We start from the raw sequence: 539,379 nt of genomic DNA, 5'->3' as shown, positions 1-539,379 counted from the left end.
ATAAACATAAACAGGGCTGCCTTCAGATGTCTTCTAAAAGTCTGGTAGTTGTTTTTCTCTTTGACATCTGATGGGAGGGCGTTCCACAGGGTGGGTGCCACCACCGAGAAGGCCCTCTGCCTGGTTTCCTGTAACTTGGCTTCTCACAGGGAGGGAACCACCAGAAGGCCCTCGGAGCTGGACCTCAGTGTCCGGGCAGAACGATGGGGGTGGAGATGCTCCTTCAGGTATACTGGGACGAGGCCGTTTAGGGCTTTAATGAAAAACAGATTTGAAATTCATGGCATGTTGCAGGCTGAAAGAGAATCATATGAAAATGATGGTATTTTACTCCTAGTAAGTTATCAAAAATGTAGAGAACAAGTACAAATACCTGCTGGAAATGTAAAGAAAACGATGGTACCTTTTGTCATATGTGGTGGTCGTGTAAGGTAATAAAAGCTTTCTGGGAGATGATATATAATGAAACGAAGTAAATCTTTAAAATGTTCTTGTTGTTGTTTAGTCGTTTAGTCCTGTCCGCCTCTTCGTGACCCCCTGGACCAGAGCACGCCAGGCACTCCTATCTTCCACTGCCCCCCCGCAGTTTGGTCAAACTCATGTTCGTAGCTTTGACAAACACTGTCCCACCATCTCGTCCTCTGTCGTCCCCTTCTCCTTGCGCCCTCCATCTTTCCCAACATCAGGGTCTTTTCCAGGGAGTCTTCTCTTCTCATGAGGTGGCCAAAGTCTTGGAGCCTCAGCTTCAGGATCTGTCCTTCCAGTGAGCACTCAGGGCTGATTTCCTTCAGAATGGATCGGTTTGATCTATGTAACGAGAACTATGGATACAACAGAGTTATAAAAAACTCAGATTATTTTTTTAAAAGATGCAGTAGAAAAGTTTTAATAACAGATCCCATGGAGGGGAAGGTGGAAAATCCAGAGATTTGGGAGAATCGTGTGACTTTGGATGTGTTGTGCTTTGATTGTAAACTTAAATACAGTATGTCAAACCAAATATATATATATAAGTATAATAAAAAAAAACAACAACAGAAAACTAAGCAAGGAATTGCTTTGTTATTTCACAGCCTAAGGGGAAAATAATTCTAAAGACTTGGAGAGGAATATATTTATATATAATAAATTTATTTAATACATAAAAAAGAAGAAAGAAAGAAAGAAAGAAAGAAAGAAAGAAAGAAAGAAGGAAGATTGGACAAATTCATGGGAGATAAGGCTTCTGGCCACAATGGCTCTGCTCTGTCTCCATGATCAACAGCAGCAGTGAATATCAGTTGCTAGGAATCTTAGGAGGACATACCCTCCAACATTCCTCAGATGAAAATGGGACATTGCTCACTGTCCTCCAAACGACCCTCCTTGAATCCCCATTTCTTGTTGTCCTCCCTCTGAGCATTTTCTATCAGAAGAAGGATGTTTGCCATCACCACGACACTAATGGGACACAACACACATGCCCTCCATCGTCCTCCTGCACTGTCCTTGGAAAACAGGACCTCTGGAGAGTATGGGAGGGGAGAGGAACTATTGAGCTCAGGTCAATTTTGCAGGTTTCCAAGAAGCATCTGAATGGCCACAGTGAGAAAAAGATGCTGGATTAGACGCGCCATTGACTTGATCCAGGTCAATGTTTATGTTCTTAGCCTGAGCAGGTATTATGGGAGTTGCAATCCAAACATCTGGAGGGACCGGCTTGGGGGAGCCTGATGTGGAAAGAGAACGAGTGCATTAGAGAGAAAAGAAAAGAGGTAATAGGAAATGCCTGGAGACCTTAGATGGAGATAAACCGGAGTATCTGTAATCAGGTCTAAAAGGATGGGGCTGGGTATGGTTATTAAGCCATTATAGCTTTGCTGTCAAACAGCCCTGATATAATTTGAAAGGGTGGAAACAGCCTCTCTCTGAAGGTTTCACCTGCCTAGCTGTGCCTAGGTCACCCTTCAGGTGTCCCTTTATTGCCAAAACATCTCTGAGGACCCATGACAACATCCTTCTAGTGGCTCAGTTTCCGGATATGGCAGAGTAGAGGAACACTGTTCCATGTTCTTTGTCACAAGCTGAGGACGGGGAATCAGTGGCTCCCCAGGCATTGCTAAACTCCAGTTCCCATTAGCTCCACCCAGAAGAATGCTTCTGTAGACCAGTGGCTAGAAACCACTGGAGGGGAGAGTTGGTCTTGTGTTTGAATGCTGCTTGCAGGTTTCCCACAGGCCATTGTGAGAACTGGATGCTGGACTAGGCAGGCCATTAGCCCATAGCTGTCAACGTTTCCCTTTTTTAAAGGGAAATTCCCTTATTCCTAATAGGATTCCTCGCAAGAAAAGGGAAAAGTTGACAGCTATGCATTAGCCTGATCTAGCAGCCCCTTCTTATGTTCTCAGCACCAAAACTCCAGGCAGAAATTCAGCACAGAGTTTCATATATATTTTTCCACATCACTGTTTTTTTTTAAAAATCCTTATGGAAATTCATGAACGTTTTAGTGCGTATTTCCCTAATATGCACATTTTGGTTTGCCTAATATAGCCGCCGCCTCTTCTTCTTCTTCTTCTTCTTCTTCTTCTTCTTCTTCTTCTTCTTCTTCTTCTTCTTCTTCTTCTTCTTCTTGTATTTTACCCAATATTTATATTATCACACACACATTTATATTCTATGTTTACTAATAGGCACTCTCCGCCCTAGTTGTATATGCACTTTTATACACATTATTTGGCTAGAGGACGACATTGCGAAACCCAGAGACATGCACTTTTCAAAAATTTGGCTGTGTTTCGACTCCCACCTTGTCACACACAGTGGGAAGTAGGTAGTTAAATGAAAACTGAGTCGGTCAGATGGTTTTCCCACCCTGACTAGACACCCTTGTTCAAAGCAGGGCGTGTAACTTCTACATTTTCACATTTCTAAACCTCCCTGAAGTTGGACCAAATGCATTTCATCCTTGATGAGCTGTCACAGCAAATAAATGTTGCCTTTCTCAAGAGACAATGGAGTGCAACTCAAGGGGTGAAGTCAAATGGCTGCATTAGCAGCACTCAAGTGACCTCCCTGGGGCACAAGGCTGGACAAGGTGTCTGGAGGTCCTGGGCTGCCCAGATGACAAGACCCCTCCCCTTCCAGCCTCACTGATGTGATGCAAAGGAAAGCAGAACAGTATGTTTGGCACTAGCAGGAGCTGCCAGAAGGAGAAAATATAAAGCGCTGTCCAAATGACTTAGGGACGCTACTCTGGATTTGTGTAGGGTTTAACTCAGGGCCGAATTTAGGTTTGATGAGGCCCTAAGCTACTGAAGGTAATGGGGCCATTTATATGTCCAGCTGTACTTTGTCAACAACAAACTGTCGCTGTTTTTGTGTTGAATATATGCCATATGGTCATTTATGGACCTAATGACAACTAAAGCCATTTGCACATAACAAAACACACATTTTATCAAAGTAATTGTTGAAAAGTACATGCAGAATGCAAAGTCCATGCAGAATGTAGGCACCCTTAATAATAATAATAATAATAATAATAATAATAATAATAATAATAATAATATATTATTTATACCCCGCCCATCTGGCTGGGCTTCCCCAGCCACTCTGGGCAGCTTCCCCAAAAAATATTAAAATACTGTACTATATCAAACATTAAAAGCCTCCCTAAACAGGGAAAGGAGCAAACCAGTGATATTTTAGGGAGCAGGCAGGGCCCATGACGTACATCATAGGAGCCTACACAACACAAAACACAGTTGCTGTATGTAGGTTTTATTTTATTTGTTTTTTATCTTATATTTTGAAAATGTACATCCAGTATTTGTTTTCCTTTAATTTTTTTTGGCCCCCCGCAAGAGAGTAGGGCCCTAAGCTATAGCTTGTTTAGCTTATACATAAATCTGGCACTGGGTTTACTACACATACACACACACACTTTTTAATTAATTTTTCTTTTTTACATTTTAAAATACTCATTTTACATCCTTAAGATATCAACGACTTCCCTTCTTCTCTTTCCATGGTTCATTTTGCATATCATAAATCCCTGCCTATTTTACAAAAAACCTATAACATTCTGTATTTCATTATTGCATCCACCAAAACTTATTTACACTGTTGAATTTATCTGAATGCTGCCCACGTTTTCAGCTGTACACAGTTATTTCCCATATGTTCAATAAACATTTTCCGATCTTCTCTAAACATATGTTCTCCTTATTCTCTTATTCTATATGTCAAATCTGCAAGGCTGCGCATAATCTGTCAACTTAAGTTGCCATTCTTCTTTGGCTGGGAATCTCGCTCGTTTTACATTTTGGGGCTAACAAAACATAGGCCACAGTAGCAACATACATAAACAACCTTTTTGGGCACCTGGAAATTTCATTCTGAATTATCCTCAACAGAAAGGACTCTGGCTTTTTGGGGAAAGTACTTTTAAACACACCCCCCCCCCAATTCATTATGGATCATTTCCCAATACAGTCATACCTCGGATTGTGAACGTGATCCGTGCGGGAGGCATGTTCACAACCCACAGCGTTCACAACCTGCAGTGCTGCATCTGCACATGCGCATGACACAATTTGGTGCTTCTGCGCATGCGTGAGTGCCAAAACCCAGAGGTAACCCATTCCAGTACTTTCGGGTTCGGCGTAGTCTTCAGCCTGAAAACACGCAACCTACGGCGTTCACAAACCGAGGTAAGACTGTACATTTTTTACCCTTTTACAAGTCTACCACATATGTATAGGGTTTCCTCCTTAGGCTTTTCTTCTCCTGAAGATATCCTGCAAGGCAGCGGAAGTTGAGGCTCAAACAGAGATAGAAAACAGAAGTTTGGGAAGGGTTCGGGTTAGGTTGGGACACAGGCAGAAAAGCCTTGAGGCAGATGTCGCCCTAGGCAGTTCAGAAACTCATTATCTGTTGAGATAGAAATGCTTTGCCTTTGAATGTTTATACAGGTTCTAAATAACACAGAGGGTGAGTGAGCCACACCACGGGGCTGTCAAATTAAACAGGAGTCAAGGATGCCGATCCCCAAATATCAATAAAACAAACTGACGGAGAGGACTGGTATCTTGGTTTTCCTATTAATATTTATACGGGATGCATTTGTGGCTTCCTCAAGCCCTGTGCGTCAGTAGGTGCATTCCAGGGAGGTTTCCTCTGCTGGTCATGTTGTTGTTGCTACCAAACACAACCATTGCCATCATTGATGCTTTTGAATTCTGGTGCTGGAGGAGACTCTTGAGAGTCCCATGGACTGCAAGAAGATCCAACCTCTCCATTCTGAAGGAAATCAGCCCTGAGTGCTCACTGGAAGGACAGATCCTGAAGCTCCAAGGACAGATCCTGAAGCTCCAAGACTTTGGCCACCTCATGAGAAGAGAAGACTCCCTGGAAAAGACCCTGATGTTGGGAAAGATGGAGGGCACAAGGAGAAGGGGACGACGGAGGACGAGATGGTGGGACAGTGTTCTCAAAGAGACCAGCATGAGTTTGACCAAACTGCGGGAGGCAGTGGAAGACAGGAGTGCCTGGCGTGCTCTGGTCCAGGGGGTCACGAAGAGTCGGACACAACTAATCAACTAAACAACAAATCTAGCTGGTGGCATTTGGTTAGGATTCAAGAACACCAGAAGTTCCGTTATACCAATTCACATCAGCTCAGTATTGTCCACATTGTAAGGCAGAAGCTTTTGAGGGTCCCAGGAAGGAGTCTTTCCCCAATTTTACCTGAGTTGAACTTGGGACATTCTTTATGCTCTCAGCTATGGTACTTCCCAGAAGAAGGCCACCTATGAGGTCAGCAGAAGCCCCAGGAGCAGCACCCTGGCTGGTGCCTCATCCATCCCACTTCCGACACTTCTGATGGCACCGGCAGCAGTGCCAGCTTCTGGCAAGATCTCACCAAATCTTGCAAGATCTTGTGGGGCGCACACAATCTCATGGGATTTTGGCAAGATCTCATAAGATCTCACCAGAACTTGCCCTTTGTCACTGCCACTTCATGAGTACTGCCACATGGCCCAGGTAACGGATGTAGTGGCCCTGTGGTCACACAGTGGTCTAGCAGCACATTCTCGTTTCACCTCAGCTGGTACTTTCCTTGAAAATAAAGCAAGATTCTAGTCCTCATGGTTCTACACAAAGGGCTGATTAAATAGGGACATAGGAAGTGGCCTTGAGTCAGACCATCGGTATCTCTCATAGGTATCTCTCAGCCTTAGTTGAAGATGCTGGAGATTATATCTGGGACATTTCAGTTGCACAAAACAATATTTGTGTTAATATCCCGTATGGGGGAGAAGGAAAGTAGAGCCCATCTGCACTATACATTTAAAGCAGTATCAATCCACTTTGAACAGTCATGGCCTCCTCCCAGAGAATCTTGGGAACTCTGCTATGTTAAAGGTGCTGAGATTTGTTAGGAGACCCCACTATTCCACAGTGGTTTAACAGTCAGTCCCTCTTTCCAGGGAATTCTGGGAACTGTAGCTCTGTCAGGGGAATAAGGAGTGGTCTCCAAACAACTCTCAGTACCCTTAACAAGCTACAGTTCCCAGGATTCTCTGGGGGAAGCCATGACTGTTGCGTGATACTGCTTTGAACATGTTCTTCTTCTTTGGCAATCCCTCATAAATGAGTAAGATTGCCTTCCATGAACACGTATTTAGAAGTGGGTCCGTAAGTGACTGTGGAGGCCAGTTCTGGATCCACACGTCCTTCCACAGTGGGGACATATGGTAGAGTTGAGGCCTACATAACCAAGTCAGTAGTACAATCCCTACATTTTCCTTGCCGGGAGAAAAAATCCATCACTCTGCAGGTGATACCAGGAAGCAGATGATTGATGTTTGTGTGCTCCTAATTAAAGTGAGATGGAGCTGTGGATAATTGACATTACAACATGATAAAATGTTTCCTAATATAAAATGAGCAGTAAGCACCTTCAGGGCACCGTCAGCGTCTCTGGGGAGCAAAGCTCATTCCAGTCCCAATAAGTGACATCACTGTGGTTTAAGGACATAATTAAATAGAATGGTAGATATGCCAGGTCAAGCCTCTTGTTGCAGTATATTTTAGGAATGAAACACTCCCGAAGTATTCCTATAAAAATACTTCTTAATACTGTACTTCCTTAAGTGCACTTGAACACTCCTGAGGTACTCCTTAAAAATCTCACATAGTCCTGAGGTATTCTTTGAAAGTCACTCTGAAATACTCCTCAGATACTCCTTTAAAGTACTCCTTAATGCTACCAAAGGAATTCTTTAAAAATACTCCTTAATACTCCCAAGGGATTCCTTAAAATAGTCCTTAATACTCTCAAGGAACTCTTTTTAAAATACTCCTTAAAACTCCTTAGATGCTATTTAAAATACCGTACTCCCAAATACTCCTTTTAAAAAATAAAAATAAATGTTAGCTTTGGTATCATGCTCCAGAAATACTCAGAGCACAGGCAGCTCCCCATTTTCACAGGGATTGCATTCTGACACACCATGCACATTGTGGTAGGGGCAAGTGTAAGCCCATTCTGCCCCACTCTACCCCCATTCCACCCCCTTCCAGGGCCAAAAACGGTGTGCACATTGGCTATCGTGCGCATGCCGAACACTGTATTTGATTTCAGATTTATATTACACCAATATTCCTTATATTTGTTACTTACTTTATGCAAAAGGTAAAGAGACTTAATGAGACAAAATACAGACAGATAACATCAATTAACAGCCACACACACACACACACACACACACCCAATGTGCTATGCAAAATTCTTCAATGTGCTGTTTCAGTAACACAATCGGGAGAAATCCTACAAACAAATGAGCATTATAATAAAGGCTGACTTAAATTTTACCATGTGCTGAAATGACAGGGCTGGGAGAGTTGTTCTTGTGCTTGAAGGTTTCCTACAGGCACCTGGTGGACCACTGGGAGAACAAGATGCTGGACTAGATGGGCCATTGGGTTGACCCAGAAGGGCTCTTCTCAGGGCCGTCTTACCCATAGGTGCTAGGGGTGTGGGGCACCTGGGCGCTGGGCTCTCAGGGGTGCCAAGGCAAGAGTCCGGGGCCTGAGAGTTCAGTCCAGGGAAGAGCCTGCCCACCGGTTGGAGCACTGCGGAGTGCTCTTCTGCTGCAGGCGGCTCTGTGCCATGAGTTTGGGGGCGACCGAGCCAGCAAGATGCTGAGGTGGCTGGCCGGCTCCACCCTCCTGCGCGCCTGGGACTGGGCAACCTGGGGTGGTGGCGGCGCCGGGTGGATCTTTGCACCCCAGCGCTTCATATGCTTAAGACAGCCCTGCCTCTTCTTATGTTCTTACCAAAGATTTCGGTCAATGAAAATGTCTTAACCTGGTGCCTAAGAGCCAACAATGACGGCACCATGCATGCTTCCCTGAGAAGAGTAGGGCACAAAAGGGGGCCACCACTGATAAGTCCAGTTCCATGCCTCCCTTGGAGGGGACATGTGGAGAAGGGCCTCAGGTGATGAGCACCATATTCAGATCGGTTGATGTGGCGAGAGGCTGTCCTTGAGGTGTCAGGGTCACATAAGGCCTTCTGGGTCAAACCCAGCACTTTGAATTGAGTCTGGAAACTAATTGAGCTCCACATCACACCCTCCCACTGTATTTATTTTATTTTATTTTATTAATTAGTACATCTAATTGAAAACAATAAAAAGAGAGACAGAGAAACCAGTACATTAGATATGGTACAGGGTCATGTCCTTGCGATGATTGCTTATCTTCCATTGACATTGCCTTAGCTAGCATTGTTCTACATGAATATATGCAGCATTTTAAAGATTCTGATTACTACTTGTACATTAATACATGCAGTTGCAACATAGGGGGAAGAGATGCATGGTGGGATGTTTCCCAGGTCTTTCTCGCTCCAAAAATTAATGAGCAGTGAGAATCCCTCTATAGCAGGGGTCACCATTGTTTTAGGCCCATGGGTATATTGGGATTTTTGAGGTGGTCACTTCTCTTCCCAGCCCTCAGATCAGCCCAGCTCTGAGCATCAGAGAGCAAGGGAAATGTTGATCATTTTAGACTCACAGCTCTCCATGGAAGTGCAGGTCAATTCTGTGTCCAGGGCAGCTGTCTACCAGCTCCATCTGGTACGCAGGCTGAGACCCTCCCTGCCCGTGGACTGTCTCACCAGAGTGGTGCATGCTCTGGTTATCTCCTGCTTGGACTACTGCAATGTGCTCTATGTGCCATTTACCTTCCCGCTGGAGCGGTACCTATTTATCTACTTGCACTTTGATGTGCTTTCGAACTGCTAGGTTGGCAGGAGCAGGGACTGGGAAACGGGAGCTCACCCCGTCGTGGGGATTCGAACCGCTGACCTTCTGATCGGCAAGCCCTAGGCTCTGTGGTTTAACCCACAGTGCCACCCGCATCCCACTTAGAACAGTAGCCATCTAAAAATAGTGCACAGATTAAACAGGGCAGCTAAAGTGATAAATCAGCAGATTGGAACAGATGAGGCTTTCTAAGGAGTAATCATGCAAAGTAAATTAAGGCAAGATGAATACAAATTATATTCTGCCGTGAATACAGAATGACTGAACCAAGCACTTTAAAACCTCAATGAATTAACCAGGTTTATGGAACACACACACACAAATTTCATTTTTTAAAAAGAGAGTCTTAATTATATCCTGACTAACTGCGAAACTCTTTTTAATTAGCACTTTAAATGCCTAGTTGGATATATCTGATTTGAGCAAATTTGTACTGCGTAGACTTGGCACATGTGAGTGTTGAGTGAAAGTTCAAAAACAAAAAGCTTGCCAGAAATACATAATGTTATTGCTGTTCTTCCATTTCTCCTTTGTCTTTTCTCCCAAGGAACTCAAAGTGGTGCACATGGTTATCCCCATTTTAACCTTACAGCAACCCTGCAAGGTAGATTAGACTGAGAGTCAGTGCCTGAGTGAAGGCCATGCCAGCGAGGTTCATAGCTGGGTGGGGTTTGGAGCCCTGGCTTCCCAGTCTCTGGTCCAACGCACTAACTACTACATTGTTGATCTGTTTATTTGAGTTATATACCAGCCTTCATCAAAAGATCTCCTGTAGACCTGAAGGAGCGTCTCCACCCCCATCGTTCAGCTCGGACACTGAGGTCCAACTCCAAGGGCCTTCTGGTGGTTCCCTCCCTGAGAGAAGCGAGGTTACAGGAAACCAGACAGAGGGCCTTCTCAGTGGTGGCGCACGCCCTGTGGAATGCCCTCCCACCAGATGTCAAAGAGAAGAACAACTACCAGACTTTTAGAAGACATCTGAAGGCAGCCCTGTTTAGGGAAGCTTTCCAAGGTTTAATGTTTTATTATGCTTTTATATGTGCTAGAAGCCACCCAGAGTGGCTGGGGCAACCCAGTCAGATGGGTGGGGTACAAAATGATATACAGTGTTACTTCGGGTTACAGACGCTTCAGGTTACAGACGCTTCAGGTTACAGACTCTGCTAATCCAGAAATAGTACCTTGGGTTAAGAACTTTGCTTCAGGATGAGGACAGAAATTGCGTGGCATCAGCGGGAGGCCCTATTAGCTAAAGGGGTGCTTCAGGTTAAGAACAGTTTCAGGTTAAGAACAGACCTGCAGAACGAATTAAGTTATTAACTTGAGGTAAAGGTAAAGGTAAAGGTAAAGGTACCCCTGCCCGTAGGGGCCAGTCGTGTCCGACTCTAGGATTGCGTGCTCATCTCGCTTTAGAGGCCGGGGGCCAGCGCTGTCCGGAGACACTTCCGGGTCACGTGGCCAGCGTGACGAAGCTGCTCTGGCAAGCCAGCACCAGCGCAGCACACAGAAACGCCGTTTACCTTCCCGCTATAAGGCGGTCCCTATTTATCTACTTGCACTTAGGGGTGCTTTCGAACTGCTAGGTTGGCAGGAGCTGGGACCGAACGACGGGAGCTCACCCGCCACGGGGATTCGAACTGCCGACCATGCAATCGGCAAGTCCTAGGCACTGAGGTTTTACCCACAGTGCCACCTGCGTCCCTGGTACCCGAGGTACCACTCTACTATTACTATTACTATTACTATTACTATTACTATTACTATTACTACTGCTACTACTATTACTATTACTATTACCATTACCATTACTATTATTACTATTCTGTTCTGGGAGGAACAGATCAGTTTATCCCCAGCCCTTGTCACACTTGCAAGTGTTCATTCATAAATCCAAATGGCTCATTTGATCTTTAAGCGCCTTTCTTCCTTTCAATCTTTGCTGTATGCAGAACTGGTTAACCTCCAAATGTTGTTGGACTTCAACTCTCACCAGCCCTGGCGTGGGCAATGGGCAAGGGGAATGGGAGCTGGAGTCTAGCACCATCCACAGAGCCACTGGGTTCCCCATCCCTGGTGGTGTAGTGGTTGAGAGCGGTGGACTCGTAATCTGGTGAACTGGGTTCGCTTCCCCGCTCCTCCACCTGCAGCTGCTGGGTGACCTTGGGCCAGTCACACTTCTCTGAAGTCTCTCAGCCTCACTCACCTCATGGAGTGTTTGTTGTGGGGGAAGAAGGGAAAAGGAGATTGTTAGCTGCTTTGAGACTCCTGAAGGGGAATGATAAAGTGGGATATCTCTTCCTCCTCCTCCTCCTCCTCCTCCTCCTCCTCCTCCTCCTCCTCCTCCTTCTTCCTGGACACATGTTCCAACCAATCAGGGATCACATATTAAATGGACTTCCAGAGGTGTAAATCAGAAATGGGAAGCCCATGGTGTTTCATCCCATCATGCTATCAGTGGCATCTTGGAGGAGGCCCACTCAGGTGCTGGGTGGGGAGAGTCTGAGGGCATCTTAATCCATGACTTTTGGGCCAGATGGACAAAGGAGTGGACCTGATATAAAGCAGCTTCTCGTGCTCCTATGCGTGTGAGCTTTTGGCTGTCCACTGTGGGAAACAGGATACTGGGCTAGATGGAGCTGCTTCAGCCCTGGAGGTATCCTGTCATTGTCTTCAGATGCAGAGGTTGCTCATCAAATTCCAGTTTCTTAATGAATGACTGAAATGTCTCATCTTCTTTGAGGGCTTTTCGCTTGTTATCACCACCGAGGATGGGATGTGCACCCCATTATCAGCTAACTACCGAGGAATTTCGTATCCTCCCAACTCCCCATCACTGCGCATTAGATAAAATCACATAATTGGCTCAATTTGGGAAGCACACCAAAAATGTTGCATTTCCAAGATGTTTTCTGGGTGAACTCAGAAGTTAATTGCGTTTTGCGCTTGTAGTGACAGCATCACAAGAGTGATGGGGTGATAGCTGGAAAGCTCTTGGCCATGCATTAGTCAGGCCTGCCATCATAATTTTTGTGAGCATCCTTCTCTTCCTCCTCTGTGTTTCAGAGTTTCAGTGAAAAGCACTTATACTTTAAAATGGGCAGGAGGAATGTAGTTATTAGAGTGTTGGACTTGTACCAGGGAGACCAGAGTTTACAGCCCCATGGTTGCAAAGCTCACTGGGTGTGGAGATTAAATGAGAATAATAATAATAATAATAATAATAATAATAATAATAATAATAATAATAATTTATTTATACCCGGCCCATCTGGCTGGGCCTCCCCAGCCACTCTGGGCGGCTTCCATAGAAACCAAAAGTACACTAAAATATCACACATTAAAAACTTCCCTGAACAGGGATGCCTTAAGATGTCTTCTGAATGTCAGGTAGTTATTTATCGCTTTGACATCTGATGGGAGGGCATTCCACAGGGCGGGCGCCACTACCGAGAAGGCCCTCTGCCTGGTTCCCTGTAGCTTTGCTTCTCGCAATGAGGGAACCGCCAGAAGGCCCTCGGCACTGGACCTCAGCGTCCGGGTACAATGATGGGGGTGGAGACGCTCCTTCAGGTATACTGGACCGAGGCTGTTTAGGGCTTTAAAGGTCAGCACCAACACTTTGAATTGTGCTCGGAAATGTCCTGGGAGCCAATGTAGGTCTTTCAAGACCGGTGTTATATGGTCTCGGCGGCCGCCCCCAGTCACCAGTCTAGCTGCCGCATTCTGGAATAGTTGTAGTTTCCGAGTCATGTATTCCACATTGAGCTCCTTGGAAGAAAAGTCAGGAAAATATGCAACCCATCCATTCACCTATTCACCCATCAATTAATCAAATAAAACCAGGTGTAGGCAGAGATGGAGGAGAACATTAGCAGAGCCATCATGGATCATATTCAAGGCCCACCCCGTCCAGAATTCGTCTTCCCAAAGTGCCCCACGAGGTGCCTTCAAGAATCTTTCAAGGAGAGCATGGAAGGAATAGCTCTTTCCACTCTGCCCTCCACATTTTTTGAACACAGAGGCTGCATATGGCCGTTGTGACTTGTCTTTTCTTTTTAAATGAAAGAAGTGGGCACACACTGGGAGGAACAAATCACTTCATCCCCAGCCCTAGAGACTTTTGCAAGTGTTCATTCATCAATCCATCCCATCCCATTTATGGAATAATCTCTGAGATAGATGCACCAGCCCTGAGAGCTAGCTTCTACTTCCACTGTCAGAGGCCACATGCATCTGAATACCAGCTGCTGAAAACCTCTGTAGGGGAGTGTTGCGGTTGTGCTCAGGCCTTCCTCTTGGGCTTCCCATTGGGACTTCTGATTGGCCACTGGGAGAAGAGGATGCTGGACCAGATGGTTCTTGGGCCAGACCCAGCTACAGTGACAGAGGGCTCTTGCAGTGATGCCTGCCAACTTGGATGACTTTAATAGAGGATAAGGCTATCAAAGTTCATGGAGGATATGGCTATTGGATCTCCTGCCATGGATAGAGGCAGGATACTGTTGAATGCTAGTTACTGGGCATCACAAATGGGGAGAGTTGTTGTGCTCAAGTCTTGCTTCTGGGGTTCCGATTGGGGCTTAGTTTGGTTGGCCACTGTGAGTAGATGATGCTAGACCCAATGGACCTTTGGTCTGATCTATCAGGGTGCTTCTTATGTCCAGATGGGTATCAAGGAGAGAGGGGTTCTTGCCTCCATGCCGTGCCTGTGGGCTTTCTGAAGAATCTGATGGTCCATTGTGAGAACAGTATGCTGGATTAGATCTGACCCAGCAGAGTTCTTCTTATGTTCTGTCCCTTCAAAACGCTACAGTTCCAGAGTGGTTAAACAACCAATCCCCCTTCGCAGGGAGCTCTGGGAGTTGTAGTTTTCTGTGGGAAATAAGGGTCTCCTAACAACTCTCAACACCCTTAACTACTTCTTCTTTGGTGATCACTCGTAAGATTGTCTTCCATAAACACGGTTTTAAAAGTGAGTCCATAAGTGACTGTGGGGGCCAATTCTGGATCCACACGTCCTTCCACAGTGGGGGCATAGATTTCCAGGCGGGAGTTGATCATGGTGAGGGTTTGCCAAGCATGCCTTCCTCTTAGCACGTTTCTCCCTTTCGTCCTGAGTTTGAGTGTCCTCAAAGTCCATGATGCTTTTGGTAAAGGCTGTTCTCCAACTGGAGCACTCGCAGGCCAGTGTTTCCCAATTGTCAGTGCTTATACTACATTTTTAAAGATTTGACTCTTTAAACAGCTTTTGTTGTCCACCGGCATTTTGCTTTCCATTTTAAAGTTCAGAATAGAGTAGTTGCTTTGGAAGATGATCATCAGGCATCCGCACAACATGACCAGTCCAACGAAGTTGATGTTGAAGTATCATTGCTTCAACACTGGTGATCTTTGCTTCTTCCAGTACACTGGCATTAGTTCACCTGTCTTCCCAAGTGATGTGTAATTTTTTTGGAAACACCATTGATGGAATCTTTTGAGGAGTTGGAGATGGAATTTATAAGTGGTCCACATTTCACAAGCATCCCAGAATTATTTGGGAGGAAGCCATTGCTGTTTCAAGTGCCACCCTAGTGGTTTCAAAGTATGGTGTGACTGAAGACTGTTTTTAGATTGGATTCTTCTTATACAACTTGTTGCTGTTTAGTCATTTAGTCGTGTCCGACTCTTCATGACCCCATGGACCAGAGCACGCCAGGCACTCCTGTCTTCCACTTAGGTCTATACGACTTAGGTCCCTGCTATTTGATAGACCACGTCTCCTCATACAAACTTTCCTGGGCTTTGAGATCTTCAGGGGAAGCCCTTCTCTGAGTTCCACCACGCTCACAGACACACTTGGTGGGGGCGCAGAAGAGGGCCTTCTCAATGGCTGCTCCCAGGCTTTGTAACTCCCTCCCTAGAGAAACCAGATTGGTTCCTTCCTTGTTGTCCTTCCACTGGCAGGGGAAGAATGTTTTATTCCAGCAAACTTTTGGGAACAAGTTTCTTTTTATTAAAGGGCTTTTAATAGTACCATGCCGCTTTTGTTATCTGTGTTTTAATGAATGTGGGGTTTTTTTAAAAAGGTTCTATTAGAGTTTAATTACTTTTTATCAACCATCTGTTGTACGTCTTTGTTATCTTATCTGTGCTGTTTCAATTTGTGTAAGCCATTTTGAGTCCCAATTTGGGGAAAAGGCAGGATCATCATCATCTTCTTCCTCCTCCCAGCATGTTTCCCGCAACTCGGCCCGACTGTATTTCCATTGCCCCATAACATTCCATGGAATTCCACCCCCTTCCCACAAAAAAGGAAGCTTGTCGTCATGTGGCAGCCCTTAAGATTGGGAGGTTTCCCTGAGTAAATAGCAACCCAAACAAGCAATTTGGAGTTGTGTGGGAGGAACGTATGCTTCACCCCCTCGGGGTGCTTCGTTTCCGGAACCCAGTTGAACGAAACCATATAAAACCAGCTTGCTCGCTGTTACTCCTGAAGTGACTCTCTTTGGCTTTTGGTTGGCGATCCATTTAGGTGAGTCTCTCGGCGCACGGTGTTGATTTGTGTCTCCTGCTCCCATGGTTTATGGACTGCGTGAGGTGGCTTGGAGGAAGCGTTTGTGCTGTTGTAGTTGTGTTCTGATAGCTTGTAGGCTTGCAGGCAAACCGCTGTGAGAATGGGGTGCTGGGCTAGATCCTTGGGCCTGATTCAGCGGCAGGAGTAGTCTGATGTTTGTATGGAACCTCCAGGTCCACAGGCAGTCTACCTAGATTTCTAGGTTCTCAGGGGCATTTGGCTGCTGCGAGAAGAGGATGCTGAGCTAGATCCTTCAGCCTGATCCAGCAGGGCTTCTCTGATGGTCTTATGTACACTGAGGAAGGGCTCTTGCCTTCATGCCCTGCCTGTGGCCTTCCTGGAGGAATCTGATTGGCTGCTGGATGGAGAACAGGATTCTGAACTAGATGATCCTTTGGTCAGGTGCAGCAGGGAATCTTCTTGTGTCCTTTGGAGGAGCCATAGCTGAATAGCCGGGCATAATCCTTTGCATTGCTCTCAGGTTGAACCCCTGACTTCTCCAGGCAGGCTCCTCTCTGAAACTCTGGAGAGCCAATCAGGATGGACAAGAGTGAACTAGATGGACCAATGGGGAAACTCGGTATATAATATGGTTACCAGACATCCCTGTTTCCCAGGGAGAGTCCCTGGATTTACAAATTTGTCCCTGGACAAAATCCGTCCCCAGAATGCCCCCGGATTTCATTTAATGTCCCCGGATTTATATTTTAAGTGTTGTAGATTTATTAGTAGGGAATGAATGTTGTGTGATTGGTTCAACGGCACAAGACACATCATGTGGGGACTTCCGGTGAGGCAAAATGGTGGGGGCCACAGCAGCGAGCAGCTCCTGAAGCCAGCCAGAGCCAACTGTGCTACCAGGCTGGCTCCGGGCTGCTGAGACTGGTGCTGGCACTGCCAAGAGGGAACCGGGGACACCTGGCATGTCAACTGGGGGAGCCGCTGCCCCCCCAGCAACCCAAATCGAGCCGGGAGCGAGAGCGCCCAGCCACCCGGCCAACTGCCCACAGAAGAGAAGATATTACTTCTTTTTTTAAAAAAAACATTTTTAATAACTTTTTTCCCTCTTTTTTTTTTTTTTTTTAAAGTGTCCCCGGATTCTTTGAAAAAAATCTGGTAACCCTAGTATATAAGGAATCTTTTAATGTTCCCATTTAAATTAGTCCTTTATTCAGAACCATGAGGACTGGGATCTTATTTTAGGGGTAGAGCAACTGGTTTTGGGTCCCATGTTCAATCTGAAGCATCTCCAGGTAGGGCTGTGAAAACTCCAGGGAGAAATGTGAAGACTACAGGGAGAAATGTAAAGTATTGCAATTGGTCAAAAAAAATGAGAGGCACAAATACAAGATGGGTGACCCCTGGCTTGAGAGCAGTACATGTGAAAAAGATCTAGGAGTCTTGGTTGACCACAAACTTGACATGAGCCAACAGTATGACATGGCAGCTAAAAAAGCCAATGCAATTCTGGGCTGCATCAATAGGAGTATAGCATCTAGATCAAGGGAAGTAATAGTGCCACTGTATTCTGCTCTGGTCAGACCTCACCTGGAGTACTGTGTCCAGTTCTGGGCACCACAGTTCAAGAAGGACACTGACAAACTGGAACGTGTCCAGAGGAGGGCAACCCAAATGGTCAAAGGCCTGGAAACGATGCCTGATGAGGAACGGCTAAGGGAGCTGGGCATGTTTAGCCTGGAGAAGAGGAGGTTAAGGGGTGATATGATAGCCATGTTCCAATATATAAAAGGATGTCACATAGAGGAGGGAGAAAGGTTGTTTTCTGCTGCTCCAGAGAAGCGGACACGGAGCAATGGTTCCAAACTACAAGAAAGAAGATTCCACCTAAACATTAGGAAGAACTTCCTGACAGTAAGAGCTGTTTGACAGTGGAATTTGCTGCCAAGGAGTGTGGTGGAGTCTCCTTCTTTGGAGGTCTTTAAGCAGAGGCTTGACAACCATATGTCAGGAGTGCTCTGATGGTGTTTCCTGCTTGGCAGGGGGTTGGACTCGATGGCCCTTGTGGTCTCTTCCAACTCTATGATTCTATGATTCTATGATTCCTTGTCTGAAACCCCAAGAAGCTGCTGTCAGTCAGTGTAGGGAAGACTGATGTTGGTGGGCTGGTGCAAGCAGTTTCTTATGGGTGGGTTCCGACTGACCTTTCTCCAAAATTGCTCAACTAGAAGTCTCACTTTATCTAATCATTTAATTTTTCTTGTCATTTATCACAAGAATGAATAACAACAAGACACATATGAATTATTAACTCAAAGCAGTGGAAATAGTAATTCTGTTAAGTTTGCAATGAGATAGGTAGACAGTCAGCCAGAGACAGACAGATAGACTGATCATCCCTTTGGGTGGAGATTGGATACACCTCTAATCATGGGTGTGGTTTGGATTAGCGAACCACACTGAGTATTTTTCTAAAAAATTAGGTGGGATGCAAGTTTCTAAAGTAAAATACATTGGTACCTCGAGTTAAGAACTTAATTCGTTCCAGAGGTCCGTTCTTAACCGGAAACTGTTCTTAACCTGAAGCATCACTTTACCTAATGGGGCCTCCTGCTGCTGCCATGCCACCGGAGCACGATTTCTGTTCTTATCCTGAAGCAAAGTTCTTAACCTGAAGCACTATTTCTGGGTTAGCGGAGTCTGTAACCTGAAGCGTATGTAACCTGAAGTGTATGTAACCTGAGGTACCACTGTAATGTGATATATAAACTCCTGGGAAGAAAGGGAGCTTTGGATCCTTTAAATATGTCCATATTTGAGTCTTGCTGGACCTTGGGAGATGGAAATAGTTTTTTTGAAGTAAGCAAAGGAGAAAAGGACCTGAAATGTATCTTAGATCTTCACTGATGAGTGTCCTCTGTCATAGCTGAGCTAACAGGAACATGTAAAGACCAGGGGCACCAGCTCTTGGGGGCTAAGTCCTTTAGGGGCTCCAAAAAATTTGGGGGTTGGGGGCCAGGTCCCCCCAATGTCCAAAAAGCAGAGAGGCGAAGCACAGAGCAGAGCATGGCACAGCTCCTCCTGACATGCTGACATCACACGCATGATGTCAGGACGTCACACGTGATTTCATGTGTATGACATTGTCCTACCCCATTGCCCTCGCAAGCTGGCACCTCTGGTAAGGACATAAGAAATGGCCCAGCAGACTGTCTCTTGACCTGGAGGTTCCATAAGAGCATAAGAAGAGTTTTGTAGCTGGATCCTGCTAAGTTGGGGGTTCATCTAGTCTAGCATCCTGTTTCCACAGTCTCAAGCGTCCCTAAGACAGTAGATAGACTGCATTTGGACCTTGACATTGCATCAGAAGATCAGAAGAGCTCTGCTTCTGGATCAGGCCAAGACACCACCGTTAAGTCCAGCAACCTAGTTTCACAGTGGCCAAATGCCCCAAGGAATCTAGGTAGGAATCTGTCTTTGGATATAAAGGTTCCATAAGAGCCCTGAAGCTGGATCAGGTGAAAGGCCCATTTGGTCCATCGACCATCTATATGTCTTAATGAGAAGCCCACACAGCATCAACTCTCCCCACTTGCCATTTCCATTGACTGGCAAGGGCTCTGTCTCCCAGCACATTCCCATCTCTGCTTGCCCCATAGTATCTGCAGCCCAAGATAGCTACCTCAACATGAATCTGTTCTCTTTTGCTTTTCTCCCCACAGACTTTCCTGAGGACCCATCGAAGATGGCTTGCCCATTCCAGCAGTGCAAGCAGCCCTGCCTCCCGCCCCCGATCTGTGGACAGAAGGGCTCTGTGAAATGTGGAGACGTCTGCCCGTGTTCAGTGCCCTGTGGCCCAAGCATCGTCCAGCAGTCCCCTGGCCAGTCCGTGACCGTCTGCTCCCCACCATGCTCAGGTCCATGCGCTAAGATTGGTGGAGACCCCTGTGCTCCTGTCTGCGCTCCTCCATGCGCTCCCAAGTGTGGCGACGTATGTGCCCCCAAATGTGTGGATCCGTGTGGACCCTCCGTCTGTGCCCCACCGTGTGCACAGGTGGTGGCTCCGTGCGCCACAAAGTGCCCCGATCCATGTCAATCAGTCTGCGCACCACCACAGTGCATCCCAGTCGGCGTCGGCTCATGCTCTTCAAAGTGTGTCCCGGTGGATCCATGCGCTAAGCAAGGCCCTTGTTGATGCTGCTGAGGCTGCCATTGGAAGACCCCCAGAACCCGGGAACAGAATTCCAGAGTTGTGTGTGGCATCAATCAGGCTTTGCCGCCTGGCTTTTCAAATTGCACTTCATATCTTTTCTCTTGGAAGAGGGAACCCAAAAGCTTGGTCCTTTGCCATATTTAATATTTGCACCTTTTTCTTGGGATGTCTAAGTCACCGGCTGTTCCTCCCCCTTGGGCTATTGCATGCACTCAAGGGGGATGTTTATGTACAGTGCAACTATACACAATGTCCCCTTCCTAGAATTTCAAAACCTGGAGCGTTGCCTCACAATAAATAAAAAGCTATACTCTGTGGCAAAACCTAGATCTCCAAATTAATATTTGTTGTCTCCTTTCTGGTAGAACTGGTAGCAGTTTAATTGATTTATGAGATTCTCTGCTATGAGATGTCATGATGACTCTCAAAATTTCCAGGACTTAAAAAATGAAAGAAAAAAGTTAAGAGCATTTGCTGTGATGACTACCCCACAATGTTGTTGTTTAGTCGTTTAGTTGTGTCCGCCTCTTCGTGTCCCCATTGACCAGAGCATGCCAGGCACTCCTGTCTTCCATTGCCTCCCGCAGTTTGGTCAAACTCATGCTGGTAGCCTCGAGAACACCATCCAACCATCTTGTCCTTTGCTGTCCCTTTCTCCTTGTGCCCTCCATCTTTCCCAACATCAGGGTCTTTTCCAGGGAGTCTTCTCTTCTCATGAGGTGGCTAAAGTCTTGGAGCCTCAGCTTCAGGATCTTTCCTTCCAGGGCAGATTTCCTTCAGAATGGAGAGGTTTAATCTTCTTGCAGTCCATGGGACTCTCAAGAGTCTCCTCCAGCACCATAATAATAACCCACAATAATCAGATCTAAATATCCTGAAAAATAATCACATATGAACCAGAAAGGGGGAGAGAGAGAGACACTCAGTTGTGCTTCATGTTTGGACATGTCAAAATCTACAGACGAGAGGGGTGGAACACAAATATTTGTTCAACAACCAACTCCTTAACGGAAGTGTCATGAAACCAAGACACCATTCTATATTCCTGAAGCCTTCCAGATTGGCTGGGGCAACCCAGTCAGATGGGTGGGGTATAATAATAATAATAATAATAATAATAATAATAATAATAATAATAATAATAATAATAATTTCTTCTGAATGCCTCCAGGATATTCTGCACTGTAGGAATATGGACTGTGGAATGCAAAGGACAGATACTTGTTAGATGCAAGCAAGGAGACTTACACAGACACTTTAGCCACCTCAAAAGTTAACGCAACACCCCCTCAAGAATTCCTCATGCCCTAAGGTAAAGGTAAAGGTACCCCTGACCATTAGGTTCAGTCACAGATGACTCTGGGGTTGTGGCACTCATCTTGCTTTATTGGCCGAGGGAGCCGGCGTACAGCTTCCAGGTCATGTGGCCAGCAGGACTAAGCCGCTTCTGGCGAACCAGAGCAGTACACAGAAACACCATTTACCTTCCTGCCAGAGTGGTACCTATTTATCTACTTGCACTTTGCGCTTTCGAACTGCTTACTTGGTAGGAGCAGGCACCAAGCAACGGGAGCTCACCCCGTCACAGGGATTCAGACCACCGACCTTCTGATCAGCAAGCCCTAGGCTCTGTGGTTTAGACGACAGCGCCACCCGTGTCCCTCATGCCCTACTTGTGAGCATTCCCACTTTTGAGTAGCACAAGTATAAACTGTGAATGGAGCGAAAGGAAGCCACTAGAGGGTTCTCACTTCCAAATTTAAGGGACTCTCCTTCTTCCTAATCACTGTGCTGCCTCAGGGCCAAGAATGATTTTGCTCCTTGTCACTTGAGGAAATGAACGAGGAAACGGAAGAGCTCTGGCTTAAGGTGTGGCATGCCTACTAGGCATGCAGAAAACCCTCTGGTTTGATCCCTGACATCATCATCAAGCAGCACTTTGTTCAGAACCACGAGGACTGAAATAATGGGGGCTGAGCTGTTTTGGACCCCCTTAATATTATTGGGTGGAGAGGCCCAATGTGCTTGGTGCTCTGGCGCATGAGTGTGGAGTGGTGTCTCCACCTCCATCGTTCTGCCCGGACACTGAGGTCCAGCGCCGAGGGCCTTCTGGCGGTTCCCTCCCTGTGAGAAGCGAAGTTACAGGGAACCAAGCAGAGGGCCTTCTCGGCAGTGGTGCCCGCCCTGTGGAACGCCCTCCCACCAGATGTCAAAGAGAAGAACAACTACTAGACTTTTAGAAGACATCTGAAGGCAGCCCTGTTTAGGGAAGCTTTTAATGTTAAGATGGACAACTATATTTTAATATTCTGTTGGAAGCCACCCAGAGTGGCTGGGGAAGCCCAGCCAGATGGGCAGGGTAGAAATAAATAAATTATTATTATTATTATTATTATTATTATTATTATTATTATTATTATTATCCCGGCTGTGGGGTGCTCCAGCAATTGGGGCAGAGCACCTAGCATGGGGCTCAGGACAGTGCCTAGTTCTTCCCAACCGCAGGACATGGGTGCTGTGTCTTGTGCACCGCCTGGACTTCTGTCAAGCACATGTCGCATGTTGCATATATGATGTCACAAGCATACATCATGTGTGTGTGATGCCGGGCCCCCTCAATCTTAAGTTCAAGGTGGCGCTGCTGATGAGGGTCATATCGTCCAACCCCCTGAGATGCGGCAATCTTTTTGCCCAAAGATTGAGGGGCTTGAACCCATAACCTTGAGATTAGAGTCCCATGCTCTACTGACTAAGCTACCCCACAGGCTTTCGTTTACTATCGGCTGCTTTGCATGCAGAATGTCCCATGTTTAAACCCTGGCATTGCCAGGTAAGGCGGGACAAGACTCCCTCCCTGAAACCTTGCAGAGCCACTGCCAGTCAGCGTGGGCAGCACTGCAGGAGACGGACCAGTGGTCTAACTCTGTATAGAAAGAACTTCCTATGCCTCTATTCAAATCAGAACCATGAGGACTGGGGACTTGCATTCTTTTGAGGGGAAGGAGCATGAGCTCAGCAGACAATGACTTGACTTGGTACAGAGCAGTTTTGCATGAGTGAAGAACCTGGAATGAGTTGTTTTTTTAACTGCCTTACTTCGTCTCCTAATTCATTGTGTCTCGCTGCAGTCTGATCTATCTTAAGTGTTTTGTCTTGTTTTTAATTCCCAGGGTAGAGTAGCAATTAGCCAGAAAAGGACTGGGTGTGTTTTTGTCATCTTTGCCAAATAACTCTTCTGGGGATTCATGGACTGATGGGGACGAGGAGAGCACAAAGCAACCGGGACTCACCTTCGCAGCCCATCTTGTTCCAACATGCCAGAGCAGTTGCAACTATTAGCCCAGGGGGAGGATCAAAAGTTTGCAGCTTCTCCAAACAGATAATTGGAAGGAGCTATGTTTTTTAATTCAGGGGCATAACCTCCCAGGTTACCTAAAGGTGCTTTATTGCTGGAGGGGTGGGGAAAAGGTGACTCTCATGGAGCCTCTCTCTCCAATGGCAGTATATCTGTGAATAGCAGATCCTAAGAGAGGGTATCTCTTTCCTTAGGAGCTATGGGACTGGCCCTACCATGAGAAAGGTTGAGGCTGCAGGTTCAGTTGGCCAGTGCTGTGTGGTGTGTACAATAAGCTTGAGGTGTTGGAGGATGGGGGAAAGAAAGAAAACGGTCTTATACTGAGCCACACCACTGGTCTATCTAGCTCAGCATCGTTGACACTGGTTGGCAGCAGCTCTCCAGGGTTCCAGACAGGACTCTTCCCCACTTCTACTTAGAGTTGTTGGGGATAGAGCTGGCAGCCTTCAAGGTTCTGAATAAAGGGTTGGTGCAAAGAGAAAGATCAGAAGTTTCCTTATGGAATCAGAACATCAGCCCATCTCACTCAATATTGTCTGCACCGATTGGCAGCATCTCTCCAGTGTTCCAGACAGGGGTTTCTCTCAGACTTACCTGGTGTCATAAGCTGGCTGGATGCCCAGGAGTGGTGGGAGGCAGAAGCTGGGAAACCCTCAGGAGAAGAAGGCTCAGAGCCAGGGGTTTGGTGGTGGGACAATGATGAGCGGTCAGAGGGAGAAGAAGGAGCAGACTGGGAGGAGGAGATGTCAGAAGCCGAAGAGGTGACAGGGTCTGGTGAGCAGGAAGAGGCTGTGGCAGAACACAGTTCAGACTTCGAGGCAGAAGCGGGGGGCTGGAGAGGGGTGGAGCCAGGTGACTGAGGGACAGGAGGCTGAAGAAGCCAGGGAGTCTCCTCCTGCTGCTGAGACCAGCTCCCCTTCACCCTGGTCTCCTAGAACATGCTGAGATATGAAACAGGCAGAGCAGAGGGTGGTTGTGTGCAGACACTGTGTGGGAAAGACCCTGGAGATGAGGAATTCTAGTGGACACTGGGAAAATGGGGACCTTCAGGCATCACAGCTGCTTCAGCAGAGCAAGAGCTCCTGGAAAGAGTTGCTGAGACCACCAGGCGTGAACGGTGGATTGTTTCCATGAATAAAGAGTTATCTTCACTGGCCTTGGGTGGTTTATTGTTTCATTGCTGACCCACGCCTGATTCCAGCCCTGACACCTGGAGATGCCAGCGATTGAAGCTGGAACCTTTGGTACACAAGGCAGATGGTCTGCCATTGAGATATGTCATAGTTTATACCAGCCTCATCCAGTTTAAAAGAGAGCTCTACCTCTCTTTCAAATCAGAACCAGTGAAGGCGGTGAAGGTCCTGTGTGAGTGCCTGGAGGCGGTTGGAGGATGGATGGCGGCTAACAGATTGAGGTTGAATCCTGACAAGACAGAAGTACTGTTTTTGGGGGTCAGGAGGCGGGCAGGTGTGGAGGATTCCCTGGTCCTGAATGGGGTAACTGTGTCCCTGAAGTTCCAGTTACAGATAGGTAGCCGTGTTGGTCTGCCATAGTCAAAACAAAAAATTCCTTCTAGTAGCACCTTAAAGACCAACTAAGTTAGTTCTAGGTATGAGCTTTCGTGTGCATGCACACTTGGTATCTGAAGAAGTGTGCATGCACACGAAAGCTCATACCTAGAACTAATTTAGTTGGTCTTTAAGGTGCTACTGGAAGGAATTTTTTGTTGTGTCCCTGAAGGACCAGGTGCGCAGCCTGGGAGTCATTTTGGACTCACAGCTGTCCATGGAGCCTCAGGTCAAATCTGTGTTCAGGGCAGCTGTCTACCAGCTCCATCTGGTACATAGGCTGAGACCCTATCTGCCTGCGGACTGTCTCACCAGAGTGGTGCATGCTCTGGTTATCTCCCGCTTGGACTACTGCAATGCACTCTACGTGGGGCTACCTTTGAAGGTGACTCAGAAACTACAACTAATCCAGAATGCGGCAGCTAGACTGGTGACTGGGGGCGGCCGCCGAGACCATATAACACCGGTCTTGAAAGACCTACATTGGCTCCAAGTACGTTTCCGAGCACAATTCAAAGTGTTGGTGCTGACCGTGAAAGCCCTAAACGGCCTCGGTCCAGTATATCTGAAGGAGCGTCTCCACCCCCATTATTCTGCCCGGACACTGAGGTCCAGCGCAGAGGGCCTTCTGGCAGTTCCCTCATTGCGAGAAGCAAAGCTACAGGGAACCAGGCAGAGGGCCTTCTCGGTAGTGGCGCCCGCCCTGTGGAATGCCCTTCCAACAGATGTCAAAGAGATAAACAACTACCTGACATTCAGAAGACATCTTAAGGCAGCCCTGTTCAGGGAAGTTTTTAACGTGTGATATTTTACTGTATTTTTGGTTTCTATGGAAGCCGCCCAGAGTGGCTGGGGAGGCCCAGCCTGATGGGCGGGGTATAAATAATAAATAATAAATTATTATTATTATTATTATTACCCAGTTTGGTGCTCCCTAGATGCAGCTCTCAACATCCTTGACTCTTAGCCATGCTAGTTGGGAGTGATGGACCCCAGAGTTGGTCTGGGTATTTTTCTGTAGATGGAAGAGGGGAGGTAGTGCCATCACCTGCCCCACATATTGAAGGGTAGTCCATTAAAGGACTCTGGGGGCGTGGCCCTGTCCGAAGCCCGGGGAGGTGAGGGCCTAAGGCATGCCTCCAGTCGGTGACCCCGGGGGAGTTCCTAGTTGATGTGCATCAACAGGGCTCCCCCTGCTGGTGTTAACCCTTCCCGGTCTTCAAGCAACCAAGCTGAAGCCGGATAGTTGGTTAGGACCAATGCCTAAGCCAATACTGTTCATCACCTGTAACCAATAAAGTTGTGGCCAATTTTAGCCCATTCACCTAAAATACGGTGTCATGTGTCTTTATTCCTACTGGGGGGAGGCGGGAACTTGCCACGCAAGTCAGATGCTCTGCCATTGAGATATGTCATAGTTTATACCAGCCTCCTCCAGTTTGGTGCTCTCCAGATAAGGCTGAACTGCAGCTGTCAACATCCTTGACTCTTAGCCATGCTAGCTGGGAGTGATGGACCCCAGAGTCCAACCACATCTGGATTCTAATTCCAAAATTTATCACCGGACAGAGCAAGGTGAGCAACCTGAGTGGCCCCACTTAGATGACAAAACAAAACAAATTCCTTCCAGTAGCACCTTAAAGACCAACTAAGTCAGTTCTAGGTATGAGCTTTCGTGTGCATGCACACTTCTTCAGATACACTGAAACAGAAGTCTCCAGACCCTTCTATATAGTGAGAAGGTGGGGAGGGGTATTACTCAGGAGGGTGGTGGGAATGGGTGATGGGCAGATAGCTGTGATGAGCCTGTTGACGACTCTTAACGACTGCAATAGGTCTTACAGGAAAAAGCAAGGGGTGAAAAATGGCTTTGTCATGTATAATGAGATAAGAATCCAAGGTCTTTGTTCAGACCAGGTTTCTCCATGGTTTTGAGTTTGGTGATAAGTTGTAATTCAGCAGCTTCTCTTTCCAGTCTATTTCTGAAATTCCTTTGTAGTAAAACAGCTACTTTGAGATGTTGTTCAACTCCCACCATCATGTTGTTAGATGTTGTTCAACTCCCACCATCATCCTTGCCCATTGGCCATGCTGGCTGGGAGCTGATGGGAGCTGGAGTCCAACAGACACCTAAAGGTCAAGGATTTTCCATCCCTGTTTTACACCTGTGTAAGTGCACTTAGAATATGGTCCCTGATTGGTTGGGACATGTGTCCAGGACAGGTTTGAGGACTCTGAGGTTCTCCAGATGATACAGTGGTACCTCGGGTTAAGTACTTAATTCGTTCCGGAGGTCTGTACTTAACCTGAAACTGTTCTTAACCTGAAGCTTACTTACTTTATCAAACCTTTATTAGGCATTATGGAAATAAAACCTTAAAAGAGAAAATAACATATAAAAGCCTTGAAATATATATAAAAAGGCAGCAGTTTGCTAAATGCATATATATATATACATATAGAGTCAGTGGTTTTCCTTGTTAACCTGCTCCTTGGAGGACTGCTACCAAAAACTCGGCTACCCCCGCCGTTACCCTTTGGTCAACGTCGGATAGGTAGAATCCCACACATTCACCTTGCTGCGGTTCCAGACCACCCAAAAGAGGGGACAGCACGCGTTGACGGAGCGTACTGTACAATGGGCAATGAAGGAGAATATGCTCTACAGTGTCCGGGACATTCATAGAGCATCTGCAGAGTCTCTTGTTTCTAGGAATGTTTTGATATCTTCCCCTGACAAATGCTGAGGGAAAAACATTCAAACGGGCCAGCATAAAAGCCCTACGTTGGGCTGGGATTATTAGTTTAGTGACGTAATTGGCTCTGCTATCTAAGATATTTAATTCATAGAATATGGGGGAGCAAATTTTGTTTACAGCTGCCATAATATTTTGTCTCTCGACATCCTTTAGTCTAGTTAGGATATTATGGGAAATATATTGCTCATTAGAATTGTACAGGGGCTCCAGCTCGATGCCTAAAGATTCAATCTTTTTTTCGAGGTGCTGATACCATCTTGATTTATAGGAGTCTTTGAGCAAATCAGCGAGCAGACTTGATGGAGGGCAGCGAAAGTGGCAGCGTAACCAATACTTTATTGAGGTGGACCATGCCCAATATTCCATTGTGTGTATGCCTATTTCTGCACACATTGTTTCATATTTGATCGTAGCTGGGAGTCCAAGAATACGTCTCAGAAAGCTAGAGTGAATCTTTTTTAAATCATTGTTATATGCTTGGACCCATAGCGGGATTCCATAAAATATCTGGGATTGCACTTTTGTTTGAAATATCTGATTTGCCGCAGGAATAAATTGATTACCTTTCTGATAATGAAAACGGGCAACTGCTGATGAGATGCACTTTGCCTGTTTTATGGCATTTGTGCGATGGGTTGCCCACCCTAAATTGCTCTGGAATAAGATTCCCAGATACCTATAGATTTTCACTTGTTGGATTTCTTGCCCTCTTATTTTCCATTTCCAGGTGACTTCAAGATGGCGCCGAGGTAAGACGCTCTTATCGGAGCTCAAAGAGATCTTTTAACTAAATGTTGCTGGCTCTCCTTCCCCTTTTGGATTTTATTTCCTTTCACCATTTCGCTGTGCTTTTGAACATCTTATCTTATCCTCCTCGGTGCCGGGACTTAAAGAAGCTAATGAAGCCTTAACCTGAAGCACCACTTTAGCTAATGGAGGCCTCCTGCTGCCCCCGAGCCGCCGGAGCATGATTTCTGTTCTCATCCTGAAGCAAAGTTCTTAACCTGAAGCACTATTTCTGGGTTAGCGGAGTCTGTAACCTGAAGCGTATGTAACCTGAAGCATATGTAACCCGAGGTACCACTGTATTGGGCTTTTGGAAAGCCACCACAGTTGAGGTAGGGGTAAAGTTTGCATGCAAAATTCTGCACCAAAGTTGTCATGCATGGACTACAAACAATGAGATTAAGCTGAACACATGGGGCCAACAGAGTCAATGAGAAAACATGGAGTCAAATTGATTGCTTATAGTTGTACTTTATTCTCTTGCTGGCTGAGGTACATAAGGAAGCCAAGCATCATTGCAGATGCAACATGGAAGGTGTAGAAAGAAAGGAAAGACCAGATTCAGAAAACCCTGCTTTGGTAGTTACAGACCTTTGATAGGCTTATTATTATTTTATCCAGATGTTCAGTAACCCCCTCCCTTAAATGGCTTACAAATATCAGTGTTGAGACATTCCCTGCCCTCAGGTTCCCAGTCTAAGAGACATGTCACAAAAGGGAAAGGGATTGGGAGGGAGAAGGAAAAAACAAGCTCAGGAAGTCAGTTACAGGGACTTTGTAATAAGCAGCAATAACTGGAGGTGGGGAGAATGGAGAAGAGCCAAAAGTTGCTGGTCATTTGGCAGAGCCAATGGAGATGGCCTGGCAGTCTCATCTCCCTCCAGCTCTCATAGCTGTGTGGTCCGCAGTAGCCTTTGTGACTTTCCAGGATAAATACATTCATGAAATAATAGAGTTCTGTGGCTAATGAAAGCAGAACAGGAGGTCATGATGTTGACTTCAGGAGTTGTGGTGGCTTCCACCTCTTGATGGGTGACTCTGTGAAGGTAACTTAGCATGACTGGGTGCCATGAGGGTGACAGGCTGGAACTTGGTCGTCACAATCTTTCCCAGATGGCCATTGCCCTGGCTCTTGGCTCAGAGATCCACCTGGCCCCTGCCAATGAGATCCAGTTGAGCTGTGACAGTCATATTCTCCTGATCCTTGGCCGTAAGATCCAGTTGAGCTGTGACAGTCATATTCTCCTGATCCTTGGCCGTAAGATCCAGTTGAGCTGTGACAGTGAGAGCCAATTGACCCATGCCACTGTGGCTCATTGGACTTTGCAGGATTCCCACAGGGCCCTGGTGGGCACACAGGGGGCTGTTTGCACTGTTGCTTGCGTTGATGAGACATGGTCTTTGACTGTAGGCTGACCTGGAAGAAGAGGAAGAAGAAACTGCATTGGAACTCCCTCGCTCCATCACAATGATGTACTGCTTTGCAGAATTAATCTTGGAATCTTTGGAAGCAACCTAACCTTCATGGCATGCCCTAAGTTTAGCCACTCCCACCTAATGGTACATCCATAAATTGGGGCATGCCCATTATCTCTGAAGCCCAGGGACCTGAATTCCTGCCTAAGCTCATCCAAACAACGACAAAAAGGAGCTAGGGAGGGCCTAGCAGCTTGCTGTGGGAGAGCACATGTTGTGGCACGCAAGGTCTCAGGTTCATCTGAAGTTGAGAGAGGAAAGACCTGTGCCTAAGGCCTTGGTTTGAGTACCTAGTGCTGAGTGGGTAGAGCACCTGTCCCATGTTCAATCCCCAACATCTCCAGGTGAGCTGGGAATGGCCCTGTCTGAAACCCTGCCAGTCAGTGTAGACAATGCCAAGCTAGCTGCACCAATGGTTTAACCTGGTGCAAGGCAGCTTCCTACATCTGTATTTAAAATGGCCCTTTATACCTGAAGGAGCATCTCCACCCCCATCATTCCGCCCGGACACTGAGATCCAGCACCAAGGGCCTCCTGGCGGTTCCCTCATTGCGAGAAGTGAGGTTACAGGGAACCAGGCAGAGGGCCTTCTCGGTGGTGGCGCCCATCCTGTGGAACACCCTCCCCCTTCAGATGTGAAGGAAATAAGTAGCTATCTTATCTTTAAGAGACATCTGAAGGCAGCCCTGTTTAGGGAAGTTTTTACTATTTAATGCTGTATTGTTTTTAACACTTGATTGGAAGCCACCGAGAAGCAAAGTTCTTAACCTGAAGCACTATTTCTGGGTTAGCGGAGGCTGTAACCTGAAGTGGATGTAACCCGAGGTACCACTGTAGAGAGAAAAACATATACCTATCCACTTTCTCCATACCCAATCAGCTGGTGACGCAACCTCCAGTCCTGAGGAAGGGATATCTGTACCCAACACTCCCACTCTTGGAGGGAATGAGCTCAGCTTCCTGAACCCCGACAGGCATGAAGTTGGCAGTCCTCTCCACAAGGGATACACCCTGATTCTGGAACTGAGTGGTATACATGACATGGAGTTGATCTTTAAGCATCATGGTTAAGAGATGAGAGACATCTCCTCTTCCTTCTCCTCCGTGAACCTGTTGACTCCTCTGTTAGCATTGTCTAAACTGGTAGGTATTCCCAGCAAGATATGTCAGCCCTCTACTGATGGCAGCCATCAAGAATCTCTTAACAATAGAAACAGTAGTCCACTTACCCAACACGGTCCACTGAGAAGGATGGAAGAAGGCAGAAGCAGAAGACTGGTTGGTGAGAGCTGGGAAGGATAGATCTTTTATAGGTCTCTTGACCACTGAAGGAAAGAGATGTGAGTCTCCAGTGATTTAAGTCTGACGTGATGTGACTCTCCAGTGATTTAAAGCTCATACCCACCCCGTTGTCACTGGTAGAGTTTTATGAGAAGGATATGTTTCCTTTCCTGAAGGAAACACCCTTTTCTTTGAGAATGTTCCCAATGTTATGAGAGAGCAGAACCTGCTTGCGAGAGGAGAATGGATGAGAACGGGGTCTGGTCATCTCAGGTGATAATGCTGCAGCAAACTGCCATGGCTGACTTTTGCTGGTATCTGAACTATTTGAAGTCTTTTTTTAAAATAATAATAATAATAATATTTATTCAAGTTTGAAAGATTACAAAAAGAGAAAAAAGAAAAAAGAAAAATAAAAAAGACAGAAAAAATACAAACAATTAAAAAAGAACAGATCAAACCTTTACATAGCTTTCTTTCCTTCACTTATTTCCTTGACCTCCTCACACCTCCCATTTTTGTATTCTAATTCAATTTGTTATTCCAGCAAATCCTTCCAACCTTGTTTTTATCTTAATAATTTGTCTTAATATACTATAATTTTACATTCTCTCTTTCACCAATTCATCTTTACTTAATCCTTTATGTCATTTCTACTAAAACCACATAATTTTCTTTTCCCAACATCTTTCTAACAATCCTTAATTTTACAATATTTTAAAAGATAAAGTTTAAATTTTTTCCAATCTTCTTCCACTGACTCTTCTCCTTGGTCCCGGTCCAGTCATCTCGGCCAGTTCCAAATATTCCATCACTTTCATCTGCCATTCTTCCCGGGTGGGTAGATCTTGTGTTTTCCAGTACTTGAATTATTTGGAGTCTTGTCCCCACAAGGTTATCTGCTAAAGAATGCCCATCTGGCAGAGGTCTTCTCCAGTGCTGGCTAGCTGAGATCCTTTTAAAATTTGATATGCCACTGAATGGACGTAGTACCATCTCCCTGGGCCCTCAGAAATGATATTGTAGACTTGGGAAAAGAAATTACCAATGACTCCCTGATGAGGAAAGGTCACATCATTTGGGACTTTTTAGTTTAGAATAAAGGCAAGTAGGATGCAGGTGGCGCTGTGGGTTAAACCACAGAGCCTAGGACTTGCTGATCAGAAGGTCGGTGGTTCGAATCCCCGCAACAGGGTGAGCTCCCGTTGCTCGGACCCAGCTCCTGCCAACCTAGCAGTTCGAAAGCATGTCAAAGTACAAGTAGATAAATAGGTACCACTCAGGCGGGAAGGTAAACAGCGTTTCCGTGCGCTGCTCTGGTTCGCCAGAAGTGGCTTAGTCATGCTGGCCACATGACCCGGAAGCTGTACGCTGGCTCCTTCGGCCAATAAAGCAAGATGAGCACTGCAACCTAGTGTCGTCCACGACTGGACCTAACGGTCAGGGGTCCCTTTACCTTTACCTTTATCCACTTTGTAGAAAGGACTCAGGTGCAGCTGTGGTCTAAATCACAGAGCCTAGGGCTTGCCGATCAGAAGGTTGGCGATTTGAATCCCCATGAAGGGGTGAGCTCCTGCCAACCTAGCAGTTCGAAAGCACATCAAAGTGCAAGTAGATAAATAGGTACCGCTCTGGCGGGAAGGTAAACGGTGTTTCCGTGCGCTGCTCTGGTTCGCCAGAAGCGGCTTAGTCCTGCTGGCCACATGACCCGGAAGCTGTACACTGGCTCCCTCGGCCAGTAAAGCGAGATGAGCGCCGCAACGCCAGAGTCGGCCACGGCTGGGCCTAATGGTCAGGGGTCCCTTGACCTTTACCTTTGAAAGGCAAGTAGATGTAACATGATAGGAACTAATGAATCCATGTGTGCCATGAAGGGAGAACTCATGGACATTCAATGAAGCTGAACCTTGGAAGATTCAGAACAGATAAAAGTAAGTCATTTTTTAATACAACACATGAGGACCAACAACTTGGATGGCTTTGAAAGAGGATTAGACAAATTCATGGAAGGCAAGGCCATCAAAGGCTGCTAGCCATGATGACTATACTCTGCCTCCACAGTTAGAGGCAGTGATGCTTCTGAATGCCAGTTGTTGTGACTGGACAGAGTCCAGGCGGGCAGAGCGCTGTTGCATCTCAGATTGTGCTTGCAGGCTTCCCAGGGGTATCTGGAGGGCCACTGTGAGAACAGCATGCTGGACTAGCTGAACCTCTGGCCCATCCAGCAGGGCTCTCCTTATATGCTCTTGAGCCAGACCATCTAGCTCAGTATTGTCACTGGCAGTCATTCTGCAGGGTTGGGGGTGGAGGTGGAGTGAGAAGGGGTTGCAGGAAGAGAAAAAGGAAATGGGTGACACATAGAGAGAAAGGGGTGGCGGAGGGAGAAATGGTGAGAGAGAGAGAAGAGAGAGAAGGAAGGAAGGAAGGAAGGAAGGAAGGAAGGAAGGAAGGAAGGAAGGAAGGAGAGAGAGAGAGAGAGGGAGAGAGAGAAGAGAGGAGAGAAAACAGAGAGGGAGGGAGGGAGGGAGGAGAGAGAGAGAGAGAGAGAGAGAGATGGAAGGAAGGAAGGAAGGAAGGAAGGAAGGAAGGAAGGAAGGAGAGAGAGAGAGAGAAAGGAGGAGAGAAAACAGAGAGGAAGGAAGGAAGGAAGGAAGGAAGGAAGGAAGGAAGGAAGGAGAGAGAGAGAGAAGAGAGGAGAGAAAACAGAGAGGGAGGGAGGGAGGAAGGAGAGAGAGAGAGAGAGATGGAAGGAAGGAAGGAAGGAAGGAAGGAAGGAAGGAAGGAAGGAAGGAAGGAAGGAAGGAAGGGCTTTTATCCTGCTTATTATTACGGCCAGGGCAATTCACCCCTCAGTAAGAACACGAAAGGTTCTCAAATCCTCTTCTGAACTAAAAATGCCTGAATACTGCAAGACTTGGTATTCTTAAGTTCTTAAACAATTCATTTGCTCCCTGGAGCACTTCTACCACTTCTAACAGACTCCGTCCTAGATTTATGTATAAATGCATGAGAAGGCAGGCAGTTTTATTCTGAACTCTGCTTCCCAAGCTTAGGCAAACTCAAGACGTCTTCCCTAACTCAAGCACTCTGAAATGGGACAATTTTTGCCCCAGAGAGCACCCAGCAGCTATACTCTCTCAGGGTAGTCTCCAACTAGGTTCTGCTTAGACTAGGCCCATTGAAGTTCATGAACCTCGGATTCATCAGGTCTACTCTGAGCAGGACTAGTGCTGATTTCATCCCACCACAAGCCACACACTTTGGGAGTGGTCCAGTTGAATGTATCAAGTTCCTTCTTCTGACAGCACTGGGATGGTTCTTCTGCCCATGAGTCCTGTGCCAGACAGGATGGCGGGGTTGTAAATCCTACATGTGCCCTTTCTTCAGGGATCTTTCAAGACATGAATTAAATTGGACATGTTGTTCTTGCAAAGGGTGGTGCCCCTCGTAAGTCCTTTCTTCTTGGAAAAAATAGAGAATCGGGTGGAAAAGGCCCTGACTATGTCAGAAGGGTGGATTCTCCATGTGTCAATCTCAATTGACTTGTAGGACCAGCGTCATCCTCATTTCCTGCTTACAGGGCCTATATAAAGCCCTTCTTTTCCTCACTCGGAAAAGCACCCAGCTCTTCTTCTCAACTCACCTGTGTTGGCATATTTTCGGGTAAGTTGGTTCTTGGGTTTCATTTCCCCATGCTGATAAGGAAAGCTTTGTGTCAGCTTCTTTCTGCCATTTCATGGAAGAAAAGAGAGCACGACCAGTATGCCTATGCTATGTCTGGAGGAAGCGTACCAGTTTCTGAAACTTATGACTTTCTGAATCTTAATCTCAGGAGAGAGAACAATACCGCTTTACTTTGCTGTGGTTACTCCTAAAACAGAGCATTTACTTTTGAGTAAGAATGCGCCTGTAATTCTCCTCCTCCCAAATTTCTCTCTGGGTTTATTTATTTATTTTTAAAAAATATACTGCTATTTCATAGAAGTAGAAGAAGCAGAAATGAGCTCCAATGTCTTCTTACTTGTCTGCATGGGCCGGGTGGAATAGAAAAGTTCTCAAAAGGCATTGCATAGTTGAAACACAATGCCTTAGGGATAGATGAATATTTCATTTTCGTTTCTCTGTTTCTCACCTTTTCTGCACCAGTTTGAAATTCTGTTTCATTTAAATCCACATGAAAATCCCTACACTTTCCTGTGTGCATTTTTCTTAATATGTCAATTTTTGTATGCAGGGATTTGCAAGCATTTTCTGCCAATGTAATGTTTTTTCATATCCTATTTTTACCAAAATATTTCCCTTTGTGTACATTTATTTATGTTTTTGTACACATTTTGCTGTTGGAGATCTTGGCATTGCAAAATTCAGAAATGCATGAATTGTAGAGGTTGGCTTCCTTCCGGTTTAATAAGCAATTCCATTTCTTCCCCCATCCCCAGAATTGGTTTCTGAAGCTATGCTGCTACATTGCAAACTGTCCTTTTCGCTTGTTTGATTTGGAAGTTCTGAATTTTGCACAGAACAGAGTAATCCAACCCATCGTACAGCATCTACTTTGCATGCAAAAGGTCCCGGTTCAACTTGTGGAGTCCCCAGAAATGCCTGGGAAAGACTCTCGGCTTGAAATCTTGGAGAGTTTCTGCCAATCAGTGTGGATGATGCTGAGCTAGACAGTGCAGTGCTCTAGCTTGCTATAAGGCAGCTTCCTACAGGGCCGTCTTACCCATAGGTGCTAGAGGTGCGGGGCACCCGGTCACCGGGATCTCAGGGACACCAGGCCAAGAATCTGGGGCCCAAGAGTTGAGTCCGGGGAAGAATCTGCCCATCAGTCAGAGCGCTGTGGCGGGTTCTTCTGCTGCGCTGTGAGTTTGGGGGCGACCAAGCCAGCGAGATGCTGAGGCAGCTGGCCAGCTCTGCCCTCCTGCACGCCTGGGACTGGGCAAGCTGAGGGGGGGGCACCTGGCAGATCTTAGCACCCCGGCGCCACATATCCTTAAGACAGCCCTGGCTTCCTATTTAAATCAGCTCCTTTTTTCAGAACCTTGAGGGTTAGAACTTAACTTAGGGCTCCAAGAGCTTTTCTATGTGCCCTGTCACTCTGCTTGGAAAACCTCACTCTTTGCTGTTGAACTGGAGCAAACATCATTCTGCAGAAAGCTCGACTGTTGTTTGCTCCGATTCAGTGGTAAAGAGTGTGTTTTCACAAGGAAAGTGGTGGGGCAAGTGGAAGTGTGGGTGAGCTTTATTTTTCAGGGAAAGACCATAGCTTGCTGATGGAGCACCATCTTTCCATGGAAAAGGTCCCTGGTTCCACCCTTGGGCCTCTGCAGCTTTGGCAGATGATTTTCTGCTGAGCTATGGCCCGTTACAAGTGCATGGCTGGGACGTCACTGTAAACAAAGATAATTTAATTTATTTCCCCAAGGGGGAGTAATCAGGAGATCTGGGGCCCGTTGCAAAATAACCCGGGCTCACTCATTTCCTTAAGGAGAGCCTTAGTTCCAAGGTGACTTATGTCAAGACATAGATCACTGCCTGTGACTGAGCGCTGCTGGAACTTACAGCCTGGTTTCATTTCAGGTCTCCCGAAATCAGCAGAAGAAGATGTCACAGCAGTGTAAGCAGCCTCCTTCCTGCCCACCGACCTTCTGCGGGCCTCCCTCTTCAGGATGCGGGAAGATGGGCCAAGTGCCAGCGTGCCAGGGGCAGGTTGAACCTCAGTGCCCTGGGAACCCGTGCCAGGGGCAGGTTGAACCTCAGTGCCCTGGGAACCCATGCCAGGGGCAGGTTGAACCTCAGTGCCCTGGGAATCCATGCCATGGGTCCGGTGGTGGAAGCCAAGGCCACTGCCAGTTAGCCAAGGATGGCGGCTCTCATCACCAGCACCACCAGCACCATCAAGACAGCCAACAGGGGAAACAGTGCTGAAGCTGTGGTTCCTGCATTGCGGGTGGTTGGACTTTGGGTCCGTCTCAGCTCTACGATTCTATGATTCTATCCCTCATAGCCAATACAGTCTTCCAGAAATGAAAGCATATCAATAAAATGCTTCCTGCAGTCAGCTGCCGGCATCTGTGTCTCTTCGCTCTCTGTGTGTCATTCTTTGCATTCAGCACAGACCTATTTTCCTTCTGCTAGGTTGATTTCATGCGCATGTTATATGGTACGGTATGGTTTCATGTGTATGAAACCCAAAGGGCTTCTGAATTTCAGGGGCTCATCCTACACTCGAGTAGGACACTGGCAGAGACATATGCCCGACTGGCATGTTCCCTCCCTCCTGGTCGATCGTTCGGGAGCTTCAAAAGCTTTCTTCAGCCCAAACATCACAGCGACCGATGCCAACAGACACCGGCACACTTAGGGATCCACAGAGTCTTCACAACTTGCGTGACAGACCTCAGCAACTCAGAATTTTGGCTAATCTACTTTATTTACATATAAACACACACAGAGCACTGCAACATGGCTCCCTCTCTCTCTAGCATCAGACAGCAAAGAGAAAAAGAACAAAGGACAATAGTCCCACTTCACAGAACACAGTAATACAAACATCCCATCTCCGTCACTTCCCACTCTGTGGAGTCAAAACATACAACGTCATGTGATAGACAATAATCCCATCACTGCAGTCATGGAACAGGAATTCTAACACTGCAGTCACACCAAAGGACTCTTTTAAGCACACCAAAGGGTTGTTCTAGATACAACAAAGGGGCTGTTCTAAGCACCGAATGTTCTAGAAACATTATAGGGCTGTTCTAAACATACCAGGGGGCTTCTCTAGCCATACCAAACAGCTATTCTAGGCACACCAAAGGGATACTGTAGCCACACCAAAGGACTGTCCTAGATGCACCCAATGGCGGCTTTCACCACACCAAAAGGAAGCTTTAGCCACACCAAAAGAGCTACTCTAAATACTCTAAAGGACTTCAGGGCACCCCGACCCAGAAGGATGTTTACATCTTATTTGTCAACACTCACACCCGATCCCACAGTTCCTCTGATTCTTATCCACTCCGTCAGCATTCGTAACAAAGCTAGGTCACTGACTGAACTGATGTTAAGTGTCTGTGATTTAAAGGTATTTCAGACCTTTTGAACCATTAGAGGTTTCAGCTGGAAGCAATGTGTGGAGACTTTCTAATAAGTTTTACTGGTTTTATTAATTATTATTATTATTATTTTAAGAAAAAGCAACATTAGAGCCTTGTTGGATCAGATCAACAGCCTGCCTAGTCCAATGTTAGGAAAGGGCTGAGGTTCATCTGTAGAACATCTCCCTTGCATGCAGAAAGTCTCAGGTTACAATCCCTGGCATCTCTCGGTCTGAAACCCTGGGCAGCCCCTGCCAGTCAGTGAAGGCAGCACTGAACTAGATGAACCAATGGTCTGACTTGGTATAAGGCAAATTCCTATACTGCCATTGCAGCCTTGCAGTGTCAGCCCAATGCCCAGAGTGGCTTAACACCCATTCCCTCTTCAGAGGAATCTTTGGGAATTGTAGCACTGGAAGAGGAGTTTCCTAGTACCTCTCAGCAATTAGCGACACGAAGCCTCAGAAATAGATTGCCACATTCTTAGGCTGGTGCATATTTACAAGTTTATTCAGCGTTGGTCAAAGAAAAACATGACCGCCTGCTACCGTGTTCAGGTGCCTGAACACGCTAGCAGGCGGTCATGTTTTTCTTTGTTCTGACCAACGTAGAATAAACTTGTAAATATGCTCTCCTGCTGTGCAACTTTCGCTGTGTGAATTCTGCTGATAGAGTGTGCACCAGCCTAAGAATGTGGCAATCTATTTCTGAGGCTTCGTGTCGCTAATTGCTGATACTGCACGTCTACGGGGGATCGATGGACGTCCGGAGTCCGGCTGGAGGCAATGACGGTCGATGTCTCCCTGGCAGTATCCCAACAACATCGTGCTTTAAATGCATGGTGTGAATGTGGCCTTAGCTAGACTTCAACTCTATACCATTCTCCCACTCTCCCCTATTATGTGAAGGATCAGGTACTACACATGCTCTGGACACGGGCAGCGCTGTGGTCTAAACCACTGAACCTCTTGGGCTTGCCGATTGGAAGTTAACAGTTCAAATCCCCGCAACAGAGTGAGCTCCCGTTGCTCTGTCCCAGGTCCTGCCAACCCAGCAGTTCAAAAGTGCAAGTAGATAAATAGGTACCACTGCGGCGGGAAGGTAAATGGCATTTCTGTGCGCTCTGACTTCTGTCACAGTGTTCCATTGCACCAGAAGTGGTTTAGTCCTGCTGGCCACATAACCCAGAAAGCTGTCTGTGGACAAATGCCGGCTCCCTTGGCCTGAAAGCGAGATGAGCACCACAACCCCAGAGTCACCTTTGACTCGACTCAACCGTCCAGGGATCCTTTACCTTTACCTTTTACACATGTTCCATCCATTTCACACATTCCTCATATCCCAGCACCCAATGATGTGCAGTCAGTGATCCTAGAATCATAGATGCCTCAGCGGTCATCTGGTCTAAAGGTAAAGCTAAAGGGACCCCTGACCATTAGGTCCAGTCGTGGCCACCTCTGGGGTTGCTGCGCTCATCTCACTTTATTGGCCGAGGGAGCTGGTGTACAGCTTCCGGGTTATGTGGCCAGGAGGACTAAGCCGCTTCTGGCGAACCAGAGCAGCACGGAAACGCCGTTTACCTTCCCACCGGAGAGGTACCTATTTATCTACTTGCATTTAGTTCTTTCGAACTGCTAGGTTGGCAGGAGCAGGGACCGAGCAACGGGAGCTTACCCTGTCGTGGGGATTCGAACCGCCAACCTTCTGATCGGCAAGTCCTGGGCTCTGTTGTTTAACCCACAGCGCTTGCAAATGCAGGAAATTTACAGCTATGTGCCAAATTTGGTGCCCAAGCAGATGGTAAATTATAGACACCCTGGAGGAAAGAAGGTACAATTATGGGGCAGGGTGGTGTCCGTGGAGAAACATCCAGGGTACCTGAACACTTCCTCACTGTTCCAAAAAGCAAAAATTGCCTATGAAAATTCTGTAAGCTCCATAGAGCACAGACATCATTTCAGTCAGTCAGTCAGTCAGTTAGTTTATTGTGTTTTAGCAGATAACAACAACAACAACAATAACAATAATAGAGATTTACATTTCTGCTCCTTAATCTTTAAAGGTTAAATCCAGTGCTTTTTCCCCTAAAAAAACCACACGTTTAGGGGTACTCTCATTTTGAATCAAGAAAACCACCATTTTATAGCTCAAATTGGGAAAAATAAATACAGTATATGTACAAATATTCACAAAAGTACCAGGATCCCCTGCGTCCCCCCAGAAAAAAAAACACTGGATATATCATTTCCCAAACCCACTTGAAGTTTCATAGCACAGATTTATAGAGGCTTAGCAATAAATCTAGATACAGTGGTACCTCAGGTTACATACGCTTCAGGTTACAGACTCTGCTAACCCAGAAATAGTGCTTCAGGTTATGAACTTTGCTTCAGGATGAGAACAGAAATCGTGCTCCAGCGGCACGGCAGCAGCTGGAGGCCCCATTAGCTAAAGTGGTGCTTCAGGTTAAGAACAGTTTCAGGTTAAGAACGGACCTCCGGAATGAATTAAGTACTTAACCCGAGGTACCACTGTATTCTGAAGGATATATACTTCTTTACACCAGAGCAAAAACCAAATCTTTGCTAGGGATAACCTTCCCTTCTGTGATCTTAACAATTCAATCTGCTAGTGGGAGGACATTTGATCCCGAGAGGACATTTTTTTGCTGGTATTACTCTGCCAAGGGCCTCTGGCCATTGCCCAACTCATCTCTGGGGCATCTTCCCCTACCCAGAATAGCAGCTTGCATGACCCACTAAAGAATATAATAACACAAATTCCTAACAGTAGCAACTAATTGCACATTGATTCAAAATCCAGTGAAAACTACTCAGTTTAATTAATTAAAAAATAATAAAATATGAACTTGATCCAGCAGCTTTTCAAAGTCTGGTAGTCAATTACATCTCCGAGCACAATTCAAAGTGTTGGTGCTGACCTTTAAAGTCCTAAATGGCCTTGGTCCAGTATACCTGAAGGAGCGTCTCCACCCCCATCGTTCTGCCCAGACACTGAGGTCCAGATCTGAGGGCCTTCTGGTGGTTCCCTCCCTGCGAGAAGCCAAGTTACAGGGAACCAGGCAGAGGGCCTTCTTGGTGGTGGCGCCCGCCCTGTGGAACGCCCTCCCACCAGATGAGAACAACAACTACCAGACTTTTAGAAGACATCTGAAGGAAGCCCTGTTTAGGGACGCTTTTAATGTTTGATGCATTACGGTATTTTAATATTTTGTTGAAAGCCGTCCAGAGTGGCTGCAGAAGCCCGGCCAGATGGGTGGGATATAAATTATTATTATTATTATTATTATTATTATTATTATTATTATTATTTATTCCGGCATCCCCTGCTGCCCTCTTAGTACCTCCCTCAGGTAACCCCACAGCCACCCTGGGGCTCTATTGCCCAGTTTGAGAACTCCTGGCCTATATCCATTAACGATGCTGTGCAAAGCAATTAATACTGCTATGCTTAATGCTTAAGTGGCTAGGCGTCTCTCAAGCCAAAATGTAAGAATCGTTGTCCATACTTGCCCGTTCTTAGAAAGACAGGGAGATGCAATTAAGAATTTGGAAGACCTAGTGGTTGAGCAGGTTTAGGTAGTTCAGTGGAGTCTTCCTGGAACCCAGCACAAACGAAGAAGCCAGTTGTCAGCTTTCTTCCTTTGCTCTTGACAAAGCAACTTTTGCCGCCACATGTTTCATCAGGCGAATATGAGATGATAGGAGTTGATAGGAATCCAGGACTGGAGTAATAAATTGGGTCCACTTCCCGGTGGGGCTGGGTTGCGGTCGGGCCACCTAGCCTCCTCCCGCCTCAGCGTGGGGGTGGGACAATATCCCGTGTCCCGCTGGGAGAGACCCCGGCCAGGTCATGTCACCAGGTGGCCAATCAGGTCGCTTGGGGGCGTGGCCAGGGCCAATTTAAGCCATGGTGCGACTCTGAGGCTTCCCTTTCAGCCTCGCGGGGCATATCTCCCACCCTCCCACCCTTTTTCCAGTAGCGTCTTTGGCCTTGCTATGGACTTCAGTCAGTCGGCGTTGAGGGGCCTGGTAGTACTTTTTCCACTTGGCAAATTGGCACCATGAAATAACCCCCAAGAAGTGAAGTCCCATGCCATTCATTGTCCATGCTTCTCCACACTTCCCCATGCAGTTGACCATGCTTATCCCCACATGGTGATGTGCAGGCTTTGGTGCAAGCAAAGCTGCATCATGAAGTGACCAAGGAAACGTGTGGGCGAAATTTCCATTTTGCAGATTCTCCCCTTTCACAAGGACTCCCACCATCCCTGACCATAGGCTATACTGGCTGGGGTTGATTGGGACATGGGAAGCTGCCTGGTACTAAAGCAGGACCTTTGCTCCATCTAACCCAATATTGTTTACTCTGACTAGCAGGGCCTCTCCAGGGTTTCAGGCGGGGTGCCCTTCTCAGCACTTACTGGGGGATGCCTAGGGTTGAACCTGGAGCCGTTTGCATGCAAAGCAGGCTGTACCTCAGTTACAGCCCTTCCCTCTAATGTTTGCTGGCATCAATGTGGTGCTAAACCAACTGTTATCCAGTGGTGCCTCGCAAGACGAAAATAATCCATTCCGCGAGTCTCTTCGTCTAGCGGTTTTTTCCTCTTGCGAAGCATCCCTATTAGCGGCTTAGCAGATTAGCGCTATTAGCGGCTTAGCGGCTTAGAAAAAGGGGAAAAAAACTCGCAAGACTCGCAAGACATTTTCGTCTTGCAAAGCAAGCCCATAGGGAAATTCGTCTTGCGAAGCGCCTCGAAAAACGGAAAACCCTTTCGTCTAGTTTTTCGTCTTGCGAGGCATTCGTCTTGTGGGGCACCACTGTACCAATAATTGTGACCTTGTCCAAATAGTGGGGTTGTCATATTTCAAGAAGTGAAAAGTTGAGCTTTTCTTAAAAAAGAAGTTTTGCCCAAGTTGGAATCTTCTGGAGGGACTGAAGAAGCCTTTCTTTGCACATTCTTAATTTATTTTATATAGGTAATTTCATACTGCCCTTCATACAGTCATATTCCCACCAAAAACAAATCTCCAGATTCAAATTCATGTTGAGGCTTTTTATTTGTATTTCGGAAGTTCAGAGATTTAGGAACAATCCATTTAATCCCAGAAGAATATACAGACGGATGAACAATAAAGAGTAAGATTTGGGACATGTCATCAGCTTCCTGGTGATGCCATGATCACCCCTTTGCAATCATGGCACAAAAGCCATCCAATAAAATCCGCTTCCTTTTGTGTCAATTACCTTAATTAAATTCACAGTAAAATAATACTCGGGCATCACTGGGAACAATTTCTTTTTGAAGTTTAATGTGTCGCCTCAGATGAGAAGCTCTGATTATTACGTTCTCTGCCAACATCTCAATAAGGATGTATTTAATGAAGACAGAAACAGTCCTCGCTACTTGCCTACTAAACATTTGGGGTGGGTGGATAAGGAAAAGTACATGCAGGAAATGGGATTTGCTCACGAATGTCAGGAAAACCCTACTGGATCAAACCTAGTTCAGCCCCCTGCTTCCCACACTAGTTAATCAAATTCCTTAGGGAAGACAACAATTGGGGAATGAGTTCAACATCCCTCTTCCACACCTATTCTCCAGCAACTGGTATCCATTTCACCATTCTAGGTGGGATGAGACTCATGCGGCAGGGGTCTTCCCTATTTTAAGAACTGGATGATCAACAAAATGATCATTAAGCAATAATAAATATTGAAGAAACAGGGATACCCGGGAAAGGATGAGATGGCTTCTCCTAACCTTTGTACAGAATCCAACCAAACTAGCAGTTGAATTTTACTTCAGTACTGACAACAGGACAGTGTCCTCCATCACAGAAGAGAGTACCATGCTACATTGGGTAAATCAGGGGAAATGGGAGGAACTTTTGTCATCTGAGGCATCCACCAGGGCCAGCCCCAAGAAGGAAGAAACTAAGAGCTCATTGCATCGCCACCAAAAGCCAAATTTGACAGCCTAATTCCAAAACACTTCCTCTTGAAGCAATGACTTGCTGGTGGCAATTATGCTGTTTACTACTATTATCATATGGAGAACAACATGGGAAATATAATAACAGAAGGGTTTTTAAAGGAATTTAAATAAACAAAAAGGATGAGGTATATTGAAAGTTGCAGGTTGTGAGCTGGACGTGTTGATCATGCTGACTTCCTGTGCCGTTGTTGTTTCTCATGCTTGCTTACTTCTGCTGGTGAGGCCACTGGCAAGGTTGCTTCTTCTGCTGTTGATCGCAAGGGGGTGGGCATTTTGCCTCAGGTGGGCAACACGGGACAGTGGTTGGCTCCTTGCAGGGAGGCTGCTTCTCTGGGCATGGAGTTGGGACGACTACTACTGGTGTCTCCTTGCAGGGAGGCTTCTCTTGACATGGTGTTGGCTGCGGGCATGGAGTTGGGACGACGACTACTGGTGGCTCCATGCAGGGAGGCTTCTCTTGACATGGTGTTGGCTGAGGGCATGGAGTTGGGACGACTACTACTGGTGTCTCCTTGCAGGCAGGCTTCTCTTCACATGGCTGAGGACATGGAGTTGGACAAATCACTGCTGGTGGCTCCTTACATGGCTGCTTTTGCTGAGGACACGGTGTTGGCTGAGGGCAAGGAGTTGGAACAACTACTACTGGTGGCTCCTTGCATGGAGGCTTCTCTTGACATGGTGTTGGCTGAGGGCATGGAGTTGGGACGACCACTACTGGTGTCTCCTTGCAGGGAGGCTTCTCCTGAGGACATGGTGTTGGCTGAGGACAAATCACTACTGGTGGCTCTTGGCATGGCTGCTTTTGTTGAGGACACGGTGTTGGCTGAGGGCAAGGAGTTGGAACAACCACTACTGGTGGCTCCTTGCATGGAGGTTTCTCTTGACATGGTGTTGGCTGAGGGCATGGAGTTGGGACGACCACTACTGGTGGCTCCTTGCATGGAGGCTTCTCTTCACATGGTGTTGGCTGAGGGCATGGAGTTGGACAAATCACTACTGGTGGCTCCTTACATGGCTGTTTTTGTTGAGGACATGGTGTTGGCTGAGGGCAAGGAGTTGGGACGACCACTACTGGTGTCTCCTTGCATGGAGGCTTCTCCTGAGGACATGGTGTTGGCTGAGGACATGGCAACGGTTCTGGTGCTGTTTTGCACAGTGCAGGTGGCAAAGTGGTTGCCTGTTTGCACTGCTGCTGGTTGTTGAATGATGCCATTTCTACTGATGTTCCAGAAAGCCTGCAGGTAAGAAAGAATGGATTTCACCTGTCATTCAGAAATACCATCACACAAACACATCTAAACCATTTGCCTTGCTTGTTGTATGTCTACAATTATTGACAGAGTCTCTCCAAGAATTTAAGACAAGGGTCCATCCATTGATTTCAAAGTCTATGCTGAGTACAACTAACATTGGATACAACCCATTGAATTTAATGGGTCTAAGTTAGTCATGCAAATAATAACAACGAAACAATAAAACTCAGGTTGAATAAGATCACTCTATCAACTAATAAAAGCATAATCTAAAACGGCTGAGTGAATTTTAAAAAGTTTTAACCCGGTGCTGAAAAGAGCATAGTATTGGCAACAGGTATCCTTCCCCCAGGAGGATATTTCAGAAACTGGGAGCCAGCACAAAGAAGGTCCTCTCTTTTGTACATCAATGATGTATTTCAAGGGAATAATGAGTTTCATCCAACTACATGATAGACCCATTGAAATCAATTGACTTAAGCTAGTCGCGTCCACCATCTTAAATGGCTCTACTCTCAGTAGAACTAACACTGAATAAAACTAATTGAAATCAATGGACCTCAATAATCATAGAATCATAGAATCATAGAATCATAGAGTTGGAAGAGACCACAAGGGCCATCGAGTCCAACCCCCTGCCAAGCAGGAAACACCATCAGAGCACTCCTGACATATGGTTGTCAAGCCTCTGCTTAAAGACCTCCAAAGAAGGAGACTCCACCACACTCCTTGGCAGCAAATTCCACTGTCCATTAATTTCAAGGGGTCCACAAGTAGTGTTCTTAATGTTAGATACAACCCTGTGTCCCCCCCACCCCGCCCCCTGGAATTTAACTCCTAAAGATCTGGAGGGGTGGGGAAAAAGACCTGGGAAATGGCCGCTTTAGCCACCGGAACTAGCAAACATGTTAAGATCGTCCTGCTATTTTCCCCAATCATTCTTCCCCTGGAAGGAAAAGGAAGAACATGTTCCACCCAATACATTGAATATGTAAATTGGCAGTGTTCCTGATAACTAGCGACTGTGGGAGGATGAGCAATTAGCAAGACTTACACAAGGGACAAGGGGCATTGACAAATTCGGAACACTGACGTAATGGCAAGCTACTTTGAGGATCCAACGCCCCAGGTATTTTGAAATCTCCAGTGCAGTCCAAAGGCAACACCTACTCAAACCCTCCACATTGTTAAAATCAATAGAGAGGTCCTTCTCATAGTTCTACCCCTCTCAGAAATTCAGGGTGGTGGGGACCCGGGAGAGGGAATTCTCTGTGGCAGCTCCTAGGTTGGGGAATTCCCTCCCCAAAGAAGGGCATCTTCACTTCAGCTTTTGGTGAATGCTCAAGACACACCTCTTTGCCCTGACCTTTGACCACTGGGTTGTGTGTTTTCAGGGCCCACCCCCTATCCTTCCTTCCCTCCCCCTCCCCTTTTTGTTAAGACTACCTGCTCTGGGATCCCACTGCTAATTTTCCCCTGGTCTCCTCGCTGGCCCAAATAGGACGAATTTAGCCAGCTAGCCCTGGTGATCATCTAATGTTTATTGATGGATTTCCCCCCTAAATTGATTTTTGATTTTTGAATTCTGAATTTATTGTTATTCACATTTTATACTGTATTTCATCCTTTTTTTATTGCATCAATTAAGTGTTTTAAATTTGTTGTTAGCTGCCCTGAGCCCAGTTTTTGAACCGGGAAGAGCGGGGTATAAATAAATTATTATTATTATTATTATTATTATTATTATTATTATTATTATTCCTGTGACTGGGGTCTGCTTTAGCTGCTTTTAATTTCTCATTTTTAAATGGTTGTAATACATAGAATCATAGAATTGCAGAATTGGACGGGACCATGAGGGTCATCTCGTTCAACCCCCTGCAATGCAGGAATCTTGAATGAAGCATCTGTGACAGATGGCCATCCAATCTCTGCCTAAAAACCTCCAAAGAAGGAGAGTCCACAACCTCCTGAGGGCTTCTGTTCCAGTATCTAACACCACTTACTGTCAGAACGTTCTTCCTGGTATTTAGTCAGAATCTAGGCAGCATTATACAGGTGCCTCCAAAATTACGTGTGGCCAACTCACACATGACCGCATACATGTGAGGTGCTGAGAAATAATTTAATTCAAACCCAGAAACCACAGGAGGAAGCTAGAGAGTCCCCGTGGCTCACGAGGAGACCCTCCCTAGAGCCCAAAGAGGACGTCAGTGAGGGCGGAGGAAGCCCTGAAGACGCCTGAGGTGCAGTGGGGTTTTGTTTAGGCTGCTCAGCCTCCCCGCCTAACAGCTGATGTACAGGGTAGCACAGCAGCAGCAGCGGCACATATTCCCTGTGTCCTCCAACCTTCAGACAATCCCAGAGCTTCAACTCCAGGTATTTTGGTCTGGTTTGGGGAGAGAGCAGGAGAGGAGAAGAAAGTGGGCATTTGGAGACGTTTTAGAGGATGCTCTCCACTTTATGCAATTTCAGTTATGAGCCCTTCCCCATCTTGTGCACCTCATCCAAGTTCCTATTCACCACCATTCTATTCCTAGGATAATCTGAATGGCACCAGCCAGGTGTATTCAGATAATCTGCAGGGGGCCAGGGAAGAACTTTCAGAGCTTGCAGGGAGGATCTCAAGAAACACAATATTTCTAATTAATTGAGAAGCAATAAAACTGATTGTCTCCTACTACTATAGGAAGGGCTGAAATGTTGGCTTGCATCTCTAATGCCAAAGTAGACCCAGTGAAACCAATAGACCAAAGTCCATTGCTTTCAGTGAGTCTACACATAGAATATGCATTGGATACAGCCCAGTAATACTAACATTACTAGTAGTAGCAGAACAACTAGGAATAGTAGAGTACTATGAGGCTGAGGAGAAAACCACCCCTGCATTTTACGGTTAACAGAAAAAAGGCTTTTGGAAATAGCCTTGCTGGTATTACGCTACTATTACAGTCTTATCTAAAAACAGATTTGCCCAAAGCATGAAAGAGACATCTACTACTGCTTTGACTAGTCACAACCACCACCATGCAGTTCCTTAGTGTCAGCTGTAAGAGACTTACCCAATTGGTCACTGAGATGCTGCTGGAAGGAATTAAGTGGCTCCAGGAACAGCAAGTGCTTTTTATCCTCTACTGAAGCCCAGCCTCCGGATACAGTGTGTAAATCTAGATGACTCCATCCTTACACAATGGAGTAGGCTCGTCATGCATTTCTACATTTCCCCCATGCCACTCCTTTCTTCGACTCTGCTTCTGCGATGGCTGCGGGCAATTTCATGCCAATCTCCTCCTTGACTAAGATACGTGGCCAATGTTCTAAAAATAGACACCCCAATCCCCAAGAGGTCACAATCTTCACGGATGTGTCAGCTGAGTCTGGGTGGTGTCCAACTAAGTCCTAATCAGACCCATTGAAATCAATGGACCTAAATTAGACCCCCCTCTGTGTGATACATTTAGAACAATGTCATAGCACTTTAAACAGTCGTGGCTTCTCCCAAAGAATCCTAGGAGCTGTGGTTTGTTAAGGGGGCTGAGAGTTCCCATTAGAGAGCTACAGTTCCCAGAGTTCCCCAGTGTCAAGGAATGGTCTGAAGACAAGGACTGGGGGATACATTCTATGGCAGACCAGCTTCTCTCTGTTGGAGAATTGGAGGGGGAAGAGTCACACCCCTTGTTCACAATGTGTTCAGAAGCAGAGAGAGAGACACAATAATTGGGAGAGAATAATTGGGTGCACTCTTCCCACCTTGGATCAAATCTATCCGTCATTTAATTTAATATAGTTGGCCTTTATGTAACTTCATGTATTTGGCTTTTGTTTTGCTTGTCCTTAATGGAACAGTGCTGGGCTCCATCGCAGAGTTGGGGGCAATGCTCAATTTTATTTGGGAGGAATTGGATGGTGGGGGCTGTTAAATAAACCCATTTATTAATTTTGGTCAAATCACATCCCAATCACCATCTAAAAAGAGCAGATAATGGGACAATCACAAAAGAGGAAGTGGCTGGTCTCTCTCCATCCCACATAGACTTTGAGCATTGGGTTGGGAATGAATAGATCTTCCTGATGTTCAGTTGGAGTCTACTTTCTTGTAACTTGAAGCCATTGGTTCAAGCCCCAACCTCCAGAGTAGGAGAAAAGCTTGCTCCTTCTTCCATGTGACAGACCTGGGGCGGAGCTACCTGCCCTGGCAACCAGAGCGACGCGGAGGTGGGGCTAGCCGCCTGCACAGTGAGCGGGGTGTGGGGGGCGTGGAGAGGTCACCCGCCCTCACGGCTGACACCCTCCCTGCCCGCAGACTGCCTTACCAGAGTGGTGCAAGCTCTGGTTATCTCGCTTGGACTACTGCCATGTGCTCTATGTGGGGCTACCTTTGAAGGTGACCCTGAAACTGCAATTAATCCAGAATGTGGCAGCTAGACTGGTGACTGGGAGCAGCCACCAAGACCACATAACACCGGTCTTGAAAGACCTACATTGGCTCCCAATACATTTCCAAGCACAATTCAAAGTGTTGGTGCTGACTTTGAAAGCGCTAAATCGCCTTGGCCCAGTATACCTGAAGGTGCATCTCCACCCCCATCGTTCAGCCCGGACACTGAGGTCCAGTGCCGAGGGCCTTCTGGCGGTTTCCTCCCTGCGATAAGCGAGGTTGCAGGGGACCAGGCAAAGGGCCTTCTCAGTAGTGGCACCAGCCCTGTGGAATGCCCTCCCACCAGATGTCAAAGAGAAGAACAACTACCAGACTTTTAGAAGACATCTGAAGGCAGCCCTGTTTAGGGAAGCTTTTAATGTTTAATAGATTATTGTATTTTAATATTCTGTTGGAAGCCGCCCAGAGTGGCTGAGGAAACAAACAAACAAACAAACAAACAAACAAACAAACAAACAAACAAACAAACAATGTTAGTTTGGGCCCAGTCCTCCAATCTGTTTAAGTCATTTTGAATCCTGATTCTGTCTTCTGCAGCATTGGCTACCCCTCCCAGTTTGGTGTCTTCTGCAAATTGATGAACATTCCCTCCATTCCTTCATTCCAGACATTTATAAAGACACTGAACAACAACAGGCCCAGGACAGAACCCTGCGGCACCTCACTTGTCATTTTCCCCAGGCTTATGAGGAACCATTAATGAGTCCACTTTGGGTTGGATTATCAAATGCCATCAGAAGTCAGTTGCCTTGCCCAGTTAACCTGAACCACCTGTTCATTATTTTTGTAGGCAAACCCTGTGATAGGTCTCAAAGCCTATCAATGTAATTTTCCAGTTACAGTGGTACCTCTAGTTACGAACACAGATCGTTCCGGAGGTCCGTTCTTAACCTGAAACTGTTCTTAACTAGAGGCGTGCTTCCACTAATGGGGCCTCTTGCTGCTGCTGCACTGCCGGCACATGATTTCCTGGGGCAAAGTTCTCAACTCAAGGTAACTCTTCCAGGTTAGCGGAGTTTATAACCTGGAGCATTTGTAACCTGAGGCGTTTGTAACTCGAGGTACCACTGTATGGGGCATCCACCAATAAACCATGGAGCTCCGGGGAAGATGTTTTGTGGAGCTCCAAGCACAATGGTTTGTGAAGTTCCAGGCAAGGTGGTTTGTGCATCTTCAGGTAGGACAATTTTGTGGAGTTGTAGGCAAAATGGTTTGTGGCGCTACTTCCATTTGGGTCCTAATTATTCTGGGATGTGCATTTTATTTTATTCAGTTGGAGGCAGTGATGCTTCTGAATAGCAGCTGCTGGAAGCCATGGAAAGTGAGAGGGCTCTTATGCTGTGGTCTTTTTGGGGGGTTTCTCACAGGTATCTGCTTGGCCACCATGGGAATAGGATGCTGGACTAGATGGGCCATTGGCCTGGTCTAGGAGGGCTCTTATGTTCTCATGAACTTAAGGGTTTCATTGCTACAAGGTATGGTGACAGCCATGAGCTCAGATGGCTTTAAGGAGGATTTTATCAATCCATGAAAGGGTAGGGCAGGTCTTAGTCACAGAAGCTAAATGCAACATTTGCTACTTCATGTCAAACAAAAAAAAAGGGCTGAACCTTTCTCCCATGTCCTTTTTCTGACCTGTCACAGGGATTGGGGCCAGCTGCTCTTTGAGGGAGAACAGTTGGCTCTGATCCTGATGTGATGTGGGCATTCTGTGACTTCTGTGTCAATGTCTTCCGTGCAGCAATATACCAAAACGCTACCATCCTGGTTTAACTGGATGAATTGTCAATCCTTAATGGCTTGGGACCCAACTACCTGAAAGAGCATCTCTCTCTATATGAGCCTGCTCATGTCTTGAGACTGTGACGGATCCAAGGCATGTAATCTCCCCAAGGAGAGGCAGAGGAACATTGTTTCGATGTCTCTTTGCATCTAGTGAACAGAGTGATATTCATGAGTATGTTTGGAGAATGACAACGTACCCTCCAACATTTTTCTGATGAAAATAGAGACGTCCTATTTAATAATAATGATGATGTTGATGATGATGGTGATAATTCTTAATCATTTTTCATTCATTTCATGTTTATACCACTTTATATTTTTATGAAAAGAATCTCAAAGCGGTTAACAACACATTAAACATCAAAGTATACATTCAAGGTAACGTAATTAGCAGGAAACTAAAATATCATCTCAAAGATTTCAAAACAAAACACTGCAAAAGAGGTCAACTACAGAATGCACATTTAACACAGAAAGGCTAACAAAAGAAATCAAAAGAAAACATTACTAAAGGAAGTCAAGTATAAAATGCACATTTAAAACAGCATAGTTAGCAAGAGACTAAAATATGATCCTAAGCATAGAACACATCTTCTGGGCAGTGGCTGTGGAAGCTCAGGCTCAGTGACCTAGATCTGCACTCAGAGACAGCCAGGACACCATCAAAATGACTGCAAGTCATACTCAATCTCCTTATCTCTTTTAAAAGCTTTTAGCTGCGTAAATCTGTCACATTTCTGATTAATACAAGCAGATTTCTGAAAATCAGCTGGAAAGAAAAATTGGCCAAAATCCACCAGAAAAACATGATTATCCTCAAATTCAAGTTACGGCTGGAGTCAGAATGGATGGGCGAGTGCCAGAGTTAAGGAACATCATAAGCAGCATTAAAGGACATCACGAGCTCTGAGTCTCTGTAATTCACAGCAAACCTTGGGCAGGCTCCTTCTGGTCTCATCCTACACACCAGGCTGGTATGAAGCCCTGGCAGAGCCGGCGAACCCCTGGTCGCTTATTGAGACGGCTTAGTAGGCTGCTTTCTTTCCGGCAGATGAAAAAGATGATCCCAGATGCCAGCAGGATAGCAGCCACAACACCCAAAATGGCTCCCACAATGAGCCCCTGGTTGACCAGTTCCTCCCAGGCCATGTCCAGATGCTCCTTTGGGCTGTCATACGCCACGTGGCACTGGTAGTGGTCCCTCTCGTTGGAGTCGATCTTGACACTAAGCAAGACATGGTAGGTCCCATCAATCTCCTTGGCGTAGAAGCTGAGGACTCCATGCTGTCATAGTCTGCCTCCCTGGTCACCTTTGCCACCGGAGTCACTGTGCTTTGCAGAGTTGCCTTCCTGTAGTCCAGATATCTCTGCAGCCACTCAGTGCAAGTCTCCTCCAGACAGGCTTTCCGGTGATGGTTCTGGGCCAGTTCAGGATCCCACTTCCTCTTGCTCACTTGGGCTCCATATCAGCTGCCATTCAGGTGAGGGTCTCCTTGTCAAAGCTGATGAAGTCCCTCCCGTCGTAGCCATATTGCCAATGTCCTTCATTGCTCCTGCCTGGGCTTCACTCACAGCTGCACATACACTGAAGGGTTGTAGCAATTCCACAAAATCTGCATATTTGCCCTGAACATCAGCCCAGTGCCCTGAAGCTCATGAGTCTGCCTGTGCCAGTACTGAGGATTTGACTTTTCCACCTCATTTTCATACTGAACAAATTGCTGGTCATCCACGTATCCGACAACAATGAACTGAGGCAGCCCCTGACCAGGCGCTGATACAGCTATGAAGATAAAGGTAAAGGTAAAGGACCCCTGGATGGTTATGTCCAGTCAAAGGTGACTATGGGGTTGGGGCGCCCATCTCACTTTCAGGCCAAGGGAGCTGGTGTTTGTCCACAGACAGCTTTCCGGGTCATGTGGCCAGCAGGACTAAACTGCTTCTGGCACAACGGGGCACCGTAACAGAAACCAGAGCTCACTCTGTCATCTGGATTTGAACTGCTAACCTTCTGATCAGCAAGCCCAAGAGACTCAGTGGTTTAGACCACAGCGGCACCCACATCTACAGCTATGAAGAAGTAGCACGGGGAGAGCAAGGTGGCGCCAGCACATTCCTGGAGCAGCAGGTGGGCAGCTGCCCACAGGATGGGGGGGCACCGGAGGACCCCCATCTTGACAAAAACAACATCTGTCTGAGTCCCCAGTGAGGTCCTTCTCCCTCCACTCACTCTGACTAATAATAATAATAATTTATTTCTACCTCACCCATCTGACTGGGAAGCTTCCAACATCTGTAAAAATGTAATAAAAGATTAAACATTTTTTTAAAAAAACCTTCTCTGTACAGGGCTACCTTCAGATGTCTTCTAAAGGTTGTCTAGTTCCTTAACTCTTTGGCTCGGGAGTCGCAAAACTCCCTACCCTCCAACATTTCTTCTTTGAAAACAGGGACATCCTAAAGAAAAGAGGGAGATTCCAGGATCAAATTGGAAACTGCGATGGCTTCTGTAAATCAGTCCCTGGAAAATAGGGACATGGAAGATTTGTGACAGGTCTGAGTGTTTTGTTCATTAATTAATTAATTATACTTACACCCCCATTTCCCCCAAGGAGTTTAAGGGGCACATATAGTTCTCCTCACTCAACATTTCCTCCCCACAACAACCGTGTGAGAAAGGTAAGGGCAAGAGAGACAGGGTCACCTAATGAGGATTTGAATTATGGCCTCCCAGTTTTAGTGGCAACTGCTGAACCACTGTACTACGATGACCTATTTTGCCTACCTGTAGAAAACCACCATCTGTGCCTGTCAAACTTTAGTTTCATAACCTACTAACCACAAGATCACAATGCACTAATATTTCAGATTTGCCCCAGTCCAATCTGGGGTGATCCCAGGGTTTGACCCAACCTGGATCTGGACACATAACCAGTGAAATGCCCTCTCCTTATTCCAGCCTGCCTCCACCTGGTATTTCCTTCCAGATGTTGTTGCTGGACTCCAAGTCCCATCAGCCCCCAGCCAGCCTGGTGAACAGTCAAGGATGATGGGGGTTGGTGTTTAGAGGTTGGACAAGTGAGGTTAGAGGAGGGTATTTTACATGTGCAATTGGCTCAAATGGAGTTGTTTTGATTATTATCTGAGAGCCTCACTCCATGGGAGGTCTGGAGAGTGGCAGCTGATGACTCCCTGCTTGTGAAATGCTCTTCCCAGGCAAGCTTGCACGGCACCATCATTACATTTATTTATTTATACAAATATTTAAATAGCACTATGTCACATGTCCTGCCAACCTAGCAGTTCGAAAGCACACCAGTGCAAGTAGATAAATAGGTACCGCTCCGGCGGGAAGTAAACGACGTTTCCGTGCACTGCTCTGGTTATCCAGAAGTGACTTAGCCCTGCTGGCCACATGACCCAGAAGCTGTACGCTGGCTCCCTTGGCCAATAAAGAGAGATGAGCGCTGCAGCCCCAGAGTCGGCCACGACTGGACCTCACGGTCAGGGGTCCTTTATGTCACATGTAGTTTACAGCAGTAAATCATAAAACCACACAATAAAAACCTTACAAGAAGATTAAAAACAGAGATCAATTCAGGCACCAGTAAAAAAAACCCAACAACATTTCTTTCTCACCAGGCTATTGGCTTTTAATTACCTGCACCCTCATTGAGCATTCAGGGTGTTTAAACCCTGCCTTTTAAAAATAGGATGGCTTTTAGATTTTTCCAAAGGCTAGTTTTGTGTGTTTATTTATTGTTGTGGGTTACTCTGAGCTGCTTTTGTAAGAAAGTGACAAATAAGTTTAATAAGTATTACTACTACTAATTTCAGTGTAGGGTGAAGGTGTGTTTATTTTCCCAGGCGTTTTGAGTTTTGTAATTTGATTATTGTTTCATGATCTCTGTTGGTTCTTTAGCTTCTTTGTTTGATGGTTTATTTTAGTATGAGCTGTTTATTCTATGATTGGAATGGTTGTTTTAATTATGTGGTCTGTATCCTGCTCTGCTTGTTTCTGTATTGGTGAAGGACAGGGTGTGTATGTGTTTATTAGTGTCCAACCCCCTCCCCCATTTTAAATTCTTATAGCAAAAGGCTTTGGCTTCTGCTGCCATCATTTGCTCTCATGTAAGAGCTCAAATGCACCTTCGTTAACTGAAGCCAAGCAATTCAGCAGCAGCGGCGGCAAAAAAGCTAATGCAATTCAAGGCTGCTTTAGTTGAGAGGGTCCCTTCCAGCTCTACAATTCTATGATTCTGTCCTCTAGTTTGAGACCATGCGGTATTGATATGTCCAGGGTGTACATGCCAAAGGCAGTGTGGTGCAGTGGTTAGAGGGCTGGACTAGGACTTGGGAGACCAGGGTCCGAATCCTTACTGAGCCAGTCACAGTCTCTCATCCTTAAGCTACCTTGCAGGGTTGTTGTAAGGACAGCATGAGGAGCAAGAGAATGGTGTGGGCCACCTTGAACTCCTTGGATGGAAGATAGATTAAATCAACAGTCGTACCTCAGAAGTCGAACAGAATCCGTTCTGGAAGTCTGTTCAACTTTCAAAGTATGGCTTCTGATTGGCTGCAGGAAGCTCCGTTGGACGTTCGGGTTCCAAAAAAACGTTTGCAAACCGGAACAATCACTTCTGGGTTTTGATCATTCAGGAGCTGGAACATTCAACTCCCAAGGTGTTCAGGAGCCGAAGTACGACTGTATTTAACAAATAAATAATAAATAACAAATAATAATAAACTAACATCGGTGCTTTCTGGTGCTTTCATTAATTTCATCTCTCTTCTCTCTTCTCTCTCCTTCTCTCTCTCTCTCTCTCTCTCTCTCTCTCTCTCTCTCTCTCTCTCTCTAGTGGCACAATTGGTCAGTGAATCTGGCCCTTAACCAGAAGGTTGGTGGTTTGAGCCCACCAAGGGACAACTGTGGGTAAGATTCCTGCATCGCAGGGGGTTGGACTAGATGACCCTCAGGGTCCCTTCCAACTCCACAATTCTGTGATTCTATTATTCTGTGAAATAACTGAGGTGTGTGCGATCCATCTATCCACCCAGTCTGAATTCTGCTTCCCTCTTCCATCAAACTCTTTCACTTTGAGGAGGAATCTTCAAGTTCAAACTAATTTCCAAGGACTGGTCATTGGCTGCAATAAAGAGATTGATTGATTTCTATTGCTACTGTTTGGTTGTCATTCCAAAATTTCCCCCTTCGCTTTCTCCTTGTTGTATCTCAAGGAATGGGGAGTATGTCAGGAAGTTCTTCCTAATGTTTAGGTGGAATCTTCTTTCTTGTAGTTTGGATCCATTGCTCCGTGTCCGCTTCTCTGGAGCAGCAGAAAACAACCTTTCTCCCTCCTCTATGTGACATCCTTTTATATATTTGAACATGGCTATCATATCACCCCTTAACCTCCTCTTCTCCAGGCTAAACATGCTCAGCTCCCTTAGCCGTTCCTCATAAGGCATCGTTTCCAGGCCTTTGACCATTTTGGTTGCCCTCGTCTGGACACGTTCCAGTTTGTCAGTGTCCTTCTTGAACTGTGGTGCCCAGAACTGGACACAGTACTCCAGGTGAGGTCTGACCAGAGCAGAATACAGTGGCACTATTACTTCCCTTGATCCAGATGCTATACTCCTATTGATGCAGCCCAGAATTGCATTGGCTTTTTTAGCTGCCGCGTCACCCTGTTGGCTCATGTCAAGTTTGTGGTCAACCAAGACTCCTAGATCCTTTTCACATGTACTGCTCTCAAGCCAGGTGTCACCCATCTTGTATTTGTGCCTCTCATTTTTTTTGCCCAAGTGCAATACTTTACATTTCTCCCTGTTAAAATTCATCTTGTTTGTTTTGGCCCAGTTCTCTAATCTGTCAAGGTCGTTTTGAAGTGTGATCCTGTCCTCTGGGGTGTTAGCCACCCCTCCCATGTAACCCCTCCAAGAGACTGTTGCGCTCCCAGAAGTCCCAGCCACCATGGTCACATGGTCTGGGATGATGGGAATTGTAGCGCTGTGAGATATTCATATGGACGGCAACAGGCACGCGACCCAGATGCATCCTCATTAATGTCATTTGCAAAGAGTGTTTTGCATTTTTCCATAGTAGGAGATAAACAATGACCTCACCTGGCGATAGGGCCAGAAATGCGTTTTGCTCCGTATCTGCTTGTAGATGCATTCCTTCAGCTTTTGCAACCAGCTTCCCACGTAGCCCACTAGCACAGCACAGATTCGTGCTGAGTCAACAACATCAACCCATCCCCTTTAGGCAAGTCAGTGTAGACGACACATTTCTTAAGCCTCTGAGTTTGCACAATGATTAATTAAGCCCAGCTGAACAGTGCTCCCAATCAGCCGACAATATCCGCTGTGGCATTTTTGGGTGAGGATATTTACCTTGCCTGAATCAACTCCCAGACAGGATGTACCAGACTCTGAATTAGGAAAACAAGAGGAAGAGGCAGGAAGCAGATTTTTATTGAATGCTGACTGGTGTGGATCCTTTGCCTGAACTTCTTTCCAGAATGGAAACAATGATGGATTGAATTGATTAAAAATCCTAGCACTGGAACAGATCGTCTACAATTGTTCTGTTCCTCGGCACTGGGGAAAAAATGAAGGTCCAGCTAGCACACGAATCCCACCACTTGTGATCCTGCGGGGACATAATGTTTGAATTGGACCTCTCTGTGTTCTACCAATGCACTTACACTCGTGTCATGCAGCTGATTTCCGTCTGGAAACCCAAGCTTGACCTGCATTGCATTGGCCATAAAATATTTTGCCTTTGCAGAGCCGGCACCACCATTAGGCTTCAGGCGTCAAACATTGATGGGTAACAGCATTTGATTATTTTTTAATCAAAAATTTGCATTGCTTTTCCGCATTTATAACAAATTTAACATATAAAAAACATAAAACAAAACATCTTACAATACTAGAAAAAAAAGTAAAAACAGTCATTACTTTCCGAAATCCAAATTTACTTTCATTGTAGTCTGACTTCCTCGATTGCCCCCTAACTGAATTTCATTTTTATCTCCTTTGTAGCAGTTCTCCAAAATCCTCTTTCTAATACAATTAACTCCTTCAACTAACTATCTTCATCTTCTTTCTTTTTTGACTTAAATCCATATTACTATACAACATTCTTATTCCAGTCCTAGGCCTATCAGATACTTTCAAGTATCTTCTAACTATCTTATATTACTATATTTAGCTAGATAATCTATTTTTTTTCCCAGTCTTCTTGGTATTCCTCTTCTTTCTAATCGCGGATACTTCCAGGCAGGTCTGCCAGCTCCAAAAACTCCAACATCTTCATCTGCCATTCTTCTACCGTTGGTATTTCTTGAGATTTCCAATTTTTTGCTAATAGCAGTCTTGCCACTATAGTGGCATACAAAAATAATCTAACATCTTTTTTGGGCAATTCCAATCCTATTATTCCAAGTAAAAAGGTTTCTGGTTTCTTAACAAATGTATTTTTCAACATGTTTTTTAAACACATTATATATCTTTTCCCAGAAGTCTTTCACTTTAGGACACGTCCACCACATATGATAGAAAGTACCTTCTTTTTCTTTGCATTTCCAACCTAAATTATCATTTCTTTGATACATCTTTTCTAATTTCACTGGGGTTAAGTACCATCTATACATCATTTTCATAATATTTTCTTTTAATACAGTACATGCAGTAAACTTAACCCCTTTCTTGATGGGTAACAGCACCAAAATGTTTGTCTGCTGTTAGCAGTGGAGGACTTTGGGTTCTCAAATGTTAGCGGTGCCCCATCTGACGATAAAATTGTGTGCCCCTACACCTCTTGCACTCTGTTCTATGGCATTGTTGTGGCACCCCCTGCAGCATGATGCCCAGTGTGGACAAACCAGTTGTGCTACTCTGAAACCACTTCTGATTTTAGCCTTCATGCGTATGATATAGAACAAACATCTACAAGTATTTGAAACCTGACAAGGTTTTTATCACTGAGGGTTGTCCTCAACTGAGTCCTAGGCAGAGCAGACCCATTGAAAATAATGAACCTAAGCTAGGCAAGCTCATTAATTCCAAAGATTCGGCTCAGTGTAGGCCTTACAATGTCTACAAACCAGGGTTGTTGTTTTCTTTTTCAGATGGTGGCTTTTCTCTGTTTCATTTAAAGCTGTGGTTGACACCCAAGAGTAGGTACATTAGCTTTCTAAATATTTAAAGGAATTCCCAGTCAATTCATAGGGTTTCTGAAATCACCAGAGAGTTAACCAAGAGCTTTCAGTTAGTCTTGAGATTTACTGGTATATTTTGAGATTTCCCACGGGCTCCCCTAAAAAATAATGAAAAGGCATGAATCTGTTTGGCTTCAGTGAGAACAGAATGTTTGCTAGACTAGATTGGCCATTGGCCTGATCCAGCCTAGCTCTCCTAATGTTCTTAAGCATGAAATACTATGACATGGTGCCTAGAGCATTGGAGAAGGGAGAGCAAGGCTCAGGGAATTACTAAAAAAACAAAGCTTACTCAGAGACATTGGAAAATTCTTGTAGACCATCCTAGCTCATAATATTGATGTGAGGCTAAAAGACGGAAGGGCCATTTAAACGCTTCTGATCTCATTAGAGGAAGAGGAGTGTAAATATCAATGTAAGAAGCGGAAGAGGAGTATAAATATTCAAATAACCATGTCAACATTCCTTATGGGAAATGAATTGGTCAGAGCAATATTCAGTTGCTAAATGCCCATATGATCTAGGCTTAACATCAAACAGCATGCTAATTGACAGGGCACTTAAGCCGTGTAAACCAGCAAACAATCTTAATTTGCTCTCAGTTCAGATACATTGCAATCTTTACTCTGGCACATTTAAATGTTCTTCCAACAATGGCAGTGAAGGAAAACTCCATATTATCAACATAAATGCCTCTGTGAATCTGGAGAGGGTGAATCAATATCTTGTTCTTCTGCATTGCTCTCTTCATCATGATATACATGAGATTTTTAATGAACTCATTTTTAATTGAAATTCCCAAAATGACTGGATGCATTTTGTGCTTTAAAAAAAACTCCTTTCAGATCAAAACACACACATATCTCCTCCACGATGGCTAAAGGTTCTACTGCTACCTTTAAAGCTCACCACGGACTAATTTTGGTAAACTTAGAATTTTGCTTTCCATGTCTGATGTTCTATCACATGAAACACCTCTTGGTCATTTTATTGTAAAGGTCAAGGGACCCCTGACCATTAGGTCCAGTCGTGGATGACTCTGGGGTTGCGGCGCTCATCTCGCTTTACTGGCCAAGGGAGCCAGCGTACAGATTCCGGATCATGTGGCTAGCATGACTAAGCCGCTTCTGGCAAACCAGAGCAGCACACGGAAACGCCGTTCACCTTCCTGCCAGAGTGGTACCTATTTATCTACTTGCACTTGATGTGCTTTCAAACTGCTGGGTTGGCAGGAGCTGGGACTGAACAACGGGAGCTCACCCCTCATGGGGATTTGAACCGCCAACCTTCTGATCGGCAAGTCCTAGGCTCAGTGGTTTATACCACAGCACCACCTGTTATTGTAGTGGTTCCCTGTTTTGCTTTGTTTGGTGTTACAGTGGTGCCTCACAAGACGAAATTAATCCGTTCCGCGAGTCTCTTCGTCTAGCGGTTTTTTCGTCTTGCGAATCAAGCCCATTGATGGGTTAGCGGATCAGCGCTATTAGCTCTATTAGCGGCTTTTAGCGGCTTAGCGGCTTAGCGGATAAGCAGATAAGCGGCTTAGCGGCTTAGAAAAAGGGGAGGAAAAGGAAAAAAACCCCGCAGGAACTCGCAAGACATTTTCGTCTTGCGAAGCAAGCCCATAGGAAATTCGTTTTGCGAAGCACCTCCAAAACGGAAAACCCTTGCGTCTAGCGGGTTTTCCGTCTTGCGGTGCATTCGTCTTGCGGGGCACCACTGTATTGTTGTGGGTTCAGTCTGTTGTTTTTTTTTTTTAAATAATTTTTATTAATTTTACAACATAAACAAAAAACAAACAAACATAACACGACTTCCCCATACCTCCCCTTCACTGCATCCTTGTTTTAAAATTTTTTAGCAATCCTTCATCCATTTTTATATTTAATTCTCTTTAAAATTTTCTTAAGCTTAAATTTTTTCAGCTGTAATTCTTTATATCAAATCCCTTGACATCTTAACATTCCGAAATTTTACAACAATTTTTAAGATAGATTTTAAATTTTTTCCAGTCCTCTTCCACTGTCTCTCTCCTCTGGTCACGAATTCTGCCGGTCATCTCTGCCAGTCTCATAAATTCAGTCACCTTGGTCTGCCATTCTTCCAGAGTAGGTAGTTTTTTAGTCTTCCAATACTTTGCCAAAAGAATTCTTGCTGCTGTTGTTGCGTACATAAAAAATGTTCTATCTTTCTTTGGAACCATTTGGCCTACCATGCCCAAGAGAAAAGCCTCCGGTTTCTTTACAAATGTCCACTTAAGGATTTTCTTAATTTCATTATAGATCATTTCCCAGTAGGCCTTAATCTTCGGGCAGGTCCACCAAAGATGATAAAAAGTTCCTTCGCATTCATTACACTTCCAGCAGTTGTTATTGGGCAAATGATATATCTTTGCAAGCTTGACTGGGGTCATGTACCACCTATAGATCATTTTCATTATATTCTCTTTTAAGGCAATACATGCCGTAAATTTAATACCTGTGGTCCATAACTGCTCCCAGTCCGCAAACGTAATATCATGACCAATATCTTGTGCCCACTTAATCATGGCTGTTTTAACCGTTTCATCCTGTGTGTTCCATTTTAGCAGCAAATTATACATTCTAGACAAATTCTTAGTATTGGGTTCTAACAATTCTGTTTCTAACTTTGATCTCTCCTTCTGGAATCCTAGTTTCCTGTCCTGCTTAAAGGTCTCATTAATCTGGTAATAATGTAACCAATCTCGGACTTTAGGTTTTAATTTCTCAGTTGTGGGTTCAGTCTGGATGATGATGCCCTCTTTCAGTTCTTGGGGTCCTCCACTCAAGGAGGTTTAGAATCTAATAGGGGAAGTTGACAAATGGGTCAGGCAAGTTTCTCTGTAAGACAATGATCTCAACTGGCCACTTCAGTGTCCTCAACAGCATCCCAAAATAATGAGCCAGGTTGCTGAAAGTACAACTAAGTGATGGTTACCTCTAGCCCAGGCACGTCCAGCTCCCAAGAGACGATGATCTATTCCCAGTATAAAAAAAACCTCTGGCAGTCTCTATCCATAGTTACTGAGGTTTTTTTGGGGGGGGGGCAGAGTTGTTCAGCTTTTGCAGGAGGGAGGTGCTGAAGTCTACTATAGTAGTGCCCCGCAAGACGAATGCCTCACAAGACGAAAAACTTGCTAGACGAAAGAGCTTTCCGTCTTTTGAGTCGTTCTGCAAGACGAATTTCCCTATGGGGTTGCTTCACAAGACGAAACGTCTTGCGAGTTCTTGCGAGTTTTTTCCTTTTTCTTAAAGCCGCTAAGCCGCTAATAGCTGCTAAGCCACTCATAGCCGTGCTTCGCAAGATGAAAAAACCGCTAGACGAAGAGACTCGTGGAACGGATTAATTTCGTCTTGCGAGGCACCGCTGTAACGTTTCCACAATCGTCGGGAGCATATGACAACATAGCTCACAATTTATGTGATGGAAGGATAGAGAGATGGGGGCGGGGGCGGAGACAGGAATTCAACAATTCCCCTCCCCCCAGAAGATCAATATGTAGACTGTGATTGGCAGTGATCGACCGCAATCTTCAGGGGATCTACCTGTCGATCGCAGTCGACCGGCTGGACATCGCTGCTCTAGCCTAATAGCTCAGCCTTTCCTCCACTCTGCTCACCTAGCTGATAGGTAGTAGAATAATAGCCAAGTCATGTGGCAGAGCTGAGCTGGAATCAGGCTGGAAGCCGGAGGCACAGAAATGGGCTTGTTCTGTGTTGCACCCAAAGCTGTGACCTAAAAAGAAGCACGGAAATGCGGTTTACCTTCCGGCCGGAGTGATACCTATTTATCTACTTGCACTTGACGTACCTTCGAACTGCTCGGTTGGCAGGAGCAGGGACCGAGCAACGGGAGCTCACCCCATCGCGGGGCTTCGAACCGCTGACATTCTGTTCGGCAAGTCTAAACCACAGAGCCACCCACGTCCCATCCAGGTTGTATATATATATGTGTGTGTAAATATATATTCTAAAGACACCACAGTCTCCAACAACCTTCATTCCAAGGAACCCAAACCTGGGTAAGCGCCTGGAACAAAATCTCACACTCAGAGATTTGGTGACATGTCACATTGTTTTATAAATTTGTTCAAAGGTTCTGTTTGGGTATGGGTCATTGACTGCAATAAAGAGATAGATTGATTGATTGAATGAATGAATGTCAGCATTCGTTGGTTTATTGGGAATTACTGCTAATGCAGACAAAATGTACACCGTTTTGTAATAACCATGAAAGGGAATGTCCAAATTGGGTTGAACTGTTCAGTCTAATTCATGTGCTCATCAATCAAAGTGTGTGTGCATGCCAGTTTATTCATAAGCGTCTTCTGTCTCGTTTTTTATGCTTTGATATGTGAATTTAGAGGCAGTGCAGTAGAGTGGCTACAGTGCCAGACTAGGACCAAGGAGACGATGGTTCATATACCCACGAATGAATGATTTTCTCCTGTGTCCCCATATCCATGGTATGATAACACAGACAATGCATAGGTTAGGTGTGCTACCATAGCCCTAAATGTAAATGTTCTGCCTTATGAGAAACCTGATGGAGTAATTTATTTGATGGGTTACTCATTCCTGCCCTGAACTAATGCATTGTTTCACAACCGCTCGGCCTGAAGCCAGCGCATACAGAAAACTCTCAGGTGACTTGCAAATGTACCTACTGGTGAAACAAGACTGGCAAGATGAATTGGGTGGCGCAGCCATGGCCACCCCTGTGAAGGGCGCCTGGTCAAGCTTGCAACTGAGTGACATCAGCTTCCTAGGGAAATAGGAATGCCAGAATGGGGAAAAACACTTTTTGCTCAGCAGTGGGCGAAGGCGATTAATTTCTGGCAGCCCCAAGCAGCTGGCGTGTTCGCTGAATCTCGGCTGCTCCAGAGACAATATTCAGGCTCTGAAGAGTAGTGGAAAATTCAGAAGTGAAGGGTCCATTCAGAAAAGCAACCGGTGAGAACCAGTGTGGTGTAGTAGTCAGAGTGTTGGACTAGGACCTGGGAAGAGTTGTTGTTGTTTAGTCGTTTAGTCGTGTCCGCCTCTTCGTGACCCCCTGGACCGGAGCACACCAGGCCCTCCTGTCTTCCACTGCCTCCCGCAGTTTGGTCAAACTCATGCTGGTAGCTTCGAGAACACTGTCCAGCCATCTCGTCCTCTGTCGTCCCCTTCTCCTTGTGCCCTCCATCTTTCCCAACATCAGGGTCTTTTCCAGGGAGTCTTCTCTTCTCTTCTCATGAGGTGGCCAAAGTCTTGGAGCCTCAGCTTCAGGATCTGTCCTTCCAGTGAGCACTCAGGGCTGATTTCCTTCAGAATGGAGAGGTTTGATCTTCTTGCAGTCCATGGGAGTCTCAAGAGTCTCCTCCAGCACCAGAATTCAAAAGCATCCATTCTTCGGCGATCAGCCTTCTTGATGGTCCAGCTCTCACTTCCATACATCACTACTGGGAAAAGCATAGCTTTAACTATACAGACCTTTGTTGGCAAGGTGATGTCTCTGCTTTTTCAAATCCCCTCTCAGCCATGAAACTGTGTGAGACCTCAAGGGACAGCTGCTGCTGCCTCTTAGCCTAACCTACCCTGCAAGCTTGTTGTGGGAGTTTAAATGAGAAGAGGGAGAACCACATACGCCATCTTGAGCTCCTTGGAAGAAGAGATGTTATATAAATACAACAAACAAACAAACAAACACATTTATTTATTTATCAGACACACCCCCTTCTAAAATTATTTAACCTTCCAAGATCATGCGATTATATCTTATAATTATGCTATTATACAATCATAATAAATGGGGATGCATTGCAACACTCAATATAGAACTCCTTGTGTTCCCTTTCTGCTAAATCTGCCATTTTCTGTGCACGTTCATGGGCAAACGATTTGGAGTTCTTCAACATTGAATTCTGGAGTGACTTCTTGAGTTGTGTGGACGTTTCAGAACTTGCATGCCTTTCTCTTGAAACTGAAGGACCTTGTGTTTCCGCTGTTCCCAAAGGCTTAGCTTTGGAGAAACAGAAAATCTGCTCCTCAGCAGCTTTATTCTTCCCCTCCACCTGCTCCAGGGTGGCCCTCGGAGCCGATCCTTCATGACTAATTCCACTATTTGCAGTTGAATGGGCTCTATTTGGCACAAAGGGCGAGAAGAGTTCCTAGTGACTAAAAAGGTCCCTTTTCATGCTGATCTGGTGGCTGTAAGAGAGGGGAGACAGGAACCTTGCAACATATACCTCTGGGTATAGGACGGTGTATAAATTGAATTAATAATAATAATAATAATAATAATAATAATAATAATAATAATATCTTAATGTGTCTTCTGGGACGCGGGTGGCGCTATGGGTAAAACCTCAGCGCCTAGGGCTTGCCGATCGTATGGTCAGCGGTTCGAATCCCCGCAGCGGGGTGAGCTCCCATCTTTCGGTCCCTGCTCCTGCCCACCTAGCAGTTCGAAAGCACCCCCGGGTGCAAGTAGATAAATAGGTACTGCTTTATAGCGGGAAGGTAAACAGCATTTCCGTGTGCTGCACTGCTGCCGGCTTGCCAGAGCAGCTTCGTCACGCTGGCCACGTGACCCGGAAGTGTCTTCGGACAGCGCTGGCTCCCGGCCTCTTAAGTGAGATGGGCACACAACCCCAGAGGCGGACACGACTGGCCCGTACGGGCAGGGGTACCTTTACCTTTACCTTTAATGTGTCTTCAACCCCCTGTTCCCCTTGAACACTGCACCACTGTTCCTGCTTATTTTGTCCGTCAATGAAGAACGACATCTTATTATCTTCTGTCCATTGAACTTAGCTGAAATGAGTCCTGTCTATTAATTTCAGTGGGTCGGCTCTGAGTAAGACTGTGGGCTACAACCCAATGTTCCTAAGCGCACAACCTTAACTGAACGATGACCAGTTCTTTCACCCCTTTCATAACCAGTGTGGTGTAGTGGTTAGAGTATCGGACTAGCACTTGGGAGACCAGAATGTGATTAATAATAATAATAATAATAATAATAATAATAATTTTATTATTTATACCCTGCCCAACTGGCTGGGTTTCTCTCTCTTAGCCATGAAGCTCTCACTGGGTCACCATGGGCCAGCCACTGCCTCTCAGCCTAACCTACCTCACAGGGTTGTTGTGAGAATAAATGAAGATGGGGGGGGGAGAATCATGTATGCCACCTGGAGCTCCTTGGAGAAAAAGGTGAGATGATGATGATAATAATAATAATAATAATAATAATAATAATAATAATAATAATAATAATAATAATTTATACCCCACCCTTCCCAGACCGGGCTCAGGGCAGCTAACACCAGGTATAAAAACAATTGATTAAAATACAACTTCAAAACAAGATTAAAATGCAACATTAAAATGCAGCCTCATTTTTTCAGTAGAAACGCAAATCAAAAACTTTTTGGGGGATGAAAACATCAAATCTTCACCAAGGCCAACTATCTAGACTGGTCCTACGTGGGCCAGAAAAAAGCCAAGGAAGTCCCCAAATAGGAGTTCCATCACAGAAGGAGAAAGGAAAAAAGAAAGAGGGGAAGGGGATCAAGTTGATTCCAAGTCAAAGACCAGGCAGAACAGCTCTGTCTTGCAGGCCTTGCGGAAAGAAATCAGATCCCTCAGGGCCCTGGTCTCATGAGACAGAGCATTCCACCAGGCCGGGGCCAGTGCTGAGAAGGCCCTGGCTCTGGTTGAAGCTAACTAACCAACCAACCAACCAACCAACCATGACTTTCTGACTTTCTGATAGCATGCCATGAGATTCTATGGTGACTCAATAAATACTACTTCAAAATGAGTAACATTTCGGATTTCACTTCTTCTTCCTCTTCCTGCCCCTCCCACACGGCAACAGCGAAACCAGCTCCCCAGAAAAACTTAAAGCCCAGCCCTGCTAGTGCTTACTCAGAAGTCAACATCCACTGATTTCTATGGGGGTTACTCTTGAGGAGGTGTGGACAGGATTGCATCTGTCTCTCACACTGAACTCTTTCACCTTTGCCTTGGACAAATCTGGTACCCAGGAGCAGACACATAACATTCATGATCTTGCATCAGGCAACAGCAGCCATCTATTTAGGTCATTAGATGATTCATGAACCGTGAAACAATTGCCTTTCTTGATAATGTTATAGGTTTCTAGGTGTTAGCATTTCATTAAGGCTTGAGCTTTAAGACCATGTATCAGACCCCCCAGGGACGCAGGTGGCGCTGTGGGTAAAACCTCATTGCCTAGGACTTGCCGATCATATGGTCGGCGGTTCGAATCCCCGCGGCGGGGTGAGCTCCCGTCATTCGGTCCCAGCTCCTGCCCACCTAGCAGTTCGAAAGCACCCTTAAGTGCAAGTAGATAAATAGGTACCGCTTTATAGTGGGAAGGTAAATGGCGTTTCTGTGTGCTGCGCTGGTGCCGGCTCATCAGAGCAGCTTCGTCACGCTGGCCATGTGACCCGGAAGTGTCTTTGGATGGCGCCGGCTCACGGCCTCTAGAGCGAGATGAGCATGCAACCCTAGAGTCGGACACGACTGGCCCGTATGGGCAGGGGTACCTTTACCTTTACCTATCAGACCCCCCAAGTGTTAGAATGTAATTAAGACCCGCGTGTATTAAGATGTGTGTTAGTCTCTTTTAATCCTCTGGAATTAGCATGTGCGAAAGGCAAACTTCTTAAACTGTGTATTAGACAACCCACTAATCCCTTGAATTCAACATGTGTTAGAAACTAATTAAGTCAGGCAATTTCCTTTTGAGGGGCGAGGCTGGGGAAGAGCCATTTAGGCACCACAAAGGCTCAAAGTGAATCTCGTTTGCAAATGAGTGGGTTTTCTCCCTTTCTCACCTGAGAGTTAAGTTTAAAAGACAATGCCCGTGTTTGGGGTGAGTGTTTAGGGATGGCAGTGGGGAGTTATGCGAAGGAATAAACGCACAAGGGGCTGGAGGGAGAGTAATAGTTTTTTTCTCTTTCTAATTTCCCTCAAGATCTCTTCTGGTCTTTTCCGCACAGAGGAGACAGTCCCTACTCTCCATGCCAGTGAGTTGCTGTTGCAGGCTTTGATCCAGCCAAAAGGCCATGTCATGGTCAATGTGGGTGGGTGGGAGAGTGGGGAAGCTCTGGGTGGGTTGCAGCACGGAGGTCCACAGGTGGTCCCAGTACACCAGAATGGGATCATTGGAATTCCTTCTATCTCTGAAAGATGCTTTGACACGGCATTTAGCTTAAGCAATCATGGAAAGTTGTGAGAGTCAGACTGGTTCTTCCTTGGAGGAACATCTCAGAGGCATCCGTAATTATACCCTCTCAGCCAACAGGGCTTGTTCTGTCATGCATTCTACAGACAAGCACTCCCTCTGGTTTTTGGAAGCCAGTACTGTATTTATAAAACCCACACAGGCCATGTTTTGATCTGGCTGAGATTCCTGCATTGCAGAGAGTTGGACTAAAGGACCCTTGTTGGCCCTTCCAACTCTATTCTATGATTCTGTGTTTGAGCTAAGTTTGGTTTCTTTGCAATTACAACGTAATATTTTTCCAGGTGCTTGAATTCTAGGTGTGGAGCACATTACCAATGTGGGAAAAGTATAGGGAAGTAGAAAGTGGCCTTATCGTGAGTCAGAAGGTTGGTGGCTCAGTATTGTCTACCTTGACTAGCCGTGGCTTTCTAGGGCAGCCTTTCTCAACCTGTGAGTCCCCAGATGTCGTTGAACTACAACTCCCATCACTCTTAGCTAGCAAGGCTAGAGATCAGGGATGATGGGAGTTGTAGTCCAACAACATCTTAAGAACTGCTGCTCTAGGTTTTCAGGCAGGGGACATTCCCAACCCTGCCTGGAGATGCAAAATACCGGGACTTTCTGCCACTGAGCGACAGCTCTTCCCAGGAACAAAGGAAGCTACCTTCTCCTGAGTCAGACCCACCCCACTTTTTATTTTTAAAAAGCAAGATTCCAGATCTCATGATTCTGAAAAAAAGTATGATTTAAATAGGAATCTGCCGCCGATAAAGTCAGACCATTTCTCAGTCTGGCTTAGCATTGTCTACACTAACTAGCTGTGACTCTCCAGAATTTCAGGCAGGGTTTCGGTAATGCAATTATTTTCAGAAAGTTGATATCTCATATATATCTATATATCTATATATCTATATATCTATATATCTATATCTATCTATCTATCTATCTATCTATCTATCTATCTATCTATCTATCTATATATAAAAATAATAAAATATAATATTTATTAAATTTTCCATTTTAACAATCCAATAAAACCACATTAAAGCATTCCAAATTATAATACAATAAAAAAGCCAAATACTCCATGCCAAATTATATATCTTTTGGGTGACTTCCCATGCTCTGAAGTTCTGAATGTTAATTTCACTAATAGTAAAGGTATTGCTTTATTGGCTAAGGGACCCGGTGTACAGCTTCTGGGTCATGTGGCCAGCATGACTAAGCCGCTTCTGGCGAACCAGAGCAGCGCACGGAAGTGCCGTTTACCTTTCCGCCAGAGTGGTATCTCTTTATCTACTTGCAATTTGACGTGCTTTCGAACTGCTAGGTTGGCAGGAGCTGGGACCGAGCAATGGGAGCTCAACCCGTTGCGGGGATTCGAACCGCCAACCTTCTGATTGCCAAGTCCTAGGCTCTGTGGTTTAACCCGTGTCCCAATTTCACTAATATATTCATTTTAATGAAAACTTCCCACTAATATGTGCATCTTTGTAAGCATTTTTTGCTTAAATTTGAGAACTGCTACCTTCTACCTCCACTATCAGAATGTTTCTGAGTACCAATGACTAGGAATCACAGGTAGAGAGAGTTGCTGTTTTGCCTGCTTGCAGTCTTCCCATCTGGGCATCTGGTTGGCCACTGTGAGAACAAGTTGCTGGACCAGATGGGCCACTGGTCTGATCCAGCAGCTTCTTCCTTTGTTCTTATATATACACACCAGTGCTTCAAAAGTTCATTTTAGAAAGCAATTAGTTCCAGTTCCTTCTGCTCTTAATGTGTGTGTTGTCATGTGTGGGCAAGGACACAGAAGTAGACGGCTGCCAAATCTCCAAGAAAGGTCTCTGCCACAGAAGCTTAATTAAAATGCACGTGGCTTCCTCATGGCCAGGTCCGTCTGGTTTTGCTAGGTGCACACAGTGCCAGAGAGAAATGGAATCTGGTCCAAAGGATGAGCCACAACAGGTGGAATGCAGGTGTGTGCACCTTGAAGTCATGTTGAACAAATGAGGACAAGAAAGGGTGGGGAGAAGTCAAGGATAATAACAAAAAGGAGAAGAGGGCAACCCATAATCAAGTAATCTAGGGTGAGGCGCGCCCTGGAAAATCTCGTTCCACAACTCCAGATGGTTACAAGGAAGCTCATTCCAGGGCTGGGAGCACCTCCTTCCCTGCCCAGTCCATGGCTTCCCTAAGGGAACGCGGATCTGGAGAGGTCTGCCGAGAAAGAGTGAGAAGGCCGAAAGGAAGTGGAGGCCGGAAGACAACTTGAGTTATGTCACAGGAGAAGCTCGGTGCTGTTTCACAAGGTGTCGAGAATGTGTTGCGTAGAAAGAACCAGACACACAGAATTGAGGGGAGATTGCCCAAGTCCCGGCATCAACACTAAAGCAGCCTTCCAGGATCAGATCTGGCCCAATATCCTAGAATGATAGATCACATTCACACTGTACATTTAAAGTGCTGTGGTCCCACTTTAAAAGGCTCCCCTCACCCCAGTTCCTAAGTTTATTGTTCTAGCCAAAGGTCAAGACAAGCACTATTAAGCAATGGTATTAATAAAATACAGTGGTACCTTGGGTTAAGTACTTAATTTGTTCCGGAGGGCTGTACTTAACCTGAAACTGTTCTTAACCTGAAGCACCACTTTAGCTAATGGGGCCTCCCACTGCCGCTGTGCCGCTGGAGCATGAAGCAAAGTTCTTAACCTGAAGCTCTATTTCTGGGTTAGCAGAGTCTGTAACCTGAAGTGTATGTAACCTGAAGCGTATGTAACCCGAGGTACCACTGTAATACAATACCTGCATCCATAATATAAAAACCTGCAAAGACTTTGAGTATTAAAACACAACATTCCTTTGCACATCTCTGACAGCTGCAATTCTAATACTACTTTGCATTTTGAAAATCCAATTGCCAACATCCATGCTGTAAGAAAGAGAAGTTTCCAGAGATGCAAACAAACTCAAATCCAGCTTCATTTCAGATTAAACCTCTGAATGGCCACAACCATTGACAGCAACGTTATCTAACTCCCTTTTCCATATTTTTTTTCCCAGCCAGTACAGTGGTACCTCTGGTTACAAACTTAATTCATTCCGGAGGTCCGTTCTTAACCTGAAGCCATTCTTAACCTGAGGTACCACTTTAGGTAATGGGGCCTCCTGCTGCCGCCACGCTGCCACTGTGTAATTTCTGTTCTCATCCTGAAGCAAAGTTCTTAACCCAAGGTACTACTTTCAGGTTAGCGGAGTCTGTAACTCAAGGTGTTTGTAACCCGTGGTACCACTGTACATAGAGGGTAACTCTCTGTGTTACAAAGTTATCATTGTCACTCAAAAGAAACCAATCTACATTGGTACCTTGGTTTATGAACTTAATCTGTTCTCAAAGTCTGTTCTTAAACCAAAGCGTTCTTAAACCAAGGCGTGCTTTCCCATAGCAGCAGGGGACTCCATTTACAAATGGAACAAACTCAACATGTTCTGCTTCCAAGGCAAAGTTCACAAACCAAAACACCTACTTCCGGGTTTGCAGCATCCTTAATCCAAGTTGTTCATAAACTAAGCTGTTCTTAAACCAAGGTAGCACTGTATTTCTGCGTGGGTGTGCTTGCTTTCTTTGTGTGGACAAAGTCCTCAGAAAGTGATCTCTTGGGTCTCTATATAAGGGGAAGGCTAACAGAAGATCATGCCTTCCACCTGAGGTTGAGCACAAATACAAAGTATCTCTGTGCTTCCTGCAGACTCTGGGAAGTGTAGTTTGTTGAGAGTTCTTATGAGACGCTTATTCCCCCCCCCCCCAGAAAACTACAATTCCCAGAGCTCCCTGTGAAGAGGGATTGATTGCTAAACCACACAGGGAATTGCAGCTCTGTGAGCAGATAGGTTTTTGTAGCAATTTAAGAACCTAAGAGCCTGCTGGGTCTATCTAGTCCAGCCTCCTGTTCTCACAGTGGCCAACCAGATGCCCCAATGCAACTCTCAGCAGCCTCAATGAACTATGATTCCCATAATTCTTTGAAGGAAGCCATGACTCTTCAACATGGTATTATAGGGCCTCAGGTGGATGGTGTGAATGTGGCCATGGACTCAATGAGTTGCAAGGGGCCTTTTAGGCTATCTAAACCATGGGTAGGCAAACTAAGGCCTGGGGGCCGGATCCAGCCCAATCGCCTTCTAAATCTGGCCTGTGGATGGTCTGGGAACCTGTGTGTTTTAACATGAGTGGAATGTGTCCTTTTATTTAAAATGCATCTCTGGGTTATTTGTGGGGCATAGGGATTCGTTCATTATTATTTTTTCAAAATATAGTCTGGCCCCCCACAAGGTCTGAGGGACAGTGGACTGGCCCCCTGCTGAAAAAGTTTGCTGACCCCTGGGAGAAGAGATGATTGGGGTCGGGGTGGAACGTAAGAACAGTCAGCTGACTCCTAATGACTTGGTCCACAGAACCACCCAACTCCGCTCTGTCTACCCCAGGGGTGGCCAATGTGGTACCATCCAGATGTTGTTCTTAGACTCCAACTTCCATCAACACCAGCCAGCATGTTGAAAGTTGTAGGTTAACAACATCTGAAGGCTGTTACATGGACTGCCACTGAGGTCCCTCCCCATTTTTTCTACAATGGTGTTGTTGTTGTTTAGTTGTTTAGTCGTGTCCGCCTCTTCGTGACCCCCTGGACCAGAGCATGCCAGGCACTCCTGTCTTCCACTGCCTCCCACAGTTTGGTCAAACTCATGCTGGCCACTTTGAGAACACTGTCCAACCTTCTTGTCCTCTGTCGTCCCCTTCTCCTTATGCCCTCCATCTTTCCCAACATCAGGGTCTTTTCCAGGGAGTCTTCTCTTCTCATGAGGTGGCCAAAGTCTTGGAGCCTCAGCTTCAGGATCTGTCCTTCCAGTGAGCACTCAGGGCTGATTTCCTTCAGAATGGAGAGGTTAGATCTTCTTGCAGTCCATGGGACTCTCAAGAGTCTCCTCCAGCACCAGAATTCAAAAGCATCAATTCTTCAGCGATCAGCCTTCTTTATGGTCCAGCTCTCGCTTCCATACATCACTACTGGGAAAACAATGGTGTATTAACTTTATGAAACAAACAAGCCATGATAGTTAAATGGAACCTCCATGGCTAGAGATAGTCTACCTCTCAATACCTTTGAGTGGAAGGTGTTCCTCTGATATTCTCATTGCAAGATTCTCAACCTATTTTTATGCTGGTGTTTTCTTTCCAGCCTCTTTGAATAATTCAAAATATGTGTGTTTTTTCAAAGAAGACCTAGGACTGTTGGGTGGTGGTTTTTGTTTTAGTGGTGGTGGGGGAACTACTGGGTGGGGCGAGGCAGGTTTTTCAAAGGTACAACTCAGAGACATCTGTTTTCTAAACATGCCACACTTGGGAGTTTTCTGTCCTTGGAATGGCCCAAACTGATAATTTGAATGAGCTGATGGGGTTGCAATGCATTCCGAAGCAAAAGGGTATGTTTGACTCACTGGAACGGCACCCCAAACCCCAAACTGTATAAAAAGGACCACTCTCTTATCTTCCCCTCCAGAAACAGCTTTGCAGCGACAAAGGACAAAGGACTCCAGTTTGACTTCAGGGTTTGGGTAAGTATGATGTTATATACCGTTTTGCCGTTTCTTCTAAGGTCAACATTGGACAACCAAATGGGGAGGAGAAGGGAGCAACCCAACAGAGTGTCATTGCAACCTGATGCCCTCCATATGTTCTTGGACTTTGACTTCCAACAGCCCCTGCCAGCGGAGCCAATGCTCAGAGATTCTGGGAGTTGTAGTCCAGTGACATTCAGAGGGTACCAGGTTGTGGAAAGGTGGACTAGACTAGCGCTCTTCAACTTTGCATCTCCCAAATGATGATGGACTACAGCTCCCACCATCTCTGACCACTGTCTAGAATAGCTGGGGATGATGGGAGTTGTTGTAGTCCAGTGAGGAGCACACCAGGTTCTGGATGGGTGGGCTAGAGCAGAGGTCGGCAACCTAAGGCCCATGGGCTGGTTCTGGCCTGCAGATGGTCCAGAAATTGCCGCATGGCTCTGATTCATATCATTTGGGCTGCACCATTTTTTCTCCAGAAATTGCATCTGCGCAGGCATGAGAGAAAAAGGGGGGGGGGAGTAATTTTTTTATAATATATATTTTTTTTAAAAAATTAAGAAGTAATATCTTCTCTTCTGGGTCTTCTCTGTCATGTGGCCTTCCTCTGGGCCCTGGCCTGATCTCTTGGAGCGCTATCTGCCGTGGAGTAGGCTCGGGTCGGGCCTGGGCTTGGCCACGTGTCCTTGCCCTCCCAGTGCTCTCCTACCTCTCCTCCTCAGCGGCGGCGGTGGCAGCAGTGTGGCAAGGTCGGGGCTCCCCTCTTTTTTCTCCTTCCTCTTTCTCTCTTCCTTCTCCTTTCCTCCTCCTCCCTGCATCGGTTCTGAGGTTTTGACTGGCCCTGGAGTGCCGCTGGGCAGTCGGCCAGGTGGCCGGGCGTCCTCACTCCCGGCTCAATTTGGGTCATGGGGTATGTGTGTGTGTCAGCGGTTCCCCCAGTTGACGTGCTGGGCGTCCACGGTTCTACCTCGGCAGCGGCAGTCTCAGCAGCCCAGAGCCAGTCTGGTAGCACAGTTGGTTCTGGCTGGCTTCAGGAGCTGCCCGCTGCTGTGGCGCCCACCATTTTGCCTCGCCAGAAGTCCCCATATGCTGTGTCTTGTGCCGTTGAACCAATCACACAACATTCATTCCCTACTAATAAATCTACAACACTTAAAATATAAATCCGGGGACATTAAATGAAATCTGGGGACAGATTTGTAAATCCGGGGACTTTTCCTGGGAAATGGGGACATCTGGTAACCATAATCCAGGTAGCTCTGTTTCTCAGCAACTTAAGTTTCTAAACCACCTTCCAAAGCAACCCTGTGTGAAAGGCATTACAGCAGCGCACTTTCAAGATAACTAGAGCATGGATTGGCGCTATAACCCTGGAGAAGGTCTGTAGCTCAGCGGTCGGACATCTGCCTTGCACACAAAACGTCACAAGTTCAATCCCTGGTGTCTCCAGGTGTGGCTGGGAAGTGCTCCTTGTCTGAAAGGCTGGGGAGGCACTGCCAGTCAGAGTAGCCAACACTAAGCTGCAGGGACCAAGAGTCTGACTCAGCATAAATCAGCTTCTACGAGGAACTGAGATCAGATTGGGCTGATCCAGATTGAACACCTCTAGATATGTCATCGCTCTGCCAAACCAGGTTGGTTGCATGACACTGTGACATCACCCCTTTCGGTCTAGGATCCCTGAATGGTTGGTATCGCTTAAGTGACTAATTTAGGAAAGAGGAAGATGTAGTGTTTCAACAACCTGGCCAATGAGGTGGTTCAGGGGTGGGTGGGAAGGTGGATATTCGGATATCTTAAGGTAATGGTCTGAAGGCAGATGGGGTTATCCTCTTGCTGAAACTAAACTGGGCTGGGTCTGGTCAGTGTCTGGATGGGAGACCACCTGGGAAGCACATGCATGGAAGAAGGCCATATATATAAATATAAGGAAACAAAAATAAAAGAAATGTGTGTGTGTGTGTTATTTTGTTAGGAGATAAAGTCTCTGTTAGTAGCACATGTTCACACACACACACACACTCACTCACTCATGAGATTATTGTCATTTTGACTCTGGGCAAAAAGATTTTTGCTTTCTAGGATTTGTGGGCAGCACCAACGACATGTTGTTGTACTGTGACATTTATTATTATTAACTATTCATTATTAACAATTGATTACTAATTGCTAATTCTTCTTTCATATCCCGCTCAGAGTATGTGCATAGAAACTAATTGACCTATTATTCATGTCTGTTAATTTCAGTCAATCAGCTCCAACTGGCACTAGCATTGTATTAGATCTATTATTATTATTACTTTAATTTTATTTAGTTGCTTTTTCACGGGGCATGACCCCAAGTGACTTATAAAATCATATAAAACATTGAAACCGAGTATAAAAGAAACCCTGAACAAAATGAAAACCAACACTATAGTGTGTGTGCTTATGTGTACTAGAACACAACTGATTTACGGGTATAGGGTGATATACAAATTTAGTAAGTAAAAATAAAAATAAATAAAAATTAAATGACAAGCAAGAAATAGGCTCAAATACTTTTTTAAGAACAATCCTGATGTCATTTTATTATTGTATTTCCACTTGGTTGCAAATCACTTAGAGATGTTTTTTATCGGAATGTTGCCGATGGTGGGAGTGATGTCCACATTTAATAAACTAAACTAACTAAACCAACATGTTGATATTACAAGTTTTTATCCCCTCAAAAAACAGATTTGGAAAATATTTGGTGCAGCTATCCATGATTTGCACTGCCCTGCTTGCTCCTTGTGGCAAGATTTATTTATTTTTTACTACCATTATTTACGAAATGTTGTTGCTGCCTTTTCCAGGTTGAAATAAGAGTTGGAAGATGTCGGCAGAGCAAAGTCATCAGCAGCGGAAGCAGAGCCCTGCCCTGCCCCGTGCCCTGAGCAAGATGAATCCAGAACCCACCCTAGAACCAGAACTGTTCCACAAACCTGAAGAAGACCAGGAACATGACCCCCCAGAAACCAAAGAACCAGAAGATCTTCTCCAGGGAGAGAAGGAGCCCCAAGCAAGGAAGGAACCATCTGACAAGCTTCCAACGTCTGACGTGGACAAGGAAGATAATCCAGAGCCCAAGCAGGGACCTCCATCAGGAAAGGAGAAGGAGGGCCCACCCCAGACTCAACAGGAGCACAAGGATACTCCAGCTTTGCCCCGTGCTCTGAGCCAAGAGTCCCTGAAGCCAACACATCCTCCTCTCCCTTCTCCTAAAGAAGCTGAAGGCCACCTCTGCACTCAGCCTCCTCCTCCTGTGGAACAGCACCAGCACCAGCAGAAGAAGCAGCCATCCCAGTGGCCCCCAAAGTAGTTCTCCTACAAGGGAAGGTCAATGGAGATCCAATGTACACATTATGATTTCTGATATGGTTTATCGCCCCTCCTTAGGTGTTCTTTCAACTGTTTTTCTGTTATTGCCACCTTCTTAAGGCAGTGCTGTGGGGTGGGATTTCTGGAAGCTGGTCCTGGGGAAAGAGATTCCATGGACAGACCATTCATGGAGCTGTCCAGTGCATGAGACTCATAGGAAAACCCATACAAGCCAGTGGGTTGTGTGAATCTGATACTAAATGCAAGATTCCATCTTTGGCATACCAAAGTGGAGAACGTTCTCCCCCTCTATTTGATGACCCTCTTCTTCTTCTTCTTCTTCTTCTTCTTCTTCTTCTTCTTCCCACCACCTTTTTTCCCAAGGTGCCCAAGGTGGTATACATGGTTTCCCCCTTCCTCATTAAAATTCCCACAACAACCTCTGAGGTAGGTTAGAGTGAGAGGCAAGGCCTGGTCCAAGCTTACTCAGTTGGCTTCTTGTAGCCAAATGGGGATTTGAACCCTGAACTCCCAGGTCCTTGTCTCAACACTCTAACCACTGCACCACACTGGCTCTCCTACACTACAAAAGCTCTCATAATGCGTTCTTTCACAGGATCTTCTCCAAAACGCTCCTCAAGTGGGAAAACTTTGCACCAGAACTAGTCTGATATTGCTTTGCTACCTGGATACCCAACAACCAAAGTAAGTCTCTTTTGAAGAGACCTATGAACGAGGTGGGATTTGACCTCACGGATGTTCAGTTCACAGCGTGATGCATTATCTCCCTCTAGTGTCCATGGTGGATAAATTTGTATTAGCAGAATCTACTTGTTGAAACTTTTCCCGTTCAAGCAAATGTATCGCGGCACCTGAAAGACTGACAGATCAGTGGTGGCCTGGAAATAACTTCTTGCATTCATTTTGAGCTCAGTCAAGACCAGATTCCCCCCCTTAATTGTGGCCTAAATAAGTTTGCTTGTATTCATTTTTAGGACTCAGTCAAGATCAGGAATGTCTTCTACTATGGGGTGTTACACTACAAATGTGGCAGCAGTAGTGGTGAGAACATTAAAATAATAATAATAGTGAAAACGTCTGTTATCACCAATTACAGCTGTTGAAATTGGCTGCTGTGCTTCTCTGTTATGTACTTGAACTTTATATATAAATTAAATAGACATTAGCCCTTGTCAGGCATTAAATAAATGTGTGAGGGATATACAAGCAAGCTAGCTCTGCCTCACTCCTATTGCAATAGCTCTCCATGATTTGGAGGGTACAGCAGAGACTGATCTGTTAGGACAAATGGGGCACTGCCCCACCAATCTCAGTCTGCCCTCATCCAGACCCCACTTGCCTGCCTCCTGCCTTGCATCCAGTCCAGGAGGTGGCGCTGCTGTTCACCTTTCTCATCGTCAGTTTCAGTGTTGCCCTTGGCAGAACTCAGCACTGAGGAGGAGCAGGATGGGGAGAAGGCTACAGTTAGTTGGTCTTGCCTGCCATTGGCTCTGGTGCCATCAACTGTCATGCTCCTTTCTCAAAACACAATGACTCTTGAAAGTAAGGAAGAGATCTTCAGGTTAATAGGAGTATGGGATCAGCAGCAAGTGCAAGATACAGAAGTCAAGATTGCAAAGAACATGAGCAAGGCAAGAGGTCCATCACCGCAAAGAAGCTACGAAGACGTCCCAACAAGTTGACACAGCCCTTCAGCCAAGTTTTTACAGATGAGGGTGAGCTCACTCTCTCGCCTTATGGTCTTGCTGCGCGCGCGCGCGCGCGCACACACACACACACACACACGTGCTCTCCATCTGGATGGATGCATCTGATCTCAGCTACAAAGGTTGCACCGGACTGTGTCCTGTCCCTATTCCCCCAGCTCTGTAGCCACCTTCTCCTCCCTGTCACGAGATTCTGCACAGTGCAGGAGGGGAGACAGAGCACCAGAACATGAGATGAAACTGCTGCATCAAACCAATGGCCCATTTAGTCTGGCATCCTTTTCTCAGGGTGGCTAACTGGATTCCTTTGGAAAACTTGCACAGGGGCCTCCAGAGGCTTCTGCTCTATGTCTCCCATCTTCCATGGGAATGATGGATGATGCCAATGATAAGAGAGTGCTTTAAATTGTTAAACTGGAGCAAGCAGATTCTTAGAATTTCATAAAACACCCTCTACCATCTTCCTCCAGCTCCCCACCCCCCATAATACAGAGACCGCACACCAGTTCCTCTCCATTAATCCATCGATCCAGAGTGAGGCCTAGCAAATGCTTCATGATCCTAAATGTGACCTACAATGGGGACAGGAAATTCTGTGGCTCTGCAGTTATTGTCGGACTCAAACAGCCCCAGACAGATTGGCCAACTCTTGGAGATTTGTTTTTTTTAATTACATGTACATCCCAAAGGAGCCCAGAGCAGCAGCTGTACTTTGCTCCTCTGATCAGCAGGTGGAGCTGAAGATGGGAGCTGGAGTCTAGCAACATCTGGAAGACCACAGGTCTAGAAGAATCCCTGCTTCACAGATAAGAATGCCCTGAGATGAAGCAGTGGATATATAACCCAGATTTGCAATTACTCCCCGAAGTTACTGGTCCCACAAATCATTTAGTGGCTCATCCACTCGCACCTTCCATTGGTGGCCTTGTGATTGGTGGTTGCTTGGAGGTGATCTTTGATCTGCACGGGTGACCATATTAGCATCCATTCACATGCTTAGTAGAACCCCCATTTTCAACCTCCCTCATTGGCTAGATCGAAAGACCGCCATTGTGACATGGGAGATACTTCCATGGGGTATGTTCTCTGTCTCCCACAACACACTGGGAATAAGTGTACTTGAAGGAGAACTTCCTCCTGGCTCTACCTGCTGGTCGGAGGAAGGAACTACAATCCATTCCATCCAGCAGCCCACAAGTCTTTCTGGTCCTGGGAATCAGGTGCAGTGGGAGAGCCAATTGGATGCAACTGAAGGATTTAAAGACTCACTTATGAAGTAGGCTGTTGTGAGCATACAAGGGGAGCACTGATGGGGCAAGGAATATGCAGCTGAAAGGTTTTGACTCCTACAGACCCCAAATCCCCATAATCAAAGAGGCAACACACTCCTGGCAGCGGCGGAGCTTCATGCTGGGGCACCGGGGGGCGGAGACCAGGCGGGGGCGGGGCTGGCCCAGTGCAGGTGGGGGGACAGCCACAATGGCACCCCACTGGGATCACGCTTCCTAGGGCGGTGCGCTGCCCCCACACTCCTCCAGGACCATCTGGTTCAGATGACGCCTAATTGAACAGTCCACCTCCCCCCAGATGAAAAGTCAGCCCACAAGGTGGATCCCATTTAGCTCCACTGAGATCTGTAGAGAACTTCAGCATCATTCTTGCCTCCATAAAATTTGGTACCGCAACTCTGACCCACCCCTGATGTTCTGTCTGCAGATGTATCTCGGCTCTACTAAGTTATCTCAGGATGAACACATGATCCTATCCAGTGTTATTTATTGTTTCCAATAAGCGTAATCATAAACTCTGTAATTTAATCTACCCTTCCTTCTGAAAGAATGATCAATAAATCACAGAGTATCACTTTGTTTCTGTCTCTCTTTTGATGCATGTCATTGCTTAGTAACCCACGGTCATGCCAAAAACTTGGGACTCAAGGTGCAGTTTTGCTCATGTTCCCCTCCCACAAATTGAGAGGATACCCAGGGCCGCTTCATTTGAGCATCAGAAGATAAGAGTCTGCTTGGTCACCTGATGCTCTGTCACAGGAGACGCTCTGTCCCAAGAGACTAGGGCCCTGCGGGACCTGACATCTTTCCGCAGGGCCTGCAAGACAAAGCTGTTCCACCAGGCCTTTGGTCAGGGCGCAGCCTGACTCCCTCCTCTGGCAATCTGCACAGAATTTTGCTTAAGGTTGCCATCAATTTGATTTTAATTAATTTTTATAATGAAATGTTTTTAGAATGTTGGATTATTTGATTGTTGTTAGCCGCCCTGAGTCCAGCTTCGGCTGGGGAGGGCAGGATATAAATAAAAATTATTATTATTATTATTATTATTATTATTATTATTATGCTAATCCAGCATCCTATTCTTACTGTGCCCACCCATTCTGTGTCCAGGACAGCAGTCTACCAGCTCCATCTGGTACGCAGGATGAGACCCTCTCTGCCCACGGACTGTCTCACCAGAGTGGTGCATGCTCTGGTTATCTCCTGCTTGGACTACTGCAATGTGCTCTATGTGGGGCTACCTTTGAAGGTGACCCGAAAACCACAACTAATCCAAAATACGGCAGCCAGACTGGTGACTGGGAGTGGCCACCAAGGCAATATAACACCAGTCTTGAGTGGCTCCCAGTACGTTTCCGAGCACAATTCAAAGTGTTGGTGCTGATTTTAAATCCCTAAATGGCCTCGGTCCAGTATACCTGAAGGAGTGTCTCCACTCCCATCGTTCTACCCAGACACTGAAGTCCAGCTTTGAGGGTCTTCTGGCATTTCCCTCACTGCGTGAAGCCAAGTTACAGGGAACCAGGCAGAGAGCCTTCTCGGTGGTGGCGCCTGCCCTGTGGAATGCCCTCCCATCAGATGTCAAGGAAATTAGCAACTATCTGACTTTTAGAAAACATCTGAAGGCAGCCCTGTACAGGGAAGTTTTTAATGTCTGATGCTTTATTGTATTTTTAATCTTTCGTTAGAAGCCGCCCAGTGTGACTGGGGAAACCCAATTATTATTATAATTATTATAATAAATTATTATATATGCCTGTGGGAAACCTACAAGCAAGACCTGATCATAAGTGCACTCTTCCCTCCTGGGGTTTCCAGCAACTAGTATTCAGAAGCATTACTGCCTCTTGGGCTTGCCGATCGGAAGGTTGGCGGTTCAAATCCCCGCGATGGGATGAGCTCCCGTTGCTCTGTCCCAGATCCTCCCAACCTAGCAGTTCAAAAGCACACCAGCGCAAGTAAATAAATAGGTACCGCTGCAGCGGAAAGGTAAACAGTATTTCTGTGCACTCTGGCTTCCATCATGGTGTCCCGTTGCACCAGAAGCGGTTTAGTCCTGCTGGCCACATGACCTGGAAAGCTGTCTGTGGACAAATGCCAGCTCCCTCAGCCTGAAAGTGAGATGAGCACCGCAACTCCATGGTCACCTTTGACTGGACTTAACCGTCCAGGGGTCCTTTACATTTTACCTTTACTGTCTCCAACCATGGAGGCAGATCATAGTCATCATGGCCAATAGCCACTGATAGCTTTCGCCATGAATTTGTCTAATTTTCTTGTTAATCCCAAGTTTGTGGCCACTACTACCTGCTGTGGCAGTGAGTTCCATAGTTTGTGCTGTGTGAAGAAGTCCTTTCTTTTATATGTCTCAAATCTTCCAACATTCAACTTCATTGGATGCCCAGAAGTTTTAGTCTTGTGGGAGAGGGAGAAAAAGCTTTTCTTTATGAACTTTCTCCAGGCCAGGGATCACTTTTATAAACTTCCACAATATCAACTCCTACTTTTTGTCTAAACCAAAAAGTCCCACTGGACCACAGAGCTGGGATCCTTATTAGTTTTTATCGTCTTCTTTTTTTAAAAAAAACAACCCCACTACATTTTAAAATTTGGTTTTTAAACAAATACGAAAACAAGAACTTTTTAAATATTGAAGTTCTTTGGCTCCACCTTCTGTCCAGACCTGGTAGCTGATGTCAGACTGGGATATCTGGATTCCCAAGGTTACATGGTTGCATCATAATTTTCAATTACTCCAAAGTTGCTGATCCCTTTTTCTCAATTAAAAGGGCGGTGGCAGCTGATGTTCTCAGATCTTGAAGGACATCTCATCACCTTCTGCCACTCCCCTCTCAGGGGCGTTTTCACAGTTCTGCTTCTCATGGTTTGCTCAGAAGCTCAGCCTGTGCTTACACTGGCTGATCTCCTTTTCTCTTGTTGTTGTTGTTTAGTCGTGTCCGACTCTTCGTGACCCCCTGGACCAGAGCACGCCAGGCACTCCTGTCTTCCACTGCGTCCCGCAGTTTGGTCAAACTCATGCTGGTAGCTTTGAGAACACTGTCCCACCATGTTGTCCCCTTCTCCTTGTGCCCTCCATCTTTCCCAACATCAGGGTCTTTTCCAGGGAGTCTTCTCTTCTCATGAGGTGGCCAAAGTATTTGAGCCTCAGCTTCAGGATCTGTCCTTCCAGTGAGCACTCAGGGCTGAATTCCTTCAGAATGGAAAGGTTTGATCTTCTTGCAGTCCGTGGGACTCTCAAGAGTCTCCTCCAGCACCAGAATTCAAAACCATCCATTCTTTGGCGATCAGCCTTTTTTATGGTCCAGCTTTCACTTCCATACATCACTACTGGGAAAACCATAGCTTTAACTATACGGACCTTTGTCGGCAATGTGATGTCTCTGCTTTTTAAGATGCTATCTAGGTTTGTCATTGCTTTTCTCCCAAGAAGCAGGCATCTTTTAATTTTCTGACTGCTGGCTAAATCCCAACATGCCAGTTTCCACACAGCCACAAAAAAGATGCCACAAAACTACAAAATTCACAGGGTTTGTTCCCTCTATGGGGAAGGGCCAAAGCTCAGTAGTAAAGCCTTCGCTTTCCATGGAGAATGTCCCAGGCTAAATCCTGGCATTCCTAAACAGGGCTGGGAGAAACTTTTGGCTGGAATCCTTGAGAGGCTGTGCCCCTGAGTGTAGAGAATACCTGGAGATGCTGCGGATTGAACCTTTGACCTTCTGTACGCAGTGCAGACACCGTACCACTGAACTCCAGCCTCAAGACTTGCAGGACTCCATCCTCCTCCCTGCCTCCACTGCTGTGGTCCCTAATGCTCAGCAGGGTTACTGCAGATGGTATCTTGAGCTGGAAACAAATCTTCTGCCAGTTACCCAGCTGGTAGAAACGTGCTTCTTAGTATTTGTACTGGTAATGTATTTGTTAGAAAATGTACTTTACAAAGAATAAAGTGTACTGGGTAAAAGAGAACCTATGTAATGTAACAGCTGCAAATCTTGTGACTCTAATTAAGGTCACAGAGAGGCTGAATCATTGCATTGTCAGTTTGCTAGCTCTCTTAAAAGTGAGCATGTGTGTGTCGTAGGTAGTGGTAAGAGGGGTGGGAGTTAGAGGTTGGCTGGTTGTTCTTTTGAAGAAGAAGAAGAAGAAGAAGAAGAAGAAGAAGAAGAAGAAGAAGAGGAGGAGGAGGAGGAGGAGTAATAGTAGTAGTTTGGATTTGTTATCCCGCTTTATCACTACCCGAAGGAGTCTCAAAGTGGCTAACATTCTCCTTTCCCTTCCTCCCCCACAACAAACACTCTGTGAGGTGAGTGGGGCTGAGAGACTTCAGAGAAGTGTCACTGGCCCAAGGTCACCCAGCAGCTGCATGTGGAGGAGCGGAGACGCGAACTCGGTTCCCCAGATTACGAGTCCACCGCTCTTAACCACTACACCACACTGGCTCTCTTTTGCCATTGTTTTGCTGAGTGTGGCGACTCCATTAACACGCTGCCCAGAGTAGTTGGTGAAGACAGACAAGCTATAATTTATGGACTGCTTTGAAGAAGTTTTGGAAGCAAGAAGCAGGAAAACCCTCTCTTGGGCTCAAGGGAGAGAAACGCATTGCATCGGACTTGATATGCACAAATAATACTGTTTGTAATAGTTGCCGTCCTGCAAGTAAAGAGCCATCGTCCACATCTTGTGTGTGGAGCCTACTTCATCTCTAGGGCTTTGAGGGTGAAACTGCTGCATCACTTTGCATGATTCAGAAAAATAGCCAACACTGCTGACCAAACATGAAGCAGACTTCTGGTTGGACGTGGAGAGTGGCTGTGTGGTAGAGCATTTGCTTTATATGCAGAAGGTCTCAGGTGCTATCCTTCCCATCTCCAGGTAGGGTTGGGAGAGGCTTTCTGTCTGAAATCCTGGAGAGCCACTCCCAACCAATGTAGGCAGCACTCAACTAGATGAACCATTGGTCTGACTTGGTGTAAGGTGGCTATGTTCAGAAAGGGTGGCATATCAAGCAGCTGGTGTGTTCGGTGAATCTCGGCTGCTCCAGAGACAATATTCAGGCTCTGAAGAGTAGTGGAAAATTCAGAAGTGAAGGGTCCATTCAGAAAAGCAACCGGTGAGAACCAGTGTGGTGTAGTAGTTAGAGTGTTGGACTAGGACTTGGGAAGAGTTGTTGTTGTTTAGTTGTTTAGTCGTGTCCAACTCTTTGTGACCCCCTGGACCAGAGCACGCCAGGCACTCCTGACTTCCACTGCCTCCTGCAGTTTGGTCAAACTCATGCTGGTAGCTTCGAGAACACTGTCCCACCATCTCGTTGTCTGTCATCCCCTTCTCCTTGTGCCCTCCATCTTTCCCAACATCAGGGTCTTTTCCAGGGAATCTTCTCATGAGGTGGCCAAAATATTGGAGCCTCAGCTTCAGGATCTGTTCTTCCAGTGAGCACTCAGGTCCTGAAGGACAGATCCTGAAGCTGAGGCTCCAAGACTTTGGCCACCTCATGAGAAGAGAAGACTCCCTGGAAAAGACCCTGATGTTGGGAAAGACTGAGGGACAACAGAGGACGAGATGGTTGAACAGTGGTGGCGAAGGGGCTTGAATAACTCAGAGAAGCTATGAGCTATGCCATGCAGGGCCACCCAAGATGGACAGGTCATAGTGGAGAGTTTTGACCAAACGTGATCCACCTGGAGCAGGAACCAGCAAGCCACTCCAGTATCCCTGCTAAGAAAACTCCATGGACAAAGACAACAGGCATATCAAGGATAGAGCAATTTATTTAGCAATGGGACAGTGTAAGCAAACATTTGCAGAGATGAGCTGTCACTCAGTGGCACAGCATCTTCCTTACATGCAGAAGATCCAAAATTCCCTGGCTTTTCCAGGTTGGGCTGGTTAGGACTGCTTCTGAAACCTTGGAAAGCAGCTGCAAGTCAGTCTCATAGAATCATAGACTTATAGAAACATAGAATCATAGAACTGTAGAATTGGAAGGGACCTGAGTCCAACCCCCTGAAATGCAGGGATCACAGCTAAATCATACATAAAAGATGGCCATCCAACCTCTGCTTAAACACCTCCAGGGAAGGATAGCCCACAATCTCCCTCTGTCAGACAGCTCTTACTGTCGGAAAGTTCTTCCTGATGTTTAGTCAGAATCTCCTTTCTTGAATCCATTGTTTCAGGTTCTAGCCTCCAGGGCAGGAGAAAACAAGTTGACTCCATCCTCTATGTGATAACCCTTTAGCTATTTGAAGATGTCTATCATATCTACTCTTGGTTGCCTCTTTTCCAGTCAAACATACCCAGCTCCCTCAACCGTTCCTCATAAGTCTTGATTTCCAGACCCTTCGTCATCTTGGTCCCCCTCCTCTGCAAAATGTTCCAGCTTGTCAATACCCTTCTTAAATTGTGGTGCCCAGTACTGGACACAGTGTTCCAGGTGTGTCAACAGCTCTGAGCTAGATGGACCAGTTGTTTGACTCACCAAAGCAGCCTCCGATGTTCCTATGAATTTTCAGTCGGAGAAAGAAAAAGCAATTGGGGAATATGAATAAATGGCCTGAACTTTTACGTGACTATGTTCCTAGTGTTCACAGCAGCTGCAGCTCTCACCATCTGCCTGGCAAGACACAAGTGAAACAGCTCCTGGCTCAAACTCCAGATGTCCCTCAGGTTCATCAGTAGGCTGGTTTAAGAGCTGCAGATCTTAACTGGCAATGTACTCCGTGTGCCAGTGTTGTAATCTCGGCTGATGCAACCTAATGATTTGGTTTGCGCCTCACGCCGTGACATGAGATAATGGCAGCTCCTGAGCCACGTGGCCCTCACATTCCAAACCAGAGCATCTTGGGATGAAGCCATACGGACATGGCAACCATACCACTCAGATAGCATCAATAAGAGGAGGGAGGAAGCTGCCAGTTGGTTGTGGGTCAACAACCAAGCACTTCCTTCCTGTTCTTCTTCAGATCTATCCTCCACCTGCACATGTAAAAGCAGTGGTGGTCTAAGTAGTGCCCTGCAGATGTTGTTGGATGTCTTCTGCTCCAGTCAGTATGGACAAAGGTCAGGGGTGTTCGTTGTTGGACCCAAAACGTTGGGGGCAGCAAAGGTCTCCCCACATGTGTTCTGGACTATAAATTCCTTTTTGAGACAAAAAATTCCTTCCAGTAGCACCTTAAAGACCAACTAAGTTAGTTCTAGGTATGAGCTTTCGTGTGCATGCACACTTCTTCAGATACACATCTGAAGAAGTGTGCATGCACACGAAAGCTCATACCTAGAACTAACTTAGTTGGTCTTTAAGGTGCTACTGGAAGGAATTTTTTGTTTTGACTATGGCAGACCAACACGGCTACCTATCTGTAACTGGAACTATGGACGGCACAACATTGAGCCGCATGAAATGGAAGTCTGGTATCTGAAGAAGTGTGCATGCACACGAAAGCTCATACCTAGAACTAACTTAGCTGGTCTTTAAGGTGCTACTGGAAGGAATTTTTTGTTTTGACTATGGCAGACCAACATGGCTACCTATCTGTAACTTCCTTTTTGAGATGAGTGGTAGAATTTCCTAAGAGATAGTAAAGATAAAGGTAAAGGGACCCCTGACCATTAGGTCCAGTGGTGACCGACTCTGGGCTTGCGGCGCTCATCTCACTTTACTAGCCGAGGGAGCCGGCATACAGCTTCCAGGTCATGTGGCCAGCAGCACTAAGCCGCTTCTGGCGAGCCAGAGCAGCACACGGAAACACCGTTTACCTTCCCGCCGGATTGGTACCTATTTATCTACTTGCACTTTTGGGTGTGCTTTCGAACTGCTAGGTTGGCAGGAGCAGGGACCGAGCAATGGGAGCTCACCCCGTCATGGGGATTCGAACCGCTGACCTTCTGATCGGGAAGCCCTAGGCTCAGTGGTTTAACCCACAGCGCCACCTGCGTCTCCTCTAAGAGATAGTAGTGTTGGCCTATTTCAGTCAGCCACTGACATTATTATTATTATTATTATTATTATTATTATTATTATTATTTCAATTTCTATACTTCCCCTTATCAAAAGATTTCAGGCCGGTGTACAACAACTGCCCCACGGCAGATGTTAATGCAGGAACGGGCAGCCTCTGGACTGCCAGATGTTGTTGAGCTAGAACTCCTACCAGCCACATCCAGCGTGGTCAAAGGTAAGGGATGTTGGGAGTTGCTGTCAAACGAAGAATGTACTCCTTCATGCAGCACAACGTTAAGCTATGGAACTCATTCGCAGTGATGGCCACCAACTTTAAAAGATAATAAGGCAAATTCATGGAGGATAAGGCTTTCAATGGCTAGCAGTCACAATGACTACGCTCTGCCTCCGTGGTTGGAGGCAGTAATGCTTAATAATAATAATAATAATAATAATAATAATAATAATACAGTCGTACCTTGGTTGACGAATGCCTTAGCAGTCGAGCACCTTGGTTTCTGAATGCCACAAACCCAGAAGTGAGTGTTCCCGTTTGCAAAGTTCTTTTGGAAGCCAAACATCCGGCAGGGCTTCTGCGGCTTCCAATTGGCTATAGGAAGCTCCCACAACCAATCGGAAGCCATGCCTTGGAAGTCAAATGTTTTGGAAGTCGAACAGATTTCTGGAACGGCTTCTGTTCAGCTTCCAAGGTGTGACTGTAATAATAATAAGCCACCCATTTGAATGGGTTGCTGCAGCCACTCTGGACGGCTCTTAATAAAATATTAAAAACACAATAAAACACCAACCATTAAAAACTTCCCTAAAGAGGGCTGCCTTCAGATGTCCTCTGAAAGTCAGATAGTTGTTTGTCTCCTTGATGTCTGATGGGAGGGCGTTCCACAGGGAGGGCGCCACTACTGAGAAGGCCCTCTGCCGGACCCCTGTAGCTTCATGTCTTGTAGTGAGGGAACCACCAGAAGGCCCTCGGAGCTGAACTTCAGTGTCTGGGCTGGAATACCAGGAGGGGACAGAGTGCTTTTGTGCTTGAGTCCTGCTTGAGAGTGTTGTAAACAAAAATCTGCCCTTTTTTCCCTTATGGGGTATCCAAAAGCCCATACAGAGTCCTTATGTAGGTTTCCTATAGGTAGGAGAAAATAACAGAGGCCAACCAGAGAATATTGAGAAGCAAAGCAGCTAGTAAGCCTGATCTTTATTGATCTGTTGCAACAGGGTGCTCCCCTCACCACATGCAGGAGGGAGGAGGAACCCAGAAACCAAGGTGTGCCTGCCCTTATATAGACATTTTAAATTACCTGCCTTGGAGCTCCAGACCACCCCTCCATACATCATACATACATCACAGAAGGAGTGTAACCCAAGACCACCACCCCACAAACATCATACCTACATCACAGAAAAGGTGGTCTACAACAGAAATTTGAATGTTTTTTCCCCCTGTCTGCCAGGTTATCTGATTGCCTTTCCTGATTGCCTTTCCTGTCACCCATTAAAATGCTGATTACTCAATTCCTGAGACAATGGGAAGGCTCCCTGACCCCCTCCCTCCTTGCAGAGAAAACATTTGGTCAGTTTGGGAATCAAAAATGGTTTCAGGTCGATCTTCCTGAGCTGATCTATGTACGTGCTTGGTTGCTACATTTATGAACATCTATTATACACCAAAGACCTTAAAATTCTTACCACAAGAGTTTCCCATTGGAGTATCTGCTTGGCCAGGATGCTAGACTAGATGCGTCATTGGACTGGATCCAGCAAGCTCTTTTCTTATGTTACGTTAACTTCTGGAGATCACCATGTTGGCTAACCATGCTATATAGATGTGGAGAAGCCCAGAGTGAACACATTCCTCAATGACTTATGTTAGGGAACTGCCGTCGGAGCCAGAGGCGGAGGGAAGGCTCCAGAGGGATGCCGGAGAGGGTCCCAGGAGGGAGAGAGGCAGCCCATCTGCTGGGGAAGGAAATCAGCGTAGCACCAGTGGAGAAGGGGGGCAGATGGGGGAATCGGCGAGGTGGCTCCATGACTCCTCGCCGGAGACCAGCGGGGAGAGCACAGGTCCTCCGCTGCCCACACCCTCCCTGTGCAGAAGACTTCCATGCAGGGAGAGAAGGAGGAGACTAGGCGTCAAAGAACTTCTTTGCTGGAAGAAGTTCAAGGAACGCCCACTGACGGATTCTGCCAGTGATTGAGACAGCCACGGATGTGTGGCTGTCCGGACAGAAAGGGTTCACTCAGGCAACCCAGCCAGGTGTGGCGACAACTTACGCACAAGCAACCCCTAGAACCATTACAACTTACTTCAATGCCGTTTAACTGTCGGATTATCCAGATGTCTTTGCCATCCCTCACTCAAGAAGGAATACAGTCCCTCTACCCTCAAATTGTGAATAAGCTCTAGGTTGTTATTATTATTATCATTATAGCGACTTACAACCAAAATAACAGTTCTGAAACTTCTTGCTCTTTGAGGCACACAGGGCAGCTACTGGATTGGTTTGGCATAGTCTGCCATTGATCAACCCGACAGACTTCACAAAACGATCTCAGTGGACTAGAATTTTCCAGGGAAGCAAAGGAATGATGGTGGCTAGCCAAGCATGGTTTCATTCCCCTTCTTGAAAAATTGCTTCACATCCTCATCTGAATGTGATATGTGCGAAAAATGGTTGGCACACAGCAGCACAACAAATTGATGTCCCCGCATAATTGCCAGGGCACGAAACTCAAGTTGTAACCCCAGTTTAGCATACGGAATAATGTCTCTTCAAGGTGGCACAAGATAGCAGCCTAACTACTGTTGCCTATGCTCTGGTAACCTCAAGGTTAGATTACTGCAATGTGTTATACGTAGGGAACTCCCCAGGGAAGTCTGCCTGGCGCCTTCATTATACACCTTTAGGTGCCAGGCAAAAATGTTCCTTTACTTGATTTGATTGATATTCTATGCCCTTTTAAAATGTGGGTTGTTTTGTTTGTTTTTTTGCACATGGGGGTTATTGTGTTTATTTTGATTGTGTATTTTGTGGTTTTATATTTTGATTTTATTCTATGAACCACCCTGAGACTTCTGGGTATAGGGCGGTATATAAATTCAAAGAAGAAGAAGAAGAAGAAGAAGAAGAAGAAAGAGGAGGAGGAGGAGGAGAAAAGGAAGAAGAAGAAGAAGAATGCCCTCTTTTTGCTTGCACATGTTTCTTGTAAATTTACCCTGATGTGAGAATACCAAATATCCTGCCTTTCAGGATACAAACCATTCAAAAGTATCTATCAAATAAAACTACATTTTTTATATATATAAAAAAAGCAACACAATAAACCAGGGGTCGACAATGTGTCAGCTATGGGAGTCAAGGTGCCCACTAGAATGTCCTGGGAAAGGTCACGGGAAATAGCACGAGAGACATTGCTCTTTCTTTTAAGTTCTGTTAATCCATCTGGGAAAGCTTGTCAGAACAGAAAATATCTTTAATCATTTCCAGAAAACACAGATAGTCAGTGCCTGCTATCTCTTGACAGGGACGCTGTTCCATAGAACAGGGGCAGTCACACTAAAAGCCCTGCTTTTGTTGTTGCTTAGTGGGCTTCTGAAATCTTTGGAAACTTCAGGATATACTCTCTGGCAGACAGCAGTGATCTACTGGGTGTATCAACATCAACTTCATCGGACTGGTCATGTTGTGCGGATGTCTGATGATCATCTTCCAAAGCAACTACTCTATTCCGAACTTAATAATGGAAAGTGTAATGCTAGTGGTCAACAAAAGAGGTTCAAAGACTCTCTCAAGGCAAATTTTTAAAAATGTAATATAAACACTGACAACTGGGAAACACTGTCCTGTGAGCGCTCCAGTAGGAGAACAGCCTTTACCAAAGGTGTCATGGGCTTCGAAGTCACTCGAACTCAGGACCCAAGGGAGAAATGTGCTAAGAGGAAGGCATGCTTGGCAAATCCACACAGTGATCAACTCCTGCCCGGAAACCAATGTCCCCACTGTGGAAGGACGTGGGGATCCAGAATAGGCCTCCACAGTCACTTACGGACTCATTGTTAAAACCGTGTTTATGGAAGACTTGGCTATGAGTGACCGCCAAAGAAGAAGAAGACTGGGTTTATAAAGGATAAGGCAGTCTTTCGGGCAACCACACTCCCATGGGAGCTATTTTGTCACTGGTGGTCGGGGCAGTTTCTCAATATTCAAAATATGCCCACCGCCCCCCAAATTTGCCCACTGACCCTTGCAACCACATCATAGTGGTTGTATCTACTCAAAGTAGACACACTGGAATTAATCAACATGGTAAGCAAAGGTCTATTGGTTTCAATAGGTCTACAATAACAACAGTCCTGCTGGATCAGGCCCATCGAGTCCAGCATCCTGTTTTCACAGTGGCCAACCAGGTGCAGATGGGAAGCCCACAAGAATGACTTGGGTGCAACAGAAGCTTTCAGCATCTGGGCTTCCCATCATTTAGAAGCTTACTGCCTCCGACAGCAGAGGCAAAACTTAGCTATCAGGTTTAGTAGCCATGAATCACCCCATCCTTCATGCATTTATCTTATCCTCTTTTTAAAGCCATCCAAGTTGGTGACCACCTCTAGGGTTATATTTTCCAGTTAAGTCCTACTCAGGTTTGACCCCAGTCAAACCCATTGGCATCCCTAATTTAAGGCCGGCGGTGTCAATAGGTCTGTTCTAAGTAGGACTTACAGAAAGCAATCAATTCTGATAGATAAATAAGTAAATTAACTGCCAATGTTTGTCTGGGCTGTTTATGGAGTCCCATTGACTGGAAGCCTTTGATCTCCTGCCTCTTCCTTCTGCTAAACAGCTGCAGGGTGTGACCTCCGCAGCACCTGCCAATTAGCCCTGACATGATAATTAACGATAACACAAGTTGGGCTCCACATTCTCTCTTGGCGAGTCACTGGGTCTACAGCAGCAGGTAAAAATGTCTGTGTAAGGCTGAGAGGAATCCCATTTGCACATGCAATCATCTCTGCCTCGTGGCCACAAGACCGTTGCAGGAAACTGCATAAATTCTCTGCCCCTTCACCTTGCTCCTCTGTTCTGGTCTGTGTGTCCTGCTCTCCTCTCCTCTCCTCCTCTCATCTCCACTGAGCAGGGTAAGCGTGATCTTTCCTCTACTCTTAAATGCTCTTCTGCGCCAGGCAGACTGTTGGATGTGGGTGTGGAGCCGTCCAAATGATATTTCTGCTCCATTTGACTTTGTAATGTCTGTCTGGAGTTGCAATGAGAGCGATGATCAGATGGGTCTGCTTCCTTATCCACACGGATGCCTTAGACAGAGGTTCCTTCCTCTGCGATAGCCCCAAGCTTCAGGCAAATGAGCTTGTATTGGTAGTGGCAAAAAGTTCTGTCACCGGGATGAGTTTTTGTAAATCGAGTTTTTATGACAATGGATTGGTATATAAACCCTGGAAAATATATAAGATAAATAAGTCAATAGGGTGAGTATGGTGTAAGTACTGGATGCTGCAAAATGATCTTGGGGATGAGTGGTGATGGAATGAGTTTTCTCCCTGACCTTGGTGTCTTCAGGCATTAAAAATTGCATCTCTTCTCTCATCTACATAGCCTGAGTTTTGCTTCTTGGTCACATAAGTGTGTGACAGAATGTCAATAGTTCTCTCTCTCTCTCTCTCTCTCTCTCTCTCTCTCTCTCTCTCTCTCGTTCATGCTTGCCCTCCATCATATAATACAGTGGTACCTCAGGTTAAGTACTTAATTTGTCCCGGAGGTCCGTACTTAACCTGAAACCATTCTTAACCTGAAGCACCACTTTAGCTAATGGGGCTTCCTGCTGCCACCGCGCCACCAGAGCACAATTTCTGTTCTCATCCTGAAGCAAAGTTCTTAACCTGAAGCACTATTTCTGGGTTAGCGGAGTCTGTAACCTGAAGCGTATGTAACCCAAGGTACCACTGTATATTTAACCCAACCAATGGAATTATATTAATATATTTCTTAATGATTTAGGGTGTTATCCACTCAAGTAATTCTCAGGGTAGATTTGAAATACAGTCGTACCTCGGTTCTCGAACATGTGTGGTTTCTGATTGGCTGCAGGAGCGTCCTGCAGCCAATCGGAAGCCGCGGAAGCCACGCCGGATGTTCAGCTTCTGAAAATCGTTCAAAAACTGGAACACTCCCTTCTGGGTTTCACTTGTTTGGGAGCCAATTTGTTTGGGAGCCAAGGCGTTCAAGGCTCTTGCTATTTGTTAGGAAGGCTGAAGAGCCTCTTTCTGTTCTTCCCTTGGGAAATATTAATACAGGGACAGATTTGCCCAGTTTTCTAAGCTATTGCTTGTTTACTGCTTAGACTTGATTTTTAAGCCCCTTTGTGGGAATAAATGCTGAGTTTACTGGAACAGCGTCCAGGTCTCGACTCACAAGTTGATGTTCCTTCTATGAAATACACGAGAGATTGTAAAGAAAAAGACTATGTCTATATTTGTCTGCTTATCTATACTGCTTATTGTGGTCCTTGGTGATATATTTTCCTGTGACTTTGCATTGTGCTATTATATCACCACCTCTGCATTGTCTGTCGCAGCGCTTTAGGGTTTCAGGCAGGTGGTCTTTTCTGGCCCTTCCAGGACATGAGAAGGGTTGACCCCGGGACCTTCTGCATGCAAGACAGATCCTTTACCACCGAGCTGTGGGCCTTCCCCACTTAATGGCAGATGGGTTTTGTGGGTTGGGAAAGAGTTGATGGAGGATATTAGGGGGGGAAACCCCATTAAGGTGCAGAGAGAGAACTTTAAATTAAAAGAACATAGGAATTTGCCACCATGTGGTGGATAGCTCCTAGCTTAGAAGGTCTTTAATCATTCTACAGTGGGACCTTGGTTCTCAAACTTAATCCGCTCTGGAGGTCCGTTCCAAAACCAAAGCGTTTCAAAACCAGGGTGCGCGTTCCCATAGAAAGAAATGCAAAATGGATCAATCCATTCCAGACTTTTTAAAAACAACCCCCAAAATAGCAATTTAACATGAATTTTACTATCTAATGAAACCATTGATCCATATAATGAAAGCAATAAACAATGTACTGCAGTCACACAATCAATCGATAGCTGAATTGGGTTCCACACAGTCACAAAAACAACAAAGAAGAGAGCCACAAAAATGCAAAATAAATAGCGAAAACAAACAGACCTCAGCATAGCACTCCAATCGGAAGTGTGGCACTCAAATTGGAAGCGTAACATTCAAAACAGAGCATGTTCGACTTCTGAAGAAGGTTCGCAAACTGGAACACTTACTTCTGGGTTTGCAGTGTTTGGGTTCCAAGTTGTTTGAGTACCAAGGTGTTTGAGAACCAAGGTACCACTGTACAGTGGTACCTCGGGTTACATACGCTTCAGGTTACATACGCTTCAGGTTACATCGCTAACCCAGAAATAGTACCTCGGGTTAAGAACTTTGCTTCAGGATGAGAACAGAAATTGCATGGCAGCAGCGGGAGGCCCCATTAGCTAAAGTGGTGCCTCAGGTTAAGAACTGTTTAAAATGCCATCAGTTCACTCAGCACGTTATATAGATACTCGAAAATGCACCATTTCTTCAATGGACACCAGCCATGTAAGGCTCATCTGGAGTTCCACAAATCTCCAGCTTCAGTGCTTGCCTGGGTCAGCAAAACAGGATATAGGACGAGTGGGCATTTTGCATTCCCGTGCAGGGTTTGACACCCATTCTCAGAACACTAGAACAATGGGTTTCAGCATTTGAGCTGTCCTGCCTGTGATGCACATGGGTTTGTTCAACTTCTTCCACTCTGCAAAGGCAGGGGGTGAACCCATGAACCCAGACACTTCATAGATGAGATCTGCTGGTGCCAGGAGGAAAGGTGGAAATCCACACAGGAAGAGAGGGAAAGGAAGAAGTGTGCTGCAATGGTTGGAGCATTGCCCAAAGCTGAGAGGAGGACAGAGTTGGAATCTTCATAAGAACATAAAACTGCAGCTAGGATTCTGCTAGGACAAAGATGGGAGAGCGCAGAAATACCAACTAAAGAAGAATGCAAAGAAAACTGATGGAATACAAAATTAACGGAATAGCAAAATTAACAGAAAGGCTTCGAGATAATAGAGATTTTAAGAAAGATTGGGAACCATTTATGTTATATCTACAGAATCAATGTAAAGAAATGGACTCACTTGCAGGGTTTGAGCAAACATTTGCAATTAACGAAACAAATATAGAAATAGAAATATGATGTTAGAATGATAAGAGAATAATAATTATTTTAAAAATCTTAAAGGATAAGAAATAACCAATAAGCAGGAGAGATAATTCATCAAAAAACCAGAAAAGGAAGTTGATGGAAGTCACTGGGGGGTTGGGGACCTATTGTTGTTGTTCTTTAGTCGTTTAGCCATGTCCGCCTCTTCGTGACCCCATGGACCAGAGCATGCCAGGCACTCCTGTCTTCCACTGCCTCCCGCAGTTTAGTCAAACTCATGCTGGTAGCTTCGAGAACACTGTCCAATCATCTCTTCCTCTGTCGTCCCCTTCTCCTTGTGCCCTCCATCTTTCCCAACATCAGGATCTTTCCTTCCAGTGAGCACTCAGGGCTGATTTCCTTCAGAATGGATCGGTTTGATCTTCTTGCAGTCCATGGGACTCTCAAGAGTCTCCTCCAGCACCAGAATTCAAAAGCATCCATTCTTCAGCGATCAGCCTTCTTTATGGTCCAGCTCTCACTTCCATACATCACTACTGGGAAAACCAGAGCTTTAACTATATGGACCTTTGTTGGCAAGGTGATGTCTCTGCTTTTTAAGATGCTGTCTAGGTTTGTCATTGCTTTTCTCCCAAGAAGCAGGCGTCTTTTAATTTCGTGGCTGCTGTCACCATCTGCAGTGATCATGGAGCCCAAGAAAGTAAAATCTCTCACTGCCTCCATTTCTTCCCCTTCTATTTGCCAGGAGGTGATGGGACCAGTGGCCATGATCTTGGTTTTGTTGATGTTGAGCTTCTTATCTTAATTTGTATTTCCCCCCTTGAAATAATGAATGTGATGATTATAAAAATGTAAAATCCAATAAAACTTTTTTTTTTTAAAAAAAATAAATCTTCATAAGTACATAAGAAGAGTGCGGTTGAGTCAGGCTAATGGCCCATCTAGGCCAGCAACCTGTTCTCACAATGGCCAGCCAGTTGCCTCAGTGGGAAAATTGAGTGAAAGAACACTCTCCTGTGGTTTCCAGAAACTGGTTGTTGTTTAGTCGTTTAGTCGTGTCCGACTCTTCGTGACCCCATGGACCAGAGCACGCCAGGCACTCCTGTCTTCCACTGCCTCCCACAGTTTGGTCAAACTCATGCTGGTAGCTTCAAGAACACTGTCCCACCATCTCGTCCTCTGTCGTCCCCTTCTCCTTGTGCCCTCCATCTTTCCCAGCATCAGGGTCTTTTCCAGGGAGTCTTCTCTTCTCATGAGGTGGCCAAAGTCTTGGAGCCTCAGCTTCAGGATCTGTCCTTCCAGTGAGCATTCAGGGCTGATTTCCTTAAGAATGGATACGTTTGATCTTCTTGCAGTCCATGGGACTCTCAAGAGTCTCTTCCAGCACCATACCATTCTCCTCCACTACCATTCTGGTAGTTTCTAACTACCAGAAACTGGTAGTTAGAATCATTATTGCCTCAAAGCATGTAGCTCAAGCGAACCACTTGAAGCATCCATTGCGTTGAGCTGTTTCAATTGCTTTTGTTTGATTTGCTCATTGCAAATAGCTAGAAGTCTGCCCATTTTAATAATAAGCCTTATTTGCAATGGGCTTTGCATAATTCCATTTGCAACTGTATGTTCTGACTGCCTCCTGTTTTCTCTCTCCCAGGTTGTCTGTCGTTGAACCACCAGCCCCCCAAGATGTACTGCTACGAGCAGCAGTGTAAGCAGCCATGCCTACCACCCCCTATTTGCCAACAGAATACTGGCATCAAAGGCACAAAAGGGTACAGACCTCAGAGCCAGCAGCCATACATCCCACCATGCTCTCCCCAGTGGCAAGATTCCTGCACACCTGGGTACCTCCAGTCCCCTTACTCTCCACAGAGCCCCCAGGGCTATGCACCAGAATACATACAACCATGCTCCCCTCAGTCCCAGTCATGCTATGAACCTCAAAGCACACAGTCTTGCTCTCCGCAGACCTATGGCGCACCATGCATCCCAGTCTGCTGCCCGCAGTCCCAGAAGTGTGTGCCACCTCAATGCATCCAGTCGTGTTACCTGCCACAGCAGAAATCGCTCAGCTCTTCGCAGTACACCCAGCAGACCTGCTGCCCCCCATGCAAATCGGCTGCTTTTAGCTGCCAGCAGTCATGCGTCAGCCAAACCACACAGCAGTGCACTCCGAAAGGCAGTAGGCAGTGGCTTTCCCAGCAAAGCACAATCCAGTGTTCGCCGGCATGTGCAACAAAAGGAGACTGGCTGTGCACGACCAAAGGAGGCCCACAGTGCGTGAGTCAACAGTGCATCACCAAAGGAGGCCCCTGTAGCCAACAATATTCAAGCAAGGGCCAACAACAGTGGTCAAGTGGTGTGACGAAGGGAGGGCCGGTCTACTCAACAAAGAGCGGCCAGAAGAATTCGAGAAAGGGAGGCCAATCCTTTGGGCCACAGCAATGCAAAACCCAAGTGAAAATATCAAGCAAGGGTCAGAAATATTGTTCCGCTGGTAAGTGGCCCTTTTAAAGCAAAGGCAAGCTGGGGACATTTGCAGCAAAGGTGGAACACATTACTACGCACATGGATAAGGGCTTCTTCTTCGCATGACGCATTATTTGCTTGTGGAACTCAACAACACAGGATGTGGCTTCAGGGTTGTTGTTGCTTTTAAATAGATGAGTATTTTGATAAATACTCATGATATTACAACAGGTTGAAAGCAGCATAAAGTTTATCATTAAATGCATCGTTCCGAAACTTTACAAAAATGTCACTGTTAGGCTGGTTTATATGTATTGTTTTCTAATAAGTTAGTTTAATCATAGTTACTATCGTCCAGATTTGAATACAGCAGGAGATATAGGCTTCCGCAGTTTTTAGCTATCTTAATCTTAGCAGCAGATTAAATACTGCTTCTGACTGGCTTTGGTGGTTTTGAAAGGGGATTTGACAAAGTCTTAGACAGCTTTAAAAGGGAATTAAGCAGATTAATGGCCACATCTTCATCTCTTGTTAGTGGTGGTAGTCAAACTGAGCTTCTATGTTAAAAGGCCTATTACCTTTCATTATCATATGCAGGAGATAACAGACGGGTGACTTGCTGCTTTCACAACTGGTTTGTGATGTTCCCAGTGACATCTCTCTCCTCTTATACTGTGACAAGTGGACCTGTGTTAGGAGGGGGAAATATGAATTATTCCATTGGGCCATGACAGGTTAGCTCATCATCTAAACCAATAATGGGGGATTTGTGGTCCTCCAGATATTGTTGAACTACAATGTTCATGTAGGGAACAGATTGACAGTTTTGGTTTCACCGTCCAGTGGATGTTTCACCATTGGGAATGTGGATTCCACCATAATAATAATCTATTTATTTATACACCAACTATCTGACACCCTCGAGAGCTGATGCCAGCCAGTGTAAGCCATACTGGTCTATATGGACCAATAGTCTGACGATATAACACGGCTTTCTGAAAGAAGGTTAGAAGATGGAAGGCTGTTCTAGGCCTCAGGAGTTGTTAAAAGTGGGGTACAGACAAGCAGAAATTGGTTATGGGGTAAAGAAGGAATGTGAAGAGTAAGAAATTGAGAGCTGGTAAAGTCTAGAAGTTTTGTATGATGAGATAAGGCATGAATTCAGAGCTTAAAGAAGAATTCTCATTTCCTTTTTTGACGTTCATGTTCTGGAAAATATAAGAACGTAAAGACATCCCTCTTGTATGAGAATAAATACCCATTTAGTCCAGCATCCTCCCTCCACACTGGCAAAGTAGATTATGGTTACCAGGTTTTTTCCAATGATTCTTGGGACCTGCATGCATATTGTATAAAGGTGCAAAGCCCTTCTTTCGCACCCTGTGAAACATAAATGTACAGAGTTATTTAAAAATTGGGCAACAGCGCGCCACCTGCCCGTGACTCCCAAGCCTTCCCTGATCTCCTTCCGCCTTCCCTCTTTGTTTTGACAGATCAGGGGAGGCTCGGGAGTCACGGGCGGGCAGTCAGGAGGGGCCAGCCTGGTAGTGCAGTTGGCTCTGGCTGGCTTCAGGAGCTCCTCGCTGCTGTGGCACAGGAAAAATGGTGGGTGCCAATGGTGGGTGCCATGGCAGTGGGCAGCTCCTGAAGCCAGCCAGAGCCAACTGTGCTAACAGACTGGCTCCAGGCTGCTAAGGCTGCTGCTGCCACATTTCCCGGGGACAGATTTGGAAATCTGGGGACATTCCGGGGATGGAATTTGTCCAGGGACAGATTTGCAAATCCGGGAACTGTCCCCGGGAACCAGGGACGTCTGGTAACCCTAAAGTAGATGCTCCACTGGGAAGCACCTGAGCACAAAAGCGCCCTCCTCACTTGTGATTCCCAGAAACAGAGACTGAGATTTACTGCCTCTGGAACTGGAGGTTCTACTGAGCCAGAAGTCTCTCCTCCTTGAGTTTGCCTATTTGTCTTTTAAAGCTCCCTGAGCACCACAAGGATTCAGCGAGACTCTGCTGCATCGAAAGGCCAGAGGCCTGTCTACACTCTCTCTTTTTAAAACTGGTATTTATTAAGTTTTACAATTTTATATTCATCACATTCATCATGATCACAAAGAAAGAGGGGGGAAATCCCAATCTCTCCCCCCCCCCCAGTGACTTCCCTCAACTTCCTTTTCTGGTTCTTTAAATGTTTTTTTCTCCTGCTTATTTTATTTTATCTTAACCTTGTAGTCGTTAAATTAAGGAATGGCAAATTTTTATACCATATTTTTTTTTTCCAAATTACATCTTACTCTTTGTTATTCTCCAGTTCTTACATCTTAGCTTCTGTTTTTGCTTTTGTTAATTGTAAGTGTTTACTCAAAGTCTGCTTCTTTACAGTGTTTTTGTAAATACAACATAAACGGTTTCCAGTCTTTTTAAAAGTCTCTACAGTGGGACCTCGGGTTGCGGGCGTAATCCGTGACGGAGGCACGTCTGCAACCCACAGCATTCGTAACCTGCAGTGCCACGTCTGCGCACGTGCGTGATGCGATTTGGTGCTTCTGCGCATGTGCGAGCAGAGTGTAGCAGGAACCCCCCACCCCAATCATTCAGTTTGTACAAACTTCACACACACACACACACACACACAGACTACATACGCTACGCTTCTGTTATAAATTCATAGAAAATCAACCATACATCGCATCTGCACTGTTCCACTTTTATTTTACTCCATGAAGGAAGGACTACAAAATGGGGAAGGTTTGATACAGGGCAGCCATAATCCCTTCACCATCCCAGCACATCCACAGGAGCCCTGCCCAGTTGCTATGCCAACCCTGACGGTCCTAGACAGAAGACCATCAAGATCACAAAGAACTTGCATATGGGAGTGGATTCAGCATGGACTGAAACAAAGGACAATGATCAGATCTTCCCTCTGGGGGCAGGAAACTGCCAACTCCCCTTTGTCTCCTGGAAGTGACTCATGGGGAAGGGGAAAGGGGGAACCAGCCAGGTGACAGGACACTCAGGTTACCACCGCAACTCCTCCCTCAACCCCTCCTTTCTGTAATGCATGCATGATGTTTCTGGGGGTGGGCTTGACCTAGAGGAGGGGAATTTCGAAAGTTTTTATAAGGTCTTGCACACCATTTTTCTGTGTCTTTCCTTTCACCTGCAAGTGAGGGGAGCACCCTGTTGCAACAGTCAATAAAGGCCAAGCCTACAGGCTGCTGATTTGCTCCAATTTACTCTGGTTGGTGTCTTTACTTTTTGTCCAAGGGAGCCCTCGGATTTTTCCGGTAACAAGAGAAACCCGGAAGTAACCCTTTCCGGTACTTCCGGATTTCCCGCGGTCCAGATTTCCCGTGGTCCGCAACCTGAAAACACGTAACCTGAAGCGCTTGTAACCTGAGGTACCACTGTATTGTCCTTGTCTCTGTGTCTACACTCTCATCCTGTGGCCAAACAGTCGCTTTTGGGAAACCATAAGAATGAGACAAACGACACAGCTTGGGTTCCCATCTTCAGGCTCTTGAAGGCAACCAAAGTCAAGAGAGCAGCACATGAACACATATTCTTGTGTGGGGGAAGGAGAGAGGAACTCTCCTTGCTGTAACTTGCTGCTACATCAATGGGTTTACTTTGGCTAGGATATCTGGGTGGGTGGTAGACAGCTGCCCATCAAACTGCAGAATGTTATTATGTAAATGCTGCTGGGCTGGGTTGGGTTGGGATGGAAGGTTGAAGGCAGCCAACCAGCTGATAAATAACTGATTAAAGGGGAAAGTGATACAACACTAAATAAAAAAAAATCCTTCCAGTAGCACCTTAAAGACCAAAACAAAACAAATTCCTTCCAGTAGCACCTTAAAGACCAACTAAGTTAGTTCTTGGTATGAGCTTTCGTGTGCATGCACACTTCTTCAGATTTCTTCAGATGCATGCACACTTCTTCAGATGGTATCTGAAGAAGTGTGCATGCACACGAAAGCTCATACCAAGAACTAACTTAGTTGGTCTTTAAGGTGCTACTGGAAGGAATTTTTTTATTTTGTTTTGACTATGGCAGACCAACACGGATACCTATCTGTAACTGATACAACACTATATTTTATCAGCTACTTTAAAATGATTTATCAGCTACTTTAAAATAAGGCTGCATTTTAAATTGCATTTTAACCTGTATTTTAAATTGCCCCCCCCCCTTTCTCCTATTATGTTTTTACTGTGATTTTATTGGTGTTAGCGGCCCTGAGCCCAGCTCTGGCCGGGAAGGGCAGGGTAAATAAAATGTATTATTATTATTATTATTATTATTATTATTATTATTATTATTATTATTTTATTCTGTCAAGAGACACACGAGGGGCTCATTTTGATAACATTTGCGTAAGGGAAAAGTGCATGTATTTGTGTCTGCATTCCTGTTTTGACTTTTACTTTTTCTATTTGTGTCTCACCTTTCCATACTACTTTGTGCACTAAGAATGTCCAAACCTGTGTTAAATTTAATTTTATTCAAAGCCCACTGTTGTTATTTTTAAGTCCCTTCAGAATGTAATGTTGGCAAAGAGTCTCAGCAGCAGTTTTGTGGTTGTTGTTGTTGTTGTTGTTACCACCACCATCACTCGGGTTGTAAAACACATTCCTTACACACAGATGGTTCCAGGTTTGATCCATATTGTCAGGGGCTCAGGAGCAGAGGCACAGGGAAGATGGGAAATGGAGAGCGAGGGCGAGGAATCAGAGGGCAGTGTAGGAGGAGACAGTGGTCCGAGGGATTCCATAAGCCTCTCCAGCGAATCGGAAGATTCACAGAAGGGAGCGCCAGTGGCCAGGGGTAGGGGGGTCCCAAGGGGAACGCCCCAGGAGCAAGGGGGGAGCAGGGACTCCCAGAGTAGTAGTTGGAGATCAGGACCAGCTTCCCCACCAGAGCAGAGTGGGGGGGAAGGGTCCCAGGCATCGGGACCAGTACTTCCCCCACCAGGGAGAGAAGATGAGGCAGAGCTGACCACGCCTTCCTCGGAGAGTCGTACAACGGAGGGGGGGTCAGATCCGGCCAGTGTCCCGGAAGAGGGAAGCAGTGACAGAAGTAGTGTAACGGTTAGGAGAAAGGTCACTGGGTTGGCGCGAGAAGCAAGTTCAAATGTACAGGAGCGCAGGACAGCAGAGAGTGAGGATTGGGAACCGGGTCCTAAAGCACGCCGGAGGCAAGGGGAGGAGCTAAGCGACTCAGCGTCGGAAGAGTCCAGGAAGGGCAATGCCCCAGAGGGCAGGAGGACCCAGAGGAGGAGAGAGCAGCGCAGAAGGTGGAGCAGGGCTAGGATCTTAAACTGGTGCGGAAGGGGAAGTGATTCAGATAGGACTTCGCCGATCTAGAGTCTAGACGTAGGGTTGCACGCTCTGGCTTTAAAATGGAAACTATACTTCAATAAAGACTTTTGTACATAATATCAGCCTGGCGTTGGTCCTCTGTGAGCTGGGACCTAGAGGCAGCCCTGACACATATGATCTTATTTTTGCCCTTGAACTTAATTGTTTTCTTTCTGAACATACCATTACCATCACTTCATGGTAATGAACTCAGTTACTCAATTAAACAAGTGGCACAAACTCTGTAGCAATGAGAAAGCATAACATTTGGCAAATCGCCCTTCTTGAAAACACCTAACCTAAGCTAAAGAGGAGCAGGGGTCAAAGTGCAATTTAGTCAAATATTATATTATTATTATTATTATTATTATTATTATTATTATTATTAGCAGATAAGGAGCATATGCCTATATTTAACCTAGTCCAAGGTTATTTTTTATCTTTTTTATTATAAAAAACTGTTGTTGTTGTTACAGATATTGATAAAAAACAAGAACACTAAAAGTAAAAAAATCCTATTTGTTTTAATTCAGACTACGGGACCCTTTCCAATTACAGACCACACATCTTTTCCCTATTGGTGTGTTTTATCATTATTAAAATTCAATAAAAAAAATCTGAAAAAAGAAAAAGTAGAACATCTTGGCTATTACTATCATTATTACTATTTTCTGTATGCATTTGGTTGGTTGTTCAGTCACTGCTCTGCTTCCATACTCATTTATTTACCTACGTGCAGATCAATGCTATTTATTTGACAGTTATTCTGACCAGTCAAGGTCAAGCCCATGATATTCTTTCAAGGACTCTGAGGTTAGCTGAATTCTGGAGCACATTTTAAGTGGGAAAATTGACTCCCTCAGAGAACAGCTTTAAGGTAATTGCAAGCAAGATACATTTGGCCACCTCCATCATTCTGCTTGGACACTGAGGTCCAGCTCCGAGGGCCTTCTGGCGGTTCCTGCGAGAAGCCAAATTACAGGGAACCAGGCAGAGGGCCTTCTCAGTGGTGGCACCCTCCCTGTGGAACTCCCTCCCACCAGATGTCAAAGAGAGAAATAAGTACCAAACTTTTAGAAGACATCTAAAGGCAGCCGTGTTTAGGGAAGCTTTTAATGTTTAATAGGTTATTGTATTTTAGTGTTTTTTTGGAAGCCGCCCAGAGTGGCTGGGGAAACCCAGGCAGATGGGCAGGGTATAAATAATAAATTATTATTATTATTATTATTATTATTATTATTATTAGCCAACCAAAACTCACTCTCTCTCTTTTTATCCACATTTACCAACTTCTGCATTTCTTGACACAGGTTCAGGTTTTCCAGGTCTGTGTCTGAATGCTTTTGTTTTATTTATTTATTTATTTATTTATTTATTTATTTGCTCCATTGTTTTCCGCACTGAACAGGAGCAAACGGCCACCTGCAGAAAACCTGAATTGTCATTCTGATTCAGTGTTAAATAGTAAGTTTTCCTGGGGAAAGTGGCAGAGCAAACAAACAAACAAACAAGACCCAGGCACTGACTGTGAAAGTGTGAACCCGTGCCTAGAAAGTATGGGATAGAAGATAAGTGTGGATATATTATATTCTTATAAAATCCACTGGATCACACCCATTTTGATTTGTTTTGTTTTGTTTTGTTATTAAGTTGATTGCATCTCTTTCCACTTATCTGTGTGTAAGAGCATTTGTAGTTGTGATTCGAGTCGTCTGTTTGGTAAGAGATGAATCAGAAGTTCATTGCTGTCTTTCTTAAATGATGGCTTTTAAATGATGGTTATCATTGCTGCTTTATTGTGGCAGGAACACTCTTTTATATTTTCATCTGATCTACTTTTTTAACACTGGTTATGTACTTGAATAAAAAGAGGGCTGTATATCTGCTATTAAATGTTGTCTCTCACACACAACACCTGCCTCCTAGGAGATATTTTGCCAGATATTATTTTATATAATAATACCTGGACTGATTTTTCTGGAACATCACAGTATCACATTACTTCCCTTCTGGCAATTCCTGTTTCTTGTTCAATCTTTATTTACAGCAAACACCCATCTGAAAGGAGGACAAAAGCCTTGCTTGCTGCTTAGGCTCATCGGGTCTACGAGAAAGGAAATTAGCTGGAAGGCGAAGGTTGATAATTTTGGCAAAATTGCTCTTTACTGGAATGCCAACTGGCTTAAGATGTCTGCTAATCTGGCCCAACTTTATTTTCTAATGGAAAACAGCCTTGGGGGAATATCTCTCCCAAACAGGAGTTTTTACAGGAGGGGTTGGGTAGGTCATGACGAGACGAATATTATCTTTTGCGCGTCAAGGTCCCCAAGACACCCCCCCAAAGAAAAACACAATTGACACTTAATTTTTGTTTAAGGTTTTTGGCATAATTTTGGCCACAATTTTATTTAAATTACAGCAATGTGAGTGGCTGCTTAGGCATTGGTAGCACTAACTGACCCCGCATGGGGACAGCTCTGACATTTGCACCCCCTGCGAAGTCAGGAAGGGTAAGTCACCTGGGGAGAGGGACGGGACTGGGAACCATGCCTCACCTCTTCCCAGCATGCTCCCAGGGCTTGTGTGGCCCTAGCCCCTTGCCAGGGGGTTTCGGACAAAAGCATGGGGAGCCCCTGGGTTACTTTAATGGAAAACCCTTGCAGCAGCATTTTGGAGTGGCAGGCACAGCCAAATCCATACCCCTTCACTAACCAATTCCCAGACCAATGCCTAACCGCAACCTTACAAGTTGTGACGATTTGCTATGCAGTAGGCAAAACCCAAATGGCACACAATAATCAGCCAAATGGACAAAATTCCTACCGGGCCCCTGCCCCAAAGCAGACGACCCCATGACAGGCATAGCAAGGTCAAGCAAACAGCCTAACAATAGGGAAGGGAGGACGGGTGATCCGAAGCATGCAGCGAAAAGAGAAAGTGTGCATTGTATTTAACAAATAGGGCTGTCAATCAACAAATGGCAACATCTAGATTTCCCCAGTAACAGCCCGCCCCTGCTTAAAGGATGGCCAAACCATTTGCCTAACAACAGTGAGGTGTCTCGTCAGCCCCAACCGCAACTCGTGCTCTCCATGAGGGAGAACACGCTTTGCTGGAGAAAACAGGAAGCTGTTATGGCAATGCCAGGATCATGAATCCAATGAACCAGAACATGGAACAGGGGCTGGAAATAAGATAGGCGTGTTAGTAAATCACTCCACCGAGGCTACATTTTGTGATTAGTGGAAATCACGCAGTCTGTCTGAGAGGAAGCGTGAGAACAAGATATAGTCCTTTCTGTATGTATTATGTGATGTACTTTCACTTTTGCCCGTTCTCTCTCGGAGCTGAACAAGAGAGAGCACCATGATTCTGTGTCTGTACAGTGTCAATAAATAGTAGTTAAAACTACAATGCCTCCTTCTTTTGCTTTGTCAAGAGAGAAGGTTAAAAGGTAAAGGGGTAAAAGGACCAGGTAATTAGGTCCAGTCGTGGCCGACTCTGGGGTTGCGGTGCTCATCTCGCTTCATTGGCCGAGGGAGCTGATGTACAGCTTCTGGGTCATGTGGCCAGCATGACTAAGCCGCTTCTGGTGAACCAGAGCAGCACACGGAAACACCGTTTACCTTCCCGCCAGAGCGGTACCTACTTATCTACTTGCACTTTGACGTGCTTTCGAACTGCTAGGTTGGCAGGAGCAGGGACCGAGCAACGGAGCTCACCGCGTCGCGGGGATTCGAACCACCAACCTTCTGATCGGCAAGTCCTAGGCTCTGTGGTTTAACCCTGGAGAAGGAAGGGTTGCCTTTTCCAGAGCTTTGCTCACCGGAGGACACTTGGAGATCTGGGGAGCTGCAGATAGCCTGGAGCGCTCTCCCAACAAGGTGCTCACAATCATGAATGAAGGAGCTCATATGGCATAAACCATGGGTAGGCAAATGAAGGCTCGGGGGCCCAATCCGGCCCAATCGCCTTCTAAATCTTGCCCATGGACGGTCCGGGAATCAGTGTGTTTTTACATGAGTAGAATGTGTCCTTTTATTTAAAATGCATCTCTCAGACTGGTGACTGGGAGCGACAGCCAAGGCCCCATAACACCGGTCCTGAAAGACCAACATTGGCTCCCAGGACATTTCTGAGCACAATTCAAAGTGTTGCTGCTGACCTTTAATGCCCTAAATGGCTTCGGCCCAGTATACCTGAAGGAGCATCTACACCCCCATCGTTCTGCCCGGACACTGAGGTCCAGCTCCGAGGGCCTTCTGGCGGTTCCCTCACTGCGAGAAGCCGTCCGGGAATCAGCATGTTTTTACATGAGTAAAGGGACCCCTGACCATTAGGTCCAGTCATGGCCGACTTTGGGGTTGCAATGCTCATCTCGCTTTATTGGCTGCGGGAGCCGGCGTACAGCTTCCGGGTCATGTGGACACATGACTAAGCCGCTTCTGGCGAACCAGAGCAGCGCACGGAAACGGCGTTTACCTTCCCGCCGGAGCGGTACCTATTTATCTACTTGCACTTTGACGTGCTTTCGAACTGCCAGGTTGGCAGGAGCAGGGACCGAGCAACGGGAGCTCACCCCATCGTGGGGATTCGATCGGCAGGCCCAAGAGGCTCTGTGGTTCAACCCACAGTGCCACCTGCAGCCCTTGCAACATTTGCCATACAGTTGACCAATTTGTCACATCTACGGGACACTTCTCCCGGTACCTGACAGTGTCGGCTACCACACCCTCCTACAAAGGCAGCATTGACATGTAAGGCATAGCAGAATGAACGGGAGAGTGGATCTGGGGCAAACAGCTTGGTGACACTGGCCATAACGAAAGCTCTAGTACACCCTTGTGTTTACTCTCTTCTTGAACGCAGCAAAGGGCTATTTTCATTCCTCCTCCACCTCCTCAAACGAAAGGGCTTGGCCTCCCATTTGGGGCTAGATTTTAATCAAGGGCAAATCAATAGTGCTTGTTTTGTTCTGCTTTTTCATTAAAAAGGGAGGAGGAGGAGGAGGCGGCAAAGGCATCAAGGGCATCAACCACCCTCCCATTGTCTCCCGGGGCTGGCAGGTACGCAGGTGTAATTTAGTAGTTGTGCCGCTTGAAATTAAATTAGCTCTATTGGAAGGAGGCTACTGGGAACCACTGTTCCTTGAAGAACAATGGAGGTGTCACGGCTCCACTGTTGGAAAAAATAAAATACAGATTAGTGGCAGGCACCCTGTTACTCCCAGCTGCACAGGGTATAAATAATACCATGGAATCCTAGCGTTTGAGGGGACTTCGAAAGCCATCAAATCCAAGGCTCTTCAACATCCAACGCTCACCTTGCATGCAGAAGGTCCAATATTCAGTCCCCAGCATCTTCCAGGTAGGGCTGAAGAAAACCCCTGCCCACCAACCTGAAGAGCTGCTGCCAGTCAGTGTTAGCACAACTGACCTAGATGAACCAATGATTGGACTTGGTATAAGGCAGCTTCCCACGCCCCTGTGTCACAGGTAGAGCATCTTGCTTTACATGCAGAAAACTTTCCTTATGGGAGCTGCCCTCTATGTTCCCCCGCTCATTGTCTTCGTTGCCCTCTTCTGGAGAAAGTTCAAGAGGAATTGTGGCTGGACTTTGTCAATGAGCTGCCTCGGATTATGTGTAAATTTAGTCAATGAGCTGCCTTGAATTATTTCTAAACTGTGTGTAAAGTGTTTTTTGTTTCATATCTTTGTTTCATTTCATTCATACCCTGCCTTTCTGATAAGTGAGTCTAATGCAAGAGGGTCCTAAATCACACCTTGAATAAAATTAAAGGTGCATCCTGGATCAACATGAATATGCATCCCAAGGATGAAGACCTGGATACAATTTCTGCCTTTGTTCTCGAGTAAAAATATTCAGATTCACTGATTCTGATTGTTTGCATGTTTATACTAATGAGTGAGAGGGGGTTAGTCATCACACTTAATAACACGTCCTGGTTACCCCATGGAGCCTAGGCGAGGTTCCTGGGATGAAAGGAACTCCTGAGGCTTTCCAAATGTTAATTAAAACCACTTAAATACAAAGCACGATATTATCATGGATGTTAATATCTCTGCATCTTCAGTTGGACCCACACACCAAGTAAGAACATTACTTAGGGAGGTGTCGGCAGGCAAGCGTTCATCTCAGCCTTGCTCTGGAATTAGCTGGGGCAAGATTTGTGCCACTATTAGTAAGTTATTTCCCCCACAGCTGTTTTTGAAAAGCAGAACGAAAACAAAAGGTTTTCCCTCTTGCTGTATCTCCTCTTCCTGGTTGGTCCCAAGTTACTCTGGATACTCGCTCTGTCCCTTCTCTCCAGGCCTGTCTCCAAGGAGTTGGGGTGCCAGACCTCCAGGACTGACCGGCAGCCTTCAAGCGGTCAGTGTAGGGCTTGAATCTTCAGGAGCTGAGAGCACCTTTGAAAAGATATATTTTAAGAAGACTTGCAAGCTTCAGCCCAGCAGAGCCAACTGGAAATCACTGCACAGATTGTCTCGGAAATCTGCCCTCTTCCACTCTCCCAATTAATCTGACATCAAGGTGGGCCACCCACATGACATTGCTTAGGTCTCATTCGTTGGCCCAGAAATTGCAGGGTCTGGCATGCTTCTGACCTGGCGAGCCTACCAAGAGGTGATGAGGAAATATGCTTCCTGGACCCCAGGGGGGGAACAACTCTCTCAGTTCTGCCAGGAATTATGTTTCCAAAATTCTGCCCATACAATGCACAGTCTGTCTAATTTGTATTTGCTGAAAGAATACATGAACTGAATCACAGCTGTCCTTTGAGATTCAAACTTCTGCAAATCCAATCAAGATATGTGGGAAGCGATGCAAATATTTCATAGCATCGTGGAACTATAGAGTTGGATGGGGTCTCGGGGTTAATCTAGTCCAATTCATAAACCACAGCTGAAGAATCACTGACATATAACCATCCAACCTCGGTTTAAAACCTGCATTGCAGTAGAGTCTACCATCTTCCGAGGTAGCCCATTCCACTGTCAAACAGCTCCTACCATCACTGAATTCCACCCTCAGCGGCACCCTTTTTAAATTCTGATTCTTAAAAAGTGTTTGCTAAACTGTTGGGAGTCATTTGTTCAGCTTGTTCTTGAATGAATGAATGAATCTTTATTTGTGTTAGCCATCGGCCATAGCAACAAAACAGCAATGCAATATACCAAAGAACAGAAATAAAAAAGTTGATTATATAAAACATACTTTAGGGTCCTGAATCAGTAGTCAAATAGTGGACCTTATTCTGATTGCCCCAGCTAAAAACCTTGCAACCTTTGCTGTCACCTGCTCCTCCTGATCTGCCAGGAGAAAGGACATTGTGGCAGTGGTTGGGCGACCCGGAATGGACAACAAGAAGGGGGTGATAATCTCATTTCTCAAGTCTTTATAAAGAGGGCAAGCCAGAAGGGCATGCGCCACCGATTCCGTACTGCCATCTCCACAGGGACATAAGCGTTTTTTGTGTGTGGAATCTGTAGCAATTGTCCCTCAAGTACAACCCAGGGCAATACATTCAATCTTGCGAGGGTAAAAGTGCATCTATATTTTGGGAACTTGTGCTTGTTTTCTGTCCTTTCTCAATCAACCCCAGTACCAGCCTTATTTTTTTAAAAAAAAACAAATAGATAGATGGCGGTTCATTTGTTTGTTTGTTTGTCTGTTTAGTATTACCAATTGGTAACCACAAACCATCAACCATAAGAAGGACTTGATTGGATAGAATGACAGCCCCTGAAGTTACTCATCTGTACTTTGGGAGAGTTAATCCCCTCTGTAGGGGCCACCAAGTTTGCCAACTTCGTATCTCTATGTGCAAAAGCAAAAACTTTATGTCCACCTTAATTTTAAAACACTGTATACTTCAGATGTGTCTAGTATGAAAAGCCATGGAACTATCCCTATAGTGCCCCCCCCCCAATTTTATGTCCCTATGTAACCCTCTCCCCAACGAAAACCTCCAACATGTTTTCATTTCACAATTTCACAATAGGATTTATAGAGATTCATAAGATCCTGATTCAGATCCAAATCAGGTCAGACAGGGTCTGGATCATTCTTGACCAGATTGGTCCTCATCTAGATTTACATATTTGAGCCACAAATCAGACCAAGGGGTTTATGCACAGACATACCCTAAATCCATTTTAGCCGGGGGCTATTGCCACAGCTATTGGTAAAAAGAATTCCATACACTAATGTATTGGAGAATTTGAAGAGCAGAAGGCAGAGCAGACTTGTTCTCTTTTGTGCTAGAGGGCAAGAAACTGTAGCAAAGCAGATTATGGCACCAACATTAGGATAACCTTCCAAGTGAGAAGACCGAGTGATAGAGGAGAAATCCAATTCAGTTAGCCTTTCAAGGTGAACCTACCTAATTTGGACTTTTCGAAACAACCTGCAAACTGAAAAAACAGGCATCCTTCAAAAATTCACACAACTCTGAATTTTCCAAAGCTGTTCTCCAGCCAAGCAACATGTACAAAAATGTGTCTGTTGGGGTGAAATTTACACAAGAATGCATATATTCTTGAAAATGGCACAAGCAAATTTGTGTTGTATTTGGGAAGATCGCATTGCAAAAGTGCCTATATTAGTCAAGATTGCGTTTTAGGACAGTGTTTCCCAACCATTCCCCCCACCCCATTCCTCTTGAAAATCACTGAGAGTCTTGGCAGAACACTTAATTATTTTTCTCCCCATTTCAGCAACAGTAATTTGCAGTGCTCAGTGCTGTATGGTTTTTACCTGTACAGTGGTACCTTGGTTCTCGAACAGCTTGGCTCCCGAACAAATTGGCTCCCAAGTGCCACAAACCCAGAAGTAAGTGTTGCAGTTTGCTTACATTTTTTGGAAGCTGAATGTCTGAAGTGCAGGAAGCTCCTGCAGCCAATCAGAAGCCGCACCTTGGTTTTAAAACAGTTCCGGGAGTCGAACAGACTCCTGGAATGGATTAAGTTTGACAACCAAGATACCACTATATTTTTACATAGATGCTGCTGACCCCCTGAATGAAGCTCGTAGACCAGTGTTTCCCAAACTTGGGCCTCCAGCTGTTTTTGGACTACAATTCCCATCATCCCTTGCCACTGGTCTTGCTAGTCAGGGATGATGGGAGTTGTAGTTCAAAAACAGCTGTAGGCACAAGGTTGGGAAACACTGTCGTAGACTACCGGTTGTCCACGGTCTTGGGACACCTGCATTGGGAGAATTTTGCACTGAGATGCTGGTGAATTTTCACAAGATCTTTAAAAAGCAAAAAACAAAACAAACTCTTGTGAAAATTTGGATATCTTAACTGGAAAAGTTAAGAAAAGGAAGGAAGTTGAAACATTTCTAATATTTAGCCACTAACTTGGTGAGCTCCTGATCATTCCCCAGTAATAGAAAATGTACGACCTCCAACTCTGGTTTCCATTTGGGGATACAGAGTTGATCTAGAAATTGCTGACGGAGACCAGCATATAGTTTACAATTGAGAACCGTATGTGTGAGGGTTTCCACCAGGTGGTCTTCACACAGGCAAGTTATTTCTCCTTCTACCCTGCCTGAGAACCTTCCCCAAAGGAGGTTTGATGGATGTGAATTAAACTTGGCCAGCGAAAATGCCCTTCTTTCTTGAGGGTTCACCACTGTGAGAACAGGAGGCTGAGCTAATAAGAGCTTCCAGATGGTGGAAAAGACTGGCTCAGTCTGGTGGGATCTCCCTTCCTGAAGACGTTTAAGCAGGAAGTTGCCTTCTACTCTATAGCCCCTCTAATGTTTGTAGGGCTGACTAGATGACATAAACTGAAGTACCTTCCAGCTCGATAATCCCATGAATTCGGATCAGCAAGTACAAGTAGCTGTTGCTGATCGGTGGCATGTATTTTGCATGAGGCACAGCCCTGCTTCCAAGCTGTAGGACTTCCAATGGACGTCTTTGCAATTTAATTTAATGTTTTAGGAGGAGGAAGAAACAGCCTTCATTTGGAAGCTTAGCATATTACCCCGGATCACGATTTGCAGGTTGCCAGTGACGTCGCCCCAGCAGAAGTGCCTCACGTCCCTCAGGGGGATTTTTAAAACCACATAAAAAGCTCTCCTCATCCCCAGCCTTTGCTGACACTTCTGTCCAGACTCGTTTGCGTCTGGAAGTCAGGTAAGTTAGGAACTGCTTTCCCCCTCTCTGTGCACTCTCTGCTACTGAATTTCTGGATATTGCTTCGAGACAAACTCTAAATGGGAACAGGATGCCTGAAGGTCTAATAGTCTGCATCATCGTGAGACTCTCATCCTGGTATATTTGTCCAAACTGGAGCATTTGATGGAATTTTGCTATTTGCGTGAAATGTCACATGTTGTGAATTTGGTTGTACCCTTGGCTCTGGGAGAAAAGATCCAAAGAACGATTCCAAAGAAGCATGTGAGGTGGTGTGTGCATTGTGGAAACTAGCAGAGTTTTCAAGGTGGAATACTAAAGAGGGTCTTTGCCTACTTTTCCTCCCAGCAGAAGATGCTGAGAATGAAATCGGAAGCTATTTTGGATATCTCTTAGGCAATATATCAGTGAGACAGAAGGTCTGGAGCCCAAACCCTTGGTATAAGCCTCTCAAAATCTCGCAAGGGTGTGTGCCTGCCTCTTGCACAATTTTATGTTGTTTGTCAACTGTGCCTAAGGTGGCATCCAAAATACTATTCCACCTCCTTCCTCGGAAGAAAACACCTGAGGGATTTCTAAGAAGCCTAAAAGAGATTTGACGAGACTAATAGTGATGGTTTTTCCCAAGGGATTTCGTCCCTGGTGTAAATCTTCGTGGATGGGTCTCAAATACCCTTCTCTGACCTCATTTTCTAGTATGTGGGGGAGGGACAGAAGGGTAGTCATTGGATTGTATTGAACTGAGTCCTACTCAGGGTAGACCTACTGAAATCAATTTACTTAAGGTTTGTCATGGCCATTGAATTCTTCACCAGCTGAAGTTTACGAACGATCTTCAGAGGCAGCCCCAATGTATAACACGTTGCCGTAATCTAACCCAGATATTACCAGAGCATAGATGACAGATTATGCTATTATTAGCTGGTGGGATGGTTTTATTCCTCTTGATTTTTATTGTTTGGTGGTACACATTTCCTATCAGAATCAGAAGGGTCAAGTGCTTTAGTAGAAGAAAAGATAAATTTGTAACGCAGCCTGAAAGCCCCACTGCTGTTACAGACTTTGGTTGGACACCGAAGCAGTGAGAGATTTGTCTGCAAGGTACCAATGTGTTAAGCCAGGAGTCAGCAAACTTTTTCAGCAGGGGGCCGCTGTCCCTCAGACCTTGTGGGGGGCCGGACTATTTTTTTTGGGGGGGGAATGAACGAATTCCTGTGCCCCACAAATAACCCAGAGATGCATTTTAAATAAAAGGACACATTCTACTCATGTAAAAACACGCTGATTCTTCATTTTCAATTTAAATTAAGATACTGACTTAAAAATCATTTGGGATGCCAGCAAAGCTGTTCTTAGAGGATTTTTTAATACAGCAAAACTCAATTCAAAGAAAACAGAAAGAAAAGAAAAAGTGGTAGAAGAGATTAGGAAGAATGAAACAGAATTATATAAGAAGCCAGATAACGCAGAAATAAAAAGAAATATTAAAATGCTACAATCACAATATTCTGTGATAATAAATGAAGAAATGGGGTGGAAATCAAAATTAATGAGACAGAGAAATTTTGAGTTCGCTAACGAGCCGGGCAAATTACTGGCTTGGCAGCTAAAGAAAAGAGAGTGATTTAGATTTAGAAGGCGATTGGGCCGGATTCAGCCCCCGGGACTTAGTTTGCCTACTATACACATAGGAAGCTACGTAAGCTGGCACCAGTAGCGCCATTAACTCAGCACTGGTTTAGAGGTCCCCTCCCCAATTCTCATCCATCTCTAAGATAAGGGAGGAGTTGACAAGCAGTCGGTGTAAGAAACCTCCCCTGTCCCAATTAGCTATGCGTCCCAAGCCCACAAGCAAAGAGAGCATCGAAGGAAGCCGATTAGCATAGATCAAAACAAGAAACATCTATGAGATCAGTCTTGCAGAAACTAGTCCCGGAGTTATCTTGACTACCTAGATGGCGCTTGCAGGCCATCCAGAACATTTTCACTTTTTGGTTTCGTTTCTCTTTCACCCAGCATTTTTACAGAATTAATTTGATTCATTCTCCATTTTAGGAAGCTATCATTTCATGTGTTAATGACTTTATTGCACATGTCCATAACATACATTTTTAATGAAATTACTATCTATTTTGCCTGGCGCCTTCATTATACACCTTTAGGCGCCAGGCAAAAATGTTCCTTTTTAACCAGGCATCTGGTTGAATCGGCTTACATACTATACCCTTTTTAAAACGTGGTGGGGGTTTTTTAGGGGGGGGAGGCTCTTGTGTTGTTTTTGTATTTATTAGATATTTTCTGGTTTTATATTTTGATTCTATTCTGTGAACCGCCCTGAGACCCCCAGGTATAGGGTGGTATATTAATAATAATAATAATAATAATAATAATAATAATAATAATAATAATTTGTGTGATGTGTGTAGATAGATATACTCAAATAAATGAAGCAGTCAATAAATGTGAGATTTAGTTATGAAAGGGGGAAAGCAAAGAAGAAATTGGATAATACTGAAAAACGATGTGAAATTATGAAATTCTGCTACCCACTCACCCCTTTATAATTTCAGGTTGCTACGTAACTTCTTCCCAGTAACTCCCGGTGACTTTGTCTCTGCTCCTGATTTGGTGCACATGGAGAATGCTGCTCCTGGTCTTCCGCTGAACTTCTCTCATCGGTAAGCAGGTGTGGCTTTGGGAGACAAATGGATGAGCTCGAGGGAAAGCCAAGCTCTCCAAATCCTGCTCAGATTTCTCTCCTCTCCTCTCCTCTCCTCTCCTCTCCTCTCCTCTCCTTTTTTGCCATTCAAGATTCGTGATGATTTTAATTTTTAGCACCACATACAGTATCTAACATTTCACTCAGGATTCGGGAGAGAAAACCCTTTTTCTCAACTTAAGGCCTTTTTCTCACAGTGGTCAACCCTCAATAAAGAAGGACATTTTTATTTGGTTTTCCAAAACATAAACATACAACAAAACCAATTAGGAATCTAATTATCGAGATTACTCTGAATCTCCTGACCTTCCCTCCACACTAACTGCAGCACGACGACAGCCTTGCTTTTTTATGTATATAGGAAGAAATTGCAGGTTGTTGAGTAAACAGGACAGTGCCGACTTATGGGTGAACGTGAGCAAACGTGACACCCATCTCTACATGCAACACTTCATTGCGAGGTAGTGATTGTCAAAACCAGTAAATGATGGGGACAGATACGTAGATGGCAACTTGAATGGCTTTAAAAGAGGATTAGACAAATCATGTTCTTCCTTCTCTGTCAGAGCCAGCATGTCTCTGAATTGCTGTTGGCAGGAAGTACAACTGAGAAGTGATGGGGATGTTTTGCTGTGAAAAACTATGTTGCATGGGACCGCCGGTCCTGAGTTGCTGGGAAAATAACAATCAAGAATGATGAAATAATAGCCATTCCTTTGCATGTTTTACCTCTGCTACTAGAGTGGTACCAGTGGTAGAGAATCACAAGTGGGCAGGGCCATTTTAAGCATATCCAGCGCCGTGGTTCAAAGATCCATCTGGCGACCCCCTTTCCCAGAATTGTTGACCTTTTCCCAAGCCTCTGCGTGGATTGCTCTCCTCTCGCAGAGGCTTGGGAAGGAAGCTGCACACCTGCCGGTCCCCTCACTGCGAGAAGCCAAGTTACAGGGAACCAGGCAGAGGGCCTTCTCGGTGGTGGCGCCCTCCCTGTGGAATGCCCTCCCACCAGATGTCAAAGAGAAGAACAACTACCAGACTTTTAGAATACATCTGAAAGTAGCTCTGTTTAGGGAAGCTTTTAATGTTTGATGTATTACAGTATTTTTTTGGGAAGCCGCCCAGAGTGGCTGGGGAAGCCCAGCCAGATGGGCGGGGTATAAATAATAAATTATTATTATTATTACTGCCAGCCATATGGTTGATGGGGCACAGCTGGCGGGCGTGCAGGGAAAGGGGAGGCTGCCAGCAAAGCCGCACAGCTCCCCCACTTGCTGGGGCACCCCTGAGAGGCCAGCGCCCTGGCACAACTTGCCAGTAAGCCCAATAGGAAAGACAGCTCTGCAAGTGGGAGAGACTTGCTGTTGCGTTCTCTTCTAGTGGGTTTTCGATTGGGGAATCTGGTTGATCACTGTTAAGATAGGATGTTGATCTAGGTGGCCCTTTGTCCTGATTCAGCTCCAGGCCTCTTCTGATGTTCTTAGAGGAGATGACCTTCACAATTCCTTCTTGCAGGTATCGCCGGGCCAGCCAAAAGGTGCCGTATTATGGATACACGTCTGGTCGGCCGTTGCCACCCTTTGTCTCGCAAAGGCTACCCAGGTCTAGCTCACAATACTACCCGTTCTATGGGTCAAGATACCCTGCATACAAAACCCTTCCACCACGTGGGAAAGTTCCTTGCGCTCAGCTCTACTCTCCGCCTGGTGTGACCGGTTATCAACCACGAGGTGCGACGGTCTACCCAGACCCACACACAGCCAGGTACTCCAAGCTAAACAAGAACCCGACACAGCCACACACAGCTATCTATCAGAAACCTTTACCAACCCAATGTCCATACAGTGGCATGACCAAAGGCCGACATGGCCCCATAAACAAGGGCTCGCTACCATGTGTCACTGGCGCCCCTCTACCCCGTGTGACCAAAGGTCCTGTCATGTATCCCACCAATGTCTCTCAGCCATGCTTAAACAAGGCCCCGCTACCGCGTATGACCAAAGGCCCTGTGCTGTACTCAAGCAAGGACCTATTGCCACATATTCATGACCCACCACCCCGCGTGGCGAAGGGACCGCTACCACGGATGACCAAAGGCCCTGTATTCTATGCAGCCGAAGTCCCACAGCCAGGCCTAGGCAATGCCTCACAAGCAAATGGGACAAAGGGCACCCAGCCACACCCGGCAAAGGGCACTCTCCCACGTGCTTCCAAGGGGCCTCGTCTCGTTGTGACCAAAGTCCCGCGGTTCAGCGCACTGAGGGCCTCGCGATACTTCCTGAAGAGGGCTTCGCGGCCCAACCTGACGAGAGGCTCTCAGCCAAGCTTGGTCAAGGGCTCGCGGCCGTCCCTGGCAAAAGGCTCCAGGGTCTCGTTGACTAAAGGCTCCCAGCCCAGCCTAGTCCGTAACACCACAAGCCTGGCGGCCTCAAAGAAGCTTCCCAAAAATGTCAAGATTGCAAGCACTGGGAAGAAGTACTGTTCGGCCACCAAGTGGCCTTTCTGAAGACGACAGGGATGTGGGAGAAACTCGTTTGACTTTCACACACCGAGGAGCCGGGCACACATCAGTGGCGGTGGACGGACGGCTTGCTTGCCTTCCCACCCAATCCATGGAGAACTAAGCCAGTGACTCAACATGACTCCTTATTCTGCAGACAGATTTCACTGTCCATAGCAAAAGTTTCATTTTTGACAGTGGCGTATGTGTTTTGATCCATTTTTATTTGATTTTAGGATCCACCCTGTTCTAGTGACTAATTTGTTTTGAGCTGCTTTTGAAGTTGGAGTTGCTTCCAAGGTTATACTTACTCAGAGCAGACCCATAAGGAGTTTCAACAAGCCATTTCTAAGTAGTTTCAATGCTAATGATAATAATAATATATTTGTACCCCGCCCATCAGACTGGGTTCACCCCAGCCACTCTGGGCAGCTTCTGACTTAGATTGTTGTGACCTGCCCTTGGCCCTTATGGTGATCTGCAGATATTTTATTAAATTAATAATGTTAATAGTTTTTCGAGACTGGGCTGGGTCAGTTGACACAATCAATTTTAATGCTACTCATGTAATTTATTATCCTCCCATCATCGGTCCTGCTCAGAGCAGACATGTTGAAATCCATGGACTGACTGAAAAGAGAACTAATAGCTTTGGGTTGTATCCAACCATGCAGAAGAGACCTATTGAAAATAATGGTCCTAAGTTTGTCGCTTTCATTAATTTCTGAGGATCTACACTGGGTAGGGCTAATATTGGACACCACCTGTTGAAATTAATGGACCCAAATTAATGCCCATCACTGAGCCTACTCTGAGTTGGTTTAAGTACCCTGTTTTTCCTATGCATTTTACTGTATTCACCCTTTGAACTAAAGGATTCTAGTCCCACTCAGAGTAGATCCTTTGAAATGAATAACATAGGTCTATTCATTTTAATAGGACTACTCTGAGAAAGAGTTAGTTGACTGCAACCCTACATCCCCCATTTTACCTCTTTCTGTTCTCAGTGTGATGTTAAGCTTCTGTTTGGAATTAAAAGATTGTTGTATACTTGGTCGTATCACCAGGCTTCTACCGTCCTTAAAAAAATAGTGTTGTTCTGCAAAATACAATCATTCTGTTAATTGTCTCCCAAATTATGTAGTTCCTTCCCCTTCTGTTTTGTTTATGTAAATTCTCTGTTCCCCTCTCAATAGACTGGGTGTATATGTGTGCATCATTTTTATAGCTTCAGCAGCAGAACTGTGTTCTATGCAGTGCTTTTTACCTAGGAAAATAGGGGTCGGTACTCACCACAAAGTTGTTACAGTGGGAGCCACACTTTTTCACAACAACAAGAACAGTGGTATCATTTTCATGAAGGAAAACTGGAAGTCAAAGGGAAGAAATCGGAGACCTGTAGCTTACACCCCCTCTGCTATTTTCTTCCAAGTTGTTCCAGATCTCTCAGTAGTTCTTCCTCCCAATTTACCCTCCTGAATGAGTACAGGTGACACTCCACTTAAGTGGGAGTTACATTCTGGGCTCCCATGAGCATAAGTGAAATCCTGTGAAGTGGCGAGCACTGAAGTGGAGAGCCAGCGTGGTGTAGTGGTTAAGAGCAGTAGACTCGTAATCTGGTGAAGCAGGTTCGCTTCCTCGCTCCTCCACCTGCAGCTGCTGGGTGACCTTGGGCCAGTCACACTTCTCTGAAGTCTCTCAGCCTCACTCACCTCACAGAGTGCTTGTTGTGGGGGAGGAAGGGAAAGGAGATGGTTAGCCACTTTGAGACTCCTTCGGGTAGTGATAAAGCGGGATAACAAATCCAAACTCCTCCTCTGCCGCCGCCGCTGCTGCTGCTGCTGCTGCTGCTGCTTCTTCTTCTTCTTCTTCTTCTTCTTCTTCTTCTTCTTCTTCTTCTTCTTCTTCTTCTTCTTCTTCTTCTCTCTAAACCAGGCATAGGCAAACTCAGCCCTCCAGATGTTTTGGGACTACAACTCCCATCATCCCTAGCTAACAGGACCAGTGGTCAGGGATGATGTGAGTTGTAGTCCCAAAACATCTGGAGGGCCGAGTTTGCCTATACCTGCTCTAAATATCCTTTAAATGTCTTCTGTACTGCACTCTTTTCAATCTATGCAAAAAGCCCCCCACTGTATCCAAAAATATCCCCAACTAGAATTAAGGCTCTGGGTCTGGCAGGAGGCTGCAGGACACATGGGAAAGCAGCTGCTGCTGCTGTGCTACTGTGCACATCAGCTGTTAGGCAGGGAGGCTGAGCAGCCTAAACAAAGCCCAAATGCAATTCCGGTCTCTTCAGGGCTTCCTTTTCCCTCACTGACATCCTCTTTGGGCTCCGGGGAGGGTCTCCTCGTGAGCCACGAGGACTTTCCAGCTTGCTCTCTTCATTTCTGGGTATGAATTTAATTATTTCCCGGCTCTGTGCGTCTACACGGTCACATGCAAGTCAACCGCCCATTTGCGAGTGTTGCGATTCCTGTAATGTAATTCCCATTCCTCATATCTCTTGTTTGCATCCCTCCAGACCACCTGCCATCTAAATCCAGGCCTCAGTATTACATTCTTTTTAATAACAAACATGAGTTAATTTGTGTGTGTGTGTTTAAAAAACAAATAAAACACTGTTAAGAAAACCACTGCAGCTTTTTCAAGAATAGATAAATTTCTTTCAGAATTTGCAGCATAGAGCTTTGCAAGCCCGCTTCATATTAAGTGCCAACAAAATCAATCATGCTTACACCCAGATACTTGTAGTTAGGATTCGAGTCTTACTACTACTACTACTATTATTATTATTATTATTATTATTATTATTATTATTATTATTTACTGAATTAAATACTGCTCTATACCTGGAGGTCTCAGGGCGGTTCACATAAAAGATCAACATAAAAACCACAATACATATAATCAAAATAAAAACAACCCAATAACACACACTCCCCCCCCCCCAAAGGGTATAGGATGTCAATCAGATCGCCAAAGACCTGGTTGAAAAGGAACATTTTTGCCTGGCGCCTAAGCTGTATAATGAAGGCGTATAATGAATATAGTAATAAAAGTGTATAACGAATGTTGACTGTTTCACAGTGGTATTTCCCGAGCCCCTTCAGTTTGTGGTCTCCACATGAACCCATAAAGGTGGGAACGCTTCGCCACTCAAGATTAGAAGCAGTACATCATCTGGATAATCCCAACCAATCAGGATCACATAACGAGCAGGATGAGGCCATGACACCCCGGTATTTGAAATGATTGGATGGTTCCATTACATCACAATACACTCTCCAACAAGAACAGACGCACAATGTCCATCTCCATTGCGTTGTGAAAGATTGCCACCTGGTGGCTCCTATGGTGGCATACAGTATTCTTAAAAAAAAAGCAAAACAAAACCTTAAATTAAGCTCATTGGCTGGTCTTTAATTGCTGGATAAAATTCTCCGAGAATGAGTTGCATTACAGTGGTACCTCTGGTTACGAAGGTAATTCGTTTTGGAGGTCCGTTCTTAACCTGAAACTGTTCTTAACCTGAAGACCACTTTAGCTAATGGGGCCTCCCGCTGCCGCTACACGATTTCTGTTCTCATCTTGAAGCAAAGTTCTTAACCTGAGGTACTATTTCTGGGTTAGCGGAGTCTGTAACCTGAAGCGTTTGTAACCTGAGGTACCACTCTATTATCATTCATTATTAGTGGTAATATTATTACTTACCCGCCCTTCACCCTAAGACCCCAGTTCTTGCAAGGTGGTTGGCCATCCGAGACAATGGAGGAGATGAAGGCGTTTTTTCTCTCTGCACTGCTCCCAGTGGTCATTCCTCCTCCGGTCACTGTTATGAATGTCCAACCTGTCTGTCTCCAGGCACTGCGGTCATCTGCCAGGGATGTCCACATGGCAGTGTCGATACTGCCAGCCTTTGTTACTTATAAAATATTACTTACAGCAGCAGATACAAGACCTCCAGTCCACCTCCTGACCATAGCTGTTAAGTGTCCCTTATTTGAAGGGACAGTCCCTTATTCCAGCGCCATGTCCCGCTGCTGTCCCTTATTGATGGATGTCCCTTAAATGTCCCTTAAATGATGTCCCTTAAATTTCAAAGGAAGAAACTCCTCTCCCTCCTTCCCACCCTGCCGGCCAGAGGGGAGGGAGGCTCCAACTGTGTTGCTTGGCTGTGTTGCTCACCCAATAAAAAGTCTAAGAACGACTGGGGGGTGGAGCTTGAATGCCTTGTGTGTGGCTAGTTAATGCAAGCTGAGGAGGTTTTTGATTTTAATTAATTTTTATAATGTTTTTATAATGTTGCACTGTTTTAGTGTTGTTAGCCGCCCTGAGCCCGGCTTCAGCTGGGGAGGGCGGGATATAAATAAAATTTATTATTATTATTATTATTATTATTATTATTATTATTATTATTATTATTATTGAATGGTGGACACCATTTTGGTGCACGTGCTGCTGCAAACTTTGCAGTGCAAAGCCAGGCCGGGGAGCCATCTTAAGTTTAGGCTGCATAGGCCTTGTGGTGCATGTGATTCAGATTCTCTTCAGTTGAACCTCTGGTTACAAAGTTGGTTGGACAGTGTTCTCGAAGCTACCAGAATGAGTTTGACCAAACTGCAGGAGGACAGGAAGACTGGAGTGCCTGGAACAGGTGAGGCTGCAGGTCCCTTATTTTGGCTGCTGGTCCCTTATTTTCAAGGCTGCTGGTCCCTTATTTTCAAATCTGTAAGTTGACAGCTATGCTCCTGACACAATCTCCTGGTGATGGACAGAGAGGTCCCACGGCCTACAGAGACCTCCCCACCCCTTGGTCTGCCATAGTGCTACATAATGGATCTGGGTCAGTAGAGTTGACCTTCCTCACCCGTTGGTTGTTGACATCAGTCTGTCTCAGGGGCTAATGGAGGAGTGTGCCTCCTATGGTGGCATTGTGGTTGTTTGGTCATCTTAGTCGTGTTCAACTCTCCGTGACCCCATGAACCAGAGCATGCCTTGGAAACTCTCGCTTTCTTCTCAAAGCTCAAAGCTTCTCTATTTTTTATGTCCATGGAGCTTTCTTGGCAAAATACTGGAGTGGTTTGCCAGTTCCTTCTCCAGGTGGATCACATTTCGTCTAAACTCTCAGCTATGACCTGTCTGTCTTGGGTGGCCCTGCGCGGCATAGCTCAAAGCTTCTCTGAGTTATTCAAGCCCCTTCACCACAACAAGGCAGTGATCCATGAAGGGGCCTATGGTGGCATACAGTATTCTATTAAAAAAAAAGCACAAAACAATACCTTAAATTAAGTTCATTGGCTGGTCTTTAATTGCTGGATAAAATCCTCCGAGAACGAGTTGCATTATTATCATTCATTATTAGTGGTAATATTATTACTTGCCCACCCTTCACCCTAAGACCCCAGGTCTTGCAAGATGGTTGTCCAGCCGAGGTGAAGTCAAACTGTTGGAAGGTTGCAGCGCCTGCTGTGGCTGTAGGGACCGATATGGGAGAGACATGTTTTGTTGCAGCTGGGGCAGATGAAGGCGATAGACAGAGAGGTCTCATGGCCTACAGAGACCTCCTGTGATGGCCTGGGAATCCGATTCAGAGGCTGAACCGGAGGAATCCCAGCCTGCACAGGAGTCCCCACCTCCAGGGCCGATTGAACTGGGGCAGGGCCTTGATTCTGAAGCGCCTGCACCTGTGCCGGATCCTCAGGAGCAGGCACCAGGTGATTCCACTCTGGCTCCAGAGGTGGTTGAGGACTCAGTGCCTGCAGGTGAGTCTCCCCCTGGGTCCAGTAACCCTCCAGCCTCTCCTGAACTTCAGAGGCTCAGGGCAGAGAGGCGAAGGGAACTGGTTTCTCCCAGGAGGAGTGCTCGCCTTAAGGCCAGGAGAGGCCGGGACTGCCCCTGGCCTCAGAGAAGATAAAGGCCAGTCAGCCCAGTCCCAGGTTGCGGGAGCAACGTCGTCGATGAGCTGTTTCGGCCAGCATCCAGTCCTGTTCCCCCAGAGTTCCTGTCCTTGCCAGGCTTCTCGCTGTGGACCCCGCTTCGCCCGTGGAGGACTGTCTGCCGACCCTCAACTCAGGTCCTGGACCTCGCCCCATGGTAACCTCCCCCCTGGACCAGCACACCTCCCCACCCCTTGGTTTGCCATAGTGCTACATAACAGATCTGGGTGGGTAGAGTTAATAATAATAATAATAATAATAATAATAATAATAATTTTTATTTATACCCCGCCCTCCCTTGCCAGAGCCGGGCTCAGGGCGGCTAGCACCAGTAAAATTACACTAAAAACCTAATGTGTGTGTGTGGGGGGGACCAATTTAAAATACAGGTTAAAATGCAATTTAAAATGCAGCTTCATTTTAAAAGTAGCCCATAGATCAAAACCATAAGGGGAGGGAAACAGAAGGGTCAGACTGAGTCCAAACCAAAGGCCTGGCGGAACAGCTCTGTCTTGCAGGCCCTGTGGAAAGATGTCAAGTCCCGCAGGGCCCTAGTCTCTTGGGACAGAGCGTTCCACCAAGTTGGAGCCAGTACTGAAAAGGCCCTGGCCCTAGTTGAGACCAGTCTAACCACCTTGGGACTTGGGACCTCCAAAGTGTTGTCATTTGTGGACCTTATGGTCCTCTGTGGGGGATACCAGGAGAGGCGGTCCCGTAGGTACGGGGTCCTAGGCTGCATAGTTGGGTGAGATGAGGCCCACCTTCCTCACCCATTGGTTGTTGGCACCCGTCTGTCTCAGGGGATAATGGAGGAGTGTGCCTTCAGGGGTGAGGTCACACTGTTGGAAGGTTGCAGTGCCTGCTGTGGCTGTAGGGACCGATATGGGAGAGACATGTTTTGTTGCGGCTGGGGCAGATGAAGGTACACGGTTGCGCTGCTGCAGATATTTAAAAGAGTTTAAAACAACCTACGCAACACATAGGTTAGCTAAGGCTGAGAAGCCATGAGCATTTCCAAAACACCAAAAGTGCTTTACAAACATGCAGATGTAATGCGTCCACATTGTTATAGAAAAATAGGAAAATAATGTAAAGATTGAGCACACATAGGATATGTATGCATCCTTCAGTTCTGGTTAGGAAGTAGAAATTCTAGCTGGGGAGGTTCAGTTCTTAAAAATATATATATTAAAGATTCTCATGAAATACATTCCGTCTCCCCCAAAATCACACCTAACAATATATCCACAAAATAAATTCCCACTGTCTCCCCTCATATGACTTCTTCCCTCAACTTCACTTTCTGGTTTTGAAAAAAAATGTAAAACCTAATAAAAATTGTATATAAAAAAAGAAGACTCTCGTGAAATACAAAAGAACGTGCAATGTCTTTGGTTGTTGTTGGGGGTTTTTTTTGTACAGATTATAAAGTCTTTATGTTACGTTCAGTGTGGCACAATATGGTACCTGGAGGTAGGGGGAGAGAGTAGAGGCGGAGAGGTGTGTGTGATAAACTTAAACACTTTTTTTTTTTTCTTTTTCATTTTTCCAACTTGGCATATGTGTTTCTGACAGGCTGACTGCAGGCTTTATTCATTTCCTGACATTTCATTTCCTGATCATTCAATCATTTATTTTTTAAAAAAACAAAGAACAGACGTCACAAGAAAACGTATACATGTGCTAACACGCATGTATAAAATGTTGGCCCGCCTTGCTCAGCGTTTTCTACAGTGACTGAAGGCAAACAGGCGAGGTGAATTGAAATCCTGCCCTGTATAGAATAAAAGAATCATAGAGTCGTGGAGTTGGAAGGTGGCTGGGGAAACTCAGCCAGATGGGCAGGGAATAAGTAATAAATTATTATTATTATTATTATTATTATTATTATTATTATTATTATTATTATTACTACTACTACTACTACTACTACTACTACTACTACACCAAGGGTCATCTAGTCCAGTGTTTCCCAACCTTGGGTCTCCAGCTGTTTTTGGACTACAACTCCCATCATCCCTAACTAGCAAGACCAGTGGTCAGGGATGATGGGAATTGTAGTCCAAAAGCAGCTGGAGACCCAATGTTGGGAAACACTGATCTAGTCCAACCCCCTGAAATGCAGGAACCACGATCAAAGAATTCCTGATAGATGGCCACCCAACCCATTTAAAACCTTGTTGCTCCAACCCCTTGATTTTTTCCTGAACAAGCCTTTTCTGTCTTGCACTGCACCAACTCTCCAGAAGATGGCAAGAAAGACTGCTTTATTTCCCCTTCTTTCTGCATAGGCAGGTGTATTAAGAAATGACTGCAGGGAGACATTAAGATGGCTTTTGAGGCCACCAGTGCAGCTGGTAGGAGAGGGTTGTTCTTCAGTGTCTGGTCTGGACATCAGTGAAGTCTCATATATGAATCCAACGGAGCACCATTTGGCTGTCTTAACTGGGGTTGGCCAAGATGTTGCCCTCCAAATGTCATTGGTCTCCAGCTGCCATTGTCTCTCACCATTGGCTTGCAGGTAAAAGGTATCTCCTGCTTGGACTACTGCAATGCGCTCTACGTGGGGCTACCTTTGAAGGTGACCCGGAAACTACAACTAATCCAGAATGCAGCAGCCAGACTGGTGACTGGGAGCGGCTGCCGAGACCATACAACACCGGTCTTGAAAGACCTACATTGGCTCCCAGTACGTTTCCGAGCACAATTCAAAGTGTTGGTGCTGACCTTTAAAGCCCTAAACGGCCTCAAAGGCCCAGTATACCTGAAGGAGCGTCTCCACCCCCATCGTTCTGCCCAGACACTGAGGTCAAACTCCGAGGGCCTTCTGGCGGTTCCCTCCCTGCAAGAAGCCAAGTTACAGGGCACCAGGCAGAGGGCCTTCTCGGTAGTGGCGCCCTCCCTGTGGAACGCCCTCCCACCAGATGTCAAAGAGAACAACAACTACCAGACTTTTAGAAGACATCTGAAGGCAGCCCTGTTTAGGGAAGCTTTTAATGTTTGATGTATCACAGTATTTTAATATTCTTTTGGAAGCCGCCCAGAGTGGCTGGGGTAGCCCAGCCAGATGGGCGGGGTATAAATAATAAATTATTATTATTATTATTATTATTATTATTATTATTATTATTATTATTATTATTATTATTGTAAAGGGACCCCTGACCATTAGGTCAAGTCGTGGCCGACTCTGGGGTTGTGGCGCTCATCTCGCTTTATTGGCTGAGGGAGCCGGTGCACAGCTTCCGGGTCATGTGGCCAGCATTACTAAGCCGCTTCTGGCGAACCAGAGCAGCGCACGGAAACGCCGTTTACCTTCCCGCCGGAGCGGTACCTATTTATCTACTTGCACTTTGATGTGCTTTCGAACTGCTAGGTTGGCAGGAGCAGGGACCACCGAGCAACGGGAGCTCACGCAGGGATTTGAACCGCCAACCTTCTGATCTGCAAGTCCTAGGCTCTGTGGTTTAATCCACAGTGCCACCTGCGTCCCATGTCCCATGACCAGGCTTACAGCTACTCCTGGAGTAAATTTATGCCAACTGCACTGGTGGAATTATCCATAGCATATGGAATTATGGAATTATCCATAAACATATATAAAATGACCGGCTAGCGCCCATGAATACAGGGCCATTCTGTCAAGCAGTCTGTTCTCCTAGGGGCCAGTCATATGCAAACAGGACCTGGGTACAACAGCTCAGTCTTACAGGTCCGATGGAAGGAGGTTAAATCCTGCAGGGCCCTAGTGTCATGGGACAGAGCATTCTACTAGGTCGGAGCCATCATAGAGAAGGCCCTGGCCCTGGTAGAGGATAGTCTGCCTTCCTTAGGGCCCGAGACCTCTAAACTATGATTATTCATGGACCTTAAGGTCCTCTGCTGGGCATACCAGAAGAAGCGGTGTCGTAGATACGAGGGCCCTAAGCCACAAAGGGCTTTAAAGTGTAGGTACCCATGAAATCCTTTTCAGCTCCATGATCCTATGAAAAAAAATGTGGGATTGTGCATTTCATAGAATCATAGAATCATAGAGTTGGAAGAGACCACAAGGGCCATCGAGTCCAACCCCCTGCCAAGCAGGAAACACCATCAGAGCACTCCTGACATATGGTTGTCAAGCCTCTGCTTAAAGACCTCCAAAGAAGGAGACTCCACCACACTCCTTGGCAGCAAATTCCACTGTCAAACAGCTCTTACTGTCAGGAAGTTCTTCCTAATGTTTAGGTGGAATCTTCTTTCTTGTAGTTTGGAACCATTGCTCCGTGTCCGCTTCTCTGGAGCAGCAGAAAACAACCTTTCTCCCTCCTCTCTGTGACATCCTTTTATATATTTGAACATGGCTATCATATCACCCCTTAACCTCCTCTTCTCCAGGCTAAACATGCCCAGCTCCTTTAGCCGTTCCTCATAAGGCATCGTTTCCAGGCCTTTGACCATTTTGGTTGCCCTCCTCTGGACACATTCCAGTTTGTCAGTGTCCTTCTTGAACTGTGGTGCCCAGAACTGGACACAGTACTCCAGTACTCCATTTCTTCCCACTAATGTGGAGGTTAAATTACTGTCTTAATGAGAGATCCCATACTAGTGAAAACAAAACCAGAACACAGGTCATATGAAGCACGTTTTGTTTAATGATCTAGAAGGCATATACAGATAGTGTCAGAGACATAAAGGAAAATCAAGAAGTAACCATGGTTTGCATTTGAAGAAGAACATAGCAGACACTCAAGAGTGGGGAAAAATGGAGCATAGACATGATAAGGAAGTGTGGAGACCTGGATTTCAGATGTATTCAGGGCGGCCACGGTGAACCTCATCCGGAGATCGTGCGCGCTCGTCGTTTCTGAGAACCAGGCTCAGAAGCTCAGCTGCAGAACTTTTGTCCAAAGTCCATTGCTGGGTCATTTCTTGGGTTTCTAGGGAGTCCGTCTGGCCTTGGTCTAAGCAGGATCTCACCACCCCCAGCAGCCAGAACGGCACCCACGGCCACCCCAGCTTCCAGAACCACCCCAGCTGCCATAGCCACGGCCACCATAGCCCCCATAGCTGCCACAACATCCACGGCCACCCCAGCCCCCAAGGCCTCCCCAGGCACCATAGCTGCCATAGCCGCCATAACCCCCAGAGCCGCCATAGCCACAGCAAGGTGCATCAGTAGACACGGCACATGAATCATCAGCACAGCTCAAGATGGCTCCCGGGACAGTGACGCAGAAGGGAGGAGGCTGGATCCACACATGGTGTGGGGGGCATTGCGATTCGCAAGTGAAGCCGCAGTGTCCGTAGCCGAAAGTCATCTTTCTGCAATGAGTCGGGGTCTGAAAGAGCAAATGAGGGAGTCCCGTTAACCAAAAGGCAAGCAGAGACTAGACGCATGAAACTCTCAAGTCATTACTTTTCAGAATACATGAAGGAAAGCTGTGAACCCTCAATGGGTAGCAGAGTCCTCCGTTTTGACGCAATGAAGTCGAAACTGGTCTAAACAATAGCTAGAATCCAAGAAAATTTATTTCTACACAGAGTAGGCCCACTGGGATCAATGGGAAGCAACGAGGGAAGAATTCATAGTGAGTTCTGGCACCTCTTTTTCTAGAAAAACAGTCCTGGGCTGCATTGAACTATATATCTAAATCCGAATCATACTACGTGGAACAATCAGCTTCAGGTCCTCTTAACATGAACTGCCTTCAGCTGATTAATGTGAGCAAAACAGGAGCTCCCCAATTCCACATTTTACTTTAGGGGGCAAAAATGTTGCCTTCAAGGAAGTAGAAGAATGCAGGCTAACATTCCAATTTTGGTAGAAAAAGCAGCACTTTATTAATCCCCCACACAGTGCAGGAATTCTGGGGGGACACACTCTGAGGTCAGGGTGTGAATAAGCAATAATGAGGAAAATGTGTGAAATCAGGAAGCGAGAAGTTTAGATAAGGGTGTTCTAAGCAGTCCCTTAGGAAGCATAGGGCATCCGAGCACAGTACGTTTCCGAGCACAATTCACAGTGTTGGTGCTGACAATTAAAGCCCTAAATGGCCTCGGTCTAGTATACCTGAAGGAGCGTCTCCACCCCCACTGAGGTCCAGCAACGAGGGCCTTCTGGCTGTTCCCTCATTGCAAGAAGTGAGGTTACAGGAAACCAAGCAGAGGGCCTTCTTGGTGGTGGCGCCCGCCCTGTGGAACAGCCTCCCACCAGATGCCAAGGCAATGAGCAACTATCTTACTTTTAAAGGACATCTGAAGGCAGCCCTGTTTAGGGAAGTTGTTAATGTTTGATGCTGTATTGTGTTTTTAATATTTGGTTGGGAGCCGCCCAGAGTGACTGGGGAACCCCAGCCAGATGGGTGGGGTATAAATAATAAATAATAAATTATTATTATTATTATTATTATTATTATTATTATTATTATTATCCATTTTTGTCTCCACTCAGCCATCCCTCACCATCCTGGCTACTTTCTTACAACAGCCAGGCCAGGGGGTGACCTTGGCTGTCAGCATCCTGCCTCTCAGGCTGAGTGTTGCCTTCGTAGAGGTTCATGGGAAGAGGTGGGGGAGAAAGCTAGGATGAGCTGGCTTTGCCTATCATTGGTTCTAGCACCACCTATTGTTGGACTCCCTGCCTTTTGTCTCACCAGTCCCAATGGGCACCAGCCAAGTCTGATCCTAGGTGATAGGGATCAGCACGAGCATGAGATCCCTTCCACCTGGCCTCTGGCTCCTCGTGCCTTCTTCTGAGCTCATATTTAGCTTGATGGTATTAATGGCACCATCTACCTTGGGGACGTGGTCATAGCTCAGTGATACAACACCTCTTTTGCATGCAGAGGGCACCAGATTCAATCCCTGACATCTCTAGGTTGGACTGAGAGATACTTCTTCCCGAGACCCTAGACAGCCACTGCCCTTCAAAGCAGACAATACTGAGACAATACTGGTCTAAGGCAGTTTCCTATCTATAAGGCAACTGGATTAGATCAGAACATACCTGGTCCTCCAAGAAGAAGATGCTCAAGATGCTCTCAAGATGCTCTTTCCTGAGTGAGGAGAAGCTGATGGTTAGGTCCTGGATGGAGAGCTCTTTTTATACTCTCCTCCTTGGGCACGCTCGTGGGTGTGACACACCCTGTGGGCAGATCCAAGTTCAAATTGATTGCTGACTTTCAGATTATGGTAGGGATCACACCCAAATCACTGCAATTGTTCTGACGCTGCAGCTTGGGAGATGCCAAGGATGCTTTCTGGTCTCCTCAAGCAAAGGGAGATGTGCCATAAATGAACTGAGTGTGCGATGCAATTGTGGCTTACACAAAGGTGTAATTTCAAGAAGCGCTGGGGTGCTTGTGGAATTCTCCTTACCTGAACTTTGGACTGGTGGTCAGAAGGACATAAGCCATTGACCCATCTAATCCAGGACACTGTTCTCACAGTGGCCAGCCAGATGCCCCCATGGGAAGCCCACAATCAGGATTTGAGCTCAAGAACAACTCTCCCCTCCTGTGGTTTCCAGCAGCTGGTATTCTGAAGCATTCATGCCTCCAACTGTGTAAGGTGAGCCGAGCCATCATGGTTGAATCCCCTGAATGCCCATACCTTGTTACCAAAGTACCACTGATCTGATCCTTCACCGGACACTTCTTCCAGTTTCGGAGTCTCAAGTAATGTTAGAAATACCCAGAGTAGATCCATTGGGTTGTATCCATCGGAGTTCTACTCATGGAAGACCTGTTGAAAATAATGGGCCAAAATTAGTCATGTCCTTCCTTTTTAACAGGTCTCCTCTGAGCAGGATTAACATTGGATACAACCCATTGAAATTTAGGTCCCATCTGGTAGCAGAAGGATGGAAGACTGAAGAAACCCCAACTAAAGAATCATGGCAAGAAAAATTGACGGACTATGCAGAACTGGCAAAATTAACACATAAGCTATGGGTCAAGGATAACTGTGACTTAAAGATGAATGGGAACCCTTTACAAAGTATCTGAAGATGCAACTAAGTGAACTGGACTCCTTGGCAGTTTTTGAATAAACATTCACAAATTTTTTATTGATAATAATCAGCTAAATAGTTTGAGGATCTATACAACTTCGTAACATGCAGAAAACAGCAGTCTCAGAGAAACCAAAGACTGGAACTGAGGGAAGTCAGGGGGTGGGGTGGGTGGGTTTTGTGGGGCGGGGGGGAGAGGAAAAATGGGGTGGGGGGAGAAGGATGATATGTTTTTGGATAATATGTCTTGTTTTAATTTTGAATAAAAAAACTTTTGTAAAAAAGAAATTAAGGTCTCATCTGCACTATATATTTGAAGTTGTACCATACTACTTTTCTTCCTCTACAATATCCTGTTTGAGGGGAGACAACAGAATAGAACAGAACATGCAAAATGCAGCTGCACCAACAATTTGTCTAATGACCTTTCCCAATTCTCACACCTCCAATCCGCAACTTGTGCCCCAAGATATATGCATGTGCTTACATCAGTGACTCCCAATTAGCTAAGTCAAGCCAAGCCACAGACCCCTTACTTTTGAAAATGTCGACATCTCTGTGGTAGATTCTGTTATGCGAACGGTGCCACCATACCCTCCATGTTCCAGCACAAAAGTGAGATGTGCATGTTCTGGGCTGTGTGCCTGTGTTTCCTCCTCGGGGGAAAGCCCCCAAGAGCCGCACACACACTCAATGTGCTCTTTAAAGGGAGCGTGGCTCTTGGGGGAGCCTTAGCCGTGTGCAGCCTCTCCTGGGCAAGGGGAGCCTTCATCCCCTGGGAATGGCTTTCCCATAAGCCAGGACAGCCAGCGGGATCACTGCACTGTGATCCCGCTGGCTGTCCTGACTTCTGGGATTTTGAATATAGAAAGAAAGAAAGAAAGAAAGAAAGAAAGAAAGAAAGAAAGAAAGAAAGAAAGAAAGAAAGAAAGAAAACAAGTAAGTAAGTAAGTAAGTAAGTAAGTAAGTAAGTAAGTAAGTAAAACAATCTGCAGAGTGGGCACTGAGCACATGCAGAAGCCAGCATGGAGTGGAACACATGCAAAAGTGACCCAGAATGGAAATGTGCTGATCTGCCCATCTGTAGCTTAGGGTCATGTCCTCAACCCAAGGCGAATCTGAGCCCAAAACCACCCTTCCACACCCTTCCTCGTGCACCTGCATGTTAAACAAGGACAATGATGCCCATGTGTGGAAGACATGAAGTGTTGCAAAGCCACCCCCGAATGGAGGCTTTCTTCACAAACAGCCATTAATGTTTAATATGCATCATTGTTGTGATGTATGCTGTTCTTCTTGGGGCATTTAGCATCGCTGATTAAGAGCGTTGTTTGTGGGGGTGTCCACCAAACTGGCTCAGGTCTGCAATTTGGGTCATTATACAAGCTTGGAAATGGATGCCAGCCTTTTAGTTGGGATCACAAGGATGTGGGTTTATTTTATTTTTCCTGTGCACATAATTGCATGCAGTTTTGACCCATGATTAATCACGGCCACATTCCTATCATGTTGACTGTCCTGAATCTATAACTTTCAAGTGCCTTGGGCGTATAGATTTGTTCTAGTAGGCAGAGCTTTGCTTCTAGGAAAAAAAAGAAAAAAAGGTTCCGGTACTGCATACGCTTGAGTACCCCTAGAAAAAACAACAACACGCTGCTAGTATTTTTTTTTTTTTAAAAAAGGTAAAGGACCCCTGACAGGTAAGTCCAGTTGCGAATGACTCTGGGATTGTGTCGCTCATCTCGCTTTACATTTGTCTGCAGACAGTTTTTCTGGGTCATGTGGCCAGCAGGCAAACCAGAGCAGCGCACGGAAATGCCGTTTACCTTCCCACCGGAGCGGGACCTATTTATCTACTTGTGCTTGATGTGCTTTTGAACTGCTAGGTTGGCAGGAGCAGGGACAGAGCAACGGGAGCTCACCCCGTCTCAGGGATTCGAACCGCCGACCTTCTGATCAGCAAGCCCTAGGCTCTGTGGTTTAGACTACAGCGCCACCTGCGTCCCCCTAAGAATGGTCAAATCTGTTCATTTCAGGTTCTCAAGTTGGTGTTGTGGATAGCGTGTCAGGCTGAGACCAGGGAGGGACCAGGGTTCAAATTCCCAATCGACCCCCTTGCTGGGTAGTTTTGGGGATTAAATGAGAAAGAGGGGAGCTATGTACCTCACCTTCAGCTCCTTGGAGAGGAAAGATGCAATAAGTAATGAAATTCTATGATTCAGCTGTTCTTGCTAGGCTGTTGCAGTACTCATGCTCCCATCTGCTTTGTAGACTATGTTGCAACCGCCAAACTTCATTTACAGCAGCCACCCAAGAATATCTGGATATGTACAATTTTATAACATGCAGAGAATAATATGTGCAGAGAAATGAGAGAGTGGAACTGAGGGAATTCCCTGGTGGTGGGGGGAAGTGAGGGATGGAAGGGGGGTGGGAAAAGGGGGGGGAAATAATGTATTTGATTATTGATTTGATAATTTGTTGTGTTGAAGACCTGGGAGAGGAGACGGTGGAAGAAGACTGAAAAAAAATTAAGATTTATTTGCAAAAATATTGTAAATAGTATGAACGTTAAGCAGGATGCTTGATCATAAACAATTTGGCACCATCGAAATAGACGAAGTGAATTATGAAGATAAGTTAAATTCACGAAAAAATCAAACTTTTAGATAACATTAGGCTAAGTTTAATGTTTTAAAGAGTGAAATGAATATATCTAAAATTTAAGATATAACATTGGAAAATTAGATTATAAGGTGGGGACAAGGTGATAAATTGCTGGAATAATTTTTATAGATTTGGAACGCAGGAGCGGGAGATGTGAGGAAGTCCAAAGAGGACAAGAAAATATGTTATAAAATGTGATATTTCTGTATGTTTTGTTTTGTGTGTTGTAACTAAAAAACCCTTAATAAATATTTTAATAAAAAAAAAGATAATTTGTTGTGTTGAAATTGCTGAATAATTTTATTTTTTTAAAGGACACAAGGAGGGGACCAGACCAGATTAAACTGTAATTAAAATATGCAATAAAACAATCCAATTAAACATTAAAAAGAAAGAATGTCAGATGTTTCAAGTTGCTAGTAGGCACCAGCCATCAAGGTCACTGAGCCATCATCAAATAAAACTGCAAGGCCATTCTGCGTGTCCAGAGAGGGTGATTGTGACATCACATGAAATTAAAGGGTCCTACAAGGAGAGAAGTGCCTCTAATTTGGAAATAATGGCAGACCCAGCGGCAAAGCAAGCTCGTTGTCACCTAGCAATTATAACCCGAAGGTCAGAGTTTACAGCCAACAAATCTTGGCTGGTAAATAATTGCATAAACCCTAGAGAGCATTCCTGCGCTGGCTTCCTCACAGTATAAAAAGGGCTCCCATCAAGCAGTCCTTCATCAGTTGCTCTCCCAGCATTCAACCACATCATCTCTCGTCTTCTGCTCTTCAGAGAACAGGTGAGCTGGAATTATTTCCTTTTAATTAAAAATAAAAACAAGTTCAAATGGGTTCAGAAAAGTGCAAGGGAGATCACCAAGGTTCTGGAGAACCATGAGGAGAGGTTGAAGTGACTGGGTTTGTTTCACTGGAAGAGGAGAACAGGAGGTTGGTAGGTGGAACATGGTAACGTCCGAAGGGTTGTCACATAGACAGCACTGAACATTTGTTCTCTGCTGGCCCACAAGATGGATCTGGATGTCAGGAGTTGTCCTACCCAGAGGTGACCCATTTAAACAATGGACACAGCTAACTACCTCGGAAGGTAGTAGATATTGTTTCACTGCAGGTCCATTGGTCCCAGTGGGCCTACTCAGAGAAGAAATTATTTTTATACAACCCTTGGATTCTAGCTATTGTTTAGACCAGTCTCAACTTCATTGCTTCTGCTCTGAAGTAAAAACCGAAGAGTCTTCCACCCAGGCTGAGTTCGTAGGTTCCCTTTTTTCAGAACAATTAATGATGTGAGAACATTGTGTGTCTAGTCTCTGCTGTGTTCCTTGCCTTTTGGTTAACGGGACTCCCTCATTTGCTCTTTCAGACCCCGACTCATTGCAGAAAGATGACTTTCGGCTACGGACACTGCGGCTTCACTTGCGAATCGCAATGCCCCCCACACCATGTGTGGATCCAGCCTCCTCCCTTCTGCATCACTGTCCCGGGAGCCATCTTGAGCTGTGCTGACGATTCGTGTGCCGTGTCTACTGATGCACCTTGCTGTGGCTATGGCGGCTCTGGGGGTTATGGGGGTTATGGCGGCTATGGCATCTATGGTGGCTGGGGAGGCCATGGGGGTTGGGGTGGCCGTGGATGTTGTGGCGGCTATGGCAGCTATGGCAGCTGGGGCGGCCGTGGGGGCTGGGGTGGATACGGAAGCTGGGGTAGCCGTGGGTGCTGTTGGTAAGATCCTGCCCAGACCGAGGCCAGACGGAGCCCATAGAAACCCAAGAAATGACCCGGCAATGAATTTTTGACAAAGTTCTGCAGCTGAGCTTCAGAGCCTGGTTCTCAGAGACAATGAGCATGCATGATCTCCAAATGAGGTTGATCGTGGCTTCTCTGAGTACCTCTGAAATCCAGGTCTCCACACTCCATTACCCTCCATTTTTATTTTGAAAATTCTCTTTACTATGCTGTTCTTCAGATACAAACCATGGTTGCATCTAGATCTTCCTTTATGTCTCAACTTGTTCTGACACTCTGTGCATATGCTTTCAATATCATTAAAAAAAAATGTGCTTCGTATCACCTGTGTTCTGGTTTTGATTTTGATGGTGTAGGGGGTAATCACTAAATAGTAGCAAGAAGTGCTGCAAAGCAAACAAACCCACAACCACATTTATCAATAGAATTGCAAGATTTCTAAGGGATTGCATAGGCCATGTCATTCAGTCTTGTTCCTGTGACTAGTTCTTGTTCCTTTCCTTAATGTGCCTTGTGTTGATTCCTTAGCATGCAAATAGGTCTGAGAGGTTGATGGGGATTGAAGGAATGGTTTATGATTTCAATATCATTTAAAACTGAGCTCTGTATTACCTTAGTTAAAAAAAAAACCCCAAAACTGGTATAGGAGCTGCTATTAAAGTAGTAGCAATTTGCACTCCAAGATCACATATATTCATATAATCACAGAACTGGAAATGATCTCAGAGTTCATCTCCACTGACTCCATAGACATGACTCTGTGCAACATGCTAGTCCTTTCTTGTTTCCTTTAGTGTGCAACATGTTGGTTGCTGGGCATGCATTCCAATGGGGACAAATGTAAGGTTCTGCACTTAGGCAGGAAGAACCACTCTATTCTGCCTTGGTCAGACCATACCTGGAATACTGTGTCCAGTTCTGGGTGTCACAATTTAAGAAGGACGTTGACAAGCTGAAAGGTGTGCAAAGGAGGGCAACCAAGATGATAAATGAAACCAAGCCTGATGAGGAATGGTTGAAGGAGCTGAGTATATTTAGCCTGGAAAAGAGGAGACTGAGAGGAAATATGAGAGCCATCTTCAAGTATCTCAAGGGCTGTCCCATGGAGGAAGGAGCAAGCTTGTTTTCTCCTGCTCTGGAGGGCAGAACGTGAGCCAGCCACTTCAAGTTACAAGGAAGGAGATTCCGGCTAAACATCAGAAAGAACTTTCTGATGGTGAGATCTGTCTGACAGTGGAACTCGGGAGATTGTGGACTCTCCTTGCTTGGAAGTTTTTAAGAAGAGGTTAAATGGCTATTTGTAATGAATGCTTTAGCTGAGATTTCTGCATTGCAGGAGGTTGGAGTGGACAATCCAGCTTTAAGATTCTACGATTCTATAATAAGTCTAAGAGGTCAGTGGGAATTTGTACAATGGCTGCTGATGTCTTGATGGCACCAATGGCTGCTTAAAAGTACTGTAGATTGGAAGTGATATTTCTTTGTAATGGAAGTGCCAGTTGTGTTTGTCCTAATCTCCTGACTGTGAGACAGGGAGTGTGGGACCAAAGGCTGGTGAAGAAACTCCTGAAGAAGTTATCAAAGTGGTTAAGATCTGGCAGGTGTATTAAGGTGTATGTAAGATCAGGCAGGTGTATTAAGAAATGACTGCAGGGAGACATTAAGATGGCTTTTGAGGCCACCAGTGCAGCTGGTAGGAGAGGGTTGTTCCTCAGTGTCTGGTCTGGACATCAGTGAAGTCTCATATATGAATCCAACAGAGCACCATTTGGCTGTCTGTCTTAACTGGGGTTGGCCAAGATGTTGCCCTCCAAATGTCATTGGTCTCCAGCTGCCATTGTCTCTGACCATTGGCTTGCAGGTAAAAGGTATCTGCCGCTTGGACTACTGCAATGCGCTCTACGTGGGGCTACCTTTGAAGGTGACCCGGAAACTACAACTAATCCAGAATGCAGCAGCCAGACTGGTGACTGGGAGCGGCTGCCGAGACCATACAACACCGGTCTTGAAAGACCTACATTGGCTCCCAGTACGTTTCTGAGCACAATTCAAAGTGTTGGTGCTGACCTTTAAAGCCCTAAACGGCCTCGGTCCAGTAGACCTGAAGGAGCGTCTCCACCCCCTTCGTTCTACCCGGACACTGAGGTCCAGCTCCAAGGGCCTTCTGGCGGTTCCCTCACTGCGTGAAGCCAAGTTACAGGGAACAAGGCAGAGGGCCTTCTTGGTGGTGGCACCCACCCTGTGGAACGCCCTCCCACCAGATGTCAAAGAGAACAACAACTACCAGACTTTTAGAAGACATCTGAAGGCAGCCCTGTTTAGGGAAGCTTTTAATGTTTGATGTATCACAGTATTTTAATATTCTTTTGGAAGCCGCCCAGAGTGGCTGGGGAAGCCCAGCCAGATGGGCGGGGTATAAATAATATATTATTATTATTATTATTATTATTATTATTATTATTATTATTATTATTATTATTAATAATAATAAAATATATTTTATTTGGGTTTTTAAACATAAATGCAAAAATAAAGAACAGTATAACAAATATCATAACATCTTTTCATAACATCCTTGGACTCCCTCACGCCTCCCGCTCCCATTTGCATCATTGCCAATTCTTGCCAGCAATTTATCATCTTGTTTACACTCTTATGTCAAATTCATTTAAATATAATCTATAAATTCTCCAAAAGGTTTATAATTTTTCCTCAAATTTACTTATCATCTTAATTCTCACTAATTTAGTGGTGCACAATTATTTATGATCTAGCATCCTTTCTTAACATTCAACCAAATTACAGTGCTTTTTAAAATAAATCTTGAATTTCTTCCAATCTTCTTCAACCCTCTCCTCTCCCAGGTCTCGGATTCTGCCAGTCATCTCTGCTAGTTCCATATAGTCCATCAGTTGCATCTGCCACTCTTCCAGTGTGGGTAGTTCTTGAGTTTTCCAATTCTTAGCGATTAGTATCCTTGCTGCCGTTGTTGCATACATGAAAAATGTTCGGTCCTTCTTTAACACCTTCTGGCCGACAATGCCCAGAAGGAAGGCCTCTGGTTTCTTGGTGAAGGTATACTTAAATACCTTTTTCAGCTCATTATATATCATTTCTATTCTTATTCTTATTCTTCTTCTTCTTATTATTATTATTATTATGGGACCCCTGACCATTAGGTCCAGTCGTGGCCGACTCTGGGGTTGCAGTGCTCATCTGGCTTTATTGGCCGAGGGAGCCGGCGTACAGCTTCCGGGTCATGTGGCCAGCAGGACTAAGCCGCTTCTAGTGAACCAGAGCAGCGCACGGAAACGCCGTTTAGCTTCCCGCTGGAGCGGTACCTATTTATTTACTTCAACTTGGATGTGCTTTCAAACTGCTAGGTTGGCAGGAGCAGGGACTGAGCAACCGGAGCTCACGCAGGGATTCGAACCGCCGACCTTCTGATCTGCAAGTCCTAGGCTCTGTGGTTTAACCCACAGCGCCACCTGTGTCCCATGTCCCATTTCCAGGCTTACAGCTACTCCTGGAGTAAATTTATGCCAACTGCACTGGTGGAATTATCCATAGCATATGGAATTATGGAATTATCCATAAACATATATAAAATGACAGGCTAGCACCCATGAATACAGGGCCATTCTGTCAAGCAGTCTGTTCTGCTAGGGGCCAGTCATATGCAAACAGGACCTGGGTACAACAGCTCAGTCTTACAGGTCCGATGGAAGGAGGTTAAATCCTGCAGGGCCCTAGTCTCATGGGACAGAGCATTCCACCAGGTCGGAGCCATCATAGAGAAGGCCCTGGCCCTGGTAGAGGATAGTCTGCCTTCCTTAGGGCCCGAGACCTCTAAACTATGATTATTCATGGACCTTAAGGTCCTCTGCTGGGCATACCAGGAGAAGCGGTCTTGTAGATACGAGGGCCCTAAGCCACAAAGGGCTTTAAAGTGTAGGTACCCATGAAATCCTTTTCACCTCCATAATCCTATGGAAAAAAATGTGGGACTATGCCCTAATGTGCAGGATAAATTACTGTCTTACAAGTATTAGCCAGGACAGAAGAGACAGAAAGGACTTCCGGGGTAGCGCCAACGGCAATGGCGGACTCCCTCTGAACTGGAGGGAATATCTCCGCGGGAAACGGGTCTTCTCCGCTACTGCGAAGCGGGGACCCTTTCAAAAATCACAGGCGGATGAAGCCTGTGACCATGGGACTCGGCGGGCACCTTTAGCGCCCCCCAACTCGCTAGGGAACCCACTAACGGGCTCCGAAGTGAAGAGGGGGAAGTGGTGCGGTGCTGAGAGTCATCGGCTATTTCCGTGGAGCGAAGCCGCATAGCCGTTGCCGGAGAGCGCTGCCTCTTTCCTGGGACAATTTGGACTTTAAAACAACAACCCGTGAGTAGTACGGAAATTGGATTTCTAAAAGACTTTTAAATTTGGCACTGATCGGGGAAGGTACAAACAGGAAGTCTGCCTCCCCTTTCTGTAAATAATCTAAAGCAAAGAACCTCCAACTAAGGTCGTGGAGAGCCTTATTTTTTGTAAAAGACTTTAATTCTACTGATTGAGATTATAAGAAAATTTATTTGGAAGCAGGGGAACCTGCAGGAGAAGAACTAAATTTAAGAATTGATGTGCCACCCCCACCCCACCCCGGACCCGGGAGTGGGCTGTGAGAGCCGGTTGATGAGCAATTGAACAATTTGACAGCTGTCAAGTTAGCTGTCAAGATACAATAAGAGGACTTTGTCTCTACTGCCTACATTTGTTACAAGTCTATGTTTTAGAAGAAGGAAGGACTGTTACAATTTAACATATGGAATTTTTAGTTTTGTGCTGAAAGGAGTAAAAAGAAACTTAAATCCTCCTAGAGGGAGCCTTGGGACATTGCATTAAGAACCAGCTGAGAAATTGTTTTTTGACCTTGATATGCTTAAGAATGGCAGTTGGTAAGGAAATTCAGTCTGAACTGAACATGACTTTCTTTCTCTTGGGAAAGCTGCAAGGTCAAATAGGTGTTTTGACTACAAATGTTACAACTTTGGGCACAAGAGTTAGTACCAGCAATGAACTTGATGAGAACTTGGTACATGAATTCTACTTAACTGAACAAACAGAGGAAGTTGAGAAGGAGAATAATGTTTCCTTTGAAGAGAAAAAAGGGGGAGCCGTAACCCTGCAGATGCAAAAGGCGAGCTACAACTTGAGGCCTGACATGATGGTAACAAGGAGAAACAAATCTCTGAAGATGGAAGCCTGGCCTGAATTGGAAAATTAAAGATGGAGAGACCTCCTTATGTGGAGATCACATGACCCTTGGATGATAAATTTGATCCAGCTGGAAGTTGGAGCTATGGGGATATTTGGAACTGAAAGGAGAATGAAACAAGATGTGGAATACCCTATAGGCCTTATCTCTAAGTACGTAGGCCTGGCTGGAAGAAACGTGGATGCTGTTGGGCGGGAGTCTCCCCGAGATTTGGTCTTTAATATTAAAGACTATCAAAAAGACTGGCAGAGGAACTATGAGAGAGATTTAAGAGCCTCGGATATAAGATCTCCGGGTAGATGGTCTTTTTTTGAGATTTGTTGGGGACTGAAACTGGGAAGGGGGTATGGGTGGAATGAAAGATGGGAATTTAAAGTGTATATAATATAAGTTGCTTTTTTGTTTTACCTTTTTGTTTTACTTTTAGGAGAATTGGGAAATTCGTGGAAGGGAATTTTCTTTCGACCTTAGGGAAATGTCTTAAGAACAAGTATTGCTATATAGGTTTGGATGAGAGTTAAGTTTGGATAAAGTAAAAGTAAAAGTGGTTTTTAAAAATATGGTAAAATCAAGGATTTTGTTGATAAGATGTTTGAGAAAGGAATTAATGTGGGTTTGGTAAAAAGACATTAAAGGACTAAGTAAAAATGAATTGATGAAAGAGAGAATGTAAAGATACAGTATGGTAAAATAAATTATTAAGATAAAAATTAGGTTAGAAGGATTTGCTGAAACAACAATTTAAACTAGAATACAAAAATGGGAGGTGCGAGGAGGTTCAAGGAAATAAGTAAAGGGAGAAAGTTATGTAAAGGTTTGATTTGTTTCTTTTTTCTTTTTTCTTCTTTTTTTAATGATTGTATGTTTTTTATTTTTTAAAAAATATTTTTTTATTAATTTTCCACACAAATAAAAACAAAACAGTCAACACACACAAACAAACACCAACATATAAACATGTATAATTTCAAATCTTTTTTTTTCATAACCTTACTTCTCGGACTTCCCCCTCCCTCCCCTTCTCTGCTTCCCTATTTTAAATGTTTCTTCAACAACCCTTCAGATCGGTTAATTAATCACTTATTGTCTTTTTAAATTTCTTCTGGTAATTAATCTATCAGTCAATTACAGCTGTAATTCCATATTTTCCTTTACCTTGACATTTTAACATTCATCAATATTACAATATTACTTTAAACTTCTTCCAATCTTCTTCCACCGTCTCTTTCTCTTGGTCACGAATTCTGCCAGTCATCTCTGCCAGTCCCATATAGTCAATCACCTTCGCCTGCCATTCTTCCAGTGTGGGTAGTTCTTGTGTCTTCCAATACTTTGCTAGGAGAATCCTTGCTGCTGTGGTGGCATACATAAAGAACGTCCTATCCTTCCTTGGCACCAATTGGCCGACCATGCCCAGGAGAAATGCCTCTGGTTTCTTATGGAAAGTACATTTAAGTACCTTTTTAATTTCATTATAAATCATTTCCCCGAAGGCCTTAATCCTCGGGCAAGTCCACCAAAGGTAATAGAAGGTACCTTCAGTCTCATTGCATTTCCAACATTTATTATTGGGCAAATGATAGATTTTTGCAAGCTTGACTGGGGTCATGTACCACCTATAAATCATTTTCATAATATTTTCTCTTAAGGCATTACATGCCGTAAATTTTATCCCGGTGGTCCATAACTGTTCTCAGTCAGCGAACATAATGTCATGACCCATGTATTGTGCCCACTTTATCATAGTTGATTTGACTGTCTCATCTAGTGTATTCCACTTCAACAGCAGGTTATACATTCTTGATAGGTTCTTAGTATTGGGTTCTAACAGTTCTGTTTCTAGTTTTGATCTCTCCACCTGGAAGCCAATTTTCCTGTCTTGTTTAAACACCTCCATTATTTGATAATAATGAAGCCAGTCTCGTACCTTAGACTTTATTTTCTCAAAACTCTGTAGTTTAATTTTTCCACTCTCTTGCTCTAGGATTTTGCAATATTTTGGCCATTTAGAATCCATATTAGGTTTTTTCACCTCCTTAGCCTCCATTGGTGATAACCACCTAGGAGTTTTATTTTCCAGCAAGTCTTTATATCGAATCCAAACATTGTATAGTGCTTTCCTGACAATATGGTTTTTAAAACCTTTATGAACTTTTACCTTGTCATACCATATATATGCATGCCAACCGAATCTGTTATCAAATCCTTCCAAATCCAGAATGTCTGTGTTCTCAAGAAGTAGCCAATCTTTCAACCAGCAGAAAGCTGCCGATTCATAATACAGTTTTAAGTCCGGCAGGGCAAACCCCCCTCTATCTTTAGCATCAGTTAATATCTTAAATTTTATTCTGGGCTTTTTGCCCTGCCAGACAAATTTAGATATGTCTTTCTGCCACTTCTTGAAACAGTCCAATCTGTCCACAATCTGTAATGTCTGAAACAAAAATAACATTCTAGGCAATACATTCATCTTAATTACAGCAATTCGGCCTAACAAGGAAAGCTTCAAGTTTGACCATACTTCTAGATCTTTCTTTACCTCTGTCCAACATTTGTCATAGTTATCTTTAAATAAGTTCACATTTTTAGATGTCATATTAATCCCCAAATATTTAACTTTCTCTGTCACCATTAATCCAGTTTCATTTTGAAACCTCTCTCTTTCAATATTTGTTAAGTTTTTCTCCAAGACTTTAGTTTTTTGCTTATTCAACTTAAATCCTGCTACCTGACCAAAATCTTGAATTATTTCTAAAACTCTTTTCGTACTAGTATCTGGCTGTTGTAGGGTCAATACTAAGTCATCTGCAAAAGCCCTCAGTTTATATTGTTTGGCTCCGACCTGAATTCCTTTAACCAGCTGGTCTCTCCTGATCATGTTTAACAAAACCTCCAAGACAGATATAAAAAGCAATGGGGATATTGGGCACCCCTGTCGTGTCCCTTTTTCTATAAGAAGTTCTTCAGTAACCACATTATTTACAATTTACTTTGCTTTTTGTTCAGAATATATTGCACCTATACCATTTTCAAACCTTTGGCCTACCCCCATCCCATGGAGATTCTTCTTCATAAAACTCCAAGAAATGTTGTCAAAAGCTTTCTCCGCATCCACAAATATTAGTACAGCCTTCGTATTGATGTTAACTTCTAACAGTTCTATAATGTCAGTTATGTTTCTTACATTATCTGACATATGTCTCCCAGGGAGAAAGCCAGCCTGGTCCTTGTGAATCTCCTCCACCAACACCTTCTTTAACCTTTTTGCTAAAATGTCAGCAAATATTTTATAATCCACATTAAGTAATGATATAGGGCGGTAGTTCTTGATCTGGTTCTTTTCAGTCTCAGTTTTTGGTATAAGTGTAATAAATGCTTCTTTCCACGATTCGGGTGCCTTTTTCCCCTCTAAAATTTCATTGCAGACCTCCTTCAACGGTTGTATTAACCATTCCTTCAGAGCTTTATAATATCTGGAGGTCAATCCATCCGGTCCTGGAGATTTCCCCAATTTCATATTCTGAATGGCACCCTCTATTTCTTGTTCTGTTATTTTCTCATTCAAAACCATCGTACTTTGTTGTGAAATTCTTTGTAGTCCATATTTTTTAAGAAAATCATCTATTTCTCCTTCATTCTCCGGCCCTCGTGCGTATAGTCTTCTGAAATAACTCTGAAAACAATTACTGATCTCATTTGGTTTAAAAATGTTCTTTCCTTCCACCGCCAAACTTGTAACAGTATTCAGTTTTTGTCTCTTCTTCAGTTGCCATGCAAGAAGTTTCCCACATTTATCTGCTGATTCAAATGTCCTTTGTCTCATTTGCTTAATTTTCTATTCTATCTCTTGATTCATCAGTTCCATATACTGCATCTGGTAGAACTTAATTTCTCTCAAAACCTCATGAGACTTTGGTTTGGATCTCAATTTCTTTTCACCTTCTTTTATCTTTTCCAAAATCTTATCTTTCTTCTCATTTTGTCTCTTCCTCTTTAAGGAGTTCTGTTGTATTAGGAAACCTCGCATCACGGCTTTACTTGCGTCCCAAATTACTCTTTTCTCCACCTCTGTCTTCAGGTTTATCTCAAAGTAGTCTTTCAAAGTTTTTTGGGCCTTTTTGTAAATCTCTTCATCTCTAAATAGGGTGTCATTCATTCTCCATCTGAAGGAACCAGCTGTTGTTAATTTCATCTCCATCTTTACAGCATTATGGTCGGAGCAAGTCTTTGGGCAGATTTCTACTTTTTTTATCTTTGGAGCCATCCCACTAGTAATCCATATTTGGTCAATTCTTGTCCATGTCATTTTTGCTTCGGAGAAAAAGGTTCCCTCTCTCTCAAGAGGGTTCCTTGTTCTCCAGATGTCAATCAGATCCATATTCTCAGTCATTTCGAAGAAAGTCTTTGGTAATCTCCCATCCTTAGAGACCACCTGTCTTTGTGCTTTATCCATGATTGTATGTTTTTTATGTTTTTTTTAAAAAAAATCTGTTTTGCCCTTTTTTATTGTAACCTTTAAAATTTTGAATAAATATTATTCTAAAAAATAATAATAAAATACTGTCTTAATGAGAGATCCCGTACTAGTGAAAACAAAACCAGAACACAGGTGATATGAAGCACATTTTTTTTAATGATATTGAAAGCATATGCACAGAACAAGTTGAGACATAAAGTGTCAGAACAAGATGAGACATAAAGGAAGATCTAGATGCAACCATGGTTTGTATCTGAAGAACAGCATAGTAAAGAGAATTTTCAAAATAAAAATGGAGGGTAATGGAGTGTGGAGACCTGGATTTCAGAGGTACTCAGAGAAGCCACGATCAACCTCATTTGGAGATCATGCATGCTCATTGTCTCTGAGAGCCAGGCTCAGAAGCTCAGCTGCAGAACTTTGTCCAAATTCCATTGCTGGGTCATTTCTTGGGTTTCTAGGGAGTCCATCTGGCCTTGGTCTAAGCAGAATCTCACCACCCCCAGCAGCCAGAACGGCATCCACGGCCACCCCAGCTTCCAGAACCACCCCAGCTGCCATAGCCACGGCCGCCCCAGCTGCCATAGCCCCCATAGCCACCACAACATCCACGGCCACCCCAGCCCCCATGGCCTCCCCAGCCACCATAGATGCCATAGCCGCCATAACCCCCAGAGCCGCCATAGCCACAGCAAGGTGCATCAGTAGACACGGCACACGAATCGTCAGCACAGCTCAAGATGGCTCCCGGGACAGTGATGCAGAAGGGAGGAGGCTGGATCCACACATGATGGGGGGGGCATTGCGATTCGCAAGTGAAGCCGCAGTGTCCGTAGCCGAAAGTCATCTTTCTGCAATGAGTCGGGGTCTGAAAGAGCAAGTGAGGGAATCCGGTTAACCAAAAGGCAAGGAACACAGCAGAGACTAGACACACAATGTTCTCACATCATTAATTGCTCTGAAAAAAGGGAACCTACGAACTCAGCCTGGGTGGAAGACTCTTCGGTTTTGACTTCAGAGCAGAAGCAATGAAGTTGAGACTGGTCTAAACAATAGCTAGAATCCAAGGATTGTATAAAAATAATTTCTTCTCTGAGTAGGCCCACTTGGACCAATGGACCTCCAGTGAAGCAAAATCTACTACCTTCCGAGGTAGTTAGCTGTGTCCATTGTTTAAATGGGTCACCTCTGGGTAGGACAACTCCTGACATCCAAATCCATCTTGTGGGCCAGCAGAGAACAAATGTTCAGTGCTGTCTATGTGACAACCCTTCGGACGTTACCATGTTCCACCTACCAACCTCCTGTTCTCCTCTTCCAGTGAAACAAACCCAGTCACTTCAACCTCTCCTCATGGTTCTCCAGAACCTTGGTGATCTCCCTTGCACTTTTCTGAACCCATTTGAACTTGTTTTTATTTTTAATTAAAAGGAAATAATTCCAGCTCACCTGTTCTCTGAAGAGCAGAAGACGAGAGATGATGTGGTTGAATGCTGGGAGAGCAACTGATGAAGGACTGCTTGATGGGAGCCCTTTTTATACTGTGAGGAAGCCAGCGCAGGAATGCTCTCTAGGGTTTATGAATTATTTACCAGCCAAGATTTGTTGGCTGTAAACTTGGATCTTCGGGTTATAATTGCTAGGTGACAATGAGCTTGCTTTGCCGCTGGGTCTGCCATTATTTCCAAATTAGAGGCACTCCTCTCCTTGTAGGACCCTTTAATTTCATGTGATGTCACAATCACCCTCTCTGGGCACGCAGAATGGCCTTGCAGTTTTATTTGATGATGGCTCAATGACCTTGATGGCTGGTGCCTACTAGCAACTTGAAACATCTGACATTCTTTCTTTTTAAGGTTTAATTGGATTGTTTTATTGCATATTTCTGTCCCAGAAACTCCAGGTGGTACAGAATGCTGCAGCCAGGCTCCTCACGGGGTCTCTGCCATGGGAGCATATTCACCCAGTGCTTTTCAAGCTGCACTGGCTCCCGGTGGAGTACAGGGTCAGATTTAAGGTGCTGCTTTTGACCTTTAAAGCCCTTCACGGCCTAGGACCCTCGTACCTACGGGACCGCCTCTCCTGGTATGCCCCACGGAGAGCCTCAAGGTCCATAAATAACAACACCCTAGTGGTCCCAGGCCCTAAAGAAGTTAGATTGGCTTCAACCAGAGCCAGGGCCTTTTCAACACTGGCTCCGCCTGGTGGAACGCTCTGTCTCCTGAGACCAGGGCCCTGCAGGATCTGATTTCTTTCCGCAGGGCCTATAAGACAGAGTTGTTCCACCTGGCATTTGGCTTGGAGCCAATATGATTCCCTCCCTCTCTTTCTTTTTTCTTTTCCTTCTCCTCCTGCGATGAAGCTACATTTTAATATTTTAATGTTCCATTATTTTAATGTTGTATTTTTTTTTTGTTTTTAAGTTGTAATCATTCATCTTGTTTTTATTATTGCTTGTAAGCCGCTCTGAGCCCGGCCTTGGCTGGGGAGGGCGGGGTATAAATAATAAAATTATTGTGTCCTCCTTGTGTCCTTTAAAAAAAAAATTATTCAGCAATTTCAACAAAACAAATTATCAAATATCACATATATTATTCCCCTTTTTTTCCACCCCCCCTTGCATCCCTCGTCCCCCCCCCACCAGGGAATTCCCTCAGTTCCTCTCTCTGATTTCTATGCACATATTATTCTCTGCATGTTATAAAATTGTACATATCCTGACATTCTTGGGTGGCTGCTGTAAATGAAGTTTGGCAGTTGCAACACAGTCTACAAAGCAGATGGGAGCATGAGTACTGCAACAGCCTAGCAAGAACAGCTGAATCATAGAATTTCATTATTTATTGCATCTTTCCTCTCCAGCGAGCTGAAGGTGAGGTACATAGCTCCCCTCTTTCTCATTTACCATATTTTTCGCTGTATAAGATGCACCAGACCATAAGATGCAGCTAGTTTTTGGAAGAGGAAAAGAAAGAAAAAAATATTCTGAATCCCAGAAGCCAGGACAGCCAGCGGGATCACAGCGCAGCGATCCCACTGGCTATCCTGGCTTATGAGATAGCCGCGCGCAGCCTCTCTTGGGCAAGGGGAGCCTTCATCTCCCTGCCCTGGAGAGGCTGTGCATGGCTAAGGCTCCCCCAAGAGCCGCACTCCCTTTAAAGAGCGCATGGAGTAGTGTGTGCGGATCTTGGGGGCTTTTCCCCAAGGAGGGAGAAGGGCAGCCCTTTTTCCTCCTTGGGGAAAAGCCCCCAAGAGCCACACACACGCTCCATGCGGCTCTTTAAAGGGAGTGCTGAGCAGAGCCTCCCGCCTGCATTCGCTCCATAAGACGCACACACATTTCCCCTTACTTTTTAGGAGGGGGAAAGTGTGTCTTATAGAGCGAAAAATACGGTAATCCATTTTCTTTCTCATTTAATCCCCACAACCACCCAGCAAGAAGGTCGATTGGGAATTTGAACCCTGGTCGCTCCCTGGTCTCAGCCTGACACTCTATCCACAACGCCAACTTGAGAACCTGAAATGAACAGATTTGACCATTCTTAGGGGGACGCGGGTGGCGCTGTGGTCTAAACCACTGAGCCTCTAGGGCTCACCAATTGGAAGGTCGGCGGTTCGAATCCCCGCGACGGGGTGAGCTCCTGTTGCTCTGTCCCTGCTCCTGCCAACCGAGCAGTTCAAAAGCATGTCAAAGTGCAAGTAGATAAATAGGTCCCGCTTCGAAGGTAAACGGCATTTCCGTGCGCTGCTCTGGTTTGCCTGCTGGCCACATGACCCAGATAAACTGTCTGCAGACAAATGTAAAGCGAGATGAGCGACGCAATCCCAGAGTCATTCGCAACTGGACTTACCTGTCAGGGGTCCTTTACCTTTTTAAAAAATACTAGCAGCGTACGCAGTACCGGCATCATGTTTTTTTTCCCCCCTAGAAGGAAAGCCCTGCCTACTAGAACAAATCTATACACCCAAGGTCACTTTAAAGTTATAGATTCAGGACAGTCAACATGATAGGAATGTGGCCGTGATTAATCATGGGTCGAAACTGCATGCCATTATGTGCACAGGAAAAATAAAATAAACCCACATCCTTGTGATCCCAACTAAAAGGCTGGCATCCATTTCTGAGCTCGTATAATGACGCAAATTGCAGACCTGAGCCAGTTTGGTGGACACCCCCACAAACAACGCTCTTAATCAGCGATGCTAAATGCCCCAAGAAGAACAGCATACATCACAACAATGATGCATATTAAACATTAATGGCTGTTTGTGAAGAAAGCCTCCATTCGGGGGTGGCTTTGCAACACTTCATGTCTTCCACACACGGGCATCATTGTCCTTGTTTAACATGCAGGTGCACGAGGAAGGGTGTGGAAGGGTGGTTTTGGGCTCCGATTCGCCTTGGGTTGAGGACATGACCCTAAGCTACAGATGGGCAGATCAGCACATTTCCATTCTGGGTCGCTTTTGCTTTTGTTTAGGCAAGCTTTTAATGTTTGATAGACTATTGTATTTTAATATTCTGTTGGAAGCCACCCAGAGTAGCTGGGGAAAACCAGCCAGATGGGCGGGGGATAAATAATAAGTTGTTGTTGTTGTTGTTGTTGTTGTTTATTTGCATGTCTTCCACTCCATGCTGGCTTCTGCACATGCTCAAAGCCCACTCTGCAGATTGTCTTTCTTTCTTTCTTTCTTTCTTTCTTTCTTTCTTTCTTTCTTTCTTTCTTTCTTTCTTTCTTCATTTTTTTATTTGATTTATTTCTTAATAAGTGATACAGAAAATTAGAATGAAATGAACAAACAAATACTGATACAGTGGTACCTCAGGTTACAGATGCTTCAGGTTACATACACTTCAGGTTACAGACTCCGCTAACCCAGAAATAGTACCTCGGGTTAAGAACTTTGCTTCAGGGTGAGAACAGAAATCGTTCTCTGGCAGCACAGTGGCATCAGGAGGCTGCATTAGCTAAAGTGGTGTGTCAGGTTAAGAACAGTTTCAGGTTAAGAATGGACCTTCAGAACAAATTAAGTTCTTAACCTGAGGTACCACTGCACAAAGTTAAAAAAGAAACCATACATATATGTACCAATCAACTGTCTGGGGCATCCTGTTTTGAGGGGTCTTGCTCTTTCATGGCACCCCAAAATGTGTGAGATTGTGGCAGACCCATGTCTTGAGAGAGAACATGGGGTCAAAAAACAAACGTTTTGGGGCACTATGCTCTTGTGCTGGTAACACAGCCCAGAACATGCACATCCCACTTTTGTGCAGGAACATGTTGGAGGGTATGGTGGCACCATTTGCATAACAGAATCCACCACAGAGATGTTGACATTTTCAAAACTAAGGGGTCTGTAGCTTGACTTAGCTAATTGGGAGCCACTGATGTAAGCATGTCTTGGGACACATGGCTAAGTTGCAGATTGGAGGAGTGGGAGTTGGGAAAGGTCATTAGACAAATCGCTGGTGCAACTGCATTTGGAATGTTCTGTTCTGTTCTGTTGTCTCCCCTTGAAAAGGATATTGTAGAGCAAGAAAAGTGGTATGGTATGACTTCAAATGTATAGTGCAGATGGGACCTTAAGTTCAATGGGTTGTATCCAATGTTAATCCTGCTCAGAGGAGACCTGTTAAAAAGGAAGGACATGACTAATTTTGGCCCGTTATTTTCAACAGGTCTTCCATGAGTAGAACTCCGATGGATACAACCCAATGGATCTACTCTGGGTATTTCTAACATTACTTGAGACTCCAAAACTGGAAGAAGTGTCTGGTGAAGGATCAGATCAGTGGTACTTTGGTAACAAGGTATGGGCATTCAGGGGATTCAACCATGATGGCTCGGCTCACCTTACACAGTTGGAGGCATGAATGCTTCTGAATACCAGCTGCTGGAAACCACAGGAGGGGAGAGTTGTTCTTGTGCTCGAATCCTGATTGTGGGCTTCCCATGGGGCCATCCGGCTGGCCACTGTGAGAACAGTGTCCTGGATTAGATGGGTCAATGGCTTATGTCCTTCTGACCACCAGTCCAAAGTTCAGGTAAGGAGAATTCCACAAGCACCCCAGCGCTTCTTGAAATTACACCTTTGTGTAAGCCACAATTGCATCGCACACTCAGTTCATTTATGGCACATCTCCCTTTGCTTGAGGAGACCAGAAAGCATCCTTGGCATCTCCCAAACTGCAGCGTCAGAACAATTGCAGTGATTTGGGTGTGATCCCTACCATAATCTGAAAGTCAGCAATCAATTTGAACTTGGATCTGCCCACAGGGTGTGTCACACCCACGAGCGTGCCCAAGGAGGAGAGTATAAAAAGAGCTCTCCATCCAGGACCTAACCATCAGCTTCTCCTCACTCAGGAAAGAGCATCTTGAGCATCTTCTTCTTGGAGGACCAGGTATGTTCTGATCTAATCCAGTTGCCTTATAAATAGGAAACTGCCTTAGACCAGTATTGTCTCAGTATTGTCTGCTTTGAAGGGCAGTGGCTGTCTAGGGTCTCGGGAAGAAGTATCTCTCAGTCCAACCTAGAGATGTCAGGGATTGAATCCGGAGCCCTCTGCATGCAAAAGAGATGTGGTATCACTGAGCTATGACCACGTCCCCAAGGTAGATGGTGCCATTAATACCATCAAGCTAAATATGAGCTCAGAAGAAGGCACGAGGAGCCAGAGGCCAGGTGGAAGGGATCTCATGCTCGTGCTGATCCCTATCACCTAGGATCAGACTTGGCTGGTGCCCATTGGGACTGGTGAGACAAAAGGCAGGGAGTCCAACAGTAGGTGGTGCTAGAAGCAATGATAGGCAAAGCCAGCTCATCCTAGCTTTCTCCCCCACCTCTTCCCATGAACCTCTACGAAGGCAACACTCAGCCTGAGAGGCAGGATGCTGACAGCCAAGGTCACCCCCTGGCCTGGCTGTTGTAAGAAAGTGGCCAGGATGGTGAGGGATGGCTGAGTGGAGACAGAAATTGATAATAATAATAATAATAATAATAATAATAATAATAATAATAATAATTTATAATTATAATTATAATTATAATTATAATTATAATTATAATTATAATTATTTATAATTCTAATTCTAATTCTAATTCTAATTCTAATTCTAATAATAATATTTGGTTGGCGGCTCCCAACCAAATATTAAAAACACAATACAGCATCAAACATTAACAACTTCCCTAAACAGGGCTGCCTTCAGATGTCCTTTAAAAGTAAGATAGTTGCTCATTGCCTTGGCATCTGGTGGGAGGGTGTTCCACAGGGCGGGCGCCACCACCAAGAAGGCCCTCTGCTTGGTTTCCTGTAACCTCACTTCTTGCAATGAGGGAACAGCCAGAAGGCCCTCGTTGCTGGACCTCAGTGGGGGTGGAGACGCTCCTTCAGGTATACTAGACCGAGGCCATTTAGGGCTTTAAATGTCAGCACCAACACTGTGAATTGTGCTCGGAAAGGTACTGTGCTCGGATGCCCTATGCTTCCTAAGGGACTGCTTAGAACACCATTATCTAAACTTCTCGCTTCCTGATTTCACACATTTTCCTCATTATTGCTTATTCACACCCTGACCTCAGAGTGTGTTCCCCCAGAATTCCTGCACTGTGTGGGGGATTAATAAAGTGCTGCTTTTTCTACCAAAATTGGAATGTTAGCCTGCATTCTTCTACTTCCTTGAAGGCAACATTTTTGCCCCCTAAAGTGAAATGTGGAATTGGGGAGCTCCTGTCTTGCTCACATTAATCAGCTGAAGGCAGTTCAAGTTAAGAGGACCTGAAGCTGATTGTTCCACGTAGTATGATTCGGATTTAGATATATAGTTCAATGCAGCCCAGGACTGTTTTTCTAGAAAAAGAGGTGGCAGAACTCACGATGAATTCTTCCCTCGTTGCTTCCCATTGATCCCAGTGGGCCTACTCTGAGTAGAAATAAATTTTCTTGGATTCTAGCTATTGTTTAGACCAGTTTCGACTTCATTGCGTCAAAACGGAGGACTCTGCTACCCATTGAGGGTTCACAGCTTTCCTTCATGTATTCTGAAAAGTAATGACTTGAGAGTTTCATGCGTCTAGTCTCTGCTTGCCTTTTGGTTAACGGGACTCCCTCATTTGCTCTTTCAGACCCCGACTCATTGCAGAAAGATGACTTTCGGCTACGGATACTGCGGCTTCACTTGCGAATCGCAATGCCCCCCCCACCATGTGTGGATCCAGCCTCCTCCCTTCTGCGTCACTGTCCCGGGAGCCATCTTGAGCTGTGCTGACGATTCATGTGCCGTGTCTACTGATGCACCTTGCTGTGGCTATGGCGGCTCTGGGGGTTATGGCGGCTATGGCAGCTATGGTGCCTGGGGAGGCCATGGGGGCTGGGGTGGCCGTGGATGTTGTGGCAGTTATGGGGGCTATGGGGGCCGTGGCTATGGCAGCTGGGGTGGTTTTGGAAGCTGGGGTGGCCGTGGGTGCCGTTCTGGCTGCTGGGGGTGGTGAGATTCTGCTTAGACCAAGGCCAGACGGACTCCCTAGAAACCCAAGAAATGACCCAGCAATGGACTTTGGACAAAAGTTCTGCAGCTGAGCTTCTGAGCCTGGTTCTCAGTAACGACGAGCGCGCACGATCTCCGGATGAGGTTGATCGTGGCCGCCCTGAATACATCTGAAATCCAGGTCTCCACACTTCCTTGTCATGTGTATGCTCCATTTTCCCCCACTCTTGAGTGTCTGCTATGTTCTTCTTCAAATGCAAACCATGGTTACTTCTTGATTTTCCTTTATGTCTCTTACAATATCTGTATATGCCTTCTAGATCATTAAACAAAATGTTCTTCATATGACCTGTGTTCTGGTTTTGTTTTCACTAGTATGGGATCTCTCACTAAGACAGTAATTTATCCGGATGAGGGTGATCGTGGCTTCTCTGAGTACCTCTGAAATCCAGGTCTCCACACTCCATTACCCTCCATTTTTATTTTGAAAATTCTCTTTACTATGCTGTTCTTCAGATACAAACCATGGTTGCATCTAGATCTTCCTTTATGTCCCAACTTGTTCTGACACTTTATGTCTCAACATGTCATTCAGTCTTGTTCCTGTGACTAGTTCTTGTTCCTTTCCTTAATGTGCCTTGTGTTGATTCCTTAGCATGCAAATAGGTCTGAGTGGTTGATGGGTTTTGTAATGATTCTAGGGGTTGCTCGTGCGTAAGTTGTCGCTAGGTTACCTGGGTGAACCCTTTCTGTCCGGACAGCCACCCACCCGTGGCTGTCTCAAACGCTGGCAGAATCCGTCAGTGGGCGTTTCTTGAACTTCTTCCAGCAAAGACGTTCTTTGACGCCAAGTCTCCTCCTACTCTCCCTGCGCGGAGGTCTTCTGCGCAGGGAGGGTGTGGGCAGCGGAGGACCCGTGCTCTCCCCGCTGGTCTCTGGCGAGGAGTCCTGCAGCCTTCTCGCCGATTCCCCCATCTGCCCCCCTTCTCCACTGGTGCTACGCTGATTTCCTTCCCCAGCAGATGGGCTGCCTCTCTCCCTACTGGGACCCTCTCCAGCATCCCTCTGGAGTCTTCCCTCCGCCTCTGGCTCCGATGGCAGTTCCCTGACAGGGATTGATAGAATGGTTTATGATTTCAATATCAAGTAATACTGAGCTTTGTATTGCCTTAGTTTAAAAAAACCCAAAACTGGTATAGGAGCTGCTATTAAAGTAGTAGCAATTTGCACTCCAAGATCACATATATTCATATAATCACAGAGTTGGAAATGATCTCAGAGTTCATCTCCACTGACTCCATAGACATGACTCTGTGCAACATGCTAGTCCTTTCTTGTTTCCTTTAGTGTGCAACATGTTGGTTGCTGGGCATGCATTCCAATGGGGACAAATGTAAGGTTCTGCACTTAGGCAGGAAGAACCACTCTATTCTGCCTTGGTCAGACCATACCTGGAATACTGTGTCCAGTTCTGGGTGTCACAATTTAAGAAGGACGTTGACAAGCTGGAAGGTGTGCAAAGGAGGGCAACCAAGATGATAAATGAAACCAAGCCTGATGAGGAATGGTTGAAGGAGCTGAGTATATTTAGCCTGGAAAAGAAGAGACTGAGAGGAAATATGAGAGCCATCTTCAAGTATCTCAAGGGCTGTCCCATGGAGGAAGGAGCAAGCTTGTTTTCTCCTGCTCTGGAGGGCAGAACGTGAGCCAGCCCCTTCAAGTTACAAGGAAGAAGATTCTGACTAAACATCAGAAAGAACTTTCTGATGGTGAGATCTGTCTGACAGTGGAACTCGGGAGATTGTGGACTCTCCTTGCTTGGAAGTTTTTAAGAAGAGGTTAAATGGCTATTTGTCATGAATGCTTTAGCTGAGATTCCTGCATTGCAGGAGGTTGGAGTGGACAATCCAGCTTTAAGATTCTACGATTCTATAATAAGTCTAAGAGGTCAGTGCTAATTTGTACAATGGCTGCTGGTGTCTTGATGGCACCGATGGCTGCTTAAAAGTAGAGGGGAAGTGATATTTCTTTGTAATGGAAGTGCCAGTTGTGTTTGTTCTAATCTCCTCACTGTGAGACAGGGAGTGTGGGGCCAAAGGCTGGTGAAGAAACTCCTGAAGAAGTGATCAAAGTGGTTAAGATCTGGGACCACAGAAGTTGATCAAAAGAGAGGTATGAAGGTTCCTCACATGAAAACGTCCATTAGACAGAGTGAGGTGTGGTGGATTTCCTCAATAAACATGTCACTGTGATGTCTGAGGAGACTTTACTTGGTCAGAACAACAGTGGTTTCAGACAAACTCACAAAAGTGGACTCTACAGGCCTATAAACTACACAGGTTTATATGAAACAAAAAAAATTCCTTCCAGTAGCACCTTAAAGACCAACTAAGTCAGTTCTTGGTATGAGCTTTCGTGTGCATGCACACTTCTTCAGATACACAGTGTATCTGAAGAAGTGTGCATGCACACGAAAGCTCATACCAAGAACTGACTTAGTTGGTCTTTAAGGTGCTACTGGAAGGAATTTTTTTTGTTTTGACTATGGCAGACCAACACGGCTACCTATCTGTAACTAGGTTTATATGAAGGCATTCTTCGGCTCAGCTTTGCACACGCATAGAAATTAAGTCGCGTTCTCGGAGGAAAAGCATGCCTGCATTATCAGAGCTGGATGTCTGATTCAGTGAGAGGGACAGGGTGTGAACTCTCTACCAGGCTAGCTCAAGGCTGATCTTTCCCTGTGCAAACTTTCTTAACACATTCTAATATCCATTCAGAGTAAGCAGATTCCCAAACAACATCCTTTCACACATTATTTTTTTACGTTGCTTCACGTGTAGGCAATCTATCCCAGCATATACTATAATTCCCACTCCACCTGCTCAAGGTTCCCCCACCTTAAGGTAACCAGTAGGGCTGCTGTCATCCAGCATTTTGCTTTAACATGCAGCTCATGTCAGTCCTGAGGTTGATGAAAAGCATGTCCTGAAGCAGGACAGGTTATAATTCATATGACTCATCAACGGAACAAAGATAGCATCAGCTTCTCTCTCTCTCTCTCTCTCTCTCTGCATCTGTCAGGAGTGTATGCAGGAGCCGGGCCCTGTGACTGGTAGAGCCTCACAGGACTGGGGCTTTCCTGAGTTTGGCCTGGAAGGGCAAGGCGCGGCCACACAGGTGAGGCTTGACAGAAGACTCATAGCACCTGGTGGCAAGGGCCGGGAGGGGTATATAAGGCCAGCATTTCCCTCTGGGTCTTTGCCACAGCAACACGCTAACCACCTAGCTGTGCTTTGGCTTCCTGACTCCTGGTTTTCTGACCCTTGGACTCTTGGCTTCCTGGCTTCTGGCTTCCTGACCCTCAGACTCTTGGCTTCCAGACTCCTGGTTTTCTGATTCTTGGACTCTTGGCTTGCTGACTTTGGACTGCTGATTCCTGCTTCCCGACCTCTACCCCAGTCCCGACGTACCAAGCTGGGACTCCAACTGCCTGTAACCTGGACCATGACAGCATCTCTTAAGAAGAATCAAGGGCAGCCCATCCCATTTCACCACCTGAGAGGAAAGAGGAAGGTGCCACTCTGTGCATGTGTCATGCACCAGCCACCAACCCACCTTGCCCCCACCCCACCAAAGCATCACTTACTGGGTCACACTGCTGAGGGTTCCTGCAAGATCTCGCAAGAGCCTCATGAGATCTTGTGAGAGCATGCAGAGGCCTCTGAAGGTTTCATGCAACCTTCCCGGTAAACATGACATCTCCCTCACTTCTGCCTAGCTTACCAGGGTCTCAGGAAGGTCACATGAGACCTCTGGAGGCCTCAGCACAATTTTGTGGGCCTCTCACAAGATCTCACCAGAAGCTGCTGCTTCTTTGTTTTTCCGGCAGTGGCAAGAGGCCTCTGTCTGTCTCATGGGTGAGTTGGCCCTGAGAAGACTACGATCCCGCCTCCCTTTATAAAATGCAGAAAACAGAAGCACAATGCGCTCACCATGCTGAAAGATACCCTGGAGGCAGTTATGGCAGAGAAGAGTCAACTTTGCAGCTGGCTTGGAAGAACATGAGCCTGGTGGTGTCCTGGCTGTTCTGACATTCTCATGATTGATTCATCCATCCATAACACTGACATGTCATGAATGGATGAATCATAAGAATGTTAGCTGCAGGGGAGAGTTGATGGGAAGCCATTGATTTTAGTTTCCCTAATTTCCCCCTTTTCCCTACATTAAATTCAGCTAGCATCATTTTCACATCTTTGCTAATATGGCCTACATAGATTATCCTCTTTTAATCCCTACAAAAAACACACAACCCTGTTAGGCTGAGAGGCATTGGGCTTCTCGTGGCCATGTGAGGATCAAAGTGGTCAAGAAAATTCAGCAGCAGCTTAGTGCAAATTTAACAAGCATTACTTTTTGGATTTAATTTTGCACAATATGCACAATTCTCACAAGGTACAGTCTTCAGATAGGGCTGGAAGAGACTTCCTGGCTGAAATCACTGCCACTCAGTGCAGACTATGCTGGGATAGATGGATCTAGGTTTTTGTTTGTTTGTTTGTCAGGCAAAGCCACTTGAATAGAGCACAAAGCAGAGTATTGATAGGCATAGCCTGGCAAGAGACACAAGGGCCAGCTGGAGGGTCTGGAAGACCAGATCCAGCATCTCAGTCTGTGTTTCCCCACTTCTGTTCAGTGTGGTTATTTGCCCCCTTCCCTGACTGTGGGGCTTTGATCCCAGGGTGCATCACTGGGAATAGGATATGGGGCTGAGGAAGATAGAGGGACAATAGACACACACACACACACACACACACACACACACACACACACACACACACATCTAATGGACAACACCACAGCATGGTTGTTAACTGGGTTTAATTGTATGGTCTATGCTTCACCCATCATGTTCAAACTGCTCTGACTGCCATTTTACTTCCAGGCTCAATTTGTGACTCAGATTCTTGTCTATAAACCAGAGGTGTAGAACTGGATCAGACTAGTGGACCAGATTGTTATCTCCCCCACCCACCGCAGGACTAATTTGACAGATGAGTGGCGTCATCCTCCTGTCCACCACCTGACATCACAGTGACACCAGGTGACTCTTTTTGGCCCATGTGGCTTGAGATCAAACCATGTGGACAAATGCACACATGACCCACAAAGCACCATTCAAAATGCTCAGTGTGACAGTCAGCTGATTTTCAGGAAGCCTTCGGAAAGACTCAGCAATAAGCTGGTTGCCAGGTCTTGTGTAGCCCATTTCAAAGCTCTCCACAAGACCTGGCAACCAGCTGATAAATTTCCAAGTACTCTGAGCCCTGCGAGTCCTGACTTGTCCTGCAAGATTTTCCATGGCATGAGGTCTCGCTCTAATTGCCTTGCCCACAGTTGTCTGACCCCTGGGCCAACTGAAGGCAATCCTGTATAGGGAAGGTTTTTTTTTTTTAATGTTTTATTGTGTTTTTATATATGTTGGAAGCTGCCCAGAGGAGCTGGGGCAACCCAGTAAGAAGTGTGGGGTACAAATTGTAAAATTATCATTATGGAATGGGATGTCCCTATTTTCATCGGAGAAATGTTGGAGGGGATGAGATAGGATCAGAACATCACAGAGTTTGACCTGAAGTTTCAGGGTTTTATCCTGTCATGTGGAAGGAGTAAAATATCAGAGTGAAGGAGACAAATAATAGGAGGCAGTTATGCACATAGCATTTGGGAGGGGTTTTTCTGAGGGTCAGAGGCCCTATCATTACTGACTCTTGTTCCGAACTGCTTTGCCCACCCTGTATTTGGGTCCTGGTACTACAAAATAGTAGTGCTGGATATCTAGTAAGCTGCCATTTAAAACTGCCTTCAGTCCCCTGGAGTGATGCCACCAGCAGTGGTGTGAAGCCCACTGGGGCACTGACATTGGCAGGTGCATGACAAGGTCACTTTGTCCTCACACCTGCACCTGGCCTGTGGTCACTTGGCTTCGTTCCCCTGTGGCAGTAAAACGAAGATCAAACGAAAGGAGTGTTTTACCAGTTAGAATTTTTAATAATTACAGAGAGAGAACAAAAAGTACATCTCCTAGAAATGGCTAGGCTCCCATTTAAGGCTCACATCCCCTCCTTCCCTCTTAGTCTACGTCACTCCTACTTCTTGTAATCTGAGCTCATACCTTCTGTGTTTTCTGTTCTGAGATTTTCTGAGCTCTTCGGGAGACCTTGGGGAGAGCAGAGGAATGCTGTCCAAGCATTCTGTGAATCTGTTAACCCTCTCTCTTCCAGTCAGGGCCCGATTTAGGTTTGATGAGGCCCTAAGCTACTGAAGGTAATGGGGCCCTTTATATGTCCAGCTGTCCTTTGTCAACAACAAATTGTCACTGTGTTTTGTGTTGAATATATGCTATATGGTAATTGATGGAGCTAATAGGTATCTAAGGCCATTTGCATATAACAAAATATGCATTTTATCAAAGTAATTGTTGAAAAGTCCATGCAGAATGCAAAGTCCATGCAAAATGTAGGCACCCTATATATAGAAATGAGCAAACCAGTGATATCTGAGGGAGGAGGCTAGCAGGAGGGGGCCCTTTACTTACATCATGGGACCCTACACAACACAAACCACTGTTGCTGCATGTAGGTTTTATTTTATTTGTTTTTCATCTTATATTTTGGAAATGTACATCCAGGTTTTTTTTCCTTTAAATTTTTTTGGAGCCCCCAAGAGAGTGGGGCCCTAAACTATAGCTTCTTTAGTTTATTCGCAAATCCAGCACTGCTTCCAGTGTTTCTTCTCCTAGCTGTTCCCCATCCGGTATTTCCCAGCTTCTGCATTCTGAACTATGCCCCTCTGCAAACCACTGTTCCAAAGTTATACTGTTCTCTTGCTCCTGGGAAGATTCAGGAGCAGCGGGAGGGGAGGGGAGGCTCCCCATTCCTCCTCAGTGCAGCCCTCCTCAGCATGGTTCCTGACAGTTCTCTCTTCTGACCAGCCTGGGGATCTCATCTCTCCAAGGTAAGCACTCTATCTCACCAGGCGCCAATCTGCTTCCTACAGATGCCCCACCCCATAGCTCATAGGATCCACTTCTGAACCTCACAGGAGGCATGGCATCTTCTATCCAGAGATGTTTTCTTTGGTGTCTACTCCAGAACAAGGCCTCTGAACCGCTATTTGTATTACAAACTTCAAAGTAATGCCAGTTTATTCAATATACAGTGGTAGCTCAGGTTGAGTACTTAATTCGTTCTAGAGGTCCATTCTTAACCTGAAACTGTTCTTAACCTGAAGCACCACTTTAGCTAATGGGGCCTCCTGCTGCCGCCGCGCCACCAGAACACGATCCTGAAGCAAAGTTCTTAACCCGAGGTACTATTTCTGGGTTAGCGGAGTCTGTAACCTGAAGCATATGTAACCTGAAGCGTATGTAACTCGAGGTACCACTGTACACCATGAGAACCAAAACAACAAAGAAATGGACAAAAGCAAGAGACAGCTGCTACATGAATGCCATGACAAGTTTTATTGCAGAAGGAGGGGGGGAGAGAAAATAAGTTCACAGACAGAACAAAAAGGTATACATTTGGAAAGGTATCACTCATTCAAGGGAGACTGAACTACCCTGTGTGTATGCAATTCATTCACGCTGATCAAACAAGGATAAGTCCCCTATACAGAAGCATTTGCAGGGAATAAAATATGGGCTGATGGGAAGATGAGCCACACAAGCACCATGGTACATAGGCACGACCACTCATGGAAACCTTTGGAAAGCTTCTACAGCACACCAAGGAAATTCTGGGTGACACAGACAATGCAACAGCCTTTGGCTGTGATATCTCACAAGTCTGAATTTGCACGCACGGAACAAGGAGCGTGGGGAATTCCCTAGGAAACGGCACAAAAATCGAGCCCATGGACTTGTTGGTATCTTACACACACAGCTGAGGGTGCATTACCACCAACTGGTAACACAATCCCTCACCCCCAGGGAATTCTGGGAAGCCCGGTTCAGTGAGGGAAGGGCCCTTGTCAAATGAGAGTTCCCAGAATCCTTTGCAAGAAACCATGCCATGCAATAATACTTGAGACGGTAGAAGAGGAGCTTAAAAATGTATAGAAAAAGCACTGTTTTTGTGAGCCTGGCCTTCAAAGAAGATCTGAAGGCCCACAACAACTTTCATATAGGTTGCTGGATCGAATCAGATGTAACTTGGCAGAGTTCTTTGTTGGTGAGGTCGTTTCTTTATCCATTGATGTTCCTTCTGTCGTGGTCAAAGCTCTCACCAGCAGCCACCATAGCCACCCCATCCACGGCCAAAGCCACCCCAACCACCGCCATAGCCACCACGGCCCGCACCGTAGCCATAGCCGTAGCCACATGGTGATGTGCAGGAAACCGCACACGAATCATTGGCACACGATATGATGGGTCCTGGGACTGTGATGCAGAAGGGAGGGGGCTGGATCGGCACGTGGTGTGGGGGGCATTGGGATTCGCAGGTGAAGCCACAGTTTCCAAAAGCCATCCTTCTAAAATATCTGAAACGATAACATTTGAAAGTGTGGTTAATGGGTTGCTATAGGTAAAAATGGGATGGACCAAAAATGGGAGCGACCAAGCTGATGTTGGTTGAACATTGATGAAACATAACACAGGAATGCATTGAGGTTCTATAGGTCTAAAAGGACATTGGGAGAGGGCCTGGCCAATATTTACTAGGCAGGGAGTTCCAGAGGATAGAGATGTTGCTGCAGTGAAAGCGTTGTTCCTTGCAGGTGTGGAGAGAAAATCAGGTTAGATGTAGGGGACAAGGCAATCCTTCAAATAAACTGGTTTCAACCTGTCAACGGCTTTATGAAGCTTGAACCTGGTTGCAAATGCTTAACCAATGTTTTTGAAATATCATGCAATTTGCTATTCTGTGCTCAACATTTTTGCCCTGCATTCCTTAAAAATGGGGCTTTCCTCCTCCCTAAGACAAGCTCAACAACTTTGACCTGAACCTCCCAAAAGGGGGTGGATCACTGCCAATCTACCCCCTGAGTAGATTGCAGTCTCTTGGGAGATGGCCACCCCTGGTATGTATTATAGAATGCACGAAGATTCTTTCTCTCCCCTCCCATCAATACGTGCATTGTGATGGGTTATCACAGGAACAAAGGAAGGTGCCCTATACTGAGTCAGACCATTGGCCTATCTAGTATTGTCTGCACTGACTGGCAGGGGCTGTCTGGGGTTTCAGGCCAGATTTTCTCCCAAAGCTACCTAGAGAAGCTGCGGTCTGAACCTAGGACTTTCTCTATGCAAAGTAGAAGATCTACCACTGAGCTATGGTCCTTAGGTCCATGTAGGTCAATACAGTCTATGTGGATTCTCAGGGGCTCTGCAGGCCTTCAGAAATGGAGTCTCTCCCAGCTCTCCCAGGAGACTCCAGGATTTGAACCTGGAACCTTCTGCGTGCAAAGTGCCCAGCCGCTTGGCTACCAAACCAACATTGGCACCAGAAAGATGCTCATGGAGGTGATAGCAGTCCCTAGTGCATAGATCAGATTTCACCAATGCATTGCCTTGCAGATGTTTTTGACTGGCTGAAGCTGAGGGAAGCTGGAGTCAAAACACATGGATAAGAGAAACCATCACACACGTACCTGGTGCTCCGGAGATGGAAATCTCAAGAAGTGATGTAGAAGTGAGGAAAGTTACCATTTGAAGACTTCTGAGCCTGCCACCCCTTTTATACCATCTCAGGGTGACATGCAGATGTGGTAGGGAGTCCCCTCCCCACAATTAGCAGCTGATCTCTGGTACCCCTCTTCAAAGAAAGCACCCCATAAATGCTGCATCTCTGTGATAATTAGGCGATTATCTGCCCACCTGAGATTCTCTCTCCAACCAAATAAATGCCTATGGTTTACAGTTCAAAAGTCTGATATTTAATGCAGGTTGGTGGAGACCAAAGCCAGAGCAGTGCTTGCCCACATCAGAGGACCCTAAACAAAAAGATACGAGTGAAGCAGAACTTGTAAAAGAAGAAGAAGAAGAAGAAGGGTTGGGAAAGGAATTCTGGGAGAGTAGCAATTAGTTGCACTTACGACATCGTCTTGGCTGAAAGACCACGCCAAATCTGGGTTGCCAAACTTAGCATAGGAGTCTCCTTTCCTTTTTTGTGAGGGGTGGAGCAAGTAAAATAAAGCATTTTTTTTAAAAAAAAAACATATTAAAATGCAAAATAAGATTGGAAGGGTTCTGATTAGGGGTGGTGGTGATTAATTGATTGATCGCCTTCTACATCACCATCTCAAGGTGATTTATATATAATATTTCTTTTATTTATCACATTTATAACACACCTTTTTCTCCAAGGAGTTCAAGGTGGTATGTACATTGTTCTCATTTAATCCACACAGCAACCCTGTAAGGTAAACTAAGCTGAGAGGCAGTGACTGGCCCAAGGTTAAACACTGAGCTTAATGGCTGGTTGGGGATTTGAACCCAGGTCCTGGTCTAATGCTTTAACCACTATGCCACACTGGCTTTCAGATGAGGCAAGACTAAAACACTAGAAAGGGGCACTCATGCTAAAGTCCCATTTGTCCACCTGGGAAAGCCTGTTGCAACCAAAATGTCTTCAACCAAGATTTTTTCCAGTCGGAATGTGCTGGAACTCAGTTCCCACATCTCTCAGGCAGGTGCCATTGCCATTATAAGAGAACAAGGGAGGTGTTCATGCTGAGTTCCGGCACCTCTTTTCCTTTTCTTCGACCATTTATGGAAAATGTACATCCAGTGGGCATCTGTTGTTATCTCGACAGGGTTGCTCTTCCACGGAACAGGGGCAGCCACAATCCAACCCGAGGTGACCCAAATGGTTGTGCTCCTCTAGATCTGCCTTTTTCATATGCTGGTGGTAGTTTGTTCTGGACCAGAGCTTTGACTATCCATTCAGCAATGAATGGGTCAGACTGCTGACCGATGGATCAGACTATTTAAAGGCTTCATGGATTCATTTGTAGCACTGTTCCACAGTTTTTCTCCACTGATCTGCAAGAAACCCACATGAAGATTCCTATTACTGAAGTTTGCTCCATGTGGGACCACCCTTGAGGTTGGTCTGGGGGCTGTTGCTGGTGTAGAACCTGGCAACTGACTTACTTGAGGTCACTGAGGTCCAGCTCCGAGGATCTTCTGGTGGTTTCCTCCCTGTGGGAAGTGAGATTACAGGGAATCAGGCAGAGGGCCTTCTCAGTAGTGGCGCCTGTCCTGTGGAACGCCCTCCCACCAGATGTCAAGGAAATAAACAACTATCTGACTTTTAGAAGACATCTGAAGGCAGCCCTGTTTAGGGAAGTTTTTAATGTTTGATGTTTTATTGTGTTTTTAATGTTTTGTTGGGAGCCACCCAGAGTAGCTGGGGAAACCCAGCCAGATGGGCGGGGTATAAATAATAAGTTGTTGTTGTTGCTTCTCCTCCTCCTCTTCTTCTTCTTCTTCTTCTTCTTCTTCTTCTTCTTCTTCTTCTTCTTCTTCTTCTTCTTCCTCACCACTACCACCACCACCAGCATATAACACCTTGCTTGTGGGATTTGCTCTACCTGCTAATCTTCTACTGGGTCAGTTTCAAGGATTTGGTGGTAGTGTTCTTGGAAGAAAAGTGATGATAAGCCTAGACAGCATCTCAAAAAGCAGAGATATCACCTTGCCAACAAAGGCCTGTATAGTTCAAGCTATGGTTTTCCCAGTAGTGATGTATGGAAGTGAGAGCTGGACCATAAAGAAGGCTGATCACCGAAGAATGGATGCTTTTGAATTCTGGTGCTGGAGGAGACTCTTGAGAGCCCCATGGACTGCAAGACGATCCAACCTCTCCATTCTGAAGGAAATGAGCCCTGAGTGCTCACTGGAAGGACAGATCCTGAAGCTGAGGCTCCAAGACTTTGGCCACCTCATGAGAAGAGAAGACTCCCTGGAAAAGACCCTGATATTGGAAAAGATGGAGGGCACAGGGAGAAGGGGACGACAGAGGACGAGATGGTGGGACAGTTCTCGAAGCTACCAGCATGAGTTTGACCAAACTGCGGGAGGCAGTGGAAGACAGGAGTGCCTGGCGTGCTCTGGTCCAGGAGGTCACGAAGAGTCGGACACGACTAAACGACTAAACAACAACAACATAAGACTCTAGTCCTCAAGGTGCTGAATATTGGGCTGATTTAAGTAAGAAGCTGCTATATGCTGAGTCAGACCATCGGTCCATCTATCTCAGTATTGTTGACACTGGCTGGCAGTGGTTCTGAGCGCTTTTCAGGACAGGAGTCTCTCCTGGTCCTAACCTGGAGATGCCAGGGATTGAACGTGTGGGCTTCTGAATGCCAAGCAGATGTTCTGCTCATGGGCAGACTTTGGTTTTTCAGATTTCAGCGGCGCCCTGGGAGAGCCCAAAATTTGGCACCCCCACCTCTCGCCTTCTGTTCTGCTCAATTTGCTACATTATCGTTTGGATGGCATGTGGCAACCCCTAGGCTTGGCACCCAGTACAGGGCAACCAGTTGTGCTGCCCTAAATCTGCTTCTGCTCTGCTGCTGAGCAGCGACACTCTTCAGAATTATTTGTTTGCTTACCAATGCTTTACAGAAGGACAATAACTCATTTTACCAAGTGGCACAATGGGAGTGGGGAGTGCAGAAAGAGGCTGAAGGGCTGCAAGGCTTCCTCTAAATGAAAGCTTTCAACCAGCTTCATAAACAGTCATCAAACATTTATATGAGCTCAAATGCTTGGATTGTTTCATGGTTTGTTTATGGGAGATTTCTATACTCTCTGGCAGCATCTTTAAGGCGGGGAAGGTAAATGCAACATTATTTTTTTTATGCATCCGCTAATTGGGTCACTGTTTATAGGCGCCTTATCTGGGTATATATTTATCCTGAAATATTCCTCTGTAATAATTGCATTGCTATTGTTGTTTCCGCTTGTTTACAGGACTCATCTTCCACTGGTCTGAGTTGATGCAACTGAGTTGAATGGGAGATAAACTGAATTCAGTTTGCACTGAAAGGTGAATGTAACCTAATTTGAATGAAACAATGAACAGACCGAAAGCGCAACGATTTTTGAAATTTGCATTTCTCTGAATTTTTCAATGCAGTTCTCCAACTGAGTTATCTGTCCTGAAACTAGGCCCATTCCAGCATAAAAATGGTATCTTAGTGAAAATAGCATACACAAATACATATTGTTAGGGGAAGCGGATTTGCAAAAATGTGTACACGAAGCAAAATTGCATGCAAAAATTTGTATATCTGGACAATTTTGCACTCAAATTCTGATGAATTTTCATGTGAATTTTTATTGTTATTGCAATTTTTCTCCATTGACGTTACGGTGACACACGCAATTTCCCCTCTCCTCATTTAATCCCTGCAACAACCCTGTGTGGTTAGGATAGGCTGAGATTCGTTGACCAGCCCCAGGTTACCCAGTGAGCTTCATAGCTGAGTGGGGATGTGAACCCTGGTCCCCCAGATGATAGTCTGACACTCTAACCACTACACCACACTAGCTCTCCAAAATTGTTTGTGGAAATGTAGAGAACTGAACTGAACTGATACTGGCAGAACTTTACTGCAAGATTCAGGAAAGCTAAAAGAAATGAATTCTTCATGCAGCACATAGCTAAACTATAGAACTCACTCCCATAAGAAGCAGTGAGGACCACCAACTTGGATAACTTTAAAAGAGGAGTGGATAAATTCATGGAGGTTGTCAGGGAACTGCTATCAGCTCAGAGGTGAGAGGTGGAAGGGCAGTTGTGTTACAGGGAGCCCCCGAAGATCTTGCGAAGCAGTTCTTCCTCTGGCGAGGAGGGAAGCCCCACTTCCAGTGGGGAAGGGGCACAGGGATCAGAAGGGGAGGGAAGACAAGTCCCCCTTTGCCGGCGCCCACGTTGTGCAGTAGATTTGCACACAGAGAGGGGAGGAGTAGGGTGGGGGTCACACGACTGTTATGTTGGGGAAGGTATAAGAACCCCCGACTCCCAGATTCTGCTAGCGACTGAGCAGACATGGACTTGCGATGCTCTGCAATGTGAAATAGTTTGTACAGATAATAAAGCCTGGAAAAGACAGGTTGGAGTCTTGCCTGTTTGCTCTCGAGCAACCACACCACCACCTGACAGAGGTGAAGGCTATTGGTGGCTACTAAGATGACTATGTTCTGCCTCTTCTGTCAGGGACAAGATGCTTCTGAATACTAGTTGCTGGGAATCTCGGGTGGACGGTGTGCTGTTAAACTCAGGTCCTGATAGCAGGTTTCCAACAGTCACCTGGCTGGCCACTGTGAGAACAAGATGCTGGACTAGAAGGGTGATCAATCTTATGTCCTGATCCTCTTAATGCTATAAAAATACTAAGATACTAAGAGAAACCCAAATGCATATGTTCACTCATCCCTAGCTGTATTGCACCCATTGTGTGAGACTAATCTGGCTCTTTCTTCCAAAGGTACTATCCAGAAATGATATAGATTAGAGGTAGAGTACATGAACCCGGGTTCAATCCCTAGCCTCTGCATTTTGGCCCAAGACATGCTTATTGCTTGAAATCCTGAAGAACAGCTGTAGATAATACCGGGCTTGATGGACCAATGATCTGACTCTGATAAGGCATCTTCCTGTTTAAATCAGCCCTTTATCCGCACCTTGAGAACCTTGGGAAATCATATTTAGAGAAAGCACCAAAGTGGTCAAGCAGCTTTTGTGTCATGCAGAAAGAACCAGGTTCTATCCCTGACATTTCTAGATAGGTTTGGGAGTGCCTGAAACCCAGGAGAGTTACTGCCAGAAAATGGTTCTAGATTCAGGCACGTAGCCGTGTTGGTCTGATGCTGTCGAAATGAATAAATAAAATTAAAAATTGTCCAGGAGACCAGTGGATCAGAAGAAGTGTGCATGCATGCAAAAGCTTATACCCAGAACAAACTTAGTTGGTCTCCAAGGTGCTACTGGACATTTAAAATTTTTTATTTATTTATTTCGACTGCCAGAAAATGAGTGGACAATACTGATCTGTAAGGATAACGTATATGATTTAGAACAAGTCAATTTCTGGTGTCTATGTTCAGGTTACAGCTGCCCAGCCAAACTTTGTAGAAAACACTTGGATGTCCTAGCCAATCAGGGGTTCCTTAAGTTCAGTTTCAGTAACAAGACTGATCCATAAAATGCAGCCCTGCTAAATGTTAAAATAAAGAAAACCTTGTCATGGCACAGAGAAAGAGGTGGTGTATTGGTTTCGATGTCAGAATAGGACCTGGGAGGTCCTGGGCTCAAACAATCCATTTATCCATGAAGCTCAATGGGATGGCATTTGGGCCAGCCTCTGTGTCTAGCCTACCTCACAAGGTTGTTATGAACATAAAAAGGGGAGGGGGGAAAGTGTGCGTGCAACCATGAGCTCCTTGGAGGAAAGATGGGATATAAATGTAAAGAAAAATGAATCAAATGACATCCTTCCAGGAATAGGAGACAGACCCACAAACCCAACAAGAGGCCCCCACTGAACTATTTGTGTCTCCAGCAACATCCATCCCGTGACCAATCTAGCTAAGCCTTTTGAGTCAATCCTAGAGCACAAGGAGTAAATCTAGGGAGTGGGGGTTGCAGATAGGGGGAGAGAAATAAAGGAAAAGCTCATAAAAGACTTGGAAATTAAAGGATGGTGCAGGGCGGAATCTGCTTGCATTGGTTAAGTCATGCCACCAAATAATTAGCACAAACAAACAGGGTAACAATTACATTTGTTTGGGGCGACAGGAGGGATACAGCCTCTGGATGGGTCAACCACGGTGACATTGCCTGCCCATTTGGCCGCCTCAAATTCAGTATAAAAAGCTCCGCCGATGCTCCGATTTTCCAACAGCTCCTTTGAGGAACAACCTCTCCAGAATCCTTCTCCTTTGAGGAAGTAAGTCTAACTGAGCCTCTGCAGTGAAGTTAAAGCCTTTGCTTTGTTTTGAAGCAGGTTTTGGTAAAATAGGAAGGAAAGTTTGAAGCAAGAGGTGTAGGGTGGGCGAAAGGACAGGACTTGATTGAATTGGCTTAATTTCTGCAGGGGGTGTTCTAGCACTGACTTTCCAGCCATGAAAAGGGAGTTGACTCAATGACCCTGATATTGACAGAATCACCCATTCCATTTCAGACCTTCCTATCTCCAGGAAAGATGACCTATGGAAACTGCTGCTTCACCTGCGAGTCTCAATGCCCCCCTCACCATGGGGAGATCCAGCCACCCCCCCATGTGCGTCACAATCCCAGGGCCCATCATGAGCTGCGCCCGTGACTCCTGTGCTGTGTCTTGTGATGCACCCTGTTGCGGTGGCTACGGAGGTGGCTGGGGTGGCTATGGAGGAGGATGGGGGGGCTACGGAGGAGGCTGGGGTGGCTACGGAGGTGGTTGCTGTGGAGGCAGAGGATGGGGCTGGTGAGGTCCTTGACCAAGAGCATCCCCACATGGTTATTTTTGGAAAGTAGAAGTATCCATGGAAACCCACCTTGAGAATTTGTGCCTGAGCCTCTGAGTCAAGGTGTCCAAAATCTCATTTGTTGAACTAAGGTTCTTCATTGAGTTCCCTTGGGAAACCTGGGTCCTGGGCCTTGTATTTTCTTTTCCCTGTTACTCTGTTGTCTTCTCTTCCCCTCCTCTGAGATCTTCCTCCCCCAACTCCTCTTCATGTGAAAGAAGCATCTTGAATTCCCTGCAAGACTTCTGGAAATTTCTAAGCAGAGTAAAAGCCGAGTATCTAAAACCAGAGCCGCGCTCAATGCACAATGAGATGTGATTTGTTTATTTTTGATTTCTCATTTGGTTCTGTTGACTCCATCTGCCCTGGTAGTCTTCCAAGCATGCAGCAAGGAGCAGGGCAGATGCGGACGGTGGAAATGTTGGTTTGAAAATCACACTCTGTAACTCAGCAGAACAACAACAACTGCTGTGTCCTTCTCCCATCAGATGCTTTCATGATCTCTCTCGGCTATTGTTGTGATTTTGCCTGTGAACCTTTGCATTTTCTCCTCTTCAAAACAGAATTCATTCATTGCAAAATCTTGTTTCTCAATAAACTGATGTTGCATCTTACTTTTGGCATCTCGGTTTTTGATTTGCAATCTGACCCTCACAGACATGACAACCACACATGCACACAGCAAAAGGTTGTTTCCAAATCTAGTCCTACTCTGAGTGGACCCCTTGAAGCTAATGGTCATGACTAACTTAGGTCCGTTGCTTTAAATGGGTTTGCCCTCAGTAGAAGCCTAAGAATGCACCTGTGAGTTGCTGGATTGGTGCATAAGTGCATCTTGCCTTCAGCACCATGTTGCACATCAGATGCCCCCAGGAATCCCACAAGGAGGTCCTGGAGGGCACAGCCCTCTCCTGCTGTTGTCTGCCCATAGTATTTGGGTCACAGTCATCCCCTCACTCTTTATTCTCCACATCATATCTTGGGAAGGACACATAGCTTGGAGGGACTACCTATTATTTCCGTTATAATGCCTCAATGATGCTTCCAGACCAGCATATCTGATGCTTCTGTACCAACCTCAAGGGCAGCCACACCAAACCCATTTTCTCTAAAAAAAATAATATATGTATATGGTTCTTATAGTCACCAATATATGCATTTCTTCTATAAAGGCTTTAATTCTTTGTATATACATTTGTGTATTCAGTAATTGACTGGAGAAGAGCATTGCAAGATTTGGAGCACTCTAAATTTCAAACAATGGATGTGTTTTAGTTCACATTTCCCCCCCGAAAATGATAATTGATAATAGGTTTGCCTTTGAATATGGACTGTATTGGATTTCTCCACCATTCCTAATCTGAGACCATCAAAGTGAGCATGTCATTCAAGAGATGGCACCACTGCTAGTTATAACAGACGACTGGAAAACAGTGAACACTGAAGTTGTCTCTTTCCCCTACCCTCCCAAAATGCAAATAAGATAGTTGATTGGGTGCTAAAGAACTGAAATATGCCCAAGGCACTAAACCCAGAACTGCAGAACAAACACCCAACCAGCCATAGGGAAGTAGAAGGACCTTGTAAGGTCATCGAGCCCAGGTATCTTCAACATTCTCAGACCCAGGATTCACTTTTAAACCCAACATGCATTTGGGAATACATTTCTTAATTTGTTAGTATATACAGTGGTACTTGGGTTACATATGCTTCAGGTTACAGACGCTTTATGTTACAGACTCCGCTAACCCAGAAATAGTACTTCAGGTTAAGAACTTTGCTTCAGAATGAGAACAGAAATCATGCTCCTGCGGCGCAGCGGCAATGGGAGGCCCCATTAGCTAAAGTGGTGCTTCAGGTTAAGAACAGTTTCAGGTTAAGAACAGACCTCTGGAACGAATTAAGTACTTAACCTGAGGTTAAGTACCACTGTATTTGTACAATGCTGATGGGGTGAGCTCGCGTTGCTCGGTCCCTGCTCCTGCCAACCTAGCAGTTCAAAAGCACGTCAAAGTGCAAATAGATAAATAGGTACCACTCTGGTGGGAAGGTAAATGGTGTTTCCGTGCACTGCTCTGGTTTTGCCAGAAGCGGCTTAGTCATGCTGGCCACATGACCTGGAAAAACTGTATGTGGACAAATGCTGGCTCCCTCGGCCAGTAAAGCAAGATGAGTGCCACAACCCCAGAGTCATTCACAACTGGACCTAACTGTCAGGGGTCCTTTACCTTTAGTGTTCCTGCTTACAACAGGTCAGAAGCCACTAGTGGGCCCTGACCCACCAGTTAATCACCAGTGATCTAGTCAATGCCTGATCTCTCTGCAAGGGATCCAGTGTTTGAACAGCCCCTGCAGACCTCTATCCCAACCTCCACTTAAATCCCCCCACTGTGGGACCGGCCATCCACACTCGAGGTATATCTGGTTCCACTGTCAAATCACTCGTTCCTTCAAGAGGGGTTCACCCACCAATGCTCGAGCCAAGTCTACCCTCATGTCACTTAAGCCCACACTACACCTCCTACTTCAAACATTGCTTCTTAAATGCCCAATTCTTACCAAAGCCCACTCCAAATCAAAGCAAAGGCTTTAGCTTCGCCGCAGAGGCTCAGTTAGACTTACTTCGTCAAAGGAGAAGGAACCTGGAGAGGTTGTTCCTCAAGGGAGCTGTTGGAAAATCTGAGCATTGGTGGAGCTTTTTATACTGAATTTGAGGCAGCCGAATGGGCAGACAAAGCCACTGCAGTTGACCCATTCAAGGGCTGTATACCTTTGTGTCATGCTTGACAAATGTAATTGTCACCCTATTTGTTTGTTTATGCTAATTATTTGGTGGCATGACATAACCAATGCAAGCGGATTCCGCCCTGCACCATCCTTTAATTTTCAAGTCCTTTATGAGCTCTTCTTTTCCCTCTTCCCTTTCTCCCCATTTATGATTATTTTCACAATGTCCTACTGTGTTCTGGGATTAACCCAAAAGATTTGGCTAGATTCCTAACACTATGGATAGCTCTGGAGACACAACTGCTTCACTGGGATCATCTTTTGGTGGGATTGTCTAACTGTCTAATGGTCAGGTTGTGTGATTTTGCAGCACCAACCAGGTATAGGCACCAACTTTTGAAGCTTTAAAAGAGAATTAGAGAAATTCGTAGAAATTCATATCAGTGGCTGCTAGCGATGATGGAACCTATGCTCTGTCTTCATGGACCATAGAGATGATGAACAGCCTTGGTCCAGTATATCTGAAGGAACGTCTCCAACGCCATCGTTTTACCCGGACACTGAGGTCCAGCTCCGAGGGGCTTCTGGCGGTTCCCTCGCTGTGAGAAGTGAGGTTACAGGGAACCAGTCAGAGGCCCTTCTCGGTGGTGGCACCCGCCCTGAGGAACACCCTCCCATCAGATGTCAAGGAAATAAACAACTATCTGACTTTTAAAAGAAATCTGAAGGCAGCCCTGTTCAGGGAAGTTTTTAATATTTGAGGTTTTATTGTGTTTTTAATATTCTGTTGGGAGCTGCTCAAAGGGGCTGAAAAAAAACCCAGCCAGATGGGTGGGGTATAAAGAATAAATTATTATTATTATTATTATTATTATTATTATTATTATTATTATTATTATTATTATTACTGCATTTGTGCATCTCTCCTCTGGTCAGGTTCAGAATCTGAGCTGGTGTGTTGCATCAGGTTGAATCCAGTCCGGGATAACACAGACCTGAGCAGAGCTGGGGGCTTTGCCGAACCTTAAGAATTTTAAATCCTCATTAAACATGGGTTTTGCATTAATAATAATAATAATAATAATAATAATAATAATAATAATAATAATTTATATCCTGCCCATCTGGCTGGGTTTCCGCAGACACTCAGGGCAGCTTACAGCACATATAAAAACACAGCAAACGTCAAACATTAACAACTTCCTGATACAGAGCTGCCTTCAGAAGTCTTCTAAAAGTTATGTAGTTCTATATCTGCTTGTCATCTGATGGGAAGGTGTTCTACAGGGTGGGAGCCATAGCTGAGAAGGTCCTCTCCCTGATTTCCTGTACCCTCACTCCGAGAAGGCCCTTGGAGCTGGACCTCTGTGTCTGGACTGAGTGATGGAGGTGGAGACGCTCCTTCTGGTACCCAGGGCCAAGGCCATTTAGGGCTTTAAAGGTCAGCACCAACACTTTGAATTGTGCTCAGAAATGTATGGAGGAGAAGAAGGAGACCCTGGCTGAGACTCCTCCCCCCCAAAAAAGTCCAAATGCAGGTTTAATCAAGGTTAAAAGCCCTAATTAAACACGTGATCAGCTCCAAGGGGTGGTGGGAGGTCAAATGGTGACAGTCCATGCCTACATTCAACACTATACGTCTAAAGCACTATGATACCACTTTGAACAGTCATGAATTTCCCTGAAGAATTCTGGTTTCCTAACACCTCTCAGCTGCTGTTTTTTGTGGGTGCTGAGAGGTGTTAGGAGGACACTGCCCCCCCCCCCGCCCAATTCCCCTCCCAGAACTGCAATTCCCAGATTTCCCTGGGAAGAGGGATTGGTTGTTAAACCTCTCTGCCATTCCCCTAAAACAGTGTTTCCCAACCTTGGGCCTCCAGCTGTTTTTGGACTACAACTCCCATCATCCCTAGCTAGCAAGACCAGTGGTCAGGGATGATGGGAATTGTAGTTCAAAAACAGCTGGAGGCCCAAGGTTGGGAAACACTGCCCTAAAAAACAAAATTCCGGTTTTCATGGTTCTGAATTAAAGCTCAATTTACGTAGAGACGGAGTTGTTACGGAGTTAGTCCATTTGTCTATCTAGGCCTGCAGTTCTCCATTCAAATCATATGCTCTGCAAAATCTTCCACCCAAAGGTGATCCCACTGTCTCCAGGGCCTTTCATCATGTTAACAAACCAAGCTAAGGCTTCCAGATTAATACCAGAATAGGAGATTCTGAAATAATAATAATAATAATAATAATAATAATAATAATAATAATAATAATAATTGGGGAGAGGGAGAGAGAAAGCAACAGCTCATAAAACAGCTGAAAATTAAAGGATGCTGCAGGGCAGAATCTGCTTGCATTGGTTATGTTATGCCACCAAATAATTAGCACAAACAAACAAGGTAACAATTACATTTGTTTGGAGCGACAGGAGGGATACAGCCTCTGGATGGATCAACCACGGTGGCTTTGCCTGCCCATTTGGCCGCCTCAAATTCAGTATAAAAAGCTCCACCAATGCTCAGATTCTCCAACAGTTCTTTTGAGGAACAACCTCTCCAGACTCCTTCTCCTTTGAGAAAGTAAGTCTAATTGAATCTTTGCAGTGAAGCTAAAGACTCTTTGTTGATTTGAAGTGGATCTTGGTAAGAACTGAATATTTGGGAAGCAATGTTTGCAGTAAAAGGTTGTGTCTGTCTGTCTGTGTCTATGTGCATTGGGAGGGCAGAACTCAATCCAATGGGTTTACGTGACAGGAGATAGATTGTGGTTGAACATGGAGCAGGAACATGCTTTTGATGCCAGTAGGAATTTAACAGTGGAACTAAGTATAAACCAAGTATACCTAGAATGGTGGTGGACTCTCTCTTCTCACTGGGGGTTCTCAAGCAGAGGCTGGACAGACTTTTGCAGGGGACATTCTGCTGCTGGATGACCTGCAGTGTGGAGAAGGATGGACTAGATTTACCTTACAAGGATGATACTTCATCTCTGAATTTACTATGCTAAGTATAGCTTGCATTTTCTGAGCACATTATCTTTAGCACATGTTAAACTTTCTAGTTAGTCCATTGATTTTTTTGAAGTTAGGAATAAGTCTAGGGACAGGTGAATCTGTCCATTTTGGTTTCTCTCATTGTCTTAGCTTATCAATCTTTCTTCAGTTCTCTACATCACAAACACACACACAGAGAGAGAGAGAGAGAGAGAGAGGAAGGAAGGAAGGAAGGAAGGGAGGGAGGGAGGGAGGAAGGAAGGAAATTAAAAAATTGTCCAGTAGCACCTTAGAGATCAACTAAGTTTTTTGTGGGTATAAGCTTTTGTGTGCATGCACACTTCTTCAGATATGAGAGAGAGAATGAGAGAGAGAAAGAGAGAGAGAGAGAGGCAGACAGACAGACAGAGAGATTCATCAGCATTTTAGTAGGGAACCTCCCAACATCTGCATGCAATTTTGCCTAATATGCACATTTTTGCAAAGCTCCTCCCCTTTACACAACACATTGTTGTATGTTATTTTAGGAAATATATACATTCATAAGCACACCTTACCTTGGTACATGTATTCTTGTACACAATACTTTGCTGCAGTGATGCCTTGCAAAATTCAGGGAAGTGAGAAGAACAGCTGCATTTTCACGCACCTATTGATTAAGAAACTGCAAATTAAGTAGGTCTTCCTTTAAATGTGAACTGAATTGAATTTCTCCCCCAACCCTATAAAATAATAATTACTCCAGGATTGCTGTTCACCAGTCATCCATACCAGTGCCAAATGGTGTCTCTAGACTTATTCACACACCCTTTCCATTTCAGACCTTCCTATCTCCAGGAAAGATGACCTACGGACACTGCGGCTTCACCTGCGAGTCTCAATGCCCCCCTCACCATGTGGGGATCCTGCCACCCCCTTTCTGCATCACCATCCCAGGACCCATGATGAGCTGAGCCCGTGACTCTTGTGCTGTGTCCTGTGATGCACCCTGTTGCGGTGGCTACGGAGGAGGCTGGGGTGGCTACGGAGGAGGCTGGGGTGGCTACGGAGGAGGCTGGGGTGGCTACGGAGGTGGCTGCTGTGGAGGCAGAGGATGGGGCTGGTGAGGTCCTTGGCCGAGGGCATTCCCACATGGTCATTTTCAGAAAGTAGAGCTATCCAGCAATGGAAACCCACCATGACAACTTGTGCCTGAGCCTCTGGGCCAAAGTTTCCAGGAACTCACATACTGAACCATTTTAAGTTCCTCACTGAGTTCCCTTAGGAAAGTTGGGTCTTTGGTCTTTCAAGATATTGCATTTTCTTCCTGTGTTCTCTTCCCTTCCTCTCCTATGAGATCTTCCTCCCTTACCTTCTCACTCATGGGCTGCTCTATGCTTGATCAATTTTGGTTTGGTTCTTTTGTCCCAATCTGTCTTGGTAGTCCTACCAACATGTAGGTAGGAACAGGGTCAGATGAAGGTAAAGGAACGATAGACTCCGGTATCAAGCTCTAAAGCTGAGCAGAAGAAGGAGAAGTGTGTCCCTCCCTCATTTGAAGTTTTTGTGATGTCTCTCTGCTATTATTGATGTGATCTTGGCTATTCATTTTCTCCCTGAAAGCAAGCGCTTTCATTGGAAACTCGTCTTTTATTTCTCAATAAAGTGTTATTGCATCTAAGCTTCAGCCTCTCGTGTTTTACTTTTCTTCCTCAATTGCATGAAATCCACACGTGCTCTCAAGGTTAGAATAACAAAGGAGATTGTTGGATCAGAGCAAAAGTTCAGTTGAGTTCAACGTCTTGCTCACCCTGATGGCCAACCAGATGGAGCCAGGATGTCCACGAACAGATCGTGGAGGCTAGAGCTCTCTGCCCATCTTGTTTGCCCTTAACATTTATTTACTTATTATTTATTTGTAGCATCTGCACCCTGCTCTTCAGCCAAAAAGGCTCCCAGAGCAGTTTACACATAATCTGAACAAGACAGTCCCTGCCCAAAGGCTTACGATCTAAAAACAAACAAAGTACCACAGAGAAGGGGGGAATGACAGGGAGGGGAGAGGAAAATCAAAATCAAAACCCAATTTCTAATTAATTGTTCCCTGTAATGAGAAACTGGCATATTTCAAGTGCTTGGTGGAGCTAGGCTTTTGGAACAACAGATGAGTTGAGAAGGGTATGGAATGGATGCTCCCAGATGATGGTTGAGGGCAGTGTTATTTTTCAAGAAAAACAGGTGCCAGAACTCACCATGAATGCCTCCCTTGTTTTCTTATAATGTCAATGGAGCCCACCTGAGAGGGGCCAGAACTGAGTTCCAACGAGTTCCAGCTGAAAAAAAACACCCTAGTTGAAGGGAGAGGAAGTCTGGTGGAGCCTGATTTGAACCAGAGACCTCCCCTCACTTGCCATTATCCCCATCCCAAATGAAAGGAGACCCATAGATGGATGGTATGGCCCATGATTTGTGTGGACAGGCAGAGTCCCCCCCAACCCCAGGCGACCCCCGGGTGGAATAATGACTCAAGACACTATGTTATGGGATTAAAATTGGCCACAACTTTATTAAATCTTCAGATGTAGGGAGACCTTGCTTTAGGCATTGGGCGTTTATCCCTCCCAGGCCGGGGATCTGGGGAACATCAGGGTTATCCAGAATGTGTGGGGACTGGGCTGGCTCTGGAGAACGTCTGTTCAAGCAGAGAGCCCGCCCCCAATTCACCGCCATCGCAGGGGAGAGCAATGACAACCTAATGGCATATGGCCAATGTCTCTCCTCAAAACAACCCCTTTAACGGGGAATCCTGGTATCACCGCCACAAGGGGGTGTGGGTCACTGCTTCACCCCCCCCCCCATTTAGGGAAGATAGACTAAAGGATTCCACCCAAGGCCTGAAACCGCCAAAGTTGTGATGTTTTGCTACGGGGAAGGCAAAACCTGCCAATGCAAGAAAATTCATTTCCGGCTATTTATCCAAAAGTCTTCAGACTTACACAACCCTTTAAAAAGTAGGCAAGGAACCAAATGTTATATAATACTGTTTTATAAATTATAATTTATGATAATTTAGAATTTAAATGTATTTTCATGTAATATTTGATACTTCCAGCTGATGAAGGTGCATACATCGAAACAGGGCCCTGTCCTGGTTTCTAATCCATAATTGACTTCTGACTTCTGCTCAGTGATTGAAACTAAGACCTTTACGACGAATCTGGACTAACATGAGCTTATCTCTACTCATAAACTCTTATCTCTAATTCTGTAATGAATTATTGTGTTATGAGTTTGAGTTTGTAATCTCTATTTGAGTTTGTAATCCTTGTCAGAATACATACTTTTGAATGGATTAGTTTTTGTTACTATTGACTATTGATTTGTGAGCAGGGACCACTCCTCCCACTATTGAAACTTGCATTGGCCTCAGTTCTGGGTGTGCTTTTTTCTTGGAACTCCAATATATTTAGGGATAGGATAACTGGCAGAGGTAGGCGGAGACCTCCAGGTGTCTGGCTTGGGTGTGTGTGAAGCCCAGCTGTACTGCCGGGAGCTGCATAGGTCCAGGGGGGCTGCATGTGACCATGCAAAAGGCGCCCCCCATTTGATGTGGGGAGCGGTCATTCCTTGATGAAGCCCCCAGGTGACACCCTCCATATAAAGTATGGACAAGTCTGTGGACCCCCAGATGCTGTTTGACTACAACTCCCATCATTTATTGATTTATTCCATTTATACCCTCCTCTTCTTCCCAAAGGAGCCCGGGGTGGCAAACACACAAGCTGAGAAACCACTGAAATATCCAAATATATTTACAAACAATTCCAATACAGGTGCAGGCTGGGGAAGATATTTACTTAAAAGGCTTGTTAAAGGGGGAAGGTCTTCCATAGGTGCTGGAAAGGCAACAGTCAGCCTCTGGCTATTACTTCACAGAAACAAATCCCAGTGTGTAGGTGGTGCAACACTAAAGGAAAGATTCCAGTCGTGTGCGAAACAGACCTTTTCCAAAGAAGTGGGAAGTTCTCTCTGCTCTATAGCACAGGGACCAATATGGTATATAAGGGATGAGGTGATATTCTTAGAAAAAGTTCAAGACACACACATATACATGCTGAAGTGGAATACAATAGATGAAACTGTTAAGCCAGCTATGATTAAATGGGCACAGGACATAGGTCATGACATTATGTTTGCTGACTGGGAACAGTTATGGACCACCGGTACTAAATTCACGGCATGTAATGCCTTAAAAGAAAATATTATGAAAATGATTTATAGGTGGTACATGACCCCAGTCAAGCTTGCGAAGATTTATCACTTGCCCAATAATAAATGTTGGAAATGTAATGAAGCCGAAGGTACCTTCTTTCACCTTTGGTGGACCTGCCCAAGGATTAAGGCCTTCTGGGAAATGATTTATAATGAAATTAAGAAGGTACTTAAATGTACTTTTCACAAGAAACCGGAGGCATTTCTCCTGGGCATGGTCGGCCAATTGGTTCCAAAGAGGGATAAGATTTTCTTTATGTACGCCACTACAGCAGCAAGGATTCTTCTGGCAAAGTATTGGAAGACACAAGAACTACCCACACTGGAAGAATGGCAGACGAAAGTGATCGACTTTATGGGATTGGCAGAAATGACCGGCAGAATCCGCGACCAAGAGAAAGAGACAGTGGAGGAAGATTGGAAGAAGTTTAAAGTATATCTTAAGAACTGTTGTAAAATAGAGGAGTGATAAAATGTCAAGGGGAAGGAAGATGCAGAATTGCAGCTAAAATTGTTTGATGATTTAAGGTAAAATTGAGAATGACAATGAGTTTAAATTTAATTGGCAAAAAGGGTTGTTGAAAAACTGTAAAACAAGGATGCAAAAAGGGTGAGGTATGGGGAAGTCCGAGAAAGGAGGTTTATGAAAATGAGGTTAAGAAATGATATCTTTGTATGTGTTTGTATTTGTTGATGTTTGAGTGTTGTTGTTGTTTTGTGTTAAAAATTGGAAAATTAATAAAAATTATTATTAAAAAAAAAAACAAGACACACACACACATACAGTGGCAGAAACACACTCCACAGAAAACCAATCCTTCACTGTTCAAAAATTAGGAAATATTCCCTGAAGGGAAAATAACCACTTTAGTTGAGTAAACAGAGCAATCTCAAAACAATCTTGGCTCTCTTAATGATACCAAATAGTCTCTCCACACCATGTTTAATTTTAGATACCTATATCATGTGCTATCATATTCACCTTTCCTCTGAACCAGGAGTGGCCAACTCTCAAGAGACTGCGATCTACTTACAGAATTAAAAAATTGCAGTGATCTACCTGTTGGTTTCTGCTTTCTTCACTGTGCAGCGAAATGCTAGTCACAAGGCATTGTTTACATTCCACAGTCAGAGTTGCTGTTGGGTTTCCCACGGGAATAGGAGACTGGATGTGACGTACACCGGTTTCCTGTTTTTCACAGTTCTCTCGGTGTTTTCCGAGGAGAGAGGAGTTGCCTCTCTGCTCTCACAGAGGCAAGATGCATGTTTGTATTCTCTCAGCATTGAGGTGTAAATAAAGTAAAGTAAAGTATGTGGCACGTACTGCTCATCCTTCTGCTGTGTCGAGGAGCCTGCAAACACAACACTACCCCCCATTTTTGGGATGGGGGTGGCGCTGTGGGTTAAACCACAGAGCCTAGGACTTGCCGATCAGAAGGTCGGCGGTTTAAATCCCCACAACGGGGTGAGCTCCCGTTGCTCGGTCCCTGCTCCTGCCAACCTAGCAGTTCGAAAGCACATCAGTGCAAGTAGATAAATAGGTACCGCTCTGGCAGGAAGGTAAACGGCGTTTCCGTGCGCTGCTCTGGTTCGCCAGAAGTGGTTTAGTCCTGCTGGCCACATAACCCGGAAGCTGTACGCAGGCTCCTTTAGCCAATAAAGCGAGATGAGCGCCGCAACCCCAGAGTCGGCCGCGACTGGACCTAATGGTCAGGGGTCCCTTTACCTTTACCTTTACCCGCCATTTTTTGGGGGTTCAGGTCAAAGTTGTTGAGCTTTTTCTACAGAGGAGGAGAGCCCCATTTTTATGGGTTTTGGGGGAGGAAGAGGAACAGCAGAAGAACTGAATCGTGACCTGTGCATGAGCAGATGCGGCACTGCAATGTGCAAATGCTGTGGGTTGCGAACATGCCTCCTGTATGGATCATGTTCGCAACCCGAGCATCCACTGTAATGGCATTTGGATTTGAGGAGACAATGTTTGTTTATAGAAAGGGGTTTTGCAGGGTGTTACATTGGAGTGGATGAAGTGAATATTGTTTCTATACAGCGGTCAGACGAAGAATCAAAAGTTCCTTAATTTCTGAACTTTATTTCTCTCTCTCTCTCTCTAAATCTCTTGTCTGCTTCTTCTTTATTTCTCTCTCTTTCAGTTTTTCCTGGTTTCTCTCTCTCTTTTCCTATGTTTTTATTGTATTTAGATCAATGTTTCAGTTTTGGACAAGAAAAAGAAAGAGAGATTTGATATTAAGCTTTGAATTTCTCTTTATGAATCCTAATAAAACTTTTTTTTAACAGCTTCAGTTAGGGCTGGGAGAGAAGCCCTGTCCGAAACCCCTGAGTGTTACTTCCGGTAAGTATATAGACAAATACGGAACTAGATGGAGCAATGGACAGATTCTTTATATGAGAGCTCCCCATGATATTTATATATTATGAAGTAGTTCATTTCGCTGTCAAGCAGCTCTTAGAGAGAACTTTCTGATGACGAGAGCTGTTTGACAGCGGAACAGACTATTGTTGGCAGTATTTAAACAGAGGTTGGAGGGCCATCTCTCAGGGATGCTTAACCTGTGATTCCTGCATTGCATTGGGCTGGAGATTATTCCCAGAGGTTTCTTCCAATTCTACAATTGGATTCTATGAGTTGTATGTGATTCTATGAATTCCATGCAATTCCGTGAGTTCTAGCATAGCCACTTCTGCCCTATGGAGGAGGTGGGGTTGTGGGCTTCATGGCCCCTCCATGTGCGCGGAGGCTGGAGCCCAGCCCCCACGCGATTGGGGGGATCCCCGGCCGTGTCACCCCCTGGTCGGCCAATCGGCTGGCTCAGGGGGTGTGGCCTGCCCTATTTAAGGCAGGATGTGGCTGAGATTCACCCTCTTTTCCGCCTGCCAGCTGTTCCTGCTTTTCCCACTGCCAGGGAACTGCCATTAGCTCAGAGACGAGGGACAGAAGGGCAGTTGTGTTACAGGGAGCCTCCGAAAATCTTCCGGCGAGGGGGAAAGTCCCACGTCTAGTGGGGAAGAGGTGCAAGGACCAGAGGATGCTGGTGGGAGCCTTAACACCGCTCTTGGGCAAGGCGGACAGGAGGGTAACACGCCCTTGCCATCGCCCATTCTGCGCAGTAGCCTAAGGTGCAAAGAGGGAAGGAGAAGGTTGGGGGTAATGAAACTCTTATGTTGGGGGAGGTCCAAGAAAAAACCACTCCTGGATTCTGCTAGCATTTTAGCCAGCTTTGGGGCTCTTCACTGTAAATAGTTTGTACCAAAATAAAAACTTGTAAAACACAGGTCGGAATCCTGCCTGGTTACTCTCGAGCAACCCCAACAGCCATCTGACACCCACCCTCCCACCCTATAAGGTTTTCGTTCCTTGACCTTGCTATGGACTTTGGTTGGTCGCCATTGAGGGGCCTGGTAGGAATTTTCCCACTTGGTAAATTGGCACCAGACACTTGGTTTTCGCCTACCTTATAGCAAATCATCACAACTTTCTTGGTATTGGCGATTAGGCATTGGTATTGTTCTGTAGATGGAAGAGGGGAGGAAGCGCCATCACCTGCCCCACATATTGAAGGGTAGTCCGATAAAGGATTCCGGGGGGCGTGGCCCTGTCCAAAGCCTGGGGAGGTGAGGGCCTAAGCCACGCCCCCCTATCGGTGACCCTGGGGGAGTTCCTAGTTGATGTGCATCAGCAGGGCTCCCCTACCGGTGGTTAACCCTTCCCGGACTTCAAGCGGACTGGCTGAAGTCGGATATAGTCAGTTAAAACCAGTGCCTAGGCCGATACCGCTCATCACCTGTAACCAATAAAGTTGGGGCCTTTTTTAGCCCATTAACATTAATAATTGTGTCACGTGTCATTATTTCCACTGGGGAGGCGGGAACTCGCCACGCAAGTGGCTATGCAGGAACATCCTTAGGGTTAGCCCCTCCTGTGCAAAGTTGTTGCTCAGAGCTACTCAGAGAAGGAATGAGAAACCATCATTTTCAAATGTAACCTTTTATTGTTTTGATAACTCAAGCACATTCATGTACAAAATTAAAAGACCACTGGCTTGTTTGCAGAGGTTTGCTTTTAAGAGGGGTTGGGGGCGTCTCCTGCATATTTAAACCTGACTGCTGCTTACAATTTGTCAGAAGGAATCTGGGAATGAGTGAATGGCTTAAATTCCGCCCATCGCTGATGAACCACATCTACTCTCAGGAGCCTTGGGAAGATTTCAGTTTCCCCAGCCAGACCCCCAGGGGGAAGAAGTGCAGGGCCTCGGGTTGCCCCATCCACTGTAGCTCCCTTGGCCGCCACATCCACCGAAACTCGCGAAACTGCCGAAACCGCTATGGCCACCCATCCGGCCAGAGCCACCATAGCCACCTCCACAGCTTCCACAACCTCCGAAGCCACCAGAGCTGGCATACGATCCATAGCTGCTTGGCTCATAGCATCTGGGCCGAGACGTCGTCGAACCAAACCAGTGGCCGGAGCCTTGGCTAGATGGTTCCCGGCCTGATTGGTTGCCGCTGCATGATGACAGTCCGCACGTCCCGTAGTTACTCATCTCTGGGAGAGCAAACAAAGGCCTGGAACAGACAAAGCAGAGACAAATCTAATGCAGGGAAAGTGATGTGAGGCAGACAGAGAGAGACAGAGAAACAGACATACACAGAGAGAAGCATAATAGGAGACAGCTGTGGAAAGAATTAGAGGAAAATGGGGCAAGAAGGTCGGAAAAACGTGTCCTTAATTCACTTGGACCAGGAGTGCTAGTGCCAACTTGAATAAAATTTAGACAGTACTGAGGACTCAGCTATACATCTGCAAATATAATATTTTAATTGTGTTGTAAAGTGCAATATACAAATTTGACACTAGATGGACATTATAGCATTGAACCATAAGGGAGACACAGAGATCTAAGCAGAGACTATGATTTGAGGCACAGCAGCCCTTTACTTGTATTTGTTTTTTTAATAATAATAATAATAATAATAATAATAATAATAATAATAATAATTTATACAGCACCCATCTGGCTGAGTTTCCCCAGCCACTCTGGGCAGCTTCCAATCAAATGTTAAAAACAATACAGCATTAAATATTAAAAACTTCCCTAAACAGGGCTGCCTTCAGATGTCTTGTAAAAAGAAGATAGCTGCTTATTTCCTTCACATCTGAAGGGAGGGCGTTCCACAGGGCAGGCACCACCTCCGAGAAGGCCCTCTGTTTGGTTTCCTGTAACCTCACTTCTCGCAATGAGGGAACCTCCAGAAGGCCCTCGGTGCTGGATCTCAGCATCCGGGCAGAATGATGGGGGTGGAGACGCTCCTTCAGGTATACAGGATTTATTCGGATTTGTCATGGCCAATGGCTAGCACAATAAAGTTATTTCGACTGGGTTTGCTAGGAGACCACTTCCCAACTCTCTGTTTAAATTGCCTCTTTAATAGGAAACATAAGGACTACAACCTTGCCATTATTATCTTTAAGGAAAAGGTCAGTGGCAAAGTGGCTGTCTTGTATGCAGAAGTCCCCAGCGTCAACCTCCAATAGCATCTGCAGGTTCAGCTGGAACCTATATTCCCTGAAAATCCCTGAAACGAGAAGTAATCGACTAGAAATATTATCTTGTGGAAATAAACTAAATAATAAAAATCAAAGTTCAAGGAAAGAATTAGAAAAACCTAAAATTGAACAAAGCCTTAATGGGATGCTGGCTACAAACCTCGTTTCACTGAACTATTCAGTTTCCTCAGAAGGAAATAGAAAAATCATAAACCTTAAATGACCAGAATTCAAAAAAAAGGGGGGGGGCAGAACTCCCAAAAAGTCTGAAGTATTATAATCCTAGCTCGACCTAGGTGAAGCAAAGCTCAGTAATAAAGGATTGAGGACTCAAAGGTACAGTTTCTAATACTGAATTTTAAAAAAATGGGTTTGGAAACCTAAATGGCAAGTTCTAGACAAAGCCCGACTTAAAGAAAGCAAAGCACAGTAATAAAGAGTTGAGGACTCAGCTGTGGAAATTCTAGTGTTGCCTTTACAAAAAGGTTTAAAAAACCTAAATGGCACAAATTCAAAGAAAGGAATACAAGATAAGCTGTTTTAGATTTTAAACAAACTCAAGAACAGGGCTGAAATGCTCCTATGGTCAAGATGTTACTGCTGATGTTAAAGACTGTTCAATTTTAGGTTTTTCTAATTTTTCCCTTAAACTTTTTGATTTTTTTGATTTAGTTTATTTCCACAAGATAATATTTCTAGTGGATTACTTCTCGTTTCAGGGATTTTCAGGTATTTCATTTGTTTTCTGCAATTTCTTGGTTCCGTGACTGTCTTTTTTCTACTGGGATATATTCCCTGGCTGAATCCCTGAAGAGCCACTGCCTGTCCGTGTAGACAAAACTCTGCCTCGCCCGAGTGGTGCATGGTCTGGTTATCTCCCGCTTGGACTACTGCAATGCTCTCTACGTGGGGCTACCTTTGAAGGTGACCCAGAAACTACAACTAATCCAGAATGCGGCAGCTAGACTGGTGACTGGGGGCGGCTGCCAAGACCACATAACACCGGTCTCGAAAAACGTACATTGGCTCCCAGTACGTTTCCGAGCACAATTCAAAGTGTTGGTACTGACCTTTAAAGCCCTAAATGGCCTTGGGTTCAGTATACCTGAAGGAGCATCTCCACTCCCATCATTCAGCCCGGACACTGAGGTCCAGCGCCGAGGGCCTTCTGGCGGATCCCTCACTGCGAGAAGCCAAGTTACAGGGAACCAGGTAGAGGGCCTTCTCGGCAGTGGCGCCCGCCCTGTGGAACGCCCTCCCACCAGATGTCAAAGAGAACAACAACTACCAGACTTTTAGAAGACATCTGAAGGCAGCCCTGTTTAGGGAAGCTTTTAATGTTTGATGTATTACAGTATTTTAGATTTTTTTTGGAAGCCGCCCAGAGTGGCTGGGGTAGCCCAGCCAGATGGGCGGGGTATAAATAATAAATTATTATTATTATTATTATTATTATTATTATTATTATTATTATTATCATCATTATTATTAGCTAGATAGATCGGTCTGACTCAGTACAAGACAGCTTCCTATGTATCTTTCTTTCCCCCTCTCTCTCTCTCTCCCCCCCCCTCTCTCTCTCTCTCTCTCCGTAATGCTCAGCTGAAAAATCAAATAGCTCAAGACAACACTCCTAGGGTTTTAAAGGCAGATTTAGTCAAGCTGGACTCACCCAAGTCTTCCTCAGAATGCAAAACGAGGGAAGCCAAGAAAATGCGTTTAGTAAATGCCTGGATTCTTGGACACTTTTATACTCTTGCCACGGACAGCTGCGTCCTTACAAAACACCTTCATTGTGCAACTTTCAGAGTAATTATAGGCCCAGGATTGTTGAAGGATTCACAGCCAGAAGTATCTCGTTGTCGCGCCCCCCCACCTTGTCGCATCAATGTTTGTATGTGCTTATTAGCTTTTGAAATTTCTTGCTTTGTAGACTTAGCAGACTGCATTCAACATGCAGTTTCTTTACACATTGGGGGGGGGGGAGAGGAGAGTCCCTTTGCGAGCACACCCTGGAATAATGAACTGATGCTCAAGTGAACTTGGGCTATGGTTTATTAGCTCCAACAAGATGTGCAATTCAAGACACACGGGCTGCAACGCCAACTCTCCGTTGCCCCTTTAAATGCAAAAACGAAAAGAGCAGTGAGATGTTCAGACCATGTTCAGGACATCTTATGTGGGAGGCTGCTGAGAGTCGTTAGGAAATCCCCATCCCTCTTCACAGAACGACAATTCCCAAAGCTGTTTATCAGTCAGTCCCAGAAACTCTGAGACTTGTAGCCCTGTGAGAGGAAGAGCAGGGTCTCCTCTTAACAAGTCCCAGCACCCTTAAGAAATTACAATTCCCATGATTCTTTGTGGGAAGCCATGACTGTTGAAGGCATGAAAGACACTCTTCACCGGGGGGTCAGCAAACTTTTTCAGCAGGGGGCCGGTCCACTGTTCCTCAGATCTTGTGGGGGGCCGGACTGTACAGTGGTACCTCCGGATTACATACGCTTCAGGTTACAGACTCCGCTAACCCAGAAACAGTACCTCGGATTAAGAACTTTGCTTCAGGAAGAGAACAGAAATCGTGCGGTGGCAGCAGGAGGCCCCATTAGCTAAAGTGGTACCTCAGGTTAAGAACAGTTTCAGGTTAAGAACGGACCTCCAGAACGAACTAAGTTCTTAACCTGAGGTACCACTGTATTTTGAAGAAGAAAAAAATGAACAAATTCCTATGCCCCACAAATAACCCAGAGATGCATTTTAAATAAAAGCGCACATTCTACTCATGTAAAGACACATGGATTCCCGGACTGTGCGAGGGCCGGATTTAGAAGGCGATTGGGCTGAATCCAGCCCCCGGGTCTTAGTTTGCCTACCCATGATTTAGATGTTGCAGCAGGTGAGCTTCATGCTATCTTCACCTGCAGATGACATGTTTCTCAGTAGCGATAGTATCCTGTCATGAGGACTAGATTGCACGGCTGAAAACGATCAGCCGCCGACCCGGAAGAGGGCAGCCATGCAGCGCTGGTAAGAGCGGGCAGCAGCAGCGGGCGGCAGGGGTCGCCGCCGGCTGGATAAATGAGTTCCTTGGGCCTTACCTGGTCCGTGGGCCTTAGTTTGGGGACCCCTGGTTTATGGCTTCATGCTCCACCGACTTGGAGGACTTTTATACAGAGGATTGGACAAAATCATGCAGGAGAAGACTATTGGTGGCTGCTAGTCAGCATCTTAAAAAGCAGAGATATCACCTTGCCAACAAAGGTCTGTATAGTTAAAGCTCTGGTTTTCCCAGTAGTGATGTATGGAAGTGAGAGCTGGACCATCAAGAAGGCTGATCGCCGAAGAATGGATGCTTTTGAATTCTGGTGCTGGAGGAGACTCTTGAGAGTCCCATGGACTGCAAGAAGATCCAACCTCTCCATTCTGAAGGAAATCAGCCCTGAGTGCTCACTGGAAGGACAGATCCTGAAGCTGAGGCTCCAGTAGAAGCCTGTGGAAGCAAGTCTTCAATTATTGGTTATCATTGTGGCATAGACTACCAAACCACTACCTTGTCCAATGCTTATGGCGAGATGAATTCTCTAGCCTTTGGACTAGTAGAATTCATGCCAAACTCCTGAGTTATGGAATCTCTCCTTCAGATTCCCTAAAACTAGACCAAATTACTGCTCAAAGACTGATCCGCCAAAGACTGGATGACATCGATCTACAGCGAAATTATATGCTGGGGGGAGGTGTTTGTTCGCCCCAGAACATTGGTATCACTTTAACTTACTGCGTTCCATCATACCTCTCCTCCCTTTCGACTGTTGCCCATAGACTGGCCTTCACCAAAGCGAGGTTCAACGTTTTTCCCTCCAACGTCTTGAGACATAGATTCTCAAAGGGCCAAGCCCCCGCCACGTGCGAATGTGATAAGGAGACGCCAGAGTCGCTCCAGCACATCATGTTCACTTGCCCCCTGTTCAATGTGCCACGGGCAAATTTGTTGGGATCAATCATACAGAAACTAGAGGGTTCCCCACCAAAATTCCACCTTGCCCAAATCTTGCAGGATAAGGATACTCATACGACCCTGAAAGTGGCAAGGTTCCTGGTCGCTGTCCTTACCCAAAAGCGACGCCAAGGAGCACTACAAGCTAACTAAGGCGTAGTATGCCATTCTATCTTATAGTATTTTATTGTTATAGTGGTGTTTTAGCGGCTGTTTTCCCTACGTGCACAAGTTGTTATTTATGTGTCGTTTTTACCTGTATGGGCCTATGGCCGTAAATAAAATTACTTACTACTCAGCCCTGAGTGCTCCCTGGAAGGACAGATCCTGAAGCTGAGGCTCCAAGACTTTGGCCCCCTCATGAGAAGAGAAGACTCCCTGGAAAAGACCCTGATGTTGGGAAAGATGGAGGGCCCAAGGAGAAGGGGACGACAGAGGACAAGATGGTGGGACAGTGTTCTTGAAGCTACCAGCATGAGTTTGACCAAACTGCGGGAGCCAGTGGAAGACAGGAGGGCCTGGCGTGCTCTGGTCCAGGGGGTCACGAAGAGGCGGACACGACTAAACGACTAAACAACAACAAAGTCACAATGGCTCGGCTCTGCTTCCTCTACTGGGGCAGTGATGCTTCTGAACGCTGCAGGAGGAGAGAGATGCTCATGTTCTTGGGTCTTGCTTGTGCGTTTCCCACAGACATCTGGTTTTACCTTGTGAGAGCATGACCCTGGACTAGGTGAGCCACTGCTCTGATACAGCAGCTGGGCTTTTCTTAGGCTCTTAGGCACGGCATTCAAACAAAACACACCACAGGCACAGCCAAGCTCTTAAGTGTGTTTCATGGTAGGTTTCGGGATTTCAGCTATGATGTACATATATTTATCCACCTATAAAACCGAAACATTAACAATGGGGAGAGAGAGGGAGATTTCCTCTGAAGAGAGTCTGTTGAAGAAAGCTTCCAGACTTACTGTAATTAGCTCTTCAGATGTGGGTAGGGTTGTGAAATGTGGGCTTTCCTACAAAATGAAAGTTATACGCTTGGGAAACAAAGAGTGAGGCTGGATCTCTAGACACATCAAAGAAGCATTTCGGTTTCAGCTTTGTAAATGTAAACAGGGAAAACAGGTAAAGAAAAACAAACTGAGTACAGTGGTACCTTGAGTTACAAACACCTCAGGTTACAAACGCTTCAGGTTACAAACTCGGCTAACCTGGAAGAGTTACCTCGAGTTGAGAACTTTGCCCCAGGATGAGAACGGAAATCATGTGCCGGCGGCGCAGCAGTAGCAAGAGGCCCCATTAGCGAAAGCACGCCTCTAGTTAAGAACAGTTTCAGGTTAAGAACGGACCTCCAAAACGAATTAAGTTCTTAACCCAAGGTACCACTGTAATGCAGAGTAGTGAAAGCGTCAGTGAGCATTATATTTGGGTTCTGCTGTTAACACTGGAAGGTAATAATTAAGTGATCTAGTGATCTTTCTCAAGCATATGAGAATAAAGTTCAGCAGTGAGCTCCACGTAGAGGAGGGAGAAAGGTTGTTTTCTGCTGCTCCAGAGAAGTGGACACGGAGCAATGGTTCCAAACTACAAGAAAGAAGATTCCACCTAAACATTAGGAGGAACTTCCTGACAGTAAGAGCTGTTCGACAGTGGAATTTGCTGCCAAGGAGTGTGGTGGAGTCTCCTTCTTTGGAGGTCTTTAAGCAGAGGCTTGACAACCATATGTCAGGAGTGCTCTGATGGTGTTTCCTGCTTGGCAGGGGGTTGGACTCGATGGCCCTTGTGGTCTCTTCCAACTCTTCTATGATTCTATGAAAACGCGAATCCGCGTTGCCATCTGGTGGCACAATGTTACATCGCACATACAACGCATGTTTGAATTTATAACGCTTTAAATTGAAATGCTTCTTTGACGGGTCCAGATCCAGCCTAGCTGAATCCTAGGGTTGTTTTTTTTTTTAAAAAAAAAGCAAAACAAAACAAAAACAAGTCACTTAGGGAGATCCCTTCCCCATCAACTAATCAAGCAGAGAATTTATCACCCTGATTATTCCACAAGAGGGAGGTGAAAGGTCTGTGAGTGCCCCCTGCTGGCACTTAAAGGAACATAAATGAGTCCAATAGATGCCCTCTCAGATTCTGGCATCTGTCCTCCACTGCCTCATATGTAGCCTCCCTCCATCTGTCATTTGCTCCTGCTTTTAGCTAGGATTTTTTTTAAAAAAAAAAAATATTGGAATTTTATTTACAACATAACATAAACCCCCACCCCCCAATACACAAATCCACCCTCATTAAACGTGAACATAACATACAGTGAGCATAACATACAACAACACAAACAACCAAATAAAAGATTCCTTCATCCTGTATCTGGCCTCCTTATTTACTTCTTATAAGCTGTTTCCTTTATGAATAATAATTAGATTTTTCTAATTATAACTTAAATATCCACAAAGTCTCCTGCAGACATTAATTGAAACAAGTCCAGGTGTGTATTTTAGGGCACTGTTTTGTGAAGTATTCTCTGCATTTTCCCCATGCTTTTTGAAACTCTTGTCTAGTGTGATCTCTAATTGCCTCTGTTAATCTAGCCAGTTCAATATACTCTAACAGTTTGTCTTGCCATTCCTTTTTGTTGGCACAGTTTCTTTCCCCCCAGTTTTTAGCAGTTAGGATCCTTGCTGCTCCTGTGGCATAGAGGAGTATTTTCTGATCTTCTCTTGCTATACCATTGTCCGTTATCCCTAGTAGAAAAGCTTCTGTATTTTTCATAAAGTTATACTATATATAGGATTGTTTAAAAAGAAAGAAAGAAAGAAAGAAAGAAAGAAAGAAAGAAAGAAAGAAAGAAAGAAAAGAAAAGAAATTCAGTCTGTTCCAGTGTTTTGTTCCTAACTATGGTCTTTCCCTTTAAAATAAAGTAGAGCTTCTAGTTCCACAAGGTTCTGCATAAAGGGCTGATTTAAACAGGAAGATGCCTTCTATTGAATCAGGCCACTGGTCCATTAAGCGCAGTACTGCTGACACTGACTGGCAGAAGCTCACTAAGGGAAAAAAATGCCCAGGAAAACCTGGATGTAAGGCAACCCATGTCGGGAGTGCTGATCTTATTTATCAAGTTTCCTTTAAAATACAGTGGTACCTTGGTTCTCAAACTTAATCCATTCCAGAAGTCCATTCCAAAACCAAAGCGTTCCAAAACCAAGGCACACTTTCCCATAGGAAGTAATGCAAAACATGATTCTAAAATTTTGTCTAAAATGTATAAACTGCTGCTTGAATGGCATTTGAAGGACGAGGAGGTTAAGTCGGTTATGATTCACTGAGCCAAAGATTTTGGGTATAATATACATCTGAGTGATTAGGTAAAATTATGGAAAGAAGGTTTAAAATTTACTGCATGCAGGAGATAAAACACGTAACTTTAGAAATTATCTGATACTTACTGTAATGGGGATTGGGGTTGCTTGTGCGTAAGGCGCAAACTGCTCCAAGCTGAGTAGTTTGGTTAAAACTTTCCCCTGGCTGGACAGCCTGTACTCTGTGGCTGTCTCAATCACTGGCAGAATCCGTCAGTGGGCGTTTCCTGAATTTCTTCCAACATAAAAGTTCTTTGACACCAAGTCTCTGCCTAGCCTCCCTGTGCGGAAGCTTTCTGCGCAGAGTGGGTGTCCCAAGCGGAGGTCCTGTGCTCTCCTCGCTGGTCCCGCTGGAAGAGTCCTGGAGCCTTCCCTCCGAAGCTCCCTCAGCCTCCTCTTTCTCTCTGGCGTCACGTCTATTTCCTTCCCCAACGGAAGCTCCCCCTCTCTCCTTGCTGGTTCCCTCTCCAGCGTCATTGGGGAGCCTTACCTTCACCCTTGGCTCCGATGGTAGTTCCCTGACACTTACCAATGAAGTGAAGGGAAGTCCGAGGCTCGGCGGAGCCCAAAATAACTGTGTACTATATATATGATTCTTGTAACAGCTATGTTATACGCAACTTATGTAATCTGGACTGTATATATGTATAATCGATGGAAAACCAATAAAAATTTATATGGAAAAAAAAATTACTGCATGCAATGCGCTAAAAGAAAATGTGATGAAAATGATGTATAGATGGTATATTACACCTGTCAAGTTAGCGAAAATGTATAAAGTCAGTAATAAATGTTGGAAATGTAAAGAAAAAGAGGGAACATTTTATCACATGTGGTGGGAATGTAAAAAGGTGAAATGCTTCTGGGAGATGATATATAATGAGATGAAAAAAATGTTGAAATATACATTTATAAAGAAACCAGAAGTATTTTTACTTGCCATTGTTGGGAGTGATATAAATATAAAGGAATGTAAGGTCTTTTTATATGCAATAAAAGCAGCAAGAATATTATTGGCCCAAAAATGGAAGCAAGAAGAATTACCGACGATTGAAGAAAGGAGGATGAAGTTAATGGACTATGCAGAACTAGATTAACTAACAGGAAGGATTTGAAACCAACAGGACCAGAAATTCACAAAAGACTGGAGTAAATTTACGGACTATTTGAAAAGTATTTGTGAAGATCAGATGACGCTTGTAGGTTTGCAAGAAGTTTTGTGAGGAGTATTATTGGAAGTATTGCAAAAATGGAGAAGGGGGAGGATGATTTGTTAAGAGATGTAAAGGCAATATAAAGTTAAGAAATGCATAAGAAGTGGTTAAAACGGTGGATCATCAGAGGTGCTGATGGAAGTCCAAAAAGATTGTTTAAGTGATAAGTTTTGTGGCACATTTTATAATTTATTTGTTAAAATCAATAATTTTTTTTTAAAAAAAAGTATTGCAAAACAGATTAATCCAATCCAGACTTTTAAAAACAACCCCCAAAACAGCAATTTAGCATGAATTTTACTATCTGGCGAGACCATTGATGCATAAAGCAATAAAGCAATAAACACTTCAGTCCCACAATCATTCAATCAATCAGTAGCTGAACTGCGTTCCACACAGTCACAAAAACAAAACAAGAAGAGCATGCACATCAGGGGGTGTGGTGCTCTGCCTGCAAGGGCGTGGCGCTCATTCTGGGGGCAAGGCGTGCAGCCTGTGGAGATGTGGCACCCAGCACACCCAGGGGTGCGCACAGAGCGTGTCCGGAGTGGCCGCTGCGATGGCACGCTACCGGAATAGTGGTGCCGGGAGCGGTCCACTCCCTCCGCACTCCCGTTCCTCCGCCAGTGCTTGTTGTTCCAACCGGTCCAGCAAAAGCAACTTTTCCGCCACAGTGTGCAGCACTGGTCGGCACTGAGATGTTCTCACTGAAGCCTTAAATATTATCCGGGAGTGCTGAGAACCCATCATCACCTGTGGTTGGGGTCACCTCCCCATGCCCTTGTCTATGCTTATGTCCTTGAAGGTCATAACATAGGTCATAGCAAATGTCAGGCTGCAAAGAAGGACACTGACAAACTGTTACAGATAGGTAGCCGTGTTGGTCTGCCATAGTCAAAACAAAAAATTCCTTCCAGTAGCACCTTAAAGACCAACTAAGTTAGTTCTAGGTATGAGCTTTCGTGTGCATGCACACTTCTTCAGATACACTGACAAACTGGAACGTGTCCAGAGGAGGGCAACCAAAATGCTCAAAGGCCTGGAAACGATGCTTTATGAGGAACGGCTAAGGGAGCTGGGCATGTTTAGCCTGGAGAAGAGGAGGTTAAGGGGTGATATGATAGCCATGTTCCAATATATAAAAGGATGTCACATAGAGGAGGGAGAAAGGTTGTTTTCTGCTGCTCCAGAGAAGCGGACACGGAGCAATGGTTCCAAACTACAAGAAAGAAGATTCCACCTAAACATTAGGAAGAACTTCCTGACAGTAAGAGCAGAGGCTTGACAACCATATGTCAGGAGTGCTCTGATGGTGTTTCCTGCTTGGCAGGGGGTTGGACTCGATGGCCCTTGTGGTCTCTTCCAACTCTAGGATTCTATTCTATGATTCTATGAAAGGGATGGGGCAGCCTTAATATTCCCATGCTGCTCTGCTGTCTTATGACTCACATGGATCTGAGGATACATGACCCCACGCCTTCACTCCTTTTGTCATGTGGCCTTTCTATAATAAGCGCTGATTCCAGCAAGCTGTGATTAACTCTTAGAGAGCGCTAATTGACAGAGCGGCATTATTTACGGCAAAATCTAGGTCTCTGCCTAGATGCAGCTTTGAGGGCATCAAAAGGGGAAATTTTCAGGGCATCGTGCCTAACTCCTCATAATACAATAGTATTCTGGATATTCCCTACCTTAATTTTTTGATGAATTAAAGTATCTCTGCATAGATCCAGTCGTATGCTTAAAACTGTGATAGATTTTGCCAGTGTTCCAGAAGCAGTGTGACCTCCATGGCTAGATAATATTTTTTTAAAAAAGAAAAGCTTATTTAAAAAATGCAAAACCTCTTCTACATAACAACGTATAATCTAGAAGTGTTATGCTTGCATAGATGGTATCGCTTATCCCCGAAATTCAAACCCAGTCCCTTGGAAAGGCAAGGGGGGGGGACCCCGATGGTTAAAGTGTTCATAAAAAGAATTAATTACTGTTTCATCTTCATTCAGATCGGGTGCAACCGTCGAATCGAGAGTCACAGATCATTCCCGTTTGGGGGGAAATGACCTGTGAAGCAATTACTGCATTTTGTTGTTGTTGCTGTTTTCCAAACGAGTCTGTTATTAAATCTGGGGTTATATAATTGCAAGAACAAATTAGGGGCATAACCCAAGATCGCTTGACATGTGCAACCACTAATGAATGCTTGCAAGGAGCGCTGAAATTCTTTGCAACAAAAGAACCTCATGAAATGCCCTCCACAACAATGGTATCATGATGATTTCTTTCTAACCGATGCACTCTCACAGGGGGCGGGAATCGCCAGAATAGTATCACTCAGGTGACCTAAAAGTAAATCCCATTATACTCAATGGGTTGTCTTCAGAGTTACTACTATTTAGAGCAAATCCACTGAAATTCATGGGCATGAGTAACGCAAGTCTGTTAATTATAGTGGGTCTACTCTGTGCAGGACTACTTTTGGATAGAACCCACCAACATTTCTGCATAGACCATTATTGAACTGTGCTGTTAGACACCCCCCTCTTGTTTCTTTTAAAAGACTAATATAGTGGTACCTCGGGTTAAGAACTTAATTCGTTCCGGAGGTCCGTTCTTAACCTGAAACTGTTCTTAACCTGAAGCACCACTTTAGCTAATGGGGCCTCCTGCTGCTGCCGCGCTGCCGGAGCACAATTTCGGTTCTCATCCTGAGGCAAAGTTCTTAACCTGAAGCACTATTTCAGGGTTAGCGGAGTGTGTAACCTGAAGCATATGTAGCATGAAGCATATGTAACAATGATTCTCAAAATAACTCGCTCTGGATATGCCCCGTCAAACTCCTTTCTTACATTTGTGTGCTTCTTGGGTAAAAGACACTGCAGGTTTGAAAGAGCTGCAATGCAATGTTGCAGCATAAACTGCTCTTGCTCAGGGGGCCAGCCAGCCAGCCAGCCAAGACTTTTCCAGTGGCATGGCAGCATCTTTGGAACTCCCTGCCTATTGATAGCAAGCAGCCACCTCCACTGTACTCTTTTGGGCAGCTGCTAAAAACATTTGTTCGCTTTGACAAAGTTACTCAGCTGTTTAAAAAGTTGGTGCAAGTTTCGTTCTGTTTTTAGTCTGTTGTTATGTCAACTTTTCAAAAGTCTTAAATTACTGTCGTTAATTTTTATGGGTGAGGATTTTATTGCTCTATCTTTTTGGTAAACAGCTTTGAGGTTTTTTTTTAAAAAAAATCAACTGGTGTATAAAATTTTCTGAATTTAAATAAATAAATAATCCACATGGATCCACATGGTCCAGTTTTTCAGCCTTCAGACTTTTTTCTCCCTTCCCTTTAACACTTTAAATACTGTTTTTATTTATTTTCATGGTACAGAAAATAAATTTTGAGAAAGCAGTTGTTGCAACAGTAAACACCAAATAACTTGTCTCGATAAAATTACAGAAATGTTATCATGCCATGCGTTAAAGCTTCATTTGATTAGTTGAAGAGATCATGTCACATTTCCCCATGAGTGCTGGGTGGTTTCCTGCCACTGTCTGAACAATTTGTGTATTCAATAATACCTTTGCCATGCATTATAAAAGGAATATAGATTGTGTTTGCTCTTTGCTGCTCTCACCTGGCATGTTCATTTCTCAGCCAATGCTGAAGAATCAATACAGTGGTGCCTCGCAAGATGAAATTAATTCGTTCCACGAGTCTCTTCGTCTTGCGGTTTTTTCGTCTTGCGAAGCACGGCTATTAGTGGCTTAGCGGCTTAGAAAAAGGGGGGGGGGAGGAAAAAACCTTGCAAGAACTCGCAAGACGTTTTCATCTTGCGAAGCAAGCCCATAGGGAAATTCGTCTTGCGAAGCACCTCAAAAACGGAAAACTCTTTCGTCTAGCGAGTTTTTCGTCTTGCGAGGCATTCGTCTTGCGGGGCACCACTGTACTTAGCCAAACAGTGTTTTTTCAACATCTGGCTAGCTCCATACAGACAGCACTCAATAGAAAGGTTAAGAGGTCATCTTTAGGGTAATCCTGAGCAGACAGGATCCTAAGCCCAAGTAGGGTCCAGAGTTCATCTCTCCATTCCACTATGACCCTCCTTGAGTCGCTCAGCACCAATTTACCAACTGCACTGGCTCCCGGTGGAGTACAGGGTCAGGTTTAAGGTGCTGATTTTGACCTTTAAAGCCCTACGTTGCCTAGGACCCATGTACTACGGACCGCCTCTCCAGGTATGCCCCACAGAGGACCTTAAGGTCCACAAATGACAACACTTTGGAGATCCCAGGTCACAAGATAGTTTGGTCTCAATTAAGGCCAGGGCTTTTTCAGTACTGGCCCCGACTTGATGGAATGCTCTGTCCCAAGAGACCAGGGCCCTGTGGGACTTGACATCTTTCTGCAGGGCCTGCAAGACAGAGCTGTTCCGCCTGGCCTTTGGTTTGGACTCAGTCTGACCCTTATGTTTCCCTCCCCTTATGGTTTTGATCTATGGGCTGCTTTTAAAATGAGGCTGCATTTTAAATTGCATTTTAACCTGTATTTTAAATTGGGTTTTCCCCTCTCTATTATGTTTTTACTGTAATTTTACTGGTGTTAGCCACCCTGAGCCCATAGCTGTCAACTTTTCCCTTTTTAAAGGGATATTCCCTTATTCCGAATAGGATTCCTCGCAAGAAAAGGGAAAAGTTGACAGCTATGCCTGAGCCCGGCACTGGCCGGGGAGGGTGGGGTATAAATAAAATTTATTATTACTATTATTATTATTATTATTCCCCCAGCTCCTCCCATTCCTCTTCAAGATTTGACCATCCCCTTTCTGACCACACAATGGGGCTCAGGATGACACTGTCAGCAAACTGATGACATCTATTTGCATCTTCATTCGGTGGTGGTGCTGGGAAGCTGGGAAGCAGACAATAGGCTTCCAGATCTCTCCACAAACAGTCATTAGTGTTTTATATGCTTGAAATATGTTGCTGTTGTTATTATTATTATTATTGCCTCTATGGCTTGACACCCAATCTTAATGGGCTCTGATGTTATTTTGGTATAATAGCCTCGCAAGAGGTCATCAACCACAGCGGAATGTGTCACAAGTCTCCCCAGTTTACGTCGTGATGGGTTGGAGGTTGTGGGAAGCTGGAAGGTGGACTTCTTCTGCTCTAGTTTTCCTGATTTATCAGTGACAGACCTAGATGGCTAGTAAAAATTGCTAATTTTTTGTGGCAGTTGGGAGGTCCATTTTTTTAAAAAAAACCCAAACCAAAAGGTATCAAAATGTCAACTCCATGTCCGTCCCAAGTCCATTCCTGTGTGTTGTCTGAACATTAATCCTTCATTTGTGGGGAGAGGGACACCTAGCCTCCAGCACGTATTCATGTCAATGAATGCCCATTGCCACCAAGAACAGGCTCCAGACAATTTCAGGGGTCAGCAAACTTTTTCAGCAGGGGGCCGGTCCACCGTCCCTCGGACCTTGTGGGGGGCCGGACTATATTTTGGAACAAAACAATGAACGAATTCCTACTCCCCACAAATAACCCAGAGATGCATTTTAAATCAAAGGACACATTCTACTCATGTAAAAACACGCTGATTCCTTGGCTGTCCGTGGGCCGGATTGAGAAGGCGATTGGGCTGAATCCAGCCCCCGGGACTTAGTTTGCCTACCCATGATTTAGACGTTGCTGCAGGTGAGCTTCATGCTATCTTCACCTGTAGATGACATGTTGCTCAGTATCGATAGTATCCAGTCATGAGAATTGGATTGCACAGCTGACAAGGATAATATATTTAAAACATGGATAGGCAACCTAAGGCCCGGGGGCCAGATCCAGCCCAATCACCTTCTGAATCCGGCCCACAGATGGTCGGGAATCAGTGTGTTTTTACATGAGTAGAATGTGTGCTTTTATTTAAAATGCATCTCTGGGTTATTTGTGGGGCATAGGAATTCGTTCATTTCTTTCCTTCCAAAATGTAGTCTGGCCCCCCGCAAGGTCGGAGGGACGGTGGACCAGCCCCCTGCTGAAAAAGTTTGCTGACCCCTGATTTAAAACGAAATGAGAATGGAGGTCTTGTATGTGTTTAGCTTCTACAGTGGTACCTCGGGATGCGAACAGAATCCGTTCCGGAGCCCCGTTCACATCCCGAATGGAATGCAAGTTGCGACGGTGGGTCTGCACGTGTGCAGGTCGTGTTTCGCCGCTTCCGTGCATGCGCTGACATCATTTTGAGCATCTGCGCATGCGCGAGCGGCGAAACACGGAAGTAACGCGCTCCATTACTTCAGGGTTGCCGCGGAGCGCAACTCAAACGTGCTCAACCTGATGCACATTCAACTTGAGGTATGACTGTATATGCTTTGGAGTTCATACCTTCCAACATTTCTCCAATGAAAACAGGGACGTCCTAAGGAAAAGCGGGGCATTCTGGGATCAAATCAGAAACCAGGATGGCTTCTGTAGATCTAGGACTGTCCCTGGAAAATAGGGACACTGGGAGATTCTTGGAGTCTCTGGTTTTGTTAACACTTCTCTCCCACCTCCACTCTCCTCCACTGGAACACAATTGTTTTCAATTCAAACCACTCTGAGGTGACGGTTTGGTTGTTAGTTAGGTTTTTTTACAGTTACGCAGTATATAATTTTAGCAACCAAGGGGGTGCAAAGGAAAAAGGCTTGGCAAGGGTTGGGGCTGAGATGTGAATACATTTCTAAGCTTCATACCCCATGAGGACTGGAACCTTGTCCTGAAATGAAACAAAAATGGGGAACCTCTTGCTAGCCCACCGCACATTCCTAGCTCTGTGCGCATATGCTTCTCAAATCTGCTAATTCGCAAGCCAGTTGGTTCTTTCTGCTGGGTTTATGGCTTGGTGATGTTTCTTTTAAATCATTACTGATGTTTTGGCCTTTGCAGTTTGAAACATCACAAAAGCAGCATTTGAACAACTTCAGCAGGAGTTTTAAATCTGATGGAAAACCTAGGATAGAATAAATAACATTAAAGCCAAAATATGGTATAATATGGCAGTGAATAATGGATGAGAAGTAGAAGTAAGGAGTAGATGTGAAGTCAGCTATATAGGAAAAAGTCATTTTTATGTTAAATGCATTGTGAGTAATATTTAATGTATTGGTGTTGTTGTTGTTTATTTTTCTTTTCTTCTTCTTTTTAGTTTTTAGGAGGTGACGGATATTTGTGTATCTTCATATTTTCTTTTTTTATGTGGTGTATTTTTGTTGTTGTTGTTGTTTAGTCGTTTAGTTGTGTCCGACTCTTCGTGACCCCCTGGACCAGAGCACGCCAGGCCCTCCTGTCTTCCACTGCCTCCCGCAGTTTGGTCAAACTCATGCTGGTAGCTTCAAGAACACTGTCCCACCATCTCGTCCTCTGTCGTCCCCTTCTCCTTGCACCCTCCATCTTTCCCAACATCAGGGTCTTTTCCAGGGAGTCTTCTCTTCTCATGAGGTGGCCAAAGTCTTGGAGCCTCAGCTTCAGGATCTGTCCTTCCAGTGAGCACTCAGGGCTGATTTCCTTCAGAATGGAGAGGTTTGATCTTCTTGCAGTCCATGGGACTCTCAAGAGTCTCCTTCAGCACCAGAATTCAAAAGCATCAATTCTTCGGTGATCAGCCTTCTTGATGGTCCAGTTCTCACTTCCATACATCACTAATGTGGTGTATTAAAATGAAATAAAAACTTTATAAAAGAAAGAAAAGAAACACCACAAAATCAGAACACACACACACACACAAACAAACACACACATGTGGCATCTGCCTAGACTTCAGCGTCTTGAGCATATTTTTTCTACATTTGGATGCTAAGCACATGCCTTTGCCATGTTTTCATTGTCCCTCAGTGGTGGACCATTTGGGCAGGCGCTTCGGAAGCAAACCAGTCCAACTGCCTGCACTCCCGGTTTGAGTCCGATGGAAACAGTTGATTAAATGGGAAGGAATGAGGCCCATAAATTTATGGAGCAACCGGAACCATTGGGAACGGACGAGGATGTCCTCATTTTTATTTTTATTTTTAACTCTGGTGTTCCTAAACAGGAGCGCTGTTCCCATACAGCAATTTGAGCCGTGATGCATGTGTGAGTTAAGTATGAGTTAGCTGCTAACAGGTGTCATGCCACGCACATTCCTACCCATGAGGTGGCTCGGGAAACGGGTATAAAAGCCCTCAACTCTCGGGGTTCCTCCAAACACTCTTCTGGACTTCAGCTCCTCAGAGATCAAGGTAACGTAGTTCTGCTTGGAAACATTCTGAATCTGGATCTGTGCTGTTAGAATTGCAGTTTTAAGAATGTGTTCGCTAGGAGAAAAATAGTTCTAGGAGAAGGGGCATAGCTCATAGAGCAGCTTGGGCAGCCCAACCAGATGAGTGGAGTATAAATAATACTGTTCTTATTCTTATTCTTAACAGAGTACCTTCACTGTTAGAGACAATATGCTTCTGAATACCAGTAGCAGGAAACTGTAGGGAGTCTTGCTTGCAGTTTTCTCACTGGTTGTCCACTGTGAGGACACAATGCTGAACTAAATGGGGCCCCTTTGGCCTAATCCAACTAGCTCTTCTCATGTTCTTATGCATAAGGCTCCAGGTTCAACTCCCAGTATGAGGACTAGAATCTTACTCTTAGGGGATGGGACGTGGTGTGCGCTTTTTCATGCAGAAGGCATCCCCAGTAGGGCTGGGAAACCCCCCTATCTGAAGCTCTGGAGAACCACCATCAGCTGGCATAGACAACGCTGAGCTGGATGGACCAAAGTTCTGACTCAGTCTAAGATCTTATGTCAAAGGCTGGGGATAAACAATTAGTGAGCACCATGTGTTCATTTCATTACTTCAGGAACTAATGATGGCCACCAACGTGGATGGCTTGAGAAGGGGATTCTGCATATCAGTGGGAAATAAGGCTATCAGGGGCTATTAGCCATGGTGGCTATGTTCTGCCTTCACCATCAGAAGTAGTGTTTCACGACTCACAAGAGGGAAGGGTGCTGTTGTGCTGAGACTCTGCTTGTGGGCTCCCCGCTGGAACCAGGTTGTCCCTTGTGAGAGCACGATGCTGAACTAGACAAGGCCCTTTTCATGTCCTGCTGGTGGAGGTTTTAGGCTTTGTGGGTGTTTACTTGGCTTCTCAAGCCATGCCTTGTTTAGCTTTTGCTCCCAGCCTGCCCTGCTTATAAAGCAGAACTAATGACAAGGCATCTCTGGGATTTATAGCCATGCACATCAAGATGAAAGCACAAAAACTGGTTCCTTAAATGTCAGCCTGAGTGTTTGTGGAGTGGGTAGGAGGTTGGGGTAAGAACTTCCTCTTTGGGATGAGAGGGAACTCAATTGGTTGATGATAATTTGAGGACAGAGATCCTCTCATCGGGTGTGATTGGCAGAATGGGGGCCTCTTGATAGTTCCTCCACCCCAGAGGTTCAGAGGGTGGCAGCCCAGGAGAGGGCTTTTTCTGAGGTGGCCCCTAAGCTGTGGAACTCCCACACCACAGAGAAATCTTCATGAAACAACTTTTGCAGAACGCTGAAGATGTGCCTCTTTACCCTGGCTCGTGACACTCGAGGTGCACATTTTTAGGACAGACCTTATTTTTGTTTTGCTGAAAATCATTTCTAATATTATGTTTTAATGTTGTAAACTGCTCTGGGATCTGAATGTGGAGGGCAGATAAATCATCATAATCACCATGGATTTTCTAGAAAGGGTCAGGAGCTTTCCATAGGTTCCTTTTAAGCAGATAGCCACTTCCATGAGGGCTAGAAGCATTATTTATCAGTTTGGTGGCCGAGATGCTTTAACGATCTCTGAACTTTTTATGTGCTCCTGTCAGAAGGCTCACAAAACCCAAACCCTGTGCCTTAGACACCCATAACCACTGGGACCTGGAAGGCCGCAATCTCATTCTCCCCTTCGGCCTGAGGTTCCCCACTGTGGTGTTTGCACGTTCGTTGGAAAATGTCTGTACAGGGGGAGAGAAAGGGTTAATGTGTAGACCAATAGGAAAGCCGGAGGCGGAGCCTACCTGTTTATAAAAAGGCTTAGCCTGAGGTTTGGGTAGTGGGTAGCTGGTTGGTTTTAGTGGGTTGGGAAAGGCAGTTGGGAAAGCAGTTGGCAGGCAGCTGGAATTAGAGAGACAGTTAGTTCAGTTACTTCTTGTTTGAGGGGAGGTAGAAGAGTTAGAGACAGGATAAAAATAAGGCTAAGAAGGTAAAGAGTAACAACGTTTGGAATGCAGTTAAAGTTCATTTGTGTCTGCAATAAACTACACTCTTCTTCATTAACTTAAGAACATGACTGAGACTAAATGGTTTATCTGGAGGACCTGGTTGGTGGCAGCGGATTAGTGGTGTACAGGTCAATAGTCCGTGAGACGACTGGGGGCTCAGTACGAACGCCACATCCACCCTTTATTGAGACCCTGCATTGACCCAGGAGGTTTGGGCTACTTGGCCTTTGAAATCCCTTGCGATGCCACAATTCTAATCAGGCTCCTTTTGCTTCCCAGTACTTAGCTTTCCAAATCCACCACCACTACCCGCACGATGACTTGTGGCTACGGAAACTGCTGCAGCCCCTGTGGCTCCGGAGGATGGGGCTATGGAGGCTACGGCGGCAACTGCGGTGGTAACAGATGTTGCGGCGGCTATGGAGGCTATGGAAGCTACGGAGGTTATGGCGGCAACTGCTGCGGCAACAGATGTGGCGGCTACGGAGGTTACGGAGGTTACGGCGGCTATGGCAGCAACTGCTGTGGTAACAGATGTGGCGGCTACGGAGGCTACGGAAGCTACGGAGGCTACGGAGGTTATGGTGGCAACTGCTGCAGCAGCAGATGTTGTGGCGGCTGGGGATGGTAATTCTCCCTCACCTACACAAGAAGCATCTGAGTAAAGAACTTGCCTCCAACACTAGCCCTACTCAGAGTAAGCCCAATGAAGTGAACGGACATGGCCAACTTCGGCTCATTCATGCCAGTGGGTCTACTATGAGCAGGACTTGGTTGGATACAACACAAGGTTTTCCTCCAAGCTGAGTTTCCTGGAAGGTCCCTGAATAGGGTCCTCAAGGGTCTCAGTCTCCAGCTCAGATGCCTGCCTTTCCCCTGCTGTTCCTCACTGTTGCTTCCTCATCACTCCACCCTGTATGGTTTGGTCTTCTCCACAAGAGGACATCCATCCCCTTCCTCATCCCCTTTGTACCTTCCTTCCTACCTGTTCCAAATTAAATACCATACTGCATCAGAACCAATGTCTACTGAGTTTTCATTTCCATTCTGTTTTCCTTTGAATCTAGCTGAAATTCCCAATTTTCAGCAGTTGGGTTTCATGGAATTCTATTTAGAATTGATCCAGAGCAGATTCCAGTGTGTAGTTAACAGAGTAATAACTTAAACATATTGCAGGATTCCGCCCAAAATAGACCAGAGGCAATTATTATTCCATCCAGCAGAGCTTTACTGCGACTGAAGGCAAATGAGCATATTGATCACAAATCCATATACATTCAGGATTGGCACTGTCCACAAGAAATCCAGCTGCAGCAGACTTCACTTATACTTACAATAAGTTATAATAAGTCTAAACCTTAACAATAAGCACACTATGTACAGAACACCACAATAGAAGGAAAAGAGATAGAAAGAGAAGGTGAAACCCAGGCTCCTTCTAACCCTACTTTTATAGTCAGCATGACCTTGACAGAAAGAGATAATGTAGCAAACCAGCATTGGCTGAAAGAAAGAACTCCACGCCGCTATGGAGAAACTCAGAAAGTTGATTGTCAAGTACGGTACTTGCTAGTAAGTTGACTCAGAGGAATCATTTCCAAAGTCTGAGCCCTGAACTCAGGGCTCAGCAAATATTTCTAGGACTTTTTACGTCACAACATGTAAGAGAACATTCAGCAAATTAGAATCTAACAGCACCCTTCTTTACCTGGATAAAAACGATAAGGCACATGTCGAATACCGTTATCTCCTTTTATGGCTCATCCTGTACCGTGGTGACTATGCTATGAAGGAACCATCATGGCCAGCGTTCAAGCTTGATGAGTGTTGCAGTGCAGAAACATCTGCAGGGCGCCAGATTCCCTTCTCTTCTGCTCTGACAGGCAGCGGTTGCATTGGGTTTTTAGGCAGGGATTGAACCTGGGAATCATAGAATTGTAGAGTTGGAAGGTTCCCCAAGGTTCATCTAGTCCAGCCTTTCTCAACCTGTGGGTCCCCAGATGTTGTTGAACTACAACTCCCATCACTCCTAGCTCGCAAGGCCAGAGCTCAGGGATGATGGGAGTTGTAGTCTAACAACATCTGGGGACCCACAGGTTGAGAACCACTGATCTATCCAACCCCCTGCAATGCAGGAATCTCAGCTAAAGCCTCCATGACAGATGGCCATCCAACCTCTGCTTAAAACCCTCCAAGGAGGGAGAGTCCACCACCTTCCGCTGTCAAAGTTCTTCCTGATGTTTACTCAGAATCTCCTTTCTTGCAACATGAAGCCATTGCCCCTTAAGTCCTACACTCCAGAGCTGTTCCCTCTTCCATGTGACAGCCTTTGAGATATTTCATAGAATCATAGAATGATAGAATCATAGAGTTGGAAGAGACCACAAGGGCCATCGAGTCCAACCCCCTGCCAAGCAGGAAACACCATCAGAGCACTCCTGACATATGGTTGTCAAGCCTCTGCTTAAATACCTCCAAAGAAGGAGACTCCACCACACTCATTGGCAGCAAATTCCACTGTCCAACAGCTCTTACTGTCAGGAAGTTCTTCCTAATGTTTAGGTGGAACCTTCTTTCTTGTAGTTTGGAACCATTGCTCTGTGTCCGCTGCTCTGGAGCAGCAGAAAACAACCTTTCTCCCTCCTCTCTGTGACATCCTTTTATATATTTGAACATGGCTATCATATCACCCCTTAACCTCCTCTTCTCCAGGCTAAACATGCCCAGCTCCCTTAGCCGTTCCTCATCAGGCATCGTTTCCAGGCCTTTGACCATTTTGGTTGCCCTAATCTGGACACGTTCCAGTTTGTCCGTGTCCTTCTTGAACTGTGGTGCCCAGAACTGGACACAGTACTCCAGGTGAGGTCTGACTAGAGCAGAATATAGTGGCACTATTACTTCCCTTGATCTAGATGCTATACTCCTATTGATGCAGCCCAGAATTGCATTGGCTTTTTTAGCTGCTGCGTCACACTGTTGGCTCATGTCACGTTTGTGGTCAACCAAGACTCCTAGATCCTTTTCACATGTACTGCTCTCAAGCCAGGTGTCACCCATCTTGTATTTGTGCCTCTCATTTTTTTTGCCCAAGTGCAATACTTTACATTTCTCCCTGTTAAAATTCATCTTGTTTGTTTTGGCCCAGTTCTCTAATCTGTCAAGGTCGTTTTGAAGTGTGATCCTGTCCTCTGGGGTGTTTTAAAAGTCATATTGTCAGGAAAGCATTGTACAATGTGTGGACTAGATATAAAGACCTACTGGAGAACAAAACTCCAAGGTGGCTTTCATCAATGGAGGCAAAAGCTGTGAAAAGACTTAATATGGAGTCCACATGGCCGAGGTATTGGGAAATTTTAGAACAGGAGGGTAGTAATTTTAAATTGAAGAGTTTTGAGAAACTAAAGGATAAAGTCAGAGATTGGCTTCACTATTATCAAATAATGGAGGTTTACAAGATGGACAAGAAAATTGGTTTCCAGGTGGAGAAATCTAAACTGGAAACAGAATTGTTAGAATCCAGTACTAAAAACTTATCAAAAATGTATAACTTGCTGCTGAAATGGAATACGGAGGATGAAACTGTTAAATCAGCTATGATCAAGTGGGCACAAGATATTGGTCATAATATTATGTTCGCTGACTGGGAAAGGTTGTGGACCACCGGCATGAAATTCACGGCATGTAATGCCTTGAGAGAAAATATTATGAAAATGATATATAGGTGGTACATGACCCCAGTCAAGCTTGCAAAAATTAACCACTTGTCAGATAACAAATGTTGGAAATGTAAAGAGAATGAAGGTACATTTTTTCACCTTTGGTGGACATGCCCAAGGATTAAGGCTTTCTGGGAAATGATATATAATGAAATGAAAAAGATGTTTAAATACACTTTCCTGAAGAAACCAGAGGCCTTTCTCCTGGGTATGGTAAGCCATGTGGTGTTAAAAAAGGACAGAACTTTGTTTTTGTATGCCACAACAGCAGCAAGGATCCTTATTGCAAAGTATTGGAAGACATCAGATCTACCCACTCTGGAAGAATGGCAGATGAAGATGACAGACTACATGGGACTCGCAGAGATGACGGGCAGAATCCGAGACCAGGAGAAAGAGACAGTGGAAGAAGATTGGAAGAAATTTAAGGACTATTTTAATAAATATTACAAGATTAAAGAATGTTAGATTGACATGGATTTAAAAATATTGGTTTTCAGAGATATTAGAGTAAGAAAAGAAATGGAATTAGTAAAAAACTTTTGGGAAATAAGGGAATGGACTTGCTGATGGAATAATGAAATTAGAATACAAAATGGTGAGATATGAGGAAGTCGGGGAAATAAGGTTGAGAAAATAAGTTTTGAAATTATACTTGTTATTTTTTGTTTGTGTTTGTTTTCATTGTAGTTGTTTTGTATTTGTATGTTCTTATTGGAAAATCTAATAAATATTATTTTAAAAAAAAGAAAGAAAGAAGGTACCTTCGGCTTCATTACATTTCCAACATTTATTATTGGGCAGATGGTAAATCTTTGCGAGCTTGACTGGGGTCATGTACCACCTATAAATCATTTTCATAATATTTTCTTTTAAGGCATTACATGCCGTAAATTTGATACCGGTGGTCCATAACTGTTCCCAGTCCGCAAACATAATGTCATGACCTATGTCCTGTGCCCATTTAATCATAGCTGGCTTAACAGTTTCGTCTATTGTATTCCACTTCAGCAATAGGTTATACATTCTTGATAAATTCTTAGTATTGGGTTCTAACAATTCTGTCTCTAGTTTCGATTTCTCCACCTGGAAACCAATTTTCCTGTCTTGTTTAAAAGTCTCCATTATTTGATAATAATGGAGCCAATCTCGTACTTTAGACTTTATTTTCTCATAGCTCTGTAATTTAAATTTACCACTTTCTTGTTCTAAAATTTCAAAATATTTTGGCCATTTAGATTCCATGTTAAGTTTCTTCACCTCCTTGGCTTCCATAGGTGATAGCCACCTAGGAGTTTTGTTTTCCAGCAAATCCTTATATCGAATCCAAACATTATATAATGCTTTTCTAACAATATGGTTTTTAAAACCCTTGTGAACTTTAACCTTGTCATACCATATATATGCATGCCAACCAAACCTATTGTCAAATCCTTCCAAATCCAACGTGTCTGCATTCTCAAGAAGTAGCCAATCTTTCAACCAGCAGAAAGCTGCTGATTCATAGTACAATCTTAAGTCCGGCAGGGCAAACCCCACTCTTTCTTTTACATCAGTAAGTATCTTAAATTTTATTCTGGGCTTTTTGCCCTGCCAGACAAATTTAGATATATCTTTCTGCCACTTCTTGAAGCAATCTAGTTTATCCACAATTTGTAGTGTCTGAAACAAAAATAACATTCTAGGCAATACATTCATTTTGATCACTGCAATTCGGCCTAACAAGGAAAGCTTCAAGTTTGACCATATTTCTAGATCTTTCTTTACCTCTGTCCAACATTTGTCATAGTTGTCTTTAAATAAATTCACATTTTTGGATGTCATATTAATCCCCAAATATTTTACTTTCTTTGCCACCGTTAATCCAGTTTCATTTTGAAAACTCTCTCTTTCAACATTTGTTAATTTTTTTTCCAAAACTTTAGTTTTTTGTTTATTCAACTTAAATCCTGCTACCTGACCAAAGACTTGAATTAGCTCTAAAACTCTCTTTGTACTAGTGTCCGGCTCTTGCAAGGTCAATACTAAGTCATCTGCAAATGCCTTCAGTTTGTACTGTCTGGCTCCGACCTGAACTCCTTTTACCAGCTGGTCCCCCCTAATCATATTCAACAAAACCTCCAGGACAGATATAAAAAGTAATGGGGATATTGGGCACCCTTGCCGTGTCCCTTTTTCTATGGAAAGTTCATCAGTTACCACATTATTTACAATTAGCTTTGCCTTTTGTTCAGAATATATTGCACCTATACCATTTTCAAACTTTTGGCCTACCCCCACCCCATGGAGATTCTTTTTCATAAAGTTCCAAGAAATATTGTCAAAGGCTTTCTCCGCATCCACAAAAATCAACACCGCTTTTGTATTAATATTTACAGTTAACAACTCCATAATGTCAATTATATTCCTTACGTTCTCTGATAAATGTCTTCCTGGGAGAAAGCCTGCCTGATCTTTATGAATCTCCTCCACTAACACTCTCTTCAGTCTTTTTGCCAAAATATCAGCAAATATTTTGTAATCCACATTTAGTAATGATATAGGGCGGTAGTTCTTAATCTGATTTTTTTCAGTTTCAGTCTTTGGTATAAGTGTGATAAAAGCTTCTTTCCACGATTCAGGTGCCTTTTTCCCCTCTAGTATTTCGTTACAAACCTCCTTAAGCGGCTGTATTAACCAGTCCTTCAATGTTTTATAGTATCTGGAGGTTAGTCCATCTGGCCCTGGAGATTTCCCTAATTGCATATTTTGAATGGCACCCTCTATTTCTTTATCTGTTATTTTCTCGTTTAAAATCAACATACTTTGCTGCGAAATTTTTTGTAATCCATATTTCTTAAGAAAGTCCTCTATATCTCCTTCATTTTCAGGCCCTTGTGCATATAACCTTCTGAAATAACTCTGAAAACAATTGCTAATCTCATTTGGTTTAAAAATGTTTTTTCCATCCACCTCCAAGCTTGTGACTGTGTTCAGTTTTTCTTTTCTTCAATTGCCATGCTAAAAGTTTCCCACATTTGTCCGCTGATTCAAATGTCCTCTGTCTCATTTGCTTGATTTTCCATTCTATCTCCTGATTCATCAATTCCATTTTTTTAAAAAAAAAAATTATTCATTTTTCAAACACATAATAAAGAAAACAAACAAAACACAAAACAAAAACATACAGAACATTTAAACATGTATAGTTTCATAATCTTATTTTCATGCACCTTCTTTCCTCCGACTTCCCCATACCTCCCCATCACTGCATCCTTGTTATACAGTTCTTTAGCAACCCTTTAGTCAGTTTATCTAATTAATTCCCTTTCATTAAGTTTCCTTTAATTTATTAGTTACAGCTGTAATTCTCTGCTTCTTACCCCTTGACATCTTAGCATTCCTCAATTTTACAACAATTTTTAAGATATATTTTAAATTTCTTCCAATCCTCTTCCACTGTCTCTTTCCCCTGGTCGCGGATTCTGCCAGTCATCTCTGCCAGTCCCATAAAGTCCGTCACCTTTGTCTGCCATTCTTCCAGAGTAGGTAGTTCTTGCATCTTCCAATACTTTGCCAGAAGAATTCTTGCTGCTGTGGTAGCATACATAAAAAAGATCCTGTCCTTCTTTAATACCAATTGGCCAACCATGCCCAAGAGAAAAGCCTCAGGTTTCTTAGGAAAGGTCCACTTAAGGACTTTCTTAATTTCATTATAGATCATTCCCAAAAAGCTTTAATCTTCGGGCAGGTCCACCAAAGGTGGTAAAAAGTACCTTCAGTCTCATTACATTTCCAACATTTGTTATTGGGCAAATGATAGATTTTTGCAAGCTTGACTGGGGTCATGTACCACCTATAAATCATTTTCATTATATTTTCTTTTAAAGCATTACATGCAGTAAATTTAACACCAGTGGTCCATAACTGTTCCCAGTCAGCAAACATAATGTCATGACCGATGTCTTGTGCCCATTTAATCATAGCTGATTTCACCGTTTCATCCTGTGTGTTCCATTTCAACAGCAAATTGTACATTCTTGACAAGTTCTTAGTATTGGGTTCTAACAATTCTGTTTCTAGTTTTGACCTCTCTTTCTGAAATCCTATTTTCCTGTCCTGTTTAAATGTCTCATTTATCTGATGATAGTGCAACCAATCTCGGACTTTGGACTTTAATTTCTCATAACTCTGAAGTTTCACCCTTTCACCGTCATGTTCTAACATTTCACAATATTTTGGCCATTTAGAGTCCATATTAAGTTTTTTCACCTCCTTAGCTTCCATTGGTGACAACCACCTGGGAGTTTTACTTTCCAACAGATCTTTATATCGAATCCAAACATTATATAATGCTTTCCTAACAATATGGTTTTTAAAACCTTTATACACCTTTGCCTTGTCGTACCATAAGTATGCATGCCAACCAAAGCTATTATCATACCCTTCCAGATCCAAAATGTCTGTATTCTCGAGAAGCAGCCAGTGTTTCAACCAGCAGAAAGCTGCCGATTCATAGTAAAGTCTTAAGTCCGGCAGGGCAAACCCCCCTCTATCTTTTGCATCCGTTAAGATCTTAAATTTTATTCTGGGCTTTTTGCCCTGCCAGACAAATTTTGATATATCTTTCTGCCACTTCTTGAAACAATCCATTTTGTCCAAGATCTGCAACGTCTGAAATAAAAATAACATTCTAGGCAATACATTCATCTTAATAGTAGCAATTCGGCCCAACAAGGAAAGTCTCAACCTTGACCATATTTCTAGATCTTTCTTTACCTCTGACCAACATTTTTCATAATTATCCTTAAATAACTTAACATCTGATTCATCAATTCCATATACTGCATCTGATAAAACTTGATTTCTCTCAAAATTTCATGAGACTTTGGTTTAGACCTCAGTTTCTTTTCTCCTTCTTTTATTTTTTCCAAAATCTTGTCCTTCTTCTCATTTTGTTTCTTTCTCTTTAAAGAATTCTGTTGTATAAGGAAGCCTCGCATCACAGCCTTACTTGCGTCCCAAATCACTCTTTTCTCCACTTCTGTCCTCAGATTTATCTCAAAATAGTCCTTCAAAGTTTTTTGGGCCTTTTTGTAAATCTCAGCATCTCTAAATAGGGTGTCATTCATTCTCCATCTGAAGGAGCCAGCTGTTGTCAGTTTCATTTCCATCTTCACTGCGTTATGGTCCGAGCATGTTTTTGGGCAGATTTCCACTTTTTTTATCCTTGGAGCCATTCCACTAGTAATCCAAATTTGATCTATTCTTGTCCATGTCGTCTGTGCCTCTGAAAAGAATGTTCCCTCTCTTTCAAGAGGGTTTCTTGTTCTCCAGATGTCAATCAAGTCCATATTTTCAGTCATTTCAAAAAAGGTCTTAGGTAGTCTCCCCTCTTTAGAGACCACCTGTCTTTGTGCTTTGTCCATGTTAGTAGAGACAATGCCGTTCTTATCTCCCAACAAAATCACCTTGTAATCCAGATAGTCCATTAATGTCTCATGCAATTTCTTATAAAATTCTGCCTTCCCTTCGTTTGGTGCATAAATGCCAACTATCAAAAATTTTTCTCCTTGAATTTGTATCTCAATTGCCAAAATCCTTCCATGTTCATCCTTAAAGATCAATTTTGGGATCAATTTCTCCTTTACGTAGATCACCACTCCTCTTTTTTTAACTTTGTCCGACAAAATAAATTCCTGTCCTAATCTTTTATTTATAAGCAATCTTCTATGTGCCCTTGTCACGTGGGTTTCTTGTAAGCATATCAGATCCAATTGTTCTCTTTTCAAAATATGAAAAACCTCACGCCTTTTTCTGGGAAGGTTCAGTCCATTACAGTTCCAAGTTAGAAATTGCAGAGACATTGTTATTTAGTTGCCTCCAGTCGCTCCCTGCGGCTGGTCTTCTTCCGTTGGTGACTTGAGTCCAAAAGTCAAGTTTCCAAGATCTGTTTCCGACGTTGATTCTAACACTCCTTTCAAAAGGTCCGCCTCGTTTCTGTCCAGGAATTGTTCTTTAGGAAGGAAAGTATTTTGATCGTTTAAGTTCAAGTATGACATCATTTACATATATATTATACAAAAAGGGAGCTAATACACAGACTTGTCATACTCTCTTTGATGTTAGAATCTTAACTTAGAATACCTGTTCTAGCTAATGACTTACTGTTTAAACAATGGCCAAAACTATTTATCCAGGTTTTTATGGCAAGGGGTGGGAGAAACCACGTGTTAAACAAATTAGTACAAGATGCAAAGGAAAGGGGGAGATTGGGTGTACCAAACCTGAAATTGCAATTTGTAGCCTGTTGTTTAATGTGGAAGAAGGACTGGTTGACATTGAGAAATGAGAAGTTCTTGGAGATAGGAAAGGACCTAACGTTTGGATAGCATAGTTATTTGTGGTATGATAAAGTTAAAGTTCATGCAGACTTTTAAAAAATCGCCTTAATAGAAGTACTGTATTAAGAATCTGGAATAAATACAGACCTAGGCTGTGACAAAGGAGACTATGGATTTCACAGCAAGTTTCTTTCTGGGGAAAAAAAAAAAAAGAAGATGACAGGCAAAGAGAAATGGAAAAGGTACCAATAACTGAGAGAATTCTATCAAGGAGATTAGAACATTAAAACAAGGGAGCAATTAACAAGGGAATCTCATTATCTCATTATACATGATAAAGCTGTTTTTAGCCATCTCACCCCTTGCTTTTCCCTGTGACACCAATTACAGTCATTAACAGTCATCAACAGGTTTAACACACCTATCAGCCAATCACCCATTCCCCCCCTTCTGAGTAATACCCCTCCCCACCCTCTCACTATATATAAGGGTCTGGTGACTTCTGTTTCAGCGTATCTGAAGAAGTGTGCATGCACATGACAGCTCATGCCAATAACAAACTTTGTTGTTGTTGTTTAGTCATTTAGTTTTGTCCGACTCTTCGTGACCCCCTGGACCAGAGCATGCCAGCCACGCCTGTCTTCCACTGCCTCCGGCAGTTTGGTCAAACTCATGCTGGTAGCTTTGAGAACACTGTCCCACCATCTCGTCCTCTGTCGTCCCCTTCTCCTTGTGCCCTCCATCTTTCCCAGGATCAGGGTCTTTTCCAGGGAGTCTTCTCTTCTCATGAGGTGGCCAAAGTATTGGAGCCTCAGCTTCAGGATCTGTCCTTCCAGGGAGCACTCAGGGCTGATTTCCTTCAGAATGGAGACGCTTGATCTTCTTGCAGTCCATGGGACTCTCAAGAGTCTTAGTTGGTCTCTAAGGTCAGGGTCTTTTTACATGAGCAGAATGTATGCTTTTATTTAAAATGCATCTCTGGGTTATTTGTGGGGCATAGCAATTCGTTCATTTCTTTCCTTCCAAAATATAGTCTGGCCCCCCGCAAGGTCGGAGGAACCGTGGACCAGCCCCCTGCTGAAAAAGTTTGCTGACCCCTGATTTAAAACGAAAAGAGAATAATAATAATAATTATTATTATTATTTATTATTTGTACCCCGCCCATCTGGCTGGGTTTCCCCAGCCACTCTGGGCGGCTTCCATAAAAACCAGAAATACACTAAAATATCACAGATTAAAAACTTCCCTGAACAGGGCTGCCTTAAGATGTCTTCTGAATGTCAGGTAGTTATTTATCGCTTTGACATCTGATGGGAGGGCGTTCCACAAGGCGGGTGCCACTACCGAGAAGGCCCTCTGCCTGGTTCCCTGTAGCTTTGCTTCTCACAATGAGGGAACCACCAGAAGGCCCTCGGAGCGGGACCTCAGTGTCCGGGCAGAACGATGGGGGTGGAGACGCTCCTTCAGGTATACTGGGCCGAGGCCGTTTAGGGCTTTAAAGGTCAACACCAGCACTTTGAATTGTGCTCGGAAACGTACTGGGAGCCAATGTAGGTCTTTCAAGACCGGTGTTATGTGGTCTCGCCGGCTGCCCCCAGTCACCAGTCTAGCTGCCGCATTCTGGATTAGTTGTAGTTTCCGAGTCACCTTCAAAGGTAGCCCCACATAGAGCGCATTGCAGTAGTCCAAGCGGGAGATAACTAGAGCATGCACCACTCTGGCGAGACAGTCCGCGGGCAGGTAGGGTCTCAGCCTGCGTACCAGGTGGAGTTGGTAGACAGCTGCCCTGGATACAGAATTGACCTGCGCCTCCATGGACAGCTGTGAGTCCAAAATGACTCCCAGGCTGCGCACCTGGTCCTTCAGGGGCACAGTTACCCCATTCAGGACCAGGGAGTCCTCCACACCAGCCCGCCCCCTGTCCCCCAAAAACAGTACTTCTGTCTTGTCAGGATTCAACCTCAATCCATTAGCCGCCATCCATCCTCCAATCGCCTCCAGGCACTCACACAGGACCTTCACCGCCTTCACTGGTTCTGATTTGAAAGAGAGGTAGAGCTGGGTATCATCTGCATATTGATGGACACCCAGTCCAAATGGAGGTCTTGTATGTGTTTAGCTTCTACAATGGTACCTCGGGATGCGAACAGAATCCGTTCCGGAGCCCCGTTCACATCCCGAATGGAATGCAAGTTGCGACGGTGGATCTGCACGTCTGCGGGTCGTGATTCGCCGCTTCCGCACATGCGCTGACATCATTTTGAGCATCTGTGCATGCGCGAGCGGCGAAACACGGAAGTAACGCGCTCCATTACTTCAGGGTTGCCGCGGAGCGCAACTCGAACGCGCTCAACCTGATGCACATTCAACTTGAGGTATGACTGTATATGCTTTGGAGTTCATACCTTCCAACATTTCTCCAATGAAAACAGGGACGTCCTAAGGAAAAGCGGGGCATTCTGGGATCAAATCAGAAACCAGGACAGCTTCTGTAGATCTAGGACTGTCCCTGGAAAATAGGGACACTGGGAGATTCTCGGAGTCTCTGGTTTTGTTAACGCTTCTCTCCCACCTCCACTGGAACACAATTGTTTTCAATTCAAACCACTCTGAGGTGACGGTTTGGTTGTTAGTTAGTTTTTTTTACAGTTAGGCAGTATATAATTTTAGCAACCAAAAGGGTCAAAGGAAAAGGCTTGGCGAGGGTTGGGGCTGAGATGTGAATACATTTCTAAGCTTCATACCCCATGAGGACTGGAACCTTGTTCTGAAATGAAACAAAAATGGGGAACCTCTTGCTAGCCCACCACACATTCCTAGCTCTGTTCTCAAATCTGCTAATTTGCAAGCCAGTTGGTTCTTTCTGCTGGGTTTATGGCTTGGTGATGTTTCTTTTAAATCATCACTGATGTTTTGGCCTTTGCAGTTTGAAACATCACAAAAGCTGCATTTGAACAACTTCAGCAGGAGTTTTAAATCTGATGGAAAACCTAGGATAGAATAAATAACATTAAAGCCAAAATATGGTATAATATGGCAGTGAATAATGGATGAGAAGTAGAAGTAAGGAGTAGATGTGAAGTCAGCTATATAGGAAAAAGTCATTTTTATGTTAAATGCATTGTGAGTAATATTTAATGTATTGGTGTTGTTGTTGTTTATTTTTCTTTTCTTCTTTTTAGTTTTTAGGAGGTGACGGATATTTGTGTATCTTCATATTTTCTTTTTGTATGTGGTGTATTTTTGTTGTTGTTGTTGTTTAGTCGTTTAGTCATGTCCGCCTCTTCGTGACCCCCTGGACCAGAGCACGCCAGGCCCTCCTGTCTTCCACTGCCTCCCGCAGTTTGGTCAAACTCATGCTGGTAGCTTCGAGAACACTGTCCCACCATCTCGTCCTCCGTCGTCCCCTTCTCCTTGCACCCTCCATCTTTCCCAACATCAGGGTGTTTTCCAGGGAGTCTTCTCTTCTCATGAGGCGGCCAAAGTCTTGGATCCTCAGCTTCAGGATCTGTCCTTCCCGTGAGCACTCAGGGCTGATTTCCTTCAGAATGGAGAGGTTTGATCTTCTTGCAGTCCACGGGACTCTCAAGAGTCTCCTTCAGCACCAGAATTCAAAAGCATCAATTCTTCGGTGATCAGCCTTCTTGATGGTCCAGTTCTCACTTCCATACATCACTAATGTGGTGTATTAAAATGAAATAAAAACTTTATAAAAGAAAGAAAAGAAACACCACAAAATCAGAACACACACACACACACAAACAAACACACACACGTGGCATCTGCCTAGACTTCAGCGTCTTGAGCATATTTTTTCTACATTTGGATGCTAAGCACATGCCTTTGCCATGTTTTCATTGTCCCTCAGTGGTGGACCATTTGGGCAGGCTCTTCGGAAGCAAACCAGTCCAACTGCCTGCACTCCCGGTTTGAGTCCGATGGAAACAGTTGATTAAATGGGAAGGAATGAGGCCCATAAATGTATGGAGCAACCGGAACCATTGGGAACGGACGAGGACGTCCTCATTTTTATTTTTAACTCTGGTGTTCCTAAACAGGAGCGCTGTTCCCATACAGCAATTTGAGCCGCGATGCATGTGTGAGTTAAGTATGAGTTAGCTGCTAACAGGTGTCATGCCACGCACATTCCTACCCATGAGGTGGCTCGGGAAACGGGTATAAAAGCCCTCAACTCTCGGGGTTCCTCCAAACACTCTTCTGGACTTCAGCTCCTCAGAGATCAAGGTAACGTAGTTCTGCTTGGAAACATTCTGAATCTGGATCTGTGCTGTTAGAATTGCAGTTTTAAGAATGTGTTCGCTAGGAGAAAAATAGTTCTAGGAGAAGGGGCATAGCTCATAGAGCAGCTTGGGCAACCCAACCAGACGAGTGGAGTATAAATAATACTGTTCTTATTCTTATTCTTAACAGAGTACCTTCACTGTTAGAGACAATATGCTTCTGAATACCAGTAGCAGGAAACTGTAGGGAGTCTTGCTTGCAGTTTTCTCACTGGTTGTCCACTGTGAGGACACAATGCTGAACTAAATGGGGCCCCTTTGGCCTAATCCAACTGGCTCTTCTCATGTTCTTATGCATAAGGCTCCAGGTTCAACTCCCAGTATGAGGACTAGAATCTTATTCTTAGGGGATGGGACGTGGTGTGCGCTTTTTCATGCAGAAGGCATCCCCAGTAGAGCTGGGAAACCCCCCTATCTGAAGCTCTGGAGAACCATCATCAGCCAGTAGAGACAACGCTGAGCTGGATGGACCAAAGTTCTGACTCAGTCTAAGATCTTATGTCAAAGGCTGGGGATAAACAATTAGTGAGACCATGCATTCATTTCATTACTTCAGGAACTAATGACGGCCACCAACGTGGATGGCTTGAGAAGGGGATTCTGCATATCAGTGGGAAATAAGGCTATCAGGGGCTATTAGCCATGGTGGCTATGTTCTGCCTTCACCATCAGAAGTAGTGTTTCACGACTCACAAGAGGGAAGGGTGCTGTTGTGCTGAGACTCTGCTTGTGGGCTCCCCGCTGGAACCAGGTTGTCCCTTGTGAGAGCACGATGCTGAACTAGACAAGGCCCTTTTCATGTCCTGCTGGTGGAGGTTTTAGGCTTTGTGGGTGTTTACTTGGCTTCTCAAGCCATGCCTTGTTTAGCTTTTTCTCCCAGCCTGCCCTGCTTATAAAGCAGAACTAATGACAAGGCATCTCTGGGATTTATAGCCATGCACATCAAGATGAAAGCACAAAAACTGGTTCCTTAAATGTCAGCCTGGTCTTTCATGAGTGTTTGTGGAGTGGGTAGGAGGTTGGGGTAAGAACTTCCTCTTTGGGATGAAAAGGAACTCAATTGGTTGATGATAATTCGAGGACAGAGATGGTGCAGAGGACTGGCAGTGAACGACTAAAGCCTTGAATACCCAAACACAGCTTCCTACCAGAAAAATCCTCTCAGGGGATGTGATTGGTAGAGAGGGTCCTCTTGATAGTTCCTCCACCCCAGAGGTTTAGAGGGTGGCAGCCCAGGAGAGGGCTTTTTCTGTGGTGGCCCCTAAGCTGTGGAACTCCCTCACCACAGAGGTGTGTCTTGCACCTTCATGAAACAGCTTTTGCAGAAGGCTGAAGATGTGCCTCTTTACCCTGGCTTGTGACACTCGAGGTGCACATTTTAAGGACACACCTTATTTTTTTGTTGAAAATCATTCCTAATATTATGTTGTAACCTGCCCTGGGATCTTAATGTGGAGGGCAGATAAATCATCATAATCACCATGGATTTTCTAGAAAGGGTCAGGAGCTTTCCATGGGTTCCTTTTAAGCAGATAGCCACTTCCATGAGGACTAGAATAATTATTTATCAGTTTGTTTCCTGAAGTGGCTGAGATGCTTTACGATCCCTGAACTTTTTATGTGCTCCTTTCAGAATGCTCACAAAACCCAAACCCTGTGCCTTAGACACCCATAACCACTGGGACTTGGAAGGCCACAATCTCATTCTCCCCTTCGGCCTGAGGTTCCCCACTGTGGTGTTTGCCCGTTCGTTTGAAAATGTCTGTACAGGGGGAGAGAAAGCGTCAATATGTAGACCAATAGGAAAGCCGGAGGCGGAGCCTACCTGTTTATAAAAGGGCTTAGCCTGAGGTTTGGGTAGTGGGTAGCTGGTTGGTTTTAGTGGGTTGGTTGGTTGGGAAAGGCAGTTGGGAAAGCAGTTGGCAGGCAGCTGGAATTAGAGAGACAGTTCAGTTAGTTCTTGTTTGAGGGGAGGTAGAAGAGTTAGAGACAGGATAAAAATAAGGCTAAGAAGGTAAAGAGTAACAACGTTTGGAATGCAGTTAAAGTTCATTTGTGTCTGCAATAAACTACACTCTTCTTCGTTAACTTAAGAACCTGACTGAAACTAAATGATTTATCTGGAGGACCTGGATGGTGGCAGTGTAATTAGTGGTGTACGGGTCAATAGTCCATGAGACGACTGGGGGCTCAGTACGAACACCACATCCACCCTTTATTGAGACCCTGCATTGACCCAGGAGGTTTGGGCTACTTGGCCTTTGAAATCCCTTGCAATGCCACAATTCTAATCAGGCTCCTTTTGCTTCCCAGTACTTAGCTTTCCAAATCCACCACCACTACCCGCACGATGACTTGTGGCTACGGAAACTGCTGCAGCCCCTGTGGCTCCGGAGGATGGGGCTATGGAGGCTACGGCGGCAACTGCGGTGGTAACAGATGTTGCGGCGGCTATGGAGGCTATGGAAGCTACGGAGGTTATGGCGGCAACTGCTGCGGCACCAGATGTGGCGGCTACGGAGGTTACGGAGGTTACGGAGGCTATGGCGGCTACGGCGGCAACTGCTATGGTAACAGATGTTGTGGCGGCTATGGAGGCTACGGAAGCTACGGAGGCTATGGAGGTTATGGTGGCAACTACTGCGGCAACAGATGTTGTGGCGGCTATGGAGGCTACGGAGGTTATGGTGGCTACGGTGGCAACTGCTACAGCAGCAGATGTTGTGGCAGCTGGGGATGGTAATTCTCCCTCACCTAGGCGAGAAGCATCTGAGCAAAGGACTTGCCTCCAACACTAGCCCTACTCAGAGTAAGCCCAATGAAGTGAATGGACACGGCCAACTTAGGCTCATTCATCCCAGTGGGTCTGCTATGAGCAGGACTTGGTTGGACACAACAGAAGGTTTTCCTCCAAGTTGAGTTTCCTGGAAGCTCCCTGAATAGGGTCTTCAAGGATCTCAGTCTCCAGCTCAGATGCCTGCTTTCCCCCTACTGTTCCTCACTGTTGCTTCCTCATCACCTTTATGGTTTGGTCTTCTCCACAAGAGGACATCCATCCCCTTCCTCATCCCCTTTGTACCTTCCTTCCTACCTGTTCCAAATTAAATACCATACTGCATCAGAACCAATGTCCACTGAGTTTTCATTTCCATTCTGTTTTCCTTTGAATCTAGCTGAAATTCCCGATTTTCAGCAGTTGGGTTTCATGGAATTCTATTTAGTATTGATGCAGAGCAGATTCCAGTGTGTTGTTAGCAGAGTAATAACTTAAACACATTGCAGGATTCCCCCCAAAATAGACCAGAGGCAAGTTGACTCAGAGGAATAATTTCCAAAGTCTGAGCCCTGAACTCAGGGCTCAGCAAATATTTATAGGACTTTTTACGTCACAACATGTAAGAGAACATTCAGCAAATTAGAATCTAACAGCACCCTTCTTTACCTGGATAAAAACGATAAGGCACATGTCGAATACCGTTAACTCCTTTTATGGCTCATCCTGTACTGTGGTGACTATGCAAGCAATTCAAGGAATTGGCAGGGTGTTGATCTATGCAAGAAATACTAAGAAATGGCAGGGTGTTGCCCTTATCACAAAAAATGCATGCCATGAGTCTTTTTTAGATGCCTCAGTAACAGAACGAGTCTAAGCCAGCTGTACTCAGCTTCTCTGAAGGAATAACCCAAACATCAGGAACCTTCTGCTTGCTTCTTTCACATAGAGAAGCTTCCAGAACCCTCTTGAATTAAGGAGAATAGAAAAGATCTGCACACATCTTATCAATACTTTCTGCACTGGCCAGGCTCCGCTAAATCCGCCTCTGAATACAACACACACGACAGCTCCAGCTATGAAGGAACCATCATGGCCAGCGTTCAAGCTTGATGAGTGTTGCAGTGCAGAAACATCTGCAGGGCGCCAGATTTCCTTCTCTTCTGCTCTGACAGGCAGCGGTTGCATTGGGTTTTTAGGCAGGGATTGAACCTGGGAATCATAGAATTGTAGAGTTGGAAGGTTCCCCAAGGTTCATCTAGTCCAGCCTTTCTCAACCTGTGGGTCCCCAGATGTTGTTGAACTACAACTCCCATCACTCCTAGCTAGCAAGGCCTGAGCTCATGGATGATGGGAATTGTAGTCCAACAACATCTGGGGACCCACAGGTTGAGAACCACTGATCTAGTCCAACCCCCTGCAATGCAGGAATCTCAGCTAAAGCCTCCATGACAGATGGCCATCCAACCCCTGCTTAAAAACCTCCAAGGAGGGAGAGTCCACCATCTTCCGCTGTCAAAGTTCTTCCTGATGTTTACTCAGAATCTCCTTTCTTGCAACATGAAGCCATTGCCTTAAGTCCTACACTCCAGAGCAGTTCCCTCTTCCATGTGACAGCCTTTGAGATATTTGAAGATGACTATCCTATCTCCTCTCAGTCTCCTCTTTCCCAGGCTAAACATACCCAGCTTCTTCATCCGTTCTTCATCAGACTTGGTTTCCAGACCCTGGATCATCTTGGTCGCCCTCCTCTGCACATGATCCAGATTGTCAACATCCTTCCTAAATCGTAGCGCCCAGAACTGGACACAGAATTCCAATTGTGGTCTGACCATCCCACTAATCCATCCCACAATTTCCCAAACTGTTGATTTCTATCTTCTATTCATTTGAAACAAAATTTTAAAAATCCTTCCAGTAGCACCTTAGAGACCAACTAGGATTGTTACTGGTATGAGCTTTCATGTCCATGCACACTTCTTCAGATATTTATTTGTTTCTTCATTAAAACTATTAGTCACTTGCTACCTGATGAGCTCTAGGTTTAGGGTTGCCATATGTCTGGTTTTTCAACCTCAACTTTGATGTTGATTTCCCAAACCTTTTGTGTCTGGACCTTTACTTCTTGAAATATGGCAACCCTATCTAAACAAAACCTCTATCCCTTACCTAGACACCAAAAACCTTTCACACTGAACCAACAATTTCCCCACCCCACTCAAAAGTCTGACATCGGGCCAGGTGGGTCCAGCATTCTCTTCCATGGATGGTCTGCCATCTTGCCTCTCCCTTCAAGGAGGAACAAGAGCAAAGAAATGGTGTCAGAAGTTTTACCTGATGGGCAGTTGTCCTGGTTGCGGCTTCTCTCCTGCAGCTGAGAACTGCTTGTGAGGATCCTGAGGCCTTCAAAGCTGCGGCCGCCATGAGATGGGACCAAATGCCTCTATCAGAAAATTGTATCCACACCTAATTAAAGTGCCTCACTTGCTCAATTATTTGACCATTTGTGTTTATAAGGACTTCCTTCAAACACTACAACTTTTCTATTGGCATGATTTACGCTCAAACATTCATTGTGGCAAATCATCGCCCCCAAATTTTAATAATCGCCTCATATCCACTTGTGATTGTGATAATGAAACCATATCCTCAGCATGAAGGGGTGTCCAGACTTTTTTCAAAGAGGCCCAGATTTGATGAAGTGAACATTTGTGAGGGCCAACCAAAGGGCCGACCAAAGATGTTGACTTTTTTAAGGATTGAAGTTGTTGATTAGGCCCCCAAAACGGACTTTGGACATGCCTGCCATATAACAAAATGGGTACAGTGGTACCTCAGGTTACATACGCTTCAGGTTACAGACTCCGCTAACTCAGATATAGTGCTTCAGGTTAAGAACTTTGCTTCAGGATGAGAACAGAAATCGTGCTCCAGCAGTGGGAAGCCCCATTAGCTAAAGTGGTGCTTCAGGTTAAGAACAGTTTCAGGTTAAGTACAGACCTCCGGAATGAATTAAGTACTTAACCCAAGGTACCACTGTACTTTATGGAATAAAACCAAGGAAGGAAAGTATTTTGTTTTTGTTTTTTTAATAATTTTTTATTAATTTTCCAATTTTTAACACTAAACAGCAACAACACACAAACATCAACAAATACAAACACACACAAAAAATATCATTTCTTAACCTCATTTTCATACGCCTCGTTTCTCGGACTTCCCCGTACCTCACCCTTTTTGCATCCTTGTTTTACAGTTTTTCAACAACCCTTTTTGCCAATTAAATTTTAAATTTAAACTCATTGTCATTCTCAATTTCACCTTAAATCATCAAACAGTTTTAGCTGCAATTCTACGTCTTCCTTCCCCTTGACATTTTATCACTCCTCTATTTTACAACAGTTCTTGAGATATACTTTAAACTTCTTCCAATCTTCCTCCACTGTCTCTTTCTCTTGGCCGCGGATTCTGCCGGTCATTTCTGCCAGTCCCATAAAGTCAATCACTTTCGTCTGCCATTCTTCCAGTGTGGGTAATTCTTGTGTCTTCCAATACTTTGCTAGAAGGATCCTTGCTGCTGTAGTGGCGTACATAAAGAAAATCTTATCCCTCTTTGGAACCAATTGGCCGACCATGCCCAGGAGAAATGCCTCCGGTTTCTTTTGAAAGGTACATTTAAGTACCTTCTTAATTTCATTATAAATCATTTCCCAGAAGGCCTTAATCCTTGGGCAGGTCCACCAAAGGTGAAAGAAGGTACCTTCGGCTTCATTACATTTCCAACATTTATTATTGGGCAGATGGTAAATCTTCGCGCGCTTGACTGGGGTCATGTACCACCTATAAATCATTTTCATAATATTTTCTTTTAAGGCATTACATGCCGTAAATTTGATACCGGTGGTCCATAACTGTTCCCAGTCCGCAAACATAATGTCATGACCTATGTCCTGTGCCCATTTAATCATAGCTGGCTTAACAGTTTCGTCTATTGTATTCCACTTCAGCAATAGGTTATACATTCTTGATAAATTCTTAGTATTGGGTTCTAACAATTCTGTCTCTAGTTTCGATTTCTCCACCTGGAAACCAATTTTCCTGTCTTGTTTAAAAGTCTCCATTATTTGATAATAATGGAGCCAATCTCGTACTTTAGACTTTATTTTCTCATAGCTCTGTAATTTAAATTTACCACTTTCTTGTTCTAAAATTTCAAAATATTTTGGCCATTTAGATTCCATGTTAAGTTTCTTCACCTCCTTGGCTTCCATAGGTGATAGCCACCTAGGAGTTTTGTTTTCCAGCAAATCCTTATATCGAATCCAAACATTATATAATGCTTTTCTAACAATATGGTTTTTAAAACCCTTGTGAACTTTAACCTTGTCATACCATATATATGCATGCCAACCAAACCTATTGTCAAATCCTTCCAAATCCAACGTGTCTGCATTCTCAAGAAGTAGCCAATCTTTCAACCAGCAGAAAGCTGCTGATTCATAGTACAATCTTAAGTCCGGCAGGGCAAACCCCCCTCTTTCTTTTACATCAGTAAGTATCTTAAATTTTATTCTGGGCTTTTTGCCCTGCCAGACAAATTTAGATATATCTTTCTGCCACTTCTTGAAGCAATCTAGTTTATCCACAATTTGTAGTGTCTGAAACAAAAATAACATTCTAGGCAATACATTCATTTTGATCACTGCAATTCGGCCTAACAAGGAAAGCTTCAAGTTCGACCATATTTCTAGATCTTTCTTTACCTCTGTCCAACATTTGTCATAGTTGTCTTTAAATAAATTCACATTTTTGGATGTCATATTAATCCCCAAATATTTTACTTTCTTTGCCACCGTTAATCCAGTTTCATTTTGAAAACTCTCTCTTTCAACATTTGTTAATTTTTTTTCCAAAACTTTGGTTTTTTGTTTATTCAACTTAAATCCTGCCACCTGACCAAAGACTTGAATTAGCTCTAAAACTCTCTTTGTACTAGTGTCCGGCTCTTGCAAAGTCAATATTAAGTCATCTGCAAATGCCTTCAGTTTGTACTGTCTGGCTCCGACCTGAACTCCTTTTACCAGCTGGTCCCCCCTAATCATATTCAACAAAACCTCCAGGACAGATATAAAAAGTAATGGGGATATTGGGCACCCTTGCCGTGTCCCTTTTTCTATGGAAAGTTCATCAGTTACCACATTATTTACAATTAGCTTTGCCTTTTGTTCAGAATATATTGCACCTATACCATTTTCAAACTTTTGGCCTACCCCCATCCCATGGAGATTCTTTTTCATAAAGTTCCAAGAAATATTGTCAAAGGCTTTCTCCGCGTCCACAAAAATCAACACCGCTTTTGTATTAATATTTACAGTTAACAACTCCATAATGTCAATTATATTCCTTACGTTCTCTGATAAATGTCTTCCTGGGAGAAAGCCTGCCTGATCTTTATGAATCTCCTCCACTAACACTCTCTTCAGTCTTTTTGCCAAAATATCAGCAAATATTTTGTAATCCACATTTAGTAATGATATAGGGCGGTAGTTCTTAATCTGATTTTTTTCAGTTTCAGTCTTTGGTATAAGTGTGATAAAAGCTTCTTTCCACGATTCAGGTGCCTTTTTCCCCTCTAGTATTTCGTTACAAACCTCCTTAAGCGGCTGTATTAACCAGTCCTTCAATGTTTTATAGTATCTGGAGGTTAGTCCATCTGGCCCTGGAGATTTCCCTAATTGCATATTTTGAATGGCACCCTCTATTTCTTTATCTGTTATTTTCTCGTTTAAAATCAACATACTTTGCTGCGAAATTTTTTGTAATCCATATTTCTTAAGAAAGTCCTCTATATCTCCTTCATTTTCAGGCCCTTGTGCATATAACCTTCTGAAATAACTCTGAAAACAATTGCTAATCTCATTTGGTTTAAAAATGTTTTTTCCATCCACCTCCAAGCTTGTGACTGTGTTCAGTTTTTCTTTTCTTCAATTGCCATGCTAAAAGTTTCCCACATTTGTCCGCTGATTCAAATGTCCTCTGTCTCATTTGCTTGATTTTCCATTCTATCTCCTGATTCATCAATTCCATTTTTTTAAAAAAAAAAATTATTCATTTTTCAAACACATAATAAAGAAAACAAACAAAACACAAAACAAAAACATACAGAACATTTAAACATGTATAGTTTCATAATCTTATTTTCATGCACCTTCTTTCCTCCGACTTCCCCATACCTCCCCATCACTGCATCCTTGTTATACAGTTCTTTAGCAACCCTTTAGTCAGTTTATCTAATTAATTCCCTTTCATTAAGTTTCCTTTAATTTATTAGTTACAGCTGTAATTCTCTGCTTCTTACCCCTTGACATCTTAGCATTCCTCAATTTTACAACAATTTTTAAGATATATTTTAAATTTCTTCCAATCCTCTTCCACTGTCTCTTTCCCCTGGTCGCGGATTCTGCCAGTCATCTCTGCCAGTCCCATAAAGTCCGTCACCTTTGTCTCCCATTCTTCCAGAGTAGGTAGTTCTTGCATCTTCCAATACTTTGCCAGAAGAATTCTTGCTGCTGTGGTAGCATACATAAAAAAGATCCTGTCCTTCTTTAATACCAATTGGCCAACCATGCCCAAGAGAAAAGCCTCAGGTTTCTTAGGAAAGGTCCACTTAAGGACTTTCTTAATTTCATTATAGATCATTTCCCAAAAAGCTTTAATCTTCGGGCAGGTCCACCAAAGGTGGTAAAAAGTACCTTCAGTCTCATTACATTTCCAACATTTGTTATTGGGCAAATGATAGATTTTTGCAAGCTTGACTGGGGTCATGTACCACCTATAAATCATTTTCATTATATTTTCTTTTAAAGCATTACATGCAGTAAATTTAACACCAGTGGTCCATAACTGTTCCCAGTCAGCAAACATAATGTCATGACCGATGTCTTGTGCCCATTTAATCATAGCTGATTTCACCGTTTCATCCTGTGTGTTCCATTTCAACAGCAAATTGTACATTCTTGACAAGTTCTTAGTATTGGGTTCTAACAATTCTGTTTCTAGTTTTGACCTCTCTTTCTGAAATCCTATTTTCCTGTCCTGTTTAAATGTCTCATTTATCTGATGATAGTGCAACCAATTTCGGACTTTGGAGTTTAGTTTCTCATAACTCTGAAGTTTCACCCTTTCACCGTCATGTTCTAACATTTCACAATATTTTGGCCATTTAGAGTCCATATTGAGTTTTTTCACCTCCTTAGCTTCCATTGGTGACAACCACCTGGGAGTTTTACTTTCCAACAGATCTTTATATCGAATCCAAACATTATATAATGCTTTCCTAACAATATGGTTTTTAAAACCTTTATACACCTTTGCCTTGTCGTACCATAAGTATGCATGCCAACCAAAGCTATTATCATACCCTTCCAGATCCAAAATGTCTGTATTCTCGAGAAGCAGCCAGTGTTTCAACCAGCAGAAAGCTGCCGATTCATAGTAAAGTCTTAAGTCCGGCAGGGCAAACCCCCCTCTATCTTTTGCATCCGTTAAGATCTTAAATTTTATTCTGGGCTTTTTGCCCTGCCAGACAAATTTTGATATATCTTTCTGCCACTTCTTGAAACAATCCATTTTGTCCAAGATCTGCAACGTCTGAAATAAAAATAACATTCTAGGCAATACATTCATCTTAATAGTAGCAATTCGGCCCAACAAGGAAAGTCTCAACCTTGACCATATTTCTAGATCTTTCTTTACCTCTGACCAACATTTTTCATAATTATCCTTAAATAACTTAACATCTGATTCATCAATTCCATATACTGCATCTGATAAAACTTGATTTCTCTCAAAATTTCATGAGACTTTGGTTTAGACCTCAGTTTCTTTTCTCCTTCTTTTATTTTTTCCAAAATCTTGTCCTTCTTCTCATTTTGTTTCTTTCTCTTTAAAGAATTCTGTTGTATAAAGAAGCCTCGCATCACAGCCTTACTTGCGTCCCGAATCACTCTTTTCTCCACTTCTGTCCTCAGATTTATCTCAAAATAGTCCTTCAAAGTTTTTTGGGCCTTTTTGTAAATCTCAGCATCTCTAAATAGGGTGTCATTCATTCTCCATCTGAAGGAGCCAGCTGTTGTCAGTTTCATTTCCATCTTCACTGCGTTATGGTCGGAGCATGTTTTTGGGCAGATTTCCACTTTTTTTATCCTTGGAGCCATTCCACTAGTAATCCAAATTTGATCTATTCTTGTCCATGTCGTCTGTGCCTCTGAAAAGAATGTTCCCTCTCTTTCAAGAGGGTTTCTTGTTCTCCAGATGTCAATCAAGTCCATATTTTCAGTCATTTCAAAAAAGGTCTTAGGTAGTCTCCCCTCTTTAGAGACCACCTGTCTTTGTGCTTTGTCCATGTTAGTAGAGACAACGCCGTTCATATCTCCCAACAAAATCACCTTGTAATCCAGATAGTCCATTAATGTCTCATGCAATTTCTTATAAAATTCTGCCTTCCCTTCGTTTGGTGCATAAATGCCAACTATCAAAAAATTTTCTCCTTGAATTTGTATCTCAATTGCCAAAATCCTTCTATGTTCATCCTTAAAGATCAATTTTGGGATCAATTTCTCCTTTACGTAGATCACCACTCCTCTTTTTTTAACTTTGTCCGACAAAATAAATTCCTGTCCTAATCTTTTATTTATAAGCAATCTTCTATGTGCCCTTGTCACGTGGGTTTCTTGTAAGCATATCAGATCCAATTGTTCTCTTTTCAAAATATGAAAAACCTCACGCCTTTTTCTGGGAAGGTTCAGTCCATTACAGTTCCAAGTTAGAAATTGCAGAGACATTGTTATTTAGTTGCCTCCAGTCGCTCCCTGCGGCTGGTCTTCTTCCGTTGGTGACTTGAGTCCAAAAGTCAAGTTTCCAAGATCTGTTTCCGACGTTGATTCTAACACTCCTTTCAAAAGGTCCTCCTCGTTTCTGTCCAGGAATTGTTCTTTAGGAAGGAAAGTATTTTGATCGTTTAAGTTCAAGTATGACATCATTTACATATATATTATACAAAAAGGGAGATAATACACAGACTTGTCATACTCTCTTTGATGTTAGAATCTTAACTTAGAATACCTGTTCTAGCTAATGACTTACTGTTTAAACAATGGCCAAAACTATTTATCCAGGTTTTTATGGCAAGGGGTGGGAGAAACCACATGTTAAACAAATTAGTACAAGATGCAAAGGAAAGGGGGAGATTGGGTGTACCAAACCTGAAATTGCAATTTGTAGCCTGTTGTTTAATGTGGAAGAAGGACTGGTTGACACTGAGAAATGAGAAGTTCTTGGAGATAGGAAAGGACCTAACGTTTGGATAGCATAGTTATTTGTGGTATGATAAAGTTAAAGTTCATGCGGACTTTTAAAAAATCACCTTAATAGAAGTACTGTATTAAGAATCTGGAATAAATACAGACCTAGGCTGTGACAAAGGAGACTATGGATTTCACAGCAAGCTTCTTTCTGAAAAAAAAGAAAAAAAAAAAGATGACAGGCAAAGAGAAATGGAAAAGGTACCAATAACTGAGAGAATTTCAGGGTGTTTTCCAGGGAGTCTTCTCTTCTCATGAGGTGGCCAAAGTATTGGAGCCTCAGCTTCAGGATCTGTCCTTCCAGTGAGCACTCAGGGCTGATTTCCTTAAGAATGGAGACGCTTGATCTTCTTGCAGTCCATGGAACTCTCAAGAGTCTTAGTTGGTCTCTAAGGTCAGGGTCTTTTTACATGAGTAGAATGTATGCTTTTATTTAAAATGCATCTCTGGGTTATTTGTGGGGCATAGCAATTAGTTCATTTCTTTCCTTCCAAAATAAGGAAAAGCAGGGCATTCTGGGATCAAATCAGAAACCAGGACAGCTTCTGTAGATCTAGGACTGTCTCTGGAAAATAGGGACACTGGGAGATTCTTGGAGTCTCTGGTTTTGTTAACGCTTCTCTCCCACCTCCACTGGAACACAATTGTTTTCAATTCAAACCACTCTGAGGTGACGGTTTGGTTGTTAGTTAGTTTTTTTTACAGTTAGGCAGTATATAATTTTAGCAACCAAAAGGGTCAAAGGAAAAGGCTTGGCGACGGTTGGGGCTGAGATGTGAATACATTTCTAAGCTTCATACCCCATGAGGACTGGAATCTTGTTCTGAAATGAAACAAAAATGGGGAACCTCTTGCCGGCCCACTGCACATTCCTAGCTCTGTTCTCAAATCTGCTAATTTGCAAGCCAGTTGGTTCTTTCTGCTGGGTTTATGGCTTGGTGATGTTTCTTTCAAATCATCATTGATGTTTTGGCCTTCGCGGTTTGAAACATCACAAAAGCAGCATTTGAACAACTTCAGTAGGAGTTTTAAATCTGATGGAAAACCTAGGATAGAATAAATAACATTAAAGCCAAAATATGCTATAATATGGCGGTGAATAATGGATGAGAAGTAAGGAGTAGACAGAAAGTCAGCCATATAGAAAAAAGTCATTTTTATGTTAAATGTATTGTGAGTAAAATTTAATGTATTGGTGGTGTTGTTTATTTTTCTTTTCTTCTTCTTCTTTTTTAGTTGTTAGGAGGTGACGGATATTTGTGTGTCTTTGTATTTTCTTTTTGTGTGTGGTGCATTAAAATGAAATAAAAACTTTATAAAAGAAAAAGAAGAAACACCACAAAATCAGAACACACAGACACACAAAAACACACACACGTGGCATCTGGCCTAGACTTCAGTATTTTGAAGCTATTTTTTCTACATTTGGATGCTAAGCACATGCCTTTGCCATGTTTTGCTTGTCCCTCAGTGGTGGACCATTTGGACAGGCTCTTCGGAAGCAAACCAGTCCAACTGCCTGCACTCCCGGTTTGAGTCCGATGGAAACAGTTGATTAAATGGGAAGGAATGAGGCCCATAAATGTATGGAGCAACCGGAACCATTGGGAACGGACGAGGACGTCCTCATTTTTATTTTTAACTCTGGTGTTCCTAAACAGGAGCGCTGTTCCCATACAGCAATTTGAGCCGCGATGCATGTGTGAGTTAAGTATGAGTTAGCTGCTAACAGGTGTCATGCCACGCACATTCCTACCCATGAGGTGGCTCGGGAAACGGGTATAAAAGCCCTCAACTCTCGGGGTTCCTCCAAACACTCTTCTGGACTTCAGCTCCTCAGAGATCAAGGTAAGGTAGTTCTGCTTGGAAACATTCTGAATCTGGATCTGTGCTGTTAGAATTGCAGTTTTAAGAATGTGTTCGCTAGGAGAAAAATAGTTCTAGGAGAAGGGGCATAGCTCATAGAGCAGCTTGGGCAGCCCAACCAGATGAGTGGAGTATAAATAATACTGTTCTTATTCTTATTCTTAACAGAGTACCTTCACTGTTAGAGACAATATGCTTCTGAATACCAGTAGCAGGAAACTGTAGGGAGTCTTGCTTGCAGTTTTCTCACTGGCAACTGGTTGTCCACTGTGAGGACACAATGCTGAACTAAATGGGGCCCCTTTGGCCTAATCCAACTGGCTCTTCTCATGTTCTTATGCATAAGGCTCCAGGTTCAACTCCCAGTATGAGGACTAGAATCCTACTCTTAGGGGATGGGACGCGGTGTGCGCTTTTTCATGCAGAAGGCATCCCCAGTAGGGCTGGGAAACCCCCCTATCTGAAGCTCTGGAGAACCACCATCAGCTGGCATAGACAACGCTGAGCTGGATGGACCAAAGTTCTGACTCAGTCTAAGATCTTATGTCAAAGGCTGGGGATAAACAATTAGTGAGACCATGCATTCATTTCATTACTTCAGGAACTAATGACGGCCACCAACGTGGATGGCTTGAGAAGGGGATTCTGCATATCAGTGGGAAATAAGGCTATCAGGGGCTATTAGCCATGGTGGCTATGTTCTGCCTTCACCATCAGAAGTAGTGTTTCACGACTCACAAGAGGGAAGGGTGCTGTTGTGCTGAGACTCTGCTTGTGGGCTCCCCGCTGGAACCAGGTTGTCCCTTGTGAGAGCACGATGCTGAACTAGACAAGGCCCTTTTCATGTCCTGCTGGTGGAGGTTTTAGGCTTTGTGGGTGTTTACTTGGCTTCTCAAGCCATGCCTTGTTTAGCTTTTTCTCCCAGCCTGCCCTGCTTATAAAGCAGAACTAATGACAAGGCATCTCTGGGATTTATAGCCATGCACATCAAGATGAAAGCACAAAAACTGGTTCCTTAAATGTCAGCCTGGTCTTTCATGAGTGTTTGTGGAGTGGGTAGGAGGTTGGGGTAAGAACTTCCTCTTTGGGATGAAAAGGAACTCAATTGGTTGATGATAATTCGAGGACAGAGATGGTGCAGAGGACTGGCAGTGAACGACTAAAGCCTTGAATACCCAAACACAGCTTCCTACCAGAAAAATCCTCTCAGGGGATGTGATTGGTAGAGAGGGTCCTCTTGATAGTTCCTCCACCCCAGAGGTTTAGAGGGTGGCAGCCCAGGAGAGGGCTTTTTCTGTGGTGGCCCCTAAGCTGTGGAACTCCCTCACCACAGAGGTGTGTCTTGCACCTTCATGAAACAGCTTTTGCAGAAGGCTGAAGATGTGCCTCTTTACCCTGGCTTGTGACACTCGAGGTGCACATTTTAAGGACACACCTTATTTTTTTGTTGAAAATCATTCCTAATATTATGTTGTAACCTGCCCTGGGATCTTAATGTGGAGGGCAGATAAATCATCATAATCACCATGGATTTTCTAGAAAGGGTCAGGAGCTTTCCATGGGTTCCTTTTAAGCAGATAGCCACTTCCATGAGGACTAGAATAATTATTTATCAGTTTGTTTCCTGAAGTGGCTGAGATGCTTTACGATCCCTGAACTTTTTATGTGCTCCTTTCAGAATGCTCACAAAACCCAAACCCTGTGCCTTAGACACCCATAACCACTGGGACTTGGAAGGCCACAATCTCATTCTCCCCTTCGGCCTGAGGTTCCCCACTGTGGTGTTTGCCCGTTCGTTTGAAAATGTCTGTACAGGGGGAGAGAAAGCGTCAATATGTAGACCAATAGGAAAGCCGGAGGCGGAGCCTACCTGTTTATAAAAGGGCTTAGCCTGAGGTTTGGGTAGTGGGTAGCTGGTTGGTTTTAGTGGGTTGGTTGGTTGGGAAAGGCAGTTGGGAAAGCAGTTGGCAGGCAGCTGGAATTAGAGAGACAGTTCAGTTAGTTCTTGTTTGAGGGGAGGTAGAAGAGTTAGAGACAGGATAAAAATAAGGCTAAGAAGGTAAAGAGTAACAACGTTTGGAATGCAGTTAAAGTTCATTTGTGTCTGCAATAAACTACACTCTTCTTCGTTAACTTAAGAACCTGACTGAAACTAAATGATTTATCTGGAGGACCTGGATGGTGGCAGTGTAATTAGTGGTGTACGGGTCAATAGTCCGTGAGACGACTGGGGGCTCAGTACGAACACCACATCCACCCTTTATTGAGACCCTGCATTGACCCAGGAGGTTTGGGCTACTTGGCCTTTGAAATCCCTTGCGATGCCACAATTCTAATCAGGCTCCTTTTGCTTCCCAGTACTTTGCTTTCCAAATCTACCACCACTACCCGCACGATGACTTGTGGCTACGGAAACTGCTGCAGCCCCTGTGGCTCCGGAGGATGGGGCTATGGAGGCTACGGTGGCAACTGCGGTGGTAACAGATGTTGTGGCAGCTATGGAGGCTATGGAAGCTACGGAGGCTATGGCGGCAACTGCTGCGGCACCAGATGTGGCGGCTACGGAGGTTATGGAGGTTACGGAGGCTATGGCGGCTACGGCGGCAACTGCTATGGTAACAGATGTTGTGGCGGCTATGGAGGCTACGGAAGCTACGGAGGCTATGGAGGTTATGGTGGCAACTACTGCGGCAACAGATGTTGTGGCGGCTATGGAGGCTACGGAGGTTATGGTGGCTACGGTGGCAACTGCTACAGCAGCAGATGTTGTGGCAGCTGGGGATGGTAATTCTCCCTCACCTAGGCGAGAAGCATCTGAGCAAAGGACTTGCCTCCAACACTAGCCCTACTCAGAGTAAGCCCAATGAAGTGAACGGACACGGCCAACTTAGGCTCATTCATGCCAGTGGGTCTACTATGAGCAGGACTTGGTTGGATACAACACAAGGTTTTCCTCCAAGTTGAGTTTCCTGGAAGCTCCCTGAATAGGGTCTTCAAGGGTCTCAGTCTCCAGCTCAGATGCCTGCTTTCCCCCTACTGTTCCTCACTGTTGCTTCCTCATCACCTTTATGGTTTGGTCTTCTCCACAAGAGGACATCCATCCCCTTCCTCATCCCCTTTGTACCTTCCTTCCTACCTGTTCCAAATTAAATACCATACTGCATCAGAACCAATGTCCACTGAGTTTTCATTTCCATTCTGTTTTCCTTTGAATCTAGCTGAAATTCCCGATTTTCAGCAGTTGGGTTTCATGGAATTCTATTTAGTATTGATCCAGAGCAGATTCCAGTGTGTTGTTAGCAGAGTAATAACTTAAACACATTGCAGGATTCCCCCCAAAATAGACCAGAGGCAATTATTATTTCATCCAGCAGAGCTTTCCTGCGACTGAAGGCAAATGAGCATATTGATCACAAATCCATATACATTCAGGATTGGCACTGTCCAGAAGAAATCCAGTTGCAGCAGACTTCACTTATACTTACAATAAGTTATAATAAGTCTAAACCTTAACAATAAGCACACTATGTACAGAACACCACAATAGAAGGAAAAGAGATAGAAAGAGAAGGTGAAACCCAGGCTCCTTCTAACCCTACTTTTATAGTCAGCATGACCTTGACAGAAAGAGATAATGTAGCAAACCAGCATTGGCTGAAAGAAAGAACTCCACGCCGCTATGGAGAAACTCAGAAAGTTGATTGTCAAGTACGGTACTTGCTAGCAAGTTGACTCAGAGGAATCATTTCCAAAGTCTGAGCCCTGAACTCTGGGCTCAGCAAATATTTATAGGACTTTTTACATCATAACATGTAAGAGAACATTCAGCAAATTAGAATCTAACAGCACCCTTCTTTACCTGGATAAAAACGATAAGGCACATGTCGAATACCGTTAACTCCTTTTATGGCTCATCCTGTACTGTGGTGACTATGCAAGCAATTCAAGGAATTGGCAGGGTGTTGATCTATGCAAGAAATACTAAGAAATGGCAGGGTGTTGCCCTTATCACAAAAAATGCATGCCATGAGTCTTTTTTAGATGCCTCAGTAACAGAACGAGTCTAAGCCAGCTGTACTCAGCTTCTCTGAAGGAATAACCCAAACATCAGGAACCTTCTGCTTGCTTCTTTCACATAGAGAAGCTTCCAGAACCCTCTTGAATTAAGGAGAATAGAAAAGATCTGCACACATCTTATCAATACTTTCTGCACTGGCCAGGCTCCGCTAAATCCGCCTCTGAATACAACACACACGACAGCTCCAGCTATGAAGGAACCATCATGGCCAGCGTTCACGCTTGATGAGTGTTGCAGTGCAGAAACATCTGCAGGGCGCCAGATTTCCTTCTCTTCTGTTTTGACAGGCAGCGGTTGCATTGGGTTTTTAGGCAGGGATTGAACCTGGGAACTTCTACATGCAAGGCAGATTCTCCACCACTGAGCTGCAACCTCTCTCTTCCACCAGATGACAAAAAGTCACCAAGCAATGAGTGAAGTGACTATCCCAGACCACAGCAGTTCATTAATAGAATCATAGAATTGTAGAGTTGGAAGGTTCCCCAAGGTTCATCTAGTCCAGCCTTTCTCAACCTGTGGGTCCCCAGATGTTGTTGAACTACAACTCCCATCACTCCTAGCTAGCAAGGCCTGAGCTCATGGATGATGGGAGTTGTAGTCCAACAACATCTGGGGACCCACAGGTTGAGAACCACTGATCTAGTCCAACCCCCTGCAATGCAGGAATCTCAGCTAAAGCCTCCATGACAGATGGCCATCCAACCCCTGCTTAAAAACCTCCAAGGAGGGAGAGTCCACCACCTTCCGCTGTCAAAGTTCTTCCTGATGTTTACTCAGAATCTCCTTTCTTGCAACATGAAGCCATTGCCTTAGGTCCTACACTCCAGAGCAGTTCCCTCTTCCATGTGACAGCCTTTGAGATATTTGAAGATGACTATCCTATCTCCTCTCAGTCTCCTCTTTCCCAGGCTAAACATACCCAGCTTCTTCATCCGTTCCTCATCAGGCTTGGTTTCCAGACCCTGGATCATCTTGGTCGCCCTCCTCTGCACATGATCCAGATTGTCAACATCCTTCCTAAATCGTAGCGCCCAGAACTGGACACAGAATTCCAATTGTGGTCTGACCATCCCACTATTCCATCCCACAATTTCCCAAACTGTTGATTTCTATCTTCTATTTATTTGAAACAAAATTTAAAAAATCCTTCCAATAGCACCTTAGAGACCAACTAAGATTGTTACTGGTATGAGCTTTCATGTCCATGCACACTTCTTCAGATATTTATTTGTTTGTTCATTAAAACTATTAGTCACTTGCTACCTGATGAGCTCTAGGTTTAGGGTTGCCATACGTCTGGTTTTTCAACCACAACTTTGATGTTGATTTCCCAAACCTTTTGTGTCTGGACTTTTACTTCTTGAAATACAGCAACCCTATCTAAGCAAAACCTCTATCCCTTACCTAGACACCAAAAACCTTTCACACTGAACCAACAATTTCCCCACCCCACTCAAAAGTCTGACATCAGGCCAGCTGCTGAAAATCAGTGCCAGGTGGGTCCAGCATTCTCTTCCATGGATGGTCTGCCATCTTGCCTCTCCCTTCAAGGAGGAACAAGAGCAAAGAAATGGTGTCAGAAGTTTTACCTGACGTGCAGTTGTCTTGGTTACGGCTTCTCTCCTGCAGCTGAGAACTGCTTGTGAGGATCCTGAGGCCTTCAAAGCTGCGGCCGCCATAAGATGGGACCAAATGCCTCTATCAGAAAACTATCAGAAAACTGTATCCAGACCTAATTAAAGTGCCTCACCTGCTCAATTATTTGACCATTTGTGCTTATAAGGACTTGCTCCAAACATTACAACTTTTCTATTGATTTACGCTCAAATATTCATTGTGGCAAATCATCACCCCCAAATTTTAATAATCACCTCATAACCACTTGTGATTGTGATAATGAAACCATATCATCAGCATGAAGGGGTGTCCAGACTTTTTTCAAAGAGGCCCAGATTTGATGAAGTCAACATGCATGAGGGCCAACCAAAGGGCCGACCAAAGTTGTTGATGTTTTTAAGGATTGAAGTTGTTGATTAGGCCCCCAAAATGGACTTTGGACATGCCTGCCATATAACAAAATGGGTACAGTGGTACCTCAGGTTACATACGCTTCAGGTTACAGACTCCGCTAACCCAGATATAGTGCTTCAGGTTAAGAACTTTGCTTCAGGATGAGAACAGAAATCGTGCTCTGGCAGCGGGAGGCCCCATTAGCTAAAGTGGTGCTTCAGGTTAAGAACAGTTTCAGGTTAAGTATAGACCTCCAGAATGAATTAAGTACTTAACCCAAGGTAACACTGTACTTTATGGAATAAAACCAAGGAAGGAAAGTATTTTGATCGTTTAAGTTCAAGTATGACATCATTTACATATATATTATAGAAAAAGGGAGCTAATACACAGACTTGTCATACTCTCTTTGATGTTAGAATTTGAACTTAGAATACCTGTTCTAGCTAATGACTTACTGTTTAAACAATGGCCAAATATATTTATCCAGGTTTTTATGGCAAGGGGTGGGAGAAACCACGTGTTAAACAAATTAGTACAAGATGCAAAGGAAAGGGGGAGATTGGGTGTACCAAATCTGAAATTGCAATTTGTAGCCTGTTGTTTAATGTGGAAGAAGGACTGGTTGACACTGAGAAATGAGAAGTTCTTGGAGATAGGAAAGGACCTAACGTTTGGATAGCATAGTTATTTGTGGTATGATAAAGTTAAAGTTCATGCGGACTTTAAAAAATCACTTTAATAGAAGTGCCATATTAAGAATCTGGAATAAATACAGACCTAGGCTGTGACAAAGGAGACCTCTATGGATTTCACAGCAAGCATATTTCTGCAAAAAAAGATGACAGGCAAAGAGAAATGGAAAACATACCAAGAACTGAGAGAATTCTATCAAGGAGATTAGAAAATTAAAACAAGGGAGCAATTAACAAGGGAATCTCATTATCTCATTATACATGATAAAGCTGTTTTTAGCCATCTCACCCCTTGCTTTTCCCTGTGACACCAATTACAGTCATTAACAGTCATCAACAGGTTTAACACACCTATCAGCCAATCACCCATTCCCCCCCTTCTGAGTAATACCCCTCCCCACTCTCTCACTATATATAAGGGTCTGGTGACTTCTGTTTCAGCGTATCTGAAGAAGTGTGCATGCACATGAAAGCTCATGCCAATAACAAACTTTGTTGTTCTTGTTTAGTCATTTAGTTGTATCCGCCTCTTCGTGACCCCCTGGACCAGAGCACGCCAGGCACTCCTGTCTTCCACTGCCTCCCGCAGTTTGGTCAAACACATGCTGGTAGCTTTGAGAACACTGTCCCACCATCTCGTCCTCTGTCATCCCCTTCTCCTTGCGCCCTCCATCTTTCTCAGCATCAGGGTCTTTTTCCAGGGAGTCTTCTCTTCTCATGAGGTGGCCAAAGTATTGGAGCCTCGGCTTCAGGATCTGTCCTTCCAGTGAGCACTCAGGGCTGATTTCCTTCAGAATAGATAGGTTTGATCTTCTTGCAGTCCATGGGACTCTCAAGAGTCTTAGTTGGTCTCTAAGGTGCTACCGGAAGGAATTTTTTTTATTTTATTTTGACTATGGCACACCAGCAGGCGACATACCTGTAACTTGGACCAGCACTGTCAGGGATATAAATTAAGCTCCACCTGGCATGATCAAGAAATAGGTCTGATTAAGCTATAATTAATCACCTTCATTGCCATGAACTCTCAGAAATGCAGCCACGCAGGGGGTCATGACAGACTGTCCTCTTTGGGCATATAACTCAAGAGTCAACCGGAGTGATTTATAATTAAATGGGCTTTTATTTGCACAACACATAAACATGAGCACCTGTTGAAACCCTTTGTTAAATGGGAGCATTAGAAACACACCTTTCTCATCAAGGGGTTATTATCCTTGGGTTTAGTTTGGGTTTTTTTTTTACTGAAGAATGTCAAAAGATCTAGGTGTGTTTAAAGGCAAAGAAGCATTCAAGGTGGCCTACATGGAAAGGTCAAACTTTGAAAGAGTCATCACATGAATGTCATCATGTGCCAGGGTGCTGTCAAGGTCCTGTCAACCCTGACATCATGGCCTGGAAGAAATGTAGATAGTAAGCTCGTTTCAGTTCAGCAGTGGAACCAGTGACCTTGAGGGGTCGGGGGTGTTGGTTTCTGTTTATGCCACTGTGCAGTGCTTGGAGTTACAAGACTCTGTTTTGCATTCCAGAGATTCCAGGCTGTTGGAAGTCTCACGGAAGACAGGAGACAGATGTGATATTACCGGTTTCCTGATCCTTTGTTTTCCAGGTTGCTTTCTGCTTTCACAGAGAGAGCATGTATATTTCTTTTCTGTCTGCGTAACTAGAAATAAAACTCTTTGTAATGTAGCTCATATTTCTTGTCCTTCCCTGAGTGCTTTGATACTCTGCTGAATGGAGAAGGTGCCTGGAGCCTTATCAAAGGCTCAGGTCGTTAATCATTGTCGGAGGAGATTCCGAAGGCTTGACCGGAGGATGAGCTTTTCAGCTCGGTCGTAGCGGAGATTCCGACAGGGGGCTGGGCAGAGGAGGAGGAGTGGTGGAGAACACCTCCCCATTCTGACCCTTCCGAGGAGGAGGAAGAGGAAGACACTATTGATTTACAACAGGGGTTTGTGGGACGTCACTACTCAGAGGCAGATGGGGGGGTAGGAAATAATGGGAGAGGAGGAGTAGCATTCCAGACCCACCAGCTCCCAGAACCTGGCGAGCCTTAAAAGTAGGAGAGCAAAGAGCTCAAAGACAGAGGGCATTTAGCTGCACCCACAAAGGAGGTGTGATGACAATGAATGAGGAAGTGGGAGAGAAGCGGGGTAGAGATTTACTCGGGACAACGCCATTATCCAAGAGGCTGGGTTCTATAGCCTCTCTCTGTAAAGTTTGAAATTAAAAAAAGGACAGTAAGAAACTTTTCCGTGTCTTTATACTTTCCTGGGCAACCAGCCAAGGCCACTGATAGCATCCTGACAGATGGGGGCTTTCCAGGAAGAAGCTGGAAATGTATCTTGTAGGCATTCTCCAGGTGTATCTTTTCCACTTTGAACAGTTGGTTAGACTAGGTCACCTTCCATGGTGCCCTCTAACCCAAAAATTATATGCAGTAGCCAATTGGGTGGCAAATTGCGACAGTATGTCTGAGTGTTAACCAGAAGGTTGGTGGTTTGAACCCACCAAGGGACAGCCATGGACAGGATTCCAGCACAACAGGGGGTTGATCTAGATTGGGATCCCTTCCAGCTCTACAACTCTATGATTCTTTGATTTCCTGCTGCTGAGATTCTGGAAGTGTTGTTGACCGCTATTGTCTACTCTAGGCATGTCCAACTCCCAAGAGACTGTGATCTACTCCCATTGTCATTGATCTGACCCATTGTCATTGGAGGGAGGAGGAGCATGAGTGGGGTGGGTGGATTGCCCAGAGTTGTTGAGTTTTTTTGGGGGGGATTGCACAGAGATTTTTAGCTTCCCCCCATCACTTTTTGTACACAATAAGGATCCTGCAATCTACCAGGATCAGCTGAGGATCTACCGGTAGATCACGATCTACTGTTGGACATCCCTGGTACTCCAATTATTTTCTATTCAGATATTGCTGACCTGCAGCTTGCATCATCTCTGGTGATGGCTATCTTCTACCTCCACTACCAGAAGAGGTATCCTCCAGAACACACATTGCTGCGAATTGAGAGTAGGGAAAATTTCTCTTGAGGCTGGTCCTGCTTGTAAGGTTCTCATGATGGCCAACATGAGCTGAGGATAGGAGCTGCAGTAAAGCACACCAGAAGAGCCTGCTAGATCGGGCCAATGGCACATCAAATCCAGGATCCTGTTCTCACAGCAGCCAACTAGCTGCCTGTGGGAAGTCCTCAAGCATGAGCTGAGAACATCAACACCTTCTCCTCTTGTGATTCTCTGCAACTGATGGTGAAGGTATTCTAGCCATTGTGGCTAGAAGCCATCGATCCCTTTTTCCTCCATGAATTTATTGTGGCTAGAATTCTCTTTTCAAGCTATGCATAACTCAAGCCTGCTGGACCAGCATCTAGTCCAGTATCCTGTTCTCACCATGGCCACCCAGAAGCCTGCGGGAAACGCAGAAACAGGAACCAAGCACAAGAACACTCTCTCCCCTCCTGTGGCTCCCAGCAACTGATATCCAGAAGCATTTCTGCCTCCAACTGCGGATGAAGAGCACATCCATCAGGGCTAGTAGCTGTCGATGGCTTTATCCTCCATGACTTTGTCCATTCCTTTTTTCTTCTTCTTTATTTATTTATTTATTTATTTATTTATGTTGCAATACATATATGAAATCTTTACATAATGATACATATACATTATATCCGTAAATTCAAATTTTCTCATTTCATTATGTCCCAACATTTATCCATTTCTTATTTCTTGCCCTGTGTCTTCACCCGTGCGTGACTTCCTTGTTTTTTATTTTGTAACTTTACTATTGAGATTGCAATTTTGTATCTTAATAATTAAACATTCAATCTTATATATCTGCTTCCCTTAACTTTGTGAAATCAGTCTATACATGTCAATAAATTATTGTTGGAGCACCTTTTGGTCATGTATTCTTCTACACGTTTCCATTCCTGTTCAAAGTTTCGATTAGATTGCATTCTAATCGTTGCCGTCATTTTTGCTAATTCAATCATTTCAATAAATTTATGCTGCCAATCTTTCAATGTTGGTACTTCATCTGATTTCCATTTTTTTGCAATCAATAATTTGCTGCGGCTGTTGCATATAAAAAGATTCTCTTCATATCTTTGGGGTTGTCATTTGTTATAATTCCTAAACAGAATGTTTCCGGCTTCTTACCAATTGTTTTAAACATTTTTTTTTCCAGTCCCTCATGTATATTCCCCCCCCCCCCAAATTTTAATTTTCTCACATCCCCACCAGACCATGACTTTGTCCATTCCATCCAAGTTGATGGCCACCAGTTCTGCAACTTAACTATGCTCTGCATAGAAGAAGTAGACCCAGTTTGAGCCAAAGATCCCCAATCCCCGAACCATATGCAAGCTTGCATCAGATGGAACAATATGGGTTCACGGACGCAGGAGATGGGAATACTTGAATCACTACTGGATTTCTACCATCTATGTGGGGCAAGTGATAACTTAATTATACACTGATGATCACAAGTGATAGACGCGTTGATGCACGCATCAAGGCAAACTATTAAAAGAGCTTGAAGCGGCAAACAGCAAATTTTGGTTGGCCCCAAATTAGTACTTTGCTGAAGTTTCTTCACATCTGCCTCCCAGAATCGTATATAAAGGAAGCTGCCTCGGTGCTTCTCTCAACAGCTTCTCCTAACCTGGAACAGCTCCTCTCACCTTCTTCACCTCAGAGAATTGGGTAAGTCGGACAGCACTGAGAAGGGTCTTGGAAAAGGAGTTGGATACCAAGCTGGGCAGGGCTGGGAGACCTGTGACCCTCCATGTCACTGGACTCTAACTCCCATCAGTCCTAGCCAAGAAGACTGATGGTCAGGGGTGATGGGAGTTGTAGTCCACACCTGTGGAGCCTGTGGCCCTCCAGATATTGTTGGACCCAGCATACTTGGACAATGGTCATGGATAGTGGGAACAGCATTCTTGGACTCCAGCTCCCAGCAACCCCAGCCAACAGCATAGTCAAAGGTCAGGGATGATGGGTTCTGTAGTACAACAATGTTCCTGAACTCCAAGTCTCATCAGCCCCAGAAAGAATGGCAGATGGCCAGGGACGATGAAAATTATATTTCTGCAACTTCTGGAGAAACACAGGTCTCCCCACCCTTGGACTATGGGATGGATTACAAATATTGACACTAGGGTGGATTGTGCCCTTGGAAGACCAGCAGCTCAGTGATAGAATTCTTCCCTTGAGTGCAGAAGGTGCAAGGATCAAGACCCACCATTGCCAGTTAAATGGATTTTGGAAAGCAAAACTAGGAAAGACGTACCTTTGCTTGAGACCTTGGTGAAATTCTGTAACTCAAGGCAGACAGTAGTCCAAACCAATGGCCAGATTCAGTAGAAAGTAGCTTTCTTTATCCCTCCTTTCTTTGGTAAGCTTAATAGATGTGAATCTATTAAATTTAACTAAACAGAATTTTATTAAGTTGAAGTATTAATTGACATAACAAAATAAAAAAAATTCCTTCCAGTAGCACCTTAAAGACCAACTGAGTTAGTTCTAGGTATGAGCTTTCGTGTGCATGCACACTTCTTCAGATACACTGAAGAAGTGTATCTGAAGAAGTGTGCATGCACACGAAAGCTCATACCTAGAACTAACTCAGTTGGTCTTTAAGGTGCTACTGGAAGGAATTTTTTTTATTTTGTTTTGACCATGGCAGACCAACACGGCTACCTATCTGTAACTATTAATTGACATGTAATAGATGTGAACCAAGAGTGGCTTAAGTTGGTGGGGGGGGGGGGCTATTTAGCTGGAGTGGGTGGCTATTACGTAGTCATCAATCTTCGGGATCAGAGAGAGCATATTCTCAATATAGTCTCTGGAGAATACAAACACGATTTTGCTGCCTACTTGTCGGCTTCCTATAGATACCTGGTTGGTCTTCTCCAATAGTACTTAAGATCAATGGTTCAAAGTGGGTTGACTATAGCTGGGTCTCCAACGAGGTGCTTTCCATGTGTTTGCAAACCCCATGAGTCTCAGCCAATGTGACCAAGGGTCAAGGATGATGGCAGCAAAGGTCTTCAACCTTGGGATCCCAGATGTTGCTAGACCACAGTTTCAGTCAACCCCAGTCAGCTTAGGCAACAGCCAGATAGGATGGGACTTGTAGTGTATTTACACAAAGTCCCACTGAATTCATGGGATGGAGTGTTTTAAGATTACATTGCACATATTCTCTGCATTAGAACATGGACTTATTTTTTTCCTCCTCTCTCTCTCTCTGTCATTTTCCATTAGAACTTCCACCCTCACTGCTAAGATGGTCTCTGGAAGCGGTTGTGGTTTCACCTGCGAGTCTCAATGCCCCCCTCACCATGTGGGCATCCAGGCGCCCCCTTTCCTCATCACTGTCCCAGGGCCTGTCTTGAGCTGTGCCAATGATTCATGTGCCGTGTCAACTGATGCACCTTGCTGCGGCTATGGCAGCTATGGCGGCTATGGCGGAGGCTGGGGTGGCTTTGGCGGTTATGGAGGCTTTGGCGGTCAAGGTGGATACGGCGGATATGGTGGCTATGGTGGCCGGGGATACGGATTCGGACCGAGGTGTGCCGGAGGCTATGGAGTCTGTGGATGGTGAGGACGGGAACTGATCGGCAAGGAGAATGACTTCAACACGGACAGTAGATCTCTTGGTTCTGCTTTTATGAAGGGCTAAGTAAGCATTCACCGTTTCAGAAGAAGCCATGAGTGTCCAGGTCCTCTGAAGAGCAGATCTACCTTTGCTTTCCGAAGATATTGAGCTATGTCCCCACCATGACTACCACCTTCTTCTTGCTGCCTTGCTTTGGGAACAAAACGGCATGTTGACCCCAAGGACTTGCTTGCTTTGCTTAGCTGGTGTAAGGGAAACGATGGCGCTGAGCTGCCTCCATGGTCAATACAAGGCTCTTTTGGTACCACCAGCAGATGCAAAGCATTGTGAAGAACCATCACGATTAGTTTCCTGACCTGTTGGCTGTAGATGAACCTCCCTCAGCTAAGTTTAACTCAGAATAGACTCACTGAAAGTTAATGAACCCAAGTTAGTGATCTCTATTAACTTTACTGGGTCTACTCTGAGTAGGATTAGCATGGGATACAACCCAACCCACCTGCAATACGTGGATCAGCAATAGCAATTCAGGGTCATTGCAAAGATGAGACCAAGATAAATGCTTGTGGAGTGCTCTGAACACCAGTGTTACTCCCTCTGCTCTTGGTGATCATTTTAGGCTTCAATCCTATACATGTTGCCCTGTAAGTAAGCCCTGCTGAACTCAGTTTTGCTTACTCCTAAGTCAACATGCATAGGAGTGCCCTGTTAGTGAATGACTGATGGTTGTTGTTGTAGGAACTGCGTGATCTTTGGAAGAATGTTGGGAGGGGCCTAAAATGAGACCAAATGGGGCTTAGTACAGAGCAAGTTCTTGGATTTGATACCACCGAATAAGAAACTACTCATGTGTGCTCATACTACTGTTAGTTCATTTGCACTCTTGTTATGCTTTTTCCTGCCATTTGTACCCTGTGCACATTCCCATATTAAAACCCTTAGTCTTCATCAAAGCAATATGAGAACTTGTCTTTATTATTATTATTGTTATCTAGCATTTCAATCATGGTTTTGGCACAGAAACTACTTTGGTTTCCCTGTTGGGGAGAGAGACAGGGGAAATGTGTCCCTGTTAATTCTCCTCAACCTCTTAGTGACTTTTGATACCACCTGGGCCAAAGACCCAGTTTGGCACCCCACACACATTTTTGTGTGTGTGTGTGCGCGCACACACACACAACACACACACACACACACACACACACACACAGGTGGTGCTGTAGTCTAAACTGCTGAGCCTCTTGGGCTTGCCGATCAAAAAGCCAGCGGTTCAGAAATCCCATGATGGGGTGAGCTCCTGTTGCTCTGTTCCAGCTCCTGCCAACCTAGCAGTTTGAAAGCACACCAGTGCAAGTACATAAATCGGTATCACTGTGGTGGGAAGGTAAATGGAGTTTCCATGTGCTCTGGTTTCTGTCAAGGTGTCCTGTTGTACAAGAAGCGGTTTAGTCATGCTGGCCACATGACCCAGAAAACTGTCTGTGAACAAACGCCGGCTCCCTTGGCCTGAAAGCGAGATGAGTGCCCCAACCCCATCTTCGCCTTTGACTGGACTCAACTGTCCAGGGGTCCTTGGGGTTCCTCAAAGTTCACTGTTATCCCTCATGCTGTTTAACATCTGCATGAAACTACTGAGTAGGGCATGGGTAGGCAAACTAAGGCCTGGGGGCTGGATCCAGCTCAATCGCCTTTTAAATCTGACCCGTGGGCGGTTTGGGAATCAGCGTGTTTTTACATGAGTAGAATGTGTGCTTTTATTTCAAATGCATCTCTGGGTTATTTGTGGGGCATAGGAATTCGTTCTCCCCCCCTCAAAAAAAATATAGCCCAGCCCCCCACAAGGTCTGAGACCAGCCCCCGCTGAAAAAGTTTGCTGACCCCTCGAGTAGGGTCATCTGAGAACCTCGTCAGCAATCTGCTTATGACAGGCAGCTCTGCTTCTCATTTACATTTGCAGGCATGGCAGTGGATGTGCCCAGTGCTATTTCTCTAGAAAAAGAGGTGCCAGAACTCACCATGAACACCTCCCTCAATCTCTTAGAATGGCAATGGCACTCACCAGCTGGAAAAAAAAAAAGCCCTGGGTGCCCCATTGCTTTGCCTCAGTGATGGGCTGGATGAGAACCAACAAACTGAAGTTCAATCCAGATAAGACAGAGGCACTGTTAATGGGTGGTTCCTTGGACTGGGTGGGTGGGAGGTGTCCTGCTCTGGGTGGTACTACACTTCCTCAGAAGGAGCAGGTTTGCAGCTTGAGGGTACTTCTGAATCCACTGCTGTTGCTTGAGGCTCAGGTGGCCTCAGTGACCCAGACGGGCTTCCATCAGCTTTGGCTGGGGACCCAGTTATTCCCCTATCTGGACAGGGATAGCCTGTCTTCTGTTGTCTATGCTCTGGTAGCCTCTAGGTTAGATTACTGCAATGCATTAGAGCTGCCTCTAAATTTGGTCCAGAAGCTTCAGCTGATGCAGAATTCCACGGCCAGGTTGCTCACTGGGACAACACAAAAATAAATAAATAAATAAATAAATAAATATTAATTTTATTTATACCCTGCCCTCCCCAGACAAGGCTCAGGGCAGCTAACACCAGGTAAAAACAATTGATTAAAATACAACTTAAAAACAAGATTAAGTACAACATTAAAATGCAGCCTCATTTCAGTAGAAACTCAAATCAAAAACTTTTTGGGGATGAAAACATCAAAACTTCAGCAAGGCCATCTAGCCTACGTGGGCCAGGAAAAAGCCAGGGAAGTCCCCAAATAGGAGTTCCATCACAGAAGGAGAAAGGAAAAAGGAAAGAGGGGGAGCATATTACACAAATCTTGATGGTATTTGTTGTGTATTGAGTCAAAGGATTTTATATCTGTATTATTATTGTCTGTAATTGCATTAGGGTAAAGTAACTGCCTTTTGGTTCCAGAGGGTACAGCTACTATTGGTTCATTTAAGCTGCTGTATTTGGATCCTCTGTCTTATTGGTTGCCTCCAAAAGGCAGGACTGTCATTGCCTGATATTGCTCCCTCCAAAATGTATCCCTTCTAGCTAGTTCCCTGTCCCTATAAATGTAGCTCTCCCCTCCTCAAGTCTCAGTCTTGTTGCTTTAATAAAGAAGTGTTACTAGAGAACTGTCTCCAGCATATGATGTCAAGAGAGCTGAAATCACAAACCCCACGTCACAACAACTGGCGACGAGGATGGGATCCGGAATGCTGAGGAGCGGTTAAACGCAGCCCTGCCTCAGAGTCCGGATTGTAGCTAAGAACAAGACTCACTGGCCGGCTGAGAAGACGACCCTGCCCACAGGACAATGGAGAGTCCAAGGGTATTGGAGCCCTTCCAGCCATCAGAGCCCCACACGTGGGAAGACTATGTCGAACGCTTCGAGTTCTTCGCAGTGGCTCAAGGGATCACCGATGCCAGCAAAAGAAGGGCCACATTCCTGAGCTACTGTGGGCCTGAGACCTTCAAGCTGGCCAAGGCATTGCTTGCCCCAGCGAAGCTAAGTGAGACATCTCTCAAAGATATTCTTGCCTGCCTAACAAGCCATTTAGCGCCTACTGAGACCAAGATGGCCCGGCGGATGGAGTTTCATAAGAGGCAGTAGCGTGCTGGGGAGTCTGTATCTGCATTTCTAGCTGAACTGCGGAAGCTCGCTCAGCACTGCGACTTCCAAGATCTGGAAGAGACTCTCCTGGATCGGTTTGTCGGTGGTCTGAGCAGCAAGAAAGCCAGAAGACGCATCGTGGCTAAAGAAGAGGTTACCCTTGCTTCAGCCTTGAAGGAGGCCACTGCCACGGAGAATTATGAAAGAGAGGAGCTTGATGCCAGTCGCAGGGCCCCTAAGCCACAGATAGAAGTTGCGCATGCCATGGACGAGCTAGAGGCTACTTCGAGCCAGAGCCCAGTCCGTGGGGTCGAGTCAGTGCGTCAGGCCTGCACAGTGCACAAAGATCACCGAGGCAGGTGCTCTGGTTGTGGCGGAAACCATGAGCCAAAGAGTTGTCGTTTCCGGGATGCTATGTGCCGGACGTGCGGAAAGACAGGTCACATCGCCAGGGTCTGTAGATCGGCGGCATTGGGAGCACCTAGACTGGAACATCGCAGACCGCCTACAGCAACCCATGTTCCACAGGACTGCCACTACGTAACGGAGATCAACAGGAGGGTCGTGCAGTTTCCAGCGCAAGGCAAGGCACATGTCAAGGTGAAGATTGAGGGTCAGCTGTGCGACATGGAGGTGGACTCTGGATCTGGATTCACTATCGTGTCGGACCAGACCGCGAGGACATTCTTCCCCAGGGGTAAGTTGTCCCCTCTGGAGCCCTTCCCGGCAACTTTGCAGTCATACTCAGCGGGCCGCATCCATGTCATGGGAATGTGTGCCGTGAGAGTACAGTTCCGGGACAAACAGGCAGTACTCAAACTGGTGATTGCGAAGGGCAGTCGCCCCAGTCTCTTGGGCACTGACTGGCTTCCCGCCCTGGGAATGAGTATATCAGGGCTTAATTCAATCCAAACCTGCCCTGAGATGAGCGAGGCATTATGCAAAGAATTTGCTGGTCTCTTTAATGGAAAACTGGGTTGTTATAAAGGGCCCCCAGTTGACTTTGAATTGGACCCTGGGGTGGCCCCAATCCGACTCAAACCAAGGCGAGTGCCATTTGCACTGCAACCCAAGATCGAAGCAGAGCTGGATAAATTGGTCAAGCAGGGAGTTCTCTCACCCGTGGACTCCGCTAAGTGGGAGACTCCAATCATCACGCCCCTTAAAGCAAATGGGGAAGTCAGGATCTGTGCTGATTACAAATGTACTATCAATAAGGCACTCAGGGGAAACTCATACCCCATTCCAGTCGTATCACATCTGTTGGCTAAACTGGCTGGGGGCAAGGTGTTCGCCAAAATTGACCTGGCACAAGCTTACCAACAGCTGCCAGTAACCCCACAATCAGCGGAAGCACAGACTATTGTCACACATAAAGGGGCGTTCAGAGTTAATAGATTACAATTTGGAGTTTGTGTCAAGAGAGCTGAAATCACAAACCCCACGTCACAACAGTATTACATTCCTCAGAAGGAGCAGGTTTGCAGCTTGAGGGTACTTCTGAATCCACTGCTGTTGCTTGAGGCTCCGTTGTCCGCAGTGGCCCAGACTGGCTTCCATCAGCTTTGACTGGGGACCCAGTTATGCCCCTATCTGGACAGGGATAGCTTAACTACTGTTGTCTATGCTCTGGTAGCCTCTAGGTTAGATTACTGCAATGTGTTATACATAGGGCTGCCTATGGAGATGGTTCGGAAACTTCAGCCGGTGCAGAATTCAGTGGCCAAGTTGCTCACCAGAGCAAGACGGTTTGAGCATATTACACAAATCCTGGTCCAACTGCGCTGGCTGCCAGTTAGCATCCAGGCAGAGGTGTAGGAAGGTCAGGTGGTACCCAGTGTGGAAAATTTCTTGTCACGCCCCCCATTGATTGATTTTTGGGGAGGGGGCCTGCAAAAATGGTTCTACATTATTTCATATTTTCTGACAAAGGAATGTGGATTCTGGGCCTCTGATAACAAGTAGGCGACTGCGGACAGATACTTAAATCTAAAGGATGGATTGTGTTTCGGCTTGTGTTATTTTATTTATATTTATTGTTTATTTATTTCATAATAAAATTTATTTTAAAAAACCTTCCGAGTGATTTGCCAAAACAGAAAACATGACCCTGCTCCACTGAATTGAAATTTCAGCCTTCGCGGCATAGGAAAACGGCCAAGTAAACAGCTGTTTTCATGGAGGAGGGTCAAGATATTAACTGATATGCATGAAATTTCATATATAGCTCTATAACCCCTGGTGTAGTAAGAGAAGGCATTTTCCCAAAAAAGTTTTTTTTATGAACCACCCTAGGAGGGCACTAATTGTTCCTTGATAATTGTCACGCCCCTCCATGATGGCACCAGGGGTGACCCGCCCCCCGCCCCGCCTTCCTACGTCCCTGCGTCCAGGCCCAATTCAAAGTGCTGCTTTTGTCATATAAAGCCTTGAATGGCTCAGGACCACAATACCTCAAGGACCACCTCTCTCCATATGAACCTACCCAGACTCTGCGTCCGTCATCTTCTCTCTGCGTCCGCCCTTCTCTCTTTGCCGCCTGCATGCAAGGCCCAGAGGGCAGCAACATAAGAACGGGCCTTTTCTGCAGTGGCTCCTTGTTTGTGGAATTTTCTCCCCTGGGAAAAAGTGAAAATTGAGCTGGAACATTTTAAAAGCATACTGCAGCAAATAGGGGCCAGGAGAAAACCACAAAGGGTCCCAGTAGCTGAAATGAGAGATGAAAATAGATGGCTTTAGCTGGTGTGTTAATCTCTGTTTACCTTCTCACACTGTAAAATGGTTGTTTTAAAAATTGCTTTCTCGGACAGAGTAACCCATTGCCTCACTAAAACCTTAATTAACATTCTATTTTGTTTTGGAAAGCATTTTCTCTGAGGACTTGTTATTTACTCCTGTCTAACTGGAATCCCACTTGAATCTGCTGTCAGGAGCAGGTTGGGCCAGTTCAAGCCTGAGAAAGCTAAAGGACTGTTTAACAGATGCAGACAATGAAAAACAAAGATGTCTACTTGATGAAGGTGCAGTTAAGGAGAAAGGGGCGTATTTCTTTGGCTGGCTTCCTTGCCTCCCTCGATTCTTGGAGTGCAGGCGACAAGTCATGAATATAACTCACACATTTACCATCACTGCAAGTTTGGTTCAGCTTCCAAACACATATGGGATTTGATCCGAATGAATGAGCCCCCAGCATGAACTTAGTTGTGTGATAATTCATAGCTAGCAGTAGATCAGTCTCTCATGAGCAGCTGGCTCCACAGTTGAAATCCTGCTCCAGGGAGTTATATAAGCAGCGCCAGGAAAGACCTCTTTCACGCCCACCTCTCCCACTTCACACAATTTCTGCCCGTTAAATATTAGCAGCCGCCAGTACTGACTGGTGTTGCCCATTGGGACTGATGGGGTGGAAAGCAGGGAGTCCAACAGTAGGTGGCGCCAGAGAAAATTACAGGCCTACTCTAGTTTTGTCCCCATCCTCAGATTGTGTCTGTTGCTTGTAGGAAGGCAGATAGGCAGGTGTGTGCAGAAACTAGCCTACTGGACAAAGGTGAATTTTGCATCTGTTGTTTCCCGTACTTTTCCCTCTGGTCTTGCTCACCACTGGCTTGTGGCCACCAGAAAGGTCCCCCAGCCCTGCTCTCAAGAGGGTGGGTCACTATAAGACCATCAAATCCAGAACCAACATTTCCCTAACTCTGCCACTGACTAGATTTCAGTTCCTAAATGTTCCTTCCATTTGCCCAGCTGAAATACCCTCCAGCCAAATGCTACCAGAAGCTGCAATTGTACCTTCTCACACTTTGCTTCATTAAGAATGAGCAGTACACTCCGAATAATAATAATAATAATAATAATTTATACCCCGCCCATCTGGCAGGGCGTACCCAGCCACTCTGGGCAGCTTCCAACAAAATATTAAAATTCCGTAATACATCAAACATTAAAAGCTTCCCTAAGCAGGGCTGCCTTCAGATGTCTTCTAAAAGTCTGGTAGTCGTCGTTCTCTTTGACATCTGGTGGGAGAGTGTTCCACAGGGCGGGCGCCACCACCGAGAAGGCCCTCTGCCTGGTTCCCTGTAACTTGGCTTCTCACAGTGAGGGAACCGCCAGAAGGCCCTCGGAGTTGGACCTCAGTGTCCGGGCAGAACGATGGGGGTGGAAACGCTCCTTCAGATACGACCATCTCTACCCCTGTGTGCCCCAGTCTTTTCCTACCACAAATGTTGCCCTTTCTATCTGGACCTCCAAACCCATCCTCTGAGACACTCCTCACTGGCTTTACACCTTTCTTGAGTTTTAGCTTGGCTGGAATGTGGCCTTGGACTCTGACCTCACCTCTTGACTGCCTGGATGGAGGACAGAGAAGGGCGTTTCATAGGATATGTGGAAGCTATCCTACTGGACAAAGGTCACATTATTGGCTCCACCCACTTCTGCCTCTGGCTCCTCCCAGCAGTGGCATGTGGTCTCTGGGAGGTTGCCCAGAAGAGGATGTGCTCCTCAGGGTTGAAAAACACTCCCCATCCCTAAACCACCTCTAGCATTAATAGGAGGGGAAGGGAGTCATAGGGAGATAGCTGTAATTCATGCATTTCAGGAGGTCGAAGTGGGTGAATCTTTGGGTCCCTCCCATGTCTACAATTCTATCATGCTATGAGATAAATTCAGCCACAGAACAAAGAACATTATGATGCAATGAGATGTTTTTAATAGCAAGTCAATTACAGAAAGAACACAACAACATGGAAGGATAAGGATTCCGATTTCTAGGTTTCTGGTGGAAGGGAAATGTGGTTGTGCTTGAAGCGTTGGGGAGTCTAGCGTGCAAAAGGAGGTAGATAGGTTTCTCAGCATTTTTAAAAAATCAGATATTCTGCCAGTGGGTTTTTCTTGGCCATCTGTCTTCTTTCCTCCTGTTCCTGCAGGGTGGGATAGTCGTTTACCAGCCACATCCCCATCGAGAGTAAGGGTAGCATCCTTTGGAACCGTAAGCACCACAGCAGCCAGATCCTCCATAACAGCCATAACCATTGTACCCTCCATATCTGCATGGATCATAGCACCCAGTACGACACGTTGTTGAGCCATACCAGTGCCCATAGCCGCTGCCATAGCAGCAGGGATCATAGCAGCTGGTGCTACAGGAGGAGTAGCCATAGGGCCTGCAGTAGCCACCGTAGTAAGTCATGGTCTTCGCTTGAGTTAGATCTGCGGACACAGAGTTGAAAGCGTCATTCCTTCCGGAAATCATTTATTTCAGAACTGACATCAGAATCATGGGATCGTAGCATTGTAGAGTTGTAAGGGACCTCAAGAGTCATCTAGTCTAACACCCTGTGATTCAGAAATCACAGCTAAAGAATCTCCAACAGAAGCCCCCCCCCAAGCTCTGTTATAAACCTCCAGCGAAGATGACCACCCCTCCAAGTTACTCCATTCCGCTGCCAAACAGCTCTTGCTACCAGAGTTCTCTGCAATTTTTAAGTGATTAGGGAAAAGAGAAGACTGCAGCACACCTAAAAATACTCGGTTGCAGCCAATGCTAGTTTTACTCAGAGCAGACCCGTTGAAATCAATGGACCAAAGGTAGTAATGTCCATATTAGTACAACCATGAGAAAGCATCTCTTTAAAAAATAATAATCATGTGATCTGCTAAGAGACCAGCATCACAACACTACTATAATCGAAAATGCTAAAATGATCCATTTCCACTTGTTTCTTGCTTATAGGAAAAAATAATTTATTATTATTATTATTATTATTATTATTATTATTATTATTATTATTATTACCTGATCCAGCAGGGCCCTTCTAATCTTATGTCATATCACGGAAAGGAGCCAAAACTTAACTTTCTCATGTTAATTTATCATTTCCTAGATATGGATATCTTTTGTGACGTTATTGGGTGGAGCTGTTTTTTCTTTATAGTTTTAAAAGCCATTCCATCGCTAAAGATCAAGTCACAAAACCAGGAATGGAAAATATCAAGAAGAGTCAATCTTACTGTGATCTTGAAGCAGCTGAAACGAAGAAGTGTTGTGTGATCAGCAATCCGCATTCTTGTTCCTTTTATACTTTGTCTCTGGCGCATAATAATAGTAATAATAATAATAATTTTATTATTTATACCCCGCCCATCTGGTTGGGTTTCCCCAGCCACTCATGATCTGTGCATCAAATCCCCTTTGATGTTCTAATTAGTTACCATCCAGTTAGGACCTTGTTCACCAGGAAATATCCCTCCCAAAGAGCTGTCATTATTTATTGCACTGTGGGTCATAATGAGTGCACCTTCCTGTGGGTTCCTTTTAATTTAAAACTTTATGGATCCCCTTTGTTCCGGTAATGTACCAACAAGCCAGCATCTCTCCTCCTGCCTCTCATGCAGGGGTGTGGAACATCTAAGACCATATAATGCAACTGCTGAATTAGGACAATGGCCCATCGAGTCTGGCATCCTCTTCACTAGACCTCCAAGTGTCCCTATTTTCCAGGGAAGTCCCTGATTTAGAGAAGCTGTCCTGGTTTCTGATTTGATCCTGGAATGTCCCTTTTCCTTTGTTGTCGTTTAGTCGTCTAGTCATGTCCACCTCTTCATGACCCCCTGGACCAGAGCACGCCAGGCCCTCCTGTCTTCCACTGCCTCCCGCAGTTTGGTCAAACTCATGCTGGTAGCTTCGAGAACACTGTCCCACCATCTTCTCCTCTGTCATCCCCTTCTCCTTGTGCCCTCCATCTTTCCCAGCATCAGGGTCTTTTCCAGGGAGTCTTCTCTTCTCATGAGGTGGCCAAAGTCTTGGAGCCTCAGCTTCAGGATCTGTCCTTCCCTTTTCCTTAAAAAGGTAAAGGTCAAGGGACCCCTGACCATTAGGTCCAGTCGTGGCCGACTCTGGGGTTGCAGCACTCATCTCGCTCTATAGGCTGAGGGAGCCGCCGTACAGCTTCTGGGTCATGTGGCCAGCATGACTAAGCTGCTTCTGGCGAACCAGAGCAGCGCACAGAAATGCCGTTAACCTTCCCGCAGGAGGCGGCACCTATTTATCTACTTGCACTTTGAGGTGCTTTCAAACTGCTAGGTGGGCAGGAGCAGGGACCAAGCAACAGGAGCTCACCCCATTGTGGGGATTTGAACCACCAACCTTCTGATTGGCAAGTCCTAGGCTCTGTGGTTTAACCCACAGCGCCGCCCACGTCCTTTCCCTTTTCCTTGGGGTGTTTCTATTTTCATTGGAGGAATTTTGGAGGGTATGGAATTATCTGACCCCTGAGCCGTCTGAAAGCAATCCTGTATAGTGAAGTTTTTTTTAATGTTTAATGCTTTATTGTGTTTCTATATTTGTTGGAAGCTGCCCAGAGTGGCTGGGGCAACCCGTTAAGAAGTGTGGGGTATAAATAGTAGAATTATCATTATGGAATGGGACCTCTCTATTTCCATTGGAGAAATGCTGGAGGATATTGTTCACACCACGACTTACCAGATGCATCTGGGAAGCCTGAAACCTGGACATGAGCAAAACAGCACTGTCCCGACCCACAATTCCTTGCAACTGACATTCAGAGGAATACTGTATTTGGCAGAGGATGTGGAGCACAGCCATTGGCTATCTATTACTGATCTCCTTCTCCTCCATGAATTTGTCTCATCCTCTTTTAAAGCCATTCAAGTTGGTGGCAATTGCAGTCTTCTGGGGGACTGAGTTCCAGAGTTTAACTGTGCACTGCATGAAGAAGGTCCTGAATCTTCCAAAATTTGGATGCCCGTGTTTTCCAGTGCTATGAGAAAGGGAGAAAAAACTTTCCACTACCTTCATGCTATGCATAGTTTTATAAACTTCTATCATGTCTGTAAACTTAACTTGCCTTTTCTCTTAAGGTCCCAAATGCTGAAACTTTTCCTCACGGGGTCCTTGGGCTTTCAAGCGTCACCATGGCAAAACCACAGTAATTAACTGCTGTGGTTAATTAGGAAGGGGACCCCAGGGCAATTCCGACGGGCATCTCATCACACGTCTGCACATTCCAGCCAAATTGCCCTTGTAAAGTTGCACACGAGCTTCATCGCCACCTAGAAGTTTATACAAGCAGGTCAGCTATTGCAACCTTTTCATTATTAGTTATAGGGATGCTAACATTTCTCAAGGGAACCTATAAATGCAAGCAACGAAAATTAGTCATGTAATGGTGGATCGAGTTTTGTGCAACTCCAGTGTTAAGAGGTATTTGGTCATGTGCTTTGATTCAAACTGCGAACAAAGGAGATTCCACCATGTTCATTACAATAATGGGTGTTCGGTTCATGTCCCCAGATTGTGGTGGAGCTGGCCACATCTGGAACACCAATGCTCAGTAAACCATTCTAGGCTTGAGGGAAGGATAAGGGTTGCCATTTCACAGCATAGGACCAATCTCCCACATCAAACATGTAATACAAATTCAGCTGTGCTATAAGTGTTCATGTGATTCCTTTGTAAATTAATAGAAGTTAACTTTGAGCCTAGTGGAGTAGCTTTAATGATGGAGTCTCTCATGTTGCCGGGCAGCAGTCTGGACACAGCATTCTTCATCAGCTGGAGCTTTCAAATGACAATCGAGGGCAGCCCCAAACAGAGCACATTTCACTCATCAAGCCTCAAGGGTGCCAGCATGTGGGCTGGACAGTGGTCAAGTGTTGTTGGACTACAACTCCCATCAGCCTTGCTGCTTGCTGGGGCTGATGTGATAGGTAGTTTAGCAACAGTTAAAGGGTCAAACATACCCCCATGTCAGGGCTACAGGTCAGGACAAAAGACGCAAGGCTTCATTGTCCATGAAATTAAATCTTTATTCAAGGAAATGGCATACTCAGCAACCCTTCCCAGCAGGTCTTGCCCCTAATAATAATAATAATAATAATAATAATTTATTTATACCCCCGCCCACCTGGCTGCATTTCCCTAGCCACTGTGGGTGGCTTCCAACAAAATATTAAAAACACAATAAAACATCAAACATTAGAAACTTCCCTAAACAGGGCTGCCTTCAGATGTCTTCTAAAAGTCAGATAGTTGTTTATTTCCTTGGCATCTGAAGTGAAGGCGTTCCACAGGGCAGGCACCACTGCCGAGAAGACCCTCTGCCTGGTTCCCTGTAACCTCACTTCTCACAGGGAGGGAACTGCCAGAAGGCCCTCGGAGCTGGACCTCAGTGTCCGGGTAGAATGATGGGGGTGGAGACGCTCCTTCAGATATACTGAACTGAGGCCGTTTAGGGCTTTAAAAGTCAGCACCAACACTTTGAATTGTGCTCGGAAATGTACTAGGACCTAATGTAGGTCTTTCAAGACTGGTGTTATGTGGTCTCGGCGGCCACTCCCAGACACCACTCTAGCTGCCACATTCTGGATTAATTGTAGTTTCTGGGTCACCTTCAAAGGTAGACCCACTTAGAGCACATTGCAGTAGTCCAAGCAGGAGATAACTAGAGCATGCACCACTCTGGCCAGACAGTGGAGCACTTGCCAGGACTGAAGGTCTCTGCCTTCCACCCTCTCTAAGCCTCCTCCTCTCCCAGATATTTCCCAAGCAGTCTCAAACTGTGCCTGCATGACTCTGGTCTCTATTCCACTCTTCTCATTATCCTGCGCATTCTTGGAGACCAGGGGAAGTTGAGCTTGTCGCAGCAGGAGAGGGAAGACTCCCTGGATTTTTCGGCAGTCTCTTGACTCCCTTCCTCTGCTTCAGCCTCAGAGTCTGAACTGCTCCCTGTTACTAGCTCTTCCTGCTCACTAAACCCTGTTGCCCCTTCAGCATCCAGCCCCTCTACCCAGTCCTCTTCCTCTGACCTCTCCTCAATGTCCCACCACCAATCTCCTGGCTCTGAGCCTTCCTCATCTCAGGGTTTCCCTTTGGGTTTCTCCAGCTGGTGCCTCCCACTCTTCATCCAGTTAGTCTTTGACACCCCACTCCTGCTGTAGATAATCCTCAGCTAGATAGACCATTGCTTTGACGCATTATCAAGAAGCTTCACATGCTCCTATACACATTGTTGTTGTTGAGTTGTTTAGTCGTGTCCGACTCTTCATGACCCCCTGGACCAGAGCTCGCCAGGCCCTCCTGTCTTCCACTGTCTCCCGCCGTTTGGTCAAACTTATGCTGGTAGCTTCGAGAACACTGTCCAACCATCTTGTCCTCTGTCGTCCCCTTCTCCTTGTGCCCTCCATCTTTCCCAGCATCAGGGTATTTTCCAGGGAGGCTTCTCTTCTCATGAGGTGGCCAAAGTCTTGGAGCCTCAGCTTCAGGATCTGTCCTTCCGGTGTTTCCTGGCTTCCTGACATTTAAGTCATGCTACTGAGATGACCCAAGAGGAACTCAACAAATGGGTTGTGTTAGGAAACCATTGATGCCAGTAGAATGGTCCCATGAAATGCAGCGATTCCCAGAAATGCTTGAGCAGCAAAGGAACTATTAATGATATCCCAAGATGCTGCATTAATACATGGAGTGTTTTTTAATCATAAAGAACAGCTGTAACAATTAGGAATGGATGGAAAGATATTGCATACAACCTGAGGTGCTAATTAGCCATCGGATAATTAGGACAGTCTATTCCATTCCAAGGTGTTGTTCCTCGGCACAAAGAGGCCATCAGTTGGTATAAAAGCCATTGCCAGTCAGCCTTCTCCCAACAACTCCTGTTGACTTCTCGTTCTTCTCAAGGAAGCAGGTAAGTTAAATTCTACTCACCTTCCCCGGACTAGCTGTGGGCAGGCTTCAGACTTGAACTTAGAAAGCTGCCTATGCTAAATCAGACCATCAAACCATCTTGGTAAATATTCTTTACAATTTCTGGAAGTGATTCTGTAAGATTAGAAATAGGGGTCTTGTTCTTGGGAGCTCTTGCCTGTCAGTGTAGACAATATTGAACTAGATCGACCAATGGTGTGACTTGGGGAGAGGCAGTTTTCTCTGTTCCGATTTAAATCAGCCCATTCCGCAGAATCCTTAGGACTAGAAACTGATTCCATGTTTAGTGAAAAGGCCGAAGTTTGGGTAAAGAACATCTACTTTGCGGGCACAAGGTTCCAGATTCAATCTTTAGCAACTCTTCGCAGCGTTGTGGCAGACTTTGGTCTGAAACACTGCACAGTGGCAACCAGTCAGTCTGGAAAATGTGGAGCTGCTTCTTACTCAGTATACTCCTGTCTTCCTTTTCCACATCTGGGAGAAGCAGACTTCTTTACTGGAACTTCCTGCATTCCTGATCACACCATTGGAAGCAATGCAGAGAAACAAGGAGTGTAGAGACAGAAGAAAATTGTGGGCAGGGACAATGGCTAGATAGGATTGCTAAAGCACATGGTTTAAGGAGACAAGTCAAATCTTTGAGTCTCTTTAGCGTATTTTCCTACTCATTCATATTCAGGGTAAACCATGCTATTAACTCCCTAACTCTTCATTCCAGACCCTCCGGTGTTCCAGCCAAGATGACTTACTCCTGCAGTGTTGCCTGTAGACCATGGAGACACCAGTCTTGCTATGAGCCATGCGGTTATGGTTATGGTTACGGCGGCTGGTGCAGTTCTCGCTATTGCGCCCCCAGATGTTATGAGCCATGTGGGTATGGCTATGGCGGCTACGGTGGCTATGGTTGCTATGGCGGCTACGGCGACTGGTGTGGCTCAAGGTGGGGCTACCCCTACTCCCGCTGGGGGTGTGGTTGGTGAACACAACAATGTCATCTGGATCACCTGCAGGGAAAAGGAATCACCAGACCTTCAACTGAGCTTGCCTAGTGATAGTCTTGTGAGAAGCTGAACGCCCAGAATGCCAACCAAAGTCAAAAGTAGCTGTAGCTTCTCAGCACCTCTAAAGTTTTCCATTAGTTGTATCTTCTGTGTATAATTCCGTCATGCTTAAGCAAACTTTTTCTGTGATTTCATCTGTATCTTTGCAAATCGGCATTATATCTTCACCTGTGTGAACTGCAGAACTATCCTCATTAATAATAAAGCTATTGCATTTTGAGAATTGACCTCTGGTTGTCCTGTTTTGCCATCTGATCCTTGTAACGCTTGATGACAGAAGTCCATGCATCAATCATGGTGGAAACACTTGTCATCTTATTTCATAAACAGTATCAAGGGAGTCCTTTGTACAGCTAAAAAGTATCAAAAGACATTTAGCCAGCTGACTCCTACTCAACACAGACCTATTGAAAATAATACACCTAAGTTAGCCATGTCTATTGAATAAGTCTACTCTGAGTAGAAGTAGCATTCCTAGGACCTTGTCCATGTGACTCCTCTAAGGGAGGTGAGGAGATTGGTGACACAAGTACAGGCTCCTCAGTGGTGGCTCCCTCTTTATGGAACGCTCTCCACAGGGCCACACACAGCACTATCACTCTGGCAAAAAATATTCATCACTTCTGCAGGTCTGTCTAGCCTCCTGAACCCCTTTGCTGGTTTTTTCTGGACCACAATACCTCAAGGACTGCCTGTTTCCCTATGAACCTACCTGGACCCTGAGATCATCTTCTGAGGCCCTTCTTAGTGTTGCTCCTCCTTGAGAGGTTCGGAGGGTGGCAACACGAGAACGGGCCTTCTCTGCCGTGGCTCCCCATCTGCGGAATGCTCTCCCAAGGGAAGTTTGCCTGGTGCCTTCATTATACACCTTTAGGCGCTAGGCGAAAAGCTCCCTTTTTAACCAGGCCTTTTGTTGATTTGATTGACATCCCATGTCCTTTTAAAATGTGATTCTTTTTTGGGAGGGGAGCGCTATTGGGTTGTTGTTTTTATTTTGATTATATATATTGTGGTTTTATATGTTGATCTTGTTTTGTGAACTGCCCTGAGATCTCCAGGTATAGGGTGCTATATAAATTCTAATTATCATCATAATGGCTGCTGGGAATCACCTGAGAGGTGGGAAAGAAGGCAGGATAATATAATAAGGTCTATCTTGGATAGCCTGAAATGTTTCCCTTGGGAAAAGCATGCACCCCAATAACTGTTTCCCATGCCTTGTTGTGTTTTAGCAAACCATTCTTATCCTTGCAGCATCAAGAGCTGTAACACCAATTCCTGGGCTAATCTCAGACCTATTTGCATATCTAACAAACCATAAATCCTACACCAGAGATGCCATTTTGATTGAGGGGGCCCAACATGACGTCCTGATGTCACACACATGACATTGCGAGAAAACGTGGTGGAGCTGAACGGTCTCTGAATATTGAGGGGCCCCAGCCCCCTCAGAAAATACATTGGGTGGGTGAAACTGCCTCAGCCCCTAGGAGTTGGTGCAGGTCTTCCACAGCAAGTTAATAATCCAGGAAGCAAAGTGGTATGGAAAGGTGAACAGCCATCTTATCAGTTATAACAACTGAGGGGCAACGCAGGTTGAGAAACCAGTTTGAAGAACTTGATAGATAGAAAGTTTGGAGAACTTGATAGATAACAAATTAAGATGATGGCAGAGAAGGGCTAAGACATGCATGGAGAAACCTGTGGTGACGCAGCTTTGGTATACTGTATATTGAAACAGAAATAAATAGTTGTGTGGCGATACCCGCCCTCTCCCGCAGGTGGAATAAATAAAGACACATGGACACCAGAATTTAGGTTAATGGGCGAAAAATGGCCACAACTTTATTGATTACAGGTAAGTGCGGTATTGGCTTTAGGCATTGGCCCTATCAGACTAACAGGCATACAACCGGGAAGGGTTAAGCACCAACAGGGGGAGCCCCCGAGATGCACATCCCTAGGCGCTCCCCGAGGGGTTACCGCTCGGGAGCGCGCTTTAGGCCCTAGCCTCCATAGGTTTCGGATGAGGCGACACCCCCCGGAGTCCTTTAACGAACTACCCTTCATCATTTGGGGGAGGTGATGGCGTTCCTCCCCCCCCAACTCATTTGCATAAAAATACCCCTGCCAATGCCTAACCGCCCAAACCAAAAGTGTTGTGACGTTTTGCTACGAGGTAGGCGAAAAAACCAAGTGGCTTCCAAAATACAGTGGTGCCTCGCAAGATGAAAAGAATCCGTTCCGCGATTCTCTTCGCAAGCGGTTTTTTCATCTTGCGAAGCAAGCCCATTGACGGCTTAGCGGATAAGCGCTATTAGTGGATTAGCGGCTTTTAGCGGCTTTTAGTGGATCAGCTGATAAGCGGCTTAGTGGCTTAGGAAAAGGGGGGGAAAGGGGGGGGGGACCCACAGGAACTTGCAAGACATTTTCGTCTTGCGAAGCAAGCCCCTAGGGAAATTCGTTTTGCCAAGCGCCTCCAAAACGGAAAACCCTTTCGTCTAGCGGGTTTTCCATCTTGCGAGGCGTTCGTCTTGCGGGGCACCACTGTAACGCCAATTAGCCAAGTGGAAAAACTCCTACCAGGCCCCTTGCGGCGACCAGCCGAAGCCCATAGCAAAGTCCAAATGACAACCTAGAGGGTGGGTGGGTGGGTGGGAAACCACAGCTGGCTGTAAGAAAAGAAAGGGGCGAGCACGGGCTGCCCCGACCTTAAATGAACTCCACTAAGCCTGCCCCCTGCCGCCAGCTGATTGGCTGCCACAGAAAATGATGAATAATAACTAATCCCGGGATTCCCAAGTCCCGCGGGGCTGCAGCCAGCCCTGAGAGGATGCAGGAGAGGCATGAGCCCGCAACCCCCCGCCCCTTATGTCGGGAGTGGCTTTAGGTAAGACAGATGGTTGAAAGAATAAAGAACCCAGGTGCTTTTGGAAGAAACTGGTTTTCTGGATCCATTTCAATCGAGGTTTTGGCCTGGTTTTGGCACAGAAAATGCTTTGGTCACCCTGTATGATGACCTCTGTCGAGAGAGAGACAAGGGAAACATGTCCCTGCTAATTCCTCTTGACCACTCAGCGGCTTTTGATACCATCGACCATGGTATCCTTCTGGAGTGACTGACTAAACTAGCGGTGGGTGGCACCTCATTGTGGTGGTTCCAGTCCTACTTGGATGGTCGTTCCCAGAGTGTATTGCTTAGGGAATGCTTTCCAGCCCCATGGAACCTTCAGTGTGGGGTTCTGCAGGGCTCAATCCTATCCCCCACAATGTTTAACATCCACATGAAACCACTGGGTGGGGTTATCCAGAGGCTTGGAGTACATTGTCAGCAGTATGCTGATGACACTCAGCTCTGTTTCTCCATTACATCTGCAAGTGAGGCAGTGGAAGTGCTGGACCAGTGTCTTGCCTCAGTCATGGACTGGATGAGTTACCCCTTGTTACGTTTGCTTCATGATATGTTTTTTCAGGTTGCGTCCCGCAGCGACCCGTAAGTACCAGAAAGGGTTACGTCCGGGTTTCGCCACTCGTGCATGCACAGTCGTGCAAAATAACATCACATGCATGCGCAGAAGTGGTGAATTGCGACCTGCGCATGCGCAGACATGGGCTGTGTTCCTTTCAGGTTGCGAACGGGGCTCTGGAACAGATCCAGAGGTACCACTGTATTGTGGTTAACAGACAAAGGATCTACCATAAGGACAGAAGCTGAGCCAGCTGGATCAAGCCAGGGGACCATCTAATCCAGGATCCTGCTCTCACAATGGCCAACCAGATGACTGCAGGAAACCCACAAGCATGATTTGAACACAATAACAGTACCCCCCTCTTGTGGTGTCCATAAACATTACTATCTCTGACCATGGAGGCAAAGCATAGCCAGCTTGGCTAGTAGCCATTGATAGTCTTCTCTGTGAATTTGTCCAGTGACCTTTCAAAGCCATCTGTAGAAATAATAATACAATGAGTCAAATATGTTTGTTTTGCTTTGTTTTCTTCCTCCTCTTTTCTTCTTTCCCCTTCCTTTTACCCCCCCTTCCCCCCCTCTTTTTCTCTCTTCCCTTTTGTGTTTCCTTTCTTGGTCTTTCTCTTTTTGATATGTTAAGAAAAAGATAAAGAGATAAAAGTGTATTATGAAAACCTCAGTAAGTTAAAAGCGATGCTATGTAATTTCTTTATTGGTATTTATAAAATGTTAACACTGGATCATTGTAATGATTTGATGTAGCAACTACTGTGGTTTTTTTCCCCCCTTTGTTGTTGTTGAATTCTAAATAAAGTTTTATTCTGCTGGGGAAAAAACAAAACAAAGCCATCTAGATTGTTGACCATTTGTCCCTCCTTTTGCAGTGAGTTCCATAGTCTTACTATGCACTGTGCGAATAAGTCCTTTCTTTTATCTGCCTGGAATCTTCCAACATTCCATTCCATTTCATTGTCCATGTGTTCTAGCATTATGAGAGGGGGGGGCACATTTTGTCTATCCATTTTCTCCAAGGGAAAGTGCATAATTTGATAAACGTCTATCACCCCACCTCTTACTTGCCTTTTCTTTAAACTGAAAAGTCCCAGATGCTCTCCTGGGCAGGGTTAGGCTGGCACAGCTGAATTTTACACCAACTGGACCTTTCAACAGGGCCTCTATGTTTAAATGTGCCAGATAATGCAGTTTTTTTTAAAAAAATACTATTGCTCAGCAGGATAACTCAGTTGGTTAGAGCATGGTGCTGATAATGCCAAGGTAGCAGATTCAGTCCCCGTAAAAGGTAGCTGAATATCCCTGCATTGCAGGGGGTTGGATTAGATTAGGGCTGTCCAACTTCCAAGAGACTGCGATCTACAACCAATATAAAAAAGCTGGTGGTGATCTACCCAAGTTGTAGAGCTTTTTGGGGGGGGAGCCAAAATTGTTGAGCTTTTTAGGGGACAGCTACACCACTTTTGGGGGGAGAGGAGGATCCCATGGTTGACCAGTATATTGCGATTGACCTGTTGGACTGTAGCCTTATTGGAGTTCACTGATTGGGTCTGCATTGCTCCGGGACAGGAGGAAGGAAGTCAAAATGACACCGAATTGGTTCAAAGAAAGTTTATTCTGCTCTCCAGATAGCAGAAGGCACTTGCGTGATTAGTCCACAGCAAGTCCAAAGAAATGACAAGTTTCATGCAGTATTTATATCCTCCAGGCACCCTCTCCCTCCTTCCAACCACGTCAGCCTATGTATGCAGGTTGACATCACATATGTTCCTGCTCTGGTACTCTCAACCATAAAAGGAATTTCCTTCCTGCACTTCTGACCATAAAAGGATATTCCTGTTCCTACTCCTATCTTGGAGCAAAAGGTCACTACTTCCGAGAACATGCTCTGGTCTCCCCGTCATTTGTGGTCAGAACATAAGATATGTCTGTGTCTGTTCTACTGGTAAAGTCAAGGCCAGTCTTGCCGTCAAACTGATAAGGGAGAGAGCTGTGTTCTTGTTTTGCATTTGCTCAACGGCTAAAGTTTATGCATTATAGCTAAGGAGAAATAGGGACTTTGGTGCAGTTTAAAAATGCCTGCACAGTCAGTTTTGGGTTTGGGAAACCCATTCCTTCATTCCCTCCTCTTCTTTTGGACAGCCTTTCGGCTCGTTTCAAGGTACTGGCTGGTATTCTCGTGTCACTGCTATAATCTGGGGCCGAATCATTCGTGACATCATGTTATGCATCATATTATTACGGATTAGATGATCCTCAGGGTCACTTCCAACTCTATGATTTGATTCAATTGAATTCAATTCTGCCAAGCAGCTAGGAAGCATCAGTGGTTCAGGCTTGGGTGTAAATTGTTTGGGTGGATGGGATGATCAAGAAAGGGAATGGAGTGGGAAGATATTGAAACTCAGCCCAGTTACCTATTGGAGCTCATTGATACATGGGATTCTGTCATCAACTGTAACCAAGATCAGATGGTTAAAAATGACAACCTGTACTTCTGAGGCCTGTACTTGTGTCACCAATCTCCTCACCTCCCTTAGAGGAGTCACATGGACAAGGTCCTAGGAATGCTACTTCTACTCAGAGTAGACTTATTCAGTAGACATGGCTAACTTAGGTGTATTATTTTCAATGGGTCTGTGTTGAGTAGGAGTCAGCTGGCTAAATGTCTTTTGATACTTTTTAGCTGTACAAAGGACTCCCTTGATACTGTTTATGAAATAAGATGACAAGTGTTTCCACCATCATTGATGCATGGACTCCTGTCATCAAGCGTTACAAGGATCAGATGGCAAAACAGGACAACCAGAGGTCAATTCTCAAAATGCAATAGCTTTATTATTAATGAGGATAGTTCTGCAGTTCACACAGGTGAAGATATAATGCTAATTTGCAAAAAAGTAGAAGAAATCACAGAAAGAGAGAGATTGCTTAAGCATGACGGAATTATACACAGAAGATGCAACTAATGGAAAACTTTAGAGGTGCTGAGAAGCTGCAGCTACTTTTGACTTTGGTTGGCATTCTGGGTGATCAGCTTCTCACAAGACTATCACTAGGCAAGCTCAGCTGAAGGTCCGGCGATTCCTTTTCCCTGCGGGTGATCCAGATGACATTGTTGTGTTCACCAACCACACCCCCAGCGGGAGTAGGGGTAGCCCCACCTTGAGCCACACCAGTCACCGTAGCCGCTGTAGCAACCATAGCCACCGTAGCCGCCATAGCCATACCCACATGGCTCATAACATCTGGGGGCGCAATAGCGAGAACTGCACCAGCCGCCGTAACCATAACCATAACCGCATGGCTCATAGCAAGACTGGTGTCTCCATGGTCTACAGGCAACACTGCAGGAGTAAGTCATCTTGGCTGGAACACCGGAGGGTCTGGAATGAAGAGTTAGGGAGTTAATAGCATGGTTTACCCTGAATATGAATAAGTAGGAAAATACGCTAAAGAGACTCAAAGATATGACTTGTTTCCTTAAACCATGTGCTTTAGTAATCCAATCTAGCCATTGTCCCTGCCCCTAATTTTCTTCTGTCTCCACACTCCTTGTTGCTCTGCATTGCACCCAACAGTGTAAGGAATTCTGCTTCCTTTAGATGCAGTGCAGAAGTACAGGAAGATAGGAAGCTGCCCTTATACCGAGTAGCATTCTTGATTCATCTATTTCCATATTTTCTACACTGCACGGATCATATCAGCAATGCTGAGATGAGGGTCTTATCATCTGGGCAGCCCAGGACCTCCATATGCACTGTCCAGGTTTGTGCCCCAGAGAGGTCACTTTGAAGAAGAAGAGTTTGGATTTGATATCCCGCTTTATCACTACCCTAAGGAGTCTCAAAGCGGCTAACATTCTCCTTGCCTTCCTCCCCCACAACAAACACTCTGTGAGGTGAGTGGATCTGAGAGACCTCAAAGAAGTGTGACTAGCCAAGGTCACCCAGCAGCTGCAGGTGGAGGAGCGGGGAATCGAACCCAGTTCACCAGATTACGAGTCTACCGCTCTTAATCACTACACCACACTGGCTATCTTTGGTGCTGCTAATACAGTGGTTTGACTTCACCCCTCATCATCAACAACAGAATGACCAATGGACTGACTTGATATTAGCAGGTTCCTACATTCAGATCTGAAGCTTGCCTATAGCTGGTATGGAAAAGGTGAGTAGAATTCAACTTACCTGCTTCCTTGAGAAGGAGAAGTCAGTAGAAGTTGTTGGAATAAGGTTGAGTGGCAAGAGCTTTTATACTGGCTGATGACCTCTTTTTGCCCAGGAACCACTCCTTAGAATGCAACAGATAGTCCTAATTAGCCGACGCCCAATTAGCTCCTCAAGTTGTATGCAATATCTGCTCATCCATTCCTATTTGTTACAACTGTTTTTGAGGATTAAAGAACACTTCATGTTATTAGTGCTGCATCTTGGGATAATCATTTATATTTTCCCCTTGCAACTCAAGCATTTCTCAAGCAAAGCAGTTGTATTCCGTGTATACCTTTCTGCTGATGTCACTGGCGTCCCATCTCCACCCATTTGTTGAGTTCCTCTTGGGTCATCTGGGCAGTATAACTTGCATGTTAGGAAGCCAGGAAGCTTTTCATTGAGTATGGATAGAAAAGTATGACGCTGCCTTCAGTTTTTGCAGTTCTCTGAATTTCATAATGAAATTCTTGTCTAAAATGTACCCAAAATGCAAATATCAAATGGATAGTTTAGTTTAAAATATGTGTGTACATTTTAGGATAAAATACATACCAAAAAAAAATCTGAAGTGCAATGCATTTTTTGGGGGGGAAATCTCTTTCAATCACAGTTTTTTTGTTTTTTTTTTTTTTAAATCACATAATGGTGCAGAAATGTGACAACAATGGATTCATGAATGAAAGAAATTAATGGCATGGATGAAAAAAGAGAAAAGATAGTTAAACCATGGAAGTCACTCCCACAGCAGGCAACGACTGGTTCCTTTAAAAGAGGGTTACACAAATTCATGGCGGACAAGGTTATCAATGGCTGCTAATTCCAGTGACTATCATACACTTCCACAGTTGGAGGCAGCAACACTTTCGAATACCAGTTGCTGGAAGATACAGGAAGGGAGAAGGCTCTTGTGCTCAGTTTCTTGTGCCGGTTTCCCACAGGCATCTGGTTGGCCATTGTAAGGACAGGATGTGAGACTAGATGGGCCATTAGTATGATCCACAGGCTCGGCTTACAATCTTAATGAACTTGCGTGATATGGGCATGTTGTTGTTGTTTAGTCATTTAGTCATGTCCGCCTCTTCGTGACCCCTGGACCAGAGCACACTAGGCCCTCCTGTCTTCCACTGCCTCCCGCAGTTTGGTCAAACTCATCTTCATAGCTTTGAGAACACTGTCCCACCATCTCGTCCTCCGTCGTCCCCTTCTCCTTGTGCCCTCCATCTTTCCCAACATCAGGGTCTTTTCCAGGGAGTCTTCTCTTCTCATGAGGTGGCCAAAGTCTTGGAGCCTCAGCTTCATGATCTGTCCTTCCAGTGAGCACTCAGGGCTGGTTTCCTTCAGAATGGAGAGGTTTCATCTTCTTGCAGTCCATGGGACTCTCAAGAGTCTCCTCCAGCACCAGAATTCAAAAGCATCCATTCTTCGGCGATCAGCCTTCTTTATGGTCCAGCTCTCACTTCCATACATCACTACTGGGAAAACCAGAGCTTTAACTATACGGACCTTTACTATACAGATATGGGCATAGACTAGAAATAAAGGAGCTAATTCATATTCTATATGCTTGAGCGCTGAAGGATATATTTTGATGTGGGAACTGAACCTGTTTCCTCTTTCAATTTCTAGGGATGGGAGTGAGATTCGAGTTAGTTCACACTGAAAGCCTGGCTTATCCAATTCACATTTTCCCCAGCTTTCCCAAAATAGCAGAAAGAAAGATGAATTCATGTGATTCCAGTAAATGTTCTATCATTTTTACAATATGATATGATATGATAATCTTCATTCTCATTGCCCCATATTGAACAACGAAATTGAAAAACTCTATATCAGACATTCAGAAACCAACAAGCCTGCTATCCCAGCGATCCCAGCCTGGTTAACCCCCTAAAAACTCTGGTACCCCATAATTAAATACAATATACTCCCACAGAGACTAGCTTACACTGCATTTAAAACCAAGAACTAGAATGCCCACAGCGTTGTTGTTTTTAGTGTGGACCAATTCTATGTGTGTTATCCAGCGCTAGTCCTGCTAAGAGTTAGGGACGGGGCGGAAAATTGATTCCATTCAAATTTAAAGCTGGATCTATCAAATATTCACATCCCCAAACAATATGTATTGCGAGAACCAGCCGTCCTTTGAAATTTGCACTGCTCTGAACTTTGCATTTCAGTTTTTCAACCTAGGTACCATGTACGGAAATTCTAAAGTGTTTGTACAAATGCAAATAATAGCAAAAACAACACATAAGCATGTGTTATATTATGGGGAAATGGCTTTGCAAAAATGTGTCTATTGGGCAAAAAAAATTACAAAACAGTGAGTGTACTGGAAGAAATTCACTCTGAAATGCTGGTGAATTTTCAATATAAAACAAAACAAAACATATAAATTTGCCATGGGTGTGAGAATATGGAGAACCAAATTTAGGACTGGAAAAATGAGAAATTGAAAGAAACTGAAATTGACTTCTCCCCCCAGTCCTCTAACGAAGGCTGCCATGTCCAGAAGCCCAGATCAGCAGTTCTTCCGAGAGCTGTAGGAGTCTGCATGTTGTTTTAATGAGACTTAAACGCTGCCCAAGCACAAACTAATTATCCTCTAAAATACCAACTGAAAGCTCCCTTGAAATGCGTGTCACTCATTACCTCCATTTTATGGATGGGAAAATAAGCACCCCGGGTCTATGAACAGAGAGGCTGACTCACCCAAGAATAACCAGAGGTGAGATGAGGATTAAAAAAGCACCACCCGTTGGCTTTTGAACATTTCTGGGAGTGACTGTGTATGCTTGGCTGAATGGAGGAAGTCTATTATCCTCTAAAACACCAATTGGAAATTCCTTATATCAGGCATAGGCAAACTCGGCTCTCCAGATGTTTTGGGACTACAACTCCCATCATCCCTGACCACTGGTCCTGTTAGCTAGGGATGATGGGAGTTGTAGTCCCAAAACATCTGGAGGGCTGAGTTTGCCTATGTCTGCACCATGCCTTTAAAGCACTATGGTGTCACTTTAAACTATCATGGTTCCCCCGCCCCACAGCATTCTGGGAGATGTAGTTTGCTAAGGGTCTTTTTCTCTGCACAGAGCTGCAATTTCTGGATTTCCTTGTGAAGAGCGATTGACTGTTAAATGACTATGAGACTTGTAGCTCTGTGATTGGAATAGAGGATTTCCTAATAACTCTCGTCACCCTTACCAAGCTGCAGCTCCCAGAATTCTTGGGGAGAAGCCATGGCTATTTAAAGTGGTACCACACCACAGTGCTTTAAATATGGCCATATGCATCTTACAACTGGGAAGTGTTTGATATCAGTGGGAGGGCATGCACTGTTCATGCTGAAGGGCTCAAGTTCAATCCATAATATCTCCAGTTGAAACGATCACCAAAACCTGTTGTAAAATCAATAAAAATTATTATAAAAAAAAAAAAAGAAACGATCACCAAAACCCTGCTCATAGTAAACCAATTGAAATCAGGGGTCATGGGATGTCTATTGGCCCCTGACATCCCAAAAGACAACAAAAGAGTTTTATCTGTAGGCAATAATGGCTGCTAGGATAGTAAACTGCAAAATACTGGAAAAGAAACACAATTCCTACAAAAGAAGAATGGCTATTAAAATCAAGTGAATACCTCAAACTGGTGAAATTAACAGAAATAGTAAGAAACCAACCGAGCAAATAAATCAGGAGAGAATGGGGTGTCTTTACAAACTATATGAAGAAAATCGGTTCCCAAAATTAGGATTGGCTTAGTCTAGATTAAAAATTCCACAGGTAAAAAATTTGTCTCTCCATAAAGCTTAAAATGGTTATGGACAACCAAAGATAAGAGATCATATAAACTATATGGAGGTTGAAGGAAGTCAATTTTTTCTACCTTTCTTCTGACTTTTTTCTAAGCTTTCTTTTTTTTCTATCTTCTCTTTCTTTTTCATTGATATATATTATTTTCTTTTCTTACTAATTACTTTTTTGATATTTGGTAATCTGTGTTATTTGTATAACTGTATTTTTGGCATGTATGTAATATGTATATAGAAAATAAAAATTATTAAGAAAAAAGAAAGAAATCAGGGGTCATGACTACCTTAGGTCCATTCATTTCAATGAGCCTACTCTGAGTAGGACTAGCATTGGCCAACTCTATGATCCTATGATTCTAGGGCACAATTCTAAGAATCCAATCCTTGTGGTTCTGAATAAAGTGCTGATTTAAAGAGTAACACTTTCATTTAGCTCAGTATTTTCTGCCCTGATCGACGGTGGCTCCTCAAGGTTTCAGGTGGAGGTCTATCTCAGCCTTACGTGGAGACGCCAGGGATTCAACATGGCGTCTGCTACATGGGAAGCAGGGGCTCTATCACTGAGCGACAGCTCTTCTTTATAAAACATTTAGAAGAATAGGAAGCTGCCATTGAGCTCAATTTGTCCATCGAGCTCAATATTGTCAACACTATCTGGCAATGGCTCTCCAGGGCCTCAGATACTTTGAGGTCCCAGCAGGAACTGAACATGCAACCTTCTGCAGGCAAAGCATGGACTCTCGTGCTGAGATATGGGCCTTCCCAATGAGAGAGGGTGTTTGGATTGCATGGCCTTGGTGCAACTACAAAGGGATGAGGGAGTGTCAACTGGGATAATTTGGCCCAATAAAGCTTCAGAATCACAGGAACCAACAGGGTGGGGAAGACTTGCTGATGGGAAGGAGGACCATAATTCGTCCTAATGACGGCAGACCTCACGTTAAAACTATGGCAATAAAAATGTGATGCAGAAACCACATTTTTTGTTGCTGGCCTTGGTTCAATAATTAGTGGTTCATATGAGGGAAGGCTCTCTCCGATGCCCTCAGGGCTGTTTCAGAAACCATATAAATGCAAGAAGAACTTTGAGCTTCCATCAACTTTCTCAGTTCCTGATTGCTCCTGATTGTATTCTGTTCCTTCACAGTTCAGGTACGTTGCATTTGACTTGTGGTTCTGTTTCTGTTGAGATGTAACATGGGGCTGCATTTTGTAATGAGGGGAGCAGACGTTATTGTTTAGTGTTTCTTGGTTTAAAGGTCCAGGCAATCTTGCCTTCACCAGTTGCTCTGATAAAAATTATGCTGTGTTCCAAGGTGGAAGTTATAGAGGTTTGAGAATGGGGTGTTCAGAAGGGCTTTTTCCATTCACTGAAGCTAGGAGCTGCTGGAACTATCTTCTAGGTTGAGGCAATGTAGGTGTTAATGTGTTGAGTGATAACTTCTGGATCACATACTGACTTCAACCTATAGCAGGGGTGGCCAACTCTCAAGAGACTGTGATCTACTTTCAGAATTAAAAACTGGCAGTGATCTACCCCCTTTTTTAGGGGTTAAAAAAGCTTTTGGGGGGGAGAAGTTCTGTTTTTGAGGGGGTTAAAGGCAAGGGACAAAGGGGTAAAGTCACTCACAAAAAGATCGCTGTGGATCTAAACAGCAGCACAGAGAAAACCCCATCTTCCCTTCCAGAGATCATACGACAATGGAGGGTGGGGCAGGAGTCAGTTTCAGTGATGCTAAGGAAAGGGGTGCCAGAGATCTACCAAAACCTCACGGGGATCTACCAGTAGATTGTGATCGACCTGTTGGACATCCCTGACCTAGAGGATAGGGCCGCCATCTCTTAGCTTCAGTGAACAAAGTCCTTTTGAGCTCTAGAGCAGTGTTTCCCAACCTTGTGCCTCCAGCTGTTTTTGAACTACAACTCCCATCATCCCTGACTAGCAAGACCAGTGGCAAGGGATGATGGGAATTGTAGTCCAAAAACAGCTGGAGGCACAAGGTTGGGAAACACTGCTCTAGAGCTCTAATCAGAGGAGCCCATGAAGGCTTTTCTTATGTTCTTACAACCATGAAAGGACTTTACATCTTCAGGAATCAACTCCACCACACACAGTGGTGATGTGATTGCTTAGATTTCAAACTAGACCCACTGCATATCTGATCAGTGAATTCTTTCATACCAACCATTGTCCAAATAAGAGCTTGGAAGGGCTTCTCATTGGCCCAACCCATTTTCCACTTGCCACCTTTGCCTCCTGCTGGCATCCTAGATGCTTTTGGGTAGTGGGCATCAGTTCTGTTTTAAGTCTTCCAAAATGTGACGCCTAGGCTCATAGAATTATGAAATGCATTGCTTTAATGGAGCTCAACTTAGGGAAGAAAGTGATGGACACCAACTTGGATGGCTTTAGAAGAGGACTGGACAAATTCATGGAGGAGAAGGCTATCAATGGCTACTAGCCACAATGGCTATGCTCTGCTTCCACAGCTGGGGGCAGTGATGTGCCTCTGAATACCAGTTGCTGGAAATCGCGGGGGGGGGGGGGTGGAGAGAGAGAGAGAGAGAGAGAGAGAGAGAGAGAGAGAGAGAGAGCGCTCTTGTGCTTGAATTCTGCTTGTGGCTTTCCTACATGCATGTGGCTCATAGCTGCCAACTTTTCCCTTTTCTTGTGAGGAATCCTATTCGGAATAAGGGAATTTCCCTTAAAAAAGGGAAACGTTGAGAGCTAGAATCTGGCTGGTCACTGTGAGAACAGGATGCCATACTGTCCAAGTAACCCCATTTTCCAGGGACAGTCCCAGAATTACAGAAGCCATCCTGATTTCTGGTTTGATCCTGGACTGTCCCAGTTTTACCTTTTTTCTCCCTTCCGTGTCTCGGAGAACAATTAAAAGTGGTGGAGGAATCAGATCCCCATACCTGCACCAGATGAAGCCCTTCCCATAATTTTGAAGGAACATGTAACCAGCCCCCTTTAAATTCTTTAATTGCAATACTTCAGCATCCAGCAATTTTGTTTAAGGAAATGCATGGCATGTTTATTCCTTCATTTCAAATTGAGACTCGCACTGCAAGCCTTTACATGTCTACTCAAAAATAAGTCCCGCTCTAGGCAATGGAGCTTACTCCCACGTAACTGGGTAAAAACTGTGCAGCCTTACACTGGAATCCTAAGCGTTCTTACTCAGAACAATGTTTCACTGAGTTCCACAAGATTTACTCTCTGGTATGTTCCTGATCATTTTCACAGTTGTTATTATTATTATTATTATTATTATTATTATTATTATTATTATACCTTTTCCCTTGACAGGGACTCAAGGCATCTTAGAGCTAAAACTTTATCTCATTCCATTTATCTGTTGAAGGTGTTGTACATGATCCCTTCCCTCACCCATTTTTTTTTTCTTTACAACAATCCTGCGAGGTAGGTTGGGCTGAGAGGTCGCAATTGGCTCAAGGTGGGATGTGTATATGATGTCTATGTGCTCAGGAGATCAAACACAGGAGAAGCTTCCTGATGTCCCTATTTTCATCTGTGGACTGTTGAAGGGCTGGACTAGATGGTCCCCCATTGGCCTGATCCAACAGGCTCCGCTTTTGTTCTTTTTTTCCATTTTTTTATTGGTTTTCCAAATTTATAGCAAACAAATAAAACAAGAACATCAAAAATAAACAAACAAAAACATTTATCTTAACTATAATAATTCCACTTTTGTTGACATTGTTAAGTGACTTCCTCGATTCCCCCTGGCTGAGTTTCCATATAAATCATTGTAGCAGTTTTTCAGAACTAATTTCACATAAAATTTACACAGTCCTATTAACATCTTTCTTTCTTTTCATCTTGACTTTTATCCCTAATGTTCTACAACATCACATATTTAGATCCTAGGCCTATATGGTACTCGCAAATAAGTTATCTTAGCATATTTAACTAAATATTCTTTAAATTCCATCCATTCTTCTTGGTGCGCCTCCTCCTTCTGGCCGTGGACTCTTCCGGTCAGGTCGGCTAGCTCCGAAAAATCCATCATCTTCATCTGCCATTCCTCCACTGTTGGTACTTCTTGTGATTTCCAGTTTTTGGCCAGCAATATTTGGCCTCTTCTGTTCTTGTGATTACACGGAGCTCAGGCTGGGAAACGGAGTGGGGTCTTGGTGTCAGAGAAGTCCTGTTTTGCCCTGACCGTTTTATCTGTGCCCATGTACTTTCAGGTCCACCTTCCGCTTGCATCAACATGGTCCTCTGCAACTACAGCTGCAACTCTCTGTGTGGTATCAACACCTCCTGCGTCTCCCAAATCCCACCGACAGAAATGGTCATCCAGCCCCCGGCTTTCCACATCACAATCCCAGGACCAATTATAACTGCCAGCCCCGAACCAGCCGCTGTGGCAGGAAACACGCCGTGCGCCACCAGCAGCTGCTACGAGCCCTGCTACGGTGGCTATGGGTACGGCTCCAGGGGTTCCAGCTCTGTGTGCTCATACCCATACTCACGTAGATGCTACAAAGGCTGCTATTAAGTGAGAAGCTGGGTGTGTGAGCAAGGAAGTTCTTGTTGCAAAATACGAAGCAGCTGCTACTCTCCAGGCCAGCAGGAATGGGAGATCCTTGAAACAGCCAAACCAGCAACAACTCTGATTTCTGTTTAACATCTCCCTCTTCTTTGGTGGAGGGATTTGCCAACCCCAACCCCCCCCCCCATAACATGCTTTCCTGGGTTTTTCTATGGGTCCAATTTCTGTTTCCCATTTCTGAGATCTCTGATGGCCAAATTCATTTCTCACCTCTTTCCTGTTTCCTTTTGGATCATTCGGGTGCTGCAAGCTCGCCACCTTCGGGCCATGAAGTGGCACTGCAAGCTCTCTGAACCCTCCAAAGTTGCGTGATGGCCCTTGATTTGGTTTCCTTTGAAATGAGCCCATGTTTTCAGCGGCTATGGAATGTTAACAAACACCCCAACTGCTCAGGGTTGGCTCTAGTCTTTGTTAACATCCGCAGGAAACATGGGGTCATGTGGTTCTGGTTTTTTTGTTTTGTTTTTTTGCTTCTCTGGGCAAAAGGGCAAATTCTCTCTCTTGAACCATCTCTGCTTTTATCCCTCCTTAACCTACGAAGCTCATCTGGAAGGTCATCACCTCGGCAGAACCTTGGGACTTTAGCTTTTTCAGAAGGCACAGACCATATACCAAAGTTGGATTCTGGCATTCCAGAGACAAGAAAAATGGACAGGTCAAGTTGAGTGAGGTCTCTTGCTCAGCTTCCTCACATCCCATCATAGGCAGATGGCAGAACCAAGGAAAACATGGTGGAGTATTTGAATCCCTGCCACAGCGGTTGGGCAGCTTGAGATAATTAAATAGCCACCGTTTCATTACAAATCTGCTACTGACATCTGAGCTTCGGGGTGCGTCTGTGACATTTTCCCCTCCTGGCTTTGTATCCTGTAACTGTTTGAGTCCCTATTTACAATAAAACTCAACTCTTAAAGCATCAGAACCACTTGTTGCTTGTTTTTGTTTCACTACCATGTGTCATCATGTGCACAGGCTAAAAATAAAAATGCATGCTTATACTCATGGCCCATGTTTCCCTGGAGAACAGTGATCGGGGAATCTGTGGACCTTCATATTTTGCAGGGTTAAAACCATTACCATTGGCCATACTGGCTGGGATGTTGGAGTCCTACAGTAATTTTAATAATAATAATTTTATTATTTATACCCCACCCATTTGGCGGGGCTTCCCCTGTCACTCTGGGTGGCTTCTGGCACATGTAAAAACATAATAAAAGGCCAAACATTAAAAATTTCCTGATACAGTATCTGAGGGGATTGCTAAAGCAACCTAAAGGACTCCCCCCTCACTTCAGACCATCAAATCCAGAATCAAAAGACACATTCACACCATAAAGTGCTTTGATACAGACCATCCAAGTGCCTCTAATTTCCAGGGACAGTCCGGGATTTACAGAAGCCTCCCCAGTTTCTAAATTGATCCCAGAATGTTCCACTTTTCCTAGAACATCCTTATTTTCATTGGAGAGATGTTGGAGGGCATGGAGTTATGTGATCCCAAAGCCAAGAAGATTAGTAACTACATAACCTTTAGAAGACATCTGAAGGCAGACCTGGATAGGGAAGCTTTTTAAATGTTTAATATTTTTAATGTATTTATGTATGTTCGAGGCTGACCACAGGGGCCAGACAAATGTGTGGGATACAAATAATAAACTAGTTCTCCCCCCCCTCCTCCTCCTCCTCAATAGGACACTCCTATTTTCATCAGAAAAATGTTGAAGGATATGCAACAGTAATGGCTTCACCCAAAGAATTATGGGAGCTGTCATTTATTAATGAGAGTGGTAAAGGTAAAGGTAAAGGGACCCCTGACCATTAGGTCTAGTCGTGGCTGACTCTGGGGTTGCGGCGCTCATCTCGCTTTATTAGCCAAGGGAGCCAGTGTACAGCTTCCAGGTCATGTGGCCAGCAGGACTAAGCCAATTCTGGAGAACCAGAGTAGCACACGGAAATGCTGTTTACCTTCCTGCCAGAGCGATACCTATTTATCGACTTGCACTTTGGTGTGCTTTCAAATTGCTAGGTTGGCAGGAGCAGGGACCGAGCAACGGGAGCTCACTCCGTCGCGGGGATTCGAACCACCAACCTTCTGATCGGCAAGTCCTAGGCTCTGTGGTTTAACCCACAGTGCTTAGGAGAACCCTATTACCCTCCCGGAGCTACAATTCCCAGAGTGGTTTAACATAAAACCCTCTTCACAGGCAATCAACCCATCTCTTGGCTGGAGAACTGCATTGTAAACTTTGTAGAAGTGTGAATTATGAAGGACGATTGAGTTTTGGATCGTGAATTGTTTTGGAAAGTGCAAACATGTTTGCCTGCAAATGCAAACTATACTGAACTTCTATCCCATCCCTACTGATTCCTCAACCCTGCTCTAAAAGTTTCAGAACAAAGCTTAGAAATCTTTTTGTAATCTTGGCGTCTCTGTGTTGGCGAGAAGGGGGGGGGAAGCGCTTTGGCAATGATTTTTATCTAAGGAGAACCAGAGTGCTTTTCAATAGGGTGCAATTTCAGGCTTAATTGGTGCATTATGGCAAAATAATGATGCAGATACAAGAAAAACTTGCGGTTTCTTGAGAGCGAAGCATTATTCATGAAGGTGTTTCAACTGGGAGCAGTTTACTGCAATTATAATTTGCTGCAGAACTGGCCTGGCTGGGAAAGTGCTGTAAAAGAGCTGAATAACCTCCCCGCACTTTAAAAGAAGTTTAAAGTGCTTCAACTTTAATAGGTTCAACTAAAACCCAATTAAGTATTTAAAAAACAAACAAGCAAGCAAGCCAAAAAAAAAAGCCACAACTTTTTTATTTTGCAAAGGGTTGTATCCAAATTATTTAGTTAGTTAGAGCATTAGTATCTGGCTCTCCAGAGTTGCTGGGAGAGTGTGGAAAATACAAATCAGGGGTTCTTTAGCTGTGATTCCTGCATTTCAGGGGGTTGGACTAGATGACCATTTGAGTCCCTTCCAACTCTACATTTTTTTGGATTCTCCCCCATCCCTAGAGGGACTGCAGATTCTTGCAGTAGGATTGGTTCATTTGTGGTTCATTCGGCAGGGCCGTTAAGGATGGATAAGTGTGATGCACCCAGCTGTAACTGTTAAGTACTGAAGTTCTCACCCTGGGCCAGCAGGGGGATACTGTAGATAGTTATGCAAATAAGGGATCGAAAGTGACGTTCTGTGATTGGATAGTTTTAGAAAATTGTTACAGTTACGTTGTACTGGAGCTCTATATAAGCAGGCTGACTGAGCCCTTCAGCTCAGTTCTGTTCTGGCCTGTGAATAAACAAGAGCTGTCTGAAGAATCACTGTGTCATCTGATATGTTCACCCACAACTTAACAGTAACACTCCCTTGGAGAGGAAAACTTTAGATCAAAAAGGCCAGTTCAATAAAGAACGCCAGCCCAACCTCGGTAAGTCAAAGACAGGACACTCCAGTAGCTCCTTGGTTGATCTTGAAATTCACCATCCATTACCCTGGCTGGAGCCCAATCAGCCATTGCCAAGTGATGCTCCTCCCAAAGGAAACGCGACACACAGACAAACAGAGACAGATTTAATTGACAAAGCCCCCCCCCCCCGATTGCCTTAGCAAATGTCACCAGGGTCCATAGATTAATAACTGACACCCCGGAGGTAGAGGACAAAATACATCACGATCCGTCCGGGGCTTCAAGTGATAGCCAACCTTCTGATATGCTCCTAGATTGACTTTATGACACGGCTGGGAACCTGGTGCAAAATTCCTCTCTGCAGTTATTATTGTGGAATGTGGCAGGGTGGTTTTCTAAGCTGTGTCTCCCTGATTTCACAAAAACCACTTCAAAACTGTCACTGCATCTGCCTCCTTTGCTGCCCACTCAGCTCTCTTCATCTTGTTATCTCTTAACTTTCTCCGCCATAAAGGAACCTCTCCAAAGGCATCAACATTTTGAGCAATTGCCTCATTTAACTCTCCATCATTCTTTTTGTCTCAAGCTGTGGGTCCCCAGATGTTGTTGGACTACAATTCCCATCATCCCTGAGCTCTGGCCTTGCTAGCTAGGAGTGATGGAAGTTGTAGTTCAACAACATCTGGGGACCCACAGGTTGAGAAAGGCTGGACTAGATGAACCTTGGGGAACCTTCCAACTCTACAATTCTATGATTATATTAATGAACTGCTGTGGTTTGGGATATTCACTTCACTCATCGCTTGGTGACTTTTTGTCATCTGGGAGTTGTAGTCCAACAACATCTGGGGATCTACAGCTTGAGAAAGGGTACTTTAGGGACTTGTAAGTTGATTCTTGCTTGCACCTGTAGTAGCATCAGTCCCCATAAACAAGGGGTTCCCTACCTGATGTTGACCTGATCAATCTGTTGTTGTTTAGTCGTTTAGTTGCACTCCTGTCTTCCACTGCCTCCCGCAGTTTGGTCAAACTTATTATTATTATTATTATTATTATTATTATTATTATTATTATTACCAAACAAGAACAGCAAGAAGCCGGTTTATGATGCAAAGGAAGCTTTATTAGAAAATGAAGAGTATCAAGAAAACATACAACCAAGCTATGCAACAAGAGAATAATTTCTCAGAAGTGAGACGTGTAGATGTAGGATGAACCTTTGGTCCTTATGTAGCTGGAGAGCAATGTGGAAAAGGGAATATACACTTAAGGAAAGTAAATAGATAGGAGGAAAGAATACATAACAGGGCTTTCATCTTTCACATACATGGAGAACCATTCATAAGTCTGGAGTTCAACATTAGCTGAAGCCCAGACCCATAAACTTGGCTACAGAGTCCGTACTGGTGGGTTGGCGATTTCTGGATAGTCCTGGTCTTCTCACAATGGCTTAGCAGGGGTAACCCTTGGATGACTGGCCACCTCTGTAGCCACCACCGAGGTAACCTGCAGAAGAGGAACCCACCCCACAGCCATAGCCATAACCAGAAGACCCATAGCCATAACCAGAAGACCCATAGCCATAACCAGAAGACCCGTAGCCATAACCGGAAGCACATGGACTGTGACCTCCCACAGATATTGGCTCGCTTGAGGTGAGGATGGCTCCTGGGATGGTCAACACAACTGGAGCTGGCTGGATCACCACTTCTGATGGTGGAATTTGGCTCATGCAGGAAACATTGGCCCCGGGGACTATGCCAAGGCTGCTGGATGATACGCCGCCACCGAAGCCACCACCTCCAATGATGCCACCTCCCATGCCACCACCTCCGATGATGCCACCTCCGATGCCATATCCACCGCCGTATCCACCGCCGTATCCACAATGTCCAAGGCCAATTGATGGGACAGCACAGGATTGACTTTTAGAATGCATGGCTGTGTTTTGGAAGTTGGCTGTAGAACAACAGGAAGGATAAATATTAATGGATTAGAAAATTTGGTCTGGAATAAATTGTGGATTTGTGGGGTGGGTGGGGGGGCATAAGGAACATGTTTTCTCCTAACACTAGCACTTGTGGACATCTAATGAGTCTGAATGTTGGAAGATTCAGATCAGATAAAAGAAAGTCCTTCACACAGCGCAGAGTTGTACTATGGAACCTGCTCCCGCAGGAGGCTGTGATGGCTACCATCTTGGATCACTTTAAAAGTGGATTGTCCAGATTCATGAAGGATGAGGCTATCAACATCTACTAGTCACAGTGGCTTTCCTCTGCCCTCCATGGTGAGAGGGCAGTAATACTTCTGAATACCAGTTACTGGAAACCACAGAAGGGTAGAGTTGTTCTTGTGTCTGGGTCCTACTTGCAGGTTTCCTACAAGTTGGCCACTGTGAGAAGAGGATGTTGGACTAGGTGGGCCTTTGGCCTGATCCAGCTAGGCTTATCTGAAGAAGAATGGGTCAGGAGAAAGGCTCCTCATCTCCAAGTGGCAGTTGTTCTAGGAGACAGAGCTGAGGAGCCTCCCAGCAAGAGCATCACAGCAAGGGAAAACCACCTTGGCCCTGTCCATTAGCCAAAGAAGGAGCTGTTGTAGTGCTTCCCTTCTTTTTACCAAAGTGAAGGTCCTTTACCTAAGAAACAGTGGGTTTGCTTTCCCCCTCTGCCTTCCTCATCCCTTCCTTCTTGTGCCATGTCTTTGAGATTGTAAGCTTGAAAGCAAGGGTGTTCTATTTTTGAAGAAGTGTGCATGCACACAAAAGCTCATGCCAATAACTAACTTACTTGGTCTCTAAGGTGCTACTATGGGATGCGGGTGGCACTGTGGGTTAAACCACAGAGCTTAGGACTTGCTGATCAGAAGGTCGGCTGTTTGAGTCCCCACGATGGGGTGAGCTCCCATTGCTTGGTCCCAGCTCCTGCCAACCTAGCAGTTCGAAAGCACGTCAAAGTGCAAGTAGATAAATAGGTACCTTCTGGCAGGAAGGTAAACAGTGTTTCTGTGCGCTGCTCTGGTTCACCAGAAGCAGTTTAGTCATGCTGGCCACATGACCTGGAAGCTGTACACCAGCTTCCTCGGCCAATAAAGCGAGATGAGTCAGCCACGACTGGATCTAATGGTCAGGGGTCCCTTTACCTTTAAGGTGCTACTGGAAGGAATTATTTTGTTTTGTTTTGACTATGGCAGACCAACACGGCTACTTGCCTGTAACTAGAACTATTTTTGATTGTTGTAAAAAGCTCTGGGAGCCTCCTCCTCACTGCCCCCCCCCCAATGAATGTAAGAAGAGTCCTGCCAGAGCAAGCCATAAAGGGCTAATCCAGTTTAGCATTTGGTTCTTCCATTGGCCAACCAGATACCACAATGGGAAGCCCACAAACAGGACAAGTAACAGCAAGCCTCCCCACTTGTGATTCCCAGAATCCCCTGCTCTTCAGAGGCATACTGCCTCCTAAAATGGAGGTAGAACAAAGCCCTCGTGGCTTGTAGTCTCATCCTCCATGAATTCCTCTAGTCCCTTGTTAAAGGCATCCATGCTGGTGACCATTGCAACCTCTTGTGTTAAAATTTAGCCTGGAAACCTCATTTCCCTGGACATTGATGGGGTTATTAGAGGTAAGTAGATATATAATAAAGAGTTCCTCATCAAGACAAATGGAAGAGCCACTTTGGTGCATTAAGATATTGACTCTCAACTAGGCTATGAGCGCAACCAAAGCTCCTTCAGCCACCACACCTTTTGAAAGGTTGAGTCAAGAACTGTACTGTATCATCAACAGCCAGAGCCTGAGGAGAGTGCTATACACACACCCAAACATCCCTAAATATATTGCACCATGGCTGCCTGTTACAAGTTGGAAGCAGCAGAGGAAGGGCCATAGCTCAGTAGGTAGAGCATTTGCTCTGCATGCAGAAGACCTGGGTTCAAGCCCCAGCATCTCCAGGAAGGGTTGGTGTAGATCCCCTGCCAGTAATGTTGGAGAGCCACTGCCAGTCTGTGTAGACAATACTTAGCCAGGTGGACCAACGGTCCATCTTGGTATAAGGCCAATTCTTACGTTGGTAGTCAATCTGCCAAACATAATAAACAAAGAAATGAATAGATTATCAGTCTTACCTGGTTAGAAGAAGTTTCGTTTGGATGTAGAGAGGAAAGGAGCGATCTGAAAGGTCTGGGGCTCCCCTGTCCCTTTTATACAGTTTCATGTTTGGGCCCTGAACTGGAAAGAGAGACACCCATCTTTGCCCGAGGGCTTAATTAATCTGGGATGATATGAGCAGTTGAGAGCCAGAAATCCCAAATTGCTTTGTTGTGTTCTGGATTCCAGGCCTCCATCAGCCATCTGAAAACCGCACATTCCACCTTTGAATTTATCTGTCTCATCTTTTGTGAAATTGCCTTGGATTTAATTGAGGTTCCACCAATGATTACCCACAGCCCTGTCATTTAGATCTAGCGCTTCCTTCTCTCTCTTCTCTTTTAACCAGGCAGTCAGCATTAATCTCCCCAAGAAAATTGCAGAGGTTAATTGCCTTCTACTGAGTCAGGTCAATGGTCCATCAGCCCAATAATTGTCTGCTCTGCCTAACAGGAAGCAACTTAGTCTTGGGCTGAGGGGTCTTCCTTGGCCCTGAAACCTGAGATGCATTCACGAGACCCAACGTTTGAAACCATGTGAGCCAAGATGCCCTCTCTTGTCAAACAATGTGCAACTCAGAACGTCTCTTGCAACCAAATAAGGAACAGGAAATAAGGGAATTGGTACACTGCAGCAACAGAAAGTGGAAGAGGTAGGATCTCATTGAGGCCTCAACATTTGAAGAGTCCTGCTGGATGAAGACAAAGGCCCATCTAGTTCTCATAACATAGACCATAGAGCACCACAGCCCATCAACCTATTCTCACATTGGCCAATCAGATTCCTCCAGGAAACCCACATGCAGGGCAAGGACACCAGAGCCCTCCCTCTTTGGTACCCACAAGAGCGTATGAGGAGCCCCACTTGATAAAGTTCATCTAGTCTAGCACCCTGTGCTCACAATGGCCAACCTGATGGCCTTAGGAAGCCCACAACCAGAACATGGGCACTAATGCAATCTCCCCACCTATTTTCGGCAACTGGTATTCAGAGGCATACTGCAACAGTGGAGGTAGAGCTTAGCCACTATGACTACTCGTAAGCTTTTTGCCCTCCATGAATTTGTCCAGTCCTCCTTGGAAGCCATCAAGGTTGGTGGCCATCAATACATTGTGGCACTATCAAGTTCCATGGATTCAACTGTGCTGTGTGAAGAAGTGTGTTATTTTATCTGTTCTGAATCTTCCAACATTTAGCTTCATTGGATGGCCCCATACATGGAAGAGGAAAGAAGAACTTCTCTCTATTCACTTTCTCTGCACCACCCATAAGTTATGTCCCACTTACTTGCTTTTATATATATATAAAGAGCTCCAAAGGTTGTAACCTCTTTCATAAGGGAGAATCTTGGGTAGGGAACGTCCGCTTTCCTTGCCCTCAGTCTTCAGTGCCACGCATACCCATTACTGCTCTCGCCCCTCCTCCCACCCCGTTGACTCTAAGGAAGCAGTGTAGGAGGCAAGGCTCTGAAACCAGTCTTGGATCTGAAACCAACCCTTGTCATAACAAAAATGTTAAGCACATGATAAACCAATTAATGGCAATTAAAGGCATGGCTCAGAAGTCAGTGGGAAGGGAAATGAGGGTTGCAACCCATGGGCTGGATACAATGAATAAGTCCCACTGGTGGTAGCCCACACAAGGACTTCAGCTAGCACAATGGGGTTCCCCCATTTTTCTCCCCCTGCAGCCCCAAAATTGGCTCTGAGGAGGAGGTAGGGAGGTTATTCTGTCTGGCAATCTGGAATGTGCACATTGATGATTGCTGTAGTATTTTTTTTTTATGTCAGTTCTGCAAGGAGAGCTGAACTCTCCACTCTTACTTGGAAGCAACCAGTTGTGTGATACTACATTCCTTCATGTCTGATGGAAATAGTCTGGATAATTCAGATAATTTCTGGATAATTTCTGAACCAGGAACCTCTCCATTTCCTATGTTTGCTAGGCTGAAGGCAAACCAATAAAAGTCAGCACTGCCATGGATTGGTGTTCCACATGTTTGTGTTCCAGCAAGGCTGTTGTGGAACTTTTCCAAAGCCTAGTAGCTCCCCATAGGAACATATCTCCATAGTGGGGTAAGAGAGCTGGAAAAGAAAATGACACCTGGCAGCCCAAGTGCCCGTTGGGTTTCAGATAGTTCATGGGTAGACAAGTCTAAAAAGTCCAAGACCCAAATTTTCACAGCCCTCCAGCAGCTATGGTGTCTCATTTACCAGAAGTAATGTATTTACTGTTAACTCTGGAGGTGTATATTCAATTCTGACCAAACGAAAGCCTCCTGCTGTATATTGTGCTCTATGCAGCTTATTTTGGTCATAACTGAGCATACACTTGGGTTGCCAATTGTGAAATATATTGGCATTATTTTCAGCTCTCCTATCAAGCCCACAGAGGCTAACTCAAGAATCTGTCACTGGAATTAGATTTCTCTCTCTTTTGATTTCAGCAGTCTCTCTTATCAGGAATTCTGTTACACACAATGTAAAAACAGGGCCTTCCTTGTGTTGGCAGCTACCCTTTGGATGTCCTTCCCCTCGAATATTAGACAAGTGTCTTCCACGTTGTTATTTTTGTCACCTGTTGAAGACCTTCCTATTCCAACAAGACCTTTGAGCAGAGGTGCTTCCCGGTCTGCATCCATATTAATATCATTTTTAAGAAGAACTTACTGGCCTAGGCCAGTGACCCATCTGGTCCGCCATCTTGTTCTTAGAGTGGCCACCATATGTCTCTATGGGAAACCTGCAAGCAGGATTTGAATTTTTATATATATATATATATATTTTTATTAGGTTTTCACATTTTTTAAAGACATACATACACAAAAAGACACAGACAAACACGTATGTAATTTCATGCCCTTACTTTCATTACCCTCTTTCTCTGACTTCCCCCCACCCCCTCTTCCTACATCCCAATTTCAATAATTATTTCAGCAAGTTCCTATCCATTATCTTACACATATTATTATTATTGTTATTATTTTTTTAAAAAAAGAAAAAACATTTTACTTAAAAACATTTAACTTTTCACTTTCTAATTCTCTTTTTCCTAAGGTCGACCCCATTTCCCTCCCCATGAATTTCTCCCTTTAATATTACTTGTAAATCCATTTGGCCTGATAAAAGATTATAAAGTTTTAAAAGTTTTTGTTCTCCCCTCCCTCCCTACCCCGGCTTCCGTCCCCAGAGAAGCATCCCCCAAAAAAGTTCCTAGCCCGGATTCCTCACATCCGAGGCCCTTAATTCCCTGTTAGTCTCTCTCTGCCAGTTTTGTTGGTAGTCTTTTTTGTTGGTCTTCGGTTCTCGAAACAGTTCTGTCACAGTCACATCAAGTTTTCTTCCATCCAAAAAGTTTAAAAACTGTTGTTTCTGAAAGTCAGGCCCATACTTAAGAAGAAAGTCTCAGTCATATTTCTTTATTCTTTTAAATTCCAGTGTTCCAAGTAATCCAGGGGCTTCCTTCTTCATCTTTCTCATCTTTTGCAGAGTTGTAATCCAAGGGTCTTCTTCTTTACTTTCTGTCAGTATAGGCTTTTGGTTGGTATTTAGTTGGTTAATATTTTCCACTTGAACTGTCTCCCTTCCTCCTTTCCTTTCCATCCCTCCTTGTGGCTCAGCTGCAGATTCTTTTTCAGGCATGTCGTTTATACATTCGGCAGAATTGTTTGTTTTGGGATTCAAGGTCATGAGTACTTTGCTCATAGCCGTAGTCTGCTCTTGTAAAATTCCCACGAGAAAAAACATTTTTTTCTATTTCTGCCAGTAATTTTCCCTCTGCAGCCATTGTAGTGCCTCTGGTCCCCCCTAGGGGGATTCCAATTGCTTGATAGTCCTTTCCAACAGTCTGTTACTTTGTCATTTGTTTACTACTTTGTTTCCAACCATCTCATTTCAAATGTATCACTTTTAAAAGAAAGAGTTATTAGATAGCAAGATTTTAAGTTTGGCCGCTCGTTTGACAGCTCCTTTGACAGCTGTCAAACTCTTTGTTCTTTTTCCCTCCGGAAAGACGCCCCCGGGTTCGGGGGGGGGGGGGGTTACATTAAAAGTTCCAAAATTCCTCCCTTTCTCTCCAGCACAAAATCTTCACCTGTCAGATTCATGGAAATATCTTTTTTTCCCTGATCAGACAACAATTTTCCACCTTAGTTCTCCGATCCTTGCTTTAGATCGTTTGTAGATAGGGGGGGGTGCGGACTTCCCTTTAGCACATCCCCCGGTCATACCAAATTCAAAGCCAAGAAATTTTAAGTCCAAATTCCCTTCTACTCACGGGTAGCTTGTTTTACAGTCCAGATTTCAGGAAGAAAGTTAGCGCTCTCCGGTCATGGCTCGCGGCTTCACTCCACTGAGGCAGTGATCTACTCACAGCACCACGCCGCCCTCCGTACCCCTTCGTAGCCTTTAAAAAGGCTCTTCATGAGTCGGGGGGCGCTTAAGGTGCCCACTGAGTCACCAGGTCCGCAGGCATCCGCGCCTGCGGTTTCTGAGGGTCCCCGCGTCGCCGGCGCGGCAAGACCCGTCCTCAACGGAGCCGATTCCCTCCGGAGCTCGGAGGGAATCCGCCATTCGCGTTCGCGCTAACCCGGAAGTCACCTGCAAGCAGGATTTGAGCATAAGAACACACTCAGACTCAGTCCAATATACCTGAAGGAGCGTCTCCACCCCCATTGTTCAGCCCAGACACTGAGGTCTACCTCTGAGGGTCTTCTGCCAGTTCCCTCACTGTGAGAAGTGAAGTTACAGGAAACCAGGCAGAGGACCTTCTCAGTAGTGGTAGTGGCAGCCTCCCTGTGGAACACACTCCTATCAGATGGAAATAAACAACTATCTGACTTTTAGAAGACATCTGGAGGCAGCCCTGTTCAGGGAGGGTTTTATTGTTTCATGCTTTATTGTGTAGTTGATATTCTGTTGGGAGCTGCCCAGAGTGGCTGGGGAAACCAAACCAGATGGGCAGGGTATAAATAATAAATTATTATTATTACTCCCCTTCTGTGGTTTCCAGCAACTCATATTCAGAAGCATGAATGCCTTTGACCATGGAGGCAAACTATAGCCATCATGGCTAGCAGCAAACCATTGCCTTGCCCATCACGAATGGTTCCAGTGCTCTTTTGAAGCCCTCTAGGTCGGTGACCATCGCTTCCTTCAGCAGATGTGAGTTGCATAGTATAACTAAATGACGTTTGAAGAAGTACTCTCTTTTGCCTGTCCCAATCAACATTCAGCTTCATTGGATGTCGACAAGTTCTAGTGTTATGAGGAATTGAGACATTGTTTTCTCGATCCACTTTTCCCATACCATGAATAAGATGTATTTTTTATTGTTTTATCACAGACTGCTTGACACTCTGGGCTCCTTTGGAAGGAAGGGCAGGATATAAATTTAATAGATGGATGGATGAATGAATGAATGAATGAATGAATGAATGAATGACTGATTGAATGAATGAATGAATGAATGAATGGATAGCTAAAATCATATCACTGGTGATCTGCACTTTACAACCTTTCTGGGTTCCTGCACTTATTGAAAACCCCGAGGCATTTTCAGCTGGGCTTTTCTGCAAGCCAGGACAGGGAACCCCAGGAGAAGGGTGTGTGCAAACGTGGCCCTCCAGGCTTCTCTTGTGTTTCGGGGCCCTGTAATCACCCTGTTTCCTAAGGTGCAAATAACTAGACAACACATGGCATATTGGTTCGGCCACAACTTTATTGGTTACAGATGTGAAGACTTGGTCATAGGCATTGTGGTAAGCAACTGTGTGTGTCACTCCTGCCCGACCACTGGGAGTGTTACTAAGGGTGAAGCCAGTGGGGGGAAATGACCCCCTATGACCTAGGTCAAATCAGAGCATCCCCCAACTGGTCCCTTTTGGAGAAGAAGTATGGTCCTTGCTCCCATCTGGGCATCGGACAGGAGCCACTCCTCCCAGATCCTTTTAACAGGATACCCTGTTAACAGGTCCCAGGTTCAGACCCTGACATCTTCATGGCTAGGGAAGACACCTCCCTGAAACCCTGAAGAGGACACTGCCCCACCAGTCTCAGTCTGCCTGCCATTTGTTGTTGTTGTTTTTTAGTCGTTTAATCGTGTCCGACTCTTCGTGACCCCCTGGACCAGAGCACGCCAGGCACTCCTGTCTTCCACTGCCTCCCGCAGTTTGGTCAATCTCATGTTGGTAGCTCCAAGGACAATTTCCAACCATCTCGTCCTCTGTCGTCCCCTTCTCCTTGTGCCCTCCATCTTTCCCATCATCAGGGTCTTTTCCAGGGAGTCTTCTCTTCTCACGAGGTGGCCAAAGTCTTGGAGCCTCAGCTTCAGGATCTATCCTTCCAGTGAGCACTCAGGGCTGATTTCCTTCAGAATGGATAGGTTTGATCTTCTTGCAGTCCATGGGACTCTCAAGAGTCTCCTCCAGCACCATAATTCAAAAGCATCCATTCTTCGACGATCAGCCTTCTTTATGGTCCAGCTCTCACTTCCATAGATCACTACTGGGAAAACCATAGCTTTAACTATATGGACCTTTGTCAGCATGGTGATGTCTCAGCTTTTTAAGATGCTGTCTTTTTACTTAGAACCAATTGATTACTCAGCCCTGCCTGCCAGTCTTCCTCTTCCTTAGTCTCAAGCAGGGAGGAGAATGGAGACAAAGCTAAAAGCTATTGTTGACTCTCTGGTGTCACCTATTACTAGTATTCCTGCCTTCCACCTCTCCACCCTCAAAGAGTCATCCCTGACCTCAACCTAAGCAGGACTGTACCTATCATGAGACCGGACGAGATAATTGCCTGAGGCAAAAAATACTGGAGGGCAGCAGTGGCAGTCCCCCACTCCCAACCTTTCCTCTACAGCTCCCTAAGACCCCTTGTGTTGGAAACCAGAGCTATGTATGCTACAGATCTGTTCTGCACCTGCTAAACTATGGTGCTGCCTTCCAGGGCTGGAAACTAGCGTGCTAGTCACCTGTTGCTAGAAACATTGTTTTCACATTGTATGGGATAAAATAAGTCTCAGCTTCCAGTCCAGCCATCTTCCATGCATGGAATTAGGGGTAGTGGTAATGTTTGCACTATCCTGTTCTTAGATTCAGAAGCAGCACAAGACATTTTGCTGCCTGAGGCTAAGAACTCAAATAGCTCCTATGCCAATAACAAATCAAATAGCTGGTGGCAGCTGAAATAGTTCACCGATGGTCTGGCTTAGTGAGAGGAAATGTCTCATATTTATTTGCATATATTAATTGGAAGAGGGGAGTGCACTGCTCAGGAGTAGAGCACACACAGTTTCCATTTAGAATATTCGAGGTTTGGTCTTTGGCACCATTTACAGATTGTATTCAGGGAAGGTGTCATTCTTAACTAAAATGGCTTATTGTAATACGTAAATCAAACAGATTAAGTTGAAAAGTTGGAATCTGTGGAGGGACCTCAGTTTCAGGGAATCTTGGATGAAATGGATTATCTAGACCCATTTCAAGACACGTTAGACTTAGCTTTGGTCACCCTGGTAGACCTGATGCCAGCAACCACCTGTTGGGGAGGTCCTTCAGAAATACCCTCATCTACAGTGGTCCCAGTCCTTCCTTAGGGGTCAGTTTCAAAAAAATAAAATCATTGAGGCACCCCATAGAACCTTTGGGGATTCCACTTTCTGGCACTGTCCATTTATTTCTACTCTCTCTGCTTCCCATTATTTTTACCATAAGACAGCAGGTCCTCTCATTCCATGACTGATACATTTACTGAGAGGGGAGATTCTTGTCAAAAGCACACAGTCTAAGTAAACAGTATCTCTATCCACATGTTTCTTGACATTCTTAAAGAATTCAGAAACATTTATGAGATAGGACTCACGTTGGCAGAAGCCATGCTGATTCTTCTTCAGCAAGACTTGTCCTTCTGTTTGCTTGATTCACTCTGTCTCTGTCTCTGTTTCTCCCGCTCCCTCTCTTTCATATTTCATACTGTTAGAAACTATTTTACCAAGAGCAGATTTTAAGCACCCCCAATCCCTTTTTAAAACTTGGCTTCTTTCCAGGAGGGACAAAGAAGGTTAGTGTGTTTCTCTATAAAATATATAAATATTTTAAAAAGATGTGGTGATGTGATCATGGCAAGTATTGAATGTTAGATCCACAAAGCAAGCCTTCAATATTGTTGTTTTTATTTGTATAAATATCTCCAAGACATTACAGTGTATATACAACAAATCAACAATTACCACTAAGCCTGGAGTAATGTACCACTGCCATAGCAGACTGATGGGAGGACTGATGGGAGTTGTAATGTTCCTGCACCCTTGCTAGATCACGTGAAAATATACAGTGGTACCTCGGGTTACATATGCTTCAGGTTAAATACGCTTCAGGTTACAGACTCTGCTAACCCAGAAATAGTACCTAAGGTTAAGAACTTTGCTTCAGGATGAGAACAGAAATCTTGATCCGGCGGCAGCAGGAGGCCCCATTAGCTAAAGTGGTGCTTCAGGTTAAGAACAGTTTCAGGTTAAGAACAGACCTCCAGAATGAATTAAGTACTTAATTCAGGTACCACTGGACAGGGTATCTGTGTACCCAGTGCTATTTTTCTAGAAAAAGAGGTACAGCAACTCACCCTTGTCCTCTTATAATGACACCCACCTGAGAGGTGCTGGAACTGATTTCTGGTGAGTTCCAGCCTGAAAAAAGCCCTGTGCCTACCTACCAATTCTTCGGAGTCCTTTCATGTTCATCAACATCCTCAAAAATGAATGTCTTAATGTTGCAATGCCTCGTTTCTGGGTTCACTGCACAACATTTCACAATATTTCCCCCCCTCCTGCCAACAAACTCCCTTTATCACTTCATCTTGCTGAGCCTTGGATGATTCTGAGATATTAATGGGAACAACAGCCAGAGGTGGGGCGGAGGCTGCAATTTTTCAGCCTCCTGTTACCGAAAGGATTTCAGACGGCTTTGCGAACCCTTTAATTAGTCGGATGGCAGTTTTTTTCTTCTTTCCATGCCTGCAATATTATGATTACTTCTAATGGAATGATTTTAAATTCAACACCACACTAATGAATAGCAATAAAATTTTCTTTGACGAGGGGGGGAATGCCTGCTTAAGACATTCCAGATCTATCTCACGATTGCAGCAAATAATTCACTGTGGTGGCATCCAAAGAGATTTGAATTAAATTCAAAGAGAGTTAGGAAACGCTTCTAGAAACTTTTGTAGAAGCGGCCTGTGTTGTAAACAGGTGGTAGTCCAGTGGTTTTTGTGGGCTGATAATAACTTTTCCCCACATGGCGTTGGGTGGAACGAAGAGTTCCATGAATTAAGGCCTCCTGTTTTCGAAAACAGCTCCGTGTCGGTTTCCTCACCTCCATAACTTCTGACACAACTGACCTGCATACAGTGATGTGGAGCAGAGGCTGATCAGGTATGACCGGCCCATTGGGATTTATGATACGTTTCTTTTCTTTTTTTCCATTTCCTTTTTTAAAAAAAATATTTTTATTAACAATTTTTTGTTTTAATCACAATGCCAATAAAACAATACAGTATCACATCTCTTTAACATAAATCTTTTCACTTCTTTGGACTCCCTCGCATCTCCCGCTCCTGCGTTCCTGGTTATAATTTTATTCAGCAAATTTATCCCCTTACTTTTTAATCATCATAACCAATTTTCCAATGCTATACCTCTAATTTTGACTGTCGTTTTATTCAAATCTTAAAAAGTTTAGATATAACCAACATATTCCAAAATTTTTATCATTTCTTAAATTTATCTTATCTTCCTAATTCACTTCCTTGAACTCAATGGTGCCGAGTTGTTTATACTCTAGCATCCTTCTTAGCATTCATACAACTTGCAATATTTTTGTAAATAAATCTTAAATTTCTTCCAATCTTCTTCCACCGTCTCCTCTCCCAGGTCTCGGATTCTGCCGGTCATCTCAGCCAGGGATTTATGATACGTTTCATGGGTGACCAAAAGATTTGAGCAAGAAGTGCTTCTCTCCCTAAGATCAGATTTTATTTTTTTAAAATGTTGTTTCTAATATTATTGGTCAGTCGTTGAAACCATGTCCTACTCTGGCCCTTTTAGACCTAACTGCCATGCTGTTTACCACTGCCCACTTAGATATCACCTTCCATTGGAAAGCACCCCAAAGGTCCATCTCTGAAAGGATGACAAGGGAACATTTGGGATCTGACTAGGCAAAGGCAAACTTGGCCCTCCAGATGTTTTTGGGACTACAACACCCATCTTCCCTAGATAATAGGAGCAGTGGTCAAGGATGATGGGAAGTGTAGCCCCGAAACATCTGGAGGGCCGAGTTTGCCTATGCCTGATTTAAACCAACACAGAAGGGTTGTTAGCAGACAACTTAAACATGATCATTTTGTCAAGGTATAGCTCCCTAATATCAACTATGTAAACACACAAGATGTCAGTGTGAGACCTCCAGCCAGTCATACCTACCTATGGGGAGGCTATGACATGGATAGTTGAAACCTTGACAATGCTTTTACAATGAGCCAGTTATTTGACAGTGCCCTTACTCAGTTTCCCTTCTCATATTCTAAAAAATATATAAATAGTTCAGTGGTTGGCACCTTGGTGCCCTTCCAGCACTGTTAGAGTCCTACTCTCCCTGATCCTTGACCAAAGGCCCAATAGTGCATCTTTGCTCTATCTTACTCAGCAATGTCCACACTGATACACAGTGACTCTCTGAGGTTTCAGGCAGGGAGTTTACCTTTGCCCTAGCTGGAGATGTTGATGGTTGAACTTGGAACATCCTGCATGCCAAAGAGGTGTTCTGTCACTGAATCATAGAATCATAGAGTTGGAAGAGACCACAAGGGCCATCAAGTCCAACCCCCTGCCAAGCAGGAAACACCATCAGAGCACTCCTGACATATGGTTGTCAAGCCTCTGCTTAAAGACCTCCAAAGAAGGAGACTCCACCACACTCCTTGGCAGCAAATTCCACTGTCAAACAGCTCTTACTGTCAGGAAGTTCTTCCTAATGTTTAGGTGGAATCTTCTTTCTTGTAGTTTGGATCCATTGCTCCGTGTCCGCTTCTCTGGAGCAGCAGAAAACAACCTTTCTCCCTCCTCTATGTGACATCCTTTTATATATTTGAACATGGCTATCATATCACCCCTTAACCTCCTCTTCTCCAGGCTAAACGTGCCCAGCTCCCTTAGCCGTTCCTCATAAGGCATCATTTCCAGGCCTTTGACCATTTTGGTTGCCCTCCTCTGGACCCGTTCCAGTTTGTCAGTGTCCTTCTTGAACTGTGGTGCCCAGAACTGGACACAGTACTCCAGGTGAGGTCTGACCAGAGCAGAATACAGTGGCACTATTACTTCCCTTGATCTAGATGCTATACTGAGTGATGGTTGTTCCCCTGCTCAAGGAAGATTCCGGTCCTCATGACCTTCCAGGTGTTTTTAGACTCTGTCAGGCTCAGCTGATCAGCATGGCCAATCATCAAGGATGGTGGATTTCAAAAAACATCTGGAGGGTCAAAGGCTTCCCACTCTAGACCGACCTTCCCCAGCTTGATGCCTTCCACAGTCTAAAACTCACACTCTCTCTGACCACTGATGATATTGGCTGTGGCTGTTCTCCTGCTTAACTAGGGCTGCTTTCAACAGAACCATAAGAATCTGCCTTATGACAAGTCAGATCTACCTTCGTATACACTGACTGGCAGAGGGTCTCCAATGTTTTGAGAAGGGGTCATTCCAGCACCTACCCAGAGGTGCTGGGGATTGAAATCAAGGACAACTGAGTACAAAGCTGTTTCTCTACCACTTAGCTATCTCATTTCATTTTCATTTATTGAATTTATATATCTCCCTATTCTTAAGCAAAAGAAGGTGTCTTATATCACACCAGAACACTGGTCTGTCTTCTTCCATATTGGCCATGTTAGGGATGGAGAAACTGTGGCCCTTCAAACATTACTGGACCACACCTTTCCATCACCATTGACCATGCCAGTGAAGGCTGATGGGCATTGCGAGTTCAACAACATCTAAAGTCCAGATTAGGGAAGACCATCCTAAGATATAGGTGACCAATCTGCAGTATGGGAGTCAGAAGTGCTTTGATAATACTTTTGCCTGGGTCTGTAACCCAAGTGGTATGAATAGCACTGTATCTTGACAACTGTTACTGGACTCGAACTCCCACATACATGGCAAAAATGGTGGTGTAAGCCAAACTCTGTTTCGAAGTCTTGCTTCCCCTCTGCCAGGGTTAGGCCAGCTCAGTCAGCAATATCCCCATTCCTAAATGGTGTTTGTATCTAGCATACTTTATAGCAGCTCAGCTTAAACCAGTGTAAATTAAAGTGGCTTTCCATACTTAAGATTGCACCTTAACTTTGTTGGCAGTTTTGTTGCTAGGAACAGCTGCTCTGCCCAAGGAGCTGCTTTAGGGATGGGCAAATCAGTCAATTTTGCTTTCTCCTTGTTTTTCATCTTTCCTAGCCCTAAGTTCAATTCTCCACATTTCTGCATTGGTTTGCAATTATTATTTTTTCCTTTTAAAAGTTCTCATGAAAGTTCATCAGCAATATTTTTTCTGCACATTCCTCATAATGTACGCATTGATTGGACATACTTTCCCCTAATATGTATATATTATTTGCAAAGCGAATTTCTCAGCCATAGTGAATTATTGTATGCTCACTCCGCTGACAAATGCTTCCCGTTTTCACACTTTCCGCAGATATGTGCATTTTGGTACACATTACTTGGCTGTGGACTTGCATTGCAAAACCTAAAGAAATGCAAGTTTCTATTGGAATCAAATCTTCATTGTTAAGAGTCAATGACTGTTTCAAAGGACATCTGTGTCTTGGTTCATACACTGTTTTTGGAAAGTGTGGGTTAGGTTGGTTTACCATTAACTGAGAGATGAATCTAATTTCTTCCCCGTCTCTCCTCTGCCAGTGATGGGTCTAGAAGGTGAGAAAACTCCTATTGCCCATCACTTTCCTGCTGAATGTGAAGTTAGCCCAATGAAGAAATGGTTGCCTAAGACATAATCTGGTGTTGACATTCCCGCTTGGACATGTGTTTTAGATCCAGTTCAGATAGATGCCACCAAGTTGATTCAACTTGCCTCTCTCTCAACAAGGGTGGGGATACACTGCTGCCCTATTTACTAGGGTTTTTGTTTTGTTTTTTAGTCATGGGAATTTTACCAAGGGCAAATGACAAATAAAATGTAGGGTGGAGTTTAAGAAGAGCGAGTGAGAGAGATTATGATATACCAGGAAGGCGAACGACTCATACTTCATAATAAGCAAAAAATAAATATGTCCAATTAATTGGGGCAAAGATAGAGATAATAGATCAAATGCTTGTTGAGAAATAATTAAATCTCAAAGTGGAAGGCGGTACGCCTCGCATCCTGTGGCCTGCGCCTTGGAGAAAAGGTATAAAAGGCCAGGCCTTTCCACAGTCTCTTCAGCAGCAACTCTCAAGCGCATCTCTTCATTTCTGCACTCTACAGAACCGGGTAAGAGGAACATTCTTGAGAGTCTCCCCGTCTGTCTCTCTCTATCTCTCTCTCTCAAGTTCTGCCTTGGAGGAAGCAAGCCTCTGAGTGCTGGGAAAGGCAAGTGGGGAGAACTGCTCTTGCACACAGGTGCTGCTAGATGGGCCACTTTTAGCCTGATCCACCAGGGCTGTCCTTATGTTCTTTTTGGATTAGGTAAATCCATGGAGAATGTAGCTATCAGCAGCTACCAGCCATGACGGCAATTTTCTACCTCTACTGTTGGTGGCAATATGCCTCTGAAAAGCCATTTCTGGGGACCGTGAGTGGGGAGAGGGCGGTTGCCTTCTGGGTGGTTGCCTTCTGGGTGGTCAATGTGAGGACAGGAAGCTGGACTAGATGGGCCTTTGGCCTGATCCATCAGCAGAGTTCTTCTTAGGTTCTTAAGCTGCCACTGAATGTTGCTTGAAGTGAAGTTCTGAGAGGGATTTGAAGGTTCCTGATGGGGTGAGAACCTGCAAAGAATTATGAGAGAGGGAAAGAAAGCTTTGCTCAGTTCAGAATATAGATAGATAGATGCTAGATACATAGATGATAGATATAGATAGAAAGGAGAGAGAGAGAGAGAGAGTCCATATGCCAGGGATGAGGAACCCGTAGCCCTCCAGATATTGTTAGACTAGAACTCCAAACAGCCCCCAGCCAACATATGGACAATTGACAGGAAGGATGGGAGTTAGAGACCAACATATGGAGGGCCACAAGTTCTCCATGCCTGCAGTCCAGTAATAAGTTAAGGGATAACTTTTAGGCGAGTGATAGAGCCTGTTGAAGGTCCCAGAAGAAATCCACTCACCCCACCCCAGTTCAAAGGGATCTCAGATGACAGAAGCCGAGCCCTTGGAACATAGTCAATCAACCAGAAGAAACCATGCTAAGATAGACCCAGTGGGCTGTATGCAATATTAATACTACTCAGGGGAGACTCAATGGGCATAACTCATTCCTTATCTCCATAACAAGAATCCCAAATTGTTTCATTTTTTTTTTAAAATAATAATCAGGTGTTGTGATTTGTTGCTTTTTTATTGGGAGGTTTGTAGATTTCTTGTGGGTTGGAGATGAACAACAACAAAACTTTATTCAAAAATTAAATCTGGCCTAGTGAGAAGATTGAACTTAAACGATCTCTCTCTCTCTCTCTCTCTCTCTCTCTCTCTCTCTCTCTCTCTCTCGTGTGTGTGTGTGTGTGTGTGTGAGAGAGAGAGAGAGAGAGAGAGAGAGAGAGACTGAGAGAGAGAGAGAGAGAGAGAGAGAGAGAGAGTTAATTTGCTCCTGTGTTACCATCTCTTGACAAAGAAGCTCAAAGCCACGCCTGGTGTCAGTGAATAGATGTTCCATACCAGCCTGTTGTTTTACATCAGTTAAGAATTTTGCCCTTGAGGTCTCACAATTAAGATTGTGTGTGCTTACTCATTAACTATTCTGGCTCACCTCCGAAGCTTTCGAAACCAAAGATCGTTGCTTTGATGAGATGATTAAAATATATATTTTTTAATGCCCTTGTTTATTTTTCCGAGATAACATCGCTGTGTAGAGATAAATTGTCATAGTTAATGTAGGATGTAATTTCCATACTAGAAGAGTGGATAACATAATAATTGCCTTGTTGGGTCAGGCTAAAGATTTGCCAGCCATAAATAAATAAATAAATAAATAAATAAATAAATAAATAAATAAATAACCTACAACTTTCAGCGAAATTGGGGAGGACTAGAATTTATATTGGGAAAGTGAGAAACTTAAAAGTGGTGGATTCAACCTGCCCTGCTCCACGCTACGTGGCCTTTCTGCACCTCCTTCCGAATTAATGAATTGCTTTTCTCCTTGCTGTTGTTCCCCAGGCTCACCTATATTCTTCAGACATGTCTTTCTTCTCTCAGTCATCGTGCTCCATCCCATGTAGCAGGCCTTCCCATGGTATTGGACAATGTGGCATCGGCGGTAGCATCGGTGGTGGCATCGGCGGTGGCATCGGTAGCATCGGCGGTGGCGTTGGTGGTGGCATCAGCGGTGGCATCGTCAGCTATGGCGGCGGCGGCGCTATGTCATCCGGCAGCCTTGGCATTGTCCCCGGTGTCCCCCAGTCCTGTATGAGCCAGATCCCACCGTCCGAAGTGATGGTCCAGCCAGCTCCAATTGTGTTGACCATCCCAGGACCCATCCTGTCCTCCAGCTGCCAGCCGTTGGCCATCTCCGGCCATTCCCCGTGTGCTAGTGGCTATGGCTATGGCGGTGGCTATGGCGGCGGATATGGGTATGGTGGTTCTGGAGGTTACGGCTACGGTTCCTCCCGCTACGGACTGGGGGGCTCTGGAGGTGGGTACCTGGGCAAATCCTGCTATGGGTCAAAGCGCAGGCAAAGCATCTGCGGGTATCCCTGCTAAGATCAAGTAGATTATCCATCGGGATCTGGGGCAACCTGGGAATCTGACAACCGTGACCGAAACCGGCAACTGAATTTAAGGACCTGAGCTTTCACAAGTGCTGAGCTGCTGCAGTTTCAAGCAGAAGCCCTGAGTTGCTCCCTGCCTCTGAAATCTGTACCATGACATTCACACATTGCACTTTTACTGAGATACGTTGCATTGTCTCTGGTATTTATTTTCCACCCCCTCTGCTTGCTTTTGTGCTAGATGCAGGAAAACCTTCCCCAAAGGAAGGCAGGACAGAATGTGCTTCACCACATGCTAGTTGTGTCGTGTAAAACTATATTCGATGCTGTTGTAATACAAACATCTCCTCTCCCCGTATCGCTCTTTCCCCTGCTCCATTAAAGCTTTTGTTGCAGCACAGTCTTTGTTGTCCTGGAATGCTTTCTCTTTCCTGGGGGGGGGGGGTTTAAGGTAAAGGTAAAGGGGCCCCTGACTATTAGGTCCAGTTGTGACCGACTCATCTCGCTTTATTGGCCAAGGGAGCCGGCGTACAGCTTCCAGGTCATGTGGCTGGCATGACTAAGCCACTTCTGGCAAACCAGAGCAGCACACAGAAATGCCGTTAACCTTCCTGCCGGAGCACTACCTATTTATCTACTTGCACTGGTGTGTTTTCGAACTGCTAGGTTGGCAGGAGCAGGGACTGAACAATGGGAGCTCACCCCATCACAGGGATTCAAACTGCTGACCTTCTGATCAGCAAGTCCTAGGCTCTGTGGTTGAACCCACAGCACCACCCGGGGTTTAGGTACTGTAATTTTAAAGTTCCATGTAGCCTCCAGGGGTTGTCCCCACTTAGAATGAATTGCAGTAGTCAAGCGCTTGAGAGAACGAGCTGCCGGTGTAAGGAAAAAATGGAGTTAGAGACTCTGAGCTCAACATCGACCCCCTAGGATTGGCAGGTAGCACAAAACTCCTTCATTGACTGAATCTGCTTAAAAAGTCACTGCAACCAAGGGCTGGAGATGGGCGGAGTTTCTGCCTTCTAGATCAGGCAAGTAAAAGAAACAGAGACTCCTAATATTTGCTTACACCAGCCCTGGCCAATCCACTACCGCATGCCTCTACCATTAGCCAATGAAAAGGCCCATGTTTCACATTCCTATTCTCACAGTTGCCTGAAGAGGACTCTGGATTCCATTTCTCCCCTTCTCGTCTTCCCACGTCCTAATCCCTGAGCATGTTACACATTATCTTTCCAGATCATTTAATCCTTCAGCAGAGTTTTAAGAAAGACAGTTCTTTTTCCCCTTAATTCACTCAAGTTAAACAAAGTGCTCCTCCAGCCCACACAAGCTATTCTCCACAGCCCACACATCCTTAAACTTGCTCGGCTGCTTCCCTGGAACAACAGAGGAATCTCACCTGAAGCAGAAGGTGCGCGTTCAACTTGAGGAACACTTACGATACTTGAGTACAGGTTTTCCATCTTAGTAGTTACACTTTGCATTCAGCGAGGGCTGTGAACCTCTGTACCCAACTAGGTGAGCTGTACACCTGTCTGCTATTATCTTATTTATTATTTTATTGAATAAAATGTGTACAACGTTTGATTGCAAAAACAACACCACCACCACCTCAGACTGGCTTATAGAAAGATAAGCAATGCTGGTTGCATTCAACTAGTGTACCTTTGTACACAGCTAGTTGAGTTTCACCCTTCTATGTTACTCACATGTAACCTTCAACAAGTGTACAATTTGTGTACCTCTGTATGCGAACATGAGTTTGACCAAGCTGTGGGAGGCAGTGGAAGAGAGGAGTGCCTGGTGTGCTCTAGTCCAGGGGGTGACGAAGAGTTGGACATGACTAAACAACTAAACAAGTATGCACCAAGATGAGCTGTACATTCATAAGTTATTCACATGCAATATACAATGGGTGCACAGTCTCCGCGTACACAATTAATTGACCTGTTCAACAATTTACACTCTTTCACAATATTGTACACATGTAGAGACAGCTTGTGTCTGTGTTCAGTGTAACATGTCAACAGGCCTTTCATCTTAACTGTCTCAGATTCCAATTTCTAGAAGTCAGAACTAGAATATAATAATTCCAGGTCTGATCCATGCTAGTCCAGTTCTGCTTAATTGGACTGGGTACCTTTTTCTTTCCCATTACCTAAAATCCTTGATTTTATTTTTTTGAACCAGAGATCCCAGGGGTTCGACCAGGAATCTCCTACATGCAAAAAAATGTGTTCTACTCCTAAGCTGTGAGCTCTTGAAACAAGAATATAGGAAGCTGTCTTTGACTGGTGATTGGTCCATCCAGTCCAGTACTGCCAGCTCTGATTGGCCACTGCTCCTGAGAGTGACAGTTGAACTTAGCTATAATAGGAACATAGGAAATGCTCTGTCGCTGTATCAGGCCAATGGCCTTTCCAGTCCAGTTTCCTGTTTTCACAGTGGCCAATCAGATGCCAATGCAGAGCCCACAAGTAGGACCTGAACGCAGCGGCAAATCTTTCTTTCCATATTCCCCAGAAATTGTTATTCAGAGAGATACTGCTTCCTACAGTAGAGGTAGTACTCAGGAAATAAATTTAAGAAGAGTCGGCTGGACCAAACCAGTGGCCCACCTAGTCCAGCATATCACAGAAGCCAACCCGAAGCCTCAGTGGGAGAGCTGGAAACAAGATCTGAGCTCAACAGCACTCTCCTCTCTCACGATTGCTGACCACTTGGATAGCTCAGCTGGTTGGAGCATGGAGCTGGTGAGTTGCAGGTTTGATCCCCTTATGGGACAGCTGCACATTCCTGCTTTTCAGGGGGCTGGACACTAGATCGTCCTCAGGGTCCCTTCCAACTCTACAGTTCTTTGATTCTATGAATCCACACGGCCTCCAATGGATGCAGCTCATAGTGGTGATGCCTATTAGCCATCTAACCTTCTTTTAAAGCCATCCAGGCTGGTGGCCACCAATGCTACTCATGGGGTTGAATTTCCTAGTTTAACTATCATTATAATTCCTTCTGTTTGCAGTCTTCAGTGGGTGAGTGCCACGCCTCATGCAAAGAAGTTTATCACCACCCACATGCAAGAGGGAAGTGGAACAAGGCTCGTGGGTAGGGAAGGTCTGTACTGCCTTTAATTGTCCTGTTTTACTGCCACTCCAATTATTGGTCTAGCTTTTCCTGTGGAGTTTTTGAAAGAATGTACAGAAATTCCACACTTAAAAAGCATGATGAAGAGTTTGGATTTGATATCCCACTTTATCACCACCCTAGGGAGTCTCAAAGCGGCTAACATTCTCCTTTCCCTTCCTCCCCCACAACAAACACTCTGTGAGGTGAGTGAGGCTGAGAGGCATCAGAGAAGTGTGACTAGCCCAAGGTCACCCAGCAGCTGCATGTGGAGGAGCTGGGAATCAAACCCGGTTCCCCAGATTACGAGTCCACTGCTCTTAACCACTACACCACACTGACTAGGGTACCCACCTTTTACATAACATAAACATCTCCAAATCTTTTCACTATATTTCATATGGTAAAATACCTACTTTCTTTCAATATTTCCCAAGATATATGCACTTTGTGAGCATTTTCTGTGTTGCAGAATCCAAAGGGTGCGCACACTGACTAGGAGTTGCATTCTAATCTGCAAGCATGTTTGGAAGCAACAGATTGGGTGGTCAATAGTATTTGTGGTTCTCTACCTTCTATATGGCCACTGCTCTTCTTGTCATTTGGGGCAGATCTACTTGACAGGACACTGTTGGGAGTTTGAGTAACAGAGGTATCAGATCCTTCTTCCTGGCGAATGAGAAGGCCCTCTGCATGTGTTGACCCTTTGCCAGGATTTCTGAACTCCACTATGGGTTGCTCCAATCCAAGGAAGCTCTATGGCTTTAGAACATTTCCACATTAATGTTGGCAGAATTGGGTATTTCTGCACTCCTTTGTGGCAATGGGACGCTTCTATTTTAAAATCCCACATCGTGGACCAGACACCCGACTTTCTTTGTTTCTCTCCTACTCTTCCCTCTACCCCATTGTTGTTTTTGGTGGAGTTGAGTGAATCATTGTCCTTTTTTTAAAAAAAAGATACAGGAGTGATTATTATGATGCTGCAAAAGCTTTAATAGTAAATAGGGAAATCAAAAGGATACATGTTCCAACAGTAATTTATACAACAAGAACAAGAACAGTGATCAAGCAGAAGGAGAAATAAATTGATGCGCTGTGCTTTGATCCTCTGGCTCTAGCGAGTGCAAGCAAGTTGTACAAACATATTCTAGCAGGGGTGGCAGACACCCATTCAAGGACAAGTTGTAACCCCTGTCCCCAGGATTCCACAAATTTTGGTGGTGACAGCAAACACAAACATGTTTTAAAGGAGACTGAACACTGTCCCTCTGTGTGCCCATGTTTGTGTGTCCTTTGTATGCTTGTATCCTGTGTGTGTGAATGAATGTGTCTATGTGTAAGCAGGGGTGTTGCCACGAACACCATGGGCATGGAGCCCTCCCACCCTAAGGTGGGGTTGGACAAGGGTGAATGCAGCCCCCACACTGAAAGAAGCAGCAAGGTTATCCACCCCTGTGTTACAGGATGAGACAGCAGAGAGCAAGAGACAGATACCTGGGCTTGGTTCTCACAGGTGAAGAACACCTTGAACCTCAGCCAGGTATGCACAACACCTGAAACACTATGGATTCAGGCATGGATTCTTCTTTGTCTTGACAGTTCCTGGTTGTTCAGAGCATCATGGCTGAGCTTGGGTTTAGCAGGGGTACTTGCAGATGCTTTGTCTACGTCTTGGTCCACAGATGCTCCCAAGGCGTCCATAGCCCCCTCCGTAACCTAATCCATAACCTCCGTAACCTCCATAACCTCCAGAAGCACATGAGCTGTAGCCTCCAACTGCCACGGGCTCACAGCTGGCAGACAGGATGGGTCCAGGGATGGTCACAATGACCTGAGGTGGTTGGATCACCACTTCAGATGGTGGGATTTGGTTGAGGCACGAGGGGTGGACTCCAGACAGCACCCCGAGGCTGCTGGCTGAGACTGCACCACCGCCTCCAAGGCTTCCATAGCCAATGCCCCCATATCCAGAGCCGACACCACACCGTCCGAGACCAATGACAGGTTTTGAGGCGCAAGATGGGATGGCGCAGGATGGGCCACAAGATGGGATGCAGCAAGACATGTTTTGGCACGGGAGGTGAATCTGAAAGGACATGTTGAGAAAGGCCCGTATTAAGCAGGTGCCCATTTGGGGAATCAAGACATAATTTAGAGTAAGTCTATATATGGCAAACATGGATATTTACTCATTTAAATTATTATTAGTAGATGTCAAAGAGGAAAACAACTACCAGACTTTTAGAAGACACCTGAAGGCAGCCCTGTTTAGGGAATTTTTAAATGTTTAATAGGTTATTGTATTTTAGTGTTCTGTTGAAAGCCACCCAGAGTGGCTGGGGAAACCCAGCCAGATGGGCGGTGTATAAATAATAAATTATTATTATTATTAAAGTATTATTATTATTATTATTATTATTATTATTATTATTATTTAATTATAAAACTGAGTTACTCACCTTCCTGCCACCCAAGGTGGTACACTATGAAGATGGATTGTATGGTTCTGGGATTCTTGAACTGACGGATCTCTGGTCAGTGATTTGGGTTGAAAGAAAAGCTGTTTGGAGGTGGGGGCTCAGTTACAAGAACATGAGAAGAGCCTGCTGGATTAGGCCAGTGACCCAACTAGTCCAGCATCCTGCCCTCACTTTTTCCACTCAAATGCCTCTGTAGGAAACCAGCAGGGAGCAGCCCTTCCCTTCTCTCCTGGTTTCTAGCAACTGGCATCTAGAAGCTTTGCTGCCTCCAACATTGAAGGCAGATCATACCTATCATGGCTTGTAATCATCAAAAAGCCGTAAAAGAGGATTTGTCTAATCCTATTTTAAGGTTATCTAGGTCAGTGGTCACCATTGCCTTTTGTCGGAGTGAGTTCCATAGTTTAACTATGGGCTCCTTCAACAAGTACTTTCTTGTACTGAATTGAAATTGTAATCCTTACATTTTTTGCAGGTAGAGATTTTTGCATAGAAGCTATACCTTCTTGAAAGATCTGCATTGGCTCCCAGTACGTTTCTGAGCACAATTCAAAGTGTTGGTGCTGACCTTTAAAGCCCTAAATGGCCTCGGTCCAGTATACCTGAAGGAGCGTCTCCACCCCCATCATTCTGCCTGGACACTGAGGTCCAGATCTGAGGGCTTTCTGGCGGTTCCCTCCCTGCGAGAAGTGAAGTTACAGGGAACCAGGCAGAGGGCCTTCTCAGTGGTGGCACCTGCCCTGTGGAAGGCCCTCCCACCAGATGTCAAGGAAATAATCAACGATCTGTCTTTTAGAAGACATCTGAAGGCAGCCCTGTTTAGGGAAGCTTTTAATGTTTAATGTTTAATATTTTGTTGGAAGCCACCCAGGGTGGCTGGGGAGACCCAGCCAGATGGGCGGGATATAAATAATAAATTATTATTATTATTACCAAAGCCTCCAAGACCTCAAATCTAACGTGAAATACTCACAAGTGACTATAGGAGGGAGATGGTTAAATGTGTATACGACAAGAAGAATAAGAAGTTCTGATAAACCGGTAACCCTCGAAGCTGCAGTGCTGCTGACAGCTGCTTGTTTTCTCTCTCTAGGAAATGCCACTGGTTAATTCCTTATCTAGAAATATGCTCATGGAATGTAGAGTGCAAGCTATGCTTGCCTGAAATCTGCCTAGGGCAGAGTGCTGTGGGAGTGCACTTGGGTGGTCTAGCAATATTGCTTTGAAATAAGGTGGTATTGGCAGATTTCTATCCCTAAATTGAGGCCGACGTCTTGTTTTCTTCAACAGCTAGTTTCTGCACGCACACACACACATCTTCCTTCTTTTCCCAAGGACAACATTAACCATCCCTTGTTCCTCATCAAGTAACTGAGGACTCTATCCTCATCAGGGCATTTGGTTTTGTCCAACACCAACTCTGTTTCTGCTTGAAATTGGTTTTATTTTTGCCTCTGTCACCAAATTTGGTGGTCCTTGGGGAAGAGGAGGCAAAATGCTTGAGGCTGATGATGGATCAAGTCACCCCTGATTTTTTTTGTGTGTATGTGTGGTAATTGTTTTCCACCCCCTAAACAAAGCTCCCAGTATGAACTGCAATAGTCTGTATCCAACGAAATTCTACTCGGAGCAGAGCCATTGAAATTACTGCGTCTAAGTTAGTCGTGTTGATTAATTTTTTTTCTTGAGCTCTCCATACTCCTAATCTGGTCATTAATTTCAGTCGGACTACTCTGAGTGGAATTAACGTTGTCTACAACCCAGTAGATCTAACGTACAATGAAATAGACAAGAACTGGGGGGTGGAGGGTGCAAATGCATGCATTAAAATAAATCACAAGAACAACATCACCTTCCACATATATGTCACAAGGCAATGCTCACAATATAATAAATAAGCTAAAAACAGTTTAAAACGGCACAGGAAAATAGCAACAAGTATATAATAAAAGCAGTAATTTTGGGTAAAGAATAAAATGAGGATTCCCTGGGTACTTAGTTCCAGGTTTAGGGACAGGTACTATTTGGTGAGAGACCCCCGGCAGAGATTTAAAATCAGAAAACATGCAGCAAAGTAAAGCGTGGAAATAAAGGCTATTAGACCTTTAAAATATCCCCTTCTAAGTTCTTTCCCCCCAAAAAATCACTTCCCTTAATATAGAAAGAGACCACATGTTTTGTAGGTTTAAAATGCTTTACTTACAAACTCTTCAAAAGGTCAGAGCCGTGCTTTTCCATACAGCAGCAAAAAAAATGCAGGCAGTGCAACTGAGTTTCAAAAATGGTAAATTATTTGTATAGAAACACAAAGATGACTTGCTAAAGGCACACCGTTTGAGCTGTGTGCCCAGAACAAAGAGCCTTTCCTTCCAAGATGGGGGTATGTGACCTAGCTAAGCCTGGCAGGACAGCTTTCTCTATGGCCTTAACCCCTTCATGCATTAATTAGAGTTGAGCATGTTGGTTATACGAGGCTGGGTTTGCCCCACAAAAAGACCCTTGCCTGAAATCCTGGCTAGCCACTGACAGTGCAGATGATATCAAAACAGATGGTCTCACTCAGTATAAGGCAGCTTGCTATGCCCCTAACATTTGGAGAGCTTCAGGTTTCCCCAGCCCTGGATGGACTGCTTTGACATTCAGAGAACAGAACCCAATTCATAGAACATAGAATGTATCACAGCCACTGATAGAAAGAATGTGAATGGACTTACCTGAATCTTGAGAGTGCTGAAATGAAGAGAAGTAGTGGAGAGCTCAGGGATGCTGTTGAACATGTCATGGTGCCTTTTATATCCTTCCAGAGGAATTCTAATGGGTGTGATACATGATCTATGCCTGAGGATTTAATTATTTCACAACTAGTCGTTTCCTGAAAATGTTATCTGCATGTTTAATCTTAAACCCCTATGCATTAAATAATGGTACGTTACAAATTATTATGCGGTGGGGATTCTTGTTTTTGCCACCTTTGCTCATTTTAGTTCCACCCTAACCTATTTCTTTCCCTCTATTATACCATGCTTATCTCTCTGTTTTTAAATGATCAAGGTTTGGATGTTCCCGTAAAAGTGCGGCATCCATCCTGGCCTTTGGCAAAAAGGTTACAAGTCAAACTGGCTATGCGGCCCACATCTTCTGGGAACCAAAACCATTGTCCGCATCCTGGATTTGGAGTGTGCATATTTTTTTGCACGACAGCACAAATGGGTTGTCTGTTATGTGAAACTCAAGACAAACATCTTTTCTGGGAGTCCATAATGGAACTCTGATGAATCAGATCAAAGGCCTAGTTTGTCCAACATCCTGTTTCTCACAGTGACCAACCAGACCATCAATGGGAAGCCCACAAGCAACAGTGTTCTCCCCACTTGTGAACCCCAGAAACTAGCATTCAGGGGCATATTGCCACCAACAGTGGAGGTAGAATCTAGTCATCATGACCAGTAGTGACTGATAGCCTTAGCTTTCATGGATTTGTCAAACCTCTTTTAAAGCAATACAGGTTGGTGGCCATCGCTGCCTCCTGTGGAACCAAATTCCCTATGAGCTGTGTTTCTTGTGTTTTCTCTGTATCTTCCAACTTTCATCTTTGTTAGATGGCCCTGCTGGATTCTATCATTATGACTTCTGATCCCATTTACATCACAGACTTGTAGAGTTGGAAGGGTCATCTTGTCCAACCCCCCGCAATGCAGGAAGTTCAACCAAAACATTCATGGCAGATGGCCATCCAACCTCTGCTTAAAAACCTCCAAGGAAGGAGAGTCCACAACCTCCTAAGGGAGACCACTGAATGACAGCTTAAAACTTGGTAGGTGCAGACCCAGAAAGAATCCCACCTGTGTCAGGGACTGGGCAGGTGAGGAGGACTAGTGGAGACTGCCACCTCAAGAGGCTTCCAGAGAAGGTCTGGGACAGGTCAAACCTCAGAAGAAGAAAGGAGCTGGGAAATAATGTATGGTGAAGAACAGGAGAAGCGGTAGCAGGTGCACTAGCCCTGAACAGAGACAAGAGTCGGATGCGTTAGAAACAGTACAGCAGCCAAGTCACATGCTTTCTCTGAACACTGTGTTAGACCTTACCCTAGAACCCTAGAACCAGGCGCTTCCTGCATGTCACAGAGCAGAAAGCCAAACAGAGACAGAGGGATTCCCTTAGTGGCCACCATAGACAGCAGGACGGGTCTGAGAGATAGGAAGTACCTGCTGAGGATGGGAAGCAGGCACTCTGAGCAACAGTTCAAGATTGAGGGAGCACAGTCTATGATCTCCATGTATTTCTGTTGATTTAAATAAAAGAACTGAAAGACATTCTCTGCATCTCTGATTTCACCAGGCAGTTAGCCTAGTGAGCTGTTGATGGCTTCCTCAGAACAACCTGTGAATCAACCAGCCAATTATTGACCTAGTTAACAGATTTCACAATAAAATGTATACATCCATTAATGTACAAGAGAAGATGTACCTATAGGAACATAGGAATCTGTCTGAAACCAAATCAGATCATTGGTCCATCTATCTCAATATTCTCTAGCAGTGTCTCTCCATCATTTCAGATAGCAGGCATTTCCAGCCCTATCTAGAGATGCTGGGGATTGAACCCGAGACCTTCTGCATGCAAGACACATGCTCTACCACTGGGCTATGGCCCTCTCCTGGATCTACTATGCGTGTGACTAACATTGGATACAATTCTAAGTACAGTACCATTTATAATTTACAAGATTTATATTCCACTTTTTTTTCCAGCATGGACCTCAAAGTGGCTTATGTAGAACCAGTAAGTTGGAGAGGTCCTTGTAGCTTATACTCTTTAAACCTCTCTTGAATGCAGAAAGATCCTTAGCTAGAGCTGCACAGCCTCTGTTTGAAGATCTTCAACAAGGGCAAATCCAGCACTCCTCTAGATATCAATCAGCACATATCAAGAAGGTGTTTTGTAACGTTCAAACTGAAATCTACCCATTGGTGTCTTAAACCCACTGGGCTGCGTGCAACTCTAGTTGAAATGACTAACTCAGGTTCATGCATTTCAATGGTTTTATTCTCAGTAGTGATGTAATTAGAGATCTCATCTCACTTTGTTCAGTTTCTGTGATTTAGTGAACTTATCCCACTTCATATTTCTTGAGAAATTCTGGTGGTCTTTCGTCCCAGTGCACTGAGATAGGATTCATAACTGCTATCAGAAGTAATACCCACCTATATAGCAGTCAATTGCCAAGTAATTTAAACATTAAAGTCCTTAAATTTAGTATATTCAGTGTGGTGGAATGGGTAGAGTGTTAGACTAGGACCTGGGAGACCAGGGTTCAAATCCTTACTTAACCATGAAGCTCACTGGGTGTGAATTTGGGGCCAGCCTCTGCCTCTCAGGCCAAACTATCTTACAGGCTCATTGGGGGAAGAAATGAGAAGGGGGGAGAACCATGAGTGCCTTGAGCACTGTGGGGGGAAAGGTGGGATATAAATGCAATAAACAGATAAATGGTCTTTTCCAGGGAGTCTTCTCTTCTCATGATGTGGCCAAAGTCTTGGAGCCTCAGATTCAGGATCTGTCCTTCCAGTGAGCACTCAGGGCTGATTTCCTTCAGAATGGAGAGGTTGGATCTTCTTGCAGTCCATGGGACTCTCCAGAGTCTCCTCCAGCACCAGAATTCAAAAGCATCAATTCTTTGGCGATCAGCCTTCTTTATAGTCCAGCTCTCACTTCCATACATCACTACTGGGAAAACCAGAGAGAATCCTTGTGTGTGCCTAGAGGGGTGAGAACAGCCAAGTTATTCAGAGGGATAAAGGGAGCCTACCATAGCCGAATTGACATTAGAATATTTACATATTTTTTGGAGGAAAGTATGGTCCAGGGCTCTGGAATCTCACAAATACTCTTTCAATGTTCAATCGCTTCATTGAGGGCATGAAACAGCGAATCATGCAATAGTTCCTAAGTGATTTCATAAAGGGTGAACTTTGTATGCATCCCTAACTTGGAGTAGAACTTGGCTGAATGAAACTTAAAAAGGACCCCTGACCATTAGGTCCAGTCATGGACGACTCTGGGGTTGCGGCGCTCATCTCGCTTTATTGGCTGAGGGAGCAGGCGTACAGCTTCCGGGTCATGTGGCCAGCATGACTAAGCCGCTTCTGGCGAACCAGAGCAGCGCACGGAAACGCCGTTCACCTATTTATCTACTTGCACTTTGACGTGCTTTTGAATTGCTAGGTTGGCAGGAGCTGGGACCGAACAACAGGAGCTCACCCCATGTTGGGGATTCGAACTGCCAACCTTCTGATCGGCAAGTCCTAGGCTCTGTGGTTTAACCCACAGTGCCACCCGCGTCCCTGAATGAAACTTAGTTTGCTTCAATCATCTGTCAGGGATTCTTTAGCTATGATTCCTGCAATGCATGGGGTTGAATTAGATGCTGACCCGTTGGGTTCCTTCCAACTCTATCATTCTACGATTGTGACCCACAATCCAATGCATTCTGTTAAGCTTGATTGCTATTATGGATTATTTCAGGTATCTTCTCCAGAACATTGCTCCATTCAGCTCAGTATTAACCAACACTGACTGGTAGTGGCTCCTCAGTGTTCCACCCATACCTGAAGATGCTAGAGAATTATCCTGGGACCTTCTACATGCAAACAAGATTCACTCTGAGCTACGTCCCGTCCTCATTATTCACTTAACACGCTGCCAGGATTCCTCAGAGGAAGCCATGTGCAACTGGAGTTGTAGTCAGCTTAATTCTACTCAGAGTTGACTCACTGACATTGATGGATTAGTTAGTGATGCCTCTTAATTTAAGAACATAAATGCTGGATGAGGCCAATGACCCATCTAGTCCAACATCCTGTTCTCACAGTGGCCACCCAAATGCCTCTGGGAAATTGTCGAGCAGAACCCAAGTACAAGAGCCACTCTCCCCTCTGATGGCTTCGGACCACTGATATTCAGAAGCGTTACTGCCTCCCACCCAATTTTGATGGGTCTGTTCTGGGTGTCACTAATGTTGGACACCACCCATTAGATCTAACTGTGCCCTCCATGGCGGCAGAGAATGTCACAACACTTCTGGTCTTTGAAAGGTGCTGAAGGTTCCCAGCTGAACTTCCACCTAGGCCTTGACGAAACCATACTTATTCAGCCGTTGCATGTATTAGTTTTAGGCCAAGGTAGACAACCTGTGGTCCTCTGGGTGTTGCAGGACCCAATCTCTCCTCCTACATGGCAATTGGCTATGCTGTCTGGGACTGGTGGGAGCTGGGTCCCAAAAACATCTGGAGGTCCACAGATTGCTCACCACTGCTATGTTCTGGTGCAGATGTTCTGGTGTAGGGTAAAGTTGGATCCCGGTAAACCCTGGGTTTAGAAATGCAGGTCCATCCATGATAGCATTAGATGAGGTATTGAATATCTGCCCGAATGATCAACAGATCCCTTCAAGTTTAAAGCCCTTGGATTTCAAGGTCAAAATTGCTACATACAAAATAAAAAATTGAATGTAGAGCTCAATTTTGGATTCATCCCTCCTCATTCCTGCAAATTCTGAATCTCTGTGAATATTCATTTCATCTGTACAATGTCCTAGCATGTGATGTAGTGACTAGAGTGTTAGACCTAGCAGAGGTAAAGGTAAAGGGACCCCTGACCGTAAGGTCCAGTTGTTGCTGACTCTGGAGTTGTGCGCTCATCTCACTTTATTGGCCGAGGGAGCCGGCGTACAGCTTCTGGGCCATGTGGCCAGCAGGACTAAGCCGCTTCTGGCGAACCAGAGCAGCACACGGAAACATCGTTTACCTTCCCACCGGAGCGGTACCTATTTATCTACTTGCACTTTGACATGCTTTCAAACTGCTAGGTTGGCAGGAGCAGGGACCGAGCAACGAGAGCTCACCCAAAGTTGAAATCCTCCCTCATTGGGTGATCTTGGGCCAGCCATTGCCTCTCAGCCTAACCTACTTCTCAGTGTTGTTGTGGGCACTGAATGAGGAGGGGGAGAGCCACACATGCCGCCTTGAGCTTCTTGGAGGAAGGTGGCATAAAAATGCAATAAATAAATGAAGAGAGATCTAAATTAAAATCTTATTTTTGAATGTTTGATAAATGCATTGAATGCAAAACTCTGGTTTGAACACCAGCCTTGCTTCTGGCTCATGATGTATTTGCTGAATAGATAGTTTCACCCGTGTGCGTTTCCTGTTTACCACACGATTTAAACGATGGGAAAGGGGACAATAGAACATGAAAGTAAAGGAAGTTTAAAATATGTGAACCTGATGAACAACTAATAGCAGAAAATTATTCAATTAGCACGGGGGGGAAATCAAGATACAGATAGCAAAACAAGCCAAAAAGTAATTAAATCCTTGGGCAGAAATGTTGTCACCTATCATTAACCTGTCACAGAACGGTTATAAAAGCACTCCATCTTTTCCATTTCTTCAGCAACAGCTCACTTCAAGACAGTTGTTCCTTCTCTTCGGTCGACTAGGTAAGTCCATTTTTTTTGCTCACTCTCATTCCATCTTTAGCTTGGTGTGTTTGCGTTTATAGCAGAAGTCTTCTTCCTCTTCTTCTTCTTCTTCTTCTTCTTCTTCTTCTTCTTCGGCAATCCCTCTTAGCCAAGTAAGATTGTCTTCCATAAATACGGTTTTAAGAATGAGTCCGTAAGTGACTGTGGATCCAATTCTGGATCCACACACCCTTCCACTGTGGGGCCATTGGTTTCTGGGAAACTTTGGCCCTCCAATTGTTGGCCACACTAGCTGAGGTGGATGGGAGCTGGAGCCCAACCACCTCTGGAGGTCCACAGGATTTACACCTCTGTAAGCACATTTAATATGTGATCCCTGATTGGTTTGGATGTATGTCTAGGGCAGCAGTGAGGATCCTGTGGCCCTCCAATTGTTCCTGGACATTTGTTCCCATGACATTTGGCCAGGCTGGCTGGGGTTGATGGGAGTTGGAGCACAGCAACACTTGGATGGCCACTGGTTGCCCAAGCCTGGTGCCTCATTGCCAGCTAAACAGAAACCTTTGTGGGTCTTCTTCTATGCTGGTAATGCACTTTCCTTAGGATTCTTTACTTGCCTCCCATATTCCCCGGCATAATTCTTCTTGTTCAGTAAATGTGCGGCAGATACTGGCAGAGAGCGTTGGGTCATACTAATATTTTAATAAGAGAATTTCATTTATAAAAAGATAGAGTGAGAGAGAAAAAAGAATAGAAGGGGAAAAGTGATTGAGAATGAAAAGATAAAATTCTGTTTTTATTACCATACAGTTGTGTATATTCTTGTTATCCTAATACACATATAATTGTCAATAACATAATATATTCTGTGTAAACTCATTCCAAATATCATTGTATTTATCCAAAGAAAGTCTGAGTCTATAAGCTGTCCATCTATATGTTGCCAAATGTTACCATGTTCTCAAGCCATTGATTAAGGAGAATCGTAGCTCTATTCTTCCAATTCATCAGTATCAGTCTCTCGCCACCATTAGGTCATGCAGAATCCATTTTCGCTGTCCTGTTGTCAATTTCCATACAATGGGTATATAGCTCAAGAGCATATTCACCTCTGAAAACCTTAAATTTTCCCCTAGTATCTTGTTTGTAAAGTACAGCATGTTCTCCCAGAACTTAGTAAGTGTGGGACACAGTAAAAGCATGTGTTTCAATAAAGCATTGTCCATATTATATCTCCAACCAAGAGCTACATTAGATAGTCCTTTCTTATACAAGAGAAGGTTGGGTAGCAAAAGAACATAGGGTGTAGACCCACAACGTTCAAGTCAGGCCCAGTTCAACTTGTCCCAGCCCCCTGGACCATTCTCCATCAATTAACAAGAAAAAAGGCGTTCAAAAATTATCAATGGTGAATGATGGGCAGGGGGAGGTAAAATTCTAAAACATGGGAAGGATGGTTTTTGTTGTTGCACCTCCTTTGTTTTCAAGGTGGTCAAAGGGTGAGTGTACTTTCTTCCATTCTACAAACGATCTCTCTGTGGGGTCTGTGCTCTGCAGCTTCTCTATTTCATGAATTCTGTTTGGCAGCCTCAGCTGGGGTTTACTGTAAACCAGTGGCCCAACAACTCCTAAAAAGGGCCACCAGTTCATCATCCCTGTTGGAGATGCTGTTTCGTGAAGCCCAGTGGTGGAACACAGGTCCTTTCTCCATATAAAGCACTGCTGGGGGAAGCTGATGACTCTTCCTGCAGTCCATTGACTACAGCTTCCATCATCATCCTTGGTCATCTGCCCTACTGGATGGGAGCAATGGGAGCTGGACTCCAGTAACAGCTAGAGAGGGCTATATTGTACTCCTGGTACAATACACAGCAGCTGTTGCCCCTTGAACTGTGTGAAGGTTTTCCCTAGATAAACTCACATTCCCTTTCTAAGGAAAAAGAAAACTTCTGTCTGCCAAGATTTCAGAGTTTCAGTCTATATTCTTGTTATTTTTTAATAGCATTTTAACACTTTTCATTATTCTATACATAAATTGCATTGTGACGATGGTTTAGAAGGTGATTATTACTATTCTTAGTATTGCTTTACTTTATTACTTGCCCTTCATCCTATAATCCAGGGTGGTTTACAACAATTTAAAATGCAACATTAGAAAGCAATTGGGGGGGGGGGACTCTTACAATTAGAAAAAAATAACATCTAAAAAAAAATTAACAATAGCATCCAACAAAAGTAGCAAATGCTTAGACAATTGTTTATATTATATTTATATGTCCTATTAATAAAGAGATGATGATTGTGATAAACCCACCACCACCACCAAGCTCCTTTGATTTTAACAGCTGCATAGTAGCTAGAAATTTCTTTCAGCTCTTGCTGCTTCACCTGGCAGAAATATTAAAAGGGCAAGCTCCACTTATAAACTTGCAAACTTCTCATAGGCAAGCTTTTAAAAAAGCTTCCCCTTTAAGTGGTATTTAGGCAAAACTCTAATTAAACTTGCAAGAATGTGAAAACACTGGTTTTTTTGTTTTTTAAAGTGAGGAGTTAAGGCCATTGTGGGCAACCTGTCACTCTCGAGATATTGTTGGAGTGCAACACCTATCAGCCCCCAGCCAGCAGGTCAGTTGTCAGGAATGATAGGCTATGCAGCCAAGAAACACTGGGAGAGATTGCCACTCCTTACTAGACACTGACTGTCCCCCTCTCTTGACATTTTTCTATTTAAGGGACTACCTCAAATAGGGCTTAGAATTAGTCAGGGCAGCAACCACTGAGAAACAGGCATGCTGGGCCTTTTTGGGCTTAGGGTCCAGATGTTGCTACAGAAGAAGGTCCAAACAATCAGGGATGCAAGGAAGAGTCTTTGTGTATAATCTTAAGCAGCAAGGCAGTCCATTCATGAGAAAGTGGATGTTTAAGGATACAGTGGTACCTTGGGTTACAGACGCTTCAGGTTACAGACTCCGCTAACCCAGAAATAGTATCTCGGGTTTAGAACTTTGCTTCAGGATGAGAACAGAAATCGTGTGGTGGCGGCAGTGGGAGGCCCCGTTAGCTAAAGTGGTGCTTCAGGTTAAGAACAGTTTCAGGTTAAGAATGGACATCTGGAACGAATTAAGTTCTTAACCCAAAGTACCACTTTATTGATCCTTAATCCACTTCATTCAACAATTTTGCAGAGTCCAACATCCCCACCTGGTGGGAAGGAGTGGTACTGTTTAGGGGTGGCTTCACTGAAACACTGGTTTTTCTCCCTATATATATAAGATTGTAACAAGTCATCAGGGTTTGCATAGACATGGGAGTTTGGCAAGCTATTTAAGGGGGACTGGAGAGTGCCACAAGCAGGGACAGAACCCCTAGTTGTTGTTTTTCCCAAATTAGCCTAACTCTTCCTTAATGTTTGTGTCTTTTCCCCCAGATTCATCCCCAGAACTCAATATGTCTTGTTGCATCCCATCTTGTGGACCTTCTTGCGCCATCCCATCCTGCGCCTCTTCTCCAGTCGTTGGCCTTGGACCGTGTGGGCCTACCTCTGGCATCGGCGGTGGCCTCATTGGCGGCGGCATCATCGGTGGTGGTGGTGTGTCAGCAAGCAGTCTCGGCATCTATCCTGGTGCCCAGGTTGGATGCACCACCCAAATCCCACCATCCGAAGTGGTGATCCAGCCACCTCAGGTCGTTGTGACCATCCCTGGGCCCATACTCTCTGCCAGCTGTGAGCCCATGGCAGTCGGAGGCTACTCACCATGTGCCTCTGGAGGTTATGGAGGTTACGGAGGTTATGGATTAGGTTACGGAGGCGGCTATGGACGCCTTGGGAGCATCTGTGGACCAAAACGTAGACAAAGCATCTGCAAGTACCCCTGCTAAACCCAAGCTCAGCCATGATGCTCTGAACAACCAGGAACTGTCAAGACAAAGAACAATCCATAGCGTTTCAGATATTGTACATACCTGGAATTCTGGCTGAAGTTCAAGGTGTTCTTCACCTGTGAGAACCAAGCCCAGGTATCTGTCTCTTGCTCTCTGCTGTTTCATCCTGTAACACAGTGGTGGATAACCTTGGTGCTTCTTTCAGTGTGGGGGCTGCATTCACCCTTGTCCAACCCCACCTTAGGGTGGGAGGGCTCCATGCCCATGGTGTTCGTGGCAACACCCCTGCTTACACATAGACACATTCATTCACACACACAGGATACAAGCATACAAAGGACACACAAACATGGGCACACAGAGGGACAGTGTTCAGTCTCCTTTAAAACATGTTTGTGTTTGCTGTCACCACCAAAATTTGTGGAATCCTGGGGACAGGGGTTACAGCTTGTCCTTGAATGGGTGTCTGCCACCCCTGCTAGAATATGTTTGTACAACTTGCTTGCACTCGCTAGAGCCAAAGGATCAAAGCACAGCACATCAATTTATTTCTCTTTCTGCTTGATCACTGTTCTTGTTCTTGTTGTATAAATTACTGTTGGAACATGTATCCTTTTGATTTCCCTATTTACTATTAAAGCTTTTGCAGCATCATAATAATCACTCCTGTATCTTTTTTTTAAAAAAGCAACGATTCCCTCCACTCCACCAAAAACAACAATGGGGTAGAGAGAAGAGTAGGAGAGAAACAAAGAAAGTCAGGTGTCTGGTCCACGATGTGGGATTTCAAAATAGAACTGTCCCATTGCCACAAAGGAGTGCACTAATACCCAATTCTGCCAACGTTCATGTGGAAATTTTCTAAAGCCTTAGAGCTTCCTTTATTTGGAGCAACCCATAGTGGAGTTCAGAAATCCTGGTAAAGGGTCGACACATGCAGGGGGCCTTCTCATTCGCCAGGAAGAATGATCTGATACCTCTGTTACTCAAACTCCCAACAGTGTCCTGTCAAGTAGATCTGCCCCAAATGACAAGGCTCACAAGAAGAGCAGTGGCCATATACAAGGTAAAGGTAAAGGTACCCCTGCCCGTACGGGCCAGTCTTGCCAGACCCTAGGCTTGTGCGCTCATCTCACTCTATATGCCGGGAGCCAGCGCTGTCCGCAGACACTTCCGGGTCACGTGGCCAGCGTGACGAAGCTGCATCTGGAGAGCCAGCAAAGCACACGGAACGCCGCTTATCTTCCCGCTGGTTAGTGGTCCCTATTTATCTACTTGCACCCGGGGGTGCTTTCGAACTGCTAGGTTGGCAGGCGCTGGGACCAAACGATGGGAGCACACCCTGCCGCGGCGTTTCGAACTGCCGACCATGCGATCGGCAAGTCCTAGGCGCTGAGGTTTTACCCACAGCGCCACCCGCGTCCCCTATATAGAAGGTAGAGAACCACAAATACTATTGACCGACCCAATCTGATGCTTCCAAACATGCTTGCAGATCAGAATGCAACTGCTAGTCAGTGTGCGCATCCTTTGGATTCTGCAACACAGAAAGTGCTCACAAAGTGCATATATTTTGGTAAATATGGAAAGAAAGTAGGCATTTTACCATATGAAGTATAGTGAAATGATTTGGAAATGTTTATGTTATGTAAAAGGTGGGTACCCTAGTCAGTGTGGTGTGGTGGTTAAGAGCAGTGGACTCGTAATCTGGTGAACCGGGTTCGCTTCCCCGCTCCTCCACGTGCAGCTGCTGGGTGACCTTGGGCCAGTCACACTTCTCTGAAGTCTCTCAGCCCCACTCACCTCACAGAGTGTTTGTTGTGGGGCAGGAAGGGAAAGGAGACTGTTAGCCGCTTTGAGACTCCCTAGGGTAGTGATAAAGCGGGATATCAAATCCAAACTCTTCTTCTTCATCATGCTTTTTAAGTGTGGAGTTTCTGTACATTCTTTAAAAAACTCCATGGGAAAAGCTGTACCAATAATTGGAGTGGCAGTAAAACAGGACAATTAAAGGCAGTACAGACCATCCCTACCCACGAGCCTTGTTCCACTTCCCTCTTGCATGTGGGTGGTGATAAACTTCTTTGCATGAGGCGTGGCACTCACCCACTGAAGACTGCAAACAGAAGGAATTATAATGATAGTTAAATTAGGAGATTCAATCCCTTGAATAGCATTTTTGGCCACCAACCTGGATGGCTTTAAAAGAAGATTACATGGCTAATAGGCATCACCACTATGAGCTGCATCCATTGGAGGCCGTGTGGATTCATAGAATCAAAGAACTGTAGAGTTGGAAGGGACCCTGAGGACGATCTAGTGTCCAGCCCCCTGAAAAGCAGGAATGTGCAGCTGTCCCATAAGGGGATCGAACCTGCAACTCACCAGCTCCATGCTCCAACCAGCTGAGCTATCCAAGTTGTCAGCAGTCGTGAGAGAGGAGAGTGCTGTTGAGCTCAGATCTTGTTTGCAACTTTCCCATTGAGGCATCTGGATATTCTGGCTACGGAGTGGGGTCTTATGGAGGGTACATTGGTGGGCGCTACGAAAGCATTTGCCAGCCAAAACAGGTTCAGCATCTGTGGTCTCTTTGTTAAGCCCGGAAAGACTAGACCCAGCTATGGACCTGTCCTTCAGAAATGCTGAGCACCTGAGCTTCTGTCCGAAGACTGTCAAAGCTGAGGGTCCTCAACACCAGTCAAGACCTGATGGATCTATGATTTACTCTATGTCAAGTTTAGCCAATACAGTGGACTACATCTCCCATCACCCCTGAGCACAGGCCCTGCTGGCTTGGACTGATGGGAGCTGTAGTCCAACAATATTTGGAGGGGAGGGAAAATGACCTTGGCCATTCATATCCTATACTTCCCCTGCCCTGTATGTTTGCTTTTCTTTAACCACTTACACCTGTGCAATTATCTTGATAACACCACAATACCTTGTGTACTTTTTTACAAGAATTTCCTTGTTCCTCTGCATGTTCAAGGAATGGTGGACTATTGAGACATTCATACTCGTTGGTTTTGGTGCATTGACATTTCATTCAGCTGGACCTCTTGTCTTCATTCTTCCTCCCCTCCAATAAACCTTTCCTTGCATCAGAATCCCTGCATCTGGGCTTGTTCTCAGGGGAGGGGTGGAGGCACAGCCTAGTGGTAGAACATCTGCTTTGCATGCAGAATGTCCTGACTTCAATTCCTGTCATCTCTAGCGAAGGCTGGGAAAGGTTTGTGGCTAAAACCCTGGAAGGTTGCTTCCCGTCACTGTAGACAGTACCAAGCAGGATAGACAAAGGATCTGACTCAATATAAGGTGATTTCCTATGCTCCTGTCTTTGACTATTGACCACTCTGCCCGGGATTGATGGATGTTGGAGTCCTAGAAGATCCACAAGACTAATGGTTCCCCATTGCTGAATGCCATGAGCCCCGTGGAGATGAATGGATTCCAAAAAGGTGGGGGAAAGAGATGGGGGAATGGGAGCTAGATGACCCAAGGGAGGGTATGTGCAGGATGAGGGAGGTGAAATTGGCACCTCAAGAAATGCAGAGCATAGTCAAATTATGGAATTTACTCCCATAGGAAGCAGCGATAGCCACCAGACTAGATGGCTTTTTTTAAAAAAAGATTGGACAAATCCCTGCAGCAGAGGGATATGTATGGGTGCTAGCCATTCATTATTTTGGAAACCACGAGAGGGGAGAGTGTTCTTGTACTTGAATCAGAGGCACCATCTTCTAAAGAACATTGAAGGGGCCTGACGCAATGTGCTGACGTCGCATGCACAACATTGCTCAATGTCCTGATGTTGCTCCACACTCAGCTCTGCATTTGGCCTCACAAATGGGAGGGGGGCTTTGAAAAGAACCCATGTCTATGGATTGAATCCTTCTTGTTGGTTTCCCATGGAGCCATCTGGTTGGTTGCTGTGATTACAGGATGCTGAACTAGAAGGACCATTGGCCTGATCCAGGTGACTCTTCTTATGTTATTATAATTGAGCCCCCACTCCCGGACAGCTTTTCTTTCATCCCAAATCACTCATAAGAGAGTACCGTATTTTTCGCCCTATAGGACGCACTTTTCCCCCTCCAAAAATGAAGGGGAAATGCGTGTGCATCCTATGGGGCGAATGCAGGCTTTCGCTGAAGCCTGGAGAGCGAGAGGGGTCGGTGCGCACCGACCCCTCTCACTCTCCAGGCTTCAGGAGAGCCGCAGCGCCAGTCCCACAAGGTCGGGGGACAGTGGGGAGGCGGAATGCCACCATCCCGCTGTCTCCCGATGTGGTTTGGAGGCTGACGGCGGGGAGACGTGTGCTTCTCCCGGCCGCCAGCCCCGCAAGCTCCGGGGACAGCGGGGAGGCGCAGCGCGTCCTCCCGCTGTCCCCGGACCTGATCTTCAGGCGGGCGGCGGGGAGAAGAGTGCCTCTCCCCGCTGCTGGCCCCACAAGCGCCTGGGGGGGGGGAATAATTTTTTTCCCCTTTATTTCCCCCCAAAAAAACTTGGTGCGTCCTATGGGCCGGTGCGTCCTATGGGGCGAACAATACGGTACTCAGTTCAAGAATTCCAGGACCATACAATCCACCTTCACAGCTCATTGCGTGGACAGGCGGAGTCCCCCCAAACCCTGGGCGGCCCCCATGTGGAATAACGACTCAAGACAACGTGCTGTGGGATGAAAATTGACCACAACTTTATTATGTTTCACCTTGGCAATGCCTCCCCAGGTGGGATTAGGCAACTGGCTGAGGTAGGCGGAGACCTCCAGGTATCCCACCTGGGGAAGGCAAAGCCAAGCCTGTGCTAATGGTGCTGCATAGAGTCCAAGGGGCTGCGTGCGACCACACAAAGGGCGCCCCCCATTTAATGTGGGGAGAGGTCATTGCCATGCGGGACAAGGAAATGAGTAACTCACATTTATAATTACAATGGTACCTCTGGTTAAGAACTTAATTCGTTCCGGAGGTCCGTTCTTAACCTGAAACTGTTCTTAACCTGAAGCACCACTTTAGCTAATGGGGCCTCCTGCTGCCGCCGCGCCGCCAGAGCACAATTTCTGTTCTTATCCTGAGGCAAAGTTCTTAACCTGAGGTACTATTTCTGGGTTAGCGGAGTCTGTAACCTGAAGCATCTGTAACCTGAGGTACCACTGTAAATGAGTAAATATCCATATTTGCCATATTTGCCATATACAGACCTACTCGGAAACATCTTGATTCCACAACTTGGCACCTGTATAAAACGAGACTTTCATAACATTTGGGTATCTGGCAGGTGGTGGTGGGGCACTGTGAGAATAGGATGCTGGACTAGATAGGCCATTTTGCCTGATCCAAAAGGTTCTTCCTAGGTTCTTATGATGGAACTGGTGAAAGAGGCCAGTGATCAAGAGAGTCAGAAGAAACACGTCATGGCCTTGTCATATCAGACACCTCTTGTCAAGCAGTTCTTAAAGATCAGCCTCTGCAGGCCCTCCTGCCATTAGGGAGTCTCCTCCAGGAGAAACACCTGAGAGTCTATGTCAGGTGCTGAGCCAGCACTTCCATTGCCAAGGATACGGAGGCACCAGAACGGGCATGAACAAGCCTTACAGGCCCAGGGCACTCACAGAAATTCTGGTTGGCTTGCCCAGAGTAGAAATGCCTGTTGTTTGCCGTGGGCTTAGGGCTTGTGGCTGCCCCGCCCTTCCTTAGGCAGAGGCAGGCAGAGGGGATCTTTGTGAGTCAACATCTCAGCTCCCTTTTTGCCTCCCAATTCACCTGCAGCACCTTTAGTCCTGGCCTTGCTTGGGCACCGCTCATATTTATGCATTAAAGAATTTGGCAGAAACAGAAATCCGAGTTCAACTTCCTCAGCATGTAGTGAGAGCCAGGTCACTGAATTAGATAATTGCATTGGGGAGAAAAGTTGCCCATCGAGTCTTTTAGCTCATATCATGTAGTCATAGAATCATAGAATTGTAGATTTGGAAGAGACCCCAAGGATCAACTTGTCCAATTCCTTGCAATGTAGGAATCACGGCTAAAGACAGATGGTCATACAAGCTCTGAAAACCTCCAGCAAAGGCGAGTCCACCATCTTCCAAGGTAGTCTCTTCTACTGATGAACAGCCCTTAGCATCAGACAGTCCTTACTAACATTTAGTTCATAGGTAGGCAAACTAAGGCCCAGGGGCCGGATCCGGCACAATTGTCTACTAAATCCGGCCCGCAGATGGTCCGGGAATCTGGCGGTTCCCTCATTGCGAGAAGCAAAGCTACAGGGAACCAGGCAGAGGGCCTTCTCGGTAGTGGCGCCCACCCTGTGGAATGCCCTCCCATCAGATGTAAAAGCAATAAACAACTACCTGACATTCAGAAGACATCTGAAGGCAGCCCTGTTCAGGGAAGTTTTTAATGTGTGACATTTTAGTGTATTTTTGGTCTCTGTGGAAGCTGCCCAGAGTGGCTGGGGAAACCCAGCCAGATGGGTGGGGTACAAATAATAAATTATTATTATTATTATTATTATTATTATTATTATTATTATCATCATCATCATCATCATCAGTTTGCTTTTACATGAGTAGAATGTGTGCTTTTATTTAAAATGCATCTCTGGGTTATTTGTGGGGCATAGGAATTTGTTCATATTTTCCCCAAAAAATATAGTCTGGCCCCCCACAAGGTCTGAGGGACAGTGGACCGGCCCCCTGCTGAAAAGTTTGCTGAACCCTGAGTGAGATTTGCTTATGTGTGGGAGTGTGGGAGGGTGTGGATTTTTGGATCAGGTTCATGTCACTGTTATAAAACTACCAAGGAGAATTATTTTGACACAAGTTCTCCTAGCGTTCAATATTTGCCAGATAAGGAATTTCCCTGCCAGTCAGGGAGTAAACCTGAAGCTTGCAGCCAAGTGAATACAGAAGCAAAGTGGCTAGTAAACCAGATCTTTATTTTAAAATAGTATTGCAAGGGGGTCTCTGCTCACAACAGCAAGGGGAAGAGAGAAGACCCTGAATAAAAAGACGGTTTTACCTTTTATACCTTCCGATTTGCAGCAGTTCCCTGGTTAGGGTGTCCTCCCAAAAATGTCAGACATGTGTCATCATCGGGTGAAACAAACAGGTAGGGTCATTTACAAGGTGCAGGTCTTATCAGCACATTCCTGATGTCAGGCACTTTCTAGTGACAAGACAAGACAAGTTAATTGAATTCAGGACAAGCCTTTTGGCATGTTGAGCAAGATTTATTCTTCGATATAATTCCACATTTGCACATATATTTGTTTCCTTTCAGAGTGGAAAGGAAGAATTTGCATTAGATATTTCCAGTTGATTGTGAGAGTTCCCTGGATTATGTGCAAGGAGGGATGTTCCAGATATCACCCTGGGCTGTATTCGGAAGCTTGGTCTTCCATGTGTGGCCAAGTGAAAATAAAATCTTTATTGAACTGCTTTTGAGCAAGTGAGGATGTGTTGCTCCTTTAGAAACTGTGCACAGCGGTACCTCTAGTTGTGTTCACCTCTGGTTGCGTATCCTTCAGGATATGTACATGGCAAACCAGGAAGTATTTTTCTGGGTTTCGCTGTGCGCACATGCGCAGAAGTGACAGCTCAGGTTGCGAATTCCTTGGGATGCGGTTGGAGCTCTGGAACGGATCGCGTTTGCAACTGGGGGTACAACTGTATATCGAAAGCTTCCTTCCCTAACAGGTGTTCCAAATTATTTATTGCAGTCTGTCACCCCCCCAACTTTATTACCTGGGTTATGAAGGCGCCCTAAAGACGTTAAAGCAAAGATTATGGGATAATACACACAGTGACTTGCTATCTCGATCACACGCAGTCTGAAGTCCGTTGGCAGTAGGTGTACAATATTGGCATGTCTTTAAGTTAACACCTTACATTAAAAACCTAACAGTACCAAATGATTGAAGGTTATTCACCAAAGCCAGACTAAACGTCTTTCCTTCTGCAGTGTTGGATGGCAGGTGGAGACGAGTTCCCTACCAGGACAGATTTTGCTCGTGTGCCCAAGACATCGATTCCATAAAACATATTTTGCTGCACTGTGCAAAATACGAGCAAGCCAGGGCTGAACTGATATTACCCTTGCTGGCACCTTTCCCGGGAAAATCAGAGGCTCACTATGTCAGGTTCCTATTGGAAGACCGAACAAATGCTAGAACACTAGCAGTGGCGAAGTTTTTATTGGCGGTTGCAAGAACCAATGATCCCTATCTTTAAGTCTGAACAAAATGCTTGTTTAACCTGGAGGCAGTCTGTATGAATTGTGCATTGCTTTGTAACAATTTGTTGGGTCTCTGGACCATAATAAAGATTGATGATGTTGCAGTGTAAGACAGGGTCTGTCTTGCAGTTCTTAATGTTCTACTATGGTTACCTGCCAGATACAGAAGGTGGCACTGTCAAATTTTAAGGGATTTTTTAAATATAGTTTTGATAGCTTGAAAGCTGCGTTGTTTAAGGGGTACAGTGCACTGGGGTGCATTTTATGTGGGTGCAAGTCTTATAACATCTCATCTCCGTCTCTTATTTTCCAGGCTAAACATACTCAGCTCCCTCCACCGTTCCTCATAAGGCTTGGTTTCCAGACCCTTCATCATCTTGGTCACCCTCTTTGTCACACCTTCCCACTTGACAATATCCTCCTTTAAACTGTGGTGCCAGAACTGGACTTGGGGCTTCAGAGACTCAGCTACGTTAGTAAAGAAACTGTGCATTGAATGCGTTTTAAACATGAAACACCAGATAGCGCCAGAGAGCCAGAATTGTTTAAAACACCATTTCTCACTATTTTTTTTTTTCTTTTGTTAAAACGATCTAATTTCTGTCTTATTCATAGTGCTTTTTTCCTGCTTTGAGATCCACACCAAGTGGGGTCTAACAGAGGCAGACTCAATCAATCGATCATTTTATTTGCCTGCCGCCTTTCCAAAGTTAAAACCATGGCGGCTTATATATATAAAAAAATCACATAGCTACAAACATAACAAAAGTAGTCCTAAGCAATAAACAAAGCATCAAGAAGCACACAACAAAACTGAACAATTTCCAATATCATAAGATCCAAAAGAAAAATACACAAAAAAGAGAATTAACAGCAGCAACACAACTGTTCCCGTGCGACGGCCCCCCTCTAAACAATACCCCAGCCAAATATTCTGTTCAGCAGCTTCAGCTACTGTAGCTGGAGTCACTCAGGGTCCCCTCCTCCCATGGCAAGATGGGAAAAGGCCAGTTTCGAGACCTTTCTGGGCTGTGACTTCACTAGGGGCTCTTCCTTGTCTGGTGGACTTTTGGCCAACAATTTCCTTATACGCAACGAAGGTCTTGTTCCTTTGTGGCATCAGCAGCAGTTTGGAATGTGGCAGAAAAGGTAAGTAAAGGTCCCCCTGCCCGTACGGGCCAGTCGTGTCCGACTCTAGGGTTGTGCGCTTATCTCACTCTAGAGGCCGGGAGCCAGCGCTGTTCGGAGACACTTCCGGGTCACGTGGCCAGCGTGACAAAGCTGCATCTGGCGAGCCAGAGCCGCACACGGAAACGCCGTTTACCTTCCCGCTGGTAAGCGGTCCCTATTTATCTACTTGCACCTGAAGGTGCTTTCGAACTGCTAGGTTGGCAGGCGCTGGGACCGAACGACGGGAGTGCACCCCGCCACGGGGATTTGAACCGCCGACCTGACAATCGGCAAGTCCTAGGTGCTGAGGCTTTAACCCACAGTGCCACCTGCGTTCCAATGTGGCAGAAAAGAGCAGTACTATTGCTTTTCCTGATGTACTATACTTCAAAGAAAGAATGAATCTTCATTTGCATCAGCCATTAGCCATAGCAATAAAAAACCAACAAAAAGTGGTGTACAGATAATAACAATAACAATAACAATAACAATAACAATAACAATAACAATAACAATAACAATAACAATAACAATAACAATAACAATAACAATAACAATAATAATTTATTTATACCCCGCCCATCTGGCTGGGCTTCCCCAGCCACTCTGGGCGGCTTCCAATAAATAAATAAATATTAAAATACTATAATACATCAAACATTAAAAACTTCCCTAAACAGGGCTGCCTTCAGATAATAATAATAATAATAATAATAATAATAATAATAATAATATAATTTATTATTTATACCCCACCCATCTGGCTGGGCTTCCCCAGCCACTCTGGGTGGCTTCCAAAAAAATATATGTTAAAATACTGTAGTACATCAAACATTAAAAGCTTCCCTAAACAGGGCTGCCTTCAGGTGTCTTCTAAAAGTCTGGTAGTTGTTGTTCTCTTTGACATCTGGTGGGAGGGCGTTCCACAGGGCAGGTGCCACTACCGAGAAGGCCCTCTGCCTGGTTCCCTGTAGCGTGGCTTCTCGCAGGGAGGGAACCGCCAGAAGGCCCTTGGAGTTGGACCTCAGTGTCCCGGTAGAACGATGGGGGTGGAGACGCTCCTTCAGATATACTGGACCAAGGCCGTTTAAGATAAAGGTAAAAAGTAAATTCCTTCTTCAAGGAAGGCTAGAGGTTGGATGCTGTTAGTAAGAGGTATTCTGAGTTGAGAGCCCTTTTTATTCTGTTCCTATGGGAGGCGTAAGGGTCATGTCAGCTGCTGACTTGGGGTGAAACATATTGCACATGTTGACTCATCACACTCTTGCTTTGTGATCATCTACTTACTGCCTTCCCCTCCTCTTATAATAGGATTTGCACATTACACTCTAAAACTGCCTATTATTTCAGAATATTAAAAGCCAGGGGTTAATACCAGTAGAAGATTTCTAATAATCTCACTGAAAGTGGGGCAAGACTGAAAAATATGCCTTCTGTAGCTCCAGCCTGATAGAATCATCTCCTAGTTGAAATCAGACAGCACCATAATGTTTAGGTGCCTGCTGAATGCATTTTTTGTTTAAGATGGCTTTCCCTGCCATTTAACGCAGATCCGCTTTATGTCTGGTAAAATTCGTCTGCTCTAGCCATTGATAGCCTGGTCCTCCAAGAGTGTTTATCATCCTCTTTTAAAGTCATCCAAGTTGGTGGCCCTCACTTTCTCTTGCCATATTGAATTACATGGCTTTAGCTACATGCTGTAGGAATCGTTTTATTTTGTCTGTGCTGAATCTTTCTGTTCCATCGAGCATCCATCAAGGCTGTGAACAGTGGCAATGTTGTGGTGTCCAGTCCGCTTCCATTGTGCCAATCCGCTTCTCCTGGCTACAGCAGAGTTTTTTGAGCAGCGGTGTGTCTGTGTGGAAGGAATCTCAGCCATGCAGTGAAACTCTCTTACAACAGCTTTTTCTTTTCTTGTTGTTGTTGTTTAGTTGTGTCCGACTCTTCATGACCCCCTGGACCAGAGCACACCAGGCACTTCTGTCTTCCACTGCCTCCCGCAGTTTTGGTCAAACTCATGCTGATAGCTTCGAGAACACTGTCCCACCATCTCGTCCTCTGTCGTCCCCTTCTCCTTGTGCCCTCCATCTTTCCCAACATCAGGATCTTTTCCAGGGAGTCTTCTCTTCTCATGAGGTGGCCAAAATACTGGAGCCTCAGCTTCAGGATCTGTCCTTCCAGTGAGCCCTCAGGGCTGATTTCCTTCAGAATGGAGAGGTTGGATCTTCTTGCAGTCCATGGGACTCTCCAGAGTCTCATCCAGCACCATAATTCAAAAGCATCCATTCTTCGGCAATCAGCCTTCTTTATGGTCCCGCTCTCACTTCCATACATCACTACTGGGAAAACCAGAGCTTTGACTATATGGACCTCTTCTATTCTACGAAGCTTTATTGTACAGCAGCAAAAGAAACAATTCAGCCAGGAGAGAGCAAAGACATGATGCTTCTCCTGCCGCAGCTAAAACAGAAAATAAAAGTGTTCACATAACAAAGTACAATACCCATATGCAAACACCTCCCCCCCCCCCCCCCGTGACAGGACGTCATTCCCCTTGAGCTGTTAACTCTGTAAGCTCTGGGTATCCTCACACCCCCTCTCATCCTGTACCACTGGGGGGAGTATAAGGACTACCACTTACCCCAAACACAACCCTTCGCAGAACTCCCCATGTCATCGGAAGTTCAAAGATTTTGTGAACCCTTATTATGTCGGGCAGTATTAAGAGTGAGGCCTCCATAGAATGAGAGTGAGTTGAATGTATTATAGGGGATGGGGTGCCTGCAGAGGTCTTCAGAGGGTTTGTTCTTGGGAAGTCAGATCTTTCATTAGACAGTTGTAGCACTTTCAGTGGTAAATTCCTAGGCGGCTCTTCCAAATTCTTCACCAAGACTTCGTTGCCCTTTGATGGAGCAGCTCAAAGTTACTTGAGTTCTCTTCAGTTCCCTGTGCAGGGATACTATTTTGGTTACAGTAGCCAGTTTTGCTTTAGGTTTTACTATTAGAGGAATTGAGATCAGAGGAAAGCAGTATGACATTGGCAGTCTTATTTTCAGTTCCTTTCCTCGTTATTCCTTGCTGGGAATTTGGATTTTTCGAAGCTGCCGCACATGGGGTCAACACCTTCTCTGTCCTGTCTTCATTCTCTGGTTTGCTGAAGCCATAGAATTAAATTTAAATGTGTGGTTTCAACTCTCCACAGCTGTTAAATGGCAGGAAGGCTGTTTTCCTGAATATTAGAGGGAGAGAGTTGCAGTGTAAGGAGGAAGGTGAGGGAAAGCACTGAGTCTCAATGAATGTGCTGCTGAGATTAATGCTTGGCTGCCTTAATAGTAATTAAGGCCAAAGTTATAGCCTGGCAAATGCCAGGTGTTCTTACTCAAGTGCTCCTGGGTGCTCCAGAGGGCAGATTTTCCTGAAGACACCACATAAAACCTCTAAGGAATAGCTACTTTGCACAAAAATCCAGGTTGCTATTATGTTTATCATTACTATTATTCCAATCCGAATACTAATCCAATTCAAGCACATTGAAATGTTTGTCCTCATGGCACGTTTGTCTTTCCTGTCTTCAAGGGCCATATCTGAAGTACTATAACAAACAAACAAAAACAAAAGTTGCATTTTGGCATAAATTTATGAGTTCATCCATGGGATTTTGAAGGAAATACAGTGGTACCTCGGGTTAAGAACTTAATTCCTTCTGGAGGTCCGTTCTTAACCTGAAACTGTTCTTAGCCTGAGATACCACCTTAGCTAATGGGGCTTCCCGCTGCTGCCGCACCACTGCCATTTGATTTCTGTTCTCATCCTGAAGCAAGTTCTTAACTCGAGGTACTATTTCTGGGTTAGTGGACTCTGTAACCTGAAGCATCTGTAACCTGAAGTGTCTGTAACCTGAGGTACCACTGTAATAATAATAATAAATGTTTCAATAAGTCGCAAAGCAGAGGATATTACTGTAGTGTAATGTAGTGGCACTGTGGCCTAAACCACTGAGCCTCTTGGGCTTGCCGATCAGAAGGTTGATGGTTCAAATCCCCATGTCGGGGTGAGGTCCTGTTGCTCTGTCCCAGCTCCTGCCAACCTAGCAGTTTGAAAGCATGCCAGTGCAAGTAGATAAACAGGTACCGCTGTGGTGGGAAGGTAAATGGCATTTCTGTGCACTCTGGTTCCATCATGGTGTCCCGTTGCACCAGAAGCGGTTTAGTCCTCCTGGCCACATGACCTGGAAAGCTGTCTGTGGACAAACGCTGGCTCCCTCGGCCTGAAAGCGAGATGAGCGCCACAACCCCATAGTGGTCTTTGACGGGACTTAACCATCCAGGGGTTTGTTTCTTTTTCCAAAACTGAAATCTACACTGAAAGGGCACAGATTTCCCAACATTTCACACGTCCAAGTTGCTGTGATGAGGGGAACTGAAAGCAGTACGAAAAGAGGACTTCTCCAGAAGTTTCCAACAGTTCTATGAATGTTGTCAATGGTGCATTGTATCAGAGGAGGCCTCCTCTGAAGGCCTGTAAGGTATGTATGTTCAAATATTTCTTGCTGTCCGATTTCTGTGACCATTCACCAAACTTTCCAGTCACACCTTGTGTATATATGATTCAGAGGTGATACGATAGCCATCTCCAAATACCTGAACGCACAGAGAGAATTACAGTGGAACCTCGGGTTATGTACCATCCTCCTTACAAATGATCCGGGTAAGAAGCTCCGCTAACCCAGAAGTAGATGCCCCTAGTTGCTAACTTTGTCCCGGGATGTGAGTGAAAGTCATGCGCCAGCAGCGCGGCAGCAGTAGGAGGCCCCATTAGCGAAAGCGTGTCTCAGGTTAAGAAGGGTTTCAGCTTAAGAATGGACCTCTGGAATGAATGAAGTTCATAACCAGAGGTACCACTGTATGTAGCTGTGCTGGGCCCGGGGGTAACCCATGAAATGCAGTCCAGGACTGGTCCAGAATCCGAAGGCTGCGCTAGGAGTCAGTCCTACAGGGCCAAGGCAGAACACGAGGCAGGAAACCAGACAAGGACACGTACAGGATCTCAGGCAGGATCTAGCATACAGCAATGTTGCTCCCACAACCTGGGGTGGGGTCTGACAGGCTTTTATCTTTGTTGGGGTAGCGGCGTCCTGATCCCCCAGCGTCCTGATCCCCCAGCAACTCACCTCCCTGTTTCACCCGAACGCGAGCGCTCCTCCTGCGAGTACTCAGGTCTCTCTTTCTCTCAGACCTGAGTCTCTTCAGCTTGGGAGATGTTGGTGGGTTACTAGACCCAGAGGCCACCTCCGCCTCCCCTGACCCAACCGGTAGTGGAGCAGCTGTAAGTGATGGCCCAGCTGGAGGCAACAAGGTCATCCCCGCATCTGGAGCCAGGGCAGGCTCGGGCCCCTGTTTCGGCCCAGCTGGTGTTTGTTGTGGGGGAACCTGTACAGACTGGGACTCTTCAGGATCAGGCCCCAGACATGGTCCAGATGATGCCTGAGGCAAAGGATCCGGTGCAGACTGAGTCTTCTCGGGTTCCGAGTCCGAGCCCGAGTCCCAGGCCATCACAGTAGCTTGATGCTGTTGTATGGAGAAAAAACCCATCCTCCACCTTCAAACAGAGGCAGTTTTGGGGTGGAACAAGCAGTGTGGTGGCACTGAGTGCCATGCTTCAGGGGCAACCGCATCAATGTTGCGTAACAGAGCGCAAGAGGCAGGGGGTGACAAATGTTCGGATCACACAAGGCACTAGTGAAATCTGAGAGCCCCAAATTCCCCACTTCTCCAAATCATCATCTATAATCTGCAGGACAGGGAGTCATTTTGCTAGGCGTACTGTAAAGAATGACCCTGAAAATTAACAGCTAATACAAATGATCTCTAACTTAATGACCTCTGGCTGATGAAATGTCCCAATTATCCCTGTAATATTCTCCAATGAAAGGGTGGAATCCACAATGAGATTAGGAAGGGGCGTATGATCACAAAACACGAAAGGCTGGCAAATGTGGCCATTTGGCTTATGAAACGTATAATGAATGTCCTGGGCCACCTCATACCCCTCAGGCTCCCAGTGAGATCTTTATAAAAGCTTTCAGCATTACTCAGATCTTTCCAGCAGCTTCTCTCACCTCCTCTTGACTTCTCAACATCAGCTATTGCCGGTAAGTTGGATATATATATATTTAAAGGAAGGGGCCTGGAACTATTTCTACACTGGCTTCTCTTGACTCATTTTCCCAACCTTCTCTTCTCCACATTTCCACACCTGTTTGCTTTAAATGCAAGGAAAATGTCTTCATGAAAATTCGTTAGCATTTTAGTACAAATTTCTTCCAAAACACACATTTTTGTATGTACCGTATTTTTTGCCCTATAGGACGCACTTTTTCCCCTCCAGAAATGAAGAAGAAATGTGTGTGCATCCTATGGGGAGAATGCAGGATTTTGCTGAAGCCTGGAGAGCGAGAGGGGTCGGTGCGCACCGACCCCTCTCGCTCTCCAGGCTTCAGGAAGCTATTCGCAAGCCTTGGGAGCCCGGCGCGACTTCCCGCCAGGCTCCCAAGGCTTGCGGACAGCAGCCTGCAGCCTGAAACCCGGGGAGCACAGCGGAGCATGCCCTGGGCTTCGAGCAGATATCCGCAAGCCTGGGGAGACCGGCGGGAGTTCCCACCAGGCTCCCAAGGCTTGCAGATAGCAGCCTGTTCTGGGGAATAACCTCCCCCCAAAAAACTAGGTGCGCCCTATGGGCCGGTGCGCCCTATAGGGCAAAAAATATGGTAAATTTCCCCAATATATAAAAACAATCCTTTAATGTCATGCATTTGCGTGTTGTTTTCAGGAATATGTGCATTTCTATCCTAGTATATGCATTTTGGCCCACATTACTTTGCATTGCAAAATCTGGAGAAGCGCAAGCTTTGAAAGATGGATGTATAACAGTTCGTGTGTTGTTCTGACAAGTGCAAATTCGGTAGACTTGCCTTTAGCTGTGTTGCCAAGCAGACCTTGATCTGCAAGCGAGGCAGAGAGCTTGACATCTCTTTTTGTGCCAAGTTACCCAAGCAGTCCTGACCCAAAATGAGCTTTAAGCTCTCCACCTTGCTTACACTGAACTCGTGCAATTTCAACCGGTCTGCTTTCAACTGCTTGTGGCTGAAACCGCGCAAGTTAAACGTGTGTAAGATATGAAAATTTTGCGTTCTTTTAGATTCTAGTTTTAAATTTGAAATGATTTTATTTCTAGTTTCAAAAAGATTTTGGTTTTATTCAGTCTGTTCTTCTTTCAGGCTCACCTGCATCCTCTCCAAAATGGTGTCCTGTTATTCTGGTCCATGCTGCACTGTTCCTTCTGGCCAGTCTTGCTGCACCCCATCCTACACAGTTCCTCTCTGTGGCCATCCCTGTGGGGTCAGGTCATGCAGTGTCCCATCCTGCACCACCCCATGTGGGCCCATCTATCCAGTTAGCAGCTGCCAGTCCTCATGTGCCCCATCCTGTTCCATTCCATGTGGACCTGTCCATCAGATCATCAGCTGCCAGCCTTCCCATGTCCAGTCCTGTGCCGTTCCATGCGGGCCCATCTATCCAGTAAGCAGCTGCCAGCCACAGTGTGTCCAGCCCAGTGTTGTCAAGTCTTGCAGTGTCCCATCCTGTGTTGTCCCTTGTGGACCCACCTATCCAGTTAACAGCTGCCAGCCATCCTGCTCCATTCCCTGTGGACCTGTCCATCAGATTATCAGCTGCCAGCCTTCCCATGTCCAGTCCTGTGCCGTTCCATGCAGGCCCATCTATCCAGTAAGCAGCTGCCAGCCACAGTGTGTCCAGCCCAGTGTTGTCAAGTCTTGCAGTGCCCCATCCTGTGTTGTCCCTTGTGGACCCACCTATCCAGTTAACAGCTGCCAGCCATCCTGCTCCATTCCCTGTGGACCTGTCCATCAGATTATCAGCTGCCAGCCTTCCCATGTCCAGTCCTGTGCCGTTCCATGCGGGCCCATCTATCCAGTAAGCAGCTGCCAGCCACAGTGTGTCCAGCCCAGTGTTGTCAAGTCTTGCAGTGCCCCATCCTGTGTTGTCCCTTGTGGACCCACCTGTCCAGTTAACAGCTGCCAGCCATCCTGCTCCATTCCCTGTGGACCTGTCCATCAGATTATCAGCTGCCAGCCTTCCCATGTCCAGTCCTGTGCCGTTCCATGTGGGCCCACCTATTCAGTTAGCAGCTGCCAACCCTGCAGTGTCCCAGTCTGCTCCATTCCGTGTGGACCTGTCCATCAAGTGAGCATCTGCCATCAATCCTGCCTCCCATCCTGCGTCATTCCAAGCGGACCCATCTATCCAGTTAGCAGCTGCCAGCCCTGTGCCCAATCCTGCATCCCTTGCTGTCCCCCTTGTTAAAATGTCAAGGGGCAGCTTCCCTGGTAGACAATTACACCGGAAATTGAATATTATGGTACAGATTCATGGCTAAGTGTATGGGTTGCATCCAAATAAGTTCAACTCAGAGTAGACTCATTGAAAATATTGGTCCCAAGTCCTGTCCATTATTTGCATTGAATTCACTCTGAGTGGGACTATCAAGGGATACAAGGGGTATCAAAAGTGCTGAGTTTTCACAGTTCTATCTAAGGTCTACTCCAGTTTCTGTGACTCCTTTGGTAACTGGTGTTAACATTTTGCTTCTTGTTGGAAACAAATCCTTTTCTGGCTGTGATGCGAGTTCTGTTCAGCAGGAGTCCAGGTGACCTTTTTGTAAAAAAAACCAACCCTCCCTTCAAAAGAACAATGGATACATTCTCACAACACTAGATATAGGAAACATTGCTCATCCTTGCAAAGTTCCTTTCATGTCATTGTTCCACCCATCTAATGGCTACCCTTGGTATCTTTAAGAATATTTTCAGGGTAGATCCATTGAAATTAACAGACATGATTAACCTAAGACCATTATTTCCAATGGATCTACTCAGAGGCTACCCATAGTGTAAATCCAGTAATTCATTTGACTTAAGATGTAGCTGCAAATTTGTGTGCATCCCCCCTCCAAAAGAAAAATCAGACCAGTGACTAATTTGACAATGAATTTTGAACTGCATACAAAGACTATCTATGTCATAATTGGCTTCAGTGGCTAAGGGTACGGAGTACAAGGACCCCAATTCTATTCTCATTTTCCTTAGCTTTGAGCAAACTTTAGTTATATGTTCTTTTTACAGTTTTCTGGTGCATTCATTGAAAGCAAAACAACAACTGTTCGTTTTTCTGCTTGGTGGTTTGTTGAAACTGAAAGTGTATTCAAACTGTTTTCTCCATGTTTCTCTTTCAATAAAATCTACTGTATTTCATGGAAATATTTGACTACTGGGCTTATCTTCTAAATTCATCCAAGGACAGAAGGAGAGCCAGTGGCCCATTCAGTCCAGCAACTCGTTCTCAAATTAGCCAACAAGAAGCCAAAATTAAGCCAAAATTAGCCAGTGGGAAACCTCCAGGCAAGATTCCTTGAATTTGTCCAAGCCTCTCTTAAAGCCATCCAAGTTAGTGACCATCACTGCCTTTTCTGTGTGAGAGAGTTTCATTGTTTAACCACACACTGCATGAAGGAACACTCTCTTTTATCTGCCCTGAACCAAAGAATGCCACTTTCTGTTTTCTGCACAAAAATACCCAAATCCTACCATTGGGAATAAATTGGGGTTTTCCCCCTGATGGAACCTTGATTCTCTTCCTCCTTCTTCTTCTCCTTCTTTCTCAAGGCTTCTGTGTCACCCAGTTCCGAATGTTTTCTGGGCAGCTCATAACATACCAAATACTGAGATCAGGTTCTAAAACTTTATAAAGCTAATACAACATAAAACCAGCAAAAGGTGGATAGCATGAGTTCAACAATGGTCACGGCAGCATCAAAAGTGTTGCAGATCTTAACATCCTAAAAATATACAGAGGGTCTGTACTAAAATAAAAAAAAAAAATGTTAATCATGTGCACACATATCTGCTAACCCAAGTGGCTGGCTTAAACAAGTTATGGGGTTTCTCTTTCTCAGACACATAAGACGAGCCCTGCAGGATCAGACCATAAGCTGATCTAGTCCAGCATTCTGTTCTCATTGTGGTAAAGGCAAAGGACCCCTGGATGGTTAAGTCAAGTCAAATTCAACTATGGGGTGCAGCGCTCATCTCTGCTTTCAGGCCAAGGGAGCCGGCGTTTGTCCACAGACAGTTTTCTGGGTCATGTGGCCAGCAGGACTAAACCGCTTCTGGTGCAACGGGACACCGTGACGGAAACCAAAGTTCACCCCATCGCGGGGATTCGAACTGCCAACATTCTGATCAGCAAGCCCAAGAGGCTCAGTGGTTTAGCCCACAGTGGTGCCACCTTCTCATGCACACAAGACAACTCTGGGAAACCCACAAGCAGAAGCTGAATCACTCTCCTGTTTGTGATCTTTAGCAACTGGTATGCAGAGGCCTTATGCCCCTGATTCCGGAGTTATCCAAAAGGAACCATTTTGACTACTCTGCTGCATTGGCTGCCATTTTGTTTTCAGTCCCCAATTTTAGAAAAGCCTGAGACATGTTGGCAACTGAGGCGAACCACAAAACGTTGCCTCCTTCTATTTAACCTGACTAGTAGCAGTGGCAGAGGGAGCCTCTTGGGCAAACCACCCATAGAGGCAGGACAGGGTGCATGCCACCCATAGGAATGGGACGGGCAGTGCCCATAAGGACGGGATGGGGCGCATCACATCCATAGGGACAGGGCGTGCCATGGGGCCTCAGCTGCCCTACAGTTGGAGGAGAAGCAGTGGGCAGACAGTGTGGAGTCTGTAGGCACCAGAGACACATGGTTTGGGCACACGGCAGGCCCCGCAGTTGGCGCCGCCCACCATTTTGTCACCCCCCTCAGTGGAGACACCCGGGGCAGACTGCACCTACTGCGCCCACCCCCCTTGCTATAGTCTTGTGAGCACTTATCAACTGTGGCTCCAGCATGCCTCTTCTGGGGAGGTTGACATAGAATCGTAGAATCATAGAAGAGTTGGAAGAGACCACAAGGGCCATCGAGTCCAACCCCCTACCAAGCAGGAAACACCATCAGAGCACTCCTGACATATGGTTGTCAAGCCTCTGCTTAAAGACCTCCAAGGAAGGAGACTCCACCACACTCCTTGGCAGCAAATTCCACTGTCGAACAGCTCTTACTGTCAGGAAGTTCTTCCTAATGTTTAGGTGGAATCTTCTTTCTTGTAGTTTGGAACCATTGCTCCGTGTCCGCTTCTCTGGAGCAGCAGAAAACAACCTTTCTCCCTCCTCTATGTGACATCCTTTTATATATTTGAACCTGGCTATCATATCACCCCTTAACCTCCTCTTCTCCAGGCTAAACATGCCCAGCTCCCTTAGCCGTTCCTCATAAGGCATTGTTTCCAGGCCTTTGACCATTTTGGTTGCCCTCCTCTGGACACGTTCCAGTTTGTCAGTGTCCTTCTTGAACTGTGGTGCCCAGAACTGGACACACTACTCCAGGTGAGGTCTGACTAGAGCAGAATACAGTGGCACTATTACTTCCCTTGATCTAGATGCTATACTCCTATTGATGCAGCCCAGAATTGCATTGGCTTTTTTAGCTGCCGCGTCACACTGTTGGCTCATGTCAAGTTTGTGGTCAACCAAGACTCCTAGATCCTTTTCACATGTACTGCTGCTCTCAAGCCAGGTGTCACCCATCAATCCAGGAATGTGGCCAGACCACCACCTCTAGCACTTAGGACAGGGAGGTCTAACCAGACACACTGACTCCGGAAAGATACTGGGGGGGGGGGGTTGACGTTGTGTGTGACATCATGACATCAGAACGTTGTGTCCTGGCATCACACATGGTGTCACAATTTCATGTAACACTGTCGCACGTGACATCCAGGTGTCACGTGGCAGCTTGGCTTCCATGAGCGGTGGATCCTCCATCTCCTCCTTCTCCTGCCACAGCCATGGTCCAGGGGCTGCTTCCTCTCCACAGCAGCAGCAGAGGGAGGAGAAGGAGCCACCACGGAGCAATGGTTCCAAACTACAAGAAAAAAGATTCCACCTAAACATTAGGAAGAACTTCCTGACAGTGAGAGCTGTTCGACAGTGGAATTTGCTGCCAAGGAGTGTGGTGGAGTCTCCTTCTTTGGAGGTCTTTAAGCAGAGGCTTGATGACCATATGTCAGGAGTACTCTGATGGTGTTCCCTGCTTGGCAGGGGGTTGGACTCGATGGCCCTTGTGGTCTCTTCCAACTCTATGATTCTATGATTCTATGATTCTATGATTCTATGACCACATACCCAGCTCATGTGACTACCAAAGGACCAGATGTTGCAAACAATCGTGCCGTGCCCAGGCGTCATACGCAACAGCAACACATCTGGGCATCGTGCCCAGATGAGCATTGAGGGGGCACAGACCCCACTAACAAATACTGGGGGGCTCAGAGGGGTTCAGCCCCCAGGAATCAGCACTTTACAGACCAAGTGGGACACAGTAGTCTTTTGACACTGAAATAAATTTCCATATTGTAAATTAAGGTTAGTGTTATTGAATAAACAGCATCAATATATATATATTGTGTGTAAATAATTATGCAGTTAAATACACCATTAATATATTTAGCATATTTATTCATTAAACAAAATCTAATACACAAACAGATGTATGCGCCTTTGTTGGTAGAGGGTAAAGGGACCCCTGACCGTTAGGTCCAGTTGTGGACGGCTCTGGTGCTGCGGCGCTCATCTCGCTTTGTTGACCAAGGGAGCCGGTGTTTGTCTGCAGACAGTTTTTCCGGGTCATGTGGCCAGTATGACAAAGCCGCTTCTGGCAAACCAGAGCAGCGCACGGAAACGCCGTTTACCTTCCCGCCGGAGCATGACCTATTTATCTACTTGCACTTTGACGTGCTTTAGAACTGCTAGGTGGGCAGGAGCAGAGACCGAACAACGGGAGCTCACCCCATCGTGGGGATTCGAACCGCCGACTTTCTGATCGGCAAGTCCTAGGCTCTGTGGTTTAGACCACAGCACCACCCGCGTCCCTTCGTTAACAATGCTGACATCATCATCATCATCATCATCATCATCATCATCATCATCTAGAATGTTTCTAAAACCCAGCCAGATGGGTGGGATGTAAATAAAAATGTATTATTATTATTATTATTATTATTATTATTATTATTATTATTACTGTTAGATGGAGGGAGTCCACATTTTTCAGCTTTGTTTGCCTTGGTACTCTGTGCAGCATTGATACAGACTGAAGAGTTGGTAGGAAAACTGTCCGCTGCCTTATAGTGAGCCAGATCCTTAGTCCATCATGGTTTTTCTAGCTCAGTATCATTCAACAATTGTTTCTAATGGTGCCTTTTAATGATGTAACCAACACTGGGACCTTATGGTGAAAGGTGGGTGATAAATAAATACGTAAATAACTAATCTACGCTGACTGGTGGTGGCTCTCCAGAGTTCCAGGTGGAGTTCTCTGCCAGCCCTTCTTAGGCCTTCCATGGACCAGACCTGGGACCTCCACTTAGCTGAGGCACCTTCATCTATCTTCCTCTCCAGGAGACTTTTCTGGCTGAATTCTGCTTTTGAGCGTTTAAGCTTAGCAAGGGTCTGGTAGAAAGACTGCAAATCCCTCAGGTGATATTGCAGTGGTCTGACTTTTAATCAACGTGGAGTATTTCCCCTTGGCCCTACAAAACTTCTGGGATTTGGGGGAAGGATTTACCCCATTAAATTAAAGGGATTTATCTACCTGTCCAACCGGTTGGCTGCGATCAACAGGTAAATCACCGGGGTAGATCGCGGGATCATGACTCAACAACTCTGGACACTCCCCCCTAAAAAACACACGCTCCTCCTCTCTCCAATGGGTTGATCACTGGCAGGCTTTTTTATATATATACTGGGAGTAGATCACATTCTCTTGTGAGTTGGACATGCCACAGCTATACCATTCCCTATGGAAATGAATGGAGATTTCCCATTTTAGCCATGCAGGGGACCAGAATCCTTAGGGGAAACAGGGTTGTTATTGGTGGATAACATTTTCCAGCCATGACATTTTTCCCCACCTCAACCCTACAAAGTATGTTCCCTTACTGTACCCATTGCTGCAATCATTCTGAAAACGAGCAGTCTCCATTCCTTTTAAAAGACGTGACCGTGCCTTCACGGTCCAGTTCTGGGGTGGGTGGAATGAAAGAAAAAGTATCTGCCTACAATCTGGCAGGTTGAAACCACGCTTGCCTTCAAAGGAAACAGAATATTAAATCGACATTTTCAAATATGTGTCACTTATGCAGGAAAAGTCCACCTATTCCTGATGATGTAATTGGGATTATTTTATTTTAATTTATATATATATATAAATAAAAATGTGAGTGTAAATAAAGCACTATGGGAGGCTTCCTTTTGAGGAAGCTCAATGATAGAGCATGTTTAGGGAAGTTTTTAATGTTTGATGTCCTATTGTGCTTTTAATTCTGTTGGGAACCGCCCAGAGTGGCTTGGGAAACCCAGCCAGATGGGTGGGGTATTATTATTATTATTATTATTATTATTATTCAGGTATGCAGAAAATGTCACATTGAATTATTGGGGTCTCCAGACAGAGCTTGGAGAGACTGAATTTCTGGAGAGCTGCAGTCAGATGGACCAAGTCACATGGTCACATGGACCAAGGTCTGATTCAGCATTAGGCAGTTATCTCTATTCTTGTATTGCTGGGCTCCATCTCCCATCAGCCCCAGACATCATGGTCAATAGTCAGAGATGATGCAACTGTGGTATAGTGACACCTCTGCATTAACTACTTCTCAGACTTGGTAGACTCTGTTGTTGCTGAGTTTTTAAACAAAGAAATCAAAAGAGACCAGGAGACAAATCTTTCCTTGCATAGAGTAGACTTTATTGAGAAACAAGCATGAAGTGAACAGACCAAGACCATTTGCAGTTTTCAAGAAGATACCACATAGAAAACAACGAAGAGACGGGAGCAGTGGGTGAACTGAATCTACTACTTGCAATGGGAATGCAGACAGAACTCCTTTGGCAGGGAAAACCGACCACAATGTGTCACACTTCCCTGGTTAAAGAGAGCCAACTTTAAAGCTAGCAAAGGGGTTTTTTTTCCAGAAAATAAAGGGTGAAAGTACATCAATGCAGGGACTGAGCCTCAAAGATGCTGTGCAGGCACAGAACCAACCTCAGCTAGAACTGTGAAAGCTTAGCATTTTCGGCACCTGTACCGTATACCCATAAGCTTAGCCATGAATCCGTACCATATTTTTTTCCAATTCCCAACAGGATTGTGTACCAGGGGGGTTGTCCCTTGACACTTTAGCAAGGAGAACCACAGGGATTGCAGATACTGATTGGGATGCAGGAAGAATGGCAGCTACTAGCTGGATAGATAGGCCCACTTGGAATGACGCAGGATGGCAGGCACGAGGAGATACAGGAAGGCTGGCAACTACTAACTGGGTAGATGGGACCACAGGGAATGACACAGGATGGAGAACAGGAAGACTGGCAGGAAGGTTGAATACACAGTGGAGCGATGGGTCCACATGAATAGGAGCAGGGTTGGTGGCAGGGTTGATGGCAGCTGCTAACTGGGTAGATGGGACCACAGGGAATGACGCAGGATGGAGAACAGGAAGACTGGCAGGAAGGTTGGATACACAGTGGAGCAATGGGTCCACATGGATAGGAGCAGGGTTGATGGCAGGGTTGATGGCAGCTGCTAACTGGGTAGATGGGTCCACAAGGAATGACGCAGGATGGAGAACAGCAGGGTTGGCAGCTGCTAACTGGGTAGATGGGTCCACAGGTAATGGCGCAGGATGGGCGACAACAGGACACCATGTTGGAGAAGTTGAAGGTTAGCCTGGAACGAGATGTGAAGAACAAAAATGAATATGCCAACGCTTGTGAGACTTACTCAGAATTGACCCCTTGGAACCAAGGGCCATATTGAACTTAAGTCCATTCATTTCAACAGGTCTATGTTGAGTAGGACTTAGCTGGATGAAGTCCCAGATCTCCACCTTGGAAGACAGGCAAGTACAGTGGTACCTCAGGTTAAGTACTTAATTTGTTCCGAAGGACCATTCTTAACCTGAAACTGTTCTTAACCTGAAGCACCACTTTAGCTAATGGGGCCTCCTGCTGCCGCTGCACCGCCGGAGCACAATTTCTGTTCTCATCCTAAAGCAAAGTTCTTAACCCGTGGTACTATTTCTGGGTTAGCGGAGTCTGTAACCTGAAGTGTATGTAACCTGAGGTTCCACTGTACATCTACAGAAAAAGCTGAGACATTGTCCTAGCACAAATTGGACCCAAGAGCTGGTGCTTCCTTGGTCCATGAACCTGCAGGTGTTGATCATTTATGGAAGGTAGAGGGACCTCATAAAATGATGGTCATTTTGAGAAGTGCAAGTGCAAGTAAACTTGTTTTACAAACACCACCGCAAAGAAGCACCTCACATCCCACAAGCTGTAAAGAAAGTTGAGTTAAATCCAACCTACCGGTGAGAGCTGATGAAGAGGAGAAATCAAGAGGAGGCGATAGAAGCTGTTGGATGTGTCAAGCAATGCTGAGAGCTTTTATACAGTTTTCAAAGAAGCCAGAAGGCATCCTTGGTCACAAGGACTATCATTTACTGTATTCCTCATAAGTCAAGCTGCTCCAATCACAGCCCTGTTTTGGTTTGTGATTACTTGCCCCTTCTTAATCCTGGAAGTTTGGGTGTGCTTATTCCACACTAATTTCTCCTTTCATTGAAGAATATTACAAGTCTAAGCACCACATAGCAGGTTAGTTTCCTGGAAGCAGACCATTAATTTTAAAGGTAGGTCACAATAGCTATTTTCAGGACCATTTGCGCAACAAGGTCAACAGTATGGCTTCTGTGTCTTGTCTTTGAGATTTCTGGGGCTTCGTTTGGAGAAAATTGATTTGGTATGCATTTAAAACTGAATCTATCAAATCTACACTTTCCAAAACAATATGAAAATTGAAACTTAGCCATTCTTTGAAATGTATAAAAGGTAAAGGTAAAGGGACCCCTGACCATTAGGTCCAGTCGTGACCGGCTCTGGGGTTGCGGTGCTCATTTCGCTTTTTTGGCCGAGGGAGCCGGTGTACAGCTTCCGGTCATGTGGCCAGCATGACTAAGCGGCTTCTGGCGAACCAGAGCAGTGCGCGGAAATGCTGTTTACCTTCCCGCTGGAGCGGTACCTATTTATCTACTTGCACTTTGACGAGCTTTCGAACTGCTAGGTTGGCAGGAGCAGGGACCGAGCAACGGGAGCTCACCCCCTCGTGGGGATTCGAACCACCGACCTTCTGATCGGCAAGTCCTAGGCTCTGTGGTTTAACCCAAAGTGCCACCCGCGTCCCTTGAAATGTATGCTTATCTGAATTTTGTGGTGTAGTTCTCCCACTAAAGAATGATTGCCTTCAGAGAGCTCGAGGGTGGAATAACTTCATACCCTCCAACATTTCTCCTATCAAAATAGGGACAGCCTAAGTAAAAGTGGGACATTCCAGGATCAAATCAGAAGCCAGTACAGTCATACCTCGGGTTAAACATGCTTCAGGTTGAGTGTTTTCAGGTTACGCTCCGCGGTGACCCGGAAGTAGCGGAATGCGTTACTTCCAGGTTTCACCGCTCGCGCATTCGCAGACGCTCAAAATGACATCACACGTATGCGCGGAAGCAGCGAAACGCGACCCATGCATGTGCAGTCACGCAGTCGCATGTTATGGACTACTCAGCATGCGAACTGGGCTCCGGAACGGATCATGTTCGCATCCAGAGGTACCACTGTACAGTTTCTCTAAATCAGGGACATCCCTGGAAATTAGAGACACTTGGAGGGTCTGTGTTTCTTGGCACAAGCACACAATATCATGTTGTTGTTTCTCCAGAATCCCCAACAGAGAGTCCAACAAGCGCAAGTTGAAAAATTGGCCTTACTTTAACTGACATTAAAGGAATGCTATCCACATAGTCCCTAATGTAGAGGATTTGTGCTGGCAGCACAAGACCCTAACCTCCTTAACAGCCATGGAAGCGGGGGCAATTTTAATGGTGTACATTCCCCAGTCATTACCAACTTTTACATTGGGTTAGCACAGCCAACACACATTGACACTGGAAAGGGAAACTGCTTTTGCTCAGATATATGTGCTTGGACACAATGCCTTTATGAGTGCAAAAAGAGAGAGCATTGGAAAATATTAGTGTGAGGTAGAGAACCAGTTTTAAGCAGTTTTTTGTTTGTTCCAATACAGCGGTAAAAAGCGATTTTTCACATTTTTGTGCCACGATATGAATGAAAAGAATTTTGGACAAGTATTACTGATCTGATGTAAATTGTAAGAAAGCACTGAACAAATGGAAGTGGTGACAGACCCACAACTTTAAGCAATAGAGTAAGTTGTGATCCACTTGCGGTTGCAGTGTTTGTGATGCCCATGATGGTTTCCCCAGTTTGCAAATTTGCCCCCAATCTAAAAAGTTGCTGAACCTCACAAGGGCAAAATACAATGGTACCTTGGTTCTCAAATGCCTTGGTTCTCAAGCGCGGAAAACCTGGAATGAATTGTTCTGGTTTTTGAACGTTTTTCAGAAGTCAAACATCTGGTGCTGTTGTCAGCTATTGTTTCTGGGGTACCTGCACCAATCAGAAGCTGAGCCTTGGTTTTTCAACATTTCAGAAGTCAAACGGACTTCTGGAACGGATTAGGTTTGGTGCTGTTCCTTTTGCTATTTATTTTGTATTTTTGTTTTTGAGGCTTTTTGGGTTAATTTGTTTTTGTGACTGTGTGGAACCCAGTTCAGCTACTGATAGATAGACTGATTGATTGTATGACTGCAGAAATGGATACCCCCCATCCAAACAATGGGTATCATCCATGCAGGTAAGAAAAAAAGTAATTTAAATTTTTATCATCTACAATACTGCCCTATTTATTTTATAGTACACTACATTGATTATTAAGGGACGCGGGTGGCGCTGTAGTCTAAACCACAAAGCCTAGGGCTTGCCAATCAGAAGGTCGGTGGTTCGAACCCCCGTGACAGGGTGAGCTCCCGTTGCTTGGCCCCTGCTCCTGCCAACCTAGCAGTTTGAAAGCACGTCAAGTGCAAGTAGATAAATAGGTACCGCTCTGGCGGGAAGGTAAACGGCATTTCCGTGCGCTGCTATGGCTTGCCAGAAATGGCTTAGTCATGCTGGCCACATGACCCGGAAAAACTGTCTGCGGACAAACGCCGGCTCCCTCAGCCAGTAAAGTGAGATGAGCACCGCAACCCCAGAGTCGTCTGCGACTGGACCTAATGGTCGGGGGTCTCTTTACCTATTTTTTTACATTGATTATTGCTTTCATTTTATGGATCAGTAGTCTTGTTAGATAGTAAAATTCTTGTTGTATTGCTGTTTTAAAAGTCTGGAACACATTAATCCATTTTGAATTACTTTCTATGGGAAAGCACACCTTGGTGTTGAAATGCTTTGGTTTTGGAACGGACTTCCGGAATGGATTAAGTTTAGAACCAAGCTGCCAGTGTAATGCATATGCTAGGAGATCTGTAAATGGCTTGTGAAAGACCACCCATCCCTCATCAAAACCTTACACAAACATATTCTTAAATCACAAAGTGGTAGTGTTGGTTTGACACAAATTAGCACCCAACCTGACTATTATTTGGAAGTGTGTTGTGGTGTTTATACCAAAAGGTGCTGCCTGAGGCTGTCCGAGTAAGAACACCTGCTGTTTTTCATTTAATAACTTCAGCTTTAATGACTCCCATGGGAGCCAGGATCTAATAGGAGCCATAAAGATCTGAGCAGCTCATCCCAAAATTGAACACTCCAACCCTCTAATATTAAAGAAAGCAAATACTAGTGACTGGACATTTTAGCAACTCAGATGGCTCATGCCTGAGTATTTAGATTTAATTCTATGGCTTCACCAAATCAAAGAGAGGGGAGGTGCTAAAGAAGCTTCATTCATGCTCCAGGCCTTCATCATCGTTGATTTAGAGAATGAATCTAAAGTTTGGCAGAATCTCTCTTCCCCTGTTATTTTCTTTTTCTTTTCAAAAGTTGCTGCAAGCTTCCATGACCATAAATCCTAGAATCGAAGAATCCTAGAATTGGAAGGTCCAAAGGTCGTGTGGTCCAATTCCTTGTGATGCAGGAATCTCAGCTGAAGCACCTATAACAATGCTTTTAAGCTCTGCTTAAAAACCTCCAAGGAAGAGGAGACTACAGACTCCCGAAGGAGACTGTTCCACAGTTGAACAGCTCTTTCCATCAGAAAGTTCTTCCAAGAAAATCTTCAATAAAGAAAGCTCTTCCTGATGTTCGGTTGGAATCTCCTTTCTTGTAACTTGAAGCCATTGGTTCAAGCCCTACCCTCTGGAACAGGAGAAGACAAGCTTGCTCCATCTTCCATCTGACAGCCCTCGAGATATTTGAAGATGGCTACCATATCTACTAGGGACGCGGTTGGCACTTTGGGCTAAACCACAGAGCCTAGGACTTGCCGATCAGAAGGAAGCTGTACGCCGGCTCCCTTGGCCAATAAAGTGAGATGAGCGCCGCAACCTCAGAGTCGGTGATGACTGGACCTAATGGTCAGGGGTCCCTTTACCTTTACCATATCTACTCTTAGTCTTTTTTCCAGGATAAACATACCCAACTCCCTCAAAACATTCCTCATAAGGCTTAGTTTCCAGACCTTGACCATCTTGGTCGCCCTCCTCTGCACACCTCCCAGCTTGCCAATATTCTTCTTAAATTGTGGCACCCAGTATTCTGTGGGACACAGTATTCCAGACACAGGGTCTATCCAAGACCAGAATAGACTGGGACTATTATTTCCCTTGATCTGATCACTATACTTCTGTTGATAGCAATAGCTGTTTTTGCTAATGTATAACACCATTGATTTGTGTGCTGGGGTCAGCAAACTTTTTTAGCAGGGGGCCAGTCCACTGTCCCTCAGACCTTGTGGGGGGCCGGATTATATTTTGAAAAAAATATATGAACGAATTCCTGTGCCTCACAAATAACCCAGAGTAGTACTTTAAATAAAAGCACACATTCTGCTCATGTAAAAACACCAGGCAGGCCCCACAAATAACCCAGAGATGCATTTCAAATAAAAGGACACATTCTACTCATGTAAAAACACGCTGATTCCCGGACCATCCGCAGGCTGGATTTAGAAGGTGATTGGGCCGGATGCGGCCCCCAGGCCTTAGTTTGCCTACCCATGGTGTTAAGCTTGTGATCCACTAGGTTCTCCTATCTGTTAAAGTCATCTTGAATCTCAGTTCCATCTTCTGCAGCATTAGTTTCCCTCCCAGTTTGGTGTCATCTGCAAATTCCATCATCCCAGTCACTTACAAAGACATTGAAAAACAATGGGCCCAGGACAGAACCCTGCAGCACCATGCTTGTCCTTTGAATTCAATGTGGAAGGCGTTGTTTAATGTTGACATCTGTAGGAATTTTGAAGAAAGTTTAAAAGGAATTCTGTAAAACAGAGGAAACTGTCCCAGAATGAGAAAATGGAGTGTACAAACTTCTTGAGGATGCAGTTGAAGGGGGCTTGCAGTCTTGACAGGTGTATGCAGTGCTATTTTCCTAGAAAAAGAGGTGCTGGTACTCACCACAAATGCCTCCCAAGTTCTCCTATGTTGGCAAGGGGCGCGGGTGGCACTGTGGTCTAAACCACTGAGCCTCTTGGGCTTGCTGATCAGAAGGTTGGTGGTTCAAATCCCCATGACGGGGTGAGCTTCCATTGCTCTGTCCCAGCTCCTGCCAACCTAGCAGTTCTAAAGCACACTAGCGCAAGTAGATAAATAGGTACCGCTCCGGCGGGAAGGTAAACGGCGAATTTGTGCGCTCTGGCACTCATCATGGTCCTCCGTGAGCCAGTAGCGATTTAGTAGTCCTGCTGGCCACATGACCCAGAAAACTGTCTGCGGACAAACGCCGGCTCCCTTGGCCTGAAAGCGAGATGAGCGCCACAACCCCAGAGTCTCCTTTGACAGTACTTAACCACCCAAAGTTCCTTTACCGTTTACCTTATATTGGCAATGGGGTCCACCAGAGGGTTGCCAGAACTGAGTTCTGGCAGATTCCAGCTGGGAAAAAATCCTGTGTCTATGAAAAGGAGGAAAATAACAATTTTTTAAAGTGCACTAAATAATCACAGGTATGAACAGCTAGATGATGAAAGAGGATTGGCAGTGTACAATTTGAAAATAATAAACACAGGTCAGGTAAGGAAAGGCTACATAAAAACAGGTTGGATTAATTAGTAGGCACTTTGTTAGGCAGAACACCTGTAGACGTTTTAGGCTTCAAGGGAGGGACTTGCTCTCCTTGCACCGTATAAAAGGACCTTTGAGTCGCGATTCTTCCATCAGCTCCTCTCAGCTCCACCTGAATATTTCACTGAAAACTTGGTAAGTGAGAGAATTTCACATCTTTTATTGCCTCTTCCATATGAACTGCATGCTCTCCATCTCCTTCCTTGAACCTAGACCTGCTTCTGCTTTCTGATCATGTTCAGCATCTTGCACTCAACTTTAGAGAGTTAGATTTTGAGGAAGATGTATTTTCCATGGGGTCAAGTTCACAATTGTCTACGCCATGGCTAGGGAACGTCTTTGGTTCTTCAGGAGCTGCTGGTCTACAGCACCCATCAACCTTGGCCCTTGGCCCTACCATCCAGAGCTGATGGATGTTGGAGTTCATCAGCATCTGGAAGGTCTCAGAAGTTACTTCATTCCTGGTCTACACAAACTGGTTGTAGCTCTCCAGGGCTTTGAACAGGGCTCTTTTCCTGACTTACCTTGAGAGACCAAGGAGTGAACCAGGGGAAATGAGATAGAAAGGCACGTGATCTGCTCATTCTTTCTATGTTTCTCAGAGTTAGGTGCTTCCAACAACCATGTAAGTTAGGTGAGTGTCATCATCCCAATATTGCACATTGGCAGCAGTAGTTGTGAGGGAGGGCTAATGGTGAAAAGAGAGAAGACCCAGAAGCGTAGCTAAAGTCTAAAAAATAATCAGATGCACCCAAGTAATAATTTCAGGGTTGCCTGGAACAGATTTCTCAGACACCAAATGCCTGGGCAGACAGGAATGGTTTTAGATCCTTCCTCAAAGTTAATAATAAGGCAGGCAGGCAGAGCTCAGTGGGGCTGGCATTCCAGAAATGGAAGCTGCCCCTCAAGGTCACTTCATTTGCCACCCCAGTGACAGCACAACTAAGAAGGACGCCACTGTTCCAGTATTGCTGGTTTGGATTCATTGATGATAGGTTTTTAATTGAATTGCTTATTATGTCTTAATATTTTCATCTTTGCACTATATATCTCCCAGACCCTGCTGGTGTTGGTGATCATTATTTATTGGTTTTTCATAAAATAAATGATAAACTGTTGATTGTAAGAGGGTTGGGGGGGGACTGAAAGAGGTTTACAAAGCAGGTGGTGCTGCTGATACAGTTTCTCAAAACTGAATGAATGAATCATGAATGAATGTTTTACCCATCCTCAAAACCGCAACCTATCCTTTCAGACCCAGCTCCATCCCTCCAAGATGTCTTGTGGCTTCGTCTCATCCTGCCAGCCCTGCTGCGCCCCATCCTGCGTCAGCTACCCGGTCGGGGCTGTGGGCTCACTGTGCTCCCCTTGTGGTGGTGGCATCTCAGGGGGCTTGGCGTCCTATGGTGGAGGAGTGTCATCGAGTAGCCTTGGCCTGACCTCTGGGGGCAACGTTGGCTGCGTCAATCAGCTGCCACCATGTGAATTAGTCATCCAGCCACCTCCCAGTAGTGTGATCCTCCCAGGAGCAGTCATTGCCGCCAGCTGTGAGCCAGTTCAAGTGGGAGGATACACTGCCTGTGGTGGAGGATCCTCTCTTGGTGGAGGGCTAGGAAGTGGCCGCTCTAAATATTGTTGCTATTAATAGGAGAGCCCAGGCAAGGCGCCGCCTCCTTTCATTAAAGCTAACTTCAGCATGGAACCTGTTCTCTGTGAGTTTCTGTTGTGTTCCTCCCACACTTCAACACCACCACCCCACATTTCAATTTCCAGCACTAATCGAGACCCCTAAAATGCATAACACCTTTTTTTTTTTTTTTTTGTATGGGCATGGTAGCAATTTTACTATGCTAAGCTAAATACTAAACAAAGGAAAGTGTCAGGGGGTTTTGGTTTTTTTAAATAATAATAATAATAATAATAATAATAATAATAGTAAAATAATTTTTATTTATACCCCGCCCTCCCCAGCCACGGTCGGGCTCAGGGCGGCTAACAAGCAGGGGACTTGTATGTATTTTTTTTTTTGCCCCAAATTCCAATATGCTAGCAAAAGAAGACCACCAGCAGCAAAAATCAGGATCAGATCTTCCCTTTTAATAGAGAGAGGTTGGAATTCCTAGATGCCCTGAAACATCTTCTCTTTCAGATTTCAGAATGCGTGAACATTCTGTCCCTGTACCATGTGAAACATCAGGTTGATCGCTAGATGGCACCACAACCTATGGTGGCCTGCATTTTCATTATTTATTTCTTGCTTTAGAGGCAAGATGGAATTGCTGTCACATTCAGGGAGGCCAGCAATAGGTAGGAGCAGAGTCTGCTTCACGCTGCTGGAAGGACTCTGTGTGGAAGCGTTTGGTTTTGCTTGGTTTAATTGGCAGCTAGTCTGGGAAGGAAGGGACAGGTTAAGAGTGGTGGGTTCATCAAATGAGGCAGTATTGCATTGAGGGCACTCTTTGTCGATTATGATGAGATCAAAGACCACTTTCAGAGTTGGTTGCATTACCGACAACTACATGAAACATATAAAGAAGACTGTAAGAAAGGATTTATTATTAGAATGGGAGACGAAAGATGAAGAGGTAAAATCAGTTATGATTAAATGGGCACAAGATGTAGGTCACAACATCACGATGGAGGATTGGGTTAAATTATGGAAAACTGACTTAAAATTTACAGACTGTTCCCTATTGAAGGAGAATTACATGAAGATGATGTACTGATGGTACACAACACCAGTGCAGTTAGGGAAAATGTACAAAACTAGTTCAAACATATGTTGGAAATGTAAGGAAAAGGAGGGAACATTTTATCATATGTGGTGGGATTGTAAAGTAATTTTTAAAAATGGGAAATGATATACAATGAACTGAAGAAAATGTTCCATTTAACATTTGTTAAAAAACCCGAGGCATTTTTGTCGGGGATCGTAGGGAAAGACCTGCCAAAAAAGTTGAAAAACATCTTCATGTATGCGACAACGGCCGCGAGAGTTTTGATAGCACAAGGATGGAATACTGAAGAAATCCCAACTAAAGAATCATGGCAAGAAAAATTGATGGATTATGCAGAACTGGCAAAATTGACTCATAAGCTACGGGACAAGGATAACTGTGACTTTAAGGATGAATGGGAACCCTTTACAAAGTATTTGAAGACGCAACAAAGTGAACTGGACTCCTTGGCAGGTTTTGAATAAACATCCACAATTATTATTATTATTATTATTACTGATAATAATTAGCTAAACAGTTGGAGTATTTATACTACTCTGTAACATGCAGAAAATAGCATTATGGGAGAAACCAAAGACTGGAATGGAGGGAAGTCAGGGGGTGGGGTGGGGGAGGGGTTTTGGGGGGAGGGGGAGGAAAAATGGGGAGGGAATAAGGATATGTATTTGGAAAATATGTTTTGTTATAACTTTGAATAATTTTATTTTTTTTAAAAAGGCACTCTGTCGCCCTGCTTGGCTTTGCAGGGGTTTTTTGGAGCTTCCCTTTCATCTGGCATGCACATTGGGTTGAATGCTGAGCCAGCAGAGCCACAGGGAATAATAATAATAATAATAATAATAATAATAATAATAATAATAATAATAATAAATTTATTTATACCCTGCCCACCTGGCTGGGTTTTCCCAGCCACTCTGGGCGGCTTACAACAAAAGATTAAAAATACATTAAAACATCAGTCATTAAAAACTTCCCTCAACAGGGCTGCCTTCAGATGTCTTCTAAAAGTCTGGTAGTTGTTTATTCCCTTGACTTCTGAAGGGAGGGTGTAACACAGGGCAGGTGCCACTGTCGAGAAGGTCCTCTGCCTGGTTCCCTGTAACCTCACTTCTCGCAATGAGGGAACCATCAGAAGGCCCTCAGAACTGGACCTCAGTGTCCGGGCTGAATGATGAGAGACCTTCCCCTCAGGTATACTGGACCAAGGCCATTTAGGGCTTTAAAGGTCAACACCAACACTTTGAACTGTGCCCGGAAACATACTGGGAGCCAATGTAGGTCTTTCAGGACCAATGCTATATGGTCTCGGCAGCTTACTTGGTCTTGCAAATCCTCAAAGTTGTGATATTTCAATAAATAAAGCCTTCCTCCAAAGTTTGCTTCCTGAGCCTTTTTGTAGCATCTGACACTCAAGTGCACATTGATTTGATAGAATCACCTTTATATGCAAGCCAAACTGAATTCACTCCTGAAACATTACCCTATTTGGACAACTTAGGAAATTTAATGGCACGTGAATTTCTGATGGTCTACAATAGGCTCGAACCATTCACAAATACACTTCTCACAATGGTAACCATTGCAGAGTTCTTGTACAATAGGTTGTGCATATTCTAAGCACATTTGAACTGGGACAAGGTACTTGGGAAGAAATATCTCTCCCACACTTTTTCCACAGCTCAAGGGCACAGAATATTATGGTTATGAATCAGCCGAAGATCAGAGATGCTTTATTTAATCCTTTAGCTTCTAGTCAGTTAATTGATTCATTAAACTATTAAAGGCAGCTGTGTTTTCATATTGCTAAACCTCAATCTGGAAATCTTCTTCATTGTGATACAAGAGGAATACAGCTTACTTGAGCTGGCAGGTGGCAAAGGATCTAAAGCAACTGCAGACTGACTGACTGACTGACTGACTGGTTATATACTGATTAAATAGATCTAAGTGGTGTACAGAAAACTGAAGAAACAACAGACTACTTAAACAAAATATTACAATAACACAGTTTCATAGAAAAATAACACACTAATACAAAGTTATTGATATGTATAAATCAGTTCATTTTCCTTCTGACGCATCCTCCCTCTCAGTTTCCAGGTTCTCACCCAGGGCTCAAACAAACTCTCATCTCATCCACAAAAGTCACACAGTGAGAAGAGTTCCTGGAAGCAGCAGCCATTGCCCTAGTCTCTCACTCCAGACTTGCTTTTAAGGGCAGACCCAAGGTGGATGGTACTTCCTCAGGCTCTTGGCAGCTGTTTCCCATTCAGCTGCACTCTCCACGCCATAGAAGCCAACTCTTAGGGGCCGTGGGGGCTCCGGCCCCCACAATAAAACATTTGAGGGGTCTGGACCCCCACAAAGTTGATGGGCATTCCCATTCAAATGGTGTGTGTGCACTGTGTCATGCAATTGATTATGCTTACCTGGGGCGCCACAATGTTTTATTCAAGTTGGCAGCCCTGCCCCACACCTAATAATAATATTTATACCCTGCCCATCTGGCTGAGTGTAGCCAGCCATTCTGGGAAGGTTACAGCAGGTTTGTTGAGTTTCCCGGGGGTCCAACGGATGGAAAAGGGGGCCTCCTCCACTCACAGGTCTTTCTCCACCCTCTATCCTCTCCACTTCCTCCTCCAGCATAGGGATGGGGATTTTTAGGGCCTGGGGCCAAATGTAACCTTCCAGATCTCTAAAATTTATAAAACACATGCTTATTGCGCATGTGTATTAAACATGAAATGAGGTGATGATGTACCTGATTGGTGAAGATTGAAATGCTTTGTTTGAAATTTTATATATACCACTGCCTGGACCACGGGGCAGGGTTGCAGTTTTGCGGAATGATCCATCTGTAACCTACTGCTTTGCAATAAACAACGCTGGACTCCTAACTCCTCACGTTTTTGAGTTTTATTGGCTTAAACTCAAGAGATAAGCTATTTTCTGGCATACAACAGGGAGACATGGGAGGGATGTTGTCCCAGATTTTGTTTAGAAAAAGCTGGGGCACATGGAATGGGTTTCACTATGCAAGCAGCCTGCAGACAATCAAGAGGTACATTTTCTGGCCAGGCAAAAGCAATCCAGGAAGATGTGGCCTGGAGAGAAGAAGAAGAAGAGTTTGGATTTGATATCCTGCTTTATCACTACCCGAAGGAGTCTCAAAGCAGCTAACATTCTCCTTTCCGTTCCTCCCCCACAATACCATTTGAATGGGTATGGAAAACGGGGGCCTCCGTGCTCACACACCATTTGAATGGGCATGCCCATCAACTTTGTGGGGGCCAGACCCCTCAAATATTTTATTATGGGGGCCGGAGCCCCCACGGCCCCTAAGAGTTGGCTTCTATGGCGTGGAGAGTGCAGCTGAATGGGAAACAGCTGCCAAGAGCCTGAGGAAGTACCATCCACCTTGGGTCTGCCCTTAAAAGCAAGTCTGGAGTGAGAGACTAGGGCAATGGCTGCTGCTTCCAGGAACTCTTCTCACTGTGTGACTTTTGTGGATGAGATGAGAGTTTGTTTGAGCCCTGGGTGAGAACCTGGAAACAGAGAGGGAGGATGTGTCAGAAGGAAAATGAACTGATTTATACATATCAATAACTTTGTATTAGTGTGTTATTTTTCTATGAAACTGTGTTATTGTAATATTTTGTTTAAGTAGTCTGTTGTTTCTTCAGTTTTCTGTACACCACTTAGATCTATTTAATCAGTATATAACCAGTCAGTCAGTCAGTCACTCTGCAGTTGCTTTAGATCCTTTGCCACCTGCCAGCTCAGGTAAGCTTTATTCCTCTTGTATCACAATGAAGAAGATTTCCAGATTGAGGTTTAGCAATATGAAAACACAGCTGCCTTTAATAGTTTAATGAATCAATTAACTGACTAGAAGCTAAAGGATTAAATAAAGCATCTCTGATCTTCGGCTGATTCATAACCATAATATTCTGTGCCCTTGAGCTGTGGAAAAAGTGTGGGAGAGATATTTCTTCACAAGTACCTTGTCCCAGTTCAATTGTGCTTAGAATATGCACAACCTATTGTACAACAAGAACTCTGCAATGGTTACCATTGTGAGAAGTGTATTTGTGAATGGTTCGAGCCTATTGTAGACCATCAGAAATTCACGTGCCATTAAATTTCTGAAGTTGTCCAAATAGGGTAATGTTTCAGGAGTGAATTCAGTTTGGCTTGCATATAAAGGTGATTCTATCAAATCAATGTGCACTTGAGTGTCAGATGCTACAAAAAGGCTCAGGAAGCAAACTTTGGAGGAAGGCTTTATTTATTGAAATATCACAACTTTGAGGATTTGCAAGACCAAGTAAGCTGCCGAGACCATATAGCATTGGTCCTGAAAGACCTACATTGGCTCCCAGTATGTTTCCGGGCACAGTTCAAAGTGTTGGTGTTGACCTTTAAAGCCCTAAATGGCCTTGGTCCAGTATACCTGAGGGGAAGGTCTCTCATCATTCAGCCCAGACACTGAGGTCCAGTTCTGAGGGCCTTCTGATGGTTCCCTCATTGCGAGAAGTGAGGTTACAGGGAACCAGGCAGAGGACCTTCTCGACAGTGGCACCTGCCCTGTGTTACACCCTCCCTTCAGAAGTCAAGGGAATAAACAACTACCAGACTTTTAGAAGACATCTGAAGGCAGCCCTGTTGAGGGAAGTTTTTAATGACTGATGTTTTAATGTATTTTTAATCTTTTGTTGTAAGCCGCCCAGAGTGGCTGGGGAAACCCAGCCAGGTGGGCAGGGTATAAATAAATTTATTATTATTATTATTATTATTATTATTATTATTATTATTATTATTATTATTATTCCCTGTGGCTCTGCTGGCTCAGCATTCAACCCAATATGCATGCCAGATGAAAGGGCAGCCCCAAAAAACCCCTGCAAAGCCAAGGAGGGCGACAAAGAGTGCCCTTTAAAAAAAAAAATATTCAAAGTTATAACAAAGCATATTTTCCAAAAAACATATTCTTATTCCCTCCCCATTTTTCCTCCCCCCACAAAACCCATCTCCCCACCCCAGGTCCAGTCTTGGGTTTCTCCAATAATGCTATTTTCTGCATGTTACAGAGTTGTAAAATCCTCCAACTGTTTAGCTAATAATTATCAGTTTAAAAAAACCTGTAAATTTTAAGTCAGTTTTCCATAATTTAACCCAATCCTCCATCATGATGTTGTGATCTACATCTTGTGCCCATTTAACCATAACTGATTTTACCTCTTCATCTTTCGTCTCCCTTTCTAATAGTGTGCTATTTGCGGCCTTCAGTTGTTTCACTTTCCCTTCAATCACTTCCGTTTGAAACCTAGATCTAGTATAACTAAATCCTTACTTACAGTCTTCTTTATATTTTTCATGTAGTTGTCGATAATGCAACCAACTCTGAAAGTGGTCTTTGATCTCATCATAATCGACAAAGAGTGCCCTCAATGCAATACTGCCTCATTTGATGAACCCACCACTCTTAACCTGTCCCTTCCTTCCCAGACTAGCTGCCAATTAAACCAAGCAAAACCAAACGCTTCCACACAGAGTCCTTCCAGCAGCGTGAAGCAGACTCTGCTCCTACCTATTGCTGGCCTCCCTGAATGTGACAGCAATTCCATCTTGCCTCTAAAGCAAGAAATAAATAATGAAAATGCAGGCCACCATAGGTTGTGGTGCCATCTAGCGATCAACCTGATGTTTCGCATGGTACAGGGACAGAATGTTCACGCATTCTGAAATCTGAAAGAGAAGATGTTTCAGGGCATCTGGGAATTCCAACCTCTCTCTATTAAAAGGGAAGATCTGATCCTGATTTTTGCTGCTGGTGGTCTTCTTTTGCTAGCATATTGGAATTTGGAAAAAAAAAAATACATACAAGTCCCCTGCTTGTTAGCCGCCCTGAGCCCAACCTTGGCTGGGGTGGGGAGGGTATAAATAAAAAATATTTATTATTATTATTATTATTATTATTATTATTATTATTATTATTATTATTATTTTAAAAAAAACCAAAACCCCCTGACACTTTCCTTTGTTTAGTATTTAGCTTAGCATAGTAAAATTGCTACCATGCCCATACAAAAAAAAAAAAAAAAAAAAGGTGTTATGCATTTTAGGGGTCTCGATTAGTGCTGGAAATTGAAATGTGGGGTGGTGGTGTTGAAGTGTGGGAGGAACACAACAGAAACTCACAGAGAACAGGTTCCATGCTGAAGTTAGCTTTAATGAAAGGAGGCGGCACCTTGCCTGGGCTCTCCTATTAATAGCAACAATATTTAGAGCGGCCACTTCCTAGCCCTCCACCAAGAGAGGATCCTCCACCACAGGCAGTGTATCCTCCCACTTGAACTGGCTCACAGCTGGCGGCAATGACTGCTCCTGGGAGGATCACACTACTGGGAGGTGGCTGGATGACTAATTCACATGGTGGCAGCTGATTGACGCAGCCAACGTTGCCCCCAGAGGTCAGGCCAAGGCTACTCGATGACACTCCTCCACCATAGGACGCCAAGCCCCTTGAGATGCCACCACCACAAGGGGAGCACAGTGAGCCCACAGCCCCGACCGGGTAGCTGACGCAGGATGGGGCGCAGCAGGGCTGGCAGGATGAGACGAAGCCACAAGACATCTTGGAGGGATGGAGCTGGGTCTGAAAGGATAGGTTGCGGTTTTGAGGATGGGTAAAACATTCATTCATGATTCATTCATTCAGTTTTGAGAAACTGTATCAGCAGCACCACCTGCTTTGTAAACCTCTTTCAGTCCCCCCCCCAACCCTCTTACAATCAACAGTTTATCATTTATTTTATGAAAAACCAATAAATAATGATCACCAACACCAGCAGGGTCTGGGAGATATATAGTGCAAAGATGAAAATATTAAGACATAATAAGCAATTCAATTAAAAACCTATCATCAATGAATCCAAACCAGCAATACTGGAACAGTGGCGTCCTTCTTAGTTGTGCTGTCACTGGGGTGGCAAATGAAGTGACCTTGAGGGGCAGCTTCCATTTCTGGAATGCCAGCCCCACTGAGCTCTGCCTGCCTGCCTTATTATTAACTTTGAGGAAGGATCTAAAACCATTCCTGTCTGCCCAGGTATTTGGTGTCTGAGAAATCTGTTCCAGGCAACCCTGAAATTATTACTTGGGTGCATCTGATTATTTTTTAGACTTCAGCTACGTTTCTGGGTCTTCTCTCTTTTCACCATTAGCCCTCCCTCACAACTACTGCTGCCAGTGTACAATATTGGGATGATGACACTCACCTAACTTACATGGTTGTTGGAAGCACCTAACTCTGAGAAACATAGAAAGAATGAGCAGATCACGTGCCTTTCTACCTCATTTCCCCTGGTTCACTCCTTGGTCTCTCAAGGTAAGTCAGGAAAAGAGCCCTGTTCAAAGCCCTGGAGAGCTACAACCAGTCTGTGTAGACCAGGAATGAAGTAACTTTTGAGACCTTCCAGATGCTGATGAACTCCAACATCCATCAGCTCTGGATGGCAGGGCCAAGGGCAAAGGCTGATGGGTGCTGTAGACCAGCAGCTCCTGAAGAACCAAATATGTTCCCTAGCCATGGCGTAGACAATTGTGAACTTGACCCCATGGAAAATACATCTTCCTCAAAATCTAACTCTCTAAAGTTGAGTGCAAGATGCTGAACATGATCAGAAAGCAGAAGCAGTTCTAGGTTCAAAGAAGGAGATGGGGAGCATGCAGTTCATATGGAAGAGGCAATAAAAGATGTGAAATTCTCTCACTTACCAAGTTCTCAGTGAAATATTCAGGTGGAGCTGAGAGGAGCTGATGGAAGAATCGCGACTCAAAGGTCCTTTTATACGGTGCAAGGAGAGCAAGTCCCTCCCTTGAAGCCTAAAACGTCTACAGGTGTTGTACGCCTCAAGGAGCTTAGTAGTTAATCTAACCTGTTTTTATGCAAACGTTCCAAATCTGACCTGTGTTTATTATTTTCAGACTGTACACTGCCAATCCTCTTTCATCATCTAGCTGTTAATAACTGTGATTTAGTGCACTTTTAAAAATTGTTATTTTCCTCCTTTTCATACACATGCCAAGGCTGCAAGCTCCCAGTGAACTGTATCCTAGAGGTGTTTGTAAACTCCACCCTCCCATTCTGGGACAGTTTCCTTTATTTTACAGAAGTCCCTTTTCATTTCCCTTAAAATTCCTACAGATGTTCACTTTAAACCAAGTCTACCAAATTCAACTGAAGGGGCAAGTGGGGTGCCGCTGGGTTCTATCCTGGGCCCGTTGATGTTCAACGTCTTTATAAAGGAGTTTATAAAGGAGTTTTCAGACCCAGCTCCATCCCTCCAAGATGTTTTGTGGCTACATCACATCCTGTCAGAGTCCGCTGTATCCCAACTTGTGTCCCATCTAGTGTCAGCTACCTGGTCGGTGGTCTAGGCTCACTATGTTCAGAACTGCTTCTAATGTGTTATTTTGTGAGAAAATGCTTTTTTAAAAATAGGTTATTTTGGACTGTCTTTTTTTAAAATAATAATAATAATCAACTGCTCACAGATTAATGGGAAGCCAGGATGAAAGGAGCACATGCTAGAGCAGCCTTTCTCAACCTTGGGTCCCCAGATGTTTTTGGCCTACAACTCCCATCATCCCTGACCACTGGTCCTGTGAAATAGGGATCATGGGAGTTGTAGGCCAAAAACATCTGGGGACCCAAGGTTGAGAACCACTGTGCTAGAGTGAGATAGATTGAAAACAGATAGGTCCATACATTCCCCCAAGTCTCTCCCCATACTGTGTAACATCTTGTGTTATCCAGTACGCGATACTTCTTTGAATATTTTTACCTGTGTTTTGCTCTTCCAATGAGCAGAAGGTGGGCTATACATGATCCCACCTCTCTTATTTCATCATCACAACAACCCTGCAACTTGACTGGACTGTGGAATGTTGATTAGCCCAGGTTCCCCAGGAAGTTTCATGGCAGAAGTTTCATCTCCTGGGCCCTAGCCCAACACACCAACCAGTGTATCACACAATCTCTTGGTACAGTGGTAGCTTGGTTCTGAAACATTCGAAAACCGAGGACTCAACAGCCGACAGCTAGTTCTCAGGATCTTGCACTCAGCGGAAGCCGTGTGGCATGTTTGACTTCCGAGGCGTGTTTGAAAACTGAAGCATTTACTTCTGAGTTTACAGCATTTGTAAACCAAAATGTCCATCGACGGAGACGTTTGAAAACTGAGGTACCACTGTATTATGATGATACTGTGCATATATTTATGTAATGAGTAGAAAGATAGGTAGATACAGACAGATCATCATGGAAGCTTGAAACAATTTTAAAAACAAAATGCCACAGAAAAATAAAGTAACTTAATTAAACACAACAGGGGAAGTGTGATTCCCCCACCTTTAAGCTCATTCTCAAAGCCAACTATGATCAAGCATCACTGCCTGGTATATGACTGAACCTTATTTAGCACCTCCCCTCCCTTTGATTTGATTTGATGGAGGCATAGAATTAAATTCAAATGCTTATACATATGCTGTCTGAGCTGCTTAGTCGTTTGAACAGTTGCTTTGATCTCTTTCATATGAGATGGTAGCCACATGCAATTTAAAAAAAAGGAATGAAGGAGAAAACATTATCAGATTTATGGACACATCACTCATTAAAGCTGAAGTTAAATGAAAAACAGCAGGTGCTCTTGCTCTGACAACCTTGGCTAGCCTCAGGTCACGCAACAGCAGACATCCAAATAATAGGTTGGGTGCTATTTAGCATCAAACCAATCCTACTTCTTTCAGGCATGTCTGTCTGGGGCTTTGACCAGGACTGGGTGACCTTTCTCAGCTAGGCCCATTCACAAATCATGTATCAAATCTCCAGCAAATATATTATTTTGCCATGGTGACCTTACCCAACTTTTTAGGCCCAGGAAGGGCTGCCGGTCAGTGGTAGAGCATGTTTTGCCTGCAAATTGTCCCCTTTGCAACCACTGGCCTCTCCAGGTAGGACTGAGAAAAGACTCCTAGTTGGCCCAAAAATGGAAACAAGAAGAATTACCTATGATTGAAGAATGGAGGATGGAATTAACGGACTACGCAGAACTTGATAAACTAACAGGAAGGATCCGGAACTGATGAGACCAGAAATTCACTGAGGACTGGACTAAATTTACAGATTATAGGGAAAGTATATGTAATGATCAGGCAACGTTTGTAAGTTTTCAAGAAGCTCTGTGAGAATTAATAGTAGAAATATTGTAAAAAAAAAAAAGAATAAGAAAGGTTAAGTTATTATTATAGTGCAATATAAATTAGGGAATGTGAAAGAAGTGATTAAGATGGAGAATTATCAGACGAGCTGAGGGAAGTCAAAAAAAGATGATGTTGGTGATAAAGTGGATGTTATTCTTTCTATAATTTTATATTGGAAAATTAATAAATATATATATATATAGAGAGAGAGAGAGAGAGAGAGAGAGAGAGAGAGAAGACTCCTAGTTGAAACACTGGTGAGCTGCTGCTAGGGTTTCCCTATGTCCAGAATTTCCAAGACATAGCTGGGTTTCTGTCTGGAATTGCTGGAACATCTGGGCAAATCTGGACATATGTCAAGCCATGTTGGCAGTGTAGATGAAAGTGAATTTCCTTAAAATAGCTCAAATTTCACCAAAAAAACCACCTCATGTGTCCGAATTTTCACTTTTTGAAATATGGCAACCCTAGCAAGCAACTGCCATATAATAAAGACCAAAAATGATCAAGAAGGTGTGTCCCATAATCCCTATCCATTATTTATGCTAGCAGGAGAAGATGGGAGTTCCGGTCCCACAATATCTAGAAGTCATCTCACTGGTTACCCTTGGAGTAAAACAATACTGTGCAAGATGAGCCAATAGTATTACTCAATACAAGAAGAAGAAGAAGAAGAGTTTGGATTTGATATCCCGCCTTTCACTCTCTTTAAGGAGTCTCAAAGCGGCTCACATTCTCCTTTCCCTTCCTCCCCCCCAACAAACACTCTGTGAGGTGAGTGAGGCTGAGAGACTTCAGAGAAGTGTGACTGGCCCAAGGTCACCCAGCAGCTGCAGGAGGAGGAGCGGAGACGCGAACCCGGTTCACCAGATTAGGAGTCTACCGCTCTTAACCACTACACCACACTGGTTCTCAATTGTTATAAGGTTTTGTTAGAAGGGTTTTTTTGGGGGGAGCAAGACCTCAAGATTCAACAAAGGGTTCGAATTTCAGCAAACTAATAAATTTGTGAATTTAGCAGGGGCTAGGAATAACACCAGCTAGCTAGTGATGGCTCACAGGGGGTGGGTCGTTGAAGGCTGGTAATGGCTTGGTTTGTTTGATAATGGTAATGCAGCCACAGAACATAAGACTCTCTGCCCAGCACAGAGGGAAAGGGGCAGTGGGCAATGCTGTGGAAAGAGGAGAAGTTGTTTTTGCAAGTGGTTCTGGGAAGAAGGAGGAGGAGGAAGTGGCAAGAACGCCATGGGGGGAGATGAAGAAGAGAAGAAGAGTTTGGATTTGATATCCCACCTTTCACTCCCTTTAAGGAGTCTCAAAGCGGCTAACATTCTCCTTTCCCTTCCTTCCCCACAACAAACACTCTGTGAGGTGAGTGGGGCTGAGAGACTTCAAAGAAGTGTGACTGGCCCAAGGTCACCCAGCAGCTGCATGTGGAGGAGCGGAGACGCCATCCCCGTTCCCCAGATTACGAGACTACCACTCTTTAGGAGGTTAAGGGGTGATATGATAGCCATGTTCAAATACCGTATTTTTCGCTCTATAACACGCACCAGACCATAACACGCACATAGTTTTTAGAGGAGGAAAACAAGAAAAAAAATATTCTAAACGAAATAGTGGATATATGATTTTTGTGGTCCATGCTGTGGCCACAGACATGTGATCTGACAGTGAGTTTGGAGTAGCCCAATGCAAAAATCCTGAGGATCCATGTGGATCCATGCTTTTTAACCACGGAGGAGGGAAGGAAGGGGAACCATGGATCCTCTGCTCACGACTGCAGCAGATCCCCCCTGCCACCCGCAGGCATTCGCTCCATAACACGCACAGACATTTCCCCTTACTTTCTAGGAGGAAAAAAGTGAGTGTTATGGTGCAAAAAATACAGTTTATAAAAGGATGTCACATAGAGGAGGGAGAAAGGTTGTTTTCTGCTGCTCCAGAGAAGCGGACACGGAGCAACGGATCCAAACTACAAGAAAGAAGATTCCACCTAAACCTTAGGAAGAACTTCCTGACAGTAAGAGCTGTTCGACAGTGGAATTTGCTGCCAAGGAGTGTGGTGGAGTCTCCTTCTTTGGAGGTCTTTAAGCAGAGGCTTGACAACCATATGTCAGGAGTGCTCTGATGGTGTTTCCTGCTTGGCAGGGGGTTGGACTCGATGGCCCTTGGGGTCTCTTCCAACTCTAGGATTCTCTGATTCTTAACCACTACACCACACTGGCTCTCAATGATGAGGAGGACAAGCCATAACAATGAGGCATGGGCAGTGTGGTTCATTCCTCTGTTTGTAGATTCAGGTTTGCTGCTCTTAGAACAAAATAAGGGCTCTTTTATGATGTGGATGCCAGGAACTGTCTCCATCTAGGCACAGGCAAATAAACCTTGCCATGTCGAAGGGGCTTGAATAACTCAGAGAAGCTATGAGCTATGCCATGCAGGGCCACCCAAGATGGACAGGTCATAGTGGAGAGTTTTGACCAAACGTGATCCACCTGGAGCAGGAACCGGCAAGCCACTCCAGTATCCCTGCCAAGAAAACTCCATGGACAAAGACAACAGGCATATTTCACAAAGACACTGGTATATCTAGTTGTCCAAAAGGAAATACAAGGTAAGCCCAGAGCGGCTGGGGAAACCCAGCCAGATGGGCGGGGTATAAATAATAAATTATTTTTAGTATTATTCTCTTGTCACTGCTCGGCAGAGATTGGGGGTGGCATGTACAGTAACACTATTTCTTACAAGCCTAATTTCAACAGAGCAAGGAGCCCCCTCTGAGCAAGAGGGAAGGTTCCTGGTGCTTCCTGATCTGTCTTTGTAGCTGGAGGTTCAGGTAGCCGCAGTAGCTAGGAGTATCTTCTACCATCTACATCTGGTATGTCACCTATGGCCTTTCTTGCAAAGGGATAGTCTGGCTATGGTGATCCATCCATTGGTAACTTGAATACCAGATTATTGCAATATGCTACCTCTTGGGCCACTCTTGGGCCTGGTCTGGAGGCTCCAGATGGTACTGGCTCAGGTTACACTGTTGGTGGTGACAGACTATTACCAGCACAGAATTCTGGTGGTCAAAAGCTTGTACTACCTGCCCATACACCACTAGGGCAGGTTTAAGGTTCTTGTATTAATTTACAAGATCTTCTGAAAACGTAGGAACATGATACTCTTATCGCTGATCACTGACATCTTTGAGGGAGTCACTGTGGGTGGTCTCATATGACCACTAAGTCCCCACTTTCTCCTTTAACTGCCATTACATGTTGTAATTTACGGATGTGGTGGAAAACTCTCGGCTTGAACAGAACAGATCAGGTGGAGAAATGTAATTCCCATTCGTGAAGCCTCTGAGGAAGGGTTGTGTAGGAATGAAAATCACGGGAGACGAGCAGTGGGTGTCACGAGAGGCGTCTGCCGGGGAAGTCCCGGGAACTCTCTTTTATTGAATATTACAAACATTGCCACAGGTGTGCTTGTGGCTGATTGGTTGATACAAACACAAAGAAACTTAATGCTGATTGGTTAACATACATACAAGGCGGGAATTACATGTGAGGGGTGGGAATTACATGTGAACATTAATCACCGGTAGATTAAAGGCTGGGAAACGAGGTTGGGACTAGACAGGCATGAAACCTCCTAATTAATAATAACTAAAGATTAATATGGCATAAAACAATTACTAATGATTGATCATAACATGAAAGAATACAATAATCAAGTTCTATAGATATGGTCGACTATGCATGGAGAACAAGTCACCATGAACTTAAGGTGAACTGAGCGATGAGAGAATGTCTTGATGTTTGGAACAGCTTCGTACAGTGTGTGCAGAAACAGAGAAAAGATTATAAGCGAGAGTTCCCAGAATGCAAGAGAAAAGAAGCAATGCTTCCCATAAGGCCACAGTTATGTGTAGAAAGAGAACGATGCAATGCTTCCCTATAATGCAACAGTTATGTGCAGAGGGAAAACATATGTGCAGAAGGAAAACTTCCCTTTATCTCCCCCTTTCTTTTCTTTTTTGCGAGGTGTACTGGGTAAGGCAAAAATATTTCGGGATTAGTGGTGTGCCAGCAAATGCCCAAAATAAGTTCGCCAGGGAGGATGGGACAGAAGATACTACGAGATACGTGGTTTGCCAGCGCATGCTCGAAATAAATCTGCCCATTTCTCCCCTTTGGTTTACTGTTTACTGTTGGTGTTGCCATTTCGCAAGATAAGCAGCAAGGATTTTATTGGGTGGCTGAGGGGGAGAGAGAAGCCGAGAGAAAAGACTTATGAGGCCAGGAATGCATTGGAGGAAGCAGCAAAACAAAATTAATATACATATAATAACAATGGCATATTGAAAAAGACTACGAAGCCAAGTAAAGTTTGGCAGCCAAGCGGTAAGCCACTGGGTGAAAGAATCCCAGAGGCCGGAGAATTCAACATCTTGTTTAATGTGGTGTGTAAGATTTTGCAAATGGGAGATTTGTTTTTGGATGGCCTTAGAATTGTCTGTGATATTAAAGCAGCACATGTTTTCCACTTGTTCGCATCCGTAATGATGGAGCATCAACAGATAATCGACAGCAGCGCGATTCTGCAGGAGGCCATGCCGGAGTTCACTCTGCTCCTTATTCAAAAGATGAAGGGCTTGTGAAGTAAAATTCAAAGCTTTTGCTGCGGAGCAAGCTAAGGAGTTAATATTTCTGCTATTCCGGACAGCCAATCCAGGGACTCCTAAGAGAGAGACAGCTAAAGAAATATATTCAGATCTGCTAGGGAGAGAGACGGAATCATCGCAATCGTTATTCAATTCTATAGCGCGTCGATATCGAGATCGGGATAAATGATGCTTTTTGGGTAAAATGATGGACAAACGGCTTAAACAGCAGGGTGTACCGTGGCTAATGTTTGCTGGAATATAATTAAACGTATAGCCAGGACACGACCAGAACCAGCCGTCAGGCAGCTCTGTATATTTATATATATATGAAATATTTACATAATCAGAGCAATTGAAATTATAATCGCATTTGGATTAGGCAGACCACACTGCAAAGGCCCCATAGGTTCAAGGATCTGGTTTATTTTCCGGAGGTCTTGGAGAAATCTCCAATTTCCGCTTTTCTTTCGTATGACAAAGACAGGGGTATTAAAGGGGCTTACAGAAGGCTCTATGTGGTCAGCCAATAATTGTTGATTCACCAGATTTTTTAAAGCAATGAGTTTCTCGCCCGTGATGGGCCATTGTTCCACCCATACCGGACTGGTAGATTTCCAAGTAAGGGGAAGCGCAAGCTTACTCATTAAATTGAATGGAAGCTTGTAATTGTTGCAATAAATCTCTTCCCCACAGATTGAGGTGGATTTTTAGCACACAGGGCTGAATAAATGCAATGGTTTCAGAGCTATCAGGCAGAGAAACAGGCAGCCATTGTACGCTTTTGGAAGAATTTTGTGGGCCACCCACACCCCAGACAGCAGAGGCAGACTCAAGGGGCCACGTGGGGTCCCAACAATTACTGGAAATTACAGAAACGTCCGCGCCAGTGTCAATCAAGCCTTCCAGAACTCTGCCATTAATTTTATACTTACGAAGAATTTTTTGGTCACCGATCCTCTGGATTACAGCTAATAACTGTGGAGAGAGAGAAGAGAGCTGGTGCAAATTACTATCCATAATAGAAGCAGTAGGAGGGGTAGGAAGCACTACCAAATGTGCCCAGGAGTCACCCTTTTTTAACTGCATGGGCATATGGCTCCAAAGTTGAAGCATTATTGTGCCCACATAGTCAGGATCCAAGGCTGCAGGAATAACCATGATTCCTTCTTTGGCTGCAGAAGATTTCGGCAAAATCAAGCCCGCGACCTTGGGAGGTAGTGGGCCTGCCAGTTGGGTGGGCATGAGCACGATTTCACCTGGTAAAACAGAATCTTTAGATTCCTGATTAATTAAATCAATGGTGAAATCTGAAGGTGTCTCCTTAGGAAAAGCATCAATGGTGGTAGCTGATGGCAATGGGCCCTCTAATTCTCGTGGCCGGAGGGCGGGGCCAGCATGGAGTTTCCCGAACTCCTGCACTGATTAGCCCAATGATAGCCTTTACCGCACTTTGGGCATTTCTTGGAGGGTTTAGCCTTATTGGCAGTACCATCCCTGTGCGCCCCACCGCCAGGTGCCCTGCATTCTTTTGCAAAATGACCAGGGCGCTTACAATTAAAACAATTACCAGTTGGCTTATTGCCAGCCTGGATGGCACCGGCAAGCAAGGACATGGCATGGCTCTGGCTTCCAATGTCCGCACAAGATTGAATCATCTGTGCCAGATCATATTTAGGACGATTAATGATCGACTGCAAAGCCTTCTTACAGTCGGTGTTTGCATTTTCAAAAGCCAATTTTTTCATCAGCTCATTCTGGGCTGTAGTATTATCAACCTGCCTGGTCACTGCTTCTTTCAATCTATCTATAAATTGATGGTAGGGTTCTGAATGCTGTTGTTTAATATTAACAAAAGAGCTCAGCGGCTGCCCTGAGACAGGGACTTTCCGAAAGGCGCGCTGTACACAAGTCGCGGTGCGGCTAAAATGTGCAGGCGTCAGCGTCGCCTGGGCTGTTATATCGTCAAAAGGACCGGCACCATAAAGTTCATTAGCTGTATGCTGGGCATCAGACAGGGCTGAAGCACTAAGCCGAAATTCACTATCAAAGACAACATACTGGGCTGGTGAGAGCAACATGCGCATTAAATCCTTCCAATCTTGGGGCAGCATGGTATAACCAGACGCAATCCCCTCCAGCATCCCTGTGACATAGGAGGATTTTAAGCCAGAATCAGCGATGGCCCTCCTCAATTCTCTCAGTACAGAATAAGGAAGGGTTTCATAAAACACCTGTTGTTGAGCATTTCCTGCGTTTGCATAGGTGATAGGGAAGACAGATGGCATTTCCCCCGCCCACTCAGATTCTTCCTGCAAGGACAAAAGCCCCTTCTGTCTTGCCTGAGAAAGTGCAGCACGCACGGCTCCAGTAGGAGCAGGCAAAGAAGGAGGGGGGAAAGGGGGATGGGGGGGTGGAAGCAGGTTGAGATGGATGAGAAGCAGGGGGGGGGGTTGCCGGGCTGCGAAGGAGAAGGAGGCAGAAGCTGTGGAGAAGGGGGATGGGGGGGATTGTCTGCTGCAGGCAGGAGAGCAGGGGCCGAAGGAGACGCCTGGGGGACCCGAGGTCCAAACTTTGCAACGGCCTCTGCACATTTCTGCCAGGTGAGCAGACAATGAATTGGAGCCCTCGGTTCAGTAAAGAGGGTCTTCCCGATCTTTTGCCAAGTCTCCACGTCGAGAGAGCCAGTCTCAGGATAGGAAGGACATTGGCAATTAATTTCACCAAGTAGTTGTTCAATTTCTTTTAAGGAAACATGAGCACCCACAACCCGTTGTCTAACTAAAGAAAACAATTCCCTAGCATGTTCTTTCTGCAATTTAGTTAAATCGCCCCCCATACTCACGAAATAGCGCGCTGAGACTTTTCCAGTCGAGTGAAGTACAGGGGCTAGGCTGCGTAAGGGATCTGGCACGTCGGGGTCACCAGATGTAGGAATGAAAATCACGGGAGACGAGCAGTGGGTGTCACGAGAGGCGTCTGCCGGGGAAGTCCCGGGAACTCTCTTTTATTGAATATTACAAACATTGCCACAGGTGTGCTTGTGGCTGATTGGTTGATACAAACACAAAGAAACTTAATGCTGATTGGTTAACATACATACAAGGCGGGAATTACATGTGAGGGGTGGGAATTACATGTGAACATTAATCACCGGTAGATTAAAGGCTGGGAAACGAGGTTGGGACTAGACAGGCATGAAACCTCCTAATTAATAATAACTAAAGATTAATATGGCATAAAACAATTACTAATGATTGATCATAACATGAAAGAATACAATAATCAAGTTCTATAGATATGGTCGACTATGCATGGAGAACAAGTCACCATGAACTTAAGGTGAACTGAGCGATGAGAGAATGTCTTGATGTTTGGAACAGGTTCGTACAGTGTGTGCAGAAACAGAGAAAAGATTATAAGCGAGAGTTCCCAGAATGCAAGAGAAAAGAAGCAATGCTTCCCATAAGGCCACAGTTATGTGTAGAAAGAGAACGATGCAATGCTTCCCTATAATGCAACAGTTATGTGCAGAGGGAAAACATATGTGCAGAAGGAAAACTTCCCTTTAGGTTGAAATGGGTCCTGCAATGTCAAAAACCACAACTGCTGCAAAATAGGCCAATGAAGAGGCAGGGATGTTGTAGGGACATGTTTGTCCAGGCTTCCCTAAGCCCTTCTCCCAGGCTGGAGCACTGTTCTATGTGTGCTCCTCATACACCTTTCCAAAGCATGTGGCAAACTCCCTCCCTCCTTTGATAGCAGGCCGGTGATCTCAGAATCATTGGGTTGTACTAAGAGCCGACTCAGTGAACTCAATGGAATGGTCATTCCCATTGATTTCATTGGGTCTGCTCTGGGTAAGATATAACTCATAGAGGTGGGGAGAACTTTAAAGGGTTTCTATTCCAACCCACAGCCAGTACATAAATAATCCTACTGATGTAGTATCCCTAGTCTGGACACCAATAACTTATAATTTCCGTAAAATATGCAAAGCTATAAACACTTTTGGGTGGGAGAACTATATCACAAAATTCAGAATTTCCAAGGATGGCTGTGATTCAGTTTTCATATTGTTTCAGAAAGTGTGGATTTGATAGATTTGGTTTTAAATGTGTACCTGGTCAATTTTCTCCTGCATCCCTACTTCCAAATTAAGCCCCAATAATCTGAAGGACAAGATGTAGTCAGCATACTGTGCAGTTGGTGCTCAAATTGTCCTGAAGAAAATAGCCATTGTGACCGACCTGTAAAATTAGTGGTCTGCTTCCAGAAAACTAACCAGCTGTGTGCCACTTAGACTTGTAATAGTCTTTATTGAAAGGAGAAAGCAGGACAGGATGAACACACCCCAAATCTCAGGATTAGGAAGGGGTGGGTGATAATAAACCAGAAGAAACCTGTGTTCGGAGCCCTTTGACTTGAGGCAGGCAGCAATTGATAGTGTCAGTGGCCAAGGCTGCCTTCTGGCTCCTAAAGAACTTGTATAAAAGCTCTCAACATTGTCCTACACTTCCAACTGCTTCTGTCGCCTCCTCCTGACTTCTTTTCATCAGCTGTCACAGGTAAGTTGGATTTAACTCAACTTTAGTTGAATCTGGTGGGATGTGAGGTGGTGTTCGTAAAGTAATTTAAATTTGTTACTTGCTCTTACACTTCTCAAAATGGACATCATTTTCTGAGGACAACCAACCACCACTACCTCCACAATTGACCCAAACTATCAGGTTTTGGGTCTAACTTAGTAGTTAGAAAAGGTCATAGCTGGTTTCGTAGCTGTTCTTACTTGCCTTCCAAGGGGACATGTACCCAATTACGTCTTGCTCAGAGTAGTCCTATTGAAATACATGGTCTTGAGTTAATGATGGCTATTTATTTCAATGGATCTTCTCTGAGTAGGGGTTAGTAGGCAAGAACATTTGATTAACACTGATCCAAAGTATTTAAACTGGGAGATTGAATGAGTGTAAAGGTGATGAACACTGGCTCTCCAGATGTTGTTGATGGACTCCTACCAGTCTTAACCTGACCATTGGTCATCATGGTTGACTGGGCTCATGGGAGCTAGGGTGAAACAACACCTTTGGTGATACCTGTGTTGCAGGAAGTTGGACTAGATGATCCTGATGGTCCCTTCGAACTTTACAATACTATGATCTTATGAATCTGACCTAGTTAATGTGAAGTTATGTTTAGTAAAGAATTTATATGTACAACTTGTTCTCTTGTTTCCTGAAACAGAATGGACTCTATCCCATCAAGTTCTATTCAGGGTAGAATCATTGAAATTAATGCATCAAAATGAATCATGCTCATAACATTCAATGGGTCTACTCTGAGCAGGATGAACTTTGGATGCAACCCTATGTTTGCTTTCATGGTCAATTCCCCCCCCCCTTCTTTTCCTTAAAAAGAACAAAAACAACTGGTCCCCTGGCCAATGCATCTCTACTTCTTGAGTTTAAGTTGGCCAGAAAGTTAGTGTATCCATCAATGTATTCTTCATCTTCATCCCACACTAGGCCCAGATCTACCCAACCTTCCACAGCTCTTTCCTCCCCAGCCACCTCCCGCAGATCCACATACCCCACAGCTCCTACCACCCCCATCCAAACCCTTTCACCCTTCCAACTCACCCACCACCCACTCTCTCCTAAGGTTTGAAGAAGTTGGAAGGGTGCTGAGGGAGTTTCCCTCTCCTTTCCTTCAGAGAGTGGTTAGGCTTTGGAGGTCTCCTGTTCCACCCTTCTCTTGCTGATCTCCAATGCCCATCCTGCTGCTCTGTCAGTGGGTGCTGTGGCCTCCACCAGACACTCCCTTGCTGTATTCTGCTGCCCATCCAGATGTTCCCTCACTGACCTCAGCTATCCAGCCATCACTCTCCCATCTGTTGGTCTCCACTGCCTGCCTGCCTGGCCAGTAAGGTTGTCATCATGCTGTGCTTTGCGGTGCCAGGTATTGGTGGCCAAAAGAATCGCAAAGTTTGTTGACACTCCTAGATCTTTATGTGTATATAGGAAGAGTTCTGTTTGCAGATACTTGTGTATTCATTCTCGTTCTTCATATATTGTTCCAGGCTAACCTCCATCTTCTCCAACATGATGTTCTGTTGCCTCCCATCATGTGCCATTCCATGTGGACCCATCTATCCAGTTAGCAGATGCCAACCCTCTGCTGTCCAAACCTGCTCATTTCCATGTGGACCCATCGCTCCACTGTGTGCCCAGCCTTTGTGTTCTCCATCCTGTACCATTCCTTGTGGTCCCATATATCCAATTAGTAGCTGCCAGCCTTCATGTTCCCCATCCTGTGCCATTCCTTGTGGTCCCATCTATCCAGTAAGCAGCTGCCAGCCGTCGTGTTCTCCATCCTGTGCCATTCCTTGTGGTCCCATCTATCCAGTAAGCAGCTGCCAGCCGTCGTGTTCTCCATCCTGTGCCATTCCTTGTGGTCCCATCTATCCAGTTAGCAGCTGCCAACCCTCTGCTGTCCAAACCTGCTCTATTCCATGTGGACCCATTGCTCCACTGTGTGCCCAGCCTTCGTGTTCTCCATCCTGTACCATTCCTTGTGGTCCCATCTATCCAGTTAGCAGCTGCCAGCCATCGTGTTCTCCATCCTGTGTCATTCCGAGTGGACCCATCTATCCAGTTAGCAGCTGCCAGCCTTGCTGTTCTCCTTCCTGTGCCATTCCTTGTGGACCCATCTATCCAGCTAGCAGCTGCCAGCCTTCCTGCATCCCAATTAGTATTTGCAATCCCTGTCGTTCTCCTTGCTAAAACACCAAGGATACCAACTCTGCTGGTGTGCAATCATGTTGGGAATTGATAGTTATGGTATAGATTCAGTGCAAGGCTTACGGGTACTGGGTACCCAAAATGCTGAGCATTCACAATTCCAGCTGAGGTTGGCTCTGTGTCTGCACAGCATCTTTCATGCTCAGTCCGGCAATGATCTTTCACTCTTTTGTTTTTGAAAATTCCCTTTGCTAGCTTGCAAGATAGCTCTCTTTAGCCAAGGAGGCGTGACACATTGTGGTCAGTTTTCCCTGTCAAAGGAGTTACGTCTGCATTCCCAGCGCAAATAGTAGATTCAGCTCACCCACTGCTCATGTCTCTTCATTGCTTTTGACATGGTACAGTGGTGCCTCGAAAGATGAAAAGAATCCGTTCCGCAATTCTCTTCGTCTAGCGGTTTTTTCGTCTTGCGAAGCAAGCCCATTGACGGCTTAGCGGATTAGCGCTATTAGCAGTTTAGCAGCTTTTAGCGGCTTTTAGCGGCTTATCGGCTTAGCAGATAAGCGGATAAGCGGCTTAGCGGTTTAGAAAAGGGGGGGGGAGGGAAAAAACCCGCAGGAACACGCAAGACATTTTCGTCTTGCGAAGCAAGCCCATAGGAAATTCGTTTTGCGAAGCACCTCCAAAACGGAAAACTCTTTCGTCTAGCGAGTTTTCCGTCTTGCGAGGCATTCGTCTTGCGAGGCACCACTGTATCTTCTTGAAAATTGGTCTTGACCTGTTCACTTCATGCTTGTTTCTCAATAAAGTCTACTCTATGCAATGAAATATTTGTCTCCTGGCCTCTTTTAATTTCCTTGTTATAAAATTCAATACCAACAGAGTCCACCAAGTTTGCGAAATAGATTAATGAAGGGTTGGAAAACCCTGTCAACCTCCAGGTGTTATTGGACTACAATTCCTATCATCTCTGAGCATTGACTATGCTGACAGGGGCTGATGAGAGATGGAGCCAGCAAAAGAAGAATAGAGATAACCCTTATGCTGAATCAGACCATTGGTTTATGTGTTAGCTACATATGCACAAGGGCAAGTAGGTATTATGTATCTCAGGTGAGATACCCAGCAGTGGAAGTTGCTTCCAGTACCAGTCACCACATGGGAGCAGGGACGGGTTTACTGTTTCAGAAAGTAAGGCTCAGTAAAACAGTTCTGGACACAGATGCATACAGCTTTTAGGCTTTTGCAGATATAGATATATGCAGATACAGACAAGCACAATGCATCTCCATTACTCTAAATATGTCCAGCAATTCAAGATGTGGCACTGGACAAGTAACACTAACTGTAGACTAACAGACAAACGACTGAGATGACATGCATTAATCACAGATACAGTTGGGGCACTAGGCTGTTACCACAGCAACCGGCTTGACTGATTTACGCTCATGAAAGAAATGAATGCCTTCTCATCTCCAATTACTCCAACACTATCCTGATGGCTAGATGGTGACTTCCTGTTTTGCAGCAAACATGGCATATTACCTCCCGGACACCAAGATGCCAGGGAGGGGTCCCAGACAGCAAAAATGTGCTGTGTGTGTATGTAAGGGGCAAGCCCCCTGTAACTCTTTGAGGGTATCAAAGGGGCACAACCTATGGTCATCCATTAATGCCTTTTTTGATTGTGTGTGTGGGGGGGATGGAAACCCCCGCCTCCCAGATGAGAAGGTGAGGGCGCTGGGTCAATTACCCGATCCAAGGGCAGCCTCAGCAAGCTACCATGCTGAGCAGTGGAATACCTTTGAATCTGGACGTAATTGCCAAGCAAAGAGGCATTCCCTGATCAGACCCTGATTTATGCAGCAGGAGAAAATATTGTTCGTTTCGAAAGGTTTGGAAAGAAGGAAAGACGCTGGTTTTTGCTTTGCTTGAACAGTGGAAGGAAGGTAGGGTAGGCAATATTCTTGAGATCTGCCTAGCTACCCTCCCCCAAAGCAATGGAGTGTAAAGTTTTTGGGAAGAGTGGGCTTTAGATACCTCTCTGTGGCTGATTTATTTTATAACTAAGGATACTTCCCCTCACTGGCCCCGCTTTGCCGCTTCCTGGAGTGTTTTTGCTTGGCTGGATTGTGTCCTTGAATATTACTTCCTTGCCTAGGAGGGCTTGGAAAATCCTAACACACAAAAGCATGCTTACCCCCTTCCAGCAGAGCGGTGCCCCCTTGTGGAGCCAGTGTGGTGTAGTGGTTAAGAGCGGTAGACTTGTAATCTGGTGAACCGGGTTCGCGTCTCCGCTCCTCCACCTGCAGCTGCTGGGTGACCTTGGGCCAGTCACACTTCTCTGAAGTCTCTCAGCCTCACTCACCTCACAGAGTGTTTGTTGTGGGGGAGGAAGGGAAAGGAGAATGTAAGCCGCTTTGAGACTCCTTCAGGTAGTGATAAAGCAGGATATAAAATCCAAACTCTTCTTTTTATTCTTCTTCTTTTTTTATAATATTTTTATTAAGTTTATGAAATACAGAAAAAAGAAATAAAGACATAGATAGAAAAATACAGTAGAGAAATTACAAATTTCCATAATCCTTTTTTCCAACACATCTATTGGACTTCCCCACATCCTCCAAACCCTGCATTCTCTGTAATACAAAATATCAGCAATTTGTTAACTTATTTCCAAGCTTATTGTATCTTTCATTTTATCATGTTGCCTAATTTCAAAACTATTGTAACCCAAATCTTATATGTTTTAACTTAAACATAATAAAGTTATTTCATTATTCCACCTTTGACTTCTTGTACCTTAATTTCCGTTTCATTAATTTACCAATGCTGAAGCAAGAATTTCTAAAAAGAGCATTTTTTAACATTCATACAACTTGTAATGTTTTTTCAAATAGTCTTTAAATTTTTCCCAGTCCTCCTCGATTGTTTCTTCTCCCAAGTCTCGGATTCTGCCAGTCATTTCAGCCAGTTCCATATATTCCATCAACTGCGTCTGCCATTCCTCCAGCGTGGGTAAATCTTGTGTCTTCCAATGCTTAGCAGTCAGGACCCTTGCTGCTGTGGTAGCATACATAAAAAAAATTCTATCTTTCTTAAGTACTCTCTGGTCTACAATGCCTTTTCTTTCTTCCCTGCACTGCCTATTACCCTATATCCTGAATTTCCCCTATCTCTAGTTTTGTACTTGTATCCAAGTATTTTTTTTGTAATTGTATCCAGGTAATTTAAAATTGTATCTAGTTTTCTTTCTTTCCTGTAATTGTTTCTTCACTACTTGTAAATGTGAATCCCTAAGGCAGGGGTCAGCAAACTTTTCCAGCAGTCCACTGTCCCTCAGACCTTGTGGGGGGCTGGACTATATTTTGGAAAAAAGAAGAAGAAGAACGAATTGCTATGCCCCACAAATAACCCAGAGATGCATTTTAAATGAAAGGACACATTCTACTCATGTAAAAACACGCTGATTCCCAGACCGTCTTCAGGCTGGACTGAGAAGGCGATTGGGCCGGATCCGGACCCCAGACCTTAGTTTGTCTACCCATGTCTTAAGGCGACCCTTATGCAATGGTTACATTTGGCGTCTTTGCAATGGAATTGACCCCCTTGTATCCTTGTGCCTTATCAGTGTTTGTTCAACTTTTCAGTGAATGCAGCTACTTTCAGGAAAATAAGAAGTACCTATGTAAAAGCTGTAAAAAGTGGCAGAGTGAGTCAGAGACTGAGCTGGGTGAGTGTTTTGTGCCCCTCTTGGCCCCCTTCTTAGAAACAGAAGGAGTTGGCTGTCTATCTAGCTGTGTTATAAATATCAGCTGGGGTCCAAATTATCTTCCTTTGAACATCAAAGAGACAAGGTGTGAAAATGCAGGCCAGGAAACACCAAGAAAGTTCGTGCCTCATTTTAAATATATCTGATCACATCTTGTCACCTTCCGCTGGTCCCTTGTGCTGCGCGAGAATGTCCATTTTAGATGTTACTTCTCAAAGCTGAAGAATATTGGCTTGGCTCTCACATAAAGTCTCTCAGTTTCAGTTTATATTATGGCTTATATATATGGATTATATATAAACAGGCCAGTTTGAACCAAGTGTGAATTGGGTCTATGCAGCTACAAAATGAGTCACAAAAATTCACATTGATCAGGAGTGATTTAGACTATTCTGGAGGTCAAAACTCTCAGAAAACCAGATAGCCAGTCTCCAAAGTGTTGGAAATTTTCCAAATGGCACCTTATAAGGAGAACACAAGGATTCAGAGAGGGCAGCTGCACATGGCTCTCTCTCTGAACGTTAGGAAGTTTGATGGAGTTTGGTCACATTTTGTCAGCTCATCTTTTGTTTATCCATACCAATAACCAGCCTTTCTTGTTACAGGTAGGTAACAAGAAGTGTGCATGCAAACGAAAACTCATACCAATAACAAACTTAGTTGGTCTCTAAGGTGCTACTGGAAGGATTTTTTTTTATATTTTGTTTCAGCCTTTCTTATACACCTGTTTGCTTCCTAATCCTTTCCCATCATAGCCCAATCAAGCTCAGTTGCATCTAGTTCTGTAGGCTGTGTCACTTCCCTTATACTCCCCCCTACACATTTTGTCCCTCTTTTTGTGTTTCATTTACAGCTGTGCCTGTATTTCTTAGTATTTTGTCACCTCTGTGTGTGGGGTGGGGCTTATCTGCACTGTCTCAAAAATTGGCTTGAAGGTTGCCTGTTTCTTTATTTTTGTGGTACGGGTTTTCCATGTCCAGATGACATATCAGTTTCCCTAGAGATAAAAACAAAACACTTTAGACCTAACTGATAGTTGTACAATGAGTTGAAGAAAATGTTCCAGTTAACATTTGTAAAAAAAAAAGCCTGAAGCTTTCTTATTAGGAATTGTAGGAAAAGACCTGCCAAGGAAACTAAAAAAACATTTCCATGTATGCGACAATGGTGGCAAGAGTCTTAATAGCACAAGGATGGAAGAATGAGGAAATCCCGACTAAAGAACTGTGGCAAAAGAAACTGATAGACTACACAGAATTGGCAAAACTGACACATAAACTGCATGACAAGGACAACTGTGACTTTAAAGAAGAATGGGAACCTTTTACAAAGTACTTAAAGAAACAACAAATTGAACTGGACTCCTTGGCAGGTTTTGAATAAACATTCACAAACTCTTTATTGGTAATATACAGATAGATAAACTGAGGATCTTTACAATTTTAAACATGCAGAAAATAACATGTGCTGAGAAACCAGAGAGATGAGCTGGGGGAATTCGGGGGGGGGGGCAGTTGGAGGGAGGATTTTTCTTTTATGGGGGGAGGGGGAAAATGGGGAGGGGGAGAAAATGAGGATGATGTATTTTTGATAAATTGTTATGTTGAAATTCCTAATAAAAATATTTTTTAAAAAAGGTTTTCTTTTTTAGATTAGGTCTGCATTTTATTTAAAACTGTTTCCTGTGTGTTTACTAATACTTTGTTGTGTGTGGATGTGTGTGTGTGTAAGAGACAGAGAGTCTTTTGAGTACATTGTACACAGTGTACACAGTCCGAAGCATCACACGGAGTGTATAAAGTATAAAGTTTAATTAAAAAAACTTAATGGAACAGGCGAAACAGGAGCATGTGGACATGAATGAGCACTAAAACCTTTCTTTCTTTCTTTCTTTCTTTCTTTCTTTCTTTCTTTCTTTCTTTCTTTCTGCAAACTTTAAAGGTGGCTTGCACAAACCCTATTTGAAATTTGACGGGGTTAACCACCTCTTGAGGGAATACAAGGTCTTCAAATTTCATGCACCTACATCCAGCGACACAAGGGTGTGTGTGCATGTGGCTGTTTTGGTTTCCCAGTGCAAATGAATGCACTGGAATTGAGTTGAATTGGGTGCAAATTGATCCAAAGCAAATCAGGGACAAATCCAAATCAGGATTCGAACCAATTTGGGGTGGTCTGGGTTTCCACACCCCTAAGTTATATCTGTTGCTCATGTATATTTAATACAATTAACCACATTTCCAAATCAGTTTGTGGATATTTTTAAGACTTCATGACAATTCACTAGCATTTTAGAGTGCATTTTTTCTAATTTACCAGTTTTTTTGCATGTATACAGTGGTACCTTGGGTTAACTACTTAATTCGTTCCGGAGGTCCATTCTTAACCTGAAACTATTCTTAACCTGAAGCACCACTTTAGCTAATGGGGCCTCCTGCTGCTGCCACGCCATTGCTGCACGATTTCTGTTCTCATCCTGAAGCAAAGTTCTTAACCTGAAGCACTATTTCTGGGTTAGCGGAGTCTGTAACCTGAAGTGTATGTAACCTGAAGTGTATGTAACCCGAGGTACCACTGTATGTGGTTTTACAGTTGTTGTTTTTTACTTTGTTCTGAGCTTTTAAATTTTGTAAGCGGTGTTCTTTGTTTTGAAACTGTAATAAAATGACTTGGCATGCTATTTTATTAAATACTGACATTTTTGCAGGCTATTTTCCCAAATAAAATGCATTATTAATGTCATCCTCCTCTTGTTGGATTACAACTCCTGCCCTACCTGGTTTAGTGAAGAAGATCACCCTGCTTTATTTTATTGATTTGTTTCATTCATGCATCACTTCCCATGAAACATCCAAAGCAATTTAACGATAAGAAACATCAACAATAAAAACAGATATAAAACCAATTTCAAAGTCAGGTGGGTATAAAAATATCCCCACTCAAAAGGCTTGCTAAAAAGTTCATCAGCAGGTCGTGAAAGGACCATAGAGACCTCCTGATGAGATGGTCTCTCCAGAAGGCAGAAAAACCATCAAAATTTGTTTATTCCACCTCCTTCCCAAACAAAATATTCCCAAAACACATCTTTAGAAACGAGAAGAGTTCTCTCATCATAATTTTGAAGGCTGCAGGTAGGGACTGACTAAAAAGTGCAAATCAAACATGTAAAACAGATGGATTTTAAAAAGGGAATATTGTGGGATTCACATGGGTCTCCCTCAAAGGACTTCAGCAGATTCAGTGCTATTCTTTTTTCCAAATATGTGCACCAGGGTGAGAATTGTGATCTGCACCAAGAGTCCTAGAAGAATGAAGATAACTCTCAGGCTTACCCAAGACATAGGGATGTTTTCTCCTGTAGGGGAAGAGAAGACATTGAAGGAGGGAGCCATCAGAAAAAATCTGGGGATATCCTACTCCTGATGAGAGCCTCACAATACCTCCCCCAAAAAGCTATGAATGTAAGAACATAAAAGAGCCACGCTGTTGGGTCAGGCTAATATTGTGGGCCTGCCCTGTCTGCCCCAGTGGTAAACATTGGGGTTGAGCATCCTTCCTCCAGGGTCCTGAGATGGAGAATGTGAGCTCCAGGTGGCTTCTGAGAGACCCCAATGTGCTCTGACATCTTGCAACCTTTGATAGCAGAGCTCTGGTTGGTTTGCAAAGTTCCCAGACCTGTGAATGTTCAGGCACTGGGCTGTCATTTCAGAATGTGAGACTCCACTCAGAGAAAATCCAGGGGGGAAGATCTGCATTAAAAGAAGATTTTGCTATGCCTCTCCGCAATTTGCAGGCAGTGAACCCCAATAAATATTTTACTTCCCTGGCCCAGTTTTCTTCTTTTAAAAACAGACTTGAGTTAGAGATTTGTTTGTTTATTTATTATTTTATTTATTAAAATTATATACCGCCCTTCATCAGGAGATATCTTCTCTTTAAAAGACATCTGAAGGCAGCCCTGTTTAGGGAAGTTTTTAATATCTAATGCTATATTGTTTTTAACACTCGATTGGGAGCCGCCCAGAGTGGCTGGGGAAACTCAGCCAGATGGGCGGGGTATAAATAATAAATTATTATTGTTGTTATTGTTATTGTATCTCAGGACAGTTCACAGAATAAAACACAAGATGAAACACAAGTAGGGTTGCCAGCTTTGTTCTGGCAAAATACAGAATGGGGTGTAGAGGGGCAGGGAAGTTGGGGGGGATTTTTCTTTCCATCTGGCGCTGAAATGACTTCAGAGCAATCCATTACCATCTATTGCAGCCTAACAGCGTGGCCCCTCTAGAATTTATCACACACGTACACACGTGTTCATAAATCTGTCTGTGCTTGGCTACCCATAGCATAAATACACGACCAATTCATGACCTTTCACATCCTTTCAAACACATGCATTTGGAGAGGATCCCTAACTCAGCAGAGAGAGAGAGAGGACCTAAAATGCAGGATAAAACTGTATCAATACAGGACATAGCATTTTATACTGAAATACGGAAATCCTGTATTATACAAGACAGATGGCAAACCTAAACACAAGCACAGTGGTACGCCAGTTTATGAACAGTCCAGTTTAAGAACGATTTGGTTTACAAACTCCGCAAAACCAGAAATTGTGTCTTGGTCTGAGAACTTTACCTCGGTCTAAGAACCAAATCCAAACGGTGGAAGGGCACTGGCGGCGGGAGGCCTCGTTAGGGAAAGCACACCTTGGTTTAAGAACAGTTTTGGTTTAAGAATGGAGTTCTGGAACAGATTAAGTTCGTAAACTGAGGTACTACTGTAAATATTTAAACCAAAACGACAAACCAGTAACCCCTCCGATTCACTCACAGGCTTGCAGCCAACTCACCCCTAGTCTGGCAGATATTGAGCACACTGAAGGAGATGTTCTTCTGATCGTCTGGACTGGTGACCAGGCAGGTGAAATTGGGCTCTGAGGAGTTGAGCCACCAGGACATGTGGAGGTCCTTGCCATTGTTAGAGAGCTGGAACCAGTATGAGCCAACATCTATGTCCCTGAGGGGGTTCCCTCTTCTCCAGGAGATGTTAAATTCTCCCGTTCCGGACACCTGACATTGCAAGGTCACATTGCAGCCATATGGAGTATTGGACACATTTTGGGGGAGAATCTTCGGCTCTGGGACCGGCTCTGTGGGGAAATGTAGGGAAAGTTTGTGCCATCGGTGCCACTGACGGGTGTCAATAACAGCCCAGTAAAAAGACAGCAGGGGGTGGGAAGGGCTGGGTCCTTTTCCATGCTCGGTTAAGCATCAAACACAAGTGAGAAAACAACCACTTACCGTACACAGTGAGGAGGAATGTTTGATCTTGAAAGTGTTGTGTAGCAAAGCTCACGCGAGCCCTGTATGCTCCACTGTCCTCCATCTGCAGATCTTTGATCCTCAGTGTGGTCTCATTGACCATTTCTAGCCGCTGCCCGAATCTGTCTCTTGGATGAGGCCTCTCCAGCTTTCTACCCCTGGATTCAGCAAACCAGAGTTCCAAACCAGTTTTAAGCTTGAAATCCCATTCAATTTTGTCTACGGTGTCTTCTGAGGGAACGTTCACGTGCAGCAAGACTGACCCTCCTGCGGTCCACCTTACCTGATACTGGGGAGGAACCTCTTCTGGATTACTTAGAGGCCCTATTTATAAAAGAGAAAGGTGAGGGAGAATGTTTATGACCCAGTAAAAATGAAATCGGCACGCTGTTCACAGTCCTCGAAACTTCCATCTGCATTCAGTCGTTACGTTCACCTTTCACACAAAAAACCTCCTCATCCAAACAGCCCTTGCTTCTCTTAACCCTTAAAATCTGGCATTGGTATCCTTATTAACACTGGGAAGGATCACCCATGCAAAACAAGGAAGTCAGCCTCTGGACACATGGAAGGAGGATCCCGAGTCATCCTGGGTCCCATTTGGCTGCAGATGTCCTGCCAGATGTCCTGTCTCACCTGCAGATTGGATAGCCCAAAGCAACAGAATTAGCCAAGTGGTTTTGGACTCCATCTTCTTTGCCACTGTCCTGTTTCAGAGCTGGAATGGGCTCCACTGTGCATGGCTAAGCCCCTCCTGCTTTGACCACAGCCCCCCAACCGCAGCAGTTTCCGCTTTTTCTTTTGGCCCCTTATCTTCTCTGCGACATCTCACTTCCTTTTAAGGATACAGTATCATAGAAACAATTTACCACCACAATGCCTCCCTTTCTGCACCAGCCTCATGTTATTGATGGAAGTTATTTTGCTGACCAAAACAAGGCCTTTGGCTGATTAAGCTACCTATGGCCTTTTAAATTGTTGTGGGAGTATTGCTATTGCTATTATTATTATTATTTTTATTATTATTATTATTATTATTACCCCACTCATCTGGCTGGGTTTCCCCATCCACTCTGGGTGGCTCACAGCATATCAAACATCAAACATTAAAAACATTAAAAACTTCCCGATACAGGGCTGCCTTCAGATATTCTCTAAAATAGTTTTTAATCCCCTTGGCATCTTACAGGAGGGCATTCCACAGGGCAGGCACCACCACCGAGAAGGCCCTCTGCCTGGATCTCTGTAACCTCACTTCTTGCAGTGAGGGAACTGCCAGAAGACCCTCGACGCTGGACCTCAATGTCTGGGCTGTATGATGAGGGTGGAGATGCTCCTTCAGGTATACTGGGCCAGGGCCATTTAGGGCTTGAAAGGTTTTGTTTGTTACTATGTGCTTTGTGGTTTTATATTCCATACCACCCTGAGATCCTCAGGTGAAACCAGTCCTTTACTCAGAACCAGGAGGACTGGAATTCTGCCTTTTGCAGGATACGGGCTGTCAGTTTCCTCAGGCTGGGCACTTTATTTTATTTATTTAACAAGAATTGAATACTGCTTAGTACAAAAGCAAATGAGGCACTAGGTCCAGTCTCCAGCATCTCAAGGTAAGAACTGGTAATGGCCCCCTGTCTCAAGACTCTGAAGTGGGGTTCTGAAGTGAAATTTATGTGTGGAACAGTCAGGGCTTAATTTATAAAGCGAGAGGTATCTGGGCCTAACATACCTGCACTTCACACTACCTGTCTTCTGCCTAAGCCAGGGATGGAGGACCTCAAGCTGGGGGGCCAAGTGCCTCTTGGTCTGGCCTTTAATGTCAGGGATGTGGCTGAATCGAGTGCTGGTGAAGAGTCAGAGTCAGGTGATGAAAGATGATGAAAGATTGCCAGTACAAAGAGAGACAGAGTCTGACTCTGGAGACGAAAGATCACAGACAGAGCAGAAGGGGATGGGCTCTACCTCCCTTTCCCAAGAGTTCCCTGACTCAGATAGCGCAGACAAGCACAGCTTGCAAGAAGGGGGAGAGATAGACAGCAGTGGGAGGGTTGCTAGACAACCAGCAGAGAGACAGCAGACCAGAGAGTGATTCTCTTGAAAGTGGGAGGGAAATACTCCCTCCTTCTTCCCAATCTCGGAGAACTGAAAAGGTCAGAATGCAACAGAAGCCCCATCCTGCATTATCAATCACATGACGCGGCACACACATACTGTTTGAATGGCAATACCCATCAATGGGGGATGGGGGTGTCCCCCTCAAATATTTTATTGGGGGTGGCAGCAAAGGAACCTTGACTCCTATGTCTTCAACCTGTGCCCATGGCACAACATCCACAAAAGAGACTTTCTTTCTGAGACATCTTTTCCGTGTGTGTGTGTGTGTGTGTAATTTGTATTAAATTTTCTGTTTTACAATTTAGAGTATTCATTTAAACAACCTTAAAATATCAATGGTAAGGGACACGCGTGGTTTACCACAGAGCCTAGGACTTGCAGATCAGAAGGTCGGCGATTCGAATCCCCGCGACGGTGTGAGCTCCTGTTGCTCGGTCCCTGCTCCTGCCAACCTAGCAGTTGGAAAGCACAGCAAAGTGCAAGTAGATAAATAGGTACCACTCTGGCGGGAAGGTAAACGGTGTTTCCGTGCACTGCTCTGGTTCACCATAAGTGGCTTAGTCATGCTGGCCACAGGACCCGGAAGCTGTTCACCGGTTCCCTTGGCCAATAAAGCGAGATGAGCGCCGCAACCCCAGACTCAGTTACGACTGGACCTAATGGTCAGGGGTCCCTTTACCTTTACCTAAAATATCAATGACTTCCCTTCTTCTCTTTCCATGGTTCATTTTGCATAGCATACGTCCCTGCATATTTTATATCAACTAAACCGATCAGTATTCCATTATTACTTCCATCAAAACTTATTTACAGTGTTGAATTTACCTTAATGCTGCCAGCGTTTTCAGATGTACACCCCCCCATATATTCAATAAACGTTTTCCAATCTTCTCTAAACATATGTTCTTCTTGTTCTCTTATTCTATATGTTAAGTCTGCAAGCTGCGCATATTCTGTCAGCTTCAGTTGTTGTTTTTCTTTGGTTGGGAATCTCGCTCCTTCTTCCATCTGGGGGCTAACAAAAGGAGACATCTTTTCCTTACCAGGAAGGCTGCCAAATAATAGCAATAATAACAACTGATGCAGTTGCTTAGTAGGCATCCACAGCATGCAGGCTCCTGCGCGGTATCCACAAGCAGTGACTTCCAAAGAGAGGGCGCCCTCTACTGGCCTCTCTCTCTCTCTCTCTCTCTCTCTCTCTCTCTCTCTCTCTCTCTGTGTGTGTGTGTCTGTCTGTCTGTCTGTCTGTCTGTCTGTCTGTCTGTCTCTGCGCCTCCGCTCCCCACACTGAATGATTGAAGTCTCTGGCGAGGGTGGCGCTGCAGAGAAAAGCCGTCGAAACGTCCGGAAACATTTCTGGCGTTAATAGGGGAAAGTTGATCAGAAGAGCGGGGTTGAGATGCAGGATCCAGTTCACACTGCCCTGCCATAGCTGTCAACGTTTCCATTTTTTAAAGGGAAATTCCCTCATTCCGAATAGGATTCCTCGCAAGAAAAGGGAAAAGTTGACAGCTATGTGCCCTGCTCCTGGCACACTTCCGCTGCACTTTTTGGAAAGGTCGTTCTCGGAATGGGGTGCCCCAGCGGTGGAGAATGCCCCGTCCCTCGCCATTAAAACCAGGAGGAAGAAACGCCCCTCGCTGGCATTCCCTGTTGCAAGGAGCCTGGAGAGGAAGGAAAGCCGCGCAGCGACGCGGACAACTCGCTTCTGCAGCTCCGCTCGGCCGCCCCGCCGGGAACATTCTCCGACGGGAAGAGCCTCCCTGTTGCAGCTGTTGCTCTTGTTTTGGCAAGTCCTGCGATGGAAGCGGGGACTCGGGGCTTGTGGGGGACAGAAACTCCTCTCGCAATTTAATTTCTCAACATTCTTCATTCATGAGCATAAGACTTTTTTTAATAGCCAGTCTTTGCAAAGAGAGCAATTCTGCTCCTCTCCCACAAAGCATTTGCAACGATACACTTCCATAGAGAAGCAAACATGACTTTTTCTTGCGGACGTTTCCTCTTCAGAATGTTTCTGTAATTTCCTCTGTGTAAATCGTACACTGTTTGTCCTGTAGAGCAACAAGACCTGCGCAAGCAGCTGGTGTTTCCAAAGGCTGGGGAAGAGACTAAGCATCATTGTATCTCCCCGACATTTGCCTCTTGCAGTTGCCAGACTCCTCTGGAGAAGGATTTGGGAGCCATCTTCCCCTCCCCTCTGAGCTGTATTTAAGCCAGGCTGCTTCGAGTGTAGCAAGAACAGGGCCAGAAACTTCATTGTCCGTTAATTCTTGTGTTGCTTTGTATCCATGTACTAAAGCCTCTGGGTTGTGGGTTTTTTTTTGTGGGGGGGGGGGATAATATTAAATTTATTCATTTTTGGCCAAATTGTTTATTTCTGTCATTTTTTAAATTTACCGTCATATTTTGTATTTTGTACATTTTTATTTCCACTGCTCTTTATTTTGTGGTTTTCAACGTTTGCTGTGAGCCACTTTGAAGCTGTCCTTCTTACAGTGGTGAAACAGATGCCACAATGACCACAGGCAGGACCTGAGCTCAACAGCAGCAAGTCTCCCCATTGGTGAGTCCCAGAAACAGCCAGTCTGGTGCATGATTGCCGCTGATGCCTCCCTGCACTTCTGGAGAGATACAATGGAGGATTTTTCTCACAGAAGGCCTCTTCTTCGGACTATTGCTGTACTCTTCCTTGGGTAAGAACTTCACTGCTTTCTCCCTCAAAAAACAAAGCAAAAACCCCACCTAAATGCATGGTGGGGGCGCTCTGAGTTTCATTTGTAATGAAGAGGGAAATTATTGGCAATATTGGTTACTAGCACTCAGGGCCTCCTCTCCCCAGCTGGAACCCTCCAAGAACACCCTTGTTGGCTTCCAAGGAAGCTCCAACAGAAGGCTTTTGAAAGTTTAATTCTCTGTGTGATATTTGTTACTGAACTGAACTTGGGGGGACAATTTTTTTGTATGATGAAGGTGGTCATCTCCCCTGAAGGTGTGGAGTGAGATGGGATAAACACACTGGATATGATGACTGCAAGTCGACCTCGTCTCTAGGGCAGAAATGTTTTCCTGCAGGATTTTTCCCTGTGATATGCCATTCATTAACCAATACAAAATAAATGTCAGATAAGAGCAAGGGTAGGCAACCTAAGGCCTGGGGGCCGGATCCGGCCCAATTGCCACCTCAGTCCGGCCCGCAGACAGTCTGGGAATCAGTGTGTTTTTACATGAGTAGAATGTGTCCTTTTATTTAAAATGCATCTCTGGGTTATTTGTGGGACATAGGAATTTGTTCATATATTTTTTCCAAAATATAGTCCGGCCCCCCACATGGTCTGAGGAATGGTGGACCGTCCCAAGGCTTAAAAAGTTTGCTAAGAGCAAACAGTGAATTAGAGAAGCCAACCAATGAGCAGGAAAAGGCGACTGGGGATCTTGGTGGAACAGAATCAGTTTCTTCTCTGAACTTAACTTAACTCGGTTTCACAAAAAAATGTTCATAATCATTTTTTCATGAAACACACATGCAGTTGGTTTTCAGATTGCTGCTTAGAATAATTTTTCACTGGGTTAGAGCTTTCTATGCTGAGTTTTCAGCAGACATTTTGTAAACTGCTTTGAGACTTTCTTACCACAAAGCAGTATGTAAGTCCTATGAACTGAAATAAATGAACTTTTGTTCGTTGTTTGGGGAAATTCTACTACTTTTTCTGAATTTTTCCTTGTGACAATTACACAGAGCCAGATGTCCCCCAAAATATTGGCAGCTTTGAAAAGATTTAAGTGTTTAATCAATTGCTTTTTTTTTTACAGATGAAGTTCAGACTTTACTGAACAACAATGATACTAATTTCCACCTTTGTATCTATCTCCTCCCCCACCACCTGCCCATCAATAGAAGCTTTAAGGTATCCAGTGGGGAATCCAACCCATCAGGTGAATGGGATCCTGGGAGGATCTGTCTCATTTTCTGTCAATTTATCCCAAATAATAACAATTGAGAAAATTGAATGGGACTTCTGCCCGAAAACTGGTGGTCTGGGCCTTTGGCTTAGTGAAGACAGACATGGGAAACTAGATCACCCAAATCCCACTGAGCGGTTTGGAGAACGGCTAGACATGGCAAACCAGAAAATGCTGAGGATTAAAGACCTGGAGTTGAATGACAGTGGGATATACAATGCTCGCATCTGGTTTACTAAGGCACTGTTTCAAGAACAGAGTTTCAGCCTCACTGTTTATGGTAAGCTGTTATTATCACTGTCTTGATAAAGGAATAGGATCAACAGCATTTTCCTACATATGTACTGAGGGGCATGTGGGACAAAGGCTTCATGTCACTTTCATTTGTGTTCCACAGAGCCAGTGCCGACACCACAGATAGACCACCAAGTGGAATCCAAGACTCCAGGAGGATGTAATGTGACCTTACAATGCCACACACCTGGAAGGGAAGATCTCAGTATCTCCTGGGAAACAGGGGATCCACACAGGGCCTTAGGAAAGAGTGTGAATCAGTACCAGGTTTCTGACAATGACCAGGAGCTCCATGTCTCCTTCTGGAACAGTTCTTTGGACTCTAAATTCACCTGCCTGGTCAGCAATCCTGTTGGTGAAATGAGAGCCTCATTTGACTTGCTCAACATCTGCCAGAGTGATGAAGGTGAGCAATATATCCTTTCCTTCATTATCCAGAGGAGGTGCTTGTGGTGGCGAAAAGGCAGGCTAGCCATTAACATGAGGGGCTTGAGGAGATGTGTTTGTATTAATAAATGCTGCTCTTCACATGCTTGTGAGCAGGATTGGAGCATACAAAGAGCTCCTTGAAGACTGGTCTGATCCTGTGAATTGCTGCTGCTCCCCCATCTCCTCCTATTCCTAGTTTAAGAAATTGATTCAGGCCAGGCAAGTGTGTCTGACAGGGCATTCACAGCCCAAATCATTGCAATATGAACGGGACAGATCAGCAACACTTGCTTATCTCTTGTTATTTATTCTACTGCTCTTGGCCAGGTGTGAGCATGAGAATGTGAATCTCGGGGTCATGGGTTCAAGCCACTCCTTGGGCCAAAGATTCCTGCAAAGTAGGGGGTTGGACTAGATGACTCTACTCGTCCCTTCCAACTCTACAATTCTATGATTCTATGAGAGTCAGTCATTCTGTCGGTTGTTATTAGAGTATGTTTTGAGAAACTCTTATTGTTCATTGCAGGTGGAGAGCTTGGACGTTGGAGTTGGATTCTATGGCTTTTCTCTTCTCTCATAGTTCTGGTGATAATGGGGATGGGGGTGGTGATGTGCTGGAAGATCAGATTAGAAAGGAATAGAAGAGGTAGGACCATCTCTATTGATCTTCCCATCTCTCCTGAGATGGAGGCTTCCTGCCAAATATACTGTGAGGGGAATCAGAGCTTACAGGGTTAAACAGCTCAGAGTCCAGCATCCTGCCTACTGAGGTGCGGAGTTCCACATCGGGGAGTTTTGACCATGAAGGGAGACAATTTGTTGATTTATTACGGCTGTAAAAACGCTTCTAGATTAGAAAGAAGATGAGTACAGACTCTGTTTTCTGCATTCTTGCACACACACAGCACCCGCTGTGTTTACTCTGCTATGGTCCAGAGGAGCAGTGATGCAAAAGGAAGCCTACTGGACCCTAATCACACCACATAAACCTCTACCTTTCTTTTGCTTATCCTGTGAGTCAGTGCCATGGACTTAGTAATGTGTTTCATTTTGCACTCCACAGGTGTTCTCTCTGTGAACTCAGAGAGGAGCCACACAGAAGATGGGATGATGAGGTGAGATGATCAGTGCGCAAAGGAATGAAGGGGTGATTGGTAGATACTAACAATGAAAGCATCTGATACATTTGGGAGGCATTTATGACGTTATTATTAAAGTTGCAATCTGTTATTTTTGAAGAAACCACAGCAACAGCAAGAACAAGTGGATTTCCATCAGGCCAGTGACCTGATAATGAATGGCAATCAATTTGGCACAACCTGTCCCTACGAACCATCTCTGCTCGCCTGCAGGAAGCTTCTCTTAAAATGATCTTTTGCTGGCTCTGGACTCCATCACTTACAACCAAGATAAACTCTAGCATCTCTCCCTTATGCTGGAAAGGCTCATATTTACATGTATGGTGGAGCTCCATGTTGTAATACTCCTATTTCCAAAATTATGCAACAATCCCTTCCACCCACATGAGCTCTTGCCTTGTTAACATTAGACTCAAATTTAAACAATAACCTTAAATGCAGAGACTTTGTATTTTTACAATTAATCAGCAGCACAATTTGCAATAGGTCAATACTGGAAACAACCAATAGAAATCCCCTTTGAAATCTGGGTAAATAATATTTGGAATGTGGCTCTATCTGAACACCTTACTCACCATAGGAAGGTAATTAAAGGCACTTCAAAATAGACACTTTTGGTGAGACCTGGCTTCCATTCTTTTCCTTTATAAAATGAGACAGAGTATACTTTTATTCCACGCACAGCATAAGAATCTCTGTGGGGAGGCTACTTGAATTGACAATGCATAAATAAATGCATTGCTTGTGTACTGTGCGCTGCACATGAAACTTAATAAGAATGTACCACTGGACAAGTTACTGTATTTGTATGTTGCTCTTGTATTTATATTTATATTAAAACAATAAAAATTATTTGGATTAAAAACAACAACAGGCCAGTGACCCAAACCTCCTGATCAAAAGACCTAACAAATGGATCATGGCACAAGAGGAGGCAGGGCCGTGTTTAGCACATGCGATCCTGTTCCCATCAGGGGAACATGCCTGCCCTTGAGCATGAATAAAGTGAGCAGAACTGAACCCTCCCCTCTCCAGCTAGTGAATGGAGATTTCAGCCCTCTGGCTGCAGTGTTCTGCTTCCCACATCCTTCCCCCAGTGAACCCAACAGGATTGCACTCTCCCCAGCACAGGTGAGGATCCAGCACAGGTGAGGACCCTTCAGGCTCAAGCCCCAGCCCCAGCTCAGCTGGTTCTGGAGGTGGAGAATGCTGTGCAGGCTGGGATTCCTCAGGTTCAGCCTCCAAGTCTGAATCTCAGGCCATCACACCCTGAAGTGTGTGACCCTTTTTTTGGATTACAACCCATTTTTGTGGGGAGACCCCATTGGTAAAACAGCCCCTTGAGTTACAACCTGTTTTGCTTTACAACCAGACCTCCGGAACAGATTATGGTTGTAAACTAAGGTATCACTGTATATTCCTGGCCAGAAATATTCATGAATTTTGTGAGGAGGAGCCACGTGGTCCTTCTCTCCTTTGGTCCATGGATCTTCTCTTCCCTGGGTAAGAAAAACAGAATGCATAGGGTGAAAAGCTATAGGTTTGCTTGTCATGAAGCGAAAAGTAATGGACAATGATGGGGTCAACTGGAGAATAGGCCCCCTCCCTGAAAGCTCCACACCACCACCGGAGTCTCAAGGTCAATGTGGTTTGGCACCTGCTGGGGGCTCAAATTCCACTGACAAGAGCCCTCACCTCACCAGATTTTCTTCTTTCCACCACTACTTTCACATTCTGGCCAGAGGAGGCTGGGGACAGGGAGGAGTTGCCCGTTCAGGATCCCCCAGAGGGACCGGCTAGACTGGGACAGACCCTGGGGAGCTCAGTGACCCATCCACCGGGAGGATCCTAGAAATTTCTTAGTGGGGAGGGTTCATTTTGTCCTGTCCAGGCTCCCCCATCAGTCACCCTAGTGTGCAGAACTGGCCTTGTTTTCAGAGTCAGGCTCTGGCTCAAGCACTCTGCCTATTTCCCCAGCCTGAGGTCAAGTACAGTGTTGTACCCAACTCTCTCAGCTGTTTCTTCATAAAGCTTGATTTCCAGACCCTTGATCATCTTAGTTGCCCTCCGCTGCACACGTTCCAGCTTGTCAATGTCCTTCTTAAATTGTGGTGCCCAGAACTGGACACAGGACTCCTTGAGTGGTCTGACCAAGGCAGAATAAAATGTGACTATTACTTCCCTTGATTTGGACACTAGACTTTTGTTGATGCAGCCTAGAATAGCATTAGCATTTGCTTTTGCTTTTGCTGCTGCATCACACTGTTAACTCCTGTTAAGCTTGTGTTCTACTAAGACTCCTAGATCTCTTTCACTTGTACTACTGACAAGTCAGGTGTCCCCCATCTTATATTTGTGCTGCTGGTTATTCCTCCTAAATTCTCTCTGAATTGCTATATGGTACTCCTGCATTTACTCTGCCCCATTCTCAGCCACCCACCTTTAAATTTTCACAAAAAAATAAAAGCTGCTCTGCCACCTTTTTCTTTTAAAATAAAACAGTCCCGGTTCAAGTGGAGCCCCTCCCCTTTGTACAGGCCTAGGTTGCTCCCCAAATGTTCCCCAATTCAGAACAAACGCAAACTCCTCCTCCAAACACTATCCTGTCATCCACACATTGAGACTACACAGCTCTGCTTGTCCATCTGGCCCTGCATATGGAACTGGTAGTACTTCAGAGAAGGCTACCTTGGAGGTCCTGACTTTCAGCATCCTTCCCAGCACCCTAAATTTGGCTTCCAGGATCCCTAGACTACATTTCCCCATGTCACTGGTGCAAACATTCACTGTGGCCACTGACTGCCATGAGCAACATCCACAACCTTGGTTCACCCCTTGGTTCATCGGACACCCAACTATCTATATGTTGATCTATATTCTTAAGTACCACGATCTCACCACCCACAGGAGAGGCATCTTCCCACAAGAGGGAGTAAAGACCGCCATCCTGTACAGCTTGAAAAGAGGATGAGATACATTTGTGGAGGAGAAGACTGTTGAGGGATTCTAGGCAGGATGGCTCTGCTCTGCCTCCTCCATTGGAGGCAGCCATGCTTCTGAATACCAGCTGCTGGAAACCACAGAAGGAGAGAGCATCCTGGCGCTCAGGTCCTGCTTGCCAGTTTCCCACTGGCATCTGGCTGGCCACTGTGAGAAGAACAGGATGCCAGGCTAGATGAGCCACTGACAGGCTCTTCTTATGTTCTGACATTCCTGATTAACTCCAGAGGGGAATTAACTCCCCTCTGGAGTTAATTCCATACCTTTGGAGTTCAGGGGCATATGAACATTCCTTTGGGGTTTAGTGACATGTGAGCTTTGCTTCTTTGAACCTCTTTCAAGCAAATAAAAATCTGGGCAATTAGAATGCTTTTTGTTGTTGTTAAATTTGTAACAGCCTCCTCAGTCTCCAAAGCTACTTGCATTTTTCATTGCTTTGGCTCTGCCCAGATCTGTCAGAAGACTTTTCTTAATAGCCAATCTGTGCAAACAGCAATTCTGCTCCTCCCCTACAATCCACACCCAGCGTTACACTTCCATAGAGAAGCAAACATGACTTTGTCTTGCAGACGTTTCCTCTTCAGAATACTGCTGTACTTTCTTCTGGGTAAGTCCCACACCATTTGTCCTGAATAGCAGTAAGATCTGTGCCAGCTGCTGGTTTGTTCAGCAGGTTGGGGAAGAGACTGACTAACTTTGTCCTCCCTAACATTTGCCTCTTTCAGCTGCCACACTCCTCTCTCTGGAGAAGGATATGGGAACGCAGTTGTAAGCCATCTTTCTCTCCCCTCTGAACTGCATTTAAGCCAGGCTGCCTGGAGTGTAGCAATACCCGTGCCAGAAACTTTACTGTGATAAAGCCTCGATGTGTTTTTTGGGGGAGGGTAATGTTGAATTTATTCTGTGTTTGCCAAATTGTTTATTTCTGTCTTTTAAAAAAAAATTACTATCATATACTGTATTTCTTACATTTGTATTTTCAATGCTCTGTATTTTGATGTTTTGGACGTTTGCTGTGAGGCACTTCCTGGTTTAAAGGGGAGGATCTGATCTGCTGGGAAGCGACAGGACAGACGGACATGACCGTTATGTTCGCAAGTTCACGACTCTTCTGAATAAGACCCTGTACTCGGGCCACGCTTATAAGATGGATGAACAGGCTTATTTTAGAGCATCTATCTTGTGCAGAAGAATGAAGTTGTTCTCCTCACAGTAGTGAAACAGATGCCAGAAAGGGACCTGAGCGCAACATCAGCAAGTTTCCCATAGATGATTCCCAGAAACGGCCAGTTTGGGGCTTCAATGCCACTCATGTCTCTCTGCAATCCACAATCCACGACTGTGGATTTTTCTCACAGAAGACCTTTTATTCCGAGTATTGCTGTACTCTTCCTTGAGGAGGAGGAGGAGGAGGAGGAGGAGGAGAAGAAGAAGAAGAAGAAGAAGAAGAAGAAGAGGAAGAAGAAAAAGAAGAAGCGGAAGAAGATGATTAGAACCATTAATGTTTTTAACTTCTTATTCATCCTCCTTCATAAGGTTCCCACAGCAGGTTACAATCTTTTAAAATGCAGCATTAAATACAGCAGCCTGCCACAAAGAAGGTTTCCTCCTGGGCTGACACTCCCCCCCAAAAAAAAGTTTAAGGAAGGTGAAACTACCAAGAGTGCCCCTTCTGCTGGTTTTAACAGCTGAGATGGTCTATGGGGAAGGAAGAAGAAGAAGAAGAAGAAGAAGAAGAAGAAGAAGAAGAAGAAGAAGAAGAAGAAGAAACACACCTAAATGCATGGAGGGGGCACTCTAAGTTTGATTTGGCATGAAAAGGGAAATTATTGGCAATATTGTTTGCTAGCACTGAGGGCCTCCTTTCCCCAGCTTGAACCCTCCCACCCTCCCAGAACACCCTTGGTGGCTTCAAAGGAATCTCCAAGAGAAGGCTTAATTATTTTTGTCATATTTGTTACTGAGCTGAAGGGGGAGGGAGGAGAGACTGCATCTATGATGATGGTGATAATCTCCCCTGAAGGTGTGGAGTGGAATGGAATCTCTAGGGCGGAAATGTTTTCCTGAAGGATGTTTTCCTGTCATGTGTCAGTCATTCACCAATACAAAAGAAATATCAGTTAAGAACAAACAGTAAATCAGAGGAGCCAACCAATGAGTAGGAAAAGGCAACTGGGGATCTTGGTGGAACAGAGTCAGTTTCTTCTCTGAACTCTGTATTAACTCTGTATTAACTTATCTCGGTTTCACAAAAAATAGTGCATAATCATTTTCTCCTGAAACACACATGCAGATTGTTTTTAGATTGCTGCTTAGCATGATTTTTCACTGGGTTAGAGCTTTCTGTGTTGAGTTTTCAAGAGACATTTTGCACAGCTCTGATTATGTAAACTGCTTTGAGGCTTTATTAAAACCAAAAAGCATAAATCTTGTGAACTGAAATAAATGAACTTTTGTTCCTCGTGAGGGGAAATTTTACTTATTTTTCAGAATTTTTCCTTGGGACAATTACACAAAGCCAGATATTCCTAAAATTTCAGCACTGCAAAGCTTTGAAAAGATTTGAGTGTTTAATCAATTGCTTTTTCGGACTTCACTAAAACGGGATAATGATACAAATTTTCCCCTTTGTTTGTATCTCCTCTCCCACCACCCGCCCCTCACAAGACACTTTTAGCCGTGCGGTGGAGAACCCAACCCATCAGGTGAAGGGAATCCTGGGAGGATCAGTCTTGTTTCCTGCCAACATATCTCAAGGAATAACAGTGGAGAAAATGGAATGGGACTTCTACCCCCAAAGGGGTGGCCTGGGCTTTTGGCTGGGGGAATTCAGCCATGGTAAACTGGAGCACCCAAGTCCCACTGACCGGTTTGGACAACGGCTAGACATGGTGAACGAGACAACACTGAAGATCAAAGACCTGGAGTTGGATGACAGTGGGATCTACAATGCTCGCATCTGGTTTATGAAATCACGGTTTCAAGAACAGAGTTTCAGCCTCACTGTTTATGGTAAGTTATTGCTTTCACTGTTTGGCTCATGGAATAGGATCAGCACCATTTACAACATAGGTACTGGGTGGGACCCAAACTTTATGTTGCTTTCAACTGTCTTCAACAGAGCCAGTGCCAACACCACAGATAGACCACCAAGCGGAATCCAGTACTCTAGAGGGATGTAATGTGACCCTGCAATGTCAGACACCTGGAAGGGAAGAACTCAAGGTCTCCTGGGAAAGAGGGAATCCCCCCAGGGCCTTAGAAAGCAGCCTTGATGAGTTCCAGCTTTCTGATAGTGGGAGGCAGCTCAGTGTCTCCTGGCAGACCACACCTTTTGACTCCACATTCACTTGCCTGGTCAGCAACCCTGTCAGTGAAAAGAGAGCCTCATTCGACTTGCTCCACATCTGCTCAAGTATTGGAGGTGAGCAATGATCTTTATCCAGAGTTGCTGTTTGGGGTCTTGGATAGCTTACACCCTATGGGGATTCAAGGAGAGACATTCATATATGCAAGCACCCCTCCTCACATGCTTGTTGACCAGTGTTAGAGCAAATCCAGTCCTGCTTGAAGATTGCCCTGACCCATCTGAATTGCTGCTTCTGCTTCTTCTTCCTCCTCCTACCCCTAGATAAATAAATTACATTTGGAGCAGGCAAAAGTGAAGGCTGCAGCAATTTTTGACTGCATACAGGATTGTGCTGTGATTCTGGATCCAGCCCTATGGATACACCATCCAGTAGCCAGCGTGGTGACTTGGAGAGGCTGCCAGACTCTACCCAGCAGCATAATCCCTGCCCATTGGGCTTGCTGGCTGGAGCTGATGGAAACTGGAGTCCAGCAACATCTGGAGAGCAACACATTTCCTGCCCCCGTTTCAACACCTCTTTTCATGTCTCCCCTTCATCTCACCGGCTTCTTGCATCCTAACGGAAGGTATTTTTGTTTTGGAAGTCTGTCCTGGCATTTCATTCATTCTGCTTCTCTCATGTAGATTAATCACTTTGCTTGTTGCTATTGAAGCATTTTCAAGAGTCTCTTATTGCACATTGCAGGTGAACATATTGGAACCCAGAAGATCCTGTGGCTTATTTCTGGTCTCTCTGCAGTTTTTTTTGTTGGGAATTGTGATTGTGCTTGCAGTATGCCAGTGGAGAAAAATGCACCAAGGAGGTAGAACTGTCTCTATTAATCTTCTTCCCATCTCACCTGGGATTGGGGCTCCCTACCAATATGCCTCTACCTTTACTCTGTTTATCATGAGAAGCAGAATTAGGTCAGTGTCATGGAATAAATATTGTTTCTCATGTTACATTCCACAGAAATTGTCCGTAGGCTTCCAGAGAAGGGACAAAATTTTATTGCACACCAGAACTCAGGAGAGAGGCTCTCACAACTTTTCAGGTAAGATGAGCATGCAGAGCAGCGATGATGCTAGATAATAACAATGGAAGCAACCAGTATGTTTGGGAAGCATTTATTATGCATAAACATATTTTGAAAGTTGTAATTTGTTTTTTTTAAAAAAACCAGTGAAACACAAAACAGAATTCAGGCAGCAGGACTCAGCCATAACTCCTCCTCCTCTTTACCAATCCCCTAATCGAGGGAAAGACAGCCAATCTCTGCAAAGAGCAGCCCAGGTCTGGTTGCAAGAGTGCTTCCAAGCAGCCCCACATTGTTCCTAGGTTGTGTGTGCCCTGTGACCTTTCTTTGGGCACTGCTGGGCCTGGCCAGGGCTCAGTTCATGCCCAGGGTTTAGGTGGGGTCAAATGCTCAGAAACCCTTTTAGGAGTTGCATCTGAGTGTCTCCTGTCATGTTCTGTAGCTGGTTATATTTTTCTCTGCCCCTGCAGATTTCCTGCGTAAGTGAGGAATGTCAGATGAGTTCCATACCACTTTGGAAATCCTGTCTTCTTATCCATTCTGACCCAGTAGCAGACACATATACCTCAGAAGATGAACAGACCAAGGGTTTGGAGGAGCAGGCATGTCTCTTGGAACCAGTGCAAGTGATTGTTTTGAGGCAACATTGACAGTTCACCCGGCACAATGGCCAGAGCTTCCCTGTCAAGAGCAGGGGCACCCCCCTCCTCAACAGATAGAGGGCCCCCTTGTCAAAAGATGAAGTGCCCCTCAGCCAGAGCACCCCCTCATCCTCAGCCAGAGATTTCCCTGTTTGCAGCTGCAGTATCCTCTCCCCAACAGCTGGAGCGCCCCCTTGTCAACTGCCAGGTGTCATGGACAGGATGTTTTGGAGGAGGCACCAGCTGAGGAACCCCCAAGGGAAGAAGGCTCAGAGCCGGAGGATTTTGGGAGGGATGACAATGAGTGGTTAGAGGGAGAAGAGGGAGCAAACTGGGAGGAGGTGTCAGAAGCTGAAGAGGTAACAGGGTTTAATGAGCAGGATGAAGCGGTGGCAGAGATGAGTCCAGAATAAGAGGCAGAATCAGAGACTGGAGAGGAGGCGGGCCATGAGGTAGAGATGAGGCAGGCTGCTGAAGAAGGCAGGGAGTCTCCCCCTCCTGCTGTGACCAGCTCCCCTCCCTCCAGAACATGAAGAGGAATGAAGACAGCAGAGGAATGAGGAATGAGACAAGCCAGAGGAATGAGACAAGCCAGAGCGCCCCCTCAAGAACCAGAGCACACACACAACCCTCAGCAGCACCCAAGAACCCGGGCGCCTAAGTTCTTTTTGAAAATGTACTTTTATTCAAGATTCTCTTGGTTTATAAAAGTACATACCTTGTCTCATTTTTCAGGTTGTACAGTCTCGTTTTTTTATGGTTTTTATTAGAGATTTCAACATAACATTTTATCAAAACACATATCATCCTTACCCCCCCCCCAAATTCCCTCAGCTCCTCTCTCTGGTTTTTCAATACATGTAATTCTCTGCATATTATAAAATTGTAAAGAACCTTAATTTATCTATCCATATGTTCTTAATAATAAATTTGTGAGTGTTTATTCAAAACCTGCCAAGGAGTCCAGTTCATTTTGTTGTTTCTTTAAGTACTTTGTAAAAGGTTCCCATTCTTCTTTAAAGTCACAGTTGTCCTTGTCACACAGTTTATGTGTCAGTTTTGCCAATTCCGCATAGTCCATCAATTTCTCTTGCCACAGTTCTTTAGTTGGGACTTCTTCATTCTTCCATCCTTGTGCTATTTTCCATCCTTGTGCTATCTTCCATCTTTCCATTCTTGTGCTATCTTGCTGCCGCTGTCGCATACATGAAAATGTTCTTGAATTCCCTTGGCAGGTCTTTTCCTACAATCCCTAACAGAAATGCTTCAGGTTTTTTTAACAAATGTTAATTGGAACATTTTCTTCAACTCATTATATATCATTTCCCAAAATTTCTTAATTTTGCTACAGTCCCACCACATATGGTAAAAAGTCCCTTCTTTTTCCTTACATTTCCAACACATGTTGGAACCAGTTTTATACATTCTTCCTATCTGCACTGGTGTTATATACCATCTATACATCATTTTTATATAGATAGATGATAGATAGATGATAGATAGATATATAGATGATAGATAGATAGATAGATGATAGATAGATAGATGATAGATAGATAGATAGATAGATAGATAGAGATAGATAGATAGATAGATAGATAGATAGATGATAGACTTTATTTGCATTAGCCAATGGCCGTAGCAACATAAAACAAGCAATATATACAATTAAAAACCAACAATGGATAAAAAGGACCATCAAATGACCAAGACCATCATTCAGATAGTGGCCCTTAATCTCATTGCACCCTTGATAAACCTAGTAACCTTTGCTGTTGTCTGATCTGTGGTGTCTTTATGATATGTGGTTTATTTACACATATATACAACCTTAGCAAATGATGGAGGGGCTTGCAGCATTAACATGCAAAAAAGCCTTGCTTCTCCCCTAGCCACAGCCTTGGATTCAAGCAGAAATCAGGCATAGATGGGTATCTCCTATCGAGGCTATTACAATTAAAAGAGTTAATATGGATAGACAGGGGACAAACTACAGGGAATTGCTGCACTTTATAGAGGGGGAACCTAAACTGAAATCAATGGAAAGTGTAAGGAGCCATGTTATGGGCTGGCTACAATATCATCAGTTACATGAAATGTTTGACATAGGGAAAATGTTTTTTTTGGACCAGAGATCACAATTCAAAAAAAGAACTTATACAAAACAAAGAAAAACTTTACAAATATACAATCTGTTATTAGATTGGGAATCAAAAGAAAAATATACAATCTGTTATTAGATTGGGAATCAAAAGATGAGCTTGTCAAAGCTTCTATGACACATTGAGCAATAGATATAGGATGTAACATAGATTTTAATTTTTGGGAAAAACTTTGGAAGAACGATCTGAAGTCTCCAGCATGTTATTCTATGAAGGATAATTATTTGAAAATGATTTGCAGGTGGTATTTAGCTCCGAGTAGACTTGCTAAGATGTATAAGACTGAATCAGATAAGTGATTATCTGCACTGGAGACGCAATGAGGTTGAGGGAACGTTCTTTCGTATGTGGTAGACCTGTAAATGGGTAAAAGAGTATTGGGAAATGATCCATAATGAATTGAAAAAAAATGTTCAAAAGTACCTTTCCAAAAAAACCAAAACAAAACCAGAGTCCTTTTTGTTGGGGATAGTTCAGATGGAAATTCCCAGGTGTCAAAAAAGGCTATTTATGTTTGCCACTACTGCTGCCTGTGTTTTGTATGGCAACTTAAGTTGACAGAATATGCACAAGTTGCAGACCTAACATGTAGAATAAGAGAACAAGAAGAACATACATTTAAAAAAGTTGGAAAATGTTTATTGAACATATGGGGGAGGGGAATTGTGTACACTTGAAAACGTTGGCAGCATTACGGTAAATTCAACAGTGTAAATAAGTTTTGAAGGATGTATTAATGGAATACTGAATGGTTTAATTTATGTAAAATATATAGGGATTTATGATATGCAAATTGAACTATGAAAAGAGAAGACGGGAAGTCACTGATGTTTTAAACTGTAAAACTGAAAACTTAAAAATTACACAGACACAAACAGAGAAATGAGACATGGCTTTCACTCTCTGGCTTCTGTCACCCACCTGCTTTTAGCCCAGCTCACACACACTCAACTCTTTCTCACTGCCAGCCAGGTGAGGGAGGGGGCCGACCCATTTGCCCTCTGGCATAAGCAGCTTCCTTTGTTATACAAATGACCTTAATATACTTAGTTGGCAACTTTGACCCTTGTCCAGTTAATTCAACAATGGAATCCTGGTGCCGTTGCCAGCACTGTTTAGTTTTGGGGTACGTATGGTACCACCAGTACTGATGGCCAGGAGGGGTCTTCAGTGGTTCTCTCTTTTGATGGTCTCTTAATGAGATCTCTAGCACCATCTTCAAGAAAGGTGCCTTCTCCTCCAGGTCCTTGGCTTCATTCCCTGAAGATTCTGGGTCTGATACAGAGTCAGAACAGACAGAAGGACAGGATTTCCAGAGTGGTGGGGAACTCGTTGAAACTTCTGCTCTGTCCCAGAAAACCTGCAGGAGCAGAGAGATCCAGAACCAGCTATAGAACGTGACAGGAGAGACTCAGATGCAGCTCCTTAAAAAGTCACTGAGGATTTGCACCCACCTAAATAAACGGGGAAGAATGGGGTTCTGGCAAAGCTCAATGGTGCCCTAAGAAAGATCACAGACACCTTCTCTACACAATATTTCCAGTCATTTTGGGTTAGCATTTGGTTCTACAGGTTCCTGGATCACTCACCCTAAGTTAGGGTGTAGTTGCCCATTTTTAGCAGGCAAAAGGAGGCAGTTTGCTTCTGCTGGCAGTGACATTTTTAAAGTCAAGGTCCATGTCTCCGTTGTTGTTTCATATTCCAGTTGGAACTGATGATACAATTAGCATTTTAGAAGGCACCCAGAGTAGCTGCTGAGTGGAGACTGCAATCCTGCTGGGGACAGTTCTACATGCACCTTTCGCTGTGAAGAAGCAGAATCCTGCAGCCAGAAGGATCAAATGCTCTGCTCACCAGTGGGTGAGAGGAGGGTTTAATCCTGCTCAGTTTGACTGTGCATGCATGTTCCCCTGATGGGAACTGGCTCTTTGCAGAGGCTGCCTCCCTCTCCTTCATGAATTACATGAACTGGATTCTTGTTCACAAAAACCTATGCCATAAAACAGGTGAAATGCCATAATAATGCCTTATGCCAGGGATCTGCAACCTTTTTCAGCCATGGGCTGGTTCACCGTCCCTCAGAGCATGTGGGGGGCTGGACTATATTTTGAAGAAAAAACTGAACGAATCCCTATGCTCCACAAATAATCCAGAGATGCATTTTAAACATTCTACTCATGTAAAAACATGCTGATTCCTGGACCGTCCACAGGCCGGATTTAGAAGGTGATTGGGCCGGATCCGGCCCCTGGGCCTTAGGCTGCCTACCCCTACCATATGCCATAACAAATTTCCCATTTCCCCCTGGCCTAGGGAATGGGGCCCAGACTCACCTTGAACAGCTAAAAGAGGCTCCTGGGAGGCCACTGGGACATTGCTGGAACAATTCTTGGATTGGGGCAACTGGCTAAAATGTTCTAAAATGTTCTAAATGGTTCTAATTTTGGTTCCTCTGTTTCATTTTTGTTGGGTTGATGTTGGTTAAATGTTTAGTTGGAGGTGGCAGTTACTTTAATTTGGGTATACAGTGGTACCTCGGGTTAAGAACTTAATTCATTCTGGAGGTCCGTTCTTAACCTGAAAGTATTCTTAACCTGAGGTACCACTTTAGCTAATGGGGCCTCCTGCTGCCGCCGCCATGTGATTTCTGTTCTCATCCTGAAGCAAAGTTGTTAACCCGAGGTACTATTTCTGGGTTAGTGGAGTCTGTAACCTGAAGCGTATGTAACCTGAAGCGTCTGTAGCCCGAGGTACCACTGTAACTGCAAACTGTTGGTTATTGTTGTTGTTGTTGGTTTCTATTGATTTATTGGTTTGCTGGTTGCTTGTATAGGATTTCCCCCCAATATTTGATGTTTTGTTGGGTTTTTGTATATGTTGTAAGTCACCCAGAGTGGCTGAGGAAAGCCAGCCAGATGGGCAGGAGTTAAATTTAAATCAATCAATCAAACAACCAACCAACCTGTTGATCAGTGAGTTGGGTAAGGGAGAGCGGTAGCTGTGGCTTAGTCTTCTTGCCTGTTTGTAATCTGTTTTGTGTGTATAATTATTACATTGAACCATCATCCCTTCACCACTTCATGAGCTCATCTCACCTGATTATCGTCATCTTGTTGTGGATTTCTTGCTGAGTTCCGGTGTGCAGAAGAGCTCTCCAAGTCCTCTAGCATCAATGAGTGAATATCTGAAGAGACATATTTATTCCATGGCATGGACCAACTTCTGCCTCTCAAAATAAGCAAAAGTAAAGTAAAGGTGTATTTGACAAGCAGCCTCCATCCCAGGTGAGGCAGGAAACAGATTGAAAGAGATGGCTCTACCTCTTTCCTTCTTTTTGAATTTTCGCTTCCTCCTCCTCCTCCACACCACTGCCACTACCATCATGAACAGCAACATGACAACTGCAGTGGAGATAATGTGATGTCTCTGGCGTCCGACCTGTACACCTGCAATGTGCAATGAGAGTCTCTTGAAATATTATCTAATAACAACCACCAAAGTGCATGACTTGGAAGGGTAAACAATGTGCCAGTCTGTTCCATTTGTATTGACTTTATTGGATTACTTTGGCACAGAGTTTAGGTCCATCACTTCGGTTTGCCTTTCATTTCCCCCTATCGTTTTATTTTTATTTTTCATTTATAAACTGTATTGCAACCAACAGCTACCCGATTCGTTCATGATAAAATAAGAAAAAACACAGAGATTCAGAAGATTGCATACCCAGGAAGCCAAAAGCAATTCAACCATTTCTACAAATCACAGAATTGTAGAGTTGGAAGGGACTACAAGGGTCATTTATTCCCACCCCCTGCAATGCAGGAAGCTTTGGCCCAACATGGGGCTCAAAGCTACAACCCTGAGATTAAGAGTCTCATGCTCTACCAGCTGAACTATCCCTCTTAAAAGCAGCTTTTCCTCCATACACTGACTAGGTCACACTTGCTCACCATCATCACCTGGGCAAATTTTGAGCAAGTCAAAGGAGGCATTCTTTTGGTCAACAGAATTAGTAAGCAGGCAGGTGAACGCCGAGTCCGAAGAGTCTTTTCGCCAGAAGACACGGAGATTCCTTCCATTGTCAGAAAGCTGATACTCGTACAGGCTGTTTCCTAATGCCCTTGGGGGGGTTCCCCTCTTTTCCAAGAGATACTGAACTCTTCCTTTTCAGGTGCCTGGCACTGCAGGGTCACATTGCATCCCTCCGAAGTCTGGGAGACTTCCTGAAAGTGTATCTGTGGTGTTGGCACTGGCTCTGTGAAACACAAATGAAATCAGCACAAGGGTTATGTCCCACCCCTCCCAGTACCTTTGTAGGGAAATGGTGATGATCCCATTCCATGAGCCAAACAGTGAAAGCAAATGGGATCCTCCTAATTGAGGGTCCTGGTTGTGCACGGGCACTCAAGGCACACCAAGGGTTAATTGGAGTTGGAGGGGTGTAACCCAAGCCCTAGCCATAGCCCTGGGATCATGCCAGGCTGACTGGGCCAATCGCCTGGAGGTGGCATGATCCCAGGGGCTGTTAAGAATGACAGCATGAAGTAATTGGGGGCACTTGCTTCGCGTTGCCGAACACCCGCCCTCGCTCCCTTGTGTTAGGCAGTGTCGCTTTGGCCTTGCTTTGGTTTGGGTCACCTGTTTTGGAATAGGGGCTGGGTAGGAATTTTTCCATTTGGCAGATTGGCTATAGCCACTTGGTTTTCACCTACCTCCTCAGCAATCGTCACAACTTGCAAAGCGGCGGTTAGGCATTGGCTCATTGAAATGTGGGGGAGGGGAGGTGCGGCCATCACCTGCCCCTCCAGGAACAGGCTATTTGGATCTTGTCCAAAGTCTGCTTGGGGGGCTAGGGCCATGCCAGGACTACAGGAACCCCAGGGTGAGCTTCGGTTGCTCTTCATCGATGTTGCTCCCTCGTTTGGTTTACCCTTTTAGACTACCAATCAGAAAGGTGGAGTCAGCTATAGTTTGGAGCCAATGCCTAAGCCAATACCGCTCACATGGTTGAACTGAATAAAGTTGTGGCCAAAATTTGCCCAAAAACTAAAATAAGTGTCAGTGTGAAGTTATTTCAAGGGGGTGGGATCTTGGGGGCCTTGAAGCGCAATAACGTACCATAAACAGTGAGGCTGAAACTCTGTTCTTGAAACTGTGACTTAGTAAGCCAGATGCGAACATTGTAGATCCCACTGTCATCCAACTCCAGGTCTTTGATCCTCAGTGTTGTCTCGTCCACCATGTCTAGCCGTTGTCCAAACCGGTCAGTGGGACTTTGTTGCTCCAGTTTCCCATGACTGAATTCCCCCAGCCAGAAGCCCAGGCCACCCTTTGGGGTAGAAAGTCCCATTCCATTTTCTCCACTGTTATTCCTTGAGATACATTGGCAGGAAACAAGACTGATCCTCCCAGGATTCCCTTCACCTGATGGGTTGGATTCCCCATTGTATGGCTTAAAGTGTCTAGTGAGAGGAGGGTGGTTGGGGAGCAGATACAAACAAAGGGGGAAATTAGTATCATTATTGTTTTGAGCTCCTTATCCATCTTCCATCATGAGGTCCCAGAGCAAGTTGCAACAATTTAAAATGCAGCATTAAAACGTAATAGGAAGGGGCCTAAAAATTATATTGCAGGTGTCAGTGGTATGGTGAAAGGGTGAATCTTCAACATATAATGGAAACTCTTCAATGAAGGTGCCGGTTGCATCTCTGTGGGGAGGGACACCTACAGTTTAGCAGCCTGCCACAAAGAAAGTCCTCTCCTGGGCTGGGACTCCCCCAAATGTTTGAGGGAGATGAAACTAGTCTCTCAGGTATTTGGGACCTAAATAAAAGAAAGTTTACAATATCCAATATTAATTTTAACTGTTGCTGAATTGTACATAGACGCACTGGAAATGCCCAACTCACAAGTTAAACAATTATTCCATTCTTCTAGTTGTCCAAACAATGTGACCCTTTACTGTAAGAGAAGGACATTGTTACAATTCCAAAGTTACATTCCAAAATTCAAGTGCTCTTTGTTCTCCAGCAATAGGCATCTATCTGGTGTCCAGGACCTGGGAGCCAGAAAAACTCAGAGAGAAGATTGGTCCAGGTGATTAAAATAAAATAATGTGAGGTCTGAACTTCATCTGTAAATAAAGCACCCAATTAAACACTTAAAGCTGTGCCTTTGTCATATTTTGGGGAACATCGGGCTCTGTGTAATTGTCACAAGGAAAAATTCTGAGAAAGAAGTAGAATTTCCCTACACAGGGAACAAAAGTTCATTTATTTCAGTTAACAAGATTTATATACTGCCTGTTTGCACGAAAGTCTCAAGGCAGAATCAGAGCTCTGCAAAATGTCTGTTGAAAACTCAACATAGAAAGCTCTAACCCAGTGAAAAATTATTCCAAGCAGCAGTCTAAAAACCATCTGCATGTGTGTTTCAGGAAAAAAACGTTTATGCACATTTTTTTTGTGAAACTGAGATAAGTTTATTCAGAGTTCAGAGAAGAAACTGACTCTGTTCCACCAAGATCCCCAGTCGCCTTTTCCTGCTCATTGGTTGGCTCCTCTAATTCATTGTTTGCTCTTAACTGATATTTATTTTGTATGTTAATGATTTAGTTAAAATCCTGCAGGAAAACATTTCTGCCCTAGAGACGAGGTCGACTTGCAGTCATCATATCCTGTGCTTTTATTTCGCTCCACTGCACACCTTCATCATACATCAGCTCAGTAACAAAGAATACACACACGATTAAACTCTCAAAAGCGTTCTTTTGGAGCTTCCTTTGAAGCCAGCTAAGGTGTTTGGGGGGAGGTTCCAGCTGGGGAGAGGAGACCCTGAGTGCTAGTAACCAATATTGCCAATAATTTCCCCCTTCATGACAAATCAAACTCACAGTGCTCCTCCATGCATTTAGGTGGGGTTTCTTTGTTTTTGTTTTTGTTTTGTTTTTGAGAGAGAAAGCAGTGAATTCCTTACCCAAGGAAGAGTAGAGCAGTAGTCTGAAGAAGAGGTCTTCTGCGAGAAAAGTCCACCATCGTATCTCTCCAGAGGTGCAGAGAGCCATGAGTAGAAGTGGGGAACCAGAATGCCCCTTTATGGGACTCACCAATGGGGAGACTTGCTGCTGTTGAGCTCAGCTCCTGCCTGTGCACTTCCCATTGAGGCATCTATTTCACCACCATGAGGAGAACAACTTCATTTTTCTGCACAGGATAGATGCTCTAAAATAAGCCTGATCTTATAAGCATTGCCCTACTACAGAGTTTTATCAGCAAGAGTCATGAACTTTCGAACACAACGGTCGGCTCCTTCCTTCCTCTCGCTTCCCAGCAAATCAGATCCTCCTCTTCAAACCAGGAAGGCTGTCTGTGCTCGGTCTCCCTCCCCTTCTGTGTTTTCCCTCCTTTGTTTCTGACTCCTCCTTTCACTGCTCTTTCGTCCTCCCTTTATAAACCAGGAAGGATCAGTGGAGGAGGAGAAAGAGGGTGAGTGCTCAGCGTGCTTCTTTGTTGTTAAACACCTGCCTGTGTGCCTGTTAAAGGTTTCTGTTTAGAAAAGGTGTTTGATTCTCACCCACATCTGGAGACCACCAATCTTTCAGAGTGCTGCAAAACCCTTGCAAAGGAGAGAAACAGTTGCAAATGTGGAGCAACAACAGCAGCAGCAGCAGCAATGGAGACTGTTCCCTGAGGATGGGTGGGACACTGCCTTTGCCAGCTTTAGCCTAAGGTTACCAGATTTTTTTTCAAAGAATCTGGGGACACTTTTTTTTTTTGAAAAGAGAATAAAAAAGTGATTAAAAAAGTGATTTTTTTTTTTAAAAAAAGAAGTAATACCTTCTCTTCTGTGGTCTCCTCTGTCGCGCAGCCTTCCTCTGGGCCCTGGCCTGCTCTCTTTGAGTGCTAAGAGTAGGCTCAGGTCAGACCTGGGCTCAGCCTTGTCCTCCCGGTGCTCTTCTACCTCTCCTCCCTAGCGGCGGTGGCAGTAGCGGCGCAGCAAGGTCGGGGCTCCCCTCTTTTTTTCTCCTTCCTCTTTCTCTCTCTTCCTTCTTCTACTCTCCTCCTTCTCCCTGCATCGGCTCCGGGTTTTTCCTGGCCCCAGAGCACTGCTGGGCAGTTGCCTGGGTGGCCAGGCACTCTCGCTCCTAGCTCAGTTTGGGTCGTGTGTGTGTGTGTGTGTGTGTCAGTTGTTCCAGTTGATGCACCGGGTGTCCCCGATTCCCCCTCGGCAGTGGTGGCGGTGGCGGCAGTCTCAGCAGCCCGGAGCCAGCCTGGGAGCACAATTGGCTCTGGCTGGCTACAGGAACTGCCCGCTGCCATGGTGCCCGCCATTTTGCCTCACCAGAAGTCCCCATATAATGTGTCTTGTGCCATTGAACCAATCACACAACATTCATTCCCTACTAATAAATCTACAACAATTAAAATATAAATCCGGGGACATTAAATGTAATCCGGGGACATTCCGGGGACAGATTTGTAAATCTGGGGACTGTTTCTGGGAAATGGGGACGTCTGGTAACCATACCTTAGCCAGTGCCCACCTGTCTTCTTTTTCACTTTCAATGAGCCCTGGAACTGCCTCCTCCTTAGTATCTGTGTTATTCTCGTACCTTTCAGTCAGGCAGATTGTCCTACAAACTGAGCTCAGTAACAAAGATTTCTGTCATTGCCCCACCCTCTCCAGGAACCGGGAGCTAGTAACCAAGATCAGCTGCCTCAGTTACTGTGCTCTTGATTGATATTGATTGAGTTTATTTATATGCATCTGTTCCTCAACGAGCTGTGCCCAAAGTGGCTTACAGCAAACATGCAAATCATAAAAACAAAAACAGAGCACTGGAAATACAAAAGGACAAAATACAGAATATGACAGTAATTTTTTTAAAAAATGGCAGAAATAAACAATTTGGCAAACACAGAATAAAATCAATATTACTGCCCCCACCCCACAAAAAAATGGAGGCTTAAGTACATGGATACAATGCAACCCAAGAATTAACGGACAATGAAATTTCTGGCATGGGTCTTGTGGCACTCCAAGCAGTCTGTCTTAAATACAGTTCAGAGAGGAGGGGAAGATGGCATACAGCTGGCTCCCAAATCCTTCTCCAGAGGAGTCTGGCAGCTGCAGGGGGCAAATGTCAGGGAGGACAATGATGCTCAGTCTCTTCCCCAGCCTCCTGAAGAAACCAGCTGCTGGTGCAGGTCTTATTGCTCTTCAGGACAAACAGTGTGTGACTTACCCAGAGCAAAGTACAGCAACATTCTGAACAGGAAACGACTGTACACAAAGCTCATGTTTGCTTCTCTGCAGAAGTGTTTCTGGGTGTGGAATGTGGGGGAGGAGGAGAATAGCTGTTTGCAAAGACTGGCTATTAACAAAAGTCTTCTGACAGATCGGGGCACAGACCAAGCAATGAAAAACGCCGGCAGCTTTTGCAGACCGTTGTGGTTGTAACAAATTTAACAACAACAAAAAGCATTGCAATTCCCCAGATTTTTATCTCCTTGAAAAAAGTTCAAAGAAGCAAAATTCATATGTCACTGAACCCCAAAGGAATATTCATATGCCCCCGAACCCCAGTCAACTCCAGAGGCTAATCAGGAAAATCAGAACATAAAAAGATCCTGTCAATGGCTCATCTAGCCTGGCATCCTGTTCTTCTCACAATGGTCAGCCGGGTGCCTGTGGGAAAATTCATGAATATTTCTGACCAGGAATATAGGGAGCCTCAGGTGTGGCTGCTGATGGTGGAGAGTTGATTTGTCCTCATTGGTACAGCAACAGGCTTCTGCTTTTATTCCCAGGCATAAGAAAAGCTGCAGCCCCAAAGCTCCCTCTGAGAGGGAAAAAGTGTGAAGTAATTGATAAGCTTGCCCACAGTCATGCAGGCTGAGAAAGCTGTGAGTTAAAAATAAGAAATGTGCACCAGGTGCCCACACAGAAATTCGGAAATTCAGTGAGTCGGTTGCAGGTCTTGCAGGACGACAAGAGGCATTACTTTTTCTGTATCTATGTTCAGTAACCCCTGTTTCTTTTAGCATATTGTTTGACTCATGGAATGGTAGAGTTGGAAGGGCTCCCAAGGGTCCTCTAGTCCAACCCCCTTCAGTGCAGGAATCTTAGCTAAACCATCCATGACAGATGAAATTCCACACTTGTCTGAATTTTGCTTTGCTGTTTAGAAGCCAATTAAGGGACGCGGGTGGTGCTGTGGGTTAAACCACAGAGCCTAGGGCTTGCTGATCAGAAGGTTGGCGGTTCAAATCCCCACGACGGGGTGAGCTCCTGTTCGCTCCCTGCTGCTGCCAACCTAGCAGTTTGAAAGCATGTCAAAGTGCAAGTAGATAAATAGGTACCGCTCCAGCGGGAAGGTAAATGGCGTTTCCATGCGCTGCTCTAGTTCGCCAGAAGCGGCTTGGTCCTGCTGGCCACATGACCCAGAAGCTGTAGGCCGGCTCCCTCGGCCAGTGAAGCGAGATGAGCGCCGCAACCCCAGAGTCAGTCACAACTGGACCTAATGGTCAGGGGTCCCTTTACCTTTACTTTAATATGTACAAACATGCATGTACTGGGGAAATGTGTGCATATCAGTACATGAATGTTTTGTATTCATTGATCATAAAGTGTACCAAGCAATACAAATTGAAAATAGCACAAAATGACTTAAATTAAGCAAAATTGCTTTGCTAAAATGAAAGGGGGTGAGATGGGACCCCATGGACACCAGGGAAGGTCTCTGTGGGCAAATGTGCATCCAGGGTCTCTAGCCCAGCTTATTTTGAGAGGTTCAGGGTGACAGAAAGACACTCTGGGTGGATATGGGCAGTGCTGAAGCTGGGATCCTGCCCCACTTGTTGTACTGGTGACTCTCTCTCTCTCTCCTTTGAAACATGACACCTGGAGAACTTCTCTGCCTTAAGACAAAGTACACGTTCAAGCTTCTCACAAACCCTCCCCCTCCTCCCTCGTCAACCACATCCCACGGTATGATGATGGTTGAGGGGAAGAAGCAAAGAAAGAACAAGACAAAGATGGAACCAAAGAGCAAGAAGAACTGGCTCATGTATAAATGTCACAATGTTTGCTTTGTACTTCCAAGGGATCAATCTTTCAGGGTTGGCAACACTGGTCTTTGGAACACCCTGCTTATTTACACCAGACAAGCACCGTCACTCTGCTGTTGTTAAATATTTGCCTCGCTCCTTTTTAGTCTCCCTGGTAGGAAGATATGTCTCCTTCCCAGAAGAAAGTCTCTTTTGTGGATGTTTTGCCAGGGAGAAGAGGGAAAACAACCTTGTGCTCCAGTCCAATGTATTCTTCTAAAAGTCTAGTGCCTGCCCCAATCTCTGCCCAGAGGTGGCAAGAGCCCATGGAAACCAGGCACCACACAGAGTCTGTGTTCATTTGGAGAATGGAAGACACAGCAGAGACTGTTGTAGATTTAAGAAATATGATTTCTTCACTTATTTACACATTGAGTCTAGATGGAAGGAGTCCAAGCTCAGTAGGGAAAGAGAGGCAAGGCAAGGCAAGGCAAGGCAAGGCAAGGCAAGGCAAGGCAAGGCAAGGAAAGGAAAGGAAAGGAAAGGCAAGGCGCCTGGGTTGAAGAAGCCAGAGACTTGTGCTGTTTCCAGCAACAGGAAAGCTCAAGAGGATTGTCTTATGTACCCTGTTTGCAGCTGGTGATGAAGGCATTTCTGGGACTCCTTGCACTCAAGGAGACCCCTTCCATAGTCACTGGATAAGTCTGGGTATGTTGCTCTCTGTCCTGGTCACAAGACCTTTGGGGCCAGTGTTGAAGGCTGCTGGATAGGCTATAGCTCCGGCTCAACTGGCAGCATTGAGAGATCTTCAATGGGTCTTTCAACAGAGGGACCCTCAGTGAATTCCTCAGCAGTGGCTCCTGGAGATGTGCCTGACCTCTCATGTAATGTTCAGTCTCTGAGGGATCTGTTTCTGAGACTGTACAAGAAGCGAGAGAATGAAAGCATTTTCTGGATAGTGTGGAACAGCTTGAGAATTCCTCTTTCTCCAAGTCAACCTGCAGGGTTGGTCTGTGGGATTCAGTGTTCAATCTGCATTGGAGAGAAAATATGACAGGAGGAACTCTGGGGATGAAACGCCTCAGACAATTTCTGGGCTTTTGGGCCCACCTGAACCCAGGAGAAAATTAAAGTCCTGTCCAAGTCCAGCGGTCTCCAAGAAAGGATACTAATTGGCCTAAAAGCAGGCATCTTCCCTGCACACTGCCTTTCACCAGGAAGCAAGAGGAGGACGACGACCGGGATCAGGGTCATCTTTAGCAGATGCAGAGGCTTGGGAGTGAAGCTGCCGCCATATAGTTGGCGCGGTGCAGCTGGTGGGCATGCAGGGAAAGTGGAGGCTTCAGGCAATGCCGCACAGCTCCACCACTCGCTACGGCGCCCCTGAGAGGCCAGTGCCCTGGCGCAGTGAACCACTAACACCAGTAGCAAAATAAATAAAAAAACCTTCCTGTAGCACCTTAGAGATCAACTAAGTTTGTTATTGGTATGAGCTCTCGTGTGCATGCACACTTCTTCAGATACACTGAAACAGAAGTCAGCAGACCCTTATATCCTTTATACTGAGAGGTGTCCGGGAACTGCCATCAGCTCAGAGGCGAGAGATGGAAGGGCAGCTGTGTTATAGGGAGCCTCTGAAAATCTTGCGAAGCAGTTCCTCCTCCAGCGAGGAGGAAAGCCCCACCTCCAGTTGAGAAGAGGTGCAGGGACCAGGGGATGCTAGGGAGAGCCTGAGCAAACCGGAGAGGCGGGAAGAACGCCCCTGCCAGCACCCATTCTGCGCAGCAGGCTTCGGCGCAGGGAGGGGAGGAAAAGGTTGCAGGTGATGCGACTTTTATGCTGGGGGAGGTACAAAGACCACCACTTCCAGATTCTGCTAGCGGCTGAGCCAGACATGAACTTACAACGCTCTTCACTGTAAATAGTTTGCACCAAGAATAAAGCCTGGAAAAGACAGGTCGGAGTCTTGCCTGTTTACTCTTGAGCAACCACACCAGCACCTGACAAGAGGTATATTTTTTATTTTGTTTCGACCAAGGCAGACCAACACGGCTACAAACCTGTAACTAGAACCAATGGCAAAGACAGCTCTGTGCTGCCTGTCAGTTCTCAAAGCAATACAGAGCTGATAGAGCAGTCTGAAGGAGAACGACTGGGTTTACACTCTATTCCAGATGAGAAGGTGCTAACTGCACCAGAGTCTCCTAAGAGCAGAAGGAGGAGCTGGCTCTTGGAGCAATGTAAACCCAGAAGGAAGTGGAGGAGGAAGTGGGGAATATCCTGCCTTGGCCAGAAAAGGAATCTAGTCTTGGCAACTAACTCGAGCAGTGAAGGCTGAACTAAGAGAGCCCAGACTGCTGTGACACTGTAATTGCTTAATAAATCTGAAAGTAATAAAGCTGCCAGCGTGCTGTTTCTTGTATAAGTTGTTCTTTTATAATAAAACGGACAGAATAATAAACCTGACAGAATAAACCTGACAGAAACCTGTAATAAACCTGACAGAAAATAAAAGAACAACCTATAACTACAGTAACTTCTCCAATGGTACATTCTTATTAAGTGTCATATGCAGCACACAGCACACAAGCAATACATTTGGAGCCTCAGCTTCAGGATCTGTCCTTCCAGGGAGCACTCAGGGCTGATTTCCTTCGGAATGGAGAGGTTTGATCTTCTTGCAGTCCATGGGACTCTCAAGAGTCTCCTCCAGCACCACAATTCAAAAGCATCTATTCTTCGGCGATCAGCCTTCTTTGCAGTCCATCTCTCACTTCCATACATCACTACTAGGAAAACCATAGCTTGAACTATACGGACCTTTGTTGGCAAGGTGATGTTTCTGCTTTTTAAGATGCTGTCTAGGTTAAATTATATACTCTGTGTCATTTCATAAAGGAAAAGAATGGAAGCCAAGTCTTGCCAAAAGTGTCTGTCTTTGAAGTTCTTTAATTAGCCGTCTTTGGCAAGTAAGGAGCTGTGATAGAGCCACACTCCAACTGTTATTTACCCAGATTTCAATGGGGATTTCTATAGATTATTTCCTGTATCAGACTATTGTAAATCAGGCTGCTGATAATAGTAAAAGTACAAAGTCTCTGCATTTAAGGTTATTGTTTAAATCTGAGTCAAATTATAACAAGGCAAGAGCTGATGTGGGTGGAAGGGGTTGATGCGTAATTTTGGAAACAGCGTGAAACACCTTTTCCCAGTAGGAGTATCACAACATGGAGCTCCACCATATATGGAAATGCGAGTCTTTCCAGCATAAGGGAGAGATGCTAGAGTTTATTTTGGCTGGATGGGATGGAGTCCAGTGCCAGTGAAAGATAATTTTAAGAGAGGCTTCGTGCAGATGAGAAGGGATGGTTCATAGGGAGGGGTTGTGCCAAACTGATGGCCATTTATTATCAGGTCACTGGCCTGTTTGAAATCTGTTTGCTGTTACTGTTGTTTCTTTAAAAATAACAAATTACAACTTTAATAATAATTTCATAAGTAATAAATGCCTCCCAAATATATCAGATGCTTTCATTGTTATTATCTACCAATCACCCCTTCATTACTTTGCACAACGACCACCTCACCTTATCATCACCATCTTCTATGTGGCTACTCTCTGTAAGAGAACTCTCCCCTTCCTCTCCCATCACAGAGGGAACACCTGTGGAATGCAACATGAGACACATTACTGAGTCCATGGCACTGACCAGTCTCTGCCTTTTGGGATAAGCAAAAGAAAGGTAGAGGTATACAGTATTTGACAGGAAGCCCCCTTCTCAGGCGAGATGGGAAGAAGATCAGTTGAGATGGTCCTACCTCTTCTACGCCTTTTAAATATGATCTTCCAGCCCATCCACACCAGCACCAGCACCAGTATCACCAGAAGAACTATGAGGGAATAGATAAGCCATAGAATCCAACTCGAACGTCCAAGCTCTCCACCTGCAATGAACAATAAGAGTTTCTCAAAACTTACTCTAATAACAACTGACTGAATGACTGACTCATAGAGTCATAGAATTGTAGAGTTGGAAGGGGCAACTAGAGTCATCTAGTCCAACCTGCTGTGTTGCAGGAAGCTTTGGCCCAAGGTGTGGCTTGAACCCATGATCCCAAGATTCAAAGCCCATGCTCACACCTGGCTGAGAACAGTAGAATAAATAACAAGAGATAAGCAAGCATTGTGAAGCTTTCCCCTTTGTATTGCAATGATTTGGGCTGTGAATGCCTGTCAGACACACTTGCCTGCCCTGAATCAATATCTTAAGCTAGGAATAGGAGGAGATGGGGGCAGCAGCAGCAATTCACAGGATCAGATCAGTCTTTAAGGTGCACTGTGTATGCTCCAATCCTGCTCACAAGCATGCGAAGAGCAGCATTTATTAATAGAAACACATCTCCTCAAGCCCCTCATGTTAAGGGCCAGCCTGCCTATTCACCACCAGAAGCACCTCCTCTGGATAATGAAGGAAAGGATATATTGCTCACCTTCATCACTCTGGCAGATGTTGAGCAAGTCAAACGAGGCTCCCTTTTGATCAACAGGATTGCTGACCAGGCAGGTGAATTTAGAGTCCAAAGAACTGTTCCAGAGGGAGACATGGAGCTCCTGGTCATTGTCAGAAACACTCTTTCCTAAGGCCCTGTGCGGATTCCCTGTTTCCCAGGAGATACTGAGATCTTTCCTTCCAGGTGTGTGGCATCTCAAGGTCACATTACATCCATCTGGAGTCTTGGATTCCACTTGGTGGTCTATCTGTGGTGTTGGCACTGGCTCTGTGGAACACAAATGAAATCAGCATAAGGTCTGGGCCCCATATGCTTGCCAGTTCCTACGTAATGAAATGGTGCTGATCCTATTCCACGAGCCAAACACTGAAAGCAATAACTTACCATAAACAGTGAGGCTGAAACTCTGTTCCTGAAACTGTGCCTTAGTAAACCAGATGCGAGCATTGTAGATCCCACTGTCATCCAACTCCAGGTCTTTGATCCTCAGTGTTGTCTCGTCCACCATGTCTAGCCGTTGTCCAAACCGGTCAGTGGGACTCGGGTGCTCCAGTTTCCCATGACTGAATTCCCCCAGCCAAAAGCCCAGGCCACCCCTTTGGGGTAGAAAGTCCCATTCCATTTTCTCCGCTGTTATTCCTAGAGATACATGGGCAGGAAACAAGATTGATCCTCCCAGCATTCCCTTCACTTGATGTGTTGTATTCCAAACTGCATGGCTTAAAGTTTCTAGTGAGGGGAAGGTGGTGGGGGAGGAGATACAAACAAAGGTGAAAATTAGTATCATTATTGTTTTTAGCTCCATTATGAGGTCCCAGAGCAGGTCACAGCAATTTGAAATGCAGTCTTAAAATGTAATAAGGAGGGTCCTAACAATTATTTTGCAGAGGACTTCTGGTTTGGCCGCCATTGTGAACAGCAGTTCCAATGATAGCAGACCCCGGGCACGCAGCCAATTAAGGATAATTTGAGAGTAATTATCCTTGCAATGCCCCCTCCTCCAGGGTCGGGGGATGGGGCGAGCTCTCACTCACAGATTGTCTGATACCTGCCTCCTGCTCCTACAGAATGCAGGGCGGAGGGGATGCTGAGTGCATAGCACTGCAAGCATCGGAAACTTTCCAATGCAGACACCATGAGCGGAGATTCTTCTGTTTTTTAAGATGTTTCAGAATTCAGACTTAAGAAACGGGCATGTTCTGGAAGAAGGAGACAAGTTAACCTGCTAAATGAATCAGCCACTGAGTGCTAAGGTCTTGATCTGGAGAAGATTTTCATTGTTTTTGGATTGGTATGTGGTGGAGAGAAGCCTTTGCTTTCTCTTTTATATATTCACTATGCTGTTTTATGATTTGGCAGCTCTTCACGAAGAAGAAAATTATCTTTTAATGGATTGTGATTATTAATGGATTGCAATTATTAATAGGCTGCAAGAGGGAATCAGTAAGAACTTTATAATGCTTATGGATTAATTGAAAGAATGGGACTGTGTGGGAAATATTGGGATGTTCTGTGGCAACACCCTCCTATGGAGAACTTGAACTTTGATTTATTATGGTGTTGTTGAGATAACAGCTTGTTATTGGATGGGAAACAATTCAAAGCTGGAAATCAGCCCAGAGTAATGGCCAGATGCCAGATGCCAGCCCACTTTCGTTTTTAAGAGAAGCAAGATGGTGAAAGGTCACTCCGCAGTAATATTGAGTCCTTGGAGTGGGGGGGGGGATGCCAAAAATGATTGATTGCAACAAGAAAGGAAGATTGAAGGTTAAAAACAACAACAATTCCATTCAGAGTTACCAGATACAAACTCCTCTTCCAAATTAAAGGATATGGAACAGTTACTGTAATTTTCGCTCTATAACACGCAGATTTTTTCTCCTAAAAAGTAAGGGGAAATGTCTGTGCGTGTCATTGAGCGAATGTGTGGTCCCTGGAGCTGACTCGCTCGAGTGCAGAGGCAAAAATCAGGCAAAAATAAGATCGGGCGGGTGGGTGGATGGAAGGTGGAAGCTGCCGCTTTCCTGCATTCTGCCTCAGGGTCTTACTGCCCACCCACTTCTGTTTCTGTTGCTGCATTTGCTCAAACTCAACAAAGAGCAGGGAATCCCCTGCCCTCCTGGCAAGCAGAGGGTTAAGGGAAGGATCGCGTCCTTCCTTCTAATTCTTTCCTAGTCACACTGCGTGCCGGCTCCAGCCCACCACCTCCTCCTCTCCGTGCTCTAGGGACTCGCAGGCAGTCGAAAAACATGCAGGTGGGAGAGAGAGAGAGAGAAGAGAGGGGGGATGGCTTGGGGGGGACTTTTGCCTTCCTTTCCTCCCTCCCGTTAAATCCCTCCCTTGCATTCTTAGCCAGCTGCTTTTCCGCACACCCCTCTCGTGCTCCTTGTCCCTTCTGTGTTTTTCCTTCCCTCCCCATTTAAAACATGGTGACAAAGCACGGATCCACATGGTTCCTCAGGATTTTTGCATTGGGTCACCCCAAATTCACCATCAGATCACATTACATGTCCATGGCTACAGCCTGCACCAAAAAAATAACGCACCCACTGTTGCCTGGGGCCGCAATGGTGCAAAAACGTGGTTACAAAGCACAGATCCACATGGATTCTCAGGATTTTTGTATTGGGCCAACCCAAACTCACCGTCAAATCACATGTCTGTGGCCACAGCATGAAGCACAAAAATGATACATCCACCGTTTCATTCAGAATTTTTTTCCCTTGTTTTCCTCCTCTAAAAACTATATGCGTGTTATGGTCAGATGTGTGTTATAGAGCGAAAAATACGGTAAATCCAAATGAAAGTCTACACACCAGTAGCTGTTAAAATAAAGGATCAACATCGGAACTATATTATTTGGATCAAATAGGTGGATTGGAGTGGGAACAAGGAATCGACATCTCCTAAAAATCTCCCAAAATCAGTACAGGGCAAGTCAACCAAAATGTTTAAGCTGGAATCTGACAATTGGCTTTTTTAATTGAATTATTATTGCTTATTGTAATTATATGGTCTATGTTGGATTGTTATTAATGAAAAAGTAATAAAATAAATATTATAAAAAATAAAATAAAAATTATATTGCAAGTGTCAACGTTAGGGTAAAGAGGTGACTCTTCAGAATATAATGGAAACTCCACACTAAAGGTGCCAGGTGCAACTCTGTGGGGAGGGACGACTACAGTTTAGCAGCCTGTCACAAAGAAGGTCCTCTCCTGGGCTGGCACTCCCCCAAAAGTTTGAGGGAGGTGAAACTACCAAGAGTGCCCCTAGTTTTAACAGCTGAGATGGACTAGGGGAAGAAAGTAGTCTCTCAGGTATTTGGGACCAAAATCCAAGAAAGTTTACAATCTCCAAGATTAATCTTAACTGTTGCTGAATTGTACATTGACCCACTTGAACTGCCCAACTCTCTCTAGTTAAACATTTAATCCATTCTCCTAGCTCTTATAGCAACGTGGCCCTTTGCGGTAAGAGAAGGAAGTTGTTACAATTCCAAAATGACATTCCAAGTCCTAGTGTCCAGGAACTGGGATCCAGATTAACTCAGGCAGAAGATTGGCCCAGAATATTATTTTTTTTTTTAAAAAAAAGTATACAGTTTTGAAATAAAATAGTGTGAGGTCTGAACGTCATCTGTATCTAAAGCAACCAATTAAACACTTAAATCTTTTCAAAGCTGCCCACTGGCCAAATTTTGGGGAACATCTGTTTTGGGGAACATCTGCCCATTGGTCAAATTTTGGGGAAACTGACTCTTTTCCACCAAGATCCCCAGTTGCCTTTTCCTGCTCATTGGTTGGCTCCTCTAATTCACTGTTGGCTCTAAACTGATATTTATTTTGTGTTGGTGAATAACTGACACATCACAGGAAAATATCCCGCATGAAAACATTTCTGCCCTAGAGATGAGGTTGACTTGCAGTCAGCATGTCCTGTGCTTTTATTCCATTCCACTCCACACCTTTAGGGGAGATGATCACCACCATCATTCATTCAGATTGTCCTCCCAAGTTCAGCTCAGTAACAAATATCACACATACAATTGAACTCTCAAAAGCGTTGTGTTGGAGCTCCCTTTGAAGCCAGCCAGGGTGTTCTGAAAGAGTTCCAACTGGGGAGAGGAGGCCCTGAGTGCTAGTTACCAATATTGCCAATAATTTCTCTCTTCACAACAATACATACAGGTGGGTTACCGTACTTGTGGTTTCTGAGTGAGAGAGAGAAAGAAAGCAGTGAGGTCCTTACCCAAGGAAGAGTAGAGCAATAGTCTGAAGAAGAGGCCTTCTGAGAAAAAAATCCTCCATCGTATCTCTCCAGAGGTACAGAGAGCCATGAGTGGCAGTGAGGCACCAGAATGCCCCTTTCTTGGACTCACCAATGGGGAGACCTGCTACTGTTGAGCTCAGGTCCTGCCTGTGGGCATTGAGGCATCTGTTTCACCACCCTGAGAAGGACAACTTCATTTTTCTTCACAGGATAGGTGCTTTAAAATAAGCCTGTTCATCCATCTTATAAGTGTAGCCCGAGTACAGGGTCTTATTCGCAAGAGTTGTGAACTTTCAAACACAATCGTCATCTCCGTCCCTCTTCTAGCTTCCCAGCAGATCAGATCCTCCTCCTCTTTATACCAGCAAGGCTGTCTGTGCTCTTTGTTCCTCCCCTGATATTCCTGGAAGGATCAGAGAAGGACTTTGTTACAAGTACAAAGGTAATTCCAAGCAAGGATCAGTGGAGGAGGAGAAAGAGTTGCAAGCTCAGGGTGTTCCTCTCTGTGTTATACACCTGCCAGTTAAAGGTTTCTGTTAAGAATAGGTGTTTGATTCTCACCAACATTTGGAGATCACCAGCCTTTCAGAGTCCTGCAGCTAAACCCTTGCAAAGAAGAGAAAAGGTTGCAATGTGCAGCAACACATCACAGCAGTGGAGACTGTTCCCTTAGGACAACGTCTGCCTGTCCTTAACCATTCCCCACCTGTTTTCCTTTTTTTACTTTCTACTGGCCTCCCACTTGACCCTTCCTCCTTAGTACCTGGGTTCCTCTTGTAGCTCTCAGTGGGGCAGGCAGTGAGAGAAGTAGAATTAGTTGGCTCTACACAATGCTTTTTAAAAAATATTTGTTTAGGGGTACTCTCATTTTGACTCAAGATAATCACCATTTTATAGTTCAAATCAGGAAAAATAAATACAGTAAATGGAGAAAAGTACAAAGATTCACAAAATGTTTAGGGGTATGCGTACCCCTGAGTCCCCCAGGGGAAAAAAGCACTGGCTGAACCTATCATTGGCTCTGGCGCCACCTGCAGTTGGGCTCTCTATCTTCCGCTTTCGTCTGATGCGCAGATTGTTCTATGCACTGAGCTCAAAGAACAAAGATCACTGTTACATTGCCCCACCACACGAGAAACTGGGTGCTAGTAAACAAGATCATTTGTCTCAGTTACTTACCTCTTGATTGGGATTGATTGGGTTTATTTATATGCATCCCTTCCACAATGGGCTTTGCCCAAAGTGCCTCACAGCAAACATTCAAAACATCAAAAGAAATACAAATTGAAATACCATTGTATGAAATATGGAATAGGACAGTAAATTTAAAAATGATGGGAATGATTTTTGGGGGGGAAATAAATTCAATATTACCAAATCCAGGCTTAAGTACACAAATACAAACAACACAAGAGTTAACTGAGAATACATTTCAGAGGTGAGGGGAAGATGGCATACAGCTGTCTCCCATATCCTTCTCCAGACCTTTCTAGGATCCTCCCTCTGGCTGGGGCATTGAGCTCCCCAGGATCTATCCCAGTCTAGCCGGTCCCTCTGGGGTGTCTCCTCCATGTCACCAGCCTCATCTGGCCAGCGCCCACAAACCCCCTGGGCCCATGACACCCACCATGATTGTTTGGGCCAGAATGAGAAAGCTGAGGTGGAAAGGAGAAGGTCTAGTGGGGTGGGGGCTCTTGTCAGTGGAATGTGAGCCCCCAGCAGGTGCCAAACCACAATGACCCTGAGATGGGGGGGATTTTCAGGGAGGGGGCCTATTCTCCAGATGAGCTCAGCATTATCAGTTACATTCCCCTTCATAACCAAGAAAACCTACAGATTGTCCCCCTATGTCAGGCACCCCCAAACTCAGCCCTCCAGATGTTTTGGGACTACAACTCCCATCATCCCTGACCACCGGTCCTGTCAGCTAGGGGTGGTGGGAGTTGTAGTCCCAAAACATCTGGAGGGCTGAGTTTGGGGGTGCCTGCCCTATGCATTCAGCTTTTCCTACCCAGGGACTTACCCAGAGAAGAGAAGATTCATGGGCCAAAGGAGAGAAAGATCACGAGGCTCCTGATTTTATTCTCAGGCATAAGAAAAGCTGTACTGCACAGCCCCCTCTAAGAGGGAGATAGTGCAAAGTAACTGATAAACTTGTCCACAGCCATCCAGGCTGAGAAAGCTGTGAGCTAAAAACAGGAAATATGCACCAGGTGTCCACACAGAAATTCAATTCAAGTTGCAGTTCTTATATTTCACACTGTGACGACTTGAGGCATTACCTTTTCTGTGTACAGTGGTACCTCGGGTTACATACGCTTCAGGTTACATACGCTTCAGGTTACAGACTCCGCTAACCTAGAAATACTGCTTCAGGTTAAGAACTTTGCTTCAGGATGAGACCTGAAATTGTGCTCCGGCAGCGCAGCAGCAATGGGAGGCCCCATTAGCTAAAGTGGTGCTTCAGGTTAAGGACAGTTTCAGGTTAAGAAAGGACCTCCGGAACGAATTAAGTACTTAACCTGAGGTACCACTTATATGTTTAGTAACCCCCTGTTGATTTTAACATTTAGTTTGAACCATAGGATTGCGGATTATGAATGGCTCCCAAGGGTCCATCTAGTCCAACCCCCTTCAGTGCAGGAATCTTAGCTAAACCATCCATGACAGATGAAATCCACACTTGTCTGAATTTTGCTTTGCTGTTCACCAGCGATTAATATGTACAAACATGCATGTACTGGGAAAATGTGTGCACATCAGAGCATGAATGTTTTGTATGCATAAATCATAAAGTGCACAAAACAATACAACCATTAGTGAAAATAAAACAAAATGTGTAAAATTAACTAAAATTGCTTTGCTAAAATGGAGGGGAGGGGAGGTGGGACCCTGTGGACACCAGGGAAGGTCTCTGTGGGTAAATGTGCCTCCAGGGTCTCTAGCCCAGCTTATTTTGAGAAGTTCAGGGGGAGAACAAGCCACTCTGGGGTGGATATGGGGGTGCTGAAGCTGGGATCCTGCCCCACTTGTTGAACTTGTGACTCTCTCTCTCTCTCTCTCTCTCTCCTTTTGAAACATGACACCTGGAGAATTTCTCTGCCTTAAGACAAAATACACGTTCAAGCTTCTCACAAACTCTCCACCTCATCCCACAGTCTGATGAGGGGTGAGGTTGGCAGCACCTACTCTTTGGAACTCCCTGCTTATTGACCCCAGACAAGCACCATCACTCTGCTACTGTTAAATATTTGCCTCACTCCTTTTTAGTCTTCCTGGTAGGGAAAATATGTCTCCTTCCCAAAAATTAAATCCCTTTTGTGGATGTTTTGCCAGGAAGAAGAGGGAAAACAACCTTGTGCTCCAGTCCAATGTATTGCTGCAAAAGTCGGGTGCCTGCCCCCCTCTTTGCCCAGCGGAGGCAAGAGCCCATGGGATCCCAAGCACCACACAGGGTCTGTTTCCCTGTGGAGAATGAAAGACACAGCAGAGGCTGCTGTAGCTTTAAGAAATGGGGTTTATTCACCCATTTACACCTTCAGACTACATAGAGGGAGTCCAAGCACAATAGGAAAAGAGAGGCAAGGCAAGGCATGGCACCTGGGTTGAAGAAGCCAGAGACCTCTGCTATTTCCAGCAACAGGAAAGCTCAAGAGGATTGTCTTATGTACCCTGTTTGCAGCTGGTGATGAAGGCATTTCTGGGACTCCTTGCACTCAAGGAGACCCCAAGTATAGTCACTGGATAAATCTTGGTAGGTTGCTTTTTGGCCCGCTCACAAGACCTTTGGGGCCAGTGTTGAAGGCTGCTGGGTAGGCTGTAGCTCAGTGAATTCCTTCGCAGTGGCTACAGGAGATGTGCCTGATCTCCCATATTGGTCTGTGGGATTCAGTGTTCAATCAGTCTCTGAGGGCTCTGTTTCTGAGACTTCATAAGAACTGAGAGAAGGAAAGGTTTCCCTGGGTTGTATGGAGCTGCTTGAGAATTCCTCTCTGTCCAAGTCACCCTGCAGGGTTGGTGTATGGGTGCAGAGTTCCATCAGCATTGAGGCCAGCCTTTGCATCTCCTTGGCAGTGTTGGTCTTCGATGTTGCCTCTGCAGGGACCTCTTGTCAAATAGGAGGTGCTGCTCCCATGCTTCTTTCTGATGTAGATCTTTATGCATTTCTTGATCCATTGCAGATTTTTATCTCTCTGCCTCCCCTGTTCCTGATGTGTATCTTCACTCATCCAATCTTTCCTGTGCTGTTTCCATCAACAGGGAGGCTGAAGAGGAGTGTCTTAGACGCTCTTGGCTGGTGCTGGTAATGAAGGCATTTCTGGGACTCCTTGCTCTCAAGGAGACCCCTTCCATAATCACTGGATAAGTCTTTCTATCTTGCTCTCTGTCCTGGTCACGGGACTTTGGGGGGCAGTGTTTAAGGGTGTTGGGTAGGCTGTAGCTCCGGCTCAACTGGCAGCTTTGAGAGATCTGCAATGGGTCTTTCTCCTGAGGGACCCTCAGTGAATTCATCAGCAGTGGCTCCTGGAGATGTGCCTGACCTCTCATGCCATGTTCAATCTCCGAGGGCTCTGTTTCTGAGACTGTACAAGAAGTAAGAGAAGGAAAGCGTTTTCTGGGTAGTGTGGAACTGCGTGAGAATTCCTCCTTGTCTAAGTCAACCTGCAGGGTTGGTCTGTAGGATTCAGTGTCCAATCTGCATTGGAGAGAAAATATGACAGGAGGAACTCTGGGGATGCAACTCCTAAAAGAATTTCTGGGCATTTGGGCCCACCCGAACCCAGGAGAAAATTAAAGTCCTATCCAAGTCCAGCGCTCTCCATGAAGGGATACCAATTTGCTGAAAAGGAGGCATCTTCCCTGCACCTCAGTTCCACTCTTTAGGGATAGCTTTTTAGTTCCATGGGAGAACTTGCCATAACTAAGTCCCTAAGAGAATGGGTGGAATTGCCAGTTTTGAATTGACAAAAATATGTCATTTCCATTCCCCAGCACTCAGTTATTATCAATGATAAAATTAGTATTTGGGGAAGAGTCCATAAAAGCTGGTGAGGGGAGAGCGCAATCTTGTTGGGTTCACTGGGGGGAGGAAGTGGGAAGAAGAGCCCTGCGGCTAGAGGGCTGAAATCTCCGTTCACTAGCTGGCGAGGGAAGTGTTCAATTCTGCTCACTATAACTGGGCATGCATGTTCCCCGATGGGAACAGGATCTTTGCACAAGCTGCCTGCCTCCCCTTGTGCCATAATGCATTTGTTAGGGCTTTTGATCAGGAGGCTTGGGTCACTGGACTGTTTTTGGTTTTTTAAATCCAATTAATCATTATTGGTTTTGATGTACAGTAAATACAAGACCAACCTATAACTACAGTAACTTGTCCAGTAGTACAGTCTTACTAAGTTTCATATGCAGCAGGAGTACACAAGCAATACATTTATTTATGTATTGACAAATCAAGTAGCCTCTCCACAGAGATTCTTATCCTGTGGGTGGAATAAAAGTATATTGTGTCTCATTTTATGAAGGAAAAGCCAAGTGGAAGCCAAGTCTTGCCAAAAGTGTCTATCTTTGAAGTGCCTTTAAGTACCCTTCTGTGGTGATTTCTATAGTTGTTTCCAGTATTGGCCGATTCCTAATTGGGCTGCTGATAATAGTAAAAAAAGTCTCTGCATTTAAGGTTATTGTTTAAATCTGAGTCTAATGATAAGAAGGCAAGAGCTGATGTGGGTGGAAGGGATTGCTGCGTAATTTTGGAAATAACGTAATGTGAAACACCTTTTCCCAGAAGGAGTATTACAAGATGGACCTCCATTGTACATGGAAATATGAGCCTTTCCAGCATAAGGGAGAGATGCTAGAGTTTATTTTAGCTGGGTGGGATGGAGTCCAGTGCCACCAATAGACAATGTTAAGAGACAAACAGAGATGGTTTGTAGTGACAGGTTGTGCCACATTGATTGCCATTTATTATCAGGTCACTGGCCTGAAATCTGCTTGTTGTTGTTTTTGTTTCTTTAAATATAAGAGATTGCCACTTTAATAATAATTTTGAAAGTATTAAATGCCTCCAAAATGTATTAGATGCTTTCACTGATATTATATAACAATCACCCCATCATTACTTTGCACACTGTTCATCTCACCTCATCATCACCATCTTCTGGGTGGCTCCTGAGCTCCAGGTATTCTCCCCTTTCTCTCGCATCACCGAGCGAACAGCTGTGGAATGCAACATGAGACACATTATTTAGTTCATGGCACTGACCAGTCTCTCTCACTTGGAATAGGCAAAATAAAGGAAGAGATATATTTGGCAGGAAGCCCCCATCTCAGGCGAGATGGGAAGGAGATCAATAGAGATGGTACTACCTCTTCTATTCCTTTCTAATCTGATCTTCCAGCACATCCAATTCACCATCACCATCACCATTATCACCAGAAGAACTATGACTGAGGAGATAAGCCATGGACTCCAACTCAAGAGTTGAAGGTGTCCACCTGTAATGAGCAATAAGAGTTTCTCAAAACATTTTAATAACAGCCGCCAGAGTCTCACAAAACCATGGAATTGTAGAGTTGGAAGGGACAACTAGAGTAATTTAGTACAACCCCCAGGGATCTTTTGCCCAAGGTGGGGCTTAAACTCATGACCCCAAGATTCAGAGTCTCATGTTCACACTCAGCTGAGAGCAGTAGAATAAATAAAAAGAGATAAACAAGCGTTGCTAATCTATACCATTTGTATTGCAATGATTTGGGCTGTGAATGCCTGTCAGAAACACTTGCCTGCCCTGAATCAATATCTTAAGCTAGGAATAGGAGGAGATGGGGGCAGCAGCAGCAATTCACAGGATCAGATCAGTCTTCAAGGGGCTCTGTGTATGGTCCGATCCTGCTCACTAGCATTTGAAGAGCAGCATTTTTTAATACAAACACATCTCCTCAAATCCCTGATGTTAAGGGCCAGCCGGCGTTACACCACAACAAGCACCTTCTCTGGATAATGAAGGAAAGGATATATTGCTCACCTTCATCACTCTGGCAGATGTTGAGCAAGTCAAAGGAGGCTCCCTTTTGATCAACAGGATTGATGACCAGGCAGGTGAATTTGGAGTCGAAAGAAGTGTTCCAGAAGGAGATATGGAGCTCCCGGCCATTGTCAGAAACCTGGTACTGATTCACACTCTTTCCTAAGGCCCTGTGCGGATCCCCTGTTTCCCAGGAGATACTGAGATCTTCCCTTCCAGGTGTGTGGCATCGCAAGGTCACATTACATCCACCTGGAGTCTTGGATTCCACTTGGTGGTCTATCTGTGGTGTTGGCACTGGCTCTGTGGAACACAAATGAAAGCAACAGATTTTTTGTGTCCCACATGCCTCTCAGTACCTATGTTGCAAAATAATGCTAATCCTATTCCATGAGCCAAACACTGAAAGCAATAACTTACCATAAACGGTGAGGCTGAAACTCTCTTCTTGAAACTGTGTCTTAGTAAACCAGATGCGAGTATTGTAGATCCCACTGTCATCCAACTCCAGGTCTTTGATCCTCAGTGTTGTCTCGTCCACCATGTCTAGCCGTTGTCCAAATCGGCCACTGGAACTTGGGTGCTCCAGTTTCCCATGACTGAATTCCCCCCACCAATAGCCCAGGTTATGCCTTTGCGGGCGGAAGTCCCATTCCATTTTCTCCACTGTTATTCCTTGAGATACATTGGCAGGAAACAAGACTGATCCTCCCAGGATCCCCTTCAGCTGATGGGTTGGATTCCCCACTGCATGACTTAAAATTTCTAGTGAGGGGAGGGTGGTGAGGGAGGAGATACAAACAAAGGGGAAAATTAATATCATTATTGTTTTTAGCTCCATCATGAGGTCCTAGAGTAGGTTACTGCAATTTAAAATGCAGACTTAAAATGTAATAAGGAGGGTCCTAAAAATTATTTTGCAGAGGACTTCTGGTTTTCTTCACTTCACTGAAGAAGAAAATTAGCTTCTAATGGATTGTGATTATTAATGGATTGCAATTATTAATGGACTGCAAGAGGGAATCAATAAGAACTTTATAATGCTTACGGATTAACTGAAAGAATGGAACTGTGGGAAATATTGGGATGTTATGTGGCAATACCCTCCTAGGGAGGACTTGAACTTTGATTTATTAGGGTGTTGTTGAGATATCAGCTTGTCATTGGATTGGAAAGAATTCAAAGTAAAAGCTGGAAATCAGCCTGGAGTAATGGCCAGATGCCAGACCGCTTTCGTTTTTAAGAGAAGCAAGATTGTGAAAAGTCACTCTGCAGTAATATTGAGTCCTTGGAGTGGGGAGGGGGGGAATGCCGAAAATTATTGATTGCAACAAGAAAGGAAGGTTGAATGTTAAAAAAACACACACATCCCACACAGAGTTACCAGATATAAAATCCTCTTCCAAACTAAAGGATATGGAACAGTTAAATCCAAACGAAAGTCAACACATCAGTGGCTCTTAAAATAAAGGATCAACATTGGAACTATATTATTGGATTAAATAAGCAGATTGGAGGTGGGAACAAGGAATCAACATCTCCTAAAAATCGCCTAAAATCAGAACAGGCCAAGTCAACCAAAATGTTTAATTTGGAATCTGACAATTGGCTTTTTTAATTGAATTATGATTTGGTATTTTAATTATATGGTCATATTGGATTGTTATTAATAAAAAATATTAAAATTGTTATAAAATAATAAAATAAAAATTATATTGCAGGTGTCAATGGTAGGGTAAAGAAGAGAAGAGTTTGGATTTGATATCCCGCCTTTCACTCCCCTTCAGGAGTCTCAAAGCGGCTAACATTCTCCTTTCCCTTCCTCCCCCACAACAAACACTCTGTGAGGTAAGTGGGGCTGAGAGACTTCAGAGAAGTGTGACTGGCCCAAGGTCACCCAGCAGCTGCATGTGGAGGAGCGGGGAATCGAACCCGGTTCCCCAGATTACGAGTCTACCGCTCTTAACCACTACACCACACTGGCTCTCTTCAGAGAGAGAGAGGTGACTCTTCAGCATATAATGGAAACTCTACACTAAAGGTGTCGGGTGCAACTCTGTAGGAAGGGACATCTACAGTTTAGCAGCCGGTCACAAAGAAGGTCCTCTCCTGGGCTGGCATTCCCCCAACTGTTTGAGGTAGGTGAAACTACCAAGAGTGCCCCTTCTGCTGGTTTTAACAGTTGAGATGGACTATGGGGTCCAAAAGTCAGCTAGGGTGTTCTAGGAGGGTTCCAACTGGGGAGAGGAGTCCCTGAGTGCTAGTAACCAATATTGCCAATATGGTTACCAGATTTTTTCCAATGAATATGGGGACACTTTTTTGTTTTTGTTTTTGTTTTTTTGAAGCTGAGTAGCAACAGGGAGTCAGTGGTGGGGATGGTGAGGCAAAAGACCCTGGGCCCAAGCACACCTGCATATTGTACAAATGTGCAAAACCCTTCTTTCACACCCTGTGAAACATAAATGCACAGAGTTTTTAAAAAACTCAGCAACGGTGTGCTGCCCGCCCGTAACTCCCAAGCCTTCCCCAATCTCCTGCCCCTTCCCCCCTTTGTTTTGACAGATCAGGGGAGGCTCGGGAGTTGTGGGCGGATGGCAGTTGCCCAGGAGGGGTGCAAGGCGCGTGGTTTCTCTGCCAGGCAAAGTGCAAAGCCCTTCTTTTGCACCTGTTTCCCCTTCGGTGGTGGTAGTTGCAGCAACAGCCTCAGCAGCCTGGAGTCAGCCTGGTAGTGCAGTTGGCTCTGGCTGGCTCCAGGAGCTGCTCGCTGCCATGGTGACTGCCATTTTTTATTGAAGGAAGTTACATCAGAACTTTGTCCTTGCTGGAAGTTTCAGCAAGGAAAAATGGTGGGCGCCACAGCAGCGGGCACCTCCTGAAGCCAGCCAGAGCCAACTGCACTACGAGGCTGGCTCCGGGCTGCTGAGGCTGTCGCTTCCACATTTGCCAGGGACAGATTTGCAAACCTGGGGACATTCTGAGAACGGAATTTGTTGGGAGACAGATTTGCAAATCTGCGGACTGTCCCCGGGAACCGGGGACATCCAGTAATCCTACAATAATTTCCCTCTTCATGATAAATCAAACTCAGAGTGCCCCCTCCATGCATGTAGGTGGTTACTTGTGGTTTCTGAGTGAGAGAGAGAAAGAAAGAAAGCAGTGAAGTTCTTACCCAAGGAAGAGAACAGCAATAGTCCGAAGAAGAGGCCCTTTGTGAGAAAAGTCCACCATCGTATCTCTCCAGAGGTGCAGGGAGGCATGAGTGGCAGTCATGCACCAGACTAAACGTTTCTGGGACTCACTGATGGAGAGACTTGCGCCTGTTGAGCTCAGGTGCTGCTGGGGCTTCCCCTTGTGGCATCTGTTTCACCACCCTGAGAAGGACAGCTTCATTCTTCTGCACAGGATAGGTGCTCTAAAATAAGCCGGTTCATCCATCTTATAAGCGTAGCCCGAGTATAGGGTCTGATCTGCAAGAGTTGTGAACTTTTTGACAAAAGGAATCAGATCAGATCCTTCTCTTTGTACCAGCAAAGGCTGTCTGTGCACGCTTTCCCTCCCCTTCTCATTCCCTCCTTTGTTTCCGTTTCCTCCTTTCACTGCTCTTCGTTCCTCCCCTCATAAACCAGGAAGGATCAGTGGAGGAGGAGAAAGAGGGTGTGAGCTCAGGTTGTTTCTCTCTGTGTTATACACCTGCCTGTCAAAGGTTTCTGTTACTAATAGGTGTTTGATTCTCACCAATATTTGGAGATCACTGCTCCTTGTTCCTCCCCTTATAAACCAGGAAGGATCAGTGGAGGAGGAGTGTGTGAGCTCAGGGTGCTTTTTTGTGTTATACACCTGCTTGTGTGCCTGTCAAAGGTTTCTGTGAAGACAAGTTGTTTGATTCTCAAACATTTGGAAATCACCAACCTTTTGGAATCCTGCAAAACCACTGAAAAGAAGAGAAACAATTGCAAATGTTCAACACACCACAGCAGTGGACACTGTTCCCTTAGGGTGAGTGGGGCACTGCCTGGTTCAGCATGTCCTTAGCCAGTCCACACCTGTCTTCTTTTTCCACTTTCAGCTAGCCCAGGCACTGCCTCCTCCTTAGTATCTGTGTTAGTCTTGCAGCTCTCAGTAGGGCAGGCAGTGAAAGAACTAGAATAATTTGGTTCTATCCAGTGCTTCTTTTCTTAAAAAAAATGTTTAGGGATACTCTCATTGTGACTATAATCACCATTTTATAGTTCAAATCAGGAAAAATAAATACAGTAACTGAACAAAGTTTCACAAAGTGTTTAGGGGTATGCGTACCCCTGCGTCCCCCCCAGAAAAAAAGCACTGGCTCTACCTATCATAGGCTATGGACCCACCTACAGTTGTGCTCTCTAGCTTCCGCCTTCGTCATATGAACAGATTATTCTACGAACTGAGCTCAAAGAACAAAGGTCACTCTGGCATTGCCCCACCCTCACCAGGAACTGGGTTCCAGTAATCAAGACCAGTTGTCTCAGATACTTCCCTCTTGATTGGGATTGATTGAGTTGATTTATATGTGTCCCTTCCACAATGGGCTCTGCCAGAAGTGGTAACAGCAAACATTCACAGCAAACATTCAAACACTCACAGCAAACACTCACAGCAAACATTCAAAACATCAAAATACTGAGCATTGGAAATGCAAATGTACGAAATATGGAATATGACAGTAAATTAAAAAATGATGGGAATGATGTTTTTTAGGAAATACAGAATAAATTCAATATTACCTTCCACCCCCACCCCCCAAAAAATCCAGGCTTAAGTACATAAATACAAAGCAACACAAGAGTTAACTGACAATAACTGGCTTAAATACAATTCAGCCAGGAGGGGAAGATGGCATACAGCTGGCTCCCATATCCTTCTCCAGACCTTTCTAGGATCCTCCCTCTGGCTGGCTCATTGAGCTCCCAGTCTAGCCAGTCCCTCTGGGTCTTTCTGCACAGGCAGCTCCTCCCTGTCCCCAGCCTCCTCTGGCCAGAATGAGAAAGCAGTGGTGGAAAGGAGCAGAAGGTCTAGTGGGGTGGGGGCTCTTGTCAGTGGAATGTGAGCCCCCAGCAGGTGCCAAACCACATTTACCCTGAGATGGGGGGAGCTTTCAGGGAGGAGGTCTATTCTCCAGATGAGCTCAACATTGACAGTTGCTTTCCCCTTCATGACCAAGTAAACCTATATAGATTTTCACCCTATGCATTCAGCTTTTCCTACCCAGGGACTTACCCAGGGAAGAAAAGATCCATGGACCAAAGGAGAGAAGATTCACGTGGCTCATGATTTTATTCCCAGGCATAAGAAAAGCTGTATTGCACAGCCCCAAAGCTCCCTCTAAGAGGGAGATAGTGTGAAGTAACTGACAAGCTTGTCCACAGCCATCCAGGCTGAGAAAGCTGTGAGCGAAAGATAAGAAATGTGCACCAGGTGCCCACATAGAAATTCGATACAAGTTGCAGTTCTTATATTTTACACTATGACGACTTGAGGCATTACCCACACAGAAATTCAAATCTTCTGTAAGTCAGTTGCAGGTCTTATCTTCTACACTATGACTACATATTGAGGTATAAACTTTTCTGTATACCGGTATATGTTTAATAACACACACACCCCGGTTGATTTTAGCATTTAGTTTGAATCATAGAATTGTAGATTTCGAATGACTCCCAAGGGTCATCTAGTCCAACCCCCTGCAATGCAGGAATCTTAGCTAAACCATCCATGACAGATGAAATTCCACACCTGTCTGAATTTTGCTTTGCTGTTCAGCAGTCAATTAATATATACAAACATGCATGTACTGGGGAAATGTGTGCGCATCAGAGCATGAATGTTTTGTATGCATTAATCATAAAGTGCACCAAGGAATACAAGCATTAGCGTTAAATTAAGCAAAATTGCTTTGCTAATATGGAGGTGGGGGGGGGAGATGGGACCCTGTGGACACCAGGGAAGGTCTCTGTGGGCAAATGTGCATCCAGGGTCTCTAGCCCAGCTTATTTTGAGGGGTTCAGGGGGAGATCAAGCCACTCTGGGGTGGATATGGGTGGGGCTGAAGCTGAGATCCTGCCCCACTTATTTCCCCTGTTGAACCTGTGATTCTCTCTCCATCTTTCTTCTTTTGAAATACAACACCTGGAGAACTTCTTCCTCTTGAGACAAAGTACAAGTTCAAGCTTCTCAAAAACTCTTCCCCTCCTTCCTCGTCTGAGACCACAACCACTGCCCAAGCTATGATGAGGGGTGAAGAAAAGAAGCTAAGAAAGAACAAAACAAAGATTGAACCAAAGAGCAAGAGGAACTGGCTCGTGTATAAATGCCATAATGTTTGCTTTGCACTTTCCAAGGGATCAATCTGTCAGGGTTGGCAGCACTACTCTTTGGAACTCCCTGCTTATTGACACCAGACAAGAACCGTCACTCTGCTGTTGCTAATATTTGCCTCGCTCCTTTTTAGTCTCCCTGGTAGGGAAAATATGTCTCCATCCCAGAAGAAAGTCTCTTTTGTGGGTGCTTTGCTAGGGAGAGGGAAAACAACCTTGTGCTCCAGTCAAATGTATTGATACAAAAGTTGGGTGCCTCCCCCCCCCCTCTCTGCCCAGTGGTGGAAAGAGCCCATGGGATCCTAGGCACCAAACAGGGTCTGTTCCCTTTGGAGAATGGAAGGCAAGACAGAGACTGTTGTAGCTTTAAGAACTATGGTTTATTCACCTATTTACACCTTCAGTCTGCATGGAGAGATTCCAGATATTATGGCTTGGTCACTTCAAGGGGCAGCAGAGCCTGCAGCCAACATGCAGCCAACACCTGGGGCAAGCGGAAAGGAGTTCTCTTTTATTGTTAGTGTCCCTCAATTGTTTGTGGGCACACGTGCTAAACCCTGTCTGTGGTGCCTACCCCTTTTCCCAGAGAATGAGACAAGAGACCCAGAGTATGGGTTCAAATTGGCCACAATTTTATTGAGCTTCAGAAGTGGGAAACTTGGCACAGGCCTTGGCAGGTAACCCTCTCAGCCCGCCTGGCTGAGGATATGCAGGCAGATGAGGTCCAGTGAGAGAGGACTTCAAAGTGCAAACTTACACAGCATGCCCTTCCACCGACCTCGTCTGGGGAGTTTGACCTACATGCCGCTGCTCTAGGGCCAGGGACTCCCTGTTTTTGCCCTTTAACGGGCCCTGCAAGCACCGCCACATGGGGAGGCAGCATGAATGCATCCCTGCTGACTTGATGTTAGACTAAAGGATACCTTGCCAAGGCCTAAAACCGCCACCCGAGGCACCGGCAGATGGCGGTGTCGGGGAAGCCATGCCCCCCCCACTGCAAAAAACAAAAAGGCCACCCCCGCGGCCTTGCTGGGTGCCTGCCCAGAAAAGAAAGTTTGCAAAATTGCAGCCTAGCCTGGCGGAGGGGATATAGAATCATAGAATCATAGAATCCTAGAGTTGGAAGAGACCCCAAGGGCCATCGAGTCCAACCCCCTGCCAAGCAGGAAACACCATCAGAGCACTCCTGACATATGGTTGTCAAGCCTCTGCTTAAAGACCTCCAAAGAAGGAGACTCCACCACACTCCTTGGCAGCAAATTCCACTGTCGAACAGCTCTTACTGTCAGGAAGTTCTTCCTAATGTTTAGGTGGAATCTTCTTTCTTGTAGTTTGGAACCATTGCTCTGTGTCCGCTTCTCTGGAGCAGCAGAAAACAACCTTTCTCCCTCCTCTATGTGACATCCTTTTATATATTTGAACATGGCTATCCTATCACCCCTTAACCTCCTCTTCTCCAGGCTAAACATGCCCAGCTCCCTTAGCCATTCTTCATAAGGCATCGTTTCCAGGCCTTTGACCATTTTGGTTGCCCTCCTCTGGACACGTTCCAGTTTGTCCGTGTCCTTCTTGAACTGTGGTGCCGAGAACTGGACACAGTACTCCAGGTGAGGTCTGACCAGAGCAGAATACAGTGGCACTATTACTTCCCTTGATCTAGATGCTATACTCCTATTGATATACTCCTATATGCCACTTTCAATCAGGCCAGAACTTACTTTAATCCGACCACCAGGACACACTCCTGATGATCCTGATCCTGGAAGGAAGAAAACCAAAAGAGGCTTGGACAAAGGGGTCAGCCTCTTTTCTTTGGCCTTTGCCCCACCCCAGGCTGGCCGGCCATCCATTGTCCTCCCTGGCCGAGGGTGGGTCAAAGGCCAGCCCAAGCAGGTGGGAGGCACCCGCCCAGGTGAGCCCCGCTCAATGTCGCAATCCCCGCCAACCTGTGGGGAAGGGAGGGTGGAAATTTCTGTTTTCAGGTTAGGTAGCCATATTAGTCTGACACAGTCAAAATAATACTAATAAAAATAGTCCAGTAACACATTAGAGACCATCTAAGTTTGTTCTATTTATAAGCTTTCATGTGCATGCACACTTCTTCAGATACACACACACACACACACGTATATAAAAGCGTTAACCAGAGTCCAAGCAAAGTAGGAAGAGAGAGGCAAGGCAAGGCAAGGAGCCTGGGTTCCAGGAGCCAGAGACCTGTGCTGTTTCCAGCAACAGTAAAGCTCAAGAGGATTAAGAGGAGTGCCTTATATACTCTGTTTGCAGCTGGTGATGAAGGCATTTCTGGGACTCCTGGCTCTCAAGGAGATTCCAACTATAGTCACTGGATGAGTCTTGATATGTGGCTCTCTGTCCTGGTCACAGGACTTTGGGGGCCAGTGTTTAAGGCTGCTGGGTAGGCTGTAGCTCCGGCTCAACTGGAAGCATTGAGAGATCTTTGATAGGTCTTTCAACAGACGGACCCCCGATGAATTCATTGGCAGTGGCTCCCGGAGATGTTACTGATGTCTCATGTTGGGATGCAGTGTGGAATTTCTGAGGGCTGTTTCTGAGATTGTATAAAATCCAAGAGAAGGAAAGAATTCCCCGGGTAGTGCGGAACTGCTCAAGAATTCCTCTCTGTCCGAGTCCACCTGCAAGGTTGGTCTATGGGATGCAGTGTTCAATCAGCATTGAGGCCAGCTCTTCCATCTCCTTGGCAGCCGCTTGCAATGTTGCCTCTGCAGGGACATCTTGGCAAGAAGGAGGTGCTGCTCCCATGCTTCTTCCTGATGTAGATATTTATGCATTTCATGCAGATTTTTATTTCTCCGCCTCCCTTGTTCCTGATGAATAACTTCACTCACCCAGTCTTTCCTGTGCTGTTTCCATCAACAGCAAGACTGAAAAGGAATGCCTTAGACATTCTTGTAGGTGCTGGTCATGAAGGCATTCCTGAGATACATTGCTCTCAAGGAGACCCCATCCATAGTCGCTGGATAAGTGTTGGTATGTTGCCCTTTGGCCTGGTCACGGGACTCTTGGGATGAGTATTTAAAGGTGCTGGGTAGGCTGTAGCTCCGGCTCAACTGGCAGCTTTGAGAGATCTTCAATGGGTGTTTCCCCTGAGGAACCTCCAATGAATCCCTTGGCAGTGGCTCCAGGAGATGTGCCTGATCTCCCATGTTGATCTGTCGGATGCAGTGTTCAATCTGCATTGGAGAAAAAATATGACAGGCGGGACTCTGGGGATTCAACTCCTAAAAAAAATTCTGGGCATCTGGGCTCACCTGAACCCTGGAGAAAATTAAAGTCACGTCCAGGTCCAGAGTTCTCTAAGAAAGAATACCCATTTGCATCTTTCCTGCACCTCAGTTCCAGCCTTTAGGGCTTGCTTTCCAGTTCCACTGGAGAACATGCCATAACTAAGTTCCTAAGAGTGTGGGTGGAATTGACCGTTTGGAATTGACAAAAAAAGTCATTTCCATTCTCCAGCACTCAGTTATTATCATTGATAAAAGGATAAAATTAGTATTTTGGGGAGAGTCCAGAACAGTTGGTGAGTGGAGAGCACAATCCTGTTGGGTTCACTGGGGGGAAGAATGTGGGAAGCGGAGCCCTGCGGCCAGAGGGCTGGATTCTTCATTCACTAGCTGGAGGGGGGAGGGTTCAATTCTGTTCACTTTAACTGGGCATGCATGTTCCCCTGATGGGAACAGGATCTTTGCACAAGCTGCCTGCCTCCCCTTGTGCCATAGTTCATTTGTTAGGTCTTTTGATCAGGAGGTTTGGGTCACTGGCCTGTTTTTGTTTTCTTTAATCCAAATAATTTTTATTGGTTTAATGTGAATACAAAGACGATATGTAACTACAGTAACTTGTCCAATGGTATATTCTTATTAAGTTTCATGTGCAGCACACAGTACCGAAACAATACATTTATTGTCAATTCAAGCATTGTCAATTCAAGTATCCTCTCCTCAGAGATTCTTATGCTGTGCGTGGAATAAAAATATACTCTGTCTCATTTTATAAAGGAATAGAATGGCAGCAAAGTCTCGCCAAAAGTGTCTATTTTGAAGTGCCTTTAATTACCCTTCTATGGTGAGTAAGATGTTCAGATAGAGCCACATTCCAAATGTTATTTACCCAGATTTCAGTGGGGATTTTTATAGATTGTTTCCAGTATTGGCCGATTGCTAATTGAGCTGCTGATGATTGTAAAAATACAAATTCTGTATTTAAGGTTATTGTTTAAATTTGAGTCTAATGATAACAAGGCAACAGCTGATGGGTAGAAAGGATTGCTGCATAATTTTGGAAATAGTGTGAAACACCTTTTCCCAGTAGGAGTATTACAACATGGAGCTCCACCATAAATGGAACTATGAGCCTTTCCAGCATAAGGGAGAGATGCTAGAGTATATTTTGGCTCGATGTGATGGAGTACAGTGCCAGTGAAAGGTAATTTTAAGAGAAGCCTCCTGCAGACGAGCAGAGATGGTTCGCAGGGAAGGGTTGTGTAATGAATGTATGGGGTTGCTCATGCGTAAGTTGCTGCCCTGCCTGGCTGGTTAGCCTGGTTGAACCTTTCCTGACTGGACAGCCCTTCACTTCGTGGTTGTTCAGTCGCTAGCAGAATCCGTCAGTGGGCGTTTCTTAAACTTCTTCCAGCACAAAAGCTCTTTGACGCCAAGTCTACGCCTACTTTCCCTGCGTGGAAGTCTTCTGCGCAGGGTGGGTGTGGGCAGAGGAGGACCTGTGCTCTCCCCGCTGGTGTCCAGCGAAGAGTCCTGGAGACCCCTCTCCGATTCCCCTAACCGCCCCCCTTTATCCCTGGTGTTACGCTGATTTCCTTCCCCAGCCGAAGAGTTTCCTCTCTCCCTGCTTACCCCTTCTCTGGCATCGCTTGGGAGCTCTGCCTCCACTCCTGGCTCCGATGTCGGTTCCCTGACAGGTTGTGCCAAATTGAAGGCTGTTTATTATCGGGCCACTGGCCTGTTCGAAATCTGTTTCTTCTTGCGTTTGCTGTTGTTTCTTTAAAAATAACAGATTGCATACCAAATGTATCAGATGCTTTCATTGTTATTATCTACCAATCACGATTTCTTTCCTTTGCACACCGATCATCTCACCTCATCATCACCATCTTCTGTGTGGCTCCTCTCTGAGTTCAAACAGCGAATACCTGTGGAGTGCAACATGAGACACATTATTGAGTCCATGGCACTGACCAGTCTCTGCCTCTCAGGATAAGCAAAAGAAAGGTAGATGTATATTAGGCAGGAAGCCCCCATCTCAGGAGAGATGGGAAGAAGATCAATAGAGATGGTCCTACCTCTTCTATGCCTTTTAAATATAATCTTCCAGCACACCCACACCAGCACCAGCACCAGTATCACCAGAAGAACTATGAGGGAAAGGATAATCCATAGAATCCAACTCCAGAGTCCAAGCCCTCCACCTGCAATGAACAATAAGGGTTTCTCAAAACATACTCTAATAACAACCGACAGAATGACTGACTCTCGTAGAAGTGTAGAGCTGGAAGGGGCCAATAGAGTCATTTAGTCCAACCCCCTGAATTGCAGGAATCTTTGGCCCAAGGTGGGGCTTGAACCCATGACCCCAAGATTCAGAGTCACGCGCTCACACCTGGCCGAGAGCAGTAGAATAAATAACAAGAGATAAGCAAGTGTTGCTAATCTGTCCCATTCATATTGCAATGATTCGGGCTGCTAATGCCCTGTCAGACACATTTGCCTGCCCTGAATCAATTTCTTAAGGCAGGCCGCAAGGAGTGCTGTGTTTGCTCTTATCCTGCTCACAAGCATGTGAAGAGGGGCATTTATTAATAAAAACACATCTCCTCAAGCCCCTCATGTTAAGGGCCAGTCTGAGTATTCACTACCACAAGCACCTCCTCTGGATAATGAAGGAAAGGATATATTGCTCACCTCCATCACTCTGGCAGATGATGAGCAAGTCAAAGGAGGCTCCCTTTTGACCAACAGGATTGCTCGCCAGGCAGGTGAATTTGGAGCCCAAAGAACTGTTCCAGTAGAAGACTTGGAGCTCTTGGCCATTGTCAGAAACCTGGTACTGATTCACACTCTTTCCTAAGGCCCTGTGCGGATTCCCTGTTTCCCAGGAGATACTGAGATCTTCCCTTCCAGGTGTGTGGCATCGCAAGGTCACATTACATCCACCTGGAGTCTTGGATTCCACTTGGTGGTCTATCTGTGGTGTTGGCACTGGCTCTGTGGAACACAAATGGAATCAGCATAAGGTTTGGGTCCCACATTTCCCAGTACCTATGTTGGAAAATGGTGCTGAACCTGTTCAATGAGCCAAACAGTGAAAGCAATAACTTACCATAAACAGTGAGACGAAAACTCTGTTCTTGAAACAGTGTCTTAGTAAACCATATGCGAGCATTGTAGAACCCACTGTCATCCAACTGCAGGTCTTTGATCCTCAGTGTTGTCTTGTCCACCATGTCTAGCCGTTGTCCAAACCGGTCCGAGGGACTTGGGTGCTCCAGTTTCCCATGACTGAATTCCCCCAGCCAAAAGCCCAGGCCACCCCTTTGGGGTAGATAGTCCCACTCCATTTTCTCCACTGCTATTTCTAGAGATACATTGGCAGGAAACAAGACTGTTCCTCCCAGGATTCCCTTCACCTGGTGGGTTGGATTCTCTACTGCATGGCTTACAGTTTCTAGTGAGGGGAGGGTGGTGGGGGAGGAGATATAAACAAAAGGGAAAATTAGTATCATTATCATTTTGAGCAACAATTTAAAATGCAGCATTAAAACGTGAGCGGGAGGGTCCAAAAATGATATGGCAGCTATCAATGGTAGGATAAAGAGATGACTCTTAACCATATAATGGAAACTCTACACTAAAGGTGCCAGATCACCTCTTTAGGGAGGGACATAATCCTACAGTCCAGCAGCCTGTCACAAAGAAAGTCCTCTGCGCTGCCTGCCTGCTGCCTCCCACCCAGCTGTAGGGTAGCTGAGGCCCCACGGTGCACCCCATCCCATCCCTCCCTAAGGGCACCATGCGCCCCATGCTGCACACCTATGTGTGGTGTCAAGGTGATCCGTGGGTGCTTGCAGAGATAACATCCCGGGATTCCAGCCTGTCTTTTACAGGATATATTAAGTGCAAAACTATGTACAATACGGAGCTCTTGAAAGCATGTCTGCCTCAATCGCTTTCAGTTTCCGGAGGTGGCTCTTGTGAGAGTTCAGAACTTAACTGGTTAAATGTTCTGAGGAGTGCGTCACCTGCTGACGTCAGCTTTAGAAGCTAAGGAGGAGCTTGTTTCCTGTACTTTCTGTTCTCTCTGTGTGTTTGAGAGAGAGACATGGCTGAAAGAAGCCCCGGTCTTTGTTGCTGAAATGTTTCAATAAAGAGCTGTAAATAGACGAACCTGTCTGTGTATGCTTGCATGGAGAAAAGGAGAAAAAGACTGCTTTACACCGCTGTATGCTACTCTGCTAAGCCGTGGCTAAAGAGACAGCAGAATTTGTTGCGCAGCTAGAAGGAAGCGGCTGGACGCCGGAAGCTGTAAACGACTGATTGGGATCGTAAAGCTATCAGAGGCCACGGCTCATCGATCGAGCTCCAAAGATCGATATCTCTCACAGGTTATGGAGGTCAGTCAACGCTCGTAAAGCTGTCGGCTTTGAGCTACTGGAATGCTTTGAAGCTGGCCGGAGGTTGGAAGCTGCGTTCCGTGAGTCTAGCCTGATGCCGGAAAGCAGAGGGAGTTTTTGCCTGCTTCTGAGAGGCAAGGGAGCTGCTGAGAGACAGAGCTAAAAGCTGAGAGCAGCTGGAATCGTTTCTCCACTGAAGGGAGAGCCGAAGCCGCTGGTACAGAGTGAGTACAGCTTGGGGCCCCTTGGGAGAACGGCAGAAGATGGCAGAGAGCCAGGATATGCCGGTGGAAAAGCTCACTTTAACAAGTTGGGCAACTTGGAGCAAAAGAATAATGGGGTGGTTCCTAGTTTCTGGGCTTTGGGAAGCAAGCCAGAGGGAGCCACTAGCACCCCTTAGCTGGGAAGCAGCTGGAGCAGACGTTGCAGGCTGTGTGGCTGCGTTGCCTGAAGATAGCCAGCAGAAAATGCAACAAGAGCTGGATATGCTCAGAGCATGCGTTCATGCATCGCTGAGGCCTCATTTGGAGGGTGTACAGACAGCAAGGGCTGCCTGGGATGTGCTGAAGGGCTTGTGTGAAGCTTCAGCAGAAGGCCAGAGCCCTGGAGACGCTGGACTGGCAGGCCCAATTCCCGATGTATCGGCCTCTAGGAGCGCTGGTGAGCAGATCGGGGGGGCGAAGAGTTCCAAAGGCAAGTTGAAAAAACTTTCCACTAGAGCTGGAGCAGAGAGGAGCTTCAGAGGGGGCGAGGCTGGTGGGAGGCGCCGTTCCAGGAGAAGGAAGGCCAGACCAGCTGGGAGGAGCCCCGGGCAGTGTTTTTCCACTGGAGTTCAACATCTGCGTGGCAGTTGCCCCCACCGGAGCACACAGGCACAGCAGGATGTTGCCAAGGACACTTCCCATGGGAACCAGCCGGGTTTCCATGGCAACCAGCCTGCAAAGGCAGGCAGGCGTGGGATTGAGTCCGGCGGACGTGGTAAACAACAGGAAGAGTCTTATCAAGTAACTGCGAGCATGGCTTTGTTTGAAGACAGCTGCACAAGAAACTCTGAGCTGAGCTTTGTTATTGACTCTGCAGCTAACCGCAACATGGTTCCAGAGACCCCTGCAGTCGAGATGTGGAATTGCAAGGCAGTTCCAAAGGGACAGACTATTTTATTCGCAAATGGTCAAAGAACAAATGTTTCTAAGTTTGCTAATGCTTATATTTCTGTTTTGCAGGAACAGATGGAGTTTTGTGTCATTCCAGGGGTGCATCACTGTTTGTTATCTGTGCCTTATTTGTTGAAAAAAGGGTTCCAGGTTTGTTTCCAGGGGGATGTCTGCACAATCTCCAAAGGGGAGAGGGTACTTGCCAAGGTTAAGAAGGGACAGAATGATCTTTTCATTCTTAAAACGTCTCTTGGGGGTGAGGGGAAGGTTAAGAAAGCACAGGCGCTGCGTGCTACAATTCCCACTCATGTTCAATGTGCTTGCGCATGGCATCAGAGGACCATTCACAGCCCTGTAGAGGATTTGCAGGTTTTACCCGAGGTTACAAAAGGGTGCAAGATTAAAAATTGTAAAAGTGCCGTTAATTGTGACACATGCAAGCAGGCGAAGGTGAAAGGGTGCAGTTACCCAAAGGTGGAACGGGTAACCACTAAACCTTTTGAGCTGGTACACATAGATCTGTTCAATCCTGTCAAGGAACAGAGTCTAGGGGGGGCCAGGTATCTGCTAACGATTCAGGATGATTTTTCGCAGAACACCTGGACTCATGGTCTCAAATCCAGGGAGGATGCAGCACAGCTGATCAGGAGCTGGATTGAGGAGGTAGAACAGAGGTTCTCCACCAGAGTGAGAGCGGTCACCAGTGACAGAAATGCTAAGTACACTGGTTCTGCTTTGCAGCAGTTCTTTCACAAGAAAGGGATACGTCACACAGTTACTTCTCCCCAGCAAGGGGGGGGGGTAGCAGAGCTTAGAAGTGAAGCTCTGGTTAAGGCTGCACAGGTGATGCTGACAGAAGCTAGGTTACCTCCAAGGTTTTGGCTGGAGGCAACTAGGTGTGTGTGTTTCACCTGGAATCGTGTCTACAACTCACTGGTAGGTGACACACCGTATTCTTTGATGCATGGCAGAAAACCCCAGGTTCACTTTCTGCGCAAGTTTGGATCTCCTGCATTTGTCCCTGTGCCTAAGGCTTTGCAAGGGCCAGATGGAGCCAAAGTCCAGAAAATGATCTTCTGTGGGTATGAGCCAGAAGCTCGTGCATGGCGATTTGCTTACCCATCAGGTGATCAGAGTAAGGTGCTGATCAGTAAACACGCTGAGTTCTTTGAGCAGGATGAAAGGCCAAAGATTTCTGCACAGCGTGATGTTCTTTCAGAATGTCTCTCTGATCCAGAGGACAGTTCTGATGAGGAGGAAGGAGAGGCTGAGTCTGCTGGTGACGATCAGGTCACTGACCAGAGTCAGGAGCAGGATGGGGCGTCTCCACGAGTTGTTAGAAAAGGACAACCCAAGAGTGAGCCTAGTTCTCCTGTGAGTGTAATGGAGAGGATTCGAAGACGCTTTAAGTCAGAGGGGGAATCCCGTGATGTAAAGGTCACACCTGCTGGTGACAGTGAGCCAGAGGAAACACCAGAGTTTGTGCCTAGGCGATCCAGTCGCACAACCAAGGGTATTCCACCTGAGAGGTACCAGGCCACAGGTGCGTGGGTAAGTTTCGCACAGTGCGATTCTGAGAGTTGTGAGGTTATTCCACAGATGCCTAACAGGTACGCCAAGGGAGGGCACAAGGCATTGGGGAAGGGATTGATCACACAAGGTGTTACTGAAGATGTTCCACAGGTGTCAGACAGGGACGCAAGGGGGGGGTGTGAGAGTTCAGAACTTAACTGGCTAAATGTTCTGCGGAGTGCGTCACCTGCTGACGTCAGCTTTAGAAGCTAAGAAGGAGCTTGTTTCCTGTACTTTCTGTTCTCTCTGTGTGTTTGAGAGAGAGACATGGCTGAAAGAAGCCCCGGTCTTTGTTGCTGAAATGTTTCAATAAAGAGCTGTAAATAGACGAACCTGTCTGTGTATGCTTGCATGGAGAAAAGGAGAAAAAGACTGCTTTACACCGCTGTATGCTAAGCCGTGGCTAAAGAGACAGCAGAATTTGTTGCGCAGCTAGAAGGAAGCGGCTGGACGCCGGAAGCTGTAAACGACTGATTGGGATCGTAAAGCTATCAGAGGCCACGGCTCATCGATCGAGCTCCAAAGATCGATATCTCTCACAGCTCTCGCCTGTTCCCCCTCCAGCAGAAAAGCTTCCTGAAACGCTCCCCACCCCTTCTTCTCCTCTCCTTACATGAAAAACTAAGTGCCGGAAGCTGCTCCTTTCTCTCTACTATCATCTTCTCCCTCTCATCTTCTGTGTCTCCTGACAGTCCCTCCTCCTTGGACTCTGACGAAGTACAGCTGCTCATCCGAGGAGGCTCTCTGTATATTCCGGTCTCTCCTCCCTTCTCTGTGAACCAATTACTGACAGGTGGTTTGTGCCCCCCCCCCGGGCACACTGCCCTAGGTGCCCTAGAGGCTTCCTCCGCTGCCTCTCATTGGCTAGATAGCCTGGCAGACAGTGCTGGGGATGAGTCAGTGGTCACACTGCATGTTGGCACCAGTGACATGGGGAAATGTAGTCTAAGTGTTGTGGAAGCCAAATTTAGGATGCTGAAAGTCAGCACCTCTAAGGTAGCTTTCTCTGAAATACTAAGAGTTTCATATGCATGGCCAGATGGACAAGCAGAGCTGTTTGGTCTAAGTTGTGGATGACATGATAGTGTTTGGGGAAGGAGTTTGGGTTTGTTCTGCACTGGGGAACATTCTGGGGCAACTTGGGTCTGTACAAAATAGATGGGCTCCAGTTGAACCGCGACTGTTTTATTTTAAAATAAAAAGCTGGAAGAACAGCTTTTAATTCTTTGCTGAAAATTTAAATGTGGGTGGCTGAGAATGAGGCTGCAGGGGCACCATGTAGCAATTCAGAGAGAATTTAGGAGGAATAACCAGCAGCACAAATATAAGATGGGGGCCACCTGGCTTGCTAGTAGTACAAGGAGATCTTGCAGTCTTAGTAGATCAAAAGTTTAGCAGGAGTCAACAGTGTGATGCAGCACACACAGTTTCTACTGAAACTTCAAATTCTCAAACTGGTATGATACATAGGCAAGACATGATCTGAATATTCAGCAGGTGCCATTTCTGGCTAGGGATGGCCACAACTCAGCACAGCACAAGGGCATGTTCCTGGGGCTGTACAAGAAAATGGGAACTCCTCTGGAAGGGCTGGCTCTGACTTGCTCTGGCATTCCTGGGACCTATGCAAGGGGGGAGAGGACTCTTCTAGAGCAGACAGGGAAGGCAGCCTCCTCCTGGGAGATGGGGTGGGGCAGCCTCGGTCAGCTCCAGAGGTGGAGCCAGTGATGCCATATGCAGAGTGGTTGAGCCAGAAGCAGACTCTGGCAGCTCGGAAGACGAGGCCAGTTCTGCACACTAGGGTGACTCACAGGGAGCCTGGAGGGGACAAGGGGAAGCCTCCCCACTAAGACCTTTCTAGGAACCTCCCCGTGGCTGGCTCATTGAGATCCCCTGGGTCTGTCGCAGTCTAGCTGGTCCCTCTGGGGCTTCTCCTCCCTGTCCCCAGCCTCCTCTGTCCAGCGCCCCAAACCCCCTGGGCCCACGACAGCCACCATGATTGGGCCAGAATGAGAAAGCAGTGGTGGAAAGAGGAGAAGGGTTAGGGTTGAGCTCAGCATTGTCAGTTACTTTTGCCTTCCTGACCAAGCAAAACAGCTTTTCACCCTATGCATCCAGCTTTTCTTTGCAAGAACTTACCCAGGGAAGAGAAGATCAATAGACCAAAGGAGAGAAGGATCACAAAATTCATGAAAATTTCAGGCCAGGAATATAGGGAGCCTCAGGTGTGGCTTCTGCTGATGGAAAGTTGATTTGTGCTCAGTGGTACAGCAACAGGCTTCTGCTTTTATTCCCAGGCATAAGAAATGCTGCACGTCACCGCCCCAAAGCTTGCTATAGGAGGAAACCACATAAGAGCAAAGATTGCAAAGCAGTGAGGCAGTGAAACAGTCTTCCAGACTGAGTAAGCTGTGAGCTAAAAATAAGAAATGTGCACGAGGTGCCCACACTGAAATTCAGTACAAGTTGCAGGTCTTCTCTTTCACACTATGACAACACGTGGCACTAACTTTACTGTATCTATGTTGAGTTTAGTATCTATGTTGCTTTCAGCACTTAGTTAGAATCATAGAATGGTAGAATTGGAAGGGCTCCCAAGGGTCATCGAGTCCAACCCCCAGCAATGCAGGAATCTTAGCTAAACCATCCATGACAGATGAAATCCACACTTGTCTGAATTTTGTTTTGCTGTTTCGCAGCCAATTAATCTGTACAAACATGCATGTACTGGGAAAATGTGTGCGCATCAGTTCATGCATGTTTTGTATGCATTGATCATAAAGTGCTCCAAGCAATACAAGCATTAGTGAAAATGGAACAACACATGTTAAATTAAGCAAAATTGTTTTCCTAAAATGGGGGGGGGGGAGAGATGGGACCCTGTGGACACCAGGGAAGGTCTCTGTAGGCAAATGTACATCCAGGGTCTGTAGCTCAAGTTTTTTGAGGGGTTCTGGGGCAGAAAAAACCACTCCAGGGGGGGAAATGGGTGCTGCTGCCCCACTTCCTTCCTCCCTGTTGAACTTGTGATTCTCTCTCTGTCTCTCTCTTTTTGAAACTTGACACCTGGAGAACTTCTCTCCCTTGAGACTAAATACAAGTTCAAGCTTCTCAAAAGCTCTCCCTCTCCTCCCTCGTCAGCAAGAAGAACTGGCTCATGTATAAATACCAAAACGTTTGCTTTGCACTTCCAAGGGACCAATCTTTCAGGGTTGGCAGCACTACTCTTTGGAACTCCCTGCTTAGTGACACCAGACAAGAACTGTCACTCTGCTGTAGTTAAAATATTTGCCTCCCTACCTTTTAGTCTCCCTGATAGGGAAAATATATCTCCTTCCCAAAACAAATTATCTCTCCCCCCCAAAAAATAATTTGTATAAATTCTCCAAATTATTAATTAAACCCAATTACTTTAATATAATTTCTTGCAATTTCTTAAAATCAGGTTTCCCACTCTGTTGCAAACATGTCAGTCATTTCATCCCTCAGCCGCCAGAGTTCTTATTTAGTGTCCATAAACAAAATCTTTTCTCAAATTCGGCCTCTTGCCAGATCCAATAGGCAACTGTTCATTCTTCTTGCTCTGAATTGCTCCATCACACTCCTGGTCCGATCCAAAATTAATTTTAAATAAAATCCATTCAACCTCAGTTGAGGGGAGAGGTCATAATAAATCCATGTTAAACTCCTTGTTGAGAATAAATCAAAGCCTCCCCCCAATTTTCCATGGTAACAGACAAAAGAACATTGCAGTGGCTACACGTCTCTTTCATTTTGCAGGGGAGAACAATAAGAAATAAGTCCATATCTTTTGGGATTAATAACAAATGACATTCCCATAAATAAGAAAATGATATTATTTTTATATATATATAAAATATTTATTAAAGTTTTCAAAGAGTTATCTAAAATAGGAAAAAACAAGAAAGAAGAGAAAGAGAGAGAGAAAAAAAAGATACATTCAAAACATACAAAAGACATACAATAACAAGTATAATTTCATTCCCTTATATTCATTCCCTTATATTCATAAAACTTACTTTCCCGACCTCCTCATACCTCCCCTTCCTGTATTCCAATCTCTAATTGAATCAATTCAGCAAATCCTTCCCCTAATTTCTGTTTAATTTTTAATCTTTCTTTTCTTATCTGCCAATCACCCATTCCTACCACCCTTCTGAGTAATACCCCTCCCCACCTTCTCTATATAGAAGGGTCTGGAAACTTCTGTTTCAGTGTATCTGAAGAAGTGTGCATGCACACGAAAGCTCATACCAAGAACTGACTTAGTTGGTCTTTAAGGTGCTACTGGAAGGAATTTTTTTTTGTTTTTTCTTTTCTTAATACCTAATCATTACAGCTGAAAACCCCTTAATTTCTAAATCAACATCATTCTACCATTCAATGATTTTACAATATTTCTTAAGATAATCCTTAAATTTCTTCCAATCTTCTTCCGCCATCTCTTTTCCCTGGTCTCGGATTCTGCCAGTCATTTCTGCCAGTCCCATATAGTCTATAACTTTCATCTGCCATTCTTCCACGGTAAGAAAATGATATTCTTATATGCATCCACTGCCGCAAGAGTTCTTATAGCAAAGAACTAGAAGGGAGACACTAATACCCAGAATAATAGATTGGCAAATCGAAGTTATTGAATTTGTTGAATTGGCCAAAATGATGGCAGCTATCAGAGGTCAAACAAATCAACATTTAATAAAAAAAAATGGAGTTGCGTGAATGAATATACAAAAAAACACTGCTCCGGGACAGAAATATTGATATGTAAAGAACAAAGTTTGTAAGGGGAAAAGGTTACAAATGCAGGTAAAATCAGAATATTTGTCAAATACAATATAACAACACAACTAAAGATAAGTTATAGAACTAAAGTCAAGCAACGATGGAAGGAAGTCAGATTTTAACTCACATTTCGAGTTACCTTGAACCAATGTTGGGGGTGGTGGGGTGAGGCGGTGGGATGCTTTGTGTTACTAACATGTACTTATGAGAAAACCTGGTGGTGTGGAACTGCTCGAGAAATCCTCTCTGTGCGAGTCAACCTGCAGGGGAAGAGAAAATATGACAGGAGGGACTCTGGAGATGCAACTCCTACAAGAGTTTCTTGGTGTTTGGGCCCACTTGACCTCTGGACAAAATTAAAGTCCTGTCCAGGTCCAGAGTTCTCCAAGAAAGGATACCAATTGGCCTAAAAGCGAGTATCTTCCCTGCACTTCAGTTCCAGCCTCTAGGAGTAGTTTTCTAGTTCCACGGGCTACTGGAGAACTTGCCATAATTAAGGCCATAAGAGAGCGGGTGGAGTTGCCCATTTTGAATTGACAAAAGCATGCCATTTCCACTCAGTTATCATCTGAGATTCCTGGTTAAATAAATGATAAAGGTAGTATTTTGGAAAGAAGAAGAAGAGTTTGGATTTGATATCCCGCTTTATCACTTCCCAAAGGAGTCTCCAAGCGGCTAACATTCTCCTTTCCCTTCCTCCCCCACAACAAACACTCTGTGAGGTGAGTGGGGCTGAGAGACTTCAGAGAAGTGTGACCGGCCCAAGGTCACCCAGCAGCTGCAGGTGGAGGAGCGAGGAAGCGAACCTGGTTCACCAGATTACAAGTCCACCACTCTTAACCACTACACCATGCTGGCTCTCAAGAGTCCAGAACAGCTGGTGAGGGGAGAGCGCAATCCTGTTGGGTTCACTGGGGGAAGGATGTGGGAAGCAGAGCCCTGTGGCCAGAGGCCTGAATTCTTCATTCACTAGTAGGAAAGGGGAGGGTTCAATTCTGCTCACTATAACTGGGCATGCATGTTCCCCTGATGGGAACAGGATCTTTGCACAAGCTGCCTGCCTCCCCTTGTGCCATAATCCATTGGTTAGGTCTTTTGATCAGGAGGTTTGGGTCACTGGCCTGTTTGTTTGTTTTTTAACCCAAATCATTTTTATTGGTTTAATGTAAATACAAGGACAACATGTAACTATAGTAACTTGTCCAGTTGTACATTCCTATTAAGTTTCATGTGCAGAACACAGTATGCAAACAATACATTTATTTATGCATTGTTTATTCAAGTAGCCTCTCCACAGAGATTCTTATCTTGTGGTTGGAATAAAACTTACCAACAAAGGTTAAAGCTCTGGTTTTCCCAGTAGTGATGTATGGAAGTGAAAGCTGGACCATAAAGAAGGCTGATCGCCGAAGAATTGATGCTTTTGAATTCTGGTGCTGGAGGAGACTCTTGAGAGTCCCATGGACTGCAAGAAGATCAAACACATCCATTCTGAAGGAAATCAGCCCTGAGTGCTGCTCACTGGAAGGACAGATCCTGAAGCTGAGACTCCAATACTTTGGCCACCTCATGAGAAGAGAAGACTCCCTGGAAAAGACCCTGATGTTGGGAAAGATGGAGGGCACAAGGAGAAGGGGATGACAGAGGACGAGATGGTTGGACAGTGTTCTCAAAGCTACCAGCATGAGTTTGACCAAACTGCAGGAGGCAGTGGAAGACAGGAGGGCCTGGCGTGCTCTGGTCCAGGGGGTCACAAAGAGTCAGACATGACTAAACAACAACAACAACAACAACAACATTCTGTCTCATTTTATAAAGGATAAGAATGGAAGGCAAGTGTTGCCAAAAGTGTCTATCTTTGAAGTGCTTTTATTTATCCTTCTATGGCGAGTAAAGCATTCTGATAGAGCCACATTCCAAATGTTATTTACCGAGATTTCAATGGGGATTTCTATAGGTTGTTTCCAGTATCAGGCTATTGTAAATCAGACTGCTGATAATAGTAAAAATACAAAGTCTCTCCCTTTAAAGTTATTGTTTAAATTTGAGTCTAATGTTAACAAGGCAAGGAAGGAATTGCTGTGTAATTTTGGAAACAGCGTGAAACACCTTTTCCCAGTCAGAGTATTACAACATGGAGCTCCACCATACATGGAAATGCGAGCCTTTCCAGCATAAGGGAGAGATGCTAGAGTTTATATTGGTTGGAAGTGATGGGTCAGCGAAGGTCATTTTAAGAGAAGCTTCCTGCAGGCAAGCAGAGATGGTTCGTAGGTACGGGTTGTGCCAAATTGATGGCCATTTATTATCAGGTCACTGGCCTGTTTGAAATCCGCTTGTTCTTGCTGTTGCTGTTGTTTCTTTAAAAATAACTGATTGCAACATAAATGCCTCCCAATTGTATCAGATGCTTTAATTGAAATTATCTACCAATCCCCCCTTCATTCCTTTGCACACTGATCATCTCACCTCATCATCAGCATCTTCTGTATGGCTCCTCTCTGAGTTCAAAGAGCGAATACCTGTGGAGTGCAAAATGAGACACATTATTGAGTCCATGCACTGACCAGTCTCTGCCTCTCAGGATAAGCAAAAAAGGTAGAGATATATTAGGCAGGAAGTCGCATCTCAGGAGAGATGGGAAGAAGATCAACAGAGATGGTACTACCTCTTCTATTCCCTTCTTTTCTTATCTTCCAGCACATCCCCATCACTATCACCAGAAGAACTATGAGGGCAAGGATAAGCAATAGACTCCAACTTGAGGGTCCAAACTGTTCACCTGTAATGAGGAATAAGAGTCTCACAGAACATGAACCCATGACCCTGAGATTCAAAGTCTTATGCTCACACCTGACTGAGAGCAGTTGAATAAATGACAAAAGATAAGGAAGTGCTGCTAATCTGTCCCGTTTGTATTGCAATAATTTGGGCTGTGAATGCCTGTCAGGCAAACTCCCCTGCCCTGAATCAATGTCTTAAGCTAGGAATAGGAGGAGATGGGGCAGCAGCAGCAATTCACAGGATCAGGGAAGTCTCCAAGGAGCACTGTGTATGTTCCTATCCTGCTCACAAGCATGCAAAGAGGAGCATTTATTAAAACAAAGACAGCTTCTCGAGGGCCAGTCTGCGTATTCACCACCACAAGCACCTCCCCTGGATAATGAAGGAAAGGATGTATTGCTCACCTTCATCATTCTGGCAGATGTTGAGCAAGTCAGATGAGGCTCTCTTTTGGTCAACAGGATTGCTCGCCAGGCAGGTAAATTTGGAGTCAAAAGAACTGTTCCAGAAGGAGACATGGAGCTTCCGGCCATTGTCAGACACCTGGTACTGATGCACACTCTTCCCTAAGGCCCTGTGCGGATCCCCTGTTTCCCAGGAGATACTGAGATCTTCCCTTCCAGGTGTGTGGCATCGCAAGGTCACATTATATCCCCCTGGAGTCTTGGATTCCCCTTGGTGGTCTATCTGTGGTGTTGGCACTGGCTCTGTGGAAAACAAATGAAAGTGACATGAAGCCTTTATCCCACATGCCCCTCAGTACATATGTAGGAAAATGCTGTTGATCCTATTCCTTTATCAAGACAGTGATAATAACAGCTTACCATAAACAGTGAGGCTGAAACTCTGTTCTTGAAACAGTACCTTAGTAAACCAGATGCGAGCATTGTAGATCCCACTGTCATTCAACTCCAGGTCTTTAATCCTCAGCATTTTCTGGTTTGCCATGTCTAGCCGTTCTCCAAACCGCTCAGTGGGATTTGGGTGATCTAGTTTCCCATGTCTGTCTTCACTAAGCCAAAGGCCCAGACCATCAGTTTTCGGGCAGAAGTCCCATTCAATTTTCTCAGTTGTTATTCTTTGGGATACATTGACAGAAAATGAGACAGATCCTCCCAGGATCCCATTCACCTGATGGGCTGGATTCCCTACTACATGGCTTAAAGTGTCTTTTGAGGGGCGGGTGGTGGGGAAAGAGATACAAACAAAGGTGGAAATTAGTCATTATTTTTTTAGTAAAGTGTGAACTCCATCTGTAAAAAACAACCAATTAAACACTTCAGTCTTTTCAAAGCAGCCCACTGGTCATATTTTAGGGGACTCTTCTTCTGTGTATCTCTTGGATCTGTGTAATTGTCACAAGGAAAAATTCTGAAAAAGAAGTAGAATTTCCTCAAACAAGGAACAAAAGTTCATTTATTTCACTTTGTAAGATTTATAAACTGCTTTGTGGTAAGAAAGTCTCAAAGCAGTCTACAAAATGTCTGCTGAAAACTCAACACAGAAAGCTCTAACCCAGTGAAAAATTATTCTAAGCAGCAATCTAAAAACCATCTGCATGTGTGCTTCACGAAAAAATGATTCTGCACTATTTTCTTGTGAAACCGAGATAAATTAATACAGAGTTAAGAGAAGAAACTGACTCTGTTCCACCAAGATCCCCAGTTGCCTTTTCCTGCTCATTGGTTGGGTCCTCTAATTCACTGTTGGCTCTAAACTGATATTTATTTTGTGTTGGTGAATAACTGACACATCACAGGAAAATATCCCGCAGGAAAACATTTCTGCCCTAGAGATGAGGTTGACTTGCAGTCAGCATGTCCTGTGCTTTTATTCCATTCGACTCCACACCTTCAGGGGAGATGATCACCACCATCATTCATGCAGATTGTCCTCCCAAGTTCAGCTCAGTAACAAATATCACACATACAATTAAACTCTCAAAAGCTTTTTGTTGGAGCTTCCTTTGAAGCCAGCCAGGGTTACAAATATCACAAAAAGGGATTAAACTTTCACAAGCCTTCTATTGGAGCTTCCTTTGAAGGCAGCAAGCATGTTCTGGGAGAGGGTTCCAGCTGGGGAGAGGAGGCCCTGAGTGCTAGTAACCAATATTGCCAATAATCAGAGTCATAGCTAGGCAATCTTGCAGCCCTGGCACAACCGTCCAGATTGCACCCCTAGCCATGGACAAATTAGCTCTTCTTTTGCCTCTCCTCTCCCCGCATATCATATAAAGACCCTCTATTTAAAATCTTTTCTTATGAGGCAATAACCAATCTTTTTATTTATACACATATTTATGGACATATTTTTACCCGATTTTGTGCCCCTTTGCTTGCACCATTAGTGGAGGCCTTCCTCATCACCCTCTAGCTACCAATAATTTCCCTCTTCATGGCAAATCAAACTCAGAATGCCCCCTCCATGCATCTAGGTGGGGGGGCGTGGCTTTTGTTTTGTTTTTTGAGGGAGAAAGCAGGCAAGTCCTTACCCAAGGAAGAGTAGAGCAGTAGTCTGAAGAAGAGGCCTTCTGTGAGAAAACTCCATCATCATATCTCGCCAGAGGTGCAGAGAGCCATGAGCGGCAGTGAGGTACCAGGCTAACTGTTTTGGGGACTCACAGATGGGGAGACTTGCGCCTGTTGAGCTCAGGTCCTGCCTGTGGACTTCCCATTGAGGCATCTGTTTCACCACGGTGAGGAGAACAACTTCATTTTTCTGCACAGGATAGATGTTCTAAAATAAGCCTGATCATCCATCTTATAAGCATTGCCCGACTACAGAGTCTTATCAGCAAGAGTTGTGAACTTTCAAACATAACTGTCATCTCCTCCCGTCTTCCCGCTTCCCAGCAGATCAGATCCTCCTCTTTATACCAGCAAGGCTGTCTGTGCTTGCTTTCCCTCCCCTTCTCATCCAAGCAAAACTGTGTTTTTCCTCCTTTGTTTCTGTCTCCTCCTTTCACAGCTCTTTGTTCCTCCACTCATAAACCAGGAAGGATCAGTGGAGGAGGAGAAACCTTTATGAGCTGTCTCAGTAATGTCACTCTTGATTAGGATTGATTGAGTTTATTTATATGCCGTTGTTCTGCAACCAGCTGTGTGCAAAAAGGCTCACAGCAAACTTTCATAACATCAAAATACAGAACATTGGAAATTAGTTGGCTCTATCTCTCATCGACTCTGGCACCACCTATGGTTGGGCTCTCTAACTTCCATCTTCGTCATATGTGCAGATTGTTCTACAAACTGAATAACAAAGATCACTGTGGCACTACAACACCCTCATGGGGAACTGGGTTCCAGTGACCAACAGTGCTTTTTTTCTAAAAAAAAATTAAATGTTTAGGGGTACTCTCATTTTCCTGCTCATATTGAAATATGGCCCCCAATGAGGCCAAACTTAGATTCACAAAATGTTTAGGGGTATGTGTAACCCTGCGTCCCCACAGAAAAAAAAGCACTAGTAACCAGTAAGCAGCTTTCTCAGTTACTTCTCTCTTGACTGGGATTGATTGATATGCGTCTGTTCCGCAAGGAGCTGAGGCCAAAGTGGCTCACAGCAAACTTTCAAAACATCAAAATACACAGGGTTGGAAATACAAATATCCGAAATTCAGAATATGACAGTAAATTTAAAAATGACAGAAATAAACAATTTGGCAAACAGAATAAATTCAATATTGCCGCGCCCCCCCCCCCAAATTTGAAACTTAAGTACATAGATACAAAGCAACACAAAAGGTAACAGAGAATGAAGTTTCTGGCCCTGGTCTTGCTACACTCCAGGCAGCCTGGCTTAAATACAGTTCAGAGGGGAGAGAAAGATGGCTTACAACTGCCTTCTCATATCCTTCTCCAGAGAGAGGAGTCTGGCAGCTGAAAGAGGCAAATGTCAGGGACAACAAAGAGTCTCTTCCCCAACCTGCTGAACAAACCAGCTGCTGGCGCAGATCTTACTGCTCTTCAGGACAAAGCAGTGTGCGACTTACCCAGAAAGTACAGCGACATTCTGAAGAGGAAACGTCTGCAAGAAAAAGTCATGTTTGCTTCTCTTCGGAAGTGTATCACTGAGTGTGGAATGTGGGGGAGGAGCAGAATTGCTGTTTGCCAAGACTGGCTAATAACAAAAGTATTGTGACAGATCTGGGAAAAGCAAAAGCAATGAAAAAAGCTGGCAGCTTTTGCAGACTGAGGAGGCTGTTACAAATTTAACAACAACAAAAAGCATTCTACTTGCCCAGATTTTTATTTACTTGAAAGAGGTTCAAAGAAGCAAAACTCACATGTCACTAAACCCCAAAGGAATGTTCATATGCGCTCAAACCCCAAAATTAACTCCAGAGGGAAATCAGGAAAATCAGAACATAAGAAAATCCTGTCTAGCCTGGCATCCTGTTCTCACAATGGCCAGCCGGATGCCTGTGGGAAACTGGCAGGCAGGACCTGAGCAAAAGGTCTCCTTCTGTGGTTTCCAGCAGCTGTTATTCAGAAGCATGGCTGCCTCCAATGGAGGAGACAGAGGAGAGCCATCCTGCCTAGAATCCCTCAACAGTCTTCTCCTCCAAACATGTATCTCATCCTCTTTTCAAGCCATCCAGGATGGTGGTCATCACTGCCTCTTGTGGGGAGATGCCTCTCCTGTGGGTGGTGGGATCGTGGTAGTTAAGGATATAGTTGGGTGTGTGATGAACCATGGGGTGAACGAAGGTTGTGGGTGTTGCTCATTGCCTAGAGAGCCTGGAAGACAGTGCTGGAGAGGAATCAGTGGCCACAGTGCATGTTGGCACCAGTGACGTGGGGAAATGTAGTGTAGAGGGCCTGGAAGCCAAATTTAGGATGCTGGGAAGGATGCTGAAAGTCAGGACCTCTAAGGTAGCCTTCTCTGAAATACTACCAGCTCCATATGCAGGGCCTGACGGACAAGCAGAGCTTTGCAGTCTCAATGTGTGGGTGATATGATAGTATTCAGAGGAGGAGATTGGGTTTGTTCTACACTGGGGAACATTCTGGGGACTCTTTTATTTTAAGATAAAAAAGGTGGCAAAGCCAGGGCCGGTGCAAGTGGGTTGTGAGGAAGGCCCTCACCAGATATACAGGCAATGTGGCATGGGGTGGAAAATTGGCTGGGTAATCCATATGATTTGTGGCCGGTCAATCCATTTGGGCACCCTTCCTGGCAAGCATGAGGAGGGAGAGGGTAGTGGCCCTGTCCAACAATCAACTGCTCCCTCAACCTAGGGAAGGAGGGAGCAAGGGTGCCCGCTGGGACTTCGTCCTCTGCCGTGAGTGGTATACTACCCAGGGTGACAGCCCCTCCTGGCCCCTCCATGCATCCGGTCTGCTGCAGCCGCTCCACTCGTTTGCTCCTCCACCTGCCAAGTCGTCGCCACCACCTCTGTGTGCTCTGCTCTGGTTACTGCACCAACCTTGCCAGCCTTGCGGGCCCGGCTGGTTAGGGTGGGTTGCAAGACAGGAAAGCAGGCCCAGCAGAGCAGAGGCAGCAGCCCCCCACCTCGGCTGTTGAGGAGCGCAACTCGGCACTGGCCAAGGGGAAGAGATGGGGGCATGAGGAACTGACTGCGTGGAGGGGGGGTTGAAGAAAAGGTGGAAAGAAGAGCTAATTTGTCTGTGGTTAGGGGGTGCAATGTGGACAGTTCTGCCAGGGGTGCAAGATCACCTAGCTAGGGCTCTGGGCAGAGTAGCTTTTAATTATTTTGTGAAAATTTACATGTGGGTGGCTGAGAATTGGGCAGTGTAAGTGTAAGGGCACAATACAGTGGTACCTTGGGTTACATACTGTCAGGGCTGCCTCTAGGTCCCAGCTCACAGAGGACCAACGCCAGGCTGATATTATGTACAAAAGTCTTTATTGAAGTATAAATTCCATTTTAAAGCCAGAGCGTGCAACCCTACGTCTAGACTCTAGATCGGCGAAGTCCTATCTGAATCACTTCCCCTTCCGCACCAGTTTAAGATCCTAGCCCTGCTCCACCTTCTGCGCTGTTCTCTCCTCCTCTGGGTCCTCCTGCCCTCTAGGGCATTGCCCTTCCTGGACTCTTCCGACGCTGAGTCGCTTAGCTCCTCCCCCTGCCTCCGGCGTGCTTTAGGACCCGGTTCCCAATCCTCACTCTCTGCTGTCCCGCGCTCCTGTACATTTGAACTTGCCTCTCGCGCCAACCCCGTTACACTACTTCTGTCACTGCTTCCCTCTTCAGGGACACTAGCCGGATCTGCCCCCCCCCTCCGTTGTACGACTCTCCGAGGGAGGTGTGGTCAGCTCTGCCTCGTCTTCTCTCCCTGGTGGGGGAAGTACTGGTCCCGATGCCTGGGACCCTTCCCCCCCACTCTGCTCTGGTGGGGAAGCTGGTCCTGATTTCCAACTACTACTCTGGGAGTCCCTGCTCCCCCCTTGCTCCTGGGGCGTTCCCCTTGGGACCCCTCTACCCCTGGCCACTGGCGCTCCCTTCTGTGAATCTTCCGATTCGCTGGAGAGGCTCATGGAATCCCTCGGACCACTGTCTCCTCCTACACTGCCCTCGTATTCCTCCCCCTCGCTCTCCATCTCCCATCTTCCCTGTGCCTCTGCTCCTGAGCCCCTGACACATACGCTTCAGGTTACAGACTCCGCTAACCCAGAAATATTACCTCGGGTTAAGAACTTTGCTTCAGGATGAGAACAGAAATCGTGCAGTGGTGGTGCAGTGGCAGGTTAAGAACAGACCTCCAGAACGAATTAAGTTCTTAACCAGAGATACCACTGTATAGCAACTGAGAGAGAATTTGGGCAGGAATAATTGGAACGACAGTGAGATTGAACTCATTATTGACAAGAAAAGGAAGGCCTTTCAGATCTGGCAAAGAGACAGAAACTGCGGCACTAAGAAAAAAACTATGTCAACGCTAAGGCTGAGGTTCAAAGAAGAACCAGAGAACTAAAGAACACCTGGTGGATAAAAAAAAAAGATTATACCTCAATACAAGGAAACCAAGGTGCAAAATGAACACTCAAGCCCTTCAAGATCCCCCTCTGGGGCATCATGCATGGGCAGCTCCTTACTATCCCCAGCCTCCTCTGGCCAGCGCCCCCACCCGCTGGGCCATTGACAACCACCATGATTGTTTGGGCCAGAAAGAGAAAGCAGTGGTGGAAAGAGGAGAAGGCCTGGTGGGGTGGGGGCTCTTGTGACATGTGAGCCCTCAGTAAGTGTCAAACCACATTGACCCTGAGATTGGTGAGGGGGAGCTTTCTTAAAAGAAGGGAAGTTCTCCTGCTCACAAAATTCATGAGAATTTCACAAAAAGGGAAGGCTCCTGCTCACAAAATTCATGAGAATTTCTGGCCAGGAATATAGGGAGCCTCAGGTGTGGCTGCTGCTGCTGGAGAGGTTAAAAGAGTGTGCTTGAAACTGCACTTTTGTAAACCAAACATGAGTTCTGTATATCCCATTGTTGTTCAATTCCAAGTCTTTAATCCTCAGCATTGTCCGGTTTGCCATGTCTAGCCATGGTCCAAACCGGTCAGTGGGATTTGGGTGATCTGGTTTCTGTATTCACTAAGCCTAAGGCCCAGGCCACCAGTTTTTGGGCGGAAGTCCCATTCAATTTTCTCTACTGTTATTCCTTGGGACACATTGGCAGGAAATGAGAGAGATCCTTCCACGATCCCATTCACCTGATAGGCTGGATTCTCCACTGCTTGGCTTAACGTGCCTAGTGTGGGGGGGGGGGATACAAAGAGAGGGGCAAATTAGTATCATTATTGCATCCATATCCATTCTTCACCAAGAGATCCCAGGGCAGATTACAAAAATTCAAATATAAAATATTAAAAACAGTTAAAGCAGATTGGAATTAAGTTAATAGGGAGGGTCCTATGTTATGCAAGTTCTAAATGGAATCCTGAAGACAGGATTGCCTGGCATGCTGTGGTCCATGGGGTCAAGAAGAGTCGGACATGACTAAACGACTAAATAACAACTACAAATGGAATCGCAGGCAGAAGTCGGCTGCTGCTTTTTGGACCAGCTGGAATTTCTTAGCTGTCTTCAGGGGCTTAAAATAGTCTGAAGATGGAACTTCTGCAAGAAAAACATCCTGTTTGCTTCTTTCCGGCAGTGTAGCAAAGGGCTGCATCATTTGCAGAGGCTATCGAAACTTGAAAAACCCAGAAAGAAAATTGATCCAGGTAAACATTAAAAGTAAAATGTTTAAAAATAAAATACTGAAGTCTACTTGATGTAGTCCAGAGAGTGTTATATCTAGCATAAATGTTTAAGGACAAACACTATTGCTGGTATGCATTCAGTTTTCTCCACAAGCCAGAATTAAACACTAGACTGGCTCCAATATTTGTATGTTTCTGACCCAGGCATCACTCTGAAAAAATATCTCCATTCCTTATCCTGATGTAGCAAAGTGATGTCTGAACCTCACTCATGAATAAAATGATCTTTTAAATCCAAGGTCAAATCTCAGGGAAGCAAACAAGCAGCACAAAATAATTTGATTTATTCCACGTGTTTTATATTCCATTTTATTGTAACTAATCCTCAAAGGCCTTTGCAAAATCAGAGCTGTACAAAACTTTTATGGAAAATTCAGCAGAGAAAGCTCTAAACCAGCACAAAGTTATTCTAAGCAGCAAGGATGGAATCTAAAATCAAAGCACTTTTGTATGTATGTACGTATGAAATAGAGATGAAGCTAATATCAAGTTCAGAGTAGAAATTGTTCCACCAACATCATCAAAACCCTTTTCTTGCTCACTTTTTTAAACACCATATCTTTGTTTTTTATTGTTCAATGGCTGACAGGTTCCAGGACAAAATCCTGCAGGAAAACCTTTCTGCCCTGAGAGGCATTCAGCTTGACATCACTTACCCTGACCAGTGTTTTTCTCCCATTTCATCTACACCTTCAGGGATGATGATCACTCTCATCAGACATACAACTTATCCCCCAAATTCAGCTCAGTAACAAAGATCACACACATGAAATTAAGCTGTTGAAAGCCTTCTGCTGAAGCATCCTTAAAACCTGGTTCCAGTGAGGGTGCTCTGGAAGGTGCTCCAAGCTCAAGAGAAGAAGCCCTAACTGAGTGTGAGTAACCAACATCAGACCAAACTCACAATCTCTCTCCCCCGTGCATTGAGGGGTAGTAGTGGGGTTTGCAAGTAGTCAGGGACGTACCAAAGGAAGAACACAAAAATATTCTGAAGAGGTGGTCTCTGAGAAAAATCCAGCATTGTGTCTCTGCTGAAGTGTAGTGAGCTATGATTTGTTGGCAAGGACTGGAAGTTAACAAAGGGCTTCTGTGATTCCCAGTTGTCTCAACTCAAGAGTGAAACCAAATTGCTGAGAGGAAGAGAGCACTGCCCACATGGGCAGGAAGTGGGTAGTGTTCCAAGTTTAGCAACAACAAAAAGCATTCTCATTAGCCAGATGCTTGGGGAAAAGTTCACAAAAGAGAAGAAGCAAAATTCACAGATCCCAGAACCTGAAAGGAATGTTCATATGTCTCTGAACCCCAATTTTTTGGGGGGGACCCTGCCCCATATCCTACATCTCCATGATCAGGAGACTTTACCCTTCAAGCCCAGCAATCAGAGGGTTTTCCATGCTGACAGAGTTATATCACTTGAAAGCTACTTTACACCAAGCCCAACAATCCTTTCCTTCTATCGAAATTATCCTGCTTCCGTAACACGCATCTCTATGTGTGATGATGACACAATACAGTGGTACCTCTGGATACGAACAGGATCCGTTCCGGAGCCCCATTCACATCCTGAGTAGAACGTAACATGCGACTTGTGTGTCTGCACGTGCGCGGGTCACGTTTCGCCACTTCCGTGCATGTATGTGTGGCGATCACACAGGGCCCCAGGACGTTTGACGGTCTATTGACCCTCTGCCACCACTGTGATTGCTTTTTCCCCTGCCACCACCCCGCTTCTCATGGGGACACACAGAGTCCAGATAGTTGTTAACATAAACAAATAATCAAGTTTATTTTTAAATGCAGGAACAAGCTAATGGTTACAGTTAATTTTTCTTGGCAGTTTCTTAATCTTAGTTCCTAACAACTTCAAACTGATTATTCCCAACTATCTATCTGACTCCACCTAACAATTCCTCTCACTCTCTCACAATACAACTCGACCAACCCACACCTAATCCTCCCTCTTCCTTCTTCAACTCCCAAACCTCAACTGACTTTCAAAACCTCCCACTCTAACTTTTACTCCACCCCTTGCATTCCCACTGGCCAATCACATCACACTCATTTAACCCTTTCCTTATGACCCACCTAGGAGGCAAACACCACAGCATGTGATGTCATTTTGAGTGTCTGCGCATGCGCAAGTGGCAAAACCCGGAACTAATGCGTTCTGTTACTTCCGGGTTGCCGCGGAGCATATCCTGAAAACCCTCAACCTGAAGCATATTTAACCCAAGGTATGACTGTAGGTCCTGCAAAATGCGGAACATAGGAGCACAGGAAGCTGCCTTATACCAAATCAGACCATTGGTCCATTTAGCTCAGTAATGTCTAACACTGACTATCAGCAGTTGTCTGGGATTTCAGGCAGGAGTCTCTCCCAACATTATCTGGAGAAGCTGGGGACTGAACCCAAGACGTTCTGCTTGCAAGACAGTTACTCAGCCACTGAGTTACAGTCCTTGGCCCATACTGGGATTGAACCCATGGTTAGCACCATATTCTAACCCCAGGGGTCAGCAACCTTTTTCAGCCGTGGGCCAGTCCACCATCCCTCAGAACATGTGGGGGGCTGGACTATATTTGGGGAAGGGGGGAAATGAACAAATTCCTATGCCCCCAAAATAACCCAGAGATGCATTTCAAACAAAAGCACACATTCTACTCATGTAAAAACACGCTGATTCCCGGACTGTCCGCGGGCCGAATTTAGAAGGTGATTGGGCCGCATCCGGCCCCTGGGCCTTAGGTTGCCTACCCCTGTTCTAACCAACTGAGATAACTGGCCTTTAAGTTGGGTGTGCCCTCTGCAAAATATGCCTTGCCCCCCCTCCCCACAAATCAATACATACAGCGTGCCTTGCAATCCTCTTCATGGGTCATTCTGAAGTGGGGGCTGGATGGTCCACCCGGCAGGGATGTTGTGACTGGGTTTTCCATGCTGACAGCATTATATAACTTGAAAGCTACCTTACACCAAGTCAGACCCTAGGGGTCCATCTCATTCTGACCAATCTACAGCGACTGGCTGTGGGCCTGATTTCTTGAGGCTTTGGGCAGAACATCCACCATCAGTGACATGAGGCTGGTGCAGAAAATAATGCTTGTTGGAGCAAAAAGACAGAAAGAAATGGCACTCTAGCCTAAAAGGGAAGTAAGATTGAAGCTGGTGGGCCAAACAATGGAAACTGCCGTGGTTGGGGGGGGGGTGCTGAGGGGCTGTGATCAAAGCAGGAGGGGCTGAACCAAGCAAGGTGGAGCCCATCTCATCTGACAAAGGACATTTGTGAGGAGGATAGAGTCAAAAAGCCTGGCTAACGCTCCTGCTTTTGACTGTCTAAACCACAGGTAGGGCAGGAATCTGGTAGGTGTGCTGGGCCCGGGGGTAGCCTGAGCCACGCAGTCCAGGTCCAGTCCCGAATCCAAGGGTTCCGTGAGGAGTCAGTCCAATAGGGTCAAGGCAGGCTAGGTCAGGCACAGGGTGTCAGGCACAGGCAAGTTCTGGCGAACAGCAATGTTGCTCCCGCAACCTGGGGCGGGGTCCGACAGCCTTTTATCTTTGTCAGTGTAACGGCCAGTCCTGATCCCCCAGTGACTCACCTCCCTGTCTCGCCCGAAGGTGAGCACTCCTCCTGCGAGTCCTCAGGTCTCTCCTTCTCTCAGACCTTAGTCTCTGCAGCTCGGGAGATGTTGGTGGGTTACTAGACCCAGGGGCTGCCTCAGCCTCCCCTGACCCAACTGGTAGTGAAGCAGCAGTAAGTGATGGCCCAGCTGGAGGCAACGAGGGAATCCCCGCATCTGGAGCCAGGGCAGGCTCAGGCCCCTGACTCGGCCCAGCTGGTGCTTGTTGCTGGGGTACCTGTGCAGACTGGGACTCTTCAGGATCAGGCCCCAGACTTGGTTCAGACACCCCCTGAGGCAGAGGATCCGGTGCAGACTGAGATTCCTCTGGTTCCAAGTCCGAGCCCGAGTCCCAGGCCATCCCAGCAGGACACCTGAAGCCGACCCAGGGGCCTCCTTCCATGTGTCCTCTAGACTGATTCCTTTGTGATTTGTGAGCGATGCTCCCTAGTGTAGACAGAATGTGGATCCCAGATTGTAAGGGTTACCAGCAGCATTGACTATTTGAATGGGTGATGCATATTTTGGCAAATGCAAAGGCAATGACTGGATGCAGGTTGTACCTTGCAAAACCTGCAACCTCCTTTGCAAGGAGGAAGCCTCAAGCGTCATGGACAGTGTGCCTTTGTCATTTTTTATTGGGACATACCGTATTTTTTCCTCTATAAGACTCATTTTTTCCCTCCTAAAAAGTAAGGGGGAAATGTGTGTGCGTCTTATGGAGCGAATGCAGGCTGCACAGCTATCCCAGAAGCCAGAACAGCAAGAGGGATTGCTGCTTTTGCTGCGCAGTGATCCCTCTTGCTGTTCTGGCTTCTGAGATTCAGAATATTTTTTTTCTTGTTTTCCTCCTCCAAAAACTAGGTGCATCTTATAGAATCATAGAATCATAGAGTTGGAAGAGACCACAAGGGCCATTGAGTCCAACCCCCTGCCAAGCAGGAAACACCATCAGAGCACTCCTGACATATGGTTGTCAAGCCTCTGCTTAAAGACCTCCAAAGAAGGAGACTCCACCACACTCCTTGGCAGCAAATTCCACTGTCAAACAGCTCTTACTGTCAGGAAGTTCTTCCTAATGTTTAGGTGGAATCTTTTTTCTTGTAGTTTGGAACCATTGCTCCGTGTCCGCTTCTCTGGAGCAGCAGAAAACAACCTTTCTCCCTCCTCTTGTGGTCTGGTGCGTCTTATAGAGCAAAAAATATGGTAAGTCTTCCCTCTCTCCTTTCTCTTTTATAAATAGGATTTCCAAGTAATGCAGTGCACAATCCTTACTTGCGTCGGGTGGATGGGATCCTTGCTTGCTGTAAACATTCCCTCAGTAGAAGCCGTGGAAAGAATCAAATGGGAAAAGCTGGTTTGGCATTTTAGCTTGCTGAATTCAGGGATGAAAAACCGGAGGGGTCTAATCCAACAGACAGATTTGGGCAGAGGCTGAAAGTAGCCAGCAAGACCACTCTGCGGATCAAAGATTTGGAGACAGAGGACAGTAGAGCATATAAAGTTTGTGTGAGATTTGTTACAAAAGTGTTTCAAGATCACACCTTCCTCCTTTATGTATACAGTAAGTAAAAATTTCACTGTTTGGGTCTACTAGTTGTGAAACATAAAACAGGATCTCTTTAGGGAAATTTATAAAATGATAGCCGAGTATAACCAAACACGGTCAGGAAGGGGGGAAATCAGTTCAGCCCCCCCCCCCCCCGGAATAATGACTGAAATGGACATCCCAGAAGGTGCACCACAAGCAAACTTCACCGATGCAGCACAAGAGACGTGTCAGAGGCGAGATGATGTGGTCAGATAAACTTCAGAAATAGATGCAACCTTAACTAGTATTTGCTGGCCTGCTGTTTTGCACCTAGGCTCTCTGACATTTAAACTGCAGGAAGAGGGTTTGTTCTCACAGGTTGATATTTATAACACAGCTACAACTACGGCTGATATCTTCTATATCTGAGACGTGGGAGGAGAAAGCCAAGGGTGGACTTATGGCCACAGGAAACAGTCAGCGACCTCAACATCCATCTCTCAGGGCCCATCCATTCCTTGGCTCAGTGTGGATTATGAACCCCTCGTGCATCTTCTAATTCCCCCCTTGTCCATTCGGCCTTCTCCTTCCACTCCTGACACCCCAGATTTTTTCATCTGTAAATCTGCACATGTCCCATGCAATCAATGCAGCTCTCCTATTCAGATTTCTAAAGCATAGGGGAAGACGAAAGCACAGGGAAGCAGGAGTTGGAGGAATGAAGGTGGAATTAGAAGATGCACAAGGGGTTCACAATCCATTTTAAGGAGAGGTGTGGATAAGATCCAAGTCTGTCCTCTTTTGCATTTTCTGCATAGGAACTCAGAAAGCTGCCTTAGACAAAGTCAGACCTGTGCTAATGTCTCTATATTGATATTTTCTTAAGAAGAAGACAAGGCAAACTGAGCCATTGGAAGGGTTTATTTTAACATTTATAAGAAAGAAGGGATCAGGAACAACTATGTTCTCGCAACCTTTTTTTCCTGGGACTGTAGTTTTAAGGAGATTATTGCTATGCTCTTCTTTGGACCTGAGAGGGGTGTCTATTCACCTGGGCAGCCCAGGACCTCAATATGCACTGCCCAGGCTTGCACCCCAGAGAGGTCACTTTGGTGCTGCTAACATAGTGATGTGACTTCACCCCCGGAGGTGCACTCCATTGTCTCTCAAGACAGCTGGATGCCAAAAACATCTCTTCTTGCAACAGTACTGTGAGGTAGGTCAGGTTGAATGACAGTGGGCTGCCCAATGCTCTGCGCTGAGAAGCTATAGAAATCCTGATCTCTGTGGGCCTCTACTCCATCACTGGGTCTTTTAGTTGCTGTTGTCATCACACAACTAGGAGTCGGAGAAATCCTGTTCGAGCCATTGCTGTTCACCCACAGATCCACCAGAAGTTTCCTGTCTACCTTTTGCCCACTAGACCACCAGCTCTCCATTCAGATCTACCCCACAAAAGCTCTCTGTTCCAGGACTGAGGCAATGGAAGAGGGCCCAGTCAACCTTCGCTCCCAATAATTGAAGCTTGACCTTGTTTCAGTGATCTGTTTGGATCTGGCTGTAGATAGTTGGAGAATTTGTTTCAGGATTCTGATCTGGGGTTGCAGAGAGATGACTGGCTTCCTGAAATGAAAATGAAAAGGAAAAATGATGATAGACAGGGTATCTTTTGTGTGTTTACATGGAAAAGCTAGTAGGGAAGGAGACCCACTCTTCAGCCAGGGGAAATTACCGGTAGCTGTGTGTTTGTAAAACAGGAGTGGGGATCAGGCAAAAGGTAGCAACTTCTTTTCTTTTCTTCATTCATTCATAAGATTTTTACCTGCCCTTTATCATAAGCTTCCAGGGTGAGTAGATAAATCTGGCTATTGTGACTAGTAGCTATCAATAGCCTTATCTTCCTTTTCCATGGAATTTCACCGTCTTTTGCCAGGGTGAGTTCCATTAGCACTGAAGAAGTCTTTTGTTTTGCCTGTCCTGAATCTCCTAAAATCCACCTTCATTTCCCACAAGGTCTATTGTTTTGAGGGCAGATTTATCCCAATCCAATTTCTCCAAACCATGTCTAATTTTAAACGCTTTTTTCTCACCTTTTCTTCAAGCTAAAGAGCTCCCCAAGTGCAGAGTGTCTCTCTTTTAGTCCCACCATGCAAGACCATCTCGCTCTCACCTGGCTCTCACCCCCTTCTGAAGGGATCCATCTTTTGGGGAACTCTGCGTAGTGAAGCCCAGGACTGACATACCCCTCCTCTCCTCTCACAGAGGCCACAGCTGCAGGGGTGAGACATTAGACAAGTTTATTTGGTTGCACTGAGAAGGCCTGCCTTGCAGAAGAAACCAAAGGAAGGAAAAGGTGTTTGTGGCCATGCTGGCTGGCCAAAGATGGGCAAGGAAAGGAAGAGGAGTTGGATTTGATATCCCGCCTTTCACTCCCTTTAAGGAGTCTCAAAGCGGCTAACAATCTCCTTTCCCTTCCTCCCCCACAACAAACACTCTGTGAGGTGAGTGGGGCTGAGAGACTTCAAAGAAGTGTCACTGGCCCAAGGTCACCCAGCAGCTGCATGTGGAGGAGCAGAGATGCGAACCCGGTTCCCCAGATTACGAGTCCACCGCTCTTAACCACTACACCACACTGGTAGGAAAAGGTGTTTGTGGCTATGCTGGCTGGCCAAAGATGGGCAAGGAAAGGAAGACATCCCCTACCTCTTTCAGATAGATCTCTCCTGCTTTTCTTCCATAGCCAGAACCCCAGACCTGCTACCATCACGAGGAGAGGCACAATGGCAACGAACCAGAGCAGAGGACCTGAGATGGATGATCCAGAGCTACCTGCAGAGAGCCACAATTGTCCATCAAGAGATAATTGACAGCAACTGCCTCTGTGCCCAATCCCAGGATAAACATGGTTAAAAACACCTGCCTTTATGAGCTGCTGCTTCTTCTTAAGGAAGTATTTGGGTTCTGTTCTATCACTATAAACCAATCCAGGCAGCACACACAGATTACGGGCTTTATTTTATTTCACTTCATGAATGTATATTGTTATGTACTGAGTTGAATAGAGTTCAGAATGCAGCAGTCTGATTGGTCCTAGAACAATAGGGTCCAGAATGCAGCAGTCTGATTGGTCCACAGGAGCCACCCAATCCAGCTCCAGGTGGAAGTGAATCCGCAACTTGTTTGGCCTACAGGAGAATCCCAGAATTAGCCAATCACGTGGGGCCCATTGTGTAAATAATGTATATAAAGCAGACATTCTGATGGAGCTTCCATTCCTCCTCACCACTATGAGCTGAATAAAGAGCATGAAATCCTCTCTCAACTCCGAGTATATTTCATATATACTGCTTAATTGTTGGGAACCTCAAAGTGAACTCAATGGGTGACCTTGGGTGCCTGCCACTGCCTCTTAGCCTAACCTACTCCCCAGGCTTATGGGGGTTAAATAAGGATGGAGAGAACAATGGATGCCACCTGGAGCTCCTTGGAGAAAAAGGTGGGACATAAACGCAATTAACAAACAAACCATTGTTAAACTTATTTCATAATATATATGTTGCTTGATTGTGGAAACATCAGTGTCAGAGCCCTTGCTGTCTTAGATGCCCACTAAAACCTTTTTAAAATTTCTGCAGATGTGCCCAGCCACATATTTAGCTGTGTATACTTTGAGTAGTTTTTCCACTAATGCTTATTTTATCCATGCATTATTAATAATTATTTTATATTATTGTATGTACTCTGCGTAGAAATCTCTGTTTTGTTTAAACTGGATAAAATACATGGAGAATTACTCACTGTGGGTTTTGCAGATGTCGAGCAAGTTGAAGGAGTTGCTCCTCTGTTCAGCTGGATTGGTGACCAGGCAGGTGTAGGTGGGCTCTGAAGAGTTGAGCTTCCAGAACAGGTGGAGGTCCCTGCCGTTCTCTGTGAGGTGGTACCTGTCTGACCCATCGTCTAAGTCCCTGAGGGTGTCCCCTCTTTTCCAGGATACATCAAATCCCCTCTTTCCAGGCACCCGACACTGTAGGGTCACATTGCAACCATCTGGAGTCTTGGAGACATCTTTGTGGAGAATCTTTGGCTCTGGGATGGGCTCTGTTGAAAAACATATGAAAAAAGACACATCCTCTGTGCCCCTTTCCCCATGAATGCCAGTAACTTGATAGAACCAGCACTCCTGCATCCCTTCCTACGGCCAATTCCACAAGAAACAGATGAGGATGGCAAAATAATTACTTACCATAAACAGTGAGGCAGAGTTTATGATCTTTCAACGTTCCTGTACTGAATGTCACACGAACTCCATATATTCCACTGTCCTCCATCTCCAGATCTTTGATCCTCAGTGTGGATTCATTGGCAATTTCTATCCTCTTCCCAAACCTGTCGTTTGGATCCAGTCGCTCCAGCTTCTCATTCCTGAACTTAGCAATCTGCACCCTTATGCCATTCCACTGAAAGTTCCACTCAATGAAGGCCAATCGTTCTGCCGATGAGACATTGGCAGGAAGCAAGACGGATCGTCCCAGGATCCCGCTCACCTGACGCAGGGTCGGATTCTGTGATGAGTTGCTTATAGCACCTTTTTTTAAGGAGTGGAGAGAAAGAATGGGAAAGGTGGCAAATCAATCAAATGTCTACTGGATAGAATCCTAGAATCCTAGAATCCTAGAGTTGGAAGAGACCACAAGGGCCATCGAGTGCTCTGATGGTGTTTCCTGCTTGGCAGGGGGTTGGACTCGATGGCCCTTGTGGTCTCTTCCAACTCTGTGATTCTATGATTCTATGAGTCCAACCCCCTGCCAAGCAGGAAACACCATCAGAGCACTCCTGACATATGGTTGTCAAGCCTCTGCTTAAAGACCTCCAAAGAAGGAGACTCCACCACACTCCTTGGCAGCAAATTCCACTGTCGAACAGCTCTCACTGTCAGGAAGTTCTTCCTAATGTTTAGGTGGAATCTTCTTTCTTGTAGTTTGGATCCATTGCTCCGTGTCTGCTTCTCTGGAGCAGCAGAAAACAACCTTTCTCCCTCCTCTATGTGACATCCTTTTATTTATTTGAACATGGCTAAAATTAGCACCAGCTAAAGACAAAAGAACCACACCAGGAGAATTGCAGTGGTTTTTATTACACTTGGCTATAATAAAATAAATTAAAGATACCTGGGGGAACTCTGGACCAGCAATTACTAGCTCCATTGTGTTCCAGGCCAGCCCAATTTGCAGTGGTTGGAAAGCTTCATATATTTCTCAGCAAAATCTTAACTTTGGAGTATCTGATACAGTTCAAAGAAATCCACTCTCATGAAATGGTTTTGAGTTTGCTCATTCATTTTTATACCCCTAAATCGATGTGGGATCTATATATATGGGTGGGTGGGTACCATGTTCAAAGCAGAGGTGGGACAGAAACACTACGACACAGAATGATCATGTTTGCACACCTAACATCATTAACCAGAGGAATGAAGATCATCGGCTGGGAGATTAGGGGGTGAAGCCATGGAGGGCCGTGAAGGGAATCACATTAGTCTTAGAGTAGATGAGAAGCCAGTGTAGGGGCACAGAATCAAGCCTTAATCTTCTGTATTCTTAGTAAATCTTGGTATTTACATAAGCTCTTTGTTAGATTCTGATGTTCTTTAAACAACTATTCCCAACTCTACAGTTCTAGGATTCTAAATCAGTTGAATTGATGAAGTAGTTTTAATTGGATTTTGAATAAAGGTGTAATTAATTGTTACTGTTTCGAATGTTGTAGTGTTATTATCTTCCTTATTTTCTACATCATGCAAATTGTTATTCTGAATAATGCTTTTTATAGTGTAGAGGGCACTGCAGTTGAACTTTTGGAACCAAGCAGCGGTGGCCCAAAAAACTTTGGGAAGTGCTTATCTAAATTAAAAACTTTGTCTTTTGAAGTTGATGTCATCAGTGAAATAGCTAGAACTCTTTCAACAGCACAGAAATGAACTAGAAGTCAGTGTAAAATTGAGGGGATTTATAGCAATGCTGTAATGTTTTTGAGCCAGGTGTACCTTCCAAAAGAGTCCTCCAGCTCAGCTCTACGTGATAGCTGAATCATTATCCTCTCTACATCCAGAAAGATTTAGCTCCCATGTGATTTCCTAATATCGAGACTGAACCGTAGTCAGGACTCAGGACAAAGCATGTCAATTCTGCAATTATGAAAACAAAGCGAGCTACAAACAGGGAGAGTCAGTAAAGTGAATCAAACATCCTAGAGGACAGCTCTTAATTTCAGTGCTTGAGAGGAAAACAAATCTGATTACATCCTGCTATTTACATGTGAGGAATTTGATCCCTGTGAACCATGGAAGTAGAAGTAAAACTTTAGTCACAATTTGCTAGCAAAGGAGGATTCTTCCTCCACCTCCAACCGCCATGTTTCCACTCAAATATATTTCATGAAAAAACTAAAAATGCTGCTTTTACTGATGCAGCTGTTTATTTCATTTTTGCTGCTCAGAGTTCTACTTAATTGTGATTTTTATTTTATATGTTGTGGGGCTATTTGAGAACATTTCAGTTTTAAGAACCAGATTGCAAAATTTGCTAAGTAGAATTTTGGAAAGGGACTCCTTTTGTCTAGTCAAATTCAAGAGGATTTTCTCAGAGGTCATGGATGGGTAGGAATTAAAGCTGGGTCTACCATTTTGGAAAAGTCAAAGTATTTCAATAATATTATGTTTTGTAATGCAAATTATATATTTTTATTGTTATTCATTCATTCTTTCAACCCAGTAAGATAATATATTTTTATTGCTCTAGACTTGAAGCTTAGAAAGAAACCCAACCATAGTTCTGTTCTTGAAAATGAACTAAAAAGACAGATTAGTAAGATTCTTCTCAGCAAAACTGAAGATGTTTCTATCTAACAAGATTCTACAACTGTGTCATCTTTATTTCCCCATGATTAGAGAGAAAGTTTGGGAACTATCAGTCGTATAGCTTTATATATTGCATAATTAAAGAAACACAAGCTTTACGATAGACTACAGACTCTACAGCTAAGCCCACCCCTGATTTCTAGCCCATTCAATCTACCTTTCCTCATCCTATTCACTTTTTCCCCCCAGCAATAGATGTTTGATTCGCCAAAGGTCTCCACCTTCACAGCTCCATTGTTGTTACAAGTGATCAAAGAACAGAAGCTGAAGTCGTGGTTACTCCTTGCGGCTATGGAGCTGATAAGCGTCTATCTATCTCCTCGTTGCAAAGCATGGAAACATATATTTCTGGTTTCCTCCTTCAACACCCACTCCCCATTAAAAATTCCGATGTGTTAAGGCTTTAGCAAGCCTTGGTCAACTTACCAGAATAGGAGCAGATTAACGTGCAGCAGAGAAGAAGGGTCTTGAGACTTTTGCTAGTGCACAACACAGCCATCCCTGGCCTCAGGTGTGGGGAGCTCTCCCACTGCACACAAACCCTTTGCTGCTCGCTTGTTTCTTTAGAGGAGGCTGTGAGGAGTCGTGTCCTGTGGGGCTGACATAGAACTCGCCAAAGGGGTTTGTCCTTTTTGGGTCAGCCCTTCTGGGTTGGACCGAAGGCAAAGGCACACCCCTTTTTCTTAATTGTCTCCCCTGGGATGTTTGTGATCACTGCTGCTCAACAAGCCAACCCTCCAAATCCAAACGGAAGCAGAAAACTAAACCCAAGCTACCATGCTGGATCTGTACATTAAGAAATGATCAACTGAAGGTAAAAATAGAAACTAGGGGAGTATTGAAAAAAAGGAGGTCAGAGTGTGGAAGTGAACCCAGGATAAACTTCCTACCTTCCCACAGGTTATAGCAGTGGGAGAGACATATGGAGACCTTTGAGGAATGGTCTCCCGAACCCAAGGTGGGAACAAGGTCCCCCGGAAGCCTCTGCAAACAGAAATTCACAGCTGACAACTTACTATTTTCGCAGCACCACCATCACCGCAGTGCTTTGTCTGTGGGTGCACAGATGTCCAAAAGCTCCTTCCCCCACAAAATTAGGCTTCTAAGAAGTACTATATTTCTATTCCATTGTAACGCAAAATGGTTGTGAATAGTGGGGGGTTGTGTGCTGAGACTAGTTTTGCGTAGTGTGAATGGGTTCAGTAATTGCATTACATGGTTTTTATTTGGGAGCAATATTTACGGATTTTAAAAATATTTAATTTTATTAATTTAAATTTTTTTTGATTTCATAAAATTTGCTTGATTGCAAGAAAGCCCAACAACCTCAAAGTGGGTTTATCATATCAATCATAGCAGCTTAAAAACAGCTGTTTGAAACATTCAAAACTAATTAAAATCACTTACGAAATATATTGCTGTTACATTGCATTTTGATGTATCTTGCTATATCTTGATGTTTTCTGTATGTTTTTTTTTTATGGTTCTTCGTTATACATGGTTTAATGATATTTATTTAACTACATTGCTTGAATTGTGGAATGATGATGAGCATCACTTGGTTTTGCATGTGGGACTTCTATTGTATTGCTGGCATTGATTCCTTTGTCGTTGGGAACCATAAGCTGCTTAGAGTTTCTGTTGAAATGTGAATCGGAATAGAAATGAACCAAAATAAATAATCAGTTGCAGCATGTATGTATTCTGCCCACAAGACCAAAATGATTGGTGATGCCTCTAGGGCAGATGGGAGGGAGGAGGGCGGAGGAAGAAGACCACCAGTCTGATTCCAGAACTCACAGGAAAAGCAGCAAAGGGTGAGACTGGGCTGCAGGACCACAGACAGCTCAGAGTGAGCACCTTTGTGGTTCGAGGACCCGATCCCTGCGCAGTGGAATGAAACACAAGGACATGTGATATAAGGTTAATGGGCAAGAAAAGGCCACAACTTTATTGATTACAGCAAGTGAAAAGTTACAGATAGGTAGCCGTGTTGGTCTGCCATAGTCAAAACAAAACAAATTTTGGTGCTACTGGAAGGAATTTGTTTTGTTTTGAGCAAGTGAAAAGGTATTGGCTTAGGCATTGGATTACGTCAGCTGACTCCACCCACTCAGAGAGGGGTGAGTCTAAAAAACAAAGGGGGTTTATTCACCAGTAGGTGGAGCCTGTTGATGCTAATCCAACTATAAGCTCTCCCCTGATGTCACCGAGGGTCGTGCCATGGCCTCCCGCCAAGCAGGCATCGGACAGAATACACGACCGCCGGATTCCTTTAATGGAATACCCAAAAACTGAAGGCATAGGCGATTGCCACACCTAGCCCTTCGACACACCACAACACATTATTCCAATGCCTAACCTACCCACCAATAACATGAAGGTTGTGACGATTGCTACGAGGTAGGCGAAAAAACCAAAAGGCCTAATGCCAAGTGGAAAAATTCCTACCAGGCCCCCCGGACAACCAGGGCGACCAACCTAAGGTCCATAGCAAGGCCAAAAGAAAACTGGAAACCCTGCTCTAAGGGAGTGGAGGGTGGGTGCTTTGTGATGGGATGACGAAAAGTGAGGGCTGGAGGCTGGCACCGCAGCGATTTAGGCTGCTGTACACGCCCCCTTGAAGGCACCTGGTTGGGTGCCTGGCCAAGGGCGTGGGCGCCAGCCAGGTGAGTGGGAGGCAGGGGGCAAACGCCCCCTGCTTGAGGCGGAGTCCGGCTTCCGGCCACAACCACTCCCCTCTCTTGCAGGGAGGAGAGTCTTTATGGTTGGGTGCCTGGCCAAGGGCGTGGGCGCCAGCCAGGTGAGTGGGAGGCAGGGGGCAAACGCCCCCTGCTTGAGGCGGAGTCCGGCTCCCGGCCACAACCACTCCCCTCTCTTGCAGGGAGGAGAGTCTTTATCCAACAAAAGAGGAGAGGAGACAGAGGCCTTTATGCTTCTGCTGCCTTGTGAGAACTTCAGTGCGGCCAACCCACTAGCCTGAAGATGGGACCTCCTCCTTCACTTCATAGCCTACCTCCTGGGGCACGCCTGGACTGATGATGTGCAGCTGAAGGCATCTGGTTTCTTCTGGTGAAAGGAAAAGATGTCCATGAGGGTCTAAGCTCTGGCCCTACAGGCCCTGGTGGTCCAGGAGGTTCTTCTGGGCACCCTTGTCCCACCACTTCAGACATACTGGTCTCCTTATCTTCCACTGCCATCTCTTAGCCCTAACCGAAACCCAGTTCCCTATCTGGTGCCCTCACAGTGTCTGATTCTGTGCCCAAATCACTGCTGGATACAGAGGTCACAGCGACAGCCAGGAAGTAACTCCAAGACTTCTTCATCTAAGAAAGCATCATCTGAGTCCATGTTCTTATTTCTAGGAGTCCCAAGCTGTGGACACAACAATCGGCTCCCTTGGTTACCTTTTGACACATTTATCTGCACTTTCTGGCTCTTTGGTAACCATCAACCCAGTTTGTTTTCTGTTGCTGTTGCAACCAGCCCACAGCAGAAGGAAGTGGCAGAACGAAGGAGAGGAGAGATGCTCAGAATACACTCTCTCTCTCTCTCTCTCTCTCTCTGTGTGTGTGTGTGTGTGTGTGAGAGAGAGAGAGAGAGAGAGAGAGAGAGAGAGAGCTTTGTGGTTGCCTGATTCATTGTTTGTGTTAGCAGTGTTTCTGTTAAGGATTTGTATTAAGCGATTGTCTGATATGTGCGTTTGAACTGTATCTGTTAGGAATGTGTGACTGCATGTGTGCAGTTTTGGGGTGTTTATAAATGAAATACTTAGCTTCATTTAACACACACACACACACACATATTTCCACAAAGCAGCTTAGACCATACAAAATAAAACCAACACCAGGTTCTGGACACGAAAATACAAAAATGTTGCAGAATACAAAAAAAAAATAAAATCAACATGCATTTCAACTAAAACATAAACCAGTGTAAAAAGTAGGGTACATAAATAGATTGTAAAACATAACACAGATCACCAAAAGCGTATTAAGACATAAATGCCAATAAAACCCAAAACTGTTCAAGACAGAGTGGAGCAGCACAGAGTCAACCAAAGTGGTAGATGGCATAGAACAAAATAACTTCTCCGTGAAAGACCTGGAGGAAGTCATGCATCTTCTATGTATGAAGCTATGCAGCAAAGCTATTTAGAAGAAGAAAGAGTTTGGATTTGATATCCCGCTTTATCACTACCCGAAGGAGTCTCAGAGCGGCTCACAATCTCCTTTCCCTTCCTCCCCCACAACAAACACTCTGTGAGGTGAGTGGGGCTGAGAGACTTCAGAGAAGTGTGACTGGCCCAAGGTCACCCAGCAGCTGCATGTGGAGGAGCGGGGAATCGAACCTGGTTCACCAGATTACGAGTCCACCACTCTTAACCACTACACCACACTGGCTCTCTATTTATCTTGTGAACCATCCTGAGACCTGCAGGTATAGGGCGGTGTACTAAATAAATAAATAAATAAATAAATAAATAAATAAATAAGGTGCTAAGGCACACTTTAGTGCAGAAGGAGTTCTGCAGTTCAGGGGCTGCCATATAGAAAGGGGCTCACCCAGACCACCACCCACTGAGCTTCTGACAGTGATGGAACTGCCAAGTGGGAATGCAGGAATACATCGTTTTCCTTCCTGCCTCGTCTTTATCGCCTACACCACTGTTTCCATTCCACTGCTGTTCATCTTCCACCCAAAACTACACTGTCTCACTGCTGGTAACGTAACGTTTGTAATTGCATTAAGTCGTTACGTTTTCCCACCCCAACCCTTTCAATGCAGGAGGAAAGCAATGCAAATGAGGAAAGAACCATAATCAATTGCAAATTGTTTGTCCTGGTTATATTCACTGGATTGCTCTCCCTTCCAGAGATGGGACAAAGAAGTGGAAGCCAGCAATTTCTTCTTCTGTCTCTGTCTCCACTGGAATTATTGGACATCCCTTCTGTCAACAGGGCGCCCTCTGCTGACCTTAACACCTGGGAGGGTCTGTAGAGAAGGAGCCACTCTTTCAGAAATTTGGGGCCTCCATCAGTTTCAACACTAACTGAATATAATGTACTGTGCCCAGAAACAAAGTTGTATATTATTATTATTATTATTATTATTATTATTATTATTATTATTAATATCCCACCCATATGGCTAAGTTTCCCCAGCCACTCTGGGCGGCTCCCAATCGAGTGTTAAAACAATACAGCATTAAATATTAAAACTTCCCTAAACAGGGCTGCCTTCAGATGTCTTTTAAAGACAGGATAGCTGCTTATTTCCTTCACATCTGAAGGGAGGGCGTTCCACAGGGCGGGCGCCACTACCGAGAAGGCCCTCTGCCTGGTTCCCTGTAACCTCACTTCTCGCAGCGAGGGAACTACCAGAAGGCCCTTGGAGCTGGACCTCAGTGTGCAGGCTGGACAATGGCGGTGGAGACGCTCCTTCAGGTCTACTGAACCAAGGCCATTTAGAGCTTTAAAGGTCAGCACCAACACTTTGAATTGTGCTCAGAAACGTACTGGGAGCCAATGTAGGTCTTTCAAGACCGGTGTTATATGGTCTCGGCGGCCGCCCCCAGTCACCAGTCTAGCTGCTGCATTCTGGATTAATTGCAGTTTCCGGGTCACCTTCAAAGGCAGCCCCACATAAAGTGCATTGCAGTAGTCCAAACGAGAGATAACCAGAGCATGCGCCACTCAGGCCAGACAGTCTGCATTCAACCAGTTGCAACCAGTGCAGCCATTGTAAACCCCCTGCTATGAGAGCTCAAGTGGCTCAGTGTTCCTCCACAATCCTCTTAATAGGCTGACTTGGTGTTACCTGCTCAGATAAACAAACATCATAGCAACAGCCTCCCCTTTGAATTCACTCCCCCCCCTTCAATTCTTCATACAAAAAGCCTTCCTTTCTCTGTATGCTGTGTGGTTCCGGTGTTCTGGAAAGGGGGTGTTGTTGCGGACAGGAAGCGGGAGTGAGAGCAGAGAAAGGTTTCAAAAACACTCTGCACATACTCAGAGGCAATGTCCTTGTTCCTCCACTGTAGGAAAACAAAAACAAAAACCCTTTGTCATTCTGTGCATTATTAGGGCATGAACCTGTCTGTCATCCTCCTTTGTCTAGTTCTGTCTATCGCTCAGTTGGGTTTCCAGTTGCTCCACAACAACATTTAAGTGACCTCAGTGAGCACTTCAGTTTCAAATATTCTGATTATTTCTAGTTTTAGTTAAGTTATTTATTTATTTATTCACTTGATTTAGAAGGGAGCAACTACCCCCTCCCCACGGCTATACACATAGTTATTATTGTTGCATTTATTTTACTGCCACAACATTAAGAAATGCTTATGGAAATTTCTGCCTCATGTGTGACCAAAAGCACTGAATGTGGGGGGTATCATTTGCAGATCTGTCTCAGGCAACAGAGTAGCCTGTAACAGCCTAACAAGGAACTCAAAGTTTAAAGAGGGTTTGAGGGTTTTTTAAAAAGGGTCTAGATTAAGGTTACCAGACGTCCCTGTTTTCCAGGGACAGTCCCCAGATTTACAAATCAGTCCCCATACAAAATCCATTGAAGCTGAAAAGTGTCCCCGGATTCATTGAAAAAAATCTGGTAACCTTAGTCTAGATGGATGGTTAAATAAGTAAATACTGTATTGCTTTGATCATAAGCTATTACTCTTAAAATGAGATCCCTGTGGAACACCCTCCCACCAGATGCCAAAGAGAACAACAACTACCAGACTTTTAGAAGACATCGGAAGGCAGCCCTGTTTAGGGAAGCTTTTAATGTTTGATGTATTACAGTATTTTAATATTCTTTTGGAAGCTGCTCAGATATTATTATTGTTATTGTTGTTGTTGTTGTTGTTGTTGTTGTTGTTGTTGTTGTTGTTGTTGTTGTTGTTGTTGTTATTTCTTAAATTATGGCTTCTCTAAGAGAGCCAGTGTGGTAGAGTGGTTTTAGTGTCAGACTAGGACTTGGGAAGGGACGCGGGTGGCGCTGTGGGTTAAACCACAGAGCCTAGGACTTGCCGATCAGAAGGTCGGCAGTTCGGATCCCCGCAATGACGGGGTGAGCTCCCGTTGCTCGGTCCCTGCTCCTGCCCACCTAGCAGTTTGAAAGCACATCAAAGTGCAAGTAGATAAATAGATACCGCTCCAGCAGGAAGCTAAACGGCATTTCCGTGCGCTGCTCTGGTTCGCCAGAAGCAGCTTAGTCCTGCTGGCCACATGACCCAGAAGCTGTACGCCGGCTCCCTCGGTCAATAAAGCGAGATGAGCGCTGCAACCCCACAGTCGGCCATGACTGGACCTAACGGTCAGGGGTCCCTTTACCTTTTAGGACTTGGGAGGTCAGAGTTCAAATTCTCACACTTGGCCATGAACCTCACTGACTGTGTCTGCCAGGGTCCCTGCGGCTCTGTCTGTGTGACCCCGCAGCAAAGCTCCTGCTCATGCGCCATGGTGTGCAGCACCTCTGGCGGCTCCGTCTGCGTGGCCCCGAGCAAGGGTCACTGCGCTTCTGTGTGCCAGGATCCCTGCGGGGCTGTTTGTGTTGTGACGTGGGGTTTGTGATTTCAGCTCTCTTGACATAATATGCTGGAGACAGTTCTCTAGTAACACTTCTTTATTAACGCAACAAGACTGAAACTTGAGGAGGGGAGAGCTACATTTATAGGGACAGGGAACAAACTAGAAAGGATACATTTTGGAGGGAGCAATATCAGGCAATCACAGTCCTGCCTTTTGGAGGCAACCAATAAGACAGAGGATCCAAATACAGCAGCTTAAATGAACCAATAGTAGCTGTACCCTCTGGAACCAAAAGGCAGTTACTTTACCCTAATGCAAATACAGACAATAATAATGCAGATATAAAATCCTTTGACTCAATACACAACAGTTTGCATGGCTCCCATCCCAGCCCCAACTGGGGGCGCATGCGCCACCGTCTGCCAGGATGCCTGCGGCAACGTGAGCGTCACTCCCTGTGCTACTAAGTGCGCCAACCCCTGTAGCGGGGTGAAGACATGCGCCACAAAGTGCGGGAACCCCTGCGTCACCGTGTGCTCTGACCAAACCTGTGTGAAGGCCTGTCCTTCCATCAACATGGGGCAATGCAACGTCAAGAAATGCTAAGTGGCCACTAGGTCGGATCCTGATTTGAATCCCCGCAGTCCAGCTTTTGCAGAGCTTCCTTCCGAGAGTGGATGACACCTCCTTCCTCAAGTCTTCCTTGGTCCACGTTCTCTGCTCTCCTCTCCTCTAGATGTCCTGAATCTTGATGTACAAGTAACGATCTTCCCCAAGATATCACATCTGACTTGGAGAAAGAGCGAGGGGCTATGAATATTCTTTGGTGGTGGGAAACACACACACACACCCCGCATTGCCTTCCCAGAACTTCCATGTTAGATAGACAGCAATAAAGAGCAAATATAAAGACATCTACGTTGTTGCGTTCTGATATTCTTCGTCAAGAGCTTTTATTTTTATTGGTTCGTTACATTCATAACTCACCTGTGGCGATCACACAGGGTCCCCAGACATTTAACGGTCTATTGATCCCTGTGCCCCCACTGTGCTCGCTTCCCTGCTGCCACCAACCTGTTACTCTCTGGTAAAACACTGAGTCCAGACAGTTGTTAAAAGTGAACCCAAAAAACCCCCAAGTTTATTTTACAAACATTAACAAGTTTATGGTTTCTCAGATAATATTCCCGTCAGTATCTTAACTTTAGTTTCTTTACTGGCCTATACCTTCCTAATACCTTCTGACTGATTATCTCAACTGTTTGACTGACTCCTCTTAACAAATTCTCTCACACCAGACTAGCCCAACCCACAGATTTATCCTCTCTGTCTCTTCTCTAACTCCAGACTGACTTCTCAACAACTCTTAACTCCCCCCAAAACCCTCTGTGCTTAAACCTTATACACAGTTAATTCTGCCCCCTGGGTTCCCATTGGTTAGTCATTTTACAATTAGTTGACCCTTTCCCTATGAACCTAGTATGATGTCACACACATAGGAGGGCAAACGCCACAGGCAGTCACAGCCTCTCAGTACCTTGGGGGGGTGTTATTGGGTTATTGTTCTTATTTTGATTTTCTATTTCATGATATTTTCTGTGAACCGGCCTGAGACCTCTGGTTATAGGGTGGTATATAAATTCTATAATAATATATAATCCACTTCACAGATTGAGTGACGAGAGGGAGAGCCACTTACTTCACCTTGAGCTCTTTGGCAAAAAAGTTGGGCTAGAAATAGAATAAATGCAATAAATAAAATGAGAGTGCAACCCTTAACAATGGGTTGATTAGGAGTTAGGTGAGGTTGTGGCTTAATAGTCTCACCATTTTGTAACCTGCTTTTTATTTTATTTTTTTAAAAAAATATGTTAATAATTTTATAAGCGTTAAGTGGCTCCCAAACAGATGAAAGGCTCCCATTGCTATTTCAAGTCATCCTTTCATTCAATTCCACACTCATCTCACCTGCTCATGCCTAATTTTGGGGAGTTTCCTCTTTGACTGTTGTGATGAAGGAGAGTGCTGGTTCTCTGGAATTGTGGAGGCAGTCTCTGCAGAGTGTAAAATGCTTATTAGGCAGATGAATATGCTGCTCAACTTAAAATTACCTATGTAGTATATGACATTTAATATATCATTCAGTATAAAAATTCAAATAAACAGCGACTAAGATCACTGTGTGAAGAAATAAGAGTAACACATGCGTCAAAAGACTTCTATGACTTATATGAACAGGGAGGAAATTCCATAGTCACAGATTAATAGGGATGTTCCTACCTCTTTTTAAATATGTATTTCCTCTTCCATATCATTACAGAACATGCCAGAGTTAAAATGAAGCTGATGGGAAGGCAGATCATCCACCGGAGTCTCTGCTGACTACCTGTAAGAGTCCGTTGAGATATAGCACAATAGCAAACTGTGAGGTTAAGTTGGCAAAGATATATAAATTGAAATCCAACCTCTGTTGGAGATGTGGTGGAGAAATAGGAACAACAATACATATGTGGTGGAGGTGTGGGGAAATTAAGAAATTTTGGATAGTAGTACACAAAGAACGGGATGCGGGTGGCGCTGTGGGTTAAACCACAGAGCCTAGGACTTGCCAATCAGAAGGTCAGTGGTTCGAATCCCCATGACGGGGTGAGCTCCCATTGCTCGGTCCCTGCTCCTGCCAACCTAGCAGTTCAAAAGCACGTCAAAGAGCAAGTAGATAAATAGGTACTGCTCCGGCGGGAAGGTAAACGGCGTTTCCGTGCGCTGCTCTGGTTCGCCAGAAGTGGCTTAGTCATGCTGGCCACATGACCCAGAAGCTGTACGCTGGCTCCCTCAGCCAATAAAGCGAGATGAGTGCCGCAACCCCAGAGTCAGTCACGACTGGACCTAATGGTCAGGGGTCCCTTTACCTTTACCTTACACAAAAAACTAAAGAAGATGTTGAACATATCAATAAGAAAGAAACCAGAGACCTGTCTCCTTGGATTGATAGACGAAGCTGCTGGAATAGTGAGTGCTGCTAGGTAGAAGTCACAAATTATACCCACTAAGGAGGAATGGATTTGTAAATGAAATGAATATTTAACTTTGCCAAAATTAACTGCTATAATAAGAAATCAGTTGAATCAAAAATTAAAAAAGGAGTGGAAATGTTTTGATGAATTTATGGCAAAATATTGCTCAAAAAAAGATACGCTAATATGCCTAGATTAAAATCTGAAGTACTGGATGGAAGAAAAATTAGTAAGGGAATATATAGATGATTTGAGAAGGTTGTAGAATGCAAATATTATTGTAAATTGTATAATGTGGAGGACATTGAGTGGGGGCAGAGGGAAGTGGGAGGAAGCAGAAAAGAATAATATGATGGATTGAGGAAGGAGAAATATAAATCCATAGGGTTGGATTGAGAGTGAGTCAGGCTTAGAAAATAAATCTTAAAATCACTGTCACCCAATTTAGTCATGACTACCTACAAGCTCGTTGGTGTCATGGGTTTACTCTAAGGGTAACTAAAGCGCAGATTCAAACTTGCACAGAATTTATGATCGGGAGATCATCTTTTAATCTGGGATATGCATTCATCTCCATGGCAGGAATAGCACGTAAACCAGAGTCTTGAAGATACACTCATAGGAAGCTGCCCTATGCTGACTCAGACCATTGAGGTCTATGGCCTACACTGACTGGTAGAGACTCCCCAGGTTAAGGGTAGGGGACAAGACAGAAGTACTGTTTTGGGGGGACAGGGAGCGGGCAGGTGTGAGGGACTCCCTGGTCCTGAATGGGGTAACTGTGCCCCTGAAGGACCAGGTGTGCAGCCTGGGAGTCATTTTGGACTCGCAGCTGTCCATGGAGGTGCAGGTCAATTCTGTATCCAGGGCAGCTGTCTACCAGCTCCATCTGATACGCAGGATGAGATCCTACCTGCCCGCGGATTGTCTCCCCAAAGTGGTGCATGCCCTGGTTATCTCTTGCTTGGACTACTGCAATGTGCTCTATGTGGGGCTACCTTTGAAGGTGACCCGGAAACTACAACTAATCCAGAATGCGACAGCTAGACTGGTGACTGGGAGCAGCCGCTGAGAGCGCATAACACCTGTCTTGAAAGACCAACATTGGCTCCCAGTACATTTCCAAGCACAATTCAAAGTATTGGTGCTGACCTTTAAAGCCCTAAATGGCCTCAGTCCAGTATATCTAAAGGAGCGTCTCCACCTCATCATTCTACCTGGACACTGAGGTCCAGCACTGAGGGCCTTCTGGCAGTTTCCTCACTGCAAGAAGCAAAGTTACAGGGAACCAGGCAGAGGGCCTTCTTGGTAGTGGCACCTGCCCTGTGGAACACCCTCCCATCAGATGTCAAAGAAATAAACAACTACCTGATGTATAGAAGACATCTGAAGGCAGCCCTGTTTAGGGAAGTTTTTAATGACTGATGTTTTGATGTATTTTTAATCTTTTGTTGAAAGCCACCCAGTGTGTCTGGGGAAGCGCAGCCAGATGAGAGAGATATAAATAATAGATATTATTATTATTATTATTATTATTCCCAGCCCTGCCTGAAGATGCCAAAGGGATTGAACCTGAGACCTTCTTGCAAACAAAGAAGCAGTGGCTCTACCACTGTAAAGGTAAAGGGACCCATGACCATTAAGTCCAGTCTTGGCCGACTCTGGGGTTGCGGCGCTCATCTCGCTTTATTGGCCAACGGAGCTGGCGTACAGCTTCTGGGTCATGTGGCCAGCAGGACTAAGCCGCTCCTGGTGAACCCGAGCAGTGCAGGCAAATGCCGTTAACCTTCCCGCTGGAGTGGTACCTATGTATCTACTTGCACGTTGACGTGCTTTCGAACTGCTAGGTTAGCAGGAGCAGGGACCGAGCAATGGGAGCTCTCCCCGTCGCGGGGATTCGAACTGCCGACCTTCTGATTGGCAAGCCCTAGGCTCTGTGGTTTAACCCACAGCGCCACCCGTGTCCCTCTACCACTGAGCACTGCTTAATTCTAAAAACACATCCTCTTCTTAGATTTCCCAATTCTCGTGGCTCGGAGTTCCACTCCTCAGAGACATGAATGGACCCTCCCCATGAATGGGCCTTTTCCCTGCCCCAATATATTCACAACCCTAAGCAGCAATATGGGGGTGATGGGGTAAAGGGGTGCAATGCATCGTTTGGAGGAAGGTGCCATAAATTACGGACCTTCATCATCAGTTGGGCAGATGCTGAGCAAGCTAAAGGAGACGTCCTTCTCTCCAATGGGATTTCTGACCAGGCAGGTGAAAGTGGAGTTGCTGGCTTTGGGCCACCACAACAAATGGAGACTGGTGCCATTGTCAAAGATCTGGTACCAGTCCAAGCCATCTCCCAAGTCTCTGAGGGGTTCCCCTCTTTTCCAGGAGATGTCAAATTCCCCCATTCCAGACACCTGACATTGCAGGGTTACATCGCATATGCCTGAGCTGTTGGAGACGTCTCTGGGGAGAACCTGAAGTTCTGGCACGGGCTCTATTTGAAGAGAAATGGGAAAGATGTGATGTTTGCACCTTATGCCTGTCAGAAACCGGCCAAACGCTGTCAATCCTATTCCATTATAATAAAATACAAGAGTCATGTAGTCCAGCTGCTTGCAGTGCAGGCATCACAGTTAAATAATCCCTGGAAGATGACCATCTAACCTCTGCTTAAATACCCCCAAGGAAGGGGAGTCCACCATCTTCTGAGGCAGTCTATTGGACTGCCAAGCAGCTCTTACAGCCAGAAAGTTCTTCCTAAGATTTAGTAGAAATCTCCTTTCTTATCATTTAAATTCATTGGTTTGGGACCTACCATCTCGAGCAGCAGAGAACAAGCTTGTTCCAGATTCCATGTGACAGCCCTTCAGATATTTGAAGATAGCTGTCATATCACCTCTCAACATGGGCGTAGCCAGGATTTTTATTGGGGGGGGGACTTTTGTTAGGGGGACAGAACCAACATGATAGATCAGTTAGTTAAGTAAGCTGCCCTCTTGCCCCCACCACCTTGGCTACACCCATGACTCTCAGCCTCTTCTTCTTCTTCTTCTTCTTCTTCTTCTTCTTCTTCTTCTTCTTCTTCTTCTTCTTCTCCCGCCCATCTGGCTGGGTTTCCCCAGCCACTCTGGGTGGCTTCCAACAAAATATTAAAATACAATGGTGCATCAAACATTAAAAGCTTCCCTAAACAGGGCTGCCTTCAGATGTCTTCTAAAAGTCAGATAGCTGTTTATTTCCTTGACATCTGATGGGTGGGCGTTCCACCGGGCAGGCGTCACTACTGAGAAGGCCCTCTGCCTGGTTCCCTGTAGCTTTGCTTCTCACAGGGAGGGAACCGCCAGAAGGCCCTCAGTGTCCAGGCAGAATGATGGGGGTGGAGATGCTCCTTCATTCTAAAGACACCCAGCTCCCTCGACTTTCCCCTTTATTATCTGTGTAGCCCTCCTCTGCATTCAGGACACGGAAAGTAGTTACTTACCATAGACCGTGAGGCTGAAACTCTGTTCTTGAAACTGTGCCTTAGTAAACCAGATGCGAGCATTGTAGATCCCACTGTCATCCAACTCCAGGTCTTTGATTCTCAGTGTTGTCTCGTCCACCATGTCCAGCCGTTGCCCAAACCGGTAGGAGGGACTTGGGTGCTCCAGTTTCCCATGACTGAATTCCCCCAGCCAAAAGCCCAGGCCACCACTTTGCGGGTAAAAGTCCCATTCCATTTTCTCCACTGTTACTGCTGAGGATACATTTACAGGAAGCAAGATTGATTCTCCCATGATTCCGTTCACCTGATATATTGGATTATCCATTCCATGACTTAAACTTCCTATTTGGGGTGGGTGAGAGAGGGGGGAAAATAGTTGAGGAAATAGCCCCCTCTGATGTAATTAGCCTTGAAATAACCCTTCTATTCCTGGTGGCAGGTCAATGAGAGGGCTGGGAAGAGATAGCTTGATCTGTGCTGCAATTAGGCTCTGGGGAGACATATGTTGGATACATTGGGAAGCTGCTCTAAATTAAGGTTACCGGACAGTCCCTGGATTTACAAATCCATCCCCTGACAAAATCCATTGAAGTTGAAAAGTGTCCCCGGATTCATTGAAAAAAATCTGGTAACTTTACTCTAAATCATGTGTGTAATGGTTCTAGCGGTTGCTTGTGCGTAAATTGGTGCCACGCAGTGGCGTAGCGTGGGGGGTGCAGGGGGGGCCCGGCCACACCGGGCGCAACATCTGGGGGTTAGGGAAATCCACGGGTTAGGGGGCGCAAATCCACGGGTTAGGGGGCGCAAATCCATGGGTTAGGGGGCGCAAATTACTTGCCTTGCCCCAGGTGCTGATAACCCACGCTACGCCACTGGTGCCACGCTTGGCTGGGTTACCTGGGTGAACCTTTTCTGTCCGGACAGCCACTCGCCTGTGGCTGCCTCAATTGCTGGCAAAATCCGTCAGTGGGCGTTTCTTAAACTTCTTCCAGCAAAGAAGCTCTTTGACGCCCAGTCTCCACCTACTCTCCCTGCGCGGAAGCCTTCTGCGCAGGGAGAGTGTGGGCAGCGGAGGACCCGTGCTCTCCCCGCTGGTCTCTGGCGAGGAGTCATGGAGCCACCTCGCCGATTCCCCCATCTGCCCCCCTTCTCCATTGGTGCTATGCTGATTTCCGTCCCCAGAAGATGGGCTGCCTCTCTCCCTCCTGGGACGCTCTCCAACATCCCTCTGGAGCCCTCCCTCCTCCTCTGGCTCCGATGGAAGTTCCCTGACAGTGTGTATGGGAGGGTTAACACACCCCACACATACACGGGTAGGCATGGGTAGGCAAACTAAGGCTCGGGGGCTGGATCGCCTTCTCAATCTGGCCTGCAGATGGTCCGGGAATCAGTGTGTTTTTACATGAGTAGAATGTGTCCTTTTATTTAAAATGAATTTCTGGTTTATTTGTGGGGCATAGGAATTCGTTCATTTCCCCCCCTTCAAAATATAGTCCTGCCCCCCCCCCCCCAAGTCTGAGGGACAATGGACTGAGAAAGTTTGCTGACCCGTGCACTATAGTAATGACCTGTGGGGTACAATGCAGCTTATTGGGGGGGGGGAGGTTTCCAGGGCATGGGGGTGGGCCTTTTTTGAGCAAGTGCCCCTATACCTTCTGAGAACTCTGATTCAGACCAGAAGCTTGAAGCATTTGAGGAAGAGGACTTTGAATGGGAGGAAGTGGGGGGTGAGATTATGGAACAGAACCACCCCTTCCTTGCTCCCCACATATCCTGAGGAGGCAGGAGACCCAGAGGCTGCTTCTTTCCTGCCCAGGGGGAATGAGCAGGACACAGAGGAGCTATTTCAGAAAGCGGGAGGACATAGAAGGCCATGCCTACTTGGTGATGCTTGCAATGAGAAGGTGGCTCACCAAGAGGAAAGTTTAGGCTCAACACTGGCTAAGAGGAGTGCCCACCTTCAGGCCACGGACTCCAGGGATTTCTGTCAGTAGCTGGAAGGTTCTCCACCTTAGCATAATAGCTTAGCAGGTGAGTGGGGAAAATTCTTCGGGACTCCCAAGCAGGCCCAGAACCCTCGCTAGAAATCCCAAACTCCTGAATCTCATTCCTTGCACCAGAACCAGATGGATCCTTGCTGATTCTTTCTTTGCCTTGTGGGAAACATAAGGCTGGATTCTCCTCTTTCCAAGCAGCTGAGTTTAAAAACAATAGCCACAACAGTGGGATCTATCTATCGGCTTGTTTCTCTTGCGTATTTAGCAGATTAGTTGCACTGCAGAAAGCGTGCTGGGGAGACCACACAGGTTCAGGAAACAACGAAGAAAAGCAAAAATAACTTTTGCTTGGCTTTAATTACAAAAACTCCTCTTACATTAAATTACATTACATCTATATGTATGACCCATTCACCGGGGTACTGAGAGAGGTACGCACTGCTTTTTATATACTATATATATATATATATATATATATATATACACTTTATATCCAAATACTGACACAGCTTAATTAACACAACTTAACAGCATCTGCTATACTGCTTCACAGCTCTAAAACTAAGTCGTGATATTTGCTCTGGCCTTTAAAGAGATACACATCTTGTGAAACAATATTGAACCTTAATATTTAAAGAAACTATTCAACAGTTTCTTGGCTTGCTGTGCGTCTCATGGTGGTCTTGGGCAGAGGCCAGGACGTCTAAGCAGCATTTTGAACTTCTGGGCAGAGAAGAAAGTGGGAAATGGCACCAGCCTCCCCTTGGCCAATTATTTCCCCTTCACAAAAGACTGCATTCTCCCCCCGGACATTTGTAAAGAGTTTCCTCCCTCTCCCAAGGACTTACCAAATGAAGTGCAGATCCATGGGGTGAAGAGAAGGATGACCAGGAGGCTTCTGCTCGGGACTTCCACAATCATTTTGGCTAGGAGCGAAGAGGGCTTTGTTTTCAGCCCAAGGCCTTTCCTACAAGGGCTCGCCCACACTTCCTCTTGCCCTGCGCCTAGAAAGTCGGAGTCTCAGCGGTTTCCCACTTGCGGGCTCCTTTCCCAGGCAATTCCCACGCTATAGCTCTAAATCAGAACAAATTGCAATCCCCAGGAACCCCGATTGAGTGCTCAGGCGCAGGCTTTCTTCTCCTCTAGAAGATGAGACCCTGGTAAGGTCCGAAAGAGTCTTCTGATGCTACTTCTTGTCATAAGAGATTGTGCCATTTGCATGCCCGGAGTTATCAGTGGCACCATTTCAGTCTGAGCCAGGCTTTTAAAACCGCGACGCCACATCAGAACTTGAGTCAGACGTTTATGCATTTGGCATAGCACAGGGGATTTTTTAAAAAACCCCGCATGCAGGGCTGGCCCGTGATGCTTTGCCCCTAGAAATAAACCCATGCCCCACCCATGCCCAGTGCTCAGCGCTAGAAGATGCTCTCTGCCGCCGTCTCCTGCTCCTCGTCCGCTGCGCCCAGGACATATTAAAAGCGAGGTAATTGGAGACAGGATGAAAGCGGGCGGCCGCAAGGAGGCAAGGCTTCTGCTGCTGCTGGACCGGGATGCCGGCGCTGGGCTAAATCCTAGACCCCCCGAAAAATCCTCCCTTCCCCCTCAGCGCATTTTCCCCTCCCAGGCAGGACTTGGAGGAGCCTCTTCAGGATTTATGGTGGGTGGGGCAGAACCTCAGTTAAGTATTTGTATTGATTGACTTATTTGGGGGGCAGTTGCCCCCTTTGGCTACAACCACGCCCGCTTTCCAGACGGTGTTTTTATTTTCCTTCTCCATTCCCGCTCTTTCTTTCCAGATCCTGGTCTCGCTCCCTCTCTTCCTCCCACTCTGCTTATTTTTTCCTTTCTTTCCTCTGCATTTCCTCGCCGGTCTCTCTCGTCTTCGTTTGCATGTCATCTTTCTTTCTGTCTTTCCTTCTTTCCTCCCTCCTCTATCTGCTTCCCCTCTTTCCCCTTTTCGTCCCCCTTTTCTCTCCCGCCTGTCGCATTCTAGCGCCTCCCTTTCCCCTTTTATACACGCGCGCAGCTGCTTAAATGAATTTTTAGTGTCACTACGCAAGTCCCACGACAACGTTTCACTCTCCGCCACGGACATTTGTGCGTTCAGTCTTGCCTGCTGGATTCCATTGTCTCCTTGCCTGGAAGTCACCCAGAGAAAATACTTCTGTTGCTAATAAAGAAATCCAGTAAGTTACGTCTCTCTCTTCCCCATGGTTTTATGTATGTGCACATATTTTTCTTGAACGTGAAGGTCTCTTGGAGACCTTTGGGTGACAAGCAACCAGCAAGATAAATAAATAAATAAGATGATCAGAAATTAGCTTAAAATTTTGCTCTGCTTTTATTAGAACATGATGTTTTGAAACACAGCTGCAAAACAGCAGTCAGCATCCTTGTTCAAAAACAGTGTGAGGCTGATCAGAGATAAGGGCTCCTTCTAATAATTTAGTGGCTCAATTCTGAGCACCCCTTTCCCTCTTCTTTTAGTTATGGGGTATAGCTAATAAAAGAAAATAAAATGGTTACTACCGAAGGAAACTGTAAGCAAAAATTGGGCTGTTGCTTTTTTAAAGCGTATGCCTTCAGATCACTATAGAAGGCTGCTGTTTTGCTGTTTTGCATGGGGTTCTGTCAAGAATATTACCCACTGTTCGGTCCTGAAACGTCTCTCTCAATCTGGATAGTATTCAACAAAACTCCACAAAGCTCTCATATGTAGATTTATTGAGGATAATCAAAGCACATGTAGAAATATTCCTCACATTCCAATAGGCTGTTCTTTGGCTCTGAATGAAGATGGTTAGAAGTATTTTATGAAGTTCTCAATGGAGTTCTGTAAGAACAAATGAGTTTGCCCCTCTTCCTGCCTATGCAAGAACTAGACTGAAACTAGATTGCAAAGGGAGAAGGGAGGTTTCTTCCCCTCTCATCAGAGCCAACAGAAAGGAGAATATATCCCAACCTGCCTCGATGTCTAAAGAGGGGGTAAAGGCAGTATATTTTCTTAAAAGGGCAGCATTGTTATTCCTTCTACTTAATGCTAATACACAGATTTGCTATCACTAAATAACTGATCTTGGTGGGGGCAGAACACCCATCAAATCCTAGCCTACTTTCAAGATATATAGAATATCTACTGTACATGAAGGCAGATAATTTTATACATAGGAATTTGCACTTAAGCACTCTGTCATGGAATTCTATTCAATATTGATCCAGAATATTCCAGCGTATAGTTAGCAGAGTGAAAACTAAAACACATTGCAGATTTCCAAAAAATAGACCAGAGAATATAGATATAGATATAGATATAGATATAGATATAGATATAGATATAGATATAGATATAGATATATAGATATGTAGATATATACACACACTTTTATTAATTTTTTTAACATATCATTTCCAACAGTCATTTAACATACATTCTTATCTTATACAATATTTTAGACTTCCGTCAACTACCTCTGAAGATTTTCCATTCTTTATCACTTAATCTGAATTTCTTAATTTCTCTATTACTTTTAATTGTCCTTAACTAATATTCTCTTCATAGTCTTCCTTGCAATATTTCGCATAATCCTCCTTACAAAACTTCTTGCAGTCCTACTAACTTATAGTAAGTCTAAACCTTAACCCTATATACAAAATACCACATCAGAAAATAAGATAGAAATGAAGTGAAACCCAGGCTCTGTCTGGCCTTGTTATTATAATCATCATGACCTTGACAGAAAGAGATAATAGAGCTAGTTTAAGCGAGCTATGCTCAGCTTCTCTGAAGGAATAACCCAAACATCATGAACCTCCTGCTTGTTTCTTTCACACAGAGAAGCTTCCAGAACCCTCTTAATTAATTAGAACAGGAAAGATCTCTCCCCTCCTGCAGGTTGCAGCAACTTGTATTCTGAAGCATTATTACCTTTGACCACGGATGCAAAACATAGCCTTCATGGCTAGTAGCCAACCACTCCTCTCAGATGATTTGAATCATAGAATTGAAGAGCTGGAAGGGACCCCAAGGGTCATCTGGCCCAACCCCCTGCAATGGTATTTTGAGGTGAGTGGATAAATGAACTGTTCCAGAGCATTCTGGCTGGAAAAAAAGAAGAAGCCCTGACTACTCCTAGATAGATAGATAGATAATACTTTATTCGGCTATAAGCCCACAAGGTAAAACAAATCAATAGATAAAAATAGCATTTAACATTCTAAAATATCAACTAAAATATTTCAGCGCATAATCTCCATCACACTACTTACAATCTCTAGATATACCGTATTATGGCCTTGAAGATAAAGATGGTGCATAGAGTTTACTAGATTTTTAGTAGTCATGCAGCATTCCATGAAGTCTTTTATATGAAAGAACTGAAATCAGGAATCTGACTACTCCTAGTAGTACTAACAAATGTTAAAAAATAATGCCATAGTATTACGTGACTTCCAAACATCTTACCCGGTCCTCCAGCCTTCCTTACTGTGGATGCTCATCTCAGTTGGTCATCACCACCTTTTGGGGGGTCTCCTCTGAGGAAGGGCGCAGGAGAGCCCTCTTGAGCTTGCATCGCAGAAGCAGCATCTATTAAAAAACAGTAGTGCATCAAACATTAAAAGCTTCCCTAAACAGGGCTTGTAGTAAAGTTGGTACTATTTAGAAATTATTCTTTGGTCAAGTAAAAGGAGTGAAGCCTTGTGGGAGTTTCATCGGCCACAAGGACCCTGGGAAAGAGGTTGTGTATCTTTAAACTCCAGACTAGCAGGCTCCTTGGCGTGAAAGGTTTATTGGGATGAAGGAAGCCTTGATTTAATGAAAGGGCTGACACCTGGGTCTAAGAGTGTGAATATCCCCCCCCCCCCCAATGATGTTATCTGTCCTTGAATTGCTTGGGAATGTATATCTGGAAAGTTTCCGCGGAAGGGAAGAACCCCTTTGATTTGAGTTTTGGATTCTAAATTGACCCAGCTGCCAAGGGGTAGATTGATTGACTAGCAAGCCGGTCATTGGTGAATTCAAAAATTAATTAAGACTTATGATTGGCTTGAGAGTTATGACGCAAAGTGCGAATTGTGAATAAAGGATCAGGGAATTGTTTGAGAAGTTTTTTTTTTAAAAAAATAATATTTATTAGAAGTTTCCAATTATAACAATATAAAAAGCAAAGCATCCCATTTTAAAATCTTATTTTTCATAACATCTTTCCAGGACTTCCCCTCCCCTCCCCCTCTTATATTCCAATTCTTACAAATCAATTCAGCAAATTCATATCCCAAATTTAAAACTTATTGTCAATTAATCCAATTTAAAAATATTTTCCCATCTCCTAAAATCGACCTGTTCCCTTCCGCGCGTTCTCCCCTTTAATATGCATAATAGATTAAGATATAATAAAATAAAATATAATTTTACACCCTTTGGATTCCAAATTTCCCTCCCCCTTTTTCCCGGTTGCGTTTCCAATATTTATCAACATCTGATGTCTTCCTGGAGCTCCCACATTTATTTAAGCCATAGTCCTTTACCAGTCATCTTTAATTTTAAATGTCCAATCTTGGAAGGAGTCTATCTCAAAAAGGCCCATTTTTCCATCCAGATTTTTATATACTTGGGAGTAAAAACTCCAATTTTATTTCTTTATACTTATTCAAATCTGGATGTCCCAAATGTTCCCACTTCCAACTTTATCAAATTCTTGTTGTTCTTGTTGTTCTTGTAGATCTCTCTCCTTCTCTCTTTTTTCCCCTCCTTTTCTTTTCCTGTTTTCCTGCACAAATGTTCTAATTCCAAAAACTTCTGAATTCCTCTGCAAAGGCTCTGTTATTCAGGAACAAAAACATGATGTCAAGTCCCTTCCATTCTTCAATAGATAAGTCTATTGTCTGCTTTAGTGTGTAAGCCTCTGTAGCCAAAATAGTGTTCCATTTCTGCAGTTTCCCAGGAGATAAAAAGTTCTGCTCAAATTCAATGCCAACAACTTGTAATATATCTCGGCTCCTCTAGGTGGATTGCAATAGCTCAGTTCTCTTCCAGATCACGCCCACCAGTCAAAGTAGCTTATTATTCCTTGTTTTAAACATTTTAAATCCAAATTGTAACAAATGTAACCGGCAAAGTCCTCGTAACAAAGTTCTCATTTTTGTTCTTCTATTTTGACAGCTCTTTGACAGCTGTCAAAACCTCTCCTTATCTTCTCCCGGCGCTCTAACAAAGACGCTCCCAGGTTCCGGGGGGGGGGGTTACTTTTTAATTCCATTCCACTATTCTCCTCCAGCTCAGTCTTATAATATTCCCTCGCGAAATTTGGTAACTTTATAAAAATAGGGTTGCGCTCGATCTTAGATGTTAAGTCCTTTACTTTAGCTCCTCTACAACAGGGGGGGGGTGACTTCCTTTTTACGCCTCCCCCGCTCGTTCCAAATTTTTTGTAAATTTATCGCCTTTTTTGATCCGAAGTTCCAATTACTCACGGGTTGTGCTTTCAGTCCGAATTTCCAATGGAAGAAGTCAGCGCTCTCCGTCGAATGGCATGCGGCTTCGCTCGGCAGGGGAAGCGGAGGACTCAAAGCACACCCCCCCTCTGTCACCCGTTCCGTAGCCTTTAAAAAGGCTCCTTCGCGGGTCGGGGGGGGGCTTAAAAGGTGCCAGCCGAGTCACCATGTCCATGGGTTTCAGCGCCCATGGTTTTTGAGGGTCCCCGCGTCGCCGGCGCGGTAGGACCCAGCCCCTGCCGAGCAGGCTCCCTCCGGAGCTCGGAGGGAGTCCGCCATTCGGCGATGGCGCCAACCCGGAAGTCGGGAATTGTTTGAGAAGTTGCTCTCTGCCATTGCTCACTGCAATCCGCAAAGATGCCCGGCTGTGACGTTCCATTTAATAGCAGTCGTTTCGTCTTTTGAAATGGAGATCTTCAAAAGCCTTCAGTTTGCGGATTCTTGAAAGGACTTCAACTATCCTATCTGTGTTAGGTTTTGTGAGTAAGTAAGTTAGCTATACTATGCAATGTCTTTATTTTTTCATCTGTGTTTTTCAAAAGATGTGCCTGCTGTTTTAGCATGTTCCTTATGTTATTTTAAAATAAACTTTTAAGAAAGAAACTGTTTCAGTTTGTGTGCCTTCCCGGGGGAATAGCTAAGTCCTAGCCTTACATTTGGTTACGTTCTCAGAGGGTTAGAGTAGGGTCACATATGTCCACAGCCCTTAGCCTTAACACCGGCTCACCACAGGGTTGTGTGTTGAGTCCCCTGCTCTATACTCTCTATACGTATGATTGTACAGCCATTTATTCCAGCAACAAAATCATCAAGTTTGCTGATGACACTACGGTGGTGGGGCTCATTTCAGGAGGGGATGAGTCCGCCTATCGGGACGAGGTGGAGCGGCTTTGTGCTTGGTGTGGAGAGAACAATCTGGCTCTTAATACGGCTAAGACCAAGGAATTGGTGGTGGATTACAGGAAAAAAAAGGCGGACATTCAGCCCTTGTATATCAACGGGGAACGGGTGGAGAGGGTGGCGGAATTCAGGTTTTTGGGAGTGACTATCGATCAGGGCATGACTTGGAGCGCAAATACCACTGCTCTGGTGAAGAAGGCCCAGCAGAGAATTTATTTCCTCAGACTTTTAAAGAAGAACAATCTGAGTGAGAGACTGCTGGTGTCCTTCTACCGAGGTTCCATAGAGAGCGTTCTTACATACTGTATTTGTGCCTGGTTCTCCAGTTGTACAGCTAGGAAGAGGAAGGTGCTCCAGAAGGTCATAACCACAGCCCAAAGGATTATTGGTCATCCCCTCCCATCTTTGGAAGAACTGTACGGTTCCCGTTGTCTTAGGAAAGCAAACAATATCCTGCAGGATGTATCTCACCCGGGATACAGTCTGTTTGTACTACTGCCTTCTGGCAGGAGATACAGAAACATCAAGTCAAGGACAAACAGACTGAAAAATAGTTTCTACCCAAGAGCTGTGGCCTTCTTAAATGCTGTAACTCGATAGTGTGACCTGGAAGTTTGATGGGTGTGGGTGTGGCTGGAATGTGGTTTGTTTGGTTGTTGTTGTTGTTTTGCTTTTGTTGTTTTTAAGGGATGGCATCTAATTTCGTTGCACTTGTGCAATGTTGCACTTGTGTAATGACAATAAAGAATCTATCTATCTATCTATCTATCTATCAGTTTGTGTGCCTTCCCGGGGGAATAGCTAAGTCCTAGCCTTACATTTGGTTACGCTTTACCGTAGAATTTCTGTCTGCAAGTTTGTGGAAGCAACTTGTGGAGTGGGGGATAGCCAGGATAACGGGTCACACCCTTCTCCCTGGGTTGTGATTCTGGGTCCCCTGGAACAGAGGGAGTGGTGGCAGCCCTACCAGGTCGTTTTCGTTCTGTTTTGTAAAAAGTAATGTACCTGCCAACCCTGCCCTAGGAGGCCTGGTCTGGCCGGAGAGCAGAGACCGGCAGGGGAGGGGCAAGCGGTTGGGGGACAACATTACTACATGGTGGCAGCGTGGTGGGATTGGACTTCCCGCGGAAAGGCACTTTGATCTTTTAAACTTGGCACGTATCTTTTGTGGGTCACAGGTGGTTTAATTTTTTTTGGATAGAAATAGTTAGGAGGATGGAAGACAGTTTGGCGACTTCGCAACAGCAATCATTACAAACTTTAGATCAATGGGGATTGGTGGGAGAAGGCAGCTCCCTTCCGGTGGAGACCAACCCCATTAGAACTCTAAGCCCTGGAATGAAATCCGCTTCCTGGTTTTCGGATGGCTCGGATTCAGAGGGAGAGCTGGTGGAGACCAGTAAACTAAGCACGGTCCGGAGGGGTCGGCAAGAGTCCTGCATTGTGGACAGAGGGAAGGGCACACCAGTTAACCAAACCCTATCTCCTCGTGAGGAAGAGGATGCAGTGGTGGCCTCCACGCGTCCTAGGGAGAATTATTTTGTCCACACAGAACCTAAAGAAATGGACTACTCAGAGGAGCATGAGGTGGAGTGGATACGAGATCCGGTGAATGGTGGATTCCGCTGTCGTGAAAAGTATCCTAAAGTGGGCCAGTCTCTCCTGATGGGGCCGAGAGCCAGCCAGAGGGCATACGACTACCAGGACCTGTCGCATCAGTTACAGGAGGTGACTGTAGGAGACTGCCGCCGATAGCCACCTGCGCCTGATGTCTGCCGGATGGTGAGACAGCGTTCGATCAGCCCGGGTAGAGTCTACTCGCCAGTCAGAGCTTGAGAGATGTGTGTGCCAGTGCGACGGTATGTGGCAGAAGAGGAGGAGGAGTTCTTTCAGAGACCCCTGCGTGGATACGCAACAACGGCAGCTGAACAGCTATGCGCCGAGGGGCAATTGCCTCCGAACCCCGCGCCGAGGTATGAACTTGTCCCTGGGGGGGGGGGGACTCAGAACCAACGGTCCCCTCCAGGACTGACCTAAGTAATCTTAATTGGAAAGTGTTCCAGAAATACCAGCCCCCCACTGATGTTCTGAGTTATCTGAATCTTTTTGAGGTAACTTGCAAGGACATGGGGGTTGCTCCAGAACTATATATGGCAGTTCTACGTCCCCTAGTTTGTGGTGACTTGTCAGAGCTTATGGGGCACCTTCCCCCAGATGAACTTAATGACTATGAGAGCTTTAAAAGGTTAGTCATGCAGAGACATGGACTACACCCTGAACACTATCGAAAAGCTTTTCGGAAGGTAGAGAAAGGAGGGCTCACTGACAACATTGTGGTTTTTTCAGCAAAAATGGCTCAAAACTTTGAACTGTGGCTTGCAGCCGAGGGGGTGGAGGATGTGAAAGGGATCAAGCAGCTTCTGTTAATTGAACAACTGATGCGTTCCCTGTCCCCAGAAATTGTTAGCTTGGTTGCAGACCAAAAGCCACGAACGCTGGCGGAAGCCACCGCCCTTGCCGAGTCTTTTCGGCTTAACCGCACCCATTTGACCAATAAGGGGCAGAGCAATGCGTATAAACCTACAACTTCGACGGGAAGGTCTGCTCCCCCTATCAAGGAACCTAACAAAGGTTTTTCTACACCTGCTAAAGACTCTGTTGCAGCAGGGGGAGAGCGTACTAAAGTGTCCCCGAACTCTGGACTGTGTTGCTTTTGCAAAAAACCGGGGCACGTGAAAGCAGCTTGTCCCCAGTTGGGTGGAAAAAAGCCCCCCGTCCTTACCTCCACCCCTGCCGTACGTATGATCCAACGGCAGGAGGAAAATTGGGAGGAGGAACCAACACAATCTGGAGCAAAGGAGAGTTTGGCTCCGGAGGAGGGTGGGGCAACACCTGTTGTGAATAAATCTGAATTACCTGCTGTTACCGTGGGTCCTGTGAGTACCGGGGGACATGTGAAAACACCTCATGTGAGTTGGGGAATTTGGAGTTTTCCGCCCCTATCGAAATCAATATAACTGTTGTGAACTCGTACCGGGACACTGGGTCTGATATTACCAGCATGTCGAAGGATCTGGTTTTACCCAGCCAGATGCAGGCTAGACCCTTAAAGATTAGTCCCTACGGAGTGGAAGAAATTTTTCAGCCAACAGCAATAGTTCCCCTTAAGTACAAAGGCTATAGTGGGGACCATCTGGTGATCGTCCATGATCCAGAAGTTTGTAAAAGTCCAGTTTTGGTTGGGAATGATCTTGGGTTCCAAGTTTATTTGCAACAATAGCTGAATGTGAATCCGGTAACTGTAGCAACCCCCCCCCCACCTCCTTCCAGGCAGGGAGAGATGTGGTGGAGCCTGAGACAGGGTTGGATGGAAAACCCGGAGGGGAGGGAGAGTTACCTGTTTTGGATATGGACTCCAGGAAAAACTCTGATGCTTCTGTTGAAAAGGAGGACTGGGGAACAACACCTCAAGGTTTGAGGGCTGAGGAGAGCCTTGTCCCGGACGGGGAAGGTGGGAGTTGGGTGCCTGAGGCTATAACTTCCAAAGTTACTGAGACTGCAATACCTGAGAAGTTGGTTGGGAGGAGGGTTAGCTTAATATGCATTGCCACTCCTTGTGTTAATCGGCCCTACTCAGCGTCTGACGTAATCCCCAGGGTCCATTGAATTGTTGTGTCTTCTTTTCGAAGTATAGACTCTGTTACTGAGACTCTGCCAAAAGTTTTGTCCCAGTGGAACCAGCCCAATTTCCAGAAGAGTAAACCTGGTGGTGGAAATTCAATTCCCCAATCTACAACTGTTGATTTGGTTACCTTTAAGGACTTGGGGGGGGATCTTTGTGTTCCAGTTCCTGAACCCCAAGTTTGTGTGAACTTTACCTTGGGGAAAAGTGTGCTGAAATTTACAGGTTTTCCCCAGCAGCTTGATGAAAACCCCCAAGTAATGCAGACCGTGAACTATGCCAGCTTTTCCTGTCAGCCAAAAGCTGAGAGGCTAGCAGAAGGAGGGGGGTCTGTCCAGCCAAGTCAAGCCGCTGTAGGAAGTTTTGAGTTTTTTGGTCATTCTTTCCTAGGTTGCCGAGAAGCTGTGGAAATTCTCCCGTGTGAGACTGAGTTTATCACTGTTGTGTTTAACAAAGGAATTCTTTGCCCACAGCTCAAGGATTTTAAAGACCCAGACGATGTGTTTTTTGTTTTTCAAAAGATGTTTTATGATGCAAATGTTTGTGTTAGGAAGAAATTGAATTTGGTGGGTCTTTTACAGAATTTCAGTCCTAGGGAATGGTATGATGATGTTATGAGCAAAAATGTTTTCGGGTTTGTTTGTAATTCTATTTTGCCCAATCCCTGTGTTCAAAATCTGTTGGGAGTTTTGGTGGAAATCTACTCAAGGTATTCGGAGGTTGTGCAAGGTTTTGGTAAACCCCTAGAAGATTCTTTGGTTATGTACGGAGGAAAATGGGAGGGATTGGAAGGAGTTGAGTTGATTTTTTCTGAATCGTGGCTGGAGCACCTTAAGCATGTGCAGAGTGTCTTGTCCCGATTGCAAGATGCAAACCTGACCAGTAAGATATATCAATGTCAGTTTGCTCAGGGAAGAGTGATTCCCTTAGAATTCAGATTGGGCTTGGAGAACATTAGATCCCGGAAGGCAGAAATCCATGGTGTGCTGGAAGGGTTTTTACATCGATGCCTGAGAGCCTGTGAATGGCTAAAACAAGCCCTTGTAAGTTTTTGGGTGAATCTAGCCCATAGCCAGCAGCGTCCCTTTAAAATGCAAATGGACGCTAGTCAAATAGGATTAAGGGAGGGTTTAGACAATGTTTTGTAAAAAGTAATGTACCTGCCAACCCTGCCCTAGGAGGCCTGGTCTGGCCGGAGAGCAGAGACCGGCAGGGGATGGGCAAGCGGTTGGGGGACAACATTACTACAGGGCTGCCTTCAGATGTCTCCTACAAATCTGGTAGTTGTTTTTCTCTTTGACATCTGGTGGGAGGGTGTTCCACAGGGCGGGTGCCACCACCAAGAAGGCCCTCTACCTGGTTCCCTGTAACTTGGCTTCTCACAGGGAGGGGACCTCCAGAAGGTCCTCGGAGCTGGACCTCAGTGTCTGGGCTGAACGATGGGGGTGGAGACGCTCCTTCAGGTATACTGGACCAAGGCCATTTAGGGCTTTCAAGGTCAGCACCAACACTTTGAATTGTGCTTGGAAACATACTCTCAAGAGGAACAAGGGAGAGGCAGGCACACATTTGGCAGTCAGCCTCAATCCCAGGTAATTAAGGGGATTAACAGAGATGGTTCTACCTTTCTCCTTTCCCAACTTTTTCTTCTTCCATATCATTATCAAACATGCAGAAGCTCCAACAGCACAGACGAGAAACGGCAGGAACCCCCAGTACTTTTGTTGTCTGCCTGCAACAAGCAACAAGCAACAAGAGGCTCTTGGAATGCACTGCAACAACAGCCACCAAATGGACCTCCTCTATGTGACTAAGAGAAGCAGAACAAATACTTGTATTTACACAAATTGAATGAACCATCAAAACTATTGCACACCTCAATTTTCAAAACCTTGAAACCCAAAAAGTATTTGCTGGCAAATGTAAATGCACCATCAAATCTAATGTGCACCCTAATTTTCATGATGTAATTTGGCAAAAAAAGAGATGTACATTACAAAGGTAAAGGACCCCTGGCAGTTAAGTCCAGTCGCAGACTGGGTTTGCGGCGCTCATCTTGCTTTTCTGGCTGAGGGAGCCGACGTTTGTCTGAAGACAGTTTTTCCGGGTCATGTAGCAGGAATAGCAAGCAAAGCACTTGAGTCCTGCTGGGGATTCTGGGAGTCCAATTGCAGGGAGAAGATGTTCTAAGAATAGCATGGCTCTCCAGATATCATTGCTGCTTTCACTTTTGTGGGTCCCAGGGCAGTTTCTCAGCCTAGGAATCAAAGAAGAAATCAAAGCAGCAGGATAGCTTAGTTGGTAGAGCACGAGACTCTTAATCTCAGGAGCAGCAACTCATAGGGTCAAGCATAGTCTGCAAGCAGAGCTGTGTTGGCCAAAACCTGCTAATAAGCTTGCAAGGAAGGAGTGTTTGCTTATACAATCCCTGTCTTGAGGGAATGCCTGAGTATTCACCACTCCGAGCAGAACCAGGGGGTTATGAAAGGGATGATACATTTCTTACCTTCCCCACTTGCACAGATTTTGAGCAAGTCAAATGAGGCACGGTTTTGATCAACAGGATTGCTGACCAGGCAAGTGAATGTGGAGTCAGAAGAGCTTTTTCGCCAGGAGACGTGGAGATTCCTTCCATTGTCAGAAAGCCAGTACTTATCCAAACCTCCTACTAAGACCCTGGGGGGATTCCCTCTTTTCCAGGAGATAGTGTACTCCTCCTTTACAGGTGCCTGGCACTGTAAGGACACAGTGCAGCCTTCTGGAGTCTTGGATTCTACTTTATGTTGTATCCATGGTCTTGGCACTGGCTCTGTTTTAACAGAAATGAAAGTGATTAGGTGTCAGGGATGTGGCTGAATCGAATGCCTAGGAAGAGTTTGACTCTGGAGATGAAGGAATGCCATTACAGGGGGAGCTAGAGCCTGACTCTGGAGACGAGGGGTTTCAGCCACAGACAGAGCAGGAGTGGGTTAGTTCGGCACCACTTCATCAAGAATTCCCATAACTCGCAGGTAGAGGGAAGGGAGGAGATAGATGACATTGAGGGGGTTGCTATGCAACCAGGAGGCAAGAAACATTTAGAGGGATCTTTGTTTTATAGTGGGGGGGGGGAGTTCACCTACCTCTTCCACAAACCAGAAGAGCTGGAAATGTTAAAATGCAACAAGAAAGGAAGGACTGGACTTTGGCACCCTTTGTGTTGTGATAGGGGCGGAGACTCAGAGTGACCAACTCATAGCAAAGAGAGGCAAGTGCCATGCTTAGCATGTTAATTTTAAATAAACGTACCATAAAACTGCCAGAGACTCATGAATTCTTATCGGGGCTTCCTTGCCTGCCTGAGAGCATTACATTAGGAGTTTGTGCCCCACATGCCTCTCGGTAACTGTGTAGGGCAGGGGTGGGGACTTTTGGGCCCAGAGGCCAAATATGTCCCTCCAAGCATCTCTATCTGGCCCTCAGGACTCTCTCCCAGAGTCCTTACCCAGAGTTCCCAGAGCCACATATCTTTCCCAGACATACTCCCCTCATGGCCTTGATTCACACCCTTCTTGAGTTTTTTGGTCTGGCTGAAAAGTATTATTGAATCTTGATAATGCCCCTTGCTTCCTGGATGGAGGATGGAGGCTACACACATTTGAAGAAACTAGCATATTGTAGAACAGTAACGTTCAGACTCAATGTTCCACACACTTATTTCCTCTGAGTTTCTGCCCCATTGGCATGTGGCCCCTGGAATGTTGCCTAGGTGAGACTGTGGCCCTCAGGTTGAAAAAGGTTCCCCATCATATCTCATGATCTTCCCATTCTATGCTCAGCTCCACTACAAATTGACAAAGATGGTGAAATCATTACTTGCCATAAACAGTGAGGATGAAGTGGTGTTCTTGGAACTGCGCAGCGTTAAACCAGGTACGAGCTTCATAGAGCCCACCGTTCTCCATTGTCAGGTTCTTGATGCTCAGCGTGGTCTCATCAACCATTGCCAAGTTCTTGATCCTCAATGCGACAGCATCACCAGTTTCCATCTGTTGTTCATACTGGCTCCTGAAATTTGACTGATCCAGTTTTCCATCCCTGAACTCACCAAGCAGGTATGGATCCCCAGATGTGGGGTGGAAGGCCCATTCAATTTTGACAATTTTTTTGGCTCGGGATGCATTTAAAGAAAGGAATACTGATCCTCCCAGGATCCCATTCACGTGATAGGTCGGATTCTCTGTTGCTTGACTCAAAGAGCCTATTGGGGCAGGGGAGGAGGGGAAAGATGAACAAGGACATGGGTTAGCACCAATCACTCCTCACTCTCACCACCATTGTCTGAGCCAGAGGAAGAGCTGAGTGAGCTACAATGGTAAATATATCGGTGGGGGAGGCAGAGTAGGAGTTACACTATTGGTTTCTTTTGTTCTTGTTTTTATTATGCATTTTGTGTTCTTAACTTGTATTTTATGCTGTGTTTTTTTCATGGAATTCTACTCAATATTGATCCAGAGTAGATTCCAATGTATAATTAGCAGAGCAACAACTTAAACATGTTGCAGGATCCCCCAAAATAGACCAGAGACAATTATTATTTCATCCAGCAGAGCTTTACTGCTACTGAAGGCAAATGAGCAGAATGGTCACAAATCCAAAACATTCAGGATTGGCCCTGTCCATAACAAATCCAGTTGCAGCAGACTTAAACTTACAATAACATAATAAGTCTAAACTGTAACACTAAACATACTATGTACAGAACATCACACTAGAAGGAAAAGAGATAGAAAGTGAAACACAGGATCCTTTTATAGTCAGCAAGACTTTGACAGAAAGAGACAAGAGAACTACAGTAGTTCAAACCAGCTGTACTCAGCTTCCATGAATAACCCAAACATCCAGAACCTTCTGCTTGTTTCTTTCACACGGAGAAGCTTCCATAACCCTCTTGAATTAATTAGAATAGGAAAGATCTCTACACATCAGATCCATACTTTCTGCACTAAAAATGCAAACTGACCGTTTTGTCCTGAGGTCTTCAGATGAAGGGCAGTAAACAAATTACTATTATTATTACTATTATTATAGTAATAATACAGGACCGCCTCTCCTGGTATGTCCCACAGAGGAAGTTATGATCTGCAAACAAAAACATCTTGGAGGTCCCAGGCCACAGAGAGGTTAGGCTGGCCTCAACCGGAGCCAGGGCTTTTTTGGTTGTGGCTCCGATCTGGTGGAACGCCCTGTCACAAGGGACCAGGGCCCTGCGGGACTTGACATCTTTCTGCAGGGCCTGCAAGACAGAGATGTTCTGCCAGGCCTTTGGCCAGGGCACAGCCTGACTCCCTCCTTCGGCAATCTTCGCGGAGCTCTAGCCCAATGGTTGCCATCAATTTGATCTGAAGTAACCTTTTAATGAAATGATTTTAAAATGTTGTCTTATTTTATTGTTGTTAGCCGCCCTGAACCCGGCTTCAGCTGGGGAGGGCGGGATATAAATAAAATTTTATTATTATTATTATTATTATTATTATTATTAGGCCCCATGCTGGTATATGGACTCTCAGCAGAAGCCCAAATGTCCTGTTTTCACCAGGTCCAGACTGGCAAGAATCCACAGCAAAGGCCACAAGCACACAGTTCAGATAAGTAGGAACAGGCAAGCTTAAGAGTAGCCCACAGTCTGGTTGAAGCCAAGCAACTGAGGCAGAGTTGTACTGCAAGATCTGGCCACACCGAGGCAGCAGTTCAGGGAAGAACATGGGCAAAGGCACGGCTAAGAGGCACGGCCACAGGGAGGCAGTGCAGGAAAAGATCAGGGTTGGAAAGGAAGCATCTTTTCAGCAGCTCTCTGCCGCCTCTTGAGGAATTTAAATCACAGATCTCCCATCCAGGCACTGCTGGGGCCATCCTCATAAATAGCCCTTTACTCAAAAGGAGCCCTGCTCTGCAGCCAAGCACTCCTAGGCATGCAGAAGAGGGGGACGGGACACCTTTTTGATATTCCCTTCCAGGAATGTCCCACCTCTCTGGAGGCTGAGTCAGATTAGTCCCTTCTACTGATTGTGATGATCTTATTCTGCCTCTTAAGATCCCATCACTCCCAGGGCTTAGGGGCTGCTCTGCCTCCTCTTCCTCGTTTCTTCTTTGACGGTCCCAGGTCCTGCTTGAACATTGTTCTGGGATATTCCTGAGTGCTAGAAATTTCTGGGGGCTCCAGAACATCCTCATCCAAATGCTTCTTGGAACAAGGGTTGCTATGTTGAGCTCGTATTTTGCACAATTTGTATACGGTGTCTGTTTGATGTGTGGTTTGCTATGCCTAATAAAGGATTATATTTAACAAGGGGTGTCTAGTAGCCACAGGACACCAAATATGCTGATGCTGAGGAGTTTTCCAGGCATCCTGCCCAATAACTCCCGAGAACTTAAAATAGATTCATAGACTCATAGAACTGGACTCATCTAATCCGACTCCCTGCAATGCAGGAATCTCAGCTAAAGAATCCCTGGCAGATGTCCACCCAACATCTGCTTAAAAATCTTGAACAAAGCAGAGTCCCCAACTGTCACAGAGTTCTTCCTAAGGTTTAGTTGGTACAAACTGGCTTCTAATTTGAATCCTACATCCAAAGGCAACGTGTCCTTGTCCACAGCTCCCTTTTTAATTTATACAAATGACCACCATCAGAGGGATGTTCAGTAGTGATTAGGTGTCACAGCGAACTCTAAAAGTCGTTCTGAGCAATGTGAGGAAGGGGATGCAGGATCTCTTCAGGAGCACAGCTTTTTGGGGAGGGGTTCAGGCGCAGAGAGGGTTTTATCAGTGAGCCATGCTTTGCAATTCCATGCAAATTAGCAACAGGGAACCAGTAACGAACTTTATCATTGTCAATTATTTAAGCCTTTAGAACAAAACAGACTTACAACATTTCTGTGTACAGTGGTACCTTGGGTTACATACGCTTCAGGTTACATATGCTTCAGGTTACAGACTCCGCTAACCCAGAAATAGTACCTCAGTTTAAGAACTTTGCTTCAGGATGCGAACAGAAATTGTGCAGCAGCTGCGGCGCAGCAGCAGCAGGACTGGAGGCCCCATTAGCTAAAGTGGTGCTTCAGGTGAAGAACAGTTTCAGGTCAAGGACTCAACTTTGGAATGAATTAAGTACTTAACCCGAGGTACCACTGTATTGAGAGGCTTGAGGGCTGTAGAAGTACTGAAGGACTTACCAAAGGAAGAGTAGATTAACAGCTTGAATACAAGAAGGATTTTGAGGCTTCTGCAAGTGTCTTCATTAACTTTTCTGTCTGATTGTGGAGGGAGACTCAGGTATGGCTGCTGGTGAGGCAAGAGCAGAGTTGATCTTCTCAGCTTGCAGACTGATGTTTGGCCTCTGACATCCCGGCAACAACACAAAGCAGACATCGGTAATGTCTACAATAAGCAGCTACAATTATCTTTAGTTCTCTCTGAGAGTGATTCTTGCTCTTTCCTCTCTTCTTGCATATTTCTGTGTGCTCTGGCTTCTGTCACAGTGTTCCATTACGCCAGTAGCAGCTTAGTCCTGCTGGCCACAAGACCTGGAAAGCTGTCCCTGGACAAACGCCAGCTCCTTTGGCCTGAAAGCAAGATGAGCACTGCAACCCCATAGTCACCTTTGACTGGACTTAACCATCCAGGGGTCCTTTACCTTTACCTTTTTTTAACCTTCAGTTCTCTCTAAGAGTGATTCTTACTCTGCCGTTACCATTTATTAAAATGTTGGCACCACTTTTATAAGCTGGCCAGAAACACACCCACACCCACCCCATGAGGGATAGGATATCCCTTGCGGGGCTCAGATTACTCAATGATATTTTACTCTCTGCCTGTGACATTTAGTTTTTTTTTATTTTGGAACACATTTCTAAGTGAAACTATTTCACTGTGCTATGTTCTCTCTCTGTCATTGATCTTTACTTTTTTTATGTTGGAACAACATTTCTAAGCCGAACAAAAAAAGTGTTTTTTCTGGAAGGCTGACAGGCATTTAAATGGCATCAAAATGCAGTAGGATTGATATAAGAGAAAATCTGATGTCTGAACGAAAAATGCGTGTAATAAATTGATTCTTACATATAAGACAGATTTGCGTCCCCAAACTGCAGTGAAATTCTGACAGCTATACATTGGCATCTACCTCAATGACAGCGAATATCAACAATTCACAAATGTCAAACCACCTCACTCATTCATTGAACACTAAGGACTCATTCACAAATGACTGCCAAATGGTGTTCCCCTCAACTATATTGTATGTACCTCACATGTTATTTACTTGGTGTAAATAAGCCCAAGAAAGCTGAGATATGTAGGCAATAAGGTTTATTACTTAAACAAGAAATGATGAGACACTAAAAATCTGTACATGGTTGACCCTAGACCCAGGCCTCAGACTCTTTTCAGCACTTACTTTCTCACATTCCTGAAGTATGTGTCCCCTGCGGATTCCTGCGAAAGACAATGGCAGGCGATTGCTAGCATGTTTACCTTTACCTTACCTGTTTATCCTTTTATAAATCAAATCCGTTTATTGTGAGGACCATGCCTGTGCACAAAAATCAACACTAAAATCAGTAGTTAAAAATATTAAAATTCATTACATACTATGCCAACAAAACCTTCTTCCCACAAAGTAGAAAAGGAGGGAAAACGAACAGCGAGTTAAACAGACGATGAAGGGGTCTTTACATTGTCGTTCATAAATCTTTCCCTGGCTTTCATGGCCTTCATCACAAAGACCGCTACCACATGGGTAATGCGTGGGTTTGCATCAACTAACAAAAATTTTACTCTATCTTCAGGACTGGTTATAGAGATGGGTATAATTTGCAGCAATGCATCTCTAAAGCCCGAGTAAATGGGGCAATAGAGGAAGTAATGTGTAAGATCCTCTTTAATTTTCATAAGGCAAGGACATAAACGATGTTCAACTGGGGTTTTTGTGTATCTACCGGTCAGATAAGCAGTTGGCAATGTTTGAAACCGTGCCATGGTGAAAGCTCTCCGAAGGGTGGGATCAGTGATCTCCACCAAGTAGTTGGCACAGATTTTGACTGCTTTTACTCAGGGGAACCAGTAGGAAAACCCAGAGTTTTTTATCTTGGTGGAGTCCAAAGAGGCGTCTTTTTCAAAGATCCATTCCCGAACTTTATCAGGGCTCCACAATTTGAGAGTATTAAACTCTGGTAAGTTGTATCTGGATAGAATGTCTAATAGACTTTTATGCCAAGTGGTATTATATTGTAATGATACAAAGGCTTGTTTAGCCAATAGGGTGTTCGGGGCATCTATAAGGTTGAAGAAAAAACGCAGGAATCTTAAGTGGGCCCTAGCAGACACAGAAGGTAATCCTACTTCCACTCTTAGGAGAGCTGCCGGAGTACTCTGAGGGAGGCCTAAAATTCTTCTGAGATAAAAATTTTGGAAGATTTCAAGCCGTTCTAACAGCTTCTGATTCCATCCCCAGAGTTCTACTCCGTATAACATCTGGGGAATCACTTTTCCAACAAAAGCTTTTAGTGCCGGGGTCACCAGTTGCCCTCCCCTCGAATAAAAAAAGCTGAGCAGAGCACCAGTTGTTCTACGTGTTAGAAGGGCTACAGTCTTGAAGTGGGCAAACCAGCTAGATGTAGCTTGGAAAGTGATACCGAGGTATTTAAAAAGGAGACATTGTTCAATTTTGTGTTCATCTAGAGACCATCTAAATGTGTGGCGAGTTCTAGTAAATACCACAATTTTTGTTTTATCATAGTTTATCTTTAGAGAGTTTTGGGAACAATAAGCTGCGAGCCCCTCCAGCATGCTGAGTAGACCCCTTCGGGTGAGTGCCATGACCGCCATGTCATCAGCATATAGCAGTATATTCAGGTGTTTGCCTTCCAGGGCAGGGGCTGATGACTTATACTTTGCCATATGTTGAACAATGTTGTTTATATAGAAGTTAAAGAGGAACGGCGCTAACAAACAGCCGTGTTTAACCCCTTTCCCCAGTGGCAGAGGGTCAGTATAGTTGCCTGACATCCCAGTTCTGATTTTAACTGTGGTGTCTGAATGTAACTCTCTAAGTATTTTGAGGAGTCGTCTATCAATATCTGTGTCATATAGTTTTTGCCATAATTTGTCCCTACAGATTGAGTCAAAGGCGGATGTGAGATCTACAAAAGCCACAAAAAGTTTGCTCTTATGTGTCTTTGTATACTTATCTATCATTGTCTGTAGTACCAAACAGTGGCCTATTGTACTATGGCCCTTTCTAAACCCTGTCTGTTCCGGATTAAACAAGTTAGAGTGGTCAGCCCAGTCAGCCAATTTATTTAGCAGGTGGCGAGTATAGAGTTTATACACAATGTCCAGGAGACTTATGGGGCGATAGTTTGAGGGGTCTTGGGGGTCTCCCTTCTTATAGATGGGGGCTACCAGGCTCAGTTTCCAGTTTTCTGGGATTTTGCATGTATCATTTATTGCCGTAAAGAGTTGGGCCAAAAATACAGCCCACCACTGGGCATTTAGTTTAAGCACCTCAGGGGGAATCATATCTTCACCGGGAGCTTTGCCATTCTTGAGTGTTTTAATTAGCTGTAAACATTCTGATTCGGTAACAGGATCCCAGCCCATTAATAGATCGTTATTAATAGAAGGAAACTGGCTCGGTTTAGCAATGTTCGGAGCTGAATATAGCCGGGAAAAATGTTGGTACCATATGTTAGATGAAATACTATTGGTTACAATTTTCCCTTTGGGTGAGACTCCCAGAGCAATTATTTCCCAAAACTTTTTATCGTCCCGCAATTTGATCGCCTTGTCGAGTGCCTCCCATTGTTCCTTTCTATAGTGGGATTTCTTAAATTTTAGAGTATTCTTATAATGAGAGCGCCACCTGCACAGGTTTTCCACTGAGGACAGGGTCCCTTCCTGTTTTACCTTATTTTGTAATTTCCTAAGCAAAGATCTTAGATTCCTACAGTCTTTGTCGAACCAGGCCCTCGTATTATTTTGTTGTTTGGGAGGGTTGGAGTTCGTAAGTAGTGGGAGGAGCGACTCTGAGACCTGCTGAAATGTTAAAAAGGGGTCAGAATTAGATAAAATACATTGGTCTCTCAGGGCCAATAAATCTGATGAATGCAGGTGTAGTTTGATTTTGAATTCCAGGTCGCTGTTCCATTTACGCCTACGAAGGGCCAGAGTTGGAGGTGGGTCTGCACAGTGATTACAGTGTTGCGGATCCTCCAAACCACAGGGAGTTAGTGAGATTGATATAGGGAGGTGATCACTCTCAGTTCTGTTGAAGGTCCTAAAGCCCTGTGACCTCTCCAAAAGTTTTGGGGAGACCAGGATATAATCAATAACGCTCACACTTCTAGGCCCAAGGAAAGAAAAGAAACCCCCTGACCTGTCCATATGGGTACCATGCAGATTGTACAGATTATGTTTGAAGGCAGTCTCCATTAATGTAATGCCTGCCTTATTCAAGACCTTGTCGCCAGAAGACCAGGGAATAAACCAATCTGCCTCTGGCAGTAACTGAGATTTAGAACAGTACGTATTAATGTCGTTTCCTATCCTGGCGTTGAAATCACCTGCCAGCAGGATATCCATGCCAGGAAATTCTAGCTCAGCCTTCTCCAAACATAACTCTAAATCTTCCCAGATTTGTGACGACTGGGAAGGGGTGCCTATGGGGGGGATATATATATTAAAGCAGAGGAAGTCTCCTCCTTCACTGCTAGAAATAAGTAGGATTTGTAGGTTGTTACTCTTCGCCCACTGCTGTTGCCGGACCTTGCACTTTAGCTTGATGGAAACAAAGGTGACTAAGCCACCGCTAGGTCAGCCTCGGAAATTTGGTTTTATCTCAGGGGTAACAAAGGCTTCGTATCCCTGAAGAGGAGGGACATGGAGATCTAGACACCATGTCTCCTGTAAACAAATAATCTGAAATTTTGTAAGAAAGTCCAGAAGGTCGACGTCACCCTGCTTAGATAACCATCCCGCCACGTTCCAAGATAGAATGTGGAAATAGGGTGATGGTGGAGATAATGGCAGTCAATCTCTTTTCCGGTGGTTTGGGGCTCTTGAGTTAGGCTCCTCCTCCTCCTTCTGCTCTGCTTGGTGATGAGACACTAAAAATCTGTACATGGTTGACCCTAGACCCAGGCCTCAGACTCTTTTCAGCACTTACTTTCTCACATTCCTGAAGTATGTGTCCCCTGCGGATTCCTGTGAAAGACAATGGCAGGCGATTGCTAGCATGTTTACCTTTACCTTACCTGTTTATCCATTTATATTAGGATAAGTAAGGCGAGGACTGGCAGGAAGGTGCTTGAGGTGACAATCAGGGACTGGAGGGAATGAGATTGAGGAGGAGGAGGAGGAGGAGGAGGAATGGTGGAGGTCACCACCCTCCTTCTCTCACAGCTTCCAGAGGAGAGGAAGGCAGTACAGTGGTACCTCGGGTTACAGACGCTTCAGGTTACATGCGCTTCAGGTTACAGACTCCGCTAACCCAGAAATAGTACCTTGGGTTAAGAACTTTGCTTCAGGATGAGAACAGAAATTGTGTGGCGGCAGTGGGAGGCCCCATTAGCTAAAGTGGTCTTCAGGTTAAGAACAGTTTCAGGTTAAGAACGTACCTCCGGAACGAATTCAGTTCTTAATCTGAGGTACTACTGTAATGAATTACAGCAAGTGGTTGAGGAAGGTCACAGCTCAGAGACAGGCAAACTGAAGGTGGGAGCTGGGAGGGAGCCAGGAGAGAGCAGCCTGGAGAATATTTCTGACCCACCTTCACCCAGAACTCGGCGTTCATTGAAGGTGCAAGAACAAAGGACTCAGGGACAATTGGCCCCTGGAAGCCACTGTAAGGGGAAGTGCTGTTGCCAGGAATGGAGGCAGGAGGAGCTCATTTGGAGCAATGCCATTATGAGGGGCTGGCTGGATTTCTTTGTCTCTCACCTTGATCTTTGAATAAACACATTTTTATTTAAATTTATTGAATAAATTCACTTTATTTAAAGACTCTCTCTGTTTTTCCTTGTTTCATGCTTCCATAGGGTGGTAGGTGGGGAATAGAATTCCCTGAAACTGACACAGACAGAAGACCATCCATACCTGCCTCTCCTTTTGCCTCCCTGTATTAACACCTGAGGAGGCATCAATGACTTACCTGTGACCTGTGAACTTACCTGTAACTCTATCTGATGTACCTCCTTTTAATGATGTATTTTTGGTGTATGACTGTCGCTCCTGTCGGGCAGACCACGTGGAGATAGTATAACATTCTGATTTTCCTTTGTTCTGGATTCTCCTCCCTCCTGCGTGCTGAGTGGGGACCCTGTTGCAATACTTTCCCCTTTTCAAATAATAAAGATCAGTCTTACTAGCTGCTTTGCTCTTGTACTCTGGTTGGCCTCCGTGTCTTTCCCTCCAACTGGCAGAGACCTTTCAAAGGACTTTACAGACCTCTGGAAACCTCATACGGGAGCTAGAGGATTTTCTTAAAACAGACTAACCACAAAACAGAATTTAAAAAAGGAGATATGCTTTAGTTATTTTGTTAAGATGAACAAACTTTTTCTCTGAGATGTTTATTGTTTACTTCTTCTATGACTACCAGTCTTTAACAGCAAGGGCAGTTCGAATCCCCGCAATGGGGTGAGCTTCCATTGCTCAGTCCCTGCTCCTGCCAACCTAGCAGTTCATAAAGCACATCAAAGTGCAAGTAGATAAATAGGTACCACTCTGGTGGGAAGGTAAACGGTGTTTCCGTGTGCTGCTCTGGTTTGCCAGAAGCGGCTTAGTCATGCTGGCCACATGACCCGGAAGCTGTATGCCAGCTCCCTCAGCCAGTAAAGCGAGATGAGCGCCGCAACCCCAGAGTTGGCCACGACTGGACCTAATGGTCAGGGGTCCCTTTACCTGTGAAATGTGGGATGCGGGTGGCACTGTGGTCTAAACCACTGAGCCTCTTGAGCTTGCTGTTTGGAGGGTCGGCGGTTCGAATCCCCATGACGGGGTGAGCTCCCATTGCTCGGTCCCTGCTCCTGCCAACCTAGCAGTTCAAAAGCATGTCAAAGTGCAAGTAGATAAATAGGTACCGCTCCAGCGGGAAGGTAAACAGTGTTTCCATGCTCTGCTCTGGTTTCACCAGAAGCGGCTTAGTCCTGATGGCCACATGACCCAGAAGCTGTACGCCGGCTCCCTCGGCCAATAAAGCGAGATGAGCACCGCAACCCCAGAGTCAGCCATGACTGGACTTAACTGTCAGGGGTCCTTTACCCTTTACCTTTACCTGTGAAATGCAGCTACCCTTCGTATTTTGGGTTTTTGTGAGGCACTTCTCCAATCACTACATGTGTACAAAAAATGTATGTATTAGGAGAAACTGTGTGCAAGAAAGCATACACTAGTGAAAATGGCATGCCAAAGAGAGGGCACGGAGGCAGCAGCCCCTCTCCCACTCTCTGACCTTCTAGCACATGGAGGTTCCACATAGGTTAAAGACCAGTGGAATGTTAAGTCCAGCCAAAGGCGACTATGGGGTTACAGCACTCATCTCACTTTCAGGCCAAGGGAGCTGGCGTTTGTCCACAGACAGCTTTTCGGGTCTCATACCAAGAAGGACTAAACTGTTTCTGGTGCACCAGGACAGGTGCCAGAGAGCATGAAAATGACGGTCATCTTACACATACCCATTGCCATCAGCCCTTGAGAGAAGCCCTCTCAGCTCAGTGCCCAGTGTGGGAGAATCAGTCGTGTTGCCCTAAATCGAGCCCTGCCCCCAACCCACCAGTTGCAGGAAGGAGGGAGTGGAGGGCTGGGCAAGAGTGGCAGAGCACTCAATTAAGTGTTTTAAATTTGTTGTTAGCCACTGTGAGCCCGATTTCCTGAACAGGGAAGGGCGGGGTATAAATAAAAAAATATTATTAATATTATAAAGACCTAATGGTGCTGCTGGTGGTGGTGAATTGGGGTGTGTGTATTTGTGCCCCTCATTGTCTCCGGTGTGCGCAGGTGGAGGGTGTGACTGGGGGCTTGAGAAGGGGGATCAGTGGGGTGGGGAGGTGCAGCAGAGGTTGGGGACAATCATAGGTAGACCTTGACTGTGCAGAAAACCCTGCCTAGTGGGTAAGAGCAAACTCAGCTTCCTGTTTCTCGATTGGCAAGATGGAGATTTTTTAAAAGAACATGTGGATTTTTAAGATCCACATCCAAAACACACACACACAGACACACACACCAATAAGAAAGGAGGACCTCAGGTCTGTGACTTTCTGCCTCTTCCCACCACCCCCTCCAGGACGGACTAGGAGAAGGATAGTCCAGATTGTGACTGTGCAGGAAGGGTGAGAGGTGGCGGCGATTATTTTGGAGTCTCTTTGACTCCTGTGCACTCAGATCTTATCTGGCAGGATTTCAGGGGTCAGAATCTCATACACACACCATGATTCTGGGTTCTCCTGCATTTCCATGCCATGCATCTATCTATCTATCTGTTTAACATATATATTAAACCTGTTAACTGTGTATTCAATTATATCTATTTCATTAAATATATTACTTGGGTATACTAAATAATAGTAATGATATTGTGACCACCTTAACAATGTGGAAATCTAATAATAATAACAATAACAACAACAATAATTTTATTATTTATACCCCGCTCATCTGGCTGGCTTCTCCCAGCCACTCTGGGTGGCTCCCAACAGAATATTAAAAACACAATGAAACTTCAAACATTAAAAACTTCCCTAAACAGGGCTGCCTTCAGATGTCTTCTAAAAGTCAGGTAGTTGTTTATTTCCTAGACATCTGATGGGAGGGCTCCAGCACTGAGAAGGCCCTCTGCCTGGTGCCCTGTAACTTGGCTTCTCGCAGTGAGGGAACCGCCAGAAGGTCCTTGGAGGTAGACCTCAGTGTCCAGGCAGAACGATGGGCATGGAGGCACTCCTTCAGGTACACTGGGTTGAATCCATTTAGGGCTTTAAAGGTCAGCACCAATGCTTTGAATTGTGCTCAGAAATGTACTGGAAGCCAATGTAGGTCTTTCAAGACTGGTGTTATGTGGTCTTGGCGGCCGCTCCCAGTCACCAGGCTAGGTTCCGCATTCTGGGTTAGTTGTAGTTTCTGGGTCACCATCAAAGGTAGCCCCACATAAAGCGTATTGCAGTAGTCCAAGTGGGAGATAACTAGAGCATGCACCACTCTGGCAAGACAGTCTGCGGGCAGGTAGGGTCTCATCCTGAGTACCAGGTGGAGCTGGTAGACAGCTGCCCTGGACACAGAATTGACATGCGCCTCCATGGAGAGCTGTGAGTCCAAAATGACTCCCAGGCTGCACACCTGGTCCTTCAGGGGCACAGTTGCCCCATTCAGGACCAGGGAGTCCCTTGCACCTGCCTGTCCCCTGTCTCCCTCCCCAACCCCACCCCACCCCAGTTCTTCTGTCTTGTTAGGATTCAACCTCAATCTATTAGCTACTATCCATCTTACAACCACCTCCAGACACTCAAACAGGACATTCACCACCTTCACTGGTGCATGGCCCACAGGTTCTGTGTTGAAGTTCTCTTGAAGCCCACTTGGTCTGAGAAGGTGGACTGCCATGGGCTAATTGCTAGTTCTGGATAGGGCTGTTTTTCTCATGCAGCAATTGCTGTCCCGTCCCCAGTGCTGAAACAACATCCTGCTGCCTCTTTAATTTGACCCAAGGAATTGCATGGCCTGTGTGTGTGCCGACTTTGGGCAGACTGAAATAAAAATATACAAAACTTCATGGATATTATTAACCACAATCTCTGTACATCTTTACCATCAGGCAATGACAACATTCTTCAAAGGGTTATTTTACCAAATGTTATTGAGACAAATAACACAGTACATAGCATGGTGCCCAACATACACACTGTAAAGTCTCATAAGATCTAGAGCAGGGACCAGATATGATACAATGATCAGCTAATTAATGCACGGTTGGTTTCTGTGGTCCTACAGCACCTTGAGATGGGCTGGGAGGTCCAGATAATTGGCTTTCTACACTTCAGCAGCCACACACCTAAATCTTTACCCAGAACTCATTGAAGATCACTCCCACCATTGGTATGGTGTCTGACATCCAAGCCAGAGTTTTCCAGTATAGGTTTCTGAACAGCTTCCAACCTTGTAATAGCAAGCACAGGGGCCAAGTGTTGACTGGACTGTGGCCAAAAGTGGATCTCTGTGAGCTACATGAGGAGGGAGGCATTTCCAGGCCTGGGGGAACCCCAGAGTTTTCAGATGTACAAAAACCTGAAAGCAAAAGACTTAATGGGACACCTTCTCCCCCCAAAAAAGAATCAACCAAATGAGGATTATAGAGTGAACATGCCAAAAGGAAAATGGAGAACAGGGTGAGGAGGTGGTGTGTGTGTGTAAATGTAAGTGTAACATTCTGATTGGAATCTAGAACTGCAACATATTGTTGCAGGACACATTAATTCCCCCCCTCCCTCCGAAGTACTTCAAACAGCAGAGGGTGGAATCTGGAACTTAAAAAGAGAGGCTTTGAGCATTCTAGAGTTCAGCTGCAGACAGGTCCAAGAAAGGCTCTTGATATGAGAGATCTGAAAAGCTGGAGGCCAATGTGCAGACAATAGGTTGGGGAGAAATGGAGCCTTGGTTTAGGAACATGGGTCGCTGCCTTTTCCCCCAGCCATACCTGGAGGTGCATTCAGGTGTTGAAGCTGGGACCTTCTACATACATGTGAAGCAGGTGTTCTACCACTGAGACATGGTTTTGCCCAAGTGCTGCATTCTGCTGAGTCAGATCATTGGTCCTTCTAGCTGAGGACGGTCTACACTGGCTGGAAGCAGCTCTCCTGGGTTTCAGGGAGGGGACATTCCCAGGTCTACTTGGAGATGCTATTGCGGGTTTAACCTGGGGCATTCTGCATGCAAAGCAGGTGTTCTGTCCCTGAGCTAGGGCCCTTTCCTCCACCATATTTATATGGAAACCAACCCTGTTGCATCCATCCCTTTCCCATAAGCAGAAACCCATCTTCATTCCAGTCCCAGTTCATGAACTGCATCATTCAGGATGATCAATCAGTGGCAGCATCACCTTCCTCTTAGTTTTGTTTAAAACTGGAACGTAGGAGTGCTAGTTTTGCTTTCATATTTACTTTGATACATCGTGAGCACAAAGTCAGGATTGCTAGCACAGTCAAGAGCCCACTACCCTCTTACACAGAGCAGCCCACAGGGAAGTCTATTGTGACACCTAAGGAGAGATTCAGGTCTAGCAGTTGGATGGCAGATGCTATCCCGAGCATGATGTCACATCCATACATAGACAGTTTCTCTCTTGCTTACAAACAGCCATGGATGGGCTTACTAAAACATTTATGGGATGTGAGTCTGAATATTTATTTATTGATGTCTTGTCCATCTCAAAAGCAGAGTCTTCCTTTTAGCCATGTAATTGCATGTTAGAATGGTTCTGGTTACATGTTGCTGCTGCCCACAATGGCTTCCATTTCAGGAGAAGAGTGGTGGGCAATCTTTCAATCTCTGCCAATCTGCCCAATTTTTGGGTGGATATCTCAAGACTCCACCCCCCTCTTTGCTTTCTTTTGAGGCAGGCTGAAAACTCCATTGTATGGACTGGTCTTTTGGAGAATAGTTTGCTCCATTGTCTACAAAGCCTTGGATCGTTCTCCCTTCCAGGGTTCAGCTTCAGCAAGATATCCTCAAACCACTTTGGAGTGAGGGCTTCCAGTCATTTCAGAGCGAGGACTTCTAGTAACTTTGGAGTGAGGGCTTGCAGCAGAAAATAAGATTCCACAATAAAAGGAAAGAAAGGGAATTTTGCCCGTGAAATATTCTTTTCTCTTCTGTGCCAAAAAACAAAAACAAAAAGTAGCCTTGGCAAGTCCCAAGTGGTGCTCAGAGGGTTTGGCACATCATTTGGTTTTTGGCCCCTGCAAAGGTGATGTTTCTTGACAAAATCCCTCTTGCTGGATCCTGTTGGGAAACAGAATTATATTTATAAATCAGATGGCATATTGGGGCTCTCCCATAGAAGAGAGGACAGACTTATTCCCCTCTACTAGATTAAAGGATCTACCCTAGACTGAGGGTAGATCTCAGTTGGACATGAGGAGAAACGTATCAATGGTAGAACCAGTTTGACAATGGGAACACTCTCTAGAGCTGCTGGAGCTTTCCTTTGTTAAAGGTCTTGAAGGAGAGGCTGGTGCATGGCTAGAATCACACACAAACATATTTGGTGCATATATTTGTGCAAAAAAAAAATCACCACCATTTGATATACAGTGGTACCTCAGGTTACATACGCTTCAGGTTAAATACGCTTCAGGTTACAGAGTCTGCTAACCCAGAAATAGTACCTTGGGTTAAGAACTTTGCTTCAGGATGAGAACAGAAATCGTGCTCCGGCAGAGTGGCAGCAGCAGGAGGCCCCATTAGCTAAAGTGGTGCCTCAGATTAAGAACAGACCTCCGGAATGAATTAGGTACTTAACCCGAGGTACCACTGTATTTTTTAAGCCCATCCAAAATATCATGGACCTTACCAGGCCTATGTGACTTCTTCAGAAGAATTGTCCGGGGTCCTTCGGATCTGGTCGTAAATAGTCGTGACAAGCCGTTCTTTTTGGGGGCTTCTCTCTGCATTATTTTCCCGGAGACCTAGGGACTAAATGCAAATAAGGAAGAGGTTTGTTTGTTTGTTTGTTTTTAAATGATATGGCATTTGCTGAGAATAAAAATGACACAAACACCCAACACTTGGGAACATAAGAAGCTGCCACATACTGAATCAGACCATTGGTCCATGTAGCTCAGTATTGTCTACACTGACTGGCAGTGGCTGTCCAGGATTTCAGGCAGAAGTCTCTGTTGGGAATCTGAATATGTGCAGTTTCATACAGAGTCAATTAGGGTTTGGCCGACAGCCAAGGCAATGTAAAGGAGTGTAATCTGCCTGGTGATACAGAGGCATGGAGACAGCTCCATGATTGGTCAAGCTCTCACGGGGATAATGATTTATGGCCTACTAACTGGAATGTCAAAACAAAAAAAATTCCTTCCAGTAGCACCTTAAAGACCAACTAAGTCAGTTCTTGGTATGAGCTTTCGTGTGCATGCACACTTCTTCAGATACACTGAAACAGAAGTTTCCAGACCCTTCTATATAGTGAGAAGGTGGGGAGGGGTATTACTCAGAAGGGTGGTGGGAATGGGTGATTGGCAGATGGCTGTCAGATGGCTCTTAAGAGTCGTCAACAGGCTCATCACAGCCATCTGCCAATCACCCATTCCCACCACCCTTCTGAGTAATACCCCTCCCCACCTTCTCACTATATAGAAGGGTCTGGAAACTTCTGTTTCAGTGTATCTGAAGAAGTGGCATGCACACGAAAGCTCATACCAAGAACTGACTTAGTTGGTCTTTAAGGTGCTACTGGAAGGAATTTTTTTTGTTTTGACTATGGCAGACCAACACGGCTACCTATCTGTAACTGTAACTGGAATGTGTTAGTTAGAGTGGCGAGTGCAGGAGTTGGAGGTTGAGAGTTGTGAGTCGTGTAAGAGAGAGCTAGTTAAAGATCCATGTTCTGTTCTGTTCCTGTAAATAGTCCACTGTATATAATAAACTATAAGTTACTGGTTCCTGCTTCGTCCATCCTCTCTGTAGCCAGTTGTCAGTTGCTTCCATGGACTCTGCATTTACTCTGCTAGGTCTGGCTAGGGTCCTGCAAGAAGTCAGAAAGTTGTGAAACACCAATAGTCTCTCCCAGTGCTATCTGGAGATACTGGGAATTGAACCTGAGACCTTCTGCTTGCAGGACAGAGGCTCTACGACTGAGCTATGGCGCTTTCCTTAATCTGAGCTCAATTTGTGTAGCTGTGGAGAGACATCTAGTGGTTGGGCTTAAATGTCCTCTTCTGTCACGGAGCCAGCTGAGATGGCTCCTGAGTTGGATGAGGAGGAGCGAGAGGGGCCAGAGAAAGCACTGGAAGGTGTGGGAGAGCAAGGGGAGGTGGAGGCAGGACTCCCTGATGTTATGGAGCCCCAGCATCACTCCAGCTCTGGCACAGAGGGAGAGGGCACACCACTTTTAGCCGCTCAGGACAGGAGGAGGTTAAAGCATAGGGAACAACGCAGAGATGAGATTACAAAGACTGCTCTGCTGGAGGCGAAGCTGAAAGCCCCCACTCCCGGGATCTGTGAAGACATGTGAAGAGATACTCTGTACTTTGTAAATAAGGTAAAGGTAAAGGGACCCCTGACCATTAGGTCCAGTCGTGACCAACTCTCTGGTTGCGGCACTCATAAAGACTGTAAATACCACTACTGTCAAGCCGAGGGATTAATTGTGAAGGGCAAACCTCCCCCCTTTACATCTTCATAGGCCAGTAGCTAAAGAAGGACCTGTGAGGTCCTGCAGTGATATATTCTGAAGTTCAGCAGACCCCCATAGCCGAGCCTTCGAGGAAGAGTCCATAGCTAAGCTTTTGAGGAAATAATTCCTCTTTCTGCAAAACAGCTCTAGGCTGAGCTGGGCTTCCACCCAGCAGAGGAGAGGCCCAGTGGAGGGCCTCAGGACAGTCTCACCTTATTGTTACCTTCTGGGGGGCTCCTCCGAAGGATCTCTGCATACTGGGGGTCAGAAGGGCTCTCCTCCACTTGCACAGTTGGAATGGTAACTTGGAAGAAGAAAGAGATCGAGAGAGATCTGTGTGAGAGAGATCCTATATTGCTTTAGGTGGGAACTGTTTCAGGCTGAGGGACACAACCTTCTGAGGGCCACATGCCAGTGGTGGGTGGGGCCAGAGGGAAAGTGGGTGGAGCAACAAATGTAAATGCTGCCTTAGGCTACTTTCTGCACAGGCTCACAACCCAGTCTCTATTATCTACCCAGGCAAGAAAGAGGCTTTATCTGATTCCAGCCAGGCAAAAATACTGTATTTGACCTGGGAGCAGTACTGATGTTAGCCAGAGAGGCCTGGGGGGGACACATCTGCCTCCCCCCCCCCAGGTCTCAGGCTCCTCACCCTTCCATTTTAACATAAATATTGTCTAATCTGGTTGCTCCTGTGATAGCAACAACAGTTATTAAGCATGGGGAAGTTTTTGTCAGTGGGGAGAGACGCTTATGAGGAAAGTTTCCACAGGCAAAATCTTTCTGCACCAAGGAGTTCCTAAAGGCACAGAGTTTTTCAGAAAAGATGATGGCCCTTGCATTTAGCTTGCACTCCTTTTAATTTCTTTTTTCAGTTAAGTTTTATCCAGTTCTTCAGTCAAAAAGCCTCCCAAGAACAGCTTCCAGTTCCACAGAAACACAACAGTCCCTGCTCTTGAGACTTACAGTCTAAAACAGACATGGCTCAAAAGGAAAGTAAATTGGGTGGGAAGAGTAAATAAGCAAACTCGGGTAAAATTACTTAACTCCAAGTTGTTCCGATGACCAGCAGGGGTTGAAATGTTCTGTGACTCATGGGTTTCTTTAAATGTGACATAATTAGGGTTGTAGGGGAAGGACTGGAATACTTCAAACAAATGTTTGGCTCACCAGCTTCTGCCGATTTTTCATTATTGATCCTCCAGCACCAGAAGGCAGCCCCAAGACTCAGCACTAGCAGGACGAAGGTCAAGACGACGTAGCCTGACTTGGAGAAAGAGGCCTCAGCTGTTGGGATTGACAAGGGTGCAGAAGGTCAGAGCCAGCTTGCAAGATCTACTACACACACACACAATTCCAGCAGCAAACACTTGCTGCTGCTTTTTGTGTCGTTCCTGGTAGCTCACATGAAGAAACAAGTGTGTAGATCAAAACAGCAATACAGCAGCAGCTGTAGAGCATTGCCCAGATGCAAGTACACAAAAAAGGCAGGACTCTTGAATGTCAGGCAGAGATTTCGGAGAAACAGAAAGGGAGGGGGGAACAGATCAACATAGGGATATCTGATAGTTTTAGAGACCATGCACCAGCTACAGAGAAACTTGTTTCCTTACCCTTCTCTGTAATTTCATCTCTCCTTGCAATAACTCTTTCTCTCCTAGAGATGAAATTACAGAGAAGGGTAAGGAAACAAGCTGGGTTTAAGAACTCCAATAGTGAGTAAGTAAATAGAAAGGGAGAAATCTAAGGGTCAGGGAAGCCAGGAAATCTGTCCATGATTTTGCCTCTGTACACAGACACCTGGAGCATCGTTACAGGGAAATTGGATGGGAGAGGCTGAGACACACACACACACACACACACACACCCCACAAGCCTTGCCTCACCATGAGGGAAGGACAGGGGATCTTTGCTGCACATTACCAAAACCTCATTCATTTAGGTTCAAAACTCCATTCACAAAAGTGCCTGTCTAATCAGAAACCCCAGAGCCCTGACAGCAGCCCCGAATGTCAAGAAAATCAAAGGCATTGCATCTGCAAGGGAGGCTCAGCTCAGTTTGCAGAAGGAGCTGGCTGAGCCCCAGTTCTCCAACAAAGGAAAACAGGGAAAGTGTCAATACCAAATGTAGCAATTCACTGATAAATGTATCTACGTACAGGCTCAATGGGAAAACTTTAGAAATTCATAAGAAATCATTGTGCATCAATCTTCTCAGTTCTTATAACTTATAAGTTGTTTTGTGTGGATGATAAAGCTGGAAAAGCAAGAGAAGTATTTTGAAAAGTGTTCCTTAAAAAAACAAAAACATCTGTACCTCCACTCTGGCAGATCCTTTGCAAGTCAAAGGATACGATCTTGTGCTCGATGGGGTTGCTGGCCGTGCAGGAATAGGTGGTGTTCAGGGAAGCAGGCAGCAGCGAGAGGCGGAGAGTCTTGCCGTCGGGGGAGACCTGGTATCTGTCGGAGCTGCCCAGATCCCGGATCGGGTTTCCTTTCCTCCAAGTGACGTTGACCTGCTCCTTTCCTGGAGAGAGACACTGGAGGGTCACATTGCACCACTTGGACGTGCTGGAGACCAGCTGACTCTGTATCCGCGGAGTAGAGACGGGTTCTGGGTGCCAATGATGAGGAAAGAGGAAAAATGATAGGTGGTGGATGTCAGCCAACATGAAATTTGAACAGATGTCATAAAGTCCCTCTCAGAAATTGGGAACCAGGGCTTTCCAAATAGGACATCACATTTCTGCCCTCTCACACAGGAGCCAGATGAAATCTACACTCTGTTTCTAAGCACAGTAAAACTGCAGACTCCTGCATTTCAGAAATCCCAGTCATGAGTTTGCAATGCTTTAATAAATTCAGTATCCAAAGCACAATGGAGGCGGGGAATTGGCTCTCCCATTTCCTCCCAGCACCTAAATATTTATTAGTAATGAGCTGCAGATAATGTTGATTCTGCTAAAAGACCAGAGGAAATTAACACATTTCCCTTTTGAATTTTGTGCATAGATGTTAATTTTCATAGGGATATAAGATCCCAATTCGTCTCCACAGTGCTTCCCACGAACTGTGGAAACTCAGATAAATTTTATGATTCTGTTTTAATGGCAGATCCTAAGATTACTGAATTTCAGTAATCCAAAGCTTACTGAAAATACAGCCAAGATCCTTTCCACAACCATCAAAACTAGGCCACAACTGTTAAAGGAAAGATGAATGCAGAGTCGAAAGTGTCTGCATTTTTTTGAACTACATTTGATTGCCCATCAACTCTGCTTTACTTAAAAATACATAATGTGTGGGTGCATAGATATATATATATATACACATACTCTTCTACTGTGGTTGTCTTGAATATTGATGGAAGAAACTGTCAAATTCTCACTTTCCCAATCTTAATTTCAGTTCTACACATCGGTTTAAAAGGTCGTAACAGCATTTTGGTGTGAATTTATCCTAATATACACATTTTTACATGCAATTTCCCCTAAAATGCATTTTGTGTGTTACTGTAACTAATATTAGCATTTTTTAAAAATGGAAAACCTACCCCAGCCTAGGCATTTTTGTCCATATTACTTGGTTAAAGAACTGCATTGTGAAATTCAGAGAAGTGCAGATTTTGAAGGATGGCTGTGTTTTGGCACTCATTTCTTTCTGAAATTCTGCATTAATGTGAACAGATCACTTGCCTGGATAACCCTATCCTGTATCTGATGTTTATGTACTGTCGACTGAATAAACAAAAGTATACTATTCCTGTTAAAACAGGGAGAGAGATGGCAATTTCCTTGGGCTAAAAATTGAAATTCTGCTGATTATTTTATTTTTAATATGCATGAGTGGACATGACTAACTCAGGCTCATTAATTTCCATGAGTCAGCATGGAGTATAACTTAGCTGGATACAGCCTAATGACCCACCATAGACCATGAGGCGGAAGATTTGATCCTCAACGATAGCTGGGAATAACTTCACTCGAGCCCCAAAGACACCGCTGTCATTCAGCTCCAATGCCTTGATCCTGAGCGTCTCATTGTACATTTCTATCCTCTGCTTAAATCGGTCACCAGGATCAGGCCGTTCAAATTTCCCATCCCGAAACAAAGCCACCAACAGCGCTGGGCCAGATCCAGCCCGGTAGCTCCACTCGATCTCCTTCAGTTTGGCTTGTGGACCAATGTTCACAGAGAGCGCCACCGAACCTCCCAGGACCCCGTTCACCTGGCGAGGAGGGGTGTGTGACTGGCCGGTGATGAGATCTGAGGATGATACAGAAAGGGAATAGAACAGTAATAATCAGAGAAAAGAGATTTGTGCGCAAAACATAGGGATTTGTGGGGCAGAATTATTTTTCTTCCTAGCCCTAGGCTTAGAGTGTTGGAAGACATAGCACAATCTAAAAGAAAGTACTTTTTCATGCAGCACATTGTTAAACTACAGTGGTACCTCGGGTTACAGAAGCTTCAGGTTACAGACGCTTCGGGTTACAAACATTGCCCCAGAATAAGAACGGAAATCGTGCACCAGTGGCGCAGCGGCATCAGGAGGCCCCATTAGCAAAAACACACCTCAGGTTAAGAACTGTTTCAGGTTAAGAACGGACCTCTGGAACGAATTAAGTTCTTAACCCGAGGTACCACTGTACAGGTTTTGCTCCCACAAGAGGTAGGTCACCAACCTGATTGAAAACTGAGTCTCCAGTGTTGTAATACTACTCACACCCATGATATTTTAGGCAACAATCCAGCTAGCTGACTCTGCAGAGCTAGCAGGGTGGAGCCAACCACTTTTTTTACTCAATAGAAGAATTTCCCATTGAATATACCGTTAAGTTGGATATGAATGTTCTAAATATCTGTGTTTTATGTTTATAGTAGTAATAGTAGGCTGCCACCCCTGCTTACTCCATTTGCCAACCCTTTCATGACACCTAGTCAACTCCTACCCCCTTTACATCTGACCAATTCCCCCTGCCTTTATACCCCACCTGCCCCCTCACTTATCCCCTCACAGCTCACCCCAAACTCCCCTCCCCTCAGAGTTTACCCCACCACCCACTCCTCCCATCTCAACCCAAACACCAACCCTTTTTAAAGGAGGAGGAGAGTGACTTCAGAGAGTGGTTTGACCTTCTGAAGTGCCTCCCCCCTTCATTAAACCTCATGGCAGCCATGTTTAATGCAGGGGGGAGTGCTTCAGGGGGCTGTTAGACAAACCCCTCTCTGAAGACCCCCTTTCTGTTAAACAGCTCACATGGCCACACTGCTTGCTTGCTAACCTGCCTGCTGCTCTGTCATGAAGCTGGAGTTGGTGTAGCCCCCTATCAGCAACCACATGAACTTCAGCATGACGACAACCTTACATTTTTATGTCTATAGGAAGGAAATATCATCCATAGCAAAAACCACCTAAAGCCTGTGGGCAATCTGATACTTTCCTTTTAAGCATTAATTCATAAAGCCCACCATCTGGAGACTTCGTTGAACATGTGTTCACATGCAGCTTTTTGCACACTTCAGGGAAAGTGTTATTTAAAGTCTATTCATCTGCCGGAGGATCAGATTCTTAACCAATCTTGTCTTGTTGTGGGAATAAGTTAAAACACACATGGGCACAGTGGATGTGAAGATGAAGTTAGGCCACAGGGTGTCACTGTTTCAAGAATCTGGGCGAGGTTTTAGGTACACATGGGCATGTGGCTGTGAAGAGGAGGGCACTCCCCTAGGTGGCGCTGTGTCAAAAATATCCAGACAAGGTCCTAGATGGACAGGAAATGGGTTGACCCACTGGCAAATTCTGAAGAAGACCTGGATCTACTCATAACACTATTCCACCCCCCCTCCCATTCTATTCCTTCATCTACTCAGTCATTAATTATTGAACCTAACAATGTTGACTGTGCTGTTAAGGGCTCATTCACCTGCACACCAGTCAAGCCATCTTTGGCTAGCATTGATTGCCAGTCTGTGTTGACCAGACATTCCACCTATGCAAGAGAAAAAACAGGCAGAATTCAGACCTCAGAATGAAAATATAGGCACATCAGTGGGGGATCCTTAGCTCTCTGTTGGTGGGTCTCTATTGCATACTGAAGAGATTGATATGAGTTGGACACATTGCCATACTGAAATACAGCTATTGGCTCCATCGTTGTAAACCGGTGTTGCTTGGGTCCTGATCAATATGAGCTCTAGGTCATTCCACTTATCACAGGGGGAGCAATTAAGAAATCCCAGAGTCATCCTTTTACAGTGTTACACCATGATCCCATGCAGGGTTCCTGAGAAATAACTCCCAATGAATTCAGCAGGGCTTAGCTTCTAGGGAAAAAAATGTGCAGGTTGGGGAAGGGATTTGATCTTTGCAAATTCCATTAAAAGAGGCTGGGTGCTAGAACAGGCCAAAGGGGACCCACCTAATCCAGCCTCATGTTCTCACAATGGCCAAATGCTCCTCCCAAAAACCTAGAAATCTAGATAAACTGCTTCTGGATCTGGAGGCTCTATAGGAACATAGGAAGAACCTGCTGCTGGATCAGGCCAAAGGGGGCCCATCTATTTCAGCATCCTGGTCTCACATTGGCCAACCAGATGTCTCAATGGGAAACCAACCAAAGCAGGATTCAAACACAAGAGCCCTCTCCTCTCCTGTGGTTTCCAGCAACTGGTATTCAGAAGCGTTGCTTCCTCTGACTATGGAGGAAGAACATGACCACTGTGGCTAGTAGCCACTGGCCTTCTTATCTCCCAGTTCCTATTTATAGCCATACAGGTTGATGCCCATCATTACACTGTGAATTCCATAGTTTAACTATGCATTGGGTGAAGAATTCATTTCCTTTGTCTGACTGTCCTGAATCTCCCATCACTCAGCTTCACTGGATGGCCCAGTTGGGTTTTGGTATCTCAAGCTACCTTATGGTGGATAAATCTTCTATCATGTCCCCACTTAACTGACTTTCTTCCAAACTAGTAAAGGTAAAGGGACCCCTGACCATTAGGTCCAGTCGTGGCCGACTCTGGGGTTGCGGCGCTCATCTCGCCTTACTGGCCGAGGGAGCTGGTGTACAACTTCCGGGTCATGTGGCCGGCATGACTAAGCCGCTTCTGGCGAACCAGAACAGTGCACGGAAACGCCGTTTACCTTCCCACCAGAGCAGTACCTATTTATCTACTTGCACTTTGATGTGCTTTCGAACTGCTAGGTTGGCAGGAGCAGGGACTGAGCAACGGGAGCTCACCCCGTCACGGGGATTCGAACCGCCGACCTTCTGATCGGCAAGCCCAAGAAGCTCTGTGGTTTACCGGTAACCCACAGCGCCCCTTTCTTCCACCCGCGTCCCTTTCTTCCAAACTAACCCCCACCCACCCCCAAAATTGCAACTTTTCTTCAGAGGGGAAGTACGGTATTTCAGGCATTAGATCATTGTGCCTGCTGGTCCATCATGATCTGATCTTCCCCTTCTGAATGAATATCTGCAGGTTGCATCTTAGCTATGCATCCTATTTCACACTTCTCTGAATGCTGCAAGGCAGATCTCGGCTCAAGGAACATATCAAAAGTACATTTAACAGTGCATATTTTGGAGATGCACATTTAGAAACACACATTTTGACAGGCAATGTTTATTTTAAGGGGAATGTGTTTTAAAAGATTTTGCCACTAAAGAGACCGCAGTCTCCACTGACCTACATTCCAAGGAAACCAAACCTGGGTAAATGCAACAAAATGGTTCTATTTAAACACATATATATTGCTGTAGATTTGAGGGGATCCCCCTGACCCCTAGAAATTAATGAATGCAAGGATTGTGGTTATTTGGGGCGGGAAGAGAGAAATATAAGCTGCAGATGAATTCCTGGGTAGCCTGGCCAAGCTAGGGCCATTAAGGGAGCAACAGAGGGTCATTGGGGGTCCTTTGAGGACCATTGCCAATGCAAGAGAACTCCTTCCCCCTTGCCCTGAGGTGTGAACAAAGATGGGGGTTTTGAAGGGTTGCCAAGGTGAGGGTGTGTGTGTTTGATGGGACAGGAAATGGGAGTTTTCAAGCAAGGGTTGCTGGGAGGGAGAAGCTGGAAAAAGAGCTGAGATCCATCTTGGGCAGGTTGGCTGAAGGCTACCTGTGCTGCTGTGGGGTACTAGCACCTCTCGAAAGGACTATGCTGTAAGATTTGGACTCCCTTCATGCAGACTGAAGGTGTAAATAGGTGAATGAACCATATTTCTTAAAGCCACAGCAGTTTCCGCCACGACTTCAATTCTCTAAAGGAGCACAGACCCTGTGTGAGTGCCTGGGACCCTGTGGGCTCTTGCCACCGCTCATCAGAGAGAGGGACAGGCGCCCGACATTCCCAGGTGGTCTCCCATCCAAGTACTAACCCGACCTGCTCCTGCTTAGCTTCTGAGACCAGACTGGATTGGGGGTGTTCAGGGTAGTGTAATATATAACCTGAGCATAAGACAGATCTTGCTTCCCCATTAGGTTTTCAGGTGAGTCCCAAAACCCAGCACAGAGCCAACATCTCTTTGTATCTCCAGCTTCCAGCTTGCTTCTAGCTCAGACCACACACCCCACTCTCAGGCTATTGTTCTCCTAGCAAGCAGCCAGGTGAGAGGGTGAAGGAAAGGCCCATCCATCAGCATGGAGGCTACCACCACTTGGGGCTCAACTATACTTTCCTTTGTCCCAATGACAATCAATCAGTCAGGATTTCTGCAGATTTACATTTGTTCCAATTCAGCACTAAATGGCAGGTTTTCCCAGAGAAAGTGGCAGGGACAAGAGAAAAACTTCTTCAACCTGTGCCTAGAAATCATGAGATGAACAGAAGCCCTTAGTTGTAGCTCTTGCAACCTATCTCATTCTTTTGGGATACTGGTGAGGTCACCTAAGCACCCAGCTAAGGCCATTGTCTTACAAAGAAATTCGTCTGACTAGTTCAGCAAAAGAGCACAGAACCCCAAGAATTGGAAGGGGCTCATGGCATCATCCAGACTGTTAAATCCACAACAATAGATTTAAATAGAACCCAAAGCAAAAATTTTGTGTGGATTTTACAGAAGCAACCCTGTCACTTACTGCAGGAAAGGGATAAAATGGACTTATCGGCGACCACATGAGAAAGTGATGTGGGCTGTGCCAACACTGATTTGCCTGTCTCCTCTGCAAACTTAATTTCCTTGGGGCAGGGGGAGAGAACAGGAGAGTGCGTAATAAGACTATTTCCAACGCAGAGGCGTGACACAAATCCCAACAGCCTTGAGAGGTCACTGGCGATTCAAGGACCTGATTGCCCTCGGTCAGAGATTGGGAACATCTGCGGCCCTCCAGATGCTTGTGCGCTCCAGCTCCCATCCTTCATCTCTGGCCGTTGGCTGGGATGCCTGCCATGGGCTTGGAGCCCAACATCTGGAGGACAACAAGATTCCCCATCCCTGGGCAATGAAAAACCTACGTGGGGGTGGAGGGAGGGAGGGAAGAGAGAGAGAGAGCCATGCACTGCTGAACTTTGCTATTTGGATGATCCCATTCTATCTTCTCCAGAATCTGGATCAAAGCTTCTAGCAGTGCCCCTGGTCCTTTGCCCCCATGAGCCACTCCATGCATGTCACAGGCCCAGATCTCCCTGTGACACTTTCTTTCTTAAGCTGTTTTGCAATATCATGGGAAATCTGGCACCCCCTCCTTCCCCCAGCCAGGACACCCAAAACTTGTCAAATTGCCCCCTACGTCTGGGTAACGTGGTGTGACAAAACTGCTGAGTATGGCCCTGTCTCTCCTGCTGGCATCACAGCTAGAGGTCTCCCTCCTCCTCCACCCCCCTCCCCTGCTGCTGCCTCCCCTTTGAGGAAGAGGAAAACAGATGTGGTTTGGTATTAAGAGAAGATTAAATACCCACATCAGAGCTGTCTCTCTCCCCCTTCGGCTTCCGCCTGCCAAAATTTATTGTGAGCTGGGCTGTGTTCTGGGTTTAGCCTTCGCCTCTCTCTCAGATAAAAATAAATCAATAAGTGGAGGGATAAGGGGGAAAAAAGGAGAGAGGGGGTCAGTTGCAGTGATCCTATTTGCCGGGGGTTTCTCTTTATTATTTATTAATAATTGCAATCTTTGATTGCTGCTCCTTTGGAAAATGCCAAGAGACCTTCTTTGATTTCATTACGTATCAGAAACAAATAACAGGTGGTGCGATCTGTTTTCTCTCACCCCGGTTGTTTTAGTAAGGTTTGATTTATTCCTTTGTGTTTATATCTCACCATTTTTTCCCCTCTCCAAGGAGCTCAAGGTGGCTATTACATGGTTCTTTCCCTCCCTCCTCATTTAGCCCCCACAGTGGTGAGGCTGAGAGGCAAGCTGTGGCTGAGTCAGGGTCATGCCCAGTGAGCTTCATAGCCAAGTAGGGATTTGCACCTTGTTCTCCCAGGTCCAAGACTGACTCTCTGTTTGTCTATATCTCCATCACATTGACATCCCACCTTTTTCTCAGTTTGGTGTAGTGGTTAAGAGTGGTGGACTCGTAATCTGGTGAACCGGGTTCGCGTCTCTGCTCCTCCACATGCAGCTGCTGGGTGACCTTGGGCCAGTCACACTTCTCTGAAGTCTCTCAGCCCCACTCACCTCACAGAGTGTTTGTTGGGGGGGAGGAAGGGAAAGGAGATTGTTAGCCGCTTTGAGACTCCTTCGGGTAGTGATAAAGCGGGATATCAAATCCAAACTCTTCTTCTTCTCAAAGGGGTGCAAGGTGGCATACGTGGTTCTCTCCCCCTCTACATTTACACTCCACAACAACCCTGTGAGGTAGGTTAGGTAGAGAGCCAGTGACTGTCCCAAGGTCCATGTTAGACCCAGAAAGCGGCCTTACTCCAAGTCCCGTCTAGCCTGGCCACATTGTTCTCTAGTCTGCCTTCCATTCTCTAGTGTTCTTTAGTCTGCTCCACCCTAACATCATGAGTCAATCCTCTCCCCAGGGCCCTTAAATCCCTTTTTTCTTCCGCTGTGACTCTTGTCTGGGTTCACCTTAAGGAAGTGATGGATTGCGGAGATGGGGGAGGCAGGAACAAGGGGGGTGGGTAGGTTACTGGGATGAAGAAAATTGCGTCCACCATTTATCACAGCTTTATCCCATTTTATCCTGAAGTTGGTTAGAACATTGTAATCTCCGCAAATCCCCTGTCCTCAAAGCTGAAAGACATGACTGGTTAGCAGGGGCTTGGAGGGAGGAATGAGTTTCGGGGGGGGGGGACACACACAACTGGTGGATTATTACAAATAAATAAATAAAAGGCTTAGGAAAGGAACGTTGAGAGGCGAAGATGGCAGGCAGCACAAAGGAGATGCGTGCAGATTTGTGGCTTGCACAATTTACATTCCTACAACCCTCAGTGCAAATTTATGTTCCCAGGGCAGTTTGAGATACACTTTTATTGCATTTATATATCTTTTTTTTTTTCTCTCCAAGGAGCTCAAGGTGGGGGTGCATGGTTCTCCCAACTCCTCATTTAATCCTCACAACAACCCTGTGAGGTAGGTTAGGATGAGAGCCAATGACTGGCCCCCCAAGGTTACACCCAGGTCCGTCCCAGTCTGACACTCTCTCTATGGTATCACAGTGGATAGCAGTTGCTAGACGGACTGATTTCAAACATTAATTTTACTCAGGGGAGACCCATTGAAATGTGAAGGACATAGCTAGCTTCAGTCCATTCATTTCAATAGGTCTACTCTCAGTAGGCCAAACTGAGAATCTGAGGAACAACAGGCATCCTTGCTGGAAACATCTGCAGCCTTTAAACCTGCTTAATCCTGTGACATTTTATAATACAGATTAGTAATATTCAGTCCTAACAGAAGCAGGAATCACAATCTGCCAAGGTTGTTATTATTACCATTAATCAATCAATTGCCTTCTCAACCACCATCTCAAGGCAATTTACATATCAGATAATTAAAAAAACAAAAGCAATATTGTACATTTAAAACAAGACTAAGACCCTAACAAGTGTACCCTCATGGCAAAAAACCCATTTATTCAACTGGAAAAGTCTGTGGGAACAACAATGTCTTCAGTTGTTCCCAGAAAGTGCAGACTGGGGGCACCTGCCAAGAGTGAGGAAAACGCTAGCAGTCCCAGAAACCTTTGCAACTGCAATCCCATGAGTCTTTGCATTGACCTTTGAAACCTGTGGGGAGTTGAAGTTTGAGAAAGCAGATTTGGAAGAAGCAGTTATGGTGGAGTTTGATGGATTTTTGGCAGAGTTTGGGTTTTTTTAGAAGGTGTTCCCCACTAAATGCCATTTCACATATACGTGGGGTATCCGGGAACGTAACCCCTGTGTAAGTGGGGAGACGCCCATATTGTTTTCATTAAAAGATACCCTTTTATACACATTCATCTATTTGCAGCTGGAGAACTGCACAGCAAAATTCAAAATATTGTTCTTATTTTGAGGGGCAGGCAAGTTTGGATTTGTGTATTGTGAATTAGGCAGAAGTTGGCATTGCAATACCAACGAAATTGGATTTCTCCCTCATCCTTTCCTGAAAGGCTAACAACTATAGTATGTTATAAGTGCTCTCATGGGTTAGATGCATGAATGGTGGTCGTCAACTGGCAGATGTTCAGATATGTGGCAAGGGGAAATAATTGTAAGCTGTGGGGTCAAGAGGCCTTGAGATGCAGTAAGTCTGTGTCATTGCTTTGAAAAGCTCAAACACCAAGCAGGGTGGGCATTCTCATCCTGAACAGGTCAGCCCTACCACTAGTCAGAGTTGAGATAGCTGGCTTTTCCACCTGAACCCACCAGCTCTTCCCCTCAATTGAAGGACAGAGTTGTGTCTACCTCATGGCCTGTTTTGCACCTCCCTCATCTCATCTCCTGCCCTTGGATGCATTGGAAGATGTTCTCCTACTGTCAGTGTTTAATCAGATTTAGCTGCTCTACGTTGAAAGAGGTGGAAGACGCCATCTTGGTTTTCTGCCTCAGGC

General features: G+C 45.1%; 11 protein-coding genes and 8 long non-coding RNA genes across 53 annotated transcripts in view; 8 read left to right on the top strand and 11 right to left on the bottom strand.

The window, feature by feature from the left end:
• Positions 1-15,533: 15,533 nt before the first annotated feature.
• LOC309330148 lies at positions 15,534-20,381 on the top strand. The gene is made up of 2 exons (XR_014151313.1): positions 15,534-15,831; positions 19,554-20,381. It is a non-coding gene; the product is annotated as an uncharacterized lncRNA (long non-coding RNA).
• Positions 20,382-43,431: 23,050 nt separating this feature from the next.
• On the bottom strand, positions 43,432-48,853 carry LOC309330962 (uncharacterized protein). Its single transcript, XM_081842906.1, has 2 exons — positions 48,704-48,853; positions 43,432-45,623 (listed from the first exon to the last, which is right to left on the bottom strand). Exon 2 carries the CDS (start codon positions 45,599-45,601, stop codon positions 44,594-44,596), a length of 1,008 nt encoding a protein of 335 aa, XP_081699032.1. The 5' UTR covers positions 45,602-45,623; positions 48,704-48,853; the 3' UTR covers positions 43,432-44,593.
• A 36,783-nt stretch (positions 48,854-85,636) lies between these two features.
• On the top strand, positions 85,637-404,796 carry LOC309329961 (T-lymphocyte surface antigen Ly-9-like). 14 transcript variants are annotated; one of them, XR_014151241.1, is made up of 7 exons: positions 399,443-399,804; positions 401,865-402,209; positions 402,319-402,621; positions 402,829-403,133; positions 403,253-403,370; positions 403,520-403,601; positions 404,054-404,796. XR_014151241.1 is itself a non-coding variant. In XM_081841291.1 (6 exons), exons 2-6 carry the CDS (start codon positions 394,492-394,494, stop codon positions 396,347-396,349), a joined length of 651 nt encoding a protein of 216 aa, XP_081697417.1. In that variant the 5' UTR covers positions 85,637-85,653; positions 394,271-394,491; the 3' UTR covers positions 396,350-397,068. The 14 variants fall into 14 exon arrangements, 8 of the variants coding, with proteins under 8 accessions (XP_081697417.1, XP_081697424.1, XP_081697420.1 ...); XM_081841291.1 differs by lacking the exons at positions 399,443-399,804; positions 401,865-402,209; positions 402,319-402,621; ... (2 more) ...; positions 403,520-403,601; positions 404,054-404,796 and adding exons at positions 85,637-85,653; positions 394,271-394,615; positions 394,733-395,035; ... (1 more) ...; positions 396,122-396,173; positions 396,298-397,068; XM_081841298.1 differs by lacking the exons at positions 399,443-399,804; positions 401,865-402,209; positions 402,319-402,621; ... (2 more) ...; positions 403,520-403,601; positions 404,054-404,796 and adding exons at positions 392,295-392,405; positions 394,271-394,615; positions 394,733-395,035; ... (1 more) ...; positions 396,122-396,173; positions 396,298-397,068.
• Positions 94,275-173,819, top strand: LOC309329968 (uncharacterized protein). The gene is made up of 3 exons (XM_081841321.1): positions 94,275-94,438; positions 99,179-100,155; positions 173,806-173,819. The coding sequence occupies exons 1-2, from the start codon at positions 94,300-94,302 to the stop codon at positions 100,036-100,038; spliced, it is 999 nt and encodes a 332-aa protein (XP_081697447.1). The 5' UTR covers positions 94,275-94,299; the 3' UTR covers positions 100,039-100,155; positions 173,806-173,819.
• On the top strand, positions 115,400-122,020 carry LOC309329958 (uncharacterized protein). The gene is made up of 3 exons (XM_081841287.1): positions 115,400-115,530; positions 118,101-118,208; positions 119,762-122,020. The coding sequence occupies exons 2-3, from the start codon at positions 118,165-118,167 to the stop codon at positions 120,750-120,752; spliced, it is 1,035 nt and encodes a 344-aa protein (XP_081697413.1). The 5' UTR covers positions 115,400-115,530; positions 118,101-118,164; the 3' UTR covers positions 120,753-122,020.
• Positions 187,837-224,686, bottom strand: LOC309330124. Its single transcript, XR_014151288.1, has 3 exons — positions 224,378-224,686; positions 199,653-199,755; positions 187,837-188,412 (listed from the first exon to the last, which is right to left on the bottom strand). It is a non-coding gene; the product is annotated as an uncharacterized lncRNA (long non-coding RNA).
• On the bottom strand, positions 285,977-289,170 carry LOC309330835. Its single transcript, XR_014151611.1, has 2 exons — positions 288,999-289,170; positions 285,977-286,834 (listed from the first exon to the last, which is right to left on the bottom strand). It is a non-coding gene; the product is annotated as an uncharacterized lncRNA (long non-coding RNA).
• On the top strand, positions 302,413-305,400 carry LOC309330814 (uncharacterized protein). Its single transcript, XM_081842698.1, has 2 exons — positions 302,413-302,566; positions 304,450-305,400. Exon 2 carries the CDS (start codon positions 304,471-304,473, stop codon positions 304,990-304,992), a length of 522 nt encoding a protein of 173 aa, XP_081698824.1. The 5' UTR covers positions 302,413-302,566; positions 304,450-304,470; the 3' UTR covers positions 304,993-305,400.
• Positions 309,102-313,438, bottom strand: LOC309329782 (uncharacterized protein). Its single transcript, XM_081840793.1, has 2 exons — positions 313,327-313,438; positions 309,102-310,218 (listed from the first exon to the last, which is right to left on the bottom strand). The coding sequence occupies exons 1-2, from the start codon at positions 313,387-313,389 to the stop codon at positions 309,769-309,771; spliced, it is 513 nt and encodes a 170-aa protein (XP_081696919.1). The 5' UTR covers positions 313,390-313,438; the 3' UTR covers positions 309,102-309,768.
• Positions 347,292-348,984, bottom strand: LOC309330584. The gene is made up of 2 exons (XR_014151492.1): positions 348,936-348,984; positions 347,292-348,294 (listed from the first exon to the last, which is right to left on the bottom strand). It is a non-coding gene; the product is annotated as an uncharacterized lncRNA (long non-coding RNA).
• On the top strand, positions 354,865-356,470 carry LOC309331051. The gene is made up of 2 exons (XR_014151706.1): positions 354,865-354,898; positions 356,019-356,470. It is a non-coding gene; the product is annotated as an uncharacterized lncRNA (long non-coding RNA).
• On the bottom strand, positions 384,449-389,132 carry LOC309330613 (SLAM family member 7-like). Its single transcript, XM_081842330.1, has 3 exons — positions 388,240-389,132; positions 387,789-388,088; positions 384,449-386,291 (listed from the first exon to the last, which is right to left on the bottom strand). Exons 1-3 carry the CDS (start codon positions 388,361-388,363, stop codon positions 386,155-386,157), a joined length of 561 nt encoding a protein of 186 aa, XP_081698456.1. The 5' UTR covers positions 388,364-389,132; the 3' UTR covers positions 384,449-386,154.
• Positions 404,797-407,003: 2,207 nt separating the features above from the next.
• LOC309330111 lies at positions 407,004-416,176 on the bottom strand. Of its 4 annotated transcripts, none has more exons than XR_014151270.1 (7): positions 415,631-416,176; positions 413,362-413,588; positions 411,505-411,848; positions 410,346-410,641; positions 409,707-409,832; positions 409,482-409,570; positions 407,004-407,746 (listed from the first exon to the last, which is right to left on the bottom strand). It is a non-coding gene; the product is annotated as an uncharacterized lncRNA (long non-coding RNA). The 4 variants fall into 4 exon arrangements; XR_014151271.1 differs by having other exon boundaries at positions 413,362-413,552; XR_014151273.1 differs by having other exon boundaries at positions 413,362-414,000; positions 415,631-415,662.
• Positions 416,177-417,341: 1,165 nt separating this feature from the next.
• On the bottom strand, positions 417,342-495,219 carry LOC309329837 (T-lymphocyte surface antigen Ly-9-like). 9 transcript variants are annotated; one of them, XM_081840931.1, is made up of 9 exons: positions 494,730-495,216; positions 458,388-458,732; positions 445,960-446,304; positions 445,542-445,844; positions 433,664-434,008; positions 433,244-433,546; positions 432,585-432,713; positions 432,359-432,434; positions 417,342-418,466 (listed from the first exon to the last, which is right to left on the bottom strand). In XM_081840931.1, the coding sequence occupies exons 1-9, from the start codon at positions 494,800-494,802 to the stop codon at positions 418,052-418,054; spliced, it is 2,334 nt and encodes a 777-aa protein (XP_081697057.1). In that variant the 5' UTR covers positions 494,803-495,216; the 3' UTR covers positions 417,342-418,051. The 9 variants fall into 9 exon arrangements, with proteins under 9 accessions (XP_081697057.1, XP_081697062.1, XP_081697056.1 ...); XM_081840936.1 differs by having other exon boundaries at positions 418,312-418,466; positions 432,370-432,434; positions 494,730-495,218; XM_081840930.1 differs by lacking the exon at positions 417,342-418,466 and adding an exon at positions 429,718-430,914 and having other exon boundaries at positions 494,730-495,217.
• LOC309330132 lies at positions 466,300-474,729 on the top strand. Of its 3 annotated transcripts, XR_014151296.1 has the most exons (7): positions 466,300-466,664; positions 470,651-470,971; positions 471,934-472,154; positions 472,753-472,785; positions 473,041-473,291; positions 473,584-474,434; positions 474,526-474,729. It is a non-coding gene; the product is annotated as an uncharacterized lncRNA (long non-coding RNA). The 3 variants fall into 3 exon arrangements; XR_014151298.1 differs by lacking the exons at positions 466,300-466,664; positions 474,526-474,729 and adding an exon at positions 469,956-470,057 and having other exon boundaries at positions 470,619-470,971; positions 473,584-473,697; XR_014151297.1 differs by lacking the exons at positions 472,753-472,785; positions 474,526-474,729 and having other exon boundaries at positions 466,348-466,664; positions 473,584-473,697.
• On the bottom strand, positions 471,842-478,655 carry LOC309329925 (SLAM family member 8-like). 2 transcript variants are annotated; one of them, XM_081841161.1, is made up of 6 exons: positions 478,281-478,655; positions 475,182-475,523; positions 474,737-475,036; positions 473,642-473,767; positions 473,029-473,209; positions 471,842-472,561 (listed from the first exon to the last, which is right to left on the bottom strand). In XM_081841161.1, the coding sequence occupies exons 1-6, from the start codon at positions 478,351-478,353 to the stop codon at positions 472,384-472,386; spliced, it is 1,200 nt and encodes a 399-aa protein (XP_081697287.1). In that variant the 5' UTR covers positions 478,354-478,655; the 3' UTR covers positions 471,842-472,383. The 2 variants fall into 2 exon arrangements, with proteins under 2 accessions (XP_081697287.1, XP_081697288.1); XM_081841162.1 differs by having other exon boundaries at positions 473,109-473,209; positions 478,281-478,653.
• Positions 495,220-495,383: 164 nt separating the features above from the next.
• Positions 495,384-497,939, top strand: LOC309330165. The gene is made up of 2 exons (XR_014151333.1): positions 495,384-496,070; positions 497,777-497,939. It is a non-coding gene; the product is annotated as an uncharacterized lncRNA (long non-coding RNA).
• LOC309329948 (SLAM family member 9-like) lies at positions 496,207-512,500 on the bottom strand. 4 transcript variants are annotated; one of them, XR_014151234.1, is made up of 7 exons: positions 512,174-512,500; positions 508,818-509,198; positions 507,465-507,767; positions 506,583-506,690; positions 498,369-498,469; positions 497,810-497,983; positions 496,207-496,668 (listed from the first exon to the last, which is right to left on the bottom strand). XR_014151234.1 is itself a non-coding variant. In XM_081841253.1 (6 exons), exons 1-5 carry the CDS (start codon positions 512,367-512,369, stop codon positions 498,378-498,380), a joined length of 1,080 nt encoding a protein of 359 aa, XP_081697379.1. In that variant the 5' UTR covers positions 512,370-512,500; the 3' UTR covers positions 497,251-497,983; positions 498,369-498,377. The 4 variants fall into 4 exon arrangements, 2 of the variants coding, with proteins under 2 accessions (XP_081697379.1, XP_081697380.1); XR_014151235.1 differs by having other exon boundaries at positions 496,207-496,384; XM_081841253.1 differs by lacking the exon at positions 496,207-496,668 and having other exon boundaries at positions 497,251-497,983.
• Positions 512,501-521,766: 9,266 nt separating this feature from the next.
• The window catches only part of LOC309329944 (SLAM family member 5-like), a 20,075-nt gene continuing 2,462 nt past the window's right edge, over positions 521,767-539,379 (bottom strand). Inside the window, exons 2-8 of one of the 5 annotated variants that reach the window (XR_014151231.1) lie at positions 532,317-532,382; positions 530,317-530,655; positions 528,707-529,003; positions 527,560-527,676; positions 526,613-526,693; positions 524,557-524,678; positions 521,767-523,988 (exon numbers count right to left, since the gene is read on the bottom strand). Coding sequence is in view for 3 of the 5 variants with exons in the window: in XM_081841211.1 (XP_081697337.1) it covers positions 524,562-524,678; positions 526,602-526,693; positions 527,560-527,676; positions 528,707-529,003; positions 530,317-530,655; positions 532,317-532,382 (1,028 nt within the window). In the remaining 2 variants the exon portion in view is untranslated. Of the gene's footprint in view, positions 523,989-524,556; positions 524,679-526,601; positions 526,694-527,559; positions 527,677-528,706; positions 529,004-530,316; positions 530,656-532,316; positions 532,383-539,379 lie in introns of all 5 variants that reach the window. The other 4 variants (XR_014151232.1, XM_081841211.1, XM_081841210.1 and 1 more) reach the window with 4 other exon arrangements.

The sequence above is a fragment of the Podarcis erhardii genome (assembly GCF_964252035.2).
Source record: "Podarcis erhardii genome assembly, chromosome: 15".
In the NCBI taxonomy this organism is placed as follows: Eukaryota; Metazoa; Chordata; class Lepidosauria; order Squamata; family Lacertidae; genus Podarcis; species Podarcis erhardii.
The sequence above is the reverse complement of the archived record's forward strand: the minus strand, read 5'-3'. Positions and strand labels throughout refer to the sequence as shown.

Coding starts and splice junctions, on each gene's coding strand:
- LOC309330814 (XM_081842698.1), top strand. CDS start 304,471: ATGTCTTTCTTCTCTCAGTCATCGTGCTCCATCCCATGTAGCAGGCCT.
- LOC309329925 (XM_081841161.1), bottom strand. CDS start 478,353: ATGGCTGTGTTGTGCACTAGCAAAAGTCTCAAGACCCTTCTTCTCTGC. Junction 475,037..475,181: donor ACTCTGCCTCACTGTTTATG/GTAAGTAATTAT, acceptor GTTTTTCAACAG/AGCCCATCCCAGAGCCAAAG. Junction 473,210..473,641: donor GAGAGATCTATCTGAAAGAG/GTAGGGGATGTC, acceptor TCACCCCTGCAG/CTGTGGCCTCTGTGAGAGGA.
- LOC309330962 (XM_081842906.1), bottom strand. CDS start 45,601: ATGGCATCATTCAACAACCAGCAGCAGTGCAAACAGGCAACCACTTTG.
- LOC309330613 (XM_081842330.1), bottom strand. CDS start 388,363: ATGGTCAATGAGACCACACTGAGGATCAAAGATCTGCAGATGGAGGAC. Junction 388,089..388,239: donor ATTCCTCCTCACTGTGTACG/GTAAGTGGTTGT, acceptor ATTTCCCCACAG/AGCCGGTCCCAGAGCCGAAG. Junction 386,292..387,788: donor CAATATCTGCCAGACTAGGG/GTGAGTTGGCTG, acceptor CTTCCCCTACAG/GAGAAAACATCCCTATGTCT.
- LOC309329968 (XM_081841321.1), top strand. CDS start 94,300: ATGCAATCATCTCTGCCTCGTGGCCACAAGACCGTTGCAGGAAACTGC. Junction 94,439..99,178: donor TCTCATCTCCACTGAGCAGG/GTAAGCGTGATC, acceptor TCTCTCTCCCAG/GTTGTCTGTCGTTGAACCAC.
- LOC309329837 (XM_081840930.1), bottom strand. CDS start 494,802: ATGATTGTGGAAGTCCCGAGCAGAAGCCTCCTGGTCATCCTTCTCTTC. Junction 445,845..445,959: donor TTTTCGTCTCACTGTTTATG/GTAAGTTATTGC, acceptor TGTGTTCCACAG/AGCCAGTGCCAACACCACAG. Junction 434,009..445,541: donor CATCTGCCAGAGTGATGGAG/GTGAGCAATATA, acceptor TCCCCTCACTAG/AAATTTTAAGTCATGCAGTG.
- LOC309329948 (XM_081841253.1), bottom strand. CDS start 512,369: ATGTCTGCTTTGTGTTGTTGCCGGGATGTCAGAGGCCAAACATCAGTC. Junction 506,691..507,464: donor AATCTGTGCAAGTGGGGAAG/GTAAGAAATGTA, acceptor TGCTTGTTGCAG/GCAGACAACAAAAGTACTGG. Junction 498,470..506,582: donor AAAGTTGGGAAAGGAGAAAG/GTAGAACCATCT, acceptor GTTTTTTAATAG/ATGCTGCTTCTGCGATGCAA.
- LOC309329782 (XM_081840793.1), bottom strand. CDS start 313,389: ATGTTCAACAGCATCCCTGAGCTCTCCACTACTTCTCTTCATTTCAGC. Junction 310,219..313,326: donor TCAGCACTCTCAAGATTCAG/GTAAGTCCATTC, acceptor ATGTCCTTTCAG/ATTCACCTCCCGTGCCAAAA.
- LOC309329958 (XM_081841287.1), top strand. CDS start 118,165: ATGGAGAATGCTGCTCCTGGTCTTCCGCTGAACTTCTCTCATCG. Junction 118,209..119,761: donor CCGCTGAACTTCTCTCATCG/GTAAGCAGGTGT, acceptor TCCTTCTTGCAG/GTATCGCCGGGCCAGCCAAA.
- LOC309329961 (XM_081841293.1), top strand. CDS start 399,564: ATGCTTTTTGTTGTTGTTAAATTTGTAACAGCCTCCTCAGTCTCCAAA. Junction 402,210..402,318: donor TTTCAGCCTCACTGTTTATG/GTAAGTTATTGC, acceptor TGTCTTCAACAG/AGCCAGTGCCAACACCACAG. Junction 402,622..403,519: donor CATCTGCTCAAGTATTGGAG/GTGAGCAATGAT, acceptor TACATTCCACAG/AAATTGTCCGTAGGCTTCCA.